This window comes from Emydura macquarii, unplaced genomic scaffold (genome assembly GCF_026122565.2).
Source record: "Emydura macquarii macquarii isolate MOO-44397 ecotype Brisbane River unplaced genomic scaffold, CSIRO-AGI_Emac_v2 contig_3114, whole genome shotgun sequence".
In the NCBI taxonomy this organism is placed as follows: Eukaryota; Metazoa; Chordata; order Testudines; family Chelidae; genus Emydura; species Emydura macquarii.
Window position 1 is genome coordinate 2,679,910 of NW_027133251.1, and position 576,716 is coordinate 3,256,625.

The 576,716-nt window shown below is 44.1% G+C and overlaps 4 protein-coding genes, 1 long non-coding RNA gene and 1 pseudogene across 11 annotated transcripts in view; 3 read left to right on the forward strand and 3 right to left on the reverse strand.

The window, feature by feature from the left end:
- The window catches only part of LOC137141789 (uncharacterized), a 24,314-nt gene extending 21,195 nt beyond the window's left edge, over nt 1-3,119 (forward strand). Inside the window, exon 4 of the long non-coding RNA XR_010916739.1 lies at nt 2,996-3,119. This is a non-coding gene — a long non-coding RNA (uncharacterized lncRNA). The remainder of the gene's footprint in view (nt 1-2,995) is intronic.
- Nucleotides 3,120-38,640: 35,521 nt separating this feature from the next.
- LOC137141767 (aquaporin-7-like) lies at nt 38,641-50,427 on the forward strand. The gene is made up of 6 exons (XM_067530840.1): nt 38,641-40,685; nt 43,324-43,450; nt 46,042-46,179; nt 47,243-47,361; nt 48,965-49,182; nt 50,132-50,427. Exons 1-6 carry the CDS (start codon nt 40,596-40,598, stop codon nt 50,289-50,291), a joined length of 852 nt encoding a protein of 283 aa, XP_067386941.1. The 5' UTR covers nt 38,641-40,595; the 3' UTR covers nt 50,292-50,427.
- Nucleotides 50,428-53,406: 2,979 nt separating this feature from the next.
- TPGS2 (tubulin polyglutamylase complex subunit 2) lies at nt 53,407-74,326 on the reverse strand. Its single transcript, XM_067530913.1, has 7 exons — nt 74,189-74,326; nt 70,975-71,054; nt 64,533-64,620; nt 60,606-60,737; nt 59,093-59,206; nt 55,494-55,654; nt 53,407-53,972 (listed from the first exon to the last, which is right to left on the reverse strand). Exons 1-7 carry the CDS (start codon nt 74,262-74,264, stop codon nt 53,730-53,732), a joined length of 894 nt encoding a protein of 297 aa, XP_067387014.1. The 5' UTR covers nt 74,265-74,326; the 3' UTR covers nt 53,407-53,729.
- LOC137141814 (U1 spliceosomal RNA) lies at nt 73,523-73,676 on the reverse strand (annotated as a pseudogene).
- Nucleotides 74,327-74,391: 65 nt separating the features above from the next.
- KIAA1328 (KIAA1328 ortholog) lies at nt 74,392-317,700 on the forward strand. 5 transcript variants are annotated; one of them, XM_067530909.1, is made up of 12 exons: nt 74,607-74,685; nt 77,429-77,464; nt 78,815-78,950; nt 79,936-80,075; nt 87,622-87,716; nt 102,690-102,805; nt 177,301-177,428; nt 245,178-245,860; nt 249,985-250,086; nt 271,771-271,952; nt 285,213-285,321; nt 314,028-317,700. In XM_067530909.1, the coding sequence occupies exons 4-12, from the start codon at nt 80,034-80,036 to the stop codon at nt 314,242-314,244; spliced, it is 1,674 nt and encodes a 557-aa protein (XP_067387010.1). In that variant the 5' UTR covers nt 74,607-74,685; nt 77,429-77,464; nt 78,815-78,950; nt 79,936-80,033; the 3' UTR covers nt 314,245-317,700. The 5 variants fall into 5 exon arrangements, with proteins under 5 accessions (XP_067387013.1, XP_067387011.1, XP_067387008.1 ...); XM_067530910.1 differs by lacking the exons at nt 74,607-74,685; nt 77,429-77,464 and adding an exon at nt 74,433-74,507; XM_067530907.1 differs by lacking the exon at nt 78,815-78,950 and having other exon boundaries at nt 74,572-74,685.
- A 94,909-nt stretch (nt 317,701-412,609) lies between these two features.
- CELF4 (CUGBP Elav-like family member 4) lies at nt 412,610-520,748 on the reverse strand. 3 transcript variants are annotated; one of them, XM_067530898.1, is made up of 9 exons: nt 520,610-520,748; nt 509,354-509,433; nt 491,679-491,822; nt 479,214-479,361; nt 467,425-467,574; nt 450,803-450,865; nt 447,720-447,800; nt 441,058-441,201; nt 412,610-412,737 (listed from the first exon to the last, which is right to left on the reverse strand). In XM_067530898.1, exons 1-9 carry the CDS (start codon nt 520,713-520,715, stop codon nt 412,610-412,612), a joined length of 1,044 nt encoding a protein of 347 aa, XP_067386999.1. In that variant the 5' UTR covers nt 520,716-520,748. The 3 variants fall into 3 exon arrangements, with proteins under 3 accessions (XP_067386999.1, XP_067387001.1, XP_067387000.1); XM_067530900.1 differs by having other exon boundaries at nt 441,118-441,201; nt 520,610-520,730; XM_067530899.1 differs by having other exon boundaries at nt 441,118-441,201; nt 450,800-450,865; nt 520,610-520,730.
- Nucleotides 520,749-576,716: the final 55,968 nt, after the last annotated feature.

Genomic DNA, 576,716 nt, shown 5'->3' on the forward strand with positions numbered 1-576,716 from the left:
TTTTCTAGCTGATGAGAACCCATAGTTACCAAAACGGGTCTAGGCTGGTAGACTAAATGCTCTACAGAGCAGAGGAGGTGGGGTCCTGGAACATGTCTCTCTTGTCAGTTGCCATATACATGCAATAAAACTTCACAAGATGAGATACAGCAAAGACAGCTTGAAAACTCAACTGATTCTGCAATAATGGGGGATTAATGGTGACCAGGGCAACTCAAGTTTGACTGATGCTGTTTGATTAGTTAGGAAAATACAGCATTTGTCGTAAATGCTTGGGATAACTGCCTGAGTCCCTGAAAAGTGCACTGCAGCCCTTCCCATTCCAGAACATCTCTGTACAATGTCAGTGTTAATTTCTGCATGTGTCTACAGGGAAATTCATGTCATCTCTTTCTCCCCATGATTCTGAGAGCCATTCTCATTAAATGCCTTCCCATCTCCATTCCCAGTAAAAGTCTAGAAAGAGACCAATTTTCTCCCCAAAGGATCTTCTGTGATCTCCACTGTTCTCAGCAGGTTTCTCCATTTCCCCCCTTTTTACCCACCACCCTGCTTTCTAATCCCCACATTATTTTCACCATCCTTTCTATCCTTTGGTTACAGTGGCATAAAGACTTACAGTACTAGTGGAATTCCAGATAAATTAGAGTAGTGCCAAAAGTATCACCTGAATATTTCGTTTTGGATTTAGTGTGTGATAGTCTTTGTAAGTATATGTGACAAAGTTTGGCTATGAGTATTACCTAGGCAAGGTAATTTTGAACTGAATTAACATTCTTTGATCATTAAGTAACTTTAGAATTGTTTGGTAAAACTGCCAAAAACAGTCTCATAATTCCATTGGAGAATAAAACTAATTGGAAGTAAATAAGGATCTATATTTAAGGATGGTTTTGATACTGTCTCACACAGTATTCTTATCAGCAAGTTAAAGAAGTATGGGTTGGATGAATGGACTATAAAATGGATAGAGAACTGGCTAGAGCATAGGGCTCAACGAGTAGTGATCAATGGCTCCATGTCTAGCTGGCAACCGGTCACAAGCGGAGTTCCCCAGGGGTTGGTCCTGGGGCCGGTTTTGTTCAACATCTTTATTAATGATCTGGAGGATGGGGTAGATTGCACCCTCAGCAAGTTTGCGGACGACACTAAGCTGGGGGGAGTGGTAGATACCCTGGAGGGTAGGGATAGGATACAGAGTGACCTAAACAAACTGGAGGATTGGGCCAAAAGAAATCTAATGAGGTTCAACAAGGACAAATGCAGAGTCCTCCACTTAGGAAGGAAGAATCCCATGCACAGCTATATACTGGGGACCGACGAGCTGGGCAGCAGCTCTGCAGAAAAGGACCTGGGGGTAACCGTGGATAAAAAGCTGGATATGAGTCAGCAGTGTGCCCTGGTTGCCAAGAAGGCTAATAGCATATTGGGCTGCATTAGGAGGGGCATTGCCAGCAGGTCACGGGAAGTGATTATTCCCCTCTATTCGGCATTGGTGAGGCCGCATTTAGAATATTGTGTCCAGTTTTGGGCCCCCCACTACGAAAAGGATGTGGACAAGTTAGAGAGAGTGCAGCGGAGGGCAACCAAAATGATGAGGGGGCTGGAGCACAGGACTTATGAGGAGAGGCTGAGGGAACTGGGCTTGTTTAGTCTGCAAAAGAGAAGAGTGAGGGGGGATTTGATAGCGGCCTTTAACTACCTGAAAGGGGGTTCCAGGGAGGATGGGGCTAGGCTGTTCTCGGTGGTGGCAGATGACAGAACAAGGAGCAACGGTCTCAAGTTGCAGGGTGGGAGGTCTAGGTTGGACATTAGGAAAAAGTTTTTTACTAGGAGGGTGGTGAAGCACTGGAATGGGTTACCTAGGGAGGTGGTGGAATCTCTATCCTTAGAGGTTTTTAAGCTGAGGCTTGACAAAGCCCTGGTTGGGATGATATAGCTGAGGTTAGTCCTGCTTTGAGCAGAGGATTGGACTAGATACCTCCTGAGGTCCCTTCCAACCCTAATATTCTATGATTCTATGGTTGATTTAAAAAAAAAAATCACCTGCCCAGATCAGGATAGAATTAGGATAAAATTTTGTCTTTGTAACAAGAATATGATAAGAGCTTGAATTAACTGAACAGATTAATTATCTCTTGAAAATTGTAACATCCCATGTTGCTGTCAGTTTTTGACATTGCCACCATTATCCTCTAATTGTCTTTATTTTGTTTTCTGTAACTTCTTAATGGGTTTAAAAAACATTTTAAAATTAAATTAATTTTTAAACTAATAACACAATTTAGAATTTATAACAACAATCCAGTCTGTACTTTTTTCTAAGGAACACTCATCAAAGAAGAATGAGATGCTTAGAGATGACTGTCAAATAAATTATGTAACTAAAGTGTGTGTTGAAAGTAATCTCTTTCACAGCCATCACCTCACAACCTTCCTTGCACCACAGACTTTGTATGCATGGGTTAGAATTCCATTCAGTCTAACAAATGCATCGGCTGCCTTCCAGTGGTGCATGGAACTTGGGGATGAGGTATGTCCGTTTCCTACTGGTTCTTAACGTTATCTTTTTTTGACTGTTGCTGCACACTGAGAGGATGTTTTCAAAGAACAATGAGATCTTTCTTGAGTGGTGAAAGCTAATTTAGACCCCATCGTTTTGTGTGTATATTAAGGATTATTTTCCATTACTTTGCACATGATGTTTTACAAGCAAATCAAATAGGAAGGCCCCCCCCTCCAAAGTTTACAGGTGAGGATGACAGCAGTGGGGTGGGGAAGGGTCAGGGAATGAGAGTTAAAACAGGAAGATGAGGAGATGTGCTGGCTGTTGCATAATCCTCTACTAGGGTTCTTGCCATCACTGTGTTTTTCTTTTTTTTTAAATGTGATTGATTTAAGATTTGGGGTGGGGCCAGGGATATAAAACTGTTTTCCTGGTCATAAGCAGAGCTCAGACCAAACAACTCACCCCTCATGAAATTGCCTTCCCCAGGTTGCCTCAAGATTTCAGGTAGCTGAGGAAGACAGATGCTCTGGGGAGACATCCTTCCCTCCCTCCACTCTCCCCGTTAGAAGAAGGGGGGGGATAAAACCATGCCATAGGCTTTATAGTGTAAGGCGGCTGTTGGCCCCTTACTGAGGCTGAGTGGGGATTTTTGTCTGGCCCTCTTCCACTACCCCCGCCCCCCAAAAAGGGGAAGGGCCAATAAGAAATCAAGATCCTGAAGTTGACATTCGCCAGGGCCAATGGGGAGAGGCCACTGTTCCAGGTCAGCCTGATTGACAGGGTAGGTAGACCAATGAGGGAGTCAGGAGCCAGGGTCCCGTCCACCGTGTGAGCTGGAGCTGCCTGAGGGCAGAGCAAAAGGGGGAGAACAGAGCCAGAGGGGCAGCAGCAAGGAGCTGGGGAGCTAGAGCAGCCCAGGGGTGGAGCTGGAGCAGTGCAGACCAGCTGCGCCGGTGGTGAGCCAGGGCGGAGCTCCAGTGGGGAGCCGATGGCCCAGAGCTGGGGTAGCAGACGCCGGCTGTGCCACAGAAACACCGGAGCAGAGCGCGGCGAGCAGCTGAGGAGAGCAAGAGACGGCCCTGGGTGGAGGACCCGGGGCAGGGAGGCATCGCCAGACAAGCGGCCTTGCAGGCCAGGCTGAGAGGGGGGCGTGACCCCGACGACGGGAGGTGATGCTGGGGAGGAGGGTCCTGCCACCCGGTGCCTGAGGGCGTGTGGCCACCGCCACAGCAGATGTGACCCGTGGCATCACCGCAGCGCAGCCAGGGCCTGGGAGGGAGACCTGGGATGCGTGAAGAACAGATTGTCCCAGGAACAGAGCCAGCTGTCTGCGGTGTCCCCAGGCCCACATTTCCCCCCCTTCCCTGTTTTGTTAGTGTGCCTGGCTGTTTTAATACATTGTGTTTGGTTTGAACTTAACGCGGTGCTCCCTGGGCCAGGGAAGTGGCCGGTGTGGAGAGAATACGCCGGGGTGGGGACACCCTCGCCCCCGTCCTGAGTGACCATGACGAGACTGGGGGTTAAGTCTCCCCAGGGATCCTGGGCCCAGTTATGTGGGCATTATGAGGACGCTGCCACATGGGAGTTGTCTCTGTCTTCAGACAACGAACGGAACTTTCCAGATCACAGGCCCTGGCTCTCATGAGGTACTTCAATCACCCTGACATCTGCTCATGGCAGAGCATACTCCAGGAAGTTTCACCCCGCAAGTGCTGGAGGAACCATCTAGGGGCTGTGCTCCCCGTGAGCTGCTGCTCACAAACAGGGACATATTGACAGGGGAAGTAGCTGTGGGTGGTAACCTGGGCCGCAGTGACCATGAGATGGTCGAGTTCAGGATCCTGACAAAAAGAAGGGAGGCGAGCAGCAGATAAGGACCCTGGACTTGAGAAAAGCAGACTCTGACTGCCCCGGGAACTGATGGGCAGGATCCCCTGAGAGGCTAATATGAGGGGGGAAAGATGTCCACGAGCGTTAGCAGTATTTTAAAGAAACCTTACTGAGGGCGCAGGAACAAATCATCCCAATGTGCAAAAAGAATAGCAAATATGGCACTCGACCTGCTTGGTTTAACAGAGAAATCTTTGGTGACCTTAAATAAAAAAAGGAAGCTCACAAGAAGTGGAAGCTTGGACAGATGACAAAGGAGGAGTATAAAATTATTGCTCAAGCGTGCAGGGGTAAAATCAGGAAGGCCAAAGCACAACTGGAGTAGCAGCTAACAAGGGACGTGAAGGGTGACATGAAGGGTTTCTACAGGTATGTTAGCAACAAGAAGGAGGTCAGGGAAAGTGTGGGTCCCTTACTGAATGGGGGAGGCAACCGAGTAACTGATTATATGGAAAAAGCTGAGGTACTCAATGCTCTTTTTGCCTCTGTCTTCACAGACAAGGTCAGCTCCCAGATGACTGCACTGGGCAGCACAGAACAGGAAGAAGGTGAGCAGTCCTCAGTGGTGACAGAACAGTTGCAGGACTATTTAGAAAAGCTGGACGTGCACAAGTCCATGGGGCCGGATGCAATGCATTTGAGGGTGCTGAGGAAGTTGGCTGAGATGATTGCAGAGCCATTGGCCATTATCTTTGAAAACTCATGGCGATCAGAAAAGGTCCCAGATGATAGGGAAAAAGGCAAATATAGTGCCCATCTTGAAAAAGGGAAGGAGGAGGATCTGGGGAACTACAGACCAGTCAGCCTCATCTCAGTCCCCAGAAAAATCATGGAGCAGGTCCTCAAGGAATTCATTTTGAAGCACTTGGAGGAGAAGGTGGTGATCAGGAACAGTTGGCATGGATTCACAGGGGCAAGTCATGCCCGACCAACCTGATTGCCTTCTGTGATGTGATGACTGGCCCTGTGGATGTGGGGAAAGTGGTGGAGGTGATATACCTTGACTTTAATGAAGCCTTTAATACAGTCTCCCACAGTATGCTTGCCAGCAAGTTAAAGAAGTATGGGTTGGATGAATGGACTAACAGTAGATAAAAAAGCTGGCTGGATCATCGAACTCAACGGGTAGTGAACAACGGCTCGATGTCTAGTTGGCAGCCGGTAAGAAGCGGAGTGCCACAGGGGTTGTTCCTGGGGCTGGTTTTGTTCAACATTATTAATAATCTGGATGATGGGGTGGATTGCACTCTCCCCAAGTCTGTGGATGACACAAAGCTGGAGGAGTGGTTAGGGGTCTATTACAGGAGTGGCTGGGTGAGGTTCTGTGGCCTGCATTGTGCAGGAGGTCAGACTAGATGTTCATAATGGACCCTTCTGACCATAAAGTCTGAGTCTATGAGGTACACTGGAGTGTAGGGATGGGATACAGAATGATTTAGACAAATTGGATTGGGCCAAAAGAAATCTGAGATTCAACAAGGACAAGTGCAGAGTCCTGCACTTAGGATGGAAGAATCCCATGCACTGCTACAGACTGGGGACCGACGGGCTAAACAGCAATTCTGCAGAAAAGGACCTGGGGGTTACAGTGGACAAGAAGCTAGATATGAGTCAGTGTGTCCGCTAATGGCATATAGGGCTGCAGTAGAAGGACCATTGCCAGCAGATTGAGGGAAGTGATTGTTCCCACCTGTTTGGCACTGATGAGGCTACATATGGAGTATTGTGTCCAGTTTTGGGCTGCCCCCCCCCCCCCCCCCCCCCCCCCCCCCCCCCCCGCCCCGAAAAGGATATAGACAAACTGGAGAGAGTCCAGCAGAGGACAATGAAAATGATGAGGGGGCTGGAGCACAAGACTTATGAGGAGAGACTGAGGGAACTAGGTTTGTTTAGTCTGCAGAAGAGGTGTGTGGGTGGGTGGAGTGGGGGGGATTGTTTGATATCTGCCTTCAACTACCTGAAAGGGGGTTCCAGGGAGGATGGAGCTAGGCTGTTCTCAGTGGTGGCAGATGACAAAACAAGAAGCAATAGTCTCAAGTTGCAGTGGGGAAGGTCTAGGTTGGATACTAGGAAAATCTTTTTCCTTAGGAGGGTGGTGAAGCACTGGAATGGGTTACCTAGGGAGGGGGTGGAATCTCCATCCTTAGAGGTTTTTAAGGCCCTGCTTGGCAAAGGATCTGGGATGATGATTTGGGATGATGATTTGGGGTTGGTCCTTCTTTGAGCAGGGGATTGGACTAGATGACCTCCTGAGGTCCCTTCCAACCCTCATCTTCTAGGATTCTATGACTTCCAGTGGTGATCAGTGTACACCCTGCATCTTGGGTAGTGAGTGCTTTCGTCATTTCATTCTCTCAGACCCTCCAGCCCTCCCGAAACAGAGAGGCACTCTTTTAAGCCAGGAAACCTTTGTTTCAAATATTCCCAACAAACGACCTGGCAGACGGGAATTTCAGATAAGCTATTTAATAAAGTGTGGGAGGGAGGATTATTTCTTTGGGTGGGGTGGAGCTGATAGGTTAAATATGTTATCAGAAAACCTCGTTAAGCAACAGTTAATCATTTACGCAGACCATGCAAGTATAACATATAGATGTAGAACAGGTAATACAAGTGCCCCTTTATAGTGTTTTCTGTTCGTGGAATAGATCGATAGTCTCGGTGACGCACTCATTCAGTGTTTTTCCTGCTCTGATAATATCTTGGATTCAAAACAACCCCGTGTACACTTAAACCTGTTTCATACTCTTTCATGTGTAGCATAACGTTACTGTATGTTACATCACCAACTATAGATCTCTATCCGCTTCTCTGTTTCAACCTTCTGCTCGTGTTCTGCCTTCAGCCATTCCATTCTGGCCTGTGATCTTATCAAGTTTCAATTGCTAAAGAGGGTGGGTCGCTCTTGGTCAATGTTTGTATGGGAAACCGCCAAATAAAATCCAAGTTGCTACAGTAAGTGATCCTGACAGTTTAGTATCTGGGTGCTCTTTCTTTTGAGTCAGCACTCATCCAATACCCTAATGTGGCTTTAAGAGATGCTGTGCTAATTAAGACGCTCTGTCATATAAAGGGTAATGCCCTGGCAACTTGTGAAAACTGCCATGGTCTTTTTAATGATCACAAGCAGTAATAGGCATACCGGGAGTTGAGTGAATAAAGTGTAGGATTTTTTTTTTTTCATTTTGTGAATTGTTAGCAGACAGGCTGAAATTCACCAGTCTATTCAGGCAATCAGGGTGGCTTTAGTCAAAGGTATTTGCGACACAGATGGTTTATGTCACATGCTGGGCAGATGCCAAAGAAGAAAGATTCTCTTACCAGGTAACGAAGTGATAAGTGTGCAATGATTTATATTGGCTGTGTGTACAAATGAAGCAGTTCAGAAGGTACATGGGGCCACTGATTCTGGACCATAGCCCATAATGTTTTTCCCCCCCTTCTCTTTGATTGTAAGATAAGATTTTTTTTTTTAGTCCTGTGAAAAGAGAATATACAGGAAAACTGGCCAAAAATCAAAAGAGATCACCCTAGAGGTGTATTACAAAAGGATCATCATAGTGCTTTACAAAGGAGGTATCATTATCTTCATTTTACAGTTGGCTAACGGAGGCACAGAGAGGGTGAAATGGCTTGCTAAAGGTCAACCAGCAGGCACTGTTGTCAACTTTCACAGTTTTATCATGAATCTCTTAATATTTGGTGTCTCTTTCATAAAGCTCTAACCGCTGGAATCATGACACTGCTTGAGAATCTCCACTTTTAAAATATGTAAGTTTACAGCCCTCCTGGATGAAGGGAAATGCTTAGAAAAGATGAAGCGTGTGTACAAGCACTGAAAATATATGGTAAAGATTTCAGAAACATTCTCAGTAAGAGATGCTCTTCTGACTCTTCAACCTGACCATTGGTGGTGTTCTGAGGAGATGTACACTAAAGATTGTGTCGTGTGCCAATACCTGGGTAATCAGAGCCACGTACCTACTTGAAACAGATTATCATTGATAAAGTATGACTGGATGGGGAGAGGGGCTGAATCAGAAAGAATTCACTCATGCCCATGAAAAATGTCAACAGGTAGCTGTAGAAAACTTGTCAGCTCTGCAGGGGCCCAGCTTCTCTCAATGAATCTGGGTCTGTTGATGTTTCTCCAATGACTTGTTTTCCCACTAGCCTGACAGCTGAAATCCTGGAGATGCTGCTTCAGCCTGCTGCTGCATCGGGAAGTCCCCAAAGTCATTGCCCCGAGAGTCCAGGGGACCTGTGTCGGGCCCCAGTAAGAGCATGTAGTGAAATTCTTACCAATCACAGCTGGTGGGAGTTTTGCCTGAGTAAAGCATGAGTAAGTATTTAGGAACAAAGTCCTGAGTGTGTTGTGCAGGTAGCTTACAGCTGGACTTGGCAGTGTGAATCGCCATATGTGTCTGGTAGGTTAGTTGCTGATGGAAGTAAGAGCTGTTTGTGGGCTAGTCTCAGCAGAAACCAACCCCCTGTCTGTTTTGATCCCTTCTTATCTTGGGACATCTAGCATACAAGGGGCAGCATGGTCCAACGGAAAGGGAACTGGAGGGGACTCAGGACCCCTGAGCTCTGTTCCTAGTTCTGCTGGTGTCTGGCCTTGATCATGTAATTTCCCCTCTTTGAGCCTCAGTTTTTCCTCCCATCTTGTGTGTCTCTTGTATATTTAGATTGTAAGCTCTTTGGGACAGAGAATGCCTCTTACGTCTATGTAACTGGTGCAGCTGGGCCTTATCTTGGGTGGGACTCTAAATGCTACTATAATCTGAATGATGATTTTTTGATCCAAAAGTTCCAAACTGTCCAGTAATAAGTTTTTTCTCAGCAGCTTTGTCCTAGTGTAACTTATTTTTTTCTTTCTCCTGCATAGGTTTCTGACTTTGTTTCACAGCGCTAGGCTTATGAGCTGTTTGGAGAGAACTCAATGGTGTGGTAAGATTGCTGAAATTTAAACAGGAATATTTGAATTGAGTAGCGTGTGCTACACATCCTCTGTGGGAAGAATTAACAAATAATAATAATCCCCAGAGGTTTTTCCCATTGACATTATTGTGAAAAGCACCAGTCAGATAGGAGTCCAAGAGCTTCCTTCTCAATTGATGTGTGTGTTTGTGTTCTGGATATGTGAAAACTTTTGATACTTAATCAGTCTTCCTACTGAGTACAGCACCTATGGGATACTGGTGGTCCAGACAGGACATACCAAGGTAGGTTAGCATGGGAATACAGATGAGTAAATTTCTGTTACATTTGCATTCAGGCTTTTCAGCCCAGCTCCATTCTGCAGCCCTTCTCAGCAATATTTAGGATATTCACACAGTGCGTCATGAATTGATTTCACTTTTATGTCCATGGTAGATGAGGGTGTTAATGTGACATAAAGTGATTCTGCAATAATCGGTGCTGCCACCTCCATGGAGCTGAAAATGGGGAACACTCGGCACGTGTACCCATCATTTTGGTAACATGGAAATGGATGTATAACAGTACAGAACAGCCACATATATTTTTAACACATTTTTTCACATGAAACTGGTAAACTAATAACAGTAATTGAAATTAGAAATGGATAAGATGAACTAGGTCACAGCTATGCTATTTCACTCAACCAGTGCACAATTGTTCCCAAACAGTCTCAACTTCCCTTCCCCCCCCCAATCCAGTTTTAAATGACTTGATCAATATCTAATTCCCTGGGGGAGACTATACCATAGTGCCATAGATCTCCCTCTTACAAAGTTTTTCCGTGGTCTATAATGCCATTAAAATACTACATTGTTGGAAATATCTACATCTGCTACAAAACTAAGGGTAGAAATCTAAACTGTCTTTTTAAAAAATCAATCAATCAATCAATCAATGACTGACCTCTTCTGTATATTAACATGCAAGTTTCCCTTCACAGGAGGCCTCTCACCCGATGGCCTTAAAATGCTTTAAAAGTAGAAGCTGGGTCTCACAACTCCCCTGGTTCTTCTGTGAGACAAGGCAGTATTACTCTTCCCATTTTACAGATGGGGACACTGAGAAATATGAAGCTGAGACATTCTGAAGCAAGCATCATCTCTGTAGGCTACAACACAAGCTTCCTGATGTAAATTTATTCGAATAAGTGTCTACAGCTAACTGGTTCCATCTCACTGATGGGTTGGGTGACCAGACAGCAAGTGTGAAAAATCGGGAGGGGGTTGGGGGGTAATAGGTGTCTATATAAGACAAACCTGTGAATATCGGGACTGTCCCTATACAAGCGGGACATCTGGTCATCCTACTGATAGGTGTGGTATTCAAATGTGACTAGTTTTGTCAAACTCTTGCTTCAGTCATGTCCAGGCATAGACTGGTTAATCTCTTGGTGACAGATGGCTCTGTTATGCAACCTTGTGGTGGGGAAGTGCTGCAACAGAAGCTCAGGAACGGCCATCTCTTGTTTAAATTACACCAAGAGATGGATTTTCAAAGTGAATCCAGGCGGTGGATTTTCCCAGACAAATGGCCAAATTGCACATGGCACCAAGTTTTTCACTTGAGGACGTGCAGTACTGACATTTAGAGTGGAATGCTCCATGTTTGCATGTGAATTTGGCATTCAGATTTTCATGTAATTCAGACATTCCTACAATCAACTGGCTACCCAGTAGAGAGAGCCTGTATGCGGGCAAATACATTATGTTCTTCTCTGGATCTGTGTCAAGTGTCACAGTGCTGGGAGCTTGGCTGAGACGTCTTCCACGATCTGTCGTCATGCAGAAGCTGCCTGTTGATGGAAGGACATGCTTTCAGTTTTGATGTGCTGCTGAATAGAACCCAAATAGCTGCCTAGACGTGCACAATCAGTAGCTCCCAGCACTGACGGCACATTTGCTAAGTCCACGGAGTGGTAGTACAGCTGCATATATCTATGAAAACTAATAGAACATTGGGAGGGGGTGCAGATTCTGACTTGTGTTATATCAGAATCCTACTCGGATCTTCTGACTTACCGTCCAGTGCCTTAATTACAAGACCCATCCAGTAATTTGCCACTCTTAAAATTTTTTTTTTAACTGATGGATGGAGGGCAGTTGGATAACAAAATATGAAACTGGTCTTGGAAATACCCTACCTTCAGTGATACTCTGAGAATTGACTCATCTCTAATATATAGGGTGAGTCACACATGGTAAGAACAAGAGAAGTGAAATCTATTGCAAATTTACAGCTCTCTAGCCGTCTCCAGAGCAGAGGGATCTGGGGTCATGAGGCTCTTTGTCAGTTGCCATATACGTGCAATAAAAGTTCATGAGATTAGATACAGCAAAGAAAGCTTGAAAACACAACTGATTCTGCAATAACAGGGATTAATGATGACAGGACAACTCCTGTTTGACTGATGCTGTTTGATTAGTTAGGAAAACACAGCATTTGTTTTAAATGCTTGGGAGAACTGCCAGAGTCCCTGAAGAGTGCACTGCAGCCCAGGTATTTCAGTTGCCGTAACAGTTCTGTACAATGTCAACAGTAATTTCTTCTTCGAGTGCTTGCTCGCGTCAATTCCATGTTAGATGTGTGCATGCTTACGTACAGGGCTGCAGAGATTTTTGCCTTAGTAATAGCCCAAGGGCTGGCTCTGGCGCTCCCTGGAGCCCCACACTCATGCGCCGGTATATGAGGTGCCGCTGGCCCTGCACCCCTTTGGTTCCTTCTTTTCACCTGTGATGGTTGCTGGAACATCTTTCCCTCTTGCAATCGCAAGTGTTTAGTGGTTGTCTTTATAACTATTGTAATATAGTTCTTGTATAGAGTTAGTAGTTAAAGTTAGGTATAGTGGTCCCGGCAGGAGGGTTCACCTAGGGACAGGGTATGCCCCAGTCCCTGGGCTTCAAACTGTGTTCTGTTTGTCACATGAGTGGAAGGGGGCCCCTCCATTTAGTAGTGCCCTCGACACTGGAGGCTTTTCAAGCCGCCAGGAGTCTTATGGCCCTAACAGCACCACCCCCACATGGGACCTCGCCTTAGCAGCAAAGTCGGTGAAGGCACCTGTCTCCAAGGCAAAACCGCCATGGGCCCACCACAGTGGTCTGTAAACTGGCGCCGTTCCCCTGAGTCCTGGCCACAATACCTTGGCCTCGGTCCCCTGCACCACAATGATGGTCTCCGCCTTCTTGACCCCAGTCTGCAGCCCCATGCTCCCAGGCTCCAGCTCCAAGGCACAAATCACCAGCTGCGAATCGCTGGTCTCTGTCTCCCTGGTACCAGTCGTACTCCTAACAGCACTGGTCATTGATGTGATGTTGGTTGCTGGGCTCCAGGCATTGATCTCCAGTGCTTTGTTCCCTGACTCTGCGTCATTCTCCACCATCTCGGCACCATACCCCTCATGGAATTCTATCACGAGTCACCTTCTCCCTGGCTCCTCGTTGCAGCTGACAGAGAGAGAAGCTCCATCTGCTCCACCATGGTGCTTGAGGGAGGAACCGCCCCCCTCGGAGTCAGAAGTGGAACCCAGTCACCATCCTCGAAAGCACCGGTCATTGGGTGCACTGACTTTTGGTGCTGGCCCTGCAGTGGGCATCTGGCCTCCAGGACAACGGCCAGTTCAGTGGCCATAGTGGAATCTCTGATGCCAGGACCCTACTCCCACCAGTCTGCAGCTGCATCCGAAAAGTGGTCTGCAGCACCGACAGCTCTGATGCCAGCTCTGAACCAAGGGACCCAGCTGTAGAGTCAGCTTCCCTGTTACCGTAGTCTTCATCATCCCTGGATGAGGCAGTCCCGAGTCCTTTCCCCCCACACCCCCATGCCAACAGATGACTTTCAGGCCCGCCAGGAAGTCCTTAAAAGGGTTGCCTTGAGCCTGGGCTTACAGGCAGGGGCACTCACAGAGTCCACTGACTGCCTCAATAGTCTGGTGACTGCGGCATCTGCTAAGGTTGCATTGCCGAGACATGAAGGGATACGAAAAGTGTTTAAGGCCCTATGGCAGACTGGATCCTCCCTGCCCCCAACATCTGAAAGGCTAAAAAGAAATATGTTCCAGTCAAGGCCTATGAGTACCTCTTCTCACATCCACCCCCAAGGTCCCTGGTGGTAGCTGCCGTGAATGAGCGGGATAGGTAGGGCCAAGCGAGGGCGACGCTTAAGAACAAAGATGCAAAGAAGGTGGACTTATTTGGAAGAAAGATTTATTCTACAGCCAGTCTTCAGCTTAGAATCTCCAACCAGCAGGCATTGCTGGGGAGATACAATTATAACATTTGGGACTCTGTGGCAAAATTCAAAGACCCTCTCTGCCACAGGACATCAGGCAAGAGTTTTTGCATCCATTTTGGAGGAAGGCAAGACTATGGCTAGGGCCTCTCTCCAAATGAAGTTGAACACTGATGATTCAGCGGCCAGGCCAATGGTCTCTGTGGTGTCAATGAATCAATGTTCCTGGCTGCAGTCCTTGGGATTGTCCCAGGAGGTGCAGCAATCCCCTTCTAGGGCAATGTCCTATTTTCAGAGCAGACTGATGCCAGGCTTCATGGCCTGAAAGACAGCAGGGCCACTTTACGCTCCTTTGGCATGTACACACCGCAGGCTTCTGGAGGCAATTCCGGCTGCCGCAACCATCACCTAGATTCTCTAGTCCACCATGGCAAGAGACCTACAAGAGAGAGGACAGAGACTAAGGCTTTAAGCACTGCCATCTCACTTCGTACTCCTTCACCATCCAGTTGGGCCCCACATGTCTTCCAGGTGGCCCACAACAGGCGTTTTGAGGGTGTCCAAGGACAATGTTCCAGTTTGCCCTTAGGATCCATTCCCTCATTTATTTCTGAACCATCTGTCCCCCTTCCTTTCTGTATGGGCCCAGATTATATTGGACTGTTGGGTCCTCAATACCATAACAACTGGCTACACCCTCAGTTCTCAGGGACCCTTCTTCCAAGCAACATCTCATTCAGGAGGTGGAAACCCTCCTATGGGTAGGGCTGTGGAGGAAGTCCCTAAAGGCATGAGGGGAAAGGGGTTCTATTCCTGATACTTTCTTACCCAAAGGCCAGAGGAAGCGTAAGATCCATCCTGGACCTGCGTCATCTCAACAGATATCTCAAGAAGTTGAAGCTCCACATGGTCTCCCTAGCGTCCATCATCCCATCTCTGGATCCAGAGGACGGATATGCCACCTTCAACTTAAGGGATGCTTATTTCCATATTTTGACTTTCCATGGAACAAGAGAATCCTCTGGTTCATTGTAGATCAATGCCATTATCAATTCATGGTGCTACCCTTTGGCCTTTGTAGAGACCTTTTGGGCAGTGAAAGTGTAGGGTGGTAGAGCGGGCACTACTGCCATATACCTGAGACATCAAGGGGTACAGATCTACCCATGCCTCTGAGCCAGTAATCAAGGTAAGTCATGAACCCTGGTTCAGCACAGTCTCATTCTGGTACGGGCTACCTGCAGGATCTGGGCATGCTCGTGAATGAGCAGAAATCAACTCAGTCCCCTGTCCAACAGAGAGAATTTATAGGAGCAGGTCTCGATTCCATCCAGGCCAGGGTCTTTCTCCCAGAGACCCGGTTCTGAGTCATGATGGACCTTATCATACATGTACAAGCCCACCTTCTCATGACTGCCTGGACATGATGCAAACTGCTGGGCCACATGGAAGCCTGTACTTACGTGGTCCAGGATGCACATCTTTGTCTCTGACCTCTGCAGTCAAGGCTAGTATCGGTCTACACCCCTGGCAGACACAATTTGGACCTTGTGATCACAGTCCCACCCTATGTCCTATTATCCCTCACTTGGTGGACAGACTCTTGTTCAGTATTGGAAGAGATGACCTTCAAAGGGCTGTCCCCCTCATTGACACTGGTCTCTGACATCTTGGATTTGGGATGGGAAGCCCACCTCAACACTCTCCACATACAAGGGCTCTGGACACGAGAGGGTCCCTCCTTCAATATAAATGTCAGGGAACTCAAGGCAATATGTCTGGCTTGTCAGGCATTCCTTCCCCAACCTGACAGACAGAGTGGTCCAGATTCTAACAGACAATATTGCTGCGATGTATTACATCAACAAGCAAGGCAGAGCTTGTTCGTCAGCCTTGTGCCAAGAAGATCTCCACTGATGGGACTTCTGTGTGCAGAACACAATTATATCCTGGTTTTGCATCTCCTGGGCACCAGGAATGCACTAGTAGATCTCCTCAGCAGGTCCTTTTCATCTCGCCATGAGTGGTCACTGCATCCAGAGGCTGTCAGAATGATCTTCCAGAGGTGGGGACTCCCCAGGTGGACCTATTTTTTTTGCATCCAGACAGAACAGGAAGTGTCACCAGTTCTGCTTGATCTGTGGACTCGCCAGAGGCTCTCTGTCCGATACCTTCTTGCTCCCATGGACTAGGGCGCTGCTCTACACCTTCCCACCAATATCACTGGTTCACAAAGTCCCCTTGTCTCACGTGATCTTCAAGGCGAACATGCTCCTGATAGTTCCCGTGTGGTCATGTCAGCACTGGTTCAGCATGCTGTTTGGAGTTTTCAACAGCAGTTCCATTGGAGCGCCCTCTCTGGTCAGGCTTACTCTCCCAGAGCTAGAGCCGTTTGCTGCACCCGGACCTAGCATCCCTGCACCTGACGGTGTGACTGCTGCATGGCTAAACGCAGAGGAATGGGCTTGCTCAACATAAGTTCAGCAGGTCTTGATGGGCAGCAGTAAGCCCTCCACCAGAGCAACCTACCTGGCCAAATGGAAGAGATTTGCCTGTTGGGCAGTGGATGGGAACCTTTCTGCTTGTTGCGGATAACCACCCGCATCAAGTTCTGTTATGAACAGGCAAAGGTGCCTCCACCAGCTGTTGTGACACAGCCCACTCTACCAGGGTGCAATCCTCATCAGCAGCCTTCCTGGCACAGGTGCCGATCCAAGACATCTGACTGACTGTAGTTTAGGAGTACTCTTGGGTGCCTCACTGATGCTAAACTCTCCACATAGCTTATATGAGTGAAGCTGTCTACCATCTCCAGTTGGGTAGGACACTCCCTATCGCCCTGGTGGACGATGACCTGGCCTCAGTTATTCAGGCCTTCATCACTTTTCAGCTGGGCTACGGCAATGCAATAAACCTGGGCATAAAGCCTTTACTTAAGTAAACTCCTGCTAGAACAGAGAATGCTGCAGCACATCTTAGCAGCTGTGCCCGTGGGGAGCACATCACACCCATCCTCTGCGCCCTAAGCTGCCTTGCACAGAATACTGAATCAAAGTCAAGCTCTCAGTCCTTCTCTTTGGGGCCCTCTATGGACTGGGGCCAGGATATGTTAAAAAATCCTAAAGCTCTGGGATGAAGATTGTGTTTGACGATTGCTCTCCTCTGCCGCAATCAAACTCTGCAATGAGGGTAAAAGCTCGTCTGTGCGGAAGACAGAATTTTCTCCGGGGCTCCAGTCTGAAACTGGAACGAACCTCTCCAGGAAGTGAGGTATATGATTAACTATCTTCTGCTCCAAAGGCAAGGCTCATTTCTTTGACCTGCCTCCTCTAACAGAACAACGTGTGTATTTTAAAAACACTACAAAACAAAACCCACCTCCTGAAGCAAGACACTTCGCTGCATGTGCTTCTCTCCCTGGGGACAGGGTGAGAGAACAAACACATGACAGATGTTAATCACTGCGGTTGTTTAATGCGCGTCTGGAACGGGCTCAGATACTACAGTGGTTACCACTAAGAACCAATATAGACTAGTTAGAGTAAAATATTAACGCTAACTAAATATTGGGCCAAATTCAGGACAGTTGCTCCTTCCTGTTAAGGCCAGAGCTGAATTTGGCTCTGTCTTCAAAACAAGTCTGACTCTTATATCTTTTTGTTTTTCTAATGTAATAGTAAGTTTCCAGATGTATTTATAACAGAATTACAAGGGCTCTGTCCACTCTCCAGCCTGTACAGCAGATGGTGGGTCATTAACTATCATGGTTAGAAAGTACCCCTTAATTCAATTCTAGCTATCTCCAAGCACAATATAATTTGTTTTAGAGAGTGAGAAGGCTACAGAGTCTCTTATCTCTAGTCCACTGCTTCCAGTGCAGCCCAGGTCAGTGGTGGCCAAACATTGCTTCTGTCTGAAGTTGATGGTCTCTGTGAAATAAGTTAAGTTCCTACTGGACAGATGTCCACCCTACCACCAGCACACCACTACTGAGTCTAATCCAGTTCCACATAACTGGCACTAACTGGTTCCTCCATCACAAGAGATCATCACTTGGGAGAGGGCGAGGGAAGGGGCTGATGAGCTAATTATCCCATCAGATGAGAGGGTAGTTTAAAAAGCACTGGAAGCAAGTATGAAGGAGGAAGGCTAGCGGAGCCCAGAGGAAATAAGGTCTCAGGGTGGTGAAAGCTCTTTCTATCCCTCTCCCTGCAGAAAGAGCTGAGGACTAGGAAAAACTGTAGATGTTGCACGGGATTGTGATGGTGGTTTGGTGAAGGTAATATAAATAAAACTCATGGAAGTACTAAACTGTCCAAGGCTGGCTGTGTGGGATCGCAGGACAGGAAGGGAGCCAGCCCTGTTAGTTCCTACCTTCAGTGGACATAGAGAACAATTGATCACCATCCTCTTTTTAACAGCCCTTAACGTATTTGAAGACTGTTATTAGGTGCCCCCCTCAGTCTTTTTTTCCCCCTCAAGACTAAACATGGCCAGTTGTCTCTCTCCTTTTCTCATACGTCAGGTTTTCAGAACTTTTTATCACTTTTGTTGCTCTCCTCTGGACTCTCCTCTCTCCAATTTGTCCACATCTTTCCTAAAGTGTGGCATCCAGAACTGGCCCCAATACTCCAGCTGAGCCCACCAGTGCCAAGTAGAGCGGGACAACTACCTCCCATGTCCTGCATACAACACTCCTCATAATACATCCCAGAATATTAGCCTTTTTCCTCCACAACTGCATCACGTTATTAACTCATTAATTTGTAATCCACTATAACCCTCAGATCCTTTTTCAGCTGTGCTATCTCCTAGCCAGTTATTCCTCAAGGTGCAGTTGTGCATTTGATTTCTTTTCTGTCCTGCACATATTGGTATAGCTTATTCTCCTCAATTTAGTTCACACTAAGGGGCTGTATTGCTCTTACTGTATGTGTGTTTCTAAACTGATACAGTTAAAGCACTGCAAAAATGGTGCACAGACAAGGTCTAAATTTGCCCCACGCAGACCTGCTGTGATTTTTCTTCTCTGTGCAGTTAGAGGAAGCTACTGTTCCTTTGGTGAATCTTTGCATTAGATTGTACTACCTACATAAACTCCCAGGTCTGACCACTCCTCCTGTTGTGTCCTGGACTGGTGGATTCTGGAAATGAGAGCTGAGAGGAGGCGTTATGAAGGTGAGTATGAGTGAGGTGTTGGGGGAGCACTGTTACATGCAGTCTCTGTGTCAATGGACTGAAATTAGAAGGCAACCACGCGGTTCTGGATATTATTCCTTTATGCTTTCAGTGGCTTGGAAACTTTGTCCTTTTCTGTCAACACGAGGCTAGTCTCCATGACTTTCGAAGCCCCTTGGGCAATCGAAAAGAGTGATATGAATGGACCAACTACAGTATGACGTGTACCAGAGCAGAGAAACCAATAGGCTTGCCCATAGCGGACAAGTCCATCTTTCTTGATTGTGATAGTAACCTAACTATCTTGTAGACGTGGCTACTTCTGACCTTAGAATGATTTGACCAGCTCTTCTTTGCTGATGTTGCTTTTAATCCTTTGCTGGAACGATGTGTCAGGTGCATTCCACAGCACCAATGCCAATGGGTATTCAGGTCTGGTCAATGGGTTCATGCTGATGTGAACAATGAGAAACTATTTTCCTTCAAAGAAGTCTCTTACATTCAAACCTGTCCCCTATTAACATAATGAGCAGATCACAAGAGGTACCTACACTGAATTACAAGGAGATTTCTTTGAAGTTCTGGCATCATACCTAGGTCTAAGTATTATGACCTGCTGCTAGCTAAACCAGTTAGGAGGCAACCTGCAAATCCGTTCCATGCACCACAACAAACCCAGAGGTGGGCCTGGGTCTCAAAGCCTGGATCTGAATTTGCATCCGAATCCCAACTTTCCCAAACTTTGGGAAGTTTATGTCAGTCACGAAGTTCAGATCAGGATATGGGGGGGTTCAGATCTATGGTTCAAAGTCAGGTCCTGATTCAAATCACTGGATGCTACAGGCACTGCGGTTTTCTTTTCTTTAACTTCTTCCTATCTCTTTTCCTTTTTGAGCTCTCAGTTAACACTTCCCCTCCAGAAAAGTCTGGTCTACAATGCAGTGATCCTCTTATCGCAAGAGGGCAATACCCTGTAAGGCTTGTGGCCTCTGTGGCTTTTGCCTTATCTGCTGATTTAAAGCAGACACAGGCACAGCAGGGATGCAAAGCACGGCAGGAATGTTTGCACCAGCAAATCCAGCGGCTGGACTAGCCGTGCTGTAAGAGCCCAGCAGTGACTCGCAAGGGGGATGCTTTGAGATGCCATCTTTGGTTTGATTGCGTGTTGCTGGGGCGCGTTGATGTGTTAGGGTGTCAGATGCGGGAAGCAGAGTCAGAGCGAGATGGAAGCAAAGGGCCTGGTGCTGATTAGGTCAGGATGAAGAGATGGATCGTGTAGGCATGCAAGAGACTGCCAGAGAGGAGGAGGGAATAGAGGAGGAAACGCATATTTACCCAGCACATGGTTAGAAAGGGGAAGGATTTTTAATTCATACACTAGTGAAGGTGTAAGTCTGTGTTGTTTAGGCTGGGGGTATGGGAGATTTTCTGATGACAATTTAATGTCTGCGCCAGGCGGGGCTAGCCTCCCCTAGTAAGTTACCCACCTGAGACACTAGGTACACCCTGGGGTGACTCTCCCCCTGCCCCGCCATGACTACACTTCTGTTTTTAGCCGTGTGAAACCTGCCTTGGGATCATCAATGCCTGCAAGGGATCAGAGCCTCAGTTTTCTAGCTAAAACAACGAGAGTCCTGGAGCACCTTACAGACTAACACATTTCTGTGGGCACAAGCTTTTCATTTCATGCATCTGACGAAGTGGGTTGCAGCCCCCGAAAGCTCATGCCTGCGGAAATGTGTCAGTCTGTAAGGTGCTCCAGGACTCTGGTTGTTTTTGCTGTATACAGACTAACACGGCCACCCCTCTGGAGTTTTATAGCTAACGCTCAAAATATCTATTTATCCTATCGCTAGCATGTAAACCCGTTGTCTTGGTCAATAAAGTGCAGACACTGTAAGATCCTCACGGCAGGCAGCAGCTTGTGCTTTGTACAGGGCTGCCTGCAATGTGCTGCGGCTGATGAATGGGGCTCCTATTGCAACTGCAATTTAAAGACTAATAGGCTGTGGGCCTTTACCCAGGGACTAATAGCCCTTCCCTCACAGAGGTGACAGGAGAGAACGTAATCTCGGTGCTTGACTGCCCTCGTGTGGTTTTATCTACAGACGTGTATTTTTTTTTCCATTAAAATGTCTTAACAGAACGTAACCCTAGCCCGTCGACAATAGAAATTTCGGGTACATGTAAAGCTGTGGAGAGCTTTAGAAAAACGTCCAATGTAGACACCGCTTCACTTCCTTTATCTCCCATGAAATCAGTGGAGTTACACCAGGGATTAATTTGGCCCAGTGGAGGTTAGACACAGGGCCATTGCTTTGCTGCTGGATCAGTCAGGAAGGGAAGCTGGGCTGAGCTGAAGATTCTTATTCTGCACTGAGCACCAATGACTGCAGTGAGACCAACACCTGGCAGGAGCCTGGAGTGGTGTGTACCCCAGGCAGGGACCTTGGGGTTTTTCAGCTTCCTGTGCAGCATGTGCATGCAGGTTACTTGCCAGGATTATCTGGGTGTGTCTCAAATAATCATTTTTCTGCCAGTGGGTCCTTAAAGAAAGAGACTTTGGGTGAGAAATTGGCTATTAGAGCAAGCTTCTCCACCCTGACTGCCCCCCCCCCCCCAATCTGCTGGACCCCAGGCCTTCATCCTAATCCTGAGATGTCCTGACTAGACCAGGCTACAGAAAGGGATCCAGATGACATCACCATCTCTACCTGCTCCAGCTGAATCCCAGACACAACTGGGGATGCAACAGGAACTGACTTTACCACCAGCAGCAGCAGCAACAATAATGGCTCCAGCCCATCTCAACTAACTCCTTCTCTTCCCCAAAAAGGACAGTTATTACAATCTCTGATACCAGCTAAAGAGTATCAAACAAGGGGGGTGTTTTGCTTTCTTAAGCAGTGGTCCCCAAACTTTTGGGGTCTGTAACCCACCCCTCTACCCCCTGTTAACTGGTCCACCCCCAGGAGCACAGGCAGCAGTGAAGTGGCCCAGAGCAGGAATGGGATTGGGAGCTGAGGCTGGGGCCTGGGTGATGGTCCCTCCCTACCCCATGTGGGGGCTGGCCTGGGCCCTGCTGCACTCTCCCAAACATTCTCCTTCAGCCCCCTTGCGGCATGCCCCACAGTTTGGGTACCACTATGCTACAGACTCTCCAGCTAAAGGGAACAAGAGATGCTGTTACAATGAAAGCCCTATTTAATACTTCACGTGTCAAATGCTTTAACGTTTTTCCCTTCTTTTTTTAATTTTTAATAAAAAGTTAAAAGAATTTGTAGTGCTTTGAGTGGTTTGAGGTATCCGTATATCAGACCCTGAACCTTGTTAAACACTCTTTGATGTGGGACACTAACTGGGTTGTGTTAACATCTGTGTCCTTTTAATTTCATCTAAATTAATACAACAGTGATGACAATCATGATTATTTTAGTTCTATAGCTCCAAGAATGTACAAGCCTCCGTACAGACAAGAAGACAGGTTTCCTGCTCCAAAGAACTTAGTCCGAGCAGGCACTGTAAAGATAAAGGGGAAGTGATGGGATACAACATAAAGTAAAGAGGCCGAGCAGTGAAGTGTAACACACACCCTACTAGTTCAGTGCTTCAATAGAAGGGAGAGTTGGGACTTATAGGCCATGTGGAAGAAGTGTGTTTCAAGGAGGGACATGATGGAGGGGTGTCCTGGTAGATCCAGTTAGGGAAGTCTGCTCATCATTAAGGATTGGAAGAGGTGGGGTTCCAAGTGCAAAACCTGTGCACCCCACTCTAACTCCTTCCTGTGTTTTGGAAGAGCCGAAATACGCTCCTGTATTTTACCCCGGTTCTGGTAACTAGGGTAGAATATGGCAGCAGAACAAACGTTCTCATCCTGTCCGATTCATCAGAACCCTGTCCTGTCTTTTCCTTTAGAGCTGGAGATAACTGGTGGTGGGTCCCAATTGTCGCTCCGACGCTGGGAAGTCTTCTCGGTGTCTTCGCCTATAAAATCCTAATTGACTTTCACAATCAGATTGCACTAGAAGGGGGAGATGAGCAAGGAAAGGACAATTTGCAGACTGATGATGTGAGATGTCCAAGTGTTCTTGGGACAGAGCTCGAAAGGAAACTAGATCGGCCACATAACTTCATCACTGGATCTAGTGTTCAACCCTACCTTAATTGAGCTTCTGTATTCACACCTGTGATTAAATAGCACTCACTAACTGACTGGATAATGTCCAAGGGACATCAGCTGCACCTGTAGTTATTTACTTGTACAACGTGTAGGTATAAAAATGGAAGGTAGCTTTGAAAAATCTGTGCAAGTCAATCAGACTAGCTGGGATTTCTGGTGCACAGAGCACTACTGGGTGGGGCCGGAAGTGGCTCTCTTCTAAACTGCAATGAAAGTTTAAATTTTGTAACTTTTTTTCTTTATGGAAATAATACACCAAACCCATCGCTCTGGTGGAAAAAACAAAGCAGAGTGATTCCACACATGTAATTCTGTATCACCATAGATGCGAAATTTACCAGCTGAGAGAGGAATAAGTATGGCGGGTATCCGTCTCCATTGTGCAAACTTTTACAAAGAGAAGTTTGTGTTTACTTCTCTTCTGACTGATTTGATGACTATGAATCACAATGACCATTTACAGCCAGTTGGCTCACAGAATGAGTAAAAGGACTTCAGAGGATATTAGGGACAACTCCCCCTCAAACCATCCTCATTCCCGTGCTCACTATAATGCTGAACTAGATAAACACAGGCTCATTCACAAACTAAGGAGGTGGTAGATCCCAGGATTGCATAAGAGGAAGGTCTCCGATATCTCCTCCCGAGACACCTTTCCAAAAGCTAGGGTTAATGAAGACCACCTGATCACAGTGGTGAAGTCAGGAGGACATAATCGAAAGGAGGAGGAAATGGAGTGGTTCGGGAATGCCTGGGGATCATTTCACACAAGGGTTAGTGAATATATGGAACACTGTGCTGGGAAAAGCTATCGCTAGAGTACAATGAGTGCAGCCTCCATCAATCGAGTAGGTTTTATTTAGAGCATAGCATGACATGGAAGAAATCGGAAATGCAGAGGGCCTGATCCTGCAGTCCTCACTAGTCCATAACTTGCTCTTGACTTCAAAGGAGCGTTTCACATGCCTAGAATCAGGACATAGCACTTTGCTGATAGCACGTCTGCAAACTCTGTGGTAAAACACGGAGCCACTGAACAGCTGCGTGCGGCAGGGAGAGGTTTTAGTTTCAGAAGAGTACTAAGCCATGTAGGCATGTTTTAAGTTCTCCAAACGCCTGTAACAGATGTGCCCTTGTTTGGCCTGCTCTTTTCAAAGCTAAATAGTTGTAATTTCACACTGCAGCTTCATGAGTTCCAACTTCATAACTCTAGCCGCAAGAGCAAGGACTGGGATTCAAATGATGGAGGAGGCTGGGGGCGTGGAGATGTCTGATGTGCTACAAAGACCCACCAGAATACAAGTATTTGCATGGCACATTCCATCGATTTAAAAACCTGTTTGATCATTTTATCTTGCTTTTTTATCGATAAACATTTACATGTGAACAGCTCCATTGACTTCAGTGCCACTACTCTTCTCAGAGGGAGAAGAATCAGGACTATAGTTATGAATGGTCTACTCATGGAAGGAGGTAAGAGCTTTTCTGGACAGATCTGCTGCCTTGAGCCCTCCTTTTCCAGGGAGGCATATCCATTTGCAGCTCTGTTTCCCATCACATTCTCTCTATTTTTACCTTTGCCTTAGGATCTTCCTCAGCAAACTCCCTTTCATTGCCTTCTCCAGAGGATAGGTCTGAAAACAACCATGGCAGTTGCTATGCTGGAGCAGAACACATCCCATTCAGGATCCTGGATATCATCCAGTGTTTTCCATAAGGGTGGGAGAAGACTGACTGATCGTCAAGTTACCGTCAGTCACACAGGTTTGTGATTCCAAACAGCTGTCTTCTTAGAGCAGAGGTAAAATAAACCCAAATTATATGCCAGAAACTGCTTTCCCTGAGCCCCTTCAGCCAGCTGTGTACATCCTGCTCATCTGGTGCTTTCCAGAGTTGCATTCACCAGCCTCACAAACTATAAAACTGAGATTCCCAATATTTGGTGTGATTTTAATTTGTTTATTGTTCACGATATCCCAAAATAACCTAGAAAGAACCCATTAGATGCATGTGTCCTTCTCGGATGGTGGGGAACTCGATCAGCTGATAAAGTTATGCTGCCCAACAAGTGGTGATCACTCATTCCCACATAAAACAGAAGGTTTTGCATATGGCAGTTAACTTAAAACAATAGAATAGTCCCTTATTGGGAACAATGCTGTAGAAATTCAATCACTAGGGTTCTACAGACACCGCTCTAAACACAAAAAGGCAGAGAGCTCACTCCATGCGAGTCCTGAGTGAGGGGAGAAGGAGATTTATGCCATTTCTGTGTGGCCCCCTAACACTGGAGATGGCCACAGGCCAATTTGTCCCTCCACATAAGTTAGGGCTTCCTTTAGGGCTGGGCTAAACCAGCTGCTGAAAGCTCCCAGAAGTGGTTCTGGCAGTTGGGAATATTCCCAATGCAGAGATGTTCCAGTCACGCCTTGTCGGCGTTACACAGCAGGAATTCGCAGGCAGACGTGTTTGCCAGCTTTACAGCCCCGTTGCATGAGTGGAGCTGCACAAATGGGTGGCAGCGGGCCCCAGCCTCAGGCCCATTAAGAACCGTGTTTATAGAAGTCTAAAGCAAGAATAGAATTTTGCATTTGATTTTATTGGGAGATTATAAAATCTTTTAGAAGAGAGTGCACTGGAGAACCATCCTCTTTCTTTAGGGCTTTTGACCCCAGCTGCCTTTCGGAACTCCCGAAGCATGTCCTCCGCTGTGTCCCTTTTTGAGGGGCCACACACTTCCCCGTGTGCTTGTCCTGTTTTGCAGGCTGGCATGGATCCACCGCTCTGCCTCTCCTTACCCCTCTTTGGGGCACTGTGCACCCCTGGGGCAGTCCAGAGGGGGCAGTCCTTGTGCTCCCTGGAGGGCAGGGGCTGCGATGTGCCCAGCCCATAGGTAGGTCACAGAAACGGAGTAGGAAGAAGGCCCCTTGCTCACACACCAGCGTAAAGCCTAGGCACAATTTTAGTAAATACAAGTTCACGTGGGCAGGGGGGACACCGTCTTTCTGCACGATGATCGTTCAGCGGCACCTGCTTCCTAATCACTGACTAAAATGTATCAGAGCTATGCATGGATTGAAAGTGAGATGCTGGCAACAGGGCTTGGTTATCAGCAGTTTCATGAGTGTGTTTGTGAACTGAAATCCAAAGAGACAGAAGCAGACTATAAGCCATCCTCCGAGGGTAGGGTGACCATACGTCCCATTTTGGCCGGGACAGTCCCCTCTGTTTACTTTTCCCTCTGCTTTAATTTCCCCTCTATCTAGTATTCTATTCTGTGTAAGTCACCCACTTCTCCTTTAAATCACTCTGATCTGCACTACATGACCTCTAATGGACTCATTGCCCCTCACCCCAACATGATGTTAGGGAGCGCTTGCTTCAGTCGGTGAGACAAACCCCGCTTCCCCAAGACTCAGACCACAGGGGTGACTGAAGATCTCAGAGTGTCTTTTGGAAGAGTAATAATAATACTCGGCACTGTTCTTCTGCATCTCACAAAACGTTATCCCAATTTTACAGCTGCTACAGAAACTGAGCCCCAGTGCAGCACACAGCTGCGAGCCTTGGTGTCCCCGCCCAATATCAACTCTGCCTCCCACATTCTCAACGCTACCTTCTGTCTCACTCGGAGGAAGAAGATAATGTCTTGGCAGGTATGTAATGTGAGCGAATTTGAATACCTGCCTACCTCTCGATACCTTTTCTTTACCATACTTTTAAATGCTGAAGAGTTCTTGTGTGTAACACTTCCTGACATAAATGCATTTGTAACTTAAAGGTAGCAATTTTGTGTGTGTTAATTTCCATTTAAAAACATACAAGGTCACTCCAGAATTTGGGAACCTCACAGGGTCTCCAGATCTTCCAGCATCTCCTGAAGGGCACTGAGCTGTCTGTGGCTGCTTCGAGCTAATGCCTACCCTGCACGGCTTTGGAAACCTGGACCTTTCCAGGCCCCCCCATGATCACCCTGCTAGGCAGTATCCTGTGATCTGCAGAGTTCCCATTTCTCCTCACACTGCAGAGCCTGCCAACCATCTTTACACCACACCATGGGCTGATTTTGGTAGACTGGCCGTTTTATTTTTAAGTTAAACCAACCCCAGACAATTGTATTAATTGCATATAACAATGAAAATTTTACCACCCAGCAGTTTTATCTGTGGGAACTGCAGTAACACATAAAATTACTAAAAAAAATAAAATAATAATAATTAGTAAGTATCCATAAAATTATTGAATGCCATTAAAGCAATCAAAGAAATACTTTTCCTTTCCTGTGCAGAGCTGTAAGGGAACTGAATATAGGGCTTAAACTGGGTTTATGGCCTTACCATTCTTTTAGTGACCTATAACTCAAAAATACTTGACCAAGTGTCTTCAAGATATGCAGAAAAATTCTTCTTGTTTAGAAAGCAGTTAAATTTCAGGACAAACCATTTTTCTTAGCCTACCTTATAGTCGAAGCTAAAACAGGGATTGTAATGGAACAGGCTTACAAGCTTACTAGAGACTGGTTTCTCCTCAGTTAAACTGGTTAGCAGTGCCACCCAGCGGTTGTGAAAATGCAATGAAAGGTGTAATACTATGTCTAAACATTTACTTGCATTCAAGTCATTCAAGAGAGATGAGCTGTGGGAAGACGAGAGCTGAGAGTGTATCACTAAGGACTAGATTCTGCCAGATGCTGAGTATTACCTGTGTGGCATCAAGAACTCTCAACTCTTATTTCTGACGGTGGTTATTGGTTATATAGTCATGTGTTTGGATGATTAATGTAGGGTTGTGGGGTTGATGCAGCTCCCGTAAGTTACGTTATATGTAGCTCTGCCCTGGCTTTGTTATCGGTGGGTGTAAATAAGCGAAGCCTGGTTTTACATTGCAAACAGTGACTGTGAGAGATATTTTTCCGTAATGCTTAGGAATAGATAGGTGGAGGGGGTGGCCCACAGGCCAATCGGGTTGTTGTTTTATGTAGAAATGACGGAAGAGAAATCTGCATGCATGTGTGCATTGGTGTTTTATATTTAGGTTGGAGTGGAGGCTGGATGTTGGTTGTCCAAGATGAATGTGGAGATATGGGCAACAGGAGGTAAAAGGTAGTTAGTTGAGGCTGAGAAGAGAAACTGATGAGTGTAGTGTAGACGGGGGCACTGAATGACTTGATTGCATTACAAGTCTTTCTCTCTAAGGGCCATAAGGAACTTGGTTTCACATCTCATCTAAAAGACAACATGTTGCCTGATTTCTGGGTGTTGAGTAATTTGAATGGGGTTATAGGCTCACCAATTGATCTGATCAGAAGATAATGAGGTTCTAGTCCCGGAATCAGGCTCCAGAAGAGTTTTTACAGGGACCCCGGGGTGCACGACAGGAATGCTCACACTGATAACCGAATCTGTATAATTTTCTAAGCTTTTATTGGAATAACATAAAATGATAGACAAATGACTGACTAAAAGAAAATGAATAATCAAGTGGATAATGGGTAGGATTACAGTCTTATTCTAAAGACACATGTGATATATATGTTTATATGACATGCTTTGGATTAATAGACTCACACCCTTCCCTGCTGACCTGGTTGAGAGAGATGTCCGGTTCCTCAACTCTTGAGTGGAGGGGTGGAGAGCTAGGCAATGCGCAAGAGCTAAGAGCTGTAAGGCTAAGACTAAGACTACAAATAATACTAAATATAAACGAAGAACAAAAGAGTCTAACAAACACTAACTAAAAGAAGCTTCAAGAAGGAGTAGCTGGTGATCACGCCCAAGTAACGTGGTTTGCCCGTTTTTATACCCTGAGCAATATGGGTTCTCCTTCGAAGTCCAAACTTGGCTTCTTCACCCCCAAATTATTAGGGTACATGTATTCTGTAGGCTGGCAGGTTCGTATGTATTAATGACATATCCATATCCTTTCCAGACGATTTGCTCATCTCACTGTTGTTATTTCTGGCCCTGTCTGTGGGTTTTGTGGTGTATCTGTGAAGTTTACTTGGGGCATAAACAGAGGCAGCCCCCCCCCATCTTGATGCCTCGTGACTTATCTAGGATAAAGGCTATAACCATATATGTCTTATCCTTTCACTCATCATTATCTCTCCGGGCCAAAGGTCCCGAACAGATGTATGCTGCCTGCCTTAGCTTTCACACAGGGTGTGGCCTGAAAGGTATTGCTTTACAGCTATAATACATTAATGTGAGTCTATGGCTCTTCTATAATAAAACAACAGTACTTACATCTATGAGGAAAGGTAGATATGTGCTCCTATAGGCTACAAACAAGCCAGGCAACACAGTGGCCCCTACCACCAGGCTGGAGCTTGGTTTCAGGGCTGATGCTGAAGTATGACAGCCACCATCCCTACGCTCTGCAGCACTGGAGAGTCCCTTAGAGGGCTCCCATTTAAATGCATCAGCAGCCTAACAACACTGCAACTGCAGCTGGCACGGCTGGAAGCCAGAGTAACATTTGTAATGGAGCCAGCATTGCTCCAATTTGTGTCACGAACCTTGGTTAAGTCTCTCTTGGCTGCAGGCTGAGCTGTACGTGAAATGTGGCCGTTCTGTTCAGTATCCTGTATGCATGCAGAGCCTGTCGCGCAGTCAGACCAACCCTGTTTCAGTGTGATCGTGAAACTACGCACCTGCTCCCAGGAAACACTAGCGTGACAACAGTGTGACTGTTGGCTCCTTGCTGACACTTAGTGGGGTTTTTGGTTGGCTTTCTCCCACGGGGAGAGCAGCAAGCTGAGCTGGAGGGAGGCATAGCAGCAGCAGCCTGGAGCCAGAGCAGAGCAGCGCAGCCCAGCCGCGCTGACAATGTGCCAGGGCAGAGCTACAGGGGGCAGCCGCGGCCACCGGCTGTGCCACAGGTCACCCCAGAGCCGAGCGCAGTGAGCATCTGGAGAGGGCGAAGGGGGATCCTGGGCGGCAGAGGGTCCAGCTCAGGGAGATGTCGCCAGACTCAGAGGCAGGGACATGACCCTGACGGGGGGGCTGATGCTGGAGAGAAGGGTCCTGCCACCTACAGCCTGAGGGCAGGTGGTGACTGCCAGAGCAGATGTGTGACCCACGGTGTCACCACAGCCCAGCCAGGGCCTGGGCCGTGTGAGGAACAGACTGTGAAAGTTCCTGACACAGCTGGCTGTTCGTGCTGTCCCCATGCCCACAAGGGTTCCTTCTTCCCTTCAACCTACCCCATTCTTTCCTTTCTTTCTTTCTTTTGCTCTTTAATAAATTGTATTTAGGTTGAACTATATGTAATGATCAGTGGGCCAGAGAAGCATGTGGTGCCAAGAGAACCCCCCGGAGTGGGGACACCCTCGCCCCTGCCCTAAGTGACCACGACAAGACGGGGGGGTCAAGCCCTCCCAGGAATCCTGGGCCCAGCCTTGTCAGGGTTACGAGGACTCTGCCCCCCCGGGGGAGTGGAAGAGGGGTCCTCGAGGCCAGGCAGGACCCTGGGTAAAGGGAGTGGGTGGGAGCGAGGACTCAGGTCCTTTCGCTGTCTGATACCACCGGGGCAGTGCATACGCCAGGAAAGTTCCCCACAATAGCAGGACCATTCCTGTGCTTACATATAGACAAGCACTAAGGCACAGAGAGATTAGATGACTTGCCTGGAGTCACTTAGTCAGTGGCAGAGCTGGGAACAGACCCCAGGGGTGAAACCCTGGCCGTATTGAACTAGACGCGGGTTTTGCTGTTGATTTCAGTGAGGGCAGAACTTCACCCCAGGAGTTTAGCACTATTGATTAGACATGTTGGCTGTTGAGATAACCGTCATGTGAAATCCTACATACAGGGTAACTGGGTGAAATTCTCTAACCTACGTTGTATAGGAGGTTGTCAGACTAGATGATGATAGTGGCCTCTTCTGATCTTAAAATCTGTATGAATCCTGTGAGCCAAGCTTTGTAGGATGCTTGAAATAACTTATTTGTATGCAGTGTGCTCTAGGGTAAGGCAGGTGATGCTGGCAGGCAGAGGGAAGCACTCTGAGCAGTTTGCAGCTGTGGTGCAGTCTCCTGTGGCTGAGGGTATGCGGCCACAGCTGGTCAATCCAGACTATAGTTTAGTTGTTTAATCCTCTTGGATTCCTTGCTGATGCTAACCTCTCACATAGCTTATAGAATTGTAGGATTGGAAAGGACCTTGAAAGATCTTCTAGTCCTGTCCCCTGCACTCTAGCCCATCCCTGACAGCTGTTTGTCTAACCTGCTCTTAAAAATCTACAATGATGGAGATTCCACAGCCTTCATGGCACTTTATTTCAGTGCTCAACTACCCTGACTGTTGGGAAGCTTTTCTGAATGTCCAATCGAAACCGCACTGCTGCAATTTAAGCTCATTGCTTTTCGTCCTATCCACAGAGGTTAAGGAGAACAATTTGCCTCGCTCATCCTGTAATAACCTTTTATATACTTGAAAGCTGTTATCATGTCCCCTCTCAGTCTTCTCTTCTCCAGACTAAACAAACCCAGTTTTTTCAATCTTCCCTCATAGGTCAGGTTTTCTAGACCTTAAATCATTTGTGCTGCTCTTCTCTGGACTTTCTCCAATGTGTCCACATCTTTCCTGAAATAAGGTGCCCAGAACTGGACACAATACTCCAGTTGAGGCCTTATCAGCACAGAGTAGAGTGGAAAAATTCCTTCTTGTGTCTTGCTTACAACACTCCTGCTAATACATCCCAGAATGCTGTTTGCTTTTTTTGCAACAGTGTTGCACTCTTGACCCATATTTAGCTTGTGATGCGCTATGACCCCCAGATCCCTTTCTGCAGTACTCCTTCCTAGGCAGTCATTTCCCATTTTGTACGTGTGCAACTGATTGTTCCTTCCTAAGTGGAGTACTTTGTATTTGTCCTTATTGAATTTCATCCTGTTTACTTCAGACCATTTCTCCAGTTTGGCCAAATCATTTTGAATTTTAATCCAATCTTCCAAAGCACTTGCAACCCCTCCTGGCTTGGTATCATCCACAAACTTCATAAGTGTACTCTCTATGCCATTATCTAAATCACTGATGAAGATATTGAACAGAACCGGACCCAGAACTGATCCCTGTGGGACCCCAATTGATACGCCCTTCCGACTTGACTGTGAACCACTGATAACTGCTCTGTAGGAATGGTTTTCCAACCAGTTATAGTAGCTCTATCTGGGTTGTATTTCCCTAGTTTGTTTATGAGAAGATTATGCAAGAGTGTCAGAAGCCTTACTAAAGTCAAGACATGCCACATGTATTGTTTCCCCCCTATCCACAAGACTTGCTACCCTGTCAAAGAAAGCTACTAGGTTGATTTGATATGACTTGGTCTTGACAAATCCAGACTGACTGTTACTTATCACCTTATTAAATTCTAGGTGTTTGCAAATTGGTTGCTTAATTATTTGCCCCATTATCTTTCCAGGTACTGAAGTGCTGAAGTGAAGCCGTCTCTCATCTCCAGTCGGATAGGACACTCCATCCCATCCTGGTGGGCGATGGCTTGGCCTCAGTTATTCAGGCCTTTGTCACTTCTCAGCTGGGCTACAGCAATGCAATACACCTGGGCACAAAGCCTTTACCTAGGAATCTCCAACTAGAACAGAGATTGCTGCAGCACATCTATGGCTATGGGGAGCACATCACACCTGTCCTCTGCTCCCTAACTCTGACTTCCATAGAATGCTAAATGAAAGTCAAGGTGTCAGTCCTTCTCTTCTGGGCGCCCTTTGGACTGGGACCAGGGTATGTAAAAGAGCCGAAAGCTCTGGGATGAAGACTGTGTTTCACAAGTGCTCTCCACTGGCATAACAGCGCTATCTGCAATAAGCGTAAAAGCCTGTCTGCACAGAAGACAGAATTGTCTCAGGGGCCAGTCTGAGATTGTTAATGAACTTCTCCGGGAAGTTCATCACATACATCACTACCTTCTGCTCCAAGGACAAGGTTTATTTCTTTGGCCTGCCTTCTCTAACAAACACGCAGGAAGATGGATATTTAAAAACAATACAAATCAAAACCCATCTACTAACGCAAGGTATTTCCTGCACGTGCTTCTCTCCTTTGGGAGAGGATAAGAGAACAAACAGCGGGTGATAGATGTTAGTCACATTGCTGGAAGGGGCTCAGATCCTACGGTGATTACTGCGGTATAAGAACCAATATAGACTAGTTACAGTAAAATATTAATGCTCACTAAATATTGGGCCATATTCAGGGCAGTTGCTCCTGTAAAGCCAGAGCTGAATTTGGCTCTGGCTTCAAAACAAACATAAACCAATTAGGAGGCAACCTACAAATCAGTTCCATGAACCACAAGAGGCCCAGAGGCGGGCCCGGGTCTCAAAGTCTGGATCTGATTTGCATCAGAATCCCAACTTTCCCGAAGCTTGGGTCAATCATGAAGTTCAGCTCAGGCAGGATCTGGGATGTTTCAGATTCAGGTCCCGATTCAATTCAATACTGTGCTGCTGCATACGGGCACAGTCGTTTGTCTCTTTGACTTCTTCCTATCTCTTTTCCTTTCAAAGCTGCGAGTGAAAACGTTCCCCTCTGGAAAGGCCTGGTCCACGGTTAAGGCTTGCAGTGATCCTGTTATCACAAGAGGGCAATACCCTGTAAGGCTTGTGGCCTCTGTGGCTTTTGCCTTATCTGCTGATTTAAAGCAGGCACAGCAGGGATGCAAAGCACGGCAGGTATGTTTGCACCAGCAAATCCAGCGGCTGGACTAGCCGTGCTGTAAGAGCCCAGCAGTGACTTTCAAGGGGGATGCTCTGAGATGCCATCTTTGGTTTGCTTGCGTGTTGCTGGGGCGCGTTGATGTGTTAGGGTGTCAGATGCGGGAAGCAGAGTCAGAGCGAGATGGAAGCAAAGGGCCTGGTGCTGATTAGGTCAGGATGAAGAGATGGATCGTGTAGGCATGCAAGAGACTGCCAGTGAGGAGGAGGGAATGGAGGAGGAAACGCATGTTTACCCAGCACATGGTTAGAAAGGGGAAGGATTTTTAATTCATACACTAGTGAAGGTGTAAGTCTGTGTTGTTTAGGCTGGGGGTATGGGAGATTTTATGATGACAATTTAATGTCAGCGCCAAGCAGGGCTAGCCTCCCCTAGTAAGTTACCCACCTGAGACACACCTGAGGCACTAGGTATACTCTAGTGTGACTTGCCCCCTGCACCGCCACGGCGACACTGCGTGGTTTTTAGCCTTCTTGTGAAACCTGCCTTGGGATCGTCAATGCCTGCAAGGGATCAGGGCCTCGGTTTGATAGCTAATCCCCAGAAATCCCACCTCTAGTAACACCGCGCCCCTATACGGTGTGGGGCCGTTAGCTCAGTACTGACTCAGAAGGGAGAATGCCCCCCACTGAAACACTAACACCACACTGGGGTTCTTCTCAGAGGTCTCCCCATCCAAATGCTGAGGAAGCCCCCACCCCCTTCTGAGCACGAAAGAGCTGGAAAGCCCCCAAGCTGAGGGGTTATGGTGGCAGGAGCTGGGACCGAGATGACAGGAAACCAGTCGGGGATCAGCGAGCAATCGCCTCCCTCCCAGAGACATCCCGGAGCAAAGCGCGTCCTGCAAGCGTTCCAGAGGGGACTAACATCCCCACGGCAGCTCAGCAGCGGTTACCATTTCAAGGAGAAATGGACCCCCTGTGCTCCAAAGCCGCGCCCGAGGGAAACCCCTGAAAACAGCTGGACTGGTGGGGAGGGAAAACTCTCAGGCTGTGCTGAGCTCATTCTGATGCCCTGTCCCAATACAGCACGTCTCCTTGCAGTGCGTTTACTCTGACATGTGAGCTAAGTGTCGCTGTTAGAGCCCGGGGCTGGTATCGGTGCCAGTGGCTATTTCTGTCCCGCATCCCCCGAGACTGAAGAGAGGGATTTGAAACACGCAGACTGCTGTACCCCAGGGGCGATGCACCCGCTGGGCCTGGCTGAGTTAGGGTTGGAGTGCCCAGAAGCCCCCAGAATTAGCTTTGACACGGACAAGAACCGGGGTAAATGACAGGAGGGTATTTTGGCTCTTCTAGGGCAGAGGGGAGGAATTATGAGTCTGGGCGCACCAGGCTTTGCAGTCAGAAGCCCAACTCCTCTTGGCTCTTCTTAGCCTTCGTGATGAGCGTGCTTCCCTGACCGGGACTACCAAGATGCCCCTCCATCATCTGGGTCCCTCTCTCAGGCCTGGTCTGGGCAGGGCATCTCTCAGGATTAGGATAAAGGGCTGGAGTCCCAAGAGAGAGTGGGGGTGGCAGCCATGGTGGTGAAGCTTGCTGGAGTAGCCAATTTGCCCCCCAACGTCTCTTTCTTTAAGACCCAAGAGGCGAGTGATGGGTGGAATAGCCCATCTCCTCATTATTTTGTCCACCAATAAAGCCGAGTTTCCAACGCACCAATTCTGGGTCACCAATTTCTCGTTCCACATTTCTCATTTACCAGCCTTTCTGTGTGGACTCATTCCGTCCATCTCCCTTTCAGACCCCGCCAACACTGGGTATTAGAGGGCACTGTAACATCTTACCAGCTCGCGTTCTTTTCACAGTTCATCACAGGGCACCACCCAGCACCCACGCCCCAAATAAGGGAGACCACGCGTCCTTTTTCAAACCTGACAGCCCCCTTTTTTGAGTAGATTGCTCCCTGGTCAGTACTGAGATAAACCCACATGTGGTTTCATCCAGTGTCCAAGAGGTGGCACCGTTTTGAAGAATGTGCCGTTCTGCCCCCACCGGCATGGCCGTGCATGCGAGGTCACGCTGGCAGGGGCGGGACGGTGCACTCTTCAAAAGGGTGTCCACCGTGCGGCGTGAGCTGGCATGCAGCGTGTGCGAGGTCACGCCCTCGCCATACCAGGAAGTACTGGTGCATCTGGGGATGCGAGAGTGGCCACCCTAAACTAAACCCAACCATCAAAATGAGACCACAGTATTACAGCCCACAGGGGACTGGACTATTTTGTGCAGTGGCAGGGCAATGATTGAGATACACCCAGATAATCCTGGCAGGTGACCTGTACCCACATGCTGCAGAGGAAGCTGAGAACACCCCAAGGTCTGTAGCGTGTGCTGAAGCAGCATGCGGGATGGATCCAAGGCCATTCTAACTAGTCCCGTGGTGGGGCTGAATTACTGCCCCAGAGAGCTGACCGGCTGGTCGAGGCCGACATTTGGGTCCAAATCAGTTTTAGTTTGATAGGGTGAGTCAGGTTTATAGATGCTTTAGTATAGTTCTCGGTCCATGCAGCCCACTGTATGCAAGATGGGCGTGGTTGTCTGGAGAGTTGGATGAACCCTGCCTGGCAAGATCCATTTTTCAAACCCAAATTAACCTGCTTTGCCATTTGTTTTGACCCTTAAGCCAGAGGGGGGAGGAGAGAGAGAGAGAGTTTGTCTGGATGTTTGTGGATCTGGATTCTGCTTCGTTCCCTTGCCCTACTATTTTCTGGTGCCCAGAGGTGTCTCTTCTATTAAAGGGGAGACAGGAGTCCTGACCGTGAAGGCTGTGTCTTCTATTGCATCCAATAGGCTGGAATGGCAGCGGCGGAGCGGCGATGCTGCTGCCTCAGCACCTGCTCCAAGGCCAGGGGCTGTAAACACCATCTCTCTCAGCCCTGCCCAGTCCCTCATGCAATGAAGCCATGCTGTCTGGAGGGGAAGAGCTGAATTTTATGCCGCAGAACAGTGCAGGCAAGGCACCACTGTGGCACCGACACTTAACAGTCCCATATAAACGTCAAGGCTCATTCTGAACATAACCTGATGGGGCGTATCGGGAGCCCAGTTCTCCACCACTTAAAGCAATGGGAGCTTACGTCCCCCACTTCAGCAGGCACCGGTTCAAGCCCAAGCTAAGCAGATCCCCTGCCAACACACAAAGCTTTATGGGTATTAGCGCGTTTCTCCTTAGGGTGTGAGTTCAGAGAGTTGGTCGGCTGGGCCTAGTTCCATTCTAGCCACGGGGAGATCTCCTGGGCCAACCACATGCTGTGTTCCTGGGTCAGTGTAGTGGTGGAGGGGCTTTCCTGACAGGCTTTTGGATGGCCAGCAACAAACAGCTCTATTTCCCCCTGTGTCTGTGTGTGCGTGCGTACTTCACTTCAGACACCACGCTTTGAACATTCTGGCCTCAATCTCTCTGTGCGTCCATTTTTTTTGGTCTGTAAAATGGAGGAAATGGTGTTCACCCTCTTTTTGAGTCTTCTGGACACTGACGTGTAGGAATAGGGCTTGACATGCAGAATAGCCATGACTCTCATAGGACTGATTGTGCAACACATGATGGACGCTCAGGTGGGTTTTTTTAGATATCACTCACAATTTCCTTGCTTCCGGACCAGTCTACAATGTAAACGCTAGCGCCGGTGTGAAATTCTGCTCTTGGTTACATCAGGTTAAATCGGTAGTGACTCCAGGGAAGTCAGTGCAAATACTTGAGATTTACCGTAGGATGAAGAAGAGCAGAATTGGTCTGAAAAGTGAAGATCCTCTGGGACCTCTAGGGGAATTCCGAGTGATTAACATCTCAATTAATGTGAGCAGCGCTGACAGATCTCTAATGCCCACCAATGACCAGGACCTCAGTTTTACATCTTATCTGAAAGACAGCCTGCAGAAACTCATGGCTTTTAGCTTTTTGCTACAGCATCATTTCCTGGGACACGTCTTTGTACTTTCCATCAGCAGGGTAAGTAAATGTTTATATTGCACAGATATGAAACTATACATGGAGCTGGGAGCGTAATGTATGGTCACCATTCCTACTTCACGCATTGGCTAATCTCTCTGGTGGGGATGCTAACCCCTCAAGGTGTTGGTAGGAACTCCTTGCTGCCCATGTGATTATCATTCTTCTTGATTAAATGATTGTTAAGAACTCAGGCAGCCTGGGAATTTATTATATATTTGGCTAAACAGCTTAATAAGGTTAATAAACTGTCTCTCCAAAGATAAGGATTTGCTCCAGTCCATAATAGCCATTCCTTGCTGAGACATGGAAGATCATCCTTAGAAGAAGCAGAGAGAGAAGTTATTTCCTTAGTGTTGCCCATGGATCCTGTGTGGTGAGGTGTTTTATTGACCTGTATGATTTTTTTTTAAATGTAATATTTATAGGAACAAATTGGTCTAGGAAGCTTTCAGACTAGCAGAAAGAGAACTTGGGGTATAGTCTCAAGCCAGTTGGCTATCCGTGAACAGCGGATCCCTACTGTAGCAAAGCGTACTCTGGGAAACTGTTTTAAGGCAATAGGTCTCTCTGATTAGAAAAGGGGTTTTACCTATTATAGAAATGTAAAGCCTCAGGCTGCATCTGTATGTTTATTTTCTGTGTAACTTGTGTATGTTTACTTTCCCCATGCTATTTCATCCTTGAATCGGTGGTTTTTCTATTAAATACATTTTTGGTTTATTTTCATCCCAAGCAGGTCTGTGGTGCTCAAACAGTGCGGAACATGGATGCCAAAGTGAGCTGATCCCTGGGGAGGCTGGTTTTATGCCAACCTTACTTCTGCACTGCTACTGGCGCCAGTGCGGCCTTAAGAGCTGGGCTTCCAGCCAGCAGCCACCGCTCTCCGGCCCCCGCAGCTCTGAAGGCAGCTCCGCCAGGAGCAGCTGTGCAGGAGTAAAGGTGGCAGTACCCTGCCCCGCCCCCCACTAGCCTTGTGACCCCACCCCACCCCACCCTCTGTTGGGTCAGGACACCCAGAGGTACAGCACCATGACATTTCAGATATAAATATCTGAAACCATGAGAGGTAAGATTTTTATAATCCTATGACCAGGAAATTTACCACAATGGATCATGAATTTGGTGGGGCCCTGCTTATACTTGTGGGCAGGATATTGGTGACAGGGAATTGCACCACATCTGCACAGCACAAAGGGTCCCAGAATCACAGGGCAGGTGGTGACAGAACCCCTGATTGGTCTGGGTGGACCCCAAAAGTCACACTTGTGCAGCGCAGCAACGGTGCATACAGAATGTTGGGTGCATCATCTGCACTGACCGCGTGTGACAGAGGAGAGAGGCGTCAGGGTCTCTTTATGTTGTGCTTGTGTGACTGCACTTGGAATTCTGTGAGAGTTCTGGGCTCCATGGTACCAGCCAGACACTGGCACATGGCAGAAAGTACTGCCAAGGGCAAGACAAGAAATCAAGGAGCTGGAGAACTGGACTTAGGAGAAAAGAGTCTAAAAGGTGTTAAACGTATTGAATTTAAATGATGACTAAGAGTGACGCTTGATAACGGTCTGCGGGTATTTGGAGAGCAGCACGTCAAATCGTTATTCAAGAGGTGCACGGATATCACTGGAAGCAATGGGAAAGGGAAAATTAAGAATCATTAAGAAAGGGAAAATTTAGATTGAAGTAACAGGGAAAATGTCTTGGCAATGAGATTTATTAAGCTGACAGATGGCGGAAGCCTCATTACCTGGATTTTTTAATTAATGGTAAATGGTAAAGGGTTTGTAGGGAACAGTTCTGCACTGGTGAACAGGTGGGGACTGGATAATAGGTGATTTTCATCTCTTATTGCTGGAAGTCTGTGATTCTTGTGTTTATTCTTTGCATTGTTGTTCTTGTTGTCTACCATAACCATGTGTTTGTATTGTACCGTGTAAATCCTATGCTTATTTAAACCACAAAGTCACTTGAGGTCAATTACCTACTAGCCAAAAGGTGTTATCCCAAGAAAACAATCTCTCTCAGGTGACAGGATATCAGGGAATGTTTTCCCATGAGTTAATTTTTACAGGAACTCCCAGCCTATGGACAGATGATTGGAGTTGCACGGACAGGTAGGAGCGCACAGAGAGATCTGACTGCACAAGTGTGGATGGGACATGGAGGAGATGAAGCCGAGAGCGTGTTTATGACAGTTCCTTATTGACTCAAAGGGAAAAGCCCCTAACTACTGAGTTACTAAAATATTCTCCTGTAGCACCATCCTCTTAACTGAAATATTAGGCAGTAGCAAATCTCTGGTTTTTCACAAATCTCACTTTGCTTCACATTAGAGTCACTCAGAACTTCAAAGTGACAGCAGGGGCAGATCTCTGATCCTCCTGCATTAAAAGCACTCAAGGCAAAGAAACATCTCCATGAGCTGGGTTCTGTACAGAGCCTATGACATGCGGCTGAGCAGTTCTAACTCCATCCATTAAAGTGCAGTGGCACCGACACACGAGCCAGATCATTGTAATACAAAACACTGATACTATGAGCTGTTTATTGGCTTGTGCCTTCTGTACAAGATTATGAAAAATTAGTGCAGTTCTAGGAACATAACCAAATGTTTATAGTTCCATCTCCATGGGGACAGACTCTACATTGAGGTTCAGGGTTTGTTTTGCTTCGGAGCAGAAATGCAACATCTGAGTCATGTTCATTAACCACATAATTCTCCTGCTATTTCACAGTGCAAAGAAGAAAGATTAAAAAAAAAAAAAAAAAAAAAAGACTTTCAGGCTAGTTGCTTCATTGGCTTGTTTCTCTTTAACCAAATCATCTGAGCTGTGAGAGGGTGACGGGACGCTGGTAAGTTTCAAAGGGTAACTTGGTTCTGTGCAATGAGATCTGCTCTCCCATTAACAGGGACGCCAACTGACACGAGCCGAAGCCAGAGTGCAAAATGCTGGCGAAAATTAAGAAAGTGCTCAGGATCAAAAACAGAACCGTCAGGGAGGGGCTGGCTGAGGCCTTGGCGACGTTCCTTCTGATGGTAAGGAAGGTCCCTTTGTGAAAGTGTGCCTGTGTGTGCATGGCTGATGTATACGTTTCTCTAGTGAACTGCAGGTTCAGCAGTGTGCTGCTTCCCCTTCGGTGCCTGTAGCATTGGCAGATTATTAATGGTTAACTTTAAGCTGTGGTTATTGTGCCTGGCTGCTTTGTATGAGCCTTGAGAGTGTATCAAAACACTCCAAGAGGAAAGAGATAAGACAGAAGGTAGCAGAGGCGGAGATCAGGATAGAATGGAGCAGACTTGGGATGAAGTGACAGTTTTAATTTCCTAATTTTCTTCTATGAGAGAACAACAAACATTGTAAGTGAAACAGCTAATCATTAGCAACAAGCTGGTTATGTCAAAGTGGCACCTGTGATGATTCACCCTCTGCACACATGATGGAGGTCGGTACAGTATTATTATCCCCATTATACAGATGGGGAAACTGACAGAGAGGTGAAGTGTCTTGTCCCAGAGGACAGTGAGCCAATGGAAGGATCTAAGCACAGGGCCGGGGAGCAGACCTCTCACCTTCTGATTCTGACTCTGACAATGATCACTTCTTAAAACCTTTTCTGTAAAATGGAAACAATAATGTTTACCCGTCTCCCAGGCATGTTGGGGGCTAATTAATGTTTGTAAAACTCCCCTGAAGATTGAACATGTTAACTGATCATTGTAATTATTGTAATTAAAGCAAACTGGGAATTAGCCTTTGGTTGAATCATCCTAGCAAATGTTCATCTCCAGATCATGCAAAATCTCCCCCATTTGTTGTTGATGTGATCGTGCCTGGTTTTGGTATTCCTTCACACCGAGACTGACTGACTGACTGTCAAAGCAGGTTCAGGCCTTTAATCTGAGACCACCTGTTTTCCAGCTACAGATTTCTCTAAATGGTGACAAAGTGTTTTCAATATGTGTATTTAATGGTGTTTTACCTTGTGATGGCCTGAGTTTCTCAGGCATGCAATTGCTAATATATACAAAAGTACTGCTATTATTATTATCCATTTGTATTGTGATAGGACCAAAATGCCCCATGCTGGCTCAGGTCCTCATTGTGGTGGGTGTTGGACAGACACAGGTAAACCTGACCACTGCTCTGAAGAACTGTACATGCAGATTTGATGTGCATACACGTAGACTGCAAACTGTCTCTTGGTTTTGTTTATACAGTGCCAAGCACAGTGTGGTCTTGGTCTCTAGCGGTATGGTATTATAAATAATAAATACAATTGAGCAGCTGCAAATGCCTGTGACACTTGATGTGTTTGCCTGGCTGTTTTAATGCGGTGACTGCATGTGCAAACCCACACCAATCTATGCCTAACTCATTCAAATCCGGCCTTATACACACATGGTTCTGCACTGGGAGCTTCGAAAACAACTTTCTTCTTTCATAGCTTCTCTTTTAGTTTTCAAAATATGGTAACGAATCACTGGAGCCTTGGTGTGAAAAGAGACTTGCGGCTCCCCAGTGTGCTGCATCCTGGGGCAGCCCAGCAGAACTGGAGCTAACTCACCTGACTCTGGTTGATCAAATACCAAGTGATGGTATTTTGGGGCAGTGCCTGGTGGTGCAGTTGATGGAATTTTGAGACTTGCATCTCTTCTACTAGAAAGCGAGGCCAGGCTCCTTCTCAGCAGTTTGCCTACCAGGAGCTAGGACCCTTGTCAACTAGGAGACGTGAGAGGGACCCACAGACATTTTGGACGTCTGCTCAGCCTGTGACCTCCTTGACTTAGAATCTTCCTTTACTCAGACCCTTAAGAAATGGAGTCAGCAGATGAACGTAGTGGCCTTGTGGGACATTGACCCCTTCTAGGAGGAGCTGGGCAACATACCCTTTATCACTGTAACCTCATGTAGCCTTCCCAGCCCCACCCTTGCAGCAATCCACCTTCCCCTGTGATATCTTTGCACGGGGAAGGATTGGCAGTGAGCAGGGCAGGATCTTCTGGGATTCCTCTTACCATCATTTGTTGGGATTACAGCAGCTCCGGTCAGGATCGGGGCCCAGGGTGCCAGGCACTGCACAAACCTGATTCAATGCGGTCTCTGGCCTGAAGAGCTGATAACCTGAATTAAAGCAAGCCACACCATACGTGGGCATAACGGTGACTTTGAGGTAGCTGCAGCTTTCCAAATGCGACACTGGGGCAATGGACACAGGGATCCATACAATCTGCCCTTGGATCGTGAGAACACGGGAAATTCCAGTGGGGTTGGGGCTGTTTCTTTTTTTAATATGGCTGATCTCTGGCTTCTTCTTGTGCTCCCTCCCTCCCTCTCTCTCTCTCTCTCTCTCTCTCTCCCTCTCTCTCTCTCTCACACACACACACACACACACACACACACACACACACACACACACACACACACACACACACACACACACACACACACACACACACACACACACACACACACACACACACACACACACACACACTTCTGTAAAGGCTTTGTTCTGTGTTTGTGCCTTGGCCTCCGGCTGATGTAGCTTTGGAAAAGAAGGCGCTGGAGAGGAGCTGTGAAAAGGATTTCTGGAGGGTGGGGACCTCTCAGCTCCCCTGGCTGCCAGCAGCCATAGCAAACCGTGTGACGCGTGACTCTTGTTCTCTGCCTCAGTTCTTTGGCATAGGTGGCGTTGCCCAGGTGATATTAGGCAAAGGAGACTATGGGATGTACCTGAGCATCAACTTGGCGTTTGGAATTGGCGTCACTATGGGCATCCATGCAGCTGGCGGCATCTCTGGTGAGTCGGACAGCCGGGAAGTGTACTAGGGCCAGGGATTGTGGCGTTGAGCGTCCTGTAGTGGCCAGCTGTCCAGCCCAATGAGCAGCGGTGGATTCCCTTGGGGACACCGGCTATGTCCCAGTGGGGGGCATGCAGGGAGCTCGCTGGAGTCTGTATAAGTGAGCCAGAGGTGCAGGTGAATGGTTGGGTTGCCTCCTTTCCTCGTGTAGGGGCCTGATCCTGCGAAGCACTGAGCGCCCACAGCTCTGGGGCACTCGATGGGGGATGCTCAGTACCTCCTGGGCAAAGGAAATGGTGCTTTGCTATCTGAGCAGTGCAGGCCAAAGCACAGTGGGTGAATGGTTGAGGGGGGAGCCTTGTCACACACCGGGGTGCTGAGAAAGTGGCAATGTTGAGTGGGGGAGGTCCCATTCCTCTAGCAGCAACATGCAGCAAGCAGCCTCAGCGCTGGACTATGCACCTGTCCATGCATCCCCCCTCTGCGCAGATGGCCCTTGGCTCCCCTGCACCCGCCCATCTGAGATCGCCCTGATCTAGAGACAGTCCCACGTGTTCATTCCATGGTGGTGTTGGAGGGTGTGAGGCGAACCCCTCTCAACAGGAGCCGTTGGGGGACCCACAGAGTTTCCCTTCCACCATGAAAGGCCATCTCTCCCACCGTGACTGGAAATCACAGAACAGACCCATGGTGCCCAGTTTAAAATGCTTCCGGGTGTTCAAAGTGACACCATCTCTGGCAGGCAGTCAGTCCCTGGAGAAACAAAGGGATGGCAACCAGGAGACAAATGGATTTAGGAACAGCTCAGACTCAGATAACTGTATAGTGTCCAGTGAGCTTTATGTGGACTGATATCACGCACTGCAAGTCAGTGGTTTCCTCCTCTTGTCACCTGTTCTACAAGAAGTGTTGCCAGTGATGGTACAGCAGCTAATGGCGTACAAGTCTGATACACGCACACAGGTACATATAGAGGATGGTAGTTCAGGGCAATAATAGCTCATCTCTCCTATGGAAGGTCAGTCCCTGCTTTCCTCTCAAATCTCTGCATTCATCTGCTCTGATGGAAGAGACAGGAACACAGCGTAGACTAGAACTTATTAGCACAGAAAGCAGGAAGTTACAGCAAAGTTCGTCTTGGGGGGACCAGAGCCCCATCCTTGGGCTCTTCCCCCTGAAAGCTCAAGGAGGGGACTGACTCTCTTCCAGGTGCCTAGCTTCCAACGCGCCTGTGGCCCCTCCTCCATGCTTTGTTCCTTTCCTGGCCAAAGAGGTCGCCTGGTCTCTCTCTCTCTCGTTCACCAACACCTTCAGCTGGCCCTTTGAAGTGGATAGGCTCTGGCCATCAGATTGTCGGCCCTTGTCTGTGCTCATGCAGCCAGATGGCAGCCGCATCTGCCCTCTAGGGGTCTCTGCAACGATCATACACCCTTGTCCCTCCACCTAAATACTTGAGTAACATATGGGGGAAACTGAGGCGCACACAGAGTATTCATTAAGAACATTCCCACTTCCTCACAGCTGGGTGAAGGGGACTTTCTATTCCATGCTTCAATTAGAGTTGGGCCTGAGCTGCAAAGGCGTGGGAGTTAGGAGAGGATGAGGTGTCAGTTCAGCCCACTATGGGTCAGTGGTTGGCCATCACGTTCAGTTCTAGAAGCCACTCCAGGGCTCTCTGGAGTCGGGGTTTTGGTTTGGCTCCATCTTCATAATTAAGAGAGAGGAGACTTCGAAGAGGAGTCTAGTAGAGATGAGAGATGGAAAGGGTGTCTCCCAAATAAAAGCTGTCTGGGGATGGTGGGAATGGTGGCGGAGGAGGAAACAGGGACTGCTTTCTGAATCTGTTTGTCTTCTCATCCCCAGGAAGGCTTAGCTCAGAGCAAAGATCCAGGTGACCCTTGTCTTGTCAGTTCAGTCCTAAGGCCCTAAGTTATCTCTTCCCTTAATCTTAGTTTTGCATATTATAGCAGCAGATGAAAGCTTTTACTCCGCAGAGTGCACGTGCTCCTTTCAGCATACGTGAGAGTTTGATAAAGAAAATGTGTATCTTAGTTCTTTTCACACATGTAAGGGGGGCTGGTCAGAGAGGTTGGAGAACAGGATCATGGTGATAATAACTGGTGTTAGATACTATGAGGAGAGATTAATAAGACGGGGGCTTTTCAGCTTGGAAAAGAGACCAAAAAGGGGGGACCTGATAGAGGTCTATAAAATCATGATTGGTGTGGAGAAAGTAAATAAAGGAGTGTTATTTACTCCTTCTTTAAGACACTAGAGGCACGCATGCTATCTCCTGTCTAGAATGGCTCAGCTGCTCCAGCGCGTGGGGCCCTTGTCTACACTGGATATAAGCCTCTGAATTCTTGGCACTTGGTGTTTTGGGAGCAGAGCATCCAGTGTTCTAGCCTCAGTGCTGACTGTCAGCTATGGGACTCCAGAGTTGTTGCGCTGGCACAGATGCATTATTTATAAAGCAGATGTATTATATGTGTGTGTGTGTGTGTGTGTGTGTGTGCATATAGTGTATATATACGTGTGTGTATGTGTGTGTACAGTGTATATATACATATGTATGTGTGTTTTTACACAGGAGCTCATATGAATGCCTCGATAAGCTTCACAAATTGCGTCTTAGGAAGACTTCCCTGGAGAAAGCTGCCAGCTTACATCATTGGCCAGTTCCTGGGCTCCTTCATAGCCGCCGCCCTTATGTTCTGCATGTACTACGGTATGGTTGCTTTTCCAACGCTATGGTAACTGCTGGCAATGGATTAGTTGACTTGCTGTTCCTGTTCCACTGCGGAGATGAGTCTTCTGCAGCTCCCAGCGAGGCATGGGAATCCTGTGGCTCACACTGTAGCGACTCAGATTCTTAGCGCTGCAGGGATTGAGTTTAATCCCTGGTGGTAACCACCCTGTTACGTGTGTCCTTCAGGATACTCCTGTATAGATTAGATTTCTGTACAGTGAGCGTTTTATCTGCCTTGGGGTCCCTGCTCAGAATCAAATAGAATAATCAGTGCTATCCCCTCCCGTTCACCTCCAGCAAACCCCTGACCGGAGAGGGGCTTTGCACTAGGACCAAAAGGCCAGTAGAGTTGGGCTCACTCCGGCCACCTTAAAGAGCAAATTCCAGTGTTGGCAGCTGAGCATGCCGGCTAGCAGCCTCCAGCCCAGTGATACTCAGACCTCAGGGGTTCACGAGCCAAATCAGTGATCAACATTACCCCAAAGTGCCACAGTTGTGTGAATTCGTTGTTTCATTTACTATAGGGCTATATATTCCTATGTAAACAGTATGACAGGAGCAATATTTACTTCATAGATTCTTCTCACAGCAAAATGATTGACCAAGTATTATTATTTGATCAACTGTGATTGGTTAATAACATAGTAAAAGCATCGTGATTGGTTAATAACTTAGATTGGTTAATAATGAAGTCGCACAGCATTGTAATATCCCGCACTGCAAAGAGCTGCGGGAGACACATTACAGAGGCACTTGCAGCTCCCGAGCCTCGGTCTGAGTATCGCTGCTCCAGATATCTAAGTATTGGGATCATCAGACTGAGTCCTTCACTCCCTCATCCATTGTTGTGTCTTGGAGGAGAGGGGCATCTCTTGACTAGCCACACAGGGTATATCTACACTGCCGTATAAGCCCAGGGTTAGTCGTACTCAAGTTAGCAGGCCCTGGGTTTGTTAACTTAGCACCTCAGCGCAGTCTGAGGGGCCTCTGTGCGTGCCACCATCATCAGCAGGGCTAACCCCATGTCTCCCCTTTCTCCTAGATGCGCTGTGTGAATACTCAGGAGGGCAATTCATTGTGACGGGACCTAATGGCACAGCTGGGATCTTCTCCACCTACCCTGCGCCGTACATGACTCTGCTGGGGGGATTTGTAGATGAGGTCAGTGCACAGGGTCGACCTGCCATATCCCTGTTGTGTCTGGAGGTCACAGGGGCTGGGCTTGGTGACCAGGTGCTGTTTCAGTTCAATGCAAAGGACTTACGCTAAGCAGCCGTTGCGTGCTCAGCACTGCGACAGCCCCAGCCCCTGCTCTGATGAGTGCAGAGTGCAGGGTGTGTGGCTCTGCGGCTGAGGGAGCTGAAGTGGAAGGTGACTGGCGGCAAGTTTGTGGCTCAGTGGGCAGGTGGGTGCAGGTAACCAGAGCACAGAGGAGCCTGCGTCTGGGGGGCGTGACCGGTCAGCACAGAAGCAGAGCTCCGTTTGGAGCGCATTCGTCTGCTCCAGCAGGTGCTGCTCTGTGAGGCACATGGCTGCTATAGGGAATATTTCAAGCTCTTTACAGGTTTTTCTTGGTTTTGTTTGTTTTCTTTCAAAAATTGTTTCCATGGTCCACAGAATCACCAATGAAATGCACCCAGGTTAGGAGAGCATCAGCACCCATTTATGCCCAGAGGCAGACAGGGCTTTTCTCCTCCCTGTGCAGCATGGAGGGGTCTCTGAGCCAGCCCCGAATAGGCTGGTGGAAAGAGTTATTGGGAAAAGGCTGATCTTGTGACCTCAGCCCCGTGGAGGAGCAGCTTAGGGAGAATTAAGTGCTTGGTGTGAGGCTCCCGGGATGGACCCTGAATGGGAGAAGTGTGGAGGATCAGCTCTCCATGTGCTGCACATTTATGACTAACCTCTCCCTTCCTCACTCTTTCTTTTAGCATGTGTCTTCCCATCCACGCACACATCCCCTGGGTCTAGCCTTGGAAGGGGTGACATAATGGACTTTAAAAGCATGACCATTTTACCTCTAGGAGACCTATTCGGGCTCAGTGTTACAGGTTTTTATGGCTCCCTCTGAGTCTGGTACACGTGGACTCAGAATAAGTAAGGCACTTTGGTTTAGAGATGGAGGAATATGAAAAAGAGTTTTTACAGCCACGCACACACCCCTACACACACCTAATTATGGTAGTGGCTGTTGTGTTATAGAGACACTCAGTAGGAAAGGGGCTAAGACCCCCACTTTATTTCACAGAGGTTGGATACTAACAACTTCTGGTTACTCCCAACCTTGGCCAGATTCAAGATGGTGACCTGGAGGCAAAAGGCTTCATAACCCACAGATAACATATCTTTTAAAACTGTCAGCTAACTGGGATGCGGGTGGTGTAGCCTAGAGGTCGGGGTGGGTATCATGCCTAGTGGTTGGAGCAGGCATCCGGAGTTCAGAGCCAAAGCCAAGGGTCAAACCGGAGGGCAGGAACCGAAGTGAACAGGGGATCAAGCAAGGTGGGGTTCAAGGCAGGAGGAGGGTATGGATGTTGAGAAGCCGGGGAGCCTGCTGGCCCCTGCAGCCAATCCGGGGATGTGGCTAATTAGGCAGCTGCTGCAGGCCAGTTGCTCTGATGAGGCTGCCTGGAGACTGGCTGCGCTGCAGGCCCTGACTCCTGACAAAAACAAACTCTGGGCTCTCCCCCATTCATGGGATTGCGTGGCTCCTTCAGGCCTTGCGATGTGCTTCTCCACTGACCTGTGCTTCCTTCCCCTCCCACAGTTCCTTGCCACAGCGGTGCTCATGCTGTGTGTCCTGGCCATCTATGACAAGAAGAATAATGCAGCCCTGCAGGGCACGGAGGCTGTGGTCACCGGGCTCCTGGTGTTAGCAATCGGCATGACCATGGGAATAAACACGGGATACGCAATAAACCCCTCCAGGGACCTGCCTCCAAGGATCTTTACTGCAATAGCCGGCTGGGGAATTGAAGTCTTTAGGTACCTTTTTTTCCTTTTGCACTGTACAGATCACAAATATGCGACCTGGAAAACGTGTTAATACAAGATAAAATCTATGAACCCTTATTTAAAAAGCACTTTAAAGGAGAAACTAATCGCCGACGAGCTGGAATCCCCATACACAGGTTGGTTCCCTGCTCCAGTGAGAATGCTGCTCTTTCATATGCCACAGCATCCACCCAGCATCCTGCCTGGCTGGCACAGAATCTACGTCCAATTCTGGCTGCTTTGGCTAACATGGTTTAAAATAGCAGCTAAGGTTGAGCCATCCAATAACCAAAACACATTGCGATAGCACCAGGGTTTCAGGCCGTTCAGTGGCCGTACTTGTAGCAGATGTGGATATAGACAAATGCCATTCACAGGGAGATTAAAGGAAAGCCACACATTGTTTCAATGTATGGCAGCAGGCAGATTGCAATTCCCATGACAGCAAAGACGGTCGCGTGGTTAAGTAAAGGACTGAGAGACAGACCTGGGTTCTACTCCTTCTGCTGAAATAGGCTTCCAGTGACTTTGGGAAAAGCATTTACCTTCTCTCTTTGTGATCCTATCTGTACAATGTTGATAATACTTGCCTACCTCAATGGTTATTCTGAGCCTTAATTCATCTAGGGTCTGACCCGAAGTCCACTGAAATCCATGAGAATCTTTCCATTGAGGTTTGGATCAAGCCCTTGAGGTCTTTGATATACGCAGACAGAAAGCTCTATAAATGTGCACAATGCTAGCATAGCTCACCTCCCTCCACAATGAACGCATTCTGTGGGAAAAATAACTGTGCTAGAATAGAATTCGACTCTGTATCAAAGATCAGCCCTGACAACCTTCGCTTACCTAGCCTGGTAACAAGGGCAGAATATGGCAGCAGAACAAATGTTCTCATCCTGTCCAATTCGTCAGAACCCTGTCCTGTCTTTTCTTTTAGGGCTGGAGATAACTGGTGGTGGGTCCCAATTGTCGCTCCGACGCTGGGAAGTCTTGCTGGTGCCTTAGTCTACAAACTCCTAATTGACTTTCACAATCAGACTGAACTGGAAGGCGGAGATGAGAAAGTAAAGGATGATTTGCAGACTGAGCATGTGTGATGTCCAAATGTTGCTAGGACAAAGCTTGAAAGGAAACCTAGATCGGCCACATAACTTCACCACTGGACCATGTGTTCAACCCTACCTTAATTGAGTTTCTGTATTCACACCTGTGATTAAATAGCACTCACTAACTGACTGGATAATGTCCAAGGGACATCAGTTGCACCTGTAGTTATTTACTTGTACAACGTGTAGGTATAAAGATGGAAGGTAGCTTTGAAATATCTGTGCAAGTCAATCAGACTAGCTGGGATTTCTGGTGCACAGAGCACTACTGGGTGGGGCCGGAAGTGGCTCTGCTCTAAACTGCAATGAAAGTTTGTTTTGTAACTTTTTTTCTTTATGGAAATAATACACCAAACCCATCGCTCTGGTGGAAAAAAACGAATCCGGGTGATTCCACACATGTAATTCTGCCGCCTCTTGGGTGTGACATTCCCTAGTTGAGAGTAGAATAGGAATGAGTGAGGGGATTATTGTGTGTCCTCTTACTGCTACTACACTGAACAGACAGGTGCTCATGAAAGGTTGTCACCCACCGTCAGATCCACGACAGTTTGGGCAAAAAGGGCTGGAGTGGGGACAAAGTGCTCTGAAGTCCCTGATACAGCTGGGGAAGGATCCCCACAGAAGACAGCCTTAGGATGCCTGAAACCCTGGTGTAAGGGGCACGCCAGGGACGGGGCTAAGGATGAGAGGAACCCGTTAGGAGTTGGGCGTCAGCACTGCAGAGACTCTGAACTTCGTTGCCATCCATAGGGCAGCCCAGGGAGGCTGCTGTAATTTACAGCCCATCAGGGCTGTCTTAGTTACAGTGGGGGCCAGGGAGTAACCTAAATCTGGGGGTCAGCTTAAAGCCGTTTTAGCTCACTCCCCCATGGCTACCCATTCTGTGCTGCACCTCTCAGAAGCACAGCACATTCTTGTCCTTGGTCCTGTGTGTGTGCGCTTTAAAGGATCTGCTATTTTTCAAACACCAGGCATTTTGGAGGAAAGTATTAAAATCCTTATTAAAATCCTTAGCCCTTACACAGTGCTTCATCCTTCCAAGGGCTGCACAAACATTAATTAAAGACACTGCCCAACACGCTGTGAACTAGCATGGTATTACAGAGCCATGCAATCATTGTATGAGTCGGCCACACCACCATTGAAATAGCCAGTGCTTATTTTGAGATGGTGCCTTGGATTTCTCTATCAGACACACAGGTGTGTGGTTGCTATGAAGTGTTCCCAGGACATCTAAGAAGAAAGAATATGACCGAATGGAGGCCACAGTGGGTACAGGTGAAGACCAGCAGTGAGTGGGTTAAAGTGCAGTTCTGCCCTGAAAAACGACATCGTCTGAAGTGTATAAAGGTGGGGTTCCATGATTCTGGGCTCTCAATGCCTCCAGAGCAAATCCTAACCTGTTTACAAGTGGCAATGGCTTTTCTAATGGTCAGCCTTGCAACTCGGCCTGGGATCTGAGAGGCAAACTGGGTTTTACTAGCATGTGCGTCTCTACCGGTAAAGATTCTGTCTTCTCCTGCGGCTGCCTTGGCTCAAAGAGCAGTAGAACGCGCTAAAGCTGGAGTACGCCACCGCTTTTGATCTTCTCTGTGCATATCTTGCAGAAGTGCAGCGTAAGGCCCATGTCATCCTGCAGTAAATCCTTTACCACATGCCACCGTGCAGCTTGGGCGGCCAGGCCACTGCACTGGAACTGGGCTCCCGTCTCCTCTGCTTCAGCCTCCGTACTAGATGTCTCAGAGCCAACGGTGGAGAAGAGCAGAGGAAAATGGCTGGGTTTCATTTGGTCACAAACTGGCAGTGAAGGTTGCTTTCCCTGTTCGGAGCGGCTCTCGGTTAGACCAAGGGAAGCTCGCTGCAGTGTTTTTGGGACAGTGATTCCGAAATGTTTTCGGAAGGAGACCCACCAATGGCATTGTGTCTCTTTTTGCGACTCACCCGAGTCCTAATCTGGGTGTGCGTGGGGTGAATCCCCCAAAATCATAGGCCTCTGCTGCTGCTGCCACTGTGTCGCCATCTCCTCACCGTGCTGAGGGGACACCAGCCGACTGCAGCAGCATCCTCTGCCCCAGGACCGCAACCCTAATCCTGACCCCGTGCGGAGGAGAGCCCTGGTGCGTGTATGTTGGCGAGTGACCTCAACCTGCAGCAGCCGTTCTTGTGCTGAGGGGCTGGACCTGGCTCCCTGCTCTGGGCGTTGTGGCCTGGCTCATGGGTTCACAGCACCGCTCAGGTTCCCAGCCCCGTGCACAGGAGATGCTGTTGCAGGGTGAGTGTGGGGCACGCTTGCTCTCCAACCCACCCACCCGTCCCCTGGAAATCCCTCCACACCAGATCCTCGACCCATCTGCAACCTTTCCAAGACCCACTGGTGGATTGGGATCCACGGTTTGGGAAACACTGGGACAGGAGGCTTTTATAGAGCCCAATCCTGAGAAGCCTGATCCTGCAAACTGTTGAGCACCTTCCCTGCCTACTGAGATCTATAGGAGTTAGGGGGGTGCTCAGCACCTTGCGCAGATAGCTACGGCGATAGGGAATCCCACATTGTTCCAGGGCAGATTGTTAACCTGGAGCCAGGGAACTTCTGAGGAGAGCAGGGTTGGCCTGTGAAAAAAGGGATTCCTTTCTAAGAGGGGTCCCCTAGGCGTTGCTGGACGCACATCAGTGTTTCACAGCACTGTCCTTGGCTAGTTCATCTGGTCGCCGTACGGGATGAGTTGGCACCCTTGCACCCCTCTGGCCACGGATAGCTCTTGCAGAGAGCGCACAGCATCAGGTATGGTCATTAACAGCAGCTAATCACTTCTGTTTAATATGCCGTCTGTATACATCATTCAAAGTGTGATCGTGGGCTGAGCACTCAGTGGGATTTGTGGGGGGTCAGAATGAAGCCTTTACATATCACTGGGTTAGACCTATGGGGCTCGGTCCTGCTCTCTTGACGTCAAAGGGAGCATTACCACCAACGTCAATGGTTTTGATCCTGCTCTCATTACATGCTATGACCCCAACATGCTTCTTTCTTCTAAAAAGGAAACTGGAGGAAATTGTGAGTTGTGTGCGTATGTGGTATTTAATAAGATGTATATGAAAATGGTAGAGATTCAATTTACTTTATTTCATTGCGGCACTTGATCAGTGGTAATATATTCCATACAGCTCAGTGGCATTTTTATCCACACGGAGAAGTATTTTGCTCAAAAGAAACAGAAAGGAATTAACCACCATCTCTCCAGGACTGGCAGCTTTTTGGTTCTCCAGCCATCCCTCTCATAAATTAAATTGTGGCTATATTTCATGCAAATGTTGCAGCGCAGCTTGCACTGGGAAGTCTGTTCATGCATGAGAAATAGTTGGATCGGAACCTAGGAGACCCCACAGTGGGGTTTTAACAAGCTGGTATGAAATTGCTGTCCAGAGTCAGGTTTGTGGGTCTCGTTTCCTCGGGGAGTTCCCGAATAACGAAGGGGTCTTGGAGGAAGCTGTGCTAGTGTGGCTTTTCTGGGAGCCTGCTGGCTGGGACGGCAATTTCTTTTTGATCACTGGTGTTTTGTTCTTGCTTTTAAATACTTTGTTGGGGTCCAGTTTGTTCACAAAGGCGTCGGCTTCTTCCGAGAGCAGAGCTGTATTGATGTTGATGGGTTTGTACATGTTAAACCATTGCTGAAAAAGCCGATTATGGGAGGATGACATTGGGGCAAGAGAGGAGAGAAAAATCGCACATTAGAGACGTGGAGAGAAACCCCAAGAACCAACTTTGGAACCTTTAAAACATACACCAAGTTCCTGCCGTCAGGAGCCTGTGTCAGTCTGTGTGTTAGCTCACAGGGTTTTGTGCAAAGAGCTTTACAGCAGAGATGGTTCGTAGCTGCAGAACAAGGATTGGGATATAACCTTCTCCAAAGTGCAGGGATGGCTGGATCAGCCCATTGTATAGATAAAGGCCAGAAGTGAAACATGATTCTCCTAGTTTTCCATAGGTGTAACTCCATAGACATTAGGGAGTCACTGCTGGATTATACCAGTGCCAGGGAGAGAGGGGAACCAGGCCTAATGCAGGAAGGAATTATTAATACCTTAGAATTTAACTTGCTTAAGAAGCAAAGCTAGAACTGATGAGCTTCTCAGGTGAAATAAAAAGCCCCCAACGCTCTTTAACACTGCAGTTTCAATTGTGCAAACTTTCACTCAGACCGTGTGTTCATTTCTCTTCTGGCTGGCTGCCATAAGTATTACGTGGCTGCCACCAGGAAGTTTCACATTCCTGTCTTCTACTGCCTTTCCTACTACAGCCACTCGGCTCATGAAGCCAGGGCAAGAACTGCCGGGGTTATTAGGCACAACCCTCCCCAAACCACCCTCATGCCAGTGCCCACCAGAATGCTGAACTAGATAAATAGAGGGTCAAACACACACTGAGGAGGTGGCAGATTTACGTGCTGCACTGGGGACGGTCTCCAATATCTCCTCCGACGACACCTTTCCAAAAGATAGCATTAATGACGACTACCTGATCACAGTGGTGAAGTCAGGAGGACATAATCGAAAGGAGGAGGAAATGGAGCGGTTCGGGAATGCATGGAGAATCATTTCACACAAGGGTTAGTGAATATATGGAACACTGTGCTGGGAAAAGCTATCGCTAGAGTACCATGAGTGCAGCCTCCATCAATCGAGTAGGTTTTATTTAGAGCATAGCGTGACGTGGAAGAAATCGGAAATGTGGAGGGCCTGATCCTGCAGTCCTCACTAGTCTGTAACTTGCTCTTGACTTCACATGCCTAGAATTAGGGCGTATCACTTTGCTGATAGCACGTCTGCAAACTGTGATAAAACACAGAGCTGCTGAACAACTGTGTGCGGAAGGGAGCAAAGGCCCTGCCAGCGTGCATGGAGACAGCATGGGTCAGTGCACAGCATTAAGTGGTGTTGTTTCCTACAGGTGCAGTGGGTGGAGTAATGAGCCAGGGTGGACCTCAAGGCCCAATCAGAAACTGAGAGGAAAGGCCGGAGACTCTAGAAGAGCAGCTCCCTGGCAATCGTAAGGGAGCAGCAGTGAGGAGAATAGGCTAGAATCAGATTGTGCCTTTACACCCAGCTCTGAGCAAGGTCTTGAGACAGTGGGAAGGACTGGCTCATGTTCAGACTCACTGCAGAGTCAAGGTGCAGCTCCTGCTCTCCTACCTTCGCCTGGGGGCTGATGCCGTAGCTAGTAAAGGCATATTGCCACTGTGGGAGACCCAGGTGGGTGATCAGCAGTCGATAGTAGGCGGTGAAGGTATCAGTCAGGAAATGCCAGTACAGAGCTCTGTCCAGAAACCATATCTCAGCGTCTGGGGTGACAACTGGAATTGAAACAAGGGAACATATGTAAAAATTGTAGCATTGTTTTGCAGCTGAAGGATGAGCTCCCAAGGGAGGTCATCTGGGAGACATGCAGCAATGTTGTGATATTTCTGATGTTTTAAAGGATGGCTCTTCCAAAGGGTAGGACCCAGAAGCAATATATCCTATTCTCTAGAGGCAGGACAGTCTACTGGTTAAAGCTTGAGACCTGAATATCTGGATTTTAGGTTCCCTTCCCAGCTCTGCGACTGACTCAGTGTATGCTCATCAACTGGCCACTGTGCCTATTTCCGTATCTGCAACATGGATATAATAATACTTATCCGCCTCGCGGCACGGCTTTGAGACTTAATGTAGTAGTGCACATGGAGCTCCTTGGATAAAAGGTACTATATTATGTAAGCTCGAAGTACCATTACTCTAAATCTTTATCTGTTCTTCCCCACGGGGAAAATGCTGACAAATGAGATTACATGGGGTTGTCAGTCACCGGGACTGCTGAGCACAGCCTGAGTGTGGAAGGGAACACTCAGGTGGGTTTGTGTTGCCAACACAATCCTGCTTTGCAGGGGATTTTCTCCCTCTTCATTGCAATCAGAACACTTTTCTAGAGGCAACAGCCTCCAAACATTGTAAAATCGAATATGACACAGGATCACGTTAGCTCTGACTCCAGATTGCTTCCTCATGTGGTATCTCTAGTGTAAACCTACCTGGCACTTTTGGGTCCTTATGCCCACCCACTGCCTGCATCCACTTCCCCACGTGGCTGGGTGAGGGGATGATTTAGGGTGACCAGATGTCCCGATTTGATAGGGACAGTACTGATATTCGGGGCTTTTTCTTATGTAGGTGCCTATTACCCACCACCCCCATCCCGATTTTTCACATTTGCTCTCTGGTTACCCCAGGATGACTCCATTCCCTCACTCCCAGCCCAGTGCTTATGCTGGATCGTTACGTCTTTCATGTCTGCCTCCTAGAAATCAGAGAAGTTTCTCTAATGAGGACACCCAGCAAGCCTCCAACTACAGTCACCACTTGACAACTTAGGGTGTGGTTATTAGGAACAGGCGTGCGTGCGTGCGTGCGTGCGTGCGTGCGTGCGTGTGTGTGTGGAGAGAGAGAGAGAGAGAGAAAAACAGGGTTAAATTCCCACAGCTTGGAAAGGTAGGTGTCTGCAACACTTCCTGGTTTCTGATACAGGCTACGTCTATGCTACACACCACTGATGGCAGCATGTAGCATATGTGTAGCTACATGGCGCTGTGAAAAGCAGGCTGTGTCCACATTGTGGTGTGTAGCTACACGTGTCAGTGAAAGGCTCTGCAGGAGTAGACAGTAGAGAAAAGCATCAGCAGCTCCCTGCTTCTGGAGCCTTTCATTGTGGTGAGGAAAGAGTTGGGGCAGGGGTGAGTGTGACACACTGCACCCCCCCTTGGTCACCTTGATAGTGTAATTGTGTATTGTTTCATGCAAAGTATCTCATGTAAGATGTTTTTGGAATGCTCACGATGTACTGAACATTGTTGTTATGGTGATATGTTTGTTGCAATGTTGTGTATGGTTATGAGGCTTTGCTATGGGATATTCCCAAAGATGTGTCTCTTGGCTTGAGACAGATATAGGCAAATCTTTACAGAGCTGAACAGCAATTCGCACTTCATTAGGACTTGCATAGAACAACACAGCTCAGCATTCCAGGAACAAAGGACTGGCCCAGACATCAACAAATGAATCCACAAAAGACCTCAGTGACTCAGGGTGTGTAGGGAACCATGCATGGACACTGTTTGTCACCTGACCCTGAGGGGGGGCGAGGCCCCAGTGAGGGGCAAAGGAACATGCTAAAAAGGAGAGACATTTTGCTGTTCTCTCTCTCTTCCACCTCCATCTGCAAACACCACCAAGCAACTGCAGTGCTGATCCTAGGGGGAGGGCCTGGCTGGAGGCAGACCAGCCAGCCTGTGGTGAGAATCATCAGAATATGGAAAGTTGCTGAAAGTGTTAAGTTTAGTTTAGAATGCGTTTGGCTTTTGTTTATCTTGATCAAATCTGACCTGCTTTCCTCTGACTTATAATCACTTAGAATCTTTCTGTAGTTAATAAAGTTTTTTGTTTGTTTTATCTAAAGCAGTGCACGCGGTTTAAGGTGTGCAGAGACTCCATTTGAAGTACCAAGGCTGGTGCATATCAATTTATTTGATGAACCAATGAACTTGCAGTGTTCAATGGGCAGCACTGAACATTGTAAGACAGCAGTTCCTAGGGTTGCAGCTGGGACTGGAGGTAATGACTGGGGTCATACCACTGCATAATCCATGAGTGGCTGGCTAGAGGCACTCACCCACCGAGTTGGGGGTAACTTGCTTGTTAGTGACTGTGCGTGAGCCGCACGGGAGTGGGAGTTCACACAGCAAAGCAGAGTAAGAAGGGCTCCTGCAGTAGGGAATTGGGGGTGACACAATGATTCACCAGTCCAGACTGCACTAGGGGAATGTCACAGAGAGGAGGAGGGGAGAGGTTGCCTCCCCCATGCCCAGAACCTTCTCCCACAGAGGGGAGCTGCCGTAGCTTTTCCCCACTGCGTCCCCGCCGCCAGACCCTCTGGGAAGTCTTTTCCCTCCAGCCGTGGAGATGGGGAGGCTTAGCTTGGGCAAGTAGAGTACATGGAGGGTATGTACTTGAATACATACCCATACCCTGCAGACATGTCTTTATTCTACTTGCCTAAGCTGTGCCTCATTACTATTTATACCTGTGCAAGGGGAGCAACGTGAGTATGTACTCTACACCCGCTGAAAGACATGGGCAGTGTAGACGTATCCGCAGAGTTATCTATTAGCTCAGCTCACATCTCACTTGCTTTGCAGTGCGTCCTTGGTTAACTGCCACTCATAAGACCATTGCCAAGTTTCTCTAATTAGCATTGGGGAACATTGCATCAAAGCACAGGTGGCGGAACTGGTTTGAATCCAATTCAGGGGCGTTGATTTTTCTCTGTTCTCCCCTCTCTGCCTCTGAGGAATGCTATACCCCTCCTGGGAGAATGTGAACAATTTGGCTTGAGTCTCCCACCACTTCCACACGTGAGTAACTTTCCACATAGGAGTGGTCCTACTGAACCCTTTGGGGCTACTCATGTGCATAAGTGTTTGCAGGATCAGGGAGCTGGCGTGTAGCTGTTCCCCTCCCTGTCTGCAAATATTTTGGGCAGGTAGAAATAACACGGAGATTACAATGAGGGCTCATCTGTTCAGTACCCAGGGAAAATCCTGGCTCCAATGAAGCCAATGGGAATTCTGCCATTTGAAATCAATGGAGCCAAGCTGTCACCTAAAACGTTCATATAAAGCTGCATAGACATTCAGAAGAGTAAGAGCTATTCAAACACAGCATCTATTCTGACTGGTTAACTGTGTTCTTTTCAGTCTTACCTGGTTTGGTGTGCTTATAAACAAGGCAAACTTTCCCATTCCCATTGCATGGGTCTAATTCAAATAGCAGGCTACGAGAGTCAAAGTGAGGCTTTTCTGGCTGGCCTTCATTACCTGCAAAAAGAAGCAAAATCACCTCACAGGATTTCTGGCTGGATCTTCACTGGATAAGGGGCCAAATTTGCAAACAGGCCTGAAAAAGCTGTGCCTGTGTGTGTAGAGTTGTTGATGTGCACCACACTCTCCCTTCCATGTGCACACACAACTCGGGTGCAGGAGTTTGGAGCAGAAGGACCCAAACTGTATAAATACAGCTGTTGCATGCACAAACTCGTGCACATGGAACACTTTATGAGTACAACTGTAAAGACATGTTTGAAATGCTGGGCCATAACTTGGGTTGGAAGGATTCACTTTTAATTCGTAAATGTTAAGTTATTAATTATTACAATAAATCAAAATATTGTCATTCTGAGCTGAAATGTAGAGAACGTTAAAAACAATTGAATAAGAAGATGCCATAAGCAGAGATTTATTTAGTTTTATAACAATCATTATGTTCTGGTTCTGCTCATACCTAAACACCCTCAAATAGCCCTTGAAGAAGCAATTTCATGCTTGCACATAAATGCACCTGCAGATCACCGAACTTTAAATATCCATCAACCTGACTGCCGATCTAGATATCTGTTCTCCGAAGTTAGGCCTGCAGGTTGTTTATAACTGGTAGATTAAACAGATCATTTGATTTCTGAAGCAAAAGGATCTGAATTATAGCAGATGTGGGCAAAATCTCTAATATGCTAAAGGACAGGATTCCCTGAGAAGCAGAGCGACCAGCCAAGTTTGGAAGCAGCAAGAGCTACAGAAATCAAATAGCAATTTGTGGGTTTTATGATATTTTCTGTAAAGAGTCTCCTGTTTGTTTCACTTGTTGCATCCTGTTAGACTGCAAGCTGTCTGGGGAAGGGAATGGGTCTTTGTATTTATTTGCCAAATGCCTAACACGTCCACATGCATTTTCCCCGATGCTTCTTGTTTCAGCATGTTTTCCAGTGACAGTTCCACCTCTGAAGAGCTGCCCTCAAAGTCAGCATATCCAATGGGCCTATCCACCACCACGACAATTACTGCCAAGGATTGTTGATATTATATTGTGAATGTATATGCTCCTTCCAAGCTCAATGAAAGGAGAAGGCCCCAGCAAACAATTTAAGACAGGGAAAAACAAAGCACGGGGAGCAGACATGGGGAATGGTGTGGAGACCACACTGATGAGGAGGTACAGTTAACAAAGCCTGATGGACCCCAAGCATCCAGTCCGTCCGGTCTCTAGAGCAGCACAAGTTGGGTCTCGTGAAGAGTGACCTGCGACCTCTCGACCTGGGCTAGCAAAGTGCTGCTTGGCCCGTTATGTGGAAATGCAGTTTATCCCTATACAGCAGAACGAAGGAGGAAAAGCACATTCTGAAACTTGTGTGTACCATCCTGTCTGCGGCCAAGGGGACAATACCTTCCTCATCCGTATCATCTTCCAGGTCAGCGAGGGTCGGTGCATTGGGCAGGGCGTACACCGATGATCCGCCAAGGCGACTTAGTTTAGAGATGCTGTTAATCTCCATGGAGCCCAGCGGCATGGAGTTATCTGCAATGCACAGTGACAAGACAGATCATTAATACACCCCAGTGACAGGAGAGCAGAGGAGGCCTTTTCTTTTTGTCCAACCCCTCACAAAATGCATAGGAGAAGAAATTGGCATTGTAGCAGGCCTGGAAGTTTGACAGATGTAGGCTCTGGGGGAGCAAAGTTGAGAACATCTCAAATATCATCATGTTAGCACCTGCCTCTCATTTGTTCCGGGGAAGCTCCAGGGTAGGCCCTGCTGCTAAGTGCAGCTGTCGCAGTCTGGAAGAGGGCACGGGGGAGTGTTAGTCTGGTAATAAGGTGTTAAACCTACTCAGGGTTCTATGGGTCACCACACCTTGAAATCCACTTGGAAACTACCAGGCAGGCAGATGCTGGAGACTAGTGTCATGTGCTCTTGATGTGAAACTCCATTTCCCAAGGAGACCAGTGCATTCTGCATGCACCAGCTGAAGGTAGCCTCTCCAGATGGTGTGCCCTGCAACAATCGAACTTTGAGGTGGCAAAGGCCTGAATAACTGCGGCCAGGTGCCTGCATCAGAATGAAAGAGTCTCCCTGTTCCTGCCAGGCACAGATGGAAGAAAGGGAACCCGGTTCTGCTGTCACTTACTCTGATGTAAATCAGGAGTAACTACACTCGAGTCAATGGAGTTAAAACTGGTGTGAGATCAGAATGAGGCCCAGGGTCTGTACCTGCTCGCACAGAAGTCTATGGTGAAGCTTCCACTGATCTCAACAGGAGTAGGATCAAGCCTTTCCTTTAAATATTGTTCATTGTTAAAGTGCCCCACTCTCACAATGGTGGCTAGGGCTCTCATGCCCCGAGTACAGCTATTGTATGTTGTGTGACCTCTGCCAAGTTCCTTGACCACCTTATGGCTCTGGCAAGTCAAAGAACAATAAGAAAAGCATGAAGCCGACTGAAGCAGAAAAGCCAATGTTCCCTCTGAGCTGAGTAAGTAACAGGCAAAAATGTCAGGCCTGCTGAAAAGCTGTTTGGGAGGAGAGGCCAGCCATGCTGCTTGCAGTCATGATCTTCCTAATTTGTCTCCTCTAACAGCTCAGAGATGAAAACATGTCATGTCATGTGGTCCAGCAGAGACAGGTCCTCAGCATAAGGCATCCGGGAGGCAGGCGAGGTAAGCAGCAGGTTTAATATTTGATAGGCTTTTCTATGGTGCTCATCTCTGTAGTAGCTGAGCACCTCAGCACCATTAGTGGATACAGCCCCACACAACAGTCCTATGAGCTAGGGAAGGATTTATCCCCTTTTTGTAGATGGGGAACTGAGGCAGAGACGGAGTAAGTGATTTGTCCAAGGACACTCAGTGAGTCTGTGGCAGTCAGAAACTGAACCGAGTGCTCCAATCCAGTGCCTCAACCATAAACCAAGGGAATGGTAGTAGCACCTTATTTATGCTAAAGCAAAAGTACACAGTGCCTTTAGCAGATTTAAAATCAACTGTGATTTTACCACTGATTGAAGTGAAACTTACACACTCCTCCATTTGATGTCCAACAGGCTGTCATGCGGGCTGGCTTGAGTGGGGGGGCATTCAGTATATTGTGTGACATCAGCATGGCAGAATCATAATAATCCATGTGGGACGTGCCATGTCAGGTACTGTTAGGAAGGTTATAATGTGCTCAGTAAGATAATAATACTTATGTTCATGTGTGATATGTGACATGGAAGTTATAGATGTATTTGAGATATCTGTATTTCAAATTGCTCTGCCTGGGCAACACCCCAGATAGGAAGGCTGCAGAACAATGGTCTGCATAATGGCCCATTAAGGCATTCCCAGGTGCAAGGGGCCCTGAGGGAGAGGCCAGCATCACCACTGAGTCACCAGAACCTGCTTACATGACTCTGGACTCCATTGCAGGCAGCCTACCTGATGAAGCATCAGGACTGTCCCATGTGACTATGGACCCCAGGCACACCGGAGGAGTCACCAGGATTGGCCCATGTGACTATGGACTTCATTTTGGGACTTGTGACTGCCCACAGGCCGCATGGCCGGGGGAGGGGGTTTATAAGATCAAACCACAGGATCCATCTGTGTCTTTGTCCCTGTCCAGTCTGCAGACATACACCTATCTCTGGACCAATTCATCTTGTAGCTGAACCGAAGGACTCAGACCCATCCAGGTACTGGATGTGAACCAGAGAGAACTACACAAGCCTGCAAATCCACATTTCTTCCAGAAACCTGATGTAAATGGACTTTTAATCATTTGTATATCTGTGATTTACTTTAACCCTTTAACATTTCTCTCATGGTTTATTTCTTTCTTCTTACAATAAACCTTTAGTTTAGATACTAAAGGATTGGCTGCCAGCGTGATATTTTAGGTAAGATCCAAGCTTATATTGATCTGGTGCTGTGGCTGACCCTTTGGGGTCAGAGGGAACCTTTTTAGCAAAGAGCAGAGAGTTTAAGTAACTGGTCTCTTTGCTGGACCTGGTGCTAATTTGGGAGCCTGGAGCTGAAATGCAGTAAAGGGGGCTGTGGGCATTCGTGGACTGGCTTCTTGATATCCAGTGAGGGGTAATCAGAAGCAGTTCGTGGCTGGTTGGGAAGCCGGGCTTCAGTGTCATCCACCAGCGTGAGGAGAATCCGCTCTCCTTTTGCAGCCTGCCCTGACCTTGGCATTATCAGTTGGCTACCCTGGGCACGGGTCGTATCACACAGGCATATCTGGATTTGGGCAATACATGCTGGCATTTAGGTAATCAAAAACAGACCTGATCCTAGCCAGTTCCTGTGTGGAAATCCTGCGTGCGCATGGATCGCAGGCCTGGGCCTGATGTATCAGACACAGAAATTCAGGTTGTGTTCATCTTTTATCATCGGGGCCTTCTTTATGTTGGCTTTTTATTCCATGCAGAACTTTGGATTTCCTTGTCAATTAAAGGGCAATTTTCTACAGCCAGTGATTGATTTGTCTAACAACAGCTGGCTAAACCCATCAAAATGAAGGGCATAGTGGTTTATTTTTCATTCAGAGGCCTTGTCTACACTACAAAGATAAGACGAGCTACGTTAAGTTGACTTACAGCCACCACATTAATTACCGCGGTGGCTGATGTCCACACTCCACTCCTTGGGGCAGTGGTGCATGTCCTCCCCAGGAGCACTTCCACTGACCTCGGAGGGGCACTGTGGGGAGCTGCGAGCCCTGTCTTTCAGCTCTGCTGGCAGCTCCCTGCTGGGAGCCCAGCTGCCCCACAGGCTCCCGGGGGGCTGCCCCTCCCCACTCGCTGCTGGGAGCTGGGACAAGCTGGCCTGCTAGGAGCCGGGGCAGCACGGTCCAGTCGCTCAGCTCTCCAGAAGTATAGGGGGCAGCTGGGCTCCAGCTGCCCGGCTTTCTTGTCAATTTCAAATTGACAAGAATGACAGCCATCAGCCAATGTAAGGAACGCAGTGTCTACGCTGACACTGTGTCACCCTAACCACACCGACATAAACCCTACACCTCTCATAGAGCTGGTTTTATTATGTTGGCACAGCAGGGGAGTTACAGCAGTGGGAGGAGCGTTTCAATTTACACCTCTGTAGTGTAGACCAGCCCAGAATGATTTCGCTCCTGTGGTGTAGATCAAACTAAATGGAGGATTCTGTTAAGCAGTGATCAGATTAAGAGGCAGGGACTGTAACTGGCACAGTGAATGTACACAAAGAATGGAAATTTTAACCCAACGGCTTTTAAGCTAAAGGGAAATATTCTCAGCCAAAGCCAGAATGCACTGAAGGCAATATATTAGTGGGGAAGAGACAGGCACTTACCATCAATCTTCACACTCCAGGTCAGGTGGAAGCCATCGCTCATTAGATAGAAATTCTTTAAATCCTCTGGCAACACACAGGAGTTTTTCTGCAATCACAAATGCCCCTAAGCATTATCAAGGGAAAGAGGCAGAGCGTGCTTGGATATGAATGACTGATGGACTGTTGAGATAGGAACATTCTCCACCAGAGATCTCACTGAGCCCCAACACAACTCAAATCACACAACTTGAGAGAGGTTTTCAAGTTTCTAGGATCGGTTTCCTAACGCAGGATAGTTATTTGATCTAAGGGCACAACTGGGAAAATGTCATGATTAGCACTCAGTAGATATATACATGGATATTTTAGGAGTTTTCCACAATTTTCATGATCTGGCACCTTGTGTTATGAATTCACACTCCCAAATCAAAGACCCAAAGATCATCAGCGAATCCACACACACAGCTTCGTCAGGGACAGCGCTTTGCCAGCAGTGAAACTAAACAAACCAATCTCTTCCATTTGAGCTACAAGACCAGCAGTAGTATTAGGACTTCTCTCATGGACAAGCAGGTCTGACATTCCATTCAGCAGCGTACATGTCTACACGGAGGGCCTAGTCCTGCAAACACTTAGTGCTGACCATAGTGCTTACTTCTATGAGAAACCTGACTGACTTCAATGAGTCTGTGCTTAATGCAGGCACTATGCTCTGTGGGAACTGTGAGATTGGACCCTCAGACAGTCGATTCACTCTTATTTTAGTTCCTAATACCAAGAGCACATCATGAATTGAAAACCAGAAGAGAATCCCATTAGGAGCCGGCTTTAATGAGCCAAGGAAAGATGTTGCATGAAGCTAGCTACCATCACTACTCTTCATATCAAATGATTTCCCTGAAACGACAGACTTTTTTTTCAAAGTAGAACGTGTGTTTAGAGTATCACCAACTGCAAACATTCCAGCATCATTGGAGTCAGGCCCCCAAATCATGTGAGTTTTCAAGATAATACATTGAAGGTTCTTTTTATTTGCCTCCTTGTTTTTGAACCTTCCGGGTCACATTTTCAAGGTTTTCTCTATAACGTGAGGTGATCCCTTCAGAGCAGGGTGCTTGTGGATAATGCAGTGTGGGAAAGCGCTGTGTAGCAGAACACAGCAAGCTGCAGGACTGTCATCTTAGTACGTTTGCTGAGCACCAAATGCTCTTTAGAAAGAAAGGAAATGTTTGGTTTGATGCAAAAGGAAATTTAAAACCACAACCAAATATTTAGCACCCAAAGCCTCAGAAAATAGGGATAAATATTCCGATACCTTGTATTTATCTAACCTAATGCCAATGCAGCCACGCCTTGGCTACGCTCATTTTGTGCAGTCTCCTATCTCCATATGGGTCCATGCCATCCACGTGTAACGTCACTGGGGATGGTGATCATATTCTCTGCCATGCCTGTGGTTTCGTGCTCAGTCCATTACCTTCTTCTGGTTTTGCCTCCCAAGTTCAGAGCTTCCTCTCTAGAGGCACCCAAACCATGGCTGCCCCACTAGTAGTCTCTTGCTCAACCTTTGTCGGACCCTGCACCTCCATAATGAAGTCTCTGTTGAATGTGCTGGGGTCTGTGTTTTAGGAGAAAAACAAGAAGCTTATCTATATTTACCCTTTGGGATGTGTTTGGCAGGACCTCAAGGCATGTGGACTCTGCAAGAACACATCTGGCTAATTAGTCATCTGAGGAATCCTCTTGCTTAGCTTTTGAAATTGCTTGCCTAACAAGTTTTTTTGATTGATGTGTTATTGTCTACTGACAAGATAAATAAGGGGGAGAAGTTTGGGCTACTTGGATCTCTTCATGGACACATCTTATGGTCTCCACTGGCAGACAAAAGTTTGGCCATTGAAAGGCTGCTGGTGTACCACTCGAGAGCCATACCAAACTTTGTTAATTATTGAGGGATGGGGTGCTTTACTAACCTGTTGCGGACATGTGTAAGTACTTGAGACTAAATAAAGTATAGCTTTAAGTGAGAGCACTCTTGTAATGTACTGTTTGTGCCAGTCATCTATCGGTCAGATAGCCGTGTTTCCATTGATTTATTTCCTGACACCACCTTGCAGAGAGTAAAGTTACCAAGAGCTTAGGGTTGAAAGAACCCTGGTAACAGGTTCTTGCTCACATGCTCAGGGTCTAACTGATTGCCATATGTGAATTTGGAATGAATTTCTCCCTGGTCAGACTAGCAGTGACCTTGGGGTATTTCACCTTCCTCTGCTGTGTGCGGGTGCGGGTCACTGGCCAGGATTATATGGGTGTATCTCACTTATTTCCCTGCCACTGTGGGGGCCTCTGGCACTGGTGTGCCTCAGTCCCTCCTAGTCTCTGCCTGTGGCACATAAGGTCTAATCTCCTGTGGACTATAATGCTTTGGTTTCATTTTGCTTGTTGGGTTTAGTGTGCAGGTGCTGGGTGGTGTTGGAGTCCTGTGATATACAGGAGGTCAGACAAGAGGATTCCTTCTAAATCCCTTCTGGCCTTAAACTCTATGATCAGCAAATTGGTCCCTGGAATGATCCTTTTCCAAAGCTTTTTGAAAACATCTCCATAGGCAGCAGGCATAAAAAAGAAGACGTCGTTGTGTTGAGAAGAACTCATCTGTCTCTTGATAACAGGTAAATGAACGCTGTTGGGCAAAGTTGCTTGATGTTAGTTTCAGAAGAGTACTAAACCATGTAGGCATGTTTTAAGTTCTCCAAACGCCTGTAACAGATGTGCCCTTGTTTGCCTGCTCTTTTCAAAGCTAAATAGTTGTAATTTCACACTGCAGCTTCATGAGTTCCAACTTCATAACTCTAGCCGCAAGAGCAAGGACTGGGATTCAAATGATGGAGGAGGCTGGGCGGGTGGAGATGTCTGATGTGCTACAAAGACCCACCAGAATACAAGTATTTGCATGGCACATTCCATCGATTTAAAAACCTGTTTGATCATTTTATCTTGCTTTTTTATCGATAAACTTTTACATGTGAACAGCTCCATTGACTTCAGTGCCACTACTCTCCTCAGAGGGAGAAGGATCAGGGCTATAGTAATGAATGGTCTATTCATGGAAGGAGGTAAGAAGTTTCTGGATCGATCTGCTGCCTTGAGCTCTCCTTTTCCAGGGAGGCATATCCATTTGCATCTCTGTTTCCCAACACATTCTCTCTATTTTTACCTTTGCCTTAGGATCTTCCTCAGCAAACTCCCTTTCATTGCCTTCTCCAGAGGATGGGTCTGAAAACAACCATGGCAGTTGCTATGCCGGAGCAGAACACATCCCATTCAGGATCCTGGATATCATCCAGTGTTTTCCATAAGGGTGGGAGAAGACTGACTGATCGTCAAGTTACCGTCAGTCACACAGGTTTGTGATTTCAAACAGCTGTCTTCTTAGGGCAGAGGTAAAATAAACCCAAATTATATGCCAGAAACTGCTTTCCCTCAGCCCCTTCAGCCAGCTGTGTACATCCTGCTCATCTGGTGCTTTCCAGAGTTGCACTCACCAGCCTCACAAACTGTGTAAAACTGAGATTCCCAATATTTGGTGTGATTTTAATTTGTTTATTGTTCACGATATCCCAAAATAACCTAGAAAGAACCCATTTGATGCATGTATCCTTCTAGGATGGTGGGGAACTCTATCGGCTGATAAAGTTATGCTGCCCAACAAGTGGTGATCACTCATTCCCACATAAAACAGAAGGTTTTGCATATGGCAGTTAACTTAAAATAATAGAATAGTCCCTTATTGGGAACAATGCTGTAGAAATTCAATCACTGGGGTTCTACAGACACCGCTCTAAACACAAAAAGGCACAGAGCTCACTCCATGAGAGTCCTGAGTGAGGGGAGAAGGAGATTTATGCCATTTCTGTGTGGCCCCCTAACACTGGAGATGGCCACAGGCCAATTTGTCCCTCCACATAAGTTAGGGCTTCCTTTAGGGCTGGTCTAAACCAGCTGCTGAAAGCTCCCAGAAGTTGTTCTGGCAGTTGGGAATATTCCCAATGCAGAGATGTTCCAGTCACGCCTTGTCAGCGCTACACAGCAGGAATTCGCAGGCAGACGTGTTTGCCAGCTTTACAGCCCCGTTGCATGAGTGGAGCTGCACAAATGGGTGGTAGCGGGCCCCAGCCTCAGGCCCATTAAGAACAGTGTTTATAGAAGTCTAAAGCAAGAATAGAATTTTGCATTTGATTTTATTGGGAGATTATAAAATCTTTTAGAAGAGAGTGCACTGGAGAACCATCCTCTTTCTTTAGGGCTTTTGACCCCAGCTGCCTCTCGGAACTCCCGAAGCATGTCCTCCGCTGTGTCCCTTTTCGAGGGGCCACAAACTTCCCCGTGTGCTTGTCCTGTTTTGCAGGCTGGCATGGATCCACCGCTCTGCCTCTCCTTACCCCTCTTTGGGGCACTGTGCACCCCTGGGGCAGTCCAGAAGGGGCAGTTCTGGCCTCCTGCGACAGGGGGCAGCTCCACCTCCGAGGGCCTGGCTGGCACCCCCTCACAGGCCGGTGCCTGGGGACATGGCCATGCCCCTACTCCCCCGTCGGTACGCCATTGCTCAGTGGCACCTGCTTCCAAAGGACCGACCAAAACATACCAGAACTTTTGCTTGGATCGAAAGTGAGATGCTGGCAACAGCACTTGGTTGTCAGCAGTTTCATGAGTGTGTTTGTGAACTGAAATCAGATGAAGCAGAAACAGACTACACGTAAGGCTACGAGTTGGTCATGGAGGTCACAGATTTCATGATTTTACGTGGCCTCTGCAACTTCAGCTCCGTATGGCGGGGCTTGGGCTGGTGGCCCCAGGCCGCGTGGCTCAGGCTTCCATGATTTATTGTTTATTGCCTGTGTCTTTTATTAAAAATAACCCCGACAAAAGCTTAGCCTTAAGTATAAGCCATCCTCCAAGGGGATCACTTCCAAAATCACTGGTATGCTCTACTGAATAGTCATTGTGATTTACACACTGGTAGGATTTCTTCTTTCCTCAAGATTTCAGGAAATATTTTCACTGATGTTTAGAATACAGTTAAATTCAGGACAAACCATTTTCCTTACCCTACGTTATAATGGAGTTAAAAACAGGGATCGTAATGGAACCCAGTTACAAGTTCCCTATAGGGAGACTATTAAAGTCTCTGAGACAATAGTTTCTCTTCCATTAAACCGGTAAACAGTGCCGACTAGTGGTTGCAAAAACACAATGAAGAATACTATGTCCAAACGTTTACTTGTATTCAAGAGAGATGAGATGGGGGAAGACGAGAGCTGAGAGTTTATCACTAAGGACTAGATTCTGCCAGATGACTACCTGTGTGGTGTCAAGAACTCTCAACTCCCACTGAAGACTGTATGGGAATTGAATGCACTAAGCAACTCATGAGATCTCAGTACTTATTCCAAGAGATCAAACTATACAGCTTATTTGTATTCCCACACAAAAGGACATTTGTTAACTTTGAATGAAGGTTGGTAGATTTCAGAACCCACCCAAGCAATTGGTAACAAGCAAGGGAAATAAGACCCCATCTACGCTTCACTTCCGACTACCCCTTCTTAACCTCATCCATCTTCTATCCACCACCCCCAGCCCACACTTGTCAAGCATCAGCCTGAAAAACCAAAATCCAGCCTTATTTCTGACTGTGGTTATTGGTTCTATGGTCATGCGTTTGGATGATTAATATAGGGTTGTGGGGTTGATGCAGCTTCTGTTTTTCCGTAATGTTTTTCTGTAATGCTTCGGAATAGACAAGTGGAGGGGGTGGCCCACAGGTAAATCGGGTTGTTGTTTTATGTAGGAATGATGGAAGAGAAATCTGCATGCATGTGTGCATTGGTGTTTTATATTTAGGTTGGAGTGGAGGCTGGATGTTGGTTGTCCAAGATGAATGTGGAGATATGGGCAATGGGAGGTAAAAGGTAGGTAGGTGAGGTTGAAAAGGGAAGCTGATGAGTGTAGTGTAGATGGGGGTACTGAATGACTTGATTGCACTACAAGTCTTTCTCTCTAAGGGCCATAAGGAGTTTCGTTTTACATCTCATCTGAAAGACAACACCTCAAGGAACAAGGTGGCCCCTACCACAAGGCTGGAGCTTGGTTTCAGGGCTGATGCAGAAGAATGACAGCCACCTACGGAGTCACCATCCCTACGCTCTGCAGCACTTGAGTGTCCCTTGGAGGGCTCCCATCTAAATGCATCAACAGCCTAACAACACTGCAACTGTATGGCTGGAAGCCAGAGTAACATTTGTAATGGAGACAGCATTGCTCCAATTTGTGTCACGAACCTTGGTAAGTCTCTCTTAGCTGCACGTGAAATGTGGCAGTTCTGTTCAGTATCCTGTATGCATGCAGAGCCTGTCACGTAGTCAGACCAACCCTGTTTCAGTGTGATCATGAAACTACCCACCTGCTCCCAGGAAACAATAGTGTGACGTTCAGCCGGCTCCTTTTCCACCAATGTCACCTCAGTGACTCCTGGAGAAGCTTCTATAAAACAAAAAACAGACCATGATCACAGCTTGCAGACGTGACACCAAGGGCTACAATCCAGCTGGTTTTGCAAGCTAAGCAGAGTCAAGGATGATATGAAGTTGAAGGAGTAGGTGATGTCAGTGTAAGAACCAATGCCCTGGCGTTAGGGACATGGCGTTGTTGAAGATGTCATCCTTTGACTGAGACACAGTGAAGGCAAGGGATCAGGATCTTGAGTCTAAGGACCCCATGGAAACTTATATAAAAGCACAGGTGTAGCCCTGGTGTCCTCGCCAAACTCTAAAAGTCAAGAAATTATATTTTGCTTCTCTAAACATGCCCTGTCGTTTTCAGCTGGAGAAAGTCTTTTTTGCTTGACTTGAGATGTTGTGCAGCGCTGCCATGAAGTGTTCGCCTTCAGGGATGGATGCACTTCAGCGGCTCAGTGATTCTTTTGTGATTGTAAGATTTGATCCTGCCCACCAGCCTGCATGAGCAGACCCTTATTCCTCTCTGGATTCCCAGTGGGACTCCGGGCTGGTCTGCTTTCAGCAACAGGTCCATAATTTATAAAAAACGATTGGGAGCCTTTGAACTGAAGGGCGCAGTATAAATGCAAGGTACTATATCTACAGAGTGCCACTGCTGGGCTGTGAGACTGGAACCTTTTCTCTTGCATCTATTCATATTATTTTAATAATCAAAGGCTTCATTCAAAGCCCATTGAAATCAATACAATGATTCCTATTGATTTCAGTTGTTTTGGATCACGTTAAAAAAGTCTGCTTACCTGCTGTGACACTGGCTGGATTAGGGGGACAGGGGGGGAGATTTGTTATATTATTTAACATCAATATGTCAAAATCATAATAATTCATGAGATATGCCATGTCAGGTACCATTAGAAAGGCTGTAATGTGCTAAGTAAGATGATAATGTTTATGTTCATGTGTTATATGTGTAATGGAAGTTATAGATATGTTTGTATCTGTATTTCAATTTGTGCTGTGTTTCTGGGTGACACCCCAGACAGGATGGCTGTAGCACTAGCCTGCTTAATGGCTCATTAAGGAAATTTGCACGTACAATGGGCCCAGGGGGAGAAGCCAGGGCTATACCTGATGAGTCACCAGTCACTCATGTGACCCTGGACTCCATCTTATTCCTATAAATTTCCACAAGCAGCATGGCAAAGGCCAAAGGACATAAAAGACAGCTGCACCACATCCATTTTGTCTTCAGTCACCAATCTTCAGTCTTCAGCCTACCTTTGGATCAACTCATCTACAACTGAACTGAAGCTGTGAAACAAAGGACTGAGACCCAGTCTGAGATCCAGACACCAGAGGGACTATACAAGCCTGCAAACTCACAATTCTATTAGAAACCTGATATATATGGACTTTCAAATCAATTGTATGTGTCTGATTGCTTTAATTATTTAACATTTCTCTTATAGTTTCTTTCTTTTTATAATAAGCCTTTCGTTTTAGTTACTAAAGGATTGGCTGGCAGCGTGGTATTTTGGGTAAGATCCAAACTTATATTGATCTGGTATGGTGGCTGACCCTCTGGGGTCAGGAGAACCCTTTGTGGTAAATAGCACAGAGTTTTAAATAACTGGTCTCTTTATGGACCTAGTGGCTGATTGGGAGCCAGAGACTGAAACGCAGTAAAAGGGGCTGTGTCTATTTTCTATTTTGGTTTCTTGATAACCAGCGTGGGGAATCAGAAGCACTGTTTGTGGCTGGTTGCGAAGTCTGACTTCAGTCTCACCCACCGGTGCTGGGAGAATCTGCTCTACTTTTACAGCCTGCCCTGACCTTGGCATTTTCAGGTGGCTATCCTAGGCACGGACGGGTCACACCTGCTATAGGAATTAAATACATAGTACACAGTGGTAAATTGTCACTTTACAGGGCTTTAAAAACTGGCTTTGGTGTAAAAGGAATAAATATTGGCTCCCAATGCAGTCAATCACATTATAGTCACTTTTTGTCAACACACAATGCAGTGCACTAGACAGGAAAGGCACCAAATACCTCTGGTCATGTTTCTTTCCCCAGTACTGGGCGTTTTGTTCTAATAGGTCGGTCACCCAGGGTTTTCTATCTGTTTGAAGGTGACAGTCTTATAAGCAAGTTTGACCTGTGTTCAGAGTTGCTAGTCAGAAGAGTTTGTGCTACCTGATGCTTTCAAGGACAACATACCTATAGCAATAACTCTAATCTGAAGCGGTATATTCCATATTCATGGATACATCATGGACATAAGTTATTTTTTACCCTTATTGCTAAAAATGTATATTCTTTCCAGCCTAAATTTGTCTAGCTTCAACTTCCAGCCATTGGATTGCGTCACGCCTTTCTCTAGTAGGCTGAAGAGCCCCGCTCACTGTCAAAGATGTGTCCCCCCCAGAGGTACGTACAGACTGATCAAGTCACCCCTTGAAAGAGAAGGTTAAACGAAACAGATTGACCCCTTCGAGTCTCTTCGCCGTCCCCCACTACCACAAATTATGCAGTCGAGTTTCCCGCCTTTGGGGAAATCACAGGGGTTAGCACACCCGCAGTGCAGTGGATGAGCCTCGCCCTGGGAAAGCCACCTTCGTGATCACGGCGTCTGCCCTGCAGGTTTTCCAATCCTTGAGTCATTCCCATGGCTCTTCCCTGAACCCTCTCCAACTGACCAAATCACCCTTTTCTGAACGGTGGGCCCCAGAGCAGGACACGGGGGATGCCGGCCGAGGTCGAAGAACCTATTGCGCCAATGCGGGATCGCCCCGCTGGAGTCAGCCCCGGATGGCACGAGCGCTCGTGGCCCGCCGCGTCCGGTCATGCAGCCAGATGACAACACCAAGGGCGTTTCGTGCCGCCCGCTCTTGGCTTTAATGCACACGACCTGCCGGGAGCTCTTCGGGGCAGCGCCCGTCGGTCGCTATGGGGGTGGGGGGCCCTGCCCAAGGGCCCCCGCTGGGATTTGCTGGGATAGGCCACACAGTAAATAAGAAGAGGAGGTGGGGCGTGTGCGTCTGCCCCACGCCACCGTGCCAGGGCTACTTCGATGCCAGCCCGGCGGCCGTTTCCATGCCAACGCAGCAGGGCCGTTTCCATGCCAACGCGGCGGCCCACGGCCTGTCCCTCACTCACCTAATATCCGGATGACCCCCAGGGTGAGCCTGTCCAGGGAGGGCTTGAGGCTGCCGTAGGGCTTGTCCTCCTCCATCCTCAGCACGCCCCCTTAGACAGAGAACAGGGCAGGAGGGAGAATGAGGCCGAGTTTGTCCCTCCTCGGGCCCTGTAGTGGAGGCTGCGCCGCGAGGAACTCTGGGAGCTGTAGTTTCCTCCTCAGGCGACGGAGACGCTGTGGGCGAGGCGCCTCATGGGAGTTGGAGTTCGCTCAGAGCCGCTTTCCCGGGGGCCAGAACGCAAGGAGAAATACAGCTCCCAGAATGCGCCGCTCTTCCGGGTAACCGCGCACCGGCTCGCCCGTGTCTTGGCTGCCCTCGGCTGGGCGGCGGGGCCGAGCGGGGGTCGGGGAGCCAATGGGCTGCGAGCGCTGGGGGGGCACGCTGGGAGTGGCGGTTGTTTCAAGATGGCGGATGTGGCCGCTGGGCCCGGAGGAGCCGTTTACTGGAGCCGGGACGGTATCCTTGGCGGGGCGCTTGGGCCGCAGCGGGCGGAGGCTGGGCCGCGGGGGTCGGAGCAGGGGCCGGCCTGGGGCCCAGCCTGTAGGGGAGGCGGGAGGTGCTGGGGGCGGGACCGAGCCCGAGCCGGTAGGAGCTGGAGGGGGGCGGTTGGTCAGTTGCCAGGAGACGTGGGGGGTTTAGGGGGGGCGGAGGCTTTAGGAGACGGGGGGAGGTGGCCTAGTGGTTAGAGCAGTAGTCTGTGCCGTGCCACGGCTCGGTTCGGTTCCCTGCTCTGCCCCAAACATGCTGGGTACCGATGGACAGGTTACTCAGCCTGTGTGTGTGGAAAGGGGGGTACCACGGGGGGAGGGGGATAAATACATTACAGCGCGTGAGGTGCTCAGAGCCTGGGGTGATGAGGGCCCTATGGGGGTACCTGTGAAAGGAGAGGCAGAGGCTGAGGGGCCTCAGCACGGGGGAGGTGGGGGGTGCACACCGGTTGTGTGTGGTTGTGTATAAAGACGCGGGGGTGGTTCCATTTCATGGGGAGGGAATGTAGGGCTCAGCCTGGGCTGGTAGGGATGTCTTGGCCCAGCCTGTCATGTGTACGGATGAAGTTGGAGGATTGTCTTGGGTGGGCATGTATGTACACAACACAGTTGTGTGTTATCTTAGTGGGAGTTCCTATGCACTGCGCCGGGGACGTTTGGTCTTAGCCCTCCGGGAGCACACAGGTGGAGAGGTGTCTCAGCGGGGTAGGGTGCCCCCTCTCTGTAATGCAATGGAGTGGCTTTTGGGGGTGGTTTTGTTCGCTCATGCACCATACCGAGTGCCGCAGCACTGTCACTTTATAGAAATGTGGGTTGTTGCCATGACATCATTATTTTACTCCAAGCTCTGTGAGGTGGGGCAAAAAGTTGTCCAATGGGCAGCTACATGGAAGTGAAAGGTTGTTTTATTACTAATCCCTTCAGCAGTGCAGTGCCTCAATAAATGAAGCTTTTAAAAGGACACTGTCAAACTTATGTTTGATCTAATACTTGAATTTTGTCAGATAAACTTTTTATAAAAACTCAAGACCAGTAGAAATGTTTTACAATTAAAAAAACAAACAAACCAATGAGAAAAATTATTTGTAAACGTAGCCCTGCAGTATTTGAGAGCCAGACATTGCAGCCAAAAGAACCTGAAAGTGAGACAATTGACAAACTGATGTAATTGAGTTTTATTGTCCATAGCATGAGAGATGCGAAAAAGTAAACAGCATAAATAGTGACACAGGTTGGATTGTTGTAAATCTTTCAGTCGAAGGTGGGATTAATAATTTGTCACAAACATCTTTACCTCTGCTTACTGGTTTATCTCTTTAAGGAGACAATATGGGAGAGGTAATGTCTTTCAGGCCTTCTCTACACTAGCACTTTTGTCAGCAAAGCTTTTGTTGCTTAGGGGTGTGAAAGAAACACCCCGCTGAGTGACATAAGATTTGCCAGCATAAGCACTCGTGTACACAGCGCTATGTCAGCGGGAGATGCTCTCCTGCTGGCATAGCTACTGCCGCTTACTGAGCTGGTTTTATGTTGACAGGAGAGCTCTCTCCCATCACATAATGTGGCTACACAAGGGCTTATGCAGGCAAAATGTATGTTGCTCGGGGATGGGTTTTTTTACATCCCTGAGTGATAGAAGTTTTGCCGATATAAGTGCTAGTGCAGACAAGGCCTTATTGGTACAACTTCTGTTGGGGACAAGGACAAGCTTTCATGTGTACACAGTCCTTAAGCGTGACCTGAAAAAGAGCTCTGTGTAAACTTGAAAACTTGTGTCTCTCACCAACACTAGTTGGTCCAATGAGATGTTACCTCACTTACCGGGTCTCTTTAATATCCTGGGACTGACATGGCTACAACAAAACTGCATACTGTTTCTTTAAAGAAGAGACTTTAAAGGCCACACCCTGCTCTGTATTCTTCTGCATTTTATGCTGACTCTTATCTTTAGACTAATTTATGCAGGGCAGGGATTTCGGCCCTGTAGGTACCACTGTAATATGAATAATATGTTGCCCAGTGCCAGGTGCTTTTAGAGGGCTAGATGTAGTAAACTGTATTTATGATTGAGGTAGCCCATTATTTGAACATTTCTGAAATAGCTTTCTTCACAAACAACTGCCTCAAACCAAATCCCAGTCTCCAGCTTAAACAAATAAATGCAAAGTCATTGTTCCTTAAAAGATGGATAAGAGTTGAATCAGCTGAGAATGACCAACTTCCTTTTAAATCTTTCTGTTTCCTTTTAGTCATGTACCTTGTGCACTGTCTGTTGTGGTATGTGGTTCAGTGTCAGTGTGACTATATACATAAGTCTCAGCAGTTTGTCTTCCCTGCCTGTCCCCAAGAGATTCCTTGTATAATGTTAACCTAGTCTAATTCAAATAAATATTGTGTTCCTTCTTTACCTTAATACTAGGAGTTGCAACTGGGTCTGGTCCCATGAATCTTGCTCTCTGAGATGATCTTTATTTGGATGAAAGCTAATACAAAGTGCAGATAGTTGTGTGTTCTTTCGAAGTCTGTGTTCATGTTTTGTTCTGGTCAGGTTTGTCCTGCATCCCAAATGGTGGAGAACAATGAATTGCATCAGGTCAACAATCTTTTTGCAAATCACAGATTTAAAGGTGTATTTTCATATTTCTTTTGGTATATCTTAGCTCGGGCTTTTTCGTCTTTGATTTGTTTTCCTTTAAAGAAATTGCATACAGTTTCTGATGAAGAACAGCCAATGGTATATATGCCAGGTATGATTGCCTAATAGTTGTAAATGATACTTTGTCCTATGAACATTGCTGTGATGTTTCATTTGTGTATGTGTTCACATGAGATGTAGAGCCAGCATAAACTTTGATTTTCTGCTTCTATTGGGATTTATAGGATTATAGTAGAGGATCTATGTCCCGCAGTTTATACAAGTATACAATAGAGCAGCGGTTCTCAACCGGTGGTACGCGTGCAACCGGTGGTATTTCGAAGAAGGCTGGGTGGTACGCGAGCCATACTGTGCCGCCGAAAGCCTCCCCCTCCCCCCGCTGCTGCCGCGAAACCCCGCCACCGCCGAAAGTCGTCCCCCCCTTTTTTTTTCCCCGAGTGGTACTCGGGTCAGGTACAGTCAGGTAAAGTGGTACTTGACCTGACTGTACCTGACCCGAGTGGTACTCAGGGGAAAAAAAGGTTGAGAACCGCTGCAATAGAGGATAAATTGTTTTAGGGCCCCATTATGAACAGCTTAGTTCTGCCTAGTTTGTGATATAAGCTGAATCTTAATTGTCTCCCTGAACCCTGTTAAAGACTTGAACATCTCTAATGCTGTAGCGAGATTTGGGGCGAGATACAATTAAACGCAGATAGATCCAGTCTATGGTAAGAGATGGAACGGTGGTGTAAATAGATCTCCCAATGTGGTTCTACATTTAGATTAGATGGTGGTATTAGTCATGCCCCCAGAATTTATAATCGTATTAACTATTTTCAACACAGACCCTTAAAATTGGCATAACAAGGTTGTGTCCTTGCCTGCTCCTAAAAAATATACATGTAACATATAACATGATTAAGCTGTGTGTGTGTTTGTGGAGTTGGGCTGCAAACTGCATTGAGAAACCATGTGATCTAGGTTTGGACCTGCACAGTTGACTTTTTTTTTTTTTTTTTTAATAAAAATAAAACTCTGTTCATTCAGGGTAGAGGGCCTATGCTACAGCTGAATTAAAAACATAGCTGAATGTGATTGTAGCTAGTATGGTTCAAGCCTTGGTGGTGATAGGACCTTACAGTTTGTGACCTGCAAGGAAAGCTTATGATTTATGGTTAACTTGCTGGATTTACAGTGGAAATGGTTCCTAATGCAAACCAAAAAAATCAGAAAACTTTATGAACTCTGTCCCCTTTAAATATATGGGGGTGGGGGGGGGGAGGAGGAGGAGGTGGAGGAAGATGGGGAAAGTTTCTTACTAAGTTTTCTCTTTTTAATTACTGATTCACTTTTGAAACATCCATACAAAAATAAATGTATCCAGTTTGCTCACTTATGTTTAAATGAGGAAATACTAAAACTTCCTAGTACTTCTAAACAGTAATCATTTGATTCTTAGGGCTGTAAAGGGGAGACCAACGTTGTGCCATAAAACCACAAGGCTGATTCTGGCCTCATGAAGGCTTGTTTGGGTTGGAACTATCAGAGCATCCTACATAGCCACTGGCAGTGGAGCTGAACTAATGTTAGCAATGGTGAGAGATTTTTTTTTTTACAAAATCTCTGTAGTGTTCACACAGTAGTCAGGGCGCTAACTAGGGCTTGTGAGACCTGGGTCAAGTTCCTGGCTCTGTTACAGAGTTCCTTTTTGGCCCTGGCCAAGTCATTTAGCTGCTCCGTGCCTTGGTTCCCCATCTGTCAGATGGGGTTAATGGCACTTCCCTGCCTCTTGGGTGTTGTGAGGATAAATACGTTAAAGATTGTGAAGCATTTTGAGAGGTACTGTTGAAAAGCTCTTAAGATAAGAGCTAGGTGGTGGTGTTACCCAGGAGTTTGACATGAGGAACAAACAGCATTAACCTTGGATAAAAATATACAGCAATAGCATATATGTAGGTTTGGCAGAATTCAATCTTTTATAATTTTGATGGACAATATCAATTTTTATTTTTAAGCATTTTTAGATTTTTACTGATTTAAAATTTTCACAGTTGTGAGTAATTACGGGGGAGGGGATCAGATGCTATTTAATGACAGATGTTGAGGTTCAATAAGTTAGTTTTATAACTGTTAAAACACAAATTGTCAAAATCACATGTCAAAATATACAAAGTAAATATCCTTAAATCGAACTCTTAAGTTCTCAAGCATTTTTTTTACCTTGCCTAACTGTACGTTTCAATTATTGTCAATGGAAGTATTTTTTCATTGGTTGTGTGTGTAAAGTGAAATTGACATTTACCAATTAAAAAATCTAATTCTTCCAAGTCTAAGTATCTGTAAAAGGTGAAACATTAAATTGTCAGGTGAACAATGGTGACAGAAGCAAGGACCGAACTAGTAGGTGTATTCCAAGTCCATGGATCTTTTTAGGTGAATTTGCAGAGTTTACTTGGAAGCTTGCGTTGTTATCCACCTTTCTTTAGGCTCATTCCATATCAATCTAAATATTTTGTGACGGAGGCTTGTAAGAGCATACTAAGAACCTCCTCTCAAAGTCTGTTTGTCTTCCTTCTCTAGGAGTTTCTGCAGAAGGAAATTTAAGAACAAGACGTGTGTTAAAGGGTCGAAAAAGTGAAGCTAAGCTGAAGGTGCCTGGAGCTGCTGCTTCTGTTTCCATGGATCCCTTTAAAAGCACAGAAGAACCAGCAGGGCAGCAGGTCAGCAAGCATGAACTTTTCTTATTCTGAAGAGTTCAGACAAATAGTAGAAAAATGGCTGCAATCATTAGCTTGCAAACTTGTAAAAAGGTTTTAGATAATCATGGTTTATCACTGACTCTTACACCATGGCTAACTTGTATCATGGCTTGCAGGCAACAATAGAGATGAAATCCCTTCCCAGAGGGTCCTGCGATCTCAAGACAGGGCAAAGTAAACTGTAAACAGTAAAACTGATTACTGATATGATTAGTGTGCAAGTTGTACTGTGTTAAACAAATACTGTTATTCCCATACAGTTCTATGTACAGTAGCTCTTTGATTAGCTATGAAATGATAGCTACAAAGCACCCAGAAGACATCAGAGCAAGTAGTGATCCAATCTAGTCAATTGGTTTCACTTCTCAAATAGTATCTTTTTCACTTCCTACTAGGTTACCTACTCTATTACCCTGCCAATAGAAGACTGTTCCCTACAGCATATTGCAAGACAAGTTTCAAAGCAGTGGGACTTCCCTTGGGGGACTATTCTATAGTCTAGCAGACCTCATCATTCAGAACTCTATGGTGATATGTGTTCACTTGTGGAACATATGATCATGACTATCTAATTTAGTAATGTTTTATTTAATGCCTCCTTTATCCGTTACCTTAGGGGCAACACCACCATCCTGCCTGTCACTCAGGTCTGGGATCTAGCCATCATATTTTCCTCTCTCTGCACTGACACATTCCAGCAGTGTCTAACTCTTGTTGCTTCTTCGTGCACAATACCTTTAAGATCCAGCATTTCCTTTACCTCCACACAGCTAAAACTCATCTAGGTCCTGATCATCTTGTGTCTTGACTACAACATCCTCCTCCTGTGTCCTTAACAAATGCCACCTTATGTCCATTCACAAAGCTAGTGCAGAGATCCTTTTGCTTGCTCTCTGCTTCAACCACATCTCTCCCCTGCTTTGCATCCCTCTAGTGGTTCCCTCTTTTCCACGTCAAACAATAACCACTTGTTTTCACTTTTAAGGCCCTTCATGGTCTATCTCCATCCTACCTATCACTACTTATGTGCATTTGAGCAGTTGCCTCATGCCTTCTCTCTGCCAACGATGCCAGTCTCGACTGTCTAGTTTTCCAGCAAGCACTTTGGTGCTTTGTCCCGTGCTTCTCTGTTACATGGAAGCTGCTCCCATAAACACACACAAGACCAGCTTATTCTTCAAATCCCTCCTTAAAACTTTCCTCTACTGTGTTTCTACAGAACGTTTGACAATGGTTAGGTACCTGGTGTGCTGTGACCATTGCTTATATTGTTCATAAGTCTCATCATGTGTTTGTTTTTCATCTTTTGCTTAGATTGTGAAATGTTTGGGGCGGGAATATCTTTTTGTTGTGTTTCTACAGCTCATAGCACAGTGGGGCCTTCCCTATTGAGGATCCTAGGTGTTACCACTATGTAAATAATTAATAATAGGATAGAAACGAGATCATAATCTTTTTATAGATGGCTCTTTTCCTGTCTTGCCTTGCTCAATCCTCATGAAGACTTAACAGTTCAGGCTTGCCCTTTCCATGATAAAGGAAAAAGAAATCTCATGATATTTTACTTGCTACAGTCAGGTAAAGTTTTGCAAGGTTTCCTTGCTCTTAGAGTCTTGATGGGCAGTGCCCATTGTGTCAGCTCTGCCTAGGCACTGAAGGTCCCATGGTACTTTTTGTAAATGAGGATTTGCCCTGATGCCCTTGGCCAAAATTCTTCCTTCTTCTCACTTTGGATGTTGTGCATAGGTTGTTTACCAATCCCCATCCCAAATATGATGGTGTGTGCCTGGTTTGTGAAGGGCTTGAGGATTTTTGGGGATGAAAGATGCTGTATAAATGCAAAATACTAGCCTAAGGTCATGTTCTGCCCTTACTTGATTCAGTAGGGTTGGACAAGATGTAAATCTTGGTAGAACTTGGCCTGTATTTTCATTTGTGTATGGAGACAATGGTTTTCTCATCCCCTTTTTGAAGTGTAGTTATACTATTAAGAATTCCAGACCTTGATGTGTGTTGGGATGCAAGTCTGCCTCTGAGGCCCCGTTGTCCCTTGCACCACTTAATAGCTGTAGATACGAATGTGCAAAGATAAGCTTGTCTGGCTTCTTCATCCCCAAACCCAGCTGTGTCACTGAGAGCAATGCAGCTTATGTGGGCTTGGGGGATGCCTTGAGGGTCCGTGCTACACCATGGAATAATCAGATCAAAGGAACTCTGCTTCCATCCATCTACCATTCTTCATGACTGTGAAAATGACTTTAATTACCTGTTGTTCCTTCTCTGAAGCAGTTACAGCAGGTATCCAGTGAAAGAGCCCCATTGTGGCTATTGTGAACCAGGAGACCTAAACCCCTAGGACAGTGGACCCCAAACTTTAGGGGTTGTGCCTCCCCCTTACCTGGTTCACGACCCCCCCTCCACTCCCCTGCCTCCTTCCCACCCCGGAGCTGCAATCGGGAGTCGGGGCTGGGTGCGGGGCCAAAGCTGCTGTTGGGGATCAGAAGTGGGGCCGGGCTGCAAATCGGGCTGAGAGCCAGGGCCAAGAATGGGGCTGTGGGCCGGAGCCAAAGGGCAGAGCGGGTCTGGGTGGTGCTTCCTGTCTGCCCCTGTGGGGGCTGGTCCAGGCCCTCTGCGCCTCCCTGAAGGTTCCTCCATGCCCCTCTAGTGGGCGTGCCCCACAGTTTGGGGACCTCTGCTCTAGGATATGGGGTGTATGCTATTGAAACTCTTCAACACAGTGTTAAAAATCTAAGCCAAACTCTATCCTTAATTTCCCACACACATGTAGTTGTAGAGTGTGTGTGAGTGAAGAGTTGTGACATCAAACATCCACTTAAAAAAACACTGGAGAAATTTAACATAATTAACCTGCAGTTTGAAACACAGAAGTGCTTCCAAAGGAAATATATTTAATTTAAATAAAAAGGCTTTGAATGAGGGTCATATTCCATACCCCCAGCTTTAATAACATCTCTCTGCATAAGATCATTGCCAGTCTATTTCGTCAGCTACTTAAAATAATCATTTTATTATCTTTTGAACGCTGGTTCGAAACAATCTGCTGAAGATGGACGGGCATGTTGTCTCCTTGGTGTGTATACTCCACTCTCATTACTGCTAATAAGGAGAGAGAGAAGCATGCATTGTGAGGGAAGGATAAACCCATTATAGTTTGCTTCATAATTTCAACAGTTATTCTGCATTGTATTGTGTATTAAATGTGCCCAAGCTAAATAGCGAGGTCTTTGAGGCAGGATTGTTAAGTACTATGTACATTTAATAACACCCATAATTCATAGACGTATAGATCCCAAGGCCAGAAGGAACCACTGTGATCATCTAGCCTGACCTACTGGATAGCACAGGCCATAGAACTTGCCCAGAATAATTCCTCTGGAATGAGAGCAGATGTTTTTAGCAAAAACATCCCACTTTGATTTAAAAATTGTCAGTGATGGAGAATCCACCATGACCTTTGGTAAGTTGTTCCAATGTTTAATTAGTGTGGTTAATTAGTGTAGTTAGTTAATAATCTGAATGTGTCTAATTTCAATTTACAACCATTGGATTGTTTTATACCTTCCTCTCTGAGTTTGGCAAGCCTGTTATTAAATATTTATTCTGCAGGTAAGTACTTATAGTCTACAATCAAGTCAGTCCTTAACTTTCTCTTTACAGTGACAGAATCAAGGAGCTCAGTTGATTTAGCTGAAAGCGTGTTTTCTAATCCTTGAGTAATTCTCATGGCTCTTCTCTGAACCCTCTCTAATTTATCTACATTATACCTGAATTGTGGGCCCTGGAACTGGACGTAGAGCAGTGGTCATATCAGCGCCAAATACAAAGGTCAAATAACCTCTGTACTCCTATTCGAGAGTCCTATGTTTATGCATCCGAGGATCACATTAGTCCTTTTGGCTACAGAATCACACCGGGAGCTCGTATTCAGCAGGTTGTCCTCCATGACCCCCAAATCTTTTTCAGATTAACTGATTCCCAGGATAGAGTCCCCCTCCTGTAAGTATTGTCTACATTCTCTGTTCCCAGATGTGTACATTCACATTTAGCCATATTAAAATGCATGTTCTTTGCTTGTGCCCAGCTTATCAAGTGTTCTAGATGGCTCTGCATCAGTAACCTGTCCTCGTCATTATTTACCACTTCCCCAATTTTTGTCATCTGCAGACTTTATCAGTGGTGATTTTGTTTTCTTCCAGGTCATTAATAAGAATGTTAAATAGCATATGGCCAGGATCTGATGCCTATGGGAGGCCATTAGAAACTCACCCATTCAATGGTGATTCTCTGTTTACAGTTACGTTTTGAGACTGTGCGCGCCATGTTAATTTTATATCTTTCTGGTTTGTGGTAATTGTATTTGGTACCAAGTTAAGTGCCTTACAGAAGTGTAGGTATATTACGTCAACACTATTACCTTTTATGAAGCAAACTTGTAGTCTCATCAAAAAATGATATCAAATTAGTTTGACAGGATCTATTTTCAAAATAAACCCTATGATTTCCCAGGTCATTCCATCTACCCTTTTTAAATATTGGCACTACATTAGCTTTCTTCCAGACTTCTGGAACTTCTCCAGTGCTCCAAGACTTGTTGAAAATCAACATGAATGGTCCAGCGAGCTCTTCAGCCAGATCCTAAAACTCTTGGATGCAGGTTTTCTGGTGTCATGTATGGTGTGGCTCAGAACTGTGAGTGCCAATCTCAGGTCAGACTGTCAGAAAACTGGGCAGACACTCCCAAACTGGTGGTATACCTATAATTAGATTTCACCAAGCCAGTAATAAATGCAAACTCCTGGATCATGACACCAGTCTTGCCATGGAGTTACAGACAGTCACCTTAAGCTCTCCCGCCAATCTTACCACTCAGACAAACTGGATTTTGATGGAAGGTTATTAAAACCAGAAAATCACCACACATTAGGTTACTCCTGACCCCAAATGGCCAGTCACTAACCCCAGGTCTGTGGATTCTCAGAATCTCTCACTATAGACAACGCTGACAGCCAATTTCTCTGATAAACTGCCTAAAGATTTATTAACTAAGAAGAAGAGTTATTGAGGGTTTAAAGCAGGTACAATACATTACAGGTGAATCAGAATTTGTAAGTCCAAATGATAGCAGAGATCTGCGAGTTCTCCGTAAGTCTCTCAGGATTGCCCACCATGGTTTTGGGGATCAGTGTCCTTTTGTTCAGGATTCCACCTGTCAGAATTCATCAGTTCAGAGATGCAGAATTGCTCCCAGGGTTTCCTCTTCTAGTTGAAACCAGCTTGGCAAGTGTTCTCAGCTCAGCATGGGCTCTTGCTTCGTTGATTACGTGCAAACAAAGTTTGTGTGTTTCCATCCTTGAATGCAATGACCCATACTTTGAAGTTAACATGCTGTTTTAGTTACAGTTTCAAGGCTCCAGTCCCATTTGATGGGCAGTTATACATTACATAATGCATTTAGTTTTCTGGAGTTTTTACATATTAAATGAACTTACATTTAAATGCTAATATATCTGACCTATGGCTAACTAAGTACAAGGATATAGATAATGCAAGGAAATAGCAATCAAGAAGTTTATAGATAAGTGAAGTCATTGCCATTAATGTTTCATTATTTTTCATTAATTTAGATTGCATGTGATTATTGGGAATATACCATGCAAATGCAACGTGGTAACATCTCCCTTTGTTCTGTTCTAACAAGTGAATTGGCTTGAACATACTATGACCTTTTAGCATGCAGGTGAAATAGTCTGTTATCTTGGTTTGCTGACAAACTGTTTAGACAGCATCACGTCCGAGTCTGCAGATTTAAAGCTGTCTATCTTTAGTAGCTGCTATTTAACGTCCTCCTGAGATATGAATGGAATTGAAAGAATGTTATCATATGATATGACTACGTCATCGTCTGATGATCAAGGTTTAGGGCTGTCCACGCCAAGTGCCTGGAGTGTCATTTCCATCCAGTTTTCTACTCAGGCAAATAGAAGCTTGCAGGTTTTATTACGTGTATGCAAATATGCAAAGATCCAGTACACTGAAAACACATTGAGTATTTATCGTTATTCTACTTAGTTTGATTTCTGTTTTATTACTACCAAATTTTTGGAGAAAATAATTTGCATTAAAAATACCTCTTTTGATCGGTTTCTATTCCATATAGTTGTTATAATAAGTTCATTACTGTAGTGTGTGAGTGCCTGGCTCACGCCTTGGATAACTCAATCACTAGATGTACAAAGTTATTTTAATAAGTAAGGTTAAACTTGGAGTTCAGTGGAAGACCCCATAGAAATATCCACAATTATATGTAGGCTTGGCAGAATTCTGCCTTTTATATTTTGCCCGATAATGTCTCTTCTAAAGCATTTTTTAGATTTTTTTTAATTTAAATTTTCACTATGGGAAATTATGTAGGGGTCAGACAATTATTTAATGACAGCAGTTGTTGAGAATCAAAAAGTTAATTTTATAATTGTTAAAACACTGTCAACATAACATGTCAATATACAAAGTAAATATCTTAAATCAAACTATAAGTTCTAAAAAATGTTTTCTTTGCCTGTCTGTACGTTTTGATTATTATCGATGGAAATATTTTTTCATCGGTTTGTACGTGCATGGTGAAATCAACATATCAATAAAAATCTAATTCTTCCAAGTCTAATTATATGTAATGACAATAATAATGATACTAGAAGAACATACTTTTAAACTATAAGCTCTGTACGCCCTCTGGTGGACATGGATACCAGGTGCATTCATTTATTTTGATGAAATTCAGCACTGGACTGGCTCAGAAAGAAGAAAGCACAGTAGATTAGTTTTAAAAATTCTTGTTTGTGGGGCAGGATTGGCAGGGGTTGAGGAGCAGTTGAGTATAGTGTAGATCTTGCATGTAATAAAAAGGAACTAACAATGGCTTGTGGAGGGGCAACTCAATTTAGTGTGTGTGTTTCTAAATAAACAAAACACAATGGAACTAACAAGGTATGAATCTTGTTAACACCCTCATCAATCTGCTTGTATGGTGCATTCCTGCTGCTCTCTCTGACTCGTATATTTAGCCTATAAACACTGGGGCAGAGAATGTCTCTTCCTATGAGGCTCTTATATACAATGAGTTCCTGATCTTGATCAGTCAATTTGGGTGCAATCATAATACAAATGTAATCCTACATTTCTAGGCCACAAGGGACCATTTTGATTATCTAGTCTGATCTCCTGCATAACACAAGCCAGAGAGCTTCACCCAGCAAACCCTGCATGGAATCCAATAATTTGCGGTTGAATTAGAGCATGTCTTTTAGAAGAATCCACCACAAAATGTGGTAAATTGTTCCAATGATTAATTACCCTTAAAGTTCAAAATAGGCACCCTGCTTCCAGTCTGTTTGTCTAGTATCAGTTTCTAACCATTAATCTTGAAATGCTTTTAATAGCTTGTTTTGTATGAACTATATCATTTTAAAAGGCAGATTTTATTTTTCAGGTCACTAATGAAGGAGGAGTGAAGAGTGCTTCTTTAAAGGATTTATGCCCTGAGGACAAGAGACGGATTGCAAACTTAATTAAAGAACTTGCCAGGTGAGAATAAGCTTTACCTGAAAATGCATTATGTTTAGGGAGAGCCATTCTTCCAGTTAATGCCAAACATCTTAGAACTACATTATAAAATTGTATCTTTATTAAATAGACATAAGCATAAAGTGATTGCTCTTGCTAGAAGAGGCTTGAGCAAGCAGAAGACCCAGTAATGTTCCTTTCCTCCCCGACACTCCCTCCCCCCCCCCCCCCCAAAAAAAAAAAAAAAAAAAAAAAAAGATAGCTGGTACTGAGATATTAGGCCCCACAGAGCTAGTTACAGGATCAGGGCCTTAGTTGCAACAAAGCATCTTTCCTCTTGTGTGTAAAACAAAATATTGAATTCTTTCAGTTATTTCCTTTGCTTTCTGAAATCACAAACTTTGTTGGTATGAAACTTTGCAGTGCTCATCTGTTGAGGAGCATCTACAATTTTGAGGTAGGTTTGTGGTCTTGTGATCAAACTAAGAGTAGATGTGTTCATCTGTAGTTATTCTTGTTTGCACATGTAGTCCAACAAGGGATCTAATTTCATTTGTCTGTGGGTATGTGGGTGAGGTCTTTTTCCTGCACTCTCCCTTTTCTCTGAAAGGAGGTGGAATGCAGCAAGTTTTTAAATTTTAGAAGCTAGTTATTCCTGAATTTCTTTCTAATGCCAGTCCAGTCACTGATGTGTTTTTTTAAAAAAATCTGAGTACTGCGTTTAAATTTGAGTGACTTATTAGGTATCCCACCTTTCTCTGAGCGCCCTAGGTTTTCAAAATTTCCCGGTGGAACAATCCCTTAGCAGCACCAGTGTGTTGGTCCTTTTTCTGCAGTACTTCCTCAGGGGTCTCAAAGGGGGAAGTGGTGATAAGGTGAAACCGAGACTAGCCTAGAGTTTTGCTAGACTTCTCCTTTGGGTCATGGATGAAGCTCCTTTATGCTTTTTTTCATTCCACAGGTATGATCTGGTGTTTGGGGGGGATGGGAGGGAGTGTGGAAAAAGGAAATAAGAAAACAAAAAATAAGAGGCGAGGGAGCCAGAAAAAGGAGAGGGAAGGGAGTACTTTTCAGGATGGAGGCTGTATTTAATTTTTCAGTTTCCTGTGTAATGTTGATTAGTAGTCAAAAGAATCAAGCAGTCTGTCTTCCCTCTTAAATGTTTTAATCCCTCCCGTGACTGAAAAAGATTGGGGTCTTCTGTCCACACAAAGATGAAAAATGAAATGAAAACTGAGTTTCCATTTTAAAAAGGGGGAAAGAACATTTTCAGTTTCAGAGGGATAGCCGTGTTGGTCTGTATACAACAAAAACAACGTGAGTTCTGTAGCACTTTAAAGACTAATGAATTTAATTTCAGTAGGCATAAGCTTTCGTGAGTCTCAGCTCACTTCCTCAGATGCAGTTGGTAGAAATGATACAGCAAAATAGGAAATATAGAAGGCAACATTTACATATCCAAGGGCATAGAAAACAATGGGGTAGGTGGATAGAAACCGGGTACTTGAGGCTTAATTAAAGTGCTACAGAAATAACATTTGCAGTGTTCTATTACCCTGAAATCTAGGATGTACCCTGTTTCTTCCATGTATTAAAGGCAGTTGGTGATGATCACCAGCATTGCATACTTATTACCTTTTTAAAGTTTCATTGACTATCTGCTTGTTTGCTCTATGATCAAACAAAAATATCCAGATTTTTTGCTGAGTAAGCTTTCTGGGGCAGAGTACACGTGTTTGTTCTGCTCCTAGCCCCATTGCACCTTAATCCTGATTGAGCGCCAAGCTGCTACCAAAACATCTATAGTAAAGAATAAAACTGAGCGGGTCATAATTGCTTTACTTGATGTTTAGCATCTATGTGTGCTCAGCAGAGAGTCTGTTGCTATTGAATCCCAGGTACTTGACTTTTCCAGGAAGTTTAATTTTTCCCTCAGATGGTAATATCAATAGTTAAATTTCTTCCCTACACTAACACATTAGATTAAAACAGATACTGCGTGTGTCTCTGGCTGTTCATAAGCTACCTGACTTTTTGAACAAGTCTATTTTTAATACCATCTTCATGATAGGGCATTCATGCTTTTGGAAATCCTAATGTAGTGGTCTCTTGCTCCTTGCTTTCAAGTGGGGAGAGAGGCCACTCTACTAGAGCCCTGGATGGATTCAGAAACATGGATCCCCACCCGATCCACATCTGTGAGACTCCCCTCCTATCCGACCCACAATCTGCACTCCCTATTTTATATCTAGCCACATCTGCAACCTCTGGAGGGCCAATCAGCCGTTTGGTGACCAGTCCACCGCTGATCAGCTGTTATGTGGCCAGCTTCTATAACGCATAGTCTCCTAGTAGAAGCAAACAACCATTAACAGTCTGGAGCCCTAGCCCCCACGGGCAGCGCAGAGCACTAAGCGGGCCCATTATACTCCACTGGGTCCCAGCCCAGGGTCCGAACAGTGGGGGATAGTTCTGCCACTGGATCAGTGGGGATCCCACTGAAACATGCTGACCTGCATCCTGCTCAAACTAATATCTGGTTTCCCTGGGCTACTTCTTACCACAGTTCAGGTGTAGGACTCCGTGATCCCAGGGTCTTCCATCTCCTCGAGGTACGCAGCTGATGGCAGTCCTGGCAACTCCTCTCCAGGGTTGGTCAGTCTCCAGGGCAGGGCATTGTACTGCATAGCTTCAGAGCTGGAATAGTTCTGGAGCAGGTCAGAGACATCTGCCTCCATCTGTGGCTCTGATTCAACTGAGCCGCCATGCCCTCCCTTTATACTTCCTGCCTCATTCCGGTACTTCCGGTGAGGGTGGCAGGGCGGGATTGGCTCTGCCCACTAGGGGGAGGGCAGTGGTCCATCCCTCTCAAGTCTGGAGGGAGGCCACACTGCCTTACTACACATAGTTAATGATAAGATAATGCTTACACTGTCAGATTTTTCATAATACAATAGTGTTCACTGGTTTTAATTTAAACAACAAGACAAACCCCTTTTGAAAGTTTATCCTGGAATCTGCTCCTTACCTGATTGTATGTTTTAGTTGTGTGTTTTCACTGGGCTGCTGGCCTTTTTTCGTAGCCTTCTGTTTCTTTTTTTTAAAGAAAAGAATGCTTTGTACATTTTCTTGGATTCTTCTGGATAAAAGGTGGTGTCCAAAATACAAAGTCATGTTTTAGCCTAAAAATCTGTGTCCCTACAAATTCTAAAAATACTTTTGCAAGCATCTTTAGCCTTATTTTTTCAGATGGAGAAACTGAGGCACAGGGCTGAAGTGACAACGTCACCCAATAAATCAGTGATGCCGTGATGCAGCTGGAAATGTTGTCTGTCTTGATTATTGCCATCATCCACTGGAACACTTTACTTCCTAATAACTTGTTACCAATTTTTGCTGTACAGTCTTTTCTAGTAAGCTTCCAACTGTTTATTTTTAACTACTCCATGTGTTGGAATGTCTAGTTAAGGCTGTAATGAAGAATAGATTGCACTGAAGTCTGCTTACAAATGATCAATCTTGTAGCTATTCTGGATACTGGTTCCACTGTTTGATGTGTAGGGGTATATTTTAATAGCAAAAAACCCCCTCTTTTACATTGTTACTCAAAATACACTGCTCCCAACTGAATTTCCAGGGCATTAACTCATTTAAACATGGAATTCTTTTAAAGTCTCAGATGCTGTGATTTTTCCCTGAGGACAGTTTGATATTTCTGTCTGACATTTCTCTGAAGAAAAATAGAAAGTGCAGCAACATTAATTTTGAAAGGTAAAATTAGTGGGACACTATTATTTTATATTTAGTTCTCTTTTCTTTTTAAACCTAATCATATTTTTATTGGATGTAATTAAAAATCCTTTGCAGAAGTGATAAGAAAGTTAAACTCTGATTCCTCTCACCTCATTCACTTTTCAAAAACTCTCTTATAATTTGATATTTCATAGTAACAAATGAACTGGCAAAATATTGAAAAATTTTCAGAGAAAATTTCCAGTAAATAATAATAATAATAATTAATAAATCTCAGTTGGCCAGAGAAACTTTTTAGATTCTGATTCTGCCACACTGTATGCATGGAAACGTCATATGGTAGCTGAATATAGTGCCTGCATGTTTATCATGGGATCATGGATGGAAATTGTTTGGTCAATAACTGCCCATCTCAAGACAAACTGAAGGAAAGGATAAAATCCTAGCCATACCGAAGTCTGTGACAGAACTTTAATTGATACAAGTAGCCGGAATTTCACCCAAGATTTGCTGTTTTAGCTCAGTTTATTGGCCCATCTCATTGGGTATCCTCACTTTTCTGCAATAGTTTATAACTGATGGAGCAACTGGAGGTTGTCTTCATATCTGCACCCCTGCAATTTTGTACATGGAAAAGTGTGTGTCTGTGTGAGAGAGAGTGTATGTGTGTCTGTGTGAGAGAGAGAGAGTGTGTGTATTCCTTCCAGACCCTGGTGAAGATTAGGCAATATACTGAAGCATGGAAGAGGATTATCTTTACCTTAGTTTGACTAAATTCTAATGTTGTTAGCTGTAATATCCTGTCCTTGGAAAAATTCCAGCTACAGTATTTGACTCCGACCTCTGCTTCAGGGAATTTCAAGGGTTGACCACTCACTAGGTATTAGGGACTTGATGAAACTGAATTTTAAGACCAGGCTGAAAGAAGGAACTCAGTCAAATCCCTTCTAATCCTCTTTTCTAGGCTAAATAATTACAGTTTTTGCACTCTTCTGCCACTTGTGAATCCTAGCCATCTCTTTGTCTTTCTCTGAACCTATTCATACTTTGTTACATCTTAAGGTGAGGGGACATGAGCTGGACTGGGTGTTCCAAATGAGGCTGGTCCATTGTATGCTATGTCATATCTTCTGTACTTTGTGTCTTTTAAATACATCCAAATGCCCTCTTCACTTTAGTTAGTGGTATAGCTGGACACACTCCTCACTCTGCTGTCCATAGTGACTAATGCTAAAAATTCAAAAGGTTTTGCAGGTACTGTGTAGCTTTTTTCATGTTCCATCTGGGGCTTTGCTCATTGTTGATTCCTTGGGGAATTTCAGAGCAGGAGATAGTCATGGCTAAGTTCCCAGAGTGTTTTGGGTGTTGAGCAGTGCAAGTGAGAGAGTCTGGGGTATGATCATTGGGCTGGCTGCTCCGTGGCACTTAAAAAACACCCTGAGGTTCCCATGTACTCAGGCAGATGTTTCTGGCCTAGTCATGTAAGTGGCATGACTAAACCAGCAGGAAAAAGTTAAACCATTGCTCTTCACACAGGACCTATTAGCTAGAGAGGATGGTTGTTCCTTGACCTTGCACTGGTACAGGTTTTCCTGTGTGCAGGCTCCCCCAGATGCCATCATTAACTTATGTGATGAGAGAGCAGTGATGGGGAGAAGGCACCACACAGGATCTACAGCCTCTCATTCCTTGTCAGGGTGACAACTGCCCTGGATCCTTGCAGAGGAATAGTTGGGGATATCATAGGTAACAGCCAGCTGGCTGTCCCACACTGCCTCTGGCACTTCCTAAGTAGAGTGGTGAGAATAGCCACACAATAAAATGGACCAAAAACATGTTTTTGCAACTATTATAGGAGTCTGAAGAGCCCAGTCTTCTTCAATATCTGACATAGTGTATGGGGGTATAGTATGTGGGACTCCAAGCTGTGGTTTACAGCTATGGTGGCAAGATTTGCTGGTTCCTGTCTTTACCCTCAGACCCCAAATTCTTCCTTCTGCCCCCACAGTTTGTGTATGGAGCTAAGGAATCCAGTTGCATCTTGGGTGAGTAGAAGTATCAAATAAGATGCATAACACACAGACTCATTTATTAGCAGTTCTCTTCCGTGCAGCAGTAGGAGGATAAGTACTTGATCTTTCTGTCTTATCTCAGTTGATAGAAGGTGTGACCTGTCTGTACCTAGGGCAGCCACCTGAAAATGCCAACGTCAGAGCAGGCTGTAAAAGGAGAGCAGATTCTCCCAGCACTGGTGGGTGGTACTGAAGTCAGACTTCGCAACCAGCCACAAACAGTGCTGCTGATTCCCCACGTTGGTTATCAAGAAGCCAAAATAAAAATATACACAGCCCCCTTTACTGCATTTCAGTCTCTGGCTCCCAATCAGCCACTAGGTCCATAAAGAGACCAGTTATTTAAAACTCTGTGCTCTTTACCAAAAAGGTTTCTCCTGACCCCAAAGGGTCAGCCACAGTACCAGATCAATATAAGTTTAGTTCTTACCCAAAATACCACGCTGCCAGCCAATCCTTTAGTAACTAAAACTAAAGGTTTATTATAAAAAGAAAGAAAGAAACTAAGAGAAATGTTAAAGGATTAAAGCAATCAGACACATACAAATTATTTGAAAGTCCATATATATCAGGTTTCTAGAAGAATTGTGGAGTTTGTAGGCTTGTATAGTCCCTCTGGTGTACATCCAGTACCTGGATGGATCTTAGTCCTTTGTTTCCCAGCTTCAGTTCAGTTCAGTTGTAGATGAGGTGATCCAGAGGTAGGCTGGAGACTAAAGACAAAATGGATGTGGTGCAGCTGCCTTTTATGTCGTTTGGTCTCTGCCATGCTGCTTGTGGAATTTTACTGGAACAAGATGGAGTCCAGAGTCACATGACTAAGTCTTGGTGACTCATCAGGTATATCCCTGGCTTCTCCCCCTGGGCCCATTGTACCTGTGAATTTCCTTAATGGGCCATTAAGCAGGCTAGTGCTGCAGCCATCCTGTCTGGGGAGTCGCCCAGACACAGCACAATTTGAAATACAGATATATCAACCATATCCGTATCTTCCATTACACATATAACACATGAACATAAACATTATCATCTTACTTAGCATCTTATAGCCTTTCTAACAATACTTGACACGGCATATCTCATGAATTATTATGATTTTGACATACTCATGTTAAATAAGATAATAAATGTCCCCCTCTCCCCCCCAATCTAGCCAGTGTGACAGAAGGCATCCCTAGAAAATTGGACTCCTCACCCCTTAGTAAATCTTCAGTCAAAGGCAGAACACTGGTATAGCAGTGCCCCCAGACACAAGTGTCCATAATGAGACTGAGGTATCTGCATCTAACTGGAGGTACATTACTGTACTCAAAAAGGGCAACAGAACATTCCTGTATGTCTGTTAGCATTGCCACAGAATGTAGAATGCCCTTGCCTGACGAGGCAGATATAATGGAATTAATTGTCAGTGGGAATGAAGGAGCTCAGAATGGAGAGTTTGCTGTTCCTATGGGCTAAGGAATAGCGCGAGGATGAAATCCTCCTCCTGTAGCGTCATTATCTTCATGAGGAAGCCTAGTTTGGGGAACACAGTGGGCGAGTCTATGAGATATTCATTTGACTTTTCCGTGTGGTTTGCTAAGCATGTGGATTGGGTTGTTGGGTGTGGATCGCCTGGTTCTAAAACCAGAGATGCTATGTGTAGTAGAGAGAGACAGAGCTTGGAGCAAGACTTGTGGCTGTGAACCAAAGTTAGGCCTTGCTGTGACCAAAGTCAGACCATGTATTAAAGCAGATGCTTACAAGTTCATTGTCTGGTACACAAACTTGGCAAAGGTACTGTTAGCGTTGCTAAAACACTGGCATTCGTAGGAAGTACTAGGCACTGATATGTGTGTGAATGCATTCCAAAAGATGAGCACAGGTACATCCTGACCTAGAACAGGATGAGAGGGTTTGACAAAAGTGATGAATAGGGGTGTTTTGCCTGAGACATCAGGAGCAAGGCACAAGGGGAGGTAACAAGCAGATGTCACGAAACACGTAAGGTGGTATGTAAGTTGTTTGGTCTGTCTAGAACTGTTGAGGTACCTTGCCTTAACCCTTTGTGTGGCAGAGGGGACAGCAGAAATTCTTGTTGCTGACTGAATCACTCCTTGCTATGGGGCACTTGTGTTAGTGACCTAAAGCTTTTATGGGATGCTAGGACTGTGCCTGGAGGGCAATAAACCTGGCCAAGTGCCTTTGTCACTGAACAGTGCCTGTGGTCTTTCTTTATGAGTAACATTGAGATCTGCTGAATTATCAGGCTGCACTATTTGTTACTGCTGATAACACTGGAGCTCCAAGAACAGAAGTACAGCAACTGTAAGAGTTTAGCAGCATGGGCCATTATAGTAGGGATAAAGGAGAACATAGGGGGAATCAAATCAGTATCTTGGATGTGCGTATACTAATGTGGGAAGTATGGGGAAAAAGCAGGAGGAACTTGAAATGCTAGTTAGACACAACTATGACATAATTGTTATCACAGAGACTTGGTGGGATAATACACATGATTGGAATGTTGGTATAGAAGGGTACAGCTTGCTCAGGAAGGACAGGCAGGGAAAAAAGGGAGGAGATGTTGCCTTACGTATCAAAAATATATACACTTGGACTGAGGTTGAGATGGAAATAGGAGAGGGCCTTGTTGAAAGTCTCTAGGTAAGGATAAAAAACAAGGATGATGTCATGATAGGGTCTACTACTTACCACCTAACCAGAAAGAAGAGGTGGATGAAGCTTTTTTTTAAACAACTAAAAATCATCCAAAGCACAGGACTTTGGTGGTGATGGGGGACTTCAGCTGCCCAGACATCTGTTGGGAAAATAACACAGCAGGATACAGATTATTCAACAAGTTCTTGCAGTGTATTGGAGGCAATTTTTTATTTCAGAAGGTAGAGAAAGCTAGAAGGAGAGGCTATTCTAGATTTGATTTTGACAATTAGGGAGAAACTGGTTGAAAATTTGAAAATGGAAGGCAGCTTGGGTTCAAGTGACCATGAAATGATAGTTCATGATTCTAAGGAATGATAGAAGGGAAAACAGCACAATAAAGATAATGGATTTTAAGAAGGCAGACTTTAACACACTCATAGAATTGGTAGGTAAAATCCCATGGGAAGCAAGTCTAAGGGGAAAAACAGTTCAAGAGAGTTGGCAGTATTTCAAAGACACATTATTAAGCGCACAAGAACAAACTATGCCACTGCATAGGAAAGATAGAAAGTATGCCAAGAGACAACCTAGGCTTAACCAGGAGGTCTTCAATGATTTGAAACTCAAAAAAAGAGACCAACAAAAAGTGGAATCTAGGTCAGATTACAAAGGATGAATATAAACAAATAACACAGGTATGTAGGGACAAAATTATAAAGGCCAAGGCACAAAATGAGATTAAGCTAGCTAGAGACATAAAGGATAACAAGAAAACATTCTACAAATACATTAGAAGCAAGAGGAAGACCATGGACAGGGTAGACTCATTACTCAACAAGGGGGGAAAACAATAATAGAAAATGTGGAAATGGCAGAAGTGCTAAATGACTCTTTTCACCAAAAGTTTGTTTTTCACCAAAAAGTGTAGTAATGTATGGACATCTTAACATCGTAAATGCCAGTGAAAATGTGGTAAGATCAGAGGCTAAAATAGGGAAAAACAAGTTAAAAATTATTTAGACAAGCTAGACGTCTTCAAGTCACCAGGACCTGAAGAAATACATCCTAGAATACTCAGAGGAGATATTTGAGCCATTAGTGAGTGTCTTTGAAAAATCATGGAAGACTGGATTGATTCCAGAGGACTGGAAAATGGCACTATATTTGCCCATTTATAAAAAGGGGAATAAGGATAATCTGTAGAATTATAGACCAGTCATCTTAACTTCAGTACCTGGAACGATAAATAATTAAGCAATCAGTTTGCAGACACATAGAAGATAAAAAGGTGGTAAGTAACATCATGGATTTATCAAGAAAAATTGTGCCAAACCAACCTAATAGCTTTCTTTGACAGGTTAACAAGCCTTGTGGATGGGGGGAAGTAGTAGATACGGTGTATCTTGTCTGTAGTAAGGCTTTTGATAATGTCTTGCATGACCATCTCATAAACTAGAAAAACAAAACGTAGATCTACCTACTATAAGGTGGGTGTATAACTGGTTGGAAAACCATTCCCAGAGAGTAGTCATCAGTGGTTCACAGTCAAGTTGGAAGAGCATATCGAGTGGAGTCTCACAAGGTTCAGTTCTGGATCTAGTTCTGTTCATGATCTTCATCAATGATTTAAATAATGGCATCATAGAGAGTACACTTAAAGTTTGCGGATGATACCAAGCTGGAAGGGGTTGCAAGTGGCTTTGGAGGATAGGATTAAAATTCAAAATGGTCGGGACAAACTGGAGAAATGCTCTGAAATAAATGAGATGAAATTCACTAAGGACAAATGCCAAGTATTCCACTTAGGAAAGAACAATAAATTGCACACATACAAAATGGGAAATGACTGCCTAGGAAAGAGTACTGTGGAAAGTGGTCTGGGGGTCATAGTGGATCACCAGCTAAATATGTGTCAACAGTGTAACATTGTTGTCCCCCCCCCCCCCCCCCCCCAAAAAAAAAAAAAAAAAAAAAAAAAAAAAAGCAAACATCATTCTGGGATGTATTAGCAGGAGTGTTGTAAGCAAGACATGAGAAGTAATTCTTCCACTCTACTTTGCGTTCATCAGCCCTCAACTGGACTATTGTGGCCAGTTCTGGGTGCTACATTTCAGGAGTGATGTCCAGAGAACAGCAACAAAAATGATTAAATGTGTAGAAAACATGACCTATGAGGGAAGATTAAAAAAATTGGGTTTCTGTAGTCTGGAGAAGAGAAGACTGAGTGGGATCATAACACTTTTCAAGTACATAAAACATACTTGAAGGAGGAGGGAGAAAAATTGTTCTCCTTAACCTTTGAGAATAGGACAAGAAGCAGTGGGCTTAAATTGCAGCCAGGGTGATTTAGGTTGGACACTAGAAATACCTTCCCAACTGTCTGAGTAGATAAGCACTGGAATAAATTGCCTAGGAAGGTTGTAGAATCTCTGTCCTTTGAGATTTGTAAGAGCAGGTTAGACAAACACCTATCAGGGATGGTCTAGATAATACTTAGTCCTGCCTTAAGTGCAGGAGACTGGACTAGAAGATCTCTTGAGGTCCCTTCCAGGTCTACCATTCTATCATACACCTCAGTAGCAAGTATTGATGGTGACACAACTGGATTGTGGACCATAGAGCTATAGCAACATGCAGGATAAGGTTTAATTGGATGTGTGACATGCAGATGTTAACTGCTGGGGAGTATTACTACAGTTGATTTGTGGATTTTGTGGTGAGGTGTAGGGATGGCAACCATTAAGCAGTACACAGCTGTGTGGAGCTGCCTATCCAGTTTAGTACAGTGGTAGTGTACTTATCGTTGAGGTTGGCCATTGCCAAGTTGTTCATAAGAACATATGAATGGTCAGGTCAATGATCCATCTCACCCAATATCCTGTCTTCTGGCAGTGGCCAGTGCCAGATGCTTCAAAGGTAATGAACAGAAGAGGGCAATTATCAAGTGACCCAACCCTTGTTGTCCAGCCCAGCATCTGGCAGTCAGAGGCTCAGGGACACCCAGAGCATTGGGTTGCTTCCCTGACCATCTTGGCCAGTAGGCATTGATGCACCTATCTCCCATGAACTTATCCAATTATTTTTTCATATCTCCAACTCACCTGACAGTTCACATGACCCTGTTTGTATGGAATATCATTCCCTTCTGGTTTACCAAATCACCATCCTCTCTGCATTCAAGTCCTTCCCTAAGGATAATTTCTTCCATGGTGCTCATGGGAAGTGAAACAATAATTAAAAAAACTTCTCTATGTTATTCCCTCTTCTCCCTCCCCCACTTTAAAATGAAGGCTGTTTGGTGTAGAGGCTTCTTTTGTCTCTGATATTGTTGTGATGTTTCCAAATAATAATTATATCCTACTGTTTTCCCATGTGCATTTTTGTCTGCTTACCGTATGTAATTTCATGTACCATTGTATCATGCAATTCTTCAGAAACTCTACTTGGAGTTTCTTTCACTTGTTTATATTTCTCAATAACTGAAACAACTAAGTGTCCTCAGCAAATTTTACCATCTTGCTGTCTGTTCCGCTGAGCCAAACCTGAGTGGCCCAGAGTACGGTGCTGAGCCCAGCCCTGTGGGATAGGAGCTACTCCTGCAGGGTGAGTGCAAGGACAGACTCGCTCTCTAGATTCCCTCTCCCCCATCTCCACCCTTGGGATTCCACTTCGCACCAGGCTGGGTGAAGTGTGTGTGTGCCTAGAGCCCTATGACTCATTGAGAACCTTCCCCCAACTCGCCGTAGGGGAAACACTGGTCTAGTGGCTTGTGATGGGGTGTCTGCCCCACACTGGCACTTAAACGGTTAAGAGCAGCCCTAGGGATGCTGTGTGGGAGGCGGTCAATAGGAGAGAGTCTGGGAGGAACAGCCAATTGAAGGCCAGCATGCCCATATAAAAGGAGCTGCAGGGCAGAGCGGAGCAGTCACTGCCTGGAGCTCAAAGAGGGAAGGCTGTGTCTCTCGCAGGCTGAGAGGCCTGCAGAACCTGAGACAGTGTTACTGCTGGGAGTGGGTGGTGGCAGGCCCTGAGGATGGGCAGAGAAGGTGCTAGGGCTGGGGGAGGTGTCTCAGAGAGAGGAACTTGAGGCTCAGCAGGAGGCTGCAATCCATAGGGTCCCTGGGCCAGGACCTGGATTAGTGAATGGGCCTAGGTCCCTCCTCCCCTCCCCCCCACTCGCCACTGAGGAAGTGGCAAATGAAATACTGCAGTAGCCAGTAGGGAAGGTGGCTGGACTCTTGAGGAGCCAAACTTCCCCTGTGGGGTGGTGGGGAACACAGATTGTGGCTTTGCTGGAGGGCTGAGTCATGAAGAAGACATTGCGGTTTTGGACCGCTGTGGGAAGGGCTAAAGGCCAACTGCAGGGAGGAAGAGTGATGATGTGCGGACGTGGGCATCGGCCTGGACCTATTCCCCAGACAACCAGCAGGAGGCGCCACTCTGGCAGTGAGTGGTGCAAATCTGTCACATGGTTGTTATGATCATAGGATTTTCTTCCATTGCTGGCATACTGAAAATCTATCTTCATTCTTTAAGACTGTTAGTAGAAAATATGCAGGACCTTATGTAATTGCCTGTAAAGTTACCAAGTTTGTGCTGAATTTAAGAGATATCTTGAGGTGAGTTGGGTAGGTTTTTTTTTTTAATCCTGTGCCAAGGGGTTTGAATGTATATTGCACAAGGAGATAGATTGCAGTTGTGGCAATAAACCTTGATATTGTTTTATTGGTTTGTTATCTTTGTTCTCAGCCAATAATAATGTATTTTCTCATGTGAATGATGGCAACAGAGCACATGGAATCTGTGCATATTAAGAGGTGTGATGATAAAAGTGTTCTTGCCCTTTGCAGGTGGTTTGTCTTTCTGACCCTAGTTAAAAAAAAATTGTGGTGGTTTGAAATAGGATTTTCACCAGACATTGAATAAAGTTTTTCAGTTTGGCAGCAAAGTCCTTCCCAATACCTCTAAAAACCATTTATGTTATTTCCAAGAGAAGGCAGAACAATAAGTACATAATAATCTCGTTGAGCCTTGTATGGGATGTGACATAAATCCATCATAATCTTACAGAGCGCTTGTATTCCTTTCCCTTGCCTTTCTTTTGCCTCCTCCTGTGAGTAATTTTGTCTTCTGTATCTTTTCTTCCCTTAATGGGCTGTCTCTTGCTTTGTTGATACATAAGCATATACTGCCACATATCTTGTGAAATCGCTTACCGCTCTGTCATTTAATGGGCAAGATACATGGCAACATGTATCGAAGAGCAAGACTGAACTGCCTGTGCATTGTGCTGTGTGTTAAATAGAAAAGTGCACTGCACCACATGAACACAATGCAGACAATACAATAACAAAGCACAGAATGTAGAAATGGCCAAAACCCATTATTTTTGGTCTGTCCTCTTTGGTCTATACAGGATAGTGCCCTGCAGTGCATTTTCTAATGCTTTGTCCAGTTTGAATACTTCTGATGTAAATTAGTGTGGCCCTGTGCTCACATCAGTTGATCCAACCTTTTTCTGGTGCAGCATCACCCTTGAAATTAGCAGCTGAGCATCCTCCTTCGTATGTCCCCTCACTGCAAAGTGCTGCCACTTTTTATTTTTCTGTTCATTTTCTCATCTGCTTTTCTGCTTTCTTTTCCTGACTTATTTGTGTGGATGGTTGCTTTCCTTTTTATGGTTTGTTCTCTTCTCCTTTCTTCCTTTGTGGTTCCTCCTCCCTGTTTTCTACTTGCTGGAAACCAACACGCTGCTTGGAGTACAGACATCTATTGCTAGCTGCATGGAGCTAGGCTATGTGTGCTACTGCAGCTGAACTGAGTGCTGTAGGTTCAGTTAATGCTGGTGAGATGGAAAAACCTGAGCCTGCAACCTTCAGCATGTTTGCTGCTCCTGTAGCTAGTTGTGTTAGAGCTCTCTCTATTTAGAGCCATAGGAGCACATATTAATGGGAGCTGGAGTGTATTCAGGGTCGTGTAGCTTTCTCCACATTAGTTGCTTTCCTCCTCTGTGTCCTTTTCTTTGGTAGGAATTACATAAAAGTATTGGAAAAGATGTGCAAACAACGTTTTGCTTGTAAGATTACAAATGGGAATATGTTCTTAAACTCTTTTTGTCTTGGGTCCTGATCCTACAACTGGATCTGTAGAGGTAGGCTTCTTGCACTTGTATGGACCCCAGTGTGTCTCCATTAAGGTCACAAAGGTCGGTCTGCACAGATCTAATTGCAGCTTTAGGTCTTTGCTTTGTAGTTTCTGTGCAGCCCCTTCTACCCCCCGACCACCTTTCCAATGAGATTCACCTGCTTGAAAAGATTTCTTGCATAAAGTCACATGTATATTTCACTTCAGAGTTGGGGGAAATTGCCCTGTGAAGGTCTAAATTGGCTACAGGCAGAGAAGGTGGATTTGTGACAGACCGAGTTTCCCTGGAAAACATAGCCATCAGAAGTCATGCACTGTGGTCATGGTCATGCATTTTATTTTGCTCTGACAGTGCCTTTGGTCTCTCTCTTAATCCTTTCAGGGTAAGTGAGGAAAAGGAAGTGACAGAAGAGCGACTGAGAGCTGAGCAGGAGTCATTTGAGAAGAAGATCAGACAGCTAGAGGAGCAGAATGAACTCATCATCAAGGAAAGGGAAGATATCCTTTTTTAAAAAACAATGTGTGGTGGGATTTACTGTCTGAAATAAGTGAACTGCAGAGAAATAATTGTTCTAATTTATAGCAGGGAATGAATCTGCATGAGCTGCCATTCAAATGCAATCAGAGATGACTTGTCAGCATGTGCTGCTGGTTCACTTGAGCTTGAAACTGCCATCCAGCTGTTCCTGTGATGTTATTTCGCTATGAAATAGATATTTGTCAACTACAGATGACAATAAGGAATTTATGCATTAAAATATGGTTATAGATTTTTTTTCACTTAATCCTGTTAGATTGTTGTAATTGAGATCTAAAGCCCCTTTCACACGGTTTTCCACTGCTTTCAGTGTCCAGAGAATTTATACTGAAGTCATTGAAATCAAATAAACCTTGAGATCAGGGGGTTTGACCAGCTCATACTGGCTGAGGTTTGCAAAGTAGTATTAATGGAACCAAAAGTTTTTTAAAAGGAGCAGTGGATCCAAATTATGCAATTTAGACCCAGATTAAAAACTGAAAAAACATGTTTGGGTCCCAATGTTGGACTGTGATCTGCACAGATCCATGCACAGGGATTCACCTGCATGGATCAGATTGCAGGATCAGGGCCTTGGTTTATAACTAGCTTGAGCATACAAGGGACCTCTGAAATATGTTGGAGCCTTTGTCCATTTTATATTCCATTACCCAAATACTGGTGCTTACCCTGCAGCCTTTCTATTTTAAACCTTTAGAAGGCTAATGGATAATCACAATAGAGAACATAGGAGAGGGTTTGTTTAATACAGTGGTGTTAATATTGATAAAAGATTGTTTGCTTTACATTTGAGTGATATACAGGCTGATGAGATTTGCTGACTATGATGTAGTTGCTGAGAAATATTAAGACACGGGTTTGTGCCACAAAATATAACACATTTGCAAAGACTCTTCTAACTTCAGACGTGGCTTCAGTGGGACCACAGCTTGTACTTTTGCATTACTTTCAATAGGGTCAGGATTTTGTTGTAGAGTGTTCTAGTTCTTGGATCTTAATGTGCTTATGGATTTAAGTGGGATGTGTGCTCTGGGGGAATATTATTTATATTGGGGAATATGTATATGTAACTTCCATTAATGCTAATGACTGTTACTCAGCCACTGAGAAGAAAATATATCCCTTTTTGTTTGGTTTTTGTACCTTTATCAGAAATAGATTGTTCAAGCATAAACATCTTTTTCAGGGGAAGTCTGGCAGACATGGCAGAATGTTAATACATGCGATTTTACACTACATAAAGCTATAAAACCTAGAAACATAAAACAAGGATATAATTTAAATCAATATAATTTTAACTGTGGGAACAGTTATCCATCATACATGAATGATTTAAAATCTTTCATATACCTCTGATCAGTTAATTTCAGATCTCTTGGAGTCTGTTCCAGTGCCTAGGAGCTGTATAAAAGGCTTACTGAAGTTGAATACAAATTCTTGCTATTTGACAAGTAAAGCGATGCAACTTCAAGTTCTGTTCAAATGCACGGGGAGTTAATTTGCATATATGGTACCAGGAATATAATAATTTAAACCTGAAGTGGTAGACTGAAAATTTGACATACCTTGTTCTTTTTTAGGAAACTTAATGTAATTAGCTCTGTATTAACAAACTATTGTAGTCAGCTGAGCACTTAGAAGTACCCTACAATAGCAAACTAATCTTTCTAGTCTGTTAGAGGCATATATCAAACCAGCTATAGTTTTAGCCTTCCCTGGGGTTAACTTGAGTAGCAGAAAGAAACTACTGTGGAATTTCTACATTATCTTGGCTTTCTCTTTAAAGAGAAATGTCTTTATTTCCTTATAAGCAATATCTAGCTCAATGAGGTGCACTTTACTGTGTACTTAACGGCCCAATTCTAAGGTGTAGAAGTTCAGGGGAAATTGTGGCGGACCAGGCTGTGTCTTATCACTAGTGTGTAAATGAGCCAAATTCTATTTTGACTCAGGGTTGCATGCAAGAAATGGAAGGAGAATTCACACTCTGCAGTGGTCACACACAATGTTCTATTGAGCTTTGAGCAGTTTCACAGAATAGGGAGAAATGGACTAGTGTCTTAATTAGAATCTGGTTGAATCAATCTCTTGTTTGACAATAACTCCTTTTCGCTGTTCAAAATGATCAGTTTGGAGAAAAATAAAATGGTTTCTTTGTTGATGCTAGGTTTGAAGACTGAACTACTCCTTTCCACTTCTCCTTTATTCAAAATATTTTTTGCCCATCAACCCTACAGACCTCCTTTAAAGTTTTTATGTTGGGAATGTATCTGGATTTTTGACATCTCACAAACGGAATTACGACAGAAGACGATCTGTTGACTTGAAGCAGCAGTGAAGTTTATATAACAAATCCTTGTCAATATTAATTCAGCTAATCTAAGATTTATCCCTAGTGCTGTGTGCATGTGTGGTTTTTAACACTAACGGCTTAAGGCTATTTTTCTTACTGATTGGTTTCACATAAATTTAACAGGTACTTCACTATCAGTATTATTGTCATAGAAACATTATTTTAGGTAAGGCAAGATATAAAATACTAACTTGCTGAAAAGATGACGAGATTAGCTTCTTATATGGCATCATCTGAAAACCCTTTAACAAAACAAGATTTCTAATATAGAAGTGCATAGTTTTATGATTATAATTCTCGCATATGAAGAACTCTAAATTATCTGCCCAACACCCTTGGAAGGTAGGATTAGCCCCATTTTTCTAAAGGGAACATTGTAAAGAGGTTAAGTGACTTGCTCAAGGCCATTCTCTGATTTGGAGCAGAAATCAGCATTTAGAATTTTCTGATCCTACCCTGCATTATGCTTATCTAAATCTCACAGAATCTGTCTTAATTTTTAAGATACAAGGAAAATAAATGGACTCTTCTCCTCCATTTCCCCTGTCCTGATTCTGATCCCATATAGAGAATTATTTGTTGCTACCAACCAAGAAATTGAGGATAATCAGGAGGGACTCTTGTATATAAGCCTCTGCCAACCCACAAAAAATTTTGGAGGCCTAATTATCAGATAGTTGTGCATTGTGCATTCCTAATTTGCATGCCTAATTACTATTCCTGGAAATGGTCAGAGGTGCAAATGACTATTTGTTTTTTAAATTACCTGATTTCATTGCACAGCTGTGGTAAGTGCACATGCAGGTAAGCTATGCATGTTTACACATGCATCTGAAAGTCATGTCCTCTCTCTTTCCTTCCTAAAGTTCACACCTTAGTTCTCTTGTCTGTCTCTTTTTCCCTCCCTCTGTCTGGCCTTTCAGGAAAGAGATGAAAGTCAAGAAGGGAAAGACCTGAAATGGAAAGAATAAACTCTGCTGGTTACAGGAGTTCATTGGGAGCTGCCGGGTACTCAGCACTTTTGAAAGTCAAACTGCTTATTTATGTATCAAATACGGATTTAGAACCCTAACTTCAGGCACCAGTTTTTAAAAACCTTGGCATTTGGCTATAACTGTAATTGTTTGGAATTCAGAAGAAATCTCTAATATGGGCTGTCACCTAATGTGCATCACTTTATTGAGCTATGTTGCAGAGTGTATTTGATGAATATATACATTTTCAGCTCTTCAGAGTGAATTTCACCCACTGGTTATCAGAAGTTGTTTTAAGAGGGGAATCTCCTAGAATAACCTAATGTCAAGGTTTTTTGTCACTTTGTCTAGGTCTAATAATACTGAAGTTCAAATCCACTGTCGCAAAACACTTGGAAACGAATAACTTTCCTCATTTCTATTTTTCAGCTTAAGGAAACTGAGTGGACCATAGTTTATACTGTTTAGTGCTGATTGATATTTTTCTTGTTGTTTCTTTGCTTTCTAATATATTGATACATGCCACTGTGATAAGATGTTTGATGTTGGGAATAAGATAATGGTGGGGGAGAGCAGAAAAAATGACAAATTAGTAACTCACCATTCTGTATCATTTTATTGTAGTGCCTCAGTCTTTGAAGGTTGCTTCCCTTAGTGATATTATTGACTTCCCACTAGTAAATGTTTCCAAGCAACCATTATGATCTATTGGATAAAAGCTCAGCTTATTAAAATGTCCCTGAATATTTATATACTAGACCATAATGGTAGTACCAGTTAAATAATATATGTATTTAGGAACTTGTTATATGTATTTAGGAACTTGTTAAATATATAAGAATAAGTCAAGGACTATTGGGTAAATAACACGTTTTGAAATTTTTATGAACTCCTAAACTACACATTAAAATAATGGTAAGTGTTTAAACATATCAAAGCCTAGAAATCCATTTAAAGCTGAAATTTTGGTCTTAATTCAATCCCTCTATCTGGTAGACTGCAAATCAATCTTTAGAACAAAAGGCAATCTTGTTGTCTGTCACTGGTTTTGCAATGTTTAGGATGAACCAAGGGATCTTAAAGTCTGACTTGCAGCTTTAATTCTTTAAATCATACTCTTTAAAAACCAATACATTCTTTGAAATTTTATCCTAGTCACAAAATACCCCATTGAGATATGTGGGCACTTTACCTTTCCAGGTACAGATTTTCTCTCTGTTAATTGCCTGTTAAATTTATGGGCATAGTTTTGAGAAGAGAGAAACTGAGCTGATGGCTTTGGGGTTCAGACTGAAATTTATGGGACAGTTTTGCTGGCTGTTTTCCGATGCAGGAGGAGGAACTCTTCCTCATTCAAAAACCATGGCATAGGACTTCATGGGGTCTGCCTTGGTGAATGCTGCTGCTGCATGCTTTTTAACATTGGCCATATAGTTCTTACACGTTTCAAGCCATCCCTATATTAAGGTGATCCTTGAGGCTGACAGTAGGATATTTTTGAGCCACTGTTTTGATGGCTGAAGACAGTGAGTCATCATCCTGTAGCACTAGTCATTGGTAGTGAAACCACAGGCTGTATAGTACTCTCCATAAGAGATATCCGGAACTCCTGTCTTCATGATGTGGGAGCTGAGTTGCATCTTGCACAGGTGTAATGTTCACCTACTCCAGCCATTTTTGATCCTGAACCAAAAGTAAGATCTAGAGTGTGCCCATGCATAGATATTGTCTGAAATCGTCTGAGATAGACCTTTTGCTGTCAGGGCAGCAGTGAGATCCCAAGTCACCTGCAGTCACCCTAAAGAATAAGCCTACGTAGGTCAGATAAACTCATTCATTCCACTCTGGAAAATCTGGTGTTTTTTGAGGAAGATTGTGCACAAATTGCCAGTTTTACCTTATCTGCAAACTAACCATGCTACTTTACCTGGCTGGATTATTACAACTATTTTTTAATGTTGCTGAACCCTCTGGATTTAGAGCTGTGTGCTCCCAGAGCAGCTTTTATGAGTTACATTCTACTTGATAACACTTGCACCCAAATGGAAGCAAAGATTGAGGCCTCCTAAAAGGAGGCACAAGTGGTAAATGAGATTAATTGCTGAAGTCTGTACTGTAACAAATTGACTAGAAATGTGGATTCAGAGAGATTGACTGACTTTATCGTTCCAAACTAAATAAATTCTCTGTCTGCTTTAGGCCCTCAGCTGTAATGATCACATTAGGCTGGCTCTGCTATTGGTGTTGCAGTTTCTCTTAACTATTTTGGAAAGTTTAAACATTTCTTGCATGATTAAATGCACTTTCAATAAATCAATCTCATAATAATTGTTGTTCAGGAGAGTTCATTATTTAGTTTAGTGTTTTAAATTACTGTTCTTCTTTAAAGGAGTCTTCTGACGTAATGGCTTCAGCTAAATCCATTTGCCATACTCTGGCTTGTAATTACTTTAGATTTGAAGAATAAAATGAATGGCTTTATTATTAATCAGTAGCAAATTTGTCTTACTGTTTTTAACCTTAGAATGGCCTTCGCTTGTGGAATAGTTTTAATGGTCTAGATGACAAACTCTTCCCCCCCTCCCTTTGGACAGAGAGGTTTGGTGAAAGCAATCAGATCTGTTTTTTTCCCAAACATTTGTCATAGTGATTGTAATTGTTACCGTACGTGTTAGCCTTACGGGGTGAACAAATTAGTTTGCTATTGTATGCTATCATCCTCTTGGTTTCTCTCAGTGGCTTCTTGTCTGGTTTTTGTCTTTTTATATTGTAAGTTCCTCAGGAAAGGAGCTGCCTCTCTGTGTGGAGAGCACATTGTCTGAAGTTAATCGTAATATTTATTTAACTTTGACTGACCTAGTGGGCTGTGTGACCTACCTGTACTCAAGGGTGATCTTGTACCCTGTTAGCTCATGCCAAATGAAAAGAATAAGGGCTTGTGTATATGGTGATTGTTAAGCGCAGCAAGTTTAGGTGTAAATGTACAGTGCTCTAGGTAGCTGCACATATGTGGACATGGTTACCCTGCACTAAAAGGTGTGTAGCATGCTTTGACCTACTACAGTTTGAAGGTCCACACGGCAAGCTAGTGTGCTGTAGATTTACACCCCACCTTGCTGTGTACTAACTCACTATACAGACAAGCTCTAACTTACCAGGATTTTTTTTTCTCTTTCTGCAGCATAGGATTCTACAGGTCAGTCGGTAGCCTTGTTGCCGCTGCACTTATGGTGAGATGATCCAGAACCTGATCCTGTGACCTTTGGCATTAGAATACAGCTTTGCACACAGAGGAATTGCTTTTCTAGCATGAAGCTTTTCTAGCATGAAGTGGGGCTTTGTGTGGGTGCAGCAGTCCTTTCACATAGTCATTTGCAGGGCTGGGACCTTGTTCAGTCCCTGCCTTTAATTTTAAATGGTGTGAGGCAATACAAACTAATGGAAAGACATTTCCAGCTTTGATGCGCTTATTACCATCTAGTAGGTGCCAGAATAATATCTCATTTTCTGAGGATGATTGGAAAATGAAGAGAGGATAATTGTGAAATGTTAGACACTGGATAAATCTCAGCTTTTAATTTCCAGAGGGTTTCTGTAGCTGACACCTTGCTATGCTGATATTACTTTATTTGTTTCCAGCTAGAATTGTGATGTTTGAACACGATCAACAACTTTTTGAAAAACGTTAGGGAGATAGAGCAACCAAAGAAAAATATGCAATGTCCTTGGGAAGTTTTAATACCAGGGTTCTCCAGGAGGTCATAAAAAATGTAAAAGTAAAACTCTGGGTGGAACTTACCCAGGCAGAGAAGCATCTCAGAACTCTACCATCTGTACCCTTTCCACTCAATTCTGTTTTCATTACGCCTTCAAGTTTTGGTTTCAAAATTAATAATTTTTTTTCCCATGTCCATGTTTTTCAACTAACATATTAGAGCAGATTTTAGTTTTTACAAAATGCCTTTTTAATAGTGAAAAACTTTTTATTGGTGTTAACACAGCTGCTTGCTTTGTAAATATGTCAAAAGTTTTACATAAGGTTAGCCCTGCTTGGGACAAAAAATGCCCCAGGGTTATAGCACAGGGAGTACAGTTGTAATAATAAAGATTATGTTGCTGATAAGTTCCCCTCAAGGCCCCATGATGGTAATACCCCTATATTTTGTCTTTAAAGAAAACTGCTGAGCGGCAATAATTTTTTTTGTATGTGTCCCATTTTCATTAATGCATGGTAATTGATGGAGTTGCAGTGACTTGTAACAGTAATGAGTTCTAAACATAAGAATGCACTCCTTTCTAATAAGTGAGCACTGCTGGGGTTTAAAAGCGTACTAAATCAGTTGCTTTAGTATGAATTTATTAGTTTTTTTTCAGCATTAGCTTTAATAGTAGTTATTTACATAAGCGTACATCCCATTAACCGCCATCAGGGCTGGAAAACATGCTGAACTGTTCATATTTTCATATAATTATTGAACATAATGGTTTCATTTGCATTTCTAAACAGTGATGTTTCTGTCAGGCTTGGAAATAGTGTCTTTACGCAGTCCCTATTTCACATCCACTTATTTGACATCGTTAAATTTTATGCTAATGTGCTTCCCTAGAATATCATCAGTAGGACAGATGCTTGTGCTTTAATATACAAATCAGAGATGCTTTTCCCTCCCCCTTCCCTGAAGTGCAAAGAAAATAAAAAAAAAAAGCATATCTGCACTTTTTAGATATAGTTTGTCTCACTTTAAATAGCTGTATGAAGTAAAACTTCATTCTCAACCTTAGCAGTCACTCCAAAATATTTTTACAAATACCTTACTTAGGGAGGGAGGGGAATTGCATTTTCCTTGAGGAGGAGATAGTCCCCATGAAGAGGAGTACTTTGGGTGTCAACTCTCTTTTGATGTGTAAAGCAAGTTATCAATTTAAACAATCTTCACTAGGGCTTGGGTTCACCATCCTCATAATTGACCACCATTGAACAGAGGCTGCAGGGTTTGAGAAGATGTCAGTTTCTGGATAGAAGACTTGGTAACAGAAATGCCCATGGAATCCTCTCATAATTTGTTGGGTTTTTTTTAAACACAGAGTTGTCATAATCTTGTAGGTATTGGTGAAATCACCAGTTTAAGGGCTGTGGCTAATTAAAAAGTGATGGTTACTCTTTATTGTGTGTTACATTATTGATGTCACTTGTTTACACAAGAAAAGTTCCTGCCCCAAAGAGCACTGGATCAAGCCCTAGGTTAAGACAATAAAAGCAGAGGAAGACAACAGTGCAGGAAGGCTAGTGTCAATAATCGTAACTAAATGACAAGTGGAGAGTTTCAAAGTAAAAGACCACTCCTTTTATTTTAAAAGCAAAACAAAACACTCTGTATTTGTTCCCTGTGAACTCCCTCTATCTTGGCATTGAGGATGGATCTAGACATCATGTTGCTGAAATGGCAGGTCTGTTTACGACTATAGACTAACAATGGCAGATCTCTTTGGTGCAACCTTGAAATGTTTAGTTATGTTGACAGGAACAAATAAGGGTCCAGCTATACAGGACATTGCCAAGTGGCAGACATGACCTCATGGAATGAGCATAGGAGTGGGAACTAGGAACTCCTGAGTTCCACTGCAAGCTCTGTCACTAACTTACTGGTGTGACAGTGGGCAATTCAATTCACTTCTCTTTTTCATAGACTGGGATCATACTTAACTTATCTTCCAGGGCATAGTGAGGACTAATATTTGTATAATCTTCTTCATTGCTGGCACATAATAAATAATGTGCTAGGTCCTATACAAGACAAAGACAAAGAAATTCCACAACCCCAAAAGCTCTAATAAAAAAGATCAGAGAAGAGAGAATACATTAAACAGATTTGTCATTGTCCTTAGTTTTCTATTAAAAAAAAAAAATCTCCCTTCTCATGGATATTGTGGAAGAAGTGAGTCTTAAGGAGGGACCTGCATGCAGAGGAGGTGGTGAGCTGTTTAACTGGAAGAGAAGGTGTATTTCATGAATAAGAAGCATGTGGGCAAACTAATGATTGTAGTGGGAGCCATATACTGATGTGTTCTAGACTTGTGGGAACTTCTGTTATTTATATACAGTGAACAACTTGCTGGTTGCTTTGGAGACAAGTATGGAGACAAGATCCCTGTCTGGAAGTGCTTGCAATATAGGACCTGGTTTTGTAAAGGGATCTGAGTGCTACAGCCGTGTTAAGTACTATGGCAACTATTCTTCGGTAGCATAAATGTACAGTCAGGAAAAAAAGGAAACCAAAAATGGTAATCCACTCCAGTTCTGTTCTTTTCACACTGTCGCCAAAATAGACTTGCAGAGAACCCCTGACTCCGAGCTGCAAATTAAGTAACTGCTCCCCTTTTGAGCTGCCAACAGTTACAGCAGATTTATTAGGGCTGGCTATTTGGAGCCAAGATATTTCTCTTTAAGCTGTGGTTCTGGAATTAAAATCAGATCATCCTACTGAGAGAGATACTAGGCAGTGGGCTATAAGTTGGCAAGTCAAGCTGTTAATTTCAGCTCAAGTACTGGGGAGTGTGAATAGAGCAGTTGCAGCATGCAGAAGAGACTGTTGTACTGCAGATATTCTGAGCCGACCTGTTGTCAATTTATCATTCTAATCCTGGAAAGAGGGCTCTAGGTAATTGGCAAGTATTCTTATTTTAATATGCAGCCATAAAATGGTAAAGTACTATGATTTTTAAGATCAGAAGATTAACATTTTACCTTAAATAAAATATGATTAACGGCACAGAATTAAAAGTAATAGAACTGAAATATTCAAACTATGACTCTACAGTGTCAGATTGTGCATAAGTGTGACAGTTTAAATACTGAAGTGATTTTAAAAATGAACTAGCTGAAGGATGTACATATCGAGTATTGAGAATAAAACATAGAACAATCATGGCTATCAAAACTCACTCAAACACTCCTGTTTTTAAAAGCCAGGGAATCACAAGGTAAGGCTGTCTACATCTGTGCTAGTGCAGGTGCAGAAAAAGCAAAAATCAGTATGCTGCGTTGTCATCCCACAATATGACTTTAAACCAGCCAGATGATTTTTATGCTTGGGTTTAAGTGCCAAGCCAAGACTATTTTTTGATTCATCTTCCTCCAGGAAAGGGAAAATATGACTAACTTGGTAAATCTCAATTTTCTATGGTCTGCAGCAAGGGAAGCTTCCCATTATCCCAGTACTGCCTCAATTCCGGTAGATGGGTGAGCACTTGGAGAAATGAAGCCACACGCTTATCAGCTGATGTTCATTTAAGGTGTTGTGAAGCTCTACTGTGAATTTGGTATGGATTACATGTTTGTTCTGTCCCCCTCTAGTGGTGTCTAGACCAGGAGAGGTAGTGGTGCCCAATATTCCTGTCATGACCTGCCCTGCCCAATATTCCCCTCCCCCTAGTAATGGAGTTTATCCCCTCCATTACTGCACAGCCAAGGCTTCCTCAGCAGTGGAGCTTGGGCTGAAATCAGAGCTGGGAAGGGGAAACTGGGAATAGGGGAGCAACTGGGGCTAGAGGCGGAGCTGGGTTGGGAGTGGAGAGGGAATGAAGGTGGAGCTGGGCTGGGGGTGGAGTAGGCTGGAAGCAATGGCACTCCCTTTCCCAGCCACCATAGCGGCTGGTGTGGGCTCTGCCACGCAGCTCCTCCCCTCTACCACCAGGGGGATCCCACCGTTTTGGAACCACAGAGGTAGAGATTAAGGACGGTACTACAGCCTTGGTTAAGAGCAGGCTCTTTTAGCTCAGACAATAGAGGCTCATGCATTAAGCGTCAGCGGTCCCAGGTTTGATCTTGGCCACTGACTATTATATTAACATGAGTAAAAGGTAGTAAAAATGTATGGTCAATACTGTCAGCAGGTCTGACTTTGAATTCACACCAGGAAGAGAACACGTGGAGTAGGAAGTTGTCGTTTTTACATATTCACATCTCAGGATAGAACTACATGTCAATGATTATCTAAAGTTATGAACAAAGGAATTAAGGTCCTATTGGGGCATGAACTTTTCCGGTTATGCTTGTATTCTTTCTTTGTTTCAGGTTTCACATTTTATGCGAGATTTCTCCTGTTTTCTCTTCCCATAAATATTCTTTTTAGCCACATCAGGCAAAATTTTCAAAAGCACCTTGGAGATTTAGGCTCCAAAGTTCTCATTAATTTTTTTAATAGGCACTTAGGCTCCTAAGTCACTTGAGTACAATTTTCAGAAGCACCTGTCTCTTAACATTTCTATATAAAACTCAAGTGAATGTGGCTCTGACTTCCAGCTGTCACTTCAGGGATCTTTATACTTTTTGTGAAGCCTTGCTGTTCTGTTCCAATGCAAGTAGTCGTATTAAATTTGCCAAGGCTCTGTGTGTTACCCCATCATTGGATGGTGGTTTATAGTTGGGTTTTTGTTGTTGTGATGGTTTGTGCAATCTATGTACATTTTATAAATTCTAAATGAGTTTATGAACTCTATAAACTCTGTGTAACTCTAACCTTCAGTGTGTATTAAATCAGCCATTTTCAGGGACCGTGTCATGCCGTGTCTGGAAGCAGCTGTAGGACAACCAAAGAAGTTGTTGACATGGGAATGACTTTGCTTTGGTAAAAGAATAAATATGCTAAAGAGATTGGCCAAGCTAAAGGATGCTCGTTCTCCCAGGTTGTCTGCAGGACTGGGGTTTGGAATAATGGAAATTTCTCAGCAGAGAAAGAGAACAAATTAAGAGGTGTTAGAAGCTGCTGTTAAAAAGGTAATGCTTTCTGAGCTAGGGCACTGTTTGCTGCAGCTCAACAAGCTGGAGTAAGCATGTTGGGGGAGGTATTGGGGAAGAGAGAGAGAACCTGAAGGCTGAGCATGAGAAGAGGCCTGTCTGAGATAATTTAGTTGGGCTTGGTCCTGTTTTGAGCAGGTGGTTGAACTAGATGACCTCCTAGATACCCTAATATTTTATGATCTTAAGAGGGTCTTGGGACCCTGGAAGGACTGACCAAATATCCAAAGGGCTCTTAGAGATCTATCCAAAAACCCTCCAGCCAGTGTCCTCACTGCTCCAAGTCTCTGCTTTCTCTGTGAATAAAGTGTGTGTGCATGCGCACGCACATGCAGGAAGTTAATTTCCCTTGAAGAGTTAAATTGTAAACCAGAGTATTGACTAACATGGAACTCTGGGAAAGAGTGTGCATAGTCTGCTCTGACGACTGGTCTTGGGGCCTAGGGCAGTTGAACCATGAAGGTCCCACTTCTGAGAAAGAGTACCAGACTGGGAGTCTGCACCTCAGGAATGAGCCTGAGAAGCTAGAGGCTGTGCCTGGGCCCTGCTCAGATTTAGTGGACATAGAAGCAGACCAGATCCAGTGTCTGGATCCAAACACAGCAATGTGGTGAATGTCCACAGTGAGAACTTGACTAAGTCTGTGATGTGTTCCTAATTTCTTGCTTTTCTGTTCCCTTTCACTTGTGCAGACTTCACACTGATCCCACAATCACATTTATGAAAGTTTCTTGTGGAGTAATTTCTTCCATTTGGTCCTCCTTTTCCCCAGGGTCTCTAGCTGGTTTGGAAAAGATCAGTTACATCATGAGTAGATTTAAGTTCCAGTAAAACCATGGTGTGCCTTAGAAGGGCCTTTAGCATTTCTTCCTTGCAGGAGATGTCAAATATCTAGGAATCCCATATGCTCTCAGTTCTCTTTTACTAGCCAAGAAAGGGCCTAGGTTAGAGTTGTAGGTGGTGGCTTGGTTTTCCCATAGTGCTTCTAATACATCATGTTGGGTGAATGGGCTGAATTCAGAGAGGGAAGGTATGTTATTGGATCCGTGTCTATCATGTGGTTTCTGGTGTTTCATGTCAACCATTGATGTTGCCATCTGCCAATGGTTTCCTGGCAGTAAGATCCTTGCTCCTGAAGAGAACAGCATCAAGCCAGTCAGAAGCCTGGAATACTGTGCAGCTGTGGGATATTTTTCATTGCATGCCTCTAGCAAATCATTGTGTTCTACCAAATTATATGTTAAGATCTTTGAGGCAGAGACAAGTCTTACCATGAATACTTCTCCTTATGGTGTTCAGTAGTTAAGAGATAGGCATTATGGTATGTTGTTTTTTCTGGTACATTGCCAGGCATTGGATCTTCTGGGGTAAGAGAAGTCCTTTAAGAAAAGGCATATGTTGGCAGCAAACATGGATATCTAAAGAGGCTTCCCAAAAGAAGTGAAGGTGACAGTTCTTGAATATGGAGTAGAGGGTCTTACTCTCTCTACCTCTAAACTACCTCACATTTGTAGAAGGGAATTACTTCCTTTTATTTAGCAGTCTTGTCTGCATTCTTGGGATAGAGACACCCATTTTCATGGTGGTGGATTCTCCTCAGTGTACGTTGATAATAGACCCATGTAGTTGAAACCAATGAAAAGCGGGAAAATACTGAAAAAGCTAGTAAAGTTTGTATTAGTTCCACATGGCCAAATGCCATCCTTGGATCATGTTTGCTTGGGTTCAGTCTTTATCCAGGAAATTCATTCATCCATCTCAAGCAGAGAGAATTTGCTACAGTTTCCTATCAGCATGTCTGTTTCAAACTACTCTTTCTTAATTGACACGAAAACAACTTCTCAGCTAACATTTAACAAAAAGAAATTGAAAGGAAAGTTCTGCAATTTGTATTCTGTTTAAAGAGTCACTGTTTTTCTTACTGCTTGGAACAGATGTAGAAAATACTGAACTCTTCTTGTATTGCTAGGGGCTTACATTCTTTTGGTTCACAGGTTTGATCCTTAACTTATTGCTGGCAACCTGAATTGAAGTTGTTAATGCTTTGTCTTCAATAAAACATCAATTTTGATGGCAACCAAAAGTGTGTCCTGAAGCGCTAGTAAGTGGTGGTTTATGTGTCATTTTCTAACCTTTTTTGGCATGATTTTACTCCTTAAGGCTCTGACAGAATTTGTTTTCCGTTGGTGTCAAGGCTTTTATTTTTAGGAGACTTAAAATATGAAATCTAGGGGTCCATGGAGCCATAATGAGGGAGTTTTGCAAGGATTTTATTATCCCAAAGACTAATCAAGAACCCATGTGAAGTTAATTTTTTTCTCAACCCTTCAGTCCAGTTACCCTGGCACTTCCCTTCCACTCAAAGGCCTGGTCTACACTAAAGAGTTCTGTCGACAGAAGGTGACTTTTGTCAACAAAACAATCCTGGTGTACACACTGCAATTTTGTCGACAAAATAAAACCACCTTGACAAAAGGCGTAGGGCTTTTGTCGGCAGAGGTAGGGCGACACAGTGTTAGTGTAGACACTGTTTCCCCTTAGAGCAGTGGAGGGGCTGTCATACTTGTCAATTTCACTGCTCTGCTAGATAGACCCAAGATCCCTACCGACTTACAGTATATGTATCCTGTGAGTTTCCCTGACATGCAGCCAGTTTAACATCCTCTGGCACAAGCCTATTCAACTTCAGAATATTTAAATAATATATTGCTTCTCTGTTTCCATGCAAGCAGATTTAGCCATTGTCCTGCTTCTGTTGGTACTACCCTACAGTAGATACACATATTGAATACATGTAATGGTATTACATTTGTGCCACTGTAGTTAAGGGTCATCCATCTTTTCAGTGGTTAAGCTATGGTTTACAGGGGTGGTTTGGCAGGTCATTAGAGGGAAAATACAGGTTTGGAGCAAACAGGAAAAAAGCTGTGTTTCATTAGTATTTAATAATATTAAAGGTGCCTAAAAGGGATACCATTGATTTAAAAATCATATTTAAAATGTTATCTACAATTCTGTTAACACCTTAGATGAGCACTAAACACATTTTTAAAATCCAGTTTACTTCTCTTTGTGCTGTGAACTTTGTGTATTTGTCTCAGCTTGGATAGTGAAGGCAGTTTCAATTTTTAGTCTTAGGTTTACCACGTTGCAAACACTATAAGAGAAGTGCCTCTTTGGTTAAAAATCAGGTATTTGGTGTGCTGAGATTACCATGATTAGCATAAAAATAGTTTCGCTTATACTTTTCCCTAATGTTCCTTTCCAAATGTTTTGTTTTATCCACCTGTAGTGTCTTGTCAAAGGTCAAAATAAGTAGCTGTATGGTCAGGGGTGATCTTTTATTACATGTGTGTACAGTGCCTAGTATAGTGAAGCCCTAATTATTATTATTATGATTAGTAGTTATTTTTAAATAGAGGGGAAACCTTCTTACTGGTAACACTTGTTTATACAATATTTAAATTTAGGCCAAATTAGAATGAACACTGTATAATGCCTTTACAGTCCTAAGGTGAAGATGCAGTAATATAGAGAAATACAGAACAGAACAACAATATAGAAAGGGGTTTGTGATCTTTAAATCCTAGATTTCTCATGGATCAGGTAGGCCTTCAGGAGATTTTTGGAGAAGATGGAAGATAGCTGGCAAATACTAGCTCATGTATTGTCCCTTCCTGAAATAAACTCATGGGAGGAAGCTCTAAGGAAGAAAACCTCCAAGAGTTCCCTTGTGGAGTTCTTTATGTATTATTGTGTGTGTGTGTGGGTGTGTGTGGGTGGTGGTGGTGGTGGGGGGGGGGGGAATGAGTAGGTGTGGAATAACATGGTTGTGGCAACCACAGAGATCCATGGGAGGCCTTGTGCTTTTGTGTTGGCTCTAATTTAGAGTCCCTACCCAGGCTGTCTGGAAACATAGTTCAGCTCCAAAGAAGCCATCAGTGCTGCCTGAGCCCCTGCTGTAAAGAAAGGATAATCCAGACTTAGTCTTAGACTTCGAAAAAGTGATTTTTCACTTAAGATGTGCCAGAATGTACTGGGAATGGGGCATAGCCTGATTTGCCTATTTCTCCACACCTCTCCCTGATCTGTCTGTTCACCACACCCCTGGTCCACATTGATCCCAGCCCCATCTGCGGTCTAGTGCTTTGAAGAGGGCCACAGGCAATGGATGCAGAAATGCCTACCATCTCTGCAATCCAGATCTGTTCTGATGGAATGTGACAGCCATGGATAAATTAGTAGGACAACACAAGTAGTCCTGGCTATAAAATCATTCACTTACTAAATTCAGAGATCAATGTGTATAATGTTCAGTGACTGGGTTCTGGAAGCTGCAACTTTAGACTGCCATCTTTGTCTTCTGTTCCCCATCTTTCTTTTTTCTTACTGCTTACTAATTCCCAATAGTTCAGTTGTGTTGAATTTGGCACAAGAATGGGGAAACTTTGTCTTCGAATAGTGTCCCTAAAGGTGTTCCACTTCAGGTGTGCATAAGCCTCTCAAGCCCTTGATTGGAGATTTTCCGTTAGCAGCATCTGTTCAGTCGGCACCCTATGTTGTGCTGGACACTGAGGCTATGTAGGGATGCGCGGGCAAACTGCCCTTGGTTTTCTTCTCAACTGCCTCAACTTGAGAAGCAGCCTTAGCATGTCTGCCTTGAGCGTGCCTTGGCTATCTTGTATTCTTTTTTTCTAAAGTTGTTTGTTTAGATTGGTTAGGATAGTTCGTTCTTATGACAGTTATAGTTAGTGAGAGATAAGTATTGAGAAGATTGTTTTGCTCCTCTCTCTCTTTCCACAGGGAGACTTATTTACATGATGGTTTGCCAGATTTCAAACGCTACTTCTTCTGCCAAGGGGCAGTACCTGATAGCGATGGCCACTCTAAGTGTGGCTTGGGAAAGTCCTAAGTCTCCCAGAAGTGCAACTTCTGATGGGCCCTCAAGTCCAAGGCAAGGAAGAACAGGGAGATAAATTCAGACTGTTGATGATGGAACTTTCCCTTTGACCAGCTTCAGAGTCAGGTCAGGAGACCCCTTCATTTTTCTGTCTCTGGACAGATCCAGTGCCCCTTCAACTTCTATTCAGCCTTCCCCTAAGAAGGGAAAGACTTTGGAGGTTTCAAGGAAGACTTTCAAAAAAAGAAGCACAGACTCTCATCTTAAGGAGCTAGCTCCGAAAAAGCCCAGATCCACTTCAGTGTCTACAGTTTCTGAAGCTTCAACCTCTTGACTCAGTACTGTTGAGACAAAGGATTTCTACTCCAGTACTAGTGGGTCTGGGAAGTCCAAGAGCTCAAAGTAGAGACACAGCTCTGACAGGGTCTCACTAACTCTCTGCCAGGGACAAGGAGGGCAGGCATAAACACTTTGGACTGGCATTTTGGGGCTTAGCCCACTATTAGTACCTAACCATTTGGCATCCTTGGTATTAAGCAAGCTAAGGTGCCAGATACTATCGACATCTACATCAGTACGCCCACCATCAACAGTAACATTGGTTCAGGCTACTGCATCGGTACTGATACCCTACTTGTTATCACAAGAGTTCAGACAGATGAAGGACTTGCCTGTAACAGGTGAACCAGAGTCCCCGCTCTTCATAGTACTGAGCATGTCTCGGTACAGAGACCCCGATCTTCAGACCACCATCTTCCAGTACCGCAGGACTCTCCACCTTTTTCTGCAGGTGATCCTCCATTGGATGACATTGACTGGAAGGCTCCTTCATCCTTCTCAGTCTCTTCTATTTCTGTTCCGGGTTCCCTCAGGAATCCAGTCTTTGACAATCACAGGGAACATCCTACTCATCATTAAGGGTGGTGAAACCAACTCTGCATGCCACCCCTCACTCCCATATGGCCCCCTCCTCCATGGCCATATGCAACCTCTGGGCTGATTATCGGCAGCAATTCGCCAGACCACTGGTGCCATCTCATAGGGAGGCTAAAGTCAACAGCCTTCTCTCCAACCAGTCCTCCCACAGGAAGAGACATTTGAGGAACTGGAGGCCAGAATGGATAAAGAGACCACCCCTCAAACATCTATATCATCCTTGTCTCCAGACGAGGCAGTTATGCCTTTGCCACCTTCTATGGCTGATGATTTTTGACAATTTCAAGACCTCATAAAGAGGGTAGCTTGTCAAATTCAACTCAGTGAGGTTAAGCACTCAAAGCAGAAACTGCTGGATATCCTGCAGTCAGCAACATCTTCCAGCATGGCATTACCCATTAACAAGGCTTTCCTTGATCCAGCTAAGACTGTGTGGCAAACACCTGTTACCATTCTACCAACATATAAGCAGGTAGATCAGAAGTATTATGTCCCCCCTAAGGATTCTGATTTTTTGGTTCTCTCACTCTCCACCTGACTTGATGGTGGATGTGGTAAATGAGTAGGTTAGGCAACACTTCTCCAAGTCTACTCCATATGACAGAGTTCAAAAGAGACTGCATCTTTTTGGATGGAAATCTTATTGTCAGCAACCCTGCAATTTAGGATGATGAGCTATTAGGTGGTCATGCCCAAATACAGGTTTTACAAACTATAATAGATTTACAGCCTCTATTGAACATTTTTTGCAGGTACATAGGGAGCAGTTCTAGTTCATCATCTCAGAGGGCCAATTATTGGCCAGAACTGCTCTTCAAACATCCTTGAACGCTGCAGACTTGTGGCTGTTGTTATGCGCAGAGCATCAGGGCTCTGCAGTTTGAGATAAGTACAGACCACTGTTGAGGACCTCCCCTTTGATGGTCGAAAACTGTTTTCTGAGACTACGGATGAGTCCTTGCACAGGCTGAAGGACACTAGGGATACTTTGCGATCCCTGGACATATATACATCTATAAATAAGAGAAGGTTTAGTTGGTCATCCTGCTAAGTTCTCTGGATTCCATAGATCCACCAAACCCCTTAGGAAAAGACAGACACATTTAAGAGAAAGAGGTCTGCCCATTCACCCTCCACAACCACCCAATCAGCAACAGTTTTGATGGGTTGATAGAGGATTTGAATCCTCCCACATCTCTGGTTTTACAGCTGTGTCTATTCACCCATCTCCCTGCCTTTCCCATTTCCAACATGTGTGGAGGCACATTACTACAGACAACTGAGTCATGGAGGTCATAACATCTAGCTATACCATCCATTTTACATCAATCCCTCTCTTCCACTGCCCTTGTCCCTCTTCATGTGCTTTTATTGAGACAGTGAATTCTCTTATTCGATTAGGAGCAATAGAGCCTGTCCCTCCTCCTTACAAGAGCCAGGAGGTTTTACCTGAAGTATTTCTTATGCCAAAGAAAGACGGAGGGTGGAGACCCATCTTAGATCTAAGACTTCTAAACAAGTTTGCAGAGTCTCAAAAGTTCAAGATGGTGACTCTAGCAGCTATAATTCTTTCACTGGAGAAAGGGGATTGGTTTTCACTCCTTGACCTACAGAATATCTATTTCCATATAATGATAAACCCATCATTCAGGAAATATCTACGCTTCACCACAGGCCAGGATCATTTCCAATACTGAGTGCTGTCCTTGGCTCCAAAGATGTTCCAAAGGTCCATCAATAGTGATTAGCTGGGATTGGCATGCTCTGAAGTGTCCCTAATCTCTGTTTGCCGTAAGATGGGAATGGGTGACAGGGGATGGATCACTTCATGATTACCCGTTTTGTTCATTCCCTCTGAAGCACCTGGCATTGGGCACTGTCAGAAGATAGGATACTGGGATAGATGGACCATTGGTTTGACCCAGTATGGCCATTTTTATGTTCTCAAAGATTCCAGCAGTAGTGTCTGTTTATCACCAACAAGAAGCGATCCTAGTCTTCCCATACCTCTATGACTGGCTACTTAAGGCTACTCTTACAAAGCAGTGCTATCTTCCACCCAGACAACCCTGGCTCTGTTCCAGGAGTTGGGTCTTTATCTGAATATTAAAAAAAAAAAAAAAAAAAAAAGTCCACAATAACCCCTGTACAGTGGATAAAGTTTATAGAGGCGTATTTGGACTTGTTGAAAGCCAGGGCCTACTGTCCCTTAGACAGAATTGTAACTTTGTCAGATCTAATACAGGCAATTATGGGGAAGCCTCTGATCACAACAGGGAACTGTTTTCAGCTCATGGGGCACATGGCAGCTTGCATCTTTGTGACCGATCACACAAGGCAGTGCCTCCACTGCTTCCTGGCTTGGCTCAGAACACTCTGTTCTCCAGTCAGACACTTTGGACAGAGTGTGGAACTCCTTCACATGGTGGAAAGATAAACTCAACATCTGTGCAGGCATTCCTTTCAATCACCCAACTCCATCAGTAACTTTAACAATAGATGCATCACTGTTTGGATGGGGAGCTCATCTCAGTGTCCTCATTACTCAAGGCAGATGGACAGTTCAGGAAACCAGTTTCCATATGTGTTGGAGTTCTGGGCTGTCCAGAACATTTGCCTTCATTTTTGACCCCTCATCCAGGGCAAATCAATCAGGGTCATGATGGACAATGTACCCTGCATGTTCTGTAACAACAAGCAGTGAGGAGCAAGATCCCTCTCCCTGTGTGCTGAAGCCATAAAACTATGAAATTTGTGCATAGCTTGTCGAATCCAAATTTCAGGGGTCTATCTTTAAAAAATTCAGAACACCACAGCCGATATCACTCACAGGACTGCAAATGAGAGCTAGATGCTCAAGTTCTCCACAACATATCCAAAGGTGGGGACTACCAATGGTGGATCTTCTTTGCCACCTCCAGGAACAAGTAATGTCCTCTTCTCTGCTCAAGAGGCGATCTGGGCCACCACTCTATGTTGGAAGAAGGGTCTGCTCTATGCGTTTTCCCCAACATTGCTAATACTAAAAGTGATGTACAAAATCGGACAGGATAGGGTTAGAGTTATCCTTATAGTGCCGACATGGTTGAGACAAGCTTGGTACTCTGACCTGCTTCACTTATATGTCCAACCACCGCTCAGGCTCTCAAGCACTCATCTCCTGTCACAGGATGTAGGTTGTGTGCTTCACCCCGACCTAGGGATTCTCCACCTCTGGGCATGGTTCCTCGATGGTTTATGTTGTTAGTATCCACCTGCTGTTTGGAAGTGCAACAGGTGTTACTGAATAGTAGAAAGAGATCAACCTGTACTACTTACTTTCAGGAATGGAAGAGATTCTTCCATTATCGTCTTTTGTCATTGCCTCCTGCCTGAATCTGTGCCACTTTCAGTCATTCTGGATTACCTGTTGGATCAGAAGAAATTGGGATTATCAATTGGTTTGATTTAAGGTCCATTTGCCCACAATATCAGCTTTTATTTCCCCAGTGGAAGGATTTCCCCATATTCGCTCACCCTGTATTGTCTAGGTTTATTAAGGGTTTGGAGAATCTCTACCCCCAGATTAGAGACCCCACCTGACCTGGGATCTGAATTTGGTATTCAGTTATCTTATGAAACCTCCATTTGAACCCATGATAACCTGTTCTCTGCTCCATATATCTGTGAAGGTGACCTTTTTAGTAGCCATGACATCAACCCATTGGGTTGAGGAGACTGGCACTTTGATGGTAGATTCCCCTCCCCCACCCCAGTGGTATTCTTCAAGGACTGTGTCTTTGCTTCCACACCCTCAATTCTTACCCAGTTCTGTCAGTGTTTCACCTTAACCAATCCATTCATCGGGGCTACTCTGGATTCCACTACCACTGGAACATACTTATCCACAGACAGGTTTGCCACAACATCCAGCCTCTTTTCAACAATACAACATAGCCTGCAAATCACAGCAATGGTATTCCTGCAACTCCTGAGCCATATGGTAGCCTGTACATTTGTGACACCCTTCGCAAGACTACACTCCCAGTGTCTTCAAGCTTGGCTGAGAACTGTCTAAATCCCCAGCAAGTACAGTCTGTTGACGTGGGTGTCCATACCTTGATTCTCTAAATTGGTGGAAAGATTCGTAGAGAGTGTGTGCATGGGAATTCCATTCTCTCAGCCTCCTCCCACAAGAATCATCACCACAGATGCCTCCCTGCTAGACTGGGGTGTGCACTGTCAGGACTTCACAGCTCAGGGCAAAAGGACCCTGCAGGAGGGGGTCATCCATATCAACATACAGTGGAACCTCAAAGTTATGAACACTAGTTACAAACTGACCGGTCAGCCACACACCTTATTTGGAACCGGAAGTTCTCAATCAGGCAGCAGCAAAGACAAAAAAAATATTTTAAAAATTAAAAAAGCAAATACAGTACAGTACTGTGTTAAATGTAATCTACTAATAAAATAAAGGGAAAGGTTAAACAAAGATTTGACAAGGTAAGAAAACTGTTTCTGTGCTAGTTACATTTAAATGAAGGTGGTTAAAAGCAGTATTTTTCTTCTGCATGGTAAAGTTTCAAAGCTGTATTAAGTCAATGTTCAATTGTAAACTTTTGAAAGAACAGTCATTTGAAAGAATAATGTTTTGTTCGGTGTTATGAACATTTCAGAGTTATGAACAACCTCCATTTCCAAGTTTAGTAACTCTGATGTTCTACTGCATAACAGCTCAGAGCAGTTTGTTATGCTTGCCAGAATCATAGGACTGGAAGGGACCTTGAGAGGTCCTCTAGTCCAGGCCCCTGCACTTATGTCAGGACTAAATATTATCTAGACCATCCCTGACAGTTGTTTGTCTAATCGCCTCTTAAAAATCTCCAGTGATGGAGATTCCACAACCTCCATAGGCAGTTTATTCCAGTGCTTAACTACCCTGATAGTTAGGAAGTTTTTCTAATGTCTAATCTAAACCGGCCTTGCTGTAATTTAAGCCCATTGCTTCTTGTACTATCCTCAGAGGTTAAAGAGAACAGTATTTCTCCCTCCTCTTTATCCTTGAAAACTGTTGTCATGTCCCTTCTCACTCTTCTCTTCTCCAGACTAGACAAACCCAATTTTTAAAATCTTCCCTCATAAGTCATGTTTTCTAGACCTTTAATCATTTTTGTTCTTCTGCTCTGGACTTTATCCAATTTTTCCACATCATTCCTGAAATAAGGTGCTCAGAACTGGACACAATACTCCAGTTGAGGCCTGATGATTGTGGAGTAGAGTGGAAGAATTCCTTCTTGTGTCTTGCTTACAACGCTCCTGCTAATACATAGCAGAATGATGTTTGCTTTTTTTGCAACAATGTTACACTGACTCATAGTTAGCTTGTGATCCACCATGACCCTCAGATCCCTTTCCACAGTACTCTCTCCTGGGCAGCCATTTCCCATTTTGTATGTGTGCAATTGGTTTGTTCCTTCCTCAGTGGAGTACTTTGCATTTGTCCTTGTTGAATTTCATCCTATTTACTTCAGACCATTTCTCCAGTTTGTCCAAATCATTTTGAATTTTAATCCTATCCTCCAAAGCATTTGCAACCCCACCCAGCTTGGTATCATCCACAAACTTTATAAGTGTACTCTCTATGATGCCATTATTTAAGTCATTGATGAAGTTATTGAACAGAACCCGATCCAGAACTGATCCCTGTAGGACCCCACTTGATGTGCTCTTCCAACTTGACTGTGAACCACTGATACTCCCACTGAACTCTCTGGGAATGGTTTTCCAACCAGTTATGCACCCACCTTCTAGTAGCTCCATCTAGATTATATTTCCCTAGTTCATTTATGAGAAGACATGTATCAAAGACAGTGAGACTGTATCAAAAGCCTTACTAAAGTCAAGATATACCAGATCTGCTGCTTCCTCCCTATCCACAAGGCTTGTTATCCTGTCAAAGAAACTTATCAGGTGGGTTTGACACAATTTGTTCTTGACAAATCCATGCTGACCTTTATTTATCACCTTTTTATCATCTAGGTGTTTGGAAATTAATTGCTTAATTATTTGCTTCATTATCTTTTTGTGTACTGAAGTTAAGCTGACTCATCTGTAATTCCCTGGGTTATCCTTATTCCCCTCTCAGAAATTAATAGCCATCCTCATAGCCGAGACAGGTATGGTTACCAGAACTGATTCGCCTATCTCGGCAACAGTCTCTCTGCCTTCCCCTGACAGCGGTTCTCCTCACTAAAAAGTTGGGATCCATCACTCACCCCAGCCTGTCGGCATTTTCATTTGAAGGCCAGACTACTAGATGGCTCTCTGATGCATTGAAGAAGACTGATCTCCAGAGGTACAATCAGTACTACTCAATAGTAGGAACCCACCTACTTATTGAAGTGGAAACGTTTTCAAGTTTGGTGCAGTCACTGAGCCATACTTCCTCTTGAGTTTTGTCTGACACATATTCTTGATTAACTGCTGAATCGGTCCTGGGCCCAGTTTTGTTCAACATCTTCATTAATAATCTAGAGGATGGGGTAGATTGCACCCTCAGCAAGTTTGCAGATGACACTAAGCTAGGGGGAATGGTAGATATCCTGGAAGGTAGGGACAGGATACAGAAGGACCTAAACAAACTGGAGGATTGGGCCAAAAGAAATCTGATGAGGTTCAAGAAGGACAAGTGCAGAGTCCTCCACTTAGGAAGGAAGAATCCCATGCACAGCTATAGACTGGGGACCGATGAGCTGGGCAGCAGCTCTGCAGAAAAGGACCTGGGGGTAACAGTGGATAAAAAGCTGGATATGAGTCAGCAGTGTGCCCTGGTTGTCAAGAAGGCTAATGGCATATTGGGCTGCATTAGGAGGGGCATTGCCAGCAGGTCACGGGAAGTGATTATTCCCCTCTATTCGGCATTGGTGAGGCCGCATTTAGAATATTGTGTCCAGTTTTGGGCCCCCCACTACAAAAAGGATGTGGACAAGTTGGAGAGAATCCAGGGGAGGGCAACCAAAATGATGAGGGGGCTGGAGCACAGGACTTATGAGGAGAGGCTGAGGGAACTGGGCTTGTTTAGTCTGCAAAAGAGAAGAGTGAGGGGGATTTGATAGCGGCCTTTAACTACCTGAAAGGAAGTTCCAGTGAGGATGGAGCTAGGCTGTTCTCAATGGTAGTAAATGACAGAACAAGGAACAATGGTTTTAAGTTGCAGTGGGGGAGGTCTAGGTTGGATATTAGGAAAACGTTTTTCACTAGGAGGGTGGTGAAGGACTGGAATGGGTTACCTAGGGTGGTGGTGGAATCTCCATCTTTAGAGGTTTTTAAGTTGTGGCTTGACAAAACCCTGGCTGGCATGATTTAGCTGAGGTTAGTCCTGCTTTGAGCAGCGGGTTGGACTAGATGACCTCCTGAGGTCCCTTCCAACTCTAATATCTTATGATTCTATATTTAAACAAAAATAGTATATTGTTGCAACCATTTGCACTGCCTTAATTGAGTATTATAGATGGTGCAGTTCTCCCATATAATTTAAATTAACTTGCAGAAGACAGCAGTAGATATTTCCTTTGCTAGTTTAGAATGGATGAGTAGAGAGAGTTTCAGGTGAAATAATCATCTAGCAGAGCTAATTCAGCTTCATGTGAGACAGGGAGGATCTATAGATGGTACCCTATCAAATAACTGACCTTTATTTTTTTAAAATTACTATAGCACTTTATACTGTTTGAAATTTAATACTATGAGAAACACCCTAATCTACTTACATTTTTAGAATAATCTGCAACCTGTTGTAAATTTAATTCAAACTTTTGCAATAACATGACTAATGATATTTCCATACCATCTGACAGTTGGTTTTTGGTTCAGCTGAGTGCATTTTAATGAAATCTCAATTAACGGGCTCCCTCCCCCCATTATTCAAAACAGGGTTATGTCCACCACCTGTCTGTGTCATTAAAAGGGAAAATTTCCTTGATTAACTAAATTTATTTAATATCCCCTGTGACATTTGGACAATAGAAATAGCATTATTTTTAGAAAGCATGAATTAGTTAAGCTGAGGGTGTCAGTTAGAACAAAACCATGTTGTTCTTAATGTGTGAATGAGTAGAGGAAGTGGAGTAAAATAATTTTAGAAGATGCTTTGTTAAGGTAACTTTGAAAGTATCAATGGATTGCTGGAGATTCACAGGAGAAGAAATTGTTTAACTAGTGTACACACAGTTCTGATAACTGATGTGCTAGATATAGAAAAAGAAACACTCAGGGTATGTCTATACTGCAGACTCAAGTCGATTTACTTTAAATCGACTTCCCCCGCCAAATTTTAGAAGTCACAGGAGCGTGATCACACCATGCTCCTTGCGCCTGGCTCTTGCGTTTCCACTCGCTACAGTTGGGTCGACATTCAAAGCACTGTACCATGGGTAGCTATCCCACAGTGCAACTACCTGCGGAGGCTTTTGGGAAGCTTGTAGTTCTCCCATGATGCAACGTGTTCCCTCCCCCTCCGTTCTTGGCCCAAACAAATTGCAAACGCTTTTTCACGCTGTTTTTCTGTGCCGTGCGCATGCTGATGCCGGAGAGGCCGGGAGCCCGCTCAGCTCTGCACTATCTTGTGAGCATCACAAATACCTCATGGCTTATCCTGAAGTATTTTCAAAGGTGAGACAGGAGCCACAGCACAAAAAATAGCGATGTTACTGAAGCCGCCCTACTACAAGCCATGGAGTGGAACAGTTCCTGTTTGCTGCAGGCTGTCACGCATTATCTTCTGTTCATGAAGTGCCGGTTCTGGTCCTGGGAAACAAGCACAGACTGGTGGGATCGCATCGTTATGAAGGTGTGGGATGATGAGCAGTGGCTGCAGAACATTCATATGCAAAAGGCCACTTTCTTTTAACTTTGCATGGAGCTGTCCCTAGCCGTGAAGCATGTGAATACTCACTTGTGACTAGCTCTGACAGTGGAGAAGTGAGTGGCCATTGCTGTGTGGAAGCTGGTAACCCCAGACTAATACCGGTCAGTTGGGAATCAATTCGGAGTTGGTAAAACCATCGTTGGACCTGCTGTGATGTAAGTGTGCAGGGCCATCAATAGGTTTCTGCTGCGAAAGGTAGTGACTTTGGGAAATGTGCAGGATATAGTGGACGGATTTGCTGCAGTAGGGTTCACAAACTCGGGGGGGTGGGGGCAATAGATGACAGCATATCCCTATCCTAGCACCTTACCACCTTGCCACAGAGTACATAAACTGGAAGGGATACTTCTCAATGGTGTTGCAGGCCCTTGTGGATCACAAGGGATGTTTCACTGACATCAATGTGGGTGGTCTGGAAAGGTGCATGATGCACACATCTTTAGGAACTCAGGTCTGTTCAATAAGATGCAGGCAGGCACTTTCTTTCCTGACCAAAAGATAAATATTGGGGATGCAGAAATGCTAATAGTGATCCTGGGGGACCCTCCGTACCCTTTGCTCCCTTGACTAATGAAGCCCTACACCAGGCACCTGGACAGCGAGAAGGAGCATTTCAATAACAGGCTCAGCAAGTGCAGAATGGTGGTGGAATGTTCATTTGGCCATTTAAAAGCCAGATGGAGATCTCTGCTTACTAGGCTTGACATTAGTGAAAAGATCATCCCATCAGTTATATCTGCATGCTTTGTGCTCCATAATTTGTGTGAAACAAAGGGTGAAAAGTTCCCCCAGGGTTGGGCCGTGGAGACAGATAGGCTGGCCATAAATTTTTAGCAACCAGATTCCAGCGCTATGCTCCGAGCCAACCATGGAGTGCTTCGCCTATTGGAAGCATTGAAAAAACGGTTTTGCAATGAACCGCAATAATGTATGTCTCTGCTGTGCCTTTCTTTCCCATCCCCCATCCGTGCACCAGTAGTCCCTCACCTTCTTTCCCCACTCAAGCTATGAATGAATAAAGACAGATGTTTTTTAATGCTGGAAATTTTTATCTGTGACCCATTTCAATGGTGGGAAAGGAGGATAAGTTCACATTGTAAAGTGTCACTGTGCAAGCAACTGTGGTTGTGTGCGGTTCTTAAAGGGGCTGTCATGTCCTTCTGCTCCCCTCCACCGGTGTGGAGAGCAGCACGTACTGCACCCTGCTCAGCCTCCTTCTAATGCACTTTGGGATGGGGACTGATGATAAAGTGGTATGTGGTGGAGCATTTTGGAGGGGCTGCAGAGGGAATCTGTCCTGCCGCTGCTCTTCCTGGAGCTCTACCAGATGCCTCAGTATGTCGGACTGATCCCTCATAATATGCAAGATTTTCTATTGTGTATCACACTCCTGCTTCTGTGCAGATCTTCTGTGTTTCATGTCCATGTCTAGTTTTTCAGACAAGGACATCCTTCAGGCTCTGAGCTCTGTTTCAGCAGCTGCGGAGGCATTCATTAGTTTGCTGAACATGTCATCCCGCATTTTTTTTTCCATTCCCTAATCTGGGAAAGTCTTTCATCAGGAGTTCTGCTAGTTGGGCCGAATGCCGAAGTGTCAACTGTAAGAAAAGCAAAGCACAAAGTTGCATTGTTAGCTGACCCAAAGTAGTAAAAGAAATGTTACAATGTAAAAAGAACTCCCCTTCATGTTCACAAGGCTAAGTCAGACCTGCATTCCAATCTGTACATATCAGATGGGTTGGAGTGGCGTTCCATATCTGGTAATCAAGGGGCCCTTGCATCTATTATAGAGAGGCGTCATTAGCACTAAAATCCACACTTGAGCAAGGAGAGGGATCACTGGGGCCCCCCTGTAACATGCCAATGACCGGTTTGGGAGGAGGTGGGCAAAACAGATTAGAGGACACTGTGGGTGAATTGTAGCGGCAGAAAACAGGGCTACCAGTATCCCGACCCATAATGCCCATTGCAACAGCACTAGAACTAGGAATAGTCTTGGGGAGGCACCCATGGACCCTGTCGTCGGCAGAGGAATAATACGGAGTGACTGTATCAGTCGGGTACTTTAAAATTGCGCCATCTTCCCTAGGTGACCATGTGTGATATCAGTCTCCTGAGGGTAACGGAGGCGGAAAGGGAAGATTTGCTGCAAGCATCGGGGTAAAGGTCTGGCCCTTATGCTGCTATTCTGTGTTCCGTGATGATGCCTGCTCATTTAATAGCAGAGTGGCGGGGAAAAGTCTCCTACCATGGCGGAAGAAATAAGGCTGCCTTCCCCAGAAACCTTCTTCAAAGGTTAACAGATTACCTACATGAAAGTTTCCTTGAGATATTCACAGAGGATTCTCGGAGCATACCGCTGCACATAAATAGTCTGTTCCGGGAGTAACCCTCCACAGAAGTTTGCCATTACCCAGGAAGACCAACCTCTCAAAAACACAATCTCCTTTTAAGAAGCTGGTCTGGGGACAAACACAAAAATAAGATTTACCACACACACTCAACAGATGTGCCTTCCCCGGCATCTTGATCAGTCCTGCTGTCCTGTGTGTGGCTGGGCTGCTCTGGGGTAACAAACAGGTCCTGGCTCTTAGGGAGAATGGATACCCCACTCTCCTGCACCCTGCTTTCCTCATCCTCATCCTATTTGTCCAGAGTCGTCCTCATTCGTCCTGGACTGGGATTGTGGCACAGTGGTGGGGTTAACGCTGAGAATCGCATGCAGCTCCTCGTAAAAGCAGCATATTTTGGGCGAGGAGCCAGAACAGATGTTAGCTTCCCTATTTTTCTGATAAGCCTGCCTCAGCTCTTTGATCTTAATGTGGCATTGCTGCGCATCCCTGTTGTGCCCCTTCTCCAACATGTCGTGAGATATCTTCTCATAGATATCTAAATTTCTTTTGCTGGCTTGGAGCTGAGCCAGAACAGACTCTTCGCCCCACAGACTGATGAGATCCAAGACCTCTGGTCGACTCCAAGCTAGAGCATGTTTGGGCTGTGCAGTTTCCATGAGCGGTTCAGCTACAAAACTCTCTCCACGCTGTGCAAACCGGAAATGGGAATTCAAAATTTCCTGCGGCTTGAGGGGAGGAGCTATTTCCTGTTTACATGGCCACATTATAGCAGAGTGCGAACGTCCAGAGCGGTCACAAGAGAGCATTATGGGATACCTCCCGGAGGCCAAAGTCGTTGATTTACATTGCGCTATGCCTACACTGACACAAATTCGACCCATGGAATTCGACTTCAGCGCTACACCACTTGCGGAGGTGGTTTTATTATGTCAATTTTCACTGCGCTTTTGATCAGTGGAATGTACATGTCAGTGGAGATGCATATTTTAGGGGTTGACGTAAGTGGCGTTACGTCAACCTCCATGGCCAGTGTAGACCAGGCCTTAGAAAAATGGCTAATGAAATGAAATCAATACAACAGAGATTGCAATGAATTTGAGTAATGCAGCTAGCACAGTAATGGAACCTTCAATTTTCTTTTAATTTCTTCAGGGTGGGGAATATGATGTAATAAAGCCTGTTTCTAGATGACCTTATGTTTACACATTGCCATTTGTGGCTTCTGTGCTATTAACTGTTTTTATTCTTCGTGTTCAAGAAAAGTCTCTATACTTCATTTTTGTTGAATGTTGATTAGTAAGGACTATCTGTAGATTAATTCCTGTTCACCACAAGCTCTGACTATTTGCTCTGTACTCCTTCCTTGCATAGGGCTTCAGTATGTTAGCCAGATGTAGTTTGAATCTCATGCTAGCACCAGCTTTGCTGGTTTCAGTGGATCTGAGATTTCACAAGCTGTTTTTGCACGATTGCTATCAAAATGACTGAAATGTCACAAAACTAGCTGAAGTTTTCATGAAACTTTGGCTGCATCAGAACCAGAGTTGAAAAATATCCTTTTTCTAGTTTTAGATCCAGCTAGAACCAAATTGATCGAGTTGGGTTCAGTTATATAGATTTGAATCAAACACCACCTCCCCTCTCCGTTCTGAAACTGATTTTAAAGGGGCCATTATGATAATCTTATTTGACTTCCTGCAATAACACAGGCCAGAGAATTGAAAGGAATTTTGTGTTCCAGTTTTGTCCGATCATTAACTTTTTTATACTTACTTGAGCTCCTTCCATAAAAATAAATGCATGTAGCTGAGGACCCCAGACCTTAAACTGGAAACTTAGCATGTTATGTTAATGAGTAAAAGGTTGGTGAGAGAGACAAGCTTTCAAGCTTACACAGAGCTCTTCCTCACGTCGTGTGTAAGTTCTGTATAGCTCGAAAGCTCATCTTTCACCAATAGAAGTTGATCTAATAAAAGCTATTTCCTCACCCATCTTGTCTCTCAAATAGGCTGGGACCAACACAGCTACAACACTGCATGCATACATTAATGGTTTTCATTATCTAAGTAGGTAGGGAATTGTGTGCTTGCTTAGCACATGTACGACTACATTAGTGCAAAATGCCTGGATATGTGCATTTAGCCACGTATATGCATGCAGATTGTGTACATAGATCCAGTTGCGAATGTGCAAGTAAGTGCACATTTGTGCAATGAGCCGTTTCCTGGGTAGTGTAAATCAGACCCAAAATGGCAAATTTTAATTGGTTATATTCTATTTGATTGTCTGATTAAACCTTTCTGGCAATGCATAGAGTATTTAATGCAAAGTTGCATGATAAAGTATTTATTAAATAAGAGGTTTGGAAGAAAAAAAATAGATAAATATATTAAAGTTGCTAAGTGCAATTCAAGAGAAAACATTTGTAAAACAACAAAAAAACCTCCAAATACATGCTGCTTCAGACAAACAAAAAACCAAAAGAGAAACAAACAAACAACCTGAAAAATAAAACTTCAACCCCAAGCAAAATCAAATCTTGGGATACCGTAAAAACTAAGGAAAATACAAGCAAAGTTTACATAAGCTATTCCAGTATCAACCTTAACCCCTAATTCACGCGCCCAGGCCACTAAACAGAAACATTCTCATTGACCGTCGTTATCATCAGCCATATCGATTTAATGATCTTAACTCTGCCATAGAACGTAATTCTCACAAAAACCACAAACTGTAAACAAACCCAACCTCAGAACTGTACATACAAACTTTAATACCTTATGCATAGTAATATAGTTTATATAATAAATTGGAATTTTCATAGAATTGTAAACAAGCCTCCAAAGCAAAGGCAGTTTGATAATTCAGAGTTTATTTGAATGTTATCTATAGTATCTCAGATTTCTCTGTAGCTTCCATCACTGCATTGCCCAAATGCATCTAAATGACAATCCAGCTCATGAGGAAAGTAATTTCCTGTTCTCTTAATTAGACAAATATCAGCGGCAAAGCTACAGTGTGAACAGAGCTGAGGTCAAATATCCCAACAGCTCAAGTATCCAAATGTCTAATGTTACAAAAGCATATAAGGACCTTCTCCAAGACACATTAAAATAAAACTTGTGCTTTAATGGAAGTTTGAATCTTCCCTTCAAATAATAAGACTCTAAATGCAGAGTAAAGATTTTTAGGGTGTTGGTCAGTGTATTGTTTTTGTTTAACAGTCTCCATGTGTGAGTTGGGTGTTAAGGTTGTTGTCCAAACAATCCCTGTAACCTTATCCTGTGATTTCCATAGTTAATTTTTTTAACAGATATGTAATGATAATGAATTATTATTATTATTTGAATTGCAGTAGCATCTAGGAGCCAAAGTCATGAGTAGGAGATCCTGGTGTGCTGGGCACAACTTAACTTTCTTTGAAAAACAAATATGATTTCTCTTGGATAGTAGTCAGTCTGTTGCAGGTGCCTTAACTAAAATTCTTGTGTTCCAAATTTAGCCTCATTGTGAGATTCTGGATTTAATTAAGAGAACAAAAAAAGGTGGCTGGGCTGGAGGGTGGGCAGGGCAGCGAAGGTACCTGTTAAACACACTATACGTGTAAAGCTCACTCAAAGGGACTGGTTTGACTTCAGACTTACAATTGAAAAAAATAAAGGAATTTAACTTATATGTACCTATGTTGTGCATGGAGTGCTGCACCAGTTTTATTATATATCTTTGAGGGTCATGGCCAGAATCATTTTAAGTAGGGCCTTCCAATCTGAGGCTTACTTGTGATTGTCATAGGTGAAAAGTGTGAAGCTTCCAGTTGCATCTGTTTATTGAGGGTATAAAAGTGGCTTGCAAAAGACTTCTGTGCCTACCTGAAAGTGCATTGAATTCATTCATGGCTATTTGTGTGTGTGTGTATGGGAACCATGTCTGTAGCTGACTTCCCATGTTGCCTTTGACTATCGTTACAATCAATGGGAGCTGAAGATGCACACCACCTTGCAGGATTGAGACTGAATTACTACTTCAGAACCTATTTTAAAAATTAGTGGTCACTATTTTGAATATGAGAGAGAGCCTTCTCATGCCTCTCTGCCTTTTTGATGGGGGCAAAACAGCTATTCTTCAAATGGAATCAAGGTGCCTGCACTTTGAGCCACCAGTTTCAAGCTGTAACATGAGTGCATCCCAAGAGTGTGAATGGGCAGAGGCTGATTTCAAAGCACTCTAGTTACAGCTGAGTAACCTTCATTTCTTCAAGTGGCCTCTGCATTTTTCTACTCCTGGGATGCACCAGTGGTGCAGCTTGGAGCCAGTGTGTTGCGGCACAGATGCCTTGATCCCCAAGTAGGAATATGCAAAAGCTCATCTCGAAGAACTCCAGTTACAGGTAGGTAACACTGCTGTAATTAATGTTTTCAAATAGATTCCATTATAGAACCATTGTTTTCTACCACTCAACTTTCAAAAGTATTCATGTTTTATTGGGCAGCTTAAGCAAAATGTCTTCAGCTGTTCTGGAGTTGTAAAGATGTTTTAAAAGCAATTCTGCCCACCTACATTCTTGTCACGGTGGTAATTCAAATCGTTGAACTTTAAAATGTCAGTTGTGGTATGTTAGAAGTGTCCTTAATGGCAAGTTTGGTGTGGGAAAATGATTTTTAAGAAAATATGGGATCATTTAAAAATATGGGACTGAGTATGTAAGTACAAAACTTTAAGTTGTTAGCTGCTTGCTTAAAGATAGACATGGAGAGCATGACAGTGTAGCTAGTTGATTAAATTAATTTACAGGCTCCTTAAACCAAAAATCTCTGGAAGAAGGAGCTTGCATGCTAAGCTGCAAAAGTGTTTAGAGTGTTTAAAGCAGTTTAAACTGAGTTTTTCTTTTTTTACTTGTAATGTTAGCTCTGCTATATTACATGTTTTTGGTATATTTAATAGTTTTTAGAACTGTATAGTTGAATATATTTTTGTAATAAAATACATACCATAAAACATATAGCATGTGCAGCACACCTGGAGTAATACTGCTATTGGAACCATACTTTTTGCATGGCCTCACTTTTTTTCACTTGTACTGTGAACCTTAACAGTGCTGGATATTAGGAAAAACATTTTCACTAGGAGGTTGGTGAAGCACTGAAATGGGTTATCTAGGAGGTGGTAGAATCTCCATCCTTAGAGGTTTTTAAGGTTCTGGCTGGGATGATTTAGTTGGGGTTGGTCCTGCTTTGAGCAGGGGGTTGGACTAGATGACCTGCTGTGTGGGTCCTTCCAAACGTAATCTTCTATGATTCTATGAGTAGATTAAGCTTTTCCATTTATTGCACTTTAGGTTTTTATGTATGTTGATGAAGCTGACAACCCTAACATTATTGCCTTAAAAGTGACAGAAAAACTATTTAATGTTTTGAGAGAGACGACTTTAGAATATCTTCCTAAAATGCTTGAGAATATTCAAGAATTTATATTCTGCAAATATATTTTATAGCAATAATTCTAGGCTTGTCATTGTAGAAAGGCACCTTCACACATCTTTAATTTCTATAACTAGTTTTAATAATTTCCCTGGGACCATCTTGAAAATAGACCTTTCTCCATAATATCCTGGTTATACAGGTCATATTGATTTATTTTTTGCTATCATTTTTTTGTGATCTGCACAAGCATACATAAACATGAAATTATGGATATTAAATTGTACCTTTTGTTTTTATGTTCTTTCTCATACAACTTTTTATCAAAGGTGAGTAATAAAAGGAACCTGATGCATCACTTTATTTTCTGGGTGTTGTCAAAACAATAGTTTTATCCTGTACATAAAAACTACCAAATTTTCTAAGAGACTTAGAACTAAGAGAATTTTCTGCATTTGTCAGTTAAACTATGAAGAGAAAACCAAATTATCATCTTAGGCTATGTCTACACTAGAGACCTACAGTGGCACAGCTGTACCACTGCAGCTGTGTCACTGTAAGGTCTCCAGCATAGCTGCTCTATGCCGAAGGAAGAGAGCTCTCCTATCAGCATAATTAAACCACCCCCAGTGAGTGGTGGTAGCTATGTTGATTGGAGAGCATCTCCTATTGAATAGTGCTGTCCACACCAGCGCTTTTTTGGGTAAAACTTGTCAGTCAGGGGGGTGATTTGTTTTTTTCCAAACCTCTGACCGACAAAAGTTTTACCAAAAAGGTGCTTGTGTAGACAGCCTGAAAGGGCTAGTGTTAATGTTGGGAGGCCTAAAGTTAGACTATTGGCTTTGTTTGAGCTCAGAGAAGCAGTGCAAAATTTCTGTTGTCATCAGTGCCTACCTACTTTGCTTCAGGGAGAATGCCAAGCATTGATTTGTATGTATAATGCATTTTTATTCTATTAGAGAGTCTAAAGTTAAAAATGGTATATAAATGACAAATTTTCCTGTCTATGTTAAAATAAGGTGTTGGGTTTCTAAAACTGAAAGGATATTTTAAAATGTAATTTAATCTTCACTAATTGACTAGTCAGTTTCACTAGTTTATATAGCTGAGAGACACTGTCAACTCAAACTTGTCTGAATTTACATATTGTATAAAAAAAGCTTTAACAAAATCTGTGATCATGCCATTGCATAATCTTCAATTTGTCATCTGATTTCCATTTCCATGTAGCTATTTTATCCATTGCTGATGCTCACTGAAAAATTGGTTTTGAGAGTTAAAATAATTATTTTATTTGTACTCCTATTTCTCCTTCCATCCTGGGATTTAAGAGTTTACAAATGTTAATGAATTATATTCCTACCCCTGTGAGTTCAGAAAGCATTACTATTGTTTCTTTAAAGATTAAGAAATGGAGATTAAAGAGATTAATTTGCCCAACATGTTAGGAGAAGGCTGTGGCAGAGCTAGGATTAGAACTCATTTTAAGGTAGAGAGGAAGCTGAGGAAAGAGTTTTCTTCATTTTCTTGCTGTAGGATTCCCAGGTTTCTTCCCATGTTGTGATTATGCATCAGGAAAACTTGCCCATGCAGATAATAGCCTGGTCCTTCACTCTAGTCTCAGAGGAGAAGAGGTATAACAAGTAGACTAAGTCCACTACCATGTGGATGAGGAGTGGCCTGAACAACCCAGTCCCTGATAACCTCCTTGAAGTCCTTTGTGGCTCATCAGAGGGAACTCCTGAAGTTTGCTCAGGTGGAGAAGACAAGGAAAGTCTTAGAACTTCTGCCTTCTCCTGCACCCTGAGTTGCTCCCGTGGGAAATAATTGAATAAACTCTTTGGCTTGCTCTAATAGTGAAAAGCCTTTGTCATAGAGAAACTTGAGAAAATAAAGATCCTGGTACAGCCAGTCTTCAGCAGGAAATCCAGCTTCTACAGAGGGTATAAGAATTCTAATCTGGATGTAGGCCCAAGTGTATGCATGTGTTCTTATTGTTAGCAATCTATCTGCACAGCTACTTGGACCCCAACATTTGGCAGACTCCAATCAAATACGCTTCCCACTCCTTGGGTGACTAATGGTTTAAGGTTAAGTCTGTTCCAAGATGATGGTGATGACTTGGGTGTGCTAGGTTCACAACAAATCTGCCTTCGGAAGGGGGAATCAAAACTAAATATAAATGGAATGGAAAAGCTGGCTTTCAAAGTGTGCTCTGGAAGTTCTAAGAACTCCAAGTTTTCCTGATGCAGGGGAAGGTAGAATTCTTGTGGGATCAGAATCTTTGCATATGTCTTTGCGTATCTATGCATATGTCTGACTATGAAGCCAAAGGACATCAGAAATAAGATCTTTGTTTAGGGAAAGCATACTCCTGTTATGCTCGCTAAAACCAGACTTCCTTCCCTGAAAGAAATTCCCTATTCTTTCTTCCCTGAAAGAAAATATCCAGACTGGTTGAGCAGGAGACTAGTCTGCTTGGGATGCTTAAGATTCTTTAATTGACATTTTATCAGATAATATATAGACAGAAATAGTCAAATGTCTGTAGATTTGTTTGTTTGTTTCCATGGCAAAAGGAAAATCTAAGGTATTTGCTGCAGGTATCCAGAAAAAGCACCATTCGTGATGGAGCTCGTTTTCCTCTATTAAATTGCATCTTTTATAGGCTCCTGCACTTTGCTTTCCTTCCCTCTGCAGATGATCTTTAAGAAGATCGGTCAAGGTGGAGTATTAGTAATTACTTCTTCTGTAACCTCAGAGAACATTCTTTATCATTCTCTGCTGCCGCATGGAAGCCAAAGATGACAAAGACATTAGGACCTGCTAATAAATGCTTATATATCATGCTTTAATTTGCACCTTTCCTAGGATCCTTGAACCAAATATCCCAGTCATTTGCTGGCGTCTAAATTCCTGTAATAACTGACTTGAACTGTGAGTGTAGTGGAGTCTTGAGCTGAAACTCGTCTTTCTGAGAACGTTATCTCTTTGCTTTTGCTTTTATACAGGCTACTGCTATCCAAATTTCATTGCTGAATGTGAGTCCTGTATTAATTGTGGTGAAAAGAAAACACTCTCTTCAAACAGGATTAGTTTTACATTGCAGTAAACGCAACAAAAGTATGTGTAGAACATTCTTTCATGATTGCCCTCCTAGCGCACACAGTTGTATGTATACATGAAAGATGGTAGTGGTTATTCATGTCCACGGAATACAGATGTCTCTCCTAAGAAACTGAGATCCTCCTTTCAGAACCAAGAGAGTAAAAACATAGGAAATAACACAGTTGGACTAAATTTGGAAAGATGTAAATAATTCAAACTGCATAATGTAGTGTTATTTCCATACAGCATAAAAAATGTGTTAGGTACTCGACAAACAGGTGAGAATCCTGAAGAGTTTATAATCTAAGTAGATATCAGAGGTGAATGATGGGGCAGGGATGTGAGAGAAACAGAAGACGGTAGCAGTGTTATTTACAAACCTTTTGAGTTCTTAATTTAAAAGAACACCCTTTAGTAAAACTTATAAGCAAACTTCTAGGTTAGGCTAAGACTAGGCTTTTAGGCCTCTTGGATGTGTTATGAATCCCATCCCTCCACACCTCCTCTCTCCCCAAAGAGCAAACCAGGAAGGATGTTCCTGGTAGAGGGAGTTGTGCAAAATGCATGAAAACTACTCAACTGAAAAAGGAAACCTTGGAAGCAGTAATGCTGAAAGAGATGTAGGGATGGCATTAGTGAGCAATAAGATGTGAGTTTGCAATGTGAGGTGGTTGTAAATAGGCAAGTTCAGTTTTTAGGCTGTCTGTGGAGGCATCCCATCACGAAGTCAGGAGATAATTTAGCTTTGGGGAGACCACCCATGGACTACTTCATGCAGTTCTGGGCTATAGATTCCTAGGAAGTTATTGAGGAATTGGAAAGAATTAAGAGAAGAGCAAACAAAATGATTAGAAGACTGGATGGATTGAAAATGAGGCAAGATTAATAACTGCATATGTGTATCTTGGCTAAGGAATGACAAAAACATGACCATGCAGTGTCGTTGTGGCCATGTTGGTCGCAAGGTATTAGAGAGAGAAGGTGGGTGAGGTAATATCTTTTATTGGACCATCGTCTGTTGATGAGAGAGACAAGCTTTCGAGCCATACAGCGCTCTTCCTCAAGTCTAGGAAAGATACTCCCAGCATCACAGCAAAATGCAAGGTGGAAGAGATTGTGTAGCATAAATAGTTAGCACATATTGTATCCCAAATCTATGGTCTTTGTGGGCAAGCTTGATTTTCTTACAGGTTGGGCTGATCTGCCATCTGCATACGTGTCCCATATGTCTTTGTTCCCTTGGACCTGCTGGATCTTGAGAGGCATGCTTTGCATTGGTTGTACAGTTCTTTATTTATAATCAGGAGAGCAATACTGGATAGTCATCAGCCATGGTGCGTGATGTGCAGTATTGTTTATGCTGCCATTTTGTTTCTGCATTAGGATAGCTCTCTTGTTGTGTTAGTGTTTTTTCTAAAGTTCTGTATTGTTTGGATCCAACTTACCTGAGACTTTCTCTCCACTAGTTCCCTGCCCAAAGACCTTGCAATCTGAGATACCCAAGGGAAGAGCTAGACCAGTAACTGTCGTTCAATGGAAGGAGAATGTGGAAAGTTAGTTAATGAGAAGGGCAAGGTAGTAATGATTCCTGAAAGGAGTGGTTTGAAGGAGGAGAATGGGGCATTTATATAAACAACGAGTAAGGTTAAGATGTTATTGGTATTTTTAGTAAAAGTCAGGGACAGGTCATGGGCAAAAAAACCAAAATTCATGGAAGCTGGTGACTTTTAGTAAAAATACACGGCAGGAGAGGGGAAAACGGAGCTGCCAAGGTTTGCAGCTGCTCCAGCCCTGCCGCTGTTCCTGCGGCAGAGGTTGACCATTGGTGCTCCAGGCCCAGGGAGGCTGACCCAACCCAGGCCGCTGCTGTGGTGGGCTGGTTCCCCGGTCAGGTGGTGGGCAGCCCTGGGGCTGGTCCTTGGTCAGCTGTTTGGTGATTGCTGCTCCATGGCCCTGAGGCTGGCTGCCAGTCAGATGTTTGGCAGCAGCCCCGGGGCTGACAGCTGCTCCAGCCCTGCTCCAGAAGTCAGTGATCCCAGAAAGTTACTGAATCACATCCTTAGCAGTGAGAGACTGTTTGAAGTATAAAGGGCAGGGTGAATGAAGATTTAAAACAGTTTGGGTGGCAGAATCATGGACAGAAGATTGGCAGGAATGTAGGAAGTGAGCAGGGGATAGGAGGAAGTGAAAACAGAGATGTAGGTGGGGTCAAAATTATTTATTTAAGACAGGGGTGGGGAACCTTTTCCCTGCCAAGGGCCATTTTGATATTGGTACCTCCATTCGCGGGCCATGTCGCCGATTCCGCCGCCGAATTCCCCCCGCCGCCGCCGAAAAGGCGCAAACGGCGGCAGGGTTTCGGCGGCGGGAACTGCTCGACCCCCCACGGAACCGCGCTGCTGGACTCACCCCCCCCACCGCCGAAATGCCGCCGCCGTTTCCGTCTTTTCGGCGGCGCGGTTTTACAGTGTCCGCGGGGTTATTTAAGATCATTGAGGTTCCCCACCCCTGATTTAAGACATTGAAGGTGAGCAAATGAAGGCAACTATCCAGTATGAAAATGAAACATCATCTGAGTTTGACATTGATACTGGCATGAAGCAAGGCTGCATCTTCTTCTCTATTCTTAAGAACCCTTTCAGAAATGATCATTCGGGCGTACTAATTGAATCGAGGATGGATGGCAGCTTGTTTATCATCGGTGGTTTCACAACAAAAGGCATGTCAGCCAGTTCACTATTCGGGATCTGCTCTTCGCAGATGATGCTGCATTCATCTCTAAGGCCTGGTCTGCACTGGAGAGTTTGACAATAAAAGTCAGCTTTTGTCGACAAAACAGTGCTGGTGTACACACTACATTCACCCCCTGCCCACAAAACTGTTCTGTTTTTTCAACAAAATAAAACCATCTCCACGAGAGGTGTAGGGCTTTTGTTAGCAGAGCTTGAGCAACACAGTGTCAGTGTAAACACTGCGTCCCCTTGCAGCCGAGGAGGGGCTGTCCAGTTGAGCGATGAAATGGACAAGAAAGTAGGGAGGCTGATTCCTGCTCCTGGCTGTGGCAAGCCGGGGACAGCTGGTTCTTGGCTCCCAGTTCTGGGATCGGGCAAGCCATGGGCATCTGGAGCCTGGTTCTTGGCTACCAACCAGGACTGGAGGGGACAGGGTAGTGAGTGGCTGCCGCCCACTGCCAGTGGAGACGGCTCTACCAGAACACGGGCGGCAGGTGGGTGGCTGCCACCTGGCTATACTAGAGCTCGGGTGGCTGGCGGGCGGCTGCCTCCCGGTTCCTGGTTGTGCGCTGGGACCAGGCGGGACGTGGGTGGCTGCTGCCCGCCTCCTGGCTGGGAGGAAGGGGCAATGACAGGGCTGCTGGTCTCCACTTTCTGTTGGTTGGGAGCCAGGGCCAGAAGTCCTGGAGCTTCTCCAGGTGCTCCCAGCCTGGGCAGCCTTGTCAATTACATGGCTGAACTGTGAAATTGACATGGCTGTTCTGGGGAGAGCAGGGAACTGAGAAGCCCCGCACGGCTTCCCCAGACCGGGGATTGGGGGGGGCAGACCACAAAAAGCCTGGGAGCTTGTGGCCTCCCGGCAGGGAGCCAAGCGACGGGACTCTCAGCTCCCCATACTGCCCTTTAGGTCGGTGGAAGTGCTCTTGGTGAGGATGCACTCCACCGATCCAAGGAAGGCAGTGTAGACATCAGCCACCACAAATCGATCTGTATTAGGTCGATTTATTTTTTAAGTGTAAACAAGGCCTAATTCACCTGATGAATTACAGATCATGATGAATAAGTTCTCTGATGCATGTATCAAGTTTTGCATGGTAATCAGTTTTAAGAAAACAGTTTTTGTGTCACAGGGCGCTAACATCCTATCTAAAGTCTATGTCAATAATGAAGCTCTGGACAACGTGGATCATCTCTGCTATCTTGGCTCAATTTTAACCAGATCACTTAGCCTTGATACAGATCTTGAGGTGAGAATTGGCAAAGCCTATGTCACCTTTGGCAAACTTACCTCACGTGTCTGGAATAACAGGCTGCTAATGCTAAATAGAAAGATGTCTGTTTATCAGGCTTGTGTCCTCAGTACCCTCCTTTACAGCTGTGGAAGCTTGGTCATGTACTGCACACAGGAGTGGAGGTTGAACAGCTTCCACCTTCGCTGTCTCAGAAAAAATCCCTTGAAGTCACTTGAGACCAACGCAGAATGCATGCCTCAAGATCATCTGCCAAAGGTTGTGCTCTATGGCCAACTCAAGAACTACCTGCAACGCAGAGGAAGGCCAAAGCTCTGATACAGCGACAACGTCAAGCAGGGTCTCAAGAAATTCAGCATGCCCTCTGACAACTGAGAGAGCTCTGCCCACAACTGCTCAGTCTGGAGAAGCCAGGTCAAGGCTGGTGCAGTCATCATGGAAAGTCATCAGAGAGCCTAGGTTGAGTCCTGTAGGTGAACCAGGAAGCAGAGTGTGCTCCACTCTCCATCTGGCGAGTGGACCAGTAGCCTCTGTGGGAAGGTCTGCCGCTTACGCACTGGGTGCTTCTCCCACACTACTGCCAGGCACCATTGCCTGACTGATTTCATCATGTTTCCGGTCATCTGTCAAGATGTTGAATGGCCATATGAAAACGAGGACAAGGAATAGGCTTCAGTAAGACACTTGAACCCAGTGAAGGAATTCTGGGATGGGATAGAGTGTTTGTCAGAGAGCAAGGTGACTTTAACAGTCGCATTTATGAAAGACTGAAGATGGTAGGGATTAGAAGTGGGCAAATAAGAAAAAAGCCTAAGTAGATAGTGAGCTCTTTGGGGCAAAGATCCTCGTTTCTTTGTATTCAGACAGTTCCTAGCATGATGGGTTCCTGGTCTATGACTAGGACTCCTATGTGCTGTTGCAATACAAATAATGACAAAAAGACATGACAAAAACCATGGGCAAAAGGTTTTAGCACTGAGGACAGTGAAGAAAGAGTGGATTTTGGTGTTGATAAAGAGGAAGACGTGACTGTGCTCACCAAGGGAATGGCTGTATTGGTGGGAGAAAGTTGTGAGCCTGAAGTGCTCATGACAGATAAAGAAGGTGGTGGAGAGATTCCATTTTGGAGACTGTGTCAGACATGCTGGTAGGGCTTTCAAGAGAAGATACTTGATAATGAGACCATACAGCTAGTGGACTGTCGGAATTGCCACCATGGAAGGTTATAATTGGAACCATTGGAGCAGATCAAGTTTCCAAGAAAGGGAAGAGGACACCAAAGGGAGAAAACCCAAGAGGTAATATGTTGTGAGGAAGGCAGGAAGTGAATCAGGAGACCACACTTCTAGCAGTCTAGAAAGGTGTGAATGCAGAGGCAAAGTGTTCTGCTGTGCTGAAAAGACCGGGCAGATCAAAGGGAACAATTCAGAAGGGTCCCTTTTGACTTAACTAGGTCGCTGTCTTTAGTGACTGTGGTCAGTACATTTTTGGTGGAAGCCAGACTGGAGGAGAGGAAGCATAGAGTTCTTGCTAGTCACAAGGGTATGGGGTCAGAATTACAAGGCTATGTTTTAGTGTTTCAGTTGCTTACAGAGTTTGTACCTGTCTTTATGAAGCTCTTCCCATAGACAGATGAGGAAACAAGCCCGGCACAAAGCACTTCTTTATTTTTATTTTCGAAGCTGGAGCTGAAGCTGGAATCTTGATTTTTTTTTTTTTTATCAGAAGTGCTGCAGGCTTACTAGTAACTTTCTCTTGTAAGTTGCAGCATAAAAGAGTCAAAACTTACAAGCAAAAGTTGCTTGGAGCCAAGCTTCGAAGAGGATTTTGCTGCTTCAAAGCTTGTAGTTCTCAACAAGCTTTGTGGTGTCCCTACTGTGAAACTAACTGCGTAAGTAATTTTTAAAAGTTGATCTTCCAACTATAGTTCTTACTTTCTTCTTCTGCTCAGGATATTTTTCCTCAAGAGTTCTGATATTTTGTTCTAAAATGTTAACATTGTCTGCCCCAAAGGATTTTTGGAGGGATACTTCTTTATTTATAACTATCCTATTGACAAGGAAAGAATGCCTTGCAAAAGCAGCGAATCACATATAAGCATTACCCAGAGATCTAAACACTTACATGTCGAGGGAATGTTTATTAGCTCTTCTCAGGCTAATCATGTTCTTTTTTTCTTTCAAGTCCACAGTTCTAAGACCCAGAAATTTCAGTAACTCTCTGGTTTTTGTCTTGAAAATTTTACGGGCTGGCTAGTCACCTATGTGAGCAGAAAGGGTGCAGATGCAGTTCATCTCTCCAGGGGAGGGGGAGGACAGGGATGACAACAATCCATGTGGTCACCCTGCCCCAACCTCACAGAAAGGGTCCTAGGAGGAGGGGAGTTGGAAGGGGGTGGGGCTACAGGAGAATCAATGTCATGCATCCCTTCTCTTCCCCTTCCCCCTTGCCTCAAACCTACAGGGACTAGGTGCCTAAGCTCTTATTTGATGTTTATATAATCTATCACAATGAACTATCGATATCAGCTGGTGCCCTTAGGCACTATAGTAATACAAATAATTAATAAAAATGTCTTGTGAGCCTCTTCATAGTGGAAGGTTAAGGGGTCCAGCAGACAGGGAGATACAGGGGAGGCCAGATGTTAGTGTGGATGCACAGCGCCTTTACATAGATGGCTCTAACCATCACTGTTATTACATCCGCACGTTAAAGGGCAGAACCTCATGGTTCAGCTGTGCAGCAGACACTCTTTTATGGACAAAGTAATGGAGTTTCCTGTGATGATCTAGTTCTGGTGCATAGCCCTGACCTTTTGTCCTGACCCTAGAAACATCAAAAACACATCATCCTGCACTTCTCTTTGTAATTTGCGCAACCTGATGGAAGGAATATATGCCTTTTCCTTGTTCTAAGCTGTATGCATCTTTCTACTTCTCTATCACTGGGGAAGGATTATTTAGAAAGAAAAGTATTATTTCGAGTAGTGTCCCTATGGGTGCTCCACTGTAGGTGTGTCTGCATTTCTGATCGGAGAACTTGGGTAGCAGTGTCCTTTGGCCCCGCACATGTACTTTGTCTCCTCTTGCTGCCTGACAAAGCTAGCCAGTGCACACGGGCTAACCATCCTCAGTTCTTTCTCAACCACCCCAGCTGAAGAGGAAGCTTTAGCTGTCTATTCGCGGATCGTTAATCTTTTTACAATTGCTAATTTTTAGCTTCCTTTGAAGCCTCTTTTATTTTCTTTACTGTTGATTTGGTTGTTGCCTAAAACGAAAACAAAAGATGAAGAAGGGACTTTGTTCTTTGGTCATCCCCGTGGGGGTGGGGAAGAGGAGTAGACCCTCCCGCCCCCAGATAAGAGTATGTCCTGCTTTCTGGGCTTCATACAGGACCTACTATCAATAGGGTACAGAAATGTACTCTTGGATGGCACCCCTGCCACCCATGGGCACCCCTGCCAGACCCTGTGCCACCACAATAGCCATTGCTGGGACCCTGGGCAGCACACCAACAGCCTGCCTTGCAAGCTTCAAGCATCACCTGACAAACCTCCAAGCATGCTTCCATGGCTACAGCATCGAGGGTCTCAGAGCCTCAGGAAACAGAGGAGCAAGAGGGGAACTCAGTGGAGGAGTTAGCACATAAAGCCATATTCTCCTCTTCCCCTGACGAAGTGGTCATACCTTAACCACTGTCCATGGCAGATGACTTTTGTCTATTCCAGGAGCTGGCAAAAAAAATTGTGGACACACTCCACATACTACTGGAAGAGGTCAAAGATACACATCACCAGCTCATTGATATCCTCCAATCTTCATCCTCCTCGAAGATTGTCCTCCCAATCAAGAAGCCATTTTAGACCCTGTTAAAACTGTTTGGCAAAGCACAGCATCTATAGCCCTGACGTAAAGGCATGTGGACAAAAAATATTATGTCCCTGCAAAGGAATCAGAGTTCCTTTTTTCTCACCCACCACCCAATTCCATCATAGTGGATGCTGTAAATTCTTGTGGCCGACAACTTCATTCCAGGGTAATGCCCTATGACAGGGACTGGAAGTGCCTCAATCTCTCTGGCAGGAAGGCATATTTCTTGGCCACTTTATTTTGTATTGCCAAGTATCAGGCGCTCATGGCAAAATACGATTACATAAACTATAATAGACTGACTGACTTCATTGTCCAACTGCCGTAGAGTCATCGAGACTCCTTCAAGGCTATCATTCAGGAGGGATTACTGGTGGCAAAAACATTGCTGCAGTTGGCCCTCAATGCTACAGACACAGCAGCCAAATCAGTCTCCATGGCTGTGGTGATGAGGTGAGCATTACTGAAGGAGGTGCAGACCATAATGGAGGACCACCCCTTTGAAGATGTGAAGCTCTTTGCTGAGAAGACTGATGCCTCCCTTCATATCTTGAAGAAGTCCAAGGCCACCCTCAGGTCGCAGGGAATCTACACACTGGGGCAAAAGAGATTTTTAGCCCCCCATTCCCAACACAGAGACTATTCATCTTAATTCCCATCACAGTGCCATTAAGAGCCACAAAGAAAAAAGAGAAAATTCCCTAAACATAAGCCGTTTGGTCCACAATGTTCAACCCAGCCCCCTGCCTCTAAGCACCACATTTGATGGACAGCTTGAGGCACTGCAAGACAGCTCCCTACTACAGTTTACAATCATGCACCCATTTGGCCACCATTTGGCAGCATTCTGCAGTGCCTGGGAATGCATAACATTGGACAGATGTGTCCTAGAGATCATCCGATCTGGGTACTCCATCCTCTTCACCTTCCTATCCCCCCAAAAACATCCTTCCCCGTCCCTCTTCAGGGACCCTTCTCACAAGAGTCTGCTACGACTGGAGATTGATTGACTCCTCCAGCTAGGAGCTATAGAACCAGTTCCTCAACATTTATGAGGCAAGGGGTTCTACACGTGTTACTTCCTAATACCAGAAAGAAAGGGAGTTTGGAGACCCATACTGGACCTCAGAGCTCTCAACAAGTTTGCCAAAGCTCAGAAGTTCAAGATGGTTACCTTATCGACGATCATTCCATTACTGGAACAGAGAGACTGGTTTTTGGCCCTTGACCTACAGAACGCCTACTTTCATATTTCCAAACTACCGGCTCACAGACAATTTCTCAGATTTACTTTGGGACACGACCATTACCAATACAAGGTTCTTTCATTCGGTCTCTCATAAGCCCCAAGAGTATTCTCCAAAGTTCTCAGGGTGGTAGCTGCCCATCTACGGTCTCAAAAGATAATGATCTACCTTTACCTGGGCGATTGTCTTCTCAGAACCCGATTTCTCCAGGATGCTCGTCAAGCCACCAACATCACAACACGCTTCTTTACAGAACTGGGCTTATAGATCAACACCCAGAAGTTGACCCTCATGCCAGTGCAATGGCTGGAATTCATAGGGGTTGACCTGGATACTCTACAGGCCAAAGCCTTTGTACCTCAACTCAGCTTCCTATCCCTGGTCTCTTTCATAGACACGGTTCAGTGCAGTTCTCAAGTACCAGCCAGACTCTGCCTTTATCGCATGCCACACTCCACGTGTGATGCCTCCAACTTTGGTTCAGTTTGGTTTAGACCAAAGAGAGACAGTTTGGACAAGCCCCTGTCACCACCTTCCAGGATCAAAAACTCCCTGGACTGGTGGAAGAACCCAACCAGTGTATTCAAAGGGGACCCTCTTTTCGCAGATGTCACCATTGTCACTCCTTACCACTGATGCATCACTCATAGGATGGGGTGTGCATTTAAATGACCTCACTATGCAAGGCAAATGGTCATCTGCAGAGATATCTCTACATATCTCCTCAAACTGAGAGTGGTCAGGACTGTCTGCTTCCACTTCCTCCTACTGATAGCAGGATCTTATACGAAGATCCTAACAGACAACATAGCTTGCATATATTACATCAGCTGTCACGAGGGGCCAGCAGGTTGTGCTCCCTATGTGCAGAAGCAATGAGACTATGGAACTGGTGCATCTCTCACAACATTACCTTGTCTGTGACTTACCTCCCAGGCACACAAAACTCGATAGCGGGCAACCTTCGTTCCAAATTCCTGCATGATCACGAGTGGGAGATGCACCCGTCAATACTTCACAGTTCATTTACCCTATGGGGAACACCCTCCACAGACCTGTTTGTCACTTACCAGAGCAGGAAGTGTCCATGCTACTGTTCCAGGGCGGGGATAGGTTAGCACTCTCTGGGCAATGCTCTTCTTCTCCCCTGGGACAAGGGCCTTTTTTAAGCCTTTCCTCTACTGCTGAAAGATCATGTTAAAAATAAAAAGGGACAGAACTCATGTCATCCTGATTGCTCCCACTTGGCCAAGAGAAAACTGGGATGCTTACCTGATGCAACTCGCTATGTGCCCATCAATCTCCCTTCTGACCATTGCGCATCCCATTCAACATCCCAACCTCGGAATTCTCTGCCTCAAAGCATGGCTTCTGTATAGTTCCAGCACCTAGGAAATTCATGCTCAAAGGAAGTAAAAGAGATCCTATTACATAGTAGAAAGTCCTTCACACAACGTATTTACCTACAGAAGTGGTCCAAATTTCAGATTTGGTGCACATCCCAACAAAACTCTCCATCATTGGCAACTCTTCCACATATTCTGCAGTATGGTCTGATCCTTAAAAAATCCGGGTTATCTCTAAGCTTTCTTAGGGTCCATCTAGCAGCAATCACAGCCTTTCACTAACCCATAGAGAGCTACTCAGTACTATCACACTCAATCACTAAAAAGGTTCCTTAAGGGTATAATGAACCTAATCCCTCAACCTTGACTCCCTACCCCTCGTGGAATCTAAACCTGATACTAAAATGGCTGACTAGGCCCCCCATTCGAACCCATGGCCACCTGTTTGTTAACGTACCTAGCAATGAAAACAGCCTTTCTGATGACAGTCACCTCAACTAGAAGAATAGGGGAGATAGCAGCTTTGATGGCACATTCCCCATACAATATTCTTTCCAGATAAGGTTACACTTAGGCCGCATCCAAAATTCCTCCCTAAGGTAACCTCCCCATTTCACATGAATCAGTCAGTTTTCTTTCTGCTCTTTTACCCCAAGCCTGAGCAAGACAATAAGAAGGCTATAGTACACACCTTCGGCATTAGGAGAGTCCTCACATTCTACCTTGATAGGCCTTCAGAAAGTCCCCCAGATTTTTCCTCTCTGTGGTGGAAAGATCCAAGAGCTCAGCACTTTCAGCCCAAAGACTCTCTAAATGGGTCTCAAATTGCTTGAATGAATGCTACCAAGTTCGCAGTGTGACCCCTCCAGACACGATCTCTACATTTTCCACAAGATCAATTTCCACATCTATCACCTTCTTCAAAGATGTCCCTATCTCAGAGTGCAGAGCGGCGACATGGGCATCAGTCCACACTTTTGCAGAGCACTATGCAATCACTGGGGACTCTGCCTTCAATGCCACCTTCGACTGCACAGTACTGTCATCTGTAACTGACCCAACTCCAAAATTACAACCCTCCAATAGGGATGCTGCTCAGGAGTCACCTACAGTGGAGCATCCATAGGACACTATTCGAAGAAGTTACTCCCCTGTGCAGTACCGATATTTCTTCGAGATGTGTGTCCCTGTGGGTGCTCCACAACCCACCCTCCTCCTTTGTACTTCAGAATTCTCGCTTATGACTCTGTGGTGGTGAAGGAACTGAGGACAGTTAGCCCACGTGCTTGCTAGCCTTATGGCACAGCACGAGGAGGGACAGTGCATGTGCAGGCCCAACAGACACCGCTGCTGAAGGTCTCCAATCAGTAGCGCAAGGACACAGACAACTACAGTGGAGCACCCATAGGAGGACACATCTCAAAAAACATTATTACTGCACAAGATGAGTAACTTCTTCCAGAAGAGGCCTTTAGCTTGATATTGAAGGCTTAGTTTTCAGCCTGCTAACTTTAATGTAGTCCTCTGTGTGACATCTGTGTGTGTATAAAGATTGCATTTAAATAGCTAAAATTATTTTTATGACTGGAAACTATATCTTAAATCCGGTGCTATTAAATTAGGCCAGGATCTGTTAGTCTAGAACCTTGCATCCCTCACTTTGTGGGACTCTTTCTGGGCTCAAGGGTTTGTGCTTGTGGATCTCAAGACAGGATCAGAGGCCTTAGTTTGAATTAATTTTAAAATATATGGTCTCTACACTTTATGTTGTGAGGGTTCCTTCCTGGTGGGAATGTCGTTTTTGTTCATTAAGCAGTAACAATTGAAAAAAAACAAGTTTTGGTGAGAATAAGGAAAAACCCTAAAAAATAGATCCAAATGGAACCCAAGCGTTATTTTTTCCAAAATGGTCATCCAGGAGTAGATAGTCAAACTAATACTTTTGAATGTCAGTTTTTGCAGCCAGAGCTGCATTGGTTTTATATTTAGACAGCAGATGGCAGCATTGGACAGTGTGTGCTTTGTCCAGCTAGTCAGAAATTAGGTAACTGTTCTTTCCGCACTTGGACACTTTTCTGCTCACATGAAGTAACTGAGAAATCCAAAATCAGAGGAAACTGCAAGCTTCACCCTTCTTTTACAAAGTGAATTTGTGCACATGCTTGTGTTTGTGTGTACAGTATACTATGAAATTGCTCTCTAAGATGAAAATTAAAATTGTTCTTTACAAGAGGGTGCAGAGAGGGGGGAGACATTGCTATTTCACTTGGCTTGGGAGGGATTATCTCATCCCAAATCACAAATCACTGTCCTTTTTCTCTCTACTTACAGTACAAAGTGTCATCTGAAAAAAAAAATTAGTCTTAATGTAGCAGCAAAACTGTTGCCTGGAGAGTGTGCCTGCTGAGAGCCAGACACAATTTGGAAACAGTAATAAGTTTCCCTTGATATGATTATTTTCACTGTGCTATAAGTGGGAAGAGAGGATAGAGAAGTGTTTGTTCCTAATGGGAATGTCCTTGAAAGAACAAGGAGGTGCAATCAAGGGAAAAAAATACATGTTGTGCAGTTAAGATTGCAGTTCTTTCACAGACTGAAATAGATTCTAGCTAATTTAGAAAGATGTAGATTATGTGCTTAAATTCAACTCTAGTACTACTAGTTTCTACAGCAAGTTTCAGCATTTTATCTGTGATTGTTGTGTGTTGTCTGTAGTACGAGAGATTTTAAGGTGGTTAGTCAGTACTCGCACTCTCTCTCTTGGAACTAAATCCAAGTCATTATTAATATCGTGAGATATGTAAAGATTTTGCTACCATGGCAGAAGTCTGCTGCCCAGTACAGTTTCTACTCAAGTTATACTTGGGAATAAAACAGAGTTTTTTAAAAAAAGTTTTTTAAAGAATGGCATTTCTTAGGGTATATCTTGAACTAAATTATCTTGAATTACTCATGTGGAATGTACATTTTATGCACAGAATATACTGTACATCTGTAAATACAGTTTTTTATATAGTCATATACTCTTGAAGGAAATTGTAAAAAAACAAAACAAAACAAAAAAACAGTGGCCTTATCGTTTACTTACTTTACTTGTCTTGTTATTTATTGTGAGACATGAATAAGTTACTTAATATTAAAGGTGAGTGTTGTAAATACAGTAAAAATGTTGGTTTTACTGATTCAAGAATCTTTACTAACATCTCTTTGAGAGCGGAAAACATTGGAATTTAGGACCTTACATTTTCAGATGTAGCTATGCTGTTGGTCATCACTAATTTTAAGTCACAATTCCACTACTTGTGCAATTGACCAAAGTGCCATCTACTTCCAACCATGTCAACTCATTTTATTACTGCTATAATAGTTTAAAACATAGGTTTAAGAAATTGGTAAACTGTTGCCATGTTTCAGCCTGGGCTGACTGTTTCTCCATGGTAGATGAAGTAGCTGTTGATGTATTTCCAGTGGCTTAGTATTCCTCTGACTGAAAGATGATGCGCCATGTACCCAAAATAAATTAATATTTTAAAATATTTTATAACTAATACTATGCATGGGTCTTTAGAACAAAAGAAAACTACAAACATCAGGTTTCCCATAGCAGATTGGACAAGTAGTCCTTCAAGTCTAGTATCTTATCTCTAGCAATAGCATATCTTTAATGCATAAAGGGAAGTTGAAAAACAGTGCTACTGGCCAGTTGTGGAATATTCTATAAATGAGGGTGTGGTGCGATATTGAAAAGTTCTTCCTGACCCTTTTGGTGCTTTGAAACTTATAGTTTGATTACACTGTTTTAGCATGTGTCATTACAGATTGTTAGTCAACATTTTCTGGCCTCTTTTGAATATTAAATTCTCTGTTGCTTTGATACTGATAGTGGTTTAGAATCTGAAATATCAAATTCTCCCTTTCAAAAAAGGTCAAGATAGATTTTAGGAGGAATAAAAGTATTGTTGTAAATACCCCTCTTCCACCCAATAAGAGGGAAAATAAAAAGCTGAGAAACTCAGCAATTTAAAGGCATTTATTTGTTTATTCTGTATATTCCCAATGCTTCAGCTATCATCGTCAGGATTGTACTATATCTGTAGGTAATGGGTCTTAAAATTACTGATTCTCTTGGCTTTTTTAGAACTTATTTTCATATGATTTTTACATTAAACAATTTCCAATGAGAAGAGTCCTCATTAAATTAGGACTGGGTATTCCATGTTGCCTATTACATTAGAGTAAGCCTAATGTACTATTCAAACAAATCCGTAATAAAAGATATAAACCTTTTTCAGTTAAGCATATAGTAGCTTTCCCCCAGATTTTTCTGTGTAGGGCACCCTAAACTGTTTTATTAGTCCATTCCTAATTTACAACAGAAGGGAAGGAGGGAAGATTGTCTGGAAAAAAAAAATAAGGGAGGAAGGGTAAAATTCTTGCCCTGGGAAGAAGATGAAACGGGGAGCTGTCCCCCCCACACCTCCCACCTCCACCTCTTTGTGCAAGAACAGGACAAGATATCGATTTAGGATTCCCTTAAGTTCGAGCGGGTGTGAAGCAGCTGATTGGGACAGTGTGGTCCCATGGGTCCTAGGTTAGCTGATTTGAAGGTATAGCCTCCCTCTTCATGCCTGCTGTTGGTGACAGAGAATGTGCATGCTCTTTTACTTCCCTGCCAGATACGGGACCATGGTATCCCTATTTTGCTCAACAAAAAATTACTTTCATTTGGTCAGTTCCCATTTTGTGCTGAAGGTCTAAAGCAGGGGTGTCCATCATTATGTGTCTCTCTTGCACTAGGGCTTTTTGAATACCACACATGCACAAATAAGGCTTTGTCTAGACTAAAGTTTAAAAGTGTGTTATTAAAATATGTTAGCTAACCCAAGCCTAGGCATGATCAGTTTAGCACGTTTTAAGTATATACTGCCTCGTCTACATTGGTCTTCTAGAACATGTTAGTTGATGGAATTTTATTACAAGGAAATACCTTACCAATTTCAGTGCTTTGGATGCGATGATCCTTCTTGGCCACTACCATTCACCGTTTTTCACTACTGGATACAAACTAATTTTTCTGAGAGTCAGCCATGTTGATGTCCCTCAAGAAGAATGAAGGAAGCTTTGCACGTGGCATTGCTTCTGCTGCTTGAGACAATACCAGCAGTTTGAAGAAATCCAATTATTCATTCTTGGCTTTTCCCTTTGACAGACTCAGGCAATGTTTTTTAGGATTAGCTTACATTAGCATAAAAAATTACCACCACAAAGATTCCAAATTGAAGTCAGAAATGTCATGCTTAAGTAAAACAGTAGCTTTCATCATATGTCAGAGAATCACACAATCATAGAAGATTAGGGTTGGAAGAGACCTCAGGAGGTCATCCTGCTCAAAACAGGACCAACTCCAACTAAATGTCCTTTCTCAAGCTCTTCTTTTTAGCTCTTTTCTCCCTACGCTTTTTGAAAGCTATGTGTTTAATAGTCTGTTGCATATTTTAAAACTGATTATGTAGTTGGAGGATAGTGTAAACATTTGGGGTGAGGTGCCAAACATTGACTTTCTTTTTGGCCATAGAATGAACTTGAGATTGTAAGAGTAGTTCAAAGAGTAAATTTTCAAGCTTTTTCAGCTGAAATCAATGCTGAGACCAATTGGTGCATTCTCTTACGGGTTATGTTCCTTTCAGCATGGCTTTAATGACCATATATTTACACTACCTTGACTCTAGTAATAAAGAAAAAAAGATCACATACGTTTTATGTGTAAGCTGCACAGCTGCTGCTAAGAGTCGATCTGGTTGCAGCGGGAGGCAAAAAGAACCTTTAGAAAAATCAGGCACATTTCAGATAGCCATAAAAGACCAGCTAAAGATGCAGGAAAACACGTTCAGCAGCATTTTATGATTGTCATTTGAGTGATTGGGTATAAAACTGTTCTGCTAGATGTATTTGGGCAGCATTTGACAAATTTGGTACCCAGGCTACATGACACACGAGAAAAGGAACGAGGGGCTAAACGAACAATGACACCACAAAGGCTGGACAGACTGTATTAAAAAAAGAAAAGAAAAGCAAAACGCTAACACTTCCCCTGTGCAGTAGTATACAGACTTATCAGTGTCAATGAATATTGTTCTGCTAGTATATTTCTTATTTCATGCTTCATTTTCTCTTCTCCCAGAGCTAGAAGTGTCATAAAGTGTTTTGCATTATAAGTACTAGGGATATTTTGTAGAGACAGTATGTGCTATGCTGTAAGATCTAGAAGGCATAGGGTGAAATATGGGAGATCAAATAGACAGGCCCACCACCCTCCTTGCTGAGAGAGGTTAGAAAAGAAAAGACAGTGGATGTGGGGGAAACAATGGTTAGAATCAGGGTTTTTTTAATCCCATTTGTTGCATGGAAGATATAGCTCACAATAATTAGGTTCACAAACAGGTTTTGCATATCACTGATTAGAATAGTAGTTACAATATTTAGAGGTCTAGGTTATTTTTTAGTGATCAGGAGGCAGAGAAAGGAAAAGTGCAATCAAGTGGTGGTCTGGCTTACCCCACTGAGGTTTAACTTAGCACTGAGTCGGCTTTCTTTGGAGAGGATCCCAGCTTCAACCTGAATTCTGTGCCCCAGTCAGAAACAGAAGGTGGAACTATGGTGGTTTTGAAGAAAAAAATGAGGACTGATATGTGTAAATGGGTTTTTAATGCATTTCATTACCATTGGGTAAGGGCTACCTATTTATTCCTTACAGGCTGTACATTTAGTAAAGGTAAGAAAGTCGCACATTGTGATCAGTACTAGAGAAATGTTTGTAACATGGCAGCTTCCTTGAATAGTTCGTATAACAGAAAGTAAACTTTTGTATTTTAGAGAACTGCTAGCAACATTGATAATCGCAATGATTCTTTTCTGTGAAAGCCACTTAACTCCAACAACATATTTAACAGTAGCGTGCATACAGATGAGCTGTGTTTGTGCTAGTATTCTATACCTCATTGCAGCATTGATCATGTGTAATACATTCCGAGTACTGCCGTCTATCATTGAGATGAGAGATTTATTACATTTTAAGGATAAACGTTTCCACTTTTAGATAGAAAGTTAAATCCTGCAAAGTTTTCTTTGATCTAGAGATGGCTAAGTGGAGGAAAAGATAGTCTGAGTGAACAATGGTATTCAAAATAGTAATGCTTGAAAATGTGTTTTCTCAGTCCGGTAAGTTTACCCAAGCAGAACAAATGAGAACCAAAAATGCAGATTCCATCAGTAAGCCTGTGTACTCTGTCTCTCACTGAAGCAAGGGACATTAATGCATCTCTGCATGCTACTGTATCTGACTAGCTATATCTAGAAAGCCAGCCTTTCCCAACTTGCAAGCAGATGTGCTTTAACTCTGTTAAGGGAAATGTAACATACTTGGGAAGTATTCACTAATCATTGTTCATATTGTTTATTCTCCCTGCTGGAATGTGGGGCTGTTCAAGAAGCATATAAAAACTAAATTGGTGAAAGCTGTGCACATAGCCTTGGTGGGTTACAAGAAGGAAGCTGTAATTGTGATACCTAACTCTTTGTCTCAAAGCATAGACTAACATTAACCTCCCAACACACTTTTGAAATCGGTATTATCCCCATTTTTCAGATAGGGAAACCAAGGCACAGAGCAATGAGCTAATAGGCCTCCGACACTTTAGAAAAATAATTTTGCTCGTGTTAAGATGAGTGTAATTTTGGAGTAACCCCATTAAACCTAGTGGAATTACTTCAGATTTAAACCTGTGTGAGCAAGGTCATAGCCCAAAGATCTTACAGTTGAAGATAGGGACAACTTGAGAAAACAGTTCATGTTGGGAATGTAGGGAGTATAGCTCAGGAGACATGGAGGCAGGTTTTCTGGAAGTAGTGGGCTTTAAGAAAAGATGAAGCAGAGTGAGTGTGTGTGGCAGAGAAGAGGTTGGAAGCTATTTCCAGTGCAGGGGGCAGCAGGAGTAGAAGGCAGAGAGGAGAAGGAGGACACAGAGGGAACAGTAAGGAGCATAGGGAGGTGGTAGGTGTGTAGTATGACTTTAAAGCAGCAACAAATATGGGATCTGGATTTATAGGACCATAAAAGTGATGAGGAGGGGCTTGAATTTAATGCATTAGGTGATGGGAAGCTAGGCATGACATTGCTGGAGGGGTGGAGTCAGTAGAGAAATATAGCCACCAGGTGTCATAGCCATGAGGTATGACTCTGTTGTTTTTTTGTTTTTTTTTTACTAGCTAGCAGCAAGAATTTTTTCTATTCTTAGCACAGCATCCTTATACTAAAAGAAATAAAAGAATTAGGATTTGAGTTTTATGTTCATTACTCCTATTTTGACTTGTCCTAATTTTGGTAAAGGTGTCCTTTCCGAGTGAAACTTCGCATTATTGCTGTTTGACTAATATTTATTGCTGTTTGACTAATATATCTGTTTCTAGCCCTTCTGGTTGTGAAGATAGCCTTCACTCTGTAAATCAATGCACTCCTGGCTTGTTTGGTCTATGGCCAGGCAGACTGAAATAGCACTGGGAAAGGTCTGAACTTCCACATTTATCTTTGTGAAAAGTGAATATGAAGGCCTGCCTATGTCCATTTCAACTCCAATGCTTCCATTGGAGTGCGTCCAAAACAGAACTCTGGTCTTCAATGTCATTTAAAGCCTCATAATAAAACATGTCATGTGGTTAACCTTTAATACAATGTAACATTTAAAAAAAATAGTTTGCATCTTTTACTGGTAAATTACTACATAAATATTTAGATTAGGTACAAATAGGAATGGAACGTTATTTATGAATCCATATTGTTTTGGCATTTCAGAGACATGGTTATTTTGCTCCTTAATAAATGCGGGCATTAAAAGAACAAGCAAACACAAAGTGCTAATTTTAAAGCTTTGCGGATTTGGTGTGAAAAATCTCCACACGTTCTGTTAAACCTGCTTTCCTCTCCGGCTCCACAATACACACACACATCATTTAAAATACAGTGGCATTTAATGCCTTCATTTCCATTGGTCTGTCCTGAAGTGACATGCCTCTGCTGCTATCACTTACTGCGAGCTTTGCTACCAGTCAGGTCTGAACATGGTTTGGTACTGTCTATTCCTGCTCACTTCAGAAGTAGGTGTGTTGTGCAGTTATTGCTTTAATTTTTTTTGACAAATATCTCTTCCCTTTTTCTCTCTCTCAATATTTATGAAGGAGCCAGAGCCTCAGGAGAGAAAAGGAAGGGAACATACTGTTACTTCCCTGCTAAAGCTACAGGTTCCTTTTGTCCATTCCACCTGGGGACTCTTGAGGTCACCATGGTACTGCAGCCATGGATCTAGCTACTCCAGGATCAATTCTGGGCTTAACAAAGAAGATTTTATGGTTAAGGCCCTCGAGAGACCTGGATTCAATTCTTGGCTCTGCCACAGATTCTCTCACTGGCCTTAGGCAAATTAGTGTCTTCTTTGTACCGTCCCATCTATGAAATGAGGATAATACTTCTTTATTTCTGGGGTGATACAAGGATAAAAGCATTAGGAGTAAGTTTCCATTTGCCTGGGCCCCTCTCACCAAAGATGTGGACATTCTCATGTTCTAATGGAAATCGAGAGAAGTAGCTGAGGATCCTCCACCCCAACATGGGCTCTTGAGTTAAACCAGCATCTTAATTTAGGCTTCGTCTGCACAGGCTACCACTAAAGAACAGTTCTCTCCCATGTTCTCAAGTGAGACCTCCCCATTTCCTAACCATTGGTGCTTCTCTACTCTACACAAAGGAGAAATCTTAGTTGAGAGTCCCTGGGATTTTTATATTCCAGCCCACCAAAGAAAATAGATGCTTCTTGCTCTTGCTGCCTCTAGTTCCTCTGAGGAAAAAAGTTTTTCTGAATCTGTCATCTCAGAAAATCCTTTGGTTGACACTAGCTGGTACTTGGGAACCAGATAATTCAACCCTTTTCTCTAGAGCCTTTCAACTGGCCCCTCCAGTCTCAGAAGGAAGAACATGTGAACGTTGGTTTCTTGTTTACAAGAGAAGAAGCCAAATCAGGTCATGTATATTTATCCAGTGTGCAAGATCTTGTCACATTTTCGGTTCTTTTTATTCATCTATTATGGGCTGCCTTTAGACTAATTAGAGTCCTGGGAATGCATTCCAGAGGTAGACTTTCTCAATGGGTGCCTTCACTGAAACTTCTCTAATGCTTATGGAGAGCCATAAACCACACTGAGGCTTCCTTGATTAGGGCTCACTGTAGTTCCTTAAGAAATCCTTTCTTGGCTTACCAGCAAGCAGCTTTATAGGTGGAGGGATCTGACTGACTGTGTGATCATTTTCACATAGGTCAAGAATTTATAGAATAACTGTCCAGCTTCTTTGTGCCATCTGTTTTCTTCATTCGTGCATCACAGGATCCTCCCAGGCTTGTAATGCCATGATGTGGCCACCATGAGAATCTTGTGACCAATTTTTTGGTGTAGATTGAGCCTGTAGCATCCCTGCCTGATGCTCCCCCACACTTGTCACTCAGGATCTTAATTTTCAAAGGACTTTATTCTGTTCTGACAGCAGTTACCCATATATTCACCGATTGAATGTTGATGGGTTTTGGCTTTTCTTTGCTATGATGGCCTCTTAGTATTATTGTACCTGGAAAACTGACTGGTAAGAATATCTTTCCAGCAGCAACTGTCCCAAACAATGCACAGTTTTTTCTACCTTTGTTAAGTCTTTGACCTTGCAATTAAGCAGAAAAGGAATATCTTGTACTTACTCAGATGCTAGCCTATTGAGAAAGCTGCAGTCAACTGTCTGAAGATCTCCTTTTCTGTCAATGGCTGTCTCTGTGTGAACTCCCTTCAGTTACACTTACTTTTCTAAAGGGCACTTCAGAATCTACGTGTCAAAATCACCATCTCCTGGAGTATAGAGCTTCCTGAAATAGTGGCCTGAAGATTAACAGCTTCACAAGGGAATGTTCATACAAGAACGGGGAACAGTATTGTTACCAATTTGTCTGTTGCAGGAAAGTGGTTCCTTTGTCCCCCAACAGTTACGCCAAATCTTCTGTACGCATACTCTTTGAAATGAAAGTCCTGGCAGGCCCTGTGGAAGTGTTGGGAGGTCATCCTATACAGTAGTTGTAATATGCTCAGACAATGCCTATCTGGTAATACACATGAAAAGGTAGGGATGAATAAGGAGTCATCCTCCCCTCCCAAAGCTAGTAAATTTATTTTACCTGAGGGACGTGCAACTCTCAGAAATTCGTGACTATCTTAGGTCAGAGGCACCTTCCTTTGAATAGATCCTTCATTCTTTTTTTGAGTGTTAGTCCCTATGCATATTCCACATTAGCTGAATGCATGTCCAATGCACATGTCAGAACTTTCTAGTCAGCATTAACTATCAGGATGGCGTACATGTTCTGGTGCAGTATGATCATAGTGTGCTTTGTATGTAGGCCCCCAGGGACCTCACTACAATCCAGATCTGCTCCACACTCTGCTCATGGCACAGACTCTCACCTGCACCAGAATCTGGACCCATCCCTACCACCATTCATGAACACACTTCTCGTCCAGCAGGTTCCTGATGAAGAACTGATGGTTCCACCCATTACTATGTCACTGCTGGACGATGTTCTGTCTTCTGACCAGTCAGCTTCTACTCTTGAGGATTGCAAGCATTCCAAGGCCTTGTGAAATGGGTAGGCAGCAGCCTTGGAGAAACCCACTGATGAAGTGTGCGACACACCATGCAAGTTCCTCAGTTGTTTACATGCGTCATTATTAGGACACAGAGTGACCTCAATCAATGTGGGGCTGTTAGAACCCGCAAATGCCCTATGGCAGAGACTGGCATCACTGGAATCAGATGTCCAAATGGGTAGCTAGACCATAGCAGGTCCCAGTTACCAGGTACAAGCAGTTTGATTTGCACCTAATACCAGGATCCCTGCTGGTGATGGCAGCCAATGAAAGAGCTTGCCAGGGCAACCAGAAGTTGACCCCTGAAGACAGAGAAGCCAAGTGTCTTGAGTTGCTCGGCTGAAAATCCTATTCCACTTTGAACCTCCAAATGAGGATTTTGGACTACCAGGCAGTTTTGGCAACATATGATCATGTCAACTAATGTGCCATACCACCTTTTATTGACAAACTTCTTTAAGGTTATAGGGATGATTTTCATACTATCCTGATGGCAGATTACTAGGTGGCCTTGGATGTGAAGGACTTAACCTTTAGAGTAGTGGCCAGAACAGTCATGATACACAGTTCTTCCTGGCTGACTTTGGCAGGTATTCCAAAGGAATTACAGATACTGATTGAGGACCTGCCTTTTGAGGGTTTCTCACTCGTCCATGAGAAGACTGATGTGGAAATGACTCTAAGGCAACCCTCAGGTCCCTGGGGATCTATACACCAGCCTCCAGACAAATTCAGTTCAGGCCACAACCCTATCAATGACAGCCTGAGTCCCCAGGCCTGCCCTGGGGGAGAAAATCCATTGGGGGGCTGGGAGGGTTCTACCTCTCTGTCACATCTCCCTGCATTGGTACTGGCCAGGCAGCACTTTTGACTTGGTGCCCAGGGTCAGCATACAGTTTGTTTTGTGTTCTCTGCCCTCCCTTCCTTTTGGCAACCATCTGACCGTCTTCCAGCAGACCTGATCCAACATCACCTCAGACTGTTGGGTTTTGAAGGTGATCCAGAGAGACTCCACCATTCAGTTCCTCTTCCTCCCTCTGTGCACTGTAGAAGAGGTTCCCTCTCAACAGAGGGAGCGAAGTTTGTATTGAAGATACTTCCTCACTCCCAAGGAAATGGTGTTTTTTACCTGATATTAGAACTGAGACCTCAACACCTCTCTCCGAGACACTCAAGTTAAATGGTTTCTCTCACTTCCATCATTCCCTTCCTGGACCAGAAGGACTAGTATGCTGCCCTCAATCCCAAAGATATGTATTTCCACATCATATGCAAGCGCTTCCTAAGGTTTGTGTTGAACAACAAATACTACCATATTGAGTCCTCCCGTTTTTGCTTCCTACAGCACCCTCCATCTTCACCAAGCATGCAGAGCCATGTTGTTCTACCTGGATAGGACAAAATCCTTCCAGAAATTGCCCATGCTGTTTTTGGCTTACAGAGAAAAAGTCAAAGGGCAATCTGTGTCTATGCAGAGAATATCAAACTGCATTGCTCTGTGCATCAAGTCATGTTACCTCCTAATTCAAAACATTTGCAGAGCACCTTGTCAACCTCCTCCTAGCACTCGCCAAAATGACCATCTACAAGATCAGGGAGAGGAGGTTGGCGGGGGGTGCTCTGCGACTGTGGGGCATACTTCCGTTTCCTTGTGCACTCATGCATCCGGGCAGAGTTCCTCTGGGCAGCGTCCGTTGGCTCCCTTGACACCTTCCGGGGGCAGTGGGTGCTGTCCGGGGTTCTCTGCTCGGTGTCCCTTTCTGGTTCCCTTTGTTTAAACCTGTGACCCCCACACCCGTTCCTGTTTTTTTTTCATTAGTTGTCCCCCATAGTCAGTTGTATCCCAGGTTCAGTGACTTCTCCCCTTAGGCTGGAGGAGGGGCCTTTAGCAAGCCCACCCACTTCCCAGGGTACAAATAGTACAAAGCACAGGGCACTGGTGTGGGCAGCCAGGGACAATGCAAGATTTGAAAGATCTGCATTGCAATACATATTTACAGGGACTCCTTGTACCCACTCCCTGTGCCCTATTGCTAGAGAATCCCCTAACGTGAATATGTATATGGACCAGCACTCAAGAGGTTACTTCCCTGCATACTAACTGATGTTCTTTGAAATGTGTAGTCTGTTTACACGTTCCACAACCCACCTGCCGTGATGAAAGGAACGGGGTGTAGTGGGGGGCTCCATCCTTTTATATTCTCGCAAAGCGCATGAGGAAAGGGAAGGACGCATGTGCTACTCTGACAGACAATTCTCTGATGCATGCACACTGCACGTGCACTCTCCTAATGTGGGATATATGGACTACACATCTTGAAGAACGTCAGTTACTGTACAGGTAAATAACTTCTTTTTCTAAGGCACTTGATTTGCTGATACAAAGCTGGGGTCACCCAGAGGTAAACATCTTCACAATGGAACAAGGGAAAGTTTTGTGAGCAGTGCACTAGACTCCTAGGGGTCAGTCTACATGGGTGCTTTCCAGTTAGCTCTTAACCAAGTTTATGCCTCCCCTTCTGACAGGATAATCTGTAACTTAATATAGAGATAATTCTCCTTATTTATTGTATTGTGTGAATGCCCCAAAGCCCCTGGCACTGTCTGGGTCTCATAGTGCTAGGTGCTGTACAAACACACAGTAAAAAGCAACTTCTGTCTTGAAGAGTTTACAGTCCAAATAGTAGCATTTGGATGTTAGTAGATAGTGTTGACCACATGATCCCTCCTTGTACTTCTGCTTTTTGGTGGAGGAGAGTTACTACTCCCTTCATTCCATATTGGAGGTGAAGCTGTAGGAGGGGGAAAATGTTTTTTCTTATCTAAGCTTAATGTCTGTACTAAAGATACACCAGTTTGGAGACCCGGTTACATTTGCAGGTGAACATTTGTGGGTCTGGGGCTTCTGTTTTGTGTTTAGCACTGGAGGGGGAGGAGGGAGAAAGGGTTGTGTCTGAGAGATGTATTTTTGGGCCCTACTAGGTAACAAAACTTCTAGAAATATTTTATTACATGATTAACCTTGGTTCTTTGTTCTGTTTCTTTAGTCTCCTTGTGAATCTTGAACCACAAGGGAACAGAGAACGCCAGAATGTCTTCAGATTTTGGTGGTGATGGTTCTGCTTGTTTGCGCTAGCGAGTGGAATGGTGTCCCCTTCTTGGTCTGGGGAACTGACATACAGATAGCTAAATCCATGTGAAGTTGCCTTTTTAAATCTCAGCTCTGAAGAGAACTGCACAGTTTTTCTAAACAAAGTCTGGCATTCTGAGCTGTAGGGTTCATTTTAGTGCATAGCGGTTGCATGGAGGGAGAACAGCACTAGTAAAAGCAGCAAAACACGCCCTCTTTCATAGAATACTATTTGAGAGCTTGGCTTTGTAAATGATGTAGCAATGTGCATGTATTAATGAGGGGTATAATAGGTTTCAGTGAAACTGGGAGATAAGATGTGTTAATCTTGTATATTAAGTAGTCCTACAACAATGAACCTTATAATGAGACTGTTATTAAATCTTTTCTTCATTGGCTTCTGTTCAGTGTAACCAGCACTTCTCAGCTTGGTGCATTTAAGGCCAGTTTTTAGAAGAAAGTACTAACTTTCTGAGGCCTTTGTCATTCTGAAATACTCCTCTAAATTACGGAGATGCAGCTGAAAAATGAGATGGAAAACAGCACTCTGGCACACAAGAATTTTATTTTAAAAAATTTAAAATGAGTATTAACACTTGTACAGAATTTGTTGATTTGACCTCGACTGCCTTTCAGAAGAGAGCGTCTTGCATTTCCCTCATCAACAGTGTTGCTAACAGATTGTGTTCTAACAAGGTTAGAAAAGCTGTCAAAACAGCAATAGTTCTAAAAGGAAAAACAAAATTAGCTAGAATGATCTATGATTCTGTCTAGTTATAATGAGAACAGCATGTAGGCTGTTACTTCACCAGTGCAAACAGTATCACAAAAAGGGCAAGACTTCTGGCTTATTGAGCTTTTCTTTCTCCTCATCATCCAGCAACGAGCCTTAGTGCTGTTCATCCAAGGATCACAAGACGTAGAGGGGTTAAGAGTTATCAATGCCCATTTTACAGATGGGGAACGACACGCTTAAACTACTTGCCTCTGTGTAAGTGCACTCTGATCAGAAGTCATGCCAGCCAAGCCTGATATAGGCAATGCAGGCTACAAAAAGGCAACTGAGGGAGGTGACAACAAACAAAAGATTTATCCTTATTGATGAGGTCTCAGCTGCAGCAAGTTATTGAACCGGAAACCTTTGTATGTGAGCGTAGTGGAACTGCCCACTTGGCATAAGGAGAATCTGCTTTTCTCTCAATATTATTCCTATATGAAGGCCAGAAGGTTTCAGCCAGAGGCATGAAATATATAAAATTGTGAAAGCGCTGATTGTTTCTCACAAGGAAGGAACAAGACTTAGGGCACTGTGTATTCCCAGGTGTCACCCATAGACATTCTAACCAGGACACACCTGATTAGCTTTGTTATAAAATGAGCTGATGTTTTGTGATCTTACGTTCTCATTCTCTGCAAAGCAGCCGCCCCTTTAATTAAATATGCATGCTCTTTAATTCAGATGGAGGTCCCAGAGCCATGCTTTGAGTCAGTTCAGGTTTTACAGCCCTAGTGTCTTTCTTATCTCCCCATAGCCCCCTACCCTCTCTTCCAAACAGCTGCCACCCAGTTCACACTTTATCCTGTGCAATAACTCCCATTAGTGTGCCTTGATGGAACAGGATGAGCATCCCATTGCTGTTTTAAATACCTCATTCCCCCCACAGGCTAAAACCACCTTTTCTTTCCTTAGACTCCTTAAAAGAGCTCTGTTGTCAAATTAGAGAAGAGAACACAGCTGTTTGAGTGTCAAGTAGTAATGGTCTGACTAATAGCTTTAATGTAAACAGTAAAAGTTGTTGTTATAAAAGGTTTTTTAATTCTCACAAAGGTCTCCAAATAAACACCGAGCATTTCTAGAGCTAAGTATTTTATATAATACCATGAATGAATGTGAATAAAAGGGCCTAATTTTAGGAAGAATGACATAAGTAGGATTGCACAACTGACTTGCATGTTAGACCCTTCTATGTGACAAAATTAACCTCCAGGTTTGACAGGTGCCCTTCTTCAAATTTAGGAAGAATGCTGTGGCCCTGTACAAATAGTTAGGCTATTGTAATCCCTAGAAATAGCCACTAGGGGGAGCGTTAGGTTTATTTTTCTTCTCTGTGAAGCTGACCAATGCTTTTGTCATCTTTGCAGATGCACATATGGTAGAATATTATCATTTTATGGTTACAATTATGAGCAATTTGATAGAAAATGACAGCTAAATTATGCAGTGTTCCTTTTATTTGTTTTAATTTTGCACTCTAAATATGTAAAAGGAAAAAATAGCATGGTTTATTTTTTTTTATTTGGTGGTAGGAGGTGTAGTACTGTCTTTGGCTTTGCATTCTTCCAATACCGCACAGGTTTAGTTTACTTTTTTACTGCACATGATTAAACGTGTGCAGCCCTTCACAGATGCTGTGACTATGTACTGGGGAGAAATCCTGTACTACTAAATCCTCAAGGCTCCCATCCCTGTCAGAAGGATCATACATCTAACAATTATGATGGACAAATACATAAGTAATACAGTTCTTGACCATTTCCAAGAGAAACTGAATCCAGTAAACTCAGATAATGGCTGCACCACCCAAGGAAACACCAAAGGAAATTTGTATATTCCTAAAATCAATATGGATTTTGGCAAAGCTTCCTTAATGGACCCAGGTGCAGTCTCCTCTCTCTCTCTCTCTCTGCTGGCCCCTTCTTGAGCATCCTATACTATCGCAATCTTTACACCAAGAATAAAACCCTATTGCTGCATATGCTGGAGCCAGTGTTTTCTTATAAAGAAAAACGTTCTGAATTGTGTGTATTCTGTTTATACAGTTCTCATATTGTGTCCGTCACAATATCTGAGCACCTTTTACTAGTGCATTAAGCAATGTAATTAGTATCTTTGTGTGTGATTCGTTCTTTCTTTCTCTCTCTCTCCCCAGTGGGAAATTTATGTGAGCAGTTTTAATCTTTTTTTGTATTTATTTTTAGTTTTATTCATTCTTATTATGTGTGTCTTGGGCTATGAGTGCATTGCACATGGAATGAAAGGTGGCGAGGTTTGAAGTGGCATTTGCATGTATTGATCAATGCTTAACTACTGGCATATAATAGTATGTGGTGTGGTTGGTCTTTATCCACCTTTGGACAGGAACCCATTGAAGGCAAGCTGTCTAGATTGATTGGCACATTCTGTGATCAGTTTTAAGACATAGGGGCCCAATTCTGAGCTCCTTACTTAAGCAAACTGCCTACTGAAGTTACTGATTTTTCAGATTAAGAAACTCATTGGTCCGTGGTAAGAACTTGAGGTAAAACAGCCAAGACTTCTGTAGGTTAATAGAGTATTCACATACCATTAGGGATTAGTTTTAACTCTGAAAGCTCTTAGTCTATTCCTTTAGACTTACTGTGGTCAGTTTTGGTTTGGCCAGTTTTCAGATGCCCTGCATTGTATCGTGTATCTCAGTGTTTTACATTTTATTTTAAATGTATACTCAGGAAAGCTATCATCTAAGCAGAATAAAGTGTCTTAGTAGCTGAACATTCTAGCTCATGTAAATCTGTCAGTGTAGCTCCTGTAATTTTCATCTTCTTTGTAGAAATAAATCATATTGGTACTTTGGCCAGTATAGGAAGTTTGGTGCTTGTCATTGCTTTTTAAATCAATTTTAACAATTACTGTGCAGGTGGCATGGGTGGAGATGAAAAAGAAACTGCATCTTTAAGTTACTCTGGATTTATTGATGCCAGATGGGAACAGAAGAGATTTTAATCTGATCTCTTACATATGCTGTTTGAAAGCTCAAAAGGACTACCCTAGTCTAGTCCCTAACTTTGTTCTGAACGCTGTAGCTTTTGCTTAAGGTAGGTAACCATAACTTAACTAATTTGTATGCACCATATGCAATCTTGGCTCACTTCAAAGTGTAATCAAGTCATGAACTAATTATGATACCATATTCCCAAAGAATGTAAATTTAATTTCCCTTCAAACAGAATGAGACTGTATTAGCAGTTCGTTTAGATGAGAGGTGTATCATTCAACAACATAATGATGATGCTTCAAACAGGAGTGAGGTTCTTAACTTTTGTGGGCATTGTGACCTTTTTCCTTATGTGTCTTCGTCTTTTACTCTTGCATCTTGGATTAATTTACTAGCTACTAGTTAATAGCATTGAAATATTCAAGTGTGAATGAAAACATGACTCTTGGGCTTCCCATTTGAGCACATAGCACTATATTATTATACTTACCTTGCTCTTCTGTAGTGCTTTCAAATACATTTTTCCTGAAGATCTTAACTCCCAAGAAAGTTTTGACTTGAACTGAATACTCTTGCAACAGTATTCATGGCTGCCCCAGAACCTATTTAATACATTGAAAAATGGATGTGCAGAAATTTCCATAGCAGCTTCTTAACCTCATTGTGCCAGACAGTCCACATAAGCTCAGTTATTTAAGAACCAGTGAAGTGAAGTTGTTCATAAAACATTTTATTAACTTCAGTCTTCACAGGCATCTTCAGAGTTTAGATAATAAAGCTATGTGGAAGTTACCAGGCTTTACCTTTTCACAGAACAATAATTCATGTAGGTTCAAGCCACATTTTTTTATGTAACTTTGAAGGCCCAAGAAGCATGTGTTGTGGCCAGAGTCTGCTTTGTGGCAATGTATTCATATTGTTCCTGTTGTTCTGAGGTGAGCTGAACAAAGCATATAAATATAGGGTGGGCAGTGTGGAATATAAGTGCGTATCGTGCATATATTTAAAAAACAAGTTGTATGATAAACTGCATCGTTAAAGAGCAGTGTGATCTTTTAATTATATTGGGCCTTATCTACATGTGCCTCATTGTGGACTATGGGGGGTCTGAAATTTGTGCTCTTACTGCCCTGTGTGGGTACTGCTGGTGCAAACTGAAAGGTACCTAGTTTCTGTTAACGTAGTCCTGTTTGAAGGAAGACTATGTTAACATGAACTAGGTAGCTTTTAGTTCATGCCAGCAGTAACCACATGGGCCAATTAGAGTGCACGATTTTGGTGCACTCTGGATTTCACACCTCCTCTAGTCTGCACTATGGTGCAGTTTAGACACAGCCTTACCTTTGCTTAGAATACTTTGGTGTATTCTTATAATATGCTTGTTTATAAAAATAAACTGCTAGTATTGTGCCTGTGGCTTTTCTTATGTGAGTAGATGGAAGCCACACCAGGTTAGTTCTTGGTTTATCTCCTTGATCTGGGAGATGGGAGTGACATCCGTATCATTTCTTTTCCTAAGGAACGATGTAGTTTTCTCCTATCAATATACAAAATATACTTCAGAAAGAGAAAGTAAAGCTTTTATCACCTACTGTGCCAGTATATCAAAAAATGTTGTGCTTGGATGATTTAATTAACAAAAATTCAGACCCAAATTCAGTTCAAATTCACTTTTAATGGAATTTACTTTGAGCTTAGGTGAACAGCCAATGATGGGCCACCACTGTTCCTGCAGATTGTTCATGAACTCCTGCTTATCTTGCAATTGTGATTTTAGGTTTGGGATTTTTGCTATTCTAATAAGCTTTAATCTTTTAAATGTAACTTGAGCCTTATACAAAACTTTTTTTATAGTATCGTTCAGAGAACACACTGAATTAGGTGTGTTGGAGCATATGTAAATGTCCGTAGCTAGGTTTGACTGACCCGGTGACAAGATTTTCTTAACTCTTTGGCTTCTGAGTTTCTAAGGCATGAACATTCAAAGGCTATGATGAGTGTCAGTGCAACAGGAGGCCCTAGGTTAGTGCTGGTGTAGAGTACCAGAATCACAGTCTTAGGGCTGGTTCTCACTGACCGCGTGATTCGGCGGCAGTTGACGGGAGTTACGCAAGCTACGCAGAGTAGTTTGCGTAACTGACGTCGACTGCTCAGCTTCCCTTCTGCGCGCTGTTCACACTGCGCTGAGCTGTCGACTCAGAGCTACACTACTTGAGGGAGTGGACTTACTCAGTCGACTTCCTGATCGATTGAGTGGGTCTCACTGACCGCTCAATCGATCCTGAGAAATCGATCTGGCGGTGGCGATTTTGCCGTCATCAGTGTAAACGTAGCCTTAGAGACTGAAGACATTTCTTTGTCATAGAACAGCTATAGCAGCCTAGTGGCAGTGAAAAGTTCTACAATCCCCATACCTGCACCAATATTCTGCCTCTCTGACTTGGAAGGACTACCCCTATGAGTGAAGGGAGGTCACTCTGTGTCAGTCCTTGTCCTCTCTGCTGAGACTGCCATCAAGGGCGATAACTAGTCCAAACTTACCTGGACATCCATCCGTTGGCAAGGATTGAAAAATGTACCTGCTGGCTATTAGCCAGTGCTAAAGATACATGTGCTGACAAGCTATCCCCACACCCTGCTGAGATCACAGCCCCCAACGCCTGCACCCCCTACCGTTTGAAAGGATAGGGCAGTCATGCACTCTGTCTAGAGAATTTTGTAACCTATTGTCAGCTTTTCTTTAGATTATAACAACAATTTATGATATATATTATGATATGTCTCCTTTCTCAGATTCACTCCACTTTTTCTTCTTCCCAGAATAATCTCTGGACCTGCAGAGATTTCGCCTCAGGATGTAGGGCTGTGGGGAGGAGAGGATGGGGTTGGTTGATTCCCACTTTCTAAAACAGGGTGGAGATCTACATGCAGAGGAACAAAATGCCATAGGCTTGTGGAAAGGATGGTCTAGTGGTTAGAGCAATAGTCTGAAACGCAGTCCTCCACAGACATCCTTTGTCATCTTGGGCGCATTGCTTAGTCTTTCTGTGCCTCAGTTTTCCATCTGTCCAGTAGGGCCAATAGCCCTGCCCTACCTCACAGGGGTGGTGTTAGGTTAAACACATTAAAGACTGTGAGGTGCTTGGCTGCTATGGTGATGTGGGCCACATAAATACCCAAGATAAATAACTGGGCCCCTTGTCATTGGTTTATGAGTGTGAAACAATTTCATTAGCAATTCCATCTTCCCTTGATAATAGCATCTTGAAAATGTCCTTTTTGGGACTGAAACTTCCCATGCTTGGTCTCTGTCTTAAGGCTTCATCCCTTTACAAATTTGAGGCAAGAAATATCATTTCCTTTGGAACTACAAAGGGTGAGAATTTATGTTTTAAACAAAAATTCCTGCTGCCTATTTTCTTCCCACCCCCCCCCAAGGGAATAATTCAGAAACGACTGAACTTTGGAACTTTGGCATGTAACTAGTCCTCGTTGAGAGGTCCGTGCTTGGTTAAATATGAAAATGTGTGTTCTAGATTAACAGATTAGTGAACATGTTTGGAATTCTATAAAGTCGTAAAGCAGTGAGTATCATTACAGACGGGTGGACAGGCTGATTGCTTTTCAGCATTGCACGGGTTAATATGCAGAAATTAAACTTTACTAGGGAAGCTGCTGGACGAAGTAAGGTCTGAAGCCAAAGAACCCAGTGGTGCCCATAGCTATATGCACCTTACACATAGTGCATACCATTGGCAGGGGCAGGGCTGGGCCACCTGGGGAGCAGGGAAAGGGGCAGTTTGCTTTTGGGTTCCCTGTTTGAGAAGGCCCCCAAACTGAGTGGCTGAAATTTGGCCCGGTAGCCTTTCCATCATGACAGAGGGGCCATTGGACCAAATCTGAGTGGCTCCATGTGAAGTTAAGCTGAGAGTGGTTCAGTTGTTTGTACTAAGTGAAAAATTTCAGGGGGAGCCCTTGGTAGAATCCCCAGATTTTCAATTAAAAACAAACAGAATGTTAGGAAATTAAATGGGGAAGAAGTGCAGGGGTAGGAGGAGGGGAAGGAGGGGAGGGAAGAAACCGGTGTTGTTGCAGCACTCCAGTTTGCACAGTGAACATTATAAAACGTCAAGCAAATGTTAACATGCCTACCTTGTACATCTGTGATATTTGCTATTTTTTCCTTAAGGACCAAAATTACAGCTGTGCAAGTTGGATGTGATGAAGGGCCCTTGACTCCCTGACTACTGGGAAACTAGGTGGGTGACCAGATAGCAACTGTGGAAAAATCGGGACGGAGGTGGGGGATAATAGGCGCCTATATAAGACAAAGCCCCGACTATCAGGACTGTCCATATAAAATCGGGACATCTGGGTACCCTATGGGAAACTGGCAGTTATAATACAGCTGATTATAATTCTAAACCCATAAGGGAAACCACAAGTCCTGCCAACAAGCCTACATGCCCCCGAGGGGGCAAGTTGGAGTGGTGGATGGTAGCCATGGTCCTCCTCCAAACCCGTATGTCAGTTTGCAGTTGAAAGGCCGTGCTATGGGGAGCATACAGCAAGGGCTGCCATATTGTCCAGTTCTCCTAGCACTCTTGGTGCCCCTGGAAGTATTATGTCTGCTTCTGACTTCCACAGGCATAGTGCCCCGAGCGCCTGCTGCTTGGCCAATTCCCCTTCTCCAAGACAAACTTCTCTGAGCAATATTTTTGCTTCTAAGAGCCATAAATGAACTCTGTATCTGTGACTTTAATCTATTGTTTCACTAAATGAATCATCTAAAATAGACAGGACATGCAGAATGGTGAGTTAATATTGCTGTTAAAACCTGAACCTTTGCATTTCCTGATTTATTGTGGTTCTCTTGTCTGTAAAAGCGTAATACTGCATTAACAACTTTTTTGTGCATAACAAATTACAGTAATTCAGGTGTTAATTTTGTGTGTTACAGGTGAGAATACAGGTCAGTGAAATCCTAAACTGCTCTAATCAGATAATTAATGTTTTGTTAATTAAATATTTGGACTCTTGAACTCTTAAAGAGATGTGATCTTATTTGAGCATTTAGATATGTTTCAATTTTAATATTAGTAGTCCTATAGGTTTATTTTTTCCCCTCCATGAAATTTGTGAGTTTCTTCAAAGTGGATTTGTGAAAGTATTTTATCAGCCTATGTCCAAATAGGTACGTATAGCCTTCCCATCAACATTGTATCTATGCACTTCCCAATTGAATGGTGTAGGTCCTTTCACATCTGTGTATGGTGTAGAACTGTGTTAATTCCTACAAAGTAAGGTGCTCTTTCCCCACTTTTAGAAAAGATTTAATACAGTGGAAGAGTAATATCTCATATTAAGGCTTGCGTCTTAGAAAATGATATTGCAGTAAATGAACTGGCTTAGTAAGAAGTATGATCATTGCTAAAACTAAGCTACATTTGTCTAAATGAATGAACAGAGAACACTTTGTGATATATTATCCTTTTTTTGTTTGATTGCTTACTCGTTAATTCACAATGAATGTCCCTAGAATTGTGTGAATGAACAAGGTTTTATCTTCTAGCACAAGGGTTCTGAACCACCGTTACAACGTGGACCATATTTAAAAGGGAAAAAGTCTCATGGACTTCTCTCCTCCCATTCATGCTCATGCAAACAGTCATCCCTCCCATTTGTGAACACACAAAATCCTTTCGACACAGCCAGCAATTGCTTACAAGTAGAAGTAATGTTAGGGGAGCAAGTAATGCTTTTAATTCTCTTTTAATTAAATTTAGCAGCTAGAAGCAAGAAGAGGCATCACATGCAGAGCAAGTGCTCCAAAGTTGCCAGTAGTCCATGGAGCATAGTTTGGGACCCTCTGGCATAATGCATTCCCATTGTATAGTTTTGTTGGGTGTGACTCACATACTATATAACTTTCATATTTGACATACCGAACCATGTGTGAATGCATTGGCAAAAACAAGAATAGATATGCTCCTGCCATATGTGTACCCCAAAACCCATTAGGGTATACATTCCGCTCATCCACATCGATAGGCAACAGCAATGGGCAGATAGTGGGGTGTAAAGTCCTGTTGTATGAGGGAGGGTTGTTGGAAGCAGAATGAATTAAGAGAGAGATGAAAAATTGATAAAGATAGGACTGTCTGTTTTTATATTCTGCCACATAACATGGGTTTAAATGAATTTGCCTATAATTTGTCTTCAAATACCGACATTTAACTCTTAGGCTGTCTAAATGAACTGGCTTTTTCTACAGTAAAATTCATGCCCTGCATCCAGGCTAATATGTTCACCTCCTATAAACATTACTGCCTATGGTTACAGCCAGAATAAAAAAATCCTTTTATATACATCATAGCTGGCAGAGACTCCTGAGACCACCACAAATCACTTCAGCCTTTTGGTGCTCTCTGACAAAATGAACAGAACTATAAAACCGCTCAGGCTTCAGATAGATTGACTCTAAAAAGCAATTAGCTTATTTAGACCATTGTTTGTACCCTCCTTTATCTCAAGCTGCTGAGCAAAAGTATTCTAGAAGCTCTCTTGTTACTTTAGCATTAGATCTTAATAAACTCCCTTCCCCTTCATCCCTCAAAACCTTTGCTCATCCTTTTTTTTTTTTTTTTTCTTTTTTTTTTTTAAGGATTGTAATGGGGAATAACAAAGTGGTGAGTTATTTATGCAGTCATGATTGGCAAAAATGATTGCAACATGAATTTGCCCAGAAGCGATGATTAGATCATAAAAATGTTAAGGAAATCTGTAACTCGATACCATTTTATATATTTGAAGAAGTTTTTGTTCCCCACCTTAATTGTGATGACTTGTTCTTAAAGTATTTATTCAGAGTAATCTCTTTGGACATTGAGCCCTTATCCCATCTGCATGCATAATTGAAATCAGGGAGGGGTGGAATGAGGGGGGAGCATAAATGGTTTTCCATGCTAAATGAGCAACGGAGAGAATTACACAATGACAGGCGAAGAGCAGATTTATCTCCTTTTGGAATTTCAGTGCTGCAAGCGAGGAGGACACCATTGCTAATATCCTTGCAAATACCACAGTTTGCTGCATTTCCAGATAACAGTCCAAAAATTGCTGGTCTCTGAAAGGCCTGTAGTGTTGCAACTGTGGCTGTGTTTATGATCCATCAGTAGATCAGATGTGGGTATGTGGACTCCAAATCCACGGCTGTGCTTAAAAAATGGAATGTTCCCGAGTTGGCTGTTGATAATTAAAGCATCGTCCTCCTTAGCTGAATCCAAACAAGACCGCATATGCAAAGAGGGTTGTAACTGTACTAACTAAATGGTCTTTACCTACCTCCTGAATGCATCCCCTTCAAGTGTTTGTAAATTTGGTGAAGGTCCTTCCTCTCTGTCTTATGGGTGGGGAATAAGATTGCACTTGTTCTTGCTTTATTCATTTCCCTTTAGGCACACCCATAGTAACCAGTCATCTCCACTCTCCCATCCCCTCACACACACTCCATGCACACATGGTGTGGCTTTCAGTGTTTTGGCTTCAGTTACCACAGGTCCAAAACAGATTTACACAGAATAAATTCGTATTTGTTTGATTTTAACTTTTCAGGAAGGAATATTTTTTCCCTTAACTTGCTATCTCACCTCTGCAGCAGCAGTACAGAGAATGCCAGGAACTTCTGAAGCTATATCAGAAGTATCTGTCGGAACAGCAAGAAAAGCTAACTGTCTCTCTCTCAGAACTCGGTGCTGCCAAGCTGAAGGAGCAGCAGGTAAGCTCTATCCCCTCACCATTTCTTTAATGACCATATTGCCGATCCCATTGAAACACCCTTTTACTTACTGTCATAGCTGTAACTATCCTGTGTTGTCTTATGGTATATAAACATTCCTGCCCTGTTCTGTGATTGGCTTCTCCATGGCCCTTTTCCCTAATACCTGGACTAGAAGTAAGAAATTACTCCTTGAAGCAACCCTTGGATGAGTAAATAAGATCAAGTTTAATTGATTCTACTGTAATGCAGTGGGAGCCATGTGGAATCCCTTTGTTTGCTGTCTAAAGAAAAGGATAAGGGATGCTGTGGCCTTCCTTGAGACTTTTTGGACAAGGTGTTCTTCATAGAAAATTTGCCTCTTTTTACAAATAACTTTTTAAATTTCCAGCATAATTTTCACTAAGTGAAAAATTGGTGGAAGAAGGTGAGCTTAGCCGAGAAAAACTTTTCCAGTCTCTCAGGGAATCCATCTGATTTTGGACCTTTATAAAACAACCATTAATTGCACATAAAAAAGAAAATATTGGTGGAAATACTGTATGTTCTATCGAAAATGGTTAGGTGGTCTAAGGTTCCAAAATTATTTCTGGGGGAATTCTGTGCCACTGCACAATCATAGAATTAATGTTCCCACAGATTTTCCCCCTCTCCCTCCTGCAAAATAATTGATTGTGACAGGGAGGCAAAGGAAAGCTGCAACTACACCTTTTGCCCACCAGGGGCTGACATGGCATCACAAGAGAGATCAGCTGGCTCGTGCGCTGGAGCAGCTAGCCACAGAAAGGGAGGGGGCAGAGGCTTCGCAGTGCACTGCCCGCTGGGCCAAGTGAGGAGACACAGAATGTGATGGGGTGGGGAGGAGGGAGTGACAGCTGGGCACATGGGGCTGCTTGGTGGTCACACAGAGTGGGGTTCAGAAGGGTTAGTGGGGGAGGACAGACTGGCATAGGACCACAACAGCTAGGAGGTGACAACACTGAGCCAGGGGCTGAATAAAAGTGGGGGTGCAGGGCCACATGGGGACAGAGAGGAGGAGGGATGCGGGGTCACATGGAGACGAGGAAGTGGGGGTGTAGGGACACATGGGGACATGTGCAGATGTGCCTCACTGGAATGGGAAAGACTAGGGGTCAGTCAGGGTCTCCACGGGGGAGGCTCCCCAATTCCCTAACACTCCCTTCCCAGAAAAAAAACATGTTCCATACTTCTCCCACCCACACCCGACCCTCAAGTTCACTCCCAGGCTCCTTCCAGCAATGACTTCCCTCTCCCTCAGCTCTTCCATTACCCCGACTTCCCCAAGCCTTCACACTGCTTCTGAGGGGCACAGGAAAGATGTTTTTGTATTGTAGTTTAAATGAATTATTACTCAAAGTTCTGTATCAATATGCCTACTAAGGAATCTATTTGTCAAAACACATTCCCTGAACTTTTGTTGTTGTCCGTATTGTTGGACATACCTGCCAAGAGGTATTTTGAAATACATTACTAAAATAATTGAAACTGGAGTGATTGTATTGTGTTATTTCAATAAATAAAATATGCAGAATTCTGCAGAATTTTAAAATATTGTGCACAGAATTTTTAATATTTTGCTGCAGGATTTTTAAATTTTTGACGCAGAATTTCCCCCAGAATACAGTATGCTGAAATGAGAGGAGCTGAGGTCCTTGCTAGTAGTGATTTTTTGATAGCTAGTTACTTGATTTATGTACCTGCTGATAGCTGATCCTTTCACCGGGATGAAGATAATGGCTCTGACCAAGGTTATTCTTATCTACTCTTCCTCAAAAATTTGCCTTGTTGTCTCACATAAGCCTATAGCTCCTAATAGTGGTATAGCTTTTAGGTCTTGAACCTTGAAACATCTGTTAGGGGCTTCTATTATCATAACTTATGCACTGGCAATAAACTCAGTACTGTAGAAAACCCAGAAGGTGGCACAACGTCTGCTTCATGCAGCTTACATTTTAACAAAAGTGCACAGACACAGCCAGCTATTGAGAAAGTCTCTCTTGGTGAGTGGAATTTGGCTTTTCTTTTTAGTCAACATGTAACAATATTTCTAACTTAGAAGTGGGAAGTCAGTTCCTCTTTCTAGATACTGTTTCCTGTTTGTATACACCCTCCTGTTAGGGAGGTTTGGGTATTATAAATATTGATATAAATTTTTGTGTTCTGCCACATTTAAAATTATGTGTATCTTTGTCTAGTGTTGAGTTCTTCCTCTCCCTCCTCCTCCTCCTCCTTTCCACCCCCCATCACTCATGAACAAAACCCCTAGATACTTAAACTCTTCCACTAAGGGCAGCTGCTCCCCTTTCACCTGGAAAGAACACTCCGCTTTCTTCTGGGAAAGAACCATGACCTCTTATTTGAAGGTGCTGATTCTCATCCCAGCTGCTTCATTCTGCAACGAAGCGTGCGAGTGTGTATCAGAGATCACAGTCTGAAGAAGCAAGAAGGACAACATCATCTGCAAACAGCAGAGATGCCATCTCCAAGTCCCCATAGTGGATGCACTCCCCAACATGGCTGTGCCTGGATATCCTGTCCATGAAGAGCATGAACAGGCATGGCAACTGGATGCATCCTTGGCAGAGTCCAACACCCACGTTGAATGAATTTGACTTAATGCCAAGAATGCGGACACAACTCTCATTCTGGGAACAGAGGGACCGGATAGCACATAGCAGCAGCAACAGCACCTCATACTACCAAAGCACTTCCCACAGGACATCTTGGGGAACATGGTCAGAAGCCTTCTCCAAGTCTACAAAACAAGGATAGATTGGATTAGCAAACTCCCACGACCACTAAAGTATCTGTGAGAGAGCAAAGAGCTGGTCCATTGTTCCACTTCTAGGACAGAAACCACATTATTCCTCCTGAATCTGAGGTTCAACCAACGGGCATAGCCTCTTCAACACTCTGGCATAGGCTTTGCTGGGGCGGCTGAGGAATGTGAATACCCTGTTGTTGGAACACACCCTCCTGTCTCCTTTCTTAAAAATCGGGACCATCAGCCCGATTTGCCAATCCCAAGGTACTGCACCCCCCTTCCATGCAACATTGAAGAGGCACGTTAACCATGATACCCCGACTTTGTCCAGTGATTTCAACATCTCGGGGCGAATCTCGTCCACCCCTACTGGCATATCGCTGCAAAGGCACCTAAGCACCTCAGCGACCTCATCAACAGAAATATATCAGACCCACTGTGGGTTTCCAGCACTGCCCCCTGAAAGGAGGGCGTGTCCACTGGGTTGAGGAATTCTCCAAAGTGCTCCTTCCACGTTTCAACAGTCTTCTCCAATGCAGTCAACATTTCACCACCCTTGCTGAGAACAGCCTGGGCAATGTTCTGCTGACCCCTCCTAAGGCGACGAATGGTTTGCCAGAACACCTTTGAGGCCGTCCTGTATTCATTCTTCATGGTCTTTCCAAACTCCTTCCAAGCCTGGGCTTTTGCTTCCGTGACAGCCACAGCTGCAGCCCTCCTCACGTGCTGTTACCTTTCAGTTGTTTCAAAAGTCCGATTCATGAGCATTTCTTGGAAGGCCTCCTCCTTTGCCTTGGTAGCTTCCCTCACTACTGGTATCCACCAGCAGGCACCAGTCGCCTTCAGGCCATAGCTTTTTGTGGCTGCCTCAATGATTGAGGCCCTGAACATGGTCCACTTGGACTCTGTCCACAACCTCGCCCAGAATGCAGGAGAAGTTCTTCCGGAAGTGTGAATTGAAGTCTTTCCTCACAGGGTCCTCCACTAGACCTTCCCAGGTGACCTGTACTGATTGTATGGAGTTCTTAAGATTAGCAAATTTTGCCTGAGAATTGCTGGTCCTACTATTCTCTCATGTATCTGCACTTCACTGGGCAATTTGAAAAAGTCAAGCTGAAGCTCTCTCAGGAGTTCAACACAGACCAGCATGGCTGTGCCAGTTGTGTTTGGGGTGAAACCATTACTCATGAGGCAGCGAGGCATGTTCAAGATTTTTCCCCATGAATCAGCTGAGAGACAGACAATGTCTTTATCTCTGGCTCCTGTTTAATACCTAGTGTCAGGTCATCCACCACAGCTTTTATACCAAAATGTAAAGGTAGACACAAGTAAGAAAGCATCACCTCAATAATTGGTGCATCAGCACATATTAATACAGCTGTGAGTACTCACTGCCATTCAACAATAGTTTGGCACCAAGGGCCATTATGGAGTCATGACTGGGACTGACTCCAGCCTCAGTGTCTGAAATGTGGTGCATTGAGATCTTCCACCTTGCCTGTCTCATTTGCCCTCCTTTCATCCCATCTTAATGGCAGCAACACTTTCACCTATTTAAGATTGCTGGCTGCTTTCTACCTTTAACCCTTCTGACACTTCTTGGTCAAACTTCTGTGAACCTCAAAGTATTGAGCTCCTCTTCTGTGAACTCCTGCTGGTTATAGTCTAGCCATGCTCCTCTCTCCTCTTCTCTCTCTAGCTATGTGTACTCTACACAGTTGGCCCCTAGGTTTGAACACCCAGGGTAGCCTGGCCTGGGTGCAACCATCCCCACTGCAAAGCTACACCCGCATTACTGTATCCTCATTGTTTCTGCACTTACCCAGTGGGACCATATATAGTGGGCCTTTGTGCTGAGATACACTTTATGGATACTGCCAACACGCCTTCCATGGCCAGTGATAATATGGACACCAGCTGGAAAGAGAAAAAGAGGGTGACCTAGAGAAACATTATGCAGAACAATAGAGAAGCCAGATCCATCAACATGACACTCAAAAGCCTGGACAGACCAGCACAAGATTACAATAAATGGCAGAAACTGGTGGATGTACCTGAGGGTCCAGGAGGTTAAAGAAGGAAGAAAGAAGACTGGAGGACTCAAGTGATTTAGCCTGTGTCCTTCTTGCTATGTGAGTGGCATTCCAGACCAAGTTTAAGTAGAGCCTTGTTTTCTAACCCACACCACCTGCCAGTTTAACTAGCCTGTATTTAAAGCACCACCAAACCTGGCTAAGAAGTTTTTCTGTGTGGCCATTAGGGGGCTTAAAACTAAAATCCAGGTAAGAGCCTGGGTTACCTGCAATGTAGACATAGTCTAACTGTCAAAGTTTGGGAGCCCATTTAACTATGTGGAGTGGGAAGGCATTGAATAGCATCGCTTCATAATTTAACTAGTTGAAGATCATCCGATTAGGCATGAACACTTTTCTTATGGGTGCCCAGAACTTGGTAGGCAGTTCAGCATTGCCATTTATCTACCCTAATCCTCAGAGAGAAGCAAGTTATATTGAGAGAACACTAGTAACAGTGTGACCAGGCTCATAGATCCTGTTCAGGAGCTGGCAAAGAGAGAGGTAATGTGCTTTTTCTGACTAGAGCTGCATATTCTAAGTGTCAGGGTAGCAGGGCAAAGTCAGCTGTAGTGAATGCACTAATTCCCAAAAGGTGTCCTATAGAGTGGAGTTGGAATTGATAATCAGAGCCAGATTCCAGATGGAGGAGGAAGGAAATGACCGGCAGAAGAGCCCTCGTTTGGTCTGCTTTAAAATTACTTTTTTACTGCTCTTAAACTCCGGGCCACAGAAAACCACCCTTCTCAGTGACGTTTGTTTTGGGGTGGGGAGGTTCTAGAACAGCCTTCCAATAGGAGCAGTGGGGGTGAACAACCTAATCAGTTTTAGGATGGAGCTTGATACGTTTATGAACAGATTTATGTAGTGGAGTTACCTATGGACTAGACTTGAACCAGGAGGTCCCTTCCTGTCCTTTGTTCCTATGTTGTTTAGGGATCAGGCTGAAGAAAGGCTTCCTGAGTTCTGTTTAAATCTCTGATAGTGGGGAACTTTTTTCCATTTGTTTATTTTGATTGGGCTCAGAAAAGCCTGGATATATCAAACAAACTTTAAGAGCTTCAGATATTGTCTTGCTACCCAACCATAACCCTCCTGACTTATAACACAGAGGTAGATAACTTTTCCTTCTTTGAGTAACTGCTATATATTCCCACTTGTGGGATTGGCACCTCTAGTGTTGCACTGCCAGGACACAAATCCCACAAGTGTGAATATGCAGAGGTGGCACTCGAACAACAGTTACACATAAGTTACACATAATAGCCATTGGCTAAGCGGTTGAAAATTCGTGGCAATTGGGGGCGGTCCCTGATGATTGGAAAAACCACTATGAAGAGGTGACTGGCTCTGTGGATGTGGGAAAAGCGGTGGACGTGATATACCTTGACTTTAGCAAAGCTTTTGATACAGTCTCCCACAGTATTCTTATCAGCAAGTTAAAGAAGTATGGGTTGGATGAATGGACTATAAAATGGGTAGAGAGCTTGCTAGATCATCGGGCTCAATGGGTAATGATCAATGGCTCCATGTCTAGCTGGCAGCCGGTCACAAACGGAGTGCCGCAGGAGTTGGTCCTGGGGCCAGTTTTGTTCAACATCTTCATTAATAATCTGGAGGATGGGGTAGATTGCACCCTCAGCAAGTTTGCAGATGACACTAAGCTAGGGGGAGTGGTAGATACCCTGGAAGGTAGGGATAGGATACAGAGTGACCTAGACAAATTGGAGGATTGGGCCAAAAGAAATCTGATGAGGTTCAAGAAGGACAAGTGCAGAGTCCTCCACTTAGGATGGAAGAATCCCATGCACAGCTACAGACTGGGGACCGACGAGCTAGGCAGCAGTTCTGCAGAAAAGGACCTGGGGGTTATAGTGGATAAGAAGCTGGATATGAGTCAGCAGTGTGCCCTGGTTGCCAAGAAGGCTAATGGCATATTGGGCTGCATTAGTAGGAGCATTGCCAGCAAATCGAGGGAAGTGATTATTCCCCTCTATTCGGCATTGGTGAGGCTGCATTTGGAGTTTTGTGTCCAGTTTTAGGCCCCCCCACTACAAAAAGGATGTGGACAAGTTGGAGAGAGTCCAGCGGAGGGCAACAAAAATGTTTAGGTGGCTGGAGCACAAGACTTATGAGAAGAGGATGAGGGAACTGGGCTTGTTTAGTCTGCAAAAGAGAAGAATGAGGGGGGATTTGATAGCAGCCTTTAACTACCTGAAAGGAGGTTCCAGGGAGGATGGAGCTAGGCTGTTCTCAATGGTAGTAGATGATAGAACAAGGAGCAGTTGTCTCAAGTTGCAGTGAGGGAGGTCTAGGTTGGATATTAGGAAAAAGTTTTTCACTAGGAGGGTGGTGAAGCACTGGAATGGGTTACCTAGGGTGGAGGTGGAATCTCCATCTTTAGAGGGTTTTAAGCTGCAGCTTGACAAAGCCCTGGCTGGAGTTTATTTAGCTGAGGTTAGTCCTGCTTTGAGCAGAGGGTTGGACTAAATTGACCTCCTGAGGTCCTTCCAACTCTGATATTCTATGATAAGTAACCTTTCTCTTCTCTGTGCTGCAGAAGCACATGGGAGGACACCCAACTATACTTTGTAAAGAAATGCCTCTTCATGTGGTCTGTTAAGGACTCTTGCCTCTTTTCTTCTCTTTTTCCCTCTTTTAATCTAACTTCTTTTATTTGACTGCCACACCCGTCGTCATGGCGTCTTCTGCTGTTCACCTTTCCACTCTTCCTTCCTTATTTGAATATAGAGAAATCCTGATAAGGTTGCCCATTCTCTCCAGATTTAGACTCTCAGTGCAACGTCTTTCAATATCCAATTGCTGATTTTAGTATTAGGAGTGTGGGATAGCAAAAGAGGATGGGGCATGCTGCAGTGTCACCAAACTTTCACACACTGTCAAGAAAAGAAATGGATAGTTGTGTAGCAACCAAACGACTGCAGCACCTACAATACTGTCACATCTGTGACTGAAGTGCAGCCCTGATTCTTACCCGTGTTGACCCAATGCTGCTACTTTGGGTTATGTTTTGTTTGCCTGCATCTTGTCATCAATTCGTGATCTCGGAATTGCTCTTGTTCATAATCTCAATTTGGTTAGTAGTGTCCTTTAAATTTTGACCGTTGGCTTCTATTTAAAGAAATATCCTGGCAGTGGTGGGCTGAAATTGCTGGGAAAATGGAGGTGAAATGATTTAAGACAGAACTCTTGTGGAGTCAATAATCAGTAACTGGAACATGAAGCTTCTTTTTTTGTGAGATAAAGTTAATTCCATTTGAAAAGATACTTAAGGTGACATGAATTGAATTATTCAAACTGGCCTTCTTAGCATTAACTCTAGGTTAATATCTCATGATGCCTCTGGTTTCATTATAGGAGTTTTAAGTACATAACTTTTTATAATAAATTCAATACCTAGAAGCTGAACTGAAATTGGTTTACCTTCTACCACTCCATAAAAAGAAGCATTAATTGTAAAGTGAATATTAAAGTGGTCACTAAAGTAGAGTCAGATAGATGCAAAGAGATAGCTCTTGTGTAAAAGAAGTGAAGAGCTCTGCTGAACAATAGGTTTCTGCCCTGATATTAATAGAAGATACCATCCATATTAAAATGTAGTTAAATCTCTATCAAAAACGATTTTGGACATTCTTTCTGCTGTTTCCAAATGTTCAGTCTTTGCCATTTCAAGAAGCTTTACACGGAGATGTAAAGAAAATTGCCCTTGTTCTAGATAATCAGGTTTGACCTAATTATACAGTCCTTGCTTCACTGCCATCTCAAACAGTGGAAAGAATCCAATTTACTTTGGCAAGTATGTGGCTGATGAAATTGTGGAAATGTTTTGCAGCGTTGAGTAGGACTTGACTAACAAGTGCTGGAATGGAGGCTGAACTTTTGTTGGAATGGAATTCTTGAGCTTCTCCTACTAAAGGGAGGATAATACCCTTAACCATGGCTCTGCCTGTTCCATATTAATCTTTTTATTTGCAAGTACAGCTGGCCACTTTTATTTCTTATTTGTATAAGATTATCAGGACATCTGTTGACTCCCTTGGCTCAAGAAGATTCTTATTCACTGGATACTCTGTGTTTTCAGCTTGGATTCTCCCCAAGCAGCTAGGAAAACCTAATGGAGAGTGAATTCCAAATCCCAAGAAATTCCAAAGGGATATCTACTCTTCTTTGTTCTTGTGTATTGCGTGTTAGTCCATCTGTTGGTTAGCACCCAGTGGTCCCAGTCAAGAGCAGGGTGCTTTTTAACAAAGTGCTGTACAAACACATAGTCTTTGCCCTGAGGAGCTTATGATCTAACAAAATTAGCATTCCTTTTTTGAAGACTAGATTTTATAAAAAACAAAACCAATAAAAATAAAAAATTCACTAATTAATTTAAATGTTACTGATACGATATTCTGTGTAGTTTCCAAATAAAAACCGAATAACTCCCTTCCCAGAAAAGACCACAGATCCTGCTTTCTTTTAGTCTCTATGGATAAAACTCTTGTCTGCATCTTTGTTATTTTCTGCCTTAACAAAGGCTGTTACTTTTCAAAGTTCTGTCATCTGGGTTATTTCCCTGAAAAGGGGTGGAGGGGAGGAAGTCAGTCTGCACAAACCAAATTCTTTTCCCCCCCCCCCCCCTTTTTACAGGTCACCTTTAAAAGCATTGTTTAGCTTGATTAAAGAAAAAAAATATGCAAAGGATTTTGAATGCTGGGAGGCAAACCTGCATGATAGAATTTATTTTGTTGTTTACGCAGCTGTACTGGAACAATGCATGAGCCCATCTGAAAGATAAATGTGGATTGGGACAATAAATAAAGAACTACTGTAATCTGAAGTGGACCCAAAGATATTAGATAATTATGGGTAGGGAAGTAGCCAGGAAGAGACAAAGGTTTAACATAAGTCAATATCAGTTAGGAATAGTGACAAGTTTGGTGGCATTTAGGTAACTTGAATTTTTCTTTAACTTAAATTTAGGGCTAGCCTGAGGGTGCTTTTTGTAGTATCTATATATAAGGTGTATATTATCTAACAATCCTTTTTTTATTACTTTTTCCTCTCTGTTCCGCACATTGCCAATAAATAATGCTTTATTTAAAGTGAATTGAGCTTTGACTGTTCTAGCTGGGGAAATTACTGACTAGTTTTCTCAAAGGGAACAATTGTAGACTGAAAGGAAGTAGATAAAGGAGAATGTGACCTCCTCTGAATCAGTGAAGAGTATGGCGAAGGTTGCAACCTGCTTCTGGAGCAGGGCCACAGAAGGGCCTGAGGGTGACATAGATCTGGGAGGACCAAACAAACTAAAATGCAAAAATCCATCAGAAGAAGATGTTACAGGAAACACTTCAGTTCCTCAAACTCATCCCTACTAGCTCAGTTTAGACACTGGGCTCATTTGGGATCTGCCACAGTTTTTCCTGTGTGACTCTGGGCAAGTCCCTTACTGACGACATGCATCTGAAAAATAGGAATAAAACATCTTTTCTCCCATCCCTTGTCTCTCTTCTCTTTTGAGACTGTAAGTTTTTTTGGGGGGAGAGGCATAGGCTGACTTTTACTCTGTATTTGCACAATGACTAGCACAATGGACATTGAAGCGAGAAAAATTCAGACTGGAAATGGGGAATAAATTTACAATGAGACTAATTAACCATTGAAACAATTTCCCATGGGTCATGGTGAATTCTCCATCATTGACCATTTTAAAATCAAGTTTGGATGTTTTTCTAAAAGATGTGCTCTAGGAGTTGTTTTGGGGAAGTTCTACAGCCTGCGTGATACTGGAGGTCGGACTAGATGATCACAATGGTCCCCTTCTGGCCTTAGAATCTGTGGAATAGGACCCTGATTTCAGGGGGGGGAGTGTCTCTTGGGACTACCAATATACTAGTAACCCCTCTCCCAATCATTCTTCAAGTATTTGTCTACATGTGTTTCACCTCTGGTGCACACGCGCCAGAGATCAGAATGTTTAGCTAGCAATGTCTGTTGGCTACAGGTGCACCCTTTGTGCCCTCGAGCCCCTGTACCTAGAGTTTTAAGCTGGGCGGAGAAACCAGCTGACCCTCAGTTCCTTCCTGAAGCCTCACTTGTCTGGGGGGTGAAGCGGCATTATCCACATTAGATATCCTCAGGGCCCTATCTTATTAAAAAAGCAGAACAAAATTATTTAGGTTATCACATAGGTTATTTCTATTTCTGAAAGATCTAGGGGTTAAGCAATTTCAACCCAGAGAATTTCCAAGTGGGTGTCAGTTGCATTAAGTTAGTTCATGAGAGAGTTAATTTAGAACTCCAGGGGCAGGTTAGATCACATTCTACCAGGGCTCAGACAGCTTCTGTGACCTCAGGGTTTTTTCTCTAACTGACATTAGTAAAGCTGCTACATGGGTAGCGTACATGCTTTTACTAGACAACAATGTATTTTAGAGGCAACTCTCTTGGATACTCATTTTTTCAGGACTTTGTTGGAATTCGTGTTTGATTAGACTCTCAGTACCCTCCTCTGATGTTTGTACACTGCTTGAGTCACCAGAAATGGACTACATGTAGACTAACTCTTAAGATATATTGTCTACATGTGTCCCAGGACCCACCCTCCTTTCCCCACTAGTGCCGAGTCTATTAATATGGCGTTGATGGTTGTGAAGGAATGGAGGGTCAGTTGGTTGCTCTGCCAGGCTCCTGCCAGGGCATGAAGGGCACAAGGCGCAGCCAAAAGATGCTGCTGGCTAAAGTGTTCCAGTCTTGGGCACATGGGGCCCAGGCGCACCAGAAGTCAGACACAGGTATACAACACATCTTAAAAAAAATCCAGTTACTAACAGGTAAGTAACTTTCCTTTTATTAGGATCTCTAGACTTCAATATTTCTTGGTACCAGTTGATCTGCCTCTTTCAAAATGTTGTTCATGATCAACAAAGCAGCCAGGTATAAATACTTACGGACTTGCAGACGGTGTAAATTCAATATTTTCAAACCAACAGTTAGCACTGAGTGAAAACACAAGTGTATGGCTTGTGCGTCAGCCCAAATTCAGCATTCACTCTGGAACGGACACATATGTAAAACACATATGAGCTTACAGTACTTTTTGTGTTTGAGAGACAAAATATTTAAATTTCCTAAACCTTAACAGAAAAACTGTGTGCCAGTTTATTGACTTTTTTTTGCAGGCTTCTCAAACATTCCAGCTACTGCTGCATATGGATGAAGTCCATTGATTCTTTGAATGCCTATTGCCTATTCATAGAATCATAGAATCATAGAATATTAGAGTTGGAAGGGACCTCAGGAGGTCATCTAGTCCAACCCCCTGCTCAAAGCAGGACTAACCTCTGCTATATCATCCCAACCAGGGCTTTGTCAAGCCGCAGCTTAAAAACCTCTAAGGATGGAGATTCCACCACCTCCCTAGGTAACCCATTCCAGTGCTTCACCACCCTCCTAGTAAAAAACTTTTTCCTAATGTCCAACCTAGACCTCCCTCCCTGCAACTTGAGACCATTGCTCCTTGTTCTGTCATCTCCCACCACCAAGAACAGCCTAGCCCCATCCTCCCTAGAACCCCCTTTCAGGTAGTTAAAGGCCGCTATCAAATCCCCCCTCACTCTTCTCTTTTGCAGACTAAACAAGCCCAGTTCCCTCAGCCTCTCCTCATAAGTCCTGTGCTCCAGCCCCCTAATCATTTTGGTTGCCCTCCGCTGGACTCTCTCCAACTTGTCCACATCCTTTTTGTAGTGGGGGGCCCAAAACTGGACACAATATTCTAAATGCGGCCTCACCAATGCCGAATAGAGGGGAATAATCACTTCCCGTGACCTGCTAGCAATGCCCCTCCTAATGCAGCCCAATATGCCATTGGCCTTCTTGACAACCAGGGCACACTGCTGACTCATATCCAGCTTTTTATCCACTGTTACCCCCAGGTCCTTTTCTGCAGAGCTGCTGCCCAGCTCGTCGGTCCCCAGTCTATAGCTGTGCATGGGATTCTTTCTTCCTAAGTGGAGGACTCTGCACTTTTCTTTGTTGAACCTCATTAGATTTCTTTTGGCCCAATCCTCCAGTTTGTTTAGGTCACTCTGTATCCTATCCCTACCTTGCAGGGTATCTACCACTCCCCCCAGCTTAGTGTCGTCCGCAAACTTGCTGAGGGTGCAATCTACCCCATCCTCCAGATCATTAATAAAGATGTTGAACAAAACCGGCCCCAGGACCGACCCCTGGGGAACTCCGCTTGTGACCGGTTGCCAGCTAGACATGGAGCCATTGATCACTACTCGTTGAGCCCTATACTCTAGCCAGTTCACTATCCATTTTATAGTCCATTCATCCAACCCATACTTCTTTAACTTGCTGATAAGAATACTGTGAGAAACCGTATCAAAAGCTATTCTCAGAGGCTTTAAAAAAAACAACTTACGATATTTCTAAAGAAGTCCCATGTTAGTCTTTCCCTGGAAAGAGTAAACCCAGGCACCCATGTACAAATCTTTAAATATTTATTTTACATTTCTTAAATAATAAATATCATTAATAGGACTTGAGTTTCTGATTAACAGTTTTCTACATTCATGCTTACTTATGGGAGTTGTGAAAATATATAGCACTACAGGGACACTGTGGTTTGGTGGATTACATAAGGCACTGGTATGAAGAGAACTCTAATCTAATTCTGGTTCTTTCACTGTCTTGCTTTTGAGTTATTTAACCTCTCTGTTCCTCAGTTTCTCCATCTATAAAATGGAGATGATGCTGCCCTCTTTTTGTAAAGCACTTTAAGCTCATTTCTATGCAAAAGTGCTGTGTAAATGGAAAGATTATTATATAGTATCATTATCCTTCTATGCCAACAGCCATACGATGTCTAGCTATCAGTTTCAGATATTTATTGCAAGTGAAGCTGGGTGGGCCTCAGCCTATGTTTGAGAGGGAGTTCTCTAGGAAAAAGCCAAATGCTGCATGTAGTTGTTTTTCCCGAATTAACGGGAAAAATGTTTTGAAAAGCCCAGGTGAAAAACTCATCAAGACTTTATGAAATGAAACAAAATGCATACTATGTGATTCATTTTGTAGGCATATTTATTCCTCAGACATAAAAGGGTCGTATACTATCTAAAATGAAAAGCCTGCAATTCGGTGAGTAAAACACAAGAACAAAACAAATGAGTCTTCTTCAGTCTACTAACAAGTTAAAGTATCCATTCTGTTGAATCCGCCCTTATACGCCACAGATTTTACCACCTTCCTAGCCTATTGTGAAATTTCAGTCAACGCTCTCTGAGATAGAAATATGGTTGATAGACGCTGAGCTGGCTGGACAGACGTGCAAGTTTTTAAAAAATAGTTAAAAATTCTGAATTTGCTTGTCTTATGGAAGTGAAATTGTGAAAAACAATTTTCTACCTTCTTTATGCAACAAATTGACACAACATTCTTTGCCAACACAGATTTTGGGTAAAAATCAGGATCTTTGCTTTTAAATGTTGGAGGAGAAGGAAGGAACTCAGGCATACCTTTCCATCAACCATATTTTAGTTCTTTTGTCCTGTTCTGGGCTAACCCTATGACATTTTTATTTGGGACCAGTTATGCTGCATAAGTCATAGAAAGTTTCCATATCTCTCCTGATTTGTTCTTCAATTTTTGGCCTTGTGTGGTTCCATTTTGGTGTTAATTAGATCAAGCCAGATTTCTCCTGAGATTGGGACAGTAGTGTCCTCAAACCTGTACTCAAACAAGTCTCTCTCTCTGAACTATTTCAAATGCTGTTGTGAATTTAGTGCCTGCTTAGAATCCCTTGTTTAAAATATGTGCTATGTTTTGATCAGTTATCCCTGTGCTCAGTGTGCACATTTCAGGAAAGTTATGGGAGCAGGATGAAAACAGACTCAATCTTACCAACTGTCATTGGAAAGCCAAGGCATCAGTCCTCCTTTTTTAATCAACCAGTCATGCAGCTGATCAAAAAAGTTCCAGTTAACATCCATGAAAGGAGTCCTTTAGATCTCTCAGGTATTACTGCTTTTTCAATTAGGTTTATGGTGTGCTAAACTCCTATACATTAAAAATGTAGGGTGCCTACACCTGAATTCCTATCATCTATACTTTGTTTCCGTTATCTGATCAAATAACAAAGACCCCCTTATCATACTTTCCTCTGGATCGTTGGATGGTATCTTCAACAGCTTGCAGACAGTATTACATGGTTTTATCTTCAGACAAAGAATCCAGAGCACCAAGTAAGAACTCTTTTTTCCCTGTGTGGATGGTTGGAACTGCTATTGGGTCATTCATGTTCTACCGACCAACCAATTTAGCATTAAAATCAGTGATTACCGTAATTCTTCCTTTATTTTTTCTTCTATTACTCTTGTATTTACTAGTAGTGGACCCATGAGTTTAAATGTTTCTGGAAAAGCAGAAAGGCGATGTGGTGCCTAAGAGGTATAACAAGAGTCTTTATATTCCCATTGGTTCCCTTTTAATTTTGCACTAAATAGTTTTCATTTACAGATTGAAATTAGGACCTAATATTTCTAGTCATTCCCCCTCTCCCCCTCCCACCCCAAAATGCAGTTCCTAAAGAGTGTGTTTTGGGGGCAACCTAATGAAACCCATTATCTTTTTTTCCCCCTTGGGTGAGGGGGAGGGAGTTCTCCCCCAGAAAAAAAGCTGTCAGAAAGTAGTGTTGGTGACATCAATAAATGACATTCTTTGTTCTGAGTCAGTGAACTAATCCCATAGTTAGTGGCTGGGAGCATTGTGATACCTGAGATACTGTCCTTTGAGATCACTACATTTACCATATAACTTTACACAAACAATAGAACGATTACATTCCCATAAACCTGCCAAATTTCAGTTACACTCTGTCTATCTAAATTCTTCCTGCCATTTCAGTATTTTTCTTCGCTTCCTATCCTACGACTGTTGTATAATTTTGCTGTGCACTGTTAAATAACTGTCACTTTACACCAGGGTTGGCTGCATTTAAATGGTAGGATAAATTAGTGCTTGTATATTATTATTTATTTCTATTACCATCATGCCTAGAAGTCCTAGTCAAGGACCAGGACTCCATTGTATTGGGTACTTTACAATGGCAGTCACAGCCCCAAGGAGCTTACATTATAAGTTTGCTAAAGCACTGCACCCCTTGGAGGTGAAATTTACTATAAAAATATTAGATGTTGATATGGAATGTCACTTACTGACTTATATTTCTTACCTTAGTTTGAGCCTTTATTTGCAGTTGCTTTCTAAAATGCTGAAATTAATATGTTTCTAACATCTTACTTCCATCATTGCTGTCTCATTAGTGTTGTATTTCCATGGCTTTAATAACACAATGAAGACTGAAAGGAAAATTCTTAAAGAATAGACTGAATGAATTAGGCCCTGATTTGTTTGGCAGTCCAAGGCATGACAAACATCTTTGACATAAACAGAGTAAATTAAGGTAAGAAATATAAATCATCAGTATGGTATCCTTTTCCTTTAGCCACCTACAAATAGCTTTCTGACACAATTTGGAATCTAGTTAATTTTCAAGCTATGTAGTGCCAGAAGTGTACCAAAACTAGATTTCTCTTCTGCAAACATCATTTTTCTCCCTCTCTGCCTATGTTAAAGTAGATGCCATATTTAGCAGTTTCAGAAAAAAATTCAAAAGCAGTTAGTGTGGTCGTCACCCTAATACCCTAACTCAGTGTTCGTGAGAAAGTAGAAATGTTCCCATTTCAGTTTCTTGTTAATGACACACTTGAGTATGGGATCTGAAATGTCAGTCTTTGTATTTTCAAACCTCTAGAAACTTGAATAAAGCTACACATAAGAGCAATCAACTCTGATAGCAGTAGGCTAAATATCAGTTTCTGAAAATAAATTTTATATGAATCTATTCTCCAGACAATTTGCCTTTTAAATGTTTAAAAATGTGACATCTTTATATAAGTGAATACAGATTGAGGCAGTAGCTATAAAAACCTGAAGTTTCCATGCATCACCTGCTTTTCACTATAACCTGTTAAACAGCACAAACTAGATACAATGCAGACTTTATGGCTTTCCCTCACAATAATTTACTGCCCTCCTGACCTATAAACAGATAACTGTTACCATGACTTGATACTGTTAGGTGTTTGGATACATTCTCAAAGGTAATTCATGGTTTTAAATATCGTATGTATGAAAGGTTTTATAACCAAGCATTTGGAAAATGGCAGTATTACATTTCCTTGAGCTGTGTTCTGGGAGCAATGATTTGTTGCTGCAGTCTTGTTACATGGCTTCCTGAGCAAAATGGTCCCCCTCCTTTCACCCTCCTCTCCCTTTAATGCCTTATTCTTGTATAAGGACTATCCCAGATTCATTTAGCTCCTTCAATGTCCTCAGTGCTTCCGGAAAGGATGATAAACTAAACTTGAAATCTGCAGGTAAAAAGTTTTCAATGACCTCCATTGATTCACATTTAAAATGTTGTCATCTTAAGTGGATTCAATGTATTAGAGCAGCTGGGACACAATATAACTGAGCTCTTTTCCAAATCTGTCTCCAACTCACTGTATGATCTTTGGTAAGTCACTTAACCTCTATGGGTCTCAACTGCTCCATCTGTAAAATGAGGCTAATAATCCTTACCCATCCACCCTTCTAAAGGTCTTGAGATCTATGGATGAAAACCATTAGATAACTATGAAGAATGATCGGGCCTGATGCAGAATGACATTACTCCAGCTGTGTGCCAGAGGAGCTCCATTGAAGTCAGAGCAATCACAGTGGAGTAACATTGTGGTGAATCAGATCTGTTATATTTTTATTACTTGAGGGATATAAAATAACAAAAAGACGCTGTCATGCAAAATGCTCCTCCTGAAATGCTGGGGAGGGCCTTTAGATTACCCAGACTGTTGCTTCTGAGCTGGGCTTCCATTCCCACTAGTCAGAACATCAGGTAATGGTCAGAGTTCCTGGATCACATCAAGTATCTGTGCATCATTTGGCATACATAGCTTCTGATCTTGGAGAAGCAGAAGAATATTTGAGCAAGATTGTATTGTTGAATTGGTAGTGAACCTGATAACTGAGGAGTGATATGTGAGGTCCATTCTTGAGTGGTATTGCCTGCCACCATCATAGCTAATTGGAGAGGTGAGCGTGGTGGAAAGGTTCCTTCCTAGGCGCCTGTCAGAGGAGGAAGGGCTCCTCTGATGAAGGGAAATCATGAATGTACCTCATTCTTAAGCATTACTGGTATCACAGGCCTCATTATAACCCATGCAATCAATGACAATACAGAGCAATGTATTCTTCTTTGCGTGCTGTCCCTGTGGATGCTCCACTTCAGGTATTGGTGTGTCCCAGTGCCATCAATCAGAGATTTTTAGCAGCGGTATCCGTTCGGGTTGCACATGCGCAATGGTTTTCTCACTGCACATTTGGCATTTCAGCCATCGCGCACGCAATCTAATCCCCTCAGTTTCTTCTCAACAGACCTTGACTGGCCTGAGACAAAGCACCGCAGCGGTGTCGCTGACAGACCTAGAAAAATACTTTAAATTAGTTATAGACATTATATAACACTAATAGTTTAGTCAAAATAAGTTAGTTTTAGAGTAATGTAGTAGGTCCTTAGTTTAAAAAATCATTTTTTCTCTAGATAGTTTCCTTTCTACAAAGGAGAAACTCCCTAGGCTTTAAAAGATGTGGATCCTGTTGAGACGCGATGCCTATCTCAGATGGCCACTCTTTGTCAGGAGCCTCAGGTAAGAACCCATCTCAGAAAAGTGCATTCACTGCATGAACTTAAAGGCCAGAGCTTGGTGAGATAGAAACCTCTGCCTTAAGCTCATATTAATGGAAAAATCCCTCAGACCAACTGTCAACCCAGGATGAAAAATCCCAGGAGAGCCCACGGAGAAACAGGACAAAGACAAGACTCTGTCCTCCACAAAACCAAGGAAAAGAGCCCAGACCTCTCCAGATAGAGATGTGCCTAAAAGGAAGTGGTCTCCAGCCAGGTCGGTGCTGACCGCCTCATGAGTTAGCACCTTCGATGCTGCGAATACTTCTGGCACCATCCGCACCAGGACCTCAGCCGAGTCCAATGGAAAACAGAGCCACCTCCACAGCACCGTCAACTCCAGCAAAAATGGCACTGAGATCTGTCATGGCGCCTATGTCCCTATCATCAATACTAATAGCACCAGCACCAGTCAAGATGACACCAAGCAAGTCAGGGTGAAAAACAACCACACCATCTACCATGCCAGCTAAGTCAACCACACCAACACCTATGGTACCGAAGCAATGACAACAGTGGTTGGAAGTGGAGGACAGCACCATACCCCTCGCATCACACTCACCGCTATTTGGCACTGAAGTTTCTCTAGAACATGTTACACCGGAGCTTACACTATCACACATTGCTACACCATTCTCAAGCGATGAGGAAGATGACCTGCAGGAAGGTGCTTTTTCTCTGCACCACTTCTCCCCCAATTAACCAAGCACAAAATCGAGATTTCAGTACAACTGATTGATGCAGGAATGGTTCAAGCAACCATAGATGTGCCCACAAATGCCGTTCCCCATGCAATGGCCTCTATGGGCTTCATAAGGGACTCAGCACAGCTGTCCTGTAATGTCACCCTGTGGTGAGTTAAGATCACCAGCACCATGACCCAGGCTTGAACCATCCAAAGCAGAGGAAGACCCTGTTGAGGAACCAGATGAAGGGATAGAACAGGACCTGATGCCACTTCACAATTCTTCATAGTCATCCGATGAGGGCATAATGCCACTGCCTCCCTACCATGGCTGATAACCTCAGGCAATTTCAGGAGCTTTTTAAAAGGATGGTACGAAGCCAAGAGATACCCCTGGAGGAAGTCTCGGAGAATCAGCACAAGCTCCTCCAAATCCTACAGACATCCTCCACCACAAAAATAGCGTTGCCAATAAATGATGCATTAATGGAACCTGCAGAGGTTGTATGACAGATACCAGACATCACTCTGCCAACCTGCAAAAGGGCAGATAGAAAATACTATGTTCCTGCCAAAGGCATGGAATTCATATTTACCCACCCTTCTCCAAACTCATTGATGGTTGAAGTGTGATCCAAAGGAACAAACAGACACAATACAAATCCACCCCACAGATAAAGAATGCAATACACTTGATTTGTTTGGCTGCAGGGTTTATTCATCTGCAACCTTGCAGTTTAGGATAGCAAACTACAATGTTTGCTAAACTGACACTTAGATAGGACTAAGCTGGGGGGCGTGATAGATACATTGGAGGGTAGGGATAGGATACAGAGTGACCTAGACAAATTGGAGGATTGGGTCAAAAGAAATCTGATGAGATTCAACAAGGACAAGTGCAGAGTCCTCCACTTAGGATGGAAGAATCCCATGCACTGCTACAGACTGGAGACCGACTGGCTAAGCAGCAGTTCTGCAGAAAAGGACCTGTGGGTTACAGTGGACAAGAAACTGGGTATGAGATAACAATGTGCCTTTGTTGCCAAGAATGCTAATGGCATATTGGGCTGCATTAGTAGGAGCATTGCCAGCAGATCGGGGGAAGTGATTATTCCCCTCTATTCGGCACTGGTGAGGCTACATTTGGAGTATTGTGTTCAGTTTCGGGCCCCCCACTACAGAAAGGATGTGGACAAATGGGAGAGAGTTCAGTGAAGGGCAATGAAAATGATTTGGGGTCTGGAGCACATGACTTATGAGGAGAGGCTGAGGGAACTGGGCTTATTTACTCTGTGGAAGGCACGAGTGAGGGGGGACTTGATAGTAGCCTTCAACTAGCTGAAGGAGGGTTCCAAAGAGGATGGAGCTAGACTGTTCTCATGGTGGCAGATGACAGAACAAAGAGCAATGCTCTCAAGTTACAGTGGGGGAGGTGTAAGTTGACTATTAAGAAAAAGTTTTCACTAGGAGGGTGGTGAAGCACTGGAATGGGTTATCTAGGGAGGTAGTGGAATTTCTATCCTTAAAGGTTTTTAAGGCCCGGCTTGACAAAGCCCTGGCTGGGATGATTTAGTTGGGGTTGGTCCTGCTTTGAGCAGGGGGTTGGACTAGATGACCTCCTGAAGTCCCTCCCAATCCTAATCTTCTATAATTCTATGAAACTACAGCAAGCTACTATTGAAATATGATCATAATAATTACAAGTTAAGTGACTTTGTCAATGACCTGCCAGAAGTCAGACGGGAACAAGTCAGGTCTATTATAACAGAGGGACAGCTGGTCATCCTTACAGCACTACAAGCATCCCTCAATGGTGCGGACTCAGCAGCACAAACAACGGCAACCTCTGTAGTCATGCGCAGGGCATCCTGGCTGCAGTCATCAGGCATCCCATGGGACCTGCAAGTAAAAGTAGAAAATCTCCCATTTGATAGGGAAAAACTATTTTCTTAAAAAAAAAAAACCTGACAAGGTACTTCACTCGATGAAGGACTCCAGAGTAATTCTGAGAACCCTGGGGATCCATATACCTGCTAACAAGCATAAGAGATACCAGTCATACCAACGCAGAGAGTCCTCATTCCCTTGCCAACACAGCAGTTTTTTTACACATGCAAACAAAGGCAGAGTCCTCCAAGACAGAGACCAACTCAGACACCGACATCATTCTCGCAACCAGCCCTGGTGAAACAGTCATTTTGAAGTCTTGGTTGAGGGTCTGAGAGACCTTCCACCATTTCAGTGCCAATAACCATCAACCCGTGAATCTTTAGACACTGATTACACCCTTTTTACAGCACCTGGGCATCAATTACTACAGACAAATAGATACTAGAGATCATTCAAGCAGGCTACTCTATCCGTTTTACATCCATACCACCCACTCATCCTCTTTCCCCATCCCTCTTCAGGGATCCATCTCTTGAGCATCTCCCACAACAAGAGGTACGCCATCTTCTACAGTTGGGTGCAGTGGAACATGTCCCACCATAATACCGGGGGAAGGGATTCTACTCCCACACAGAAAAAAAGCAGAGGTTGGAGGCCCATTCTGGATCTCAGAAAACTCAAAAGGTTCATTCGAGTCCAAAAGTTGAAGATGGTCACATTAGCCACATTAATCCCAGCGCTTGAACAACAGGACTGGTTCTCAGCCTTTGACCTGCAAGACGCGTACTTTCACATCACAATACACCCAGCTCAGACAATTCCTTTGATTAACAGTGGGAAAAGAACACTATCAATACAGGATACTAGTGTTCAGCCTCTCCACTGCACCACGGGTTTTCTCCAAAACCCTTGGAGTCGTAGCGGAGCACTTACGCAGGCAAGGGATAAAAATGTTCCTATATCTTGATGACTGCCTACTGAGAAGCCCCACATGATCAGAGGCAGTACACAATACCCAGAGGACCATCAATCTTTTTCAAAGTTGAGGGTTACAAATAAACGAGCAGAAGTCAATCCTAATTTTGCTACAAGTGGAATTCATAAGGGCACACCTCAACTCTATAGAGGCCAAAGTGTCACTACCAATGCAGAGATTTCACACACAAACAAATCTCATTTTGGTAGCTATGTCCATCCCATATATCATTGCACATACCTGCCTTCAGTTGTTAGGACATATGGCAGCCACTACTTTCGTAGTACAACTTGCACGACTACACATGTGCTGCCTACAAGGATGGCTGCACTTATTCTACACACCTAATAAACACAGCCTCAACAGACGTCTGATAATACCAACCAAAGTCAAGGATTCGATACATTGGTGGACAAAAATAGAAAACGTCTGCACCAGAATACCATTCCAACAGGAACAACCCATCAGTAATGATCACGACAGACCCCTCGCTAATCGGGTGGAGTGCCCATATGCAACATCACACCATCCTGGAACAATGATCTCCTACAGAAACTCAACTGCACATCAATCTACTTGAGTTACAAGCCGTTCACAATGCATGCTTACACTTTCTTCCACTGATATCAGATAGGACAGTATAAGCGAAGACCGACAACATGTTCTACATAAATCGACAGGGCAGGGCCCGATCCCAATCCCTATATACAGAAACCATAAGACTGTGGAACTGGTGCATAGGGCACAACATAAATATCTCAGCCTCAGACCTCCCGGGCTGTCAGAACATAACGGCGGATGTACTGAGCTGACAATTCTTTCATGAACACAAATGGGGACTAAATGACACAGTTCTACAATCTGTATTCCAACAATGGGGAGTCCCTGCCATAGACCTATTTGCAACAGCAAAGAACTGAAAATGTCTACATTTTTGCTCAAGAGCAGGGTTAGGACCCCAATTCCTAGGGCAGTGGTTCTCAACCAGGGGTATGTGTATCCCTGCGGATATGCAGAGGTCTTGCTGTGGGTACATCAACTCATCTAGATATTTGCCTAATTTTACAATAGGCTACATAAAAAGCACCAGCGAAGTCAGCACAAACTAAAATTTCCTAGAGACAACAACTTGTTTATACTTCTCTATATATGATACAAGGAAATGTAAGTACAGTAGTTATATTCCAATCAATTTATTTTATAATTATATGGTAAAAGTGAGAAAGTCAGCAATTGTTCAGTAATAGTGTGCTGTGACACTTTTGTATTTTTATGTCTGATAAAAGCTAGTAGTTAAGCAAGTAGTGTTTAAGTGAGGTGAAACTTGGGGTACACAAGACAAATCCGACTCCTAAAAAGGGGTACAGTAGTGTGGAAAGTTTGAGAGGCACTGCCCTAGGAGATGCCTTCCTCTTCGAATGGGAGGTAACATTACTATGTGCGTTCCCACCAATCCCATTACTGTCATGAGTAGTACACAAGATGTGTCACGATGGGGCCTCAGTGATTCTGATTATTCCAGCATGGCCCAGACAATCATGGTACTCTTACCCGATGAGAAAGTTGACCCACACCCCATGGCAGCTTCCGCTTCAGAGGGAACTTCTGTCACAAAACAGGGGCAGAACTCTCCATCCCGATCTGGACAGGCTTTACCTGAAGGCTTGGTTCCTACAGGGTTCCATCAAGATGAGCTAAATTGTTCAGAATAAGTTAAACAGGTTATTACTGAACAGCAGAAAATCATCCATGTGTAAAACCTACACTCGAAAATGGAAAAGATTCTATCTATGGTGCCAATCAAAACACACTAATGCACTTTCAACACCCGTCTTGCTAGTTCTGGACTACATACTAGAACTAAAAACCTCTGTATTCTCTATGAGCTCCATCAGGGTACATCTTACAGCTATCAATGTGTTCCATCACAAAATCAAAGGGATGTCACCATTTACACATCCAGTTATCAAACGTTTCCTCACTGGGTTCCAGAACATATACCACACCAGCATGGGATTTTAAACTTGATATTAAAAACTCTCACAGAACCCCCATTCGAAACGTTAACTACATGCTCACTATTACACCTATAGATGAAAGTAGTGTTCTTAGTCACTATCACCTTGGCAAGAAGGGTAGGTGAAATAGGAGCCCTCCTGGCCCATCCTCTGTACACCATATTCTTTAGGGATAAAATCACACTGAGACCTCACCCTAAATTTCTACTGAAAGTAACTTTGTCCTTTCATATGAACCAATTGATCCATCTCCCTATGTTCTACCCCAAACCACGTGGGAATAAACAGGAGGCCAAGTGGCACATGTTAAATGTCAGCAGAGCAATGGCATTCTATCTAGACGGAACCAAACCTTTCCATAAATCCACAAGACTATTCTTCTCTACGACAGAATGATCCAAGGGCTCCACAATATCCACACAGAGACACTCCAAATGGATCTCTAGTGCATCCACCTATGCTACAAACATAGCAAAATAAAGCCACCATCGGGGATTAGAACCCATTAGGTTGATGGCGACTTCCGTCACCTTCCTGAACAATGTGCCATTTACAAATGTTTATAGAACTGCAACCTGGGTTTCCGAACATATGTTCATAAAACATTGTGCAATTACACAGAGCTCAGGCACTGAAAAGCTGCTAGGTTCTACAGTGTTAGCATCAGTTATTTGAACTACTCTGAATTCCTTCCCCCTCCCACCCATCCCCGTCCACAAAAGGGCACTGCTCTACGGTCACCTGAAGTGGAGCACCCACATGGACAGCACTCGAAGAAGAGAAGGTTACATAATCTGTGCAGTAACTGAGGTTCTTTGAGATGTGTCCCTGTGGATGCTCCATACCCTCTGCCCCCACTTCGGAGTTCAGTAGGGACTTTACGGTAGAGAAAGAACTGAGGTTGACGGGGTGTGCTTGGTGGTTGAAGCGCCAATGGTGCTGCGAGGCAACCACTGCGTATGCATGACCCAGACGGACACTGTTGCTAAAAATCTCTGATAGACGGTGCCAGGACGTACTGACACCTGAAGTGGAGCACTCACAGGGGAACACATCTTGAAGAACCTTGGTTACTGCCAGGGTGAGTAACATTCTTTTCTGGGATCTCTTCACTGAACCAGTATTACCAAATGTATTCACATGTATGAAAAGCAGGGTAACTTATTTCTATGCTGAATGTCCTTCATAGCCTGAGAAGTGAGAGCATGCCACACGTAAAACTGCTTAACTCATTTCCATTTTTCTTTTGTAGTTCACTTTTAAATTAAACCCAAAGAAGCTTCATTAGCTGCTGTTTAACTTGTGATGGAACGGGGGAAAAGCCAAGTTCCATTACTGGCCGTACCACAGATTTCTGTGTGATTTTGGGAAGGTCACACAAGGCCTGACCCTATAAGATTCTGAGCACTTATATGAGCTGCTATGTGCCCTCAATTCCCATTGAAGCCATGTCCCTCCATACAATGATTCTCATCATTATGTAGGCTTGAAATCTTTCTGACTCACCCAAAGGCAAGTTCAAGTTAGGGAGAATTGAGGATTCTCGGCATCTTTTAACATCTGATCCATAATCTCTGTTCCTTAGTTTGCTTTTTTTTAAAAGGATTATTCTAAGAAATGAATGCGTATTCTGGTTCAATAAGAATACTTGATTGCACACAGATAATTCACTTGACATATTGAGAGCATGAGGAATGTCTGTAAATAACCAAAAGACCACAGACAAATAATAATACACAAAGTAATTATGACCCTTACTTGTAACTGAGTGTTCATTGTTGCTATTTGTTTGTTACGTAAATCATTATGTAGTGATTAAGTCAGAGCAAATTAGGTGGAGGTGGTCCTTGCAGCAGAAGAAGAGAGAAAGACAAAGGGTAGAAAAGAGGAGGGTGTATAAGTAGAGAAACAGAAAGGTGATATATCTTTTGGAAGATGGAATTTATGGAGTATGATGATGCTATCTCCGTAGAAGCTCCCAGGAGAAGAAAAGACCAAAACATGTCTGATTACAGTATATATCTGATTACGTATGTATCAGATTAAAATCTGTTGGTTAATTTTTCAAATTAGATTTTTCATTGTTAATATAATTTTTTAAATCAAGTCTCATTTTGGCCTTCATTATAGGCAGAAGATTTATGGAAAGTGATCTGAGTGTTTATTTGGACATCCAAATGCAATAAATCTGCTTGCTACTTCAATAAAAAGTTTAATAATAGAACACATTATTCTGTTCAATATTAGTGTCTTTAAAATTAAGCAGAGCATTAGTAGTAATGAAACTAGTTTAAATCAATACATTCCTTATATGAAACCTTTTGCATAAAGGAAAAAAAATAAAATAAAAACAGCCTGTAGCATAACACCAAGATTATAATTGAATAGAAAGGCCTTCTGAAAGACATACTTTCAGGTTAATTTAGGTGTTGTGTATATTTTTAAAACCTTTTTATTACAATTACAGAAAATATTTCCATGATTTCAAAATATTTAAATATATTATATCGGGTGAAATTCTGATTCCACTAAAGTCAATGGAAAAACTCCAATTGACTTCAGTAGGGCCAGAATTTTAATCATAAACTTTCTCTTTCAGTGTTTGCACCTTGGATTTTGTAGGGCTATGTATGAAGTCCTCAAAAATGAAATAGACGCATTTTGTTGTTATTTAGCTTTTATTGTTCAAATCACAAATGTTGGGGAGAAGAAACAAACAAGCAAAGAGATATTGCAATTATATTTAACATTCTTATTTTGATAATCTCTCCAGTAAGTCTGTAATAGGTTTGCCAACTCTCCAGGATTGTTCTGGAGTCTCTAAGAATTAAAGAATAATCTTTAATTAAAGACTATGTCATGTGATGAAACCTCCAGAAATATGTCCAACCAAAACTGGCAATCCTACTGTAATGTGTTGGTATTGGAACACAGGCCCAAATATTTGTATGTTGATATCCAAAGTTATGCATGTGAATGTGTGGCCTGATCAGAAAAGGTGCTCAGACTTGACTGCTCCAGATGACGTTGGCCTTCCAGTTTCAAAACCGTGCTTTAGTTACTTTTGGTTAGCCTGTGTCAATTGATCCAACTTACTACTGACATACAATAGCTAACTCATTTGATTTAAGTGAAGTGTATTGTGCCCTGTATGTTGATTAACAGTTGGTTGTGGTTTGGAAAAGGAGCACTGGGACAGGATTTTCTGGAGTGGGTTCTTAAAGTTAGTCTTATAATGTCGTATGTAAGTGGACTGATTTTCAAAAGTGCCGAATACCCAGAAGTTCCCATGGAAGTCAGTGAGAGCTGCTGGATGCCCAGCACTTTAGAAAACCAGACTATTTATTTATAGACAGATCTTTAAAAGCAGGAAAGAATCCAAAATTTGAGTTAGACTTTCAAAAGAACCCGGCTCCCATTTAGGCACCTAAGTATAGTGTCTGGGGTTTCAGAAGTGCTCAGTACCCAACAGCTTTCATTATTTTCAATGAGTTGTTAAAATTTAGCCCTTAGTTCCTAAGTCAACGATGGACAGGTGCCTAAATTTAGGCTCTTAGGTTTGAAAATCTTGGCCTAGGCATATAGTGAAGTAGAGGAAATGCTTTGCTCTTGTATCCTCTTTCACCCAAAGAGTAGAAGCCCTTCACGAACATTCAGCCTCGCAGCACTTTCATAAGATGGGTAAGTAGTAAATTGTTACCAATGGTATACTGAACCATGGGTAGGTTAAATGATTAAACACTGAGATATCAATGGAAGAGACATGGAAGAGTGACAGCATCACTGCTGATGAATTCAGTAGCTTCTTCCCTTTCTTAAAATGTTGAAATGTAATGAAACTTAAACATTTTTAAACAACTCCCTGATTAAATTTTAATAGGAATGAAAAATGAACAATACTCTTACAAGTAAGAAATGGTCTTCATTATTTTTTAAAGTCCATGTTATAAGGATTAGTGCCATTAATAAGAGCCCTGAGTTTTTTATACTATGTACACTGTTTCAGATAGAAATTTAACAGGGAATTTTAATGAAATGATGGCAGAAATCACATTTTTATTGCATCCCTTTGCAGAATATTTCCTGTGAGACCAAGAAAGAGAGAGATCCAAATTAATGACTTTTCATAGGAACTGAGTGATAAGTTATGGAAAGCTTATAGAGATGATAATTTTAGGCTGCTTTTTGGATAGCTAAACAGCCTTATGGAGAATTCCAGTTTAATAGACATATCATGGGAATTAAAGACATTTGGATGTTAATTTGTATATATATTCTGGTATAAGACCATAAAGAGAGATTCACTTTATAGATAGCGTGGTGTGTCACTGTTTAGAGGGAGAAAATTCACTTGCTGAACAGTTCTCATCATCCCACCGCTTAAGAGAACCTAGAGTTATCCGGAGGCTGGCTTCTTTCCCTCTGTTCTCTCATTTCATGTTTTTAATCTGAATGTAAGGGAGAGCAATGTGATCTTACCATGGTTTTGTTCTCATTAAAACTTAAAGAAATTGTTATTTTGGGAAATGAGAGTTATGTTTAGGGAAAATAAGCACCAAAAATATTTATGAAAATCCAAGCAATCTAGCATATTATGTTGACATAGAATTGAGTGTCTATTGGCCACTTGGCAAATATATTGTAGCATTTTGCCTTACAAGTATAATAATAAATGAACGTATACATCCCCCCTCCCCATCCACTCTTGCAATGGGCTTTTTCAAAGCACTTCATGTGCTTGGTTTCCTATATTTTAAATGCAGATGTTCATCCAACTTTTAATACCAGTGGGAGGCCCTGTTCAAAACCTGCATAAGAGTGAAGCACAATGTGGCAATAAACTTAATTCTAGCTTTTATCTTTCTTGGTTCCACCTCAAAGCTTTTAAATATTACATTTCTAAAGTAAGAATTTCTTTTGTGTTAGTCATTTCTGTGAACACCTGTGAACTGTTGAGTTTAATTGGCCTACAGCTGGTGCTGATTGTGTGTGGAGAATATGGGGGAGGGGGAGATACTGGCTGATTGGCTGTCTTCACATTGTATATCATTATCTCTTTTTCTTCTTCCCTTTCATCTTTTTTTTTCATATATAGGTTATAAAGGTTTAGGGACTAAGGACTGAAAATAGAAGGGGTTCAAGTGAGATTTTTATGTCTCTTGGATGAAGTCGTGTAGGCAAATACATCTGCATGCGTCAACACCTTATCGAGCAATTCAAGAAAAAAATTTCTGATCTTGTTAGTCAATTTGCCATACTTATGCAACTTTTGTAGTGGTGACCGTGCCAAGAACTAGGAAAGCTGGAGTGCTTAGTGTTGAAGGCAATGTGGGAAAGGGGAGATGAGATAGTAAGGTGTGGTTGACACATTAAAGGTATGTTCTTAAACTAGGTGCAACTGGTACAAATTTGTATGTAGACACTCTTATTTCCATTTGAGTGCCTTATTTTGATTTTGGCTTAGTCCTGTAAGGGCTGGTCCACACACAGACATTCACCGAAATAACTAAATTGGTTTTAATTTGCATCTTTTCTTGTTTCAGTGCAAGTCTAGCTATTGGAATTACAAATGAAAAATGAAATTGTTTGATAGGAGGAATTTACTGAGAATAGTATCAACAGTAAATTGAATGGTGTAAAGCAATAAAACTATATATCTTTGTGGTTATGATGAAATACCCAACAAAACCCTTAATCAAAAAAATCCATAAAAGAACGAGGATAGTGTATTGTATTCAGATCAATTAATGTACTGTACACCACAGAGATTGTCCTTTAGCAATAAATAAATAGTCTCACTGGTATATTGCCTTCTACCCACAGACCTCAGTGTGCCTTACAAATAAAGATGAATTAAGCCTTGTATTCTCCCTTAGAGATAGATAAGTGGTATTGCATCCCCTCCTTAAATATGGGGAACTGGGCCTTAGAGCGGTGAAGTGACTTGCCCAGGATCAAACAACAGGTCTGGCAGAACTAGGAATAGAACCCTGGTCTCCTGACACCTACTTTTGTGCATTAGGCTGCAAGAACTTGCTAGTCAACTGATGTAAATTAGGAAATGTGATAAAGTAAGATAGTGAGCTTTGCATAAAGGCCTGGTAGAGAGAGATGAACTGTATATGGAATCCTTCCCCATCCAAAGTCAACACTGGGTGCAGTCATGCAGCCACAACAGTGTTGCCCCGGAAAATAGCAGCGGCCACAGCCTTTAATGTGCACCTCTTTAAAAGGGCTACGGTCAGCAGAGCCAAGTAGTTTGTGAATCCAGTAAGCATGGCCCTGTTCCTTCTAAACCTCACATTCTGCCCTATTGCCAAGCAGATTCCTACAAGGGGAATGTAGTACTATTCACAGCCTCAGTGACCTATTTGCACTACAGCATGCTGGAGCCGTGGCAGTTTCTCTTCATTCTGGGCCTTATGTGTCCTTACCAGGGAAGGTGGGGTTTGCCCTGAAATAGGATTGGTGCCTAAGAAGTTGTATCTAGAGCAGGAAGTGAAAAGTAGAGAAGTACGCTTAGGTATTACTTCTGACCATCTTTCTCCCTATTCTTGCCTGACATTTTCTTTTCTATGATCAATATTTATGCGTTTGTGAAGTGAGGGGTAGGCACATGCAATTGCTTATTTTGGTCAGGTCAGAGTCCACATAAACATGACAGTCTGAGCATATACTCTTAGATTTCAAGGCCAAAAAGGACAATTTGAGGTCGTTTTTGGCCTTGGAAAAAGGGTTGCTCCTGCTTTGAGCAGAGGGTTGGACTAGATACCTCCTGAGGTCCCTTCCATCCTTAATCTTCTATGATTCTATCATTTTGATCATCTAGTCTGACTTCCTGTGTAACTCAGCCCATAGAACTTCCCCCAAAATGATTTTTACAAAAACATCCTGTCATGCTGGCTGGATCAGGAGAGCCCTTGAGGTGTATTCAGGAGCACTGATTACTCCCTTCTACACCAGTCTCGCGTTGGGGGTGTCACGCTGGCTGGATTGGGCGGGGAGCATTTATTATATTATGTGACATTAGTATGTCAAAATCATAATAATTCATGTAAGATATGCCATGTCAGGTACTATTAGAAAGGCTGTAATGTGCTAAGTAAGATGATAATACTTATGTTCATGTGTTATATGTGTAATGGAAGTTATGGATATATTTGATATAGCTGTATTTCAAATTGTGCTGTATGAGACACACCCTAGACAGGCGGCAGAACAATAGCCTGCTTAATGGCCTATTGAGACATCCACAGATGCAAGGGGCCCAGGGGGAAAAGCCAGAGGAATACCTAATGAGTCACCAGGACTTGCTCATGTGACTCTGAACTCCATTTTGTTCCTGTAAAATTCCACAAACAACACGGGAAGGGCCAGAGGGTATATAAGGCAGAGGCCTGGGAATCCATTTTGTTCTTTAGTCGGGATTCAGCTTCAGCTACCAGCTTACCTCTGGATCAGCTTATCTACAACTGAACTGCAGCTGTGAAACAAAGGACTGAGACCCATCCAAGTACTGGATGTATACCAGAGGGCCTATACAAGCCTGCAAACTCCACAATTCTTCTGGAAACCGGATATATAAGGACTTTCAAATCATTTGTATGTATCTGATTGCTTTAATCCTTTAACATTTATCTTATGGTTTATTTCCTTCTTTTTATAGTAAACATTTAGTTTTAGTTACTAAAGGATTAGCTGGTATTTTGGGTAAGATCCAAACTTATATTGATTATATACTGTGGCTGACCCTTTGGGGTCAGAGGGAACCTTTTTAGTAAAGAGCATGGAGATTAAATAACTGGTCTCTTTACTACACCTAGTGGCTGATTGGGAGCCGGAGACTGAAATGCAGTAAAGGGGGCTGTGTATATTTTTATTTTGGCTTCTTGATAACCAGTGTGGGGAATCAAAAGCGCAGTTTGTGGCTGGTTGGGAAGTCTGGCTTCAGTGCCACCAACCAGTGCTGGGAGAATCTGATCTCCTTTTACAGTCTGCCCTGACTTTGGGCATTTTCAGGTGGCTGCCCTACGCACGGAAGGGTCACACATCCAACCTTGATTTAATTGCCCAGTAATGAAAAATCCAACACACCCCTTGGTAAATTGTTCCAATTGTTAATTACGCTTACTGTTAAAAAATATGCCTTTTTTCCAGTCTGAATTTGTCTAGCTTCAGCTTCCAACCACTGGATCTTGTTAGACCTTTATCTGCTAGATTGAAGAGCCCATTATCAAATTTTTGTTCCCCAGGTAGGTATTTATAGACTGTGATCAAATCACCCCTTAACCTTCTCTTTGTTAAACTAAATAGATTGAGCTCCCTGAGTCTATCACTATAAGGCATGTTTTCTAATCCTTTAATTATTCTGGTGGCTTTTCTCTGAACCACCTCCAATATGTCAACATCCTTCTTGAATTGTGTGCACCAGAACTGAACAGAGTATTTCCGCAGCAATCAGTGTCAAATACAGAGATACAATAACATCTCTACTCCTACTCAAGATTTCTCTGTTTATGTATCCAAGGATTGCATTAGCCCTTTTGGCCACAGTGTCATATGGGAGCTCATGTTCAGCTGATTATCCACCATGATTTTCAAGTCTTTCTTTTAGTCACTGCCTCCCAGGATAAAGTCTCCTATGTTAGTATGGTCTATATTCTTTGTTCCTAGGTAATCTACATTTGCATTGAGCCATATTAAAATTCATTTTGTTTGCTTGAACCAAGCAATCCAGATCGCTCTGTATCAATGACCTGTTCTCTTTGATATTTACCATGCCCCCCTTATTTTGTCCTCTGCAAACTTTATCAGTGATGATATTATATTTTCTTCCAGGTCACTGATAAAAATGCTAAATAGTGTAGGGCCAAGAATTGATCCCTGCATGGTCCTACTACAAACAAATACATTGGTCCTTTTAAAAGTAAGCAAGCCATTGATTTACCAGCCTCCTGCCACTTTTATCTTTGCTTCTTCTTTGTGGCTGCTTATGCCTGGGACTATCTCTTCAACCTGTTATGCCAATGTCTCATCTCTCTTACAACACTTCCTCATGCAGCCTTTCTTTAGTAACCATTAACAGAAAAATAGTGTTTAATAACTAACCTGAAATAAATAAATAGTAGTGCCATTTTGGGACTGAGCCTGCATCTGGTGTGTTGGCCCACTATGTAGGCAATACTGGCAGTCTACCTTAGACTGTGGATTCCTTGGGGTAGGGTTGTCTTATTCTGCCTTTGAGACACAGTCACACATAGTGTCAGAACTCAGTTAATAATGAATGATGTGACTGACTCTGTCAAATGTATCCACAAAAGCGGATAAAATAAGCCCCCTTAATGTCAGTGTGGCTTCTTCAGAGTTAGTTCTTGTGTTACCCATCTCTGCTTCCCTGGAATACATTAAGATAACAGATACCTTGCCTTCCTAACCAGATTTAGGTCTGAGAATGCTGGAAAGGTCTTATCTTAATGAAAATGAATTTTTTTCTGTCTGAACAATAAAATGAACAACCTTTCTAATTTTTTTAAGCGATTAATTGTCAGTATGCACAGTGGTGCTGCCTAGCAACATTGCTAGCATTGCTGTTCTGTGGCAGAAACCTATGGTGTTGGTCAGAGAGATTTCTGGAGAGCACTGAAAGATAACATTGTTTGCAACAATTAAGACAAATGCTTTTTTTGTGCATTGAAGAAGGCTCATTTAGCAGAATCTCTCAACGGCCAAGTCACCGAGCATTTACAACTGTTTTATTTATTTTTGCAGGAAAGTAAATCGCTTGAGGGGGAAGAAGAAACTGCATTGTACATTAGACACTGTATAGCAGCAACACTAGAAATAATGATTATGTTAAAGACATTCCAGTAACAATGATGCAGCGTTAGTGCAGAGAGGCGGGATATAGTAGTCAAACACTGAGGGGTAAAATACAGATACCTTAAATGCTCTTCTTACAGTAACTGAAAGCTTTAGTTCCTGAATTAATTAATCAGAGGCCCTAGACTGTAATGGCATTATGAATAGTCAGAACATTTTCAGTTTGGTGCTCGGTTTATCAGTCTGGCAGGCACTGAACTCTGTCAATCCCTATTGAAATTGTGCCAATCTTCTGAGATGATGCTGATTGATGTGAGCCCTTCCCTCACCATTCATTCGGACAGCCAGACTGTGTGTGACTACATTTTTTGGCCATCACAGATATTCAGATGAATTCATTTTGATTAGTATTAGTTATGAGTTGGGAAAACATGGAAACTCAATTGCCATTTCCACTCCCCCTACCCCCAAACATCCACCTCCCCTTCCATCCACAGCACCTATATTCAGAAATGCATGCGCATAGAAACTTTCCTGTTGCTGGGCATTAGTGCATAGGTTAGTTGTTCAAAAGCATTTTCATACTAATAGTCTTTTGCCAAAGTATTTCTTTTCCCTGTGCAAAACAGTATATGAAATGGTGCAGTTTCCTCCGTGGCAGCATTTTAATGCTTGTTCATTCTTCAGTGAGTTGTTGGGCTTTTTCTGCTATCTGGTACAAATGTAGTATAAATTAAATGACCAGTTCATTTTTTGCGCTCCATAGGTTTCAGCAAGTAATAAACAGCTTATGTAATCATCCCAATCATGAACTCAGCCAAAAAAATGTCTCAAAGCCTGCAGTATATAGCACCTCAGAATGATTTCTGCAGCCTGCAGAAACCATATATTATGAATATTGTTTGCTGTGGTTTTTCATCTGAATCATCATCATCCTCTTTTTTTAAGCAGAGAGGAAGACTTTCTTTCCCTCTTAGATCTTCTGTTTTGCATCCATATATATCACCTCTGTGGTTGTGGATAATTTTACCTTCTGGCCACCACTTTCTTTCACTAACGCTTGGGCAGGCTGACATAAAAATCATAGAGGTTAGAGATGGAGAAAAGACCCAAAGGATAATTTAATCTGTGTGTTCTCAACCTTAGGGTTGCGACCCCCCCAGGTGGATTGTGAACATGTGCCAGGGGTCATGAGCACCTTCCCTTTTTTATGGCTAGATGGGAGAGCCGTCTCAACCCTTTTTCCTGTTGTAGCACGAGGTCACAGTATGGAAAAGCTTAAGAACCACTGATTTTTGCCCCCTCCTTGCCAATGCAGGAACACTCTTTACTGCACCCTTTCTAGTATTTTGTCTGTCCTACCTTTAAAGGTTACAGGTGATGGGGCTTCCACCATTCCTTGTGGAGGACAATTCCACAGGCTAATAAGTTTTGCTGTCAGGAAGCTCTCCTGATACTCAGTCTTACCTTGCTTTTTCTCCATTTCATCACTTCACACCCATTTATAGTACTCTAAATGATTCCTCCCCTTTCTTGAGGCTTACCTTTGGATGTGTGTAGACTACTATGTTCTTCCCCACTTCATTTTTAGTAACTTACTACATCAACTAGCCTTTTAAAGACAGTCTGATACATTAAAAGACTAACTTGACTTACTAAAATTGTGCTTTATCTTTCATTTGTATTAATGGGAATGTGTTAAAAGAACATTGATACTGAGCTCACTGTCTTAGACTTAGTGAGATGAAATACAATATTGAATATTTCCCTTTTGAAGGTTTTTAGAGGTAATTTTTCAGTTTTCATACCACTGTCATTGATACCACCTATAAATCAGCAGATCTTTCTTTTCAGAGCCTACTGAAAAGACTTGGTCTGAGCAGGATGATGGATGCAAACAGAAACAGTTATTCTGGCAACTACAATAAGATGATTTTCAATGTGCAGAAATGTTAGAAAAATTGTCTCTCTCTATAACAGAATTCTGGATTGGTGGTCTGTTGATTAGGGCATAACACTGTTTCACAAAAGGCTAACCTTTGACTTCAGAAACTGAGTGCCTTAGGTTCCATGTGTATTGTCATTTTTACCATAGTTAGGACCTACAGTGGTTTGCAATAGTGCCTGGCTTGATCCTGCTAGGTGCTGAACATTCTTGGCTCTCATTGATGTCAGCATTAGCTGAGGGCACATAGCACCTTCCATAAGGAAGTCAAAGTTCTCGCAGATCAGGCTCATAGTTTGGCTGACCATGTGGACAAGTGTAAGGTGAGATTTGTGTTCTGTTCTATCTTTTGCTGTAGGCTGAACAAATTGTATCAAAAGCTGGTTTTGCAGCTACCGTGTTTAAAAGCACTTTAATTATACCATTGTAATGAAGCCCTTAAACCAATATCTTCAGTCTCTGAGGTGGGGCATGATGTGTTGGCGTTGTCTGTAGGAGCAATGCAACATGCACTGAGAAAGAAATGCAGTGAGAGCTGCTGAAAGGCAGCTGCAAACTCCTCTCCTGTGGGGGAAAAGTCATAAGTCTCTTGGTGTGGTGCTGCATATAGTGTGAGAGAAATCCAGGCTCTAAGTCCTGGGCCATCCATACTCCAGTGTTCTCCTCAAATACCGTGATAGTAAAGTGTGTTGAGGATGCAGATATAAGTGCTTTAGTAATCTTGGGAAAAAAAGAATGGCAATGATCTTGACAGACTATTTGCTTTTCTACTCCAGATTGATCAGTTATATATTTGGGCGCTGTTGCTTTAGTACAGCTATTGATTTTGTATGTTTAGCCCTGGCCCAAGGTGTCTTAACATGGGAGAAGGGAAAATCAAAATTATTTTTTCCTTCTAATGTTTTCAAGATATGAGGCTGAGTTGTTTAAATGACTCAATTAAGCCAATTTACAGCAATGTAGGTTCACTGCAGATTTACTCATAAAATCTATCTGATTGATTGACAATAGTCTGTTACACTGGCAACAGTTTGTTCCAAAGTGGAACATGGCTTAATAGGTTGAAGATTTCATAAATATGGTTTATGTTGTGAAAATTGTATTTTGGTGCATTTAGTACATTTGGTTTGCAATGGAGAAAAGACATTGAAAGTTATCTTTAAAAAGATGATTTTGTGAAGGCTTCCAAAACAGAGATCAAGTCATATGAGGATGGAAGACTTCAGCTCTAATCCAGTTCCATAGAGATTCCATCGCTGGAAAAACCAAAGCAAAACAAATTTGTATGAGTTTTGCAGTCTCAAGGTTAAAAAAAAGAAAAGTTTAAACCTTAGCTTTACATTGGCTTATGTATGAGTTGCACTTACTTTTCTAGAACATCAGTAGAATAAAATATTTTTTTCTAAAAATGTTTATAATTTGCCTAGGCCTCTATTTTATAAATAATCAGTATGATGGTATTCCCCATCATCTTTGCTTATCAATCAGCAGATGATGAGTTTCTTGAGATCATCAGAATTTGTGTAATCATTTCTGTAGTTTTTATTTACTTTTAAATCTGAGATCTAATTCCATGAAGTCATGTGCTTAACTCCCACTAGTACATATGTGACCTCAGATTGAATAGGGAAAATAGGGTCACAGTATTTGCCTTGCTGCATCAGTGGAAGACAAAAATCCCAATCATGCATTTAGTCAGTGGAGGAAGGGAGGTCCCTTCCTGACCTCAATGGCAGTCACTTTACTCTTGCTTGAGCATAATGCACCCTAAACCTGAATCTTGGATAAATTGTACAGGCATATTCTACGTATTACCAGAGTGATCTAGGAGCAGGAATAGCTTAATCCTTTCTAATTCTTTATACCTTTCCCATGCCCAATATCCAGATTCTGCAAAATGAATTTAGAAGAGAACGCTTACCCCTGTTTAGAAATGTTGTCCAAAGTTTTATGGGAAGCAGCGTGGTCTAGTGGGCTAAGGATGGAGCTAGGAGCCAGGAACTACAGAATTCTCATTCCAGATTTTCCTCTGACTTACATAAGAACATAAAAATGGCCATAGTGGGTCAGACCATTGGTCCATCTAGCCCAGTATCTTGTCTTTCAAAAGTGGCCAATGCCAGGTGCTTCAGAGGGAATGAACAGAACAGGCAATCATCGAGTGATCCACTTGTTCTGTGGCCTTGAGCAAGTAACGGGGAACCAGGTGGGAGGGTGCAACCTCTAAATAGAAGAGTGCAAAGAGCCCTGCATGAAGGTCAGTCATTCCTCCACACAGAAGAATGCAGTCTTCTCTCTGTGAGACCAAGGGAGTGCAAATCACCCCTACAAAGGAATGGAGCATGACCCCAGTCTCCTTCTGTACCAGCCGTAATAAGAATTTAGTATGGAACTGACCTCTCCAACGGGTGGTGTGGTTCTGCACCATTACTGATGTGGGCACATAGTTAATTACCATACCACTTGCTTCAGTTTCCCCATCTGTAGCAAGGAGGCAATATCTGCCTCCAGCGATGCTATGAACATTAATTCATGTTTGTACATGGTTTTGAAAATGAATAGTGCTCTAGTGCAAAGTATTTATCTGTGGATGCCAACTGTATTTCCATCCTGAGAATAGAATTCAGAGGTTGATATTGAGGCAGTTGAACACATACGAATTTCAATACATAATGTAAGATTCCTCAAGTTCTAACTAACTGTTTCTGATGAATTGAAAAGTTCTTATTTAAAGTTCTTCTTATTTAAAGTTTAGAAAAGAAGCTGAAATACAGCTGTGTATGCATGATTCTTTTTAAAATGAAGGATAAGAAAATCCCAATTAATAATAAATTAGTAATACATTGTCTTTTAATTTATTGCCCAAGCATATATAAAAATATATAGCATTAATTTTCAGTATTATAAAATTCTCAATGTGTAGTGCCCACAGCTATGTCTTTGAATCTAAATTGCATGTGTTTACTAAGCCATATTGCTCTGCAACATAGAAAATGGAAGTGCATTTCAAATGTATGTGCAAAGATTGTTTTTACTAGAGCCAGTTGTAACTTACAAGTGGAGAAAAATAAAGCATCAGTTGACAGGTGAGGAGAGAGACACTTTTATTGACTCCATATGCTTGACTCCATGAGGTGTCTCTGAAAATAGGAAGCAAGTGCCATATTTTAAAGAATTTTAAAAGTCAAGCATCAAGGGGTAATAGAGTTGACCTCTAATTTCAGAAATCACAAACTAACATATGAGAGCATTTCACTTCCAAACTTTATTTAAAGCTCTGCTTTGCAATCAGTTTTTATAATAGTAAGGATTTTTGGTTGGCAGGCACATTGGTTATTGTTACGTGGAAGACTTTTTTTCCTTTAACAACAGATAACAGTGGCCTCTGACTAAGTGTGAAATGCTGATACTTTAGGCCATAGGAAAGTGTGGCTGAATCCATCCTTATGTCATTGACTTCCTAAGTGTGCTTGTGTCTGCTACCCTTTTAACTTTGAGTAAAGGGGTATTACAGTTGTGGGTTTAAGCTTCCAGTAAGAGAGGTTTATTTCTTAATAGTCCCCCCATTCCTCCGTGTTAAAATATTTTGGCAGTTTTGTGTCTATCTATTTCTAGTGCACTTATCGCTATGGTCTGGTATCTGAGGGCCATATAGCCTGGAGTCCTTAGTGAATAATGCTCTGGAAGTATCCCCACGCTTCATCCAAAGTATCATGGAAGTACTGGTTGCAGTTTTGTAGTTAAGGTTGAGTTGATTTTTGTACTTATAACAGGGTTTCAATCACTTCCCTAGATGTGGAAGAATACAGCATATTCTTCCCAAAATTGCAGCACTTACTCTGAGTACAGAATTAATTTTCTGAGAATTTACAAAGGTTGAAGTATTGATACCCCAGATTAAAGATGGGAAGCTGAAGCACAGAGCAAATAAAACCAAAGTCTCCTAATTCCCATTTGCCTGCCGTAACCTTAGCCTCCACCTTCCTGTGTGTTACTTTAATTTGTAGAATACATTTAAATAAAAAGTTCTTGATGTTCAGTAACTATCATAAGGCACTTAATTGTCAGTTTTCTATGTACATGTAGGGAGTGGTTGCTAAATAACCTGTCATTCTCTGTTTTCATAACAATAGTGGAAAGAACCAATTGAAACATATTTTCTGTAAATTACTTTCTTTGGGTTATTCATAAATATCCATAGTTGCTTATTGAATATAGTATGAGTTGGTCTTATTAGTAGTACATCATGTCTGTAAAATTGTACCAGAAGTAAAATATTTGTTTGTTTTATCAGGTAGGCTATAAAGGTGAATAGCTTAAAAGGGTGCTCCAAGAACATATCTTAGAATGATGAATAAGGCATCTATTTCAAGACAATACGTGTGCAACTGAAATATTGTAGATATGTTACCTGTTTTAAATAACCCCTGGAGTTATGATCAAGGCCTAGCAAAAGAGTCTGTATTTCTCCCTAGCAACTGCAGGCATTCCTAATGCATAATCCTGGGTGGAGATGAGGTATTTAAAAGCTAATAAGCACTGGTCCCAGAACTTGGGGTCCTGTAAAAGTAGCGTACTTTTTCTTTTGTTGAGCTGTGGCTGGGTCCTAGAGCTCTTAACATCTCTACAGACAGGACTCAGTCTATCAAAGACTGGGAGCCACACATCAGGGTGTTCTTCTTCAAGTGCTTGCTCGTGTCGTTTCTAGGGAGATGTGTGCATGCTGTGTTTTCCTGGATAAAGGGAAATGGTTTTCGTGCTGAGCCGCCCAAAGGAGCAGTTGGGACGAATGGTCATCGATCCCCTCGGTTCTCAATTATTTGTTGCTCTTAAAACAGGAAGGCCTGTCATGGTCATCGATTAGAGTACATCTAGTGGCAATTTCAGCCTTCTACCCCGGAGAGGGAGGACACTCGGTGTTTGCTAATGTCTTAGTGGGGTGATTCCTGAAGGGCCTAGATAGACTATCCTTCCATTCGATAACCAGTCCCTCAATGGGATCTCAATCTTGTCTTCTCACGGCTGACAGGTTCACCATTTGAGCCCCTCGTGACGTACTCACTTTTATATTTATCCAGGAAGGTTACCTTTCTTGTGGCCATTACTTCAGCTATAAGAGTCTCTGAGTTCAGTGCACTTACATCAGATCTGCCATACACGGTTTTCTTTAAGGATAAGGTCTGAAACCAGGATATCTTCTGTGACCCGTCTGTGCCCAGGGTAGCCAACTGGTAATGCCAAGGTCAGGGCAGGCTGTAAAAGGAGAGCAGATTCTCCCGGCATTGGTGGGTGGCAGTGAAGCCAGGCTTCCCAACCAGCCACAAACTGCACTTCTGAATCCCCACAAAAGCCAGTATACAAATACACACAGCCCCCTTTACTGAATTTCAGCTCAAGGCTCCCAAATCAGCACTAGGTCCAGTAAAGAAACCAGTTGTTTAAACTCTATGCTCTTTACTAAAAAAGTTCCCTCTAACCCTAAGGGGTCAGCCACAGCACCAGTTCAATATAAGTTTGGATCTTACCTAAATTCCACGCTGCCAGCCAATCCTTTAGTAACTAAAACTAAAGGTTTATTGTAAAAAGAACGAAATAAACCATAAGAGAAATGTTAAAGGGTCAAAGCAAATCAGATACATACAAATGATTGAAAGTCCATATACATCAGGTTCCTAGAAGAAATGTGGAGTTGCAGGCTTGTACAGTTCCTCTGGTATACATCCAACACCTGGATGGGTCTTAATCCTTCGGTTCAGTTGCAAGTGAATTGATCCAGAGGCAGGTATATGTCAGTAACTGGACAGGAACAAAGGCAAAATGGATTCTGTGGTTTGATCTTATATACTCTCTGTCCTGGCCATGCGGCCTTGTGGAATGTTACAAGAACTAAAATGGAGTCCAGAGTCACATGGGCAAATCCTGGTGACTCACTAGGTGATGCTGCTTGTGGAATTTCACAGGAACCAAAATGGAGTCCAGAGTCACATGAGCAGGTTTTGGTGACTCATTAGTGATGCTGGCTTCTCCCCCTGGGCCCCTTGCACCTGGGAATGTCTTAATGGGCCATTATGCAGGCCATTGTTCTGCAGCCATCCTATCTGGGGTGTTGCCCAGGCAGCACAATTTGAAACACAGATATCTCAAATATATCTATAACTTCCATTTTACATATTATACATGAACATAAGTATTATCATAACCTATTATAACCTTCCTAACAGTACCTGACATGGCCTATCTCACATGAATTAATATGATTTTGACATATTCATGTCAAACAATATAACAAATGCTCTCCCACCCATCTACCCAGCATGACACCCCCCAACGTGAGGCTGGTGTAGAAAGGAGTAATCAGAGCTCCTGAATACACCTCAGGGCCCCCCCTCATTCAGACAGCATGACATCTTCCTCCCAGTCTTCCACCCGAAGCCACATGCTAACAGTCGAGAGAGAATGCAGAGTGCATTCGCTGGATGTCAGGTGCGCCTTTGCCTTTTCCATTGAAAGAACCAAACCGTTCAGGAAAACCACATAGCTCTTCGTGGCAGTGGCGGAAGGGATGAAGGGACTTCCTCTTTCTTCCCAAAGAATTTCTTCGTGGATCGCCTCGTGCATCAGGACCTGCTATGACGTGGCGAAAGAACTGGCCTCAAAGTTAATGGCCCATTCTACTAGAGAACAGGCCTCCTCTTCAGCCTTTCTGGCCCAGACACCGATTCAGGACATCTGTAGAGTGGCAAGGTGGTCCATTCGCTGCTCACACCTTCACCACCCACTATGCTATTACTCAACAGGCCAGGGATGATGCTGCGTTTGGCAGGGCAGTGTTGCAATCCATAGGTCTCTAAGCTCCGACTTCATCTCCTACAATCTGGCTGGGAGTCACCTACTTGAAATCGACATGAGCAAGCACTCGAAGAAGAAAAAACAGTTACTAACCTTTCAATAACTGTGGATCTTCAAGATGTGTTGCTCACGTCCATTCCAAAACTCACCCGCCTACTCCTCTGTCAGAGCCGGCCGGTAAGTAGGAACTGAAGAGGTGGAGGTTCGGCAGGGCCCTATCTAGAGCACCATGGAGGCACAACTCCAGGGGGCACTGGAGCCAACCCTATGGATACAATTGGGGGAAAACTTTCTGGCAAACTGTGCATGCGGCACTCCCAGACCTACTTGGAATGGACATGAGCAACATATTTTGATATTTTACAACAGTTATGGAAAGATTAGTAACTGTTTTTTACACTCTCTTTCTTCTTTGTATTCACGATCACTGGTAAAGATTTCTGTTTGCCTTCATCCAGATGGAAGATGCCTTAAAGGATTGTCAGGTTCTGTCCACCCCTTCTGTGGATATAAACAAGAGACACCGAATACTCCCAAATAGCGAACAGCAAAGGATATTTAGGCATTTGCTCATTCAAGAAGTAATGGGAGAATTATTCTGAAGAGTAAGATGTCACGTCGTGGATTATTTGGCAGTTCTGTAACTCAAGGCCCTGAGATCTATAATTGGAGCACTTTCTGCAGTGGTTGTTCCAAATTCCTGGTCAGGATGCTGGACTGGGATCCAGGACATTACAAAGGAGTTATGAGGGAGTACAAGCAGGTGATTGTGATACAGAGACTCATTTATAGTTCGCTACTTTGTGTCAGCAACTCTTGTAAAACCTGATATGCTCACTACACCTAACATCCAGTTGTCATAATCTGTATCTAAAAGGTGTCATGTAAGATATCACTGGAAAACTAATAACTCACTGATTATTATTATTATTGAATGATAAATGTATGGGATATGTACAGAGAATTATGAATATGTGCCTAGAATTATGTTCTCAAAATGTGTTTGGTGAGCAGTGCATAAGCACAATTTGCCTTGGACAAAGGAGTGTGTGCTTGTTTGTCTGACCAGCCTGGTTGTCAGGCAAAGACCATGAAAGTGCATTTTATAACAGGTAAAACAGTTATCAACCTCGCAAGTTGGGGAGATGGCCTCTTGCAGGTCTGAACCTCAAATGACAAACAACTGAATGAACTGTTTGTATATAATATTACTGTATTATAAAAGTGTATCAAGTAAGGTCTTTTATGAAAGCTAATGACAACTGGTGATTAATATCATTGTAAAATGCCTGTATTAACATTTTATGAGGGATTATGAATACTCACTGATACTATGCTTTAAAGTCTGTGACCAAGCAAAGGGAGAAATAGGCTTCTCCCAGACACGAGGGAAGGCACCTATCTACCAGTCTCCAATGAAACTAAGGTGTGACCAAAAACAGTGGAAGCCATATTTACCTACAAATCAACAGCGAGATGGGAAGTCCACTGGAAGGGAAGAACAGCATGAGATCATCCTGAGTCAGGGGACAAAACAGTGAGTTTGGGAAGATAAAAGAAGCCATTTTGGCATCCATGACTGGACAGACAGAAGGGGCCGGAGCTCTTGCAAGGTGAGAAAGATAGGTCTGTCAGCCAAGGATGTTGAAGTCTCTGATTACTAAACATAGGTGAGAAACCTGCTTAAGCAAAGATCTTTCATTAGGAGAGCAAGGGAAACCAGGACCATGTACTTTTGTGGAAGGTCCTGACCGAGAGAATCAGCTAGTGCTTGGAAGAAAAAAGGTTGGTAAAAAATCTACCTTGAACCAAGGCTGTGGCTTGTTGAGTTAAGTCTTAGCCAAGTATTTTACTTTTTTTTGTTTGGAACCATTTTGTCTTTGTCCCTTGTACTGGAACTCACTTAAAACCTGTCACTTTTTGATTGAATAACCTTGTTTTACTTTTAATCTAAACAATGAATTGAAGCAATTGTTAATGCCAGTTACAGTAATAAGCTGTGCTTTTGCCTCTGTGAAGGAGCAATGGACATTATTAATTCTTGGAGTGTTCCAGGAGAAGGCTGGATGCTTGAGGACAGATGGTTTGCGGGAAATTTGGAACTGGGGATGTGTTGGGGTCACAAGTAGTAACCGAGGCTGGTGGAAAGCAGGGTGAGGTGTTGGGTTGTAGGCAGGCTGCCAGGGTCAGAGTGCAGAACCTGGGCTGTGGAGGGCACACACGCTCAGGAACCTGCATGTTTGTCTGCTGGCTGTCGATTTCCGGACTGTGAACCCCAGCAGCAGAGCATTTAACGCACCAGAGTTACAGGGCAGGTGGCGAGACTGTCTCTCACAGGTTTGAATTGCACCCCGGAACATGGCAATAATATAATTGTTTCATGAGCGGCAGGCCCTGTCTACATTTACACTACCAAATATAATGGCATATCTTTGGCACCGGTGCAAGCTCTAGTGTGGACAAGGCTCAAGTGTCCTGAACACTGTGTCAAGTCCTGCTGGAAAAGCCTGAGCCATGCCTACTCTGGCATTTGCACTGGTGCAGCAACACTGCTGCTGAAACATGAGCATGGAGTTTGCCAGTATAGTTACAGCAGCAGTGGTAAGAATGTACTGAGATCCCAGCTCTTGCACTGACTCCCTCTGTGGTTTTGGGCAAGTTACTTAAGAGTAAATGAAGAGTTGTTTTTTTTTTTTTTTTAAACGATCATTTTTAGGCAGTCTTTAAATAGCATCTGATGCCTCTTAGAAAACTTTGGGGAAGCACTGTATTTGGAAAGTGTGCTGCTTCTGGTATCTTACATTTTCTGTATTTTCTCTTTTTGTTCTTTTGTTCTCTATTATGAAGGACATTTGCATGAAAACAGGATCTTTGCTTCCTAAGAGTTCATCTGCTCCCATTGCGCAGTCCCTGCCTGGCCATAATCCTCTGTTTTTGTGACATCTCAATTTGCGGCAGTGAAAATGATTATGATGTCAGACAGGATTATGACTTCAGGTGAGAAATAAACAGAAGGCACAGGTGAACTCTGGAGAAACACAGATTTAGTTTTCATCTAGCTATCTTTAATAGTAAAAGTAAAAGGGTCTTGTATTTTTAGGGAAATAACTGGCTGACAGTGCTATCAGCTTGAGGCTAGTTCTTTGCCAAGTTAGTAGAAGGCTCTGCAGAGACTGCCGAGCAGAAAACGCATCAAGGAAACATCCTATAGATCTCCCTCTTGGTAACTGCAATGGTGAAAGTTGCCCATTTTGCTGGATAATTTTATGGACGTTAATAATTGTAGATATGCATGCTGAAATAAGAGTAATACAATGTCATGCTTTCGGAGAGTAAACTCATCCCCTTAGGGGTCGGGTAAGAATTTCCCCCTCGTGCCCCATTTCACAGTTGAGTACATATAGTGGTACTATGAATTTTTTTTAAATGCTTTTTTCTGAGGCATCAGATATCAGCTTCTGATATAGACAGGAAACTGGACTTGAGGAATTCATGATCCTGTATCTCATGAAATAGTGAACTATCCTGTGTCAAGATAACTGGTGCTTGGCAGGGGGGAGAGTGAACAGTTTCAGAACTCTCTGGTGAACTCCATACCCTCATATTTAAAGTTATCCAGTTCCCAAGTTTGCTTTTCAAATGTTTGCCACCTTTAGAGAAATCATGTTGTACATTGTTTTTTCCCCACGGAATTTGATGCTGTTTTCTTCAGAAATCCACTAATTAAAATTAGTAACTTGGCAATATTTTTATTACAAGTGACTCTGGGGAGATATCAGCATTAGATAAGATTATCATAAAATAACCAGGCAACCTCTGATGTTCTGACACATGCAATGCTGCATAGTGCCTCTAGTCCCTCAAGGGCTCTGATTGTTTGTTTGTTTATTTATTTATTATCGCATGATAGCCACACTCTGGTTCTGCCGTTTTGCAAGAGTGCTTCTTACAGTACACATCCCTCCCCTGTAAATGTGTTATTTAACACCACTCTAGGAAATGGTAAATCAGCATCAAACTATTAATCTCATCTAGTGTCATGAAACAGACACTGATTCAAGAGATCTGATTAGTTTGCTTTAGGTCATTGTGCAGACTGGAAGCTGGGCTTGGATGCTTGTACCATTGCAACTGTCCTGTCATCAGAAAGAAAAGAGTTCAAGAATAGACACTGAAATGCTGCAATTTGATCTCTCGTTAGCTGTCACTTGTCGGGAAATGGGAGATCGGGGTGTTGTTCCCTTTTTCTGCTACAGACTTCATGTATAATCTTAGGCAAGTCTCTTATTATTTCTCTGTCTGTATTTCCCCATCTCTAAAATTGGGGTAAAACTCCTCTTATCTCACTGCAGTATTGTGAGATGAAACTCATTAATATTTGTAAAGCCCTTTGAGATCTGCATATGGGAGATAGTATGAGAATATAGCATGAAATTTTTAACAGCTCTCAGCAGTGTGGTCTAACTTTGCTCCCATTGACATTAATCAGAGTTTTACCACTGACTTCAGGGGGAGCTGAATAAGGCCAATCCGGAGCACTTTTGAAATTCCCTTCCTCAAAGCATTATTATTCTCTGCTCAATCCTGAACCCAAGAACAGCTGCAGTGCAACTTTTGTGACAAGGTATAAAAAATAATTTAAAATGCAATTTAAAATCTAGCCTAAAATAACTGTTTTGAATTCAGGAATGGATTTTTCCGATGTTGGCAAGCTATGTTAAGAATAAGTCTTGGAACATTTTTTCAGTCAGTACTAGAATATAGCGGCATCTTTAGAGAGAGACTAAGGAAGCAGCCACTCAGGTTGCTGCATCTAGAGTTGTGCCTTTGGAAAGTTCTGGAAGTCCCAATGAATGAGTACCAAACTACTCTCTTGCTATGAAGTTTTTCATGTGTGTGAGCATATCTGTATCTGTTCAGTCACGTGCACTGGTGCCTTTTCGAAAGGTCTGTGTCCTTGAACTGATTACATCATCCCAAATCCTTTGTGCTGTCCCCTTCAACATGCTCACAAAATGTGCTTGTGTAGAGGATTTTGCCCTATAGATGGAAGCTAAAGGCGGGACTGCAGTGCATTCTGAGTTGTGTCTGGGGACGACAGACAGTAGGAATCATACTATTTTCGAGTAAGGACCAGGTGCATTGCTTAGTTCAATGGGTTGGTGGGAGATGAGTGATGAGCAATATGGCTGTTTCACTTTTTGGGGTTACCCAAGGAATCCGCGGTGAATTGCTACCACCATTCAGTGAAAGTGAGCTTGTTCTATGCCTTGCCAGGGGAAACTCTCCCCAGCCACCGGCTGCTGGAAGCACAGATGCTCCACTCCGGGCTCTGCAGGCCCAGCTGTTTCCTCTCCTTCCTTCTGCAGGCTTTCAATTTACACACCCATTTGGTACACTTAAGTGCTCAGTCCTCTGCCTTCTGGTCACCTGCAATGTACACCAATCCCTGGCCTCAGTGGAAGTAATTCAGTATCCGTTGTCTGGTTTCACCTCAGCACTCTCCTTAGCACTAGGCACTTAGACAGGTTGTTAGTAAAACCAAACTCAAGTTTATTTAACCGAGTTGGAGGTAAAGATTCAAATGAAAGCAAGTAACAGGATTTGGAAACACAAAGTTATAGTTAAAAGAAAAACATAAACCACAATCTATAGCCTACTCTTATCAACAACTTACTTTCCTGTCTAACAAGGTGTTTCTCACCTACTGGTGGTTCTTGCAGCACTTGTCCAGTTCAGAGATTTGGGATCAACTCCGACTGGCAGCCGTTCCTCTGTAATGGATAACCACATGTACCATTTCTTCTTCTCATGTACAGTCACAAGCTACTGTTTCTTAGCTCAGGGCCGCCCCGCTCCCTCCCCTCCCCCGTGTTCCGAGAACTCTGCTGGTGTTCATTTGTCTCCAGCCTGCATCTAGTCCAGGCAGTAAACACAGGTGATCTCCATGGATGTTCATTGTTTTCATGTTGATTGGGTCAGCTCGCAGACTCCCCCTCATCAGGTTTCATTCCCAACAGATTTGGAGCTTAGTATCCTGAATCGTACAGAGCTCTAAAATTGTTTCCCTTACAAACATCTCATAATAACCATGTCAATCAACTGGCTCTTAGCTTTCGGCAGAGACTGCATATGACCATCTTCGGTGCACTATTGAGAAGATGGTTGGGCACAGGGGTAATATGCTTAGGTCTGCTTGTGTTACAATGGGGATGCCAAATCTGGTCATTGCTTGGTATGAGTGTACTTCTAGCGTCAGCCCAGCGTACAAGTTATTGAAATAATGTAAATTAAGGTTGTGGATTTACTTTTCAAATGATCACTCTGAGTGGCTATTCAGTGATTCTCTTTAAGTGGTGGATCTTGCAAACCGTTAGTTTACACCATCCTATACACCAGCCACTCAGTCACTTTTTCAGAGGCCATCACAAAATACACGTCTTGCTAATCAATCTTATTGATAGTGGTTCATGCTGTTGTCACAATTCCCAGCATTCTGAATACACAATGAAGCCTAAAACATCTCACTACTGCTTCTGCCTCTGTGATGGACTAATCATAATCAAGAGGTGAAGTGCCAATCGAAAACGTGTTTTGTGCATTCTGATATTTATACACCATGGCATTTTTGTGTGTATATGCAGCAGTAGAGGTTACCATACATCCTGTAAAATAAACAGGCACATGCAGCCATTCCCAGGGAAAAGTCTGCATGCTCCAGCCACAAGCCTGTAGATAGTTCTGAATAGGAGCTATTACTTCTACATTCTCTTCCTGTTGTGCTGGAATTCAGTCTGACTTAATCATGAACTAATATCTTGATTTGGATAAAGAATGTAATGTTTCCTATTGCCATAGTGCCTGCCAAATGTCTCATTAAACAGGTGTATATGCTAATGGATGAGCTACTTACAAGGGAAGACTGGAGGAGCAGCTAAATTCTGGCGTCTGCATCTCTAAGGGCGTACCAATGGCGGAGCTGTGCTAGCTCAGTGCATGAAAGGCTATCCTGTTAGCCATTCAGACTCATCCAGAACCGTGTCATTACAACAACTCACTGCACCATCTCCTACCCGCACATATACTATTATTACCTAGAGTTTCTAGTATATGCAAATGTTTCCTGTGCTTCTGCATCACAGGACTGGGGTGTTTTAGCTGGCATTCTGTCTTCACTTGTCTTGTGTACCACATCAGGAGTGTTCAGCTTTGGATTCCAAGCACTCTTTTACCTTTTTCCATCTTATCTTAAGAAGAAGCTTAAGCAACTTAAGAAGTTGCTTAGACTTTGGAGCATTAAAAACATTAGCAATTTCCTGGAGTACAGCATATGCACTACTTCTTCGAGTAGATGTAGCTGTGTAATTCCACTTAGGGGTGGGTGCGGAGAATTTTGCCTAGCAGTACGCATAGCAGACAATGCTTGAGCCTTGTGCTCATAGCCCCTCCCCTGTCTCAGTCCCCCTCAGTTCCTTCTTACTGCCCATGGCTGGAGTCAGAGTTCTGTGTGGTTCCTAACCTCTCAAACTTCCTATTTCTTAGTAACTTTTTCTAGTTGTATATAGTTAATTAGCACCCTTAGTATAGCTTTAGTTTAAGTAATTCCCTGGTGAGGCCCTCACCTGGTGCTGCCCTCTCCAGGTTTTAAATGTGTCCATTGTGTGGGGAAGCGATCCCCAACAATGATCCCCACATACGGGGCTTGCTGTGCTTAGGCTAAGCCCACATCAAGGAGTGGCGTTCTGCTTGAGAGTCACTGAAGGAATACACGGCTCCATCTACTGGACGAAGACGAGACAGTTACTTACTGTAACTGGTTCTTCAAGATGAGATGCGGACGTGTTCCACAACACAGCCTCCGTCCCCTCTGCACTGGAGTCTGGGCATTCAGTGGTAGAAACTGAGGGGGGTCAAGACAGCGCTGCCTCATGTACTCAAGGAAAGGGCTATGAGCACAAGCACTGCTTCCTACGCATACTACTGGGCAAAATTCTCCAGCTCCGGTGCCCTGGGCACGCACAGACCTAAATGGAACCCATGTCTGCATCACATACCAAAGAACCACAGTTACAGAAAGTAACCGATTCTTTAAATCCACAGGAGGCCAAGAGCTTTATCGCTTTTCCTTTGCTTAGCCCATAGTCAGAGGGCTGCACATCGTCCCTCCGCCACACACACTCATTTGCCTAGCTGAGGTAATGCCTAGCAATTAAGTTCTGATGAGTTAGTCTTGATCCCATGCTCATTCCAAAGTATTTTAGTGTCTTTGCAAAATAAAAAGTGTGTTTAAAAAGCTTAAATTTTTCTTGTATGAACCTCTTTCCTTTGCCACAGGATGGAGTGAGCCAGCCTGTCTTTAACAAAGTCATGCTGAAATGTCTGCCTACATGCGATTCTTCTTGGTTTTCCTTGGCATACTTGAGGGGTAGAATAGAGATCAATCAGATGGAGCCACTGGGGTGCTGAAAGCTAGCCTCAGGATACTCCCTACAAATGGAAGATCAAAAGAGCAGCCACATAAAAATCGCTCTTTACTTTTTATGAATTATTTCCCAGACAGTGGATCATTAACAGAATCTCAATGGTGATTGGCTCTATTGCCAAGGACATTTTCTGCTAGAATTCACTCACTTGGGCATACATTTCCTATTTATTTATTTATTTTTAACACCAGGGAATTCTCTCCAGTTTCGTCTTTTTGGAATTTCTCTCTCATTTAAATAGCTTTATATTTTACCTTTTTCTCTAAAACAGAATCCTTCTCTGTGTGCACGTGTTGCCATTTAAAAGACTTCCGTCTTTCTGGTTGCTTCTGATTCTATGATTATTTTCAGGGCAAAGAGATCTCTAGGTCTGTAGCATATATCCAAATCCAAAGGAATCTTCAGGGGACGCCTGCCTTTTGGAGCAAGTTGTACTTTTTGGCAAGATGGGTTTTCTGAATGTGCAGTGACTGCCATTTAAAATTCAGCATTGGGGAAAACTCGTATCAGATATCACTGAGAGGTATATGTGTTGGCAAATGCTGATGTTTTGATGGCAAGTGCAGTAATAATCTTCACACATCAACTTCTACCTGCTCATATCCCCATAGGTGTATGGTTTCTATTTAATCACAGTAAAAATGGCTATTTAAAGAGGTCATGGTGCATCTGCCCTTTTGTCTTGTGTTTTGGTGTGTGAGCATGGGTTTGGATCAAATTATGACTGAATTCTGAAGAGCATGGTAGTATATAAGAATGCCTGTAGCCCATAATATCCTAGATCTGCAATTCTGAGTACAAATGTGTTTTTGGTTTTTTTTAAGATAATTTGAAAAAAGTGAGTTTGCAGAATAGATTTGCACATATTTAACACCATTGCCATCTATTGAAAAACAGTGTTAGCTTAGCTCCCCCATGCTACCATAATAATAATAATGTGCAATAATCAAATGCTGCCTAGGATTTGAACATTGATTAAATCAGTTCTAGGAAGGTAGCCAAAGTAAAATACTTTACAACTAGCTTGATTCACTATTTGGAAATATTCGGAGATTTGCCAGCTCTTCTTTTCCTATAGAGGTAAGATATTACCCATCCTACCTTCCAGCCTCGTGTGCCATTGCATAACTCGTGAACAGGGACCAAAAGGGAAATTAGACCTGGGGCTGGGGCTAGGAGCACCATGGAACAGAGGTAGATCAACATATCTCATCTCCCTTTGCAAATTGCTCTCCATTTAACTCTGGTTACTCCTTTATGTGTTTGCACTTATTTGGTACATATTCCTGTTATAACCATCATTACTCTCTGCACTCTGGCATTCATTTGAATAACTGCAACCATCAAGATCCATTTTCAACAGGACAAACAGAACTTTCTCTCTCCACCTGTCCTTCCTGCTGTCTCATTGAACCTCAAGAAGCATCTGAATCCTTGAAGTGCAATTTAAATGAAGTCTTTGAACAGGTGCAAAAGGAAGCCCATGCATGGGGCAATACCTTGTTTTCCTGTCATAGTCAGTGACTGAGTAGTGTGAAGTATACCTCTTTCCTGATGGTTACCATATGAACTCTTCCCTTTCTCCCTCTAGTCTGACCTTTAAAGATAGCCCCAGAAGCAACACATACATACCTAATTTTGAATATCAGGTAAGAGAGGAAAAAGATAATAGGTAGTGGATAGCATATCCTGCTTACTATCTATTTTACTACAGTTCAAATTAGGGACCTATTTTGTATTGTCAATGTCACAGACCCACTTTTTTTGGTATGTCCTAATTTTGTTTAAAATCACATTGCTAAGGACTTTAATGTGTTTTAGATTCAGCGCTTGTAAGTTATGCTAAAATCCCTAAGGGAGCCAAAATAACTTATTAAAACCTTGCAAATGTTTTTGACTGCTGCATTCTATTATTTTCTATTCCAGTGGTAGCACACAGCCCCTGCTGCTGATGGGCGGAGGAACGCAAACCTCCAGGGCCCATTAGACTTAACTTATTTACTGCATTGATATCTATATGTTAAATGACAAGAGAGTTCAGGTTATTGAATAATTTAAAATTCAGCTCTAATTGGTGTCATATGACCTGGAAAAGGCCATGGATGACGCCAGGAGCATGCTGTGAAATTCTTATAAATAATTCATAAATTAGATCATTCATTTGCCTCAATGTCTTGTTAAATGCAGAAGTTTGTAAGTAATAACTGATGATATAACACCTGTAAGTATTTAGTTCATACGCAGGAAGGTAATCTACCTTGATGATCTTCTAGCAAAACCTGCCAGAGTATGAGCGTTAATTGCACTAGGGAAAATGCACTGCATTTATTTGGGATGGGGCTTTGGCAAAGCATATGGTGCAGATGTTGCATTACACATTCTCTATAGCTAGACAACTATTCTGTGTATGCCCATGTTAAAAATGCAGCTCATCATTCTTCTGCCCTTATTTCACATGAACTCCAAATGCACTGGGAAATGGTAGTGACCCGCTCTGCTCACAAATAGTACAGTTTTTGAAATATTTATCTAGGTCTTGAACTACTGATTCCTCAGTAAAATAAAGGGCAGGAGCAAAAAATTGAAGTCAGAAGATTGTGATTTTCTGTTTTTATAATGTTGGCAGCACATTGAATGTTAATAGTTAGACCTGGTGCTGTCAAGATTAGTGTTGTGGCATATTTTCCATTATGCAAGCAGGTTCTATACAGTTTTGTTTTGCAAAGCAAACATGTTTCCTTCATTTTAATGGTCAGACATCACATTGCCCTGTATTGCTAGAGTTGTGGCTTAATAGGCACTCTACTCACAATATTTTCAAAGACTGAATATAAAGGGATCTTTATCTTTCAATCCTGGTTTTGTTTTATTTTTTTCCTTGGAGCACTGTACTATTGATGATTGCTTTAATAGCCAACTTAAGGATGGTTGACTCATCTAGAATGGTAATGTCATTTTTTAGATGACTACTTGCAAAGAGAGAGAGCAGTATGTTTGTTGTGAATAAAGATGCATGCTAAAGGAGCTTGCCAGCAAAGGTTCACAAGCCATTGTGAGTTCAGGTTTCTTGAGCACTTGACTTCCCAGTAAAAAAACGGCTAGCAAAGAGAACTAAAAAAGTTAATTGCAGTTTGTTTTTGTAATAGCCTATATTAGAAAGGGTACTGTCACTCACCTAGTTGAGCTCCCCCTGGTTGGACACTCCCCAGGCTGCTGTTTGGATGCAAACGCTGGATCCCTGTGCTTTTGAACTCCCTTGTCAGGATCTATGTAGGTTCCAGTCACGGGCTCTTTCTTTGACCATTAGGCTCACTCTCTGGGCATAGACTGTCTGCCTGGTACTCCTTCTCAGAAGTGAGACCCCCCAGTCCAGCTGATGTAGGCGCCAAGACCTGTGCTGAATCTCCCAGATTCCCCAGTTGCTTAGGCACACACTCCCAGGAGCTCCATCCTCGTGGGTTTATAGTTTAACCCTTCAGGGACATGGGATAGCTAAAGCCAATAAGACAGACTTTTTGCAAAAAGATTTCTATACCAATCACTCTTTACTTTAGACAGCACAAGAGATGTACAGATCCATGCAAAGTAAAGAAACACCTGTACACAGTTCCTTCCCTCAGAGTTCTCACTACTCCTGAGTGAGTTTTTTGGGTCTTGGTTGGTGTCTTCTGGGATTCCGAGGTCCCTTCTGCTGGGCCACATTCTTCTAGCTAAGTTTTCCCTTCCTGTTCTGGTCAGTGAGAGAAAGCTGCTTTCTGATCAGCCCTCCACCTTTTTTTAATTTCAGGTTCCCTCTGCCCTGGACCATCCTGCTCAGTGTCAAGTCCCTGACACCTCCTCTCCCTTCCCCCCCCCCCCCTCCCCCCTCTGGGTCCCAGTTGATCAAGGTCTTCTGTAAGGTGCTTTTTGCTCAGTTACCATCCATCTAGAGTACTTGGAAAACTGGTTTTGCCTAACATTGTTCTGTTAGGGCAAGTCCCATTCAGTTGTTAATGGTCCTTAATAACCATCTCCTTCAGAGGCAGACATCTAGGCATCAGTGTCCCTTTAACACAAGCAGTCTGATGCAAGACTCCAGCAAAAGATAGCCATAAGGCACATAATTACAGAGTTCAAGAAATCAAACTAGAATTCGTACATAGATGGGTTCTGCAAACCAGCATAGGTGTTCTTTTGCAGTCATATCATTACCAATCCACAGCTCTACCTTTGTGGCCAGTTTGTGTCTCAGTCACACGATCCCACTGAGTTCAGTAGAATTACATATGAAAAATGCGGCCCTCCTGGCATTCACACATCACTTCTTTGAATATGGACTGTTTGTATTATGCACTTGAATATAGCAATTGTAATCATACATCATTCATAAGGAACACAGCACCTTATCTCCAGCTAGGAAAATAGGCAACTGACCTTTTAAGTTATCTCCCTTATCTATCATAGGTATTAATGTAGACAATCATCATACGATCAAAGCACTTTGTAATGATTCATCTTAGACTTTTTGTAATGGAGATTTTAATAAAAGATTGTGCAATAAAAAGAAAAGAAAAGGTAAAGCTGGACTTCAGTAGATCTTACTCATTTATTTCAAAACTTTCATTTTGTACATTCTCTTAGGGAAATTCTTTCTTAATAACAATTTCAGAGAGTAGCTCCTCAACGATACTTTATATAGTGGTTAGACTGTGGCTGTTGCTCAAAAAGAGACAGTGTTAAAATGGCATCAATTTCTTCCCCACACCTGTTTTCTGGGGTGTGTTCAGAATAATTTCTGTTTTAGTGACAAAAATAAGTGTTTACTATTTTTCATTCCTGCTAGCACTGAACAGCTGGCACAGCTGAGAGAGAAGAGTAGAGTATGAGACGGATTCTCTTCTGGCTCTCACTTCAACAACTTAGTTATTAATTTGGTTCCAGTTTCAGAATCTGTATCATAATGTGTATGTCAGTCGGGTTAGTAATGTGTGCCACTGGCACTCTTCAAATTGCCATCCTGTGTAGCAGTACCCCTTTTGGTTGTCAGAAAGGTTCTCTTAATCTTTGAGTAGTATCCCTATGGGTGTTCCACTTCACTTGTGTATATGCCCTTGATTGGGTATTTTTGTTAGTAGTGTTCATTCGGCTCGAACGTATGACCTACACAACCTCATGCCCAACGCCAAGGCTATCTAGGACTATGTGGATGAACTGGCCCCGGTTCCTTCTCCGCTGCCTTGGCCTGACACAGACTTGTAGTACATCCACTTCCAGTGTGCCTTGTCATATTAGAATCTTTTTCTTAGTGTTAGTTTATCTTAATAAGTTGTAAGTTAGTTTAATTTTTAGTGAGAGGAGCCTTCCCTCCATCCCTTCTCCCATCAGGGCGACTTGCCTTCCTCGGGAGAGCATTCCTGGCTCTCCAGCCTACAAACGCTGCTTCGCTTGTCGGGAGTCTATCCCTATTATTGACGACGAGTCCAAGTGCATCCATTGCCTAGGAAAGTTGAACATTCCCCAGAAGTGTAACATCTGTTTAGTCCTGAAATCCAGGTTCAGGGAGAACTGGGAGATCAAGTTGAGGTGTTTTATGATGGAATGCTCCCTTCACCCTGCATCAGAGTCAGGTTGGGAGAACCTTCTGTACACCAATCTCTGGGCAGATCTATCGCCCCTTTGGCTCTGGGGCTTCAAAGTCCTTTAAAGGACCCAGGAAGAGGGTTTCTGATTCCCCTCATAAGAAGTCTGCTCCGAAGAAACCTCAGTCTCCTGCTAAATCAACGGTCTCAGTATCGTCAACTTCTAGATCCAATACTGTGGAGGCTGCAGGTTCCTCCAGTACTGCCAGGGCTGGAAGCTCCTCCAAGAGCAAACATGGCTTCAAGCAAGCCTCGGAATGGACTGGGCATGACAGGGATGGCAAGGAAGAACATTCCTTCAGACGAGTCCCATCAGATGCACCTCTACCACTGGTACCATAAAAATCAAAACATCTACCTCTGACGCCCTCCTTGGAGCATTCTAAACCCTCAGTACCATCTACTTCCAAGCAAGCAACCACATTGGTACTGACATGCCATTCAGTACTCAAAGGACTTAACTGTAGTGGAGGATCTGCAGTATCTGTTGATAACGGGCATCAAGGGTCCCTTGCTATTTGAGAGTAGTTCAGTCTCTGGACTCCCATTTATCACCAATACCACCCAATTCACCTGCATTGTCAGCTGGGGCTCCTCCATTGCTCTGTGAGAATGAAGGGGACTTCCATTCAGCCTCTCCTACCCACCCTTCTAGAAATCCTTTCTATGTGGGCCACAGAGATAGGGAGGAATCCAGGACAAGACATCACAAGTGGTAGGAGCAACTCTTAAATGTCACCCCCTCTCCTATTTGGACCCCCCCCCCCAATGGTCATATTAAGATCCCCTCTCTGCTTACTAACAGCAATTGTCAAGGACTCCGAATCTAGCCCACAGGAATGAGAGGGGGAGACCATCCCTACCACCTCAGAGCATTCCCCAGTAGGGGGAGACATTTGAGGGACAGGAAGTTAGAGTGGGTGAGGAGGCTACACCTCAAACCACTCTCTTCTCATCATCACCTCATGGAGCAATAATGCCTCCTACACTCTCTTGGGCCGATGACTTTAAGCAATTCAAGTGAATGGCAGGCTCCTGTAAGATACCACTGAAAGAGGTCAAGGAATAGCAACACAAGTTATTGGATACCCTCCAATTGGCAACATCGATCAGAGCCACAGTGACACTGTCTGAGAACAACACCCAGAAACTCCATATTCACCAGTGTGTGTAATTATTGTTTGGTGGTATTTTAAAAGTCTTGATCTGCTGAACATTAATATGTTGTTGGATTGTATGTGCTACTCATGAAACATTGTTGAACGTGCTATTAGAACTTGTTGCGAGGTGAGAAACTCCCACAAACAGCTTTTCAGGAACAGTAATGGAGTGGCCAGACAGCATTAATGGCTATCTCTCACCCATTCAAGAATAGGATTCCACCAACAGAAATGGTTTACAGTGAAGGCTTTGCTGTAGGAAGCACATTGGCAATGAGGCTCGACTAACCAATGAAGAGAACCCCACAGGCCACAAGCCCAGTTTTTCTAGCAAGCTGAAACAGACTATAAAAGGGGGAGTGTGACATTATCATTTGGCTTCACTCTCATACAACTGAACACATGAAGGGATTGTCTGGAAGACAAAAGGACTTTGAAAAAGGGGAGGAGAGTCCCAAGAAGGGAAGGCTGTCCAGCCTGCGTTTAAGAAACTGCTTGTATCATAACGTTGCTAATTGAAAAATCTTGTTAGTGTGTAGAACTTAGGCTGAGATCTTACTTTTACTGCTTTCAGTAACTACTTTAACTCTCTTTACACTTGTCACTTATGATCACTTAAAATCTATTTTCCTGTAGTTAATAAACTTGTTTAATGTTTTATCTCAACCATTGTAGTCTCAAATTGGAGTGTCTAGAAATCTTAGCTCAGTAACAAAAGCTGTTGCATGTTTTCCCCACAATGATGGGGGAGCGGACTCATTAATATATTTTTGGGGATAGATTCCTTTTAGTGCAATTCTTACAAATTGTGGGGGGATAATTGGCTGATGCATCTCTATTGTTGGTTTGTGAGTGGCTGGGCAAGGCACTCATATAAGTAAATTGGCTGTGTCTCTGCCTGTAGATGGCGGTGTAAATGAAGCTTGCTGACAGCATCACAGGGTGAGAGGCAACCCATGTTAACATTCATACAATCTAGCTGGGTGTGGTGCTCTGCATGCTGTTGGGCTAGGTGATAACAGCACCTGGAGAGGCTTGCTGCTTGTCACTAGCAGGGCATTGTGACGGACAACCTTGGCTGGAGAGTGAAGAGGGCATGGTATTCCCCCAGTTTTCAGGTTGCACCCAGGGGACCCCGTCAGTCACCCTTTCAATTAATGAGGTGATCTTGGATCTTGCAAGGAGGGTGTGGCAGACCCTGACAATAGTGCCACCGACTTGCAAGAGGGCTGATGAGAAATACCATGTTCCCACCAAGGATTCTAAATTTTCGTTTTCCTGTCCTCTTAATTCTATGGTGGTGGAGGCCATAAATAAGTGAGGAAAACTGCATCATGCCAATGTGACCTCATACGACAAGGAACAGAAGTGTCTCAATCTTTTTGGGTGGAAGTCCTATTCACTGGCAACGCTACAGTTTTAGATCGCTAATTATCAGGCACCCATGTCCAAATACAGTCACAACAGTTATTAGCCCGTACATCCGTTCAAGCATCCTTGGATGCTGCAGAACGTGTGACCTGTTCCATCTCTACAGTGGTAGTCATGTACAAGGCATCATGGCTTCAGCTGTCAGGTTTCCCAAGGGAGGTCCAGAGCACAGTGGAGGACCGTACTTTCCCTTTGACAGGTTTAATTTGTTTTCAGAGAACATGGACAAGTCCCTCCATACCCTGATTTGTGATTGCTGGGAACCTATGCCCCTTTTGAGCAAGAGAATGTGTAGTAGATCACATACTGCCCAGAGATGCCTCCCGATTCATTTCTCCAGGTTCTAGAGATGCACCGAATCCTGTAGAGAGAACCACAGATTCCAGAGGAAGAGAACCACAAACCCATCTGGGTCAAGTACACAACCAGTTTCATCATCAAAGCACCAGTTTTGATGGGCTTCTCCACTGCTCTGTGAGGAGGAGGATGAAGGGGACCACGAGGTTTTGAAGCCTCTTTACTTTTTAGCCTGCCAGCTACAACATTTTACACACTTCCCCCTATTTGGAAGCTAGCTCTTTCATTTCCAATACATATGGGAACGGATTACCACAGACAAGTGGTTTTGGTGATTGTTACATTGGGCTATACCATCCATTTCACATCCCTCTCTCCCCCCCTTCCCCCTGCTTCCCACCTACCATCCCCTTCCATATTCAGGAACAGCTCTCACAAGATCCTACTAAGACAAGAGATAAACTCCCTCCTTTGCTTAGGAGTGATAGAGCCTGTCTTGTATCTACATGGGTGAAGGGTTTCTACTCAAGGTACTTCCTCGTACCAAAATAAAACAGAGGGTGAAGACAGATTTTTAGTCCTAAGACTCTTAAACAAACTTGGGAAGTCTCAAAAATTCAGGATGACGACTCTGGCAGCAAATTTTCTTCATTAGACCCAGGGCATTGATTTTCAGAGTGCAACCTGCAAGACACGTATTTCCATATTGTGATATACCCAGCTCACAGAAGATGCTTATGTTTTCTGATAGGCCAGGATCACTTGCAATACCGTGTGTTTCCTTTCAGTCTCTCCTCAAAATGTTCTCAAAGGTTCTAGCAGTGGTGGCGGCTCACCTTCGTCGAGAAGTAATTGTGGTATTCCCATACCTCGATGACTGGCTCTTCAAGGTTTGGTCTTTGGAGAAGTGCTGTCAGTCACCCAGTGGGCCCGATCATTGTTCCTGCAATTAAGCATTGAGATGTCTGCATTGATCCTTATGCGGAAAATACATTTCATGGGGTGTTTTTGAATTCTCTGACTGCCAGGGCCTACCTTCCCATGGACAGATTTGTAACTTTATCAGTTCTCATTAAGACTAATCAAGTTAAGTCCTCAGACTTCAGTGAGGTTCTGTTTGCAGCTTCTGGGTCACATGGTGGCTTGCACTTTCATCCTAGATCATGCAAGGTTACATCTTTGCTGCTCTCAGATGTGGCTCAGGACAGACTACTCACCAAACAGACACAGCTTAGACAAAAAAGTTTCTGTTCCATGTCAGGTGAAAGATTCCCTAGACTGGTGGAAGGATCATCAAAATGTTGGTGCCGGCATTCCCTTTCTTTACCCAATGCCAATGGTCACCATAACAATGGATACATCACTGCTCACAAGGGAGGAAGGGGAGGCACATCTCAATGTTCACATAGTCCAGGCCAGATGGTCACATCAGGGGACAGTAGCCATGTCAACCTGCTGGAACTAAGGGCAGTCAGAAATGCCTTTCTCCTATTTTTTTACCTGTCATTAAAGGGAAATCTATCAGGATCTTGGCAGACAGTGTGACCTTCATATTTTATATCAACTGACAAGGCAGAGTGAGATCCCTCTTTCTATGTATCAAATCAATAAAGTTATGGAGTTGGTTCATAGCCCATCGTATTCACATTTTGATTCTAAAAGTGATGAACAAGGTCAGGCAGGACAAAGCCAAGGTTATACTGATAGTGCCTATGTGGCCAAGACATCCTTACCCTGTTTCGATTGTCTCCTTGTTCGATGATCAGTCTTCCATGATTCCCTCATCTTCTCTCTCAAGATGTGGGCTGAGTTCTTCATCCCAACATAAAGATTCTCCACCTCAAGACATGGGTCCTCAATGGTTTGTGGGCATAGAGTCTACCTGTTCAGTAGAGGTACAGCAGGTGTTATTAAACAACAGGAAGAAATCTACCAGTAGTACTGACTTCAGAAATAGAAAAGATTTAGCTGCTGGTGTGAATATCAGTGAATTGCACCTGAATCTTCTTCACTTTCACTTATCCTGCATTACCTGCTACAGCTGAAGAAAACAGGCTTATCAAGTAGTTCAGTCAAGGTTCATTTGGCTGCAGTATCAGCCTTTGGATCCAGTGTAAGGGTTCTCAGTATTCTCTCACCCCACAACTATAAGGTTCACTGAAGGACTGGGGAACCTCTTCCCTCAAGTAAAAAGCCCCCTCTCAAATCCCTACCTAAGGCATTGTGACAATCTATACTCTTGTGGTCAGCACTTTTACAAGACTATGATAAATTTTGTATAAAGTGTGCCTTGTGAAGTGTCATTTGAAAAATCATCATCTGCTGAATATCATTATCCTGTTAACATCTGTGTAGCAACACTATATGCGAAGTTAAGGTTCTACTGTGTGCTTGTTACCCAGGATTACAACGTATTTCAGTAACACCCACAAACCACTTTTTGAGACAAAGATATGCTGTCACCCCAAACAGGTGTTAAAGGGCCATCACCTACTTAAGCAACCATCCTCCAGCAAAGGGAAAAATGTAAACAAGAAATTTACATGTCATCACAGGGACAGTTTAAACCTCACATCCACAACGGACCATGTGTCATCATGACTTGGCAAAGATGTTTCTAGCACAAGAAACTGAATGATAAAGCGGGAGGAAAACACTTGACCTCACCTCTCCTCCCATCTTTGTACTCATGACATCAATGACTCTCAAAGAACTAAACTAAGGGGGAGTGGTCCCAGGCTGAAAGAAGACTCAGCCTGTGAAATGTACAACAGCGTATGGTCAGACAAAACCTTTGGTTTTAAATTCACTTATCTTGTTAAGTAAGGTATTAGCTTGCATATTATTCTTATTTTCTTTTGTAACCAATCCTGACTTTTATGCATCATCACTTGTAATCATTTAAAATCTATCTTTCTGTAGTTAATAAACTTATCTATTTGTTTTACCTTAACCTTTGTGTTTGGATTAGAGTGCGTGGGAAACTCCGTTTGGGATAAGTCTGGTATATATATCATTTGATGAAACAATGGACTTTCTATGAGCTTATGTTGTTCAGTAGTGTGCTGGGTAGTATAAGATGCACATTTCTAGGGGAACAAATCTGGGACTGGAGAGCTTTATGTGTGTTGCCCTGTATGTAATTCATGAGTGACTGGTCAGAGTGCTTATGTATTTAGCTGGGAGTGAATTTGCATATGTGAGCAGGCCAGGAGTGGATGTTCTGACAGTATAGCAGTGTAAAAGGCACCCCAGGCTAAATAATTAAGGGGAGACAGCTATTCAGTGGTCCAGATTGTACCCTGTTTAATGTCATAGGTATCATCTGAGTTTCATCTGAACCAGACCATATAGTTACCTGGTTTTCCCCCCAAAACCACGTAACTCGGAATGGGACACTTCCTTCCATACTTTAGGTGACAGAAGATCTCAGATAGGACCAAAGTGTTATGGACGTCTCCTAGATTATTTGTCTTCACTGCAGACAGATCTAAGGGGTCCACTATTTCTATCCAGAGACTATCAAGGTGGATTTCGAGGTGTGTTATCGCTTGTTGTGAGGTTGCCAACACCCAGCCGCCTGCTAGGGGTTCTGGCTTACAGTACTATGTTGCAATCAATTTCTGTGGCCTTACTTAAGGACACTATAGTACCTGGAATCTGCAGGACTGCTATGTGGTCTCCAATACATACTTTCTCCAAAATCTATGCCTTGGTCCATGCCCCTATATCTGAGACAGCAGTGGGCAACACAGTTCTGTCTTCTGTACTAGGCTCTATACCGAAGTGACCTCCTCCTGGGGATACTGCTTAGAAGTCACCTGAAATCAAGTGCCTGTAGGGATGCTACTCAAAGAAGGAGGAAAGGTTACTCACTTTGTGCAGTAGGTCTTGGAGATGTGGGTCTCTTTGGGTGCTCAACTACACACCCTCCTTCCCCTCTGTTTCTGAGTTTTTTAGTTGGACTTAGCGATAGAGAAGAAATGGAGGGTGGTTCTCCTGCACAGTCCTGTATAGCCTCCGTGCAGGGTACAAGGACATGTATGGCACATACGCAGGCTGAATGGACACTGCTAACAACAATCTCCAATTGAAGGTGCATGAGGCGCATACACACCTGAAATGGAGCACCCATAGGGACACACATCTTGAAGAACTACAGTTACTACCCAGGGTGAGTAACATTTCCATGCTGTACTGAATTAACAGTCATCCTCAGTCTGTTTCAAAAACTTCTAAAATCATGCTCAGGATACAATCTGTAATGACTGTATCACACAGAGTTTCTTTTTGTTGTCTTCTAATGTATCATATAGATTAATTCTGTTAAAGACAAGCACTGTAGGTGAAATAGAAGTTGATGAGCATTTTGCCATTGACTTCAGTGGGGTCAGGATTTCACCTGCATAAATATACAGATGGTACTAGTTTATGTTCTCCAATCATAAAACCTCTAGAATAGTGATTCTGGGAAAAAATATATTGTTTTTACACAGGAAGAAAACTCCCTTTGAAGTCAATGGAGATTTGGCCTACATAGGGACTGTAAGATATGATTTTATTCTGTCTGTTTCACATGCTCCCCTACAGTACAACAGCACACTTACATCATTATGTAAATAACAATCTGCCCACCGTATCCATGTGTATATTGCTGCTGCAAAGCACATCCACAGCTTGTTTTTAAGACGACTTTGTAGAAATCATATACTGTATGAGTGAGCTGCTACTCATTTGTGCGTGTGTGTGTATGTGTGCACATGCATGTAGGATATTGTAGGGCTCAATATTTGTTTATACTTTGTTCTGATTCTCTCACCAGAAATTACAAGGACTGCGATAAGGATTTCATAGTGCTTCCGTATGTTTTCCTCTCTAGCTCTTACGAAATTATTTGAACTGCTTTTAGTGTCTATTTATTTCTATATAACAGTGTCAGATCTGATCAAATCATATTAACTCCATATGTCGCAAGCAGCGTTTGCGTTTTAAGTCTTAGTTAAGGGAGGGTATATCTTTAAATAACTTACAGAAAGCATGGGAGAGCTCCCGAAATGGGGAAGCACATCTGTTCCATCACAGCCCATCATGGCTTCCATGTTTCCCACAGGCAATGTCTGTTTTAAGCTCATCTAAAAAAAGTACCTAATTCCTTATGCTCACAATGCAGTAGTGGGTGTGTCTTGGAATTCTCTTCCTCTTTGCTCCCCTGTCCTGCTCATCACAGATTGTTCATAGTATGCCCTGGCCTCATAATCCAACTCAGGTGTGGATGTCACTCTAGTTTCTCAGTAGTTGGTGCCATTCAGCTATGGTTTTCAATTTAACAATAAATAACTATATAACTTGCCAAGCAGTTGCTTGATTCCCCTCTCCGATCCGCCCCAGCCAAAATTAGTTATTTATCATACGCAGTTGACCTTGAGCAGCCTCTAAAGCCATATGAAACTGGAACCGAGACTTCCACCTAATAATACAATTCCGTCATCTAGAGAAATGAAAAAACGCTACTCGCATTTCATGATATTAATGAGAATTCCCCTCTGCAAACATCCTGTAACTGTGAAATAACGTTAAAGTTTCTCTGACTTGTTATGAAGTATTTAAATGTCAGTGCCATTTCTGAGACTATCAAGGCAGATTTAATGGTGGCCAAGGTCAACAAATGCTAACTGGGACCTCCCTTTTAGGGCCTTGAGCGACTTTTAATCGAGACTCCGTCACAAAGTTAATTTGCAGTGTGGGCCTTTAGCCTTAGATCTGCTCCTGGCAATTATTTTATACCATCTCTGTTCATGTGCTGAGATTTCTTAACAAACTTTGGTCCCTTTAGTCAATAAAACAAACAGGTAAAATAAGGAAACTCTTGGGGATTTTATTTTTAGGGATCACTTTTTTTTTCTTTTCCCCTTGCTTTAATGACTTCAGGGTTGGGATATGCTTCTCTTTAGAACCTGTCAAAATCTCAGAGCTATGGCCAGGGGGATCATTTGAGCGCAACCACATGCAGTCCCAGCTCTGGTCCTGAGGAGTTTGGGAACCAACCCAACTTGCAGCTCTTCCCCCACCCCCCAAAAGCACCCTTGACTTGGCAAAGTGAGATGTGTAACATGTAGCTACAGAATTATTTTATGGTCTGTTCTCATACTTCTTAACATCTTGCACTCCATCTTTTCTTTGTTGCCAGAAATCCCTTTCTGTGTGGGGTCTAATTTAGATTATAAAGTCCTTGGGATAGGGGACTGTGTTTTTATTTGTCTGTAAAAACATCATGCACAGTAATGGCACCAAAAAATAATAAATAACAAATAACTCTTATTGCCTTCTGACAGCCTGTTGCAGTCCTGGTATGTTGGCCTGCCAGCCCCTCTGACTTCTGAAACATTTTAATATCCTGCATTTTTCACCCAGTCCAAGCATCAGACTTTCTTTACCCATTTAGCGCTGACAGTAATGCAGATGCCTCCAACTCATTGGGCTTCATGGGGAAAAACATGGCGTATGTGGCTGTTAATCATAAAGAGTAAATTGTTTTTTTTAACAAAAAAACCCTGAAAATAATCAAATATCAGTATTTAGGTGATAATCTATATTATTTTCTTTTTTCTGAGGCCTACAAGAAACTCAAAATGAGGGAACTGAAGGGCAGTCAAATAGAGTTGATATTTTGTTTATATAAAGAATGTAAATAATGCATACAAAAAACTGTATATAGTTGGATTACATTCCTGTCCAATTGCTTGAATTCTTACATGTAAGCTCTTTGGGGCAGATATTGTCTTTCAGTGTATATGGATAGCCGCTAACCCATTGTGTGTGCTACCAGAATACAAATAATAATTTTCTGTACATCAGTGACCACCAAATTTCAGCTTGCTTGTTGCTGCTAAAGTAGTTTGGTTATCTTCTGCAATTAAACAAAATTAAATCTTTGACAAAGGGCCTGAGGGCCAAAATGGAGTTTAAATGCAATATGTTACTGAAATTAACACCCAAGTCTAAAAGAGCTGTGAGTGAGTGATTTAGTGCTGTTCTGATGTGCAGAGGAACACAAATGCTTAACTGCTGAAACAAACCGCAATGCAAGCATACTTAGCATGTAAGCAGGATTTTGATGTCTATTACATAATAGCTATGAGTATAACAAACCCAATCCGAGTTCACTTTTCATTGGGATGACAAATGTGAATTACAGCTGCTTTCTTCCTGCAGCGTTTTATCAGAGTATAATCACTTGCCCAACTTAATTGAAAAATCACTTACATTTATAGCTGAATTTAAACATGTTTTTTTATTTAAATGACAGCTTTTGAAGTAGAACCATATTTTACAGAAAGTGGTCGGATTTTATCTGTGTTTCTGTAAAGACATTTCAAAAACTCTCATCAAATTTCCGGCTGTAAGTAATATCCCATTCAGTGCAAGGTGAAATGTTTTACATCAAATCTCCTGCTGTGTAATGGCCAATCAAAGAGTATTTATAGTGGCTGAATGGATTTTTTGGCTCGGCATTCAAAATTAAACATTTTCATACATTAACATTTAATGTTTTTGCCACTCTTCACGTTGATTTTATGTAACCCTAGATACTCACAACTACTTGGTACTCTGAAGCTACTTGTTTATGCTGAGGATCCTGCAGACAGTAGTTTCATATTTATTGTACTTGTGTAGGACTGATTGAAATGTAGATTTGATAGCAGGGTTATCTCTGCCTTTTGATAAACATTGCATGAGTCTTGCAAGCTGTCCATCAGCACAATGCATCGAATCTCCCAGTACCGGTATGACAGCTTTACTCTGTGAACTGCTGATGAGAAGCAAAGTTTGCTAAGGAACAATACAATTTAGCATATGCTATGTTAAATTTTCAAAGATGATAGCTTATTTCTTTTATTGTAGGTGTCCAACAAGAAGAGTCCATGCCAGCTACCACCTTTGGAACTGGATGGTTCCTACCTAAGTATAGCTAGACCACAAATGTTGTACAAGAACAATAAAGCATCACAGTTGGGAAGTCCAGCCCTATTTTCAGTACCTCAGCACTGTAGAAATAATCATGCTCATGGGACAACTCCTCATTACAACCATAAAGAGGTTTTAAATGAATGTCCAGTGGAAAATGGCTTGCACAGAAAATGTAACAATATGATGCCGTCAGCAAAGCAAAGGGGCCCATACCACACGCAAATGGCTCCTGATGTGGACCAGGGAATGAGTGAATTTCAGAACACCTGTCCTTACCAAATGAGTCACTGTGCTTATAGGCATCCAGGAAGCTCAGAGAACATTCAGGATGGCCCCAAGGTCAGCCATATACCCAAAAGACATTCTGGGCCACTTCATGAAACCTGTGATTGCCCTAGGCTCTCTCGAGTTTCTGGGATGAATGACAGTGTGGACTCTGGATCAAAAGAAACAGCGCGTAGTAAAAGGCTGTCTGAGGAAAGAAGACAGCAGCTTCTGCTGCAGAAAATGGAGCTTGAAGTTGAAAAGGAACGTCTCCAGCATTTGCTGGCTAAGCAGGAAGCAAAACTACTTCTGAAGCAGCAACAGCTACACCAGTCCAGGCTGGATTACAATAGGTGAGTTGTGAAGTTTATAGATATAGGATAATTGTTAGTCCATAAGGAATTTCCGTGGCACCAAACATTTACATGAAGCATTGAGAAACACAGAGTAAGACATGCCCTGTGCCTTGAAGAGCTTACATTTTAACCTAAGGCCTTGTCTACACTAGCACTTATGCCATCAAAATTTTGTCGCTCAAGCATGTGAAAAAACACACCCCTGAACAACATTTTTGTCAGCATAAACGCTTGTGTGGACAGCGCTATGTTAGTGGGAGGCATTCTTCCGCCAACATAGATACTGCTGCTTGTTTAGGTGGTTTTATTAAGTCGGAGGGACAGCTCTCTCCTGTCAACATAATGCAGCTACACAAGTGCTCTTACAGCGGCACAGCTGTACTGAAACAGCTGCGCCTCTGTAAGTGTTAAGTATAGACTGGCCCTAAACCAAGACAAGACATGAGACAACAGATAAGGTAAAGAAGAGTTTGAGGACGGTTGGTGTAGAATAAAGTAGGAAAATGAATGGAAGAAATGATCTTTGCGGAGGGAGTTGAATGAGGAGAGTGTGTGTTAGTGGACTAGAATAAGGAGTTCATGGTGTAGGGAACAGCATCATAGAAGGTGCCAAAACCATGAAAGAGATAAAGGAAGCAATAAGGGTGAAAGTGCTAGATAAACAAAGGAAGCAGGAAGAGGAGTAGAGGAAAATGAGAGCTGTGTGTGTAGAGCTGAGTACTGACACTTTACTCAGCTGTACAAATGTAAGGGAAGATGTTGTTGTTCGCTCAAGGGACTATGATGTGAATCAGATTCAGACAATACAGAGATCCACAAAACCCAAACTGAGAGTCCTGTCTTGAACTCTGGGTGGTGTCTGATGAAAGGTTACCTGGAAAAGGTGGGTTTAAAGAGAGATTTATACAGGAAGGTTGTTTTATGGGAGGTAAAGAAGAGAGGTTCTAGGATAAGGGGCCTCGTGGAAAAAGATAAGTGGAAAGAAGATAGAAGAGTGGTTGTTGGGATGGAGGCATGGGACGTGCATAAGCAGTGGGAGGGTTAGTGGGGAGGAGGAAATAAAAACAAGCAGATCAGAATTGTGCCACGCCATGAGCTGAAAATGAGATGCTTTAAGTTGATGTAGAAGATGAGAGCATGCTCTGGAAGATATTTGTATAAGGTTTTGACAAAGTGGTAGGAGGGGAAGGCTGATTTAGCAGTAACATTTTATATAGACTAGTGGTGGGGAGAGGATAAAGGAGATGTATTGAAACCACAGAAGAGAAAGTTGCCCTAGGAAAAGGAGATATATCTCAGTTGAATACAAGGATTTTAGTGGAAGGGAGAGGGAGGAACGGATGGATTCCAGTAGTCTTGTAGAGGAAACAGCAAGACGATTTGATGAGAGTTTTGATGTAGATATTATTTTTAAAGTGTCGTTGAGTAGGGGATCCCACAAGACTTTGCATTACATGACCTGCATCCCATTCATGTATCCTCTCCCTTCCCTCCATCACCACAATTGCTTTTTGAATTTTGAAAGCGAGTATTATAGCTGAAGGAGTTTTATTTGCCTGTATAAACTGTTTTCTGCTAAGTAACTTTCTCTGCTGCTTTTAAATGAAATATACAATCCAAAAATTAATTGTATTTGTTTAATTTTAAAATGCCTGTTTAATTGGAGGCAGTCACAATTGTGTGTGCATTGGTGTGACAGGGCGCTCCACTCACCGCTAGGATGGCGCTTTCTCCTGGTCACTCTGGGGAATAGCTCGCAAGACCGACACCCCTTGCTTTGTTCGCACACCATCTGTCCGCCTCTCTCTCTGTGTCTGTAACCCCTCTCTCACTCCACTAGTTGCTGCTGCCTCTTCATGACTTAACCATTTGGTGATCTGGCTGGGGGGCTTTTCCCTTCCGGGGTTGGAAAGATTTCCTCTCCAGCAGTCTTAGGCAGCCTCCTCCTGTTCATTGCCTCAGTGCCACTCCCTCAGTGGCTGGCAAGGGAACCGGGCCTGCTGTCTACTCTGGGTTCCGGCTCAGGGACTCTAGCCAGCAGTCAAGCCCTGTTCCCACCTAGATCATAATGCCTTTCCCTGAGCCCTATCCTACCTTCTTGGCTTCCCCCCCTCCCTGGGTTTGCCAGCCCAAACGCACCTCCCTTCTCTCAGGGAGTGACTGTGGACTTTCCCAGCAGCCCCCTCTATTTTCAAATTCCTGTATTTATAGTCCCAGCTCAGTGCATTCCTCCTCCCGTAGGCTCCCTCACTCAGTCATGGGTTTGCTTGGCTGCCTGATTCCCCTGAGCGGGCTGTTGGGTTAATTAGCCCCTTTCTCAGTCTGCATTAACCCTTTTTGGGGAAGCATGGGGTAAACATCCCATCACAGTTGGAAATGACTGAGGTCGCAAACAAAGGATTATGACTTCAGGTGAGAAGTAAGTAGGAATAGATGCATTCTTAATCATCAACTATCCTAATTCCATGCATATGTCCCACTAATAAAAAGGAAGTAGAATATGAAGGACACACAGGTGGAGTTGCTTTTAAAATGAATGTTTTTCAGAATCTTCTGAGAAGCATTGGCTGCCAGACAAAAAGACTCTTGCATATCTCTATAATGATGTCATTCGTGTTGCTATATTTGCACCTATTTTAACCAGTTTCTGCTGAGAAGATTTCCAGATCTCTAAAGCTGTAGTTGTTAGAAAAAAGTCCAGAAGAGGGTCCATAGATGAATAGTCTGAGTCTTGAAAATATCTCCCTTGACCTCTCCCCAGGGGGTGGATGCTTGTACATTTGCCATCTCATCTTCAAATAAAGCACCCACACTATAGCAATTGGAATGAAAGAGGGTTTTTTGCAACATGTTCGGAGTTAAATATAATTGAACTATCTGCGTCAAATATCTGCACATGACTAATATTTACAGGTATCCCTCTCAAATTTCACCTTTCCTGTTTCAGTTTTATCTTTGTAATTCTTCTCTTTTGTCTACTTGCTAACCACAGAATTGCTTTTATGTTCTACAGATGACAAAGATTTGTTTAGTTAAGCGTTCAAATACACCTTGCTAAATTGTCAGGAAGGACTCACCAAGCAAGGAACTTAACCATGAGGATAGTAAAAGACAGACAAACAAAACCAGCTAATGCTAATTTATTTGGCTGTGCCTCTCCCCCAGTGGGTAGAATTGTGCAGTGCTGGATTAGGCCCCTTCTGAGGTGCTAGAGGTGTCGTCTTTTAAATGAGCAGTAAAAAGGTCCTGACCACTTGTACTAGTTAGTGGCTCTTAAAACTCCCATATATCTTTTTGCAAAAGCAGGAGTTAGCCCTTTTTTCATTGGCAAATTATAATATAATTACATTCTGTCTCCCTAAATTCCCTCCTGCTGTTTCAAATGGACACAGTATTTTTCAGTCCCATGTGCTCTGCTTATAAAAAAAGCTGTCACTTTTCACACCAGATGTGGCTGCCTTTCAGTGGTGGGGGAAATGAATCCTCTAGGTATGTTTAATTACATTTTAGGGCAGACCAAAATTACATTGGCTTGAGGTGCAGAAAGGGCCATCTTCAGTCCTGACTCAGTGACAGGTCCTTTCTGTTACTACCCCTGAAGGCCAGAAATTGGAGCTTTATACAAATAGAAATGGAAACTTACCAGCATGCTCTTTTCCATCTTGATCCGAACAGAAGAGAAGATACTCAGATAAAGAAAGAACATCATCTGTTGAGACCTATAGATGCCAGGGACTCCATCACCATATTAAAGATGGAGATCAGCTGCAATCACCTGTTCATGCCGGCCTTGAGCTCTTGCCAGGTGCTAGGGTGAAGCATGAATATTTGTCATAGAATACAGTCTCCATTTTCTCAAGGGATCAGGTGTTTTGAAATTAGTAGAATTAAAGAATTTTTGCCAGTTGCAGCCTTCAGAAACAAAGGCAGCAGGTGGAAGCTGTCTCCCCAAAACTGGGGTGTGTGAGAGAGAAGATGGAGGGGTTTTGTGAACGTTTGTCTGTATAAAGTGCTCTGATCAGAGTTCATCATTTTGTGTGTGTTTTGGGGCAAAGGAGGGAGAGGCTACAGATACAATAGCCTCCCCAGGATGTAAAAACTAACTACATCCACTTTTCCAGGTTTAGGGGCCAAGTTCTTGATTCAGAAGTGGTCACTGATGAAGCATCTGGCAGACCAGGAGGACCCACTCTTATGATGAATGGCACTGGCATGGGGCTAAGGTAATCTCTTTCATTTTCTTTTAACCATTAGAAAGTACTTCTAAGCGTTGGTGTATTTTCTTGATTTTCAAAAAGATGTTATTAGCCACCACGTGCATATTTTTGGTCTGTACTTCTACTTGATTTGGGTTAAATGCTGCTAACAAGGAAAGACCTCATGAAATACTCTAAGTTGGTCTCTAGCAAAAAGAAAAGATAGTCTTGTGGTTAAAGCACTTGACAGGGACTCAGGAGAGCTGGCTTCGGATCCCTGCTCTGTCGCAGACTGTGTGTGACACCTTGGGAAGTCACTTAGGGTTTGCCTATGCTGCAGTAAAACACCCATGGCTGGCCATGTCAGCTGACTTGGGCTCTTGCTGCCGGGCTATACCATTGCAGTGTAGGTGTCCAGTGTAGGCGACCATGCTGCAGGGCTATAACATTGCCTGTAAGCTGGAGCCCAGACTCTGGAACCCTCGCCCATCATGGGGTCCCAAAGCCCAGGCTGCAGCCCAAGCCTATATGTCTGTACTGCAGCCTAAGTCAGCTGAGAGGGGCCATTAAGGAGTATTTTAATGCAATGTAGATATACCCTGAGTCTGTCTGTCTCTGCCTCAGTTCCTGATCTTTAAAACAGCAATAATCCTAGCCTTTGTCTTGTCTTTTTAGATTGTAAGCTGTTCAGGGCAAGGACTGTCTTACGAGGTGTTTGAGCAGTGCCTAGCACAAGGTGACTTTGATCAAGGCTGGAGCCTCTAAACACTACTGGAATACATCTAATTAATAAGGTCTAATATTAAGCTTAAGCCTGATCTGGCAGTTCTTACTCAGGCGAAATTCCAGATGAAGTCATGTTAACGTTCACGTTTTCTGAAGTCAGTTGGGAGTTCTCAGAGTGCATGGTGGATAGCTGTTGCACTTCCCAGAGACTGGAGGAAGTCTACAAGTGGATGTGAGGCCGATCTCCATCTTAATGACACTTCTGGATCAGCTGGCCTTTCCTCACTTCCACTCTGAGCAGGAAAATCTCTTTTGCTTCTAAAACTCTTCCCAGATACAACACACCTTTCTGCTCTCTGACCCGACTAACTGTGCAGTCTCCTGCCAGAGTTGAGTCTGTTTGGAATTGTATATCATTTGGCCCTGAGGCATTGGTCTATGTGTAAGGCTTCTTCTCAGCAAAGCAGAAATAGAAAAGCATACAGGCCTCTCAGTGCCAAAGAAAACCTTCCTCACTGTCTAGTGTGCTAAATCAAGCTGCCAGACAAGAACTCGATGTGTCAGAAATGTCTTCCTACTGGTCAGTCCCCTACCCCTACTCCACACATTGATTGGAGAAAAATAAGAGTAGAGACTGCCTCAGCAGTCCTCAGCAGTGTATTGGTTCATCCCAAGCTAGCCTTGCAGTCTCTGACCCAAATGAATCCTCTTCTCATCCGAGCAAATCCTGGACACCAGGTAGCAGAAGCCCACTAAGTGGGTGCACCCAGGGAAGGCAGCACTTGCTGCTCGCCCAGACATTGCAGGTGTGCCTTCTGCGGTTCTAATCTTTCCCTCTGGTGGGACTTTCTAGTGAGAATTTTGATTATCAACCTTTTCTCAGGTGTTTTTTGCTTTGCTGCCTGGTAACTGGTATTAATTTCCTTCTGTATTTTCTTCTCTTCACTCCTGGTTGGGGATGGGGTGGTAGTGTAATAATTCGGCCTTCACATTTACCCTAATTGTGAGAGGTGAGTGAAAGTTTACAAAATGTCATAATGAACTATAATAAATGTTGATGGGAAGAGGTGCAAAAAAGAGAGAGCCTGAATTTGTCCAAACAAAAAAGCTCACTCATGTAATTCAAAGACTGTAAATAAGGACAGTGTGAGACTGGAAATCAATGAACCAAAATTGGTGTGTTGGAAATTAGGCCTAATTGGTGGACAAAATAATGAGAGAATGGGCTAGTCCACCTGTCAGTCCCTTTGGGGGTCCTTCTAAAAAAAAGACTGTGGGGAGAAATGGCTCCTACAACGTTGTCTGACTGAAAGAACAGGAAGGAGCAAGCCTCACCATTATGGCTGCGACCCCTACCCTCTCCTCTCCCTCTCTTTTTGTTTTCTGTTTAATAAGTGTCTGGCTTAGCTGGCCAACACTGTACATTTTGTAACCCCCTTATTATGTCTGGGACCAGAAAGAGGCAGCTAAAAGGAATGCCCTAAACAGCCCCACACTAGTACAAGTTTGCCGGGTCTTGGAGTGGCTGATAAGACTGTGCGCTGTGCTTGTATTTTTCTAGTAGTGAAGTTGTAAGTGAGAGTCAACATCAGGGACAGTAACTGCATTTACTGTCTTTGCTGTTCTTTTCTTTCCCCTTTGTTTGTCTTGTTATGCTTCCTAGGAAATGGGATGGGACTTGAACATCAGCAACAATAGTTCCAGCATATCCAACTAACTTCTTCTCCTATACCCAAAATGACAGTTATTACCATCTTTAATAGTGTCTAAGAGACCATCAGACAAGGGTTTTTTTTTCCTTCTAAAGACCCTTTCCCACTAAATGGAATGAGGGATGTTCAGATGAAAGCCTTACTTAATACCTTGTATTTCAAATGCATTTCCTTGCATTTCCAATGCTTTAACTGTTTTTCCTTCTTTCTGTATCTTTAATAAAAAACTAAAAGGATACTTAATGGTGTATTTGCAATGGTACTAGGGAGACTGAAGTCTCTTTGTGCCAAACCCTACACTTTGTTTAACACTGTTTAATGTTGGACAGCGACAGGGTTATGTCAACACCTTCAATTCTTTCAACACATATTCTATCCAACTAAATATAACAGTGCAGGGGAGGGAGGGATATCTTTCTCTTGGACCCTATAGTTTGTTCTTTCCCCTATATGAGTTACTGATTATCCAAACACCTCCGTATTAACAGGTAGTGGAACTCCTTGTATTTTAAACTTAGGGCTTGTCTTCACTTACCTCGGAGATTCGACGGCAGTCGACCGGAGTTACGCAAGCTACGTAAAAACTTGGTAACTCCCGTTGATTTCTCTGCTTCTGTTCTGCGCGCTGTCTTCACTGCACTGCGCTGACGGGAACCACGTTCCCGTCAATGCAGCGCTACGCCACTTGAGAAGGTGGTCTTAATACATCGATTTCTGGATCAACTGAGTGGGTCTTCACTGACCGCTCAGTCGATCCAGAGAAGTCGATCTGACGCCGCCGTCAGTGAAGACATAGCTTTAGGTTACCTCCACAGATGAAGGGAAGTCTTAAAAGTGATCACCTTATTTATTTTTTTCCATTTTTACAAAACCACGTGGTACCATGATCACTGTAGCAAAGGAGATTAAAAAAATAGATCTAGTTAAATATATTCTAGCATTGCACTCTGTTGAGGAGAAATGTAACCTGGAACACCTGCAGGTCTTTTTGCAAGAGGTTGCCAAAACCTGAAAAAGACTACTTAGCATAGGGGGGAAATGAAGAAAAACTGTGTTGTTTACAAAATGAGTTCCAGATTTCATAAGGTTTTCTCTCTCTCTCTCTCATTCCCTTGATTAAACCCACAGTAATTTTTCAAAGTTAATATGCAATTCTGCAGTCCCAAGTTACAGCGCCAGCTGGTTCCAAAGTTTGGCAGCAAGGCATCTGAAAGTTTGTTTCCTATACTCTGTCTTCAGTTTTGCAAAGGTTACCAGATGAATGCTCCCTAAATAATTTAATATAATGTAAGGCTGGAAGAGGCTACGAAGACAAGTCCATTTGTCTCCTTTATGCATTTGAATATAGAAGTGATTTTTTTTTTTAAATCTTAGAAAAGGGTGCCTGTGAGTTTGGCTGGGATGGGAGGGGCGAATTGTTCTCTTCTGAGCAATCTGGCAGTTATATTGAAATGCCAAAGGCTTTTTGCTGTAGAAAATATTATCAAGAATCATGATGGAAAACCAACCCTGTTTACCCTTCAGTTTGGATGAGCTTCTCGAGGGAACCTCCCAGGATGAAACTTAATTTTAATTTTCAAATAAACAAAACTCAGTTTAAAATTATGTTGTTGTTTTTTTTTAAAATTGCCGAAAGTATTTAAAACGTTAATCTTGCTCAAGTGAGACATTGGCATTTATAAGTAAAATAAATAATACAATCAAGAAATGAAAAACATAGATTTTTATAATTAACAGCTCATTTTGAGTTAATTATCTACAATTACCAAAATCTAATTGCAATTTATTCTCTATTATCTGTGGAAAGAATCATAGGCAAGGGGATCTTCATTATTGGCATGCATAAATGCTATAGGATGGGTACAAATAATGGACGAGCCCTTAATGGAAAAACAAAAGCAAATAGAGCATGCAGCTGTGCCAAGCTAGCGAAAGGTAATTGTCGTCAGAAATGAGCTATGTACTTTAAAGGCATCTTGTCATCTCCTGTAGGGCATCATTTTTTACCCACTTGAAGAAAAGATATCAAGAGCAAATACAGAACAGAGTTTGATTTCTGTCTGAGTTATTCATGGCAATCTGCCTGTTTGTGGACAGGGGAATTTTCACTCTGGGGAGCACTTTAAATATACCCAACTTTTGAATGGATATGTGTGTTTCATTTCCTCTACCATAAGTATCCCTTTACAGTTTAACTAATTATCAACGCCTTTCAACAAATGTTGCCCATCTCTGTCTGCTTGGATCATCCTGATGTGAATTTGTAATGCTGAATTTGTCACTTCACTATCAAGTGTAAACAGAAGGCGGAACTCATTTGGAAAGAATGCTCTTTTCCTGATACGCAGATTGTCCATCTCTAGGCACCTGAAGAATCTGCAGTTGCAGGATCTCCAATTTGCTGAGGCAGAGCAATAGGAGCAGGGCTTTATTGGGGATAGTTTTCACTAGCTTGGAATGCACATAGGTGAGTCCCGGAAAGATCTTCAGCAAGAAATGTATAACTTGTAAAATTAAAAGCAAGTGCGGTTTGTAGAATATCTTTTCAAGTCTGCCCCAGTCTGTAAAATGCTTTAAAATATTCCAAATAAAAGCATAACCTACTGTATTTGATTAGTTGAAAACAGCTTTTTGAAAACCCTTTTCCATCTCTCAAGTGCAGATGCATGGTACATGCTCAAATACCCACTCCCTGTCTATTCAGTAGGATCAAGTCACATGGCACCTGCTTTTGTGCATGTACTCCTGATATCGGCATCTGGGAGAGTGGAATTGTAAAACAATCCACTACTTTCCCCTTCCTTTAATCCTAATTTTGAATATGAATATAGTACACCATGGAAATGAGGGCTGTATAATAGCTCTGCTTAGAGCCAGGTATAGTTCAATGAGATGCCATGCTGGTACCTCTCCTTTTAACTCCACTGTGTGTTTAAATCCTAACCTATAGCTTTCCCTGCTGTTGTATTCCTCGGTCTTCTACATCTCTGCCATTGCACCGTGTCCCTTCCTTACGGATAGCACCCTCTGCTAATCCATTTCTGGGACTCACACAACTCTGCCAGCCTACCTCAACCCTCACATACACATTTAATATAGGATCATTTGACAAAATTAGTATCTGATAGGTTTGTTATAAAGAGGTACCCTTTAAATGGACAGTACCTATTAAAGGATTTTTTTCCTCCAGTACTAGAGATTTTCCAAATATAATTTCATCAAACGCTTTTCTCATTTGTGTGTGTGAATCTATCTCACCCTTGTGTGTTTTTCCATCTTATATTTTTAGTTAGCTGGAAATATCAAACACAGAATTTAATAGCACTTTCCCTCTGTTGAAATGTTCGTTGTTATGGTGATAGTTCCAGGAGGGAACACTATCAAGAGTCTTTGAGAAGATTTTATGTTTACGATATAACTTTTTTTATTATCTTATGAGAGAAGGTGACAGTTATCTTTGCTCCTTGTTAAATACATATTATTGACTCTATTTTTAGTATTGTTTGAATTTTTATGTATCTTGTGCTAGCTATACCAGTGATACTCTTGCTTTTGTGTCCAAATATTCAAGACAATTAAATATAAATGAAAAAGAATGACTCGCAATCCCTCCTACTGTTCCAGCCATGTGATTTATTTCAGACACTCTTTGTTTAAAAAAAAATAAAATCAAACCTCACAATTATGCAAATATGCTTTTGCCCTAACCTGCAGAACCCCAGCTTTTCCAGTCCTCGAGGATTCTATCCCATACAGTTTTGCCAGTGCATCTCAGTAGCAAACTGCAGCACCCCTGTTATTTCACACCCAGGGCCATCTGTCAATTCTCCTCAATCACGACATGCATCACCTCCTGCTATTCCAGTCCAGAGTCTCTAGAGAACAAACTGCCAATGGTGCCAGAATTTGCAGTGTTTGACTAACATCACCAAATTCCAGTTCATTTATGAATTGTTCCCTGGTCTCCAGAGGTGCATTTAAAAACCCAATGTGCCACTTAGGCAACTTTACACGTTTACTGAATTCAGTTTGCTGGTGTTTTTTTTCTTTTCCTCCTGAATATTTTTAAAACTGGCAGATTGACAGCATTAAAACAGAAATCAACAGTGCTTGCAAATGGCTTATAGAAACTTTTTGTAATTTTTTTTTTTACCTTGAGTAGCTGGAAACTGCTTGCCTATTTGTTTGTGTCTATTTTAACAGGTTTTACCTCCCCGTGCCAGATTATTTTACACTGACGTTGGTAGCATAGTTAGCCGGGAAACTCAGAGGGAACACTTATTTGGTCAGTAAAAATGTTCTTGACGTAGCTGCAAGAACTGCAAATGCTGAATTAGCTGCAGATGCACATCTCTGAGTAATGTATATAAACATAGCGTCTTCCCAACAGATGTCTGACCAATCCATTGTTACATAACAGGAGACCATACACTGAATTATCTGTACATTTTTACTTCATTACGACCACTCGGTACAGCTCACAGCAAAAAGAAAAGAAAGAAAGAAAAAGCCTGCCCCAGTGAGTCTCAGAGCCCAGTCTACAGACTTGGGCTCATGCTGTGGCACTAAAAATAGCAGTGTAGATGTTCCCGCTGGGGCTCTGAGGCCCGACCCACTCGCCAGGTTTCAGAGCCCAAGGAAGAATGTCTATTTTTAGCACCATAGCACAAGCTGAGTCTTTAGGCCTGGGTTCTGAGACTGGCTATTGCAAATGTTTTCTTTTGCAGGTAGGCAATACCCATGCAAGTTTAAAGAATAGCAGCTTTTCATGTTCTGCCCTTAAACTGGTGACCAAAAGTTTATTTCAAGATTTCTGAGTCTTTTTTTTTTTTTTTTTTTTTTTTTTTTTTTTTTAAAACCCGCCAAATATGTTAGTTAGACTGAAGAGTCTAAAGCTTCATTACCACTTGTGCTGGTTGCTTTGATAACATTCTCAGGTTTACTCTGAACTAAAGCAGTTTTCTGTCCTGCTCTTATCTGAATTGTACCTGATCTCTTAGGATTACGTGTGCCATATTCAGCTGTCCAAATTAGCTTGAACAGGACGCCTATGAGCGGGCATGCCCATAGGCTGTAGGTAGGGGGCAGCTTAGTCAGTCTTAGTGGAAAGATGGAGCTAACTTGGTTTAAGCTGAAGTCGTCAAAAAGCAAGATAATTTTGTAATTAGTGAACACTGTGGAAAGGGTGGGATTGGGGGTCACTGGATGTCACTGGTAATTTTCGTACAGTGAAAACCAGACACTTGAGAATTTTCCAAAGGGCTGTATCTGTTAATGTGTAACGATAATGCATGGTGAATCTCCAGATGGGGTTTTGTGGTTTCAACTATTGAAATTGAAAATGTTCTGGGAATTTGGTTTGCGTGGTGATGAAATCTCTAGTTTTATCCTTAGCCCTTGTAAATTTATTCACCCTACTTTCTGGGTGTTCTTTCCTGTGCAAACTCTTGGGAACAGGGCAAGACTTTTTTCAGGATACTTGCAGTTGTCTCTCTTGTAGGAAACATTAGGAGCTAATAGATCACTCATGAACTGCAACACTCTTTTGAAATCTGGCTTGATTAGTTTGAATATGTTCATTAGATTACCTTTCTTGTATGTATCTTCTATTTATTTTGAAAAATTTAATCTTAAGGTAACTGCAACTAATATTTTAATGCGTACTTTCTTGTATCCCAGAGAGCTTTTAATAGGAACAATTGAGCCAGATCTTAATAAAACAAAATGTTCTGGAAGGTTGTTTTAAATTAGCAGTATGTGGAACCTGCTCTTGCAACTATCAAGTCATTTAAAAACTTATATCAGAACTGATGGATAGTGCAAAGAACAAAAGCCATTGGTATTACAAAATCAAAGCAAGAAATCCTCCATATCCTGCTATTTCTGCCATGATCACAGCTGCAACAAAATAAACCCACGTTTTCCTCCCTCCTGTGACCTTGGCTGCACTTCAGCATGCAGAGGATTGAAGCAAAAAGCAAATTCTCGGAAATATTACATTGTCACTTGTAGATATACAAACTTCATATAAAGATAAAGTCATGTGACCTCTCTCCCTTTGAAGTGGATGCTATGCATTTGCAACTGAAATTACGGTGACATAAAACTTTCCAGAGTGTGATGATATTTTGAATTGAGAGCTTTGTTGTTTTCCAGGGATGCTTTGTCTTTGCAAAACTGCCCATTATATTTATAACAGTGCTAATTTTTGAGAGCCACACAGAGAAAATTTTAGATTCAGCCCAGCTAACTTGTTCTTCACACTGCCCCATGTGGTGAAGAGGATTGATTTTTGTGTTTCTTTTGATATTTGGCTTTCTTTCCTCTGATACTCAGTGCTTCAGGCCTTAATCCTTTAACCTTGAATCTGAGCATCAGGGCTTCATGAGGCATCAGGCCCTTTGATGGAGAGAGAACTTCCTTTGTTCTACCAAATGACTAGGAGTGGTATAAAGCAAGGCAGATCTTTAGACAGTTTATATTTTTCTATTGTGTTAAACGACTATAAATAGAGGATGGATTTAGTGGGGATTATAAATAATCTAGAGGAAGGTAGGGTATTAGAAGCAATAGCAAAGAGGTAATGACTTTTTCTTTAACATTTCACCAATAACCAGTCTATCATGAGAGATGTGTATTGGGTTGCCAACTGCTATAGTCTGATTTGGGTAACGGTTCAAAGCTCAGCATGTCATGGAAATGGCAATGTGGTCCCTGATGCAACAGGGGAAAAAGGCTTTTCAGCTTCTCAAAGGGCAGTATTTGTGGAAGCAACTGCTTGCTTGTCCTACCCAGTGTAAAGAACAGTTTTGCAGACAGCCGGGAGAGTTCATACTTTCTAGGATCATTAATTATATGTTATAAGGCAGCTAAGCATTCCTAACTCAATGAATTCTGTTATGAATGGCCTTTTCATATTCTTCGTCTCATTATATTAATGCATGTAACCTGAAATTTAGCTAAAGTTATTGTTCAGGTTAACTTTCATTTAGCGGTTGCCCTAATTTTAGAATCTGTATGATCTTTGGATTTTTATGGAGAGACAGTATTTTTATGTGTTTTTTGCAGTATTATTTTAGATCTTTTCTCTTGGAACTAGTTTTGAACAAGTTTCTTCTCGGAAAGAGAGAGAATTTAGGCATTTCTTGATTTGCCCAGATATTATCCCTGGATGACCACATCTACCTCCACAGATTCAGCAATCATCACTATGCCAATAACTCTTGTGCCCTCTGCTTCGCTCTGTCTAGTCTCAGATATCTGTCTCTCTGACATATAATCCTGGTTGTTTTGCCATCAGATCGACCCTAATCTGGCAAAAAACAAGCTTTTATTTTTCTTTCTGAAACTCTCGCTGCTTCTGGTACTGACAACACCACCATCTTCCCTGTCATTCATACTTGTAACCTTAAGGTCATCTTCCACTTTTCCTCTCTCCTTCTCCTCACACACCTAGGCTGTTGCCGCGTACTGCTGCTGCCTCCTCCCCAACATACTGAAAAATTAAGCACCTTGACTATGTAAAATCATCTCTGGCCTCCCTAATACCCATTTCTTTCACCTCCATTTAAAGTACAGCTGCTCTGACTAATTTCCTTGCTCAGCAATTGGACCATGCTACTGCCCTCTTTGAAAGCCTCTGTTGGCAGCCACTTGCCTATAGACGTTGTGTAAATCTACCCTGGCCTGCAGCTCATGTTGTATTGTTATATCCCCTTCTGTCTCTTCACTCCATCAATCACATGAGCATCAACATCTCCTTTTTATGGTTTTCACCTTTTTCCTCTCTGCCTCCTCTTACCGAATCCCATATGCATATAAAATCTACTGGAGGCTGTCTCCAAGGATCTTTTGGCATTGGAACCTGCACAGTCAATACAGGGTCACTACGTGTGGGTACCTAGCATTGATCTAGAACTAGATCCTTCTTGTTTCTTGTTCTGCCTCTCCCTTTACTTGGAGTTTGTCCTTGGTGGTGATGGTGGTTGATGTTGTTTCCTCACTTCCCCCCGACCCCCTCCAACTGAGGAGCAAAGGACTGGCTCAAGGAGCTGTAAACTAGGCTCCCTTCTTTCAGGAGACAACACAAAGAATGATGCAAGAGTGGAGTCCCCTTTCTCTGCCTTTGTCTCCTTCTTGCCTGGCAGATGGTACCACAACTCCAAGTTCTTGGCATTTTCTGCAGGATAAGAGAAGGTCCTCAGTTGGTTTTTCCATCCTTCAGATATGATGCACTATTATGTGCAGAGAAGTCAGGATCCCATTGGGCCAGGCACTATACAAACACAGACCAAAAAGAAGGTCCTTGGCCCAAAGAGGTACCATGTGACCAACTTTTTCATGTTTAAGAGTTCAAAACAAAATAGTGTCCAGGGACAACAGTAAGTGGTGCCGTATCCATTTATGTAACTATATGCCCTTCTATTTAACCAATAAGCAGTTAATAATTGTCTCATCCTTTCCTTGAGTCCCCCTCCTCGTGTCTGTTTTTATCCACATGTGGTGTCTAATTTTGTACTGTAAGGTCTTCAGGATAGGCGCTATCTTTTTGTTCTGTGTTTGTACAGTGTGTAGCACACAGCTACAGACTGGGGCCTCTAGCTGCTACTCCAGTGTAAACAAATTGCAGTTAAACAAAGAGCAGCCATGCCACATGGCTAATATGGTACTTTTATTATTGGTTTTGTGACTGTCATTTCCCGATAGTTCAGACCATTATCATTACTTTAAAAGAGAACCATGCAAAACTCTACTTTCAACTACCTGAAATTCAGTCATCTTTTTTTGGTTGGCAGATAAAATATCATTTCGATTTTCTTACCATCCTAGTCATAGTTGCAGTGGGTAAACAGATATTTGTAGCATCTTTTCATGATAGTTCTGCAAAGTGTAGTTTCCCTTTTGATCTTAACATAAGGAACAGAAGGAAAATATTAAGTGTATTCTTTAAGCATCTGGGCTTACCCAGTATTCTGTGACGTGTTCACAATAAGTCCATGTGCTAAAAGGAAAGCCATAGGAAGATGATGAAACACTAGTCAAAACTTTCAAACTTGGATGCCTACAGTAATGCATCTAAATTCATATTTAGACATTACATAAGTGACTGGATTTTTCAGAGGCACTGAGCACCAAGATGAATTAAGTGGTTTTAGTGGATTCAAGGCAAATGAAGTTGCCAGTTTTGAATTTCTTAATCTTTACTAAAAACTCCGTCATCAAATGTATCTCTCTGCAGGGTAGCGTAGTCTAGAAGTTAGAATAATCTGCACAGTTCTGTTTGCTCATTTGCCCAGGTGTATGAGAGAGTTTTTAGTGGGTCAATAAAGTTTCAAATTTTTCTTTATAATAATCACCATCACAGTGAAGGCAGGTGATGGGGGGAGAGGGATTTGTTGGGGATTTTGGGGGGGAGGAAGGGGGAGTTGGCTTAGAATGGTAAATTTCATGACCATTTTAGAAGTCTGGACTAGAGCCCTGGGATTTGGGAGTCATGAGGCCTGGGCATCTGACTCAGTTTATAACCTTGGAAGTTTAATTTCCCAATGCCTTGGTTTCACCACCTTCAAAATGGGGGTAATAACTTACCATGCCAATTTTCTGCAAGTTGAAGCTTAATGTCTGTGAAGTTCCACTTTGTCCTTGAATGGAAGGTGGGGACATAGTATCAGTCATGTGGATCTGGGACAGAAATTAATATAAATGCTAAGTTTTATTAACTCCTGGCTCCACCTATTGGTATTATAGGATTCACTCCAAATTGGTTTTTTTGCACATTCCACATCCTGCATCACCTGTGTACAACAGTGCAGATCCTACGCATCTGTTGCTTTAATTATGGATTTCCTTAAAAATATCTTACTTGAAGGATGCTATGAGATCTGATTTTTCATCCTTATTGTCCACCGTCATGGGGTGTACCACTTCCTGCCGGTCTGGCACCTCCTCCTGGGACTCTGGGGATTAGCTCGAGGCCGACACCTCCCCATCTGTGGTTTGCACACTGTCACTCTGTCTTTGCTGTCTGCCTGCAGCCCCTCTCGCAGCTTCAGGAACCGGGTGTCCTCCTCATGGTTCCGCCCTCCGGCCGTGTCACTGTCCATGTTCCCCCCTTCCAGGGGAGAATTTAGCTCCTCAATAATCCTAGGCAGTCTTCCCATCCACTGCCTTGGTGCCACTAGTCCAGTGGCTGGCAGGGGAACCCGGGCCTACCATCTTTTCCAGGTTCCAGCCCAGGGACCCTCAGCTCAGCAGCCTGGGCCTTTTCTCTCTGGCCCCACTGCTCTATCCCGGGGCTGCTTCCTACCACTGGTTCCCCTTTTCTTCCTGGGCCTGCCAGTTCCCAAAGCCTCTTCCTTCTTCCCAGGGAGTGACTGCAGCCTGCAATCTCCACCCTCTTCCCTTCTCCTGGGAGTGTGTGCCTTTTCCCAGCAGCTCCTTCTCCTTCTGCTCCTGGGCTTTATAGACCCTGCCTATTTCTGCCCAGCCAAGCCTTCTTAATTAGCTTCCTAATGGGTTAATTGGTCGATCCAGCCTGCATTAAACTCCGCAGAGTGAGTGTGGAGAAGTCACCTCATCACACCACCCCTTTCTGTTACATTCACATTTATCTTCAGTGAATGGTTGTTCTGTCGTGTGACCCACTGGTGGGCACTTGCATATCAGAAAAGACCCACTAGTTTTGAGAATGATTTTACCAGCGTGGTTTGCACTGTTGAATTCCAGGATTTGGGCAGGCTTGTACCCGCTCACAGCGGAAGGCCTCTCCCCCAGTCAAAGGGGAGGAGCAACTAAATCTGGAACTCAAATGATTTTGGGGGACAATCAATAAAAAACAGGGACAGGAGTGAATTCATAGGGCCATAAGCAGGGAACCGGAGGGGGACACTGAGCAGAGAACCCCGGACAGTGCCCACTGCTCCTCAAAGATGTCTAGGGAGCCAGCGGAAGCAGGACAGAGGAACTCTGCCCAGACGCGTGATTGAATGGAGAAATGGAAATAGGCCCCACAGTTGCAGAGCACCTCTCCATCCAACATCCTTCTCCTGGTGTTATAGCACCAGCGCCAAGAGGGGGTTGACGAGGGGGTTTCGTGACTTTGTGGGGCACAGATGGGGTTTTTATATATCAGGAGGTGAGGGGAAAAGTGCAATCAGAACCTTCTTTCTGGAGAAAATTCTGGAGGAGCTGGAAAAGGGTCTGTAACCTGGCACACTCCAGGTAGACGTGTGCCAGGGTCTCCCTCATGCCACAGAAGGGGCAGGTGTCAGGGAGAGGAGTGAACCATGCCAGAGACATGCCTGTGCTCACGGCTCCATGGAGGAGGTGCCAGCTGATATCCCCAGTGGGCTGTGTGGGACCAGGGTAGAGTAGAGGATGGGCCACCGGGGTTCCTCACCTTGAGGAAGTGAAACATGGAGCACGAGCGTGTACAGATATACCCTTGGTGTGGTTTGCAGTGGTAGCAGCACTATGGTAAAGCCCTTTGCTCTGTTTGGACCAAGGTAAAAAGGGGATGTATTTCCTGAAGACCGACTTGGAATACAATCTAGTATGTTTGATTAGGTAATAGTTTGCATATGGCATTTTGAGAAGTAGCTAGTGGATGAGGCTGGCCCTGAGCCATTTGAAGATGATTCTTAGATAAGGCACCAAAATGGCCATTTATTTCTCTGCAGATGTATGGTTTTCATCCTACCCACGAGAAAGGCGCCATTTGATCAAGCACTGCAGAAGTTTGGATTTAGTTCAAAAACTTTGTTTGTCCTTAACAGGCTATTGCATCATCCCTTATGGTGTTTTAACTGGTGAGAGCGAGGCCAGCTTTTCCGATATACAGAGCCTGTTTTTATACCTGTGACTTGACATTTACATGACTTTCTTTTGTGAAGGCTGACAGCACTGCTTGCTAGAACGACAGCTGCTCAACTTTGCTCTATAAAAAAGGCCAAACACAAATCGCAGCATTTTGTCCTGCCAGAGCTTTGCCAGCCTGCCTTCTGTGGTCATTTCTACATGACTATATAAACAACATGATGTTGGAATTTTCTTTTGGATTCAGTTACCGGGGGCAGGAAAGGAGAGAAAGTCATCAGAGATCATTTCAATGTTTGTTAGGGCAGCCAGTTAGGGTGGGCGGGAGTCAAAATGTGACTAACATACAGCAAAAGTAGGACACAGCTTCGGAGGGAAGCCATAATTACATAATTTTAAGAGCCATTTAGTTTTCTTAAATTCTTCCTACAAGTGGACTGTTTCCTAGGTATGTAGTGTGAATTTCTGGCCTGTTGAAGTCTATGGCAAAACTCTCATTAATTTCATTGAGGCCAGGATTTCATCCATGATTTATAATATGGTCTAATACAATCTTATACAGTTCATTACTAATTAAGAGCACAATCATGCAAGATCCTAAGTGACCTCAACTCCCATTGATGGAATGAAATACTCTGAGAGCCAGACATTGGAGGAATTTGCAGAGGAGCTGTTCCAAGTGAAGAAGTGGTCTGGAGAATTATTTGTTTAAACTACAATACATTGGTCAAATGTGATATGGGATGGTATTTAGCCTCTGATCAGAATGTTGCCAGGAGCACTGCTTGTCATTTCTTCTCCAGAAGGAGAGGCGATTAAAATAAAGACAGTAGGGCTAGGACAGTAAGTTCAACAGAAATGTGGAATGGAGGGAAAATTTGATCACGGGTACCTGATACAGCAGAACCTTTTAATTGTAAATTCTTGGTATAGCGAAAATCCCGACAGGGTGAAAAGAGTGAAGATGCACATTTCTTCAGAGCACCATAATGTGAATGTTGACATATGGGTTATAGTGAAACTTCTACCTAAATTGAAGATTTTTCTCTGGGGAAAACATCTTCTTTAGAAGGTTTGATGCTATTTTTATTTTAGATTTCTATTAATTTTCAAAATGTGCCCCGTTACAAAATTATCAGGACAACGACTCCTGCCTTCCCCTCTCAAGTTCTCAGCCACTGCCCTATGGAAAAGCCTGAGAAAAGAGAGGGGCTTGAGATGAAAGTCTGAGGCTGTAGATGTGGGTGTGCATTTCTAGAAGGATACTGCCTCTTTGTAACAGGCATTAGATCCCATTCATGTCATTAGCACGCCAATGTGTCTTACATAAATCCCTAAGTGCCAGGTTTTATAATTCGGCCATGAAAACTCACTCTAGGCTTAAGTGTGGTCTTCAAGGTCTCTGCCAGAGTGATTTTCTTCTGTCTTTTCAAAAACAAGAAAGTTAAGCTTAGATTTTTTTTTCAAACACTTCTACGTTTTTATGGTAAAAAGCTTCTAGGTTTTTAACAGCATGTTTTTGATGCAGTTAATCTACTCATGTGAAGAGATCGCTTTAGCCCTTAGGAATACAAGAGTCATCATACTGGCCATCAATAAACTCCACTGAGTGTGTTCATTTTGTGCACTTCCCCTGCTCCCGCAGTGCTCAATCCACCCCATATTCCCAAACAGTTCCCTCTAGTGCTTCCTAGGCCCGTATTAAGAATCCCATTTCCTGCATGAATGAATGACTGCTATCATTATTTTCACCCACTTGTTTTTAGCTATCCTGCTCTTCGGCACAGAACTGCTCTGGTTTCATGCATAGAAATATTTACCCCCCATTTCCCCTCTCAGCCTCTGCTGCCCCCCCTTCTGCTACTTCCTGGACAGAGAGAATGGGCATGACTAGCAGCAGGTGAGAGGCCAGATGTTTCAGTGGCTGGGACACGGGTCTAGGACTTGAGACCTGGACTCAATTCCCTGATCCACCACAGGCGTCTGCAAGTCTCTTAGGGCCAAATTTTTAAAGGCATTTAGGTATCTAACTCCCATCTACAAGATGCATCGACCTGGGAATGGCTCAGTTTCCTTAGTGATTAAGCGGATTCCAACATCAAATATGTATTGCTTGTGCTGACTGCTTCTCACCAGTCTTGCACCGTTAAGTGTTACGCATTCTTGGCCAGATTGTAATCGCAGCAAATTGCACCCATGCACCATTAATGAAGTTTTTTTTAAAATAGAAATTGCAGAGTAGAAAAATAACATTACAGCAAAGTTTGCTTTTGGAACAAACCCACCAATGCAATCTGTTACTTTGTTGATGGTTAAACTCCCAAGCCCTGGGCTCAACAGGGTAACATTAAAGCAGCCATCTGTTGAACATAGATATTGGAGGCGTGAATTGCCTTCCATTTGTGGGTTTCTGTCTGGTCCTGATGTAATCTTGTGTTCTCTGGATACTGCTGATATGCAGTGGAAAATGTGTGTTTAGATCAGAGTTCAGTAGAAGGTGAGATTCCAAAATCAATGCCTGGAAACCAGTCAGTTGAACACCGGCAATGGAACAGGAAACAGATTCAGTCTGCTTACACCCAGAAGGTTTATAGTAAGTGCTACTCTGCTGCTAGGACTAGAGCTTCTTTGCTGCTTGAGTAACTTAGCACATCAACAGATCTGTAAAATTCCATTTGGAGAGCCAGGCGACCATTATGTTAGATTGATTGATCAGGATGAGCAGCTAAAACAAGTTAAATTCTATCAAAGTTTCCCTGCATTTATTTAAAAATGAATTTAGTTTGGCTCTAAATGGACATTTATTTTAGTGTCTCAAAGAAGTGACTTCCCTCTATTAAAGCAGAATAATGTATCTATATGGTGCCCTAACTCGAACAGTACATAAAGATTAGTAAATAAGACCCCATTAAAAATACTTACAATGTAAGTAACATGGGTCCCAATAGCCTTTCTAATGTCCATTAATGCTTATTCCGAGGATCAGAGCTCATTTTACTGAGCCATTTAGTCAAACTGTGTGATTATTTAGAAAGTTAATTCATGCATACTAAAATCTAGCTTAAGTAATGCAGAGGGTAGGAGGTAAAACTCTACGGAGACGATCGTCCTTTTTGTTATTTAATGATCAGCCATAATTAACTTGCAAATTTGAAATAATTAGAACAAATTAAAGGTATTTAACTTTGCCTCCCTAAAGAAAAATTCAAATTGCACCAAATGCAGCTTTAAATTATTCAAGTCTCAGAGGTCTGTGCTGGGTTGTTTTTTTGTTTTTTTTTTTTTACAATGCCTTTTCTATGATGAGAATACCAATCTGCTTTTTGTCAGAAAGCATCCTATCAAGTAATTGTTCTTTGTGTCTAATAAATGACAGCTATTCTTCTTTGTAAAAGTATTTCGGTCTCTGAAGGCTACATCAGCATTTCCATGGCATTTTAATTCAATAAAACAAAAGGTTAATGTTTTTGGTTTTTTTTTACTTTTTAAGGAATGCAAATACTAGCAGTATTCAGTGGGTCCGGAATGACATTTAAAATTTGCCATTCAAGCTCAGCAGGGATATCGCGATATGAGGCATAGACAAAATGGAAACAAGTTCAGGGTGTGTTCCCTATTATTCCTGAAGAGTTTAGGCATTCATAAGCTAGGGGGTGAGAAGAGAGAGAAAGAGACACTTCCCTTTTTTTGGTGGAATTTGTTAGCCACTCCAGCATTAGTCTGTAGCTTAGTAAGTACCTTAACCTCTTTTGCCATACTTCAGTGGTCCAGTTTCAGGTAGTAATGAGAAAGCTCATTGAAGATGACCATATCCTGTAGAAAGTCATAGTAGTCAAGCTACACTTGAATGTATTCATGTATCATATCAACTGGACATGAATAAGGACCTATTGGGTCAGTTAGTCAATCTCCCTGCCAGTGCAGGCTTGTTCCCTTTGGTACATTTTCTAGTTTGATATTTCCCAGGGTATATTCCATCACTTCCTTTAGCAGATTATTTTACTGTCTAATGGAACTCTGTCACGGGCTAGTTTTTCCTAACATCGTCTTTGTTTCATTTCAGTATATTGCTCCTTATTAATATTGTTTTATACCACCCTTCTCCTCCTTGGTGTTTACATCCTTTCAAATAGATGTTCATTGTGTCCCTTTTTAGGATCTCATTCTCCAGTCCTGACTGAAGCAAAATTTGAAAGACTAAAGGAATTCCTTTAAAGAGTAAAGGAATAAATCCATATTCATTGTTTAGCCAACCTATTATATAAGTATTTTATTATTTCTTTGAATTAACCTTTCCAACCTGCTAATCCTTTTTGTTTCTCTTCTCTGAATTCTCTCTGTGACAATGTTACCCAAGCCCCAACTCAATATTCTAGATATAACCTCCCCATGTAAAGAATATCACAGTGTACCAGCAAAGTAACATTCTCCCACTCATTTACAAATCAGGGGTAACTGTCTTCAGAAAAGATTTGTGGGTTCTAATTAAATGGATTTAAAAAACCCAGAAAACATCCAAATAATGGTTGCTACTTTAAATAAATGTTCATAATCATGCAGAAGCACAAAGGAAAAATTATATCTACAGTCCTATATTTTTATAGAGACCTTTTTAACCAGTTAGTCTTTTAGGCCCTTTTATTAATAGTTAGGGTTCGAATCCACCCCTTTCTATATTCTAACTTGGAGGAATTAGTATATTAATTCCATGTAACTCAAATAAGATACCAATTTAGTCTGCCATAAATTTTAATAGCCACTGTGCAACATTATTAGTGGTCATGTAGTTAGAAGCCCTAAAGTAAATTGAGGTTCTTCGGAGAAGATTTAGCCAACACTTCAACTAGTTATTATAGGTCATGAGCCATTACATAATGTTCTGCATTAATAATACAGCAGTAGTACTAATTGTCCACCAGGCGCAGGAGGCCCCTGTTAAACAACGACTGATCCAGCAGACTGAGTTTTTGAAACTTTTCATTTAGATATCATTTTCTAATGGAAACATCAGAGATCCACCTTTTTTCTTAATGTACAGTATATTCAGTGGCATAATCTTTTACATGCAAATATGGTTCAGATTAATTTTGCATAGCACATTTTATAGAAACTGTATCCAGAACTATTGAAGTGTAGTTCCGTTCTTTGGGGTGTCTGTGTAAATTGGCACTTACATACTCAACAGATCTGCTTTGTGTGTGTATTCTATTGACTTAATAACATTTTCCTGATTTTTACATCTGTGAGCACTTGCAGAGGTATGAGGAGATGAGCCAAATTCTATTCTTTCATATGCATCATCTTCAAAATTGTTTACTGTGTATCAATCACAAGTCTAATCAGCTACACTTGGTGGGCCTCCCCATCATAGGCAATAGGCTTTTTACTGAGAGCAGAAGTTGGAAGTGATTGGGTGGCACAGGATAATTGCTTCTTGAGGGGGCCATAGAGAAAGGACCTGCAGCAGGCAAGAGGAAAAGGGGAAAGCATGCATGAGAATTTCAACAGGGCAAATGCTGCTGAGGTGGTGACATTCTTATGATATTCCCATTTCTGTAGTACCTGTTCAAAGCATATTTGCACACACACAGGTCCTACGGCAGGGGTTCTGATACGCTTGTGCAGTGTGCACCACCTCTTAATAATTAGTAGATGATCTCCTGGACCATCTCCCTTCCCATGATTCCATTCATGATTGCATGGATCTGTGGCAACTATAACAATACTTGCTCTATGAACTCCAATGCTACCTTTTCCTCCCTAGCTCAAACCATGCATTTCTGTTTCTCCAGCTTCACCTCATACAACTCAGCCCTGCAGAGCTCATGAGGTTCCTGGAACTCCCAGTCACTGGCTTCCCCAGCCAGAACACTCCTCTCTCAGCCACTGCTAAACAACCTCCACAGACTTTTCATCCCCTGCTCCCCATGCTTCATCTCTCCTACTGCCCAGAACCCTGACTTTACAAGACCCCTGCACCTGCTACTCCAGACACTGCACCTTTTCTTCCTGGCCCCAGCTTCCCTTCTGTTCCCAGATTTGTTCTCCTGACATGTGGCTTGCTTCCCAGCTCCCTTATCTCTACTGCTTGCCTCCTGTACTTCCCTTGGTTCTCGATCCAGACATCAGCCACTTTGCTTTTGCAAGCCCTGGCCACAGCTTTCCTCCCCTCGCCTGCTCTTCCCCACCTCCAGTCTGAACATCAGCTGGGTCAGAGACTTCCCACCCTCACTCCACCACCTTGAGCAAAGTTCCCTCCTTGTCTCTTGAGCCAGGCTGCCCTATCACAAGCCCTGAACTTCCCTGGCCAAGAGGATGAAGAAAGCAGTGGCTGATACAGGAGACAAGCTACACAGTATTGTCAAGTCCAAGTGGTTCAGAAATTACAAGCCAGGCCTCCAAAAAGTCATGTGGTTGGCTTTAAAATCGTGCCTTTTTTAAAAGAAAAAGTGGGGTTCTTTTTCTTTGCCTCTTTGGATTCTTCGAGATGCTTTGTCCACATAGATTCCACTTGTGGTGTGCATGTGTCTCATGCGCAGGAGATCTCACATGCAGGAGGCATGTACACACCAGAAGTGCGTTTCAGATGGACAGATACTTAAAGCTTTTGGGAGTCAGACCCAAGGGCTGCAGGTTGACTGGAACCAGGAGCTACTAGCCACCACCACGGGTAGAATGTTTCTGGAAAGAGGTAATGCCAGAAGAGTGAGGGCCCAGTGTCCTCCTTTCCCCAGCTCCACCCTGCTGTCAGGTGCTCTTCTTCCCTTGTTGAGCTGCTCCAACCCCCTTATCCATGTAGAAGTGTTGCCAACACTTGAAATTCTATCATTAGTCTCAGGATATTTGGTATTTTCCTTAAAGCCCCAGCTCCTGGAGTCAAGTGATTACATGAGAATCTCAGCTTTCGTTAAAAAGCGTATGTTTCCAGCCCACATGGTTGCAGAGAAAAGCATGAAAGCATGACCCTAACACTTTAGAAGAACTGTGTGTAAGCTCAAAAGCTCATCTCTCTCACCAGCAGAAGTGGTCCAATAAAAGATACCTCACCGACCGTGTCTCATTCATAGAAACACTGTAAACAAACCATCTAGCTTAGAAGCAGGGAGATAAAACAAATATCTTGTAAGCATCTGAGTCAGATATGTGCATTTACACACCACTTAAAACATTCTTTGCTAAAAATGCAGACGCGTACTCTTAAATTGCAATGAAAATGTAATTGAAGTGCATGTTCTGAAATGCTTTGTGGTGTTGAGAGCCTGGGAATTCCCTGGAGTCTCCCTTTTAAAGTAACTTGCTAACATTTGATCCCTACCCATCATGCTCTGCTTTAAAATGCTAGAGAAAATAAACAAAGCCACAGCACAACTAGAACATTGCTGCTTCAACACAAGCTGCACAAACAGTGCAACCATAATATGCAACTCATTAACAGTGCATGACCTTTCACCCCTTCCAGCTTACCAGTGTCTAAGTGTGAAGATTGCCTTCCCAGAACACCAGCACTAGGCAAAGCATCCAAAACACCAGGGAGCAGCGGAGGGAGCAGCTTGGGGAGGAAAACAGTTGGCTTTAGTGCAAATGCGGAAGAAGAAGCCCCGTGGATGCATGAAAAGAAGGAAACCAGCCGGTCAAGAAGAGGTAAGATGAAACATATGCTGTCTTGTAATGTGTGACTTTGCGTATGTCATTTATTAATTATAGCCCTGTATTCATGTGTGGTTCAGTTAGATCCCATGGCAGAGGGAGAGGGTTGTAAGTTGCTTAAAATAACCAAAATGTAACAATGATAAATATAACAGAAGATGTTGAAAGACCAGTAAACAGCAAGTGATTGTGTTGGTGTCCCTAATGGGACAAAAAAATCAGTCCTTTATTCCCGGAAAGAGTTACTTCAACAATTACTTTCCCGGCAAACAGAGAATAAGCTTGATGGGTTTGCTTTTTTGTGATGAAATCTTCAGATTCTCTTCCTCCCCAGATAATGGCTACCACCATCACAACCTGATATTTTGCCACACTAAGATGTCTTTGTATCTGGAATACATCATGCTCTTAGCTGAGCACCTCTACTCCTGGAATGGAGAAAACTGTCTTTCTTGGGAAGAGAGGGGAAAAAAATAGAAGCTATTTGGCGGTTTTGCTGCAGAGCCTAACACAATCTTTGGTTCAATTCTCAGCTGGCTTCCCCCACCCCCACCCCCCAACATGTCAACTGGTTTGTGTCAGCATAAAAATAAAAAAAAAAGCAAAATGAGAAAAAATGTGGTGCAGTCCTCCAAGGAACAAATAGCTTGTATTATTGGTTAAGATCGTACCAACATTAAAAAGCAGACCCTGTGAAGAAACTTTTGAAAAGGTATCATCAGACTGGACCCAAACAGTAGCTGAGGTTAATCTCTTCCAAGGCACAGCTACAAAAGTTGGAAGCCTGTAAAGGGCTTGTGTCCAAAAAAATCAATTTCTAATTTGAAACAAAATCATTTTTGACTAACAGGGGTTCAGGACCCATTACTTTTGCTGTATAGTCTGCTGACATTTCAGCACTTTCTGTTGTGCGCAATGAATCCTAATAGTCGTTTTATAACATTGCTACACCAATCAATTTAAGCAAGAGAAAGTCGTAACAATCTGCAAAGTTTCAGGAGCAATTTTCACTGATGGTTTTCCTTTTTATTTATTTTTAACCATCATTCTTTCTTTCCTTTTTCTAGAAGTACCGCAATGGTGAGATTTTTCACATTGTTTGGAAGATTTTTTTCTTGGATAAGGGTATTCCTAGGAATTATTTTCCTATTCACATACCTCCAAAAAATCCTGGCTTCTCCCCTCATCCCTTTCATTCTGCTTCAGTTAGTAAAGTTACATGCTGTTTCTACTGGCCTGACAGTGGAAGAAGTTGCCTGCCCCATCCGCCGCTTTTGAGCAAATGCCTCATGGAAATGCTGGCACTTACGACATGGAGCTGCCTGGCAAAATTTGTCTTATTGCACTGGCATTTACTGTGGCACCAGACAAAGTTAGAAAAAGAGCTTTCAAGCTGTGGAACAACCTTGGGTCTGTTACTGAGTTGGATGACTTGTTTATCACAAGGCAAATTACCTAGCACTAATCATTGAAGTTGCAGTCTTCTGTTTTTAGTACCTTTTTAATTGGAATCCCTCTGTTACATGCTTGGGCTCTTTTAAAAAACGCATGCACACACTCTCTCTCTCTCTCAAGCTGTTTTTCCATCTTCTAGTTATACCTGTGTATGAAATCTGCAAGGTTCTCATCTCTCTCCTAGTTCCCTGATCTTTATCTCCCACCATACTCACCATCACTAGCTCATGCCAGCTGTAACTGAACTGGTCAAGTGCACAAACTGAATTCCTTTGCTCCAGATTTTAGCCTTTCATTAAGGACACATAACATAATTCTAAGCAAATATAAAACCAAGGATACAGATATTTCTTCCAGACACAGTCCCCCATAGGAATACGGCATTTTTCATGCATGCTCAGACCATCGATCCATCAAGACTGGAATCCTGTCTGGGCAGTGATCAGTACCAGATGCTTCAATGAATGAATTCAAATTCTTCATTCCCTGCCACAATGCACTTAGCCAACTGAACAGTGCTCTGTGTGGATGGGGAAGGAAAATGATCAGATGACATCCTGAGGCATGAGATTTGATTGTGCTTAGCTACTCATTTGTGTGGTGGTGTTGGTCACAAAATATCCAGGTTTGGCTAGTGTAGACAGAACTACATTGATGTGGGAGCTTTTTAACTGGTAAATTTTAAAACTTGAACTACAAATACTTATTTTCTCCCCCCTTTTGTCTGTGTTGTCTATTTGGACTGTAAATTCTTTGGGACAGGGACCGTCTTTCTGGTCCATCACTAGCACAGTGGAGTCTCAAGCCTCGCTGGGGCATCTGGGCTCTGTTGTAATACAAATAATTAGTAGTAATGATCCACATGCATGTGCCCTTCAGTCCTGGGACTAGAGAATATATTGGAGACCCTGAACGTCATCCTGATAGTGCTTCCACTCCCACATATAGCTGCTGCGTCAATTTCCAGTGCAGTCTTAGTTTTGCCTTTATTGTTAAAGTCCTCAGACTTTTGTTTGAGTGAGGCTGAAATGAATAACTAGTGAACCAAAGCAGCAGTTTCATTTGGTGTCTGATGAAAAGGGCCCTTCTCTTTTTCCTCTGTCAATGGCAAAATCCCAGGATATATTCAGGTTATTTCACCTCTGAACATCTAGCTTCTGCAAGGCCATATCAGAATGACAAAAAGCCTTACTACTCCCATTGCTATTAACATTATAAAATGCAATGAGTTTGGAGGCCTCTGCTAAAGTGGAGAGTAACCTTTCTAAATTACCTAGCTTCCCTTCTCTCTGCAATGTGTTTGGGGTGGAGAGCACCGCTGTGTTAACTTGGTTGCATCACTGAGTCCTGCGTCCTTCTGTAGCTCTCTGGAAAAGCTACATTTGTGCTACTGAGTGGGCTGGCTCGGCTTGTACAGTTGCTGACTTATTACTTTGTTGATTTTCTCTTACATACAGTGTTTTCTTTTCCTTCAGTATTTCGATATAGTGGGTGTTTGTGTGTCTTTTAGCAGAACTTTTTTAGCTCTAGCAGCAAGAATATTCCTTGATTTCAAACAGATAAGGCAATCCTCTGTTTCTGTAGCTCTGCAACAGTAAATTGTATATATTGGTGTCACCAGCAGCTATGTCAGTGTGTACTAAAATCCAACAGCTTGTCTAGTTAAAGAAGCATTGGACTGCAAAAATCACTCTTCTGAACATTCTTCCCTTTAGGTCTGAAAACAAAGCTGTCCATTAGGTTCTCCTCTGTTAAGTTGGCCACTTCACTTATCTAACCATCTTTTAAGTCTCCCTTTTTGCCTCTTTCCTAGGTATATAGATCTCTCTGTGTTGAGAGAAAGGAAACAGCTGGTGGTAGGTCTCTGTAGGGAATCTAGCTTTCATGTAATATTGTATGGCATGCACAGCCTTTCCCTTCTGTATAAGAATGGTGAAAACTAGAGATGAAAAAGTCCATGTAGGTCATCTAGTCCATACTTTCAGCCAGGGCCAAATTCTTCCCTATTGTGTGTTTTCCAGAGGTTTTTAGAAAATAGCTTTTTAGGGATTCAGGAGTTGAGACTTTCACTTAACCTAAGGGAAGACTAATAAGTTAATTAGTTAATATTTGCAAAGCACTTTGAAGATGTAAAGTGTGATATAAATGTGAAGTATTATGAACGTTAGTATTATCCCATTCTTAACGATTTATTTCCTGATTATCAGCCTACATTTCCCACTGTTCACTTTCATTCCATTACTTCTTGGACCACCCTGAGGATTTTCTCTTCCTTCTAAGTATTTACGCATCCAAAAACTTATGGACTACCATATTCACCCTATGTTAGTTGTTATTTGGAATATATTGAAGTTGAATATATTTACTTACATTAATCTTTCTTCATCAATGAGTCCTTCCAGGCCCTCAACCATTTGCTGATATCATTCGGGTACTTTAGTTACCCAAAACTAGGCATAGTATTCTATGTGCAGTTTCATCAGTACCATTTAAAGGACAGCTATAACTGTGTGCATGTGTGGCCCTGAATCATATTGGTTCTTTTGGGCTGCATGTCGACTTGCAAGTTTGTCTAGTTTACTGTCTGCTGTCATTCCTTAGGTCTACGTACCTTCCTCCCACTGACTGTCTGTTTCTGGATTATTTCCCCCATATGTTTTAGCTTTAATATTTCCAGTTGTATATTTTCCTTCCCGCAACTGTCTCCTCTCTGTTGCTTCCCCATCCTTGAGGTATTTATGAACCTACAATTGTAATTAAAGTGCTGTCTTCCAGGACCACCTCAGATCTCCAAGTCTCTTCATAAATAATTACTGGTAGTTTCACAAGTTCATTAGCTAATTCCCTTTGGCCCTGGACTGTATGCCTTTCAGACCCATGGATTTGTACGTTTTCTAAGACCTCCCTTTATCAGCCTTTTATGAACAAGTGTTGTGTATTAACAAGGTCTTCATTACTTTCTAATTGTCAATATATCTTTTCTTTATTTTACCTACTAGAGTGGATTTTAAAATGTTCAGTAGCACAACCATTTTAGAATTATCGATTTAATCTCTCTCCTCATTTAAGGGGCCTACTTTCTTTCTAAAGATCCTTTTACCTCAATAGACTTATGTTGCTTTTCTCCCAATATGTTTATAATGCCCTTCTAGCTCCCATTTATATTCATTTATTCAGGTTTCTTTGCTGCCCTTGTCTTATCTCTACAAACCCTAACTGACTTGGTATATTCTCATTTAATTCCCTGATCTGTTCTCTATTTCTAGACCTATTTTTACACTCAGCTCTTTCAGCAGTCCCTCATGAAGCTGTATTGACGATTTCTGTTCCCCTGTATTTTTCTTTCTCAGTACAGTTAGTCTAATATACCTTGAAGGCAGCAGCAGCAGATTCATATGTCTATGATATAGCCCCAGTAGCTTGCAGAATGGATTTCCATCTTGAAGAGTCTCTTGTAAGTCTTCTTCCTTTGGCAAGAGTCCATATGGGAGGATATAGGCTTCTTAAATTCCTTAAACCTGCATTTTCCAATCTCATTTGTGGTTGTCCTCATGCTCCACTTCCTTTATAAGCCTTCTGTTAAAGCGGATCTTCTTCCACACGTTGGACATGCACCCTGCCATTGTGGTCATCTTGTTCTCAACAGAAGCAAGACTGCGACTTGATGGGGTCATCTTAACATCTCCTTGTCTGTGACAAAATTAAGCCAACAGATACGCCATAAATTTTGACCCTGAAATCTGTTTAACTTCCTCTCCTCAGCTGTTTTTAATGCCCATGTTTCTGTTCCATGTAACAGTCATCCTCGCTCTCTCATTGAATGCTCATATCTTAGTCATCACACAGACATCCTATAGCCCAAGCAGGGATGCTTAAAGATGCTGAAATGCCACTGATGTGAGACTGATCCAGCGTGTCAGTTCTTTGGATATAGACCCTCCTGTTGTCAACCGACTACCCAGATAGATAAAACTATTCAGCCATTCAATGTCCTTGCTATCTACATGCAGCACTGGCAGGCCATTGGTTTCTATTTTATAGGAGGCTTTGGTTTTATCACCATTGATCTTAAGTCCCATAGATTCTGCAGTTTTTCACAGCTCTTCCAGCATTAGCTGTAGTTGGTCAGTACTCTCTCCAGCTGAAGTTAATGTCTTCCGCATACCCAAAATGAATCTGTAAATCTCACACCTTCAACTTCGGCCTCAATCAGCTTTGTCATCAGTCAGTCTATTGCAACATTAAATAAAGTGAGAGAACTCATTCCTTGGTGTACTCCTGATTTTATTGAAAACCAGTCTGTAATATGACCGTTGACCCTCAGACAGCTAAGTGTACTGCAGTACAGTTCCTTGCCATAGCACACTAAATCCTCTGCCACCCCAAACTGGCAAAGCAGTATCCATTGTGTTGATCGATTGATGGAGTCACAGGCAGCTGCAAAGGTCTATGAACGTGTCTTAACTTCCTTTTGTTGTGCTAGTTGTTTTTCACTAACATTCTACAGAACATCTATAGCACGGATTATAAGTTGACCTGTATGAAAACCACACTGATTGTCTCTCGTTTTTGGTTTGAGACAGTATTTCAGTCACTTCAGTAGTAAGATCATAAACACCTTCTTTGGAACAGACAGAAGTGATATTCTTCTGTAATTGGAGCAAGCTGATTGCTGTCCTTTTTTGAAAAAAGGAATGATGCAGCTCTTTTCCCAATATTCTGGAATGTGACCGGTTTCCTAAACTTTTAAGAGTACTATGGAGCCAGTGAACTAAATCCGAGCCTCCATTCTTTAGCAGTTCTGATGAAATATTGTCAAACCCAGGCACTTAATCATTTCCTAACTATTTGACCACAGGCATTGCTATGCCTTGAATGCAATGTGAATAAAATGCTTCAGCCTTCTCCCACACTGAGATATTAATATTTGCTCCCAAATTCACTGGGTTTCTTTATTTCCTCAGTGTCACTTTCTCAAAGTCTAAGGTTCTTGGCCACTGTTCTGTGACATTTTTCATGTCTGCGGAGTCACAAGGTTTTAGTTTTCTCATGTTTGATTTTCAACCCTACTAATTGTGCCTAGGCCTGGAGATCATTTGTTTTGGCATGCATGTCTATGGGGATGTGTAAGGGCTCTCTGCCGCAGCCTCTCTGCTTCGGCCACCCTCTTGGTCACAAATGACTCCAAGACCCTCTGGTTTAGCAGTCACCAGTGTAGTTTATTTACAGCGTGCAGCCCCACCACCTTCTTACAACATACATCTTGGCTAGCTGCTGCAGGAGCTTCTGCAGCCGGGCAGGAGGAGCCTCTGCTCCCCTTCCACCAGAGTTGCCAACCTTACATTTTAATTTTTACTGACAGGAAGATCTGAAGTTGACTTTTTTACTGACATCACTAAAAATACCGTAAACAATACAATAATGTCACAAAAGTGCGTACTCACTCGCATGAAACACCTCAGTCCCTGCTTTCCCTGGCCGAGATGACAGCTCACCTGGCTAGCAACTCTGTCTGCCCTAGATCACATACGTCACAGCCCCAGCCAGCAACTGCTGGGAGATGGCGCCGGGGGGCCAGGATCAGGGCAGTCGTGTGGTGCAGCAGGACTAGGACTGCCTGGCTGGACAGATGGGAAGGTGAGACAGGGAAATAGGGGTGAAGGAACATGAGGAGGAAAGGCAGGAATGCCAAGCCAGAGGATGGTGGGGAGTGATGGGGAAGGCTCAGGGAGGAGCGGCAGGCTCCAGGAGCAATGGCACATCCCCCTGGGGGCCCGCCACGCATAACTGAGCCAGCTGGACATAGAATCATAGAATATTAGAGTTGGAAGGGACCTCAGGAGGTATCTAGTCCAACCCCTGCTCAAAGCAGGACTAACCTCAGCTAAATCATCCCAGCCAGGGCTTTGTCAAGCCTCAGCTTAAAAACCTCTAAGGATGGAGATTCCACCACCTCCCTAGGTAACCCATTCCAGTGCTTCACCACCCTCCTAGTGAAAAACTTTTTCCTAATGTCCAACCTAGACCTCCCCGACTGCAACTTGAGACCATTGCTCCTTGTTCTGTCATCTCCCACCACCGAGAACAGCCTAGCCCCATCCTCCCTGGAACCCCCTTTCAGGTAGTTAAAGGCCGCTATCAAATCCCCCCTCACTCTTCTCTTTTGCAGACTAAACAAGCCCAGTTCCCTCAGCCTCTCCTCATAAGTCTTGTGCTCCAGCCCCCTAATCATTTTTGTTGCCCTCCACTGCACTCTCTCCAACTTGTCCACATCCTTTTTGTAGTGGGGGGCCCAAAACTGGACACAATATTCTAAATGCGGCCTCACCAATGCCGAACAGAGGGGAATAATCACTTCCCGTGACCTGTTGGCAATGCCCCTCGTAATGCAGCCCAATATGCTATTAGCCTTCTTGACAACCAGGACACACTGCTGACTCATATCCAGCTTTTTATCCACTGTTACCCCCAGGTCCTTTTCTGCAGAGCTGCTGCCTAGCCCATCGGTCCCCAGTCTATAGCTGTGCATGGGATTCTTCCTTCCTAAGTGGAGGACTCTGCACTTTTCTTTGTTGAACCTCATTAGATTTCTTTTGGCCCAATCCTCCAGTTTGGTTAGGTCACTCTGTATCCTATCCCTACCTTGCAGGGTATCTACTACTCGTTGAGCCCTATGCTCTAGCCAATTCTCTATCCATTTTACATCCATTCATCCAACCCATACTTCTTTAGCAAAGCTTTTGATACTGTCTCTCACAGTATTCTTATCAGCAAGTTAAAGTCAAGGTATATCACATCCACCGCCTTCCCTATATCCACAGAGCCAGTCACCTCATCATAGAAAGCAATCAGGTTGGTTAGGCATGACTTTCCCTTGGTGAATCCGTGTTGACTGTTCCTGATCACCTTCCTCTCTTCCAAGTGCCTTAAAATGGATTCCTTAAGGACCTGCTCCATGATTTTTCCAGGGATTGAGGTGAGGCTGACCGGTCTGTAGTTCCCTGGATCCTCTTTCCTCCCTTTTTTGAAGATGGGCACTATATTTGCTTTTTTCCAGTCCTCAGGGACCTCCCCCTGTTGCCACGAGCTTTCAAAGATAATAGCCAATCACCTCAGCCAACTCCCTCAGCACTCTCGGGTGCATTGCATCCGGCCCCATGGACTTGTGTATGTCTAAGCCTTCTAAATAGTCTTGGACCCGTTCCTTCAGCACTGCGGGATGTTCGCCTCCTTCCCATTCTGTGCCACCCAGTACAGCAGTCTGGGAGCTCATCTTGTCTGTGAAGACAGAGGCAAAAAAGGCATTGAGTACCTCAGCTTTCTCCACATCCTCCGTCACTAGGTTGCCTCCCTCAGTCTCTAAGGGGCCCACACTTTCCCGAATCTTCCTCTTGTTGGCAACATGCCTGTAGAAACCCTTCTTGTTCCCCTTCACATCCCTTGCTAGCTGCAACTCCAGTTGTGCTTTGGCCTTCCTGATTTCATTCCTGCATGTTCGAGCAGTGTTTTTATAATCCTCCCTAGTCATCTGACCAAGCTTCCACTTCTTGTAAGCTTCTTTTTTGCGTTTAAGTTCGCCAAGGACATCTTTGTTAAGCCAAGCTGGACGCCTACCATATTTGCTATTCTTTCTGCACATCAGGATGGTTTGCTCCTGTGCCCTCAATAAGGTCTCTTTAAAATACAGCCAGCTCTCTTGGGTTCCTTTCCCCCTCATATTAGCCTCCCAGGGAATCCTGCCCATCAGTTCCCTGAGGGAGTCAAAGTCCGCTTTTCTGAAGTCCATGGTCCGTATCCTACTGTTCTTCTTTCTTCCTTTTGTCAGGATCCTGAACTCGACCATCTCATGGTCACTGCTGCCTAGGTTGCCACCCACCTCTACTTCCCCTACCAAATCTTCCCTGTTTGTGAGCAGCAGATCAAGAGAAGCACAGCCCCTAGTTGGTTGCTCCAGCACTTGCACCAGGAAATTGTCTGTGACACTCTCCAAAAACTTCCTGGATTGTTTGTACTCTGCTGTATTGCTCTTCCAGCAGATGTCAGGGTGATTGAAGTCTCCCATGAGAATCAGGTCCTGTGAACTGGAAACTTTCCCTAGTTGAGTAAAGAAAGCCTCATCTACCTCATCCTCCTGATCTGGTGGTCTGTAACAGACACCCACCACGACATCACGCTTATTGTTCTTGCTTCTAAGCTTAACCCAGAGACACTCAACTGACTTATCTCCAGTTTCATACTGGAGCTCAGAGCAGTCATAGTGCTCTCTTACATACAGTGCAACTCCTCCCCCTTTCGCCCCTGCCTGTCCTTCCTGAACAGTTTATACCCATCCATGACAGTGCTCCAATCGTGAGAGTTATTCCACCAAGTCTCAGTTATTCCAATCATGTCGTAGTTTCTTGACTGTGCCAGGACTTCCAGTTCCTCCTGCTTGTTTCCCAGGCTTCTTGCATTTGTGTACAGGCACTTGAGATAAGTAGCCGATTGGCCTACTTTCGCAGTATGAATCGGGAGGCCTCCCCTGCTGCACCCTCCTCCTTCTGCTTCCTTGTGGTGTCCCTCTTCCCCACTTACCTTCGGGCTTAGGTCCCCGTCCCCCGTCAAACCTAGTTTAAAGCCCTTCTCACTAGGTTAGCCAGCCTGTCTGCGAAGATACTCTTCCCTCTCTTCGTTAGATGAATCCCGTCTCTTCCTAGTAATCCTTCTTCCTGGAACAGCATTCCATGATCAAAGAATCCAAAGCCCTCTCTTAGACACCACTTGCGTAACCACGCATTTACTTCCACAATGCGACGGTCCCTACCTGGGCCTTTTCCCTGAACAGGGAGGATGGATGAGAACACAGGAAGGACAGCAGAGCCCTGCTCAGTTCTCCCTTCCCTGCTGCGCAGTGCCAGAGGGCTCTGCAGCTGCCCTCCGGTCCCGGTCCCAGTCCCTCCCTGCTCCGGCTGGGCACCGAGCTGGGACTGGGAGCAGGAGGGACTCGGTCTGCTTCCCCTCCCAATTCTCTCAGCTGTCAGCCAGCCCAGACCCCTTCACTTGCCTCAGCTGGGCACCAGCTGGCGCCCCCCTCCCCAGCAGGCTGGCGCCCCTGGCCACTTTACCCTCACACCCTGCCCCCCCGTCGGGCCGACTCTGCCATGCCAGTGCTGAGTGGCAGCAGCAGCAGCCAGAGGCACACAGAGAGCTGGGCAGGCAGCTGGCTCGGCATTGTTGGCCAGCGGGTGTGCGGGGCCAGGAGAGCTCAGGTGGTGGGGAAGGAGGAGGAGTGGGCGGGCAACTGAGCCGCGGCCAGAGGAGGAGGCAGTGGCTTGGACGAAGCTGCAGCTCCTCCCTGCTGACTGGGAGTCTGCTGGGACTCAGGACAGGAGGCAGTTTTTTTGGACTATTTTATTTTTTTACAGATTTACGGACAACAGTAAAATTGCACATTTTTTTTTTTTACTGACTGGCCATAATTTTACGGACGGTTGGCAACTGCCTTCTACTCCCCGGCTTCTCCTTTCCTTCAATTCCTTCTCTTGGGCCTGTATATAGCCCCTGGCTAATTAGGCGGACAGCTGCTTCCCCTTCACCAATCAGGTGCCGGTGTCCCTAGCCAGCTCCAATTTACCTCACTCAATTGGGGCTGGCATGACAGAGGGCTGGCTAAGGGGTTGCTGCCCAACACTTTATCACAGTGTTGGATAGCTACTTGATGTATCTGCAAAGTCAGGGTCCTCTGACTTCTTTGTGGAAGACCATTGCATGCCCCTGTTCTGTGGTCTCCATAATGCTTTCTAGGACTGACACAGAAGAGATTTGATATTTGACATATCTTGGCAGTAAGTACAACAGGTGTAACAGATGGAGGCATTTAAGCCAGAACGGTGAAACCTAGACATCCCTTTCTAGCTCTAAAGCTAAGCTGGAGAAACAGAAATCTTGCCCTCCAAACTAAACTTTGAATATTTAACACCACTGTAAAGTCAGTCTTACTATATGATGCTGAAACTTGGAGGCTTATTAAGACCTTACTATCTAAACTCCAAATTTTCATAAATAGCTGCCTTAGACAAATCCTTACTATCAGGTAGCCAGAAAAAATCACAAACGAAGAAACCTAGAGGAGGATGAAACAAAAATGGATAGGAGAGCAAATTACGGAATGAAAACAGAGATGGCTAGGACATACCCAAATACATACCATGACCGGCATTGGGCTGGAACCCCCAGGGCAAGAGGTGGTGAGGTTGACTAAGGATAACATGGAAAGACACCATAGCAGCAAAATTGAAAGCTATCAGAATGACCTTGGGAGGCGCTGAGGCTGCAGCAGGAGACTGGCAAACACGGAAGGCAGTGGTGAAGGACTTTGTTTTCTTCAAGGAACAGAGAGGCAGGGAAGAGACTGTTCTGTGAAACTGTTTCTAAAAATGTTTTATTCAACATTTTAAAGGGCAAGCAAGAGATCCCCAGGATTTTTTTTGTGAATGAACCTTTTCCTGTGGATGGTGGTCCCAAGTTGCCAGGGGCACACGGCTAACATGTACTGCCGTGGTGATTTGAAGAATTCCTTGAGCAGTAATTAACTATTTGTTAAGCTGGGGTTTCTTGCCACTGAATCCTAAGGCACAGTGTAGTAGAGTGAAGCTGGAGGAACTTTATTCTTTTTAAGCCACCACCAAAATACTAATTAAATTGTTCTTACAGTAGGGCTTGATTGTGTGTGTTTGTGCATTTCCAACTAATGTTGAGTCTCACTGGCATCCAGAAAACTATGGAAATTCAGTATTACACCTGAAATTCCACCCTTGATTTCTTACTATTATTTCAGCATATATGACAGGTAATATTACTAGTGACTGTTCAGAAAGCTCTAAAATACTTAGGCACAATGGTGTTACTTAGGAGCCAACCGTCTCATTTTTGCTGACACTTAGTGGTTGTCACACATTTAATGTTTGGTTAGGCAGTGTTTAGTGCTGAGAGCAGGGGCACTGGCGGTCGGATTGTATAGGAATTGCCATACTGGATTATACCAGTAGTACATCTAGTCCAGTATCCTATCATCTATTTCTAGCTCTGCCACTGAATTTCTGTGCAGCCTAAGGCAAGTCACCTAACTTCAATTTACCCATTTAGAAGTAATCCTCACCAGTAAACCTTACCAACTTCACAAGGGTGCTGTGAGGCATACGTCAGTTTGTGGTGCTCTTATGAAAGGCATTGTAGTAAGTTAAATGCGAAATCTTACTACTTTTTGGGGAGGAAGAGATAGCAGGACAGACTTAGGTTGTGTCTATACTACCAGTTATGTGGACATAACTTATGTTGCTCAGTGTCACAGTTGCATCGGTACAGCTGCGCCGCTGTAAGCTGTCTAGTGCAGACATGGTTTAAGTGTTTGAGGGGGTATATTCTTATAGTGACACTTAGAGTCACAAGGAAAATGTAACTTCTTGAGGAAGCTCATGAGGGCTGCAGCTCTGAACTAAAATTGGTACTGTGGACATTCGAAGCCATGATGGCAATGCAAGTCTGTCATACGTTGGAAACATGGTAGTAATGTACAGACTGCAATGGGTGGCTTATTATGTAAATATGATCCCGCATGATCCTGAATATGTATTTTATGCACAACACCCGCCAAATGGTAATGACTCCTTTGCCTGTTGTCTCATTGCATATACAGTACACTGAACTGTATATGCACAACTTTTGGGCCTTCTGTTCTGTACTAATGCGAACAGTGAAAGAGCTGTCCAAAACTTTCCAGCTTCTAATGCCCAGCTTGATTGCCTCTCCTCCTTTCCACAGGGACAGCTTCAGGATCTAGAAAGGATGCAGCTACATCTCCTGTACTGACAGGCAGCAGAAAAGAGCTTGTAACTATAGCCACATCTCCAATCCAGCATGACACTTCACGGTAAGCTGCTGGGTAATCTCTAGTTTAAGATTCTGCAAAGGCAACTATCATATTCCCCTTGATGCAGGAAAGTGGCTGCATTTCTGTGATATTTCATGTTAACACAAGCTGGATAATATAAACTAAAAACTGCCATGTCCTTTGACATTTATAGTAAGCCTTAAATTGCTTGTTAGAATAAGAAAAGCAGGAAAATGCCAAGTTCTAACATTTTAATTTTACTTAGATTTTGAATGGAAAGTATTTTATGTTCCAAGTCCTGACACATTAAATACACTTGTAAATAGTTTAAAGGGATGGCATTCACCCTGGTTAGATTTTAAATCCACTTGAAGATTTTAATCCTCCTTTCTCCCCCCGCCCCCCCCCCCCCCCATATTTTCCATGTTTTGTCTTATTTTATCAAGTGACATTTCCTTTAAAATGTTTAATGACAAGTCACATTGTCTTGTAAAGGCTTTTCGCTCTTATTCCAATGAAAAAGAAGAAAGCAGCATTGTTGTTATCCATATTGGACTGAAAAACAACTTTGCCTTTTTGGGGGGATTACGATTCTAGTGGCGAGTATTTAACCCCTCCCCCCCTACACTTTGTGGCAACAAAATCTTTAGTTAAAATAGTTGAGTCAGCATATGGTACTATAGGAATATGCAACATTATAGAACACTAGTTTGATTTCTCCATGCACTAATAGATTACTAAAATAGAGGACACAGTTCACAAAAAGAGTTAAAAATTACTTGGAGAAACTAAAAGTGCTTGACAGTTGAATCGGTTTTTTATCCTTTTTTTTTTTTTTTTTTTAAACCCAATGGGCTAAATTCTATATCAACCCTACTTTCTTGGCAGAGGCTGGCAGTTCATTTCTATCTTCTGAGGAAACTTGTGATATATAATAGGTGAAAACCACTATTAATATTGACAAATTTGTACTTATTCAGCAACATTATTTTCTTTTGAAAAAAAGGATGATATTTCTGGAAGGATATAACAACCTAGATAGATAGAAGGGTTCTACTTTCCACAACTACATGTTTAAACAAAGAAACAAAAACTAAAAAGTACAAAACTGCACTAAGTATTATCTTCAAAAATCAACATTGTCTAATGACAAGTGTCTGAGATATTGTTGTGTATCTAGTGACAATTTAGAAGTAAGGCTGAAACTCCCATACAAGTAATGAGGAGCGGATATAAGATAACTGTTCAGAAATCAAGTTGTACTGTGATTGGTCAGGAAAAGGAATCTGATTAAAAAAGACAGAAGATCCAACTTCATGGGAGCATCAAATAATCATTGAGATATAACATTAGAAATCATATCACATACAGGAAGTGATCTGTCAAATAAATCTGATTAGTCGGTCATCATACTAGTGAATAAAAATTCTGGCAAATTCCAGGCTTCTCCATGATCTTTCCTTTTCTCTGTCTCTGTCCTCACTGTATGTAAGTGTAACTGACCAGGTTAAACAGCCATGATGTGCTTTTCCTTACTCATGGGCTTCTCTAATTGAAAATGGTAAATGGACAAGTGTTTCTGTGGAGGTCTAAAGCTGATCTTATTCTTCATCAAAAAAACCTGCATGCATAGTCTAAATTTATCACTGAGTGATTACAAGCCCAGACTGCAAGTTTAACTCACTAAATTAATCAATACAGAGAATTATAGCTCTTTAGGCCACTAAAGTTAAGGGTCTGTCAGCATGTTTTTTATAACCCACAATTTGGGAGGTTAACAATTTAACAACAGTTTGCTTGGGACTGAAACTTGCTGTAGGGATCCTGAGCCTAAGAACATATTTATTTAATCTGCAGCACATGTAATCTAATTACTTTTCACTATTTAAGTTTATAGGGACTAGATTCAAGTCAGGTTTATGTCAGCCTAATTAGCATAAACCTTGGCATAGGGCAGCAACAGTAGAAAATCTGCCAGGAACAAGTGTTGGAAAGTGTCTGCAACTTGCCTGCCAATGAGAGGCACTAGGGTGCTAACACAGCTTCAGAAAGTGGGATGTGCTGGGGTTTGATAAGTATGTACAGCTAGGGTGGCTAGAAGTGCTGGTTCTGTAGCCTATCCTGGAGTGTTCCAGTGGGGCCCGCATTGGGTGTTCAGTCTACCTCCCCTGAGAAAGACTTAATACTACCTCCTGCCTTCACTGTGAATGAATCAATCTGGGGCAAAAAGGGTGGAGTAAAACTGGCTGTAGATGTTAGAAATAGAAGTGTTGTATTTTGAGATGTTTAGTAGTCTTAATTCTAGAAGCACAAGATTTGTCTTCCAGAATGAACATTAATAAGATACTTTTATGGGGTAGGAGATGGACCCTCCTTCCTTATCTAAGATATTGACATGAGAAAGTAGCTCACATGCATCTCTGCCATTGCCCAGCAGAGTGTGTTAAATTTAAACTGCTTGCAAGTCAGGTGTCTACATCTATGCAAATGTCTCAAGGTTTGGTTCACAGCAGGCATGGAAAGCTTTTCCACTGCATATTCTGAAGTTTGTAAACCCTGGTTGATACAGCTCAGATCTCATTACAAACCCATAAACAAGGTTCAGGTTAGGCAGACTCTAACAAGGAGCTAGTGGACTTACTGAAGAAGAGTGAGCCCTGTTCCTGTCCTGAGAGCATAATTTCTCTGCCTGCTATAGAGTATCATTCCCTCAGGTGGCCAGGTGTGACTGTAGAATCTGTTCTCTCCCCCCTCCCTACCCCTTTTGTATCTCTTGTTTGTCCAGAGGCAAGACCGTATTTTTGGCTGTGAACTGCAAGGAAATGTCAGTGGGGAAGGAAGCCTTGAAATGGAGACTATGACCTTTATTAAACGTCATATCACAATCCTAATTTTATGTTTTCCACTAAGTGAAGGGATTCAAGAAGGTTCTGTGGTAACTAGGCCTCAGCTCACAGACCTCTGATCTCATGAAAACAGATGTCCTGTTGCAACATAGGGATATAATGGTTATAAGTCAAAATATAAAGTCAGACACTTTCGTCAGAAGTACCAGTTGTGCAGCTGGCTCTGTGCAGAGAACCCCTTCATCTGCAAAGATCCCCACTGAAGTGTTAGGGGCACTGTGAAGGCACAGGTGGTCTCCCCATGCAGATGCAGTTGCAATATCAGGCCCTGATTTGGTGAGTCCTAAGACAGTGCCAACCAGTTGGACCCCAAAAAGAAGCTAAGAGAAGGTCTTGACCAGAATCGGAGATCTCTTCTGAAATGCAGTCTCTTTCTCTCTCAGGCAATTAAGTAAAATTATTTCTGCTGAGTTTAGATACAGTCAGATGAATTGAAGGGATCGGGTGATAGCCTGGAGTTTTAGTATTAATTATAAATTTTCTAGCTGCAGCTTTAAATCAGGTCTTTAATGCTAATTGAATGTATGTTCTGGAGTTGAGTTCCTTTTAGACATTGGAATAAAAGTGATTAAAAAGTTCCTGCAACATACATATTAAATAACACCCTACGTATGCTATTATCAGTTAGACCACAAAGGTCTTTTGGAATTTTACCAACAGATTACATTGTGTTAATTTGTGTTTGGGGGGATTTTAAAAACAGAATTATTTATCCAGTTCCCCAACACATCTCAGATGAGGTAGATGTGTATTCAGGGACATTTCAGCAAATTAATATTTGATGTAAAATGTTACTCACAGAGTATACTTAGTGCATACTGGCATGCTATACAGTAGATCCATTATACTGAATACTTATAAATAAAACACTGATGTGAAAAAGCATTAACTTTGCATATACAGTGGCTGCTTTTGAGATTCAAGTGCCTTGGATGCCTAAATGTGTTTCTGCTCTTAAAATGTTATTCTGTACTAAATTTTTGCTTCTATAGATATCTTGTATAAGCAAAAACTTCTGAAGAAATGGAAACATTTTTTTTTTCGATATCAGACACAATTTAAGATTCAAACGGAGAAAAAAATCTTCCACTCCATGCACAACTTATAAAGATTATAAGGAACTAAGCGTGTGTGTGGAGAGGGGTGGGGAATGGGGTGGTGAACATGACAGGAGACAAGTTTTCTCTGTTCCTTGAGGAGAGCTAACAGCACGAGAAGTCCAATATAGTTCCATATGCGAGTGATAAAACCAGACGTTGGCAAATTAATCTCTCTTATTCACAGTGTAGGCTGTTAATTGTTCTCTCTGCTGGCTGTCGATATAATGTGAAATTTTCATTCCCCATTCAAGATGGAAAAAGTTGTGGCTGAAAATGTTAACATTTGCATTTTTATTTGTTGATTTATTTAAAGGACAGCCTCTCTTACAGCAATCCATCACTCAGTGACACCCCAAATATGAATAATGTATTGTAGACTTGCGGTTACAATGTGTAATAAGTGCCAGAGACAGTAGAAGAATGTTAACTATGTTGCAAATGTAATATTTATCGACTCATAGTTTATTGCTTTCGAGGTTCAATAATACTGACCATAGGACATTAATATCACTTATCTTGATTTTAGTTGGGCACCTCTATATGTAGAAATAACCCATCTGTTTCATGCTTACAAAATAAATGTGAAATTTACAGCAATTTGTAAGTACTATGTTATGGTTTACTTTGCATAGAGTTTGCAGTGCTCCTTTTCTGCCATCTCATTTATTTGTATTCAGCATTGATCCCTATCCAATCAGTCGACCCAAATGGTAAGCACCTTGACACTCTTTGTTCAGCGGCTTTATGGAGTAGATGAACTATGTTGAAACACAGATTCTGACTTGGACTAGATTTGGACCAGGTCACTACTTCTGTTTCAAAGCAGTTGGAAAAGGGGCCATTTTCTGTTGCTTTTGCCTGAAAAGACAATGGCGGAGATTGTAATGCTGCTAACTTGCCTCTTGATAATGCATGTGTACAAAATCCTGTTTTTGTCTTTTCTAGAATCATAACCATTAGAGATGGAAAAATCTGATAAGCTCAATGGTTTTTATGGGGTAAAACTATATTTGGGGACACTATTGGGTGTTATTTTTTAAAAGTCAGGCAAAGGAACCAAGAAATGTTGGAATTGTAAAGTCAGATTTGTTTTCAAAACCAAAATGTTCCTGGTCTAGTAGGTAAAGCAAAAAAATTAAATGATTTTTGCAACATTTTAGATATGCTGCTGTAGCAAACTGATTTGCATCACCAGTTGCATCTTCAGTACTTGTTCCAGAATGCTGCTTCTGAAAATGATGGAGATACATCTACAGTGTTTGTTAGTGTGGCTAAAAGCATTGAACCGCCAGGCCAGATAAGTGTATATGAGGACCTAACATTGGAATAAGAAAACAAGTTGAACACTGGGAGATTTGTGACCTGGGACTGAAATCAACTTTCATCCTAGGAAACTTAGCCTGGTCTACACTTATCTAGAAATTTGGCGGCAGTTGACGGGAGTTACGCAAGCTACGCAGAGTAGCATGTGTAACTCCCATCGACTGCTGTGCTTCTCTTCTGCGCGCCATCTCACTGCACTGTGCCCGTCAGTGCAGCGCTACACCCCTTGAGGGGGTGGATTTACTGCATCGACTTCCTGATCGATTGAGTGGGTCTACACTGGCCGCTCAATCAATCCAGAAAATCGATCTGATGGCGGCGACTTTGCCGCCGTCAGTATAGGGAGACCCTTACTCTTGGGAGACCCTGGATTTGGGTTTAACCATGAAAATGATGTACTTATATTTAATGCTGTAGTCACCAACTTAATTGCAAAAGAGTATTCTGTACATATGCCTGAGGTTAGCTAATTTCAAACATGAACAAAAACTCTATTATTTTTATTATGAGTACAGCGAACCCTTGCTTGCACCAAAAGGTACTGACCATGGCTTTGCGACGACAGTTTTGTTGTGTCCATTGCTGACAACGAAAATCACGTGAGGAAATTCTGACTCCCAGTGCAAAAGGATTAATGTTAATTAGTAACTGTCGGCTATAATTGTCACCCTCATTAAAATGCAGAATTATGTATTTCTTAGTTATAAATAACCTTTCTAATTGTACTTGATGTATGCCAGTTTAATCAAAAAGTACACTGGCAAACAGGCAGATATTTGCATTAATCTAGCACTGGATCTTCACGTTTTTTTGATAGTCTTTTATTCCATTCTTGACTAGTTGGGGGAGGACTATTACAGCTGCATATTCTTTAAACGTTTTCCCCCATTCAGCTGTGTGGATCTGACAGGATTTTATATTAAAATGAGGGGAAATGTCTTTTGGGATTGTTCGCTGCAACAGAAACCTTGTCAATTTTTGAAGTAGCTGGCAAGGTTTCCATCACTCAGTGGTGTGACAATAAATTGATTATGATTTGAAGGTAATAATAAGCAAAGGAAGGTAGAGTACAAATTATATTACAAAGCTGACTTAACCCTTTAGGTCTGCTTCTCATGATGACACCATTCTTACGCACTGTATGTTTCCTACACTGGCCTTTTCTACTGGTGAATGGCTCCAAATCCCATGTTAGGTCAAAGGTGAAAATCAATTTAGTGGTTTCAAACTGGTTCCCACTTGTGTGTGTAACCAAGCCATTACAAACATAGAACAATGAAACAAAGATCAGTACTCCCTGTCCTCTGGCTCCTCCCCATGCTCTGCTGTCCCCATCCAAAAAAACCCAAAAACATTCCTAAACAACAACTGCCTCTCCAGTTACTGGCCCATCTTTCTTCTTCCCTTCACTGCCTTTTACTGACTCAAGTTCCTCTCCTCCAAAGTCATTCTGGATCCCCTCCTCACCCACTTCACTCCACTGAAACTGTTCATAGACTCTAAGGTCAGAAGGGACCAGTGTAATCATCTAGTCTGACCTCTGCACAGTGCAGACAACAGAACCTCACCCACCCACTCCTGTAATAAACTTGTAAAAAACCTATGACTGAGTTATTCAAGTCCTCAAATCATGGTTTAAAGACTTTAAGGTACAGAGAATCCACCAGCAAATGAGCCATGCCCCATGCTACAGAGGAAGGCGAAAAAACCCCAGAGCCTTTGCCAATCTGCCCTGAGGGAAAATTCCTTCCTGACTCCAAATATGGCCATCAGTTAAACCCTGAGCATATGGGCAAGACTCACCAGCTAGACACCCAAGAAAGAATTCTCTATAATAACTCAGAACCCACCCCATCTAACATCCCGTCACAAGCCATTGGCATATCTACCACCAGTAGTGCAAGATCAGTCAAATGCCAAACTTGGCTGTCCCATCATACCATCCCCTCCATAAATTTATCAAGCTCAGTTTTGAAGCCAGCTATGTTTTTTGCTCCCACAGCTCCCTTTGGAAGGCTATTCCAGAACGTCACTTCTCTGATGGTTAGAAACCTGCATCTAATTTCAAGTCTATACTTCCTGTTGGCTGGTTTATATCCATTAGTTCTTGTGTCCACATTGGCACTGAACTTAAATAACTCCTCTCCCTCCCTGGTATTTCTCTTTCTGATGTATTTATAGAGAGCAATCTTATCTCCCCATAGTCTTCATTTGGTTAGGCTAAACAAACCAAGCTCTTTGAGTCTCCTCTCATAAGGCAGGGTTTCCATTCCGCGGATCATCCTAGTAGCCCTTCTCTGCACCTCTTCCAGTTTGAATTCATCTTTCTTAATCATGAGAGACCAAAATTGCACACAGTATTCCAGATGAGGTCTCACCAGCACCTTGTATAACGGTACTAACACCTCCCTGTCTCTACTGGAAATACCTCGTCTGAAGCATCCAAGGACCACATTGGCTTTTTTCACAGCCACATCATATTGGCAGCTCATAGTCATCCTGTGATCAACCAATATGCCCAGGTCCTTCTCCTCCTCTGTCACTTCCAACTAATGCATCCTCAGCTTATAGCAGAAATTCTTGTTGTTAGTCCCAAAATGCATGACCTTGCACTTTCCACTATTAAATGTCATCCTATTTCTATTACACCAGTTTACAAGGTCATCCAGATTTTCCCGTATGATATCCTGATCTTTCTCTGTGTATTGGCAATACCTCCCAACTTTGTGTCATCTGCAAACTTTATTAACACATTCCCACTTTTTGTGCCAAGATCAGTTAAAAAAAAAAAAAAAAAAGGTTAAATAAGATTGGTCCCAAGACCGACCCCTGAGGAACTCCACTAGTAACCTCTCTCCAGCCTGACAGTTCACCTTTCAGTAAGACCCATTGTAGTCTCCCCTCTTCTCACCTATATTTCTCTTGCTCTCTTCTTGGACAGATTTTAAAGGCCTTGATTCCATACTTTTCCTCCTTGACCCCTCTGCTGCCTCTGGCATTGTCAGTTGTACCCTCTTTCACTACACCTCATCTTTCTTTGGCTTCTGTGGGTGACAGTGTCCTCTCCTGGTTCTCCTCTTAGCACTCTGGCCACTCCTTCATTATCCCCTGGTGGATCCTCCTCCCTTTTTTCAATTACATTCTGTCATCCTGCATTGAGAGGGCCAGCAGTGAAAGACTGTGCAGGAGGAGCTCAAGCTAAATATGACTCATGTTCAAGGGTCTGTGAAAAGTGCTCCTGCCAGGGGGAGGAGATTCTGCCATTACGGTCTGGCTGTGCTCCTGGGAGATCCTTCTCTTTCTCCCTGTTAGTTGGGTAGCAAGGGCCCTTCGGACCTGCAGCTGTTTAGGGGTGCCTGAAAAAAAAGAGGGTCCCCAGCCTCGCCTGTTCTGGTCTGGACTTTCCCTCACTCACTGCTCCCTTACAGTAGAACTGCTCTAACTTTGTAATCAAAATAATTTACCATGGGCAGCAATGTCTTTCACAAGGGCATTCGGGAGGGGGGGGAGAGATTGCTGACCTAGTGACGAACCATTTTGCTCTGTTCTTGCGTCTTGAAATCCCCGACTCTATATCAGCCAGAAAGTAAATTACACATTACCATACTTAGTGTCTCTCTTCTCAACAGAGGCCCCTATATATGGCACCACAACTAAGCTCATCTGTTTGTGTTTTGACCTCCTTTTTCGTATTTTAATTACAAAGTGGTAAATATGAAGGCAGGACTAATCTAAATGCAGAACGAGCACAGGATTGATATAAAAGAAGCACAAGTAATTTTTTCTGTTATGAATCAAAGGGTTCTAATGGATTCTTAGATTGTAAACTCTTAGGTGAAGGGAGAGTGCGTGTACAGCACCTACCACAAGATGGCCTGATTCTGATTGCGGCATTTAGGGCTACAGGAATGTACTTGATGATGACGATGATGATAACAGAGGAAGTCTGAAAGGAAAATGAGAGTTGTCCCAGCTGTGGAGAGCCCCTCCCAAGAGTGACACCATCAGTGGGTGGGACTTAACATGAAGGCGATGTTTCCACTGCTCCTGGAGATGGCCATTGGTCCCTTCTCTACCACCAGATGTTCTCATCAGCTGGGACCCAAAGAGCTTCAGAGGAAATTTAAGCTCTGATTATAGAAGGATGCTGATGGCTAGTGATTGCTGCTTGTAGTGGAGGGAGCACACTGAGATCCTGCCCATTTTGATTCTTTCCTTCCCTCCTCAGTCAGTTCTGACATCAAGACTGGGGCAAACTATGCTTTAATAAGGCATGGAGTTAACAAGTGGAGGTATTTTTCTGGGATAGTTTTTTTTGTTTTTTGTTTTTGTTTGTTGTTGGTAAGGATGACTTTAGCATGTGCTTTTATTTGGCCATGTTTGCCTCTGTCATTTGATTGCTCTTCTCAGGGGGATATTCCGGTTTCCTTAGCAAGTAAGATAGAGCATTAAGCTTTCGTTTTTCATAGGTAACCACATTATATTGGGTCTTTTTCTTTGATACTTGGCTAGACAACTACAAATGCCTTAGAGCAATGAATAAATAAAAGTGAGTGATTTTAGTTACTCAAATAATCCAAGCCAGGTGTTGATGGCTAACCATGAGGGCAAAATCCTCCCTTATTGAAGGATTTCCAGAGGGTAATAGAGACTGTAGGAAATGTCACTATCTAAATCAGGAGAAATTACCCATTCTCCTAACTTAAAACAAAGGGTTGTTGTTGTTTTTTTGAGTTTCTCAGTCTGGGTTGTACCTCCTTAAGTTAGTTTATGTTCAGTCTGTGTCTATGGTTTTTAATAGGACAGAGAATATTTGAGGAAATATTCATTCATCTCTTAATGTTCTTGAGACAGAAGTCTCTGAAGTGGAACAATAAAAATCTAAACTCCTCATGCTGATGATGGTGTATATTGGGAATAACTTCACTGAAGAAAATGAAGTTACACTAGGGCTAAATTAAAGGAGAATCAGGCTCCAACTGTTCAAGAAAAAGATAATGAAATATCTAATAAGAATACATCTTTGCACACTCAAACATCTGCTATTATTCATGACAATGCTGCATTTCATAACATGCTGAAAATCTGGAGAACTGTTTAAATCTTTGTATTAGATACTTCCAGTGTGACTTTTGAAGGATTGAAGCATACGACATATCTTCCAATGCTTGGTACAAATTTGAAGGAAACTTTAGGAATAGATGAGAACATAGTCCTCCTTAACCCCACCTCCAACTGTGACAAGGAGATTTGTTATGTCAACTTGTGGTTATTCTTTGTTTAAGCTGAATTAATCAATTTCCACCACAGTATGTGACTGATTCTGTTTCTCTTCCTAAATCAGATGGTCCTGTTCAAAAACATACACTCATGGGTAAATTTGTTATTGTCACACACTGTGACTTGGGTTCTCAAGTTATCTCATCAGTATTCAGTTGAGCTTCTTAAGCAAAACAAAATACTCCTCTCCCCCCTCGATATCACATATTTCACGTTTAATCGTAGACACTGTTTTATCTCATTATTTCTGGAACTTAGATTACTCAATGTAACATACAAGCTTCTCTATCCTTGCCAGTTCTTACGTTTTTATAATAATCATTCAGATATATTTTGTGACTCTGATCAGTTGGTACATTTTTACTGAAGGTCAAAAAGAAGAAGTAAAACTATTGTTTTTACTTTGACCGCTGTGGAAACAATATAATGACTTGGAAGCACAAATATAAAGAAAAATAAAGCAATTTACTGAAAAATGGCTTTATCTATGTGTGATTGTTTAGTTTCTACCTGACATTGAATACCTCTGGCTATTTTAAGTAGCGTAGTATCTTATGATTTTCTTTCTCCATTGGCTCTTACTATTCATGCATTTTAGAAGACTTTATAGTAACGTAAACATGTCTAAAATGATTAGTCAGAGCAGCCTACTAAAATGCGTATGTATTGAATAGTTAAATTTTTTTTGGTAAAATCAATAAATTAAAAAGCAGAATTCCAAAGTCACTTATAATATTTCCTGTGTGTTTTAGGGAATCTTTCAGAAGAGGTACTTTTAACTTTCATTTTTGCTTCATCTGCATTGAATCATCTTTTACTATTTAAAACCAAAATTGGGTTTATTGAAACATTTCAGTGTTGATTATTTTTTAATAAAGATGTAGAACTCTAATCTAATGAAATTACTGGAATGAAATGAATAAAATTTTTAAAAATGTAATAAGCTGTAGACTTGAAGATTTTATTAAGTGTGTAAAAAGCAAAAGTAAGTCACATTCTGCTGTATATTTCCCTATGTGTTCCATCTCGGATCAGTAGGGCATGAGAAACATGGCATGTCAGAAATGACCTTTGCACTGTTGAACTGACTTTTTCAGGTAAATTTCTAGAAGGGTGAGTTCTGCACACAATTAGCATTACCAGTAGTACTTGTGTGTGTAACTTCCTGTGCCTGTGATCAAGAGATACTGCTTTCACCTGAGTGGTAGTGCTGAATTCCAATTTTATTCCTCACAGTTCAGAACCATAAATGTATTTTGTAGGATGTTTGTATGTCTGTCAATCTATCCGATATCTCTGAAACATAACTTATGAGCAGCTTTACAATTTATGACTTTGGAGACATTTTTCTTACTCCTGGAAATAAAATGCTTTCCACACCGTGCACATTGACTGATAATTCAGTCTTGCACCAAGTGTGTATATTTATAGTAGCGTGGCTGCAATTTTTAACTTGTTTTACATACATCACCCTTATCTCTTCAAAGATATCCATCAAAACAAATTCCCACTCTTGAGCTCATGTGCCTGCATATGGATCTTTTGGGAGCTCCCTGGGAGTTCAAGGTACTGAGCGGTTTGTTCCAACAGGGGGGCACTATCTCAATTAAGGAACCTAGGTTATCCTCAGTGTTCCAGCATTCATTTCCTTTCTGACCTGTGGCTGGTGAAGTGGTTCCTGCAAGGATTGCTAAGCATCACTCCAAGTGCCTTGCATCCCAACTCTTTCTTGATGCTTTGTAATTGTTAGATGTACCCTTATTCTCAGGCACTCCCTTGGAACTTGAAGACTACACTCCCACATCATTTTTGGTAGACTTGAAGGATTCAGAGTCAAGATAGCAGGATGGAATGATGGGAGAGACCCCAAACTGAAAGACACTTAGGACCAAGTCTCCTTTCATTTGTCCCCCAATCATATCTTACCTCCTAGATTTCCAGATGAGAGAGAGGAATGTGCCGTCTCACTTCACTATAACATGGCAATTAGATATTACAGTGAGGAGTGCCTAAGAAATGCCTAGATGGGTAGAACATTTAGTCCCTTTGTAATTGTCCACTGATTCGCTTGCTTCATCTCTTTGTGTTTTGTTATATGGACTTTTCAGCAGCAAGCCATTTCTGCTGGGGCACAAACCGTAACATCACGTGACACCGACTTTACTGAAACCAGAAGATTTTTGTGCCAAGGTTGTAACATTGTATCATTACTTCATTGTATCTGTGTGAAAATTTTAATTTCACGCCCTACAGACTTCAGTGTCTTCTGTGCACTCTGTTCATGTTGCTTCATAGAAGGGTAAGTCCCCGGGTCACATTCATTTTGTATTGTTTTTGGGGAGGAGGGGGTTAAGTTAAAAGTTCTGTTTCCTTTCAGTTCTCTGTATAAAATTAAATGGGAATTGCTGCTAGAATAACATCTACTACTTAATATCGATGATAAAAATATTGTCTACTATGAACCGATTTAAAATGGACAAACATGGCCCCACATTAAAAAAAAAATTAAATACATAGATGTGTGTGTGTGTGTGTGTGTGTGTGTGTGTATGAAAATGTATGCTGGGAGAGAGGAGACAGAGAAGTTAATCTCAGATGCAGCACCTGATTTCTAGTGAGGTCCATCCTACTGCCCTTCACACTTCCCTGTGGGTTGACTGAGGCACAGAAAATATCATGTTACTTACCCAGAATAGCCCTCAGTGAGTGTTAGATGGATTCTGGCGCTTCGTGGCAGTGGAAGCTTCCCCTAGTTGCTCTATCAATGTGTACTGAGCTTTATAGATAGAGTCATGGTTCAGTCTCCATTATTCATTCAGTCTTTGGCCTCTCTGCTGTTGCTACCAATGAGGTTGTCAGTTGTGGTGGTTTTCGTGATGAGAAAACATCTACTGAGTCTCGCCATTTCATTTTATATAATCCATCAAAGAGCAGCTAGGAGCAAATTTTGGTCACTTCCAGCCTGGGTTGGATTCAAATAAGCAACTTGGAAGTGAGAGGCTTAATCATAGAATATTAGAGTTGGAAGGGACCTCAGGAGGTATCTAGTCCAACCCCTGCTCAAAGCAGGACTAACCTCAGCTAAATCACCCCAGCCAGGGCTTTGTCAAGCCGCAGCTTAAAAGCCTCTGAAGATGGAGATTCCACCCCCTCCCTAGGTAACCCATTCCAGTGCTTCACCACCCGACTAGTGACAAAGTTTTTTCCTAATATCCAACCTAGACCTCCCCTACTGCAACTTGAGACCGTTGCTCCTTGTTCTGTCATCTACTACCATTGAGAACAGCCTCGCTCCATCCTCCCTGGAATCCCCTTTCAGGTAGTTAAAGGCTGCTATCAAATTCCCCCTCATTCTTCTCTTCTGCAGACTAAACAAGCCCAGTTCCCTCAGCCTCTCCTCATAAGTCTTGTGCTCCAACCCCCTAATCATTTTTGTTGCCCTCCACTGGACTGTCTCCAACTTGTCCACATCCTTTTTGTAATGGGGGGCCCAAAACTGGACACAATACTCCAAATGCGGCCTCACCAATGCCAAATAGAGGGGAATAATCACTTCCTTCGATCTGCTGGCAATACTTCTACAAATGCAGCCCAATATGCTATTAGCCTTCTTGGCAACCAGGGCACACTGCTGACTCATATCCAGTTTCTCATCCACTGTTACCCCCAGGTCCTTTTCTGCAGAACTGCTGCCTAGCTCGTCGGTCCCCAGTCTGTAGCTGTGCATGGGATTCTTCCATCATGAGTGCAGGACTCTGCACTTGTCCTTGTTGAACCTCATCAGAATGTAATGACTACTGACAAAGGGAACTGGGTTCAAGTACCCTATACTCCATTCTTTACTGCTGGCTTGTTCCTTAAGGCGCCTTGTAAGGCCATGTTGGGTCTGCTTGGTGTATGTCTCCATGTGAAGCTTTAAAGGATATGACCTGTTTTGCCCTATCGTGAATGCTCATGCTCACCATGTGACTCCTCGCTAGCTGTTGTGTCACCTTTTGACTCATTTCTTACATGCCGACTTAAACAACAACACAGTGTATTTCTATGGCTATTATTTTGCCTCAGTAGCTTCTGCTGAATCATATATCCTTCTTTTTGATGTATGAAATCTCAGTTAATTTAAAAATTACCCCAGAGAGCTGCAGCACAACTGGAAAGGAATGGAGCTGCCTTTAGTCCATAGTCCTCTATAATAGAGTGCACGTCGGGGAGTTTGTCAGTACTTATGTAATAGAATACTATTCCTCTGGGGGGGCTGTGTTCACTGCCATAGTTCCCGGCCACTTGGGGTCTCCAGCTTTTGGCATCAGGGCAGCAAATGCTTTAGATTAGTTCAGACACTTGCTCTAAAGGAAAACTGTTGGAGGCACCAAGATCAAGTGAAAAGCTGGCAAGAGCTGTTCCAATCCAACCAGGGTCACATCGCAAGGGCTTCTTTAGGTAAGTCACATGGAACTCCTTGTGCCTCTTTCAGCCCATTGAAAGGTGAGTAGAAGAGTGGGGGGATGCGATCTCACTGAACAGCAGCTGCTGTCTGAGCGGAGCTTTCCTGGGTAAATTAATTACTTTTTAGAAAGTGTGATGGCACCTGAACCACATAGCAGATCCATCACCAGTGAGATGTACCATCACAAAGAGCATACAATCTAAGGGCTCTACCCAGCAAAGTGCAGAGCACCTTCACTTCAGTGGAAGTTGAGGGCACTCTGATCCATGCAGGCCCAGACAATGCAATCCAGGCACATTACATTGCATTACTCCAGTTTCATAGCAGTATAACTCCGGTAACAATGATGACGTTACCCTGGTGAAAGATAGGGAGTAATGCGGGGTGAATGATATGAGGTACTGTGTGATCAGAAAATGGGTTTATCAAAAAGCAGTATAAGATGAGTCTCAGGACTCTTTGCCTATTACTACACTCCATACTACTACTATTACTACATTCCATACTGTAATTCCCCAAAACTTCTTATGCATTCTTTCAATCTTGTTGGTTCCTCACCATGTTTTCTGTCTGTCTCACCATGTCCTCGCCTGCCCCAAACTCCATCTGCGGTGTACCCAGCCCATTAATTGAAAATACCAAAGCATTTGCTTTTTGAGTAGCTACTTTTCCTTTATACCAAAGTCTTATACCAGCATCCAAGTGAGCGCTCTCTTCCCATTCCTCTGCCCTTTCGTGCCCTGTTCCATGCCAACTGACAGCTAACGCATGCATGGTGTTTCCAGCCAGCGTGACAGTGTGTGGCTATCACCAAGGCCCCTCTGTTCCACGGATCCAGAACTAGATGTTCATTCTTACCACCAGTGTGTAATTCTAAGTGATGGGTTCTTATCAGGGTTGCCAAGTTCATCCATCCATTGTGTATTTCTGTTCTAAAGACCAAGCAGCCATTAAGTTGAAAACCATGTGGCATTTTGGAATCTTAAATTTCAGACAATGCAGCTATGAATTATTTATGGTGAATGTGTTTTCAGTATTGTGCAGCATAAAATGGAATGAATGTGTATCCAGCCCTGCCCCAAACTCTCCAAAGTGCATGCTAATAAACAGAATGATAACCAAGTATCACTTTTGCTCTGTAAGATTTAGAAGGCAAGCACTTTTCTTTATGTTTCAACAGTTCTCTTCTTAATCCATGTCAGTTTGTCAACTTGGAGCTCTGCTATTAGTTTTAAAGTACAGCTTGGTGAGTCACTTTCTATTACTTAAAGGAATCTTTAAGTGCTTTTTTCCCCCTATTCAGCCAGAGTTAGTGTCTGTAAATTTTACTTGTCATACTGGCATACAGCCATGCTAAATTATGCTTTAATTCACAATTAATAGGAAGTAGCAACTGTGCAGAGCAGCAAACCTTTCATTTAAAATGCCCATTATACCAGATCATGATTCCACAGAATGATTAAGATATTGAAGAATAGTTAAGATATCTTTAGATTTTCAGACATTTAAAAGTGCTGGGCTTATTTATTTATTTTTTTTAAACCTCCCTGACACAGCTCTTTCCATAAAGCCAGTAACACAGGACATTATGTTATCACAGCTTAGTGTTTATTGGTATCTGAATTGTTTAATCGTAACTTGTTTTCAGTGATGTAGCTGACAGGGCAGAGATAATTAAGGGAACAGAAGGATTTGACTGCCTGATTCCACTATAAAACACTCCAAGTCACAGCAGAAGAAATTAAACTGTTCAGCAAGAGGAAGAATAGTGTAAAGCACCTGTAGGAGTTGGTGTTAGTTTAGATGCTCCATTAGATTATATATAAAATATTATATATAAATACATAAATAAAATATATAAAATATACTTAAAAAAAAAAAAAATTGAGATGAAGCTTCGTTTTAAATTGTGCTGGTATAAATTCACCCCAACCCTATTCATTCCGACACAGCAAATTAAGCTGTGGAATCCTGGCACCACTGAAGTCAATGTCAAAGCTCCTATTGACTTCAGTGTGGCAGGGTGTCACCCTATGTCTATTTAAAACAAAGGCATCCAGATCTTGCATCTCTGTATAATGAGATCTTAAATCTTGCCCAGCTAATAGCATTTCTTGCCCACAGTGGTTAGAAATTCAGTGAAAGCTCACAGTTCAGTGACTAAATGACAAGGTAGGAAACTTTGGAATCATAAAACCATTATTAGTGCTTGACCTAAGACTACACAGATCTTCCGATGACTGTACCTGTTGAAGCAAAACGCTGATTTATTATTTCTATGGCTGGCTAAGAATTTGGACTGAGCTTGTGAAAAAAGGCAGCATATTAATCCATGTAAATAATGATTGAAGTCAATGGGTATTGCATGTGCCCAGCACCTCTGAAAATTAGCTATTTTTATTTAAGTCCTTCCCATTAAACATACACTGTTGGAAAATGTTAGATAAAGCTTTGTAACCTGTGTGAAGTCTTTTTAAATGGTGATGCTGAGATTATTTTTGTTTAGCATCCAGAAAGTTGTAGGCATAGTTCAGACAAGTAAAAGATAGTTCCTGCCCCCCAGAAGATTGATATTTAAAAAAGAGAGGGAACGTGATAAGAGAAGCCAAAAGCAAAGGGAAAGGACAGGGGAATGGCAAAGGGTTACCCATGTGAGCTTGTGAGTGAACATCGGTACTTCTGCACCTGCTCTGTCAGATCTGGTCTTCCTTTTTCTAAACGTCTATTTCTTCTCTTAAAAATATATTTCTTGGGCTTAGTGAGATAGAGATTGATGTGTGGGGATGACTGGTTGGGGATAAGGTTGTAAAAGCAAAAGACTGGTGAGAATGAGTCTGCAAGGTTGGAAGGGAATGGAACATGAGATAGAGAGAGGGGATGAGGGAATAGATGAGATAGTGGCTTTGTCTCATTTGGAACCATGAATGGCGAAGGCCAGTGTGAAAACAACATGTTGGGATGTTAATGTTTACTGCTCTTCTGGCAACTTACTAAGGACTCTATGAGGTGCAAAGTATTATTATTAAATGTTTATATTGCAGTCAAGATAAAGGTCCCATTGTGCTAGGCACTGTGCAAACGCACACACCGTTTGTACCGTGCAGAACTTGCCATATAAATAGACAAGACAAAGAGTATGGAGGAAAGGACAACACAAGTGGGATGATCACTGAGATGGTTGCCAAACTCCATGTAAGTTCCATTGCTTTTTGTCTGGTTTTGTTTTTGTTTTAGAATGAGGGCTACGGTGAGCAGGAGATGGGCGGAGTTGGGTTATAGGAGCAAGGAAGTAGGAATACTAAGAAGGGCGGGGCGGAGGACATGAAGGGCAATAGGGATTGGAAGTACTGCTCTTTGGTGGTTAAGTGAAAATGACAATGGGCTGTTTGTTTCACAGGGAAACACAGTAGCAAAAGGGACTGCACTTTCAGTAATGACAGCCAATTGGACACTAGCATAGGTGAATTGCTGCTGAGCACCAAGAAAAATGAGATTGACTAATCAGCCCTGACCCAGGGCAGAGGTCTTTGGGACTCTGTGTCGAGCCCTTCATCTTTTATTACACCGACACTGTTCTCTCTGCAATGGGACAGAGACAGACCAGCACCACTCAGCCAGTTTCAGGGTCAAGGTCTCTTCAACACTCCTATTTATGGGGGCAAACCCTTCAGCATGATAAATGTGCCAAGCATGGCAAGTTCAGGTTAGCAAGGGCATGACACTATTATCAGAGTCTATTTCTTTCCTCCCTACTCCATGTCTGATCCTGCAAAGAACTGTTGTCTCTGATTGGATTGTTCACGAAACTCAGTTTTATTGCCAGTGACCCCACTGAATGTGAGCTAGCGTGTCTGCTGGGACTTGCAGGTCAGGTTTTATGGCATACAGTGATATATTATGCTCAGATGTATCAACAGATACAAAACAGACGGGAGTTTGCAGAGTGAGGTGATGGCTACAAAAAAGATCAATGCAATTTTAGGGCTGCAAAGATGTAGCACAGAGCAGATTGTCTCTCTAACAGCTCTAGTGTAACCATACGTGAGGAATATTGGGTTCATTTCTGGGTGCCATATTACCAGAAAGATATTGACAAATTAAAAGAAGCTCAGAAAAGAGAAATAAAAGTTATCACTGGGCTTGAGGGATTGATTTATGAGAAAAGATTAAAATATGTCTATCTTGGATAAGTGATGACTTAGGTTGATGGTAGGGGGAAACATAACAGTATTCAAATATCTGAAGGGTGTAACAGCAGAGAAGGAGGCGAATTTCTAAGCATTGCACAAGGATGTGTAACTATGAGTAATGGAGAGAAGTTAAGAAAGGGAAAATTTCAACTTAAACTTCAGCTTCAACTACAGCTGCCTATAAGGAAAAACTTCCTGACATTAGAGTGTGTGAGTGCATGTGCGTATACACACACACACACACACAGAAAAACTCTCTTCTCCTTCCCCCAAATCCAAAAGCAAAAATTCATGGAACCAACATGGTGTTTACCCACACAACTCTAATCACTCTGCTTGTATGTCACATCCTTACCCCCCCACACACACCCTTGGTCTGACTTGTCTAATTAGATTGTAAGCTCTTCGGGGCAGGGATGTTTGTACAGTGAGTCTCCAATCCTGATCAGGGCCTCTAGGTGCTCTACTAACATCTAAATAAATAATAACAGTTATGATAAGGTGAGATGCATTTGGCTCTGGAATGGTCTCCTAAGCAGTGTAGTGAGAACCACGCTGCTTGGGGCAAATTCTAGGAAGCACACTGTAGGGAACAGTTCTCCATGAACAAGCAGATGTCTGGACGATCTAACAGCTTATGATTCTATGAATACTGCCTTAGAGATTATCATGAAACGTATCTGACATTGTAAGCTCTCTATTATGTAGGTGTTGGTTTTACAGCATTCTGGGATGCTCTCACCAAGGACAGCATGTAAATAAATTGTGTGATGTATTTTAAATAAAAGGCTCAGATCTCTTTTTAAATTAAATAGAAAATATTCTGCAGCCTGATCTTCTAGCTGGAGAGCTAAAATACACTGACACGTATTTGGAAAATATACAGTCTGTACCAGCACCTTACACAGTCAAAGCTGATGCCAGGTTAAATAAACATTACATTGTTGAGCGTCTCATCTTCCCCCTCCTGCAGTGAATGGAGAGCCTGGGGAATGTCTCTGTCTATCCAGAAGTAAAAGATATGCAGTCACTCAAGAAGTTCCATAGACACCAGCACTTTCACTTGACATACATCCTTTTTACAGCTCCTTGGCCTTTTAGTCCATGGACTAAAACCATACATGTGCTTGTCTCCTATTTCAGAATCCTTGGAGTCAGCAGACAGGTGCCTGGGGATCTCAGACCCTTCCTTGTTTCTAATTTGTTTAAAATCCTGAAGCTTCAACATCCAGCTTTCAAATTTATTTTACCCATTATCGTTTGCTTGGTTCTTCAGCCATTGATGAAGCAGCCATTCAGATCAGAATGGCAAACTCCCCTAAACCTGCATTTGTCCTCTTTCAGTATGTCTTCACTACTGTCTTACTTACATGGTGTCCCTGACTCTTCCAGTCACACACAAACCTCTCAGCGAGTTGGTGATGCTTTCAGGTTAGCTTGCCTGGCATGGGGATGAAGGCAGGGCGTTCAAGCCTGAGTTCCGCTTTCACTCAGGCTGGTAAGCTGTGCTTTTTGCAGTGAGTACGTGGGTTGAATCACCCAGGTTCTGATAGTCCTCCAGTGCCTTCCCATGATTGCCCTGTGTACCAAGAAGGACAAATAAGCTCTTCCACAATCCACTGGCAAAGAATCAGCTGACAGCAGCACAAAGAACCATGCATATCCCCCCAGAAGACTAGTGACACACATGAGAGAGTGCAGCACCAGTAACTCAGGTAAGGTTTTGCAATGTGGCGCAGGGCATACCAACGAGGCTAACTTGGTGATCAGACCAGGGTGCCAATCATCTGGGCTGACTCTCCTGTGAATATATACAACCTTAGGTGCCATCAACTCCGACAGTAGGCTTGGTGAGTTGATTGCTTGGACTATTGAACATATGTATCTATTTTTTCCTGCCAAGGAGATGCCCCCTTCTATTCAATTTCTTCTATAAGGCTTTGGGAACTGATATTTGCTGTATAACCGTAGGCATTTGTAATTAACCAGTTTAACTTCAGTTCCTTTTTCTGTAAAATAGGCACCTCACCTTCCCGGAGCGTTAGGAGCTGTAGTTAATGTTTGTAAAGTGCTTGGAGACGAAGAGTGCTTAGAAGTACAAAGTAATAGTATAATATTGTACCTCCGAGTTTCAAAACCTCCTCTAATTCAAAGGCAATTCATGTAACATTAGTAAATCACTTGGAGGTTTATGTGGAGAACTCAAGCAGAAATATGAACATAAACTTTTTATTTCATTGGGTACATGCAGTTAAATGAAAGTAAACCTGTACTAATCTCTGATGCCATATTGCTGGTGTGCTTTGTTGAAATGCCATCACCTTGCAGAGAAGGCGCTGTGTGTTTTCTAGACATTTATGGTCTAAGAATAAATTTTCAGGGACTGTAAATGAAAAGATATCTCTGAACATGATGATCAAATAATATCTGACACTGCTTGTTTAAGGAAATATACATATATCTCACTGCCACATTGTTTGACGCTAATAAATCTAGTTATTTTGCCAAGTGGGGAAATTTTTACTCACGCTGCCAGATATCAAATTTGTTTGGCATTGTGCTGTTTTCTGCAGACAGGAATAAATGATTTTATTAGTTAAACTGTACAGTGCAATACAAAATCATAATACAGCTAAATGTGTAATTTATATATTGTACTGTATATGTGAAATATTACATATTTTACTGGCCGGGGGTGACAGTAACACATTCAAAATGCAATGTCATACTCCATAATCTAAATAGATTTAATGTTGTTTCAGCCAATCAGAGCGCAGGGATGCAGTACGGTTACTGCTCCATAACTGTGCTGGTTTTGTTTCCCCTCCTCCATTACACAGTTTCCTGCACTCATATTGGTTCTGGGTGTCACTTTTGCATAGGCATGGCATTTCTCAGTAACGCCACAGTATTTGATTCCCTGTACTCTGATTGGACAACAGCAAGAGTGCAAAGGTTTGGACAATCACTGTAGTGATTTCTCAGACTCCGTACTGTGAGTGTGCAAGCCTGTTGTTTCCAGACCAACAATTGCATTTGCGTGCATTTCAGCAGTGTGAATCCCAGATTGTTCCTGCCAATTCACTTTTGACACACACAGTCAAGTAAACCACTCTCCCAATATTCTGGGTACGAAAGTCTTCCTGACCTGGAAGGAGGGAGAAGTATCTGCTTGTGGGAGTACAGGTGATCCGGTGATTGTTCTTCTCTTTTGACACTCAGTCAGACTATTTTATTTTTGTAGTGTTTTCTTCTTTCATTTAAAATGTGAACATTTAATTTAAGATGTTAAGAATTATATTAATTTATAGTTGCTTCTTGTCACATCAGCAGTGGGCTAAGAAACTCCTCCACCTTTGGTGTTTGTAAACTCCCCCAGACCCTTAGTATTTAGTTAGAACCTAAAAATTAAGAAAACGTTTTGGGTAAAATTTTCAAAAGTGCCGAAGCGACTCAGGAACCTTAGTTGTTTAGGTGCTTATGAAGTTTTACCCTTTGTCTTTAATGTACAGAGCTGATGAACTCTGCAGGGCTGGAGTGTCTTTTATAAACTCAGTAGTGCAGACTCCAAAAATACCTACGCCTGAGTTCACCTACAGCTGGACTGTTTTTCCTAGGTTACATCCTCTCTTTTCCTCCGTCTGCTTAGAGCCCTGCAGACCATTCCTGTGCGCTCTCAATCCTGCATCGAGTTCGTGGAATTTATAATAATCTCTCACTTCCTATGGTTAAGAGATTTGTTGAGAAGAAATTATGGCCTAATTTTCAGGAGTGTTGAGGACTTGCAACTCCCAATTCCCTGAAAATCAGGCCCCAAATAACTAAAGATTAGGGGGAACAAAAGTAAAACTAGGCCTGTGCATTAGTTTTCAGTCAGAATAAACAACTTTAAAGCCTTTATACCAAGCAGCTGTTTATGAGCAGAAAGGGACATGCTAGAATAACTTTCCAAAAGTGAAAAAACGGTATTTTTAAGACCACTGGTCATTATACGGCTGGTTTGATTAATCTAACACTTTCTCAGCAAGTTCTCCTCTAATATGAAGAAATATGCAAAATTTTCGGTTGACCGAGGTTGAGGTGGGAAACGTGTACATGGGGAAGTGTCAAAATCAGGCTGAGAATGGAAACTGTTCTACAGCATGACTCCACAACACAGTCGGTCAGGACTTCTGGAAGAAGGTGATTGTGGCAAATAAGTAGCTTGAATTCATGCTAACTTTAAAAGGGCAATGAGAAGCCTTGCAAGTTTGACCTCCGCGGGGGCCCTCCCCCCATTTTCTTTCTTGCCATAAGGGAAAAAGCCCATAGAAAACTGCAAAAATCTAACGCTGATGCAACACTTTGGTTGCCTGGTCAAACACCTAGAAGTCAGGAAATTCCAGGTTCAGACTACTAAGTCATTGCGGCCCTTTCGTGTTGCACATATGATCCCCCCCCCCCCCCTTATTAAATGGAACCTGTAAAACTATTCCTTTCTATTAATTTGCTCCATAAGGATGTGCAGCTTTGGCAAGTCAAGATTGCAAGAGCAACTTGAATGGCTGAAATTTCCTGACTTTTGAGCATTGGATCTTGCAGCTGTTGCATTATGGAATCATAGAAGTGTAGGACTGGAAGGGACCTCAACAGGTCATCTAATTCAGTCTCCTGCACTGAGGCAGGATTAAGTATTATCTAGACCAGCGGTTCTCAACCTTTTTTCCCCCGAGTACTACTCGGGGAAAAAAAGGGGGGGGGGGACTTGCGGCGGCGGCGGGGTTTCGTGGCGGCGGCGGGGGGGGGGACTTGCGGTGGCGGCAGGTTACATGGGGGAACAATGCCCTCCGCCGAAACCCTTCCGCCATTTCCCCCTTTTCGGCGGCAGGGTTTCCCGGGGGTGGGTGCGTGGGCACCTCCGGTGGCGGATTCGGTGGCATAGTACGGCTCGCGTACCACCTAGCCTTCTTCCCAGTACCACCGGTGGTGCGTACCACCGGTTGAGACCGCTGATCTAGACTATCCCTGACTGGTGTTTGTCTAACCTGTTCTTAAAAATCTCCAGTGAGGGAGATTCCACAAATTCCCTCAGTAATTTGTTCCAGTGCTTAACTACCTTGACAGTTAGGAAGTTTTTCTTAATGTTTAACCTAAATCTCCATTGCTGCAATTTAAGCCCATTACTTCTTGTCCTGTCCTCAGTGGTTAAGGAGAAGAATTTATCATCCTTTTCTTTATAATAACCTTTAACCTACTTGAAGACTGTTATCATGTCCCCCCTCAGTCTTTTCTTCTCCAGACTAACCAAACGCAGTTTTTTTCAATCTTTTCTACTAGATCATGTTTGCTAGACGTTTAAGCATTTTTGTTGCTCTCCTCTGGACAATTTGTCCACATCTTTCCTCAAGTATGGTGCCCAGAACTGGATACAGTACTGCAGTTGAAGGCTTATCAATGCAGAGTACAATGGAAGAATTTCTTCGTGTGTCTTGCTTACAAACTCCTGCTAATGCATCCCAGAATGATGTTTGCTTTTTTTGCAACAGAATTACATTGTTGACTCATTTATTTTGTGATCCACTATAACCCCCAGTCCTTTTCTTTAGTACTCCTTCCTAGGCAGTCATTTCCCGTTTTGTATTTGTGAAGTTGATTATTCCTTTCTAGGTGTAGTACTTTGCATTTCACTTTATTGAATTTCATCTTGTTTACTTCAAACCATCTTTCCAATTGCCACAATCATTTTGAATTCTAATCTTGTCGTCCAAAGCATTTGCAACTCCTCCCAGCTTGGTATTGTCCACACACTTTATATGTATACTCTCTGTGTCAGTATCCAAATCATTTATGAAAATATTGAATAGAATTGGATCCAGGACATGTCACAGCAGGACCCTATTCGATATGCCCTTCCAGCTTGATTGTGAACCATGGATAACTACTCTTTGAGTACGCTTTTCCAAACAGTTGTGCACCCACCTTATAGTAGTGTCGTTCAAGCCTACAGTGACATATGAATAGTAATGAACCCTGTTTTTATTCTTTTTAATCAGGGACACACACGCTTTCTTTAGAAGAAGGTATATTTCAGGATCTGAGCATGTTGGCAGTGTCCCTTTAAATATTCAGATACAAATAAATGTTGAGAAAATTGCTTTTGTGAGATTCAAGCCATGCTGGATCAACTCTGTTGCCTCCAGCCAGATGCTGTCTGATGTCACCTAGACAAACCAGGGCAAACTATTATCAGGGGATTAAACACTAAATACCTGCAAGGAGCATGGTTTTTATCAGATAGTGCTCCGTTAGCAGAGTTTGTTCGCTTTATTGCATATATAACTGCGGTGTCAAATAGACGGATTTACAATGCCTGGTCTTTTAAATAATCTTTGCTATTTGCTGCTCTTGTAATCTGCCAAATCATTTAGCCTTCCCGATAGCAGAAATCCTGTAAAACTTAGATAAACTTGCAGAAGAAATTAGCTCCAAGGTGCTGCCGAAATCTGGGACTGCATGTTCATTGCAAACTCACTTGCTGGTTTGTCTCATCTCCCGCCACCCCCAGCCTAATCTGTGATTGAATGTGGCTGCTGGAGAAATTGAAATTTTGTGATCGAGCTGCAGCCAGGAAGATAAGCATTTGTATGTTAGGCTACTAGATGAATCTAGTAGGGTGTTTTAGTGTGGCTAATGAAACCAGTGTGTGAGACAGCTGGGTTTCTTTGGGATGCAGGGAATGTATGTGTATGTGTTTGCTCCAAACACTCCACATGTGAAAAGTTCGTCTCTGAAAAGTTGTGGGACAAGTTTTTAAGATGTGACTTTAGGTGTCCATCTTGAGATGCCTTAAAGGGGCTTAATTTTCAGAGGGCTGATTCTCAACACTTACAGAAAATGAAGTCCCTTTTAAAGACTCTCAAGTTGAACACCCAAAATCATTATTAACTTCTGAAAGTCTTGGCAGGATATCTATGGGTTAGCCATTTAAGTGGTCATGTTCAGTAGAATTTTGTCTTGTTTATTTTATTTGAACTGTTATCTGTGTCTCTCTTGGATGGTTTGAACAGACAGATTACAGAGAGACCTGGAAAGGCTGCAAATGCAGGCAGGAAATTCACAAAAAAAATGCAAGCTAATACGTCTAGGGAGAAATAATGCAATCTCAGTTGGAGGGAATAATGCAGTAATGGCATTGCAATGCAGTAGTGGTGAATCAGATTGTCCTAGGGGTGATAGTGGACAGCAAATGGGAGGGAGCAATAACAATGATTTGAGGAGGTGAAAGAATCGACTTACCAGTGCAGCAACAATTTGAAAGAACTCCAATGGTTGTCATTAAAATCCACATTTGTCCATGGTTACTGCAGTTATTTCCTCTGAATTAAACAAGCACTTCGATATCTCAGATACCACTGGGGGGGTCATTGGGTAAAGGTTGGCTCCTTGACAATCGCTTTGTGCAAAATGCACACAATTACAGCTTGGCTAAGAAGTCACTGAGATTAGGCAGCATGGTCTTGCGGTTTAGAGAAGGGAGATGTTGCCAGGAGACCCCTGACATACTACTGCTTTCTTTGGTGATCTCAGGCAGCTCACTAAACCTGGGTGTGTCTCAGGGTCCCAGCAGTAAAATTCCCTGTGTGGTGTGTTGCAAGAGGAACCTAAATTCTGCAGCAAGGCCCCTGGGTTTCTGGAGAAGACTGGAAGAGCTTGTAGTAGCTTCATTTAAATTTGAAAGTGGATGTTTTCATTTCATTCATCAATTACAGTGATGAATAATGCAGCCCAGTGCTGTTGTATTGTTTAGATATTAAATTCCATTTATTGTATGCTGTCTCCTGGAGTGACCAGGCATCCCAGTATTAGGGGGCTTTGTCCTATAAGTGCATCTGTACCTGACTCCTGAAAAGAAAAGTGTCCCAATTTTCCACACTTGCTATCTGGTCACCCTACCCTCTCCCCACATTTTCAGTCTTCAGCATACAGCAGGCCATTGTGCTCAGACAAAGCCCATTGTAGATGGTGATGGTGAGCAGCTAGAAGCTCTGCACTCTGGCGTGTCATGGAAGACAATTGAGCATAAGCATGGCAGTGGCTATTTGTGCTAAGACGACCCGTGGTGAAATAGCTAGCTGTTGACATTTAAATTCTCTCCATTAGTTTTCAGCGTTGTCACGTCACTGAGAGGTCACGTACAGTTTGTACCTCACAGCACTGTTGTTTCAAACTGGTGGCACGTTCAGGAAGACATCACTGTTTGGTTACGCTAGATTCACATTTTAAGGGCTTTTCTTCCCTACTAATGACGAGAAACGTAATTTAGAAGGAATCAAAGTTAGACTCTGGGTCAGAGTTCCAGAGCAAGGGATAAATTCTATGGCAGAGTCCACAAGTGTGAAATACCCTGGGCCCAGCTAGTATCTCACCTTTGTGAAGTGCTTTGAGTGCCTCCACAGGGAAGTTTTTGTGTGTAAATTACTATTAATTGTATGCATTATTATTTGAATGGCGTAAGCATCACGAGGGAAAGGGCATTACTTAATCTGGAACGGGGAAGCATAACTAGCTATAACAGGATGGAACTGAGGGAGAGGGATGCTTAGACAGGAAATCAGGAAAAGTTCCTCAGAGAGATCTCCTAACCTGGGGAATGACCTCCCACAGGAAGTGGTAGAAACTGTTTTTCTTGCAACATTTAAAACTGGACAGAAAGTAAGAGCAGAAAATACATTGTCATGATCAGTCCTGCACTAGCATGTAGATCAGATCAAGTCCTGTATTAATATTAAGAGGAAGGCTCAGTGTAAGCTGCCTAAAATAATTGCCATTACTCTGTGAATGTTACTGCACATATAGGCTTGCAACCTCCTCCACATCTGTACTGAGCACTTAAAGGACAGTTTGAGTAATGTTTAGTATCTTTGCCTTCTCTTTTGATGCCTGAACTGTTGCTTTTGTATTATTTTGTCCGGATTATATTCCTTCAATCTGTCAATTACACATAAATTCCATATATTGCATAGAAATGTATAAGAAGCATGTGTGTTTTCTAGCATTAAGAATAAAGGTGCCTGCTGTTCTCAAATCCCTAGGAACCTAAATCAAGGGCAGAACCTATTCAGACAAGTGCAGCATGTTCATAAGTAACTTCAGCATCAGCTGTGAGGGTCTGTCTTATCCCCAGCCTGGATGTTGAACTGTCATGCCTCTGAGCCGTTCTACTCTGAATCTCTGAGCTGTAAATGAGACGCTGTCCATTTAAATAGGAAGCCCAGCAAGACTGATATATCAAAAGAAAGCACTCGCAAAATAAAGTGGCCACTAAAGCTTTGCCCTGCCTTGCCTTCACTGCCTCCACATTGGAGCTCACCTTAGCAGTGCTGTGATCCCTGAGGTCACGATCGGCACGATTGCCCAAGTTTGCTCTAGTCAGAATGATGGAGTCAGGAATGTTTGGTCCAAATTGTGTTTGATGCTGTGATGTTTAATGGGACTGCATTTTCATGGTGTTTTCCTCCAGGTATGAGGCCTCCCTTTTTGACCTGGCTGAAGCAATGAGTCCAGTCGCTGCTCCCGGACGCCACCACTACCGAGAGTCTTACGCCTGGAACAAAACCCATGCCCCTCGGAAGGGGAGCCCCAGAAAACCTGCTTGGGGCCAAGCCCCTCATGGTGCCCGTAGCGAAGTGGAGGAACTTGAGGAAAGCCGGATCCTGGAGGATATTTTCTTCATTTGACAAGGCTCATTGCTCTACAGCCCTTCTGTAGGATTTTTAGGACCTTTAATTTCCTGTTTCTGCTGTGGGTTTGTTTATGTCGTAGTATCATTTTTAAATTATTTGATTGACAAGTGATTGTCTCCCTCCCAGCCAAGGAATTAGCACAGTACCTTCCTCCTTTACATAGAATTTAGTAATCATGCTGCAAGAATAACTTTTTTTTTTTTTTGGACAGTCCAATCAGAAGGTGTGAGTAAATTTTTTGTAAACTTTTTTTGTGCCAAGCAATTATTCTGAAATATAATTAAATCTACAACATTTTGGAGTCGATTGAAGTCATAGCTTAGCCAGCCTTCATATTAGAAGTATATTTCATTATCGATTTTTTTTTAGCTATAAAGCAGTTTGCAAGAGCTGCAGAACACACAAGAACCCCTGCATTTCAGTTAGATAATTTCTAATTAAAAAGCAGCCTGTTTAAAACCTAACAAGGTTACAAAGGTAAAAGCACTTGAATTCTATTTCCAATGATTCTGTGATCTACCATTGCCTTCAGCATTCTGATATTTACCATGCTGAGATTTTAGGCAGCGCATACTCAGCTCGGCTGTATAATGTCTAATAACACTAATGGATGTTGCAGGGTTAATGCACAGTGCATCTATTTGAAAATAGTCTTCCTTTAAAACAGTGCTATTTGACATAGTGTATATGCTGGGAACCCCCAATTCCTTAAATATCTCAGACAACCAGGCAATGTAGAAGTCCAAACCATGTTTGATGTACTCTTCAAAATGAGATATATAGTAGTTGTAGGGTAAGAACAGACTGAAGGCATTTTCACAAACTTGCACTATCTTGATACCATATCCAGGTTCCATTGTAAATAAGACAAATCAGTAATTATTTCTACTAGCAGCTCATAATGCACATTTCCCTGCCGGCTTTCATTATTAATGCTGTATCTATTTCCGTTTATTTAAACGCACTCCCATCTACTTCATGCACTTGGTTATTTAAAGAAATGTGCAGAATTGGTAAAAATGACTGCAGATTACAGGATTAATGGTCATTTTCTGCACAATGTAGTGTTCATATTTTATTGTAACAGTAGCCACCGGCATGTGTTCCTAGAAATATGAAGCTAAAATATTCCTTTCACACAGCAAAAGTGCAGCTCGGGAAAGTCAGAATCACAGCAGTGCAGACAAATTCCAGGCTGCTTGTTCCCAGCCACTGGTACATGGACCCACGCTGCTTTTTCAGGCATTTGTGACTGGTCCTCCAGGCTCCTGCTCCATACCTCGATGGCGCTGAGCCCCTGCACTGGTTCCTGATGCATTGCTGTTGTCCGCCTCTCCTGCACTTACACGTACACCGGGCCCCAGTGCCACCCCGTCCCTTCGAGTTGGCAAGGCTTGGGAATGAGGGCCCAGGTGTTCCTCTGGCTGGCACGTGAACACCGTGCAGTGTGGAACATGTATCGTTTGAGATCCAGATTTGAGGGGTTGAAACCTTGTAACTGATTATTGTCAAAGACATTTCTGGGAATTTTGGAGTGGGCAGCCCTTTCCTTGAGGAGCCCCAGCTGCTAAGCTTTCTCGGTTGGATGGCAGCAGGTTAGCTTTTGCAGTGCCATGGGGCAGATGGCATTTTGTGAAGACCAACAGCAGCACATGGCTCCTCTAGTGAGGAGCTAAAAAGGGCGATGGAGAGGGAAATACCATACGCTCCGTTATTCCAGGCAATTGTTTCTGACCTGATGTTACTTACAGATTAGATTATGTCCTTTTCTTGCATCACAGCTGAACTTTAAAAGCTAGTTGGAAAAGGACGAGGACAGAAGTGAAAAGAGCAGCTTTCCTACGCTGGTGAGTCTGGTGAGAAACTGCACCTACAGACGTCTGTTTCTCTTCAACCCTCCCTATGGAGAGTTATGGTCTCTATCAGTGTCCTGCCATGACACGTATCCTTCTTGATTTGCTCCCTTAATCCACAGCGGGGAAAGCTTTCTCTAGTGAATTTTGTTTTAAGGTCCCATAGACCTGGCAAGTGACCCATCACCAGGCGGGCTGGGGGAGTCTCTCTCCACCACCTTGGCATTTCTGCTACTTGGGCACAGGGGATCAAGTTTAACACAGCCTGATTGGAGTTAGAAAGAAAGGGCGATATTCAGGAGAAGCAGCTCGTATTTGGGAGAAACATGGAGGGAATAGACAATAGGACATGGGTTTGGATTTTTTAAAAAGGTTTGGCTTTTGTAAGGAAATGCTTCTCTGGGTCTAGGCCAAATGTTAACCTTCAGTTTCTGGTCTGGGTCTAGACCGAACACCTTCAATTTCTGTTCTTCTCCAGATTGACTGTAACTTTAATTGCCTTTTTTAACAAGCACTAACAGATTTTAAAACAGTAAAAATAACTTTTGGAAGGTGCCTTTGCGAACACATTCCAGAACTCTGCATAGGAGCATAATGCTCTCCAATGCTTCATGAGTGCCAATATTTAACCACTCTAGGATTTTTAATGATCCTTTTTGTCCATTAACTATTTTAACTCTGATGGTGTTTTTATCTTGAATCTGTATTTTGGTAATAATTGTATTTTAAATGCACATTGTCAAGGTTTTGGGCCTCAAATATGACACCCTCTTCATCCCTAGGAGCTATAGATGAAGCATGTTTTGCATGTTGTAGAAAAGAATTCTGGAATGAAGAGGTTTAAAATCATCTTGTGGGGAAAGACCTCCAGATTCTAATTATCCAGTAGACATGAATCAAGATAGGCTATTAATTTGGTAGATCTTATAAAACCACCCCTTCTCCAGTTGGCTGCATTGCTGTAGTTATCAGCAGGACATTAGGAATAGTGTTTAGCAGTCAATGCAAGCAAAGATATTTTGCCACGAAGCACTACAAAGTTGAAGTTATTAAAACATTTAGAGCCTTGGAGGAAAATCAATGGTTGTCAAATAGAAAAAGACAAAATCAGTAGTTGGGGTGGCGAGGGGAATTATTTTCCATCTACTAAAACAATAGAGGAAATGCAAAAATTAAACTAGCAAAAGCAATCATTTGACAGTGTCCTTTTAAGTTTAAACTCCTATAGTAGAAAGCTCCTACTGGGGAGATACTCCAGCCCTAAACCTTTTGTCCAGAGTGTTCCCAGATAATATACTTCAGCATCACATTAGGCTGTGTCTTACAGGAGGCTTGATGAGTAACACATCTCCTGCTAAGGTTATTCTCCATGCCTTGACTTTGTGTTCTACCTGAACGGCTTGTATGCATATACCTGCTGTGTTTTTGTGTTCATCTCTCTTGCACACTGTGTAAGCAGAGGGTCTGTAAACAATCACGCTTTCTTTCCACTTCCTAGCCTCTCTGGTTCCACTTGGTGAATCCTGTCTTAAACCCAAACATATATTTATATATGTGTGTGAGGTTTTAATTTAATAAATTATCTGGGTTTTTTTCATTTTATGCTTCTGAGCTTCATTTATTGCATTATCTTCTCCTTTGTTTTATCCAGCTCAGGTATAGTGATAGACCCTTATAGAGACACAGGACTCTACATAGGATATTGTTAGATCTTTTGGTCACCTTCAACACCACTGATAATGAGGTGCTGCTCATCTGCCTGTGGGACTTAACACGTGGACAAGTTGCAGTAAGGGAGCTTTGTTCACTTTTTCTTTCAGAGATCCCAGAAAATGACAAAGGGCCCCATAGTTCTTCCCCAATAACTCTTGTTTTTGTAGCATCCTACAGGGGACCTAACATCACCCTTTTCAATGTGTTTGTGAGATCACTGGGGGAGACAGTGGGAGGCTATGGACTGAAATGCCAGTGGTATGCTGATGACACCCAGATCTGTCTCTCCTCAGCAAGCCCAGATGACATTGTCTGTCTGCTGTCCTACGGTCTAGTGAGGTAGGTTCCTGTATGAAGATAGCTGGTTTAGACTTACCCAAGCATAACAGCCTCTGTCATGGGAGTGAAGCTGGGATTTTCATCTCCAAAAACACAGGCCTGTGGCACTAGAGCTGAAGAATAACCCCATTAGCTGATAATAGTGTAAGATTTATCCTACATGTGGGCCAACCATTAGAGTCGGGACACAACATGCTTAGCCAGTGTGTTACATCATGGAAGGTGGAGGTGATGCTCACTGGTGAACATGCCCTCAATCAAAGTCAATTGTCATGCGATCTCTGCGTCCTGCTGGGCTCATCCCTGCTTCTAGGTTCCCAGAGAGGACCAGTGGCCAGAAATGTCTTCAGCTGGCCTATCCATTGTGCCCTGTGTTCTGTGGTGCAAAGGCAGTCCATGTCTGTGTCAGTTCGAGGAGAGAAGGCTGTATGTTCTACCTGGGGCTGTTCAGGTGATTCAGCTAGTGCAGAAATTGCTGATCTGCCTTCTGAGTAGGAAGGACCCATGAGACACATCACACAGTGGACTCTGATCTACACTCTGCTTCCCTGGCCGCTTAAAGGACAACTTCCAGCTCTTGGTCAGTGTTTACAGAATGGTGCATGCTCTAGCTATCTGGGAGAGCCCTGTTCCCTTAGAACCTACCATGGCAGCTACAATTGCCGGGGGACGAACACAAGGTGTCCGAAGCTGTGTTTTCAGTCGACAGCTCTTCGCTATGGATGTCACCCTCTGATCTGTGAAAGCCTGATTCTGTGAGGGCTTTTTCCTGACTCTGTGTTGGATCCTCTCTAGCAACTGACTCCTGATTAGTTGTCCCTCCGCCCCCCATCCCACATACTAGCAGGGGCTGGTATCCCCCCAAGATATCAAATGGGAGGAGGGTATTGACCTAAATTTGGGGAGACTGTTGTCTTTTAAATAAGCTACGTAAACTGCACCAAGATGATAGTGCTGGGACCTTTCAGAAATACATCTGGGAGTAGACAACTCCCCAGTCCATTCAGTCCTCCAACCCCCGTGGCCAGTGCAGAAGATGACCCAGGCATGCGCTGCATTTCATAGATAGGGAAAGAGAGGTAGTGATAGATTTTAGCTTATACAGAAGAATCAAAGATAGGACTTGGTAAGAATCTGGATGTGGAAAAAGGGGAACGTGATGAACAAAAGATGTGCTAATTTTGAGAGCCAGACCAGGTGATGTGGTCAGTAGGGATAAGGAAGGGGAGCAGAGGGCGCCAAGACATTTGAGACCCATTGAGCTTGAGGTGTCTAAAAGACACCACACTCTGAAAGGAAAATGTCAAGGCTGTAGGTAGAAGTCTAACAGCTTGCAAGTGCAGCCTATCAAAAATACAACCTCAATATATAGCTTTTAATTTGCACAGTCTGAGAAAGTGAGCACAGCCTAGCTAGTTAGAAACGTCCTTTTGGTACGTACCATTCCTGAATTTATTCCATTGTTTGTGTGCTAATTAGTGTATGATTTAGCAATTTACATAACTGCACTCTACAAAGACAACATAGAACATTTAATGAGGTGATTTAATCCAGCAGAAGCATGGAAATCCACTCTAACAAGGTGGCTCTGCTCAGAAAATGTCTTAGTCCACATAGCTGCTCCCTGTGGGTTTGGTTTTTTTTGGTCATATCCACTCACTGCGCTAATAAAGCTTTTGTTATGATGATGATTCCTCTTAGCCATGGGGGAATGGACTGGATTCTAGTCTGCCTCACGCATCAGCAGCAACATTGTCAGTTAAATGTTAACTGTGGAACCCTTATTGAAAATGGTGATGTCAGAGGCAGAACACAGCTAGCTGGTGAAATCCCAGCTAGAATTTGCTCTACTAGAATTGAGCAAAAACACCTGGTTGTCGGAAGAGCTTGGCACAGACTATAATTTATTATTTATTGCCATAGCTCCTTCGAGTTCCCGCTGAGATCGTGGAACATTGAGCATGCCCGTAATGAGACAGTCCCTACCCCACAGAGCTTACTGTCTAAAAGGACAAGGTAGAGGATAGGAGAAAGCAAATGCTATTCTTCTTCTAGAGATTGCACATGGGGATCCCTCTCTTGGTGTCTACATGCCCCAGTATCTGTTGGGTTGGTTTGATTCCCTCTGCTGCTGCACATTTCTGCGTGCCAGTATAAAGGGTAGAGCCAACTCCAGCCTCCCTCATTTCCTTCTTGCTTCCCATGACAGTCATTGGAACGCCTGCTCCTTGCCAGCACAGTTTTCTCCAGCTCTGTGTGTATAATAGTGGTATTTAATAGTTATGGTTAGTAAGTTTTACTTGTTTTGTTTACAAATATACAGATTTGATTGTTTCCCCCATTTGGGGGTCCATCGCAGGCATCAAGGCGAGTCCTGGTCGGTGGGCTTCAAGCCATCTGCTTCTTGCTCAACCTGTGACGTCGAGCGACCCCCACAGTAGTTGTCTTAATTGCCTGAGAAAATCACTTGTGAAGGACTGGTGCCAGATTTGCCAGTAATTCAAACTTGGGATGAAAAAGGCTAGGGAGGCTATGCTGAAGTTCCCATTGATGGAGGTGGCATGTAGATCCCCTTGGAGCTGTCCTCATTTGACTTGGTGCCGAGTGCTGCAGCTTCAGTGAGAAGCGCCCCTCCGATGTGGCCGGTCCCAGCACCAATCTCCTTTACCTGTTTTTAGGAAGAAATAGAAGTCTTCCAAAGAGCTCTGACCAGGGGAAGATGCGGAAAGGGGTGAGAGAGAGTTGAGTAGAGTCCATCTGAAATCTGAGTACTCTTGCTCCAAATCGGTGCCTAAGTTGGCTTTGGTACTGGAGTGGGAACCATCAAGTCCAATGCCAGAAATGGCACTGCAATAGACAGATTCAATCCTGCTGCCAGCTACCTTGGAGGCATTCGCCGTAGCAAGAAATTTGTTCTGCCTCCCAGTGTTGGTATCGCCAGCGGTGCAGGAGTCAGATCCCTCAGTACTGATGAACTGTCCAGCACCAACACTTGCGGTGCAGCGTGCGGTACTACACCAGTTGCCGATCTCCTGGACAGTCGGCCCATTGGTACTGTTTATGGGGAAGACAGCAGTGATGGCGACTCTCCACCCATTGCGAGGTTCTTGGCGTTGGTTCCCAACACCATCTGGAGCAGCCCCTCCTTTCTCAGAGGAAGGGAAATCCTCTTCATCAGACTTGGAGGAGAGGTCTTATCTTGCAACCTTGGAGCAGGACCTGCTGGTCCCCACATAAACCCTCTCTCCTCTCATACCATCGTGACCCCACAACAGCAGCTTCTACGGGAATGTGGCCAGGAGGTCCCTGGGATGCGGCCCTTTTGGAACCCCTGCAGTTTTCCTCCAACTTCTAGACTCTCCTTTCATCATGCATACTCAGTGGCCTCATCCACTCCTTGCATCGAGCTGCCCCATCTCCAGTGTCTGGTACCAGTCCTGGTAGTGAGCATCAAGAAGAGGTGCTTGAGGAACCAGAGGAGCAGTCTGTGGATGAAGTTCAACCACTTCCAATCTTGACTTCATCCTCGTCCTCTCTGGATGAGGTGGTTTCATCCCCCACCTCAAAACCAGTGATTTCAAGCCTTATCAGGAACTGTTAAAGAATGTGGCTTCGGACTTGGGCGTTCTGGTCAAGGAAGTCAGAGAGTCCTCTCATCACCTGAATGATGTTTTATCGATGTCAGGTCCATCCAGAGTGGCTCTGCCAATCAACGAGGTAACATTAGAGTCTATAAAGACACTATGACAATTCCCATCTTCATTGCCTCCCACCTCAGCCTGCAGAGTACAAGTATTATGTGCCTTCCCAAGCTTTTGACTGTTTTTGCTCCCACCAGCCTCCAGCGTCGCTAATCATTACAGCGGCTAATGAGAGGGAGTGGCGAGGCCATCAGGCTGCCACTCCAAATCACAAGAGGCAAAGAAACTGCACTTGTATGGCAGGAAGGTTTATTCAACTGTGGAACTGCAGCCTAGAATTGCCAACCAGCAGGCTCTGCTAGGGTGTTCTGATTTTAATTTATGGAGGCCATAGAGAAGTTTAAAGAGCTGTTCCCTGAGAATGCTAGGCCAGAATTCTCTTCCCTGTGAACAAAGGCAGACTGGTAGTGAGGACATCCCTGAAGGCTGGGCTGGGTGCGGCAGACTCAGTGGCTAGGACCCTGGCTTCTGCTGTTGTCATGCGGAGATCCTCTTGGTTACAGTCTTCTGGTCTCTCCTGTGAAGTGTTGCCTGACCCTTTTTAAGGTTGGTAATGTTTAAATTAATGACCAATTGATCTGACTACAATAAGATTCTTCCCCCAGAATCAATCTACCCAGAATTCACACTCAGGAGTTCAGTGGGGAGACTTGGGGTGGATAACAAGGATTCTCACACTGAGGGCAAAGACCTTTATTAAAATAATAGAGAAAGCTAGAAAAGATCCAAGCCACATAACAAGATAAAGGTAATACAAGATTGAAGTAATCCAGAATGCTATTCAGGGCTTGCCTTTTGAGGGCCCTTCTCTGTTCTCAGACAGACGGACAGCAACCTCCGTGGGCTTAAGGACTCAAGGGCCTTGTCCTTGGGTTTGTACATGCCTGTCCTGGTCAGAAAGCACTATCAGCCCCAGCATACGCACTGGTATCCCACTCCACCTCCTTGTCAGGACCTGTCAAAAAGGAAATTGAGGGGGAATGGCCTCCCCCTCCTGCTGCTTCAGCTCCTGCTCCGGGAAGTGCCAAGCAGCAATTCTAATGGGCCTGTCGAGGATGCCATGCCAGTCTCCATATTTCTGGACCCCATCTCACCAACATTTGCAAGCCATCTGTCCAATTCCTCAGTGCTTGGCATGTAATTATTTGGACCAGTGGGTCTTGAACACTGTGGAAGTGGGATATAGCCTCCAATTCGTTTCCACCCTTCCTCCCTCCCAGTCTTTCTTCATGGACCACTTTCATGAGGAGCTCCTACTTCAGGAGGTACAATCTCTCCTTCAGTCGCGGGCCATAGAAGAGGTTCCACTGTCACAGAGGGAAGGGATTTTATTCCTGCTGTTTCCCCTGATCCTGACAGCTAAGGAGAGTGGGTTTCAGACCAATTTTAGACTTGTGTTGACTCAATACATTCTTAAAGATAGTTTTGCACAGTCACCCTAGCTTTATTATTCCCTCTCTGGAGACTGGCATGCCACCTACGACTTAAAAGATGCCTCCTTCCATGCGGGAATCAACCAAGCTCACAGGAAGTACCTCAGAATTCTGATGAATCAAAACCATGACCAGTGCATCACAGGGACCCTTTGGCCTGTCAGCAGCTCCCAGCGTCTTCACAAAAGTTATGGCAGTAGTAGCTGCTTTCTTGGAGGATTGGGAGTCCAAATTTATCCCTACCTGGATGACTGGTTTCTCCAGGGCTGATGCAGAGTGCAGGTGGCATTGCAGTGTCTCTCTGATTCACTCAACATTCAGTCTGCTAGTCAATGCCAAGAAGTCTCTCCTCACTCTGCTCCAGAGTAAAATATTGATAGGGGCTGGTCTGGACTCGACTCAAGCCAGAGTTTTTCTTCCAGACTTGAGGTTTCAGGTGACTCGATCAGTTGTAATAGATCTCAAAGCTCACCCGGTCGTGACCGCATGACTTCTGGGGCATATGGCCGCATGCACTGATGTGGTTCAGGACACCAGACTGTGCCTCAGGATTCTACAGGGTTGGCTGATCTCAGTCTACTGACTGAGATGTCGCCATCTGGACTCAGTGGTGAGGATGCCCCCTCATATCCCCTCCTCCTTAGATTGGTGGACAAGTCTGGTCAATGTATGTGTGGCCATTCCCTTTGCCCTCCCACAGCCAACAATCATGTTAGTGACAGACACATCTGCCCTTGGCTGGGGGGACCCATCTGGGTTCTCTACAGACTCAGGATCTGTGGTCCACAGTGGATTTGGCTTTACACGTCATTAGAGAGCTGAAAGCTGTCAGATTGTTATGTCAATTTTTTTTGCCACAGAACAAGGAAAACAACATATTCGTCCTCACAGACAACATAGCAGCAATGTTCTACCTCAACAAGCAGGAAAGAGCCCGCTCTTCTCTGCTCTGTCATGAGGCAACTCAGCTTTGGGACCTCTGCATTGCCAGTTCGATAGATCTGGAAGCTTCTTACCTACCGGGGGTTGAAAACAACCTGGGGGATTACCTGATCAAGAGAGGTCTCTTCATCTGAATGAGGCCTGACACATTTTTTTTTGGTGGGGGCTCCCCAAGTAGATCTGTTTGTGACAAGGATCAAGAGAAAGTGTCAGCAGTTCTGTTCTCTACGAGCTCACAGCCTGAGTTCCCTGCCAAACATGTTCTTACTACTGTGGGCAGGTAGGCTTCTCTTTGCTTTCCCACCAGCCCCACTCATGTACAGATTACTAAAGATAAGATGGGACCAGGCCAGAGTTATACTTGTAGCCCCAGCATGGGCCCGTCAACACTGATTCTCCACTCTCCTGGCATTGTCAGTGAAATCTCCAATCTCACTTCCTCTGGACTTGGACCTAAATTCCCAAGATCAAGGTCATCTAAGCCTGCAATTTCTTCATTTAACTGCATGGATGATCCATGTCTAGATGTTAAACAGTAGTCTTGCTCAAAAGAGGTTCAAGAGATCCTGCTAATAGTAGAAAGCCTTCTACTAGGACTACTTACCTCTCTAAGTGGAGATGATTTTCCAGCTGGTCTCGCCATTACAGAGTATCACTGTCCCATTCTTCCATTCAACACATACTAGATTACTTATTGTACCTGAAACACCAAGGTTTGTCTGTTAGTGCTATCAAGGTATATCTGGCAGCTATTTCAGCTCCCCATCCTAAAGTTGATAATTGGTCTATTTTTCTCTAATGACATGTCCATACGTTTTTTTGCCAGGCCTAGTCAAATTGCATCTGCAGGTGCAAGACCCCGTTACCCCATGGAATCTAAACTTAGAGTTGTCAAGACTTATGGGTCCCCCATTTTAACCTTTGGCTACTTGCTCTCTTGTACATCTATCAATGGAGATGACATTTTTGGTTGCCATCACCTTGGCCAGAAGAGTAGGATAGCTGTGTGCCTTAATGTCTGGGCCTCCCTATACGATCTTCTTTAAGGGCAAGTTTATCTGAATCCTCATCCAAAGTTTGTCCGAAAGGTGGTGTCATCATTCCATATCAACCAGTGAATTTACTTACCTGCATTCTGCCCAAAGCCACATTCGTGCAGGGAAGAGGAATGTTTGCACACCCTAAATGGCAGAAGAGCTCTGGTCTTCTACCTTGACAGAATTAGGCACTTCCATACATCCTCCAACTGTCCCTAGTGGTGGCAGATGAAATAAAAGAACAATCGGTCTCCAGTCAGAGAGTTTCTTCTTGGGTAGCTTTTTGTATATGCATGTGCTATGACTTGGCTAATGTCACCTTGCTGAGAGGAGTCACAGCTCATTCAATGAGATCGTAGTTGACTTCAGCTGCTGTTCTAGCACACGTTCCAATTTTAGACATTTGTAGAGTGGCAACTTGGTCCTCAGTCCATGTTTCCTTCCCATTAGGCTGTTGCTGAGGACTTGAGAGATGATACTAGAGTTGGACAAGTTGCTCTCCAATCTTTATTTAAATAAACTCTGCTCCCGCCTCCCGTTGAGAGGTGCCAAGAGTGGAATGCACATGCGCAATCATTCAAAGAAGAACTTAAAATGGTTACTAATCTGCTCAGTAACAATTGTTCTTCAAGATGTGTTGCACATGTCCATTCCATGACCCACCCTCCTACGCCTCTACATCACGGTTCTTGCAAGAAGAAATGGAGGAGGGCTGGGGGCAACTCTGCCCTTTATGCATGCATGGCAACAGGGGGCACCAATGGGAGCTGGTGAGGGAAAAGGTTTCCAGTGGCCATACACTGTGCGCGCGCACACCAAAGGTGGAATGGACACGTGCGACACATCTTAAAGAACAGCAGTTATGGATCAGGTTAGTAATTGTTTTTTATCCCCATTTTACAGATAGGATGCTAAGGCCGAGAGAGGGTAAGTGTTTTGCCCCAGATCCCCTGAATCCCAGTGCAGTGCTTAGCCACTAGACCATCCCCATTGACTGCACTGGGGTTTGTGGAGACTCCAAGCCATAGACTTGTAAACTGAGCAAATTTCATAACTGAGGCAGAAACAGGATCCACGTAGAATCCCACAATGTCGTTCTTGCAAAGTCTTTTCTGTAGCAACACATTAAAGCATAAAACCTCTAACTAGTAAAGATCTGTTAGGCCATTGTAATGCACCCTTATGACAGGACACACTTCTATTTGACGGTGTATCTTCAGTCTAATTTTCAATGACTCCAGAGTTGGGGACGTTAGTTGGCATTTGATTAGGCCATGACGACCAAACTCAATACTGCTGAGAGAGTTGGGGCTCCCCAGTTGAATCCAGGAAGCTCTCTGGTGGGGCTGTGTGTATGGCAGAAGCTGGCAGCAACCTTGCCTGTGTTACACGTGTTCTGGTTGACCAAGTGAGTGGAGACAAACTAGAAATAAAGATCATCATGAAATCTGACTCGGAAAGTCGGTTTCTTGGTTGGAGCCCCTTTGAGGTGGAGTGATGATTTGCTGTGAGGACATAAAGAGAAGGTCATGATTTGGTAACATTGATTTGGGTTCGGAGTTCTCTAGGACCTGGGTGGATGATCTCATGTACAGCTGGCTGGGAAATGGCGACTTATCGAAACCAAAATGTTTTGTGTACACGTATCTGTTTTCATGAAAAGGTTTCTCAGCTCCAGGACAGAACTGAAAGAGGAGTGAGAGACTTCCTGGTGGTTTAGAGCAGTCAGCTAGCAGGGGGCATGATTTGGAATAGGAACTTGAACCTGGATCTGCACATCCGACATGAGTTCCCTAGCCATCAGGGTGGTAGCTATCAAGTGGTGGGTCAGCTGGTCTCTGTTCTTTCACAAAACAAATTTGAAAGGGCCAATTTTCATTCCACATCAGAACAAAACCAAATATTGAAACCTCAAAATTTTGTGAGAAACTATATTCTGGTTTCTCTGCCAGCCTTAGTCTCATGCAACTTAATATCATTATTTATTAAAAACTTGCAAATGAAATTGGCAGATCACACTAACCTGGGAGAAGTTGCACATAACCATAGAAAGAGAGAAGTAATGGACGGTAGAAACATGGAGCAGCAGAGAACATGAGATTAAATTTTGGGAGGGAAATCCAAGTACCGAGACACTGAAAGAAAAATAACCTGAAAGGCAAATATATAATAGGAAGAAAAAGCCCCGGAGGCAGAAGTCCTGAATGAGTGGACAGCAAATTAAACATGAGTTTCTGATGCACTATAGCAGCAAAAACAGGCCAGGAGAATTCTGGGCTGCTTCTGCAGAGGAAACGACATCCCAGAACAGCATGTTATTGGCTCTCTTCATGAATCCAGTGCCACCATATATACACTAGTGCCTTCAGTTTGGGACTTCATTAGCAAACAGTTACTGGCAGATTGGAGGGGTTTCAGTGAAGAGCAATAAAAATGATCAGGAGCTGCAGGAATTGACGAGATGAGAAGAGTTAGATATTTATAGCCCGGGCAGGAGACCATTAAAAGCTGGGTTGGGGAGATGGACGGGGTGACTGAAAAGCCTCCTTTGTGTCTAATAATTTTTCCAACTCTGCAAGAAGGAGCACTTGGTTTGCAAGGCTTGTCACTCTGGCACTCTTTAGCAGCACTACATTCCCGAGTTAGAAAGCTCAGGTGGGTGTACTTTGGCGACACTGTCAAAATGTCATTGCTATGCTGCTTCTTTTTAACAATCTGCGGGAGGGAAAAACTGACACTTTGACAGTAAAAAATAAAATGAAACTTTTTTTTTTTTAAACACTGAGATCCTCTGTGAGAGCAGGGCCTGGCCTGGGAAGGGCAGGGAACCAGTCCCTTTTCACATTCTGCGGGGTCCCTGCTTCATACAAAGAGCTCCCTTGCTTGGGGTGTGGTCACGCAGATGGGGGAGGAGCCTCTTTAGTCTTTGGTGGGGCAGCAGTAATGCTATGCCGCGTGCTCCGATCTGAGCAAAGGGGATCGCTTTCCAAAGTCTGACCAGGTGACCGTCCTGCCCTCTAGTGGCTGGTGAACTGGGCAGATGGTTCTTGGCCCAAGCAAGCTCAGTGCTGACTTAAACCCCCTTCCAATCCCATTGATGCCAATGCCTGGAGTGCAGACTGGGGCAAGATTTAACTTCTCTTTCCTCCTGACTCCCCTGCACCTCACGTACTCCTGGATCCCAGACATATAGTAATAACGACAATGCTTCTCACATCTCCCGTCCACCACCCTTGAAATCTCTCCTATCCTGACGGAAGAGGGAGTGTCTGGGTGTTTTTGTAACCACAAACTCATTGCTCAGTCTCCAGAGATTCAGTGACTTGGCCAAGGGGGGACCTCTGAAGTCTGTGTGACAAAGCCAGGAAGAAAACCAGCCTCTCTTACTCCCAGATCTGTGTGCTTTAGCCACAGAATCATTCTTCTTCTCCATATTCAACTTCCTGTGCACGAAGGTGTCTCAGCTTGACACAGTTCAGGATTCTAGTCTTGCTGCTGGCTGTGATGATGGGGCTTTTGAGCATCACTGCAATACACACAATAAAGAGTGAACACTTGCTGAAGAAGGCCAGGGCTGAACCAGAGAGAGAAGGTAGCAGGGCGCAATCAACAGCAAACACCCTAGCTCTTTTCTCCGTACCTGGATCTTTTCCGCTCTTCCCCCAGATTCCGCTCTGGAATGGGTACAGGACAAGGAGGACATCATTTACAAAAATTGCTACAGCCGTGGCACATCAAAGAGGTTATGACAGTGTTTCTCAGTGCATGAAACTGGCCTCCTCCAACTGATGGGGGAAGGCCAGCGCCAGTGAAGCCAGGGGAAATGAAAACATGGAGCGGTTTGTGCACATGCTAGGAACTGGTCGAACGCTGGGAAATGCAGTCCCTGCTCTCGGCAACTGGGATTTATGCTGAGTTGTAATTGAAAGTGATCCAGCAAGAACAGATGTGTATGTTAGATACAAACGTTCTCTCTCTCTCTCACACACACACAATCCCTCTCTCTGTTTTTGTGTAAAAACCTCAATCCATTTAGATGGGAGCGCTGTACCTCTTAGAGTTGGATACTATGGCAAAATGAGAGACAACTTAGTTCCTGGTCCCCACTCGATGTGAAATATGGTGCAGTTGAAAATAAAACACCACCAGAGGAAGAGTGTTTGTGTGGGTTAAAGAGAGAGGACAGGGAAATATCAGGTCCCCTTTTTTTGTGTCAAGATGGTAAAGTAGCCGGTCTCTTTTAATTATACCTGTGTGCAAAGGCCACTGCTGCTTTTCATCTATTTCGCATTAGTCTGACTTTCACAGAACAGACATAGCCTTGGGTGGTTGAAGGAAGAGAGAGGTGGGGAACAGAGCTATCCATTTTTTACTACTCTTTGCCATGCTGTTGAGTTTTGATACGAGGCTATGGCTGAGGTACAGTAATCTTATCCGGCGCCGTATTGATTTAAGCCTCTTGGATTTATATACCTTTGGAAATGGTAAACTATATTAATTTGCTGTGTTTTCAAGGGAAAGTTATTTATTGAGAGGCATTTTTAACTCAAGTGCTAGAGGCCTTAAATCATTATAATAAATGCATGCTATTCAGGGTTTCTTATATTGTAATAAATTTGTTTTAAACGTGAATGAGGAGATCCATGATTTCTTTAATATACGGTTATGTATTTCCTTTCAAAATGACACAGCTCACTATATCAAGTCAGAGAATAATAGTGAGAGATTTACAGGACTTACGGATAACACTGCATGGGAATGTGACACATTAACCCACACGGGAGAGGGGTTTGGTTCACAGGGGAAGCCTCCCTTCCACGTGACACAAGAGGAAGTTAAAAAAGGGGGAAACAAGGCTTAAATGAGACAATAAATGCTAATTACCTAGTGCAAGTTTAGCTTTTGGGTGGGAAGCCTGGCCTAGTGCAGAGGTTTGCAAACTGTGGGGCGCGACCGGCAGCTCCAGGCAGCTCAGGCCAGCCCCATGCAGTGGGGCCCAGGCCAGCCCCGGCCGGGGGCGGGGAGAGAGCACCACCTCCACCCCCTGACTCACCTCATTGGGCCACCCGGCTTGTGGGTCATGTCCACGTTGGCCACACCCATTTCCTCTCCTGACAGTCTCCACGCCCAGCACTGGCTCCGCCCTCAGAGACCTTGCCCCGCCCTGAAAACCTGCAGGGGGTGGGACAGGTGTTGGCCCTGCCCTAGCGGGACAGCCTGGTTATGAGGTAGAAGCAGCCGGCTGTTGAGGAAGCCTGGCCTGTGCCATGGGTCAGTATCTGTGTATTAGAAGCTTGCAGGTGTCGGTAAGTTAACGAGCGTTGTGCTAAGGTCTCTGTTAGGTTTATGAGCAGGCTGTCACGCCTACTTGATCAGGTGTCTATTTTTGTCTGGAGGGGTGTGCGGGGGCTGCAACCAAAAGTTGTAATTCAAAGGTGGGGCTCAGCTCAAAACCTTTGCAAACCTCTGGCCTAGTGCCTACGGCCCTCGCCTGAGACTCAGGAGACCTGGCGTCTCTTTCCAGCTCGGTCATCAGACCCCCTCTGCGTGTCAGGACTTGCGTTCCCCCAGCTGAACCTGGGGCCAGTCGGCTCAGCCCTCAGGGCTGGTTAACGAGCCCAGCTGGGCTGCGGTAGCTTCATCTGATTGGCCAACCTGCCCATCTGGCTGCAAGACGTCAAAAGATCTTCATTTAAACTCATCGACAGCAAGCAGATCACTCACTGGCTACTCAGTGCTTCTGCCTGGGCCTGTGATTTCGTCTGTTACCTCCCTCATTCCTAGCCTTGCTTCTGGCTTGCTGCCGTCCTGCTCCAGCCCTGTGTCCTTGCCCAGCTTCCCGCTCTGGCTCTGACCCTTGGTCCTGACTCCCAGCTCCTGGTCTCAGCTCTAAACCACTAGGCCAGCCTCTGGTTTTAACCACTAGGCCAGCCTGCCCATGCCCCAGTCCCTGACAGTCTGACCTTGGGCAAGCCATTTCCTCTCTCTCTGCTTCCATTCTCCCTCTGTAAAATAGGGCTAATGTTTCCCTGCCTCACGTGGTTGTGTGAGCATCAAAGATTGTCCTCATCACCTAGATAGATTATAGTCTTGGCTGTTGATCTCTGATCCTGCATTAAACCTCCGCCCTGTAAACCCACAACTCGCCAGCTCACAGGCCATTGTGATGAAAATCAGACAATAAAACAACTGGCGGACTTCAAATCATGTCCTTCTCTTACCGAAGTGGCGTCCTTATCTCTGGAATGATGGAAGCAGCTACAGTATCTGCAACCGGCACGTGAGGAAGTGTCTGAAATAAATCAACTTGTTCAGAACCATACTGATGTCTTCATTCATGAACAAAGACACCCCCAGTGTCAGTGCAATGGATACGTCTGCAAGAGCAAGACCTAGGAGCTGGGAACTCCTGGTTTTTCGTCCCGCTTGCTGCTTGGTGCGGGGTGCATCGCTCACATTTTGTATGTTAATTTATCCCTTCTGTGATCTAGGGGATCCAACTTATCTCCCTGGCAGAGGTTTTGAATGATTTCACTTCATCAACCCTGCAGCACAGTAGCTGTGTGACCCACTTCTGCAGGTAACAGTGGTTCATAGATTATAAAGCTAGACGGGACCCCTGTGATCATCTAGTCTGACTCCCTCCAGAATTCAGGCCATAGAACTTCCCTGAACTAATTCCTGTTTGAACTAGAGCATATATAAGGACAATGGACTTCAAACTCAGAGCACTGGTCAATGAAATCCCCTCAGATGAAAATCAAAGGGAAAAATGTGTTCTGGGAGAGCTGGCAGTTTCTCAAAGCGGGACTATTAAAAGTACAACAGCCAACTTTCCTGATGTGAAGGAACAATAGGAAGAATAGCAAGAGATCAATATGGCTGCATCAGGAGCGCTTCAATGGCCTGAAAACTCAAAAAGGAATACTACAAAAAGTAGACAAATTGAAAAGGAGGAGGACAAAAGAAAAGCACAAGCATGTAGGGACAAAATCAGAAAGGCTAAGGCACAAAAGGAATTATGCCTAGCAAGGGTCATAAAGGGCAATAAGAAAGAGGTTCGGAAAATATATTGGGAGCAAAAAAAGAATAAAGGGAAGTGTAGGTCCACTACTTAGCAATGAAGGAGAGCTAATAATAGGTGATATCAAGATGGCTGAGGGTTTAAAGCCTATATTGCTTCAGTCTTTACTAAAAAGGTTAATTGGGACAGGTGCTTTGTACAATTAATATTAACAAGGGGAAAGGAACACAAGCCAGAATAGAGAAAGAGGAGGTTAAAGAATATTTAGGTAAATTGGATGCATTCAAATCAGCAGGGCCTGAAGAAATTCAGCTTGGGTTTCTTAAAAAAATAACTGAAACAATTTTGGAACCATTAGAGATGATCTTTGAGAACATGGAGGATGGGTGAGGTCCCAGAGGTCTGGATTAGAACCCGGTCCTCCTCCTTACATGCAATCTTTGAGTTTCAAACTTTGAACTAACCCTAAAAACTCAAGTGAAACTCATAACAGGAGCTGCTGGAGTGAGACGATATGGACTTGTACCAACATCCTTTCTTGCAATATACTATTTAGTCTCTGTGTTCTCTTCCAGATAGGGCCTGGTCCCTGGTAAACAAAGGAAGACAAAGCTGGAGCTGAAGCTGTGCGGCAGCCTATCTGTTTCTAGTTGTGGTTTATTTTAATAAATACTTCCTGTTCAAGACCAACTATGATTCCAGATATCACGACACTGACCTCTGCCACGCAACAAGCTTACTGAACTTTGTCACTATGATCCAGATTATGCAACCGAGGCCTCGAAATAAAATCTAATTTCATACTTGTTCCCCGTTGGGTCAGCCAAATCTGCTGAGTTGCACCTGCCTTCAATCCAAGGATCCCCAACTTCACTCGACTCTGAGCCCTGATTTACTTGAAAAGCAGAGCTGGGACCTAAGCTTCACAATTATAGGCCTCAATTTCACATTCTTCAAAGTACAGTGATGTTCAGATCTGGAACTTTGGTCATGAAATTCAGAGCCAGATCAGGGTTTGGCACCTGAGGCTTGTGTCTAAGGTTTGGGACTGCTCTGGCTGGTGTACCTGGCTCTTATCCATCTCTACTGAACTCACCGTGGTGAAACTTCCTGCCAACCCCGTCTACGTTTTGGATGTGCGATGACATCTGAGAACGGGGGGATTTTGACTGTGAGGATCTTCATGGCTCTCTCAAGCCATTGGGCAGTTGGTCTGTTGAGCTACTTCTTGGTGCTTTTCAGCCTGTCATCCACAGTACTGCCAAACCCACGTGTTTAAAAAAAACAACATCTGAGATTTAGCAAAATAATCAATTTAGGGTCTTTTTATTTGCCTTCTGGTTTTCAAGCCTTTGGTGGCCACATTTTCAAGCTTTTCTCCACAACAGTCAGGGCAAGAGACCTACTTTAAAAAAAAAAAAAAGCCCTGACCTTTGACTTCAGGATTTGGGGCTTTAAGCAAAACACCAATTGTCACGAGTTTTATGACACAATTGTGAGAGTGGGAACATTGCCGGCAGCTATCGCCTTGACCTGAAATCCAATAGTGGTGGGGGTGTTGGAGGGGAAGCAAAATCTTAATAAAGAGGTCAGTGACTCAATCTAGAGCTGATTCTAACCCACACCAAACTTATTTAAGGTTTTGAAGTCCTATGACGTTTGCAGCCGAATTCTGATCAGGTGTGATTGAGATGAAACTTTCGCTCAAGACCATTTTCAAGGTGGTCTAAGGTGCATTAATCTGTAGGTGTAGAATCTGATGATTGATCTCAGTGTTTCCATGTACACGCACATGACACAGAGAACCTGAAAAGATATGGCTGAGTTCAGACGAACACCCAAAATGTTGAAGCTTTCCTGAGTATTTAAAAACAAAAAAAGTTAACCAGGATTTTTTTGAATCTCCAGAAAAGTTTGATTCTAGTTTTGAATGAAGGTTCAGATCTGTTCGGCCCATTAGATACCAAGGTAGTAAATATCTTATCAAGACCTATGATAGAGTCGTACTCTCACCCATCCACAGTCATTTTGCTGTGAAAACTGATGTTCCAGAACATCCTATCCAAGATTTTAGAAAGGGGTTCGTGTTTGGGGGATTCTCAACTCTTTGGTGCCTAATTTGAGACACTTTAAAGCATCCTTATTCTCAGCCGGTGGATACTCAGTACTTTCTGGAACTCAGGAACTTTTAAGGTGTCTCCAGTTGGGCCCCTAAAATCAGAGACATCCAAAATTATTAGTCACTTTGAAAATCTTGGCCTCTGTACGAATCAGCAGTGTCCCTGAGTCCACCTCCCAGGATCATTGACATCTTTACAGATACGGATGGTTACATTACATACAACCAGTGCAGCAGCAGGGGTCACAGGAATTGCTCCTACCTGCCTTGACAAGTCTGCTTTGTAGTCCCAGCGTCTGAAGTTGCACGTTTCCCCCAAATATCATTGTAAGCTCTGATCTAAACTACACTTGACATTTAATGACGGTGATCCAGAGTCCCAGCTACATCACTGCTGGAGGCATTAAGGACTTGGAAGCGGGACTCAGAGAAATCGATCCAAGCTGTTGTAAAATGTGGTCTGTAAGTCAGTTCCTGGTTACCCTTTAATAACGTGCAGAATGCGGTGCCATGACAACTATTTTATTTTCATCCCAAGTATACTTGTTGATCACTATTATTTGTATTACTGGAAGGACTAGAGACTCCAACCTAGTTCAGGGCTCTGATGTGTTAGTGCAGTACCTGCACACGGCAGGAGATTTTCCCTGCCATGCAGAGTTTATTATCTAAATAAACACAACAGAGTGAGGGTGGGACAAAGGAAGTACTACGATCACTGTCCTACAGATGGAGAACTGAGGCATAGAGAGACTAAATGTCACAGAGGTCACAGAGCAGGTCAGTTACAGAGCTGGGAACCAAGTTTTCTGAGTCCAATCCAGTGCCCTATCCACTAGCCCACTGCCTCTGATTTAGGATCGCCTGGCTCCCAGTCCTGCATTTAGGCTACTCCCCCAGCTCTTGCTGTCTATCTGTCCTTTCCCTCCCGCATTCACTGACACACAGAAAAGTCCTCGTAGACCCGAGCACTGCAGTGTGTAAAGGGCAACTTCCCAAATGCACTTTCTGCAGCGTCGCAGCCCGTGGACTAGCTAGGGCACGCTCTCAAAGGAACAGGCTTTCCAAGCGTAGTCTGTGACTCAGCGTTTCCCCGGCCGTAGCTAGAGAGTTTCAGACTAATCCAACCATCCTCCAGAAGAACAGATTTGAGTTCCTTGAGCTGGAAAATTAAACTCTTACCTCGTGCAGAGCCAAAGCCAGAAATTAATTGTGGAAGAAGGGGCTCCCCATTTACAAACTCCAGCTACATCCAAACGGATTCAGGTGGCTTCCCTCTATGCACCGCTGAACCCTGATGTTCTCTGGAAGAAAACCACTACTTAACCACCAAGTGAGTGACCTCCTTTCGAAGTACACCGCCAACCGTGTGTGTGTGTGTGTGGGGGGGTGATTTCCATTGCCTCCATGCAAATCAGCTTAGCGATGGCCATGGTTGCTGATGGAAAAAGCTCCTAGTGCTGCCCATCGCTGCTCTGCTCTGAATGTCAGCCAGGCAGCCTGCCGAAGCGGCAAGAACTTCCATTAAAAAGCAACATGTCTTTGCACGGCCAATGGTTCGAAAGAGAAATTACTGGAGCTGCCTGCGTGTGTGTGTAGCTATAGGCGCCATGCATGCAGTGTACGTTCTGTTTAGATGGCGTGGCAGAAATATGTGCTTGAAAAAGTCTTCTACTGGGTACAATACAAACTGCTCAGTTGGGTGGGATAGAACCAATATTGCTCTGAGCAGCTGGAAAGGAAGATGGGCCTGGGCTGGAAGGCCCTGATTGGCCCCCACAACTATGGGCACTTCGGAAAACACGAATGAGCCCCCCTGGGGCACGTTGAGTTTGGTTCTATTGATTTGGCATTTTGATCCTGTTCAAATTTTAGTGCCCACTAGAGAATGATGCAAGGGAGAAATCAGCTGTTCACCTGCCACTGCATGATCAATTCAAGGTGCTGATTTAAAGCCCCGCGTGACTTAGTCTTGGCTGTCTCAGGGGCCACCTCGTTCCTTAAGCTCCATTGTGTTTTTCCTTGCAGGGAAACAACAGAAGAAGAAAGAACAAAAGTAAAGTCTCCATGAGAGAGCGCAGTGTGTGTGGGGCAACTTTCGTAACATGCTGCATCAACTCTGCCTCAGTCTGCTCTACAGTCCCTGGGTAACCATGAGACAGGGTCCAGGGCAGTGCTTAGGAAAGCATCAGTCAGGACAGAAAAGGGAACTAGGGTCTGGGGCAGAGTTGGTGCTCTAGGAACAGAGATAGCTTAGGCTGAGGTTTATGTTTTGCTCTTGTTATTTAAGTTACCCAGAGGCGGGGTACGTTTGGACTACACAGACTCTTCCAAAGCAGTGTGGGAAGGATGCTTGTGTTAATTGTGTTACCAGGGCGACGCTTGCCTTGCCCAGTGCCAGATGTTTTCTAAGCAGGAGTCCCTACAGCAATACAACTTTTCTTTTTCTTTTTTAAATGGTGACTCTATAGTGGGAGAAGAGGGATGTCTGCATGCTAGAACTGGAAGCAAGAGAAATATTCCCTCTGAGAAAGGGGCAGTGTGGCCACGGGCTAGAGGGCTGGACTGGGAATGAAGCAACCAGGATATGTTATTGAATCATTATGTGACCTTGGTCAAGTCACTTCACCGCTCTATGCCTCAGTTTCCCCAGTGATAAAATAGCAACACACCGTCTCCTTTGTAATGCTCTGTGAGGCCCTCGGGTGTGGAGGGCTAATGGGAAATGCAATGACTTTCATTACTGTAGCATCACTAGTGCATTTGCAGGCACACATTCATGCCTGGTTGCCGCTCCCTGGAGACTATTCTGGCTGTTGGTTTGCACCATCCATGAAGCCTCCGATCTTCCAGTGTCCTTGGTACCCAGTCCAGTGCATCGGCAACAGGTTGATTTCACCCATTCATGCAGACAATCCTCTGACAGAAATGAAGTTGGAGGGTGTCCCGGGCAACAATACACAGCCTTAGCCAGGCTGAGACGAACAGCTACTCTCTCCAGCCAAGAGCTGATTTGGATCGTTACTTCTGCCTCAACTTCAGCTCTTCAGCATATGCTGCCAGCACTGGCAGTGGGTGAGCCGGCTTTCATTCGTTATCACTGTATATTTTATTCTGGTAGCGCACACAGGACCCAGTCAGGTATTGTGCTGGGTGCTGTACAAAGAGAGCGTCTCATCCCTGAAAAGACACATGCAGGGGAAGGGGAAGGGGACACAACATACCAGCCAATGAACTGAAGTGTAGGAATGTGTGCAGTTTTTTTATTGGAGGTAAAGAAGAGGAATAGCCACAGCTTGTCACCTGCCTACCCATTATCAGTGGGCTGAGTACTGGTGGCATCATAACAGAGGTGAGTCTTAAGGAAAGATTTGAAGGACACTGTTTGGATTTTATTGGGGAGTTTTTCCCATGCATAAGGGACAGCATGAGAAAAAGCAGAGCTGTGTTATTGCAGGCGTCACCAGGTGGCGCTGTTGAATATAGTGTGCCAAGTTCTTTTCCTGTGTGCAAACAAGTGCTCAGTTTTGGGACTGCGTTGTGCTGGTAGGTTTTGGTTTTACAAGGCTCTGGAGAGAGGGAGCTGCGCAAGCAACAGGAAATCTTGTTCTTTGCATTGGGCTCTGGAAAGCTGGTGTTGAGCTCAGATTCCTGGAAGAAAGGATTGCCCTGAATACTGTTTGACCACCTCTGTTCCTGGACTGGGGTACGTGGGGAAATATAACAGTTGCACTTAGAATATAGACAAACTCCACATTACTAATTTCCCCTCCATTGGGACCAAAGCCCAAGACATCAGCTACTGCTCAGCAAAGGGGCAATGCTGGAGTCAGAAGAAGGGAGAACAGGTTTCTCTGGGGGAAGCAGATTGGTGGGTGAAAAAGGCTGGGAATACTGGAGGAGTGCAGGCAGGATCAACGTCTCAGTAAGTCAGCTGGGAAGGGTGTGGCTAAGTGAGGAAGAATCTCAAAGACAAAGACCAGAAGCTTGTGTGTGACATGGAGGTGAAGGGGAAGCAGGCGGAGAAACTCAAAGAGGGGCTGACGTGCTCAGAACGATGCTCAAGAAGGTGATTTTAGCCGCAACTGTCTGAATAGGCTCGAGGAGAGCCAGGCGCAGCAGGCAATGATGGAAGATCGCAGGAGTCACGACATGAAATGCTGAGGGTTTGGATGGGAGTTCTGCCGGCGTGGGCAGGATTTCGAGATGTAAGAAGACGCAGTGAGGTTTAAAAATGGCCTGGCTAGGTTGGTTTAGTGAGCAGGTCGAGCTTTTCCTAGCTGTGTTTGACTCGGACTCTTCTCTGTGTCCCCCCACCCTCCCCTGACAGTCTGTCGCTCCTACTCACTGCGGGGCAGAAGCTCCGTGCATGGGCAGGGTTAAAAGGAATCCATGCATAACATCAGTGCCGCTGGGTGAATTGTGGGTGTCGGGGTCCAAACCTGGGCATCTCTGGATCTTAATGACATAAATACGACACAAATAACCCGGTTACATAGAGTACAGGAGGGACCTTAATCAGATTATAGACCTTGCCCGAGGGCCGGATGAGTTTCCATGGGGGAAAACATGTAACAGGGCGGTCAGGAGCCAGTCAGCCCTGCTCAGTTAGCCTGTGCAGGATGTGGGACGTCCAAGGAAGAGAAGCCCAGCGGCTGCGGGTTGGGGGGGAGGAGAGCAGAGAGGCTGCTCCGCTGTGGAACAAGATGTTGAGTTTGGGCTAGGAGCTGGCTGAGGGCTATAGGCTGGTAGGAGGGCAGCCCAGCCTCCAGCGGTCGGGTTAATTGGAGGCCAGGCACAAGTGGTTAGACTGAGAGACAAGCTGTTGCTGCTGGGAACCTGCCTGTAAGAAGGGGTCTGAAGGCTCAGCTGTTTTCGTGTTGTTTGCAGACTTTGACTAAGAGCTCCTATTACCCCAGAAGGGGTTGGACACTTTAAATTGGCTCGGTTGGAGGGCCCAGTCATCTTTCCAGCAGGAGAATGCCAAAGGTCGTTGTGGGGAAACTGAGGCAGAAGTGCTGCAACGCCGGGTCATGCCCTGAGGCGGTGCTCTGGGGCAGTGAATCTTGCACGATCCCCAAACGCCCTTTGGTTAGGATTTCTCCATTGCAAATTAGATTTTCATTAGGCTACGTATTTTGTAAAAATAAACATCACTTTAGTAAGCTGAGGCCCTGATCCAGCATCCGCCTATGAACCTTTGCTGAGAAGCGGGTGAGAAACTGACAGTCTCTAGTATAGAGCTGCATCACCCAGTACAGCCAAAGGCTCTGCCCTGAGAGCCAGAAACAGCCTGGCACCAATCCCGCTAACAGAGATCAATTAGCAGATGCCCTGATACCATGGTGAGGGGTGCATTCGAAATGCCTAGGTAGAGTAGGTGATTTATCAGTATTAGAGTAGCCACAATGGGGATCCATTGTGCTAGGAACCGTAGTCACCTAGTGAGAGAGGGCCCCTGCCCTGAAGCGTTCACAGTTGGAATAGATGACGGAGGAAGGAAGGATGATTACCCCTGGATGACGGTGCGGGAAGGGACACAGTGAGATTAAGTGATTGACTCAGGGTCACATAAGGAATCTGTGGCAGAGGTGGGATTTGAACCCAGATCTCTGGAGTCTCAATTCTGTGATGTCTTCATGAAAAGTCAAATTACTTGGCCTGCCAGTGACTGACTGTGTTACTGGTAACCTGCCCATGACCCCCGGCGTGTCCAGAGGTAGCGGAAGTGCGGAAATCACGCTCTGCCTAGCTCCATTTGAAATGTCTCTTCCCATTTGTTCTGGAGAGAGCAACGCAACGGTCCCACAAAGCAAAGACGGGGGTCCCTGCTTGGCTAATGCACAAGGACTGTTTTCTGAGGGACCCGTCGTACCTCACTGCCAAAGAAATGTTCTCACAAAGTCAACCAATACTGCACCGAAGTGTGCTTTTAAAGCCTGCTTTTCTAGTCACAGAAGCAGCACATTGACCTAGGGCTGCTTGGAGTTTGCTCTGAAAAGAAGGCAGGAGAAAAAAAAACCTGAACAAAGCAGGAAGTTGAAAGGCAAGAAGCAATCCTTTCGTCTTCTCTGCTGCGAAACATGCCTGAGCAGGGACTCCAAGTGGAAGAGTTTCAGAGAGGGGGGGAGGAAAGGAGACACGGGGTTAATACCCTGGCCTTCCTCATCGGGAAATCTGGCTTGGGTCGTCAGCAGGGATGTGTTTGCTCTTGGCCTGCTCCCCAGTTTGGATCATCACAAGGTGATTGCGCAGTCCAGCCACAGACACCCAGGGCAGTCACAGCCAGGAGGCTGCAAAACAGGACTCAGGAGAGCTGGGCGCGGGCCCGGGACTCGGGAAGGGGGAACAAAGAGCCTGACAGCTCAGGGTGTCTCCTTCCCCTCCTGCTCCCGCCCTCTCTCTGAGCTACGGGGTGGCAATTCTGCATCCTCCTCCTCCCTGTCCTGCCACATCTGGCCTGGAAGGGGAAGAGGGGACGCCTGTTGCCGCACCCCAGGCCTGCAGGAGAGGCAGATATGAAGCTGGGGGTGCGTGAAGAACTGACGTGGGGGGAGGTCGATAGATGCGTCTCCCCCCCCCCACACACACACACACTGTTTTCAGACCACTGAAAGGTCTGTGATAGTGTCACGGCTCCGGCTCGAGGTACGTTGAGTGTCGTCACCTCAGCCTTTCCGCTTCTCAGCTCTCAAGGAGAGCAGAGGTGGGGCTTGCTCAGTGCTTCAAGGAGAGATCCCCAAAGATTACCGCAAAAGGGCTCTGGTCCCTCTCCGTCTGCAAGCCCCGGGCCTAGCCCGTAGGGATCTCATGGTTGACATCTGCTAGTGAACGGAGAAGCGCAGCCCAGAGGGACTCGTCCATTCCTAGATCCCAAGGCCAGAAGGGACCACTGTGACCATCCGGTCTGGCCTCCTGTATAACACGGCCTGAGACCTGCCCCAAAATCGCTCCTTGTAGAAAAACATCCAATCTTGTTTTGAAAATTGCTGGAGATGGAGAATCCGCCATGACCCTTGGTAAATTGTTCCAATGAGTAATTCCTCTCACCGTTAAAAAAACTATGTCTTATTTCCGGTCAGACTTTGTCTAGCATCAGCTTCCCGTTGGAAGTTGGATCGTGTCAGACTCTCTCTGCTAGATGGAAGAGCCCACCCTTAAATATTTGTTCCCCACCTAGGCACTTAATGAAGTCACCCCTTAACCCACTGGAGAACTCTAGAGGGACAGACGCTTAGTTGAAGAGGGAGCTGTCCGCCACCATCTGTCGATGGGAAGGGGAAATGGCTGAATACGTCGGGCCACATTTGCATTTCGGGTATATGACAGTGTGGGGGCATAGTGGTTAAAATACAGGAAAGTTTTGAATTAGGGGGTGATAAAGTGCTGTTATCCCCACTGGGAAATGAAAGGAGCAGAGATCTGTGAGTAGTCACCATGACCCAGACTTCAGAGAGGCACATTTGGATAAGGGACTCTGGCTAGGACTGAAGAGAGAGAACAAAGCTCCTGTCTTGTGTTTGGTGGGAAGGGTCCCAGGTATCACTGAGCAGATCAGGCAGCACGTCCCTTAAGGGCTGCACGGGGACCTGCCTGAATTTTTGGACTTCTCCAACCCTGGACAACAAACTCTGTGTGGGGGAGCTGGGGAGGAGGGAAGTGGCTGGAATGCATTAGCCACTCACAACTCTCAGCAGGACTGAGGTTGGGTGGATAGACACGACACACTGGGCAGTTGGAGTCTTACCTAATAGATACTGTTCATTTATTAATTGTTGCCTTTCCCAAGTTTATTTGGGGTCCCCTTCTCCTGCCCCATATAAAGTTTTTTTTGTTTTAAACCCTGGACTCAGTGTAATTTCTCAGGTTTCTGGTGGGGGCTTGTGCTGGTGTTGCTTAACCCCTAGAAAATGGAACCTGGCCCTTTTTTCTTCTGACAACACTTGGCAGAAGGGTTACAAGTAGATGGTCCATGACTCCTCCCTCTGGTTCACTATTAAAGCAGTGCCCCATCATGGCGTTGTATTGCTGGAGCTGTTGCTGTCTCTTGGTTGAGATGTTGTGCTGGAATCCAGACTGCTTGAAATCACTAAAGATTCCATGGCACTTTTTGTGACGACACAAGTGCTAACTCAACGTCGGGGACAGACTGCAGCTCCTGTGATTACATTCGGTGTAGCTGAATATCCCCTGCCATTACAGCAAGATATAATATCCTTCCATTCCTCCCCTAACCTGTAGTGTGGTATTGCTAGGCACTGCATGCTCCACCCCAGAAGTGGCTGCATTCCAGAGCTGGGTGAAGTGCTTTGTCTATATAATTTGGAAAGTGTTCTGCTATTTAAATATAGAAGGTTGTAACTCATTCATGGCCGTTGGAGCTTCGTGGCAGAGGAGATAGAATTCCAGTCTTCCTGTTCCTGCCATTTGAGTTGAAGGACAATTCCCATTCAACACAGAGTCTATGAGTCTCAGTTCTGCGTCGTGCAAACCTGCCACGTGGCATTACCAGCATGGGCACAAAATCTACTCACCAGCCCCTTTACCAGCGTGGCAATGAGAATGGAAAACCCACCGGCATTTAACTCTGACATAAAAAATGCTGCTCACCCTGGGTGTTGAGAGACGTGGCGTTTCCGATGGCTCCATTATAACACCATCATTATTGGCAGAGCCCAGCATGGGAGTAGGAATAGGAATCGTGCTGGGGTATTGCTCAACTGCAGTGGAAGAGAGGGAGGTGTGCAACGTAGTAACTCTCACCCTTTTCCACGTGCTCCCACTTAGCTGGGATCTAGCCAGGACTCTTTTCCATTTAGTATTATGGGAAAGGCTGGATGGTCCCGGTCCCCAGATTGAGAGTCCATGGTGTAGTGTAATCAGCAGCCCCTGGCTAGACATCACAGGCTGTGGGAATCTTCAGTCTGGTCTATATCCAGCTGCCTCTGTAAAGAATTCCCTTTTATAGTCATTATTACCAAGTCCTGTCTCATCTCTGCTGCAAAAAAGTGCGGATATGGGTGGTGGGCTGGGAGTCCTGCACTCTGATATCAAGGTGATGGGCTGATTATAGCAACCCCCACAGAGATAGTTAGAAACCCGTGCTGTCTCTCCCTGGTTCAAGGCGGGGCTCATCCATTGCCCTGATTTCACAAGCAGGATAGCTAATTTTCCACCCCAAAAAGGAACAACAAATGATCACAGAAACAACAGCTCTGAGAAGCCAGGGACAGTTGCTGAGAAAGAGAGCATTTATTAGGATCAGAGGGTTATGGAAAACAGGGTTCAGGAAAACGAACTGCAAATGGCAATTGTTCCTTTTCTGTTGTTGGATTTTCCTCGTAGGCGTGGGGGTCCTTCCAGGAGCAATCATTGCTGTTAATGAGTTGAGTTTGTTGGCTATTATCACATTTGAGCCTGGGGACTGCAGCTGGCTATCTCAACCCTGGCAATCAGCCTCTTCCTGTTTCACACTCATTTTCTCCAGGGAACCCAGGAATAAATACTTTTTCCTTCTTTTCTTCCCATCTGTTTGTTTCGGCAATTCTCGGCTCCAGGTTCCTTTTCTTTTCCCCCTTTCCCCTCGCTTTGTTCAGTGGGAATGCTAATGAAATCTTTAGGTGGTGATATTATATTTTGTCTGGGAGGGGCAAAGGGGAATCCACAGAGCAAGCGGGGCAACTGCACGCTGGTAGCGTCAGAAACAGGGGTCAGTCGGGAGTCAAGGAAAACTGGACATAACAAAGACAGGGAAATAGCCTCAGTGGAAAACATCCTTAGTCTTCCAGGTAATCTTGGCTGTGTGTGCATTTTCCCAGTACTCTACACAGCCTCCTTTTTGCCTGTGTTCAGAGTGAAAAATGGATCATTGTGGTTATTTTATGAAAAATGTAAGTGGGTCTGTTGCGGCGCTCAGGCGGGGTTCAGATCATTTACAGTCCTGTGTTTAATATTCTCTTTTCCCCCCTTTGCAGTTTTGTATTATTCAAAGCGAATCAGGCAGCCTTTGAAGAGGAGCTCAAAGCTTTTTCTTTTTTTTGTTAAAGGAAGGAGGGGGAAAGAAAAAAAAGAATAACCCCACAAGTGTCTCTTCCCTTCCAAGACGTGAGGAATTTATGCATCAAGGAAGAGCTGCTTTGGCGCTGTGTTAATTTAGGGTGCGTAAAATGCAGGGAGGGTTTGTATTTTTCAAAGCCTCGGCGGGCCTGTTTTCCTAGACAGATGAATAGCAACTCTGACTCACAAAGTGATTCCTCGGAGGCATTAAGGGGCTCTGGGCTGGGACCATCCTGGTGCTGACATCGAGTGATTGTGAGCCTCCCTCGGCAGCACCCGCAGTCGTTACTCAAGCAAAACTCCCACAGCAAGGGTTAGATTTTAGCTGAATCAGGAGTGTGAATCTGTGGATTAGAGCCCCCTGGCTGGGACAGGACCGAAGCCAGGACTCCCGTGGGCTTTGGACCCGGCCTTCGGTGCGTTGGCACGCTGCTGCCTGGAATGTCAGACCGTGGCCCCGCTCCCAGCCCCAGCGGGATAGAGGGGAGGGGGGAAGGGCACGCAGACAGGGATGGGGTGGGCGAGGGGTAAAAAATGTGGGACCCACTGCCCTAGAACAGGAGTTTTCGACTTTTCTTCATTTGCAGGCCCCTAAAACATTTTGAATGGAGGTGCGCACCCCTTGGGAAAGCTTAGACATAGTCTGCAGAGCCCCAGGGGGCTGCGGACCACAGGCTGAAAACCACTGCCCTCCGCAGTCTGGCCCAGCAAGGTTTTGCTATTACTAACGGCAGCCCAAGCGTCAGGGCCTTGTGTGTTGTAGCCAAAGGTACGGACTCTTCCTGCCGGTGCCACTAGCGTGCAGGGCGGGGCGGGAAGTCAGGCCCTGGCGACGCAGTCACCAATCGACTTCAGCATCCCCGGGAGCTGCTGTCCTCATGCTGCCTTCGTCACTTCCTCAGGATGGTGGCCCCAGCGCTGTGATGTTCTAGGAATGGTGGCATGTGATCATTGTATGAATGCTGTACGTGACTGGCCCGGGAGTACAGTTACTGTGTGTTGGGTGGTTAGCCTTGCCTGTATGAATCGATTGATCTGGCTTAATAGGGAGCTATTGGAAAAATGATCAGGGAAACCGCACAATCGCTATCGATAATCTCTCAGCAAACATGGCGGGGCAATTCCAGGACAGTGGCCTACTTCCAGACTCCAACTGGAGATGTTCTGCCTCTGCTGGGAACTGATGGAACAAAGGGCTAGAAACAGTTAAAAAGTAACCTGTTCTCTGAGGAAGGATCAAGTTTTGTCTGTGACAGGCCATCCAAGAGCTCATAACCCTAGCTACTGCTCTGCCTGTCCTTTCCTCCCCGCCATGGTGCAGTTGCCTGGATTTGCCCAGCAGGCACTGATACCCACACACTCCTGCCACGGGTAGGTCTGGATGCACAAACCCTCCGTTGTACCATACGGTAGATGGGGCTCCAAAAAAGCAAAGAGATGTGGAGGCTTCTCTGCACCTTTGCAGGTGCTTCAGGCGTTTCGGTCCCCATCCAGCTGTTACTTTTGCTGTTGTCTGATACAGGGAGCGTAAAACAAGTCAGCAGATCGTGGCTCGGGTTCATTTCAAATGCAGCCCAGCTCATCAAAAGACTTGTCATGAGCCTGACTGACATTTGGGCTTTCCTCCACCTATGCAAGTTCTGCAGTGGATGTTGCTGATCTGTGAGGTGCAGCAGAAGTGGTGAGGATGTGAAAATCTGAAGAGAAACAAAGACTGAAGATGAGTCTTCCTGCAGAGAAGTTAAGCACAAGCACCAGTGCAAGCACCTGCCGTCCTAACGAGGTTGGTTTGAAGTTAGCCAATGACTAATTCGTTGGCTCACCTATTGCCTCAAAAGCAGAAGCTCTGTTTGAATGCAATAGGTTGAAAAGTGGTTACCTTACGCCATTGATACAGATCCAGTGATGCCAAAACAGTGCAGTTAAGTGACACGCACTCCTTGTCTGGACTCGGGGTGGGAGCTTATTTTAATTGAAGGGGATGAAGAGGTGTCCGTGTCTCGGGACTGTCTCCATGAGAGAAAAATCTGTCTGGAGAGCTCAACACACAGCTGCTCTGCTTTAGTTAGTGACTCTAGGGGAACGTGGCCTGTCCCTCCCTGGTAGTCTTGGAGGGAGGCCACGCCTCCTTGCTGTCACACCTATGTGGGCGAAAGTTATACAGGGGATTAGCTCTCCACCATTTGTAACCCAGGCCCTTAAACAGGGCGGGATGAGCAAGCAACCTATAGCCCAGGTCCTTGGTCAGAGTGGGGTGAGCAAGCAGTCGATAGCCCCTGGCCCTCAGTCAGGGCGGGCAGGCAAATAGTCTATAGGCCTCCGAGGCTTTACAGGCTGGTATGACACAATCACCCCAATGGTGGTGAGGAAAAGGGGGAGGGGGACACAGGCCCACCCGACTCCACTGCGTCCCGGCCCAGGGCCCTACCAGTGGCAGAGTATTTGGTCACTGGGGCAGCAGGGCTCCAGCTGAAATGCACTGACAAAGGCTGCTCCTGGGCTTCTTCCTCCACCCCTGTGCCCGTGTACCAGCCGCCAAGAGTCATCATCAGCTTCCCCGGGGTACACTGCCAGTGGTAGTCCCACCAAGCCCTTGCTGTCTGGGTCCTCCACCAGCTCAGGCGGGTTGGGTGTTTCCACATACATGAGGTGAGGTGAAGTAGTAGGAGATGGTCCTTCAGCCGCTGAAAGGTTGTGGGGGTCCCATGAAGACCAAAAGGCATGCGGGTAAAGTGGTATAGCCTGCTGGGGGTGGCAAAGGCGGTTTTTTCCTTCGAGTCAGGGCTCAATGGGATCTGCAAATATCCCTTGGTCAAATCGAGGGTAGAGATATACTGGGCTTTCCCCAACCGGTTGAGCAATTCATCTACCTGGGGCATCGGGTAGGCATCAAACCAAAAGATATTTAGATGTGGAAGTTGGTCTTATGTCTGTGTTAAGCATGGCTTAGTCTATTCCATATAGATTCCTATTTTGTCCTCATAACCATCGTATCTGCATGATATCCACTAGTGCATTAAGTGACATGGCTAACATCTGACATACGCCTGTCATACCTCCGCTTATCCTCCTCCCTGGGGGAAATTTTGTGCGCAAGTGTAATGTTGTAGCACTATTTTTTTTAAATATGTAAAACACTCCAATGTATTTCTATTCAAGAAGGCGGGTTGAAGACGTGAGCCTGCACTTGGAGCGGAAGTTTGGGAGTGTTTGAGGCGGTCCTTAGTTCTTGGGATGGGGCTGAGGGATTGTTCTTCAGTCTGGCACCAGCATTGAGAAAGCTCTGTCTCCTGCAGATGGCTGGTGCCTTTGTGGTTTTATGCATCTTCCTTTAAAGTATGAGTAGGATCCTGAGATGATTATACAAAATAATGAAGAAAAGAGAGAATGTCTCTACTTTTTTTTTTCTCTCTCTCTCTCCTCCCTCCCTCTCAAAAATCCAAACCCACCTTGACTTCCCAGAGGCTGGGAGAATTGAAAGGACATTTCTAAAAGGCTGAAGTTGTCTCTCTGATATTGAATAGAGCTGTCCTGACTGAGAGTACATCCCATTGCTCAATACTGGGAAAATGTCATCCCCCTCCTGAGAAACCAGTGGGAGTCAAGTGTGAAAGACTGGTTGGGGGAGAGAGTTTGGGAGATATGTGTTTGGATCCAAAGATTTGGTACACGACTGTGAAGCCAAAGTTTGGAGCTGTGAATTTGGATTCACATTGCAACTTCCTCAAAGCTCCTGTGAATGTCTGGAATTCTGGGTTCCCGTCCATGTCTGGATCAGGGGTCCTGGGTTCCCGTGCATGTCTGGATCAGGGGTTCTGGGTTCCCGTCCATGTCTGGATCAGGGGCTCTGGGTCTGTCTGCGCTTACAGGGTTATTTTGCCAGGAGAAAATGAAAGTTGGCTGTGAACGTAGAAGCCCTTCTGTGAGCAATACAGCTCTGTAACTCACCATGTTTAGATATGTGAAATCGGATATGAAGTCTTTCACCTGCATGCTAGCATCCACAAATCAGCAGTGACTCGAAGTTGTTAGCATCTGACAGCTGTTCGGGGGTCTATAGAGGGAAGGCAGAATTCACTTTGGATACATTTTCTTGAAAACTGAAAACTTTTAATTTCTTCTATCTTCTCTTCTCTTCACTTCACCTGCCCTAATTTCAGAGCTAACCAAAGTTTCAATATATCTGAACTGTCTGCCAGGGGACTCACAAGTTAGACAACAAGATTTATAGATTAGAAAACCAAAAGGGACTATTGTGATCACCTAGTGTGACTGCTCAGATAACAGCCCATAGAACCTGCGTGAATCAATTCCTGTTTGAACTGGAGCAGAGCTTTTAGCAAAACATCTAATCTTGATCTGAAAATTTCCAGTGATGGTAAATTATTTCATTGGTTACCCTCACTGTTAAAAATTAGCTTTTTGTCTAGCTTCAACTTCCCACCATTGCATCTTATTAGACCTTTGTCTGCTGGATCGAACTGTCCTCTACTGTAAAATTTCTGTTCCCCATGTAGGTATAAAAGATAATGATCAAGTCACCCCCTAAACATGAGATGAGTGAATTGTTGGTGGTTATTTACATTCATGAGTGCTTAGCCAAGTCCAAAATTGCCTAGTTTCATCCAAATCTGAATTTATAGATTTTAAGATCAGAAGGGACAACTGTGCTGATCCAGCCTGACCTGCATAACACAGAGCAGAGAATTTCCCCAAATAATTCCTGCAGTGGAGGGAATCTTAACTGCTATGTAAATCAACATGCTCTCAAGCCCAATAACTGGTTTGAAATTGTCCTTAGTGGACTGTATGAAATAGCTCAGTGGTTCTCAGTCTGCTTCCTCATACCGAGGGTGTCTGAGTCACAGAAAACATGACCGAGGCTTTGGGTCTCAGCATGGAAGCCAATGGCTTGAATTGACTGCGTGGTACTGTTACGTCTGGCTGTGGGAGAAGTTGGAGAGTTCAGAGCTTCACCCGTCTTGTGCAGAGCCGGGCTGGGTGGATGACGGGCAGGACAGAGTGCTGCTTGCTGCAGCTGGGATTAGGATCTGATCTGTTGCTCTTAGATGGATGTAAAGAATAAAATAATGTATTGAATTCAAGCTCCCCTGGCATTAATGTGACAAACGCCATTGACTTTGGAGACTGAGCCATCCCTGAGTCATGGGTCCCTCCAGGTCAGGGATGGGCTGTGTTAGCGGGTTGCTGGGGGGAGCTTGCATGGTCTCTAGTGCCACCAGGGCCTCCAGATCCTTTCCTCTTTCCAAGTCCTTTCCTCTTTCCATCCCTGGTGGGCTGCTTATCTGCTGTAACGTTGAACTAGAAACCCTTGAACCACAGAGTGGTGTTTGGACAGTCGCCTGTGACCCAAGCCTTGCCCTTTCCCTGTTTGAAGGAGAGCCAGAAAGGTTGCCTCCCTGTCTGCTGGGGATTTGGAAGATTTTAGGGGGTGGGAAGTGGGTGGGCACGTTGCAAGCCAACCACGAACTGGAATCACAGTAACCTAGTGGCAGGAATGCAAGGAATAGGATCCTCGCCAGTCGCAATGGGCGGGATAAAGGGCCTATCTCCTGAAAGCTCATTAATATACTCCCATGCATATCGCAAGGGGGTCAGACATCAGGCAATTCGTTCTGGCAGCAAGCACAAGGTAAACCTCCCCACCCGCCCAAGAAAGATCATTTTGGTTTGTTTCCAAAGACTTTCACTTTTGCTGTAAACCTGCTACCTTGAAAAGACTTTTCCTCTCTCTCCATCGCAGCCCTCATCATTATCCTGTGGGTGGGTTGGGAGGAGACTCTGCAGGGCAGGTGTGGAGTGAAGTGCACTGACCCAGGAGCTGTGAACAGCTAGGTGACCACCGGGGAACCCAATGCTACCTTAATGCGATGCGCCTGCGTGGCCTCCACTAAGCTGCTCCTGGCTCGTGGTGGCAGAGGCAAAAAACACAAGTGTCTCCTTTTGTAGGCTGAGGATATCACTTGTGGCAAGACCGTATCTTCTCCAATCCATTCTCCACCCTGCCTGAGCCCCAGCTCTCTTTGGTCCTGTGCTCTTGGGAGGAAGGGAGCAGAGGTGCAAGCGGTTTGAGACTCTGCTGCCATGAATTGCGCCTAGGGCTTAACCTTACGGGCGCCATGTGTGCTGATGTGCAAATGCTGCACGCTCCCAACAGGTGAGCCAGGGACGTACGCGACGAAGACCCGGATCCAAATGATTTTTGGTTGCCGTGCTGAATTCAGATGGAGAGCAATGCTATTTAAAGGGAGCCCGCTGTCCGCCACGAGACTGTCCCAAACTTAATTCCAGAACGCTGGCAGGTAGAATTACCAAATTGTCCAGGATAGGGGGATGCAACGTGGCCTGATGGAGAAGCCATGGGAATGGTAGTCAGGAAGACATGGCTCTGCAGCTAACTTGTGTGATTTAGGTGAAGCCAAGGAACTGCTTGGAATCTTCATTTTCCCCTCTGCACAGCAGGGAAGTGCTTTGGGATCTGTCAGTAACGAGCGCAGATTTTCTGCTAAATGCATGACTCGGGGATTGATTGAAAGGACAAAGACCAGCCTGTCGTGAGCCATGGGGGAAAGTGTATTGAATATCTTAGCGCGTCTGAAATGGTAACATACCTTGTGGAATGAGACCCAATATCTCATGGCGTCCCGAAAGAACCCAAAATGCTTTACAACCCTTGCTAAGGAAGATCACCTCATCCGCAACTGAAAGGCAGCTGCTGTTTTATAGCATGCTGCACGGCTACCCTACATGCAGAAAAATGCTGGAATCAGCTGAGACTCCGGTGGGGGTTGAGGAGGACAGGGCATAATAACCCATTGGATTTTGGCCAGGACACTGAGATTTCACACCCAGACTCTCACGAGAATACCACAGGGTCTTCCATGACCACCAGTGGTCAAGCCCTTGGCTCCACATATTGCCCACAGGATGACACAATGACAGGATAGTGGCTCAATATTCATTCCAAGTGAAATGTGCCACCCCCTGATTCACCAATACCTTTGTCTGCAGCATTTCCTCAGAGGTCTCCCAATCCCACGTATGTACAGACCTAGCCCAATTCTGCTTAGTTCGTACGCTCGCAGGGTCAGAACATAGGGGGCTATGGCTGCAGGGGCATGAAAGGTTTGGAAATACAGAAGCCATTACATAGCTAGCATACTGGATATTTAGCCACACTTTTGAGGCAGGGACCATGTTTTGCTATGTTTGAGCAGCACCTAGCGCTGTGGGGTGCTGGTCTATGACTGGAACTCCCACGTTCTATGGTAAGACGAATAATATGTAATACATATATTGAGTGACTAATAGCGACCGTGCACCCAGCCACCCGATGTTAGAATGAGAGAGAATTTCCAGCTCTGCGTGACGGCAGGGGACGGCTCACTTGATAATTGCCTGTTCTGTTCATTCCCTCTGAAGCACCTGGCGTTGGCCACTGTCGGAAGACAGGATACTGGGCTAGATGGGCAGTTGGTCTCATCCAGCATGGCCGTTCTTCTGAGCAAGAGGCCGGCTTGCTGCAGATGTGCGGAACTGGCGTGGCAGCGGAGATAGAGGCTGCTCCCCACGTCTGGTGTTGTTTTGTAAGTTTGATTCTGGCAGCTGTGCTCCTAGCTGTTGGAGGGTTTGGGGGAAAGAGTTGGGGGTGAGATGACCCCAGCATCTTCCCCAACATTCCTGCCCTCCATCGATGGCAGCTCGGATGACTTGCCGCTAACATGCCTGTTCACAGCTGTGTGCTGGATGTTGCTGAGTGGATAACGGTTGATGCGGTTGCCTGTAGACAGTCACTCCACTGCTAGTGTGTAATTAATTACTATGTAAAGTGCTCCGAGACGCGGCGCTGACGCGAAGCCCGGTGTATAAATGCCACCACCGCACAAAAGGGAACAACATGCACATTCTCTCAATATATATTTAAATACTAGCATTTTTCAGCTGTTTGCTCTTATGTAAAATGTATGAGGCACCCTCCTGGGAACTGGAAGGCGGGTGGGGGGGCATCTCAGGGACAGTTCCGGCAGCTCCCAATGGTCCAGCTGCTCAGAAAGCGTCAGCACCAGACTCTGGTGGTGGGGGGGGGGAGGGAGGAGAAGGAGGTGTCACTTTTTTTAACTCTGTTTCTTTAACCTCTATTTAAGTTTTATCTCCCCTTTCGCCTACTCTCTGCCTGCCCCCCTGGGAGAAGATGGTTCTCTGCAAAGGGCAGTGGCCTGTAATAGCTTCAGCGGCTCGATTTCTCTGCTAGCCAAGGAAGTTCTGCCTCTGGCCACCGGGAGGAAGCACTTTGCTCCAGCTCCAGCGATGCTAGTTGCACTGCAGGGCGGTACAATGACTGCTGCAGCTGAAATTGGAAAGGCAGTGAAACGAGGTGACAGAAATCATGGACAAAGACTGGGTTCGATCAACCTGCTGTGACTCAGAGCAGGGGACCTGGTTTCCCAGGGGTAGGGTTGGGTGAGAGTGAGATTGGAGGAACATCCTCATGAGATGAGTACGTCGTCCTGCTTCTTTCCAAGTACAGAACAGAAATATTGACTGAACACTCTGTCTGAGAGCGAGGCAGAGGGAAAAGGCGAGTGTTCAGTAAATATTTCTGTTCTGTATTTGGAAAGAAGCAGGATGACGTACTCACGAGGATGAGGATGTACTTTCCAGTCCATTAGTAATGGAGGAGGATGGTAGACAATATCTCCTAGGGATAAACACATGTAAATCAGTAGGCCCAGATAACATGGAAAATAGATTTTGTCAGGCAAACCTGATTTCATTCCTTGATGAGATTACAAGTTTGGTGGGTAAAGATAACTGTGTAGATGAAATATACTTAGACTTTTGTAAGGCGATTGACTTAGTACTTTGATGGTAAAATTCGCACTATGCTGTATCAATAGGGCACACATGCAATGGATTAAGAACTATCTGACAGATCACAAAAAGAAGTAATCAATGAGGAATCGTCACTGAATTGGGGGTATTTCTTGTGGGCTCTCAAGGAGTGGCTCTTGGCTGGCACTCTTCAACATTTTTATCAATGATCTGGAATTAAATATAAAATCATTGCTGGTCAAATTGTGGATGACACTAAGATTGGTGGAAGGGTAAATAATGATAATGATGGCCGCATGATCATACAAAGTGATCTAGATTGCTTGGTAGACTGGGCCCATTCAAACAAACTATGCTTTAATACAGCCAAATGCAAGGTCACTGCATCCAGGAACAAGGAACGCAGGCCACACCAACCAAAACAGGGCACTGTCTCCTGGAGAGCAGTAACGCCAGGAAAGGGTTTAGGGATCATACTGGACAAGCATCTGAACATGAGTTCCCAGTGCGATACTGTGTCTAAAAGGACTAATATAATCCTTGACTGAGTAAACAGAGGAGAAGTGAGTAGGAATTTCTTTCTATATACAACATTGGTGAGACCAATACTGGAATACCGTATCCAGATATGTGCTCCACATTTCAAAAAGAGGTTGAAAAATTGGAGACAGTGCAGAAAACGGCCACAAAAATGATTTGAGGGCTTGAGGAAATGCATTACAGTGGGAGATTTAGAGAGGTCAGTCTGTTTAGCTTAGCAAAAAGAAGACTGAGAGGTGACTTGCTTATGGTGTGTAAGTACCTTCACTAGAAGACAATAGAAGAAACTAAAAGGCTTTTTAACCTAGCCAAGAAAGGCAGAACAAGAACTAGTGGCTGGAAGCTGAAGCCAGACAAATTTAAATTAGAAATCAGGCACCATTTTTCAACAGAGAGGCTGATTAACCAGTGGAACAAACTCCCAAAGGAAATGGTGGATTCTCTGTCTCTTGGTATCTCCAAATCCAGACTGGCTGCCTTTCTGAAAGATATGCTTTATCAAGCACAAACACAAGTGATTGGGTTCAATGCAGGGGTAAATAGGTGAAATTCAAGAGAGACCTAGTGAGATTGCCAGCCTGTGTTTAGGCCAAAGAAGGTTGCCCTGCCATGGGAAAGGAGAAATGGGGGCATGAGGAGTCTCTCAACGTATTCTTTGGGAGAGGGGAAATAAGGGGGACAATTAGGAGCTTCTCTTATACTTTGGGTGGGGGAGAACCTGCTCGGAGCAGTCATGGTGGAGATGATGTCTTTGGGAACTGTACATGGCAAACCTAATATAATGGGTTTCCTGTCTGTGCCAGCCCCACTTTCCCTGGATTTGGCTCAGGAAATCACCTATTGCCTGGGTGTTTTAAGTGGCATGGTCCACCATACATACCTCTCAGTGGAAGGAACTAGACTCATAGGTTGTAAAACCAGAAGGGACATGAGATCATCTACTCTGACCTCCTGCATGTCACAGGCCAGAGAATCTTACCCATTTGCCCTTGTAATCCACCAGGCCTAGATCCTCAAAAGTCTTTAGGCACCTAACTAAACCAATGGGAGTTAGGTGCCTAAATATCTTTGAGGATCTGGGTCTAAGCCATCGGGACCTGAGTTCTCTTGTGATATTGATACCCCTGAAATCCAGATGTGGCTTCCCACATATAAAACAGAAGCAGGAAGGCTGGTCTGTGGTGGCTAGAAATCTATAGGTACAAACTACTTTCTTTCCCACCGGCAACAACTTCTATTTCTAACCCACTATTTAAAAAAAAAACCCTAAAAGTCAATATTTATTTTCCAATCTCCTTCTCCCCTGTCATTCGTCTCTGAATTTAATGCTCTTGAAAGGTGGATGATTGACGATTTACTGAAAACGAAGTTAAAATATAAATAATTCCACAATTCGGCTGCTGTATTAAGCAGGCATATGAGAAAAGCCCAGAAGACCAAGGTTGGCTTTTATTATTAACAAGGAAAAAAATTAAATTTAAATAAATGTAATATTTATTAAAATTTCCTTTCACGCTGTTACCTGAGGTTCATAAAACTTTTGAGCTGTGTCAGCATTGCACTCCCCAGTACATTGAACTCAAGGGAAAACTATAAGCAAATTCTTAAGATCAATGCAAACTACTTCTCCATTACTCAAAAAAAGGGAATTTTAACTATTTTTGAAGGCCCCAGGACTCCACTAATCCAGATATAAAGACTCTTTTCACCTTCAAACATCATGATTCCAACTCCCCTTTCACCTCCCCCCTCCCTCGTCCACTCCCACATAAGTGCAGCCCTAAACACACTTGTTGGGGGGAGGGGAATTAATATACATTACACTTAAACATCCAGCCATGCACCTTCTGTGCATTTTTATCATTTCCCTGGCCAATTTTTCTTTACTAATTATGGCGCAAGGCAATTACGTTTGATGTTGCACCATTTTCCCAACATGCAACAGTTACAGGGTTGGAGACATGGTGTTTGGATCCAGCTAGGAACTGACCCAAAGGCTGCGGATATTATAATCCAGGACTTGCCTGGTTCCGGTCCATCAGTGGTTATGAGAGTGGGGCCGTGACGAGAAGAAGGTCTTAGGGCGCTGTGCTGAGGATCAGAGGAAGAGGAAAAAGCAGCTGTGAAAAAGTGGCAGTAGTAAAGGATGTTATGGTGAATGGGTCAAACTCCTGGGTTGCAGGCAGCATGGAAGAGGTGGATTTGGGGTAGTGATCAGCCCTCGTTTAAAATTTGGCTCTGGATCTGGATGTTGAATGCAGCAGAAAGATCTTGAGGTTATTGTTTCACCCCATTAAGCAGAAGGCAAAAGTCAGGAGTGAGATTCGGGTGCTCAGATGAGCCGGTTTTGATTTCCTTTAGTTCAGAGATGTGCCTTACAAAGGGATGTGGGGAAAATCAGTGAGGAGGAGATGAGCAGGCAGATTATTCTGGTTGGAAAATGTTCGACCAGCAGTGGAGGGAAAAAGGGACTTCTTGTGGGAGAGGGACAAAAGCAAGCAGTGGATTCAAAGAACAACTTTGCTGTCTGACAACATGCTTTGATGTCTATACATGTGTCTAGTGGAGGCGTAAATAAAAGGGAAGATCGGAAAGGGGGGAAGATAAAGGATGAAAAAGATTAGTGGGATTTGGAAACGTTTGAGGAAATCTGCTTTTTAATTTTTTCAGGCACATCCCATCAATTCTCCCCTGCTGTGAGGAATTTTCATGTTACTTTGCAGATAAACTTGTTGAGAGGGAACAGTCTGCCTTTATGGCGACTGAACAGTGTCTCACGGGAACCAACACTGCGTCATCGTTTCTCCTTCAGTCCCAGCCAGGGTCTGTCACTGAGGTGCTAGTTGCACTTGGACTGTGATGGGGGAATTAGCCCCATGTCCTTCTTGACTGATGAAGGCCAGCAGGGGACATACTGACTCCACTGTTGATTGAGACTGTCCGTGTGTTCCTTCAAGGATGGTGGGATGGAATATCAGTTGTCCGTAAGGAATATATAATTAGGCCTCTGCTTAAGAAACCGTCTCTTGATGTGGATGGTTTTGCTAACGATATTTCTCTGTCTAAGCTTCCTTTTTTGTGTAAAACTGGTTGAGGACAGAGGATTTGCAAATTAGTGGTCCAAGCAGCCCAGTGCCTCGTCTCTGACAAGGCCAGTACCAGATGCTTCAGAAGCAGGTGCAAGAAGACCTGTAGTGGAATCTGATGGAATTACTAGGCTGTATAGACCAGTTTTCTTCCTGTTGTTGTTATTTATATCGGGGTAGCACCTAGCAGACACAGCCAGGGCAGGGCTCCACCATGCTTTGCAATGTATGAACATGTAGAAATAGACAGTCCTCGTCACGGAAAGCTCGCTGTTTAAGCCAACAGGACAAAAGATGGGGGAGAGGAGCAGAGCCTATATGTAAGAGTGATGGTTAGGCACATGTCTTGTTAGCTTGGGGTGATTTTTTGGGGTCATATGGGATATCTGAGTTATATGGTTGAAAGGGGTGAATGGGGAGGATGTAGGGAGGGAAAGAGATTGGTATAGTGATGGAGTAGGATAGCAGAAAGGAAATTGTGGAAGAGTTTTATGACCCGTATTGTGCCTTTGGCTATGGGTGGGCAAGGCTTGATGGAATGAAAGATTGTGTGCAGTCAGATGCACTGAAATAGATCTGGAACCCCAGAAGGACCTTCCTGGAGGGACCAATACAGATTGGTCAATGTGGCGACACCTGAACCACCTGCGCACGCAACCTGGCAGATCAAAGACTAACAGCGTCAAATGGGGCTACTTTAATGACACGAATAGATGCGAGTGTGGTGAAGGGTGGGCCATGGAGCACGTGCTCGTTTGCCAACTCCTTGGGGAGACCTGTACGAAGGAGGAACTTGCCACAGCGATGTAAAGTGCCATCACTTGTGCACGGTTCTGGAAGAACACCTAGTTTGTGACCAGGACCCAAGAAGAAGAAGTAGAAAGGAAGGGGAAGCATGTGAATGAATCAGAGTTGAGAGTCCAAAACAATCCATAGATGATACATGTGATGGCAGAGAAATAAGAAAAATGTCTGTCTTGTCTTCAGGACCCTGTCCAGCTCTGCCCTGCCTTTCTCTACTTCCCTCTCTTATTGAGTTGCTCCCACTGCCCCTTCTGACAGCCTCAGTCAACTGTTTGCCCACTTCTCCTACAGACATCTCCATGCTTTCTTCCGTACTGTCCTCATGTATGGAGCAGCCACTGAACTGTTCTGTCCATAAAGCTGCGTGGAGAAACTTGGAGAAAACCATATGCTCTTAGACAATGTGGTTCTGTTGAAATCGAAACGCTGAGTGAAATCGGGTTGATTTTTGCTGGAATTGTGTTTTGGAAGAAAACTGGGGAAAAAGTAACTCTGACAGTGTTCATAGAATGAGAGCAGGGGAGGGCCGGAAGGGAGCTTGAGAGGTCATCACGTCCAGTCCCCTGCACTGAGGCAGGACCAAGTAAACCTAGATCACTCCTGACAGGTGTTTGTCCAATGTGTTCTTAGAAACCCCGAATGAAAAGGATTCCACAACCTCCCTTGGAAGCCTATTCCAGAGCGTCATTACCCTTATAGTTTTACAAAGCTTTTCCTACTATCTACCCTAAATGTCCCTTGCTGCAGGGAGCTCATTACTTCTTGTCCTACCTTCAGCAGACATGGAAAACAATTGATCACAGTCCTTTATAACAGCTCTTAACATATTTGAAGACTGTAAAACTGGTAACACGCTGGTCATTAACATTATTGGATGGATGATGTACAAAGAATTATATGCGTGTGCTGGAAATGTGTTCTCAAAATGTGCTGGCAAGCAGTGCATAAGCCTAGACAAAGGAATGTAGTTTTGCCATCTTGACTGTCTCCCCATGTAAATGAAGCACGGTGAGACCAAAGACAAAGAAAAGCACATGTACATGTAAGGTAAACAAAGCCATCAAGCGAGCTAATGGGGGAAGAGGCCCACTTAAGAATTTCAACAGGAGTTGGAGACTGCTCCACCCGGGAGCTTTCCTGCTTCTTGAGACAGGGTCAATGAAATTTGGGAAGATATAAGCAGAGACAAACTGCCATGTTGTCATCCATCACTGGACAGACACAAGAGGCCGGATTTCTTGTAATCTGATGAGGTCTTGGGGAACTGATTATAGGTGAAGAATCTGCTTAGACCAAGATTGTAACTTGCTGAAGCGAAGTTGTAGTCACTAGAAAGACTGTTTTGTTTTGTTTAACTTGGAACCATAACTGTGTCTTCCATTTTTCCTTAATATCAGGGAAATGTCTGTTCTTTATTGATAAATTTATTGTTGTTTTATTACAAACCATCTCCGTGCTGCATATTAAACTGAAAGGTAAAATCCTAATCTAAATTAACAGGTGTATTCTGTCCCTTTGGAGGCAGTGAACATCATAACTTCTGTGAGGGTCCAGTTACCTGCAAGGCAAGGTCTGGACAGGCAGAGTCCTGAGGATTTTGCTGGCAAAGCAGATGAGCCGGTGCATCCGGGAGCTGACTCACAGCAGGAAAGCTGACTGTTGCTGAGGCAGAGCGGTAACACGGTGCCTCACGGTTCTGGGTCAGCTGAGGAGGGCGTCATACCATCGGAAACATTTTTCAACACAAAATGGCCTTTTTTACCCTAAATGAAAGTTTCCATAAACAAATTTGTTTCGGTTGCATTTCCCTCCCGAAAAGCTGATTTTTTTTTTTAAATTGTTGTATTATTTTTTGTTTTTGAGAGCAACCTTTTCCGCTGTTGGTTTTTCAACGCCACTACTGCCACCCAATCAGAACATTTCTGCAAGAAAATGTCTATTTCCACCCTCCCCTGCAAAAAAAAAAAAAAATTCTTCATTTTTTGGGAATGTTTTGTGTGGAAAATACTCAGCATTTCTGAACCAGTTCTAAGAAATGACAACAATGATATAAAAGTGAAATCTTATTTGTCTAATGTCACTGAGCAGTCTGTATAACGTACCTAAAGCAAACAAAGGGCATCAGAGGTTAAAATCAGAGCAGGGTGATCCTGTGGTTAATTTCACATAATCTTAACCATATGAGCTCCAATTTTGCCATGGATTATACCAGGTATAGCCTGATCTATAGCTTTTATATTGATTATATTGATTACTTAAGAATTCCCAGTTATCACTTTGAGGGTTGACGGGTTCTTGTCCCAAGATCCGGTCCAGTATTATTCAAACTATTATATAGCTGTGAACCCCAATGCGCTCTGCTGCAACTCGCACACTATCGGACCTCTTCTGTATTTACAAATAATTTATTAATACATTTAACTCAGTCACAAACACACCATCTCAGCAAGGTAAATAAAGAGATTACAGAACGTGCATCTGAACATCTGTATACTCAGACCATCCCTTGCAGAACAACCTGAGAGGTGAGCTATTGTCTTCTTCATCACCATCACCTTCCTTATCATCACCAGTGACCCTCATTCTGGTACCTGCCAAGGGCTACATCTCTCTCTCTCTCTCCTACTACCCACAGGCTGGGATGCCACTTTTATAATATTTTACGCTGATGCTACCATGTCTAACACGTATTCAGTAGGGGTTTCTCCCCGCTTCCTTATTTGTTCACCCTACTAATGTTGAGGTGTCCTTCTTCTGTAGGTTAGTATATAAAAGATCTCAACTTATTATCATGTACGTCAATTTGTTGCCATGGCACTCTTGTGGTTGGAGTCCTTTCCAAAATCTGATGTTAGCTCATGTTTTTGTGGCTGGCTGATGTCATTAGGGACAAAATTCCCCTTTACACTCCATTTCCAGTTCCCCAAAACTTAGTGGTTACCATTGGGACGATTATCTATGCCAAGGTTTATAGACCTCAAGCCTTATGCTAATTGCACAAACTAATGTCTTACGGGTACAGGCCTGTAGATTCCTTGCATTACTGATGAATATAATAATATTGATAAATGTGATATACATAAAGGTAAGGCAGTGAATATAAGAAAGGCAAGCTAGTCCCCTGGGCTACACAGGACTGGATTTTGCATTCCCTCTGCTGACATGAAAGGCTCCAAAATCCATTGCTCACCCCTGATTTACGAAGGTCCTAAGTTGACAGTAACCCTGTCTTTTAACTCTTGCAGGAAATTCCCTGGAGCCATGTTAAATCACCCCCGGTAATTACTCCTTTTAAGGACATTTCCCCACATACCACACGAGGTGCTGCAGGCAATACCAGCCAGCCAGAAACATTCCAAGCCATATTTGATTAAATCTGCAGCAGAATAACAGTAAAAATGATGAAAGAACTAATGGCTAAGTTATTAGCAAAAGGTCCGGTGGGCCCACAGAGTGGAGGAGCAAAGAGAATAACAAGTACTCATCAGCAGGGCATCAGCGAGGCAAGTTGGCTAATGAGAACAAAGCATGAGCCTATACTAGGAGCGGATGGACCAAATGACCCACCGTTCTTCTTATCTCTTGGCTTGTATGGACCAAATTCTTCCCTGAGTGATGCTGGTGCCAGGCCATTGACTGGCCTGTTGGAGAGCTGCGTGCCGTGCTTGGTGCCAAAGGCCAGAACTGTTAGGCAGGTGCTATGGTCCCATCTCAGTAACAACCCTAAGGTGTTTCTAGAGTGCTATATCACTGGGATGTTTTAGGACCAGACTGTGAGATGCTCACAGCAGCAGTCATCTCTTTGCACCCGTGCTGCTCGACGGGTGAGATTCTGTGCTGAGCATCTAAGAGGTGCAGCACAAAACTCTCGCCTCGGGGCGAAGGTGACCTTGCACTGCTTTTGCTCCCTCCCAAAATTGAGGGGTTGCAGAGGCCCCTAGCATGAAAGCTGCTCAGAGCCGTCTGTCTTACAGCAACCTCAGAATCTCCGCAGAGCTGTGCTGGTGCCCCACCCCGGAGACACGCCTCCCACCCGAGACATGCTCCATCCCTCATGGCTTTGCGTTGAGTCGTGGAAGGCAGCCTTATTGTTGTCCCCTGCACTTGCTGAACTAGGGGAATCCTGCCCCGGCTGGATATTGGGACCCCCTTCCAGCTCCAGGGTAGACATACCCTCGGGGTATCACAACGTGGTTTTGAGAAGCTACTAGTGACCGAATCCTGCTCCTATGGAAACCGATGGGCGTGTCGCCATTGATTTCAGAGGGAGCAGTGTCAGACCCTGAGCAATGAAGTCTGACCCTTTTAAAATTCCTACTGCAGGGGCTTACTTGTTCTGCAAGGTGAAAGCCAGTGAGTGCCTGTGAAGAGGGCCCTCCCTGTAGGTGGTGGTGGTATAGGGGTGCTCAATGGGGAGTCACGAAATGTGGGTTCAATTCCCACCTCAGACACAGGATGACTTTGTGCATGTTATTTATGGTAAACTTTTTAAAAGTGATGTAGCACTTAGAAGCCTAAGTCTTAACGAAAGTTAACGAGCCTTTGGCTCCTAAATCACTTAGGCGCTTACCGTGTCTCAGTTCCCCATCCATAAAATGGGGATAATAACCCCCTGCCTCACAGGGATAATTCCATCCGTGGTGGTGTGGTTCTCAGGATGCTGTGGTGATGAGCTCTGTATAAGTACCTAGATAGAGGGAATTAGAAGGTTCCAGAACTGCATCCAAAGCTCAAACTTGGTAACGTTCTCGAGTCATGCAGTCAATTTACTTGTGTTCAAAATATATTGTGGACAGCTAAAAAAAAACCCCGAGCTCCCCTTATCCATTGTATGTTGCCTTGCATATTATGTGCTGACATCTCAGGTCTGTCTGGCAGTCTCCATGGTGAGAGCATACTGAGGAAAGTCATCTCTTTTCCCGGTAATTTTCTCTGCTTCTCTTGATCATTAACATGCTGGAAATCACTTGAAAGAAACACTGCAATTTTTAAAGGGATTTTATTCATTTATTCATCAAGGTTAAGGACCCTGTAAAACTGCTGTCTGCATCTTTTAGCTCTTCGTTCTCTCAAAAATCATACAGATAGTCTTAAATTTAGAGTTCTCTTTTTGCTATCAGGTTTCCTCTTTGTGTGTCTGTTATTATATTCTTAGTGTACAATCAACTCCCTTAAAATTGTTATACAGCTACAGTTGTCAGGAGAACTCAAGTGATCTGATGTATTTAGTAAGAAATCCAGGCTGTTAAAGTATAATACAATGAAATTTTCTCTTCAACATACTCGACTCGTTACTAAACTGAGGCATTATAATGGGCATAGAGTCACATGCTATAATTAAGATTGAATTGCAATTTCTCTTTTTCAGTTGCTTTGGCCAACAAATAGCGCTAACATTTTACATAACGTGTTCTCAGCTCAGAGTGGAATATATAACTGCATGAGCTTTGGATCTTAAATCTGTCCCCTTGTGCTTGATGCCCACTATATTTAATAACTGGAATTGTTTTATACCGTCTAGCCCAATGGTTTTCAATGACTGGGCCATCGACTGGCGCCGGGCCCTGAAATCTCCCTGACAAAGTTCAGGAAGGCAGAAAGCCGATCCCTGGTATCAAAAAGGTTGAGAAACACTGGTCTGGCACACTATCAGTGAAAGCACGAAACATGCCATCTTCACTCTTAGTGTGGTTTTTAAAATCTCAGTGAGTGCCACAAAAAAGTGGAAGGCCAGGCCTATACTAGAGATGCTACAGCAACACAGGTATAGGTGCAGGTCAGCCACTTTTCGGAGAGGCAGGAGCTAGGTTGATGGAGGAATTTTTCTGTCGACCTAGCTGCACCTACGCCAGGCTTAGATCAGGGTGCCCTGAACGATGTAGCTAGGTCGATCTACGTTTTAAGTGTAGGACAGGCCTAAGGTTGAAGAAAATCAGTTCTGTGGTTTTACAGTGCCCAGCATTTGAAGTCTGTAATTTGAGCAGCATCAACTCCAAACTAGAACAATTCTGCTTACTTCCAGGCCCATGCCTTGTTTGCAAGACCGTCCTTTCTCTTTCCTTGTATGCTGCCTCTGTTTCCCCCACCCGTCAGCTGTTTTATTGTTGTTTCTTTAGATTGTAAGCCATTTGGGGCAAAGACTGTCTCTTCTGCTGTGATTGGGAAGCCCTTTGAATAAAAGACCCAGCTGCAACGTGTAGTGCAATAAGTTGATGCTTGGTTCTGCCTCTCGACTTTGAGGAAGTTCAGATCCATATGTCAACTTTGCATCTTGGGCCTATGTCTAATAGGAAAGTGAACTGGACTAGGACCTAGGAGTGTGTGCCCCGGGCTCTCTGCCTGACCTTGGGAAAGTCACTTAATTTCTGTGTGTCCCAGCATGCAATAAGGGTAATGATCCATCCTTCTGTCCTGCCTTTGTCTTGCTCAGTTAGCCTGTCTGACTTTGTCTAAACTGCAGTCAGAGATGTGGTGGCAAGCTGGGGCAGGAGTCCCTGCACTAGCTTTAATCTAGCTCGCGTGGTTAAATTGCAGTGCAGATGTGGCTATGCAAGCTTGAGTGTGAGCAATGCAAGGCCACCGGGAAACCTGGGTATGCATTTGTGTTTCTAGCATGTGCCGGGGTCCTCTCCAGCTGCTGCCTCTTCACCACTGTTTCGCTGGGTGAGCTAGATTAAAGCTAGCATGGGTGTGCCTACCACAGCTGCAGTCAAACCCACAAGAGTAGATGTTCCCTCTGAGCATGTATCATGCCTAGCACACAGAGGTCCTAATCCTGGTTGAGGTCAAATAATAATATCTGCTTTGAAAAACCAATAAAATGGGAGAAAACAGAGGAAAGAATCAAATCTTCTGCATCCTTGCAGGAACCTCCCACCCCTCTTAGAAAGGACAAAGAATGTCTTTTTCCTCCACCGCTTCAAAATGTTTTATTCTCCTTTTGTGACTTTGTTAAGGCAACGTGAGGGCGGGGAGTGTGTGTGTGTGTGTGTGTGTGTGTGTGTGTGTGTGTGTGTGTGTGTGTGTGTGTGGGACACAAAGGAGTGGGTGGGAGAACTAAGGGCAGGAACATGTTATGAGGAAAAAAACCAGACAAATATCTGTTGGGAACCCTGAGATGAAAGGATTTATGATAAGAAAATTATTGTTGCTGGGAACTCAGGGCTCATGCTCCCACATAAAATAGATACTGCTATTTCTTTGGAAGCCGGGAAGTGTGGGCTGAAGAGATTCGTGACAAAAGGAAACAACTGGTAGTGGGAGAAAGTGAGGCGCAGAAAAGTAGGTTACAAAAAATCCGGTTTGCTGGGAGCCCAGGCTCAGGGAGAGTCCTGGGCAGGGGCAGGGAAGGCGATTGGAGACCGAGCTTGCAAGCAGGCAGGTTGTTGCTCTTAAAGAACAAAATCGCTCTATCTTTCCTCTCAGTTTGATGTGGTTCAGGCTATTGCCGCCTTTTTTCGCCCCCACCCCGCCGCCTGCACGGCGCAGGAAGTAACGGCGGGGCGCTGAAACTCATCAAACCCTAGGGACCAGTAAAAGAGAAGTCTGTGTCTGTTTTAAGGTCAGGAGATCCCCCTCCCGCAACACCGTTCTTCTGTCCCAGCGCCCAGTTCTGCCCCCAGTTAAAGGGACAAATGCCATGGGCATCGGTGAGAGTTACCCATGTCAATGAGGGAAGAATTGGGCCCCTGGTTTTCTGGCTGGTTGTTATTAAACCCCTTTCCCTGCTGGTGAGTGTGGCAGCATCTCTGAGCGCATAGATCGCAGGATATTATTAATTGCTTGTGTTATGGTGGCTCCTAGAGGCCACGACCAGGCTCAGGGCTCCCAGGTGCTGGGTGCTGTGCGTACACTTAGGGTTCGTCTACACTTAACATGCTGCAGCGGCACAGCTGTGTCACAGTAGTGCTTCAGTGCTGCGTCGGGGGCGGGGTTCTCCAATTAGCATAGGTACTCCGCCTCCCCAAGAGGTGAGAGCTCGGTTGATGGAGGAGTTCTTCTGTCGACCTGGCGCTGTCTGGGGCGGGGGCGGTATAGCTACGTCTCTCAGGGGAGTGGATTTTTCACACCCCCGAGAGACGTAGCTATACCAATGTAAGTGCCTCGTATAGACCAGCCCATAATGAGATACCGTCCCTGCCTCAAAGAGCTTCAAATCTTCTTTACAGACAGACAAAGGGTGGGAGAAGGGGATATTAGTCTCCCTGTTTTACAGGTGGGGAGCTGGGGGAGCAAGAGGTTGAGTGACTTGCCAGCTCACGCATGGAGTCCTTTGTGGAGCTGGGAATCAACCCCAAGATTCCTGATGCCCAGTTCAGAGCCTTAACCACAACGCCAGGGGAGATTCAGACCAACCAGGAGAGCAATGGGCCTGTCTTGAATATGTGGGAATATATCCACATATGAACCCAAATGGGTCGCCTCCCCCCACTATCTTATCCCAAACAGCGTCAAAGGCAGGGGTGAGTCTGATATTTCTGTTCTTTACTATAGTTTCAACCAATTTGCCTGGTACTGAAGTTAAGTTTACTGGCCTGTAATTGCCAGAATCACCTCTGGAGCCTTTTTAAGAAATTGGCGTCACATTAGCTATCCTCCAGTCATCTGATCCAGACGCTGATTGAAATGATAGTTTACATATCACAGTTAGTAGTTCTGCAATTTCACATTTGACTTAATTCAGCACTCTAGGGTGGAGACCATCTGGTCCTGGTGACTTATGACTGTTTTATTTATCAATATGTTCCAAAATCTCCCCAAATGCCACCTCAGTCTGGGACAGTTCCTCAGATTTGTTACCTAAAGAGAATGGCTCAAGTGTGGGAATCTCCCTCACATCCTCAGCCATGAAGACTGATGCAAAGAATTCATTTAGTTTCTCTGAAGTAGCTTTACCTTCCTTGGGTGCTCCGTTAGCACCTCAACTATCCAGTGGCCCCACTGCTTGTTTAGCAACTTCCTGCTTCTGAGGTACTTACTTTTTCTTTTTTTGCTGTTACTTTTTGAGTCTTTGGCTAGCTGTTCTTCACATTATATTTTTACACTTCACTTGCCAGAGTTTATGCTCCTTTCTATTTTCCTCAGTAGGATTTAGCTTCCACTTTTTAAAGGATGCCTTTTTGCCTCTCACTGCTTCTTTTACTTTGTTGTATAGCTACAGTAGCATGTTTTTGGTCCTTTCACTATGTTTTGTAATTTGGGGCTTACATTTAAATTGAGCCTCTATTACGGAGTCTTTAAAAAGTTTCCATGCAGCTTGCAGGGATTTCACTTTTGGCACTGGACCTTTTAATTTCTATTGAACTAACTTCCTCATTTTTGTGTTCTTCCACTTCCTGAAATTCAGTGCTACCATGGTGGGCTGCTTCGGGGTTTCCTGCTCCACAGGGATGTTACATTTTGTTATGATCACTATTACCAAGTAGTTCAGCTGTATTCACCTCTTGGACAAGATTCTGTGCTCTACGTAGGACAACATCAAGAATTGCCTCTTCTTTTGTGGATCCCAGGACTAGCTTCTCCAAGACGCAGTCATTTAAGATGTCCAGAAACTTTGTCTCTGCATCCCGTCCTGAGCTGACATGTACCCAGTCAATATGGAAATAGTTGAAATGCCCCATTATTATTGAGTGTTTTATTTTTATAGCCTCTCGAATCTCTCTGAGCATTTCACAGTCACTATCATGACAGGTCAGGTTAGTCGGTAGTATATCCCAACCGCTATGTTCTTATAATTCAAGCATGGAATGACTATCTATAGAGATTCTATGGCACAGTTCGGTTTATTTAAGAATTTCATTTAATTTGACTCTCTGCTTTCTTTCACATCTAGTCCCACTCCCCCACCAGTACAACCCATTCTATCCTTCTGATATATTTTGTACCCTGGTATTACTGTGTCCCATTGATTATCCTCATTCCACCAAGTTTCTGTGATGCCCGTTATAGCAATATCCTCATTTAATATGAAGCACTCAGGTTCACCCAGCTTAATATTGACGCTCCTGGCATTTGTATATAAACACTTTATAAAATTGTCACTTTTTAGCTGTCTGCCATTATGTGATGTCATTGAACGGGACTCTTTTTCATTCAACTATCTCACCTTTCCCTCTGCCAGCCTAGCCAGAATATTCTGCCTCTGCCGGGTCATTCTCAGCAAGTCACGCCACAGGCCCTCCACCACTCCCTGTCTGTCTCGGCCCATGTGATCCTGAGCTTCAAATTCATATGTGACGTCACCACTGCCCATATCTCTGCCTTCAGTTCCTCCTCCCAGTCCTTCGGATTCCTTGCCTCACACCCTCAAATCCCCCTGGGATGCTGACGAGGGTCCCTTTTCCGTCCCCTCCTCCTTCACATCCTTCCTTTAAACCCCCTCCCCTTTGTTCCTTATTCACCAAACCCGTCATCTCCGCTTACTGTCCCTTGCCTGAACTATTGTCTCAGGTCTGGTCTAGGGCTTAACCTGTATGCTTGTTGAGGCAGGGAAGGGGGGTCACACTCCATGTTGGCGAACTGCTGTGTGACGTGAATAGCGCTGAATAGCGTTCGCTGTTTAAAGATTCCCACAGCATGTCATCCACACCCCTTTCTGTCCATTCACCTGTCTTATCCCTGCTCCACTGGGAACTTTATATCCCCCCCTCTAGAAACTTGACCATGGTTAGGCTGTGGGTATGCTGAGACCACTGTCTATTGTGTTGACTGAGATTGTCTCATTGTTTCCTGGTACTACCCCTGGATGGGAGTTTTCTGCCTAAATGTTTTCCAGAGGAAAAATGCCCAAAAAGTTTGATTTTTTTCCAATGGGAAAATTGAAACAAAAATATTTTGTTTCAGGTCATTTGACTTTGATTTGAATCCATCTGAGCTGTGACAGGGCCTCATGGGAGTTGTGGTTTGGGTACCTCACTCTTCCATTCTCCATTATGCACCAGGCTCCTTGACTGGGTAACATCGACCATGATGGTCTGCAGTCTTCGCTCTGGCTGAGCTGCTGTGGTGCATGAAAAGATTTGACATTTCCCAACTGACATTCTTTGGAAATTTTTGTCCCATGAAAAGTTTTGATATTTTGACTTTTTGTTCTAAGTTTGGATGCAAACAAACGGTGGAATATTGCAATTTCCCAGGAGCCAGAAATTCCATTTTTTCAGTGAGCTCCAATAAATAACAATGGTGTGTGTTGGATGGTGGGATTTCAGTGCCTCCTGAAATGCTCAAGGAGGCCAAATGTTACCATCCACAGCCTGACACCAGCAACCTAACCTCAGCCCCACTCTTTCAAGCAGCGCCGTAGGCTCCTAAATTTGACTTTACAAGTCCTTCCTTGTCACTTTGCACCATAGCGAGAGGAAGAGAAAATTACAGGCCACAGGCAAGGTTCCAAAAAGTGCTCTTTCTTTCTCAGAAAAGGTCTGGCAGCTTTCCATGGCCCTTCAATATAGTTTATAGCTGTACTACAGTATTTAACAGCATAATTTAGTAAGTGTCTCCACTCTGTAACGGAATGTGCAGGCACCGTCTTATTCGACCTCTGTCGGCATGTGCTGATTCAAATAGCACACAGAGGGGACATGTTAGTGTTCTCGGGAAGTGAAATTGAAGCGAGAAATGGCCATCAGCATAAATAGTGGCATAAATATTTTCTCACTCAGCAAGCAAAGGACTAAGACTTTTTACCTTTACTGTATTTTTTTCAGAACTGCAGGTGTCAATTCAGTTACCTTTAAATTGATCCCCTCACCCACAGACACACAATCCACCCTGGTTTGTGCTTCACACACATACAGTAGTTTATTTGTCGCTTTTCTAACAAACCTACCAAGGGAGAAGGCTTCATCGCCTCCAACTTTAGAGTATCAGAGCTTCCTTTATTAGTGATTATTACTATGCACTTTTCTAAAGTGCTTCTCACCATTGTCGCTGGTATATACAGGTGTTCGTTGTTTGTTTCACTTTATGTCTATATATAGTAAAATGCTAAAGAGGGTTCCAGGTGCCTTGGACGTAAATTGCTGCATCAGGGTGTATTTCTAACCTGAGAGAGTCCGTTGAAAACCCCACTCCTTCTGCAACCATCTCCCCACCTTTACAATCACAATTTCTCCCCACTGCCAAATTTTCAAATGCTTGGGGAAAGGGCTCGGCTTTGTAGGGAGCCCAGAACGTCATCCGACACAGGCTATTTTGGACCAAGAAGGAGAGCAAACGACAAATTCAAAGAGCCCTCACAGGGAATGCATGGCCAGTAGCCCCTTCTCATTTATATCAACTGTATAGTCACCCAGCAACGGGGAATACCCCTTCATGAGACTATAGGTCTTTGATCCCTCTCTTTCCCATGTCTCTAAGCGGAAGGGTCAGGCTCCAAGCCTCTGACTACACTTGGAGCCAAGGTCTTGATTCCCAGCTTGCGTTGACATATTTGTGCTTGCTTCCATTGAGCTAGCCCGTGCCTGCAGTAGCGTGGGCAGTGGGGTGGGCTAGCACTGCCAAGTATATACTCATGGGGGACAGGTGGGGTTATCCACCAGTCAGCTAGCCCGTGCCTCTGCTCCCTGCGGCCCGAGCTACCGCGTCTGCACTACTATTTTCAATGCACTAGCCTGATGAAAGCTAGTGCGAGCATGTCTGCGTGAGCTGGGAATCACACCGCCAGCTCCTCAGATAGATGTAGCCCTAATGCAGGAGGGGGGAATGCAGTTGCCTGGGGAAGTTGTCTTCTGAACGTGGGTAAGACCTGTGTTTAGCTTTATTTGCAGCTGGGATGGCGCTGATCGGCCAACATGTTTCCCATTTCTTAGGGCTTGTCTAGGCTATTGTGCTCAAGTGCGCACCGTTGATCACCGCCGTGTTGCTTGTTGGCTTGCAGCCGGCGGTTCTGATGCACGTTAGGCCTTACACTTCAGGGTATGGTGCCCGCTACTCTAGAATCCCCCTTCTTATCTTCACAAGGAACTTTAGTGCTGGGGCCCAATGTGCCATCTGTCTTCCCACAGGCGCTTGAGGGTGAGAGTTGCCAAATGCGGGCGGTATGGAATGAACCGGCTAGCGTGCATGTGCAAAACTTTCCTCTGCTGGGTAAAACCAGCACTGCTCAGTTGTGTTTGTCGTGACCCTAGACGGCTGGCATCTGTTCCCCTGTAGGTAAAGTGAGGGGGACTGTGATTTTTTTTAGCAGGAAGACCTGTAGTCTATCCCTGCTGTCACTTTGAAACTCTCAGTAGCCTGGGGTGCAATGTAGTGACATCCACAGATTTGATGTAGCAACCAACAGTGTATTTTTCGCATATATTAGCGTCTTTCCCTTAAGGTTCTTCAAATTACATGGGGCAAGTTTTTAAAGGCACAAGGAGATGAGAGTTGGGACCCGAAATTTCCTTTTGAGACTTACAAAACCTCTCCCTGAAGCTTCAAAACTCCATAGCAGGTAGGTAAACGTAATTCTGCTCCTTTTATGTATGGGGATGTTGAAGTGACCCGAGGCAGAGGTGGGGACAGAACCCAGAAGCTCAGCACTAGAACACACACTTTTCTCAAGATGGTATGGGGTCTGGTAACTCTCCAATTCCAGCATCTGCAGAGAATGAAACTCGATTGCAGTTAATGACAGTGAAATTATGTAGAGATTAGTGTAATTACAATGAGAAGAATCTTCTAGTTCAAAGATGATTGATGCCCCCTGGAAGGCTTTGGATGGAGGCGTAAGAAGAGATTCCAGAAATATTGGCTCAGACTTTATTTACCTCCACAAATTCCCTAGGTATGGAAAGAAACTGCTTGACAAAAATAAAGCATGGAAGAAAGAGGATTTAATGTGGTATTACATAAATGATGAATGTTGGCAGTACTGTAGATGAGAAGGGTGGGAAACTGAGAAAACATATTATGAAAAAAACCCCAAACAGAAGAATTGCCGTCATAAATCTACCCAACTATAGCCATCATATGGAGGATGGGAAGGAAGTAGATTACTGGGGTGCGTAAGTAAACCAAAGGGGTATAGAAGGCATTCACAGCTACAGCTGGCCCCTCAGCACAAGTATTGCACATGTGTGTCCTTTCTGTTAGAGAGGCGAGCAATAGATGGGGAGGGGGGAAAGGTACGAGAGGAGAAGACATGAAACTGAAACTTAGGGTTTGGGGTTTTTTTTATCTGAGGCGGGTTAAAGGAGCGCCAGGTGTTCTCTCTAGAAAAAAGAGATTAGGAGGCAACATTAATCAAGTTTACAACATATTCAAATGAATAGATAAAGCGGAGAGAAAAAAACCCCACCCTGAAATGTTTTTCTAACGACTGCATAATTTAGCTGAAGAATTCACAGGGGTCGTCATGGAAAAATGCACGTATATATGCAAAACTAGGGTTAGAAGACAAAGCGGGATTATTTTCTAGGCTCATAAATAATTTAGCTGTTGGAAGAAAAATGCGGAGGCTTCAGTTGATCTTATTGCTGAAGGAGGAACTAACGGTAGGTCTGATAAAGTGAGAGGTTGGAGAGGATTTCACACAGAAGAAGGATAGGGCATGGCTATTGTCTATTACAACATGTCATACCGGGCATGGTTTTCTTTGGTAAATGATGGGCTTGTTTTCTGCCTTCCTTGACACACTGAGATGTTTGTTTCCAGGATTTAAAGGACCCTTCTGGAGAAAGGCAATTATGGGAGTGCTGTGTTTGGGGGTTAGGGTTTCACTGGTGCCCATTGAAATCAACTGTAAAACTCCCAATGACTTATTGGCTACAGAGTTAGATCAATGCTGAGACCTCTTGAAAATCCCACCTTTAATTGTTAGGGAAGATACTTACACAGAGTCAGCTATTGAAAACTTTAGGTGTTCAGGCACACACTTAATTTGCGCTTGTAGTTACCATGTAAATTGAGTAACTGTGCAATGGCCGATTGAGGTCATTTATGAGCTTGGCTGTCTGGTTTGCATACACAGCTATCCGTTCCATCGGCACACTTCCTTGGGCTGCACGTCAATCACTCTGACTCTCTGTACAACTGCCACGCACTTGCACGTGTAATGTTTTTAAGTCCTTGTTTTGAATCATTTCCATTCTCATCAACAGGTGTTCTTAGTATATAGACAAACAACTGCTCTTCTGTCTTTTATTCACATTTTGCTTTATCGAACATGATCCATAATTTCCTTTTTTTAAAATGCAGTATCGTACCAGTGAAGGTGGCCAGAGCAAGACCCCTCCAGTTTAGTTTCTATGAATGTATGGTCTTCTATATAGCCATGGAATAGGCCCAGCGGAGGCCATGTAAGGTTGCTTTATATTCCCAAACCAATATAATCCAGCCCTTATGGATTATCTCTGGGTCCTGGTCTACACTTATCAGGCGATTCAACGGCAGTTGACGGGAGTTACACAAGCTATGCAGAGTAGCTTGCGTAACTCCCGTCGACTGCTGTGCTTCCCTTCTGTGTGGTGTTTTCACTGCATTGCGCTGACGGGAACCGCGTTCCCATCGACGCAGCGCTATGCTACTTGAGGGGGTGGTTTTACTGCGTCGACTTCTGGATCGACTGAGTGGGTCTTCACTGACTGCTCAGTCGATCTGACGGCAGCGACTTTGCCACCATCAGTGTAGACATACCCCGGGAGTTGGAACCTTTCTCACTAGTTCTCACTCATTTCTCAGCTTCCCTATTGACAGTAACAAGAAGGGGGACAACCGGGCTATACATTTGTGATATGGACCCATCTGCATTAGGAACTATCATGAGCCCATCAAATGATTTAATGTCCTGCAGTTTACCTAAGTGTAATCACGTCATCACTACCAACTTCATCACTACCAACTTGGGGGTCGAAGCAAAACTGTGACGTAGTGAGGAAAGGCTGTGTCCCAAATGTCATCCAATATGGAAAAGTGATTCTAAAACCTGACCCTCTCTCAGGCTTTGGGCTTTTATCCATGAATTTGCACATAACTTGGGAGGATGGGGCTAGGCTGTTCTCGGTGGTGGCAGATGACCGAACAAGGAGCAACGGTCTCAAGTTGCAGGGCGGGAGGTCTAAGTTGGACATTAGGAAAAAGTTTTTCCCTAGGAGGGTGGTGAAGCACTGGAATGGGTTACCTAGGGAGGTGGTGGAATCTCCATCCTTAGAGGTTTTTAAGGTGAGGCTTGACAAAGCCCTGGTTGGGATGATTTAGCTGAGGTTAGTCCTGCTTTGAGCAGGGGGTTGGACTAGACGACCTCCTGAGGTCCCTTCCAACTCTAATATTCTATGATTCTATGATTCACAGGAAAGAATGCAGAACCAGGAGACCTGCTGGGTGACATCGATTAAATCTAAACACTGTCAATATGGGAAAAAAAACCTACATTAGCCTCTTCAATTCATATTTCACCTGATTTGCAGACGTGCTCAGCACTATAATTTTTTCATATGAAATATTATGGGGTGAAAACTGCAAATTTGGCAACACCAAAACATTTTGTGAATTGGAATGTTTGCTGAATTGTTAAATGAATAATTAAAATAAAAACTTAAAAAAAAAATTCAAAAAGAATTGAAACTTTTCATTTTCGGAATGAAATGTTTCAATTTTTCCAGTCAAAATGCCTTTTTGTTTCAAAATTTCCTTTACTTTTATTTTTTAAAAGAACATTCAAAAAAAAATTCAAAAAATGGTCTAAATTGAAATGAAACATTTTGTTCGACCTGCCCAACCCAAATATATTTTTTTAATTTTTCAATTTTGATTAAAATAAAAACAAAGGTTTGGTTTGCCCTGAAGCAAGCCTCTCCCCCTCCCTCCTCCGCTGCCCCGCTTTTTGGAACTGCCAGTAAACTGAAACATCCATTCGTTTCCGAGCTCGTCTCACCACCCCGCAGCGCCCATTGACTTCTTGGCCAACAGAGGCACGCCTACCCAGCCTGCCAGAAGCAATGGGAAAATAGACCCAAAGCATCTCAACCGGGACTGGGGCTGAATTTGGCTCATAGTCACCAGTTACACTTACAGTGTGGTGACACAGAAACAATTTTACTCCTCAGATATTGATGGCTCCCGAGGTTTTGTTTGGGGGGGAAAAAAGCCCTGGATTGTTGTTAACTGTAACACTTTATGACCAGCTGCTTCACCAATGCTCCCAGGCCCATTGTCTCCCTGTAGCAGTCCTTTCTTATAATTGGCTAAGGGTGACCTCTTCTTTAAGAGCCATTAGGAGTGACTACACACAAAGTGCATTCCCACCCGCTTTCCAAATGCTGGCGCATGTTCTGTGGTTCGCTGGTGTGGAATCGTGTACTTCACACTCATGCTTTCTTGTTTTGGTCCCTGTCAGCTGAATTTATTTTTCTGGTTTGCAACTGCTTAAGGGTGGCCAATAACAGGAAGAATCTCTGAAATGTGTAACCTGGATTAGCAGTTGCATTTCGCTAGGATGACCAGAAAAGCAAGGCAATTCCAAAGCTACCAGCACAATCTGCCGTTAGAACACCTTAGTCTGTGATCTTGTCCTATCTCGTGAGCTGAGCAGGGTTGGATACCCCTTGTGATGGGAGGCCACCATGGACCACTCAGGTGGGAGAGGAAGTGATGTTAGAGCTGATTGATGGGTAGGTGCCCTTCTTCCCTCTGACCCATTATGTAGCCAACGCCCCAACGTGATGCCAGGTGCGCTGTGCTGCTGGGCGTTGTAGTGGTAAAACCGAGGTCCTTGCCACATGTGGTTCTTTTTGCCATTCTTACCAAATTCCAGTTTGGGGGTAATTACGTTCTGTCTGCCTACTGTCTGATGCAGTCTCACAGTGTGAGGAAACTGGTGGGAAACGTGGGCTGGCACAGCTTTCTTGTTCATAGTATGGACCACAGCTTATTAGAGCTTGTAGCTTGGCCGAGTAGCATTCGGCAAATGTTTAGGGTATTTTTAGCTTCTTTCAATGTGATTTAATAGCTGCAACTGGTGGAGTTAGCACCGTGTGGCCAGCCAGCTCTCCATGGAACAAAATTTTGGACCCTCTATGCTAGCTGTATGAGTTATGTTGCTTTATTAATGTGAATGTTTGAAGTCTGTTACACCCCCTGCCAGGCCAGCTATGCCTTTATCCTCTCCTTTGCTCGCTCAGATTCATGCCGGTGCAGGGATCTTTTGCTACTCACCTTTCACTGAAGTGGAAGCCTGCGATTCTCCTGTTCTTAGACCAAGACCAGATTATGCTGCCTTAAGTGCACAGACTCCTTTTTACTTACCAGGGCCCTTTGTGATGGGGACTACAAGGTAACATCTTCCAGGAGACGGGTGACTGGGTAGATTCTCTAATCAATGCACAGTTATGGTTTGAGAACAAGTTTTATTTAGAAAGCAGAGAGAAAAAAAACGGATTAACCATCCATGTTGGTGCTTCCCTCCATGCTACCTTAGCTGGACCATGTTCTCGTCAATTGCAGAACAAGAATGGAACCACCTCACATGTCCTGTAAAAATGTAAAGGTCTCCCTGTGGTCAAAGTTTTTCCTGCTGCTGCCCTCCTTATCTGTACCCCCTCTCTCCCATAAAGAAACCCCTCTTTCGTGGGCATGACGGCACTATCATAGTCTTTGTCGCAGCTGCATCTCTGGGTAGTGAAGTACCTTTTGGACTTTCAGGCTGGGCCATCAAAATGGGTGGCATTGGTCTTGATTTATGGCTCTTGCCCAATGTCTCCATCTCTAGCAGTGATCAGTCTTCCTCCTCCTCTTTCAGACGGGATACAGAAATCAAGTGTAGGTGTCACACCCAAAGGACAATGACTTTACACTATGTGTCACAAAGGTTGATTGGGTTAGAAGCTCCTGGGATAAAGAGCCTGTCTGAGCTGGAGGGAACTGTTACGCTCTCTTAATCACGTTGCATAACATGCAGCCCAAAAGAAATTCTAAGTGACACGAGATTGCCATAGGGCCACGGGGGAGGTCAGTGGGTAAGGAAACCAGACAGTCTGAGCGGTGGGGCTGTGGGCGGAGGCAATCCATAGCGCTTGGAACGGTCACCAGGGAAAAGGGGATGGAAGAGAGGCAATGCGCTTTAGTGCCTGTTCCAGGGCTCGCCAGCTGAACTAAAGCTTCCGCACGTTTGTTACCGGCATTCTTAAAAGCTTTCTCTCCAGAGTTGGTGCGATTTTCCCCGCCTCCCTTTAATTCTCAGACTGGGAACTCTCTGAAGGCGAGATGGTCAGCTGCTTATTAGGGCTAGGAAGCTGCTTCCATTTTCCACCTGCATCCTCACAGGAATGAAGACGACAGGGTGTAGGCCTTTGTGCAGGAAGAGGGAGATGCTGCTGATTGCCATGGGGTGTTTGCGTGAATGTCCTGCACAAGGACCACTCACAAGCAAGTGTAACCTATTGGTGAGTGTGTGTGTGTGTGTGTGTTCCAGGTCGCCCTCTGATCTGAGCCACCGAGGCTATGAATTGTTACAGCCTCAGTTGCAGAGCCTTGGCGCTGGTGGCCATCACATGAGGACTTACACTCCCCTTCTGTGCAGCCCCCTGAGAAGAGACTGAGCCATGCCACCACTTCGTTCAGTAGGGGGAACAGGCTGGGATTGTCTCTCTCTCCATCAAGCTGGCCAGTTGCGCTGATGGGTTCTATAATGTAGACTTTGTCTCACTAGAGATTGAGTCCCCCCAACTTACTTCCCATCTGAACTGGATTTGAGCCAGTGATCAGGGCAGTGGAAGGCTTCATAGCTTATTACCCCACCCCGAACCCACCCAGTCTGCCGTAGTATGACCTCTGCCCCAGGAGACAGAGCTGGCGCTTGTGTTTGGTCTATGCATGCATCTTCATCTGAGAAGAAAATAAGGAACACTTTCCACATCCCTGAATATATTTCTCATCTCCCTCCAGTTTCATTTGTTTCTTTCCTGTAAATAACTGGGACCCATCAATAGCCATTAGTGGTGAATAACACCACTTCCCACTTCCGCATCCGCACCGTCTCCATAGATCTCAAAGCACGGGTAAGCAGCATTAGTCTCGTTACTGAAGGAGCCATCAGGGTGCAACTTGCCCAAATGCACAGGCTACTGGGAAAAGCCAGGAGGAGAACGCAGATTTCCTGAGTCTCTGCCATGTGCTCAGTCTAGCTGTTCTGCTACTAGCATGTAAGAGAAACCATTCGAAAGCAGAGACGTGAGGGCTGCTGCGTGAAAAACGGCTCCTCATTCCCAGAGCCTGGTAAGTTTCACACAGTTATCCCAAGGCAGCAAAAGGAGCAAAGTCCTGAGCTTTCGCCCCTGTACTCATCAGCATGAAAAAACCATAAGTGTGAATCAAACAACAGGCTTCAAATGGGAGCTGCGATGCCTCTAATTTGTATGTACCGTTATCTGATGTTCTAACCTCCCAGGTTTAAGGTAAACCACAGTGGAATATCAAGCAGACATTAAATGAAACCATGCCATTAATTCAATCCAATGAGATATGTTTTATATAACAAAGGGATTTGTTCTGATACTCAAACAATGTATATTAATGAAAGAGTCGAAATAGATTCATTTTGTTCTCAGAGCAAACACATTAAGGAAAGCCATCAAGAAGTAAAGAACATGGCTTTTTTTTTTAAACTGTGCTTTATTTAGGGCTAAGCTGGAAAGCGTCATTCAATAATTACAGAAGATTACAAGGAGTTTTAGGGAATTGAGAGTGATAGAGCAGTTGTATGGAACTGCAGCTGCATTACACATCTGTACGTCCTGGCTGTGGGCTCGTTTCTGCTGTCCTTACTCAGGTGAAACACCCGCTGTCACTCAATGGGTGTTTTGCCGGAGTAAGGGCAGTAAGATCAGACCCAATAAGGTGTTTAAAAAAGAAAAATAAAAGGCCAAGATAACGATAAAATTGTTATTTAAAAAAAAACAAACCCTCCTGCAAAACCAACTAAAAACAAACTAACATTTAAATGAAGAATCAGAAACAATCATCACACTCTTCTTAGTTCAACTAAAATGAGTGAGAATGATGCAAATCAAGTCTGAATACAGAGGAAATAAATTATAATAAATATGATATACTTTAAAATATATGTGTTCTTAAATAATTCATTGTTTTTTTCTGATTCAGATTTTTTTAAAGCAATGTCTTATTTTTTAACTGCTCTAAAGTCATTTACCAAAGATAAATATCGTGCTTTCATTAAATAGTTTTCCTTGTTTTTTTCTCTATCATTACAATTAAAAGTCCTACAAAATATGCAAATTTATTTACAGAAAAACAGAGCCAGCATTTTTTTTTAAACATCCCCCTGTTTTTCAAAATTCCTTGTAAACAGTTTCAGAAATTCTTCAAAGAGATCGTTTTTTATGTTATTTTTTATTTTTATTTTTTTAGGTTATTTTTTTCTTTTTTAAGATTAAGGTTCTAGGCTAACCCCTTGCCCTGAAGGTTTCTAGAGCAAATATGGAAGCTACTGAAGCATAGGATGATGGGAAATTGCGGACAGCAGATCATGAAGACATGAAGCGTATAGCGGTGTTTTGTTGTTCAAGTTAGAACTACATCTGATAAAAAGACAGCTGTTTTGTTTCCCATTTGCATTGTCTACAAGAATCGAGTTTTGTTTGTTTATTTTTTTAATAGCTGGAATGCTTGCAGTTAAAAAAGCTGCCAAAATAGCCATTTCTCTCCTTTTTCTCCTCAATAAATAACAGCATCCAACAGCAATTGGCAGAGAGTAGGAATTTATGCTCAATCTAAACTCTACAAAAATTACAGTTCTACAACATCTTTGTTTTTAGCATTAACGCTAACTTCTATGTATTTTTTTTTTTGCTTTTTTTGTTGTCTAATTTTTTTTCTATTATATAGGTATTTGAAACTTTTTCTTTTTTTAAATTCTGTACAACTATTAGGATTTTAAATGGGAAGAGTTAGAAGCATTTACAAACCTTTTTTTTTTTTTCACTGTCAACCATCTTTTCTTTCTCTTTTCTATGCCTTTTTATTTATTTACTTATTTATTTATTTACTTATTTTTTGCTTTTCACAGACATCATCTTACCTGCTTTGAGCAGGGCGATCCTTACGTATTATACAGAAAACCATATGAAAGTTTCATAGACTCTAATTAATGTATAACCAAAGAACCTCCCAAAGTATCAAAGAACTATTATCTTGCCGGTTTAAAAGCATTTAAGCATTTTTTTTTAATTTTTACATATTTCATATAATTGCTCTCAAAAACTGTTTTAGGAACAGCTCTGAGAAAAGCAAAGAACTTCCATATTTTACATACAGCTACAAGTCTGCGATAAAAAGTTTTGTCCTTTGGTCCCTATATAGCTAAGGAATGACAGATAAAGATGCTCAGTGACCATTACCATGGGGTCAACATGGTAGCCGCATCCTTGGTGGCAAACAGGCACTCCTTTGTCCGTATCCAGGTTTGCATTTCCTGTTTGGAGAAAAGCCGCTGTGGTGATATCAATGTCTCTTCAGAAATCCTGGTTGAACGTGTTCCTCTTCTGATTTATTTATTTATTTCGTTTGTTTGTTTCCAACGCGTGTCCTTCGAAGTCAGCAGACGTGATACTTTTCTTGAAGAAATGTTACAGTCTAAACAATCAAAGAGAGAATAAGTCTGAAGTCTTCAGCTTGATTGATATTTGCTGATATGTCAAAGGTGTAATCCAACAGTTCCTGGTTTTTTTTAAAATATATATATATATATTTTTCTAAATGTGGCCCATTCAGCTGCTGCCCTAAGGAAATGAAGAAGATCATTGCAAATTAAACTAAAAAAGGCAAAGTAAACAAATTTAAAAAGACCCCCAAAAAAACCAAACAAAAAAAAAAAGCCTGTTCTTTTGCGCCTAATCCTGCGCCCATTGAAAGGGAATGTGTTTTGTTCTCAGATTCAGTGGAAACAGGACTGAGCTCGTGCTTTGGCGTGTGTTTTTGACGTATGCTCCCATTAAAGTCAATGGATACACTCTCACAGACTTCACTGGGAATCGGCTCAGAGCCAAAGTGAGCAAGGCAGTCATGAGCATGATAAAGAAAAATGCAATTGCGCCTTCTGCATTTTTAATAGTAATGATTTCTATCCATAAAAATATCTATACTCACATATATATATGTACAGATTTATACATTTTCTATTACATTTTTTTTCTTTTAAGTGCCACTGTACAAAGCCAGATCACACTCTTGCTTGGTTGGACTTTCTAACGTGTGAAGCATCTAGGAAAAATTGCTCTAAATTTTAACCTTGTGCCGTATATGACGATATATTGACTTTCCGTGGAGAAATAGCTGCCGTTAATGTATATTCCTTTGTGAATGTCAGAAAATAACACTTTGAACAGGCAATTTATAGGAGGTGAAAGAAAAAAAAAATCAGTTGGAATGAACTTTTTTGGGGAAAAAAAAAAGTAAGTAAAGCTAACATTTCTTAAATAAAAAAGTTATTTAAAAAAATTTAATCATGATCCGACTAGGTTTGACATTTAAGTAGGACGCTTAATCATTACGGATTAGCTCTTATCTCTTTCTAGCAAGCAGGTTCTTCTTATACACTCGGTGATTTATTACATCAAGAAACTTAGAAACTGCAAAAGGTCCACTCTGGTGGAAAAGTGTCATGCGGAATATCAATCCATGCTGGCAGGTTTTTCACACTGTTGGTTCGACAAACAGCAAACCGTACACAGCAGTCTAAACAATTACAACACCAAAAATAATAAGAATAATAGAATAAAAAAATAACAAAACACTCGTCAAGGACCCTTTTTCAGTTGTAAACAAAAAGATGCATTTTGCTTTTTGATCAGGATTATTTTTTGCCCCCCTCAAAACAATCCCTCCCTCACCCCAAACAATTAATTTGTCAGGAGTGGCTGCAATGTGGAACCTCAGAATTAGGAATTCTTGAAAAGGCCAACAAGAGGCCACCGGCTTTTCTCTAGGTTGGATTTTGTTTGGATAGCTATAGTTTTTAAACTATTGTTACTATTATTACTCTTTTTTTTTAATTAATTTTGGAGAGTGATTTGAAATATCCTAAGGGAAAAAAAAAGTGTCAATTGAAAAAGGCCCCCAATTCTCCGGAAAAAAGAAAATAAAATCACAATATTTTTCAAGTGCAAAAAAATCAACCACGCATTTTCTTTTCATTTTTTTTTTTTTTGGTAAAATATTCGTACAGTTATAACAATCCCATTTTCTAAAGAATTAGGAATCCATCTTTTTTTTTCCTTCTATGTGACATCTAAAGAAGCATAAAACGCTGACGAGAAATTAAACGACAAATAAAGAAACCACTGCAAGCACCAAACAAAACGAAAATGAGCACAGCAAAAATTGTGGCAGCACAAAGTCAAAAAAGGCACATGTGATCATGACTGGCCAATCATCAACTGATACAACATCCAAGAAAAATGCTTCAATCACGGCACCTGCACGAAACTTGACGGCATGTCATGCAACCAATTCTTAGCTTGTTACATGACGCCATCATGTCACACTTTCAACTTCGAGTTGATTTGAACTTACGGACTGGGGGACTGTATTCTCCACTTTCATGTCATTACGTGAACTTTTTTCCTAGCTCAGCTCGAGACTGTGGTGGATTTGACTGGCTCTTGGTTGGTTTTGTTGGAATTTGATTGAATGACAAAAGAAGAAAAGATTTTTTTATATATATATATATATATTTATATATAGTGTGGAAAAAGGGAAAGGTGGGGGGGGGGGAGAAGATATATATAAAAATAATAATAATCATAAAAAAAGTACCAAATACAGCATCAGTCAAAAAGCTCTAGTGAAAATACTTCCAATTAAATGATTAAAAGTGAAATAAGAAGGAAAACGAAACGAAAGAAAAAGAGGAAAAAAAAATGGAGGAGGCCTAGCAGGGCACAAAGACGTTTTACACACAGTTTATGTGGACACATGAACAACATTGAACAGTAACAAAATATTATGCAGTGGCGGCTGAGGATAGCATTCACTGAATGGATGAGCACACAGAGATCGGTTTGCGCCTGGAAAACACATTTGCCGCCAACCATAGTGGTTTTGTTCACACCTTCTTTGCCCGCACCACCCTACCCCCTCCCTCCCTCCCCAACCTCGTGGGAAGTTGTTCTTCTTTAAGGGTTTGATTCAAAGCCCATCGGGAGCCTTTTGGTTGACTTCAGTGGGTTTTGGATCAGGCTCTCAGCTGCTTTGTTCGCATCTGAAAAGCTAAAGTCATGGAGGAGTAAAAGAAGAGGGGCTGCTTCGGTTAGTGAGAAAAAGCAACTAGTCTCTGTTGCTGTCTGTCCTTTTAAGGGCTCGTATGATGAGAAGCTCAGCATGGCAGCCCAGCTGGTGTGGCATGTGAAGCAGAGGCACAGGGCTCTGTTGGTAGGATGGTACCTAACCAGCATCATTTCAAGAAGGGAATTTATTCCTTTGGTGTTTGGATATGGCCTAAAAACAAACAAACAAAACCACCCACGGGCCTGATCCTGCAGCCCTCACTCTGGCAAAATGCCCCCCGACTCCCCATACCCTCCTGACCCTGCAGTCCTGACCAGGCGCGTTAAACTGCCTTTAACTTGCTCTGGGAGTTTTGCCTGAATGAGCACGGCAAGGATCACGTCCCTAAAAGTCACTGCACACAATGACACAGAAAGAAGTGGCGTCAGCCAGCAGCTCTAACTACTGCACTTCAAGTGTTTGCGTCCTATCCCACGGGCGGGCTGATCTCTCACCAGCGCGCCTAGTCCTGAAAAGTCACTGCACATTATTGAAATTTCACTGCACATTGATTTGTCACAAGGACCGTGTCTTAGGCTCTAGTTCTGAAGTCCTGGAAGCTGGCCAGAAAGGATTCTTTCCACAGGCTTTTGTTCGAAACCAAACTGTGTGTGCTGGCAAGGGGCAGGGTTTATGCTATACAGAATGAAGATGGCCCTGAACAAAACGCAGGATCTGAACTCTGGCTTTAGCTCCACCAGCCAGATGCTGATCTTTGTTACAGCAGGGTACATCTGGAGTAACTGCAGCGATTGCTGTTACACTGGATTTACCGGGTCTGTCTGACTGCCGTGGGCAGAACGAAACCCCTGGATCTTGTGTGTTCAGAATTTGAACCTGAACTTTACTGAACGTTGGCGTTTTCAGATCCAGTGGTTGGGCGATGCCTGGTACAGAGGTGAATTTATGCTCCCAGAGCTGGGACAGGATTTTGGTTCAGATCCATTTCTAATACAGCATGAGAGGGTAGTGATATAATAACAAGCGATATAATAATTGACAGAACAAGGAGCAATGGTCTCAAGTTGCAGTGGGAGAGGTCTAGGTTGGATATTAGGAAAAGCTTTGTCACTAGGAGGGTGGTGAAGCACTGGGATGGGTTACCTAGGGAGGGGGTGGAATCTCCATCTTTAGAGGTTTTTAAGCCCTGGCTTGACAAAGCCTGGCTGGGATGGTTTAGTTGGGGTTGGTCCTGCTTTGAGCAGAGGATTGGACTAGCTGACTGCCTGAGGTCCCTTCCAACCCTCATCTTCTATGGTTCTAAGAATAAACATCTCATTGCTGCTGGTGCACGAGGCCTCGTCATAGGGTGATGGTAGTATGGCTGCTGTCACTCATGCAGTCTCCACAGTCACCATTAAAAAGTCAGCCCTGGCCACACTGGGACAGCCTGACAGTTTTGATATATGTGCAGAGGAGTAAAAACTGTAAGGCATCAGGGCTTGCACTGTATGGTCAGTAACACCAACAGGGGAGAGCAGGTACTGCAGGGCCAGGCGGCAGGTGTGCTGGACCCAGTCTTAGCTCTCCTTTCACCCACCAAGCACTGCTGGCCAGTGGGGCTGAGCTGGAGCAGAGGGGAAGGGAGCTACGCCAGGAAAAAGGCTGACTCCCCACATGCAGCGGCTGGAGTGTGACTCTAAGTAGCAATTCACTTCCTGCTCTGCTTCTGGGCTGACCTGCCCTCTCTGCAGGGCTAGACGGCAGATTACAGCCTAGCCGGCATGTTAGCTGAGAAAAGCAGAGAGACTTACCGGGTGAGGCCAGGTCTTTTATTGGCCAAGCTTCTGTGGGTGAACGAGCCAAGCTATGGAGCTACGCAGAGCTTGTCTTCAGGGCTGGGACGCTCGAGCACTTCTCCCAGCCCTGAAGACTAATGCCTGGACTAGGAAATAACTGTGTGACTGGTTTGGAAGGGCAGGCACATTGCCTCTGCCTGTCGACTCAAATTGCAGACATTGTGAATGTGACAACAAATATCTATGTGTGTGCGTGTATATCTCTACGCACACACATACACATACATAGAGAAATGACTCAAACTCACTGGAAAAACAGACACGAAGGCAGTCAAATGAAAATCAAACAACTCTAGTTAAAAAGCAGTTCACTTCTTTGGGTGCAGAGAAAAGCTTCGGGGCTGGCTAACGTCTAAGCCAGCCGAGTCATGAATAAAGATGTTAGGATTATGAAGCCAGGGATACAGCAATGGGGCCTTTGCGACTTGTGAGACTTAGTTATGAAGCAAGAAGGCGCCCAGGCCGTACGTCCTTGGAGACTGGCTACAAGGAGTGATCATTGCTGAGATCTGTAGCGCCGAGACGGAGTGTGTCTCCATACAGCAGGCTAAGGCGAGCGATGCCCTGTGGATGCTGTGACGTCTTTTAGCGCAGTCCTTTGGCAATATTCTCCTTGACTGTTACGGAGGAGGGCTTTAATCAGGGCCCTGAGACTCAGTTGGAACATGCATGATTACGGTGGAGACCCGAAAAATATTTCCAGCTGTCTTTGATATCACAGCTTTCCCCGGTATTGCCCTGGCTATGCGCCTGGCGTCGACACACCGCGTTAATGTTAGGTGGGTATCAAAGGCAACACTGGGAAACTTTCCATGGTGGCTAGTCTCTCTCTGCTTCATTGATCACAGCAGCCCCATTAGGTGAAATTGACTCCCCTGTAGAAGGCATTGGGGAAGCCGGTGTGACCACATGCAGTATCTTTGGAGACCAGCTTGTATGAAGTGTCTGAATGGTCTGTGTATGATGGTGGGTTAGGGATTGAGTGCTACTCCATGAAGGAGTCACCACAGATGCTCCAGGGAAGCGTGATTACTGCAGCCCCTGGGATTGTGAACAGCATCAGAGAAGTACCATCCCCTGGGGTGGTCTGGAGGTGCAGGTTCACACAGGTACCAGAGGCCAAGGAGACAAAGACAGGGCTTTTAGTATGACAGGTCCTGCTTGACTGGATGCGGGGGAGCCTTCCATTTGCGTCAACACACAGACTTTACCTTTGACCTGTAGCACCAGGGCTCCCCAGCTGTGCCCGCTCGGAGACATACATCATATGGACCGTTGTTAAATCCGGGGTCATTACCTGCTCCCATGGGAGTCAAGGGCAAATCTCCCACTGACTTCAATGGGAGGAGGATCATTATTGTTATTAGGGAAGCATTATAGGGCAAATGCCCTGACCAAGACTGGGGCCCTATTGCGCTAGGTGCTGTACAAACATAGAGGTAGACACGATCCTTGCCCCACAGCGCTTGGTGTCTAAAGAAGATCAGGCCTTAGCTACAATATGCTGCTCGCACCTTCTGTGCCATTCCCCGAATAACTAAGAGACAGTTCTTTTTGGGGGGCTGGTGCAGTAAAAGGCTTAAATGGCCCTCCCCAGCCCCTCTCATTCCACTGCCTTGTGCGTCCAGTGTCTTTCATGACTCAGCCCTTCCTTACTTGTCTGCTCCTGTTTCCCTCCCTGCCCCCATCATGCTCTGCCAGAGCCTGGTCCCTTTTGGTCAGACAAACATCTCCGCACTGCCCCGTCTTCAAGGGGCACCCTCCCTGAACTGACTCGTAAGCCTCTGGCCTCTCCTCTACCGCACTGAGCAGACCCCCCACGGCTGCTACCATGCCTATAGCTAGTGTCCTTTATTAGCACTATGTCCATCCCAAACACCGCTGCTCAAACGTTTCTACCGCACCATCTCACCCTGGCGTCACCATCATACACCCAGCCCCACTCAGACATGTATGGCCCATCCTGCACTGACAGCCTCTCGCTTGGCCCCTTGTATTCAGGCTTGAAGTCACTAGGATGTTGTGCGGGGGGGTATGTGTGTGCAAGGGTTCATTGCCTCGCAGACCATGTATTCCACACACATGCAGCACACTATATAAGTGCACGCTGGCTAACGCTACAAACGGCCATGTATGCCTCTGTGGGTGGAGAGGGGGGGTGCTGCATGCAAAGTCCTAACCTGCTCACACGCATCAAGTGTGTTGGAGGTTGTGCCCAAAAATGTGCCTATGCTGTTGGAAATGGGGGGAGGGGGATGTGTGTGAGTGTGAGAGAGAGATGCAACGCACAACCTAATCTGTGCAAATACCGATGGCTTATGAGGGCTATAGAGCGAAAATATTGTCCTGGGGGGTGGAGGGGGGGGAACCCAACCCATTGCACATTCAAGTCGGGGCAGGGAGGGGAGGCTTGCGGGGGAGCTATGTTTTCTCCTGAGTGACAGGTTGTTATAGCTATTGCTTCTTGCTATTGCTTATTTTGCTTTGCAACACCATCTTTCAGGGCTTCTGAAACAAACCACTGCAGGATTTCAGGGCCACAAAACTTTTCATCTCGGCTTGCTCTGGGAAGAGAACAATTCCCGAAAACTTGAAAATTTTGTGGAACTGAAATGTTGTTTCCTGGCCAGCTCCATAGAGAGAGACAATTACACAGACACAGAGCACTAGGATCATGCGTTATCTTTCATGGGTGGCTAGGTCAGGAGATGAAAGCCCAGCCCGCTGGCATTGTAATGCTAGCTCTCTGTCCTGGGGCAAGACAATTAACCTCTTTGCCTCAGTTTACCCATTGAGAAATTAATGCTGATGATAACAATAATAACAGTTCTCAGATAACACCTACGTACATTGCCGGGCTGTTATGGGTTTTTTTTTTTACTTAATTACGTTACATTTAGCATTGATCCAAAAAAATGACAATAACTGGCCGTGGTCAATCTATTTTGCTGGTGCGGGATGGAGTCAAGGTTTTGTTGGAGTGTGGAGGCAGTTGGAAGAAGGGCCGTTGAGGGGCAGGGACTGAGCCTGTCACCAATGGGGGGGAGTAGAGCAGCCTCCTGAACCTAGAGCCAGATCAGGCTGGAGGAGGCTGGCTGTGAGAGACCGCGGCTGAGCTCCATGCAGGCCTGACGGGGCTGTCCAGTGCATGAGTGTCGTGCTGCGTGTGGGCGCACCCAGCCCTGCTTTCCAGCTGAGGAAGCACTAGCTAAAGTGTGCCATGTACCCCTGTAAGGGATGGCCCCATGGTGGGAGTAACGGCCTCTCACACAGCCAGAATCCCCCAGCTCTTGCAACACGGGTTGGTGTTGACGGGACAAAAATGCATGTTCCATCACTCCTGGTTTCCCCAAGTGCTCCACAGCTTTACTTTCCACCGGGGCAGCCTGGCAGGGACTGGTAGACGTGGTCTCATCACAAACGGAGAGCATGGTCCCAGTGTAACGCCGCCCGCCCCGGCCGTTGGGTGCCAGGCAGGCGATGAGATGGAGAAGCTGCTTCTCCGCACCTAATCAGGGTCCTTTATTACACGGGGGGTATTATATCAAGGCGGCAGCGAGGCGTTCACTGGCTCCCCAGCACCGTGACAACATTTTAATTTAAAAAAAAAAAAAAAAAAGGCAGCTGCTCGAAAACCATTTCTAATTGGGAAGCTGTGCACGCGGCTCAGCGCCTGCTCGCCAGTTGTTTGTTCTGGATTGACACGAATACATCAAAACACTCTGAATCCTGACGCGTTAATATTCCATTCTTGTTGCTGAGACAGAGACGCCGGGCCCGCCCCCGCCTTTATGGCTCTTTTCAGCAGAGGATTTCAAGGCGCTCGATCCAAATCTGTTCCCCCGGCCCCAGTAACCCTGGCTGGAGCTGGGTGGCCCCGGGTGTGTTCCATGGGCAGGCGGAGGCTCTCTGGCGCGCTTTCAGTCACACAGCCTGTTACGTGGAACACGATGGACCAAAGCAGCGTGGCAGGGGTGGTTTTCGCAATGGGACCCACCCGGTCCCAGCCGGGCAGTGGGGGAGATCTCGGTGGCTCGCGCTATGAGGTAGGGGAAGGGAAATGCGGGTGCTGCAGCCACACGTCCACACTGAAGAGCAGCAGTAGGCTTGTCTGCGGCGCCTGCCCTAACCCTCCACAGCTGCTCCGCACCTTGCTCCCAGTGCGTGGTGGTGACGATTCTGTCCCTCCAGCTCTCCTATGCCATATCCATGAGCAAAGGCCTTTGAGCTGGGATGTCTTTGAGGATTTTGCAGGGCATCTGCGCTGCGGCTGAGGGCGAGTGCCTGGCAGTGGGTGGGGTTAACAGGGACTCCTTCCTGCTGTGTGGTCCCGTTCGCCACACAGCCAGAAACCCTCGCGTGTGCTCAAGCCGAACTCCTCATGGGATCTGCCTTCCCTGCGACTGTTTCTCAACCTGGCCTGCAGGCTGGGATCCAGCAGCGAGGTGCGTTCACATGAGGAGCACAGGCTGAAGGAGCTGACACAGAGCTGGGATAATGGGGAGCTGCCAGGGAAGGAATCGACCCTTCCTGGCGTTTGCAGGTGATGGAGAGGGAACTGGGCTGGGCTGTGCCACGGGGACGGCGGGAAGGAGATGTTTAGGAAGGTAAGAGAGGGCCTCATTGTGTCTGGGGAAGGGAGATGTGGTCAGGGTGGTGGAGAGACTCCATTGACTTCCACATGAGCAGGTCTGGGCCCAATCCTCTTCCCATTTGAAATCCATGTCAAGACTCCCATTGACTGCAGTGGGGCAGAGACAGACCCAGTCCTGCTGGCGCTGGAGTCATGGCGCAGGATCAGGCCATTGATACTCGCCTTGCCTGCTTTCGGCATGCCGCTTTGCTCTTCCCTCAGCCACCTCTCTCTGGGTAGGGAGGGCAAGGGCCTGTCGTCTGAAGGACTTTGCCAAGACGGGCCAGTGGCCGTGATCGGAATAGACCATGTGCCTCCTTGTTCCCAGCCCAGTCCAGTCCACACAGACTCGCTTGTCTGTGACACGCCATGGACTCATTCCCAGCGGATGGGAGGCTGAGCGGCACCAAACCAGAGCTGCCCAGAGCCTGGTCAGCTGTGCCGCTTGCCCGAACCGTCGCACAGCCGGGAACACTGCTGCTTGCAACGCCCCATGACTGCGTCTGCTAGTTTATTGTTTTGCCTGCAGCTTCCAATTACCGGCAAGGTGCACAGTGCAATTAACTAAAAAGATTTCCTGCTTTGTTTTAATTGCACTAACAGGCGACTGCACCGCCAGCTAGGAGCAGTAAGGTGAGAATTAGTGCCCCAAATATTTCAAACTGATTAAAGTGTGAGATGGCTCAATGAGCGGTCACAGGCCTATTCGTTATTCAACTGTAGTCAGTTTTTTGTTAGAAACACGAGAAAACAACACCCTGCTCTGTGATGGTTCTGAAATGAGTTCGTTTCCCAGTGAGGCTGCAACGCCAACACGAGCTGATAAGAATAAAACAAGAATCTGTCATACTCCTGTCGCACCTGCCCTCCCGCGGCTCTTTACAAATGCTAATCAATTAGGGCCCCATCCCCAAAACACTTCCCTACGTGAATAACTTTACTGAGCTGGCGCAGGTGCGGTCTGGCCTCCTTTGCCATAGTATCTGCAAGCCTCACAATCTTTACACAGTTTAGCCTCACAACACCGCTGTGAGGTGCGGCTGTGCTATTATCTCGCGGCCCAGAGTTTTAGCGATATTTAGGGACCTACCACCCATTGATTTCAGTGGACAGTAGGCACCTAAAGATCTTAGCGGATCTGGGCCTAACTTTATACTCCACCCCTTGCACTGCGGACTGTGCATTTTGCCGAGGCTGATGGTTGTGTGTTTACTGGTTGTGTGTTTCGCATGCACGCTCACAGTCTAGTGGCGTTACCAGAGCGTACGATCACCCCGTGGGGCTGTGAGCGTATCAGCTAGCGGCGAGAAGGTCCCACAGTAAATATACGCTGGTACAATTTTGCTTCTTTGTAACCCGAACGGATCTCATCCACACTCAGCCGGGAACCACGCGTATCACAGAACTGGCCAGCCTCTGAAGGGCTCGTTCCTGCAACGTTCCTTGTCATTCCAAAGGAAACGGGGGGGAGGTCTCATGCTTCCATTGCTGCTGGTGTACAAGCGTATTAGCGCCATTACTAGACCTATGGAAAGGCAGTTATCGGCTCCCCTTGCCCCATGGGAATACAGGCGCCAAATGAAAGAGGAAGGGGTAAAAAAATCATTTTGTAGCTGGCCTGCCCTGAACAAGAAAAGGTGCCTGACACCAGCAAACTAATCAACACATGAGGTTAAGGTTTCCCTTCGCCTCCATTATTCTTTTCATTTTCTCTGACTGTTTGGGACTAGAGCGCTGCCCTGGCACGTCTACAGATCGAAAAGCCTTCCCGGCACCGCTCCGCCACCTGCCCAAGAGCCTTTGAATCGTGAAGGGCATGTTGAAATGTGACCCGTAAATCCTCCTGTAAAGCGTTCCTCCAGCTGGCCACGAATGGCGGCGGCAGCACTCTCGGCTAAGGCATGGCCTCGGGTTTCCCCTTTGCAAAGCAAGGTCTCTGGCCAAGAATGCTAAGTTACGTGCTGAGCTGGAAACTCATGTTTCCAGCAGACGCAGCAGTGCACTTTGCTCCTCTGAGCTTTGTACCGGTTGCTAAGTGTTAATGCGGGGGACAGATCGCCGTAACAGCGGGACTGGAACTGGTTCGTGGTACCTGCGCCGCCCGCTTCCCGAGCTGGCCGGACAGCGTCAGCTGCGCCATCCACCCACTTGCTGAGAGAAATGGTTCTCAACCTGTTTGGGTTCCTGGCCCAGAAGAGGGCCAAAAACGCGCTCCCTCAGCCACCGCTGAGGTCACGGGTTTGCACCTCCCAGGTCCGTGTGCAAATCAGAATCATGCTGTGCATAGGTATCCTGGAGTGGTAAGGGGCAAGGTGCCGAGAGGATAAAGAAATGTTGACGCCTCCTGGATGGCCAGCATTATGGGCTGGCTAGCCATTACCCGGCACGTTGTGTAGGTGTACATCTGCAACACTAGCAGATCAGCATGGGAGCCTTGCCCCCCGTTGCAGTGATGGAAATGATTGACAAGGACTCGGGTTCCGTCTACGCACGAAGGCCAGTTACTGTGTAACTTGATCCCGAAGGGACGGCCATCTTGCACCATTTGACCAGGCCATGGTGCCTGGGGTTGCTTAGCCCTATCTGCATTATTCTGACCTCACTATTTCTTCTGCTCATCCAGGTGTGTCTAGGGGCACATCCCACGGGTTTTCATGCTGGGACGCTTTAGGCTTCTTTCCCCATCAATGTTGCCAACTGTGTGAGAACTTGTTGGGAGGAACTGTGGGAAGATGCTGGAAGACTGGATTGGGGTTGGGCCTGCTTTGAGCAGGGGGTGGGACTAGATGACTTCCTGAGGGCCCTTCCAACCCTAATCTTCTATGATTCTATGACTGAGTGAGCCAGCCTGTTTTCTGACTGCAGAGTGGGTAGGTTCCAGCCTGAGTGAAAGCAGAGCCTGGGTTCTAACCCATATCTCCAGCCTGCTAAGATAGCCAGGGTTTAAAGCATCTCCAAACCGAGGTCAGAGTTTTTTGTGTGTGGATGGTAGCAGGGTTTGGACTAAAACCTGGGTTTACTCTGCAATAAAGACGTGCCCTGCATCCTCCAACAGCCTTCTTCCATCCATCCTAACCTGGAGCTCATCTTTCTGAAATTAGGAAAAAGAAAAATGCCCTGTTCTCCACTGAGAAACAGCAGTCAGCGCTGCAGCCTGAACCTCTCTGATGGGTTCCACCGCAGCCAAATGAAATGAAGATTTCAGCGAACAAGCCCCACTTCCAGTGGACCGGTGGAACAAATGGCGTCTGATAGCGGCTCATTCTTTTCTCTGTTCACCCCATCAGACTCTCCGGATTATATTTTCAGCTTCGTTTAATGAACGTCATTTATTAAACTAACACCGGGGTTCTGCTCCAGCCTCAGACAGATGGGCTCGCTTAATATGAATCATTTCGGGCAATTGCATTATTCTGATGGGGAATGGATCCCTGCCACTCTGTGGAACGCAACACAAACAAAAGACGGCTGGCTCGCCTCTGGTCGGGACGATGCTCGGTTGGTGCTCATTGGCAGGCAGCTTTCTCGCTTGCATTTGAGATGGCGTCATGGTGTTTCTGTCGCTCCCGTTCTGATATCCCAGGTAAAAATAATAATAAAGGCAAACAGCTCATTTGTTTCTGATTGTTTAGGCTGAGAGTAAAAGCCTGGCTCACCCCCAGTTTGACACAGGGACACATATCATCACTGTCTTTGCTATACTTAACGGATGCACAGTCAACTAGATTCGTCTTCTCCTTTGTCAGTTCAAGTAGCATTTATTCTAATGCGTAACAAAGCAATCAAAATAAATATCCCCCACCCATTCTCCTTCACACTGACCCCAGGGAAGACAGGCAAGCTTATTTGGTGAATGGTCTGATTTCTCCCCCTCCTCCTAGTCAAATTAGTTGGGGATGGCAAAGGGACATTGTTTACAACAGCTACGTGTTTTAGGGGATCTCCTATTTGTGAAGGCATACAGTGTTATTTTAATAAAAGGAAACAGATAAAATCCCTCTGAATTCTTCCACATGGAGATGCTCCCAGCCTACGTTTTGGTATTTTACTGCTGAGAACTTTTTAAACTTTAGAATTGTGTTATGTTCAGGGATCGATCTAGCGATCTATCTATCTATCTATCCTGAACATAGAGCTGAATTTATAAGAAACAAACAAGGCAGTGAGGTTATGTTACCAGTCTCCAGAGCCAGCAAAGGATATAGCAGGCACAGTGTTGACAGAGATCAGCCACGCAACAAAGTGTACCAACGCATAACCATGTGTGACTTCAACTACCTGCATTTAAACTGGTCACATGATGCAACAGAAATAGGTTTAGAAATACAACGGGCCAGGTCATCAGCTGGTGTAAATCAGCATAGCTCCATTAAAGTCTGATTTACACTGCTGATGGGCTGGCCCAACATATACTGACACCTTCAGTGGTTGATATTCAGACCAGCTAATTCTAGAGCATGAACCAAATAGATTCTCCTCATGTTAGTCCTAAGGAACACCCAGGAGATGATTCCAGAAGTAACCACGGTTGACCTCCTTTGTAACAGTGACCACAATACAATTAAATTGCACAGGCTTGAGGGAAGAGAGAGACCACATGCAAGCATGGTGCCACCACACTTTCAAAAGGGGGAATTAAAAAAAAAAAATCCCGAGGATGCTCAATTACAAAGGCCCTAATGGCAAACAAAAATCAATTACAATCCCTAGATTTGACCACAGGACTGGAAGGGGCCTCATGGTCATTGAACCGAGTTCACCGTTATCACAGGCAACCCCCAGCAGATAATAGGACCAGAATCTGGCACTGAGATTAGAAGGGAACTTTCCCTGAGGACAGATTATCCCATAACTGCACATTGGAGAGTTTGCTGCCCCTTCCTCCATTTTGTGCTGGCCACTGCTGGAAACCATTTGGTCTAGCTGGTGTGGCTACCCTTATATTAAAGAACATCCTGATTAACATAAGACCAAAGCATTGCCCTATGTTTCAAAAGTGAAGTCCCCTCTTTGGAATGTTACAGACATTTCAAGAATTTATTGCCAAAAACGATAATTTCCAAAACAGTTGGCGAAAAAGGGGAAAAAAGGCGTTTTTTTCGCCCTGCTGCCGCCCACCCCAACATATATTCTGCCATAAAACAGCAACGTGTGACATACAAGAGGATGCACAAAGAGCATGAAACGCACGCGCTTGTCGTACTTCACAGAAAACGATGAAATGCGGTGTCTGAAAGTGAATGGAGTGCTTCCTCGGAGATGGAGGGTCAAAAAGTTTTCTCTAGCAACCAGAGTTAAATTTTAGCTGACTCTCAGCCCATTGTTTGCCTGGGCTACAATTCTTGCTGGAATGTGGCTGTTTAAGAGTCTTTACAAATCAAGACTATCCTAGTCTATTTCCTTTTGGAGGAATCCAGCCTTTAAAAAAGATTTCTTTTCTTTTCTTTTCTTTTCTTTTCTTTTCTTTTCTTTTCTTTTACAGAATTCTACAGCAATGGTCTGAGGATGTGACCCAGAGCTCACTGAAACCAGGGGCAAGACATCCATTGGCTTACCTGGGCTTGGCAGCAGGTCTTTCAATTCTAAAGCTCACAACAGTGATTGCACTATCGCTGTAGTGATTTTAATAAGGGTGAGGCAGCCTTGAAAAATTCTATGCCTGAACTCACCATGGGAGAAGGTTTTTTTTCTTTTTAATGAGTAACTCAAATGTCATTTGTTTTTCATTACTGGGGGAAAACACAAAGCAGCTGGTAAATGTCCACCACAACTTTGACAGGCCCTGTGGAGCGTTTCTGTCATGTGTGGTGGGAGCCTGGCGGAGAAGATCTCTAATGTTGTTGGCTGGTCTATACTAGCAATGGGGGGAAATCCCAGCAATTAGCAGGGAACCTGATTTCCAGAAGTTGCCATTTGAGTGTCTGAGCAGCTCCAGGGGTGTCCAAGGCCAGATCTCGCTTTTCAGAAATTGGTATCTCAGCTCTATTAAAAGGGTTTTTCATGTAATCACAGGAATCCATTAGGATGTAAAAAGGTCAATGCAGCGATGTTTTGGACACTCTCATGGCCAGAATGCTGATGTTACATCCCAGTGGACGCTAGTAAATAACTCAGATACCCCCGGCATGTGATTTAGAATTCAAATGATAATAATTGGGCCAAATTGGGTCTCTGGTGGTGTAAACTGGTGTAGCTCCATTGACTTCACCCCCATTGACTTAGTGGAGCAGCCAATTTACACTAGCTGAGGAGATGGTCCAATTATCTGAATGGCTGTTACATTTCAGCTCTTAGTCATTGTGCTTCTCAATCGGGAACTACTTAACTGCTGCCGTCCGGCTTCTCCCTCTTGTTCACTGTTCGATCTAGTCTTACAGGAGGGTTGGGTGAAGCTCAGAGGAGCGGAAAAATGGAACCACTTGAAATAAAAGATACCTTTTCCCTAACTGCAGTCATGAGGCAGAAAGAAAGATATCCAAGAGACCTTGTTCACACCTGAAGCCTTCAGTTCTGTGCTACAACTGAATCAAACACTTCAGAGACTGGAGTTTTGATATTCACTTGTATCCAGACAAAGTTCCTGTACCCATGAATAATTCAAATATGCAATTATTGTATTTGATATATCCCTGGAAACCACAGTGCGAATGAGAAGCAGTGTTCTAGTGCAACTGATTGTATGTGCTGTCCAAAACCATAAGGGCATCAGTTGAAGGTGCTCAGATTGATGGAGCCTTCTCTGCAACCCCTGATTAAGATTCTTGCCAGTTCCTGGCGCAGTGTTCCCCCTGCAGAGTAAAGTTCATGGAGTTTGTTATCCTCCTTTCCTTTATACCTGCTGTTTACGCACTAGGGTAAAATGTACCTGGTGCTGGCAGGATTGGGTGGGTAAATCAAACAGACCGGTAATTTACAGGAAAACACTAAATCTCTCATCAGTTTGTTATGAATAGAATTTCAGCCATGTAAAGCAAATTTTTCTTCTTCTTTTTTTTAAAATAACTGTTTTAATGCTTAGATTTAAGTGAGGGATCGAAAGAGATGTGCTATCTATTATAAAAAGAGTTAAAGTATTTTTTACATGGTTTAAGGAAGATTTGTTTTATTCTTTTAGTGGTAAAAAATTTTTCTGACTTCCATCTCTCTCTATAATATATTAAGTGATCATGTTTTTTTGTTTCTTTTTAGCAGCATGGGGGAATCTCTCTCTCATTTGCGTGATCTGCAGGATCTAAGGTTTTTGTAAGTGGGAGCAGGATAAAAATGCAAGAAACAATGCGGGAGCAGGTGGGACGGGAGCGGGCTTAAAAAGATAGTCCCATGCAGGGCTCTACTAGCAACCCCATATACTGTTTCACTGTGTGGTTCTGCAGTAACTCTGAAGAACTTCCTGACAGCCATAATACGATCTAGCCATTTTCAGCCTGCCAAAACATGCTGTAGAATTGATCCGAGCTACATAAGTCATGAGTGGAACTGGAATCCTTTTAACTTTGATTTTATTATGAGTTTCACGTTGCCTGCATTACTTTCCCAGCTAACTCATTTTTCTTTAGGACCAGAGTGCGGTTGCCCTGACCTTGAAATGCATTGTCCGTATCACAATTCAGCTGACAAAAAGAATGTCTGTGATGGAGAAACTGTTATATTTCTGGAACCAGCAGGGAAGGAGATAGACAGACAGATGCAGAGGGAGCTGATGGACATACAACTGCCTGCAACTGTGGTGGATTTATTGTTCTGGCTGCAAAACACTGAAACTAACATGAAAGTGAGGCTTTGCACTGGGGAGGGGTGAGTGCTCAAATATTTAAAGGGACAGGACATCACATTCCTCCAGCCTACTTTAAAAAACGTTCCAAACACATATACGTTATCTTTTACATGGCTAACATGAAACACTACATAACCCAACTAAAAGTCGCGGGTGGACTAGTGAAGACTCTTAAAGTGCAAAGGGATTATTTTGCCCTGGAATAGCAACTCACTAACTATACAGTTTATAATTTCAGGCACACAACTGGTTTTCTCGCTCCCTTGGAATAACATGGTGATGGTGGTGCAGCATCAGTAACAACAATAAGAGTCGGCGGTAAGAAATCAACTGGAAATGGTATAGAATCAACTGGATCTAGTATTAAAGTTTCTTCCACCATCTCATCAAAATTAGAAGTTGTAATGGGAGGAGATTCAAGTGGAGGAAAAGAAAGTCCTACCAAAACATTTTCAGACTCCAGTAGTAGCTGACGCTGCAACTGGTCCACATGTTATTTCCAGAAAATACCATTGGATGGTTTTGCCATGAATGAAACAGGTCCTGTGCATTTTACAAGTCCTCCAGGTACCCATTTCACTCCACAACCTAGCCGCCAGTCGACACTAAATCTCCAACTTGAAAAGAACAAGTTTCATGTCGACAATCAATTTGCAACGCCTGGGATTTGGCTACCTGTGAGGTAACATTAGGATGGAGCAGGTCCCAAACATCACTTCAAGAAAAGAGTTGCAGGTGACTCCTGGATGGTAGCATGTGGTGTGTGGCTGTAGACAAGCAAGAAATTGTCCAATTTCTGCTGATGACAGCATAGACTTGTTCGATTTTAAGGCATGCTCAAATGTTTGTACAAAGAGTTCCACTGGGCCGCTTGTAGAAGGAGGGTGTGGAGCTGAGCGTAAGTACTGAATGCCATTTGAAGCTAGGAACCTCTGAAATTCTTCAGAACAGAACCAGCTGCAATGGTAAACCAAACTGGCTAAACAAAGTGCAAGATGTCCAACAGTAGCTGTGCTAGAAGTCATCGTGAAAACGTCTGTCCATTCTGAATGGGCCTCGACTACGACCAGAAACAGTTAACTTTCTAAAGGTCCAGCAAAGTCCACGTGAAAATGTGTCTAAAGAGTCTGAGGCCACGAGCAAGGGTGTAGAAGAGCTGGGCCAGGATCATGCTGAATTTGCTGACATGCAGTAGAGCACTTCACCTTCCTGGCAATGTCTTTGTCAATCTCTGGCTACCAGACATGAATCTGGGCTATGGTCTTCACCTGTATCATGCCCAAAGGACTTTTGTGAAGGGCTTTCAGAACCTGAGTCTGAAGTGATTTCAGAATGATCACTCACATTCCCCATAAGATGCAACCATGATTCACAGATCGTTCATGTTGATATGACACAAATGGTGTACACTGGGGATTTTTTTGATCGAATGCCTTACCCTGTAGTACCATCCCCTTCACAAGAGAAAGTACATCATCCATCTTTGTTGCTGTCAGTGTCACGCTGTCTGGAATGGCTCACAACTGTGAGTGTCAATCTCAGGGCAGACTGTCAGAAAACAAGGGCTGGCACCCCAAACTGGTGGTATGTTCTATAATTAGATTTCACCAAGCCAGTAACAAATGTGAACTCCTGGATGGCTGTATCAGTCTTACCATGGAGTCACAGCCTCTCCAGTCTATCTTGCCACCCAGACAAACTGAGCTTTGTGATAAAAGATTATTAAAACAAAAAAATCACACCACAGAAGGATTCTCCCAGTCCCAGAGACCAGTCACTTACCCCAAATCAGTTGATACTCTAGACCTTACATCAGAGACAACGCTGGCAGCCAATTCGGTAGTAAACTAACTATAGGTTTATTAGCTAAGAAAAAAGAATGAGAGTTACTGAGAAGTTAAAACAGGTTAAATATAATAACAGATGAGACAAAGTTTGCAAGTTCAAAATGATAGCAGAGATGTAGTAATCTGCCAATTTTTCAGAGTCTTTTCAGACTACCCAGAATAATTCTGGGGATCTACGTCTTCTTGTTCAGGTATTCTACCCTGTTAGAATCCAAACAGTCCAGAGATGAGGGATTTCTTCTTGAATCCATACTTATAGCTTTTCCAGGCAGAAAGCGAGCTGTTAGTGTCTTTACCCATGTGGGTTTTTTCTTTTTCTTCAACCATCACACACAACGACCACTTACTTTGGAATTAGCATTTTCTGTTGACGTTCCTAAGTCCTCCATTAGCATTCCACGAGAGTTCTTTGATGGATAATTAAGTTACAGGGATATACCTAATGTAAATGCCTGCCATTACATTATAATAGGAATAGATAGATGAAAACAATACAAGTAACGTTCCATTAATTTTCGTGAAGTTCTAACACCTGACTACATTCTTATATTAACACATAATGCATAATGTAAATGTAATGTAATAGTAAACAACAGGCTATAGATAGGTAAAAACAATACAATGAACATCTCCTTTGATCTCTTTTAATATACAAATTAATTGGCCCATGGCTCTTGTCTGCCACCATCACAGTCAGTACTAGTGATGGGTAACCTATCCATCAAATTGTGATAGAACACTAGATCTGAACTTTCTTCTGGGTTGACAAGAACTTGCACATGGCAAGTGTGACAGGCTATCAGCGTTGCCGTGCTGAGTCCTTTTATGGAACTGAATAGTATAGGAATAAGCTGAAAGTAACAATACTCATTGACTACGAGCAGCAGCTAATGATGGAATTCCATGTTTCGGTCCAAAAATTGAAAGTAACGCGCAAAGCTCTGTCATCAAGGTAAAGTGTCTACCATACAGATAGGTATAGAACTTCCAAATTCTGAAGATAATGCTGAGAGATTCTTGCTCTATTTCTGCATAGTTCAGGAATAGTGTGTGTTTGTGAAGCAAAGGCAACTGATTTCTCCAAGTCAATAGGAAAAATACTGGGAAAGAATTGCACCCACTGCATATGGTGAAGCACCAGAAGCCAATTGCAATGGTAGCAAAGGATCAAAATGCATAAGAGCTTTGGCTGATGTCAATAATTCTTGGCTTCCTCAAATGCACATTCACATCCGTTAGTCCATTTTCATTTTTTCTTTGCTTGTAAGAGTTCAGGTAAAGGTGCCAATGCTGTCACCAGATTAGGCAGAAAATCACCATAGTAATTAAGCTGTCCTAAGAATGAATGTAATTGGTGATGGCACTAGAAGAACAGTCTTCTGTTTCTCTGGTGATTCCCTTAAGCGTGTGGCATCAATTACATGTCCAAGATGTTCAACTAAAGGTTTGAAAAAATCATAATTGTCTGACATACTCTCAGTCCATGGTCTTCGAAATGTTGCAAGACAGCACCCAAATTTTGAAGATGATTCTCTTGATCCTTTCCTGTAACAAGGATGTCATCCAAATAGCATTCGACTCCATTCAGTCCCTTCAGAATCTCATCCATGGCTTTCTGGAACAGGGCAGGTGCCGAAGTGATACTAAAAGATACTACATTTTTTGTAACAAAATAAACCTCTTTGTTTGTTGATTGTGAGATATTTGCGAGATGCCAGATCAATCTCCATTTCTAGGAGTTTAATTGAGCAAATCCAGTTTACAGAAAAACTGTCTACCACTCAGAGTAGCAAACAAATCTTCAATATGAGGTCATGGATACTGATCTGTACATAAAACCGGGCTCAATGTCACTTTGAAATCTCCACAAATTTGGACTGATTCATCTTTCTTGATCACTGGTACGATGGGTGTAGCCCACTCACTGTGTGAAACCAGTGACAAGACTCCAATGTTCACTAAACGGTCCAAATCAGCTTCCCTCAGAGGTTTCAGAACATAAGGCACAACTCTGGGTTTGCGATATTTTGGCTGACTGTGAGACAACAGTGCGCTTTGCTGACATGTTGCGTATCAGTTCGAGGCCTTTTTCAAAAACTTTGGAGTGTCTGTCCAGTATTTCTTGAAGATTTGCAGGTGCTTGTGTGATTGCCTTGATCTCAGTCCAATTCACCTGGAGCTTCTCAATCCAAGATCTGCCAAATAATGGTGGATACTTCCTTTCAATCACATACAAGGGTAAAATGACGGACTGTCCATCCAGTTGAACTTTCACCTGCGATATTCCTTGTGAGACTAACATTTCTCTGGTATAAGTCTTCAAAACTGTGAAGGTTCCTTGTAGGGGAATTTGTGACAAGTCTAGTGATGGGTAGATGTAGAAATCAGTGAAACTGCAGCTCCAGTATCAAGCTCCATCTTTGTAGGAATTTCTTCGATCAAGGATGTAACCCAGATGCCATCTCTGACTCCAGCTTCCGATAATACATGCAGTGCTCACTCTCTGCCAGTGTCAGTAGAACTCTTGTCTTTTCCCACATTATGAATTCCTGATTTCGATCATTTCTTAGGTTCAGTCTTCATAGGTGTCTTCTTGGATATATGGCTGCTCCGTGTTGCTGGTCGCTGAATTGTGTGACAGGTCATGGCGATGTGTCCATTCTTTTTGCAACAGCCATTTGAACAGCCTTTAAGCGCTGATGCATTCAGTAACTTCTTTTGGACCTGGTCATTATGTAACCCAGAGTCTAACTGGTTACACATGGCATCACTTAATTTTTGTCCAGACTGACAATGCTCTGACAACTCCCTTGAAGCAGCAACAAACTGTGCTACTGACTCCCCGCTTCCTTGATGTCATTGATGAAACTGACATCATTCCACTAACATTGATGGGGTAGAAGAAAAACATTCCTGCATTGCTGCAAACTTTGCAACGTGCGTGGCAATTCCAGACACAGGTGGAAACAATGCCGAAATGAGTATGCCTTCGGAACCAGCACGGTCAGTAAGATTGGAACCCGCTGTTCATCTGGAACGGTGCTGTAAATTACAAATTGCTCAAAACATTCGAGATGCCCCACTCATGATTCATGGTTTTTGTTGAACTCTCCAACATTGCCCACAAAAGGTGCCATTTCTCTGTTCTCCTGTTGGATTTCATGCCTCCTGGATGCCTTTTCCACCGGGAATTCTTCTTCTTCTTCTACTTTTTTTTTTAAACTATGCACTATTTGCGGTCGATCACTCTCTGCAGAGTGTGCGCTTGTGCACCCCTTTGGCTGTACGTGGGCTGCCTCTGTTGGCTATTGAGACCCTCAGTGCAGACTGAGCTGTTTCTCTGCCTGCATGCTTGCACATGGTCAGTCAATATGGCTGCCCGATCACTTTGCACAAGCTCCGGGCAGCAGCCCATTCCTTTATTCTGTCTTTATTTGCCTACTTCTCCAGCTAGCTGGCTCATGCTGTCCCAGCAGCAAAAAGACCAGTCTGTCACCCTATGCCTCTAGGTGAACTTCTGTCTCCTTTTTTAAAAGAATACTTTGTTCCCTTTTTTTCTTCGGCTCGCAATGGGAGCACTGTTCCCATGTAGAACAGAAATGCTGCGTTGCCAAATGTTATCTTTCTGGAGGCACCGGAGAAGGAGATAGATAGATGCAGAGGGAGTGGATGGAAACACAGCTGTCTTCTGCGGTGGGTGTATTGTTCTGGCTACAACACTGAAACTAACACGAAAGAGGCTTTGCATTGGGGAGGGGAGAGGCTTCAAACATTTACAGGCACAGGACATCACAGATACCTTGCTTTCAGCTAAACACTTCAAGAACAGAAGTTACTTTTGGAGAAGAGGAGCATCCACAAGAACAACACCCTCACCTCTAGCTTTCTTTCCTTTCTTCAGACTTTCCCTTCTCCTCGCCCAGCCGTATTATCCTTGACTGAATGCTCCTTATTCTGCTTCTATGTCTGCAGTTCTGTTTCTGAGAAACTGCCCTATCTTGATTACACTGCTTCTTATTTTCCCATCCATGCCTTTACCCTCAAATGATACCAAATGTATTGGAAGGAATAATTCTGCATTAGCAGGTGGGGGAGGATCTGATCAGTCTTTTCTGTCTCTAATTCCTATGATCTCTTGCCTTGACTACTGGAACTTCCCAAAATCTGGTCTTCCCAAATCTGAGCTTTCTGGACTCTGTCATTAATGGAGTGCTGCCTGATCATACAGAAAAAGAAGTGTTACCACAAGGCCCCTAATCTTGAACAACACCTCTGGCTCTCCAATCATTTCAGAATCCTGTGTAAAAGCTTGTTTTGAAAACCTTTCACGGATTTGCATCACCTTCCTCATATGTCTTCTCTCTATTTCTCTTTTTTGCCTTCTCTGTCTGTCTAGCACTGACTTTCTGTCCCACCATATAATCTTGCTACAGTTGGTGCAAGAGCCTTCCCCTCTGCAGTGTCTGTATCGCCCCACCACGTTGGTTCTCCAGCTCATTTCAAATCTCAGCTGAAAGCATCTTTCTTCTCTCTTGCCTGTCTCTCTTTATTTTTCAATCCCTGTGCTATTAACTCTCGCATGTACTAGCTGAGTGTGGTCTTTGTTCCCCATGTGAGGCATAGATGGAACAGTGTGCCTTGAACGAATAATAACTAATTATTCCTGCAAGCCCTTAAACTAAAAATATTAGAAACGCTATTCACCTCTGACAATTCCAAAATAGGATCCACCAATAAAGACAATAAGAAAATGGTCGTGAGACACTTTGTCCAAAAGCTCAGCCAAGTTTGGGTAGTCCCCTTCCTCAGTATAAAAACTAACATGGCTAAATGAGAAGCAAGAATCTCTCATAATTTGCATATGTATAAACCTCTGGTTCTGTTTACATATGAGTGGAGAACTGCTGATTATATATGAATGTGGTTCTAGGTGAATTAATAAATTGTTGCTTGGTTAAGAATAAGCAAGAGTCCTAATTTGAGAAATACTGTTCAGGTTAAAACCTGACCTGGAAATAACCCAGTGTTAAACTAGCAAGTGAATGTGCTCGGGGTTATCCCAGTGGATTCTATTCTAGATTGGCAAACCTTGTTTGTTAGATTTCAGCTTTAAAATCTAATGGGCACCCTGGCAAATTCATAAATTAACTCCCTTTTACGCTTACCCCCTCTATATAGAAAGGTTTACCGGTTTGCTGCTTAGCTCTCAGAACTCTGGGTTCAATTCATGCAAGTAATCCCTCCAGTCAGGGCGTTCTTATGAGTTGTGGCCCATCTAAGAATCTGGAGGAACTTCCCCAGTCACCTGGCTGTGACTAAATGCTCTTAGAGAGCCACTTTGGTTGGGTTTTTGTGACTGGTTGTCGAAAGTTTTCTAAGAGCTACTCATCTATATCAAGACCCTTGCTCAGTCTTGCGTGGGGTTACTCACAAGATCTTCAGAAGGCGTGACCAGATGTGAAATGTACTAACAAGCCTCAGAGAGGTTACGTCAGAGTATCAGTATCAAGTGGATCGCAAGAGGGTGAGAACTGGGAAGCTGCTTTCATATCTATTATTTACCTCTGGAATGACTGTATTATCTAATAGGAAAACATTTAGGGACGCCGTTTTTAATGAGAAACTCTTTATAAAATGAAATACGTTTGTTGTATTGTTTTATGTTGTTTTAGCACTTCCAAGACAAACAATGCGGATCCTTTAGCAACCTATATGGGCTCATTTCGGTGCAAACACAGCAATACGTCTGAATAGCTGCCCTGTTTTTAAGAGGAACAAGTTCCAAATATTGCTGAATGAAATTTAGCCTTGACGCCGTAATTACTTATTGTAATTTTTGAGCAAATGCAGCAATTAATTATTGTAGTTTTCCATCAGCGCAACGTATTGTGTGCCAATCTTAGTATAACCACGATAATTACAACAATGGAATTTTGCTTCCATTGGCATTGAAATTGCAGCTCAGACACCAGAAATTAATATTTTACAATAATAAAGTGATTAGTAATTTGAAAGGACGGTCAGGTTAAAAAATGATAGAGCATAAAAGAAAACAAAATTCTCTACCAGTTTTACTAGCACCTTATATAATGAAAACAGAGAGAATTAGTCCCTCTTAGTCATTTTCATTGTCAGTTTCTCATGTGCTAATACAAAGCCTGGGCTGCAAACACACTGGGAGGGAATGTTTAATCCCGGTCATCACTGGAATTTAAAAAAAAGAAGGAATTCCTGGAAACATTTTGGTTGATCTGAGGTTTTTTCCAATGCCAAATGTTAGGCCTTTCCGAATGAAGCTGCATTCATATAAGCTCCGCTTTGCTGGGGAAATTCGATCAACATAGTCACACCAGTGCAACTTTCTTTAATTTAGGCACATGGTAAATGATGACTAAGGGGTGGATATGACGACAGTCTGGAAAGGAATTTGGGCTGAGGAGATCTAACGGCAAGTAATGGGATTAGACTGAGTAAGGGACATACAGGCTGACTAGGATCCTAACAAACAGCATTCAGAGCAATGAGAGCGTGGAATAGTCTCTTCAATAAAGTGGCACAAATCTCATCACTTGGGACATTTAAAGGTGGACTGGACAAATGAAAATTCAGTCAAAACTGCATTTTCATGGAATCATATGAGTGGAAGGAAACTCAACAGGTCATCCAGTCTAGTCCCCTGCACTGAGGCAGGACTGAGTATTATCAAGACCTTCCCTGCCAGGTGTTTGTCTAACCTGTTCTTAAAAACCTCCAGTGATGGAGATTCCACAGCCTCCCCTAGGTGATATGTTTCAGCGCTGAACTACCCTGACAGTTAGGAAGTTTTCCTAATGTCTAACCTAAATCTCCCTTCTTGCAATTTAAGCCCATTGCTTCTTGTCCTGTCCTCAGTGGTTAAGGAGAACAATTGGTCACCCTCCTGTTTATGACAACTTTTTACATTGAAGCCATCTGAAATCACAAACAGAGATGGTCAAAAATTTTCCATCGAAACTTCTTTTCAATGGTAAAATTGGGGTTTTGACTATACAAACATATCAGCAGATAGTCTCTGCTTTCCTCAGACAATTTCATTTTTTCAGTAGAGAAGTAAAAACCTGAAAACTGAACAGCTTTGTCAGAAAACCAAAATATTTTGGGGGTTTTGATTTTTCTAACAAAAAGTTGAAATTTTCTGCAGACTCTCCCCCCCCTTTTTCTGACCAGTTCTAACCCCATGCGTCAAGGCTTCTACATCAAACCAGACATCAAACAAAGTTGGTGAGTATCTTCTTTGTTCTGAACCCCCGCAATCAGCCGTAGTTCTCCTGGTATGTCAGTCAGGTCAGGAATGGTCCTGACGGTGCTTTTGTCAATGATTTGCTGATGTTTTTTTTTTCACTTCCCTCAAAACAGTATCAGGATTAGTACATTTTTTCTTGCTACTCCATCTACGTTTACCTTTGCTGTGTTTCATCGCATTGATCCTGACCTGCCCATGCTAATCAAACCCTCTTCATCTTTGGCATTAATAATATTCCCAGCAGAGGAGGACACAAGATGGTAAATAAAGTTTTGCTGATGATTAATCACCACACTGAAGCCACGCTACGGTAACGGGCAGGTTCTCCATTCATATGCACTGCTCTGCTGAGTTAGGGTGAAATTCACCCCTGCGCAGAGTCTCATGCAGCAATTAATCAAAACTGGTCTTATTTGGAGGTACAAGGGCTGAGTGTTCGCTCTTGATACAGAGCTGACTATCTCCACGTGTGATCAGACAGGACTGCTACACTAGGACTGTCTGAGTGAGGGAGACTTATACAAAAAAACCCAGACCTTGGTGACATCTCAAATGTTCCATAGAAAGAAACAGACAGCAAAATCCTTCTTCATAAGGGGGAGAGGCTTTACTTTAAAAATTGCCTATGTATTAAGTGAGAGAGTCTCTGTCCACACAAATGAGACATGGCAGGTCTGGTGGGGCACCAGTATATCTACCTTGTAGGGTGATGGAGGTAAGATGGGGGATATCAACACTTCCTTTCTCCCCACCCTTTGTCTCCCTTGTCTATTTAGATTGTAAGTTCTTAGGGACAGGAACTGTCTCTCACTATGTATTTGTACAGGGCCTAGCACAACTGGGCCTGATCTCAGTTGTGGTCTGCTGTATTACCAGCTTCAAGTGATTAAAAATCACAACTCAGGCCTCAAAAATCATAAGATGTGTTTGTTTTTTCAAAAATGACACATTTTGGGTACTTTGCTTTTAGGTTTCTAAGCCTTTAGAGTACACTCTGCTCATGTTTCCGAGCCTTTCTCTGCAACTATGAGGGCTAGACATGTACTCAAAAAACAATACAAACAACCCCAAACAAACAAACAAACAACCCCCCAAACAGAGATTCTCACATAATCACAGGACTCCCAGAGCTGGGGCTTTATGTAACACCAAATATTATGAGAGTTGCGATAGAATGGTGAGAGATGGCAACCTTCAGGCTCAGGCCTCTAGGCAGTATGGAGCTATTATTATTTCTCCTACTTTACTGTGGGGGGGATAGGCCAATGAAGAGTGGGAATGGGGCTAGTGTGTGCCCAGGAGCTGGATAATGTGGAGCTGGTACTGCTCTCGCTATTTGCAGTGTCCCAGCAGTGGCTATGTAGAGGGTTACGTTCTTGCTCACACACCTGTCCCTTGGGTACTGTAATTTGCACCTACAACTTTGCGGTACTCTACAATACACTGGTGCTTCTAAGAATGGGAACGTATGTGAGTAGCCAATTCCATACTTCTTTTTTTCATTATTTCATGCATTTACTATCTGACAGACACATTAAGTATCTCTGCCTCCCATTCCTAATGGGAGATTTGTAATAGAATATATTGATTTTGGCCTCAAACGATCCTCTTTTCTTTCGTTCGTTCTTTCGCTTTCTCCCCTCCTCCCCCCCCTTTGAGTACAGCCTCTGTAATTAGAAAGTAAAGAGAGAACAGAAGGCAGCCATTTTGGAAGCGCTCTGCCATCTGAATCCTTCTGGGTTTTGCTCACTGCAGCTTGTGAACTTATCTACCACATCACAGCAATTTTTTTTAGTGTTTGACAGCAACTTTCAGAGCATTAGTGAGGAAAACAAAGGACTTTAAATCACTATGGCCTAAACCGATTTGGGTCCTAAAAGGGAGATTAGATAAAACATGACTCGAGAATTATAATTAATTGAGTGACGCGGGGATTTATTTTTTGGAGGAGAAGGGGAAAAGAAAAGATTCTGGTGTATTATCATATCAGGCTGGATTCAGCTCACGTTTCTGCTGGCAACTTCCTAATTTTGTAAAGGAGTCTAATAAAGCAAATGTTTCCCCTAGAAAGGCGCCAATTCGGAAAGGTTTTTAAGCCCATGCTTAATTTGAAGCATGTGTGACTGCACTGAAGTCAATGAGATGACTTGTCTGCTTAACGCTAGGTATGAAATGAAATATCTTAATAAATTTAGTCTGAAAAAAACCATCATCCAGGCTATTGTATAATGTTCCGTCAGTTCCGTGAGTTGGTTACCTCCAAGTTTTGCAGTATCTATCTATCTATCCATCCATCCATCCCTATACACACCATCTATCTGTCTGTCTGTCAACTGTCTGCCTGCCTGTCTTTACGGCCCCCATCCTGGACGACTTTTGAAATGCTGTTGTTGTAACGGTGCTACGTACTGATTGACCCCCAATGTGTATGCTTATCCGATGGTGCCTCTGACTCTCTCTATAGCAGAAATGGGCCTAAAACAGGATCTCAAGACCTCTGAACTCACCTTTCTCCACGACACCTCCTGCTCCTGGAATGTCTTCCCAGTTCAAGCTTGCCATGCTACCACCTCCATTTCATTCAAACCCCACCCCAGGACACACTTTTTTAGTGCTCACAAGGGAGCCCATTCTCAGAAAGGCCGCCTTCCCTTCCACCAGGGCCCATCTGCAGTTCAACCACCGGGGCTGCATGTGAAGCAGACAAAGGCGCACGTCACTCACATGTGCACCCGCTTTTCTTTCTGTTAGGTGCAAAATGGCAAGGGGAAATTTTGTGGGTGCAAACCTCTCCTGCTCAAAGGCAGGCAGGTCCTCAGCTCCGTCAACATTTACACCAAGGAATGAGGCCATAAGAAAATAACGATTGTCGGTTTAGTTAGGCGGCATCCAATCAGGATCAAGGCCCCACTCTGCTAGGCACCGCACACACCTATAATTACAGGCGCTACAGACAAATTGGATGGTAGCAGCTGATCCAGTGTTCCTGGAAACCCTGAGAGAAGCGAAGTTAAAACCCGGGTTGTGTGGGAGGCTAAAGTATGCATCAATTAGAATAATCTGTGCAGAACCATTGCCTTTGCTCCGCAGAGCCGAGGCAGAAAAGAAGCTCTGAAGGACGGGTGACTTTGTGACTTCAACGTGTTTATCAAGACCAGACAATTATTTGTGGTATTAAAAAAACCACTAGCTCCACACAGCAACAGCCCTATTCTAAAAAGTCAGAGTATGCAGCTCAGCCCTCACGATTGGCCCGACCATGACAAACCAGTGGGTGCAGCCCAGTCCTTCAGAGCAACCCTACAATAACAAACCAGTGTGTACGGCCCAGGGCTCATGACTCACCTATAACAAAGTGTATGCAGAGCTACCCCACATGTCCACGCTAGTGTGCACAGCCCACTTTTTCAAATTTTCAAAACTCAGTGGAACTTGCACTCCTGAATCCCTTAGGTGCAACTGAAAATTCCCTGCCTCCTCCCCGTTATAACCTGTGTTAACAAATTAGCGTGCATGCCCCCAGCACCAGTAATAAGAAGCCAGCGTGTGTGCAAGGGGATGAAGCAAAAAAGCATTTGGATACGGAAACGTATTTCAGTGTCAAGCTTCAAAGAGGCTTTGTCATAAACCAGGAAAAGAAAAGAGGTATTTTAAAAAGGGCGGAAGAATTCTGTGACGATACCTTCGCATAATCATATACAAAGGAGCTACTAGATGACTGAGACTGCATCTTTCTTGAGCCATTATCGCCCTGAGAGATTCAAATAACCTGGGTGAAATTAACATGACCAACTAATGCATTTACGGGGAGGGAGCTTCTTAATCGACTTCATGTCTTGCCTCCAGTGCATTGTTTCCTTAAGGGATATTTTGATTCCATTCCTTGATTCTTGAGGGAACAGAGTTCTGCTGTGAAGACTAGAATACGGTATTTTCAGTGATACTCTACATATCAATTAAAGAGGGGAAAGTGGGATTAGAACAGCCTGGAAGGTCAAATCCAGGCAATTTATGGTTGACCCCCAACTCTGTAGTGGACTGAATCAAAATCTTAGCTCCCCAAACCCCCAGTGTTGGAAACCTTTGGAAATCCAAAACTGATCTTTGCAGTTCAGGTACATCTTTAGAACTGGCCTTCTAATAGAAACTCACATACAGCTTTAACAACGGAGTGGCTGGTGACGCTGCAAAATAAACCACGCATTCCTAGCTATTTTCCTAGGAACTCTTTAATGGGGAAACCAGCCAATGCATAATATTTTGGGCCCAGCAGGAGAGGAGCTGAGTGGAATTATGGATGGTCATCAGGAGGAAGAACTATATGCACTCACCAGATGGAGGACACTGGGTTCTCCCTTACCATGTGCTGACACACACTGCAAGTGGCCGAGACACACGTCATGTCATGCCCTTTGTGGGAAAGGGATGCCTGAAGCTATTGAAGATGGGAGCTGACCTATCAGCAGGGATTTCTCAATGCCGCCGTGCTACACAAGAGCCATTGGAAGTACCACTGCTCTGCCTCTGCACCGCCTATCAGCATGTGGTTCACCTTTGGCAGCCCAGTGGTAGGGCCCTCCTGGCGTAGTAATGCTATCCCCTTGCATTTGAGAAGAGAACCAGCTGCTCTGGGGCAGAAATGGATACATTTCTGAAGGCGCCTAAGTGACTTGGGAGCCTACATCCCATTTTCAAAACTCACTAACGGCCCAGATCCTCAAAAGGATTTAGGTGCCTAACAACTCCCACTGATATAAATAAATGGGAAGTAGGTGCCTAAATCTCTTGGGCTTAGAAGCCTAAATCCCACTGAAAATTGTAAGCACTTGTGGGTACGGCTACACAGGGATACAAGACCTCCGCCCTCACTGGGTCCTAGAGCCCGGACTCCAGCCCCAGCCTGAATGTCTACACAGTCATTTTTCAGCACCAGAGCCCAGGCTCGTTAGCCTGAGTCAGTTGACCTGGGCCAGTCGTGGGTTTTTTAATCCCAGGTACAGGTAACCTATGCCTGGGCTCTGAGTCAGGTGTGAGGCCAAGCTCCCCATCTGCCCACACAGGTCCTAGGACTCCGTTGAGGGGGCGGGTCAGCACCTGAGTCCTGTCGTGACTTGGAGCCAAGCTCGAGTGGACACAGCTGAAGCCACAGAGCCGAGTCTGAAGGCCTGCTTAGGGCAGTATGGACGTGTTAGGATGACTGTGAGACCAGCCACTGTAAATCTAGGTTTACACTGTAGGGTGGAGGCCCATGTGCAGGCTTGGAAGAAGCCAATGCACGAGCCCTGGTCCCACAGCTCTGTGTTTACACTGCAGTGTAGACATCCCCCATGTGACTTCTGAAAATGGGACACTTTGGACCTTTTGAAAATTTTACCCAAAACCTTGGCTCAGTTTGCTGCCTGTGGCAGGTTTAAATTCCAACAAAACAAGCGAGCTGTTCTGATAGCTGGGAACTGTTGTATGGATTTAGAAATTCCCTCAGAGTAGCAAGTTAGCTGCCTCCCAACAGCAAACAATTTATTGTTCATGAGTCTAACGCCGAGACGCGTCTTCAATTTTTAACCAAGTTTTCACTGCAGCGAGGCTCCTGTTGGCTTCAGTGGGCGTTTTATCTGAGTATGGCGTTAACAAAAGCTGGGTGAGGACATGAGCATGAATTCCTTTAGCCATTTCTCTAGTTTAGGAAGGAAGAAATTAGAGGATATTTAAGTGTTAAGGAGATCTATTTACAGGAATTTGTCATGCTGAGATGAAGCTGGCTACGGACTGTACCGTATGAAGAATGAAAAAATGCTTTAGAAGGTTTGCAACATGGAGCTGCCGCTATATACACCGGACTGGTCCAACTGCCTGGAATTAAACTACAGCCTGGTCCCACCTCTGAATTGCAGGTCGTCTTTGACCTCAGCATCCTTTTTATGGCTGAGCAGCTGACCTGAACAGCTGCTATCCTCCCTAGTGGCCAGGAAGACTCATCACAGTCATGAGATGCCACCGGGATGGGGCAAATTGGGCCATCCCACATTAAGCCTCTTTTTGCTTCTTTCTACCAAAGCGCACACACGAACAGTTCCTGTTTTGGGTGCATGTGTGTGCGGAGTGGCTCTAGCCAGAGACCTAGTGGAAAAGATAGATGCTTGAGACTCTCGGAACTGATTTTTTTTAGGGTCCACAACACAGACTCTGTAAGACTACAGGTGCCATCCCTTCCCCCCGTGCAGTTACCTGTGCTAGTCCGTTGTATCCAGCGGTTTCCACAACTCTTCAGTAGGGGCGGTTAGCGTCCTTCGGCCTCTTCAACTGCACCTTCAGCCTCTTCATGCCAATCTGGAAACCATTCATAGCCTGGATGGCAGCCTGGGCACTGGCAGGGTTGTCAAAACTCACAAACCCTGTCAAAACATGAGGCAAGGTGGGGGGGTTTAACAGGCTGAAGGGGACTGCAGCACTACATGCAAGACCACTTAGAATGAGCATGGGGCCGGGGGAAGGGAAGGCTCGGGGGGGGAGGCGTGGGTGAGGGGAGGATGGCTGCCAATGGGGGGGTGTTGTTATGGAGCCCAGTGTCTGATCCCAAAGCAGTTCCAGACATCGCACCGCACGGCGTCCGAGTGTTTGCATCCCAGCATTAACCCACGCAGCTCTGAGGCCATGCCAGCTCTAACTGCAGGATGGCACGTGTGCTGAGTCGGTTTCAAGGCACTTGTTCTGCATGTGTTTCTCTCCCTCAAGGCTGTGGTATATCAGCTTCTACCATCCTGGATGTTTCCATCTTATCTTCTCTGCAGTGCCTTCCCCTCTCCCCCCTGCATTTATGAACGAGTGAACTTGATAGATCCATAACTACTTGCTAATAATGGCAAAGTAAATACGGGGGGACAACAATGACCTTACCAGCCCAGCCTGAGCGAGCTTGAACCCTCGAATAGCAGCCTTAACAGCTTGCACTGTTACCACTCCAGGTGAAGGAGCAGCTCCATTAACAGGTAGCTGTTGTGGTCTCTTTGAGGGAGGCAAACACCCACACTTCCCTAGCAGGGCTGACAGCAGTAGCAGGCGTGTAGAGCTCGCTGTGATGGCGGCACCTTTGGCGGCTGGACATACGACTGGGGTAATTAGAAGGGGCTATGGGTGCGCTCCTTCATCTCAGCTGGCAGAGTTGCAGCAAGCACCACAAGTCCATGGTGCGGCTCGGTTGGCATACTCGGAACGGAGCGTTATTTATTATTTTTTAATGGGGGAAAGTGGAGCTTGTCACAGTGGACCCATGCTAACATGCTCTGCTAACGTGCGATGTGATGCTAACGTGATTAGCTCCTACTGTGTATGGGGTTCCTACTTTAGACCCAGCAATAGGGGCGTTCTGCCCCCTTCTGTGTGTGCGTTTAGCTGGTGATTGTTGGAACCCCTGACGTACGTCTGAACGTGGGGTTTCATCCTCTTAGCCGTCTCCCTTGTAAAATACTGTGCGTGCACCATTTCTGTAGCCCAGGACCAGTCTTTCTAGGAGTCACATCATGATGTTTCAATGACACTAAAGGGTGGATGTCTGGGTTGGCCACTCCTGAAGGAGATGCCACATGTGGGAAGGTAATCAAACCCTCAGACACAAGACACTCCAGCTGGGTGTCAGCAATATGCTCTACGGGGCTGCTTTTCTACAGAGGCAGACCCGTCACCAGTGGGATTTGTTTTGCACCAGTACATCTAGGCTAGGGCTTTACACTGGGGTAACTACGCTGATGTAGTTACTCCACTGAAAATTTCGCTAGTCTGGACCAGCTCAAAGACACATGATGGTGCTATTAAGCCGTAGCTTTTAAGGCAGACTTCACCACATCAACTATCAAACTATTACAGGTGGCACTTCCCAAGATGAGAGAAAATGTGGTCACCCACTACGCTGCACAGAGACCACAGGGAAAAAAGCAGGGAGTGAGATCTGGCAGGTCTTTAGTATTGGGTATGCACCTTGGGCCGGGCTTAGGTTCTTTAAACCATCCTTCTTTCAAACTTCTTTCACCGACTGTCCCAATTTTCCATTGGCACGTCAGTGCGTGGCATGAAAAATGCTCAGCTAGCCCGCAGCTGGCATGCTGTTTCCCAGGGGGGGAAGAGCCATTGTTTCCAGTCTGAAGGGGACTTTTGGCTGTGAGTGGCCTGCTGTGCTTGGCCTGAAAGCTGAGATGCCACAGGGCTGGGCAATCGATTGATCGGTCGATATCAGCGACGACAGTGTCAAAGCCTTTCCTTTTCTCAGGTCAGATGCTGGCTAGCAGACTAGATAACTGCCACCCTCATGCAGTTTTTCCTTCTAAGCAGACGACTTCACAAGCAAGATAGTGACAATGACCAACATTTTGCTCTCAGTTATTCCAGGGTGAAACCAGAGTAACTCCATCAATTTCAGTGGAGCTAATCCAGTTTTAAACTGGCACAACTCAGAGGAGAATTTAGCACAAAAAATACATAAAACATTTTACTGAATGTCTTTAATTTTGGGGCTTGCTGCTGTTGGTTTTAAAACACAACTTTAATGCACCTCCCATTCTGAAAACAACCCCCCCGCCCTCCCCCACACACACATTGCTAACATCTCCCCTGCAATGTGGTCTCCCCTCTTGAAGGACAAAGCGAGAGAGAGGTTAAAAAAGCTTAAAGTGGTTTCTGTGCATCAGTTAATTAATAATAAGAGAAATATATGTACCAGTCTGTAGACGGTTGGTAGGAGGACAGGATTTTGTGATAAATCTATTTTATGTTTTTTTCAGGGATTATGTAAAATGACTACTCTAATAAATGATTTACCAAGGTAGGAAAGGATCAAGAAATTTGCTAGGATTGCAGCTCAGGGCGTTGAATCTCCCTTGCGCTGCACTGCACTTCCAAAAAGGTGTCAGCTACAGAGTCTGTGGCTTCTCCTGATCCACTTCTCCCTCCCTGACTGTAACATGAACAAGGGGCAGCAACAAGTACAGATTAATTGGAGGGGGGCGGGGGCTGGATTTTCCCCATTTCTTCCCCTGGCTGCTGCTTCAAGCTGCAGAAAGCTGCGACTCCTAGGTGCTCTCAGAGTGCTGCATGCCTGTCCCACCACAGAAACGTGGTCTTGGACGGCCGTGGGGCACTGAGGAGGTTTCTCCCTGGCTGCTCTTCCATTTAAACCATCCCAGATGGGGAGTGGGGAGAATGGGGAAGAGCAGATCACGTCTGCTTCAGAGTTGTACTTGGAAGCTGCTTTGCACTCCAAAACATATCAGCCTTGATGTCTGTTGGCAGTGCAAACGATGAGGTGTCACTCAGTTGCTATTAGATGGGCCCGAACCCAAACCTTCAATCCATATACCCGAGTCTGGGAAGAGTAGGCGCTGGAGTTGGAGCTGAAGCATTGGAGATGGCCCTGCGGTGATGTCTTTATAGCCTGAGTCACCGGGTCAATCTCAGGAGGAGAAAAAGCAAAAGGACGCCCTTAAAAACAAATATTTAGCTAAGTTGATGGGTTATGGGGCCTGGTGAACAGATGATTACAATACAAAACTACCATCACAGTCAGTCACATTGCTAGTGATCTCAGCAGAGAAGCTGAGGACAGAGTGGACATGGAGCGTGACTGACCTCACACCTACAGATTTAACCTCCCAGGACATAGTTGTAATATTGTCAGGGAGCCCTGGGGGGAGGAGGGGCGACGCTTGCACTTGTCATTGCTCAGGCTGTGTCTGTTTTCTGGGGCTAAGACAGGCCTTCAGTCTCCAGAGCTTGTCAACCACCCGCACTCAATTCACTTCTGTGAGCTGAGCTGAGAAAAATACAGCTCATAGCCACTCGTTCAGCAGAGCTGATTCCTTCACGGTGGATAACGGAGGCTTCTCTAGTTCTTTGGAAACATATCGCTCTAAGGATGGCTGTTCACTTAAGAACTTCACTTGCTCGCACTCTGTAGGCAAGTGATTTCTGGAGCATGATTGTGTTACCTTGACGTATCTAGTGAAGAGAAACAGGATGCTAAAATGAGAACCCAAGTTGTGAAAGAAACATACTGCAAGGACCCTGGCTACATGGGCTGTGGAACGGATTGGATTTCTTAGTAGGCCTTTTCCATCTTCATTTACTTTTATTCCTGGGTTTGTCATAGTGATGAGCCAATGCCAGTGTTTGTCCTTTTTTCCTTCCAGCACAGGAAAGATTTTCCATCAGCAGAAGCAAGATTTGCACATACGACCATCGAGCTGGGCACTGTCAAGAACCTAATCCACGTCTGGGGAGTGCTGGGAATATTCTGTTGTCCTGAATTTCTTTGTGCTGGCCACTGGAGGAAAGCTTGTACTCTTGTGATGGGAGCCAGGAAGCAGCAGCCCTTAGCTGTTCTCTGTCAGAAGAACATCTTATGTCTAAGGAATTGGTGGCCCCAATTCCTGTCACATAAAGCGATTAACAGCCCTTTGTTTTCTGTGTATTATAACCAAGCATTTTTAAGAACTCTCCTTGTGTGCAGAGACAACAGCCTTTTTATTTTGAGACTCCCTGCAGCCTACCACAAAGGGACACCACACACCCACACACACACACACTATGCTCTCTCCAGGAGACTTTACTTTTGTTCTTCTTGTTTTCCTTTAGCTTCAAATCGGAATGGTTTTAGACTGAAAGGACCTGGCTGCCCTTTGTGTGTGGGGAAAATGTAGCCCTCAGTTCTCCAACTCCATGTTTTTTCTTTCCCAAATTGTGTCCCTGTTTTGACATGGGGTGGGCCATAGCTTCAGGCATATCATGACAGCGTTTCTCTTCACTCCATTCTCCTGTTCAATGTGTTCTGATCTTTCCCATGTGACATCAGTGGCTAACTTTAATTGGCTGTGTCCAGCTAAAGTCAAAAGCTATTTGGGTTGATATAATGCTCAGTGTGCAGATAATTCATCCCACACACTTTTCTGACAGCCACACCAGAAAACAATGGCTGTTAACTCATTGTAGGTGGTTGCCAGAAGTAACTATGGACTGGAACCCTTCGTCCTCTTTTGCTCCCTTTCCTGCTCCCCAATGACATGTTCAGTTCTTGGGTGAGGAGGTAGCATCCTCAGTGGAAGTGGGAAGTAGCTCCGGTAGTCAAGGAAGGTTTGGGATTAGCGAGGGAGGCTGTATTCCCAATTTTTGTTATTTATTATGTCTACAATAGTAGTATCTAGAGACCCCAACTGAGATCAGGACCCCACTCTGTTGGATGCTGTATATACCATAATAAGAAACAGTATCCTGCCCCGAAGAGCGTACAGTCTGAATAGACAAGACATACTAAGGGTGTCAGGGGAAACTGAGGCCCAGAGCGGCAACATGACTTGCCCAAGGGCATAAAGCAGGCCAGTGAGAGAACGAGACACACAATCCAGGTCTCCTGACCACACACCCCATGGCCAATCATCTCAAAGCTTCTCCGTAGGTCAATAGAAAATGATTGTAAATCATGTGTAACTGCATGCTGCCCACAGAACACAGTAGTTGGTTGGAAGGTCCCATGCTAAATTCCTTCCATCAGTGTCCAATAGCTGGCACCATCTAGATGACTAAAAGCATAGTGCTGCCATAGAAGGACTGTCCAAATAGGGTCCTGCACTGACCCTCGATGACCAAATGACCCCTCGCTTTGCCACTGAGCAGATGCGTATCCATCGTCCTTCCAATGGAACACTAATAGGAAACCCAAAGTCAGAAACCTTGCACCTTTAACCCGCACAGCTGGATCTTGAGGTCCAACTGCTGTGTATTTTATCAGCACAGAATGACTGCCAGAATCCAGACACGCAGTTTTGTTTAGAGAAAAAAACTATAGTCACATAATTTATTGTTGTGATTTTGGCAAGTGTTCCCTTTTGCTTCCTCCTTACTTCCTTCCTTTCATTTGCTGTCTTCATGGTCTACATCGGTCCAGACTCTAGCTTCTTCACAGCAGCCCAATTTTTCAGAAATGGCTAGTGATTTTGGGTGCTCAATGTGGGAGACCTCACAAGGGCTGGATTTTCACAAAGATGCTTCGCCATCACGCTTGGAAAATCAGGTTTCAAGCTGTGCATCCAGAAAAAGGAGGCAATGAAAATCACTAGTCACGTTTGAAAATTTAGGCCTGAATATTTATTTAGGGGCTGTCATTTACTATCCAAAGGGATGGAGGAATGCTATTTATTGATAATTAATTAAGAATAGCAGCCTTCAGGAAAGAATATATAAGCTGCCATTTCTTCTGCCTAGCTTTCCGCCTGCGAAAATAACTCAGTTCAGGGTTCTAGGAAACTAGATGTGAAAAATGAGGGAGGATTAAGGACAATGAATGGCTACTGGCTAGTGCAGAATGTCCCCTGACCCAAGTGGAGGGTGGATTGAGCTAGCTGTACAATGACTTTTAAAACTACAGGCAAAAATGTGTGTACAATTGTGTGCTTTATTTGCACATGCAATGATCATGATCAAGTGCACGATTTGGGTAAATTGCACATGCAAGTGGCTTATTGGACACACAACTGACCGTGTACATGGGCAACTACCTGATTTATACATGCTGTGGTGGTCATTGCATATGAAAATTAGGCGCTCAGTTTTAAAAGCACAGGCTCTTCATGACCAATGTCATACTGACTCTGCCAGCGTTAACTAAAGTCAGCTCCCCACCACTCAGTGAAGTGCTCATCCAAGGAAAGACCCTGACAAACAAAATTCCTACACTGTAGGGATGGCCAGCGGCATCAGGGCAGATGTATTATCTACCTATGTTCAGTACTAATATGGTCCCCCTTACCCTAGTATCTGAGAACCGCACAATTGTCAATGTGTTATCCGCATAGCACCCCAGGGAGAGAGGAAAGTTATCCTCATTTTACATATAAGGAACTAAGGTACAGAGAACAACTAAGTGACTTGCCCAAGGTCACACAGGAGGTCTATGGCAAAGTATAGAACTGAACCAGGCAAATATGACCCAGGATAACACTCCAACACTGGACCATCCTTCCATCACTGGTCCTCTGCTGCATCACTGCAAATCCCTCTGGATTTCAGGAGATCCACGGGTTTAGGGGGATAAACCCTTCCCATTCCCCAGGGGCAGAGCACATAAATCCTTGCCTGCCCACAGAATCATTAGGTGGACTCTCCCTGTAATTCCCCATGCCCTGCATCAGAAAATCCTGCTTAGGGGACAAAGTGCCCTGAGTGAAGATACACAGCTCCTAATGCACTGGCAGCTCTTTACAAAAAGTAAATAATAATTAATGAATAATAATAACATGCAATTGTCTGGCTGCTGGCCCATCTACTGGGGATAAAGTGCATTGCTTCGCCCTTGGTCTATTTCAGAACGTGCCTTACTTTGATTGCTAAGCCACCAAATCGTGAGGCACTGAGGTGGGAAGAGTTTTCTGTGGGGGAGGAAACAATTTGCCTCAAAAAGCTTCTCCTGTCAGTGCCAGTGCCTGTTCCTCTGCAGCCTGTCCCCCTCCACCTCCTCCTGACCTCAGCCCCTTTCATTTCTCATTTCTTCTATTTTCACCCATGCCGATGCCTCTTAATTTCCCTCTTCCCTCATTTATTAGTCTTATCGATGAATGGAGGTTTTCATTTGATTATTCTGCAAGGTCTTTTTACCTACGGTTTTCTTTAAACCACGTACTAGTCTTGCAATTTTTTAGCACTGTAAAGAATTTCAGGATACAATTTGTATGAAAGTAGCTCTATAATGTACATGTGTATTGGAAGGTATTGTATTGTAATGTGATTTATGGCTACTGGAATCTTCAGTAATGGAGTTTGTCTGCAGACCAAGGACATCATTTCAGCTATTTTCCAGTGTCTAATGGAGTTGGATGACTTTTGGAATATTTAACCTTGTGCTGGTATTTTACCATCTCTTGATAGATGGATCAGAAATAGTTCTGCTCTGCATTTGGAAAGAAGCAGGGGGATGTATTAATATCTTATAGTGATAATAAAATACATTTCTATTCCATCAGTTACTAGGGAGGCTGTACAGCAATGATTAAAGTTCAACATTTTTAAATCTGCAGGACCAGATAACTTTCATCCAAGAGTATTAAAAGAATTGGCCCAGGAAATCTCTTAACCATTAACTTTGATTTTTAACAAATCTTGGAACACTGGGGAAGACTCAGAGGACTGAGAAAAAGTTAATGTTGTGCCAGTATTCAAAATAATAACAGGATGACCTGGGAAACTAATGGCTGGTTATTTGGACACTGATGTGGGGCAAAATCATGGAAAGGCTTATACAGAATGCAGTCAGTAAAGAATTAAAAGATGGAAGCATAATTAATGCCAACCAGCATGGTTTCACAGCAAATAGGTCTTGTCATACAAACTTGATTTTTTTTTCATGAGCTCACAATCACAAGTCAGGTTGAAAAAGGTAACTTCTGTAAGGCATTTGTCTTAGTTCCACAAGGCATTCTGATAAAAAAAATTAGCACAACAGAAAGTCAACTCAGCCTATATTAAAGAGACAACTAAAGGGGGGATATGTCAGAGATCTGTAAAACAATTACTGTTGTGGAGAAAGTGAATAGGGAAGCGATATTTACCCCTTTGCCTAACACAAGAACTAGTGGTCACCCAATGAAATTAATAGGCAGTAGGTTTAAAACAAACATAAGGAAGTACTTCCTTACACAACACACAGTCGACCTGGGGAACTCATTTCCAGGGGATGTTATGAAGGCCAAAAGTGCAACTGGGTTAACAAAAGAACTAGATAAGTTAATGGAGGATAGGTCAATCAATGGCTATTAGCCAAGATGGTCAGAGACACAACCTGTGCTCTGGGTATCCCTAAATCTCTGACTGCCAGAAGCTGGGACTGGATGACAAGGGATGGATCACTCAATAATTACCATGTTATAGTCATTCCCTCTGAAGCACCTGGCACTGGCCACTGCCGAAAGGCAGAATACTGGGCTAGATGGATCCTTGAACTGACCCACTATAGCTGTTCTTATGATTAAAACCCAGTTAACAGAGAGATCACAAAAAGTAACTGTAAATGAGGAATTGTCATCCAATGAGGATGCTTCTAGTAGGGTCCTGTAAGGATCTGTTCTAGGTCCAAGGCTATTTAATATCTTTATCAATGATCTGGAAAAAAATACAGCATCAATGCTGGTAAAATTTGCCGATGACACTAAAATTGGTGGAGTGGTAAATAATGATGGGGACAGGTCAGCTATAAAGACCAACCTGGGTTGTTGGGTAATGTATGCGCCATTTGAACAATATGCATTTGGACACAGCCAAATGCAAGGTCATACATCTAGGAACAAAAAGAGTAGGTCACACTTATAAAATGAGGGACTGTATCCAGGAAAGCAGTGACTCTGACAAGGACTTAGGGATCATGGTAGACAACCAACTGAGCATGAGAGCCTAGTGTGATGCTGTAGCTGAGAGGCTGACTGCAATCTCTGGTTGTATAAATGGAGAATAGCAAATAGAAGTAGGGAGATAGTATTACTTCTGTGTGACATAGCATTAGTGGGGCCATTACTGGAATACTGTGTCTTGACATCCATGCTTCAAAAAGGTTGTTGGAAAACTGGAAAAAGTTCAGAGAAAACTACAAGAATGATCTGAATCTGAAAAAAATCATGCCTTATAGTAAGAAAATTCAGAAGTTCAATCTATTTAGTTTATCCAAGGGAAGGTTAAGAGTGACATGACCACAGTCTACGAGTATGAACATGGGCAAGAGATTTCTAATAGTAGATGGCTGTTTTCCTCCAGCAGAAAAAGTACTAGGACAAAGCTCCAATGGTTGGAAGTGGAATTTAGGCAAATTTGGACTAGAAATGAGGCAAAAACTTTAACAGTGTGGGTAATTATCCATGGGAATAACAGATCTCAGGATGTAGTGGATTTTCCATCACCTGAAGTTTTTGTCTTTCTAAAAGATATGCTACGGCTGAAACAGAAATTATGGGCCTGATAATGAAAATATTGAGTTCTTTGGTTGATTGAGTTCTTTTGTCAGACTCGATGATCAGAACTGTCCCTTTTGCTCCTACGCTCAGTCTATCTGCTTGTCTATCATTCATTCTAAGACAGCCCATGGTCATTGAGATCTCTAGGCATACTAGCGCTTGCCTATTGAAGTGGCATAAGTTGGTGTAGCATTCACTGATGTCAGTGCCTTATAACAGAGGGTCCTAAAGTGTGGGTTGCGGACCACTGAGAGAGCTGGCTGGTCACATGGTAGTGGCGCTTCCTCTTGTTTCAGTTGAAACAAACAGAGGGGAAAGGGAGAATGAATGAAGAGTAAAAGTAGACAGCATGATTAACTTCCTTCAAAAGATCAAAATGCTTAGTGCACAAGGGACAGCTAGCATTGGATGAACATATTCCTGATGTCACTTTTCCATGTACACAGTTGCTCTGGTTGCTGCATGGACACAGTGTGATCACAAAGAGGAGGGAAAGTGGTCTGTGCGGGGCAGATGTCCACCAGACACTCTCTCAAAGCAGTGGTCCCGTTCGGAAGAAGTTAGAGAAGCCTGCCTGTACGGGATGACCCTGAATTTGGATGGTACAAACCAGGAGGAATTTTTCCTCCTACAGCCTCTTATACTTCTCTTCCAGGACAAACTGGGCTATGTTGGAACCGAGATCTTGGCAAGTCGGAGAAGACCATTCAGACTCATGTCCAAGGGATGAGGTTTGGATTCAACATTGGATCAGAACCTGAACTTTCACTAAATTTGGGTATGTTCAGATTTGGGGTTCTGATTTGCACCTGTTACAGAGCCAGGCCCCAGCTGTGAAGTTTGAATACAGGGTTCTTGGTCAGGATCATCTCTAATATAAGAAGACACAGAAGAACCAGAAATTTGACATGGATGATTATAACAAAGAGGTCTCATCCTACCTGTGGTGTTCAGGTGACCAACTTTCCCCTGCCCCTGACTAATATACATGTTTCCATTGAACTTCGAGAATCACATGGTTCACCATGCCAACGACAGTTGATATCTAGTGGCTTTCACTGAGAAAACTCACCAATCAGGAATAATTTGTGCTCACAAGAGAGGCAGTTGGTGGTTCCTGTGGAAGTCAGTATCTATACTCAGATCAGCCTATACTAAGATCAGCAGAGGGAGATCTTTTGATTTGCCATCTGAGAGCCTTCTGTGGATTTTTTCACCAGCTGTGGGTTAGCTGTGATTCAACAAACTGCTCGGCATGGAGTTAATGGGAATGAGCTGTAAAATTAAGGCTGTGCATAAGGGCTTGGCTGAATCCACAGCGGGGTTTGCTTTGTAGGAGTAGCATGATATGATCAAGATGCCAATGGCTGCTGTAGCTCCCACCACTTGTCTTCATCCACCTGATCAAATTCCTAGCTTCAGATTCATCTATGGCAATGTGAGTTTCTCACCAGCGCTACTGGATTTCTGGGTAATTGGAGAAGAGCCTAAATAAGAACATGATGTTTTCCATGTCCAAAGAGATCAATAGGTCATCTAATTCTGGATATAGTCGCTGCCAATGACCGGTACTGGACCCAATGCACAAAATCACCATAATGGTGCACCCAGAAGTGTAATAAGATACTATAGGGTGGGGCATTGCTTCCTGATTAATAAAATAATAAACAGTAGCAAGAAAACATGAGCTAAGGAAGCAATAAGAACTAGGTTAAAAATTGGTGTCTAGTTTTCATTGGCTCCTTAATGTTCCAGGGAGACTCTTAAATGGTTTTGTGGGCATTAAAAAGCCAGTGAAAAATAAACACAAATTCTTGACATGGTGCAACACTAGATGCTGATCATTTGCTATATGAGAGCTAACGACCCTCCCTCTTGTTATCCTAATGCCTTGTGCATCATTACTGCCAGGTTGGGGCATCTCTTAATGAATGGATTAAAAGGCTTGAAACGGCAGTGGTTCTCAATCAGTGGTACGCATATCCCTGGAGGTACGCAGAGGTCTTCCAGGGGATACAGCAACTCATCTAGACATTTGCCTAGTTTTACAACAGGCTACATAAAAAGCACTAACGAAGTCAATACAAACTACAATTTCCTGCAGACAATGACTTGTTTATATTGCTCTATATATTATACACTGAAATGGAAGTATAATATTTATGTTCCAATTGATTTATTTTATAATTATATGGTAAAAATGAGAAAGTCAGCAATTGCTCAGTAATTGTGTGTTGTGACACTTTTGTATTTTTATGTCTGATTTTGTAAGCAAGTAGTTTTAAAGTGAGGTGAAACCTGGGCAATGCAAGACCAATCACCCTCCTGAAAGGGGTACAGTCGTCTGGAAAGGTTGAGAACCACCGGCCTAAAAGTTTCTGCTCAGAAGCTCGAAATATTGATTAATAGCTTTCAATGAAACTTTCCAGCCCAACAACTAATTCTACACGTGGGTCACTGTGTGAGGCATAGCAATTAATGCTACAGATGTAATTGATGAGAAAAAAATCCCTGTAACATGCAATGAGCCATTAAAAAATTAAAAATGATCTTGGTTTTGGGATCAAGAGGTTCTCAATTGGCACTAAATTAATTTAGTATCAATGGGAGAGATGGGAAGAGTGGAAGAAATAGCACCCCAAATGGAAAAGTACCCAAATAATCCACACCCATCCCTGATCCAACCTGCTGTAGTTATATTCCACCCTTTTTATGCCAGCTGAAACCCCCTGTGCTTTAAGGAGCTGCAATGGACAGAAAGATGATCTGTTTACTTCTTCCATAGTAAATGCCAACTGAAGCTTAACTTCTCTTATGTCATAATGTAGCTGCACTCACATCTGCAACTGAAGTCCCCGGGAGCTGTGCAGTGAACATATAAAGTGCTATATAATGCTAAGGACTGAAAAATTAGGTCCTAGGCACCCCAAATTGGGCATTCAAAATTGGTGGATACTTTTGACCTCAATCACCCTGTGCCTCAGCTCCCCATGTGTAAAACGGGGAGAAAATCGCCTCACCGCTCGGAGGTGTTGAGAAGACACATTCATTAATGTTTGTGAAGCAATCAGATCCTGTGGAGATGGGGGCCAGGGGAAAGCCCATGTGGAAATTAATAATTTTGTCTTCAGAGCAGGGTGTGACTAGTGGGCAGTTAATGAGGCCGAGGGCACCACAGTGAACAATGAGAATAAAACCAGGTATTGAATAGCTGATCATTAACTGAGCACCATCCCTCCTCTGCATGGAAGGAAACAGGGGTTTACATTAACTGTAATAACGCTGGAGTTTTTGTTAGCCATGTAAATGGCCAGTCCCCCTTTGACTCCCACTGAATTCTAGTGGCAGTGATCAAAGATACCATGTGTACATTTTAGTAAGTAAAAAGCATTTATAATGTATGTATGTGCGTGTACACAAATATAAAAAGAGCACCTACAGTTATGGATTTTACATATAGATTCATGTGTCTATCACTTGCCTGTCTAGACAGAGCGAGAAATAGACGATTCTGTTTATGTATTCCCTTTTCATAAATTCCTAAACTACAAAAGGAAGAAAAAGTCCCTGCTTCTAATGTATAGATGTTCCTGCATAGGAGTTATTGGGGAAAAGGCAGAGCTGTCCCTTTAACTGAAGAGCTGCAAACAGCTGTTCCTTGTGCATACATGCTTGCCTGGCCTGAAAGTTTTGGTAAGTCAGTGCATAACTGACAGTTAGATTTATCTCCCCAATAAGCAATCAACATTATAATAAAGGAAAAATGCTTTCAGTGCACCTTTGAGAGTGCATCAGAAATTAATCTAAACATCAAATTAATTATAGGTTGTAAATGAATAGTGGCTCACATCCCTAACACTTCTATCGCTCGACTCCTTAGACACCCCCTCCCACCAAAACCTCCCCTGACTTACTGCAATGGCTGTGGAGATCAGTGGGCTGCAATAAGTTTTCTGTGCATCTCTCTCATTCACACAACCCACTTCCTATCAGCCGGAGGGTGTTCCCACCGCCTTGGATCAAAGTACACCACAGCCCAGTGCTTTGGCATGGAACCTGAGTTCAAATTTGGAGCGGGTGACAAAAAACTCCTCCTCTTCTCAGACCTGCAAGATCTTTCCCTTCAGAGCAGCTGGTGCTGCATTCAGCCGTTTAGTGTCACCTCCTGTGGGCCATGTTTCATACTCTGACATCAGAATCCTTCCTTTCCCTTCAGTCCCTTTGGCAGTCCCCCAAGACTCTCTCAAAGCATTCTGCTCCTGCCTCACCTTTTTTACTGCCTTCCTCTAAGCATCCATGACATTCGGTGCCAGAGGATCACATGAGGCACCCCTGGCTCTGTGTGCTGACTCCCTGGCCTACATTTTCAGAAGTGTTGTGTCCTACTGGGTGTCTTGGTTTTGGGGATCCGACTCGATATGCCGAGAAGCTGATCGGCAGAGGCGCTTGTCGCTTGCAGCTCATGTTGACGTCAGCTGGAGCAGTGGGTGCCCAGCACCCCTGAAAATCAGGTTGCAAGGGTTGCGGGGTTCAAAGACCAATGTGCTCCAGATGAGTGGGTGCTTAAAAATGTGGGCCCAGAGACAGGGATGCAACCAGAATTTCCTAAGGAGGGGGGCCCAGCTGACCAGCCAAGTAGCCGAGGTCACAGCATGCGCTGTGTTCCCAATTTCCCTGTGGGCAGGATCCTGCTTTATGCACGAGTTATATTCTGAGAAGCATTCGTGTGTGCATGGGGTTTCCGTGCTCCCCCTTCGCCTCGCCACATGTAACCGTGCTGAGTTGCCATCTCTCCTTCCAGAGGGGGCCCGGAAGCAGAAGAGATGGCGAAGACAGCATGCGGAGATGGTGGCGCAGGACTTTAGGGTGCGGGGAGCTGGGTCTGGGACCTCTCTTCCCTCCTCTCCCACTAGAGAGATTGGGACTGTGGATCTGTGCATCAGTCTGTGCATCATCTGTGCATCAGTCTGTGGCAAAGCTGGGGTGGGTTGGGGTCCCGAGGCCCCCACTTTCATTGTGTCCCTGCCTGTAGGCACTTTGAGCCTCCGCTGGCCTGTGAGTCTGATCAGGGCCTGATCTTGGTTCCCCTGTGCAGCCCTCCACTGGAAGGATGGCAGCAAAAGCCCAGTCTGCTGATCCTGGGAGGTTTGGGCTAAAGAGACAGGGAGCAGGTGGGGTGGGACGGGGCTTTACTAATGAAATCTGAAAGCAAGTTAAAGGTAAAGCCTGACAAGCTTAATAACAGCACTGCTAACAATCCTCAGCGGTCAAACAGCGCTCTGCTTCCCCAGCGCTTGCCAATCCCGGTCTGGCATGGGCGGGGTTCGTTTCACACATACGGCACCTGGAGAGAGGTGAAGTGACTTGCCCAAGCCAGTGGGAGAGGTGAGATAAGAAGCTGCCACTCTCTAGACCATGCAGCTCCGCCCCTATTGTTCCAATCCTAGGTCTCATGGAGCTCTGCCCATGACCTACAATGCCCCACACAGCTGTGTTAACGCAACCCGCCCCCCGTCTTGATATGCAGCACTCACTGCTATTTCACTTCTGGCCCCGCCAAGTCCCCCGGCAACTCTGCCAACACATCTCAGCGCTGCCCGCATCTCCTCCCGCTGTTCCAGCCCTGGTCCCACCCCACAACTCTGCAGTTCACCTCAGTCTTGAACTGCAATCACATTTCATACACAGAATCATAGAATCGTGGGACTGGACGTGACTTTGAGAGGTCTTCTAGTCCAGTCCCCTGCACTCAAAGTAGCAGCTAGACCATCCCTGCCAGGTGATTATCTAACCAGATCTTAAAGAAGATAACACTAGCATTTATCACCCCCTCAAACTGTCCCCTGGGCTCCAGCGCCTTTTGTCCTCACCCTTCACTCCCTTTCTCTCCTTTCTCTTTAACTGATCTCTTTCCTCTGGCTACTTTCTGTCTGCCTCCAAACCTGCTCTAGTACGTCTTGAGCCACCTCTTCTGATCTGTTTATCATTTTGCCACCTTCCCTTTTCTCCCACTTCTTCCAGAATGCTGTCCACGCCCTGCTCCTCCAGCTCGTTCCATGATTCCTTCACTCTGGCATGCACCATCTCCACTCCTCCAAAACTGTCCTCCCCGCTCAGCAATGACCAATGAGGTTTTCCTAGATGCAGCAAGTCTCTGTTCTTACTAGCCTTGCTTTCTCTGGTATTTTCAACATTGCTAATCAATCTCACCTCCTTTGCTTTCTCTCCTCTTTTGGCTTCCATGATTCTGCGCACTCCTAGTCTGCCTCCTACCTCACCGACTGGTCCTTCAGTATTTACACTGATGGCTCCTCATCCTCCTCACCCGCTCCAGAAATTGGATTTCCATCTGCAAACCCATCCTTTCCTCCTTCTGTACATTTCTTTATGAGATTTCAACAGCTCCCAGGGAAGGGGTTCAAAGAAAAGTTACAAGAATGATTCACGGCATGAAAACATGCCTTAAAATGAGAAACTAAAGGAGCTTTACCTAGGTAGAGATGGTGCAGATAGGTGCATTTGAAAATTTTACTGCCTAAGTGACTTAGGCCCATTTTCAAAAACAGCTTAGGTCCTTGGAGCCTACATTTCATTGACTTTCAATGAGACTTGAGTTCACATTGGAGAAGATGACCTAGGCTCCTAAATCACACAGGTCTAGCAGACAAAGGCATAATAGGATCTAATGTGTGGAAATGGACGTTGGCAAATTTCAAATTGGAAATAAGATGCAGATGTTTAAAAGTGAGGCTGACAAACCACTGCAAGAGCTTACGAAGGGAGGTGATGGATTCAAACGAAGACTGGATGGCTTTCTAAAAGCTATGCTGCAGTTCCACCACAAGCTGGGCTATTCATAGGAATCACTGGGTGAGATTTTCAGGCCTGTGTTTTGCAGATGGTCAGACTAGATGATCATAATGGTCCCTTTAAAATCTATGAAACTTTCACAATGCATAACCAAACCCACAAAACTCATTGCCATGGGATATTGAGTTTATAGGATTCAAAGCAGCATGAGCCATTCATATGGAAAATAACAAAATTCATCGATATATAGAACGGGATAAAAATGTAGAGCGATAAACCCTCATACTTCAGAGCATAAGCCTAATCTAACATCTCTGGGAGAGGGACTGTCTTTTTGTCCTGCGTTTGTACAGCGCCTAGCACAATGGGGTTCTGGGCCATGAATGGGGTTCCCAAATGCTACAGAAATACAAATAAAAAACAATGAAGAGGCATCAGGAAGGCAGTTCCTCTATGGGCAGAAGTATCTGGTGCCAGCCACTGTCAGAGGCAGGCTACTGGACTAGATGGATCCCTGGTTGGATATACTATGGTAGTTCATATGTTCCTAATTTGTCCATGTCTTACTTTACACCCCAGCGTACTAATGCTTACTCTGCTGCCTCATCCGTATCCTCTCTTGCTAATTTCTGTCATGTCTATCTCATTAATATCGCCAAAAGCTATCCTTTCCTCTCTCTCTCCACTGCTAAAACATTTGTCCAGAACATGGCCATCTCTCACTTTTGTTATTGTAACCTCCTCATCTGTGCACTGAAGAAGGCATGCAACAGATAGCATGTCACCATGCAATTAAGAGCTGTATCATAATACACACACAGTAGCCTTAATGATGTACGGGCAGCATGAATTCTGGCATTTCCTAACATTTGAATGCTTGATTTTGCAGCCTTAGTACTGTTCTTTCATCATACATTTTTTGTATATGATATGTTTGTAATACTCGCTTATAGAATGACAGATATCTCTTCGGACACTGTACCACTGTACCAACTCCAGTATACACAGGCAGGATGGAAATTCCTGCTAAATCCCAGGTCAGAACAAAACCAGAACAACTTATAAGACAAGAGCCTAACACTAAGATAAAGACACAGAGCCATCTCTACTGTCTACACGAAACGTTCCAAATTTGCTCCCTCTTGTAAAATAAGAATTTGAAGAATGACTCCCAGGAATCCAAGTAGTCTGCCACTCATGCAGGTCTCTGTGTTCGTCTGCACACTCATGTCCTATATTCAGCCATGGACCACTCACTCGTAGCTGGATCTAGATGATCGGGGCTCAAGTCTTCCAGGCCAGGCCTACCTGTTGTGGACAGACTGTTGAAGACAGCAGCATCTTGAGGTTCTGAGAACATCCTGGCAATTCCTCCTCCACAATCAGTCTCCCGTTACAAGTCACAAGTTCCTGGTCCAGCTTGAAACAGAGTTCTGCTACACAACAATCCTGACTACGTATTAGTAGATTCAAATGTTCCTAGAGGATCATAGTAGCAGTCCTTTATCCTTGCATGATGACCTGACGTCACCACCACTTTATCCTGAGACACCACAGGAAGCAGTTCATTCTTGGCACCCTCTAGACGTGGTGGAGGCATCTCTAAAGCCCCAAAGTTGCTCCCCAAAGTCCACACTTCCTCCTACTCACATTCTGCAGGGATATCTGAATATTGTCCAAGGACAAGTGTGTTCTATTAACATCTCAGGACTTCTTGTGGTGCTCTCAGCTGAAAACCATTTAGGATGCGGAGGCCCCAAATTCACAGAGAGCTGAATTTCCCTTGATGTCAACAGTGGCTGATGATTCATAGTCACTAATTTAACTCCTGCACTTCAAATTTTCTTCCTTTTTCCCTGTTCTTCCATCAGCACTGGGTGTTCACCATGGGTCAGACTTAACTCAAATGCAGAGTTCAACAGCATTGTGATTTTCCTGGCTGTTGATGTCTCCAGACCCAGACTAACATGTAACTCTTCACATTGGCCATCATAATACTTGCTGATGGTGACCCTACTGCTTCAGCAACTTTTAGCTTCCCTGTTGTGGCTTCCCTCTGCTTGGGCAAATCCGTTTCCAAAGCCCTCTGCCTAAGCATCACCTGCAAATGTCATCTGGCAGCTGGGACCCACTCGGGAAACAGTCTCTCTCTTCTGACCCATGGGTCACCTGTGAAAAACTTGCACTTGGGTCTCCTCCAATTTTTTTGCTACTGCACTAGCAATCATTTTTTGAAGTGCTGTGTCTGGTATAAAGGAGTCACCCTAAGGCTTGGAATTAACGGCTGATACCTTTTAGGAAACCCCAATTTATGTTTCTGTATTTTGAATTTAGCATATAATCTGGTCCATAGCTTTGTCTAGTTCGTTATCCTCCTTCGCCAGCATGTTATGATGTTTCACTGCTAAACCATTTATAAACTGATGTTTCACATAGGACATGGGATGGTTTATTTGGGGTTGGTCCTGTTTTGAGCAGGAGCTTGGACTAGGTGACCTCTTGAGGTCCCTTCCAGCCCTAATCTTCTAGGATTCTATTATTCTCTGATTCTCTCATGGCTTCCCACTTCCCTCTATGCACGGCTAGTTCAAGATTCGGCACAGCGGGTTTTGCTTCACTCAAGCCATCTCCCAGATACAGTGATGCAGGGAAAGCCTTGTGAAACAGTCTCCTTAATGTACACAAATAACTATGTAGGGGTGTGAACATAATGCACCCCATGTACACCCTTACAGTGTGATTGTGTGTCATTCATGTTCACCCTTACAGTGTAACTGTATTGTCTTTATGACAAGTAAGGTATTTTTGGAATGCTCATGATATGCTGAACAATGTTGTTACAGTAGTGTGTTTCTTGCAGTGTCATATGTGTGGGTATGAAACTCTGCTATGTAATATTCCTAAATGTGTGTCTCACATGTTTTGAAGCAGATCTAGGCGAACACTAGAAGCAGCAGTGAGAATTCACACCTCACAAAGGCATGCATAAACCAATCTAGCTCTTCTAGGAACAATGGACTGGCCTGAGCATCTGCTAAGGTGATGCTCATTTGACCCAAGTGGAGGAAAAGCCATGCTGGACATTGCCAGTCGCCTGTGCCCAGGGGGTGGTGGGGGAACCTGTTAAAGGAAGAGTCATTTTGGTCTCTGAGCTCTCTCTTGCATTCCATCTACAAGACAACACCAAGCAATTGAAAGACTGTGCACGGAGGGAGGGCCTGGCTGAGGAGGAGTCATCAGCCAGCCTGTGGGGAGCATTATCTAAGTTTGGGAAGCTACTGGAAGAATTAAGCTTAGTTTAGAATGCGATTTGCCTTTTATTTACTTCTGATCAAATCTGATTTATAATCCTCTGTTTTATAATCACTTAAAAGCCTTCTGTACTTAATAAATGTATGTGTTTGTTTTATCTAAAGCAGTGCATGTGGTTTGGGTGTCTGTAGAGACTTCATTTAAAGTGACAGAGCTGGTGCTTATCAATTTCTTTGATATATTGACTAAGCAATGAGCTTGCAGAGTCCAGTGGGCAGCACTGAACTCGGTAAAACGGCAGTTCCTAGGGTTGCATCTGGGGACATTCGCAGGGAGTCACACCCGTGCATAATCCCACGAGTGGCTGGCCAGATTCACTCACTCACTAAATCAGGGACCGCTTGCTTGCAGGTGGCTGTGCGTGGGCTGACCCAAGAGTGGGGGATTCACACAGCGAGGCAAGTGCACGACAGGCCCCAGGATTGGGGGCGACACAGCGATATACCGGCCCAGATTGCAGAGGGGAATGGGACAAGGGGTTCCTCTTCCAGCCACCTCCTGATTTACCATTCCTTCCGGTATTTCAAAGGGGCTAATCCCCTCTTATAGCAGTTGCATAAATGTTTGCATAACTATGCATAAGACACACAATCTGCACTGGGAAGCTGCTGGTAAAATGCTTTGGCATCACCATCCAAAACCACTGTTAAGTACTGTGCTGTTTTTTTTCATCAGTCCATTTTATTCACAGAGAGTGACAGCTCAAAGTCTGTCAAGCGCTCACAAATTCCTGTTTCCTCTGCATGATCGGTAAATTCCTTCTCAAACAAAAGTGCGTTTGACATCTTGAAGGCAGTGCCACCAGTTGCACTACTCGCTCATAGGCGCGGAGGGAATTATTGGGGCACTGCTAGGACCAACTCCAGTATATAGAGGCAGGACTGAACTTCCTGCTAACCCCCACCGTCCGATCAACAAACGTAATAACATACAACAGCTTAACAGTATGATCATGATATAGCACCACCTCCTGGCGGAGGTGCTGTCTACACTAATCATTACAACATACACACATATTGGGCATACTTAAATATTCCACATACCTAGAAAGGAGAATTACCACGAGAACCAATAATATCTTTGGAACTGGAATGAACTTTCTGAGTGGGGCCAGTATGAACTATTTACCAATCATATCGCATATGCATATATATGTACTACATATCAATCATATTGCATATGCATATACACCCCCCCACCACAACATATGTATGTATACATACATACATATATCAAAATAAGTAAATAAATATCAACACACCCTGTGTGCCCCTGAGTCTACATATCAATAGGCGTCACAGTGGAGGTGGTTCTTAAGAAGGGAAAGGTCAATGACTATGGATTTGGTTTTGAATGGCCTTCCATGAGTGGAAAGCAGCATGGGGAAAAGCATGAAGATTGAAGGTGACTGTAAAAGAAGACGACAGGTAGTGGTTGAGGCTGCTGTGGGGTGCTGGGAATGAGGCAATAGGAGACAGAGTTGGGTCATTAGGAAGGGCAGAATCATGAAGGGCCCTGAAGGCAAAGTAAAGAAGCTTGAACTTGATAGGATGGAAAACACAGAGCCATTGGGGGCCTCAAATAGAGGCTGATGTAGTGATAGCAATGGGCAAAAGGTAGGCCCGAGCGGCTGAGTTTTGTATGGACAGGGGCCGGGAGAGATGTGGATGTTGAGGAGCAGCGTTCCAGAGGGAAGATGATGAGGTCTGGACCTAGAAACCCTTAGCTGCCAGGACAGAAAGAAAGGGACAGATCTTAGAAATGTAATGCAGGGGAAAATGGCAGGACATGGCCTGGATGTGCGGAGCAAGACAGATGGAGAGCTGCAGGCTTCCAATCTACAGCAATTACCCTTAGCATTTCTCAGCATGTGCTGTTATTCTCCTCTCATTCCTCGCATCCTGCTCCCTTAACCTCATCTCCTTAGCTAGGCACTGGCTTTGTGTCCTCATTCAGGCTGCTCCTTTGTAATGATGTCCCAGTTCTCTGTAAACTACAGTCTCTCTCCCCACCCTCCCTTAGCCGAGCTGTATTGCTTTTGCCTTGTAGATTGACATGACCTCAGTATTTAGTGGCCTCTCATTACCATGGTATCTGCGTGTCTCCCAATCTTTAATGTATTTATCCTCACAGTGCGCTTGTGAGGTGGCACTGGGCTATTATCCCTGTCTTACAGATGGGGAACCGAGGAACAGAGAAACAAAGGGCCAGATTCACAGAGATATCCAAGTACCTACCTGCGACTTCAGGTGCCTACATCCAGCATCAAGTTCCAATGTCAATCTCAGAACCTCTGCTCAGCCACTGTCTAACCCTGTGCCCGCCTACGTCTGCACCAGTGGGCATGCACCAAGCTGTCTGAATCCTGACACCAGCTAATGAGCAACTGAGAGCCCTCGCTCAAGCTGAAGCCCCCAGAGGGATTTGCACACCAGGGATTTCCCTGTCTATCTCCCCAGCATGGCCCAAGGTGCTGTGTGCTGGGCCCCTTTCTCTGGTTTTTCATGAGCCAAGGCTGACCTGCTGCAGACACCTCACACCAGGAGAGGGTTCCTGGCTGAGAATCCTGGGCAGAGATAGGTGCCTCCCCCTGGCCTGTCAGGTGCTCAAAGCACAGACCACTGTGAATTAGGACCTAAATATCTTTGGAGATCTGGGCCTTTCCTCTGCCTTTCACCCCTTGCTAGCTTAGGGGATGTCTACAATTAGACACCTGCAGCTGGCCTGTGCCAGGGGACTCGGGAGAACGAGGAGAAGCTGTTTAACTGACGTGTGGACGTTTTGCCGTAGGCTGCAGCCCAAGCTCTGGGGCCCTCCCACTTTGCAGAGTCGTAGAACCTGGCTGCGGGTGTCTAATCGCTGTGTAGACATATCCTTAGGCTACTCCCTGCTCAGCTTTCTGCCTTCTGAGAATCCCTTTCTGCAGGTATGTCTACACTTCGAGCTGAGGAGTTCATTCCCAGCCCCAGGAGACATACCCGCATTCGCTCTGACCGCGCTAGAGTGCTAACAATAGCATGTCACTGTGGCAGGGGCTACTGGCCTGGGTACGTGCCTAGTATCTGAGATGGGCATGTACTCGGGCCGGCTAGTCCCTCCCATTTTCACAGATGCGCTCTATTTTTAGCACACTGCCTTGATCAGAGTGAGCACAGGTATGTCTCCTCACAGTCCCAGCTCGAAGTACAGACATACCCTTAGGCACCTAAATGTCCCCCTGGCCACCTACCTCGGGGCTGTGAATTCACTAGCTGTCAGGAGGCCCAGGAGTCAGGCTCTGCAATGCCCAAGTCCCTCTATGAATCCAGCCCTTACTGAACTGCTCAAGGAGGCACACAGAGTCTTTGGCAGAGCAGGTCATTGAATCAGACCCTCCTGAATCCCAGAGCAGCGTGCTAAGCACTAAACGATCCTTTTTCTTTCAAGTTATGTGTGTGTGACAATCCCCACCTACCTCCTAGGGGAATAAACAGAGGTTCCTGTCGCTTGAGAACAGACCCTCTTGGCTGGAGTAAAGCCTGAACACATGAAAGGCTCTAGGCCCGCTGAGTTACACTGAGTGTCACAACAACGCTTAACTTTCAGGTGCCTGGAAAATCACTCTGATCCACAAAGCCTGAGTTTGGCGCCCAGGCTCCCTGGGCAATGGACGGGGAGAGATGGATGCCTTAGGATGGGATTCACCATAACACCAGCGTGCTAGGCTGGGGGACCACTAAACTAGCCAATGGGAGACACTGATGGGGCAATGAGGACGGGTTGCTGAGCCCCACAGCTCTCTCGGAAAGCGGTGCCTACGTCAAGGCTGCATGCAGGCCCCTCGCTCTGCTTGAGATTCCTAGCTGTGAACTTTCTTTAGCGTTAGGAACCGATGCCAATTTTACAAGAAGCCGGTGGGGTGGGGAGGGAAATGAGGACAAGTCTCATAACTTTTAGCCCAAGGTTTAGGATACTCAGCTGGGATGTGGAAGGCCCCCGGTTCAAGTCCCCAGGGAGAAGGGATTTCAAAAGGCACTCAAGCGACTGCCCTAATCATGGCACTCTGTGATATTCTGATGTGGGGCTCCCTCAACCTCTCCTGTTGAAAGTGCATGGATAAATAATTAAAGACTCATTAGAGCAGGGGGACGGCATCCCGGACCTCCCACATCTGGAGATCTGGAGGTCATTCTCTGTGTGTGAGCTCACTCTCTCTCGCCCAAATGACTATGAGAGAGAGTGAGAGAGAAAGAAAGAAAAAACATGAGAGTGACTCTGTAGCCTGGTGGTTAAAGCACTCGCCCAGACTGAGAGAGTCCAAGCCCAGAAGGGAGCTCTGTGGTCAGCTAGTCCAACCTCCTGAAGAAAACTGGCCATAGAACTTCCTGAAAAAAACCCTAGAGCAGATCTTATAGAAAACCTCCAATCTTGATTTAAAAATTCCCAGGTACGGAGAATCCACCATCACCCTTGTTAAATTGTTCCAATGGTTAATTACCCTCACTGCCAAAAATGTATGCCTTATTTCCGGTCTGAATTTGTGTAGCTTCAATGTCTAGCCATTGGCTCATGTTATATCTTTCTCTGCTAGGCTAAAGTGCCCGTTTTTCTAATATTTGTTTCCCATGTAAGCACGTATAGACTGTAATCAAGTCACTCCTTACCCTTCTCTTCGTTAAGCTCATTAGACTGAGCGCCTTGACGCTGTCACTATCAGGCAGGTTTTCTAATACTTTAATAACTTTTGTGCTTCTTCTCTGAACCTCTCCAATTTATCACCATCCTTTCTGAAATGTGGGCACCAGAACCGGACCCAGGACTTCAGCAGTGGTCGCACCAGTGCCAAGTACAGAAATAAAATAACCTCTCTGCTCCTACTTGAGATTTCCCTCTTTAAGCATCCAACGGTGGCATTAGCCCTTTTGCCCAGAGCATCACCCCGGGAGCTCATGTTCAGCTGATTACCACCATGACTGCTTAGCCACCTTTGGTTGTTGGGTTTAGTGTCTGGCTGTTGGTGACCTGTGATATGCAGGAGGTCACAAGAGAGGAGCTGCTGATCCCTTCTGGCCTTACACTCCATGACATAACCTCCAAAGCTTTTTCAGAATCACTGCTTCCCAGGATAGAGTCCCCATCCTGTAAGTGTGGCCCACATTCTTTGTTCCTGGATGTCTACATTTACATTTAGCTGTATTAAAATGCATACTGACGTGGGAGACCCAGCATCAATTCCCCCCTGCTCCAGTGACTCTTTATTTATCCACCACAGAAGAGCTTCATCAGGAGAGATTGTGAGAGCCCCTCCCACTACAGAATAGCCAAGAGCCCATGCCTAGGCACACACCCGAGATACAGCAGAACCCTTCTTCCTATTTAGGTGAAGGAGGGACTTGAACCACTACATCCTAGGTGAGTAACCTAACCGCTAGGCTGAATGTTATACAAATGTGGGATGGGAAGTGACCTCCACAGGTCATCTAATCCAGTCCCCTGCACTGAGGCAGGACTAAGTATAATCTAGACCAGTGTTTCTCAATGACCGGTCCCTGGACCAGCACCGGTCCCTGAGATCTCCCTGACACAGTATAGGAACCCGGTCTCTGGTATCAAAAAGGTTGAGAAACACTGCTCTAGAGCGTCCCTGACAGGTGTTTGTCTAACCTTTTCTTAAACACCTCCAATGCCGGAGATTTGTTCCAGTGCTTAACTGCCTTTACAATTAGGAAGTTTTTCCTAATGTCTCACCTAAATCTCCCTTGCTGAAATGTTAGTCCGTTATTTCTTGTCCTGTGCTCAGTGGCTAAGGAGAACAATTTATCACCCTCCTCTTTATAACAACCTTTTACATACTTGAAGACTGTTATCACTTCTCCCCACACCCGATTCTTCTATTCTCCAGTCTAAAAAACCCCAGTTTTTTCAGTTTAGGCCTTTAATCATTTTGGTTGCACTCCTCTGGACTTTCTCCAATGTGTCCAGATCTTTTTCAAAGTGGGGTGACCAGAACTGGACACAGTACTCCAGCTGAGGCTTTCTCAGTGAAAGAATTACTTCTCATGTCTTGCTTACAACTCCCTGCTAATACAGCCCGGAATAATGTTTGCTTTTTGGAAACAATATTAAATTGCTGATATATTTCGTTTGTGATGCACTGTAACCCCAGATCCTTTTCTGTAGTACTCCTTCCTAGGCAGTCATTTTCCATTTGTGTGTGTGCAATTGATTATTCCTTCCTACGTACAGTACTTTGCATTTGTCCCTATTGAATTTCCTCCTATTTATTTCAGACCATTTCTCTGGTTTATCAAGATCATTTTGAATTCTAATCTTGTTCTCCAAAGTGCTGACAATCTCTCACAGTTTGGTATCATCTGCTAACTGTCTAAGAGAAGTTTATGTAAGGGAAGTCATCTTCTTTCCTCTCTAATTCCCCCCAGCTGTTTTGTGGGACCTCGCCTGAGGGGCCTGACCTGGTGGGCAGCTGAACATTTATTACCCCCCGGTTCGTGATTCGCTCCTAGGCGGGAGTTAGGCCCCTGCACGTCTACAGGGAAGCTGCCATGCATGTGCTCAGAAGCAGAAACATAGGTGCCAAGGGAAAGTTTACTGCAAAAACTCAGGTAGCTTCTACAGGATTTCAGTGGGATTAGTGACTAAAGCCTGGTCTACACTGCCAGCAGATTTCAGCGGCAGTTGACAGGAGATATACAAGCTACGTAGAGTAGCTTGAATATCTCCCGTCGACTTACGAACTAACAGCGGTGTCCCCACTATGCTGTGCCAACGGGAAATGCCTTCCGGTCGATGCAGCGTTGCTTTTCTTGCAGGGGTGGATTAACGGCATCGACTTCCGGGTTTGATTGAGTGGGTCTCCACTGCCGCTCAATCGATCCTGCGGAATCGATCCTGCGCTGCCGACAATGCCGCTGGCTGTGTAGACATACCCAAAGTCACAAGCCCAGGATGGGTTTGAGTTGAGAAGAGAACAGAGAAATCTGAACCCAGCACTCTAGGCCCCCCGATGATCCTCCCACCTCATTGGGCCTGATTGTCATCTCACTTACTCCACCCTCACACCTCAACTAACTTACAACTGAGTTCCCTCTGCTTTCCACCTCCGTCAGGAGGAGAACTTGGTCCATTATTTCTATATCTAGTCTAGTGTGGAGACAGCCATTTCACCGCCAGAAGCTCCAGCTTTACCGTCACATGCTATCGATACCATCAGCATATCGATGACATGTAGAATTAGGCTGGCGCTCCCATCGGGGCAGGGTACCATTGGGGCTGTAAAACAAGAAGGAGCTGGAACTGCGTCAAAAGTGTAATGCTTATTTGAAATGCCCCAAGACGAATCCTCACATTGAGCTCCTCCCCTCTTAATGCCCAAGAGTTTATGAATGCCGAAGAGTGTGAGGCTGAGAATGGGAGGGCTGAGAAGAACGCTGTGATGGTCTCTCCACAGTTCCATTCAGATGCTCTCTGGATGGAGAGGAGGAAGCGCATAGACAAGGGGGATGTTGGAGCCAGGAACTCTCGATGACCATGTCAGTCCAAGCCAGCTGGCGTCTATCAGCATGGCGCTGGTTTCCAGTGGAAAACCGGCCAAGAGTGGTTGGAAGGGTTGTTTGAGGGGAAAGGTGGAGGAGACAAGGGAGGGGACGGGTCAGGGAGGCATGGTGTGGAGATTGACAGAGACATCCAAACCAAAACAAAATAAAAGTCCGAAGTGTGGAGGGATCCCCCAGAAACTGGGTCCAGATCAGCTGCAGGCAGAGAATCCTGAGTTAGGGCAATTAAAAAAAATAGTTTGCCTCCCAGCACCTCTCGAAGGATGTGTGTGCAAAGAGCAAGCGAGGGCAGGGAATCAGGGATGACAGATGCCAGTGGTGAGTGCGGGAACATCAGAGAGAACAGCGGCAAAGAACATCCCGAGAGACACCCACCACCCCTGGAAACTGCAGTTTGGAGGGAGAGGAACTGGGGAGGCAAGGTACACAGATGAAAGTGGACAGAGTCCTCGCTGCCCCACGACAGCACTGGACTGTGGCATTTACAGCAGCATAGTAAGCGTTTGAGAGGGGGAGGGGAGACCCTGCAGAGAAATCAAACACAGATATCACACGTCTGCCTGCTGACAGGGCCCAGAACCAGACCTCTTTGGTGACTTACACTCAGAAGGCCAGATCTTTAGGTGATAGAAATCAGCACGGCTCCACTGCGATCTAATGCATTACACCAGCTGGGCATCCATCCCAAAGAGCCTTTCTTTCCCCCAATGCCTGATTTTCCTCCCCTCCTAGGCATTGTACTCCCCCCCCCCCAGCAGTCCCACCTCCACACACCCACCCGTCTTCCCTACCAAACACTTTATTTTTCTGATTCCACCCAGGGAGTGGGATTTTTCTCCCCTGTAGCCAGCAGCCCAAGCTAGCGACCTTCCAAACCTTTGTCTCTAAACCATGCACACAGTTCTGAGCATGAGACGATCAAGGGGAAGGGGGGGAAAAAATATCGACAGAAGTAAATCGAGAAATCAAAAAACGTAAGCAAAGAGAAAGCAGTTTGAAAGGTAAAGTGTTCAGAGAAAGCCCTTTCCTGGATGAATCTAATTGTTTTGTTATCTTTACCCACCAAAGCATTTACTTTGGTTTGTCGCCCGATCCACAAACACTTTCGAGGAGATGACATTACCGAAAGGCAGGAACATCTGCATCAGCTCAGCATCCCCAAACTCCTGGGGCAGATGGTAGATAAACAGGTTACAGCCTTCTGGTCCTGCAGGTGAGAAGAAGGGAGGAGATTTGAATAAAGAACAACTGGAGATGGAAAAGACGGGGATGGAGACTCCTCTCTGTCCTTTCACCTTCCTTCTGCTGGGGAGAACACTCCACGGCAGCATATTCTCTGGCAGTAGTTCTGTACAGCCGGTGTTTTAAATGCATCTCGCAATGGGGGCTGCTGCCGCTTCCTTTGCAAGGCGGCCGAGATCTTGCCACTAGACTTCCTCAGCTGAAGGGATCTAGCTCTGGGGATGAACTTCCACAGGTGTTTTGGCTAATCCAGGCTCTGGCCATCTCTAAGTTGACTTTGGTGAGGCCCACCAAGTAAACCAAAGTGATATTTACAACGATCACCCCACCCAGCCGCCTACCCTCACTCCAAAAAAAACCCTCATCCCAAGCCAAGATTCTTATGTCCAGAGTAGGTAGGAGACCAGGGAACATGCTATGCCAATCTAAACAACCTGTCAGGTGATCAAATACTACAGTGACGGCATTAGCATAGAATTGATAGCTAGATAGAGTGGTATGTATGGAAATGGAAAGAAAGAAGCTATTTCTTGGTATTCAGTTCATAATTTTTCTTTGCTTCATTTATTCTCATTAACCCTCATTCTACCCCCTCCCTCGCGCTGTCCATCTCTTTGGACCGCTCTGAATGGTTCCCCTCCCTCCCTGGTGTTTATAGGCAGAAGCTCTGTCATCCTTGTCAAATAGCTACTGAGATGATCAGGGATGATGAGTGGGAACAGACACACAAACACATGGAATTCTACGTTCAGCCACCTGCCTCTCTGCCAAAGCTCAGACAGAACCTGGCAAAGGCTGCAACGTCACGCATCTTGAAGAGTGCTCTAACCGGGGGGAAAGACGACAAACCGCCAAATGCAGGCACTCCTATTCTACATGTTGGGACCTGCCATTCTCTTTCTGGGGCCACAATCGCTGCTAAAGCAAGAATTCCTGCCACCTTTCACAGCACGCGGTAGACTCTAACCAGGAGCTGGTTGGGAACATTTTGCTAGAGCTGTTTTCTGTTGGAAAACGCAGTTCTGTCAAAATGAAAATGCTTTGCAGAATCATGTAGATTTTACTGAAATTTTGTTTCAGGGAAAAAAAGGGCGGGGGAGAGCGCCAAGCATGTTGAATCATCCTGTGTTTTCACATTTTTGGAAAGAGACATTTTGATATTTTTCTTTCCGTTTATTTAATGTATTATATTTTAAACTATGGAATGGAAAAATCAAAACGGAAATGAAACAGAAAACGTTATTTTGGCTTGATCAAGACATTTCAAGGTAGTCAAAATGCAAAGTTTCAATCAATCCCAAATGAACTGCTTTTGGAATGTTCTTTCGTGGGTAATTTTGAAATGTTCAGGTTTTGTTCTGATTCGGAACTGAAATAAACATCTCAATCCCGAACTCCTCCATGAAATGGAATTCCCGGTCTCTGCCCTTCTCTATTCTTAAGAACGTAAGAACATAAGACGAGCCATACTGGGCCAGACAAATGGTCTGTCTAGCCCAGTCTCCTGTCTTCTGACAGTGGCCAGTGCCAGGTGCTTCAGAGAAAATGAACAGAACAGGGTAATTACCAAGTGATCCATCCCCTGCCATCCAGCCCCAGCTTCTGGCAGTCAGAGGCTTAGGGATATCCAGAGCAGGGGGTTGCATCTTGGTTGACTATCTTGGACAATAGCCATTGATGGACCTGTCCTCCATGAACGTATCTAATTCTTTTTGAACCTTAACTCCCAGTGCTAGCTGAGCTTTTCTAGCCAGTGTATGGAAGTGCCAATTCCTTTGCAGATGCTCATGCTTTTGGGGATGCTAGCCTAGCACACAGGTGTGCTCCTATCCTGATTGCCAGGAGGATACAAGGAGTAAAGAGTAAAGTAAAGAGTAAAAATCCTTGTGCTTCCCCTTTACCACTGCTGTGCACCCATCTGAGCCAGCAAAGCAGGGTTTATATAATGTATTGCTGGAGCACAGTACGAAGTGGTGAAAGCAAAGGATTTTAATGCTATCACTTTCTTCATCAGGGCATAATTATAGTGTCATAACACAGCAAATTACAACTTTGCCTTTCCTGCTAGGGAGGGGAGTTCGCCTAGGTGCTCCCATCTTTTATTGGCCATCACTCATTCCTTGTCTGGCAGGATAAGTACGGTGAAGTCAGGATTCTGACAGATGCCCATTTAAAGCTCATTAAAATTCCTGGGCCTCAGCATGATTGAAGTCACAGGCTCTCCACATTTCCTTGTGGATTAATGGAAAATGAAGCCCTAATGAATATTTGCTAAGCACAATTTTCCCCACTAATTTGCTAAAAGGACTGTCAGGAAGGAACAGCTGATCCTTTGCATTTTGTGCATTTCCTAGAGGTTGCTAGAATGCTGCAGAGTTTATTCCATCTGCTTAGTTAAACTACTTTTGAACCTGAGTGGCCACCCTAATTCATACAAAGATTTACCCTACATATGTACCTTCTTCAGTGTTACCCCCTTCCTTCTTTAGTGATTGCTGATCAGTCTCCAGGAAAGAGATATGCATTTCAATTCAATGAGACTTTATTGTAGAGATGGGCAAAAAATTTCAAACAGAGTTTTTGTTGAAAAGTGCATTTTTCAAGGCCTTAAACTGGGTCAAATTTGACAAATAGCTTTGGTTGACAAAAGAGTTTCAGAAGAGTCAAAACTATGCATTTTGACTTTTGTGTTTTGAAACATTTCATTTCAACTTTTCAATTTGAAATGACACTTTGATTTCAAATTTGGCCAAATTTTAAAAAGCCCATGCATGCCCAAACAAGGGGGTGAAAAACACAAAACACCCAAAATGGCTGAATCAAAATGAAGAACTTGGAAAAAAAATTCATTCAAAAATGTCAACTTGAAATCAGTTGAAAGACCTAAACAACAACAAAAAAGTATTTCAATTCAACTTCAAATGTTCAATTGACTCAAACCAAATGTTTTGTTAGTTTTTTGGTATCCTGAAAAATGTTTAAAAGATTATTTCAAATTAAACTGAACTGGATTTTTTTTTTTTTTAATTTCAGTTCGGCCTCCAGATTGAAAAATCTATTAATCGATGAGCTCTATTTGCTCAGAAATATACACATGTTGCCAGAGTGTGAGATGAAAACAGACCCCTCAAATGCTTGCTAGAAGTGGGTAAAACCTCCCAGGGTAGAGATATGGGCAAATGCATTTCCTGGGATCTTGGATATATTGTTCATAAAATGGGATCCTATCCTGTTGTAATCTGACCTGGGATGTACTGTGCAAAATCTATGAAGGCTTAGAAAGAGTTGGTTGAAACAGGGAAAAAGGTGCTGAACTTTAGCTTTCCCCAGGTTTGAAAGTTGTACCCAAGATGAGGAAACCTTTATCAGTTAGGCCTGAAATCAGCATCTGACTCCACCACGTGGATCAAGCACAGATGAGGAGGATGGAAGGAAGCCAAGCCTTTGGTTAAAGTGAAGTGAAGTGTTCTGAAACATGATTGTGACTGACACCGTGGAGTTCCACATTGATTCTATCGCAGTGAATCAGATCAAATTTGCTCATTTCTCAAGTCAAAGAGTTTTTTTCTAATTGCCCGCCCTGCAAACTGAAAAAACCCAACCTGGGATCGTTTGGCTTGTACTACCCTCAGCAGCAATAATGCTGTGGCTATCAGAATTCAGCTCACAAGGCATTTTTTTATCTACCTATCTATCTATCCGTCCATCCATCTACATGTCTTCTATCACAAGGAGGAGTTGTTGCTAAAACGATAACCTGCCTTACCTGCAGGAGTAAAACTGAATAGTTAACAAGTGTGCGTGTGTGCACGCGTGTGTGTGTGTGAGAGAGAGGAACTTACTGAGAAAAAGCTAAATCAAAGAAATGTGTTATGTGTTTATTTCTGAATGGTATTAACTCCATGGTCTTTCTCATCACTTGGGGCAATGAGTTCCATAGTCTAGGCCCAACTGCCAAGGAAGTTTTGTCTCCCATAATCATGAGTTCCCTTGTTATTAGTCAAGAGTTTCATGGTTTCGGTGGAAAGTAGTTGTCATGGGAAACCGGAGTCATGGCGGGGTTGGGAGGGAGAGAGAGAGAGAGAGATCTCTCACTTAGTTAGAGCCAATCTCATGGAGGGCTTCGAATATCAGGACAAAGATCTTGAGCTGGATTTTGTATTCAGTGGGGAACCTGTGCAGAGAGAAGAGCACTGGGGTGAAGTGTTCCTGGAGTCCTATGTAGTTGCAATGAGAGTTTAGGGTCAAAGAGTATCTGTCAATGGCTCACTGCCATATTGGGAAGGTCTATCTAGAGGGATCCCGCAGGGGTCTTTCCTGGGTCCTGTACTAGCCAATATCTTCATTAATGACTTGGATAATGGCTTGAAGAGTATGCTTGTAACATTTGCAGATGATACCGAGCTGGGCTGGGTTGCTGCCACTTTGGAGGACAGGATTAGAATTCAAAATTACCTTGACAAATTGGATGATTAGTCTGAAATCAACAAGATGAAATTCAGTAAACATAATTGCAAAGTACTACACTTAAGAAGGAAAAAGAAAATGCACTAATGCAAAATGGGGAACAACTGGCTAGGCAGCAGGACTGCTGAAAAAAGGATCTGAGGATCACAGGTGATTACAAATTGCATATGAGCCGACAATGTGACGCTGTTGCAGAAAAGACTAGTATCATTCTGGGTGTATTAACAGGACTGTCGTACGTAAGTCAAGGGAGGTAATTGTCCATCTCCATTTAGCACTGGCGAGGTCTCAGCTGGACTACTGTGTTTAGTTCTGGGCACCACATCTTAGGAAAGATGTGGATAAATTGGAGAGAGTCCAGAAGAGAGCTACAAAAATGATAAACCTGAACTACGAGGAAAGGTTAAAACAACTGGGCATGTTTAGTCTTGAGTAAAGAAGACTGAGGGGGGACCTGAGAACAGTCTTCAAACCTGTTAAGGGCTGTCACAAAGAAGATGGTGATTAATTTGTTCTCCATGCCCACTGAAGGTAGGACAAGAAGTAATGGGGCTTAATCTGCAGCAAGGGAGATTTAGGTTAAACATTAAGAAAACTGTCTAATGGTAAGGGTAGTTAAGCTCTGGAATAGGTTTCCAAGGGAGGCTGTGATTTCCTGTCATTGGAGGTTGTTAAGAATAGATCAGACAAACACCTGTCCGGGATGGTGTCAGCACAGGGGGCTAGACTAGATGACCCCTTGAAGTCTCTTCCAGCCCTACATTTCTATGAGTCTATGAATACTATGCTGAGACCTTACATTCCAATTTTTCCCATTGAATTCAGTGGGGTTGCAAGTCACTTCAACGATTAGTTCCTTCCCTGCCAGTGCTAATGATAATGTACAAGGTAGGACAGAATCAAGTTCACTCTCCCATAGCTGCCCTGGCTCTGCTGTACTAAATGCTTACTTTTGCTGATTAAACAAGCAGACGGGACTCAAAGACACAGAGGGCGTGATTCTGATCTCACACTGGTGTAACTCCACTGACTTCAAAGATGTTATTCTTAATTTACCTTAGTGTAAGTGAGAGGAGAATCAGCTCCTCACGGAGTAGAGATGCTGACATTTATACACAGTCTCTGTTCTGACCATTAATGGACTTTAAGAAGAAATATCCATGATACAGGCAAAAGGGAAAACAAAAGTATAGAACACAGGTGGCAAATGAATGGATTCCATATTATACGCAAAATATTTTCTTCGTCATGGAAACCTCATCTTTACATGTACATTCCACTTGTAGGGCAGGGAGCAGTGGACATTGCATATGGTTCAGGCTGCTGGACTGCAATGCTTCCAAAAAATGCATCCATTTCAAATTTCTTCATGAAATGAAAATTCCAAAAAACATACATTTGGGCCCAGCACAATGTTTCCTTTTGATACTGTCGTTTTGATTAACTTTGGTTTGACTTTTTACATTATGTTAAAATATTAAATGGAGTATGTTATAGATAACGTTAAACGTAGTACGTAAAGTGGAATGGCCTATTAAAATGAAGATTGTAATGTTGTAAACAAGTTGACATGGGATGAAATGTGTTGCTGCTATTGAAATGAAACATTTCAACATTTCCTTGTTGAAAAAATTTGTCCGAATTGACACATTCCCATGAAATGTTTTGATTTGGATGAAGCTGGGATTTTCAAGGAAACATTTTTTCTACCAGTTTTAATATGCGCCACTGTTGGCCTCTACTGAACGCAATGTAACCAAACCTTCTGAATTATACTGCCCTATAGTGGCTGCAGCCCAGAGACCACCTAACCACCTACCCCATGAGCATGAAAGTTTCCATGGGTTAGCGTAACGACTAATGATGTTGCACAACAGCTGGAGAGCGGATGGGAATACGGTCCAAAGTGATGAGACATTTTCTGGGTTCTATGTAAGTGGCGGGGGGAAGCCGGGACATACAACACAATAGGGGCCACTCGCTAGGTAGGGGACAGAGAACAGTCTGTTTTCTTACCTTCTCTCTGTTGCTGTGGGATCATGGGAGGCGGCTGTGGAAACGCTTGGCTAATCTGGCCATAAGCAGCAGGATAAGCAGCTATAGGAGAAAGAAGGGGAGAGAAGAAAGATAGAAAGATTTCAGCATGGGGGAGTCAAGTCCTTTCATCCCAATAACCACACCAAACTGTATGCCTGCTCATCTCATTGGTTTTGGCTGCAATAGTCACATGGGGGGAGGGATATCACAGGGCAGGTTAAAATGTCAGGCTCTGGCAGGTCTGTGAGCCCTTTGCTTTGGGCACTGATAGTCCCTTGAACTTAATCAATAGCATCACTTTAGGACAGATCTTCAACTTGTATAAACTGGTGGACTCTGTGAAGGTCAATGGGGTCCCCCCAGTTAAGGATCTGGCCCCTCGCTTGATTCAGGAGTGGACTGGTGAATTTCTGGATTTACAAAAGTGAGTCTCAGATTTATTATTTAAAGGTGCCTGGTGCTCAACAGACCCAGAGGAGGCGACGGCCCTGCCCTGAAGAGCTCACAAGTGAAGAGACGCGTGGGCAGCACCTTTAATGTGGTGATCCTACAGCACATTACAAACATTAGCTAATTCTTCCTGACTCCAGCACTGGTGGCTATTATACGTCTTCTCATTTTCCAGATGGAGAGACTAAAGCGCAAACAGGCTAACCTCGAGATCTCCACTGTGGGATCCCCTGGAAGGGACAGTCTTGCATCATAGCACGTGTTTAACACCCCTAAACGCCTGAACAGTGGGACAAGATACACATAAAGATGCCTTTGAATTCTGACCTACACTGAGACTGCTGACTCCATTGGGGGCTGTGTGTGTGAGGGGGGGTGTGGAGGGCAAAAATGGAGGAAGAAATTGCCCCTCGCTGTGGCATTGCAGAGAGGAATACATATCCAGAAGCATCAAAGATAGATCCCATTTGATTGTTAAAGCAGGAAGGAATCAGTTGTTATGGATATTAACCAAAACACCATTTTAACTTATAGGAAGTGAATTCCAGGTACATAGTGCCATGCAACAGCCAATTTTCTAGGGTTTGATGGCGGGGGACCAGCTGGAGAATGCTAGGCTGGGGAGGAGGGACAGAATCTAGCCATTACGGCTGGTTCTGGTTGCCAAATTCTCCCCCATGAGGTTTTAGCTCTGCTGTTCCTACATTTCACTTTGAGTTTCAGGTCCAGGGTGGAGGGATGCAAACGCCACTTGCCGACACAACAGGCACAGCCTCGTCTACTGTTACATGCTCTGCACCAGAGAGAAAACGAATGGGTCGAGGACATGCTGTTTTAGACAGGCCCACGGCTGGAAAGGGAGCCTGAAGCTATTGCGTGGAGGTGCTCAGTTCCCAGCAGTGGGGAGGCAGAGGAGTTATGCGACGTTGGAGAATGGGCCCTATACTGTCTCTCATGTTATCTCATCACTTCAAGCTCTTCCGGGCATGGCATCACTGGACTTCAGCCACCAAAAGGTAAGGGCTGGGTTCAGACTTGTGGGGAGGATCTGGGGCAAGTATGTGGGACCGGGGGCTTCCTAGAGCAGGGAAGATGATTGCAGGATGGGGATTATCACCTAAGTGGACAAGAGCAGCTCAGGCAAGGAGAGGTTCAGACACAGAGAAGTCCCTTCTGGGGTTCAGCCGCCCCTCTGGGAACCCAGGCTGAGCTTCTCACACAGCACAACCACTGCACAGGCTTTCGGGCCTTGTTTTGTCCTTTTGCACATTATGCAGCCATGGCGATTTGGCCCCTGTGTGGCTAAGCCTCATGGCCTGGCTGACCCTGCATTCCCAAAATTCCCTTTGGCGCGCTTAGGGCATAAAGCTGGCAGGAGGAGGCTATTCAAAGACCCTTTCTGCTAGAAGACGCGTGCATTTATACACATCCCTCTCCCCTCCCCTGGCTTCTTCACACAAACACATTTGCTAGCCAAGCCCAGTGACTCTCATGCCGCTACGCACTCACCCCCACCCCCACATGCTCCCTCGCACACTCACTGTGATCCTCACACACCCAGACAGAAGACCAGCTCACACCTACTCCCCTCTCCCCCACCCCAGAGGACCTAGCAGAGGACTAATTTTGCCACGCTCCACTCCCCACCAAGAGGGCTGGGGAGCCATTTGGTACCCCAGCCAGCAGATTACGTGCCTGGCTCTCAGAAATGTAGTCTAAGGGCTGACGGAGTCCCAGAGAGAGGGGGAAAGGATACACGTGTGCGCAGAGGGGTTAATTAACAGCTCAAAGGGTTCAGCTGCTGCCCATCCATCAAACTTCACAAGCAATAAACGACAATAACTAAAACACCAGCAAATGAAGCCTTACACGGCGAATTAAATTAAGTTCCCAGATACAGCGCTGACATGAGATAATAGCCGTTCCTCAGCGGGAGCCTGGGACCACTCTCGTTACCACAGGAAATAATGACTTTGGGGTTGTGGCTTCCTTGTGGTGTTAGTTTGGGTCACCTCACGAGGGGATGTTGAACACATTCTGCACCCATTCGCGCTGGCTGGTGTCAGCCCGTCAGCTTCACAGGAGTTACTCTGAACTGACACCGGCATGACAGAGAGCAGAGGCCGGCCCCGCTGGGGAACTGCTGGGAAATTTAGTCCAATTTCTACGGGGAGGCGGGGGAAAGGCTGGGAGAGGCTGTGTGGGGCGCTGCCATTGACACCCTCCTCCAGTCATTAGATGAGGGAGACATTTTGCACAGTGACCACACCACGTAGGAAGCTGCGTGGATTACAGGCCTGGTTTTCCTCTGACTAACGGCAGTGTAACTCTGCAGTGGTTCCACCGCGCTAAGAGCTTGATCCGGCTCAACAGGAGTCTTTCCCGGCTCTTTAAGGAGAGCTGACAGGGCCATAAATAAGAAGCGGAGCCAGGCCCGTATGTTTCTTTTTGGGAGGAATGCAAATTTAACACGTGAATCCCACATCCCACTGCTCGGGCCGGGTGCTGCCCCTGAGAACGGCGCCCTTCACCCAACCCCCTCAGCATGTTCAGTGGTTAAAGGCCTTGGGGACATGAAAGGTTTATTGGGAGAAAGTGTTAATACTAACGACCTGCGTACTGCTGCACTCCAGCGTAGGCTTGTTGCAAGGGGTCTGCTGCAGTGGGGCTCTGTGCTGTGGAGACAGAAGAGAGAGAGAGAGGGAATAAAGGTGTTAAAAATGTCCCGTTCACACTCGCTTTCCCTCCTCCCAAGTGTTTTGGGTGCAGGACGGATGAACCTGGAGAGAGAAATCCACAGAACAGGTGCGGCACTGGCACCTCACACCACAAACTGCACAACGCTCGCGTTACCTAACCCTGAAAGAAGAAGGGTTTTGTCGGCCTTAGTGAGGTGTGAACCTCTGGTCCCAGGGAGTGGAGGGAATGCATTGGGGGAGAGGGGCTGAAATGAAACAGAGCTGAACAGCTTCTGGGCCTGAGAGTGGCCCCCGCTATTTCCCATTCCTACCATGAGAACCCGGCCTGTGGGGCTGGGATTTCTAGCTTGCACTGCCTGGCAAAACGGGACCCCAGGCACATGCAGGTGATTTGTCTAGCTAGCAGCAGTGCTGCACAAATCAATTGTTCAGCCCACTCCTGCCAGTGCCCAGGTTACAGCCATGCCATGGTCCACAAGAGACAAACCTTTCTACACCCCCCTCTGGGACGTCTCTCATTCCTCTGCTGGAAGTGGAGACGTGCACAGCAATAAAAACAGAGCAAAGAAAGGAAGAGAATCCTTTCAGAACCCAGGCCTGTCCTTAATTCGTGTCCGGGAGCTCACGTATTACCCGACCATAAGGGTAACCAGACAGATGCCGGGGGTGAAGAGCACTGAGGCACGACTCAAGGACTTGATAACTAGACTCCTGCGCAGATACGAAAATGTGGATCTGCATCCGCCAGAGTAAACTTGTATCTGACCCGCGATCCGCGCTCCATCTTTTATGTGTAATCGTGTCTGCACCGTACCCACAGCAGCAGCCCTGGGGCTACCAATCAGCTGTCTGGTGGTCAGCTTCTCCGCCTCAGTGCCGTCAAACAGCTGATCGGCCCCAGGGCTTGCCACTGACCAGCTGCTCCATGGCCGCGGGACTGGTCCGGAGCTGTGGGCCGGCTGATCAGCTGTTTGGTGGTGACCTGAGGCTGACAGCAGCTCCAGCCCTGCCTCAAAAGTCCCGGGGGTCCTGGAAAGTCACAGAATCTGTGACCCCCATGACCAAATTGTATCCTTAGCTATGAGCTGCAGACAGCTGCCTCCCTGCCTTTGAGATCCAGCTCCGCTCCACAATCCGTAAAAAACGGTTCGCGGATGTAAAGCGGATGTCCGTAGATTGGCAGGGCTCAGTGTCGATGAGTCTCTTTAGTTTTTCTTCCCTGCAATGCACGTCAGGGTGAGGAGCTGGGCGTGGAAGACAGGTGGTGTGAAATGACAGGAAGAGCCTGGATTTGGAGTCCAAGTCAGTATTTTCCTTATAATTGGCACTGGAGATAGACCTGAACTGCGACCTTTGGGGGCCACACCCTCCCAAACTTTGGACACAAATTTAGATCTAGTTCCCACCTTTGGAGCTTGTGCCCATCTCTAACTATACCATTGATCCAACGTATTATTATTGCTATTTATTTGTGCTACTGTAGCACCTAAGAGCCCCAGGACTTCCCCGTGCCAGGCGCTGTACAAACACGGCAGGAGAAGCTTCAAATCCTAGCACAGAAGAAGAGACAAGAAGTGGCCCCCGACAGACAGATGGGGAGCAGGGGAAACAAAAACTCCTTTCATCCCTGAAGTCTCCCAGTGCCCTGTACAAAGTCTCGCTTAACCCTCTGCGGAAATGCAGCCACCTCTGTGGCAGAACATGGCAGCTGTTTCAAAGGGCATAGCAAGACTGGCCAATAGCTTTAGGAGAAGAAGCAGCCAATTTCTGGGGAAGCCACTTAGTTCCCTTCCCGGCTTCGAAGTGCATTTTCTTTCTCTGCAAACCTCCACCATGATCTCCTAAAAGTGTTTATTCTTGTGAAACTCTGAAGTCTTGTTCAAGTACAGCCAGAGCTGGTAGGTTTTTCTTTTCTCTTTCCCCTCTGGTTGATGAAAAAAAAAAATGTTGGATAAGCTCTTTCTTTATCTGCAGCAATAAAATATTTAAAGCAAAGCTTGACTGAACCTCCAGTCCAAATGTCACCTTGGCCCTAATATTTCACTTCTTGTTCTGAGTTTAATTTGTATGTATCGGTGCTGCACAGTTTTACATTTATGTAGCCCCTCCAGGCTTTGTGCTTTTAAGACGATCCCTTAGGGAGCAGCCACTTTCCCCCTCCCCTGTCTCCTTTCTCTGAGCATGGAGGTGTGATGGGAGGCAAAAGTTCAGATGGTGCAGTCAATATGGAGGTCCCGCAAGAAAGCTTGCTTGCCCTTGGGAAAGCTAAGGAGAAACACTGAATGTGCAGTAGGGAGGGGTACGCGCTGGCAAAGACGGCTCTCCTAGGCCCAGTGAGTTTTGGAAGAGCTCTGTAGCTGCCCCAAGTGTCACCCTTCCCACCTGATTTGAGCCTAAGTATAAAAGAAGGTTATTAACCCTAATGGAGGTCTACCAGCTTTCCTAGGTCACTCGCCTCCCCTGGCCTTGGGAGAAGGGCACAGGCAAGTGGCATAGATCTTGGAGGGCAGAAGCCAACTCTGGCCAGCTCTCAGAGGGCGTTTGAAGGACCTCTTTGGCTGGCTGGGCTGCCGGAGCGGCGGGACATTGAGGATGGTTACGATCACGTGGGCGACGGCTTAGAGCGGGGGACTGGCGTCAAGATTTACGGGAGCCAGCTGTGTCACAGACTGACTGAGGACACGTCTCTTAGGAGGTGACTGCACTGAGATGTAAGGCCAGGGTTGGCAGAACTCGAGTTAGCAGGCCCTGGGGTGTGTGAACCTACGGCTTGAGCCTCTACACTCATTTGTAACCCCAGGTTAGGAATTGCTGCACCCTGGGACCCAACTGGGAGCTCCAGTATCTACACTGCATTATGTGGGCCTGAGTCCAACCACCCATATCCCAGACTTCCTCATGCCCTCCCAAAAATGTGGCATCTCTCGCCCTTTGTTCGTGGTGCAGTGTGAGGAAACTTGACATTTAGTTGGTCCTGCTTTGAGCAGGGGGTTGAACGAGGTGACCTCCTGAGGTCCCTTCCATCCCTCATTTTCTTTGATTCTGTGACATGCCACCAAACTCGACTGTCCAGAGAACAAAGAAAGTCAGCCTGTGGGATTCTTTTGGTGGACTCCCAAAGCACAAGTCTGGGACTGTGCCTACACTACAAAGCAATGGGGCTTGAACAGTGGGCCCCACTCATGCTCAGACCCTCCATCCCCATGAGGTCCTGGGACCCTGGCATGATTTATGTGTAGACGGAAAGGAGGTTAGCGATGTAAGTGCTTACAGGCACTGTAGTCTTAGACTGTGATCCTACAAGTGTTTTTGCCTAACCCTCCTACCATCCCTTCACAACCCTCAAGAACATGCTAATTTGTGCTTTGAACCATGCTCAGCTACACGTCTGAAGGTAGGGTTAATGCCTGGGCTGTGCTGGAACCATCCCACTCTGCAGTCAGGACACAGGCAAGATCACCTGAGTGCTGATTGTCCCACAATTCCCCCTGAGGGGGCAGACAAGTTCTCCTGTAATTGACAGAATTGCCTGGGAAAGAATGGTAGAGTGTTTCAGCACAAAGTACCAAGGACTACACCTCCTGGTATGCCGCCAGGATGCAGAAACAGTGAGGACACAGTTATGGGGGTAAGCTTAGCTATGAGGATGCTCACACCCAGGCTAGGATAACCTGAGTACTCTGCCACAGGAGTTGCTTAGCCGGGCCAAGGGTGCAGTGCAGAAGTGCCCTTAATTTATACATGCTTGAGTTTATCTAGGCATAAAACAGGTAAGTACTGTATTATCATAATAATATTCACCTCCCCTTCCAAATATTGTTGAGTCCATGCCTGCAGTGCTAGGTGAAACCTCCCAATAATATCAAAACCTCGTGATTCTGCAGCACCTTTTGCCAGACGATCTCAAGGGGCCAATTACAACACCCTCGCCCCTTCTGTGTGCTGGATAAATATCTGGAGTACAGCTAGCTGGAAACATTGCAGAGAAACTTTTTTTTTTTTTGGTCAGCATTTGCTAATAAATCCAAATAGAAATTTTGCAGAGATGGTTCAGTTTTGACAACGTTCCTTCAGGCACCAGGCGAAGATCAGCTTGCCTGGCCAACTCCTCCACTGCTTATGTGGCCAAGGTCTGTGGATCCAGGGCAGCTGGCTAGGGAGCCCCGGACTCCACCCCCCCCTTTCACAGAGAATTTTGAAATTTTTAGTTTTCGTTCCTAACTGGAACAAAACCAATTCTGAACTACCGAAATCCTCAGCTCAACGGAATGATTTTTCTCCAGCCAGCTCTAACCGGGAGCCTCCTTTTATAAACGCACGCAGGCACAGAGAGGCTTACGATGGCCGGCTCTCTCGCAGAGATGACAAGTGCCGGCAGCCCTTCCGGAAGCTCAGCATTGTCTCTGACAATCAGACTTTGTCCAAGACCAGGCAACTGCTCGGCAGCAGAGCTAGGAATAGAAGCAGGCTTCCGAATTCCTAGGTCCCTTGGTCTGTCTCCAGCATCTGTGGGAAGCCCACACGGCCTATAAGCCATATTCTCCTCATCAGGGCTCAGGCAATCCACTTAGGAAACTTAATTTTAAATGACTTTTAACCTTTTCAGATTAAATATTAAAAACGGCAAAATGTTTTATTTAAAGGATTTGGAACAACAGGCCCCTAAATGCAGAGCTGGTCCCGCCCACACAAAGCTTTTAGAGTTCGTATTTTTCCTCCACCTTTCGGAGACGCGTCAGCACGGGCATTATCTCACTGTGCAGCTGTGGGTGTCTCGCTCGCCTCGGGATGCTGTTCTCTCCATGGAACACATGGAGAATTCCACCTGGCCCGAAATCAATGGGAAGTTTCCCTATTGATTTCAATAGGCTTTGGATCAGGCCCCTGGAAGGTTTTTGACAGCTAAACAAGATACAGGATTCTAGTGATTTTGCCTCACTGCCGGCACCTGCCCTTACGCCCAGCCCCAGCCACTCTGCACAGACCTGCCAGCCAGGGAGTGGGGTCAGGGTGAGAGGCGACACCCTGTATGTATCTCCACACTAGCAAAGAAACCTGCAGGCAGGCAACACGCCAGCAGCTTGGGGCTCTGAGAACCATAAAACCAGGCTAATTTACTACCTCTCCTTGCCTAGGCCCCTTGGAAAAGAGCATGAGGCTGAATATCAGTCGGGTAATCATCATCTGCATGAATTGAACCTCAGACCTCTGGATCTGAAAGTCTCTACTGCTCGAGATAAAAGGACCCAACTTCCTTAGTTCAAAAACTGCAGCGGATTCATAAAGCTCTCAGCACAGACTAGGACTAGAGGGAGACAGAGCCATGCTGTGTTAATGAGTGTTGTGGCCAGCTTGTATCTCAATTTACCGATAAGTGAAATGAAACAGGAGTTAAGATTTAAGATGGGCTCGAGCCACACGGTTTGGATCCAGATCCAGATCCAAACTATCCCACAATTTGGTTGTGTTTAGGTCCTGGGTTTTGGCTGGGGCTCATATATCCAGTTAAAATTCAAAATTGAAGGAGATGTCTGAATGAATCCTCCATGTCCTAACAGGAGTGTGTGCAGGAATTGTTTTATTACTGCACGCAGGCCTGTTAACACATGATCCACATTTTAGTGGGGCAAAGCCCTGGGCATCCAGCACCATTTAGTACTGTCAGTGTTCAGCTGTGGTAACGGAGCAGCTCTGCTAATTCATGGCATTTCCCCTTCCCGTTCTGCATAGCTGCCCACTTTCCTTTTCTGTAGACCTGGCTTCTCCTTTAAAACAAGACTGAAGCTGAAGTTAGCATGGGGCAAGGTGTTGGACTGACAGCACTGGAAAACGATCGGCCAAATTCTGAGGTGTTATACAGGGAAGTGAAAGTTAGACACCCTTGGAATCAAACTTCTTCGCTGTCAGACTCCCATAGACCTTACACCCGTTCTGCAAGGGCATCTAACTTCATGCTGCTTACATGCTGAGGATCTGGAAGATTAGAACTGGACAGAGGTGACTGTTTACAGCTGATCTCAAAAGGCCAGATTGCTGGAGGAGGTGGCTTTAGCTCTGCTGAAGTCACTTGAGCTATGCTGATGTACAACAGCAGAGGATCTGGCCCAGTAAATGAGAGATAAAGATGCACTGTGCAAACAGATGTTAGTAGTAACTTTTGCTGGCAGCTCAGGGCAAGAGCCTTATCCCTGGATGGGAGACTGAATGAAGTCGAGAGATTGCCTCTATATTAATTTGATCATTTCCATATCTCTACGGGAAAAGTCCTGCTCAGACACAATCATCTCTTTGCAAGATGATCCTGGCCAAGATGACACAAGGTGACCACAGCACATAACCTTCCATAAACCTGGGGACATAAAACAAGCCAATGACCTACTTTACGACCATAAATATAAATTTAACGAAGGCAGCACTTCTTCATTAGGCAGAAGTCAAGAAACGACTCCCAAGTCCTTCAAAGAAAGGAGATCCATTAATGTCACTTTCCGAATCCTCTGCCCGGTGCCAAAAAACCCAAGGATGATTTCCCAAAGTCAGCACGCAATCCCAGCGTTTTAAAATTAATGCTGGGAAGCTTTCATGCCACTGGAACGTTTATCTGTTTTTTAAAGGGACACTCAGCTGCTTTTAGGCCCCACATTTAGCTTCCATAGGGACAAATGGGGGTGAGGGTCACACAATGAAATACGTTTTCTTAAAAAGAAATTCAGTGAAAAACCATGCTTTGAAAAAGATGTAATGAAGATCCCATTGCTTCTGAGGTGTCAGTAACTCAAACAGAACAGCTGCGAGTTAGCCAGTGTCTGGGAACCAAAAGGTGAAACTGACTATATACAAAAAGGGCTGGATTTTGCTCTCCTATATATCAAAGTAAATCAGTAGGAGCTGAACTGAAGTCAATAGGGTTATCCTGGTATAGGTGAGATGAGGAAGATTAGGGCCTGATCCAGTTCCCACTGAAATCAGTAGGAGTCTCTCCATTGTCTTCAATGGGATTCGTATTGGGCCCTGAAGTTTAATGTGTCCAGGGTGGTTTCACCGTCCCAGCTCAGGTTTAAACACATGAAGCATACAGGCTGCCAAGCAAATGTTATTGCTAAAACCCTTTCAGTTTGACTTAAGTGAGGTCTGATCCTAGGAGGCGCTGAGCAGAACTTAGCAAATAACGGGCTTTTCAGCTCAGGGACTGAATCGAAAAATCTGAAAAAAAAATTCGGTTTGGTTGAAACCGATACTGCTTTTTTTTGTTTTTTCTCCAAGAAAAAATGGTTTTGGGTGGAATGAAACATTTTGTTTCACCCCCAAATCTCCTGTTTTTTAGTTTCATTTTGGGCTGGGGGGGGGGGGGGTGCACACATTTTTGGGGAAGTTGTTTTAAAATTAGCTACACATCTAAACAAAATGCTGTTTCCAAGAGAAAACTCCAAATGTTTCATTTCGATGTGGCTAAACCAAACCACTTTGACTCTTTCAAAAAAGAACCCCGTTCCTTTTTTTTTGTCTGAAACTATTTGCTGAATTCGACCCAAATTTATGAGGATTTTGTTGGCCTGAAAAAATTCATTTTTTGACAAATTTGCTATTTGTGGGGAAAAAAATAAAAAGTCACCCAGCCTCACAGCTGAGCGCCCCCCGGTAGTGATTTAACTTCAGCGGAAGGGTATAGGGCATCTTTCACTGATCTCTCCATTCTCTGCCTCAAAATAGGCAGTCACATCCCAGCACAGGGAATTCATTTCATTCCATCTGTTTTTCTGTGTTTTGCACTCTCATTCCTTAAATGTGTTATGAGGGACCATTGGCTCAGTCTGCAGCTCTGAGACCTTTTGTCCATCCCTGTAGGAATTGGACAGATAAATCAGCTAAGCCGGTGTAACCTCGCCCAGGGTTCTAGAGGGGGTGGGTATTGAAAGTGTGTGTTGGGGCTGCAGGCGGAGGAGCTGTGGCGGTAGGTTCAGAAAAGGAGGCCACAGTGTTACCTGCTTTTCAGTCTAGAGGGAAATAAAATATAAAAAAAAAAAACCAAACCCCTCTGCAAGGTCAGGATCAAACCAAACAAATAAATAAATAAATGGAGTGGGAGGACGCTGGTCACCTTCTCCTTAAATCCAATTTAAATCACTCTCTACAGCCCTAATCTAGATCCATAATTGCATCGTTTCGTACAACAAGCTTGCGCGAGGTCTTAAGAAATTCATGTAGATTAAAATTCATGGGTGCCATCGTACGGATTCCATATTATTAAGATTGATTAGGACAGCTGATGCTGTGATTAAAGAAGCCAGCGTTTACTGTTGTAATTAATTAGGTATTCAGACACAACAATAACTGCAATAACAGAAAGAATGTGCTGATCCGACAGAAAACAGCAACCGATCCTGGGCATTCTGTTCGTGTTTCGCCTTACAGCTAAGGAGCCAGAGGCCCCACTTGTTCTAAATTAATATGGTTTGCTAGATGCATTGTTATTTATTTACACAACAGTATGTTGTGGTCGCTTTCAGAGGCTAGCCTGCTTGAGGCCCCGCTGTGCTAGGTGCTGTACAAACAGAGAGCAAATGACAGTCTCTGCCCTAAAGGGTACGTCTATACAGCCCACAGTAGCGAGCCTTGAGCCTGGGTTGACTGACTCGGACTAGCGGGGCTTGCACCGCAATGCTAAAAGTGACATTGTGTCTCGGGCTGGAGCTCGGATGCTGAAGCCAGCAGGGGGGAATGGGGTTCAGAACATGGATTTTTGCATGAGCCCTGTGACTCCTAGTCTGTTGTCCTGGGTTCGGAGACTCACTGTGGCGGGCGGTTGTGCAGACATATCTAAAGAGTCTAAAAGACCCGGATTGACAGGTGGATGAGACACAAGCAGGCCTGGGCAGGGGGCGGGAGAGACAGGGTAACAGACATCTCAGGATGGGTGCGGATCTTAGCCACCGGCCCAACCATTACTAGGCTGCAGTTTCCAATGTGCATCACAGAGAAGGAGAGAGTTGACAAGGGACTGGAAGGAGGACAAGGTGGGGGATCTTTACAGGTTTGGACTGGAAGCTTTTCCCAAGTGTAAGGGGCAGCGTGGGAGACATTGCCAGCGTGGAGAAGGGAAGAATCAAGTGATCCAGGCTGACACTCTAGGCAGAGCAATGCCGGGAATCAACCTGGCAATGAAATGGGAGGGAGGATATGTGCGGCCGCGTGAGGAAGGGCTTGGAAAGTGAGGGCTAGAAGTCTGTATTTGATGCAGTGGAAAAGCAGGGAGCTAGTGGAGGGATTTAAAGAGGGTGGGGACCCAGTCAGAGTAACAGGCGCTAGGAAGGTGATCTTAGCAGGATCTTGAATGTACTTGAGAGGAGCAAGGTTGGAGGCATCGTGGCGGAGAGGAGGAGACGACTGTAACCAAGGTACAAGATGATCTGGGCTCAGATGAACATTTTGTCAGTGTGAGCAGAGAGGACCCCCCACTGCGTTCTCCTGGGAAAGGTCTAAAAATGCCCTCTTATCACCAGTGTGGGTGAAAGAACTGCGAAGGGTACTGGGGTTGATATCCTTCCCCCGCCTGGTGATTCTCCCAGGCTCACATAAGCCCCCAAGAAACCCTGCTGGAGTCATATCTCCACACTTTTTTCCCCATGACACAGGCGGTCTTGTGTAGCTGATGACCATCGTGTCTGTGTGTTTAATCCCGCCCCTCCAGGGCTTGCCCAGCAGACATTTTATGTTGATTTCATTCTGCCATGTGGCTTTCCTGAATTCATAGACTGACAGATTCCAGAAGGAGGGACCATTGTGCTCATCTAGTCTGACCTCCTGTATAACACAGGCCAGAGACCTTCCCCAAAACAATTCCTCAAGCAGATCTTTTAGAAAAACATCCAATCTTGATTTAAAAATTGTCAGTGATGGAGAATCCACCATGACCCATGGGAAATTGTTCGAATGGTTAATTACCTCACTGTCAAAAATGTATGCCTTATTTCCATTCTGAATTGGTCTAGTTTCAACTTCCAAACAATTGGAACCACAACTGATCTCAGCCCTAGTAAAAGTATAGCAGCCTTGCCTATCGTCTGCCTTCTCAGTGGAGATCTCGCCTCATTAGAGCTAGCTAACCATCTCCACCTTTATCCCTTCTACCTGGTATCACTTAATTCATGCTCTTTGCTCTAGACTGGGAACTGGAGAGCAGTACATACGGACTCGTGGCGTGTGCTACTCAGGATGGAACATCAGGCCGTCTCAGGAATGTGAATCCATGTTGCCTTCGAGTGGCCAGAGCCCCATAGAGGGTATGGGTGGAGATTTTCAAAAGCACCTTGGGAATTTGGGAACACAGATCCCACCAAACGGTGGTTTTCAAAGCTCAAATCCCACCCGTTAGGCAGTTTTGAAAATATTCCCCATAACCTCAAATGCTACCATAGATAATGGGGTGACTCTAGGCACCCTTTTATTCACACCTTACACACTCATGTGATAATACGTGTACACAATGTACCTTGGAGGGATCATCTGAAAACTAACCCCACACAGGTCAACAATATCATGGTGAAAGATAGGTAACAATGTTATATGTGAAGTTATAAATGCTCTGTCTGTAAACTTACTGGAACACTTTTAGGACCAGATAGCCTAGCCTAGGTAAAGGGGATAGACAGGTCTGTCCTAGACGAAGGAATGGGGGTTTACCTCAATTTACATATTAGCAGTAAACAAAGCCATCAAGCTAAACCAGCAGTGGTTATCCTGGGACTGCACTTGAAAGCCAAAGAATAAACATGGCTTCTGCATGCCAGAGAGAGAGAGAGAGAGGAGATTGAATACCCAGGGCCTTCCTGACTTTTAGGACAAAGACAATTCCTTGAGAATATAAGGGTAAGAGGGAGACTTCATCTTTATCCTACACCTTCAGGAGATAAAGAAACCAAGTGATTTGATTGCTGAGATGGGTCCCAGGCCAGTAAAAAGCTGGGAAGGAGACTGCGGGTGAGAGAAACCATCTTGAACAAAGACTGCATCTCGTGTTTTCACTTTCACTGCTCTGTAACCATCTCCACCTCTATCCCTTTTACTTGGTACTGCTTAATTCATGCTGTTTTGTTACTAAAATGGTATTGCTTTCCTTAGAAATCCTCAGTGCTCTGTAGGTTCAGTACTGTGTGTCCTTCTAGGAAGCTGACAGCTTGGAAATTTTCACTGTCTCTGGAGAGGCAGCAAACTTAATTCTTTCTCTGTGAGGGCTCCATGACAGGGCCTGGTCCCTGCAGCAGGATGATTTGGGGGTGAATTTGGTGCTGGAAGAGTACTAAAATTACTAAGCCTGAAATGAATAACCAGGTTGTGCAAAGCCAGGGAGAGGCTTACGGTGTGGGCTGCTGGCAGACTGTGTGTGTCAGAGCTCTGGACCAAAAATGCACAACCACAAGACACTCAGGGTTACAAGACAGATGGCGACTGAACCCCTTCCTGGCATAAGTGAACCCCAAAACGTCACACATGGAGATTCTCCTTTGCCTCAGATGAGCGAGGCATGCATTTCTAGAGGCAAAGCTCCTGGTTTCTATCCCTGCTGTCGTCCATTCAACCACAGCGTAAACAGTAATGATTGCATCTACCTGGTTCAGTAGCAATGTCTCAAAATGGCCGCTTTTGGCGGGCAGTAGGTTTGAAGGGCTCATTTGAATAACTTTCCCCCTCCCCTACATATTGCCCTGGAGTTTAAACACCACCCTGCCCAAAAAGGTGGCAAGCAGCAACTAAGATGCAGGGCAGGAGGCCTGTGACAACATTTTCAAAAGCACCAATGTGGTCCAGGAGCCTAGGTCCCATTTTCGAAAGCGATCCCTCATTTGTGCATGAGAACTAGGGAATGAAAGTGACCTGCCTGGTTTCATTGTTCAGAGCGGAGTTATTAGTAACAGAGGGAAGGGATTAATGGTAACTACCTGAGGCCAACTTCTGCTGTCCATTACACAGTATCAATCCAGAGCAATTCCACGCCTGTCACAGGCAGCCAGATGCTAGCGGTGCAACGGAGAACAGAATCTAGCCCATATCTCGGTCGATATCTCTCTGATTACATGTCCTACACTTCTGCAAGTGAAACCCTGAGCCCTCAGCTCTCCTCTTGGCTGGTAAGAGGCCTCGCAGGCCGAGTGCAGTCCCTGTCACTATTGTTAACCCGGAGCCGGTGAGCAGTGTGGAGCTGCTGTGACGTTGCTCACCATATCGTGGCACGAAGGATTAGGTGTTTGCTCCTGCTATATGTTATGACACACTGCCATGTTCAATGGTGCTGTGAACTGAGACTCTGAAAGGCCAAAGGGCAGGCATATAAACTAACACACATCCCCAAATGAACTGAGATTAGTGTCAAAGGAAGGGAAATATTTGTTCCCTTGGACAGACTCCCTAACGGCGAGAGAACAGGGAATTCTGGCCAGACTGGGCAGGGTCGAGAGCAAAGCAAGCTTGCCTGCCGCTGACAGATCTGCAACGGTATTGCACGGGATCCATTGCTAGGTCACCACAGTGCAGAACAGTACAGCTGCAGGCACTGGGGCTGAGAACACACACTTGACAAACAGCAACGGATGCACGCATAGTGCCGAATTCCAAAACCCTCTCGACCATGGTGGGTTCAAATTTTGACCTGAACTTGACTGATATTGGGTTCATGTCCTCTGCCTGACCTGGAGGAGAGATGGTTAAAAAGGAGCAAGGGAGGAGAGAGGGAAAGAGAGAGGTTTTCTTTTCAGATGTGTGCTCTGCACCTACTGTGACTGTACGCTTTGAGTTTTGTTTTGATGTTTTTATTTAATAAACATGAACCCAAAAAAAAAATCCAGAGAAAAATAACGGGAAGGCAATTATATGATGTCATCTTGCCTTTATGTTTCAAAGATTGTGGACTTTTGGTGGTACGCTAGAGTAGTTTAGGTGTGATAGATAGATAGATAGTGTGTATAGGAATAGCTGGCTAGCTAGATAGACAGACTGCATGATTAATGGAATTTACATTGGGTCTGACACTCTGGACCACATGTACCGAAAGATAGTGGTTGTTTTATGTTTTGCTCTTTTCATGTAAAGGAAGCAGTGGGTCAAATTCTGCCAAAAGTTCCAACGGTATAAACCCACAATGGAGTTGTTCAGAGTTTACAGAAGAGTGACTGGGTCACAAAGTGCTATCTATGTGGTTATGTAAATAAGTAATAATAAACGTTCCTGGACATTTTGGTGCCTGACATACTGTAAATTGGAGGCTGGTGGAAGCTGGGTAGGGAGATGCCTGTGGGGCTGTGAACCTATTTATTCTGGGAGATCTGTGTTTTTTTCTTGTGCAATCTATGGGTGTAGCTGTGGTTACAGGCCCTGTTTTAGTATTTAATTACAATTGTTGAATGTAGAAAGATGGATCCACAGGAACATAGGGCAGTGCCAATATCAGATATTTCTGAGGAGGGTGCAAGATATCTCAGAATGGACAATGATAGAATAAGCTGCTGAACATTGCAAGTTTCTTTCTAACCCCAGGCAGTTGGCTTCTATCATAAAGCATGAGGGTTTGTGTCCTTTGTACATTTTTATCCTGTCAAATATAACCGTAGATGTTCTCATTATCCATATCAGTTTCTAATCCTTTTTTGAATCCCGTTAAGCTCTTGGCCTTGGTAATACCTTGTGGCAATGACTAATGTTTTGGGATTTGCACAGAGCCTGAGACAGGTGCAGAGAAGAAGTTGGAATCCATACATGCCATAGAATACAGCAATCCCACTTTGGGAATACTTGGATCCAGGATTTTTCTCTGGGGCCATCTCAAGTTGGGACAAGAAGCACTAAACCAGTAGGCTAGGATCTGACCCAGTGAGATTGATGGTGAAACTCCTGATCGACTTCAATGAGAACTGAGTTAGGCCCCGGCTGATTGGTAATACGCTTCCTTTTCTATAGCAAAGAGGCCCACACAGCACAGCTGAGTCCAAAGTGTCTCCAAATCAAATTGGTTGCATGTTGCTCCTCACTATCTGGCATGGCCAGCCTGGCTATGGTTTGGGTTTCTGCAATATCTCTAGCCAAAAGCATTTTCATGTTTGAAATAGGGCTGGTGGGAAAACAAAAAGTCAGTTTCGTGAAAAATGTGGAGTGTTTTGGAACATGATTTCTTTCCCCATTGGAACGAAACTGATACCTTTTGAAATTTTTCAATAAAAAAAATCTCTTTCTCTCCTGATTTGACCAGAAATTCCATCCTGGAGCTGAGAAACGCTTCTGGATGAAAGTTTCATGGACACTGATCTGTTTTCTGTGCAACGTTTCGGTTTTGATGTCTGAGCATTTTCGGACGCAAAATGATTTGTCGAAAAATTCCTGACCAGACCTAGCTTTTAGCTTTGGATTTTGTGAAACTTTGTTGAGTTCCAGAAAACTGATTCTCAGCCATGGGTTTTCCCAGATAAAATAATTCAAAATCTATTTCTCTAAGTAGCCAGAGGCCTGGGCTAGGCAAGCAGTAAAGATTCTGGTTTGAAAGGAATTCTTGTCCTGTCAATAATAATAATAAAACCCCGCCGTGAGGCAGTTCTTCCAGAGTTGATCACAAGGTCCTGATCCTGCAAACTTTCCTTGTTAGTACAATTGGACTAACGTAGGTAATGGTGGTAGGATTGGATGCCTTAGCATTAATAATTCAATAGGTCTAATTCAATCACTGGTCAAATTGCTGAAGTTAAACGAGGTTGAATTTCACCCAGTACTACCAGGAATAACTAAAAGCGAGTGGCACTGACTACCTTAATTCTTAGGTGTTTGTACAAACATTTCCTTTGCCTGGATTCACACACCTTGAGATTCAGTTTGACTAAGCCACAAAACTTACACAAAATTGGACGGATGCCACCAACTTTTACCTAGTCTCATGTCAAAACTGTTACCGAGTCTGGAAAACCGTCAGGCTTGGGCTGAGACGGGAGCTGGCAACTAGTTCTGGAGTCAGACCGATTTCATGCACTTGCATAGAAAAAGATTTCCACTGCTCCAAACACTACAGTGGCGGGACCATATAAATACACAGACTAGCTAAAACGAGCAGATAGATAGATAGATCACCTGACCTATTTCAAAATGCCATTTTGTTTATAAATGTAGCTAACTTTATTTAAGAAAGACAAAAAACAACAACAAAAAGGAGGTGTGTGAGAGAAAAACCAGAAAATGAACCGACATGAAACCCCAAAAGTTTTCATTTGATCCAAAATGAAAACATCTTTTGGATTTTTTCAGTTCACCCACAAACTGATTATCCACTCAGCTCTGCTTTATTCATCTATGACTCCTCCATCATGCCCCCAGTACATCAGTAAAGTTCCCAGCGTGGTGAAGCTCCCCTAGTTTGAGGGAATGGCTGAAATGAAAGGACTGCTTTTTTCGTCATGTGTGGCAAACTCATTGGCTGAAATATCTGACTGGGTGTTCAACTTTCTCACGGGCTAGATTAATCTCTGAGTGCTCCAGGGTAAGACATTCGTTCACCAGCTGGTGGTGAGCATTAGTTAGTACAATTTATTTCAGTCGTTGTTGTATTGTGTATAAAATGGCAAGAAACGTCTTCCCAGGGTATATGCAGCTTGAGGAGGGATGGGTGGTTATTGTGAGATAACTGCATTTCCCTAGGTGCACAAGTTGGCCTCGTGAGTTGTTGCTGCATCCTTGGCAATTACAACCTAATCAGTTATATACATATAATTGCACCTAATATCCTCCATTCACTGCTGACTGCCAAAACCTGAAAAAACCACCCCTTCCAGCTGGCACCCTTTGTGTCAGTCCTAGCAAACAGGCCATATGCTGAATGCCTGTGGAAACTGGTCTAATCCCTTAATCCTAGAGGCAGTCCCTCCAGTGCAGGGCAGAGCCATATTTGTGGTGTGGCGCTGGACCTGTTCTGTGGATGCATAAAGGATTTTAGTCTCCGGGGCCGTCACATGAGTTGGGCAGGGACATGGCTAGTGGGTCTGTGATTGGCATTGATCCACCACGTGAAAAGCCTTGCGTGGGCCACTGCTACCACGCGTGGGCTGCAACACGAGATGCACAGGGCAGGCTAGTTGATGCCAATCCCATCGCGTCCCATAAAGAGAGACATCCACAGTGTCCTCCTTCCACAGTCACTCTTTTGACCATAACTGAATTTACAGAGGAGATCCAGAAGTGTGGGCAGCAAGAGACGCAGCTGATGACCTCCAGCTGAGTCAGGCTCAGCACAGCTCCTACAAGATCAGCAGGAACAAACTGCCTTTTGGAACACCTGGGAGAAATGCCACACATGCACAATGTCAGTTTCACCTTGACGTGCTGGGTGGACATATGTGCACTGGGCTGGCTTCCCAGGCAAGATCTCCTGACCTTAACAGAGAGACACCTGCTGGAGCAGGATATGGTGTCTCAGAAAGAGAGGACACATCAGATACAGTTCTCAGTACTGGACCATCTCCATAGGAGAGAAACCAACTGGGTCTGAGAGTCAGGATGGCTTGGCTTACCTGGGTAAGGGTGGATGCCATTAGCAAACACGGCTTCTGCAGCGGGCTGCCCATTAGCTTGCGGTGGGAGGCCAGTGAAACCATTCACCCCGATTGGGGACGGGATGCTAGGCACAGCCGGTGCAGTGATGCCAGGAGGTGTGCTTCCACCTGCAGGAAGGAAGTAAAGAGACAAAAAAAAAACCCCAGCTTTAAGATGATGAATTCTACAGGTGGTGACCACATACAACAAGACTTGGATACTCCAGTGATGGACACCAGAGAGACACTTACAGATAACAAAACGAAAAAAGGTCAAAAGCATCTCACAACGCAATAGACGGTTTGCAGCACCATGGGCAAGACTGTGCAACGGGTTGCTCATCTTGGGGAGCACTTAACGTGAGAAAGGTTTTTGCTTGAGCTTGTTTAACCCCAGGAATGGGCTTTTCCTCCAGTGATCATGGCCTTTGGAATAGATCCTCAGCGGACATCAAATGGCGTAGCTCCAATGATGCTAGGGTCTGGCCTAATTTATTGGTAAATCATCAAGGCATTTCTTTCCTGACAACTGTTTGGTCTCAGAGGAGAACTCTGAGTCCCACCTTCATAGAGCATCTCATCTCCTTTTGGTTTTAGTCTCGGGGAGGTCATCCTTCTGGTCTGACTGTATCCAAGGACTGGTTTATGGGCATGGCTATCGCATGATCTGCTTCTGAACTGGTAGGTTCTCCAATTTCAGAATACTCTGAGTAGATGGCTAGCCCAAAAAGGAAAAAATAACAGCGACAGTTTGCAGCATTGTCACAGCTCCACCCAGGGCAGCTTTCCATCGCTGCAGTTTCACCCAAGTCTAGGCACATGCGCCTTGCAGTTGTGGCTGCGTTGGGAAAGGGAGGCAGACAAATGGCTAAATTCAAGGGTGAGTCTAACATAGAAGATTAGGGTTGGAAGGGACCTCAGGAGGTCATCTAGTCCAACCCCAACTAACTCATCCCAGCCATGGGATGCTGTGTACATTAGAGAAGTGTGTGTACCAGTGTTGAACGCAGTGTGGATATGCAGCACCTATGAAAAACAAGGTCAAGACTACTGTGATTTAACCTCATAATCTAACAGACTAAACTGCATTATTCTCATCTCTGCTTTACATCAGTGCATCTGTGTATTTGCACCAGGTTCAATGTTTCTAGTGGAGACGGGACCTAAGGCAGTCTAGGGGAGTCTAAACCTCAGTAGCCAACATCTTCCTCTACCCTCCAACATGTAAATTATTCCAGCAGACTCCTTCCAGATTTACCGAGATTCACACCCACTTATTGTGACAAGGTGGGTGAGGCGATATCTTTTACCTCTGAAGACAAGCTCCGTGTAAGCTTGGAAGCTTCTCTCTCTCTCATCAACAAAAGTCCAATAACAGATATTACCTCTCCCACCTTGCCTCTCTAATATCCTGGGACTGACACAGCTACAACTACATTGCATGCCCCCTTAATGCATCTTTCACAGCTCCCTTTGTATAGAGTCATAGATTCCAAGGTCAGAGGAACGATTAGATGATCTAGTCTGACCTCTTATAGAACACATGCCATGGAACTTCCCCACACTAATTCCTTTTGAACTAGAGCACATATTCTTTACAATAGATTTGAATTAGGCCATTGACTCTAATGGCACATAAGAGGCTTTAACTCATGCACCATGGGGTCAGAATTGATGGGGGAAACAAGAAAAGCAACTAAGAGGAGAGGCAAGAGGGCCATCCTTAGCTTATCGCTCCTCAGACCATCTCTCCTACCTCCTTGGCATATAATCTGCACCAATGTAAACGTGCTTACGCAGCAGTAGGTGGGAATAAGCAGCTCAAACAGAGTCTAATTGAGTCTAGCTCCCTCTGCCTCACACATCACGTCTGAATTTATTATCATTATATTTTATTAAGGCAATGTTTAGAGGTCTCAGCTGAGGCCAGGGTCCAGTGGTGCTAGGCACTGCATAGACACACAGTAAGAGGACCCAAAGATTTTACCAAATAAATAGACAGGAGAGATGAAGGGTCAGAGGGGAAACTGAGCCACAGAGGAGTGACATGACTTGCCCCAGGTCACGCAGCAGACAGGAACAGCAGAGTTGCAGACCAGTGCTGTAACCACTGGAGAACCCTGCCTCTGGGCAGCTGATCTCCAGTAATAATACCTGGCTACGTGATAACCATTCGCCCAGCAGCGTTGGTCTGAAGGAGGCTGTCACGTTCTCAGGAGACCTTAGGTACAATTCCACCACCAAAGTGACGTGAGAGTTGGGGTTGGCTCCCTGCGTTTGACAGCGACAACCTCTATCTCATCCCTGCCAGATGGGGCTCATTACAAATATTTCTGAAGAGCAATTTTCTTTTTGATTTTGGAAGAGATGAGTTTGTCCCAAGTGGTAGGTGTTTTCAAACTATTTTCTAGGGGTAAGGGAGCCCTCACCACTAACTATCTCGCCCCGCTTCTCCTATGTCAATCTAAACTGGTTGGACACTGAGCTGTGCTAACTCCGACTATTTTTCAGGAACAAGTTTTGTTTTCTCCCTCCCTGGCTGTGTATGTGAGAAAGTGGTTTTATTTAAATTAATGGATTCCCTAGCCACTCAGACCTATTGGGCACATACCCCTGCAGCACAGGATTTATCGTAGCTAAATAGGGCAATTTTTGTAGGAATCTCTCCTTCTGAAAATATCCGCAAAACATGACCACACCATAAAATATTCCACAGTGGCCTGATCCAAGCTTTAACTTTAAGCTTGTGCATAATTGGTTTAGTGGATCGAGGCCTTCGGAGAGCAGATATACTCATGAACTGCTCTGTGCTGATGTGTTTCGATGTGCAAACACTCAGCTTTCTCTACATCATAGTGGATGCTATTTTAGTGCCTTCCCACTGTCCAGAACAGACACGTTGCTGCTTCCCTTTGCTTCAGATGATGCTTTCCTGAAGAAATTCCCTCTATGCAGTATGTGGGCCCAGAGAACAAGAGGTGACATCCTGAGGTCCAAGGGCAATATTCTTTACATACACCATCAGTCTGAAGGTCACAGAGGCTAGTTAGCATTTCAGTCTCTTTTACAGATCTCTCCCCTATTTGCATAGGAAATGTGATTTGTATTACTTAACATTGCAGCGAGGATTTTTTTTTGACGTTTATTCCCCTCAATTCTTTAATTTTCCTTTGCATAAATCCATTGGGGACAGATCTCTAGTTGGAATAAGTTGGCATGGCTCCACTGAAGTGAGTGGAAGGACACCACTTTACACCAGTTGAGGATTTGGTCCTATAATTGGAAATACCTTGCGATTATACAGATGATGTGAGAGACAAGAATCGCACATGGGACAACAAGTAGAAAGGTTGCGGGGAGGAATAAATGGCAAATACTGTACATTAGGATGATCAACGTGCAACCTGTCAATCACACATGGTCCAAGATGGAACATGGCTATCTCGTTAACTACCATGACAGTCACATTAGCAGTACCACTGACAGACACAAAACTAGATGGAAGGGCTCATATGGCAGTAGATGGACTGATGTACGTTTCTGTTTTCCCTTCCAGCCTTTGTCTGTCTTGTCTATTCAGACTGTAAGCTCTTTGGGGCAGGGACTAATGTGTCTGCACACAGCCCAGCACAATGGGACCCTGAGCTCATGTGGGACCTCTAGGTGGTACCATAATGCAAATAATAAATGATGATAATTAGAGCAGGTTGGAAATTTTCTGGCTGCCATCCCCACCGTCTCCTGGCACCCTGGACCGTCTTTATCCTAATCCTGTAAATTGACCTGACCAGACTAGGCCAAAGAGAAGGACCCAGATGACATTGCCACCTACACTGGCTCCAGCTAAATCCTGAACACCTTTTGGGATGTGAGACTTTGTCACCCCCACTTTTTGCACATCCTTTTCCTTGTCCACTTTATTTCTTCTCTTTCCTAGCCTCCTTCTGTTCTCTGTTCTAATAAGAGACTGGCTTCGCTGGTCAAGACTAGATTTTGCAAGACTTCTGTAAGCCTGTGATCAGAAAGAGGAATTTAAACACAATGCCCTAAGCCTGATGCTGATACAAGTTTGCCAGGACTCTGAGTGGCTGATAAGACCATGTGGTGTGCCTGTGTTTTCCAGCAGTGAAGCTGAAAATGAGAGTCGATACTCAGAGACAGAAGCCGCACTTTCTATCTTTGCTGTTCTCTTCTTTCCTCTTTTGTGTGCATTTGTCTTGCTTTGTCTTCTTGGAACCGGGATTGAACAACAGCAGCCACGACAGAGCTCCAGCCCATCTCAACTCACTTTTTCTCTCTTTCCCGAAAAGGGAAGGCATTATCATCTAAGAGATGAGACGGACAAGGGGGGAGAGAGGTAATATCGTTTATAGGAACAACTTCTGTTGATGAAGGAGACAAGCTTTTGAGTTTACACAGAGCTCTTTTCCTGCTCTCTGCGTAGCTCAAAGCTTGTCTCTTGCTCCAACAGAAGTTGGTCCAATAAAAGATATTACTTCACCTGCCTTGTCTCGCTAATGTCCTGGGACCAACATGGCTACAACAATGCTGCAAACATCTAACAGTCTGTCAGACAAGAGCTTTTGCCTCCATAGACTCTCTCCAGTTAAAAGGAAAGGGAACAATGGATGATGTTAAAAAGAAAGTCTTACTTAGTACTTTAGATTTCAAATGCAGTAACTGTTTCCCCTTCTTTTCTGTGTCTTTAGGAAAAAGTTCAAAGGTTGTTTAATGGTGTGTTTGCCATAGTACTAAGCAGGCTGCGGTCTCCGTGTACCAAACCCCGAACCTTGTTTAAAACTGTTTAATGCTGGACAACTTCAGAGTCATGTTAACATCTTTGACTCTCTGGGACCATGTATTCCCACTAAATTGATATACCAGCTCCCTGAGCTGCCTGTAGCATGGAAAGCCAGATGCCCTGGCTCTCAACCTCCCCTTTAACCCACCTGGAAGAATTTGGCTTAGAATTTATCACAGTGAAATTTTTCCATTTTTCAAACCAATTTCTTCCCCTGGTTTTCGGTTACTAATTTTGGGGGTGGCAGGGAGAGTTGTTTCAAATCAGAAAGAAAACCAATTTCAAACTCTTCCCCGAAACAGAATTCCCATTCTTCTACTCGTAACGACAGCCACACAGACAACCCAGGTCAGGGCTTTTTGTATCTCCTGGACGTGGTGGCTTGGCTTGTGAAATTCATCCCCTGCATTTCTTCTTAGCTAGTTTTTTTTGCCTATCACGTAGTGCTGCATTACTGTGTGGGGACAATTCCAAACCTAGGCTTTTCATCAATGAATATTAATTGGCTCTTCATGAATGGATATTTTCCCTGGATGGTCTAGGTTTACGTTGTCCTACCTCAGCACAAGGGGCTGGACTTGTGATCTCTTGAGATCCCTTCCAGCCCTACGTTTCTATGATTCTATGAATGGTTATACAGGGTTTTCATGAAGTGAGATACATATTCAGAATGAAATGGGAGTAACACCATAGAGGACTAGGCCCTACAGTTGGAAATGTCTTCCCAAGGGTATACTTTGTTATGGGTGCTTGCACAGAAGAAGTGCAAGGATATATTTCATACACGATATCATGTCAGCCAAAGCATTTGGCTGTTGTATTGGTATTTACACAGTGAAGTTGCAAAACTCATTCATTTTCAAGACTTATTTATATGCAAAAGAGCTCGTGTTCTTTTGTGTCCGGGCCACCATGCACCACACTGGATGGATTCAGTGCTTTTCAGGCCCCGACAGCATTTGAATTCCAGGCATTTGCTGTTTGACGTTCTCTCCACTCCTACCACAACACAAAACAAATCTAGCTAATGCAAATATGATAATCTTGTCTGCAGCGGGTTTAAAGGGTGCAGATATAATTAAGCCACTTTTCTATTTGGATTTGCAGTAGCTCCATCGACTCGTTGTTTATATATTTACCGTTGGGTAAACATACATTTTGAAATGTATGGGGTAAGGTTTCCAAGTCAAGTGTTTCCCCGGCTTTCCATGAGCTAGCCTGGAATGAGATTTTTTTTTTCTATAGCAAGAGAGACGAGGGGAGAGACACGGAAGAAGGCCCTTGACTGTAACAATAACCGCTGAGATCATCCCCAGATGCAGCTGCAAGGAGATGTTAGGGCTTGTGTGAGTCTGTGGGTTCTCACAGGCCCAAGGAGTTTGGCAGACAACTGCTAAGGTGACTTAGCTTTGTGGCTAAGCCCCAAAGATCCACCCTTCTGGAGGATCTTTTCTTCTCCCTGCCACTGCACGTCTTCCAAGATAGCACCCCCTACCTTAGCCTCTTAAACAGAATCCCCCTTCCTGCGCCAGCCCTCCTTTCAGGACTCGCCAACCACCACCAGTCACCAGCTGCCTCTCGTCTTCCCCCTCTTTTTATCCCCCAGCAGGCCGGCCTGCCTCCAGGTCACTTGACTCCTCATCAGGTGACTTTCCTTGTTGTCTCCATCAGGGGAGGTCAGGGCCTCCACATGGGGGGGAAAGGTACACTTTACTGGGAGGCAGAGGCCCTGGGGGTGTGGGGCGGCCCAGGATGCAACCCCCATGGGTATGTGTGTGGGAAGGGGCCCGTGTTAGAAGTTTGTACTGAGCCCAAAAAAATTATGCTTGGGCCCTGGGGGAGACAGGCCAAAACTGTTTCGAGGTCATGTCAGGGCATTGTCATCCACTGTCATTCTGAACCCTAGCTAGCTCATTGGTGGTCTTCTGCTTTTCTTTGCATTCACACAGTAAGACCGTCATAGGTCATGGCAGGGCTTCCCAGTCTTTCCCATACCATTCAGTCATCCAAACTGAAGATCAAAGACTAAAGGGTCAAATGGGGCTACTCTAATGACACAAACAGATGAGAGTACGGTGAAGTGCGAAACATGGAGCACCTGCTCATTGGCTGACTTCTTGGGAAGACCTGCACGAAGGAGGAGCTCGCTGCAGGGATGGAAAGAGCAATCGCTTGTGCACAGTTCTGGAAAAACATCCAGTTTGTGACAAGGGCACGATAAGAAGAGAAGAAGAAGAAGAACCGGGTGCATCCTTTGCGCAGTGCTTTAAAGGAAGTTCTGGATTTCTTGATCCCTTGAAGATGACTCTGGGGTAACTGGTGCAATGGTTCACAGGGCACTCCTGGTGTCTGAGTTACTGGAAATGGAAGGAAACTTTCAACCCACTTGGCCCCGGTCCTCAAGTGCTGTAATGTTGTATTGTTACAAGGAGTGGGCAATAGATGGGGTCTGATCCTCAGCTGGTGTAAACTGGCTGGCCCCACTGGAGTCACTGGCGTGACACTGCTTTATGCCAGACGAGGACTGACTCCTGGTGTGGGATGCTGTGAAGAGGTTGTGCAAGCCACTGAGTGATAAAAAAAGAAATGAACGCATTCACTCGTAAGGCTAATAAGAGAAGGAGGGGCAAAGGAAGGGGCTATATGGCTAGGGAGAATAAGAGATGAGCCCTGACATGAGACGGAGACTTGACAAGACATGGGATGGTGAAGAAAGACGCACAGGGCAGGAGCTGCAGAGGTGATGGCTTTCATAGAATCATAGAATATCAGAGTTGGAAGGGACCTCAGGAGGTCATCTAGTCCAACCCTCTGCTCAAAGCAGGACTAACCTCAGCTAAATCACCCCAGCCAGGGCTTTGTCAAGCCACAGCTTAAAAACCTCTAAAGATGGAGATTCCACCACCTCCCTAGGTAACCCATTCCAGTGCTTCACCACCCTCCTAGTGAAATTTTTTTCCCTAATATCCAACCTAGACCTCCCACACTGCAACTTGAGACCGTTGCTCCTTTTTCTGTCATCTGCTACCATTGAGAACAGCCTAGCTCCATCCTCCCTGGAACCCCCTTTCAGGTAGTTAAAGGCTGCTATCAAATTCCCCCTCATTTTTCTCTTTTGCAGACTAAACAAACCTAGTTCCCTCAGCCTCTCCTCATAAGTCTTGTGCTCCAGCCCCTTAATCATTTTTGTTGCCCTCCGCTGGACTCTCTCCAATTTGTCCACCTCCTTTTTGTAGTGGGGGGTGCAAAACTGGACACGATACTCTAAATGCGGCCTCACCAATGCCGAATAGAGGGGAATAATCACTTCCCTTGATCTGCTGGCAATGCTCCTACTAATGCAGCCCAATATGCTATTAGCCTTCTTGGCAACCAGGGCACACTGCTGACTCATATCCAGCTTCTTATCCACTGTAACCCCCAGGTCCTTTTCTGCAGAACTGCTGCCTAGCTCATCGGTCCCCAGTCTGTAGCTGTGCATGGGATTCTTCCGTCCTAAGTTCAGGACTCTGCCCTTGTCCTTGTTGAACCTCATCAGATTTATTTTGGCCCAATCCTCCAATTTGTCTAAGTCACGCTGTATCCTATCCCTACCCTCCAGCGTATCTACCACTCCCCCTAGCTTAGTGTCATCTGCAAACTTGCTGAGGGTGCAATCTATCCCATCCTCCCGATCATTAATGAAAATGTTGAACAAAACCGGCCCCAGGACCGACCCCTGGGGCACTCTGCTTGTGACCGGCTGCCAGCTAGACATGGAGCCATTGATCACTACCCGCTGAGCCCAACGAACTAGCCAGTTCTCTATCCATTTTATAGACCATTCATCCAACCCATACTTCTTTAATTTGCTGATAAGAATACTGTGAGAGACCGTATCAAAAGCTTTGCTAAAGTCAAGGTATATCACATCCACCACTTTCCTCAGTTTCCTCATCCATAGGGCCAGTCACCTCTTCATAGAAGGCAATCAGGTTGGTCAGGCATGACTTGCCCTTGATGAATCCATGTTGACTGTTCCTGATCACCTTCCTCTCTTCCAAGTGCCTTAAAATGGATTCCTTGAGGACCTGCTCCATGATTTTTCCAGGGATTGAGGTGAGGCTGACCAGTCTGTAGTTCCCTGGATCCTCTTTATTCCCTTTCTTGAAGATGGACACTAGATTTGTCTTTTTCTAATCATCAGGGACCTCCCCCACTTGCCACAAGCTTTCAAAGATAATAGCCAATGGCTCTGAAATCACATTAGCCAACTCCCTCAACACCCTTGGGTGCATTGCATCTGGCCCCATGGACTTGTGTATGTCCAATCTTTCTAAATAGTCCTGGACCTGTTCCTTCAGCACTGAGGGATGTTCACCTCCTCCCCATTCTGTGCTGCCCAGTGCAGTAGTCTGGGAGCTGACCTTGTCTGTGAAGACAGAGGCAAAAAAGGCATTGAGTACCTCAGCTTTCTCCACATCCTCTGTCACTAGGTTGCCTTCCCCATTCTGTAAGGGGCCCACACTTTCCCTAATCTTCCTTTTGTTGGTAACATACCTGTAGAAACCGTTCACGTCCCTTGCTAGCTGCAACTCTAATTGTGCTTTGGCCTTCCTGATTTCACTCCTGCATGTTCGAGCAGTATTTTTATAATCCTCCCTAGTCATCTGACCAAGCTTCCACTTCTTGTAAGCTTCTTTTTCGTGTTTAAGCTCACCAAAGACTTCTCTGTTAAGTCAAGCTGGGCGCCTATCATATTTGCTATTCTTTCTGCACATCGGGATGGTTTGCTCCTGCACCCTCAATAAGGTTTCTTTAAAATACAGCCAGCTCTGTTCAATTCCTTTCCCCCTCATATTAGCCTCCCAGAGGATCCTGCCCATCAGTTCCCTGAGGGAGTCAAAGTCTGCTTTTCTGAAGTCCATGGTCTGTATCCTGCTGTTCTCCCTCTTTCCTTTTGTCAGGATCCTGAACTCGACCATCTCATGGTCACTGCTGCCTAGGTTACCACCCACAGCTACTTCCCCTACCAAATCTTCCCTGTTTGTGAGCAGTAGGTCAAGAGAAGCACGGCCCCTAGTTGGTTGCTCCAGCACTTGCACCAGGAAGTTGTCTGCAACACTCTCCAGAAACTTCCTGGATTGTCTGTCCTTTGCTGTATTGCTCTTCCAGCAGATGTCAGGGTGATTGAAGTCCCCCATGAGAATCAGGTCCTGTGAATTGGAAACTTTCCCTAGTTGACTGAAGAAAGCCTCATCTACCTCATCCTCTTGGTCTAGTAGTCTATAACAGACACACACCACGACATCACCCTTATTGTTCTTGCTTCTAAGCTTAACCCAGAGACTCTCAACTGGCTTATCTCCAGTTTCATACTGGAGCTCAGAGCAGTCATAGTGCTCTCTTACATACAGTGCAACTCCTCCACTCTTTTGCCCCTGTCTGTCCTTCCAGAACAGTTTATACCCATCCATGACAGTGCTCCAGTTGTGTGAGTTACCCCACCAAGTCTTGGTTATTCCAATCATATTATAGGTTTTTTGACTGTGCCTGTCATGGCCACAAGCTTCTCAGCATGATGAGAGGACAAAAGAAAAGTCAGCGGAGGTAGCAGGGAGGTGAGCAACAGCAGCAAAAGGCCAGGTTCAGAAGGGAGTCGAAAAGAGGAATCTGGAGTTCCCAATAAATGTGGAGTTAGTGCACAGTGATAGGCTGTGTTGTGTGTACACAAACGTTTTCAAACCCGATTCATTGGATTTGATCCATTTTAAAACCCCTGCGTAGACAAGCCCTAACTCACACCTTTTTGCAGCCCCCTCCCTCAAATACATTTCACACTCCTCCTAATTCAGCCCAAAGTCGGGGAGATAAATTGGAACAAGGTTCATAAGACATTTTAAAAAATGAAGAGGACAATTTTCAAGTCACATAAAAAAAAGATGCAAGAATGGCCTTAACACGCGCACACAGGGGATTGGTGGGAACATGGCATGTCCTGTTGAATGGAGCTGTGTGAATAATGGATATTTTGGTTCGCTGGCAATATCGAAATTTTTTTTTTTTTTAAATTCCATTTTGGGGGTTGAACGAAACATGAAACTGTTTGAAAATTTTCCACAAATGGAAAAGTTAAAAAAAAAAAATTTGGATCAAGTTGAAATGAAACGTTTTCTTTTGAGCCGACTCGATAAAGGTCATTTTGATTCCAGGCAATTTGACAAAAGCAAATGATGGCTAACGTCACAAACTAGCCTGAGGGGTCATGTCATCTCCCTTATAAGCTTTAACCCACTGGGTAGGTGTTCATCTGAGACTTGGATTGAATTCTCCCCTCTACCAGGTCTAGGCTGGATATTAGGAAAAACTTTTTCATTAGGAGGGTGGTGAAGCACTGGAATGGGTTACCTAGGGAGGTGGTGGAATCTCCATCCTTAGAGGTTTAAGGCCTGCTTGACAAAGCCCTGGCTGGGATGATTTAGATGATGAGAGCTCCTTGCCTACTGCATGACAAAGGAGGGATTGGACTTTCCCAGCAGAGAAGGGCTTCAGACCGAAGCCTTATTTCTCCCTTGATTGTGGAGAGGTTCGAACACCACAGCTCAGGTCTCTCTCTAGCCCCACTCAGACCATACGCAAGACTTTGGGAAAGTTCAGAACGGACTGTGACTCCCGCACCGGGCGCTGTGCCACCCAGTCTCACCTAGTCTGCTCTCACTTACCTCAGATTTATGTGGACCTTCGCGGGGTGACTCCTGATTTACCCCTCTGCATATGACAAGACAATCAGGCCTTTTCACGTTGAATGTCTTTCTGTGTTTTCCTGCTATCCTCTGGGTGTCAGGATTGTTTAAGTGCCGCCGGTGTCCTTCCCCCTCTCTCTGCTCTCTAGCATGGCTACCTCGGCTTGGGAAAGTCCCTCCCTAGCCCGCTGCGTCCTACTCCTCCTTTGCCACCTGGGTTTGATGCTGCCCTGCAGGCTCCTTACCTGAGGTTGGCGTCATGGGAGCAGCAGCAAGGCCGTTCATGTTCAGTGCTGCCATCTGCTGCATCTGGGCAGCGGCGAAGGCTGCCATGGGATTCAGGTAGCCCCCTTGCGCCACGGATGCCATGATAGCCGCCTGCTGCTGCATCAGCTGGAACAAAGAGAACAGGGAAAAAATATCACGCATTCACCAGCAGGGCAACTCCAGAGAGGAGACAGGGTGGTCACAGACCAGTCCCTCCGGCCCTTGCACTGTGCTTGCTCCACCGGAGGCAGAAATACTGCCGTCCATTGGCCCAGTGCTACCCATGGAGCTCTGCAATGCAGCCCATGCCTTGCCCCTTCTTGGTCTGAGGGGGCTGGCGTCTCAGGCCAAACTGGAGCACAGCACCCTGGGACTTGTAGTGTCCGTAGGCTGCACCTCCATATGACAGAAGAAAACATGAAGTTCAGCATTTGAAAGGAAGGGCACTTTCAAAACTATTGCGAGGGACCGTATATGGTGGTTTACTGGTAAATTTAACAGTTAGGTCACTGCTAAAGTAAGCACAAACATTAAAAAAAATAGAGATCACTTTACAATGTTGAAAGCATCCTGCCTGGGTATTCAAATGCAGAGACAGTCTGGTCCAGAGGATAAACAATGATCTAGGAGCTAGACAGTCCCAGCTCTGCTATTGATCTGTTGTGTGACCTTGGTAAGCTATTTCCACTCTCTGTGCCTTAGTTTCCCCAGCTGTAAAATGGGGAGAATGATGCTTGCCTTACTTTGTAAAAGTGGCTTAGATCTAGGGATTAAAAGAGCTGTCTGAGACCTGAATAGTATTATTTCTTGCATCTTAACACAGCATCTCAATGCCAAGGTGGAGGCTTCCCTTCTGATTGTTAATTGCCCTTCCTTATTATATACTGCATAAGACACTTTCACATTTTAATTAGCGATTTACTCTTCTTTGTAATTACCGATGGAGTGATTAGATGATCTTTTTATATTATAGTGCAATGCTGATCCCCTTTAAGGAGCAAATTTGTTAGTAGACATCAATTGGATTTATTCTCCAGATCAGGCACTGAGCAGGTGATTTTATTAAGTACTGAATGAGGGAGAGAGAATGCATCCATCTTTAAACAGGGATTGACTCTATCTTTGGGTGTCTGCTGACCCATAGCTCATTTCCTGTGCTGGATATTTATACTTCTGGCTTGCTGAGGACATAACTTGCTCCATGGCTGGTTATATAAGTGATGGCTGAGGTCCAGGATCTGATCAAATTAGTATTTCTCAGAGGTAAGGAGCGCTTCAAGGGCTGGGAGAAGAGGGGGGTAGTTGAGTCTCGGCTGGCTTTCACAGACATTAGATTTTCTCTTTATTCCTCCAAAGTATGTCGGAGCTGGAAAAACTTTTGTGACAGACTTGTAAAGTGTATAAGGGTTAGTCTGCATAGAAGCTAACAACCTACTACTGGTTTCAGACACTGGATCTAATCCTTCTGCTCCAGTGGTACAGCTTTACGGTTTAGTGCTGAAAGTTCCTGGTTCAGACCCTACTCATGATCTATGACGGGGGTATCATAACACTTGCTCAGAACCCTGGTTAAGACACTGGACTGTGACTCCATAGTCGCTCTCTGCACTGGAACTCTACCACAGACACTATGAGTGACCTTGGTCAAGTCACTTAATCTCTTGAGCATCACAGCATCACTTCCCCACCTGTAAAACGGGGATCATAATTCTTCCTTTGTCTTATTATCTAGACTGTACAATCTTCAGGTCAAGGAATATCTCTTACTATACACAACGGGGCTTTGATCTTGGCTGGGGTAAATCGCTGCTACCACAACACAATTTATAGTCATGCTGTTCCAAAGACTGTCCCTATTATGTATGCTGCATGCTAGGTATTAGAGCTGAACAAATTGTGTGTAGCATTTCACTGTCTGGATGATGTAACCTCTTGTCCTGTTCATGACATGGCCAGGAGCTGTTCACAATTGTTTCAAACATATCATGTGTTCAAAGTTATCTGCTGAATCGCCTCTGGGATGGGCTCTTGGTCTGTCTACAGGCTTACACATACGCAGTGGGAAAGATACATGCAATGATGGCATGGGACAGCCCTAGGTTGATGCATCCAGAGTTTTGCAACATACTGTCATTATTCCATCTCTATTACATCAGTCCAGAGACACAAATGGTATTTTCCTCTCCATGTGCATGCAAAAACCAAGGCTGCTTCTAACCTGCTCATCACAGCTGAATGCACTGCGTACATCTAATGTCCCACTGATTTCAGTGGAGTGGTGGTTTAAAATTGAGTGTACTGCTGTAGTGAGGGGCGGGGGTAGAATGGGAAGAGAGTAGGTTAAATTTAACTTACACTTAGAGAGGAAGGACGGTCCAGTGGTTAGGGCATTGTTTAGCACTCAGAAGGGCCGTGTTCAAGTTTCTTCTCTGACACAGCATGCCACTGTGACCTTGAGCAAGTCACTTAGGACCAGACTACATTATAGGGGTTGAGCCATGGCACTGCAGCTGTGCAGACATGGCCTCCATTGATGGAAGGGGGTTTTCCATTGAGGCAGTTAGTCCACCTCTCTGAGAGGCATTAGCTAGCTCAACGAAATAATTCTTCTGTCGACCTAGCTGAGGCTATGGCAGGTCGCCCTGACGACAGTGCTCAGGCTATGACATTTTTCACAGCCCTGATAGTAACATTAAAAAAAAAAAAAGTTCCATTTCAGAACCAAAAGTCAAAAGGTTGAAATTTCCCCTGGATGGAAAATTCTGACAAAAATTGTTTGGAAACCATCAAAATGTTTCATTTAAAAAAATCTCTGAATGAAATTCTACCCGGGATCCCAGACTGCCGGGCTCCTGGCTCATCTGCGGCTCCTAAGGTTCCAGGCTCCTGGCTTCATATTGGAGAGCCTGGAAATTCTGGGATCCCCAATCCTGGGGCAACTTGCATGGCTGGCTGCCCCAGAGCCACGGAAACTCTGGTGTCCTGGCTCTCAGGAAGTCCAAAGAGCTGGGCCCGCGAGCTGACAGGAAACCAGGCCTGGGTTCTGTCAGAAGATTAGCTGACATGGTCACCTTCCTGTGAAATGTTTTGATTTTGATGAATCTGCCTTTTCTGTTGAACAAGAGCTCTGTCGGAAAATCTCTGACCATCCCTAGTTCAGATCCTATGGAAATGCAGGCCTTTCTAGTACCACAGATTGAAAGTCACAGCACTGTAAGAGTAGAACTATGCCATGGGAGAGGGAACTTGGTAACCTTGAAAGAAGGAAACAGAACAGACCAATCTTCCCTCTCCTCCGGAGAGTCCAGGGAGATTTATGGAAGGAGGGCAAGTGCTATAAGGGACATCAGTCTCTCTTATAAAACCCTTGGAGCGTTGCCGAGGGCATTCAAATAAACGTCAACGCGCTCCTTCCCAGCCACCTCCTGAAGACGAATGTCCAGTCCACCTCCTTTCATTTAAAAGAGGCCCAACGTGTGATTGAGCTTTTTGTCCTTTCTCGGCCAAACGATGCATTTCCTTTTTCTATTGTTACTTCCTTGGGATGATCTTTACCTTAGGAATTAAGGAGCTTTATCCCACCCTTATCTGGTAGACAATTCCCTCCTCTCCCAGTCCTGCCATTGTTATTATTCAAAGCCTGAGGCTGTGGCAATGAGTGGATGTCCCCATGGTGGTGTACGCCCATGGAGAGCATCTGCTGTGCTCTCTGCTGTGCTCCAAGACCCAGCTCCTTGTCCCTGAACTGGATGATCTGCTAAAGGGTTGCTTAAACAGAAATGAACCACTGGGAAGGGTTGGTGGCCAATACCCGCCGGGAGGAAAGCAAAGCGATTGGGATGGGGTGGGGGAAGGGAGATGGATGGTTGGGCAATGGGGATGGACCAGCTGATAGACGTTTCCAACCATCCTTTCCTCTGCAACTGCCGATCCTATGAACCCAGTGAGGGTCCCACAAAGTGCCGAGAATGCCTCATCACTCACTGACTTTGGTGGCAGGGGAGTCAGACATGAAGCACTAAATGAGGGGAGAATGTGTCTTATGGACAGAGCTGAAATGCAGAGGCTCCCGGAAACTTTTACTTCCACTTCCTTTCACTCAAGTCTGTATCTCTGGAGTTCAGGTTCATACAGATGCCCACACCTCAGTTTGCTTTGGGTATCAAAACACTGCCACCAGCAGCAAGCAGACCCTGGAAAGCTACCCCATGCTGCTCCTCACACTTAGGAGAAGCTCCCCATAAACATCCACAAAACTAACTCCTTGTCCTCCTTCAAATCCCTCCTCGGAACTCTCTTTTGCTGTGGTGCCTACAAAAACCATAACAATGGCTAGGCCTCTGGAGTGCTGAGACCACAGTCTACCACGCTGACCAATATTGTCTTGTTGTTGCCTTGCACTCCCCCATCTGTCTGTCTCCATCTGTTGTCTTAGACCTAGGGTACGTCTACACTGATGGTGACAAAGTCGCTGCCATCAGATTGATTTATCTGGATCGATTGAGTGGTCAGTGTAGACCTGCTCAATCGATCAGGAAGCCAACATACTAAAATCGCTAGGTAAATGTAGACCAAGCCCAAGACTGTAAGCTCTTTGGGGCAGGGACTGCCTTTTTGGTCTGTGTTTGTACAGCACCTAGCGCAATGTGATCCTTATCCATGCCTGGAGCTCCTAGGTGCTACGATAATGCAAAGAAATAACTATAATAAATAATAACTTACATTTCCTACAAGGTTCCTCTACACTTCCTGTCACAAGCCGTTGTGTAGTGATGCTGGCTGCTGTTAAACAGCTCCTGTTGGTCCACCTCAGTGAATTATTATGGGTGAAGCAACTCTTACAGAGGAGCTTGCACACAAAAATTCTCTACTATTCAGTTGTTTACAACTTTTCCATTTACTTTTCTGGCTGAAATTTGGCAGGTTTGTTCTCCGCCCAGGAGCAAATTTTTCAAGAAAGTCTGAGTCAAAATGGTTCAGAGAAACAAGGTGGGTGAGGTAATATCCTCCCACCAACAGAAGTTGGCCCAATAAAAGATAATACCTCACCCATCTTGTTGCTCTGCCATCCTGGAGCTGACATGGCTACCACAACACTTCAGATACTGCACCAGAATGGTTCAGACACTTCCAAGAATGAAGGAGGCAGCAATAACACACGCTTCCATTATACAATAATGGCTCACAACTTATTTCAAACTCCCCTAGCTTGATAGCGGTAGATGGGAGACACTTGAAATTTGATGGCGAGGGAGTTCCTGGATCGCTGGTAAGCCTTTCAGATGGTCTAGTGCAAATTGGCTGTGTTTGGTCCGAGTAAAAAGATACGTTTTGAAGATGCCAGCTAGATTCTGTAATATGTTCTCTTAACCGTTTACCAGTGTTCTGCTAGTGCCTGCACAGAACCCCTCACTAATGCGCTACATAAACGTGGCTGAGTCTGCTTGATTACTAATAATTATGTGTATGACAATAGCACCTACAGACCCCAGCAGAGAGAAAGGAGCCTCTATGGTCTCTGTTTTAGAGGTGGGGAATGGAGGCACAGAGAGATTGAATGCCTGGTCCAAGTCACACAAGAAGTCCCTCCTAGACAATACGTGAGCAGAACGAGGGAAGGGTGCTACAGAAAATCATAGTACGGGCTCTTGAAATAAAAATATTATTGTCTGTCCTAGTCTTTGCTTGTTTTTATTTCAGGTTCTTTGGCTAACATTGATACCAGCTAGCACTTTCCCCCTCCAAAGCACTACACAGACACTTCATTAATTAATCCCCGCAGCACCCCAATCAGACAGCTGGAGAGGCAGGCAAATAATGTCAGGAACTAGGTAGCGTTTACGCCTACAGATTGGCTCCCTCTGCTGGAGGGAATCAGAACAGCAGAAGAAGCCACAGGCAATACTGGAGAAGTAAAATTCATCAAAAAAGTTGGCCCATTTTTATGATTTAAAAAAAAAATCTATTTACTCCTAGACTCTAAGGTCAGAAGGCACCAATATGATCATCTAGTCTGACCTCCTGCGCAATGCAGGACAAAGAACCTCACCCATCCACTTCTGTAGCAGACCCTAACCTATGACTGAGTTATTCAAGTCCTCAAATCATGGTTTAAAGACTTTAAGGTACAGAGAATCCACCAGCAAGTGAGCCGTGTCCCATGCTACAGAGGAAGGTGAAAATGGGTGGGTTCTGAGTTATTACAGAGAATTCTTTCTTGGGTGTCTGGCTGGTGAGTCTTGCCCACATGCTCAGGGTTTAACTGATCACCATATTTAGGGTCAAGAAAGAATTTTCCCCTATGGCAGGTTGGCAAAAGCTTTGGGGGTTTTCCGCCTTCCTCTGTAGCATGGGGCACGGCTCACTTGCTGGTGGATTCTCTGTACCTTAAAGTCTTTGAACCATGATCTGAGGACTTTAATTACTCAGTCATAGGTGAGGGGTCTATTACAGGAGTTTCCCCCTATTCAGTAGAGCTAGAGGAATAATTGTGGATATTGTAACTGAATAATTTCATAAAATCTATTGAAATCAATGTTGGTAGAATAATTTCCCCCTCATTATTCACCCAGTTCATGTCATGGATCCGACACCCTGAACCATGATTCTCCTTCAGCTCGACTGGGAGGCGCCTAGGCTTCTAGAGCAAAGGGATAGAAATTCTAGATCCACTTCTGCCCTACCATTGCCCTGCATGAAGGGTATTGTGAGCCATGCAGTCCTGGGTGACCACAGATTTGTTGCAATTTGATAAAGGCAGTTATTATCCCCATTGCACAGCGAGGGGAATGATGAGTCACTGACAGTAAATGACTCACTCGTGGCTAGACAGCAATGTCAACATGCCCTTCCTAACCCTCAGCGCCATTCTTAGCCAGTAATCCCATGCTTTGTCTGGGCCGCAGAATCCAGTTACTACCCTGGGCTGCAATTTGGCCAGGATACCGTGGCTTACACTCTCATGTGATTTTTTATGCAATCTTGATAGATGGCTTTGATCTCACTTTAAATAATTTAAAAAATTAAATAATTTATACCGTGGTTGTCACTTTCCAGGAGCCCCTTCTTACGTGCTCGCTTTTACTTTTCTGTATTTTCCTAGCCGTCTTTCCTACCTTCTCTGGTGTGCTCGTTGGCAAATGATTTCCGTTCTGCTTGGTGGGATGGCAGCAATATAAGGGGATTGCTAAGGACTCAGTTGCCTCCTTCATTAAAAAAAAATAAGAGCTAAACCAGCTTTGTTATGGCGGCTTATCTGGAGCTGATGTCTAATACTGAGTTTAATATTCTGTGTTGGTTTTTATTGCACGTGTATTAGATGCTGCTGGGAACCTTCTGAATATATTAAATAAAATAACTAATTCCCCATTAACTAGTGGGGGTGTTATTCCCCATTAACTAGTGGAGAAGAGGATTCAGCTGGGAGACAAACACCCATTAGAGATTTTATCAAGCTGTGAAACTTGGGTCACACTCTCTTAATAGCAAAGAGGGGTTGATGCAACTTTCTGCCTCTTGAGTGACAGCGACTTCTTTGCCATTAGGGTCAGCTCCCCCGTCATGGCGCCCCAAGAGGACTGAGATGCAAAGGTCAGGTGTAGAAGAAAGCTTGAACCTTCACATCCCAGGCTGGAGTGCACAGAGAGGGGGCAGGCTGGCTCAGTGATGTGACCCGCTTCCTCTGACCCTTCAGAAGACTCTCCGAAGGGGTCTAAACCAGCTTCCTTGAAGCCAGTGGAAAATCTCCCATTGAATTCTACAGTGCAAAAAGAGCATGTGATGGGGTTGGACACTGCAGGTGGGAAAGTGGGGTGGGGGGGTGCTGAGGGATTGGCCCCGTTTCTTTGCTTTCTCTCTGATCAACATTGCCAGGCATGGGTTCCCTCTCTGTTCTCTTTGGGAGACCGAGGCCACATGCTGTCAAGGGAATAGGTGACCAGGAGGTGTCGGAGGGCTGTATCAATTACCCTGGCCTCTTGTAGTCTGCACAGAACACTAGAGCTAGGAGGCAAGGCTGTGAGTATTAACTCCGTGTCCAGTCCCTCCTGCTCTAGTTGGGTATGAGACATTGAGATATTAGTACTGTCTGTTTAACCATAGCATTTAGAGGTCCCAACCAAGATGGTGGCCCCACTGTGCAAGGTGCTGTACGTTCACATACAAAAGTCTGTCCCTACTCCAGGGACCTTACAATCTGAATAAGGATTATTATCCCCGTTTTGTAGATGGGGGAAATGAGGAACAGAGAGATTAAGTGATTTGCCGAAGGTCACACAGGGAGTCTGTGGCAGAGTTGGGATATGAACCCCTGTCACTTGAGTACTGCAGACTTTAGGCCAACCTGCTTCTCACTTTAGCTGGGGGCAGCAGCCTGAGCTCTTCCACATACATTGCATCTTCGCACCAAAAGAAAACGCACCCCTCTCTCTTTCCCCCTCTATCGCTCTCTCCGTCTCTCTCTTGTATTCATAAGGTGCCAATCACCCTGGTATCTAAGAGCTGGCAGTCCGAGGTGGATTAACCGGGACTGATGGGACATCACACAGCCCTGGCGCTTCACTTCTTTTCTTTTGTGTGCGATTCTGAGATGAAACAGATAGGAAGAGGCACAGATAGCTCAGCTGATTGAGAGACAGGCTCCAAGCACGTCTTGGGTACACAGACGCCACAAAGAAATGTGATCCTGTCATTTAGACAGCTCTGAAATCCCCAGGGTAATTGGTGTCACCAGCCTGTCATATCTGAGGGGCTGAGTTCTAAACCTTATCCCCACTTCACTAACATATTTAGTAGGAAAAGACGGTGAGGCTCAGTCCTACTCCCATTGAAGTAAACACCCATTGGGGTCTCTGGAAGCATGAGCAGGCCCAGTAAGTCTTCTGCCTCTTTCTTCAGGGATAAATCAAGCTTCTGCCCGCCCTGATTTCCTTTGCTTACTATAGTGGAAAATAAGATTTAGAGGAACTTTTGCTGTTAAAAGCAAAAGGCCAGAATCTGTCGGTTACAGCGGTGTAAATTTGGAGGGACTCATTCGCCACCACAGGCAGTACATTTACAGCTAGGGCAGTACAAATTTATGGTGACTCCATGAGCATGGCAGTCATCAATTACAGATACACTGGTGTAAATGTAGACTCCATTACTGCTGCAGTCAATAGGGTTGCCACAGAATTTGGTCTAGAGGGTCGGTGCGGCATGGTGGGCATTTCCCAAACTGTCCCCATTTCTGCTTGGTGTGCTTTGTATAATATAAGGCAATGGAACCTTTTCAGAGAGGGAGGGAGGGAGGGAGAAAGAAAGAAAAAGAAAGAAAGAAAGAAAGAAAAAGTAAGTTTTAACTTGCCTTGCAGGATTCCTGCCTGGGAATTAACAATTGAATCTGTCAGTCCTTAGAGATGCTCATCCCTTGCCCATTTCTCGTGGTCCTGCACGTTCCCTAGTTGGTACCTCTGCACAAGGGGGCAGTAAGGCAGCATTCCCCAGCTGGAATGTCCCTGAGCTGCTGGGCACAGCTTGACTTCCCTATGGACTGGTTGCATGGAGTGTCAGCGCGCTCCCCTGCTGAATGCAACAGTCTCCTCCTGCTGGGGAGGCTGGATAAACGCAGCCAGGCTGGGGGAAGGATGTCTCATTCATCATGTGGGGATAAGAGCTGGGAAGGGTGACCAAGGGCTCCTCTCTCAATGACTAGGAAATAAAGCAAGCAGGCGATTGGGAAAAAAAGATGAGCTTGCTTGATGGAGAAAGAATGAAAAAGCCTGGCTGTGCGGTCCCACGGGGCTCCTGGGATGTTCATAGAATGCTAAATTGTATTACACTGTTCTGCCATAGGTCACAGTGTATGTAAAATACCTTCTTTAAAGCTAACGTTAGCCGTAGCTGGCAGAGCATTAAAGGATTTTATGAGGAACATATCTGGTGTGTATAAGCAAGCTCAGTAGCTAGTCCATAGCTGTACAGAAGTACATGACATGGTGCCAGAAGTAAACTAAGGGCAGGTCTACACTTAAAATACTGCAGTTGCACCTCTGAATCTATCTTAGAAACTGTAAACAGATACTTGAGAGGTAAAGTTGAGTGTCATTATCATAAAACAAGGAAAGAGAACTCTCAGGCTAAGAGGGATAAATTCCAACCTACATGTACAAGGTGTGGGGAAAAGTCCTATTCTAAGAGATGATACATGTCCAGCCAGAGGCACATAGCATAATAAATGTATAAAATATGGACATTTTGCAGCTGTTTGCTGCACTAAAGCAGTCAGAGAGTTGACTCATATTACAGACAATCAAGAGCCACTGTTTCTGGGATCTATCACTTATGATAACAGAGAGCCTACCTGGAGAGTGAAACTGAATATTCGTGGCAAGACTATTTACTTTGACATTGACACAGGAGCTGACATCACAGTCATCTCAGAAGGGACTTACAGTCACCTTCAACCTCCCGCAAAGCTGGAGTCACTTGACTCAAGTTGTGACTAGCCCTGGAGGTATTCTGAACACAGCCTCCTCAGCCATAGCATGGCAGCCATGATGGGTCTCCTGGGAAGAGTGAAAGAACTCAGTGAAATATTTGGTGATATTGGACTTTTGAAAGGAAATCCAGTACAAATCACCTTAAGAGACAATGCTAAACCATGGAGTGTACATAAACCTTGCAGGATTCCTATCTCATTAAATAATGAAAATAAACTGAAAACTGGGTTAAAGAGAATGTAACGGATTGGCATAATTGAGAAAATCTCTGAGCCAACAGCATGTCAGATCAGATAAAAAGGTTAAGAGAGCTTTTATGACAGATGTCACTCAGTTGGAGAACTGCCGGGTCTATAACCTGGCGGCTGTGTACATGTCAAACTGGGTGGAGAAAGGATGGACAACTCCAGCTGTCATAAAAAGAAAAGAATTCAGTGCCCAGATCACATGTGATCAAGACCGACATGGAGGCTTCAGTAGAAACCATCAACATCTAAAACATCCTCAGAAAGAGCAATCAACAGGGCAAACTCTACAGATGGCAGATGCAGAACAAGAAGACGACTAAAGGATTCCAAACCGACTACAGCCAGTCATTGCAACTAATGGACAGCTAGGTGATCAAATCGTTATGTATTTGGGTCGTGTAATTAGAAAACCAGTAACCAGAGACACTTAATAGACTGAGGTACCAAAAAAGAGGGAGATGGGGAGTCAGGACCGAGGGCTGAAGACATCCTACCTGAGTGTCACCGTATTAGAGGAAGCTGTCAGGGTAGAAAGTATGGTTTAATGGATGGGGTACCAGAATGGGATTCAAGCACACCTGCTTTCAACTGCTGACTCAGCCACAGCCTCCGGCAAGACCCCGAACTCCCTCCGCCTCAGGTCTTCATCTGGAAAATGGGAAGAGGAGCCCTGCCCTGCCTCACAGCGCGTAAGAATCAAATCCATTAAAGACTGGGAGGTGCTCAGGTGCTATGGCAGGGAGGAATAGCGGAGTGGCTAGACAGAGCTGTGCTGTTATGCCAGCACGTCACTCCTGGATCTACGCAATGTTAAGGCACCCAGAATCACCAGTCACTTTTCATCTGCCTGCAGCAGGGTTCTTACACCTTCCTCTGAGGCAGCTGGTACCAGCCCCTGTCAGAGACGGAATACTGAACTAGGTGGGCCATGAGTCGGACTCAGCACGGCAGCTCCGGGGTACATTTTGCTATATGTGTCTCAACTGTTTTGCCTTTGTCTGGCCAGATTTCAGCTCCTTGGGGCAGGGACCATGTGTGTGTGCGTGTGTTACCCAGCGTCTTTTTACAACCTTGAAGATGCTAAGAGGAAGGACGCCATTTTCTACACTGACCCCTAATTTTGCGTGCCTGAATATGGGGGGCTCGCAAAATAACGAGGAGGCACTGTTGAAAATGTGTGTCTGGGTGAATAGATTTCAGAGCCGCCTCACTTGCGATTCTGATTCAGCTTGGGGTTTACAGGCTGGGAAGGCCAGAGGGCTAAACCAGGGATGGTCTCCATTTCCTGAGTCTGATCTGGCACTGGAAGTTGGTGACACAAAAGTAAAGACGGGTGGAACTGGATTTGGGTCCCATTTTAGCCAAATCCTCAAAACTTGGTGGTGTCTGCCTTTGGTGGTTAGGTTTGGGCACAACTGGATGCAACTTAGGGTGGCTGGATGCCTGGCTATGGTATGGTCATAACTAGAAGCAGCTGTTGTGTCTTCTGCGCCTGTCTGGGAAACGTCCCAGCCTACAGCCGACTGAGCGGCTCAGTGGCTCTGCCTGGTCTCTGGCCTCTCTCTGCTGAGCTGGGTTAATGAAGGAATCACACAGTCCTTCTTTCCTTTCCTCACTTTTTCCTCCTGTAAGGCGTCCCTGTGTGGTGGGCCATTGGTTGGCTGGTGTCTGGCGGCCCAATTCTTCCTAGCATGCAGAGAACTGTGCCTATACTTACTGCCTGTGCGTAGGCGCCGTATGCTCCGAACTGGATAGCCATGGGGTTGAACATGCCCATCTGTCCCGCCATTTGCTGCATGCGCCTCATTGTACGCTCCTTGTCCGTGTCCGCAAACTTCACCACCAAGCTCGAGGAGGCCCCCTGGAGGAAGGGAAACAAAAAGAGAGAACACAACCGGGGAATTCTCCCATTAGTGCCCAGTGGGACCAATCTGCATCCATGCATGTAACAGAGACTGGCTGATGCTTGGCTCCAGTGGGATTTGAAGACAATACTCATCCCTGGCCATCCTTCTGTGATCTCTCAGTTCCACATTGACCTCAGCCCTGTGACAGGCTGGAGGGAGAAGCAGCAAAGAGGCAAAGGCATCTATACCACGAGGGCAGGGTGAGTGGGCCATCTGGCTACCTCTCCTTCTTCTCTGAGCTCCTCTTTTCTTTGCTTTGGTTTAAATACCCTCTACAAAGAGGTGGGGCTTGTTCTTTTCCAGCAGGTCCGTTAGCCCTCACTGGAGTGCAGGGATCTGAACTGAGAGCTGGTGTCTCTGCAGTGCAAGCTAGGAACTTCTGCAGTACATCTGGCCTGATTTATTTTTTGGTCAGTGCGATGGGTTAGTTCTGTCCCTGCCAGATCCCGTGTGTGGGACACTCACCCGCCCCCCCCCCCCCCCAATCGCTCAGCACTCACTGTTTTTACACTTGTGTCTGGTGAGAACACACTGCTCAGCTTTGCTTCCAGAACTTAGCACTCCACATTCTGCAAATGTTTAAGCATCATGCAGCTTCTCTGTGAGAAGGGGTCAGGTCAGGGAAAGGAAAGTGGTGATAAGTGGATCAGAATATCCTCCTCTATCTCGAGAACAGTAGGAAGTTGAGAGGTGACCTCAGAAGAGGTCAGTTTGTTAGCTGCAGTTAGGAAAGCTCTACTCATTTGAAGCAATGGCATTTCTCAGCAAGGAAAACAAGGTGGCAACCCTTTTCTGCAAACTGGCACCAATGGTATGCTCTAATGGCAGTGGAAATGCAATAGTTAGGAATGGGCAAACCCTTTTTGCCAAACTTTGAACCCTCTTGGGTTCAAATTCCAGACACTGACTTGACTGTTGTTGGTAGGGATTTTCCAAAATACTCAGTCTTGATCTTTTTCTGCTCCTGCTGATACCTGTGGAAGTTTAACTAGAGATTTCAACAGGAGCAGAGATAAGTCAATTCTGAGCACTCTGGAAAATCTCACCCAGTTGGGCTTATTTCCCACTTAGGAGAGAGTACGTGGTAGGTACATTGATATTTTTCATGCACATTGTAATAGAACTACAGTTCAGTTAACATATGGGATTTTCTGGTAAGCACATGTAATATAGGCTTCATAAATACAGCTGGTAATTATTATGCCTTTTTAACCCATGCAAACTCAAACTAATCATGCGACTAGACTTTCTTGCACTTGTTCCCTAGGTAGAAGCATGTTTTCTTCTCACTCGTAAGGCCTTGATCTTCTATCCAAATGAGGAAACACAGATCACTGATAGGTAGCAATCAGCTGTGAAATGGGACACGGTAAACTGCTCCACCCCTCACTCACTGTTGTGTTTTAGGCTTAGTACGCACTTACCGGGAAATCCAGCGGCAGCTGACGGGAGTTACACAAGCTACGCAGAGCAGCTTGCGTAACTCCCGTCAACTTCCTAACTTCCCTTTTGCGCGCTGTCTCCACTGTGCTGCGCCGATGGGAAACGTGTTCCCGTCCATGCAGCGCTACGCCTTTTGAGGAGACGGTTTAATTGAATTGACTTCCAGATCGTTTGAGTGAGTCTTCACTGCCGTTTGCCACCGTCAGTGTGTACACACCCTGTGTCTCACTGGGACAGGAACCTGGCTTTAATTCTCCTTGACACTTGACTCTTATTTCAGCAACAGCCACCAATTTGTAGCTATGCCCACAGTAGCAGCAACGTCAACAGGCTTGGCCCCGTCTACACTAGCAACTCAGTACTGGTGCAGCTGCACAGGTGGTAACTGGAGCTGGATGGCAGGTCCCATTTCCCTCCCATGGAAAATTTTTGAATTTTTGAAAAAATATTCATCCTGAATTGGGGTGAAAGGTCAAAAATCCCAAATGTTTTGTGGGGGAAAGATCTGAAAAAAAACTAGTTATGGGAAAACCAAAGCAGAATTTTTCCAGGGAGTCAGGCAGCTCAGATAGCTGGGATCCAACTGCCTGGGTAGTCAGGAAGTTTGGCAACCTGGGCAACCGCTGTTTGGAGAGTCAGGCCGCTGCAGAGTCAGCCTGGGAAGGCAGGTGAGGCTGCAGGAAACCAGGCAGGTCTCTATGGGCAACCTGCCTGGCTTCCATCTCTATCGACCCGTTCCCGTGCAGAATGTCAGCTTTGCCCAATCAGAATTTAGCAACAGAAAAACTTTCCATTTGAAATTTTTTGATCAGCTCTTGTGGGAGCCACTGGTTTGGCACCAGATCAGTTGCGTTGTTGCTGGCTATTGCCACAATGTGGGCACTAATTCATAGAATCATAGAAGATGAGGGTTGGAAGGGACCTCAGGAGGTATCTAGTCCAACCCTCTGCTCAAAGGACCAACCCCAGCTAAACCAACCCATCCAGGGCTTTGTCAAGCTGCACCTTAAAAACCTCCAAGGATTGTTCTAGTATAGGTGCACCCTTAAAGAAAGTGGGGAGTGTAATTAACTTGCTTTCATTCTTCCCCCTTTCCCAATTGGGGAACGATACTCATTCTGCTCAGGGCAGGATTGCTCAGGAATATCTTAATAAAACACTTTAATGCACATAGAAGGCCTCACACAACAGCATCCTGGTCTATGATTCCCAGGCACTCTGATAATACAAATAAACAAACCAATAATAATATATACATGTGTAGAAGCCCCAGACTATGCATATTCAATGCCTTTTCCAGATCCTTGGTAAGGAATAAAGAGCTGAGGAATTAACTTGCTAAAGAAACCAGTCTGAGGCCCCACACAATGAGCGATGTTCCCCTGGGTTAACAGCCCAGGAAGCGATTTTCATTGGTGAGGAATCTTTCTTTTTGACCCGTCACTCTCTCTCTTGCTAATAAATCTATAACCCTCTTGAACAATACGGTGAAGAACAAGGGAGTGAAACAAATGGCTTAGCAAAACAAAGGGAGAGAGAGATGAATGCCTTATTCAGGGATGTAGAGTGGGATCCAGGCGTTATTAAGAGACCAAAGCAGAATAAAATCCGCATGCACTAGGGTTTCTGCTCAAGGCTGGGCAACTTCTCTTTTTTGTTAATCACATGATGTAGCTATTGATCCTTCCCCAAATCACACTCTTAATTGCAGCTCATCGACAAATGAATATTTTAATGCATACATTTCCTACTAATTATCATCTGGGCCAGTCCTTAATTAGATTTCAACATTCATTTAATTAACCCTGATCCAAGAGGCTGTTTGGTAACCTGGATCTAATGATCTGAACCGATTTGCAGCCGTGCTGGAGATTGACGTTGGCCGGGGTAGGCTGGATGGCTCAGTGCGGCTCTGAAGCCTAACGCAGCCCAGGAAGAACACAGTTTTAAAAGACGCACGTTTTTGAAGATGAGTAAAGGGAATTGTTGTTATCTCCTGGGACGTGATTCAAAGAGGCAGAGTGGTCTAGTGGACAGGACACTAAGCTGGGAGGAGACAGGATTAGACCTTGAGCAAATCATTTCATCTCTCTGGGCGCCTTTTTCCCCCTTCCAGTCCTTCATTTGTCTTGTCTGTTCAGGCTTTGGGACTGTCTCACTCTGTTTTTGGAGAGTCTAGGACAATTGGGTCCTGCTCTTGGCCAGGCCCTTTAGGGACCACCGTAATAAAAGGTAGAAACACCCCAATTTACAAACAGGGGTGGATTTGGCACAGCAACCATTATAAACAAAGCCACATTTTGAAGGTGGTCAGGGAAGGAAGTCTACTGCTGCAGACAGACAGAAGAAGCACGGGACAAGCTTGCTCTGTAAAACAGAGATGTCTCTGTATATGCAAATAGTCAGTTAATAGACACGGTGCCAGTAGATGGCGTTGAAGAATACCCAGTACAGTGGGTTTTAGAGGACCAATCAAATTGATTGTTGTGCACTGCAAATGGCTTCTTAGGTGCAACTCTTCACACGCAGTGCTGAACAAACAGAGTGGGGGAATCAAACCGGGCTTTAATCTGAGGATTATCAGCCAAAGAAAGCCATGCAATGCAAGGGAGACTGCTCCTCCATGGTTGTTGCTTTGTTTCTAACACAGGCTAACCGTTTATTCAGACATTTAGAATTCTGTTCATTCTGATAACTGAATGTTGTTGCGAATTGACGTGGGTGGTGGGGAAAACTGAGGCCTTCCTCTAAAATATTGAATGCTTTCCAAGGCAGGTATGACCTTGTCAACTAGAAATGGTTAGTTGGCAGATGTTTTCCCCAACCGTAGCTAGGTTTTGCCTTTAATCCACACAAAGAAAAACAATTGATGCCAATAGGAATTTTCCACAAGGATCCCACTGTGTAATAAGTAATAGATGGTTACTGTGTGACACAGGGGGTTGGACAAGCTGTGAGAATAAAGCACTGGAAGTCTGGAGTCCTGCATTCTGTTATTAGTAGCTGTATTACATGTAGTGCTTAGAAGCGTCAGATGACATCAGCGCCTTAGTGCGCTTGGTGCCATACAGACGCACAGCAAGAGACAGCCTCTGCCCGTATGAGTTGGAGCGCTAAAAAGACGAGACAGAAAGAGCACCGAGAATCGCTGCTGTTATCTCCATTTTGTAGATAAGGAACAGACACGCAGAAGAATTAGATGACTTACAGCATATGTGTGGCAGAATCATCTGGGAACTGAACCCAGCTATTCTAAATTACAAACTCATGCACTAAGCGTAAGACTATGCGTCATCTCCAGCACCTGCCACTAATTCACCATGTGGTATCATGAAGGCCATTAAATGGTCCAGATTCTCAATGGACATGGGTGGGGAATATGTAGCCCCTTCATTTGCAATATATATCACTTTCCAAGGCAGGTCAAACCTGAGTTGGTGTAAATGGGCATAGCTACTGGCTGAGAATCTGGTCCTAGTCTTCTGCAAAATGAGGATGATAGAACTGGCTCCATGCCCACTGTTCTCAACAGACAGGCTCCCATTGGACTCCATGGGGTTGGGCCCCATCAGTGCTTCCTGAGCCAAAAGGGTGTTATAAGTCACTAATGTGTGAAAAGTGCTTTGAGAGCCGTGGCTCCTGGGCATAGATGAGAAAGGCTCATTTATTTCTCCATCTCATGGATTCATTGCTTTTAAAGCCAGGAGAACCATTATGAAAATCTAGCCTGACCTCCTGCTTAACACCTCGTCTCCCTGTCCGATTGTTCCCCACAAAGCATTATTAGAGGCACTCTGTAGTTCCGTCCTGAGAGGAGAATGGTGGACCAAGATGGAGAGGCATGCAGTCCTGATGCAAAGCTCACGGAAGTCACGGACTTCCATGTATTTCCTTTGCAAAAGGCTGGCTGGAATTGGAGCTCATGTCCTTTCCTCCTGACCTCTGTTGTAAAGTCCTGTGAGATCTACTGATGAGAAGTACTATATAACAGGTAGGTATTATTTCCCATTCTCTCCTGGACTGGCAAGTCTGTTTAATGTGACTGTCCTTGTTTGTTCCCCCTGGTGCAGCTGGTAATGTATTGCTTCTCTTAGTCACCAGAGGTAGACTTTCTGCAGCCTGGCACTGCGAAGGAAAAAAATGGAGGTAAAAGTCCCCTTCCCCTACACTCACTTTGTTATCCCTAATCAGAGTCCTCTGTGGGGAAAAAAAACTAATTTCCCAGCCTGTCTTGACATGTGAAATAAAGCCATTCTTGAAAACGGGGGCTTGACAGGTCGCTGGTGAAATGTCATATTCAACGAAAAATAAAATATCCGTCCATTGATATTTCATTAAAAGGACAAGAAAACAAATCTTTTCCCTGGATGTCTGGAATGCTTCCCATTAATTATGGCCCTCCAAATAGACTGTATGCACAAATGAAGTGTGAACTTTACAGAAGACCCAGTAATACTGTGCTACCCCAGGTAAACCTACATCTTCCAGCACAATATTCAGTGAAAAAGTCTTGAGTAATTATGGCCCTGCAAAGTACAGGGCTGCCTGTCTATATTTAGCAGGCCCCACAAGCCTAAGGACGTCTGGGCTCTGTGAGGCAACTTGCCCTAATAATATTAGATGGTTTTCATAAACTCCTGAATTCCAGCCCCGATTCAGCAAAGCATTTAAGCAGATGCTTACCTTTAATTATCTCAGCCGTCCAAGAGGCAAGAGTGCTCTGCTGAATTGTGGTCTATATCCGGTACAAGTGGGGTCTGCTCACCGGTTAGATTCAGGGTGGGGGAATCAACTTAAAGTTAGGCGTCTAGGCTGGGATTTACATGTGTCTAGGAGAATTAGGTGTCCAAATTCGACTAAGGTCCTTTTGAAATCTTAGCCCTCTATTCATACTGAGGCTCCTACGTCAATGGAAACTGCTGGGCATTCAGTATTTTTGAAAACCAGGCTACTTATTTAGACGCCACAATATGAATTTAGCTGCCCACTTTTGAAAGCCCTGACCTGGAGTTCTGTTCCCAGCTGTGAAACTGATTTGGACAGGTGTCCTCAGGCAAGCCATGAAGGGCAATATTTCCAGAACTGCATGCTTGAAGTTAGGCACCGATGTGAATGGGAGAAGCTGGTTGTCATTAGGTGTCTAGCTTTCCAAGATTGAAAACAGGACTACATCAGCTGCCTGAAATCAAGGCTTCTCTATTACATCAGCTGAGTGTCTGGCCCCAGTTTGTAAAGACGCTTGAGTATCCTTGAAGTTTAGGACAGGAAGTGAAAAAGAACATGTATCCAATTAGACCATGCAGAGGACAGGGAACTTTAGATAGGTAGAATGTCATTACACAAGTTGGAATTAGCCCAGGACATCAGGTCTAACAACCTTGCTTTTGTGAAATAGGCCATGTGTTTTTCATACTCAGGGCTTCCATTTCATGTTTCATCTGAAAGATGAGTGGGATGGCAGCCACAATTAGTGATTTAACGGTACAGTCTGGAGAGCCAGTTTAGACACACTCGAGCTGTGGGTGACAGAGATGGAAGGAGATAGGAGACATTCATCCAACACTAGAGTGACAGAGCCCTTTGATAATACTACTCCCTTGGTAAGGGAATGTCTAGGCAGAGATAGTAGCTCCAGGTACTTCCATCCATAGGTCTCCTGAGTTGTAATTTATTTGGAGCGGATGCTTGATTTAGGTCTTACTCCCCCACACACTTGTGAGTTGGTATAATTCTGAGCTAAAGTAATTACTTCCTGCAGGATAACTGACGTGTTAACTAATGGGGAAACTACTTGATTTTAACTGGTAATAACTAGATACATGCCTCAGATATTTGAGATGGCCCGCAAATCAAAACCCCAAGTGCAAATAACTCAACACATCAGGAAAGTTTGAATCCCAATCCAAACCTGGATTTTGTGGCTCAAATTACTTATAGTAAATTCCGTACATGCCAGAGCTATTCACACCATTTCATGCACTACTGGAAGGCAATCATTATTATTTATTAACGGTCAAAAATTTATTTTTTCCATGAAAAATTTTGACAGAAAGGAAAAAAAAAAAATTTTTATTGGGTTTTCATAGCAAAACTGGAAACCACCAAACCAATTTTCTTTTTTTTCCTTTTTGGCCGATTTTTATTTTTATTTGGGCGGGGGGAAGTGGAAGATTAAGGTTTTCTTTCTTCAATGAAAATCTGATTTTTTAAAAAGGAAAATAGGCATTTGCTGTGAAAATAAACCTTGCTTCTATGAAAAAGGCATTTTTCATGGAAGAGAATTTTTGAACAAATTGTTTTTGAGCAGCTCTATTATGTATATTATGGGAGACCCAGCTAAGATCAGGAGCCTTTGTGCTAGGCACTGTACAAACACATAGTAAGAGACAGTCCATGACCTACAATATAAATAGGCAAGATGGAGAAAAATGGGAGGGGACATAGTCACAGATAGGTGAATTGTCTAAACTCACAGAGCAGGTCAATGGCTCAGCCAGGAATAGACCCTAGGTCCCCATGGCATCCCACCCATTGGACCATACTTCTGTTTAGATACCAAAGTGATGGTTTGATTTGAAAACTTCAATAGAGTAGACTGGAATGATTTTAGAAAGAAATAAAAGTTAAAGACGGGCCACCAAACTAGGGATATATAACATTTTTGAATAGTTTGTTTTTAAATTGGAATATTGCATATTTTAAGGAATACTGCCATAATAATTATTTAGTTATAAATATACTGCACATAAAGGCATGTTACAAATCACTTCTATACTGAGTCATTCTGCATTAACACAATGTTTCACTATGATAGCCTAAATAATAATAAGTCTTTGCACTTCCATAGCACCTTCCAGCTGAGGATCCCAAAAAGCTGGACAACCATCAGTCTGTTAATTAATCTCATGTCACCTTTGCATTATCATCTCCATTTTACATATGGGGAAACTGAGGCACAGCAACATGAAGCCCATATAGGGCTATATCCTCAGCTGGTGTAAAATCAGCGTACCTCTATTTACTTCAATGGAATGATGCTGATTTATACTAATTATTTTATACTAATTGAGGATCTGGCCCTTTATATGCAAAAGAATTCACTTCCACTAGGAAGTTCCACTGGAACAAATGGGAATGAGGTGTACATTTTTAATGGGGAGAGTAATTAACCATTAGAACAATTTACCAAGGGGTGCAGTGGATTCACCATCACTGACCATTTAAAAATCAAGATTAGATGTTTTTCTAAAAGATCTGCTCTAGGAATTATTTTGGTGAAATTCTATGGCCTAGGATATTCAGGAGAGCAGACCCAATGATCACAGTGGTCTCTTCTGGCCTTGGGACCTATGAATGTATGAGTGAAACACAGCAGTTGTGAACAGTGTGCCGCCACCACCACCATGCAAGAGTTTAGGGCAGGAAACGAAACAGAATCTCATATCTGACTGAAACCACCAGGGGATTTTAGGAACACAGAATGAATGCAATTACTCATTGGAATCTGGCTGGGACACTTGGGTCAATAAATCTAATTTTGCTAAAGGTACTATGGGATCCTTCACAACCACAAATTGCCAGGGCCTCAGTTTAGTACCTCATCTGAACGCTGGTATTTTGATCTGCACACATCTTTGATTTTGACCTTTAAAAACTATCCTGGTCATCATTTCACCCCTTTGGCTAAGACCAGTCAAGTCACCTAACACTAACAGCATTCTGGAAGGGGTAAACACGTGCACATTCCTGAGGATTATCTGCGTAGGCTACAGGAAAGGGGTTTGCTCATTCCTGATGATACTTCATGGGAACTTCTTCATTCCATCCAATGAAGATATCCTTCTTTAAGGGTGAGCTGGCTGGAAGACAGGGATTCAAAGGAAATAGGTGGAAGCATCCAAAGTAAGTCAAGTCTGGTCTAAAACCCATGGAAAGACTCCCCTGACTTCACTGGGCTTTGGATCAGGACCCTAGTGAGAAAGAGGTGTAAGAAAGGAAAAGAAAACCATCAAAGGGATAAAGATCCAGTCCTGGCACTATAATTCCTTCTCTTCTATAGGAAGAATGTGTCCTTAATATAGGACCTCAGTGTTACCCATGGAATTCCCTCTGTTGGGCCAGAAATCTGCCTGCAAGACAGGAAACATTTAAGGCTCCAAGACCATGGGTTTATAAAATAGCTCTGATCCCTCAAGAAAGGTCAGTGCATGCAAATTATTTTAGCCCTGTTAGGTTCTAATTTCATCCAAAAGAGACCGGTGTTGGGCACTGAATACCCTGTGCAGGATGCTTCTGCTGGCATTGAGACCACTACAACATTCAGCGGCTGTGTCTTTCTTCCCCAAGCCAGCAACCTCCTCGTGTTGTTGATTTAGTTCCTTCCTCCCTTTGGAGCCATAAAAGGACATTATAGCGCCAATTAGCTCCTTTTGTCTAAAGCAAGGATGTGAGGCTCGCTATCGCTTATCCCTCTTAGCCCATTTGGAGGTAATGAATTCTGCAGCGCAGCACAGTGTGAAGGGAAGAAAGAGAGAGAAAGACTGCAACTGAAGCCTATCAACTCCCCTGGGCCTCTTAGCTGTCCTGCCAGATGCCTGCACTGCTACGGAGATGTGACTAGAGAGGAAATGCAGCTCAGTTGAGTGCGTAGGCCCCAAAAGGCCATCTTTGGTGCCGGTATGATTCATACCCCCTGTCAGGCAGCCAGGCTGCCTGGCGTTTTATTCTGGGGCCTCAAAACATCTGATTTATTAGTTCATTTATGAAACAATGGGAAAGGGAGGGAACATTGTCCTGGGATTTTATTTTATTTTTTTTTTATTGTAGGAAGTAAGGAATATTATTGACAGGGCAGTACCGGCACTCCTGGCCAAAGGACGTGAAACAAATGGTGGTGGTGGCAAGACTGGGGTTGGCCAAACTGTGAAGGTCTATCCCTCTGAGGACCTGGTGACTGGGGGAAAACTGACCGCTGAGTTTTAGGTTGTGGTGACTTTTGATAGCGATGGAGATGAGGAAACAAATATGGCTGGCTGGGATTTTTTTTGACCAAATGTTATTGCCAGAAAATGCCGATTCTTCAAAACTGAAACTTTTTGTGGGAACATATCAGTTTCAACAAAACTTTAATTGGGAAAGATTTCTCAGGAATTTCAGAGAGAGAGAGAGAGAGAGACCAACCTCTCACCTCCCACCAAAAGGCCAATAGTCCAGTGGTTACGGCAACAACGGAGAAGTGGGAAAACCAAATTCAAATCCTTTCTCTACAACACACGCAGAAGAGAACGGAACCAAGGTCTCCTACGTCCTGGTGAAGTACCCTAACCACTGGACTAAAGGTTACTGTACAATACCACACTCCCTTTGTGGAGTTAGCCATAAGCTCTTTGGGACAGCTTGTGTATTGCACAATGCCAAGCACACTGTTGGCACTCAACAAATAATAGGAAGTGCAAATGGTTCCCCTGAAACACCTGATTCTGCCGATGATTTACTCATCTGGCACCAGCAGTGCACTAAGTACTTTACCGACAGAGGTAAAGACAAGATTCCAGCCCTGAAGAACTAGCAATCTAGGGAGATGACATGTGAACACGTGCATTGGAAAGCGATGTGGTGGAACCGTGCCATTAAACTTGGCTCCTGTTAATTCCATGATTTCTTTCTAATCACCCTCATTCTGTTGTCAACCTTAATATTTTAGATACTCAAGTGTCCTTGAGTTAACTCTTCTCTGCTGGGGCTAAGGTTTGCAGCTGCTGTGCCTATTTCTATTGATTGCCTCATTACAGAATTGCCATCCTCTCTCCCGCTTGTTTCTTCCACCTACCTGTTAAATCTTGCCTTTCAGCTTGTAAGCTCTGGGGACTGGGGACTCTTTTGCTATGTCTGCCTAGCGCCCAGCCTCTTGGGGCTTCCACAGTACACACAATCAGTAGAAACTAGAAGGGTTTCACTATGGTGAATTCAATCCTGCTCCCACTAAAGTCAGATGTCTCTTGGCATCTAAAGGAACAGGTGACGTCCCTTGAGGCCGCATGCACTTGGGACCCACGCCTGCCTAACTTACCCAAGGGAGTAGCTCCTTTGACTTCCCATGGATGAGTCTCCCTGCCATGAGCAGAATAGGGGCAGGATTTGGGTTTGCGTTTGGGTCAAACGCTCCCCAACTTTGCAGAAATGACACACCTGCCCTTAAAAAAAAAACGGAGAAAGCAGGTAGCTACTGGGAGACCACAATGAGAAGTGGAGTGTGTTTACGTGTCGGGGGGTGGGGTGGGGGGACAGAGAGACGAGGAAAGTTTTTCCTATGAAAGAAATGATCCAATTTGAAGTAAGTCCCTCATGGGAAAAAATGTGACAGAGGCTGCTCTGTTCCTGTTAATTTTCACAGTGCAGCTGTCAGCGGGTCTGTAAATAGTACTCCATGAAGCCAGCACTTCCTATCCACACATCAACCGTTCAATTAACAGAAGAACAGAAGCAGGAAAGAAAGTGCACCACCGCCTTCTATCACGGCTTTGATGTTTCCCAGCTATTTATGAAAGTGTACACAAACCTAATTACAGGCCCCACTGCTTCCCATTTACATGGAGCTTCTCAAGTTCAGAGCTGTTTATATCAACATAATTGTTAAAAATACCTCGGCTGATCGATGGTGTTGCAGCCCCCTGCTCACCGCAGCCACCATGCCACTCCTCCTGGGGAGTTCCTGCCTACTCAGCACTTTGGCGCAATAAAAGTAGCGTCCCCACTGCTGTGCATGCTAGTTGCACGAGATACAGCTTCAGCAGGACCACAAAGGCTTGTTTCCCTTCCTCCCTCTACTTGTCCATCTCCTCCGACTTCCCTTCCAACTCTCCTGTTGTCTTTCTCTGCATTTACCCCCATCCTTAAACTGGCTGAATATTCCTCAGCTGTGCTAGGGTGGCATCACAACAGCTCTTTGTCCCCCCTCTCCACCCTCCTGCCACTCTGTAGTGGAAATGTCTCAGCCTATGCTTTGTAAAGCACTGAGCAAGTTAGCTGCACTATTGGAATGCATAATAAACCCAGCAGGAATAATACTGTATGTTGCAGGTCAGTCTGTTTTTTGTATGACTGTCCTCTACTGGTTGCATGCAGAATCATGCAGCTGTGCGTCATCAGCCCTCACGAGTAGTGCAGTGTCTCCTTTACTCACGTGCTAGGGACCTGTGCTTGGCATGGCGGGTAAGTGTGGGCTGAGTTTTATCTCACTCTCAATCTCAGATGGCTGCTGACTGCAGGACTGGCCCCGGGTGCAGCATGAATTTATTACACTAATAATATTTTAGTAACTCCAATCCAGTGGTCTGATCCAGAGTGTTCGTCCCACCAGTCCAGTGAACTACAAAATTTGATCCAGCATGAAGAGAGAGATTCCATGTCTTGTGCAGGCAGAAAAACAGCTCCTTCTGTGAGCTATTCTTTACAGTAAAAGCTAGGAAGACCTGGATTTTCAGGGTCATGGCTGGGGTAAAGAGCGATAGGACACATGGATGATGAAGCTGAATCAATAATGTTCTTGTTGTTGCTTAAAAAACTCAAGTAAGTAAAATCCATTTCAGAAATCTCAACGAGTTGTCAACCTAGTCATTAGAATTTCCCGTTGCCTTCATGGGAGAGGGGGGATATTCAGGAAGGATCTGGAGGAAGACAGGCTACTAACTAGGGCTGGTGTTTTCATTTTCAGCAGAAAAAAATTGACTTTGTCAACCCCCAGCCCTGCTAAACCAAAACATTTTCAAGGTGAAAACTATTCCATTGTCAGCTTTGTGAGGAAAAGTTGAATGTTTCTGTGGAGAGCAGACACTTTCCTCAAAGTGTAGCTGAAAAGCCAATTTTTTCTTTCCTTATAAGTCTTTGGGGCAGGGACGGTCTTTTTTGTTCTGTCTTTGTACAGCACTGAACTCAACGGGGTGCTGAGCCATGACTGGGATCCCTAGACGATACAGTAATGATAATACTATAGTAAAAAAAAAAACCCAATTTTTTGTCAAAAACCAGCGTCGATAGAAAATTTTCAGCCATAGTAGTGACTTTACTGAGTCGTTTGGGGGAGGTCCTTCCACAGACAGACAAAAGGATATGTTCTAGGTTAGCCACCAGTTGGTGAAGGAACCCCGGGGTGAATCTCTATGGCCTGTACTATACAGGAAGTCTGACTAGATTATCATAATGGCCCCTTCTGGCCTCAAAGTCTATGAATGGGGAAGGGGGCACAGAAGAAAGAGTGAAGATGTTTATGGGGTGGATCAAGGGAAGGTGTTTTGCCATCCTATTAATGTTCTTTGTTGTTATCAGCAGGAGAAAGGTCTCAAACAGGGAAGCCGCTGGCTATGTCTGGAGCTGTGGAGCTGAACAGTGACTCTTTCGCTTGCCAGCGGTTGGTATGTAGCTGGGGCAGCTAGTCTGAAATGCTGATGAGATGCTAATGTCTTGGGGTGGCTAAGATGTTCCTTCATTTCTCTTCAGACAGGGGGCACATAAATGTCTTTGTGATATCTCCTGGACACGTAGAATCAATGGGAAGTTCTGGTCACTATCCTTACATTACTGATCGCAACCACAATGTAAGCTTCGGAAGGACTATTTGTCCGCAGAGGACCACAGAGGCCTCTCTCCTCAAAGCCTAATATAGAATGAAAGGATTTAGGGTCAGTAAAATAAACTCAACCACAGATTGTGAGGTGCTCAGATATTACGGTAAAAGGGGCCATAAATGCACCATTGGTCAACAGACGTGGCTGAAACTCTTGTCCCCACACAGAAGCAAAGCACTTATGGGCAGTAAATCCCCGAATCAGCTGCTTTGCAGTAAAGACCATCATTGTCTGCACGGTCGGTGGCTCTAAGAAAGAAAGAAAATTCTTGCCCAGAGGTACAGGGTATGTGATGAAAGGCCTCCAGGCTGGTATCCAAGGAAAGGGTTAAAAAAAACTTTCATAAAAGAAAGTTGCCTTTTGAAACTATTAGGCAGCATATGTTGTGTGAACAGGAAGTCACAGCGGAGCAATAATCCTGACAGCTGTGGAGAAACAGGAGCCTGCCGCAGGAATGAATGACTCGAGACCTGACAAGAATGATGATGGATGCCCTGTCGGTCATACACCAGGACACGGCAAGAGCCATTGAAATTGGCTGAACCATACGGGCGACTCTGAGCTGGCATTGCAGTCAGACAAGTCAGCCTAGGGCTAATGGTGAAGGGAACGGGAGGGAATGCGAGGAAAGAGAGAAGCGCTGCTCCCCTCCTGATGTATGGGACTTTAGATCCTGGTCCTGATTCACCAAGGTATATCATAAACTTCCAGCAGAGGAGTAGGCCCTTTAACTTTGATTTAGACATACCTTCCTGAACTGGTTCTAAAAAATAACCAGACAGGTGTGACCCTAAGCGTCCCTTCATGCCAACTGGCAAAGGGCACACTCAATACACTTGTCAGAGTATCTAGTCAAACAGTGTCCCATAAGATATTAAAAAACTGGCAACACAATGGCCATGAATATCATCACGTGGTGTGGGTACAGGCTGTGTATAAAGAGTTATGTATATATGCTGGATAATATGTTCTTAAAATAAGTTTTGGAGGCCGTGGACACACAAGTCGGCCCCAGAAAATGTTATTTTGCCTGTTTTCCTGTGTCTCCAAGGCAAACTGAGCAATGTGAGGCCAGAGTACATTTACGTCTAAGGTAAACAAAGTGATTAACAGCCAGAGAAGCTAAATTGACCAGCGGAGGAGGGAGACAGTGTTGCACCTACACAAGCAGCCGGGAAGAAAAAGCCTTTTCCAGGGATCCACCTCAAAAGTTCACTGGATTATAAAAGGAAGGGGAGAGACCCACTTAGACAACCCCTTAGATACTCTCTGATTCTGTGAACACTGGATCTTCCTGCCAGGAAAGGCTGGAGATCCTGGAAATGAGCAAGCTGTTTGGGAAAAGTCAGAAGTTGCTAGAATTATTTTAGAAATGGATAGAAATGCTAGAAATGGATGGGTGTTCCGGTTGCTTGTGGGATTGGGCCCGTAATTTGCCAGGTTTATAAAGCACTTTGCAGTTCTTCTGGATGAAAGGCACTATATAGAGAAAGGTAAAACTACTATGCCTTCTAAGAAGACACAGGTTTGGTTATTCAAGGATATTTCAGGCACAGGTACTTAACAGAATGGTAATAACCATATGGTATAAGTGAGTCGGAAAGATGATTGAGGCAACGGTCCAAATTCTGCACTGATCTTCCACCTGGGAAACTCAGCTAATTCCACTGGGATGGCATAGGAGAAATTCAGTGCAAAATTTGACCCCCAATGCTCAAGAGATAGATTTGTTTGTTCTGGAGTATGAGAGTGTTGAGGGTTGGTGAGGAAAAAAAGCAAGAAGGCAGGATAACAGCTGGACCGGTGGTGAACTATATCTTGCACACAGCTCATCTGCATGGCAACGTTCTCATATTACCCTTTTCTCATCCTCCTTTTCTCTCCCCACCCCTGCCTGTGGATTTCTCCTCCCACCTACCTCTTGCACTGCATCTTTAACAAAGATTGTAAGTCACGTGCGGACTGCCTCGTTACTACATGTCCGTACAATTCTGAGCCCAATGGGGCCCCGATCTCTGACTTTAGAAAGTCATAGATTTAAGGCCAGAAGGGGCCATTAAAATCAACTAGTCCGATCTACATAACACAAGACCGAGAATTTCATCCAGTAGTTCTTTCATCCGGCCCATAACTTCTGGCTGAGCTACAGCAGGCCTTTTGGAAAGAGACGTCCAAACTTGATTTAAAGACTTCAAATGATAGAGAATCCTTAGGCAAGTTCTTCCAATGATTAATTACCTTCCCTGTTAAAAATTTGCACTTTATTTCTTTTCTGAATTTGTCAAGCTTCAGCCTCCAGCTATTGGATCTTGGTCTGCCTTTTTCTACTATGTAAAAGACTCTCTACTATCTAAAATGTTCTCTCCTGGTTGGTTCTTGTAGACCATGATCCAGTCACTTCTTAACCTTCTCTTGGATAAACAAATTAGATTGAGTTTTTTTAGACTTTCACTATAAGGCAGGTTTTCCAGACCACCGATCATTCTTGCAGCTCTTTCCTGAACCCTGTCCAATTTCTCATCATTCTTGTTCATTCTTGTAGTACTTATCTGACTAGTAAATAGTAATAACAATCACAAACCAATAATAATAAACCAAAAAAATGTTAGGACAGATTGTCTCTCCCTAGTGCTTCTAAATTGTCGTGCGTTCTCTTCTGTGGAAGGCAGATGTGTGTGTGTGTGTGTAAATGAGTGAGTGTTAGAAAGAGAAGAAGAAAAACAAGCCTTCCATGTTTTCCCAAAATATCAGGCTGGAGCCCCAACCCTATTGGACATTTGTGCAAATGCAGCAATCTCTGGTTGATGGCCGGGAAGATTCTCAGTGGCTTAACATCTCTTTTTATTCTGTGCTTTAGAGGGGAGGATAAGAACCGCATTTTGCCTGCCTGTGCCTTTTTTGCGGCCCTTGTGAGGCTGCATGGAAGTGCAAATCAGAACATAGCTGGGCTCTAAATTCTGCTTCCATCATGTGTGTGTGCTTTTCTCTGCCGAGCACCACAAAGGTTCCTCAGTGTTCCCATATAGACAGCTATACCTGGGCAAGGAAAAGCCATTTAGACACTAGCAACAGGTCCTAATCATCCCTGTGCAACCAGTGGAGTTACCTCAGGGATAAATCTGGCCCAGCCGGTTTCACATTTGTGACCGTGTGTGTTTGTTGACACCCAAAACTCTATCATTACCAGTCACAGGACACTGCACCTCTTGGGCTCACATGCCACCCTGGCCTTTTAATTGAGTGGCTAAACAAACCTGAGGCCCCACATGACTCAGATGCTATCCATTTTTCCTGGCAGAAGATTCAGCGCACATCGATAAATCATCACCCTCTCCTCCCCTCACCCCGTAATCAGGCCTCCGGGCAGCGTGGGCAGAATGGACCCACAAGGCGTTCTTTTCCATTAGCAGGCTACTCACCGGCATAGTCTGGCTGCCGTGCAAGGCGTTGATGGCTGCTTGAGCCTCTGCATGCGAGGAGTATTTCACAAATGCACACCCTGCAAGAGGAGGGAGAGGAAAGAGAAGGAGTTGTAAAACCAGAGACACAAAAACAGCAGGCACCTAACATGGGCAACCGTGGCCAGCCCGGTAAAAGTGATAGACTCTATACAATACCCATATGGCTCTCCTAAACACGCGTATTATTTGCTCTCGGTGAGAGGGCCACACATGTGCATCATCCATTACAGGCCACACGTCCTCGCCTCTGTCCCAAAGAACTTGTTGTGATGGCTTTTGACCCAAGAGGTGGAAACGGGAATTATTTATATTATGACTGCCATCTTGGCCAACATCAGGTACAGAACCTTGGACTTCCAGAGCGAAATAGCAACTGTCACTACAACTTGAGTTTGAAGAGCCGTTCTCTGGAGCTATGGGCTGCAACAGAGTTGTTTCCTCCGTGCATCAGTGCTAGCAAGGACACACAACGCACACACACACACCTGTGGGTTACATTCAGAGGTTATTTCTCTTAGCCTCTTCTCTCTGGGTTTTGGGGCTGAGTGATGCAATTATGTGCCGGCACTTAGGTACTCGTGTGATGAGCCCCATATCAGAACTATACACAGGAGTAAGCCCTGTGTCAGAGGCAGGGAGTCTCCCACCATCAATGTGGAGGTGGTGTTACTATAACTATTGTAAATAGGGGGGAATTGACACAGAAATAAGGTAAGTGATGTGCTCGCTTTCACGTAGGCAGTGGCAGAGGTGGGAAAAATCCCAAAAGTCCTGGCTTCCAGCCCTTTCTCTTACTACTAGACTATCCTTACCTTTGAGGCTTACAAAAGAGGCTATTGAAAACATGGGAGTTAAAACACTATTTTGGGGGGAAACAACCCCAAACCCTAAAATGTTATTGGGAACCTGTAAATTCTCCCCCTCCCCTAAAGCTCAGATTACCTCTCAGGGGAAGTGTAGCAATTGCTGTTATAGATGGATTTAATTTATAAGGGACTAAAAGGAGACCATGAAGAGAAAGTAAGCTAGATACATTTCAGCTGGAAACAAAAAGGACCAATTATCACATAATCGCATTCCTGGGCTCCTGAGATACTTGGCCTTCCTTTTCATTAGTCAGAGCTAATCCAGAATTAGGGTGTTTAATTATTTGCAGAGATTCTTTTGCACTTTCTGGCTCTAAAAAGAAGACAATGATTAGCGAGAATGCAAAAGCTTTTCAGGTCCAGTTGCCCATTTAGAGCAGGATGTTGGCTGTAGTTCTCTCACTGCGTTTCTTCATCTCTCAAGGTGAAATCCACCTCTCTGCACAACGCCTCAATCAGCGGGAGCGATGGAAGAGTCGGAGCAGATGGAATTTACCCTGTTCAGTCCACAGGGTGCCAACGCAATCTTTTTGCAGCTAAGAGCACGAGCCGCTCCATTTGTACTAACGCACTGAGTCCCCTTGCTGGGAGCTATAGCAGATTCAGACCCTGCATTGATGAGGCACAGAAAGGAACTCATAACAAGCTGAACAGTGAGTTTCATGCACACAAGTGTTTGCAGAGATAAAGCCTAGGGTTGCCATGGCAGGGGATGTCAATAATTCCTGTGGAACTTTTACCTGGACCCGCTAACACGTATTAAAACTACACCTGCCTCATCTAACACTAAGATGTTAACGTGTGTTCAACAATACATCTTTTCCCCTTGTGTAGACATGGCCATAATCCTACTCTAGACAAGGCCTTAGAAGAAGAAAACACCAGAGAATGTTTGTGTCATGAAATAATCAGTTCTTTGAGAAACTCTTACTCAGGACATAGGGCCAGATTTTAGATGGTATTTAGGCACCTAAATGCAGACAGATGCCTAGTGGAATTTTCAAAAGCACTTATGCACCTAACTCCCATTGAAATAAATTAGAGTTCGGCACTGAAGGCACTTTTGAACTTTGCTATCTGCCACTTCAGGTGCCTAAATATCTTAAAAGGTGTCTGGATTTTCAGTTCATCACTTTCTGAAAATTCAAGATCTCCCTCAAAGCTAAAAGAATGTTGGGAATCATTAGGAAAGGGAGAGATAGTAAGACAGGAAATATATTGCTTCTTTATAAATCCATGGTACGCCCATATCTTAAATGCTGTATGCAGATCTGGTCGCCCCTTCTCAGAAAAGATATACTGGAACTGGAAAAGGTCCTGAAAGGGGCAACAAAAATGATTAGGGATATGGAACGGCTTCCATATGAGGAAAGACCCCATAATAAGACTGGCACTATTCAGCCTGGAAAAGAGATGACTATGGGGGGTTATGATAGAGGTCTATAAAATCATGACTGGTGTGGAGAAAGTAAATAAGGAAGTGTCATTTACTCCTTCTCATAACACAAGAACTAGAGGTCACCAAATGAAATTAATAGGCAGCAGGTTTAAAATGAACAAAAGAAGTATTTCTTCACACAACGCACAGTCAACCTGTGGAGCTCCTTGCCCAGAGGATGCTGTGAAGGCCAAGACTATAAAGGGGTTTGAAAAAGAACTAGATAAATTCGTGGAGGATAGTCCATCAGTGCTATTAGCTAGGATGGCAGGGATTGCTGTTTGCCAGAAGCTGGGAATGGCCAATGGGATGGATCACTTGAGGATTACCTGTTCTGTTCATTCCCTCTGAAGCACCTGGTATTGGCCACTGTCGGAAGACAGGATACTGGGCTAGATGGACTATTGGTCTGACCCAATATGGCCGGGCTTATGTTCTAAAGGTGTTGGTTCCTCGTGTCTAAGCACTATAAAAAACTGCACAGAATAGAATAGAATAAGAGCCAAAAGTACAATATAAGCATTCACAGATGGGTGACGGCAACGACCCTGGAGATCTGTGCTGGGACAGCTCACCCTAACGTGCTGGTGGAGAAGAAATGGAGCAATCTGCAGGAATTCTAGTGGAACATTTCATGTACTCTTTGTTAAACGGGGTGAGAGTGTTCAAAACCCTGCAACATTGCAATAGATGCATGTGGGTCTGTTTAAAACCATCATATCAAAATAAATAAGTTGATTAAATGCATAAAAAGGATAAAAAGGCCCAACTTATTAATTATTTGTGTTCCCATAGCGCCTAGAGAGTCCAAAGGTGATCAGGGTCAATGAGATGATTGCTAGACACTGTACAAACTCCTAGGAAGAATTAGTCCCTTTTCTGAAGAGGGTGGACTCTAAATAAAGACAAGCAAACGGTGGGAGAAAGGAAGTATCACCAACTGCATTTACAAATATCATTTACAGATGGGACCCTAAGGCCCAGAGAAATTAAGGATCATGCTCAAAGTCGCACAGAAAATCCGTGGCACAGCTGGAGACTGAAGCTAGATCTCCTGAGGCAATTGCCTTAATTAAGTGCCTTAATTATAACTCCATCCTTCTGCTCTGAGACCTTGTCTGTTAGTTAGTACGCAGCAAGCTTGCGTGTAAATCTGTAGCACACTAGCTGCACATAACTGTCCAGGTGGCCCCTGTTCCTGCACATTAAGACTTCACAGCATGTTTTGACATTCTGTCTGGGCCAGGAGAGAAGACGTCTTGTTGGCATGTTTTAGCTAACATGTGCTACCCAAAAGTCTAATGTCATCAGGGCAGCGTATTCTTTGACATGCGCTGAACTGTCTGAGATGGAGCTCAGGCTCCCTCGTAGGGCTGAACCTGCCCCGCTAACACGTGTTAAAACTACAGCTGCCTCAGCAAACACTAAGATGTGAATTTGTGTTAAAAAAGCCACCTTTGTTCCCTAGTGTACACATGGCCGAAATCCTACTCGAGACGAGATCTTAGAAGAAGAAAACACCAGAGAATGTTCGTGTCATGAAATAACCAGTTCTTCCAATGAGATGTGTCACACTGGCCTCTAGCAGGTGGTGTAGCAGCTTACCTGGAGTTCCCACTAGCTCTTCCCCACATCTAGCTGTCTCATAAGATACGACAGCTTCCCTTAGCTTCCTTGTTGGCTGACTGCTCTGTGTGTGTAAATCGGGAGTCTCAGAGCTTCAGTAAATAGCATCAACAAATGGAAACTGGTAATATTAACTCTGGCAAGGCTCAGTATTGATCCTGAATAGCTTTTTGAAAAGCAAGGCTGAGACTTCAGCTCACTCGCGCTAATAATTAAACTGGTTAGCAATATGGAGCTGCCACTCAGGTTCAGGCTTATAATGAAATTGTAAAAAAAAAAAAAAAAAGAGAGAGAGAAAGAGAGAGAGAGCAGGAGAGAATAAGTCTTTAGGATTGTGTCCTCCTTGGAACCAGCTGCTTACAGATCTCAGTGATTATTGCCTTTATTATTACTGAGGTTTGATTCCTTTGTGGTTATTTTTTATACTTTACGGCTTTGCGTGGGTGCAGAGGGGCATGTGAATTTCCTGTTTTCCCTTAGTCCTAACTGGTTTTTCCAATTAATGGAGTGTTTAACCTCATAAAATCATTAAGGGTGGAGCCACGCAAAGTCAGCTAAGTCTATCTGTTTCTAGTCCGGCTGGCTTTTCCTCCCAGCTTCATAAAATACAGATAGTTGAATATATACATATTTTAAATAATATATGGAAAAGTGGCCCATTTTTCAAATTTCAAATTTTCAAATTTCAATTTTCAAAATTCAAAACTTTGATGACCTTTTTCATTGAAATTTGAAATCTTTCAACCAGCGCTAGAGCTTGCCACATAGTACATCTGAATTTTTCCACAAACATTTACGTGAAAAAGGACTCCCAATCTTTTTGTTTTGGTCAAACATTCAATGAAAAATGTAATCAGAAAATTGAAATTCAGAAAATTGTGATTAGCTGTATTCATAAACCACCTGTAAAAATAGATGAATAGGATTGTCATCACTTCTCTGCCTTTTCCTTTGGCATCTCCAAGTGCGCAGTCACTGAGGTGATCTTTCTGCTTTAGCCACATGAACTAACCAACTCTATTTGCTAAAGCAATAGACAAGAAAGCACTTATTTCCCACCTGTCAGCAAAACAAACAGTGCACTGAAGAAAAGCATTGTCATTCTTGTGAGACCTGGGTTCTATTCCCTTCTCTGCCCAGACTTCCTGTGTGACCGTGGGCACATCACTTAGCTTCTCTCTGCCTCAATTCCTCATCTGTAAAATGGGGATGACAACACTGTCCTGCCTCCCAAGGACGTTATGAGGATAAATATATTAAAAATTGAGAGGCTCTCAGATGTCATGGTAACAGGGGCCAGAGAAATACCTAAGATAGAATGTAGTCAGGGAACTTAGAATTCAGGGACTAAGAAGACCTGCTTTTAAACCATCTTGTCCATCTCTCTGGGCTAATGCAGAGACAAAGGACGGAGTCCAGTTCCCTGTTATCATAGGAAACCACTATATGCCCTATTGTATATTCTTGTAGGCTGCATCCATCCCAGATTTTAATAGCTCCACCAGTGGGGCTTCCAGTACTTCCTTCAGAGGACTTTGCTATGCCTCATTGCTTTGCTATGCCTTATTGTCAGGAAATGTTTTCCTGAATTCTGGAGATGAAATTTCCTTTGTTCCTTTTCATCCCCAAGTTCCTCAGCTAATGCACCCTAAAAAGTGACTGTCAACTACCGCTGGTCAAAAAATGGAAACAAAAATTTCAACATGGAGAATTGCATAGAATTTCTCCCCATTTTATTTCATAACTGTGAAAATTTCCTACCAGTTTTGCTGTTTGGCATCCTTTGGATATTTGAAACCAGTGATCACCTTGTGTAACTAACTTTGCAGACTTCAGCCATACCAAGATGCATGACTGGTTGGGCTTCTTCGTTATTAGGAGGGAAAGAACTTAAAAGGAACCTTCCACTCTGCTACCACAGGTTCCCACTGTCTGAAGAAATGGGAAATTATTTCAGTTGTATCAGTGTAACATGCTTTGTGGGCTACTAAAGGGTGACATAATCATGTATTGATAGTTCTGACATTTCATGAGATGTTAAAAACCTGTGGAACTTTCTAAGGAAGGGGTATCACAAGTCAGGGCAGTATTGCTAACCCCACGCATTCAAAAAAATCACAAATCATCCCTAAATATCGATGAGACTGGCTTAAACTATAACACGTTAAAATAATAAATGTGAGATTCTTATTATTTGTCTTCTGGGTTTTAAGCATCTAGATTACAGCTGAGTCATGTTTTCCAGCTTTTCCCTGCAACTGTGAGGACAAGAAACCTACTTGTTTTTAAAAAAGTGAAAGCTGAGATCCTCATGACTCCAGGAGCTGAAGCTTTAAGAAAAGCACCAAACTTTCCAAGATTCATGAAACAATTTCAAGAGTTGGCAACACAGTCTATATGTTTACTCTGCCTCTTCCCTCCTCCCACTCCTGATTCTATGACCTTATGTGATGAAAACATTGGAGTCGTACTGTGGCTCAGGGCAGAAAATCCTTGTATGAAAGAAACAGCCTCAATCTTCCTACTGTTCTTATTCTGCCATGTGAGTCTTCAGAACTTGACTAGGGGAGGAACTGAGAGGAAAGGTGAGAATGTTCTTGTTTCTTCCTCAAATGAAGTGATTCACTTAGTAAACACAGAGAAAGGCTAGAAGAGAAGGATTCTTTGTTACTTTTTACATTAGGACATTTTCTTGTTCTTGCCAACATCCTTAAGTCAGTGCTTAAAGTTAACCATAGGCTGGATTTTTTAAAGGTACATAGGTGCCCAACTCTTATTGACTTCCATAGGCGTTAACCCCCTAAACGCCTTTAAAAATCTGGGCCCGTGTATTTAAGCGTGTTCCTGAATAGGGATGGACTGTTACACTGGAGCCTAAAATGCTGCATGTTATTGGCCATTTCACCGCTCTTTGGAGAACTCTGAGAAGTACATTGGTGGGCCTCAGGTTAAGTCTAATGGACAAGCAACCATGACCCCAAAACTGGCCACCTTGTTGGCAGTTTCAGGGAAGAGGCCAAGGGGTGAATGAGCCACATGGAAGGTCTGAACTACCTCTGACGCCTAGAGACTGGTCCTCTCTGGGAAGATAGTGGCAGAACGGCAGGGAGGTGGGTGTGCAGTGGGGGAAGTTACTGTTCTGTTTCTGCTCTGTCAATCCAGCCCCATTCACTAGCACTACATTCATTTAATTTACTTCAAAGTGATGGAGCAACAGCAGGACCAAACAGAACAGGAGGAGGAGGAAAAAGGACAGAGAGAGACCAAGGAAATACTTTAGCACAAAACACACAATTAACCTGTGGAACTCATTGCCATAGGATGTTGTGATTGCCAAAAGTACAATTGGATTAAAAAAAGAACTAGATAAGTTCATGGAGGATAGGTCCAGCAATGGCTATTAGCTCAGATGTAACCCCATGCTCGGGGCGACCTTAAACCTCTAATTGCCACAAGCTGGGAAGGGAAGACAGGGTGGATGGCTCCAAAATTGCCCTGTTTTCTACACTCCCCCTAAAGCTCTGGTACTGGCCTCTGTGAATGATGAGATATTGGGCTGGATGGACCAATAGTCTGACCAAGCATGGCCATCTTATGTTCTTAAGACCCAGGCTTTCAGGAGATGGAGCTGTAATTTAATGGCAAACCTGACCTTCTCTCAATGAGTCTGCAAAAGAGACAAAAAAAAGTGTGTCAAGACAAAGGCTGGTGTGTGTGTGTTTTCTTGTCTAGCTACCATGTGACTAATGCTTCCATAATGAGTAACAGGGAGCAGTGAAGCATCTCAAGGGTCTGTGAGAAAGCTGAAAAGTGAGCTCCACGGAATAAGAACCAGATTGAACAACCATTCAGATCAGTGGATAGAATCCCATTAATTTCAATGTGCATTGGATCAGACTCTTAAAAAGGAGGTGGTTTGGAGGAGATCATGGCTGGGAATAATCTGAGATCCTCTGGTGTGGAACAATCCTCCCATTCTAGCCCCGTGATTGCTATCTTCCAAAGTGTTACTACCCAATTTCTGCACTTGGTTTTAGACTTTCCCTGACACTCTCCCCCAGCGCAGAGAGTATATTGGATGGCATACTCACACTCTTCCCCTGCTGTATTGTACCATAGTGGCAAGCTGAGGCATGTCTGAGGATGAAGAATCTTTCCTGGCTGATAGTTACTTTATGGGCATATCAGTTTCTTTCTCAAACATGTCACTGTGGTTAGGGTCCTCCATCTCCATGTGGCAGAAATATGCCAGACGATGTTGTCACATGTCAAAATATCTGGTGACATATGAACTACAAACAGCAGGGCTGGTATCTTCTTCACACATGCCAGCACATTTGATGAAACGTTACATGCAGATCAATATTTAATGGATGCATTTCACTGTAAAGAGAGGAGGGCTTCCTATTTCAATTGAGGATACTTTTCTAGGAAATGGCTGGGAAAATGACCCTGATATTAGATGGAAAATCCTTGTTCAAATGCTGATGCTGGAGAAAAAGCTGTGATGTGACATGCTCCAAGGACAGAACTCCCGCAGTGCAAGTGTCCAGGTGGAAAGTACTGTCTCAGAAGTGCCAACAACTGGCTTGTCAATCCAATTTTCACATTTTAAGTATTTGCCTCTGAAACCTGATACGGGATCTTTTCAATTGGAGATGGCAATACCAACTAGGCACAGTGTTTAAATCAGCGTGCAGCGGATGCCCACTCAAAAATGTAAGTGCATTTGTTACCCTTGCAGTTGTGCAAGCTAGTGGGTATATGCACATGCAAAATGGCTCCTGTGTGTGTATTTACTTCTCTTACGAGCTCAGGTTCCCGTTTGTTTGCCATTTTTTACAGCATGCGCACACCGTATGCCTTGCTACGAAAGTTAGGTCCCTGTGATTATCCAGTCCATTCGTCTGGGTACAAATGCAAAATCATTCCCTTCATTCTATACATTCTTCAACACTTTGCCCAGGCCAGCTATAAGCGCTGGGGTGTCTATCCTTTCCCCTTAGGAGAAGCACAGTACGGGTAGTTGAGAACACTGGGTGCTAGGTTCAGCTGCAACATCCTGTCTCCTTCATTGCTGGCTTCACTGACTTTAGACTCTGCTTGTGGTGGAGTAAATTCCCTTTTTAAATGTCCAAAAATCAAATAATAAAACAAATTCAGAAATTCGTATAAGTACTCCGAAGTCAACATGCTTATTGGAGCCAGCCAAACTTCCGGAGCCTGCAATACTGGTCTGCAGATTATAGCTAGCTGAAACTTTTTTGTGGATTAGTTCCAGGAACCTCAGAGGGAAACAGGCAGGGCCACTACAAAGCCTCCCTTGGCCACAAAGGGGCAATCTGGAGACAGTGACTCAGCTCCAGAGAGGAAATAAAATTTCAAAACCCAAAATCTTACCAAAAAAATTGGGAGGGGGTGCTTTTTTGTGCCCCTCACGCCCAGAGAAAAGCCAGGTAATTTTGACCAAAATAAAAGTTTTCTATGACCAAAAAGCCAAATGTTTCAATGAAAAAGGCTTCCCCCTGGCTAATAACACTCCTGCTTGGGGCTGGTCTAATAACAAATAGTTTGAAACAAACCTCAGGGTCCCAATATAAAGTCCATCAACCCACAACAGAAAAGTTAATTCACAGACCTAGCTCTTCCGCAGGCCCAGTCTGCTCTTCATCAAGCAGCCACACCCAGCCTTTTCTAGCTGGAGTCCTTCCTTTCCCAAAGAAAGGATCCCAAACGCTCCCTGAGTTGTTTTCTCTGTCAGTCAGAGAGACCAACAGGCAAACCCCTTCTGCTGATTTCTTGATTCTCAGCCTTTTCCAACTCTCTCTGGCTCAAAGACACAAGCAGGTATATACTTTCTGCTGCACTCATGGCCCTTACCTGCTATCTCAGGGTCCCCTTCCGGAGACTTGCTGCTCTCTGCTGCCCTCGGCAACCTTCTCCAGACCTTTTTCTCTCCCTCACCCATGCCTCTCCCTTATTTGTCCCAGAAGCCTGATGGAATCCCATGGCTCCTCTTTATTTTCCCCATCTGGGAAGATGAGTTAACAATAGCCCAGGTGCAGCTGAGGCCATTTCCAATTAAAGGACTAGCCATCCAGTGATACCCCAAATTCACATCTTAACCAGAGTTCACTGATGAAAGTTGAAATGTATTCTTTTTTGTATGTCTTTGGAAATGTAAGGAAAAAGAACTATTTTAAAAACAAGGTTTTCATGAAAAATAGTTGGGATTTTTTGACCAGCTCTACTGAACATACTACAAGAACTGTCTTTAGTTTTAGTGTTTCATTACTTTGACTTATGCTCCCAACGGAAAAGGTCAAACTCCCATTGTCTTCATTGGGTGCAAGAGCAGACACTGAAAGTTTATTCTTGTCATGTATCGATAAACTGTAGTGGCCACCGTGAAAATCACACATGATAATGAAGAGGAACTTTTTATGTTTGAGGTGAGAGAGAAGAGAAAGTGGACCTAAGTTCCATCTTTGGCTCTGCTACTGGACTGCTGTGTGAACTTACAGAGGCTCTTTCCCTCTGGGAGGTTCTTTCCCCCCCACCCTTGTCTTGTCTATTTGCCCTTTTGCTCTATGGGACAGAGACCATCTCTGATTATTTGTCTGTACAGCACCCAGGATAATGTTGCCCTGATATGGATTGGGGCCTGTAATACAAATAATAAAATCTCCTGGGCCCTGGGAAGAGCTAGTGGCTTAATATGGGAAATGGAAAACTTGATTCGGTTAAGAGAATGAATGAGCAAATTTCACCCAAAGGTACTCAAACACAGACATAAAAAAACCATGGCTCCATATTTTCTCCAGGTGCATTGTGAAAGCAGATTCTAAGGGACACTGGGGGCCACACTTTCAAAAATAAGTACTTAGATGGTGCCCACAAAACATGCACTCAACATGCATACAAGCTGGTATGCACGCAAAGAGGTGTATGCACGTAATCATTTGTGGCCATGTACTTTGTGCATGCAATGGTCCTTTTTGCTCATGCACACATTTCCTGCAGAGACAGGGCCAAACAAAGCTGGTGTGAATGGACTTCAAATGAACCTTTTCCCATTTACAGCAGCAGAGAGTTTGGCTCCCCACTTAGGGACCTTAATTTGAAAATTTGGCCCTAATCAATCCAAGTGGAAACATTCTTCTAGCCACTGAGTTACCCTGGTCTAATAGGTAATGTTGTGCAGATGTTCAGGCTGGGTATGGCGCGGGGGGGGGGGGGGGGGGGGGGGGGGGGAAATGTACTGTGCATCACGAGCCATCTTACCTTTGCTATTGCCATCAGGTCCCCGGAGAATTGTGCACTCCTCAATGTTCCCGAATGCCTCGAATAGCCTGCGCACGTCATCTTCTGACTGCTGCTTGTTGAGCATGCCCACAAAGAGTTTTCTGTCTTCTGGAACAAAATAAAGAGATGCTTACCATATTTCAGGAGGAGTGGGAAAAACAAGATGCAAAAGAAAGAGAGAGAAGGGAAGTCCCTGCCAAGGCAACACATTTTCAGAAGTGGCTAGGGATTTTGAGTACCTAGCAGGAAATACCTTGAAGGGGCTTTGTTTTCAGAAAGTGCTGAATGTCATATTGAGCTCCGGAAACGGAGGTCACCTCTGAAAATGTCACCTCTGAAAATTAGTTACCTCTGAAAATGTGTGCCCCAAAGCCTCCCTCATGAGTCAGTTCTCTCTGCTCAGTCTATGCAGACGACTCCCCGGAAACAAAAGCCTGGCATTTTCCAAACTGCCATTCAAAGGGAATGCATACAAGGATGGCATTTAGAGGCAACCTTCAATTAGGACGTGCCCTTTTTTAGTAGCCACCACTTTACCATATAAGCTGCAGGAGAAAATAATTAAGTTTAATGGAAGTGGCTCTATTTTGAATTGGTCTTTGATTTAAAGGAGCAAGGGAAGTCATTAAATATAAGAAAAGCCCTGGCTTGTAAATGAAGATTTTTCTCTTATATAAATGCTAACATACCCATCATATATAAATATATATAAACAAACACATTTATGTACACACACAGATCTACACATATACACAGACGAATACATATTCAAATTATTTTTGAAGTTCCGCTGACTCAAGCCAGCTGAATGGATTTTGCCCAAACTTTTCCAAACTTGCAGTGGTCACCATTTAAAGCCAAAATTTACCAATGCAAGTATCTGAGCTAGCACAGGTATGTCCTATTTCAACTAACGGGAGACCCTCTGGCATCTTTGATACAACTGTGCTCCGTTGGTACATGTTGTCTTTTTAATGGCAAGCATTGTATTTACCTTTGGGCTTATGGTAAGGTAACGTTTACACTACAGGCATGCCAGTTAGAGGGGGATTTGAAAGAGTATGATCCCTGACCAACACAGCTGTGTCTACATATATCCCTAATGTAGACATAGTTAATAGAAAGATTCTCATGGACTTCAATAGGCATTGGATTCGCTGTCCTAAGAATTGTGACTGGGCAGCACTATACAATGTCACTGGCTGACGAAAAGAAATAAATGTACATGGTTTACGTTGTGTATGTAAATAGGCCATTTACACACAATTCATAAACGTCTAACTCATCATTCATTAAATACTATGTAAATCTGTGAGAACCAAGATGGGTTTTTTTTCTCAAAGCAGTTTACAGAACAGATGCGACCAATTTGAGTAAATGCATGTTAGTAAATAAATGAATACTTTGCTTTTTTTTAAACGCGCATGTTAATGACCTGTACCTGACCAGAATGCCCGTTTACGAAACCGCTTTTCTGCCTGAGAACGTGGGTGATTTGCACCAACTTTACTCATTCAGAAAGTGGCGATTTAGGCAAACTGCGCCACTTAAACAGGTTTGATCAATATCTACATACCGAAGGGTCATCTGCAAATTAGCAAATTGCCTTATAAACTGAGCTAACGTTAATTTTTCATGCCGTGGATTAGAACCCAACCCTACCCCATTAGGGTGTTCCCCATGAAGAAAGAGGACTCTGTCTATAGAAAATGCACAGATGGCTAGAGTCGGAAGATGACCTTCAGTTGAGAAGCCAGTGCTGACACGGTAGGAACACAATACACTGGGTTATCCCCTCCAATTCTTTCTTTCCCACCTCCTCTGAAGCAGCTAAAGTACTGGACATCTCAAAGGCTTGTTTTCTAGAGGGACGCGTAAGGAAAGTGATAGTTCTGATAACTGTCTTAACCCGATCTACCGTAAACCATGAAAAGAGGAGCTAGAAAGATCTGTTAGTGCAGTGCAGGATTTCCCCACTGTACATTTTTCAGTGCTTTGTCCAGACCATTTTTTTTGGCGCAATTGAGTATTTGAATCCTGCAGTGGCAAGGAATGGACTAAATATTTGAATTGTTCTCTCTCTATGGCTCTGTGAGTCTGAGGGGTGACCAGCTAGGGTGACCAGACAGTAATTGTGAAAAATCGGGACAAGGGGTGAAGGATAATAGACGCCTGCAGGAGACAAAGCCTCAAATATCAGGACTGTCCCTATAAAATTGGGACATCTGGTCACTCAACTGCCAGCATTCCCCTTGGCCTGTTAAAGGTCACATCTCTATGATGGGCCTCATCTGTCTGCCAATAAAGGAATATTTCCTAATCATTGGGTGGGCTCGGGGAGGAAGGGAAAGATTCAACTGTAGAAAAGTCTCCCCTATGGCCAGATGAAACTATCTTCTTCAATATACAATGTGTAGGGCCCATCAGAACCACTGGCCTTTACTGATTCCCTGGAAAAGCACTTTTATGCCGGTATAATTGCATCTGCACTAGGAGTTTTACTGGTACAGATGTGTCAGACAAAATTCACACCTCTGACTGATATTATAATGCCAGCAAACGTTTCTAGTGTGGACCTGGCCTGAGACTGCCTTGCCTAGTTTAGTTATGCAAAGCATAAATCTAGGTATGTTACACAAACCGTTTATTTTTTATTGACTTCCTTTTCCCGGAGTCTATGCATGTCCCATGGCTCTAGGGCGAAGATTTTCAAAAGCAGTTTGTGATTTGGGGGACCCAAACTGACTCATCTTAAAATGGCCTGATTTTCAGAAAGTGCTGAGCACTCGCCCCCAGAAAATCCAGGCCCTTTTAGGTGACTCAAATTTGGGCACCACAAATCACTTTTGAAAATCTTTGCCTAGGGTCTTTATAACAGCAATTTATGGCAGCTGCTGCCTCAGACACCTATATATGTTCACACAACTGGCTGGTGAAATGAGTCAACCACTGGCTCCGAAGAGATATTTTAACCAACTATCATGTTTGCTTTTTGCATTCCCGACCTGCGAGCTAGCTCATTGCTAGGTTGTAATAATGTGCCCTGTGCACTGAATGGAATGAGAGGAGGAGGCTACCAGCAGCTGGGAACATTCAGTAAGTTCCCGATCTCAAGTTGCACCTGGATTCATTTGCATGCGACTGAAATTACAGCACCGTAATCCACTAATGAGCTTACACTGAACCTTTCACACCACAAGTGCCCCCAGATGCTTTGCCAAGTCCTAAACAAAAGGCTGACATGCCGAATGCCATGGTAACTCAGCTCAACTTCATTAAATATGTCTGAGAGAGCACGTAAGGCCATTAGGCCACCAGAGCAAAATGGAGAGGGATTGCATTGGACACGGTGTATTGTGTGCGGGGATGAACGTACGCTACACACTCTCTCTAATGGAGATGCTTCCAAAGCGTCCCGTGATGAGAGTTAACTATACTTACTGAGTTACAGTCCCATCGTTCGGATCACACTGATTTTGCTGCTGCAGTTCGCAACTTGAAAGGGAAAGCAATGTCTGCATAGGGCATGGTCAGCAGAAAGGGAGAGAAATCAAACTTTCAAGACTGGACTTGGACCAATTCCTCGGGTCAAATCATTCTGGAACGTTGCGTGCGCATGTTAGTTTCCAAACCTGGATCTGAATTCCAGGCTAGCTTCTGTTTTTGAGATGGACCATATAAAACTCTGGTTCTGAAGGCCCCAAACACTGAACTTTTCACCTTCAGAGTGCTTTGCAACCGTGGGCTCCTTCATTCTCAGCACAGCCCTTTGAAAAAGGTGCATATCAACCCCCCCATTTATGAAGATGGAGAAACGGGAGCAGGAGGGGGAGGGGTAAAAATGGTGGTTATGCTCAGAAAGTGACTCCATACAAATAGCTCTTCTGAGCTCCATGTTTAGTGTATCTCAATAATTTCAGTTCATTAGGCTCAGTTTACAAGTAAAAATTGCCAGTACAAAACCCCCCTAGCTTGGGATCTGAGAGTCAAGCTGGTTTCTTTCCTTCTTAGGCCTCCTCACCAGTAATAAAGCAGGCACTGATGGACACTGGGAACACTTTCTACTGTTTTGATTATGATTCCTCCATTCTGTGCTGATTGGCTGTTTGCCCCAGCCTCCTCTTCCTGCCCTGAGTCCTGCAGTCTCATTACCCCAGCCTCACTCTACACCTACCTCTCAGACACTCCTCCCCTTCCTCTTTTTGCCTGTTTTGTCAACCTGACCCTTCTCTCCTCCGTTTAGCTGATCCCCTTCTATGTAACAACCTCCACCACCAAAATGGTGGCCCTAACACGCCATTTCCAACCACCACATTGATTGCTTTGCTCAATCAGCTGTAGCTACCGTGTTGATTGGTCCTTTCCCCTATTCTGCATCTGACATACCTATTTAGATTGTAAATCTTCAGGGCAGGGACTGTCTAGGGCTCTGTATTTGTACAGCACCTAGCACAATGGGGCCCCGATCTTGGTTGATCCCTAGGCATTACCCTAATAAACACGATGAATAAATTAAAATACAGATTAACCCTGTGGCCACCCTTCTTCTCCATAGAGTAACCGTATGCAGCCTACATTTTTCATCCATTCCAGCAACAGTGCAAGGTGCCTTAATCTCTGCTGTGACATCAAAAGCTGGAGAAACTAAACCGAAAAAAGAATATAGAAGATGTACCTTATATTACAATGTAGCCAGGCTTCCCACGTGCAGGCTGCTCTGCCAGCCCTGGTAGGACTCGCTTGGCTAAAGCCATAGGAGTGAAGAAATGAACCTCGTTAACTAAATATACAGTGTCCATAAATCTCCTGGGCTGTGTTTTAACGAAGCCCTGGCACCTCCCCTGGTGTGAATAGGGGTTAAATTATTCCCTGTTCTATTTGTATTTCAATGTTATGTTCCCATGATAAGTGTAAGGCAGAGGTGTCAGACGGGCCTGGGGAAGGAAACGGCCTGTGAGGAAGGTGGCATAATAGAATGTTGCACAGCAAGTGTCGAGCGGAGGGAAGTGCTAATTCCAGAGACAGAAGGGACAGTGAGATGCGGGATGCTTGACCTCTGCACATGATACTCTCAGAGACTGTGAAGGGCCTAGGGGAAAAATCAGGGTCTCTCTCTCACACACACACATGCATTTGTGTATCTAGCTAGTTCTCTCTCTCTCTTTCTTTCTTTCTCTCTCTATGCTCTGGCTCTCTTCAAGCTACACAGAGAGGTTGAATCTCTGCTCATTCAGAAAAAATGGATCCAGCCGCATTGAGCAGGAAGTCAAACCAGCCCCTCCATAATATTGAACTAGACCTAGCTATCTTCTATGGCCTGTGTGATGCAGGAAACCAGAGATGTTCGTAACAGTCCCTTTTGGCCTTAAAAGCGATGAGTCTATGTATCGGTGTATCAAGCTCATTGCATGGCGTACGTTATAGGTGGGTAAATTGTGTGTGTATTCCATAGGCAGGTACAACATGGACCTTTTCAGAGCCTGCCAAAGGCAGGCACATGAGGAAATGCGGGTAAGGCAACTGCTGACTTTCTAACGCTCAGGGCTCAACCAGCTGCAGAGCTTCGGTTTGACTACCAATCCAGATGTTAATTAATTCCTTGTTAGTATTATTAATACCTGTTTGTATTACTCCTGTTGTTTTTTGCTTCTAAATGTTACCAGTTGAGAATGGGTTGCACACATGAGCAGGGACCAGCTGCAGAGCACAGATTCAACTGCAGGGTGTGTGAGCCTGGGTCCTCCAGCACGGTGGAAAGACGTTCCAACACCCGTGCTTAGATAAACAGATAATGACAGCCTGTTAGACTTGGTGAGTCACAATCAGCGGAGAGGGTACAAGACGCAGAGTGGATCTCCCCGTCTATACACTTCCCATTCCCCAACTGGCTGGTAGTGCCATGCACTCCGCAGCAAGGAGGGGCCCGGCATTCAGGGTGTCCTGGGAAGGTACTTTACTCACCACGCATGGAGTTGGGTAAGGCCTGAACTCTGTGGAGAGGAAAAACCTGGTTGCAAAACCTCTGTGCAATTCTGGGGACAAGGCGACGGGAGAGAGGCAATGCCATAAGGCGTCCTGCAGAGAAAGGGAGCCCTCAGCCTGCCCACGCAGGGCCAGGGAGAGGGGCAGCTACCACAGGCAGCCAGGATGGTTTCTCCTCTGTGTTCCCATCTGGTTGCACAGGCCTCCAGGTTCTTCTCAGTGGCAAGTAGCCTATGGGCTAAAAGCCGCAGCGGAAAGGAGGAGGTGGGGCTAGTGTCACGTGACAAAGTTCACTGCAGATCACGAGTGGCCCATGTGCCAGCCTGGGAAACTCTCGAGTTAAACCGTAAGAGGCAAAACCAGCCCTTAAGGTGTGTGGACTTTAAGAACAGAGGCAGCGTCTAAGCATGGGCCAAAGTATAGGGAGGGAACTTCAGAGCTGATCTTCGGGTAGGTTTGGAATCAGCTCCAGGTCTGAATCTGAATTTGCCGGCTTATCCGGAGTCTCTGTCTAGGAGTCCCCCCAGCTCTCCCCCTCCGCACACTGGCTAATCAGGCAGAGCAGCAGGCTGAAAGCAGGGCACTTCCTGTGGTCCGAGCCACACGCTCCTGTTGCCAGTTTCACAGCAGTCCTATGGCTCTGTGATGATGATTATGGCCCTTTCCACAGGGGAGGCAATTACGAATTCTGTTGTAGCTAATTGTAAATTAGCTAATTAACTTCTCCATGGTACCTTGCCGAAAAACACATGAACCTTGTCAAATGGAGCTGTGTCGAAAATTAGGACAGAACCCCCCTGCTCCCCCCAACTATTTAACTCAAAGCAAGAACAAACTCTACCCTCCTCCCGGTAAACAACAGACCATCAGGGGCTAGCTTGAAAAGGTTTGCTGAGTTCTCCTGCTCACTGCGACCTGGCGGCGTTGGGGAGCCCTAATCACATCTCAGCTGGAGCAGTTTCCCTGGGTCTAAACTCTCCCCCTTCTCCCTTTTTGTTCTCCTTAACAGATTCTTTATATCCCATACATTAGGAGTTCTGATTGCACAGGTGCCAGTCTCCTCGTGCTGCAGACAGACGCTTCAAAGACAAAGGCTGGAGAGAATAACAGCTAATCCGAACAGCTGTGTGATGGGGACAAGTGCAAATGAGCAGAAGCCGAGGTGTGGGTTTTAATTCTCCCATGGAGAGAAGCGTGGATCAATCTTCCTGCAAGCATGCTGTTCCCAGTTACCCCCACTAAAAACTTCTGTTGCAAGGTTTTTCTTTTCACTTGTCCTGTTGCATCCTGAGTCCTGAATTTGAATCACCCAGGGAGACACCAAAGGAAAGAGGCAAGAGATTAAATGCCACTCATCTTCGCCTGAGTCCATGAACACCTTTCTCCTCTTTTAGGTCTGGGAGTCAGGGTTTTATCCTGAGTATTGCCACCGACTTTCTGTGTTATATCAGGAAAAGTTACTTAACCTCTGTGTGCTTTATGATTCTGATTAAGGAGCAGGGGATGGTCTTATCATGAGCTATTTACCATTTCCCTTACAGTACCACGGAGGGACCCCAGTCAGGTCTCAGGACCTCTTTTTGCTAAGTGCACTACAAGCAATGGAATAAAAATGACAGCCTCAGTTTCCCTGTTGTAAAATGAATGTGACGGGGCTTCAGCCAGGCTGACAGGGATGTCCTGAGGACCTGCCTGTGTCCTTGCTCCCTGGGACAAGGAGACCCAGCTCTTTCTGTAAAGAGCCACGTGCCTCTATGGAGCTCTGTAAACAACTGTGGATATTACCTAATACAATAATAGCCTCAACAACAGCATTGGCAAAGCCTTTTGAAGCAGAGAAGTTCAGAGCTCTGTGATTTCATTACGTAAGGCTATTCTATCCAGGCAGAATCAAAGGATGCATAGCAGAGGTGAGTCAGGGAAGACTCTGGCTCCTCTCCTAAAGCCTTGTTGAATAGTAGGCAGCAAAGCCCAGATTTTTAAAGGCTGTTAGGTGCCTAATTGCCAAGGGTGGGCTGGGCCCAAGTACCAACCTCAGAGTGACTCTTGGGACAAGGTCCTTGAGTGGTTGTGTTTCTGCCTTCTTCATTACCTCCAGCCTGCAAGTGGCACGCAAGGATAACCCCAAACAAAGAGCATCACAGTGATCTCGACTTGAGGTCAAGGCCTGGATCTCTCAGAACGAGCTGGAAGACCCTTACCCATATTGAAGAGTAACTCACCCCAGTAGCTCCCCTTCAGCACCCACTGAAGTCAGCGGGGCTACTTTGGAGTACGGCACTGCTCTATGTGAGTAAGGCTCTCACAATCTGGTTCTAAAGGCTTGATCCAGTGCCCAGCGCCAATAACGGGAAAATACTCCATGACTGCAATGGAAGTTGGATCAGGCCTGAAGCCAAAACGCAGTGTGTTCCTCCGGGCGAGGTCATGAGGTCAAGCCCAATTGTAGAATAGGCCCTTTTCCAGATTGGTATTCACTTGAGTCCAAAACCTAAGAAGTGAGTTTGGATCTGGGGATTTACATCCAGGGATCTTCAGGGTTTGGGGATGTGACGTTCCAGTTCAGGTTGCCCTGTAGTAACAATTCAACCATTCGTTTACTCCTTATCTTCCGCTGGGCAGGCTATTTCAGAGGTACAGCTTGTCATCTCTGTGCAACCTTCAGCAGAGACAGTCTCCTGAGATTAGTTCCCTCCACCCATCTGTAATAAATGCAACTGACGATCTTCCCAGCAATCCTGCTCTGTCTTGGGATTAGGGCTGTCATTTCTTTTGGCACGTAGATCATATCAGTATGACCCCTCACTAATACAGCACAATGCTATGTTAATTGCGTGCCTGCAACACGTAATCTAATTAGTTGCTTTAATGTCAATAATCCTTTCCTTGCCTGCAGTAAGTTTAACCCAGCATGGCTCTCTGAAGCAAGAGGCCCACTGGACCATCTCAGTGTTCATCAAGCGTCTGGCCTAGGCAACATAAGAGGGAGTTTCAGTTCACTTCCTGTTAGGCACATGTCTGTATCCCAAAGCAACTCTGCCACTGCTTACCTTAGCTGGTCCTTTTCCTGGAAGTGTCAGACAAGAGGGACACAGATTGTCTGGGCAATGGAGAAAGAGTTCCTCTTTCACTCCTAGAAGTGTTCTCACCAGGCAAAAGCCAAGGGCAATGGGCTTCCCTCTCCCTTTTTATAGGGATCAGTAGAAGACTTTGACCTCCAGAGTGGTCAGACCTAACACCTGTCACCACTCCTGCAATCCTCTGTTAACAGGAGCATCACCTCCCTTTTCCTAAGGTAATCAACAGAGCTGGGCAAACAACTGACGTTTCAGTTTGATGGTAGTTGCAAAAAAATAATCATAAACAATCATAAAACAAGATTCCCGTGGGTTGAACTGAATCTGAATTTTGGGGGGGCATTTTTGCTGAATCAAAAAAATCAGGTCTGATCCAGAATGGGTGTTTGAATTTAGTCCCCAACATCCTTGGTGAATTCCCTAAGCACTGGGCTAAAGATTATTGTAGGGGGAGGGAAGAAGAGGAAAGGGCACCCCCCCCACCTCCTCCTCCAGCCATTGTATGAACGGCTGAAACTATTTGTCTCAAATTCACAAATCATTTCTGGTCAAAACTACATATTTTAGGAAATAAACTATTTGTCTGACAAATTTTGCCCAGCCCTAGTTATAACTTCAAGGCAAACACCAGCAGTTCTGACTAGTTGAACCACTATCTTAAGGTAGCAAAGAGATGCAATTCCACACTTCTGTATTAAATGATGGGTTTCTTTAAGGCCATCCAGGTGTTCAAGTACAGAGCTGGGAAAATAGTTCACAAAAATATTTTCTAAGATGAATTTCAACTCTATTCCCCTTACCTTCCTTCACAATAAAGCAGAACACAGTTTCTCCTTTTCTGAATTGTTCACAAAGAGATCAGGATTCTCCCCAGTTCATTCATTATCTGAAATTCTTGGTGAGAACATTTCTGTGAATGTTTCTTGGTGGATAGCTTTTGGTGAGTATTCAAAATCTGATCTGGTTTTTGAGTCAATGTGCAGATCACACGGCCTGTTTTTCTTCCCCCCACTAGAAGAGCATCGCACTTTGAATCAGATTTCTGGTTGTTAAAATCAATTTTCTTTTCTTGAATAGTGAACAGCATTTGCCTAAGATTCACTTTTCCATGAACATCCCTGCTGGTAAACTATTCATGGGAAGGAAACACAACAGGAAGTGTCAACACTGTAGAAGTGGTGTGTGCACTTATTTTTTTTCTCCCTACTGAACTTTTTATGACTCTCTTAAAAAGTTGGGGTTTCATTTTTTAAAAAAATTTATCAGAATCTGTTCACTGATCCCAAATATAACAGACCAGTCTTCCCAACCAGAGAGAAAAAGACATCATAGCTGTAACTATCAAATGATACTTCAAATCAATACCGGATCCAGTTGCCCCTGGACACATAAGTGAAACCTAGAGAGAGAACTCAAACATTGAATTCAGCTCCTATGACCCAGTTCTGACAGAGAACACGGATGCGATGAATTTAGCATATCTCAGTTCTCACATGTAACACCACTCTTTTGCACTGATGTAGCAGATAATATGGACTGAGCCTAAAGGGCAGTTTAGTTTTCATGGTTGTTCAGAGCAAATCTTAAAAGAGTCTTGACAAACTTTGTGGGATCAGTGGTATAAAGGCTGGTATGTCAAGAAAATAAGTTTAAATCCCTAAACTCATCTCCCAGGTGACCTGCAGGAGTTTGAAACCCTCTCCAGAAGCCTAAAAAACCAGGACACTAATCCCTTGTACCACTCAAACCTTGATCTCCGAGAATTGCTGCCATAGCACGGACATAGAAAGGGGCGGCGGGGAAGGACATATTTTCTCCTGCAGGAGCTGTGACGACATTTCAGATCAAATTAAACTTCAGTTTTTAAAGACTTCAGTAGAGGTAATTGAAACACTTCCTCACAATTGCCTGAACCTAAGTGTTATCTCTCTTTTCCTCTGTATATCATCCCTTTTCCCCCAAGCCTGAGACAGCTCTGCCTGGCTGCAGCCTCCTTAATATTAAAGACGGTGATTAAATGGGATTCGCCAAAAGACAAAGGGCTGAAAACCTGCCAATTGTTAATCCCTCTTTCGCCATGCTTAAAAATTCCATTTCCTTCATTTGAAGAAAGGGGAGGAAAAAAAAAGAGAATTATACGCCTATGTCTAATTTAAATTCTGGCGTCGCGGGTCCTGTTCCCTTCTCCCTCTCTTGGCGTCTGAATATATTCCTTTATTACCATTATTACAGCTTTCTGATTGCATTAAAATTCATCCACACGCTTCTCTCCACATTCCACTTTTCTTTTGCCAGTTTTTTTGCTAATTCTCTTTTTCTCTCCCCCCTCCCCACTTTCAAATTATACAGAATGTCATTAAAGATCTCCAGAAAATACCTCAACTCCTTTCTCCCTCGCTTTTATAAACTCGCCCGCTCTCTGTCTCCCTCTCTACATCTACAAACAAAGAAAAGGAGGAGGAGAAGGGAAAAAGCAAAACAAAACAAAACACAGCAAAACATCTCATCATTTTAAATAACATCTTTCCTACATAAAATGGCTTAGGGTTCAGTGCTGATTTCACTTACAGAAGTGCAACTCCTACCAAAGTTATCAGCATTTTTTGTGTCAGGATAGCACCCAGATGGCCCAGCTGAGATCAGGCCTTCATTGTGCTAGGCTCTGTACATACACATAGTGAGAGACAGATGCTTCTCCAAAGAGCTTATAAATAGAAACAAGAAAGACAAAAGTAGTATTATTCTGATCCCCGTTTTATAGATGGGGAATTGACACACAGATTGATTAAAGGACTTTGTAACACAACAGGTCAGTGGCAAAGCTGGGAATAAGAATTCAGAAGTCCAGAGAACTGATCCAATGTCCCAACCATTCTTCCTCTCAGCTCCTGGACATCCATTGGAATTGTGTATGTGTAAATGAGGGCAGAGTTAGGCTGTTAGTCTCCTTTCCTAGCACTACATTGGTTTGCTTTCTATATAATCCAAATGACTGCTTTCTGTCCATTTCTCACCCCGAGTGCCTTTATTCCGTCGTCCTCAGTTACTTCGGTACAACCAAATAGCTGCAGTTGGCTGGAAAACGGAACTTTTGTTCCATGGGAAATTCCAACATTTCTAAATTTGTTTTCACTCTGAATGGGAACAAATAGTCCAATTTCCAAAATTTCTTGTGGAATAGAAATTTCAAAAGATTTCAATTTGGAAACATCAGGAATGCTTTGTTGGGATAAGGTCGAATCCTTTCATTTTGAGACTGTCAACACATTTTGTTTCAATAAGGCAAAAACATTTTTGATACCCTAAAAACATGTCAGTATAATGTAAAATAATAAACCTAATATATAATAAATATATAACATCCTATTATTGAAATTAATATTTTAGTATAATATAAAACATAAAATGAATCAGAATGATAAAGTCAAAACTAAACATTTTTACCTCGTGAAAACAAAATATGTTGACATTTTCAAAACAGAAACAAGAAAGTCAAAATTATTTGTTTTGCATTTTTTTCTGGCAAAAATTTCATGGGAAATCCACACAGTCCCACAAATGTTTCGATTTGGATGAAGCTGCATTTTCTGATGGAAGTTTGCAGTGTTATTGTAGCCATATTGGTCCCAGGATATTAGCGAGACAAGGTGGGTGAGGTAATATCTTTTATTAGATCATCTTCACTGATGAAAAAAAGAAGCTTCCGAGCCACAGAGAGTTCACCTTTCTGATGGAAAACTGTCGAGTCAAAATTTTTTTGACCAACTCTGCAAATGACCCATCAAACAAGTGGGAGGGCATGAAAAAATAATCTGTATATCCACATACACACAGAGTGAGTATGAAAAGCAAAATTCTGTCCAAGGAATGTTTAGCAGTACTTGAAATAACATCAGGGACTCCTATTGCTGCTGCTATTTAGTATATTAATTGTAACAGGAAATTCTTCCCCGCCCCTTCATTGCTTTTATAGTCTCCCTCTTGCAGAGAGCCAGAGGATGTCTGTTGAAGTCACAGAGCAGTGAAGGAAAAGATGCTATTGACATCACTGGTGCGCACAGGTTCTGGAGTGGCGAGAGCATGTGCATCTTGCATGGACTTTGTTAATGTGTCCAGGAACCAGAAAGGACAGCCTTGCTCTTCCCCTGGGTGTCCCAGGTCCAGGATGGTGGACATTATTTTGGCTTCACAAATATCTCCCTAACTAACTAACTAACTAACTAACTAACTCACACACACACACACACACACACAAGCTTTTGGACCCTCAAGCACAAACACAGCTGCCAAGGTGTCATAAGCCAGGGGGATTTTAGTGTGAGAGAGAACTTGTGCATGCAGACCCATACACCAGGGGATCCTCCTATAGTGAAATCAACAGAAGCCCCACACATGTGGAGGCCTGGTCCAAAGCCCATTGAAGACAAAGGAAACACACAGATACTGCAGTGGGTTTTGGATCGGGCCAATGGCTCTGAGGACCTGTTATGCCTATTCCACACCCCTCCAGGATTGGAGCTGATCTTATAATCAGGGCAGATGTTTCCCACTCGTGGACTGCGTTGGGTGTTTTATTTTTTGCCAGGAAAGGCGAGATTTCTTGGATGCTGCTTAGCACCCCCCTGACCCCGCACCATTGTATTAAAGATGATTTCCTTCCTCTCCCCGCTCCCCCCACCAGCTTTAAATGTCATCGTCATTTCCATCCGCTGACAGAGCTTTCTAACTGCCGTGCCGAACAGCGTACGCTAAAACCAACTAATAGAGGGAAATGAGGTTAACCTTTAAGAAAGGTGAAGATGAGCGGGGTGCTATTCTGGCAGTAAAAAACAGTTCATAAACAGGCCTCTCGCTGCCAAGACAGCTTAGCCCGGGTGCTGCTGTTCCCGAGAGCTGGGCTTGCAGACTCTCACAGGCAAGTTTTGTGAGGGAGAAATAGGAGCTGTCACGGGAGTGCTGAACACAAAGAGAACGGCTTGCGTCGGGTTACCGTTAGTTAATAGATAAGTGGTTGAGCCGGCCACAAAATTTTGATCGAAAGTTTTCTGCTGGGAAATGCTGATTTGACAAAACTGTCTTTTTTTGCTACAGTGTATCGGTTTTGATGAAATTTTGTTTGGGGAACAAAAACTGAAAAAGAAACAAACAAAACGAAAAAGCCTGACAATGTCAAAATGTCCTGTTTTGACATTTTTGGAACAAAAAGTTTCGAATGTTGGGTTTGGATGTGACTTCTTTTCCACAATTTCCTTTATTTTACATTAAAATCTAAATGCAACATTTTGATTGACCTGAAAGTAATTTTTTAAAATCTTTGTTTCGTGACAAATTTCAAAGTCTCACAATCTCTTTGCAGGAGGAACAATCCCTTTTCAGACCTCCTCTATGGAGTGGGACAGATTTTAATTTGCAAAGGTCTCCGTCAATCCCACTGTGAGCCTGGGATTCAGGGGACCATGGGAAAGATCTGCTCTCGGAATTATTTGGGGGAAATTCGATGGCCTGCGTTATACAGGGGGTCAGACTAGATGATCACAATGGTCCCTTCTGACCTTTGAATCAATGAATAAAATATGCGGCAACAGGACAGCACACCCAAGTGTGGCTCAGACTTTCAGGTTTCGTACAATATGCCTGACCAGTCACATGGGTAGGAGAACAGAGGAGTTGGGAGCAGGGAATTAGGTTGCATTTCCTTGCAGTAATCGCAGGGAGAGGGGCCACGGACAAAAGGAAGGAAGGGGAGCAGCAGGTGGGTCTCAGCATCTCACAGGCTCAGAAGAAAGAGCTTCAGCGATGAGAGAAATGCAAATATTTGGATGGGGAGGGGAGGCTCCGACATCAGAGCTCATCCTCCAAGCCCAAATTTAATTTTACAGTTGGGTCTCAGGAAACCTGCAGAACGAATCTACTGTTATCAACTGCATTAGCAGCAGCCACCATTGCTGCATCCTTCCACGTGGGTGTCAGGAGGGAATTTCGCTCTACTATTCCCAGCTGATTTTCTCAATGTGGCCTGTACGTATACATCTCGACTGCCCTCGTGATAGGTGGGGATGGGCCCGGGGGAGATCTCCCATTTTAACCTGATTGGCCCCCAACCCATGCTATTACCTGACTTTTGTTATGGCAAATTATTCACTCTAGAAATGCTGAAATCATGAAACCGAGCTCTGGGTGAAACCCTCAATGGGTATAAATCAGTGGCGCGCCATTGAAGTCAATGTGCTACATCCGCATCTGATGCAGAACAGCATAGCTCCAATATACCTGCTGGGGATCTGGCCTAAAGAACGTGGCGCTGGAGAAATTATTTCCTCTTCCAATATGTCCACAGCCAGACCAACAAGTATCAAAACAACCATATACACCCTGCCCCGATCAAAGTTACTCTCTCAGCTTGGTCCAGATCACGGTCTGAAACTGCCTGTGTCTAGCTGCCAGAGCTTCTCAGTCCACATGGGCTCTCCATGGCCAGGTGGGGCTCTTCCCACCTCCTCACCACTCATAAGGGTCTCAGGTGATGATGTTTTGGGGTCCGGGGCATGGGTGACCCAGACTAGAATCCAGCTCACCTTCCTGGAACCGACATGGCCATGGCGGTGCTGAAAGGAGGCGTATCTTTGTTTTGCCAGTGAACCGTCGGAGTTGCAACTCAGAGCCGCTTTTCTGTGCTTTAAACCTTCCTGCTTTATCCCCGTTTCCTTCCTTTTGGACCTTTTGTATCTCACGTTTGGTCCTGGGCAGGCTGAGAGAGGTGCTCTGACACGGTGGAACTCGTACACTGCGGGGCAAAGGCTTTGTCCTGTGTGTTCCTGGCAGCAGCACGCGTCTCTTTGTGAAGTGGGACAGCGAGCGATAGCACGCGTGCAGAAAGCTGGCTAATGGTCGCAGCAGGCTCCCGCTGAGAAAATCCCTCTCTAGTGATCTGCCATAGCAGGAGGCAGGTAAAAAATGGGCCTCGCCCACAAAAACTAATCAAGATTAATAGATTTTGAGGCCAAAACGGATCATTGGATCATCTTTCCCCAGTTGCTCCAGTATTGAGTCCAAAAACGTCTTTGACCACAGCAGACCTTCCAGAAAGGCGTCCTGGCTTGATCTGAAGGCATCAAAAGATGGAAACTCCACCACTTCCCTTGATAGTTTGTTCCAATAGTTAATGGACCCTGTTAAATAATTGTGTCTAATTTCTAGTTGGAATTTGTCTGGCTTCAGCGTCCAGCTGTTGGTTCTTGTTATGCCTTTCTATGGTAGATTACAGAGCCCTTAGTACCTGGTATGTTCCTCCATGATGGTACTTATGTTCAGGAGCTCATGTTCAGCTGGTTGTCCACTATGTCCCCTGACCCTTTGCAGAGTCACTCCTTTCCAGGGTACAGGCCCCCCATTCTGAAGGTATGGCCTAAGTTCCTTGTTCCTAGATGCAGTCACCTTGCATTTGACTTGGCCCATTTTGCCAAGCAATCCAGAACACACTGTATGATCGCCCTGTCCTCATCAGTTTTTACCACTCTGCCAATCTCTGCCTCATGAGCAAATTCGATCAGCAGTGCTTTTATATTTACGTGCAGATCATTGATGAAAATGTTCAATAGCATCAGGCCAGTACTGATTCCCGTGGAACCCCACCAAAAACATTCTCATTAAATGACGATTCCCCATTGATAACTCCTTTTTGAGATGTCAGTTAATCAGTTCCATTCAACTGTGCTCCGTTGAACATTGTACTCAGATCTGAACACCCCAAAACTTCAAGAAAGGTCAATCCAAATTCTGCAGCTCATGATTGTCTCTAGCGATAGGCCAAACAGATTTGCTTTCCTTAGGAGGGGAGGATCTCACATGGCTCACGGCAAAACAGTTGCATTATTATAATGACCTCTCCCAGCAGGCTTTGAAATCAGGACCTGCAACACCACATCACAGATCTCTCCTACTTTAGCTAATGCTTTCACTAGTAGTAGTCTATTATCCTGTAGCAGACCAGGTGCTTTGTCAATGATACCACGCCTGGAGGATCTTGGAATTAAACTGTCTGTATGCTTTAGAAGAACCAAGAACAGCTGGAGAGATTATAAACTGAATGAAAACAATGTCACAGTTACAGAAAGGCTGGTGAGACTGATTTAGATAAAGAGAAAACTCAACTCTTCACCTGAAAAGTTTCCCCTCCACTTGAATGGAATGTCTGAGAAATGAAGCTAGCTTATTTCTCTTGTTTCCAAATTAATATTTTCTCTACTCATCTGGGAGCAAAACAAATGTGTTGAATGTCACCCAGAAGGGGCATTAGTGTGAGTTGCCCAGTACAGACTTGCAAGAGATTCCCATCATTCAGTGAAGCCTCAGATCCTCTGGGCATTTCTATGAACTAGAGACAGGTCCGAACCCCAGATCTGGTCCATGAGTGGTGCTTGTATTCTGAATGGCACACCTTCGCCTAGTTTGCTTGGAAGAAAGCTGCCGAGCCTACATTCAGATCTACGGATTTGTTTCAAACCTATCCTAAGTTGAACCAAACTCAACTGTTTTCTTGTTTCCCCATCACCAATACACTGTACGGCAATACTATTCTACAGCTAATACTCTGCCTTCTATAACATCTTTCATTCAAGGGTGCTTTTCAGACATTAACAAATTAAGCTTCACAACTTCCCTGAGAGGCTGGTAGCGTTGGCATCTATTACCCCAAATTTAAGATAGGAAATCTGAGGCACAGAGAAAGTAAGTGCCATTTTCAAGGTCATGGCGGCAGGAATTGGAGTAGAAGCTAGAAATTCTGACTCCCGGTCCTCCTGTTCTAACCCAGAGAAAATGCTGTTTTATCTGTTCTGTTTAGGTTCTTACCCCGTGCCCATTTCTGGAGCATCTGACGCTATGGCTAAACTTATGGCGGCATGTAGAGTACAGGCATTATACGTGTAGCTAATTCTGCTGTGAAAGGCAGGCTGCTTCCACACTTTTCCCTACCACGTATAGCTGCATGCAGCGGGGAAATGCTCCGGCAGCTGGGAAAGGCTCTGGCAGTGGGGAGACACAGGACACTAAACTACACAAAATAGCAGAGTAGGCCTGGGAGGAATGCCTGGGTGTGTAAAGAGCCATTCAGGGTATATAGTCAGTGGTTCAGGCCTGAAGGTCACTCTAATCTATTCACCTAAGCCATGCCTCAGCATCTATACTGCTATTTAAACCCATGCTAGATGGGCGTGCAGTGTCTGTACGCTACACGCCATCGTAATTGTAAACACACCTTGAGTGCCAACATGCAGCACTGAAAGAATTACTCTGCTTAGAGGCCAAATACAAACAAACAACGTTCAACACTTTTTGGGACACACTTAGATCATGGAAATCAATTGCTCTGGAACTCCCGTGAGAACATGTTTCGTCCTGAGATTTCTGATATTCCCTGATGTGAGCCATACAGAAAATGTCTGGGGAATGTGATGGCTTTTGGCCTGTCTGATCCTGGCCTCAGCTGATTTCAGGGAGTGCAGCGTTGGCCAGGTTAAAAAAAAAAGAAGGATTTGGAGCTCAGGGTCAGCCTAATCTGAGATTTGTATGTGGGGGTGTGGGAAAAATATAAATGCACGTGCATAAGTGTTGTGCCTGGCTGTGACTACCTGAATGCAGTGCAAAGTGTGTGGTGCTGTGAATAGACAATAAACAGGTTTATGGGCTGTAAGAAAGAAATCAAGACTAGGAAATAAAACCTCCAACAACCACCAAAATTACAGCGCAATTGTGCGTGTAAGAAAAATAAAGCTTTGGAAGTGAAGGGATAAATGACATTTGTTTTTAAGACAACTCCCCCTCCCCCCCAGTGATTAGAAAACGAGTTGGACTTGACGTGAACTCGGAGCTGGATTCAGGCAGCCGAAGCATTTTCAGTTCAAGCTTGACTTGGCAGCGGCATGATTACCCCTCATTAAGCGTCATTGGAGAACAGCTCTGATGCTGCTCCATGGCAGGTCATGGACCCATGGCAGCCAGTTGGGTGCTGGGTGGGGTCTGACAGGCAGCCCTTAGAATTCAAAATCAAAATGCTATCCCCATCCTAAAATGCAACACCCTAAATGAGAGCCAGACACTGAGATCTTAATGCTGGTTAATTTCATCCCCCAGGAACCCGGAGCTGCTGTCGGTGGAGCAAACTAGTGGGAGGGTTTAATAGAGAGGAGGAATAATCAGAAATAGGAAAGCACGCGCTTCTTTCAGAGAAGGCCCCAAAGCCATCTGATGCTCTGATTCGCTTTGCAGCAGAGCCAGAGGACAAAGGGGGGATCATCAGCTAGGCTGAGGAGTAGCTGAGCCTCATCAAATAGATGTTGAGTGGATCAAATCAGTGCCATCAATATGGAGTGTGGCTACAGCGGTGAGTCTCCTATCAACGTCTTTAACAGGAGAGAGAGAGACTCCCCCTCCCCACCCCCGTTTCCTGGGTATTTAACACCGTTTAGTGGAATTTAAGGTTCACTGGCTCTTCTCCATTCACATTATCTGTCCATCCTGACACAACCCGATCCGGCCAGGTGCTGAATGCCTCTTAAGAATGCTAAGCAGCTTGCAGGACCGGGGCCCCGGGAAGAGGCTGGTTTTCCTCCCCGCAGCCATTGGGAGAGAGCCGAGGTGGGGAAGATGGAATGATTGGAGGGGAAAAAAAGATAATAAGAAAGCCCCCGTTGCCCTCTGCCATTGTGCTGCTTGCTAGAAGGTTTCCTAACAGAATCACAGTGTCACTTTGCAGGAAAGGCTGTAATAACTGAAAACACAGTGTCAAAAGGAATTTTTCAGGCTTTGACAGCTCATAAATTACACTTCGTTGACTTTCTTCCTGGGCCTAGATTTAAATTAATGGGCAGTTGGCTATATATTTATTTTGCTCCCTCCTCTTGGCTAGTAGGAGTGGTGGAAGTGAAGAAGTGTGCTAGATCCCGCCCCACAACTGTCTCCCCGTTACCCCAATCGGTGAAACTCCCATTCCAGCTTTCATTCTCAGGGCTAGGCGAGCTTGCTGCTCCAGAGTTTGGGTATCATCCCTCCAGACAGGCAAGCAAAGCCCTGGGATGGGGAGAGGAAATACTTGTCTGTTATGCCAGGAGATGTCTTTACCAAGCTGGTCCTTCCAGATGGGGCATTTGGCTGAAGAGAAAATAGCAAGTCATGGGCAACTAGTGGTGGGTTCTGTATATGACACTAAGAAGAACAGAACCTGTCTTTTAAATGAAGTGAAAATTCAGGGTCCTGAATACTTGTGGCCAAAGACCCATTGAATTTTTCCTAAGAGTAAGGGGGCTCCAATGCTGTTTAGGGTGAGACCTATGATATAAACACCTGGATGGACTGACGGCTGCATAGACAGACAATCGGGGTTAGCCCAAGTGCTTGACCCACTTCCAAATGGGTGATTTTGCCTTCCTGAAATGTCTTTGGTGCTGTTTTACTTGGATGCAGCATTAATCTGCATGGCTAAAGCTGAGCTGCTTTGTAGCATTACTGGGTCCTATGGATAGCTGCCATGATCCACCTAAACAGTGGCTGCGGTTTGGTGCTGGGTGAAATGTATATGTTCTATGTAATGCTCTGGCTAGCATGAATGTGCCCTGCTGCCCTCTCCTGGGCAGTCTCAAACTGCTCAATGGTGTGTTAGAACCGATACAGGAAAGAGCTAATGGAGATTCTCCTTTTAGCTTAAGCAGGAAGGAGACTTGTGCTTTTGCGGATCTGAGTTCTGCTATGAAGTTGCAACCGGTGTAGCACGTAGCCCAGCAACAGCTGTGAAGTTCCTCGGTGGCCATGGATTTGCTACCTGTGTGGTTTGCAAAACGTGGCAGATGCTTTTGGGACCTTCAGCGTGAAAGGCCCTCATGTATACAGAAGCTATTAATAGTCTTTTAAGTTCCTGCTGCATGTCACAATGCGGTAGCGCCCCGGGAAGCTTTGGCGAATCACAAGGGCTATGCAAGGTGTTCCTTTCAAAGAGAATTCCAGAGGCACGTTTATGTTTGGGAAGGCTGAAGTGGTCAGAGAGTTGGAAACCGAAGCCATTTTCTCATCTGATACAGTGGCATGGTGCATGGAAGTGATAAGAGAAAAAACAGAGGAAACATGGTTCTTTGCAGCCTTTTGGCAGGCGCACAAGGGGGCAAGCCTCAGATAATCTCACAATTTGCTATTTGAAATGTCTTTAAGTGCAGGAAACGTTCATATTGGTGTAGAAGGGGCAGCACTGCTGGAGCTCCTTTGAGAAAGCAATCCTTTGCAAACCTCTGCCGGCTACTGATTACAGATTTAGACAACTAACGGGTCACTCCTTGCTCACGTTCAGGTCACCTCGGCTTTTGAGTGGCGTGTCTACGTGAGCTGTGCAGCCGTGCTGTCTGTGATAAGATCACCGCTCAAGCTCGGCCCGGGAATGACAGGATTGTCAAGGACCCCAGCTGACATTGCACTGAATGCAACGCTGGATTGTGCGACACAGCGCTAGTCTGCAGGATCTTGGGACGTCTTTCGAGAGGGCTCAGCTGAAAATGGGCCATACCAAGAAAGATACAGGGTGAACAGCAGCTCCACTTCTCATGCGAAAAGTCATCCAGTTACTCCTTTAGGCCCCAATCCCATAAACTTGTGCATAACTTTTTGCAGGGTTCTGGCCTGAGGGTGTAATCCTGCTTTACTCAAGCCACTGGCAATTTTTGCCATTGAGTTGAATGGGAGAAGGATCCAGCGTGAAATCCTGGTTCTGTTCAAGTGAATGGCAAAACTTCCATTGACTCCCGGGTCTTTGAGATGTAAACTGCATTGGACAAGAGCTGTTTCTTGCTCCTGGTTTTCTGGAGCACCAAGTACACTAATAACCTTCAAAGAAAACATAATTTTTAATGTTGTGTAAACAGGGACATTCATATTTGTCCTTTGCTGTACTTGGTCAGTGTTAATCGAGGATTGATAATTCTGTGCTATGGACGGACAGCAGTGGCAGCAATATGCTCCCACTACTGGAAAAAGTGGAAAAACAGTCCTTTTCAGACCTGACTCCGCGAGAATCGGTGTGCTGAAGAGTCTCAAGTCTTGCTGAGTTCACTAGGAATTGAGGGAGGTCTGCGTGTCACAGGGTGGAACCCTTAGACCTGGTCTATACTTATGGGGAAATTTGGTGGCAGTGATGCAAACTATGTAGAGTATCTTGTGTAACTTACGTCAACTTCCTAAATCCTTTTCTGCATGCAATCTCCACTATGCTGCGCCGATGGGAAATGTGTACCTGTTGACGCAGAGCTACGCTTTTTTGAAAGGTGGTTTTATTGAATTGACTTCCGGATTGATTGAGCGGATCTTCACTTCCACTCAACTGATCCGGATAAATCGATCTGACGGTGGCGAATTTGCCGCCGTCAGTGAAGACATACCCTTAGTCTACTGGTGTCGCACGTGGAGTAGGGAACCACAGAAATTAGATATGGGAAAGATCGATTAGCTGTGATTCATCTAGTCCATTTCCCTGCCAGAGCAGGATTGTTCCCTCCAGTGCATTGTCTACATGAGCATTAAATATCCCCAGTAATATGGGGTTATTCTGCTGTTTTGGGCTCTTCAGTCTAGCAGATAAAGGTATAATAAGACCCAATGGGAAGCTGAAGCTAGACAAATTCAGACAGGAAAGAAGGGGCAAATTTTTAACAGTGAGAGTAATTAACTATTGGAACAACTTACAAAAGGTTGTGATTGATTCTCTGTCACCGGAGATTGTTGAATCAAGACTGGATGTTTTTCTAAAAGATTTGTTCTAGTTCAAACAGGAATTAGTTCAGGGAAGTTTTGTGGTTTGTGTTATACAGATGGTCAGTCTAGATGATCACAATGGTCCCCTGTAGCTTTAGAATCTACAAACCCTTCGGGGGAATATTCTCTAATTCAGTAGATCTCACAGCCAGTGAAAAGTTTCTGATATTCAGCCTAATTTTTCCAAGTCTGAACAGCAGCTCATTACTCCTAGTTGCCCCTGGTGGTAGCACCCTAAAACTGTCTCCTTGGTGACCCCACATTTGGAATATCTGTAATTTGTTATGTCCTTCTCTGTGCCCCAGTTCTTTAGTCTGATTAATATCTGCTGCAATCCACTGCTTTATGATTACAAAACAGCCTTGCTGAAAAGGGTACAACAGCAGATGCGACAGTGAAACGAGACAACCTTTCAATCCATTTATCAACATACTCGAAGTTCCTATTTCCAGAAAACAATAATAAATAGGAAGCAAAGAAATTGCATCCAAAATCCAGAGCATTTTAAATTAATGGAAAGGTTAAAAAAAACCAAACTCACAACAATCCAGCTCTACAGTAATAAAAGAAAATCAGTGCTGAAACCTGTTGAGACTGGCCGAATCTTATTTATTAAAAGGAAGCAATTGAATGAGTCAATACAATAAAATATGGAAATATAATGTTTATTCATCTCCTGTTTCTGCTCCCTTAATTGAATGTTTTGCCTTGCAAAGTGTGAAAATGTTTCTAATGTTGTGTTGTAGCCAAGTGAAACCCATTTAATCACACTCAATGGGTCATACTCAACATTAGGCCACGCGCTATTGATCTGCACCTGTATTCCCCTGGCAAATGCATCATTAGCTAGCGAAGCTCAGCCCACAGTTGCTGGAGACTGAGTGACTACATTAAGCCATGCCACCCCCGCTTGGAAATGGTGATAGTTAATGGAACATCTAGGCAGGAGGCTCACAACTGGACCTGGGAGTTAACCCACGCTACTGTTAATTTACTGCTCACCCGATAAAGGGAATCAGGCCGTGTTCTTGGAGAAATGAAGTTATTTCAATGCTGTTTCTTCGGCACAATTATTTTCAGACATAGAAACATTTAAATAATGAAGCTGGGAAAAGGGAAAGATCAGGGAATCGACAATGGGATCCAATCTCTGTAGCTAAGTGTTTATATTATGCTCGTCACTGTGGTATCTGAACACTTTGTTTGGGTACCAGTGCACTAATGAGACCTTCATGGGGCAGGTTTTCCCAGGTCTGCCCTACAGTGAGGTTTCTTGCATCTTGCTCAGACAATGGGTCTGATCCAGTCTGGCCTATTCCTTGTTCTAATGCTAGGGGTAGCTGCCAGGAGTCAATGGAGCAAGCTTCTATCTCATCTGGATACCAAACCGGTAAAAAGCCAGCCAGGTCAGCAGTGAACAAAATTGTTATTGCTTACAATTTTCACAGGAACGTAAGGGAATTATGTGCTCGGTTTCAATAGAAGTTGGGCATCTAATGCCCTTGGGCACCTTTAACAATCCCACCCTTTATTATTAATTAACGGATGGAATTTTGAAAATGCATCCAAGGGTCTTAGGAACCCAAGTGACTTTCAGTGGGACTTTGTGCTCCTAACTCCCTTTGGTTCCTTTGAAAATCACATCCTGTTATTATTATGGCAGGGTGGACTATCGGAAAAGAGGTAGAGGTCTCAGTCCACTTCCAACTGGAGTGGTGTTCCCATTGCAGAAACCACCACCCAAGTCAGCACTGACTGGCACCCTTGTTGGAGGCCTCAGCTGAGAAGCCAAAGATGGGATGGGCCAAAGGGGACTGAGCTCTCTTTCACCCCATAGTCAGCATTGGGGTGGGCAGTTCTGGCATGGCTCCATTTCACCATCATGACGTTAACTAATGGGGCTTCTTGGTGTTTTTAGCAGATGGTCCTTTAGGACTGAACCTGCATTATGATCAGGCCAATCTGCTGGGGACACGGGGAGTTAGGCTCAATTGGATGTTACTGCCAAAGGCCATGATAGCCCAGAATAGGCGGTTAACAGTGTTTCCATCAAAATGCTTTGAAATCTCAGAACGCCTCCTGCGTGAGGGACAGGGATTCTCTTTACCAGTCAGGAGGCAATGTGGAAAAGCAAGCAGGAAGCTTTTAACCCCTGTCATTCATCTGTCTAATGCACAAGCCAAGTCCCGGGGAAGCTCCCCCTCCAGCTGACGGGATGCCTTCGCCATGACATAGCCCTGACAGCTCTTCGCTCTCCCAGCATTGAAGCTCTTGATTGAGTGTAAATCCAGGCTTCTCAAAGGAAATCTGACACTCTTTACTCTGGTCCCTCTTGTTAACCATATAACAAAAATCAACCCCCATTTGCCCCAATAGATTCATGGACCATAGAGGTGCAAAACACCTGAAAAATCTAATCCAGTCCTCCTTGGACCCAGCGCCTGATGGCTTCCCACAGGATCCGATTAAAAAAAGAACTATCATTTTTATGGATAATGAGGACAACCAAAATTGCAATACTAAAAAGATAGGAGTTCGGGAAGGGATATAAATCCTGTGGCAACAGGACAAAAGCCAACCTGTAATTAATGGAATCTATTAAGGAAATTCCTTTGTGGGCAGGTTATTCCATAATTGCCTACTACAGGATTTCTTGCACCTTTCTCTAAAGCATTTGTTATTGGCTACTGTCACAGGCAGCTAACTGGATTAGATGGAGCACAGGTCTGATCTAGTCTGCCAATTCCTATTTCCTGGCGTTTCATCCAGTAGAATTTTAAGTGTGTCAGGTAATGGGGCCACCGCCATTTCTCTTGTGAGCTTGTCTCACCGCCCAATAGAACACACACAGTTTGAAAAGGGATCTAATTACATTGCCTCACCACGTAGCGTTTTGATCCAGGTTCCAGTCAAGCAAGAAAAAGTGCAATGCTCCAGGTGAGCAGGAGGAACTCCCAGGCTGCACTTTTCCTAGAGTCAAGAGCAAACAAACAAAGCATTTCATGCTAATTGACTGGAGCAGCCAGAGAACTGGTGGAAAAGTAGCAAGCAAGCAAGAAATTAATGCAGGGGTTGGCGGATGAAACCTGTTCTGCTGTTTTCACTCCTGCTTCTCCAGCGCACCACAGAGATTTTGGGCTGTACACCAGAGACTGGAACAGGCTCTTACAGTTCCTATCTCCTAAAGCTTTAATGAGACCAGCAAGCACCTAGAATACTGTGTTGGCACCATGTTGGTCAACATAAATGTACATGTCATCTGGTTTTTAACGTGGTTGTGATACTAATGGAGAGCTGGAGATTCAGGTTTAGATAAGCAACCCAAAAATGAGGGGATGCCTACCCAAATTATCCATAACTAGCAATTGTGCAAAACAGTGGTGGAAATCTTGCTAAAGCATGATTTTTCCTGCAGTTATTATGTGAAGAGCCTCTTAGACAACGTACTGCTGGTTGGGACCAGGAAGTGCAGATACATGAGTAAACGGAAAGTGGTTATTGGAGAGGAAACGCCATCAGAACTCTTTCAAACCTCAGGACAGATTCAGTCTGAGTTTCAGGTGAAGGTTTATATCAACTCTGAATTTATCCAGACAGGTTTGACAGTTCACTCATGCCTAATTCATAATAATATATTCTGCAGCTACTTAGAAAGCTGGGATTGTCTGCATGGGTGGGACATCTTGAGCTGATGCTTTTTAGGTGTGTTAATGATTTCGGACAACCTGGATTCTCTAATTGCTCTTTGATTTGGAACGTGAACCTTTAGACAGCTCTTCTCTCTTGAAGACTAAAAGCAAGTCCTAGGAAGACAGCAAGTGCTTCCACCAATATTGGGTATGCGGGAATGTAATGTCTTCTCAGCTCGTCAGTGAAATCCACAAAGGAAAAACATCTTAAATGTTTAAAACATTCTAGTTTTCATTTTGCTTTCTGAGCCATGTAGTTCACCTAAGCATTCCTGGGGCACCTAGGTAGAGTCTGTTGGTGGAACTGCTGAGCTTTCTGGTTGCACCCAGGAAGAATGGATTTACAAAACTGCTGAGCAGACCATGTGCATCCAAGCAGACTTCACCTGTGGTGGCGCTCAGTGTTCCAGGCATATCCGTTCATCACACAGTTGCCGAGTTGATGAACAGTCTGAGGCCTCCTGTAGAAAACACTTGCGTGGACCGGAAGGCAAAGGTGTTTTTGTTTTTTTATTTAAAAAGAAAACCGATAGCAATAATATTGAAAATGCTCTCAATTGGAAATAAGCTGAAATTAGCCACTGATGTCAGCACAGCAGCGTTACAAATCTATCCCAATTGGTCCAAGAGGCAGCCGGAAGAAGATCCACCCCAGGGCTTCAGCCATGCCATAAATGTGCTGGAAGGAATTAGGTATGTTGCAGCATTCCAGTTTTGATTTGATAGATCTGGTACACTGTGCGGGATGCTGGCAATTTCCCCCATAGATCTTGGAGGGTTAGAGCCCATTAGCATAGTCCTGCCTACGTCCCTGGAGGACAGGATAGAGTGTAATGTAGCCAAGGAGTGATGTCGCTGAGCAATATCGTTGGGGGTGACACAGCTGAGCCCCTGATGAGATGCTTGTTGACATCTGTCAGGATGGATCATGGCATGCTTCCTTACATGCCCAGGTGAATTGTGGGTATGCCAAGAGCCAGGGAGCCTCGTAACATTTTGTAATATGGCATTTAAGACAAAAAGGAATGAGCTGAGGCAGAACAAGGCAAATTAATGCATGATGACAGCTGCCTTAAGGACCATCAGATGTCCAGAGAGAACCAAAATAATTCTTTCCCTCTAGTTCTCAGTGTAAATTCTCTCTCTCTCTTGCTCTCTTTCTTGATCCTCGCTGGTGTACATTGCACACTGATGAAATTCCATTGATGGAGTTTATGACCCTGTGTGTAAGTGTACATGCAAAAATGCACACAGTACATACATGCAAGCCATACATTCATCTATATCTATATATGAATGTCATGTATGTTTGAGTATAAATATATGTATAATAAAAGTAGCAACAAGGGATTGGAAAGAAAAATTATAAGGAACAAAGAACTGTAGTAAGGAAGCATCCAGGTAGGATTGTAGTAACCATCTGTAGCTATCTGTAGGATGGAAGCACTCAGGAGATGGAGGAATTGATTGGTGCAGGTCATGGGTCTATAATTAGGCCAAATGGGATGAAATTAAGACAGGAAAAACTTCGGCTGAAAGACTTCCTGACGACGAGATGTGTTACACTGTGGAATTGTCCCAGAAAGCAAGTGGTGGAAGCCCCATTGTTTGAGACTTTTAGAATTAGACATGACTACACTGGAAAACGAACAGTAAGGAACAAGTCCACATCAGCAGGGAGATGGATCTGATGGGCTGCTGATAAGGTTTTCTGTCTCTAACCCTCATGATTCTTTGAAAATAGTTTACAAATTCTGTGAATCTCCCATTGGTAGACTAGATCAGTTAATATTGTCTTTCAGGAGCCATGTGTGTGCAATTGGACACAAACAGTGCAAACTCCCGAGCCTGTCTGATTTCAAATAGGTTAATATTCATCTTCTTAATGACATTAGACTTCTCAGCTCACAAATGAACTATTTCCTGCCGGGGCAAGAAGAATCACCAGAATGGGATCCAGCCTCTTAAGCAAAGGTGGGCGTATAGGTCAAAAAATGATGTCTTGATACTTGGTTGAATAATCCAAGGAGTTTGATTTAGAAGAGATGTAGCTTAGGGATAGTACACTGAACTGGGACTCAGTAGATGTCGGTTCTACTTTTGGCTCCACCATTGGCTGATGGGTGACCATGAACAAGTCTCTTTGTCTCTCTGTGTCTCAGTTTCCCCATCTGTAAAATGGAGATAATGATACTGATCTGCTTTGTAATGCGCTTTGAGATCTATGGATGCAGTGCTATATAAAAGCTGGATATCATTATTCTGTCACAGTCTGTTTGGGTTCGCTACTGCAAACATTCATGTGATGGAGTTTTACTGGCATGGACGTTCATGGCAGCAATCCTCATCTGCTTTACACCATTACATTTAATGGAACTACTCACAATGCGTAAAGCTAAAGCACATTTGTAACCATTTGTGGGATTGGGCCTACATTTGCCTGTATATGTATTATGACTGGAAGTGCTTGCCTGCATGTCTATTCATTCAGGGTACCGATAAAATAGCTTGTGTCTTAACTAACTGATCACAGTGAATCAACACAGTTTGAGTAGCCAATATCAGGTAACCACATTAATTTATGCACAATAAAACCTATAGAGGTTAAAAACATTGTCCCCTGCTCCCAACACGCATCAACAAATAAACATCTGAAAATTAATATATTTGAGACTACTCCAGTCTGCTTGCAGATAATGCACAAGGAGAAAAATGAGGCAAAACCAATCATAAAAAAATATTAATAGCAAAATATTCCACTGTTAATGCTATATTCTGCTGTTATCCTATAAAGGAAATCCGTAGCTCGAGGGCTAAATGATTCTAAATGAGATTCTAGATAATTCAGCAGCTCTGGAGTTTTTACATCAACATGCTTTATAATAATAATACTTTGCACTTATAAAGAAACTTCCACCTGATGATCTCAAAACACTTTGTAAATAAATATATACATGTTAATTATGCCTCACGACTCTTTGAAATAGGCACCGTAAACAGAATTGGTTGAAACTCAGGATTTCCATTTCACAGGAAATCTGAGCGTTTCAATTCTGACTCAGAAGAAAAATAAATATTTTCAAAATTTCCCATGAAATGGAAATTCCGTTTCCCACCCATTTCAGTAAGTTTTTCTGTTGTGTGGGAAATTTAATCAAAATCATTATGAAGTCACAAAGAGTTTCAGTTTCTTGGAAACATTTTTTTTCTGCCAAAAAACTTTTGCCAAAAATTTTCCAATCACCTCTAACTGTAAGTATCATTATCCCCATTTTAGAACTGGGGATCCTAAATCACAGAACAGTGAAATCATTTCCCCAGGTTCACACAGTGAATCAATGGCCATTTTGGGACTAGAACTCAGCCATCCTGACTGCCAGTTCCCTGTTCTAATCCCCCATTTCCTATTCTAATCTCAGAATAAAATGAAGAATGGAGAGTTTTGGGGCCAAATTAATGATTTTTTTGTAAAGGATTTTGAACTCCTTGAATTGACGACACAATATATGTGCACACTATTATTTGTTATTAATTGTTAATTGGTATTAGCATTTTTATTACTGGAGGAATTTGATCAATAGATGTTCTTTGTTGCCCGGTGAGATCACATCACTAGTATTTAATTCTCACAACTAAGATTACTGCTTAAAAAGACAGTTTCCTTAATAAGCAGTTCTTAGAAAGGTGCAGACAGCAATCACACTGCCTGCACATCTTTCATCTTCATTTAGTGTGACGTCTGGGTTGTAGTTTGTAAATAATCTGAGGCTGTCCCCATTGGGTAGAAACACAGTTTGATAAAATGTCAGTGCGGGATGAAATTGAGAAAGCTGAGCATGGAGTGAGGGGGAGGGTGCCTCCAGCATTAAATCTGAAATCTTTAACCTACTCTTACCGTAGTAAAAGTCAACTTGCCAACATGTAAATGGCAATGAACAATAGGGAATGACATCTGACAAACATGGGCCATGTTCCGTGGGAATGTTTATGTACAGTAAGGTAGCTAGTATTTTCAGAGCTCTGAGTTCCATGAGGAATGCCTGCCTTCCCCCGAGATAATAACAACACTTCATGTTTATAAGGGGGCACCTTCCATCTTTGTATCTCAAAGCATTTTACAAACATCTCTCTCTCTCTCTTTCTGAGTTTTCTAGCGTACATACATATCACTATAGTATCTAAGGATTTAAAGGGATACTGTCAATTTGAAGTTGTTTCTATTTAAACTAACTACTTAATTCATTCCAGTTTCTACTCTATTCTTTTCTATTCTAGTGCTTATATCAAGACCATCAGCATCTGTGTACCCGAATTTCAGATAATTCTTTAACAGCATGTCCTGATTTTTAAATTTTTATTTAACAAACCTTTCTTCCTTTCTTCCCTCCATTCATCCACCCATGCTATTTGTTTTGCTCCCCTGAGGGACAGAAGGGTCTTTAAACCAACGAGGATACTGATTAAACCCCCCAATTCTGCAATTAACTTGACACAGACCCACTTCAGCTGGGAAACCTGACTGGCTTGTCTCTATGGCTAGTCCTGCTGGATCTGGAAAGCCCACAAGTTCAGGCTGTCACAGGAGATTCACAATGTATCCACATCGGGACATGCTGGAAATTCTGTGGGCCTGATCCATTGTCTTCAATGGGTTTTGGATTAGGCTGTATGAGAAAAACTTTGGTACCTCTACTTCCTCTCTTGGCTGAGAACAGGGAGGACAGTGGTGAACAGGAATTCCACTAAGCAAACTAAAAGATAATGGCAACTTTCAGAACCGTAAAGGCTCATTTCAGGTTCTGGGCAAAGGCTTGAGTCATTTCTTATTTCATCCCAGTCCACCGGCTGAACCCTAGTCCACAGGTGTGTTGGATGCACGAAGGTCACAATAGGCCAGTTCTGTTCTTGGTTATGCCCATAAAACACCACTGATGTCAACATTCTTCGTTGGCCCTTAGTCGCGAAATCAGGGGGTTTGCATTGCAGACCGAATTTGTCTTTTGATTTAAGCTTGCTGGGGCAAAGGGAAGAAACCCTTGAGACTATCGTGGGGATTTTTCTTTCAGGGCTTAATCCCCATCTTTGATAATGACCCCTGCACTCTCCGTTGTGGTTGCAAATTCTACACGAATGCTGCAGGTGGCTGGAATCGAGGGACCGCCACAGAGACTATGATGAGCACTGAGGGACTGGACTCTGCCTCGGGCTACCCCTTGGAGTTGTGCAACTCCAGGCCCTCTGTAGTTCCAGAAATGGCCCTTTTTAAATACAGACATTTTCAAATCCAGCTCTTAGATGCAGGAACATGTGAAAACAGAACTTGTCCCTTAGCTCCCTCCTGTACGCTACCCCTCTGAGGTACGGACTCCTGCCGCTAGATTCCCAGTCAAGCCCTTTTTGCTCAGTTATCTTTCTGTACATAGCTCCAAAGCAAAGGGGGGGGGGGGGGGGAAGGTGGAGGGGAGAGGGGAAAAAGCCAAATGAAGGGAAACATGTATCCTCCAAAGTCAAGCAAGAGATCTCCAGAAGCACTGTCTGCAGCATAATGAGATTCCTTCCCTGCCGTTTCTTTCTTAGGCTAGAAAGATGCCAATGCCCTGAGGTGGATTTGCTGTATGTGCATGGATTTTCTAGCAAAGGGTACCACTGCTGCAGTGCACATCGGTGTTGCTTGCCACATTGTTATGGGCACACAGGGAGCCCGCAAAGAATAAAAAAAAGAATGCAAAAATAAATAAATTGCAAAACAACAAAACCCATATTGTACTGTCCAGAAAGAGCTGAAATAAGACTAACTCTGAGAAAAAGCACAGGGGTAAACTTGACACACAAACACAACTCTTAAGACAACCCCAAACCTGCATTGTATTCCAATTACCACCTTTGTTTACATATGTACCAGGCATTTGGTACTGTAGCTGTACAGATACTTCCAACCACCGTAACATCATTTCATTTTAGTGCAAGGGCTGATAATCTGAAATCTGACCATGGGAAAAGATCTATTAAACCCTCAAAAGACAGCAGCACTTTCCCAGTGGCAGATCAGAATGAGTACTGCGAAGGAAGCACACAGATCGCCTATAGTATGTGTTACAGAGGTGCTGTATTTTGGATGAGACAAAATCAGAGACCATTGGCAGCCATCAAAGATAACACTGGACTTTTTGCTAAAATAGGGCTGGTGTCTTAGCCATATTTCAAATACCTTCCAGAATTTCAAATGGAATTATGGATTCATCCTACCATCCCAGCCTTGGTCTACGGTGTCCAATCATTCATGGATCTATCCTATCAAGCCGCTACTTTAAATGTAATCATACCTTTTGACTGGTTGACCTAATGGATCCAATCCCAGAGGTTCTTTTCAACACTGTTATGGGCTGTCATCTCATCTTATAACATGTCCCCAGAGATTAAATGGCTTTCCTTGTCTTTATGACAAATACATATACAAGTGATTTTTTAATTTTCATCAGACATATCCTGATTTCATTGAACTCTCTCTCTGCTATTTCTGAAGGACATAAAGGGTACAATTATGCTTCCACTAAAGCCCAAAAGAAGTTTTGCTGGTATGTTCAGTAGGAACAGGACTGGGCCCATAACATATCCCTCCAGCCACTGTATTCTGTCAGCACTTTACATTTGAGTTTATATTTCATCCCCAAGACACCCAAACCATTCAAATAAGGAAGAAGGGAAATAATGCAAACTTCTTCCCAAGACTGAAAATCAAAATCAATGCAAATCAACTTTTATTCAAGATTATTGAAATATTTTTCATTATTTTTCACATTCATGGGTCTCTGCTCTTCCCACTTCCAGTGGGAACAAGGAATAGAGAAGCTGCAATATTTTGAATGAGATGGTTCTTGTGGTGTTCCCAGCCTATCTGAAAAGAAGTAGCAGAAGGAAAGGAAGTTCCAAAAATCCCATGTCAGAATCACAGCTATGGCTGGTCCTAAAATTTTCATCAATACTGATTTTCAACAGAAAATTAGATTTTAAATTAAGCTAAATATTTTATGGAAAATATCTGCGTATCACAGGAAAGTTTGACTGTTTTGACCAAAAAACAAAAACTTTCTTTTTTTGTTTTCTTCTAAATTTTCTGTGTGTAGTGGGGGGAAGCATTTTTCTGACCAGTTCTACTCACGGCCCATAACTGAAGACCAAAGAATGCAGAGACTTCAGATAACTGAAGTGAAAAATGTCGATGTTCACCATTATTAGCTTATATATATGTATTAAAAGATGCTCAGATGCTATGATAGATAGATATATAGATATTTTATACAACACCTTTTTAAAGGTAGCCACGTATTTATTTATTTTTACCCCAAAATAAAATTAAAAGAAAACCCCATTTCATTTATTTTTAGCAGATTTCAGACAATGCTAGGGAGTTCTAATGCCCAAGACAGATCTTCCAGACAAACCAAATCCTAAATTCAACAATAGCAGCGGCGACAAGGAAATCATCAGTTAAAACATTCACCCAACACAATAAATAAATAATACGTAACCAAATAAATGGATTTGATTAAAAAAACCCCCAAGCACAAATGAAACATTTAAACAGGGAGGGACGCTTTAGTTCAGGAAGCTGAACAGAAAGATCATGTATAGAGCTGGGACTGGTGGAATGATGTGGGATCAAGGAGCAGCGCAGATGACACCTGACTTTTGAAGTCAATAACTAGGTACAGACTTAGCCCTGTAGACAATTACTAAGATAAGATGCAGTTTTACCAATTGTACATCTGTATGTCAAGCAGAACAAACGAAATCCTTGACAGGCTCTTATAGGATCCCAATCCAATTTAAAGTGCATGGTACAAGGATGAGCGTGGTAGTCACAGGTTAAGATAAATCTCACCATTTTGCTGCAGTCTCTCAGCTAATTTATTCTGTCTTGGGGGGGGGGGGAAGGGGGGAGGACAAGGAAAAGAAAAGAAAGGGTTTCCATGTGTGCTGCTTCAACTGTAAGCCCAGGCAGGCAGCCTTAACAGAGGAAAGGATTCACTCCACATTTCAGGGGGAGTTTTTAAGATCAAAATGGAATTTGACAGAATGCTGAAGCATTGCTAATTTTCAATTAATTTCCACCAGCAACGTGATACCCAGACAGATCAAACTGTCTGAGCAAAGGGGCAGCCCACAGGTTAGAAGCACTAGTCAATGAGCACAGGTCTCCATGAGACGAGCAGTGATGGCGAAGGCTGAGCAAGCCCATTGTGGGCCCTAAGCAGGAATATTTTTTGTCCTGCCGGCACAACACACAATGGAAAGTGAACAGGGGGTTCATCTCAGCTGCTCAGAGCCCTCAGCAATTGCTTAACCTGCTTCTGCCTAACGCCAGCTCTGATGATGAGGTCCTAAAAGTGGATAGACAGCACAATCAGGGGGAAGCCAACTTCTCATTTCCTGCTGGTGCAAACCTGGAGATAATAGACCTGACTCCTCCCTCACATATAGCAATGTGAACCTGGAGAAACGCCACTGAATTCCAGTGGAGTTGCTCAGCTGCTAGTGGGAGGGCAACCAGGCCTCATGTCAATGGAGTTAGTCCAGATTTACATGGGTGTAAGTGAAAGGAGGAGGAAATCCACTGAGTCTGCTTTTACCCTGACATGAGATCAGAATCTAGCCTGCTAAAAGCCCCAGGCTCTGATGCTTATGATCATTCCAGATGATGGAACCTAGTTCAAGCATCAGGTTGTTAGTCCTCGTATCTTTAACAAACACTAGCATGGGTGAGTCCATTCTGCCCCCACCTGCGATACGACTTGGGCATTAGTCTTTACTTAATCTCTGATACACCAGAGATGGATGCAAACCAGAACCCGGGACCCAAATATTCCAGAACTCTGGGGAAATTCAGATACAAGCCCATACTTTGTGACCCTGGCTCATTTTCCGTATAAACAATGGATGGGGGAACGTCACAAAGTTTAATGAAGTATTTGGAAAGCCACTGGGCCAAATCCTCAACTGGGGTAAATTAGCATAGCTTCATTGAACTCAACAGAGCTTAAAGAAATGGCCCAGTTTCCTGCAGGGGTCAGGAAGTATTTTTTTCCCTGGTGAATGATGGTGTCCCGGGACTTGGGGAGAGGTTCACTTTCCCCCGAAGCATCAGCGATCAGCCATGCCCAGAAATGGGATATCGGTTGGAGTGGCCCAGAATTCTGAAGTAGTGCAGAGAATCCTCTTTCTTAGTAGCCTGGCTGGTGCATCTTGTTCACATGCTTGGGGTCTAACTGATCTCCAGATTCAAGCTCAGAAAAGTATCCCCCCCCGTGCAGAGTGGCAGGGACCTTGGAGGCTTTTTCTGTTCCTTTACAGCATAGGGCATGGGTCGCCTCTCGGGATCATCTGGGCATATCCTACCTATCAGTTCCCTGCCATCACAAGGGACTGATGGACAGTTTGTTTTCCTGAGGACTAAAGCACTCTAGTTTAACTAAGTCTGTGAACTCAACATAGGGATATTTGGTGAAATTTAAGGGCCTGTGATGTATGGGAGGTCAGACTAGATGATAGGATTGTCCCTTGTGGCCTTAAGTTCTACAAAACAGATTATTTTCCCCCCCACTTCAATTTTCCAGGAAACGGGAGTCCCCTGTATTTTGTTGGGGACTAAAGACATCCCACTGCCTTTCATGGAGATAAAAGACACATCCCATTTAGCTGGTTCCAAATTCTAATGCATCTTCCATCTCAGAAATATTTTGGGCTGCCATCCCCCCATATATCATGCAGCCTTGGGGTTCATCATTCCTTTTGCTCATCTCTGCCCAGGAGCATAGGCAAACGTGGGAAAGGTTGGCTCAGAGGGACCACCATGACTCTGGATAATCATCAACTCACCATCCACTCTGCATCGGCCTTGGTTGCTCTGACTGCTCAGTTTTTGCAATACCAAAAGCCCGTCATGTAGGTCGCCGGCATGCTGCACTAATGAATGACAGAGAGGTCCAAGCCACCATGCTGCCAGACCCCAGTCATTGCAGGCACCATCGGCTCCCACAGCACAGAGCAGCGTGCTGGCATTGGCGGCCCGGGTGCCAAATGTTGGAACCTCGCTTTAATGTTTAATTTCATGTTTAATTTTTAAAATTTGATTTGATCATTACCATAAACATTAAACAATATTTCCTGTTTAAATATGAATGGGCTGCATTATTTGATTGAAATGAATGTTCAGATGGCTAATGCGTTTTATTACAGTCATAGAATTTTACTGTTATTTCCCTTCCAGCTGCTGCTGTTTCAGGGAGCTCGGAGGGGTTGAGTTTCCAATAGTCCAGGTCCCATCCAATGGCCTGGAGAAGGAAACAAGACACCGAGGGGAGCCCTTCCCCACTTGGGGACGCTGCCGCTGGTCACAGTCGGCATGATTTTATAACACTGAGCAGTGGCTGTCATGGTTCAGTGGCCAGACAGGAGCTCAGGAAGGCCCTTCACGCTGATCCCCACCCTGTCATCCCTCTTTCACTGTCAAAATGTCAACGCCCAGCTGTGACCGACTAGTCCATCGTGCCAGCTCTTATCACTCACTCGTTAAATTTACAAATGAGCTCATTTGTGCCTTCTCCCCCGCACTTGTGAAGAATGCCCTGTGAACATCCACAAAGCTCCCTCATTTTCCTCCTTTGCCATGATGCCTACATGAAACATGACCATGGTTTAGCGGATGATGTAGTGAGACCACTGCTGAACTGGCTCATTGCTTCCTTGCACTCCCCCATCTGTCTGTATCCATGTGAGGTCTCTTGTCTGATAGGTAGATTGTGAGTTCTCGCTCTGAGGCAGGGCTGTCTTTTGGTTGTGGTTGTACAGCGCCTGGCACCATGAGCTCCTCGTCCATGACTAGGGCCCAAGGCGCTGTGGCAGTAAAAATAAACACGAGCCTATTAGATACATACAGATTGGCCGTTTTGGGAGGATGGTGAGCGAAGGTATTACAAACCAAGAGCTGCTCTTCCTGAGGACACAGTTAGCATATACCAATGCTGTCAGGGGGAAGGTGTATTCTTGGCTAGCCCGCTCTGTGATAACGTGCCTTAGATAGCCTTTTTTATCAGCAGGTCTCACAGCACTTCAGACAGGCCATTGGGCATAATTCTCCATGTTTTACAGAGGGGATAACCAAGGCACGGAGGATCTCTGCAGTTTCCTGTTGAAGTCAACGGGAGTCCTGCCATTGTCTTCAAGAGCGGCAGAATTGGGTTCTCAGTGGCTTGCCCACGGTTGCACAACGAGTTGGTGACAGAATCAAGACTGGAACTTTGATCTCCAGGCTCCCATCCCCATACTCAGTCCACTACCCCACAGAGGTCTGGTTAGCTGAGCCCCTCAGTGGCTGTGCTAAGTTTCCCTCAGGAAATCTGGACCATCTACAGGTTTTCAAGCTGGCATTTTGCACCCACTTTCCTGCAATGGCATCTTGTCTAGCACTATGCTGAGGCCTTGTAAAATGCATCTACAGTCTTCTTTTTAATGCCCAAAGATGGAAATGAATGAGGTTCATGGTGGGGAGGGGGCTGGGGCGTGGGAGAGAGTTGTTGATGTGAATCATAGCCATCAGAGATGGAGAAGACCTGTTAGGATATTCAATCCTCTCCCTGCCAAGGTAGGATTGTTCCCTACTGAGCATTCATAAGGATTTTGTCCATTCTCATTTTAAGTAATTCAAATAATGTAGTTACTGCCACTTCCCTTGGGATACTTTTCCACAGTCTGATAGATTTCACCATTAGGACATTATTCCCAATATCCCGGCCTAAATTTCTCTTTGCTTGATTTCAACCACATGATAGGGCTTCTACCACTTCCCTTGGGAGACTAATTACACAGCCTACCAGAGCTCCTCATTACAAAAATCTGAGCACACACATATGTCCTGGCCCACCGGTATTTGCCAGCCACGAACATCAGGTATTTCTTAAAGCAAATGCAGAAGAAAGGCAGATGTTGAATCTGGGACGGAATGGTTCTTTCATGCTACCGTATTCTTCTAAGGGAGTGTGTGATAAAATCTGACCTAAACAAAAACCCAAGTTGAGGCTTTGCAAGAGTTTAGACAAGGACCCAAAATCTCAGCTTCGGCTTGTTTAACCACAACATCCACTCACCCTCCTGTCTGCCTCTGCGGACAAAATACATAATGCTCTGTATAAATAGATTTTATTGCTAGGTGGGGATGGTTGCATTACTTCTGAAAGGTGCAGCCATGAGTGCAGGTCACCTCTGATGCATTGATAAAGCTTACTCACCAAATCCTCACCCATTCTCTCTCTCTTATAAACGGATATATACAGTTAGCACTTACATAGCACTCTACATCTATATAGCACTATACAGACATTAACAGGATTGATGTAGTGTATGTAAACTGATGCTTGGAATACATAGTCCACTCAGACACTGTCAGGCTGAGAATTCAGAGCACTACAAGAAACAAAGCAACTCTTTTCTTAAGGCATTTACTTGATTCCTCAGTGGACCCCACTCAAAATACCTGAGATAGCAGTTAGTTTGTATTATCCGGTAAGCACTCAATGAGTCAAGATTATATTAATATATAAAAAATAGAAATAGGATTATGTTAAAGGAAAACAATCCTGCTTGCATTCTGAAACTACCTTCTCCTTCATCTCAATAGTAGCAGTTGAAAAAAGAACTGATTTCCACCCCGCCCCCGTTTTTCTTTTTTACTCCGCGTGTCTCTTAAAAAGATTTTAATGGAAAGACATTCAAATTGTAACACTCAGCAGCCCATGAGAATCAATTATTATTTTTTTTCAGTTGCTGGTTACCATGTTATTTTGTATAATTTTTTTATGCCTGGCATCTAAATTAGCTCTCACGAAAGCAATTGTGTGCACGTCTTTAAATAAAAAGCCCCCCACACCCCAGCCCCAACCTTGAAAAAACATTCAGCTAATTCATCTGCCCAGAAAATCCTTGTGTGTGGCGGATAAGATAGGTTTGATGGCAGGTGATCAGGGGTCAGGGTTTTGCACACACTCTGAAAGGGTTTTGATGATTGCAATTACTCGCCCACGCTTTGACACAGCACACAATAAAGCACTACAATTAGACAACCATTATTCCTAACTGCTGATATCAACGATGTCCATAAAAATGCAGCTCACTTTGTCTTTGCATTATTCATGCTTAGGATACATGGGAGGGGGCTAGAAAAAAAGAGGTTGGTATTTGTCTTAATGGTGTTGTATAAATTATATATCCATCCACCAATCTATACATATACACTCATATGCACACTCTCTTTCTCTCTGTACACACACACACGACTTGATCCTTTGGCATGCAAATGTGTTGTGTCCTATCTATAAGTGCAAAGGTCCTGATCCAAAGGTGAATGAAGTCAATGGAATGACTCCCATTGACTTGACTGGGCTTTGGATCAGGCCCAATCGGAATGGAGAGAGGACGGGGGTACAGTGAAAGCAGGTGCTTGATGTAGTACAGTTAGCACATGTTTCTTCAGATGACCCCCTCCTCTGCCTGGATTGCACCTCTCCTTCACCCTGTGCTCTTATGTGGAAGGGAGTAGGTGACCAAGGGTCTCACGATTTACACCTCTCCAAGTACAAGGTTCTGCCCCATACTTCAGTTCCCTTTTGACCTCCATTTACAGAAGGAGTTGTAGAATGCAGACATACCTTCATATAATATGTACATGGAAATAGATACATCTTTTGTTTTCCCTGAATGCAGAGATCCATTATAACTCCAAGACAAGTGCAATCCCTCAGTCATTTACACCAAAGATACTCTTACCCTGTATCCCACCAAGGCAGCTGAGAAGAGATATCTTGGTCTTGTTCTCTTGGGCCCCTGGGTCCTTTGTGAATAAGTGGGGCTATTCTTTGGAAAGGTCTTAATCTCCATGACTGCCAATCTGACACTTTTCACTAGCGTTAAGGCCCAGATACACACAGGTATTTAGGCTCCTATCTTTCATTGAAATCAATGGAAATGAGCAGCCTAAATACTTTTGTGGATCTAGGCCTAATTTCTCATTGACATAACTCACACCTGCCCACTAACCACAACCCAGTGCTGTCTAATGCCTTTTCTAAACCAGAAACACCACAATTATCAAAGAAGGCCTGATACAATATTCACTGAAGCCTAGGGGAGTCTTTCCCATGCAGTTAGATTTGTTTTATTCCCCAGTAAGATGTAGTAAAGGGAACTCTCAACAAATGTCACCCAAGAGAGTTGAACCTTCCATGGCTCATACATTCATAGGCTCCAAGGCCAGAAGGGACCATTTGTGATCATCTGTTCGACCTCCAGTGTGACACAGACCATAGAGATTCCCCAAACTAATTCTTAGAGCGGATCTTTAAAAAAAAAATCTAACATTGATTTAAAAATTGTCAGTGATGAAGAACCCACCACAACCTTTGGTAAATTGTTCCAATGGTTAATTACTCTCATCATTAAAAATTTACACCGTATTTTCAGTCTCAATTTGTCTAGCTTCAACTTCCAGCAATTGGATCATGTTATACCTTTTATATTTCTACCATATTATTCCTGCTAGACTGAAAAGCCCTTTATTAAATATTATTCCCTGTGTAGATATTTAGAGACTGTAATCAAGTCACTTCTTAACTTTAGAAGGTTAGAATCATAGACTTCGAAGGGACAGCAAAGGCCATCTAGTCTAACCCCCTGCCAAGATGAAGGCTTTGTGGTGTCTAAGCCATCCAAGACAGATGCCTATCCAGCCTCCTTTTGAAAACCTCCAGTAAAGATGCTTTCACAACTTCCCTAGATAGTCTGTTCCATTGTCCTACTGTTCTCACAGTTAGGACGTGTTTCCTGAGATTTAAGCTACATCTGCTATGCTGTAGTTTGAACCCATCGCCTCTTGTCCTGCCGTCCGGGGGAAAAGAGAACTTTTCTCCATCTTTTTTATGGCAGCCGTTCAAGTATTTGAAGACCGCTATCATAGCCCCCCTTAATCTCCTCTTTTCCAAACTAAACATGCTCAGTTCCTTCAGCCTTTGCTCATATGGCTTGCATGCCATCCCTTTGGTTATCTTTATCACTTGCCTCTGGATCCTTTCCAGTTTCTCTACATCCTTTCTATACATTGGTGATCAAAGCTGGACACAGTACTCCAGATGAAGCCTAACAAGTGCTGAGTAGATCGGTACTATCACCTCCCGTGACTTACGTGCTATGCCTCTGTTGATGCAACCTACAATTGCATTTGCGTTTTTTGCAACAGCATCACATTGCTGACTCATGCTAAGGTTGTGATCCACCACAACTCCCAGATCCTTCTTAGCAGTGCTTCTGACAAGACACTTTCCCCCTATTTTGTATTTGTGCATTTGGTTTTCCTTCCCTAAGCGTAGCACCTTACATTTGTCTTTCATTTTGTTGTCTATAGCCCAATACCCCAAATCCCTTTGAATTTTAGCTTTATCCTCCAAAGTGCTGGCAACCCCCTCCTAGCTTTGTGTCATCTGCAGATTTGATTAGTACGCTGCCTATGTCTACATCCAGGTCATTAATAAAGATGTGAAACAATACTGGACCCAGAACAGATCCCTATGGAGCCCCACTTGAAACCTCCCTCAAATCCGACATCATTCCATTAATAGTTATACGCTTTGTTTGCGGTTGTTGAACCAATGATGTACCCATTTAATGGTCGTTCTGTCAAGCCCGCATTTCTCCCACTTACTTATCAGAATGTCACGTGGGACTGTGTCAAAAGCCTTGCTGAAGTCCCGATATACTGTGTTCATGGCATTCCCCCATCCACCAAACCAGTTACCGTCTCTTTGTTTAGCTCAATAAATCAAGCTCTTTGAGTCTATCACTGTAAGGTAGGTTTTCTTATGCTTTATTCATTCCCGTGGCACTTCTCTGACCCCTCTCCAAATTACCACCATCGTTCTTGAATTGTGGGCACAAGAACTGGACCCAGGATTCCAGCAACGGTTGCACCAGTAACAAATAAAGAGGTAAAATAACCTCTCTACACCTACTCGAGATTCCCCTCTTTATGCATCCCAGGATGCATTTAGGTCTTTTGGCCACAGCATCACCCGGGGAACTCACGTTCAGCTGGTGTCTGGATGCTGTTGCCTGTGCAGGCACTTGTAGGGCAGAGGCCTAGGAAAAACGGGAATCCTTGATTTCAGCCCTGATCCTGAGAACACTTAAGTATATGTGTAACAATACTCACTGTTGACCTCAGTGGGACTGCTTGTGTGAGTAAATTTACACAGGTGAGTAAAGTTATACAGTAAATGTTTGTAGAATCAACAGCAACTTTCTCCAAATTTTGCAATGACGCTTTTATGACACTAGGCTACTATTTTATCTTCAAGCTAAGCGGAACCCACTGTGGTGACATTGTTCATGAACATTTGGCATGAGACCTGTCATCCCTTTACAGACAGTGAGTAAATAAGAAAATACAACATACGAATAATAAACCTCTCCTATGGACTGCATCATTGTTAATGAAGCATATAATCAATAGGCCATTGTTTGAAAGTGTTGCTTGCTTCTTAATGGCATCGAGTGTCCTAATGGAGATGGGCTGGGCTGGGAAATTAGGTCCAAAGAGATGATACTAGAGTGAGGTGGGGGTAAACCTGCTGAGATGGAGGCAGAGGCTGAAGAACAGCCGCTGTTAGAAAAATTTCAAATCCTTAGTTTTTTGTGTTCTACCCATCCATCCAGTGAATGTCTTTCTGTCTACCTCTTGTCAGACCTCGTTCAACAGAGCCAGCCCACTGCACAGATTTCCTACATCACACACATATGGCCTGAGTCACAGCAGTTCCTTGTTGTTCGTCTCTGGGGCTTGCTTTTGGAAAGCTGAAGTTGCTAATAATGTGTCCGGCTTTTCCCGGCTTTCGGCGTGGTCACGTCGGCAGCACGTGACTGGGTTTGCCACAGGTTGTAAACGTCAATGTGTGTCAAAGATGAGCCATGTGTTCCCAAGAAGAAGCAGGGGCCATCTGCATTCTTGCCACGCTTTCTACTTTGCAACTCAGAGGCAACCAATTAAAGTTAGTTGGAAAAACTGAACCACTTTTGTTTCAGCTTGTCCCACAATGAATTTTGTTTTTCTCATTTTTTGGTTTGGCCACTGAACCAAAAAATCCTTTATCCACACAGCTCTAATTACAATACCGTCCAGAGGCCCCAGTCGGGTTCAGGCCTACTATGTATGTGCACCACTCTACTGCACAGAATCCAAATTGCTCACCTGTGTGTGTCATGGGATCTATATTGTTATTGTCCAATGGAGATTTCCCGTAAGCTCAAGTGTGCTGTGCTGTGTGGGTGGGAGGGTTAGGTTTCTCTTCCAGCTGTTGCTGTGAAATTCAAAGTAGAATGGCCTGTGGCATAGCAACAACTACGAGATCCTCGATGGTCACTGATTAATTATTGTATGTTTTTTCTGTGAGTGCAGTGGGGATAAGAATGTAGGTCTGTGTGTGTCTCTTTGAACTAAACAGGTCAATTTTCCATTAAGCTGAAATCTAGGCTCTGCTATCAATCTGCTCACAAATAAATCTTCACCTTTAATGCTGCTCTGACATGCTTTGAAAAATGCACTGGCGTTGCACCTCCTGGAAGGAAGCAAGCGCATCTTTATGGGTCAGTCTGTGCATGGAAACACCTGTGTGTCCGCAAATGTGGGGCTGTGAGCAACGGCCTCGCTCGGTGCATTAGCCTGCTTCTGCTCACAGGTCACTGTGCCTGTGTCTCCCAGTCAGATGGTGTATTTCTCAAACCCACCTCGCAGGGTCCTAGAGCCCGGGCTCCAGCCTGAGCCTGGAAGTCTCCGCTGCCACGAAACAGCCCTGCAGTCTGGGCCCCATGAGGCTAAATCAGCTGGCATGGGCCAGCCTCAGGTTTTTAATTGTAGTGTAGACATACTCTTTGACTCCCCTGGGCTTAATCTCAATTTCCTACAGTTTATAGCCTTTGACCCCTGCTGTAAATTCATCCAGCCTCTGTGTGTGTGTGTGTGTGTGTGTGTGTGTGTGTGTGTGTGTGTGTGTGTGTGTGTGTGTGTGTGTGTGTGTGTGTGTGTGTGTGTGTGTGTGTGTGTGTGTGTGTGAGAGAGAGAGAGAGAGAGAGAGAGAGAGAGAGAGATGCACATTGGAGTCTAAAATCTCTTGCTGGAATTTCCTAAAATATGGCATTCCTCCTCCATAACCACTTTTCCTTTTCAGCACTGACTTTCCTAACCCAGAATAAAATGATGGGCAATGTTTACCAGCCAGAGTAGAAGGCAATTTCTCCCCTACGGTGTTCCATGCATACAACCCACTGAAGGTTAGTAGGACTAAGAAAGAATAAGAATACCAAAAACGAAAGAACAAAGAACAAAGCATATACCCCACTTCAGATAACTGTCTTCTTCCTCCCCCTTCAGCTAGTAACCCTACTTAACCTCAGAGGTTGGTAGTGAAGAAAAATGAAGTTCTTCACATTGTTCCTGAGCAGTAAGTCGTCCATCTGGGTCACCTCCAATTTTTAGCCAGTCATTCAAGGCTACTTTTCCATGAACAGTGCACTGCTGCCATCCCCCAACAGATAGTGAGATGATGAGTCTGTGCCACAGCGGAGGACACCATCTAAACTCTCAGTGTCCCCTTCACTACAGTAACATGATGGGAGGTGATAGGGACAGGAAACTGGGACTCATACAAGCATGGAATCTCTATAACAAAGACCCTCCAGAAGGAAGTGAGGGGGATGATCTCTGGAGAACTCAGAGACAGAGGGAGCTGTGACGAGGTTGAGGGTCACAACTGACAGATACTGTTTCAGGAGTCAAAGGCTGGAGGAGGAAGGTGGAGAGTTATTAGATGTGAGCGTATGAGGAAAAACAAGCTGCTTCCTGGACCAGCAGAGATCCAGGAGACAACTTCTGGACATCTCACTTGCTGAATGTACCAGCTTGTACCGTGTCTAGCCGGCAGACGTGAGAAAGAAAAAGAAAGGAAGATCTCCTAGGCTCACATTCTGGTGCGGAAGTTTTTAAAAACTACTGATGGCTCATTACAAAACCAAATAAAATTTAAAGACAATTCTGTTGTAAAATGGATCAAATTTTGCCCACTAGAAATACCACTTCTGTTGACTATCGTGTGGGTTGCGACTTCTCACCAGGACCAGAGTTTGGTCCCATATGGGCATTTTTAACTTGGATTCCAATTCCACTGGTTTTTTTAATCATCGGTAGCGCAGACAACTGTTGAAATCAGGATCTTTGCTACCCATGTCTGTTCACATGCTGTTTCACCCTCATCAGAAGTTGTAATCCCCCATTTGTGATGTCAAAACTGGCTGCTGGGCTAACCACTGGGATATAAAGAAGTGATTACGAGGGCATGGGTGGAAGAGGCAGCAGAATCAAACGGAAGGGTAATCATGTGACTAAGGTGCTGGACTGGCCCTCAGGAAATGTAGGTTCAATTTTCTGCTCTTCCATAGACTCTGTGACCCTGCCAAGTTGCTCTTTTATAAAATGGGGATATCATTATTATTGAATATTTGTATTATCGTAGCATGTAGGAGACATAGTCATAGACCTGAACCCCATTGTGCTAGGAGCTGTATCAACACAGAACACAAGGTGATCCCTGACCCTGCCTTTCTCTTGCCCTTTGTCTTGTCTATTTAGACTGTAGGTTCTTTGAGGCATAGACTCTCTCTTACATGTGTATGTACAGCTCTTAGCACAATGGGCCCTGATCTTGGTTGGGGCCTCTATCTAAACATAAATAATAATAATAAATGAACCCTCCGTATCAAAGATTCCCATGTCATGACAATCTTTTCCCCTGGTAATAAAGAACAAAGGAAAGAGAAATATAGAGCCTTGGTGACATAAGCTGGAGATAAGCCCCAACTGAACTCTTGCAGTTCAGCAGAGCTGTACATTGGAAAAGTTTTTATGTCCGCCTAGATCTGAAGCTTGTGGGTCAGACTCATCTTTAGAATGAACACTCAGCAGTGCCTGTAAACAGGGTTTCCCATGAATCCTCGGGGGCTTTATTTCCCCTTTGGTGTGCATGGGATTCAGTGCAAGATGCTTGCCCTGGCTTTAATGGGAGTCACACACAGAACTTGATGGGTGAATCAAACCTTGGATCCTTGCACAGTTCCACTGCTTTGTAGCCCCGGCTCTGACCTTTAATGTGGTGGCTTCTTCCTTGGAGACACCCCATGAGATACTTTGCTTACCCCTTTCTTCACCTTGACTGACTCTCAGCAAAGAAATAGCAACTGTTGACTCCTATGGTTTTAGACCTTGTCCTGCTTTAATCAGAAGGACATGAATTTTCATGGAGCCTCTCAAAGATGTTTTTGTTTGTTTTGCCCCTTAACACTAATTCGGTAAAGGTTGTTTGTAGAGCTGGGCAAAATGTTTTTGATTAATTGCATGTTTTGCTAAAAACATGGCCCCAAAATTGTTAGTTAAGTTTGGGTTAAATTTGGCAATTAGTTTCACCTGGAAATATTAGTTTTTTGAAAGGGCCAGAATGTTTTATTTCAACTTTTCTCTTCCAAACAGTTTCAGTTTCCAAGTAGGCCAATTTAAAGGGGGGGGGGGGGGCGGGAACCCAGAAAAAGAGCAAAACACATCTGAAATGATTGATTCAAAAAGAAAAAAATTGTTTTGACTTGATGGAATCATTGTGTTTGACTCAAAAAAAAGCTGAACCCCTCAAAATTCATTTTGAGTTGATTCAAACCATGTAGGCTGATTTGAAACAACTTATTTTTCTGTGTTTTTCAATTAAATGTAAACATTTGTTTCTGGTTCAGATCAAACCCGATTCTTTTTTCTGATCTGTCAGTTCAGCCCTTTTGCTTACAGCAAGTGTGTTTCATCTAGCTGCTCAAACCACAGATTCTAAGGCCACAAGGGACCATGCGCATTATCTAGTCTATAACACAGACCATAGGACTTCCCCAAAATAATTCATGTTTGAACCACAGCATATCTGTTAAAAATAACCACAGTGAATCTTGATTTAAAAATGGCCAGTTATGACTCTGGGTAAATTACTCCTCTTGATAAAGAGTCATCAGTTATCAGTAAGTTACAGATGTGTGGGTTGGATGAATGGACTATAAGATGGATAGAAAACTGGCTAGATCATTGGGCTCAATGGGTAGTGATTGATGTTTAGTTGGCAGCCAGTAACAAGCGGAGCACCACGGGTGTTGGTGCTGGGGCCTGTTTTGTTCAACATCTTCGTTAATGATCTGGAGAATGTGGTGGATTGCATTCTTAGCAAGTTTGCAGACAACCCTAAGCTGGGGGGAGTGGTAGATATGCTGGAGGGCAGGGATAGGATATAAAGTGAGCTAGATAAATTAGAGGATTGGGCCAAAAGAAATCTGATGAGGTTCAACAAGGACAAATACAGAGTCCTCACTTAGGATGGAAGAATCCCATGCACTGCTACAGACTGGAGACCGACTCACTAGGCAGCAGTTCTGCAGAAAAGGACCTGGGGGTTACAGTGGACAAGAAGCTGGATATGAGTCAACAGTGTGCCCTTATTGCCAAGAAGACTAACGACATATAGGGCTGCAATAGAAGGACCATTGCCAGCATTCAAGGGAAGTGATTATTCTCTCCTATTTGGCACTGGTGAGGCCACATCTGGAGTACTGTGTCCAGTTTTGGGCTCCCCCCCACAGAAAGGATGTTGACAAACTGGAGAGGGGTGTGTCCTGCTTTGAGCAGGGGGTGGGACTAGATGACCTCCTGGTCCCTTCCAACCCTCATCTTCTATGGTTCTATGATCAGTTCTTCCAACTCCCATGTTAGGCAGGTATTATTAACTTCTGAGCTCTACTGATGAAAATGTGTTATATAGAAGGTAGCAATTATTATTATTATTATCATCTGCTCAAAATCTGTGGGAATAGGATTCCGAAACCCATGTGCCCTGATCTCACCACTGCACTAACGCTCCCTGGGCCTAAAGAACCTTTTCTACTCTATTCAGAGACTTTCTTTTTAAAGCAAGAAAAAAAGAAGTCCCCCTTCTCTGAATCCAGTCTGGGGAAAATACCTTATATAGCATCTTCCCATTAGTGACATTGTCATCTCACAGGAAGGCGAGAGCAAGAGGGAAGGAAGGCAGTGGTGAGGAACTAGCTCAAGAATCAGGAATTGTTCGAGCAGTAAAGATAATGAGTCAGACAGATTGTTTTTAAATGTGTTTTTGCTAAGGACCGACAATAAGTTGAGCTGTTATCAGAAACTCCAGAACCCGAGTTTCTCCGGTGGTTAGCAGCACTTCTTTTTTGGCGTGGGATTCTGGGCACTCAATAGGCCCCCACCTCCGCTCTCACGGGACCTGCTTGAGAAGTGGGGCTATGTCACAATGGCTGCAAGACAGTCTTTGCAAGCGCATTGAGTTCAGGATGCTGGAGCATTGGAAAAGCAGAAATCCCCTTGGGAACGCCTACGGCAAACAAAGAATACAGGGTGTGAAATAAAAGTCTGCCGCGTGCTTCCTATACATCTCATCTGTTCTCTCTCTCTCTAGCTATCTCACTAGGCCTGGATGAACAAAAGGAGTTAGGCATTGTGACGCTGAGTGTTGGAACACCTAACTTTTAGGCACCTGGAAAGCCGCTGTGATTGAATGAGGTGCCTAGGCTCCCTGTACAATGAATGGGGAGAGATAGGTGTCTTAGACTGCAATTCCCAAAATCCAGCACATTAGACAGGGAGCTGCCGAAGCTAGCCAGAGGTAGATGCTGACCAGAGGGGTATGTGCTATGCCCTGTCCTCTGTCAAACACTGGCCAGGGAGGCGCCTTGCTCTGCTAGAGAATCCCACCTGTGAACCCTCTCCTGGAATTAGGTGCCTCATGGTGTGTCAGTAAGAAGCTGAGGAGGAAGAGGAGGAGGAGGAGGTGATAGTGGTGGTATGAGGATGTGCAATACAAGGGCCAAATGTGGAACTCATTGACTAAGTATGAGTTGTAGGGCTGGGTAGCAGGTTGCAGAGCATTTGATGGGACACATGAAATACACAGTGTTGCCAGTTCTCAGGGTTTTATCAAAAGTCTTGTGATATTTGATGTTTTCTCAAAGCCCCAGCTCCTGGAGTCATAGGATTACATGAGAATCTCAGCTTTCATTAAAAAAAAAACAAACAGGTTTCTAGCCCTAGTGGTTGCAAAAAAAATTGAAAACAGGACCCAAAGATGCCCCTAAAAGCTCTGAAAGCAGAAAACGGATACATCCCCAATCCCCAGAAATCTGGTGTTAGAACACAAACAAACAATGATTTTTTTAGGCCTGACTCATGAGTTTTGAATGCCTGAGGCTAGCCATACTGACTGGTTAGTAGGAGTCTGAGCACAGGAAGGGATTTGTTCTGCACCACAACATGTAAGCAGAGTGCTCAGGAATACATTCTCAGGAAGAAGAGTTTTTCTCGATCTACGGTTAGATACAGCTGGACCCATCCAAACACCCAGATTTGACCAACCTGGAACTTTGGGAGGGATTTGCAAATCCAAAACAATGGATGTGTGCACTGTTTCTTTAAATCCATAGAAGGCAGCCAGGAAGAAGCAAAGAGAGTAGCTCATTCTTCTTATTATTTTAACAAAGTTTCCTTGGAGAGAGGTAGAAGAAAGCCACACTTTCTGTGATTCTTTATCATTATCACATGACTGGAACATCCTCTGAACCGTAAAACATCCAAACAGTAGATCCAGATCAGAACTTAGCCTCTCTAGTGCTATCTAAACGTGCTCAGGAAAGCTTCTTGACTGCCCCTGAATAAACATTCCTCTCACTGCATATGTCACAAGGAGCAGATGTTGTAAAATAGGCCCGTCATTTTGTGCAGCTGCTGCTGTTACCTTACAATTATGCAATGACTTTCAGAGGTTCTCTGGGTTTTTTGCAAATGTTAATTAAGACACAGAATTCCTCAGTTAAGTCGGGTACAGCATTATTTATACCCATTTTAGAAAAGGCTGGACTGAGATTCAAAGAGTCTTGCCTATAGTAACACAGAAAGTCAATTGCAGAGCCAGGAAGAGAATCCACGGATCTTGACTCCTAGTCTCCTAGTCTAACCAGTAGATCATATTATCCTTCAGACCCAGTGGTCCTTGCTCCCAGACATCAAGTCTTCTACTCTAACCACTAGACCACCGCTCCTCCCCATGTGTATTGGACACAAAGCTTTTCAAACCTGAAAACCGGCCCTATGTTCAAAGGAAGAAAAATCATGAAGTGTTTGAAAGTCTCTCTGTCTTAGCAGATTTGCATGAGTAGCCTGGGTAGCAATCACGCATTTCCTGCACGCCCGGATGGTTTGACGCTCTTCAAAGATTTGCAGTGGGCAGTGTTAGCCATGCATCCTCTCATCTTTTATAGCCACACTCCTTATGTCGAAGCCATTAGCAATATCTCTAAACTCCCTTTCAATCATGTTTTACGGTGCCCGTACAGTGCATTGAGGTGCCTTTTATGGTTGAGATGACACTTTCATTACAAGCTGCTATTTTCAGTGGTTTATAACTTTTCCCCAAAATTACCTTGGGGGTTTGAAATTTTCTCATGCTTTCTTATTCACCGTCCAAAAGTGAATTTATTTGGAAAGTTGGAAGATAATCTCTTTGGCCATTTTTGAGTTCTCTGAGCTTGAAAAACCACTGGGTTTTCCCATTAAAAAGAGAGTCAACTGCTGATTTTCGTGCTCAGATAACTCACACATTGTTTGGATTGAAAAACACGTGCTTAGCATGTACACGGGCCTCAGTGAGAGATGCATGTGAAATGTGATAAAAATTGGTTGAGAAATCAAAAAGTTGGACATGATAGGAACCAATTGACTGGCCATGCACAATGAGATCATATTAGTCAGAGATGGAAAATGGCATCCGAGATATAAATGTGCAAAAACATCACACTTGCTGTTGGCTCAGATGCTTTGAATTTCCTGACTTTTTCTGCATTCCACATTCCATCCGTGATACTGCAATCAATTCATTTTTTTATTTTTTTTTGGTATTTAATAAACTAAGTAGTCAAGTATGACACAAGAATAATCAAATATGCAGGCAAAAGTAATACAGATATTTTTGAAATGTTCTAAACCTGTTGGAGAATTTTTCAGCTTGTCTGCTTTCAAATAATATATTCAATACTAATAATCACCCAGTTTATTTTGGCTGATTGGCTATGGGAATAGCTAAAACTATGACATTTCCAATCACCTCTTCATTTCATTTTTAAGCAAAGAAAACACATATTGACATGTTTATCATCTCAGTGGTTAAGCCAGTTAATCTTCACAGCAAGTGTGTAGGCATTATCATACCTGCTGAAAACCCTGTCTGGTTTATGATTTTGCATCTATTAAGAGGAAGAGAAGCATGCAGATTTATTCAGTTTAGGTTAGTGCCTATGAGCCTGATCCAAAGCTCATTGATTGGATCTCTTTCTGTTAGCTTCAATGGACTTGCACTCAGGCGCTAGGGGCTGATTTTATGTTCAGTGACCCCTACTCCTGAGGTTATTAATGACAAGGTTTCAGACACTTCCAAATAACTAGAGTTGCCAAATCCTTTAAGATACAAAATAATCACCTTGTCTCATCATTTTTTGTAAAACATTTCCACATGCAGCAGTCAAAATAATACCTAAAGGTGAGTGGATTTGCTTTAGCCCATCCTAAGGGCTCGTCTACACAGTGGACTAATGCATGGCACTCCAGTGTATGAATCTAGGTTGCTGTGAACTAACTGGCTGTGTGGACCCTTAAAGTTCTGTAGTGCACTTTGATGTATTACGGTCTGAAAAGCACTACAGACATTTCAGTGTGTCAGAGTAGGGTCTACGTAGCCTGTCAGTGCGTGGTGAGCTGATGTGCTACAGATTCACATCCTGGCTTGCGGGGCGTTAAACCTCCACATAGACAAGCCTTTTTCTGTTAGTTTTACCTGGTGGAATTCTACTGCATTCACTGGAGCCTGCTCCTGACTTACAATAACATAAATGAGACAAGAACGAAGCCCTAAACCTACATTTTGGGGATCAAGGCCTGAATTCAGCAAGGTACGCAAGCAGGAACTGACCTATATCCCTGTTAAAAAATGTGCTTAAATCAATGGAACTGGAATGATTTGCTGAACGGGGTGCTGGCAGAACGGGGGTGATAAGGGCCTTTTCCAAATCCCAATGAAGTAAAGGAAGTCTTTCCAGTAACTTCAGTGGGTTTTGGATTAGCACCTGAATTAGAAGCCTGCTTACTCCATCCTCTAGTATGATCTGGTGTATTTAACACTTCATTTTAAGCTGCTCTGAGCTCAAATGAATATAAGTACCCAGTGGTCATTCCCTTTATTGAACAGGATCTGCACAAAGGACTAATAATCTGGTTGTCTTGTTGTCCATTCTAATTATGGTGTATGGGGTGAGGAATCCCTGGTACCTCCTAACTTGGGTGGAAAACAATTAGTCCGCAGATTTCGGCTTTTCCTTTTAATATTATTATTATTACAATTAATAAACTTCATCTCCGCATTTCTACTCTCTACAGATGTGCGTGTGGCAAAAAAAGGAGAGTAAAGGGAAATGGTGCATTTTATCTATTTCACGCTACTCTGCTGTTACCCCTTGGATGGAATTTGTTTTGTATAACAGGGCAGGAAGCTCAAAGACTGGAAAGCGGGGAAGGATATTTAAATAAATGCTCAAAAATATTTGTGGTAATGGAGGCTGCTGTCAACATTTCTCAAGAACGGACCACGTAAAAACCTTGAAGAGGGGCCCTGGGGAGTGATTTATAGCACAGACTGATACAGTAAATGCAATTTGTTTTAATTAAGGCAATGGATTATTGCATAATTCACATTGCACCAGCTAAAATGACCGCACAAGGCAGTTTTGGAGAATTACAAGTCGTTCTCATAAATTCCATTAACTGTAACGCAGCAAATGTTGCAGGAAATAGAGAGACAGAGAGAGAGAATGTTCCATGAAGAAACATAAGTGCAGCATTCTGGGTTCTCACGAGTTTACATTAAAACTAACTCTGCCATGTTTGTCTTCACTGTTCAACCGCTTCGTATTGCTAAACACATTCTCTCACTCGCCAGCCCCAACCTACCTACCAAGCTCGTAAATGTGATTAGTTTTTGAGACCCTAGACCAAGCTTTACAATGGCAATGCACTGCCTATTGCAAAGAATGGGTAAAAAAAACCCAGCTGGATTTCTATAGGTTCTAATACTGTAATACTGTATTGTAACCAGAAGACCATATAATCCTGCAAGATTATCAAAGCTGACCACTGGTTTTGGGTGCCCAATTTGAGACATCTACGCCTTTAAGACTGAATGTTCCAGATCGATGTGCTTACCGTTTTGTCTGTAATCAACGGTATAACCAGTATGGGAAAATGTCATGTGATCATGTAACTGAAGACTGTATCAAAATGCATACATACAACTGGGCATCATTGCTGAGGTCACCTTAATTCTGGCATTGCCTAATTTTTCAACACTGACTTTGAACCATTAACTTTCTTTTAATGTGGGTTTCTTTTTTTATGAAATATTTATCTGTCCAGTAAGGTTCCTTGGGATCCTTCAAATAAAAGGAACCATTTCTCTCTAAGTAGTTATCATTTAGAAATGGCCATTTAATGCATTTGAGCTACTCCCATCCCAGAAAACTGAAAGATGAAATCAAATGGTTAAAAAATACTAACAAGAAAGAAGAACTGTTTGAGATCTCAGATCAGTAGGGGAATTCATGAGTAGGTTTAACAATTCTACACGTTCAGTAGTAGAATCAATAACAACCTAGGTCTTTGTTAGTGTCTGACTCCTAAGACAAATGGATCAGTAGATAAGTGAGGATGGGTATAGCTATATATGGAGCTGTAAAGTGCGGCTGATGTTATATGGAGACTGCTGATGTATGATTGTATGCAATGGTGGCACCTTGTCATGTATGTTCTAAGCTCTATGGGTTTGAGCTAGTAGCCCCTGAAGTCAGTAGAAAGATTCCCATTGATTTCAATGGGAGCATGAAAACCTAGGACAATCTCCTGCTGTCATTGGGATCAGACCCTAAATGCATTCACTGTGCCCACCATAGAAGTCATCTTCTGGCACACACCCTACATTTTGGCTATGTTTTGGAGTGGTGCCAAGGAGCCATAATGGGTAGGAAGATGATTGGGTAGGATCTGGCCAAAATAATTTAGATTATGAATGACTTCAGGATTTGCAGATTCCAGACCCTTCCAGTGAGAGGATAACTCAAGGGACAAATTCCACAGCCCTTACCCGAGTCCTTTCTCAGGTCTAATTCCCAGCAACACCGACTGGATTTTGCACAGTGGGACTGCAGAATGTGGACCCATTGTGTATGGACATGGTTTGCAGTGGTTTTGTAGCTGTGTTGGAGGAAGTGTAAGTGACATGTTGGTGAGTGGGAGACAGCCTACGTAAGTTTCAGTGAGACTAGAGGATACATTGCTGGTGTGAAATGTTTGCTGAGGGAGATGCAGGAAGGTATACGTTGTGCCAATTTTGACTCTCTCTAGACTTCCTGTGACCTTCAACAGGTCACTTCCCCTTCCTGTGCCTCTTGTTCTCATGTTCCCAGTTGAGTTAAACTGCAAGCTCTTGGGGACATGGACTGCCTCTCAGTATGACTTTGCACAGTGCGTAACCCAACGGGGTCCTGATCATGACTGGGGCTTCTAATACTACCATAGAAATAATGGATAATTAATAATAATAAGTATAATTTGGTGCCTGGGTTCTTTTCTCTCCTACTGCAGCCTGTTTTTGCTGCACTGTCAGTTTCCCCTCTGCCATTGCTTTTTCTTTTGGAGCGTGGTGAATTTAGCAGCAAGCTACTGTTGCGCAAAGATCCTTGCTGCATTATACATGAGTTTGGAAACAAGAGGAGTTTGTTCTGAATTCCATTTAGCCTTGTGAACTTTTGCAGGTGAATTTCAGGCCGATTTGGCTGAATAAAGCTGAAGTTTGAATTATTGAAACTACAGGGGGTGCTTTGGATCTCCACTGCTGGAAAGGAGGAGAGAGACAGCATTTTATTTTCAGCCTTATTAAAACTTCTCTATTGAGAGGAAGTCGATCTTTTCAATTGCTCCGAATCCCTAGAGAAATCTCCCACTGATCCCTAAATTGCCAAACTTGCAATCCTAGAGCAGTTTTTAACCTGCAACAACTGAACGTTTCAAAGTTTTCATATGCCTCTTAAAAAGCAGCACAGTCCACACACTACCCTACCATGAATGGACTCTGCAAATTCACATGGCAGCAATTCCCATGCCACACAGACCTACATGTTGGCACTGAGGGAGAAGGGACACGCCAGCCAGAGGCCACCTCCACTGTGGTCATGGTTCAGTTCCAAAACTGCTTTGCATTCTCAGCTGACAAGTAGAAATGGGGTCCTGGGCTTCACATATTTTCC

Bases quoted from the DNA above. Each gene is read 5' to 3' on its own strand.
- LOC137141767 (XM_067530840.1), top strand. From the start codon at position 40,596: ATGCTGGCGAAAATTAAGAAAGTGCTCAGGATCAAAAACAGAACCGTC. The intron at 40,686-43,323 runs GTAAGGAAGGTC...TCTCTGCCTCAG, and splicing joins TGGCGACGTTCCTTCTGATG to TTCTTTGGCATAGGTGGCGT. The intron at 47,362-48,964 runs GTCAGTGCACAG...CCCCTCCCACAG, and splicing joins TGGGGGGATTTGTAGATGAG to TTCCTTGCCACAGCGGTGCT.
- TPGS2 (XM_067530913.1), bottom strand. From the start codon at position 74,264: ATGGAGGAGGACAAGCCCTACGGCAGCCTCAAGCCCTCCCTGGACAGG. The intron at 60,738-64,532 runs GTAAGTGCCTGT...TGTGCATTGCAG, and splicing joins CTGGAGTGTGAAGATTGATG to ATAACTCCATGCCGCTGGGC. The intron at 53,973-55,493 runs GTAGGAGAGCAG...CGGCTTTTTCAG, and splicing joins GCATCAGCCCCCAGGCGAAG to CAATGGTTTAACATGTACAA.
- KIAA1328 (XM_067530907.1), top strand. From the start codon at position 74,634: ATGGCGGATGTGGCCGCTGGGCCCGGAGGAGCCGTTTACTGGAGCCGG. The intron at 80,076-87,621 runs GTCAGCAAGCAT...TTTATTTTTCAG, and splicing joins AAGAACCAGCAGGGCAGCAG to GTCACTAATGAAGGAGGAGT. The intron at 271,953-285,212 runs GTAAGATGAAAC...TCCTTTCCACAG, and splicing joins AACCAGCCGGTCAAGAAGAG to GGACAGCTTCAGGATCTAGA.
- CELF4 (XM_067530898.1), bottom strand. From the start codon at position 520,715: ATGCTCAACAAGCAGCAGTCAGAAGATGACGTGCGCAGGCTATTCGAG. The intron at 467,575-479,213 runs GTAAGGAGCCTG...TCCTTCCTGCAG, and splicing joins TCCCATGACGCCAACCTCAG to GTGGAAGCACACCTCCTGGC. The intron at 412,738-441,057 runs GTGGGTAAAGAT...ATGTTTTGACAG, and splicing joins AAACCAAAGTAAATGCTTTG to GGTTTGTGAGTTTTGACAAC.